Source organism: Aedes albopictus, chromosome 2 (genome assembly GCF_035046485.1).
Source record: "Aedes albopictus strain Foshan chromosome 2, AalbF5, whole genome shotgun sequence".
Taxonomy (NCBI): Eukaryota; Metazoa; Arthropoda; class Insecta; order Diptera; family Culicidae; genus Aedes; species Aedes albopictus.
In genome coordinates this window covers 55,343,093-55,919,808 of record NC_085137.1, presented here as the reverse complement: position 1 = coordinate 55,919,808, position 576,716 = coordinate 55,343,093, and the positions used below count along the sequence as shown (strand labels likewise).

General features: G+C 40.1%; 10 protein-coding genes and 1 long non-coding RNA gene across 13 annotated transcripts in view; 6 read left to right on the top strand and 5 right to left on the bottom strand.

Annotated features, from left to right (window-relative positions):
* The window catches only part of LOC115265573 (EGFR adapter protein), a 909,498-nt gene extending 895,962 nt beyond the window's left edge, over window positions 1-13,536 (bottom strand). Inside the window, exon 1 of the mRNA XM_029871207.2 lies at window positions 13,002-13,536. The gene's annotated coding sequence lies outside the window, so the exon portion shown is untranslated. The remainder of the gene's footprint in view (window positions 1-13,001) is intronic.
* Window positions 13,537-79,293: 65,757 nt separating this feature from the next.
* LOC115265574 (small ribosomal subunit protein mS39) lies at window positions 79,294-81,792 on the bottom strand. Its single transcript, XM_029871208.2, has 3 exons — window positions 81,329-81,792; window positions 80,867-81,262; window positions 79,294-80,617 (listed from the first exon to the last, which is right to left on the bottom strand). Exons 1-3 carry the CDS (start codon window positions 81,686-81,688, stop codon window positions 79,349-79,351), a joined length of 2,025 nt encoding a protein of 674 aa, XP_029727068.2. The 5' UTR covers window positions 81,689-81,792; the 3' UTR covers window positions 79,294-79,348.
* A 16,563-nt stretch (window positions 81,793-98,355) lies between these two features.
* On the top strand, window positions 98,356-99,428 carry LOC109421603 (uncharacterized). Its single transcript, XM_019696110.3, has 2 exons — window positions 98,356-98,486; window positions 98,558-99,428. The coding sequence occupies exons 1-2, from the start codon at window positions 98,472-98,474 to the stop codon at window positions 99,062-99,064; spliced, it is 522 nt and encodes a 173-aa protein (XP_019551655.1). The 5' UTR covers window positions 98,356-98,471; the 3' UTR covers window positions 99,065-99,428.
* A 35,567-nt stretch (window positions 99,429-134,995) lies between these two features.
* Window positions 134,996-487,473, top strand: LOC115265584 (calcitonin gene-related peptide type 1 receptor). The gene is given in 14 exon segments (XM_062849706.1): window positions 134,996-135,114; window positions 135,261-135,601; window positions 149,019-150,221; window positions 317,296-317,495; window positions 439,167-439,704; window positions 461,392-461,502; window positions 461,580-461,686; window positions 461,797-461,888; window positions 462,834-462,960; window positions 471,086-471,312; window positions 471,652-471,825; window positions 471,929-472,052; window positions 472,224-472,346; window positions 486,770-487,473. Coding segments are annotated over 10 exon segments (1,632 nt in total). The 5' UTR covers window positions 134,996-135,114; window positions 135,261-135,601; window positions 149,019-150,221; window positions 317,296-317,495; window positions 439,167-439,595; the 3' UTR covers window positions 487,208-487,473.
* On the bottom strand, window positions 172,491-174,600 carry LOC134288924 (uncharacterized). Its single transcript, XR_009998177.1, has 3 exons — window positions 173,820-174,600; window positions 173,478-173,592; window positions 172,491-173,440 (listed from the first exon to the last, which is right to left on the bottom strand). It is a non-coding gene; the product is annotated as an uncharacterized LOC134288924 (long non-coding RNA).
* LOC134286079 (basic proline-rich protein-like) lies at window positions 299,617-301,380 on the top strand (the record flags this gene model as incomplete). Its single annotated transcript, XM_062847647.1, has 1 exon — window positions 299,617-301,380. A coding segment is annotated over one exon (1,764 nt), but the record flags the coding sequence as incomplete, so codon positions are not given.
* Window positions 382,198-385,561, top strand: LOC115258970 (uncharacterized). Its single transcript, XM_062849705.1, has 3 exons — window positions 382,198-382,330; window positions 382,392-382,462; window positions 382,520-385,561. The coding sequence occupies exon 3, from the start codon at window positions 382,616-382,618 to the stop codon at window positions 385,550-385,552; it is 2,937 nt and encodes a 978-aa protein (XP_062705689.1). The 5' UTR covers window positions 382,198-382,330; window positions 382,392-382,462; window positions 382,520-382,615; the 3' UTR covers window positions 385,553-385,561.
* On the top strand, window positions 386,365-389,022 carry LOC115270415 (uncharacterized). Of its 3 annotated transcripts, XM_062849704.1 has the most exons (3): window positions 386,365-388,751; window positions 388,813-388,883; window positions 388,941-389,010. In XM_062849704.1, exon 1 carries the CDS (start codon window positions 386,766-386,768, stop codon window positions 388,647-388,649), a length of 1,884 nt encoding a protein of 627 aa, XP_062705688.1. In that variant the 5' UTR covers window positions 386,365-386,765; the 3' UTR covers window positions 388,650-388,751; window positions 388,813-388,883; window positions 388,941-389,010. The 3 variants fall into 3 exon arrangements, with proteins under 3 accessions (XP_062705688.1, XP_062705686.1, XP_062705687.1); XM_062849702.1 differs by having other exon boundaries at window positions 388,813-389,022; XM_062849703.1 differs by having other exon boundaries at window positions 386,365-388,883.
* A 27,801-nt stretch (window positions 487,474-515,274) lies between the features above and the next one.
* On the top strand, window positions 515,275-533,793 carry LOC109409219 (uncharacterized). Its single transcript, XM_019682643.3, has 5 exons — window positions 515,275-515,544; window positions 530,697-530,830; window positions 532,406-532,535; window positions 532,628-533,164; window positions 533,230-533,793. The coding sequence occupies exons 1-5, from the start codon at window positions 515,469-515,471 to the stop codon at window positions 533,331-533,333; spliced, it is 981 nt and encodes a 326-aa protein (XP_019538188.2). The 5' UTR covers window positions 515,275-515,468; the 3' UTR covers window positions 533,334-533,793.
* Window positions 533,794-568,350: 34,557 nt separating this feature from the next.
* Window positions 568,351-570,696, bottom strand: LOC134286041 (uncharacterized). Its single transcript, XM_062847605.1, has one exon. The coding sequence runs from the start codon at window positions 570,694-570,696 to the stop codon at window positions 568,351-568,353; it is 2,346 nt and encodes a 781-aa protein (XP_062703589.1).
* Window positions 570,697-570,876: 180 nt separating this feature from the next.
* LOC134286040 (uncharacterized) lies at window positions 570,877-573,696 on the bottom strand. Its single transcript, XM_062847604.1, has one exon. It carries the CDS (start codon window positions 573,694-573,696, stop codon window positions 570,877-570,879), a length of 2,820 nt encoding a protein of 939 aa, XP_062703588.1.
* Between the last annotated feature and the right edge of the window lie 3,020 nt (window positions 573,697-576,716).

Here is a 576,716-nt window from a genome sequence, read left to right as displayed (position 1 = left end):
AGATCAGGTGCACTGGTACGCTCGAAGTTTCGAGTTTTGGATCCTAACCAATCTGTCCTTAAAAGAAGGAAAAATATCCGATAAAAAAGTCTGCAGCTATAACATCCAAATATCAAACGGAAGAACAGCTTGTATTCAAAAGGAGAAATTGCTTCTGAAACATTCAGTAGTTGGTACAGGAAAACGCAATGAAATAAATAAACATGAAAGAATAGCCTATGTTTCAAAGAAGGAAAAATTCATGATAAAATGACAGCAGCCATAACATTCAAACATAGTACAAATACGAATTTTGAAAGAATAGCCTATGTTCAAAAGAAGGAAAAATCATAGATGAAAAAATCACAACCATAATGTCTTCACTCTCAGCACAAATAATACACTTGAAAGAACAGCGTATGTTGAAAAGAAGGAAAAATGTTTGATGGAAAAGCAAGTATGTTATATACAAAAACGCAATGAAATGGTGAAACTGGAAAGAAGAGCCGAAACCTACACTGCACTACAATGTTTGTTTTTTATGTTTGATATAATTAAACACGATCAAATTGCTATAAGACTTAGCGTCCATTCGACCAAACGTACTTTCAACCGAATAAGTTCAGTAACATATAAATTATTATACCGAAATCTATAAAATTATTTTCCATTCAAAACTCTTCACCAGTTAGTGCCTTTCGTCCAAATGTCCATTCGACGAATTGTCCATTCGACTAAATGTCATATGCTTCTTCTTCCAAAAAAATGGGTTTCGACCAAATGTCCATTCGACCAAATGTCCGCTCGACCAAATGTACTTTCGACCAAATGTCATTCGACCAAACGTCATTCGACCAAATGTCCTAAAGCCCTTCTGGAGGGCTTAAGGACATTTGGTCGAATGACGTTTGGTCGAATGACATTTGGTCGAAAGTACATTTAGTCGAACGGACATTTGGTCGAATGGACATTTGGTCGAAACCCATTTTTTGGAAGAAGAAGCATATGACATTTAGTCGAATGGACAATTCGTCGAATGAACATTTGGTCGAAAGGCGCTAACTGATGAAGAGCTTTGAATGGAATTTTTTTATAGATTTCGGTATAACAATTTATATGTTACTGAACTTATTCGGTTGAAAGTACGTTTGGTAGAATGGACGCTAAGTCGTATAGCAATTTGATCGTGTTTAATTATATCAAACATAAAAAAGCAAACATTGTAGTGCAGTGTAGGTTTCGGCTCTTCTTTCCAGTTTCACCATTTCATTGCGTTTTTGTGTATAATATACTGGCTTTTCCATCAAATATTTTTCCTTCTTTTCAACATACGCTGTTCTTTCAAGTGTATTATTTGTGCTGAGAGTGAAGAGTGGACATTATGGTTGAGATTTTTTCATCTATGATTTTTCCTTCTTTTGAACATAGGCTATTCTTTCAAAATTCGTATTTGTACTATGTTTGAATCTTATGGCTGCTGCCATTTTATCTTGAATTTTTCCTTCTTTGAAACATAGGCTATTCTTTCACGTTTATTTATTTCATTGCGTTTTCCTGCACCAACTACTGAATGTTTCAGAAGCAATTTCTCCTTTTGAATACAAGCTGTTCTTCCGTTTGATATTTGGATGTTATAGCTGCAGACTTTTTCATCGGATATTTTTCCTTCTTTTAAGGACAGATTGGTTAGGATCCAAAACTCGTGACTTCGAGCGTACACATCTCTTCGTAAACAAAACCAGTGCACCCGATCTTCTTGTTTCAAGCTTATTATAAGTGAGCGAAAACAGCATTATACAATGCACTGTTGTTTGAAGCTTGCTTCTTGAGAATTGTGCGTCTGAAGTTCTGATGTTGAAGTGGGATTTCAAGACGTTTGTCCTTAAACATAGGCTATTCTTTGACGCAGTGTTGCATATGAACTGAACGCGAGCCAAAATGGTTATTTATGCAACAAGTTGCAAAATGATGATTTTTTTTCAGCACGAGTCGTACATTTATTCAACGAGGCTTGCTTGTTCAATAACATATGAAAAAATATGATACCGAAATCCACATCTTTTTTCATCAGTTAGTGCCTTTCGACCAAATGTCCATTCGACTAAATGTCATATGCTTCTTTTTCCAAAAAAAATGGCTTTCGACCAAATGTCCATTCGACCAAATATCCGTTCGATCAAATGTACTTTCGACCAAATGTCATTCGACCAAACGTCATTCGACTAAATGTCTTTCGACCAAATGTCATAGATTCTTTTAGTAATCGCAAGAGGAGTTTTCGGAGGAAACCTAGCATAAATTTGAAACAAATCTGGTAGAATTCTTGGAAGAATCACTAAACTATTTTTCTAAAGAAATTGAAGTTTCGAAAGAATCTCCAAAGGACTGCCTGGATGTGTGGAGAATGTTCTGCAGTTATTCCATGAATAATTTCTTGAAATATTCCTGCAGAAACGACAGTGATTTCTGAACGAATCTCTAAAAGAATCTCTAGCCGGGGCCCGTGGCGTAGTGGCTACACGTTTGCTTCATAAGCAGATGGTCATGGGTTCGATCCCAGCCCTGAACAAAAATGTATGTACAGCTTCCAATTGGAATCGCTCACGCAGTGCCCTAGTGGACAATAGAGCTGTAAATTAGGTTAAGATTGAAGAACTAAAAAAAAAAAAGAATCTCTGAACTGATTCCTGAAGGGTCCCCGTAAAAAAAAAAATCAGAAAAAATCCTTTGGAAAGGTCTTAACGAATCATAGAGGAATTTTGGTGGTAATGTTTGAGAGAATTTCCGGAATAATTACAGAAAGGAACCTAATTTCAGAAAGCATTCCTGCAAAAGAAAATCTGGATTTCTTAAGGAATCGCTATTATTTTCTCACAAGCTGTCTCAGGTTCAATTTACATGCATAAAAAGCGGTCCCGCATATTATCACTCCTGACTCTGGAGTGAAAAGTGAGAAATCAGGAGTAAAGAGAGAGCAGCGCACAAAGTGGAGTGTGCAATGAAGCATAACAAAGTTGAAGTAATCTGCGAGGAGTGGGCTTCGTAGCCGAGCGATTAGCGGCGTCAGTCGTTCAGGTGTCTCGTAAGCCTCGGAGGGTGGGTTCGATTCCCGCTCCAATCGGGGAAAACTTTTCGTCAAACGGAAAGTTCTCCACTCGGCCTCTGGGTGTAGTAAGTGTTGTCCATTGTCGAATGTTTGTAATGTTCAGGGTATAGAGGCCGCAATGTCGAAGACGGTGTAATTGTCTTTTTTTTTAAATGTCGAATTCGTTTATTCCCGATGGTGCACTGCACCGGTGTAGTAATTGACACCAGAAAAACGAACGGTTTCGGTGCAATTTGTTGACAGCTTATGATGGTATTAGTAAGAGCGCGTGAGAGCGTCAATAAAAATAATGAAAAATATCGAAAATAATCATAATCATTGTTTGCATGATCCAGTTATGAACAAAATTATTTCAATTTATTTATATTTTTCACTTTCGATATCCAAATAAACAATTTTAAAAGTTTTCAGTAATCCACTTGTACATGATACACTTGTAGTGATCAATTGTCTGTAGTATCGAATGTTAACCAATGTTTTAATACTCTTTTGTAATAAAAAGCAACTTTACAAAATTTAAACATTTTCGTTGACCAATAAAAAATGCTAACAAACGGTTAGCTACAACGTAAAAAGAAAAAAATGAATGCTTTTTAAAACATAACGTTATTGAAACGCAACTCATTTTAAACACGCTTTAACCATCCTTTTGTGGCATTTGTTTGACTTTCAATGTATTGAATAAAATCAATATTTGCTGTAATTGGAAAAAAAATGAAATTTATGGTTTTCGAAATTTTATTTAGCTACAAAATGATACTTCAGTAATATTGTAGTCCAATTTGAATTAAAAGATTTTTATTCTTTTTTTTTGGGCTTATCATAATTTTATCACGTAAAAATTATCATAAATAATAGATCACCCTGGGACAGAAAATTCTAATGTTGAAAATATTTCAACTTTGGCATTAAAATGAAAATCCGCGTTTATCCGTTTCTAATCGTCGCTAACCGCTGCTAACTGAGCAGCAGTTAGACGCGGTTAACGACGGTTAGCAACGGATAAATACGGATTTTTCCGGTTAGCAAAGGAAGTGTCATTTTTCCCCTGATTAAAATACATCCTCATATTTACGATAATCAAAAAAAAATTGTGATGGGAAAAATATACGTTGTAGCAGCTCTTTGAAATTTCATTTCTCAGAAGTTTAAATATTTTTAAAATGCACAGATTTGCTGTTTGGAAACAAAACATTTCAAAATAAACAAATAATCCAAAAAAAATATATACCTAATGCCGAAAAGAAAACCAACATTCCTACCAGAACAAAGCCACGATACAAGTTCAGCGATATGCATGTATTGGTAAAACTTGCTTTGTACCTGCTACACCGAGCTCAATCTGGGTGTAGCATTTTATTGCACCGGTGCCAATCGAGTGTCAAAACAGAACAGTACCTGCGAATAAACGAACGGTTTCGGTGCAAGTTTGCTACACCCGGTGGCAAAGCGGTGCAGGCGGTGCAAATAAACGAATTCGACATAAGTGAAGAGTGTGAGGCAGTGAAGAGTGAGAAATTAGAAGTGTGAAGAACTAAAGAATGTGAAACAGTGAGAAGTTAAGAGTGAATAGTATGAATAAGCAGTAATTACTGAATATTCAGCAGTAAGGAGTGAGTATTGAGAAGTCAGTAGCGTGAAGTGAAGAATGAGTAGTGTGGAATGACGAGTGACGAGCAAGAAGTGAGTAGTGAGAATGAGAAGTTTGAAGTGAGGAGTTTAGCAGTCAGGAATGAGCTAAAAAGAGCGTGAAGAACTGAGAAGTGATTAGTGGAAGTTTGCAGCAAAGAGTAAGAAATGAGTAATCAGCGGTGAATTTTAAGGAATTTGCAATGACGTATAGCCCGGATTCGCGAGTTGAGTCACGAATCGTGTTCGTTCTTTAACAACTGATTAAAGTGCTCTAGACACACGCAAGTGACGAGAATCAGCTAAACACTTTAGAGCACAACAATTAAATAAAACTGTCCTTTGTTTAGCTTTTGTAGACGCCATGATTCTTCTGGCTTAGTGGGTAGTCTTTTATACACATGAGCAAAAATGGCATGATTCTGTGATATATAGAAGAGAAGACTTAACGATAACTGAACATTTGATGTGAACATTTGGTCAAAGACACTATTTTGAACTTGTTTATTTGTTTTCAACGAATAAGGCTGACACGAATTTCGATTTTCTCTAATGTCAATTCGGATTTGTATCCAGTTTGACTTCTCATGATCACATGATCAGAAGGTTCAGATCATTCAAGTCTCAAGTTTCAACCAACGATAGGACGGCTCGAAAATTACATTGGAACTCCGTGTCCGACTTTCGATCAGGGCCAGGGCTATATTTCAACAAATCTGTTGATAAATATTTCATGTAGTACTGTTGCCAGCTGAAAGCAAAATAAAATGACTAGCTGTCGCTATTGACCCCATAATGATTACAATGCTACAATAACAATCGCCCAGTGACGGACAAGTCCCATAGATGCATTCCAGCTTTGTCGGAGTTTATTCGTCTAAATTAAATTACCTGTAAATCAAACAAATGAACGACTCCGAATAAACAATGCCCTTGCTTCCCAGAGGTGTATCTGGATTTCTCTACAGGTTAACCGTTGTTGCGTTGGAATAGCATTGCGACTGCTAGTGATCGGTCAATACCGGGCAGGCACACGAACTGCATCGTAGGCAATCAGGTTGGTTGAGGGAAAACATTTTTTTTTTTCGCCCGCACATGTGCCCGAGCCTTCTTCTCTGGGAGCCAATCTGCGGTAGCGAATGGAACCGGACATGATTGATTCCCGGGCACATTCATTCACCAGTCAGTGGCTGGGTCGGTACGAGAGGCGGCGTGGAGCAAGGATCCAATTTTTCATGATAACCCAATCAATCGGTGACGGTGCGTCGGATTCGAGATTTTACAGGAATAAATTACTCGCGCTGCAGGGAAGATTTTCCTCGTTCGACCCATATGGCACTACCGACCCTGAGACAAAACAATACGGAATCCTCAATCTGCCTCCACGTTTGTACCGCCGCACCAGACCGAATGTCGTTCCGAGAGCGGGAAGCCAAGCCAATTTACGAGTGCAGTGGAAAAAGACTCCCGACAAACTTTTCCCAGATCGACGAACGATGGGAAACGCATGCAAACAACACACAGCAGCCAATATGGTTCGATTCGATTGCGCCTGGTGCCTTCCCGCTATCACAGTCTGGTTAGGTAGCAGGGTACGGAAGCCAGCAAACGCACCACCGCCACAGAAGCCGACCGAGGGCGAGATGGTACGGTACTTTAAAAAGTAATTTCCAGTATATCAGTTCCATTTCATTAGAGCAAGTAAATTTATTGTTGCCATATCGACCGGAACTCAGGCTCTGCTGACCTGGGCTGGGCCGGGTGGCGCAGTTATAGTTGGGTTGCCCTATGGTCCACCGGTCTACCAGCCTCACTCGGTGCATGTGGTGTGCATTCGCGGGATGTTGTCGAATCATTTGCATCCTGGTCGACAGTGAATCGGTAGTGTGTTTTGTTACTGCTAATTGAGCCGCTTGAACTATGTGTAATGGAAGTGAACGGTTGAGGGGATCTTGGTAACGAATTATTAAATGTTGGTGATTTGTTGGCTGTGCGGTGTCATGGGACAACGATTTGTTTGAGAGGAACAGTTTGTATCATAGGAAATATACCGGTATTTACTATCACCTGACAAAATAATTTATGCTATCTATATTGACTTGTTGTTAGTGAAAATTTCGTTGGCTTCAGGGATTTTTTGTTGTTTACATGATGTACATGACACGATAAATGCAGGGTATTTTGCTCAACTCAGATCACATTAAGAAGGAAGGGCATTTGCTTCTGAAAACCTGAGCTTCGGTTCTCCAAGAGGAGCGGCTCAGAATAGCGTCCGAGTGCCTGAGAAGGACTCTAAGCTCTACTGTGCAACATGATCATCAGGAGAGAAGAAGGTTGGTGTTCGGCTCTAGGGGCCGTTCATAAACCACGTAGACTAGGGGGGGGGGTGGTCTGGCGAAAGTCTACGCTCCATACAAGTGAGAGGGGGGTCTGAGAACACCAACTTTTAGTCTACGTTGTTCATGAACAGTCCCTTACGAACCAGAAGCCGTAAAAAACACCTGCAATTGGAAACTCGGTACGCGGAGCTGCCGGTATTGAGAGCATCCGCATACTCACCGATCTACAGAAAGACCGCAGGTTCGGCATCCTAACGCTGCAGGAGGTGTGTTGAACAGAATCCATGGTGCGAACGTTTAAAGGTAATCACACCATCTACCAGAGTTGCGGCAACACACGTGAGCTGGGAACACCTATTATAGTGATGAGCGACATGCAGAGGCTTCTAATCGGTAGATGTGCGATCGACGAAAGAATCTGCAGTTTGAGGATCAAGGGCCGATCTTCAACTTCAGCATAATAAACGTGCACATGCCACACTCCGGAAGCACTCATTATGTCAAAGACGCATTTTACGCGCAGCTCGAACGCTAATACGACCGCTGCCCAAACCACGACGTCAAGATCATCACAGGAGATCTAAACGCTCAGGTAGGCCAGGAGGAGGAATTCAAACCAACGATTCGAAAGTTCAGCGTCCACCAGCTGACGAACGAAAACAGCCTACGACTCATTGATTTCGCCGCCTCCAAAAATATGGCCATACTTAGCACCTTTTTCCAACACAGCCTCCTTTATCGTTGAACCTGCCCAAGCAACACACTTGTTATATAAGAGTTACGACAGCGCAAGTTTTGGTTGTATAGAAGTTAATTCGACGTTATTTCAACATTGTGTTAGAATTACGTCAAATAAACTTTTATACAACCAAAACTTGCGCTGCCGTAACTGTTATATAACATGCGTGTTGCTTGGGTGGAGATCACCACAGCAGACGGAATCTCAAATCGACCACGTTCTGATTGACGGACGGCACTTCTCCGACATTATCGACGTCAGAACCTATCGTTGCGCCAGCATCGACTCCGACCACTATCTTGGTGATGGTCAAACTGCGTCCAAAACTCTCCGTCATCAACAATGTACGGTACCGGCGACCGCCACGGTACAACCTAGAGAGACTGAAACAACCGGATGTCGCCTTCGCATACGTGCAGAATCTCGAAGCTGCGTTGCCAGACGAAGGCGAGCCGGATAAGGCCCCTCTCTCTGGAGTATAGTGAAAGCAGCCATCAACACGACGCAGCCGAGAGCACCATCGGGTACGTGGAACGGAATCGACGGAACGAGTAGTTCGACGAAGAGTGCAGAACGGTTTTGGAGGAGACTGAAGGACAGGACGTGGAACGTTACAAACAGACGCGGAAACAGCAGACCCGCCTCTTTCGGGAGAAAAAACGCCGCCTGGAAGAAGCGGAGTGTGAAGAAATGGAACTGCTGTGCCGTTCATAAGAAACACGGAAGTTCTATCAGAAGCTCAACGCATCCCGCAACGGCATCGTGCCACGAGTCAATATATGCAGGAATAAGGACGGAGGCTGTAGCGGTATTCGAAATAGTAAAAATGAATCAGCACGTCTGTGCAATTAAAAATCAATTTCAATAAAAGTTTAGCTGTTCAGAACGAACAGTAGGATAAATGAATCCTCTTGCATGCAAAATGAATCCAAAAAACTTGTAAATAAATCCTGCATGAAAGTTCACTCAATTTAATGCCGGTTCACTCACTTGGCGCGCAGATTAAAAGTCATCTCACTGAGCATGCGTTCGGGTCCGTTGGTTTGAGCCAAATCTCCCAACTGGATCCCTTGTCGTTATATAAGTTAAGAATAAGAAATTGAATAATGAGCTTAGGGACCAGAATGGGTTAGCTAGATATGAAAGGTTTAAGAGGGAAAGGAACAATATGACTGATCGGCTCGAAAGGTGATCGGGGCTCGTCTTTTGATAAGATCGGACTCCGATTTCCGGAACGAAGGCCAAAACTAGAATCGCGACCTATCTGAGGAATTTCAAGTTTAGACTCGGCCACTTTAATCTGACCCGTGGAAGAGGCAGGACTGGGAAGTTTTCTTTAAATAGTTTCGCGGTGTGATTTTTGAGGTTTGTTAAACGTGAAAGTGTCTTATATGTTCAGTGTGATTTAATGTTAGATTTCCCTCCCGTTTAGGTAGTGCTATTAAGTTAGAAAATAGCAAGTGCGGTACTGTGCGTGATTCTGTTAAGAAAGAAAAAGGTAAAAAGGTGAACGCTTTATATTATCCGACGATACGCTCACACTGTGGTGTAGCCGTCCAACGGCTTTTTTTGTTCCAGTTTTTTTCTTTGTGCACGCCGCCTCACCTCCTGCTCGGCACACCGCGCCCATCAAGCCAAGTACCTCTATCCTGACCCCACGCGCCAGCATTAAAGGTCCCCAACGTCCGGCCGGCGTTGGAAGGGAGTTGCAATCGCCAACACTGCACTCCGGAAGAGCCCGATTCCCGCCCACTGGGAATTATTCATTCGCCGCCCACCAAGTTGGCGAATTATTAGCAGCGCGAGTCATCCAAGCGATGCGCCATTGTTCACTGTGGTGAACCAGCACCGGCACTGCGACGCGACGCGAGAGGCAGAGAGAAGTAACAAACCGTGAGTAAGCTCCTGCGGGAGTGCTACAAATGTTTTTGTGAGCGTAAAGAAGGTGCGAAAGCTTTGAAGGTTTTATAGTAAGAAATCCGCACAGTTAGGTAGTTAGAAGGGAGAGGAAGGAAAGAAGGAAGAGAGTGAGAGAAGATGACTAGGGTACCCGAATAAAAATGAATGTTCTGAATGTAGTTAAATAAATGTTTTTTCGTTTGCGTTAATGTAGATGAGTATTTAGTGAGCTAGAACTTCCGTCAAATGATTGCACTGGTGTAAAAGGTATTTTCACGTTTCGTTCGTTCCGTTTTGTTGTAGTTTCGTTGATGTACTCCAAGTGTGGACTGCTTGGGAATCTCAGTCCCCCATTCTTGTTTTTTGAAGCGATCATTTAGAGGGTTTGAGGAAGAACTTGGCCTGTGATGAAAACTGGTCTACCACGTGCTTTCGTTCTGGTAGGAATTCGAGCTCTGTATTGCTTTTCGGGTTGGTTAGGAGTTGCGTTCCGAGTACTAATTGAATCAGAGTATCTGCTAACACGTTCGGTCTATTGACTATAAATGAACTCGCCCTGAGGCTTGAGTTTTGCCGGGCAACTAAAACGACAAGTGGTCCTCTTAGGAGGTGGCGCTTAAGCCATTTGTTTAAACAATTTTCGAACGCTTTAGTAGATCTGAGACTTAGCCACACGAGCCGGCTACAAGGCCTCTCCTCTTAACGGACGGACGTGAGGTGATCGAAAGGTTGAAGCAACACTTCGACGAGCACCTGAATGGCGTAGAGGAAGTAGACACGGGAGACCATGACAACGGAGGAAACGACGATGCCAATGCAGCAGAGCATGGAAATGAGCCGAATCCCACGCTGAGGGAAGTTAAGGGTGCCATTTAGAGGTGTGCGCCGATTTGAAATCTGTCGGCGGCGGCGTTTTGCACTTTTTTGGCCGGCGGCGGCGGCGTGATCGGCGTGACGCCGAATGAACTTTCGGCGGCGGCGGCGGCGGCGGTGTGAAACGCCGTGGCCATAATTTTAAATTTTTACTAATTCCGTTATTCAACATCCTGACCCAACGATACCTGCCCTACTAACAATCACTCCTTCCTGCAGCCTTTGGTGGAGACGTGCGGTAAACGCCAACTTTCACATAACAAAGGTTGCTATTAACATTCCTTCACTCTTCCAACCTGACTGCAAGGACGTGGCCGGCGCCGTTATTGTACTGTTAAAGAGAGCCTCTGAAGCGTGCACAGTGAGAATGTTGACCACTCCCAGTCAATTATTCAGTTGATTCATTGTGCAACTGCTATTGGTTCGGGTCAATCACGGAGTAGCAACCATAGATATGTGCAGTCAGTCTAAGCTAAGCTAATTCCGTTATTCAATATCGGTGTTTTATTTTTTAGTAACTCATCATGTTAAAGATGCAATGATATGTTTATAGTTACGGTTTAGTTATTTTTTTTTTCATATGTTTTTTTGAAAATGTATTGAAATAATTGTTTGCTATGGTGAATCATCAATCAGCTGCCCAAAAACTATCCAGAATGACCTTCTAAAGGAATTCCCGGAAGAAATTTTATATGAATTCCCGGTGGAATTTCTATAGGAATTTCGGAATAAACTCTTTAAGGAATTCCCGGAGAAACTCGTAGAGGCATTCCTCTAGATACACCTAGAGGGATTCCCGGATGAACTTCTAAACGAATTTCCAAAAAAAAACATCTAATAGAATGCCCTGATGAACTCTTAGAGGAACGTTTGGGGAAACTCCTGGAAGAATTCCGAAAATAAATCTTAGAAGAACTCTTAGAGAAAGTGCCGGAGGAACTCTTAGAGGAATTTTCTGAGGAATTCTTAGGGGAATTACCGGTGGAACTCATAGAAAAATTCTCGGAGGAAATTCCAGACATTCCTTGTGCAACTCCCAGAAATATTTTTAGAGCAACTAGTAAAGAAATTGCCGGAGGAATTTTCGGAGGAACTCCTAGAGAAATTGAACAAGAAATTCGAAAAGGAATTCAAGGAGGAACTCGTAGAGAAATTACCAGAGGTATTCAGGTATTCCTGGATGTATTCCCGGAACTTTAGAGGAATTTCCGGAAGAACTTCCAGAGGAACTTCCGGGGGAATACTTAAAGGAATTTCCGGAGGAAACTCTTGGCATACCCAGTGCAAGTTCTAGAAAAAACTTATAGAGCATCTTGTAGTGAAATTGCGTGGGGAGCTTCTTCTCGGTAAAACTCGTAAAGGTGTTTCCGAAGATATTCGAACTCCCGGAAGTACTCCTAGACGAATTTCCGGAAGAACTTCTAGAGGAATTCCCGGAAGAACTTTTAGAGAAAGTCACGGTGAAACTCTTAGTTTAATTCTCGAAAAAATCCGTAAGCAATCCCCGAAGGAACTCGTAGAGGAATTCCCGGAAGAATTCCTACAGAAATTCCCACAGGAACTTCTAGAGGAATGTTCCAAGAAACTTTTGGAAGAATTGCTGGAAGAATTTCTAAAAGAAATATTAAAGAAACTCCTGGAAGAATTCCAGGAGAAACTGCTACAGAACTTGCCGGAACATGTCCCAGAAGAATTCCCGGAAGAACTACTAGAACAATTACAAGAGAAATTTCTAGAAGAATTATTGGAGGTAACTTCTGGTCTTGCCAGTGCAATTTCTATGAACTCTTAAAGGAATTCCCGTAGAAATTCGGTGTTTTTAGAGGAATTTTCTGACGATCTCAGAAATTCTCAGGTAAAACTTCTAGACTTCTAGATGAATTCCTGGAGGATCGAGGATCTCCTAAAAGAATACCCAGAGTAACTTTAAGAGGAATTTCTAGAGGAAGTACTAAAAAAGTCCCAGTGAAACTTCCGTAGCAACGCCTGAAGAAACTCCTAGAGGATGTCACATAGGAAACGGATTTCCCGAAGAACCTTCTAGAGTTCCCGGAGGAACTCTTAGCGGAATTCTTGGCGAAACTGTTGGAAGAATCCTTAAAAAGAGTTGCTGGAGAAATGGCATCTCTTCTGAAGATGAACACGACTAAACATTTTGAAACAGATTGATCAGGCCTGATAACAGAACGGAGATATTTCGAATAAGGATTCTAAGCCGTTGTAATGTGTTAGTATCGACTCTACTTTAATTTCATTACCATTATGAAACGATGAAGTTTTAATTATACATACATAGTCTAGCATCACTATAACCGCCACATATTAAAGAAGAATAGATAAAAAACGTACGCATTATAACAAATCCTGCTTAACAGCACAAAATGTTTAAATTTCCGATTAATTATTCTATAAAAGATACACACGCTCACTAACTTACCTGAGCAAACACATCAGTCGACCAGAATAAACACTTTGTCAGGATCCATCAAACACAATTACGCTCACTTAGGAACATTTTCGTCCTCCCCACTGACTAATCCATCATCCATAGTAACCGTTTGGATCACACTGACTGGCCCACGCGTCAACCTCCCTTTTCGATGATAACAATTATCCCTTCTTTGCGTTTCTTCCCTGTTCGCTCGCACCTGTGCTATTCACTGAACAGATTTTTCACATTAAACACCACTAAAACCCCACCAGCGATAATACTGTTTCCCACGTTTTTCACCAGAGCTCCCGCAGTGTATTCACTGTTATCCAGTTGTCCTGAGGACGAGTGGAAAACCTCCCGATCCGTGCTGTGCCACGCTCGCCGACCAACTAACGAAACTAATTTCCCGCAGTTGAAATTTAATCTTTCACCAGGGAAAATCCTGGTCGCAGCAGTAGTCGCATTTTCCGACCCAACCAGTTCAGTTGAGGATTTACTGTGAGAGATACCTACTATAGTTACATGAGTGAAAATTTGAGCGCGAGGACGAAATGGAGCTCTCCGTAGCACGTGCGAATGCGACCAACCGCTCTCTGTTGATGTAATGTTGGCCAAACAGATGTTCAGCCGGCAACTGCGGTGCTGGTCTATCGGTATGAGGAAAAAGCAGTGTCGGAATGGGGTTTCCTGGTTTGTTTACGTTCTTACTGAGCGTGATTTTCCCAACTACCAGTTGATATGCGATTGAACCGCATTGCGCCTGCCTCGTGAGAGTGAGTTCCATTTCATTCATGGTTCCCATAATTTGGTTCTCACTTTTTTCTGAGCAGGAATGATACAGGGCACGTCTGATTTTACAAGTTTGCAAGATTGCGGACAGAAAAGTGGAATATTATAAGTAACCACACGCATTGTATTACTGAGTGAGCATAGAATTTGAATTGCCTTTTTCTTCTCACTGGAACAAACCCTGCTTCTAAGCTTTTTTTTTTTTTTTTCCTCCCCTGTTGGGGAATTTAAGCCACTGCGTCCAATAAGCTGAACTTTTGTGGCAACAACAACAACAGCAACAACAACACTTCTAAGCTTAGTGTTCTATGAGCACTTCCACAGTTATTCACTAAGAGCTAATGATCATTTTTCACAAAACGCCTTCCCTGATTTTTTCAGGTTCTACAAAATAGTTTCTGGTACCGTAAAAAAACCAAATATCGCCTAAATGTAAATAAAACTTCAAAGTTGACGTAAAGACATAATTTTTTTTTTTTTTTTGAGGTTTTAAATTTATTTATTTTAATTCATTCGCCTCCAAAGACATAATTTAAAATTACGTTTTGTCTGAATTTTGGTGAATATAGAACCATTTATGGTACTTAAAAGAACTCTTAAAAAATCGCCATCTTGGATTTGAAGCCGCTCTTTATGATTGAAATCCGCCTTTTTAGATATTCTGGTCGCTATTTTTGAACTCCAGACTTCTTCTTTGAAAAGAAGCGTGGTGTTAGCGCCAAAACCTCCATTAAACAACCGCCACTTTGAATTTGGAGCCGCCATTTTGGATTTTAGGCCACCATCTTGGATTTAAGGCCACCATCTTAGATATTCTGGTCGCCATTTTTTGGACTCCGGACATCTTCTCCATACAAAATGTACCCATATATCATGGTTTTTGGGTCTAAAACTCCATTGAAAAGCCGTCATCTTGAATTTTCAGCCGCCATCTCGGATTTTAGACCGCCATCTTGGATATGCTGGTCGCCATTTTTGGACTCCGGGCTCCTTTTGAAAAGTTTTCTTGAAACCTTTTTGGTGATTCCCATACATATTCTTGAGATTATTCGTAATTTATTTTGTGAAATCTGCTAAAATTCCTTAAAAAAGTTTACCCTTTTTTCATTTTTTATTTATTTAGTTAACATCAAATTCATGATAATACTGAATCAACAATTTGCCGCCATAATACTCGATTTGCAGCTGCAGCTCTCGAACGTCGGTCACGCCCAACACTCGCCAGATCACGGTCCACCTGGTCCGCCCATCGTGCTCTCTGCGCTCCACGCCTTCTTGTACCAACCGGATGGTTAGCAAACACCAACTTTGCAGGGTTGTTGTCCGGCATTCTTGCAACATGCCCTGCCCATCGTATCCTTCCGGATTTGGCCACTTTCTGGATGCTGGGTTCGCCGTAGAGTGCAGCGAGCTCGTGGTTCATCCTTCTCCGCCATACATCGTCCTTAGCACCCGTCGCTCGAAAACTCCGAGTGCTTGCAGGTCCTCCTCGAGCATGGTCCATGTCTCGTGTCCGTAGAGAACCACCGGTCTTATTAACGTCTTGTACATGGTACATTTGGTGCGGGGTGAATCTTTTTTGACCGCAGCTTCTTCTGGAGCCCATAGTAGGCTCGACTTCCACTGATGATGCGCCTTCGTATTTCACGGCTCACTTTATTATCAGCCGTTAGCAAGGAACCGAGGTAGACGAATTCTTCTACCACCTCGAAAGTATCCTCGTCTATCGTAACATTGCTGCCAAGGCTTGTCCTGTCTCGCTCAGTCCCACCTGCTGCTTCACGTTTCAGGCGGGTGTACTGTTCTGCCACCGTTCCAAATGTTCTAGCAATAATATCCATGTCATCCGCAAAACAGACAAATTGGCTGGATTTCGTGAAGATTGTACCCCGGCTGTTGAGCCCGGCTCGTCGCATAACACCTTCCAGGGCGATGTTGAATAGTAGGCAGGAAAGTCCATCACCTTGTCGTAGTCCCCGTCGAGATTCAAATGAACTGGATAGTAGTATGGGACAAACATCAAATTCTCGCTCCAGTCGACTTTTTCGATCCCATTTAGGTCCCAGATGAACTGTACAAAATTTCAGCGCAATCGGTGAAACTATAATTTAGCGCAAGCGGTTCAAAGTTTTCATAGGATTTACTATGGGAAAAGTTGCACTTTCAAACAAAAAATCCCAGAGGTCGCCCTTTGTCTCCATAATTCAAATCGATTACCGCTTCTTGTAGAAAAATCATTTGTGAAACTTTCTTTCGAACACCGCAAAACGATTGGATTCTTGTGGAAAAAGTTATTGATTTATTACCGATTAGTGATCCAACGAACGGCTTTTTGTTTTGTTTTATCAGCAGCACTGTAGCTGTTGCTTTGGCTGTTGCTGTTTCTGGGGGTGGTGATGCCTCCCGCCGCCCCATGCAACAACGGCAGCAGCAGTGCTGCTGATAAAACAAAACGCGGGCTGCAAAACGGTGAGTCGATAAGGAGAGCGTCCAATATAGCTCTGGTCCTCACAAGTTCCTACCTCATGCTTCCACGGGTCAAGCGATGACAAAGACCGCCAGCTAAGAGTTGTGTGCTTAGCTGGTAGCGCAGCCTGGGCACTGTTGTCCTTCTGACATCAGCTAGATTGAGGAGGTACGATCCGAGTGTCTGTTCACCAAGGAGGTGCGGCTCAAACAGCGTCTGTTCTGGCATCCAGCGGCTGAGTAAGAAACGCTGCACCACGCCCAGCTAGATCCAAGGTGGTAGCCCCATCAGCGTGGTCGTCCCAGTGTTGGTTGGGACGTTAAACAGAACTGGCACGATGGCCCTCCGGCGAGACAGGAGTGTTGGCGTAGGCCCAATAAGCCACCCGTAAAAATCCCCATTGCGAATAACATAGGAGAAAATACGACTCGATACAATCGGCAAAGACCCACGCGACGAAATAAGGACTACGATTGGAAACTTGGAACATGGAATTGCAAGTCACTAGGTTTCGCAGGATGTGACAGGATAATCTACGACGAACTAAATCCCCGCAACTTCGACATCGTGGCGTTGCAGGAACTTTGTTGGACTGGACAGAAAGTGTGGAAAAGCGGGCATCGAGCGGCTACTTTCTACCAAAGCTGTGGCACCACCAATGAACTGGGAACAGGATTTATAGTGTTGGGCAAGATGCGACAACGTGTGATCGGGTGGCAGCCGATCAACGCAAGGATGTGCATGTTGAGAGTTAAGGGCCGTTTCTTCAACTACAGCATCATCAACGTCCACTGCCCACACGAAGGGAGACCCGATGACGTGAAAGAAGCGTTCTACGCGCAGTTAGAGCAAACATACGATGGGTGCTCGCCGCGTGACGTGAAAATCGTTGTCGGCGACATGAACGCGCAGGTAGGAAGGGAGGAAATGTACAGACCGGTAATCGGGCGAAATAGCCTGCACGCCGTATCGAATGATAACGGCCAGCGATGCGTAAACTTTGCAGCCTCCCGTGGTATGGTAGTCCGAAGCACCTTCTTCCCCCGCAAAGATATCCACAAAGCCACCTGGAGATCACCCGACCAACAAACAGAAAATCAAATCGACCACGTTCTAATCGACGGTAAATTCTTCTCGGATATAACCAACGTCCGCACATACCGCAGTGCGAATATAGATTCGGATCACTACTTAGTCGCTGTATGCATGCGCTCAAAACTTTCGACAGTTATCACCACGCGTCGAAGTCGAACGCCGCGGCTCAACATCGAGCAACTTCGTAACGTAGAAGTGGCTCAAGACTACGCGCAGCAGTTAGCAGTGGCCCTACCAACGGAAGAGCAGCTTGGCGCAGCTACACTTGAAGATGGCTGGAGGGACATCCGATCCGCCATAGGTAGTACCTCGGCTACAGCACTAGGCTTCGCGACTCCGAATCACAGAAACGACTGGTACGACGGCGAATGTGAACAGTTGAAAAACGAGAAGAATGCAGCATGGGCGAGAATGCTGCAACACCGTACGAGAGCGAATGAGGCACGTTACAAACAGGCGCGGAACAGGCAGAACTCAGTCTTCCGGATGAAGAAGCGCCAGCAGGAAGAACGAGATCGCGAAGCGATGGAAGAGCTGTACCGCGCTAAGGACACACGAAAGTTCTACGAGAAGCTGAACCGCTCGCGCAGAGGCTTTGTGCCACAAGCCGACATGTGCCGAGATAATCACGGGAATATTCTCACGAGCGAGCGTGAGGTGGTCGAGAGGTGGCGGCAGCATTACGATGAGCACCTCAATGGCGACGTTGCAAGTACCGAAGGTGGCGTGGTAACAGATCTAGGAGTATGTGCACAGGACGAAAGACTTCCGGCCCCTGACCTTCAAGAGATTGAGGAGGAGGTTGGCCGGTTGAAAAACAACAAAGCCGCTGGAGCAGATCAACTACCAAGCGAGCTTCTAAAATACGGTGGAGAAGCACTGGTGAGAGCACTACACTGGGTCATTACCAAGATTTGGGAGGAGGAAGTATTACCGGAGGAATGGATGGAAGGTATCGTGTGTCCCATCTACAAAAAGGGCGATAAGTTGGATTGCGGGAATTACCGCGCGATCACACTACTGAGCGCTGCCTACAAGATACTCTCTCAAATCTTATGCCGCCGTCTATCACCGATTGCAAGAGAGTTCGTGGGGCAATATCAGGCTGGATTTATGGGTGAACGCGCTACAACGGACCAGATGTTCGCCATCCGCCAGGTGTTGCAGAAATGCCGCGAATACAACGTGCCCACACATCACTTGTTCATCGATTTCAAATCGGCGTATGATACAATCGATCGAGAACAGCTATGGCAGATTATGCACGAATACGGATTCCCGGATAAACTGATACGGTTGATCAAGGCGACGATGGATCGAGTGATGTGCGTAGTTCGAGTATCAGGGACACTCTCGAGTCCCTTCGAATCTCGCAGAGGGCTACGGCAAGGTGATGGTCTTTCGTGCTTGCTGTTCAACATTGCTTTGGAGGGTGTAATAAGAAGAGCGGGGATAAACACGAGTGGGACGATTTTCACGAAATCCGTTCAGCTGCTTGGTTTCGCCGATGATATTGATATTATTGCTCGTAAATTTGAGACGATGGCGGAAACGTACATCCGACTAAAGAGTGAAGCCAGGCGAATCGGACTAGTCATTAATGTGTCGAAGACAAAGTACATGCTGGCAAAGGGCTCCAGGGAGGAATCACCGCGCCCGCCACCCCGAATTCATATCGACGGTGATGAAATCGAGGCGGTTGAAGAATTCGTGTACTTGGGCTCACTGGTGACCGCCGACAACGACACCAGCAGAGAAATTCAGAGGCGCATTGTGGCAGGAAATCGTTCTTACTTTGGACTCCGCAGAACTCTACGATCGAATAAAGTTCGCCGTAACACGAAGTTAACCATCTACAAAACGCTGATTAGACCGGTCGTCCTCTATGGGCACGAAACATGGACCCTACGTGCAGAGGACCAACGCGCCCTTGGAGTTTTCGAACGGAAGGTGTTGCGTACCATCTACGGCGGAGTGCAGATGGAAGACGGGACTTGGAGAAGGCGAATGAACCACGAGCTGCATCAGCTGCTGAGAGAACCAACCATCGTCCATACCGCGAAAATCGGGAGGCTACGGTGGGCGGGTCACGTCATCAGGATGTCGGATAGCAACCCGACTAAAATGGTTCTCGAGAGTCATCCGACCGGTACAAGAAGACGTGGAGCGCAGCGAGCTAGGTGGATCAACCAAGTGGAGGACGATCTGCGGACCCTACGCAGAGTGCGGAACTGGAGACAAGCAACCATGGACCGAGTGGAATGGAGGCGGCTACTATGTACAGCAGAGGCCACCCCGGCCTTAGCCTGACCGGTAAGGTGAGTACTCCTCCGGTAACTGTTCGGTTTCGCAGATCTTGACTACTAACTGGTGCAGACAGGTGGCCAACTTTTCCGGGCCCATCTTAATGAGTTCTGCTGCGATACCGTCCTTACCAGCTCTTAGCATAAGAGTTGGTTCGTTCCCATCCTCTGCTGCACCAACATAGTCATTTCCTCTTCTGCCTTGGTCCTCCGTGCCTACATTCTCTTCGCCATTCAGGTGCTCGTCGAAGTGCTGCTTCCACCTTTCGATCACCTCACGTTTGTCTGTCAGGAGGCTCCCGTCCTTATCCCTGCAGATTTCGGCTTGCGGCACGTAGCCTTTGCGGGATGCGTGTTTCCTGTGAACGGCACAGCAGTTCCATTTCCTCGCACTCCGCTTCTTCCAGGCGGCGCTTTTTCTCCCGGAAGAGACGGGTCTGCTGCTTCCGCTTCTGTCTGTATCGCTCCACATTCTGTCGGGTTCCATGCTGCAGCATTACCGCCCGCGCTGCATCCTTCTCCTCCAGAACCGCTCTGCACTCCTCGTCGAACCAATCGTTTCGTCGACTCCGTTCTACGTACCCGATATTGCTCTCAGCTGCGTTGTTGATGGCTGCTTTCACTGTACTCCAGCAGTCCTCTAGAGGGGCTATATCGAGCACACCCTCGTCAGGCAACGCTGCCTCGAGATTCTGCGCGTATGCGGTGGCGACATCCGGTTGCTTCAGTCGCTCTAGATCGTACCGGGGCGGCCGCCGGTACTGTACATTGTTAATAACGGAGAGTTTTGGGCGCAGTTTAACCATCACAAGGTAGTGATCACAGTCGATATTAGCGCCACGATAGGTCCTGACGTCGATAATGTCGGAGAAGTGCCGTCCGTCAATCAGAACGTGGTCGATTTGCAATTCCGTTTGTTGTGGTGATCTCCAGGTGTAACGATACGGGAGGCTGTGCTGGAAAAAGGTGCTACGAATGGCCATGTTCTTGGAGGCGGCGAAATCGATGAGGCGTAGGCCATTTTCGTTCGTCAGCTGGTGGGCGCTGAACTTTCCAATCGTCGGTCTGAATTCCTCCTCCTGGCCTACCTGAGCGTTTAGATCCCCTATGATGATCTTGACGTCGTGGTTTGGGCAGCAGTCGTACTCGCGTTCGAGCTGCGCGTAAAATGCGTCTTTGTCATCATCAGTGCTTTCGGAGTGAGGGCTGTGCATTGGAATTCTCAGTATTACATGTCTTTATGCATTCCAGAGTATTCTTGAAGAGAATTGCGTGGGGCGACACAAGTCTTTCAAGGCCAAAAAATAGGCGAAATTCCTGGAAAAACCACAAGAGATTTGCCGTCTTATCACTAGATTTGCCGACTTTTTTTTGGATTGTGAAAACTTGTGTCGATCACCGCTGTTGCTCAAATGTTACTGTTTGTTATATCTATTCTTTTGACTTTAAAATCATGCGTCATGAAGGTGCTTAATAATTAATAATATTGGAAAACACTAGTGAAACTAGTATACAATAGTGACATCATGATGCCAAGCATATTTTTAATAACTTGTAACTAAAAAACTGTGATTGAAAAGCTTCCCTGAACGTCCATGAACTTGCTTGGTAAAGCCCTAAACGCCGTAATACTCCTGAAAGATGATTTAATCGCTCTAAAACGCCCCTCAACCCCAGGAAACCTCCTAAACATCCTTAAAAGTTCCCTTTAGACTACCTGAAACGCTTCTGAAACCCCCTAAAACTCTATGCAATCATATGAAACCTCCTGACCCTGACACACCTGAAAAGTTCCTTTGCAAGCACACTCTGAAGCCACTGAAGCATTTGAAGATACTTAAACGCTTAAGGACAAACGTCTTTAAATCCCGCTTCAACAGTGCATCAAAACTTCAGACGCACAAATCTCAAAAAGCAAGCTTCAAACAACAATGAATTTTATTATTCCGTTCTTGCTCACTTGTAATAAGCTTAAAATGAGAAGCTCAGGTGCGCTGGTTTTGTTTACGTTTTTTTGTTTTGTGCCCTCAAAATCGTGAGTAGGTGCCAAAATCGGCCATTGTGGTGGCCATTTTGGGATTCTAACAAGTATGTCCTTAAAACTTCCTGAGATTCCTAGCTACGCTCCTGGAAACCTCCTAAAACTCCCTGAAGCTCTGAAAGGCTCAAAAAACTTCCTAAAATACCCATAGCAACCTCTCGAAACCTCTAAAACGCTCTGGAACCCTCTAAGACTTTCCAAACACACCTGGAACGCCCCGGGAAACCCCCTAAACCTATGTGGGTCCCTGAACGTCACTGAGGCCCCTGAACCATTCCTGAAACGCCACTGAAAGACGCTGAACACTTCTAAAAGCACCCGAAACACCGCTCAAACTTCCCTTAAATCCCCTGGAACACCACAGAAACCCTCTGAAACCTCATGGAACACTCCTGCAACCAACTGACCCTTCTGAAAAGACCAAGAGCCCGCTGAGACACCTTCCGATATCTCCTGAACCGCCCCTGTAACACCCCAGAAACGTCCATGGAACCGCCATGAAACACTTCAGAAACTGGAGCGGACCTGGTGTGATAGTCAGAACACTTGACTATCACGTCGAGGACCTGGGATCGAATCCCACTCCCGACAAACACGCAAAATGTGGGCTCTTCCTTCGGAAGGGAAGTAAAGCGTGGGTCCCGAGATGAAATAGCTTAGGGCTAAAAATCTTGTTAATAAAAAAATCAGAAATTACCCAAGTAACCGAAAGTTCCGCTTCCCATGACAAAATGCCCTTTCAAGTTCCACAAAGTTCAGATAGAGTTCCAAACGGAACTTTCAAGCTGTTTAAGAGGCTAACAATAAGCCTTGTTGGAACTTCGCATATAAGTTCCAGCAAGGCTCATTGTCAGCCTCTTTAGCATCCAGAAAGTTCCATTCGGAACTTTATCTGAACTTCGTGGAACATGAAAGCTGCTTTAGATGCTACTCGGAACTTTGTTGGAACTTTCTAGTTCCTTGAAATTCGTTTCAGTAGCTTGATGGTCTAAGGATTCATTTTTGTCATTTTAGCAAAAACATCATTTAAGCAAATTTTCATAGACAACTAAAGTGAATTCACCAAATCAATGAATATGAAGTGCAAATGACAAAAAAAATATGACGCCCACCAGATTCGAACCGGTAGCCGCTGCGTTAGAACCCTACACTCCACCCCGACACCACAATTGCGATGAAGTGCAAAGCGGATGAAATTTGACTTGAATCAATCCTCTGTCGACATCTAGGTTTGCACACTTGTACCGTAGCGAAGTTAACTATTTTATGCATCTGTAGCAGAGCAGCGGTATAACGACAGCTTATCACGCAGGAGGTCCCGGTGCAAATCTACATAGGAGTTGCCATATACATAAGTAAATAAGGAATGTAAAGTAAGCTGGAGCATGTATTCCTCAATAACACAAGTTACAGTAAGTTGTTATGAATCTGAAAAGTACATTTATTTATGTTTTCATATATTCATTTTGAGGAAGTTCGGTCAGAAGCAGAATCAGGGCCAACTTCCTCATGTGAACTTTCAAGTTGCGAAATTATTTAAATATGAAGCTGTTTAGAAGACTGAAGAGCAATCTCCAACAAGCTGCTTAGCTTATAAAGTACCCTCTTATCTGAACTTTTTTTTACTTTGGTACCTTAAACCCTTAAAACGTCACTGGATACCCCTTGAAAATCATCAAGTACCTCTGTTACGCTCCTGAGACCCCTGACCCCTTGGGTCTCCAGTTAGCCTAGTGGTTAAGACTATGGATCGCCAATCCGGAGACGGCGGGTTCGATTCCCGTTCCGGTCGGGAAAATTTTCTCGACTCCCTGGGCATAGTGTATCATTGTGCTTGCCTCACAATATACGAATTCATGCAATGGCAGGCAAAGAAAGCCCTTCAATTAATAACTGTGGAAGTGCTCAAAGAACACTAAGTTGAAGCAAGGCAGGCAAAGCCCCAGTGGGGACGTAGAGCCATAAAGAAGAAGAAGAAGAAGAAGAAGAAGAACCCCTGAAATCTCCATGGAATCATCTAAAAGCTTCTTGAAAGCCCCTTAAACCCCTGAAACTTCTATTAAAAGACTTTCGGATCTATACTCGATATTGCGGCCGCTCACTTTTAAAGGCAATATATTACTGACTAAGGATATTGTTTTAAGTATAAAAGAGTAAGTTCAGAAAAGTTTAGGAAGTTTAGGGTGGTTCGTAAATACAAATTTCAACAATTCAAAGAATTTCAGTTATACATGGAACCCCCTCAACGCACTGGAAAAAACTCTTAAAACGTCCCTTTCAGTTCCATGGAATCCCCGAAATTTTTTGAAACCTCCTGAAATCCCGTAAAATGACCTTAAATATCCCTAAAACCCTCTGAGACCACCTGGAACGCCCCAGAAATCCCCTGAAACCTCATGGAAATCCCCTGAAACAACCTTGAAGCCCACTGTTGGATCATGCACCGAAAGCGTGGCTGTGGCGGGCTGTATGGATCGCACCGACCGGGTGCTATTCAATTCATCCCGTCTGCGCTGTGCGTTCAGCGCAGCCTAATTTAATTGTCGCTGCGAATTAGGCATCGTAGAGCCAGATGAGCAGCGCAGCGTTTGCATTATTTTATTTTGTATCCTATTATTCCGTGCACCTATAAAAGGCGCACTCGAATCGCACTGAAGTCAGTTGTATATAAATTTATTCCCGTGTATATTTAACTCGATCGCCACTGAGCGGGCATGCTGCCCCTCAGTGGTAAATAAATCATTACCGTGAAGATAAAAAAAAAACAAGTATCGGTCTTTTACTGGACCAGAATTACCTTCGATCGCTACCCCTACCTCCCAGCATCCGCAGGCCTGAGTGTGGTCAGGTCTATTCTTGGCGTCAACACCCACTGATATACAGAAACCTACATCCCAGTAACCGTATAATGAACCTGGAATTTACTGAGACCCCTGGAATCTTTCCGTTCCGAAAATTGTAGATATAGAATCGATGTAGGGGGCACTGAAAAGCTCTGCTTACTTCAAATCTCCAGGAGCAAATGGGGTTTTGTTATATTTTCTCCAGAGAGATCTCCAAGAGTATTTGAAGCTTGTTTTGAACTCTTGTAGCTTTCTATTGGGTATTTTCATGGCGTGAAATCACTCAATAGTTTTATGCCGAAAAGGTGCGTGCGTTATATAAAGAACGAATAAGTTCCTGATTTATCAGGTTACTTCGTTCGTTCTGAAATGCTTGAAAAGCATTGTCGATTATCACATCTGTGATGTTCATCTGGCTAACATGCCTATTCATGTGAACTCACATGCCTCCCTATTTGGGATGTCCACAGTGACTCGTTTACACAAAGTTGTATATGTTTTCAAGTAAGCACTCGTTCAAACGTAGTATTTGCACGGGTAATTTCTTGAATATTAAGAATGCTTTCGATGACGTGCCTTTCAATATCATATTGAAAGTCGCATGGTGTCCAGTGAGTCCTCCAGTGAGCTATAGGCTTTCTTTACGCTCAAGCGTTTTTCTGTGTCCTTTTCAGGGCACTTATTAAACCCGTTGTGGTATGGGCTATGCGTTTTCCTTGCGCTTATTCGTTCATTCCCTTTTCTAGGGCATCCCTTCTTAGTTCATCACCTTTCCCTTTTCCTAATTCCCTTGTCCCATTCTCTCTCAGATAGATGATGAAATAGGCTTAAATATGTTGCGATGGCACAAATGTCCCAAATGGAGGATAATGTGCCTCTGGAGCCGGCCATCTGATACCTGATTCCACCTTATTAGTGAAAATTGTGCAACAGGTAGATACATAGATGAAGAACACCTTGTAATAAAATTTTGACAGTATGTAAGAGAAACAAATGAATATCACAGTTGAACTCAGAGAATGACGAGTGACCTCTCGCTTTGCTACATATATGTAGATAAACAAGCAACATCCACATGGGAGAATAACGCGAAACTTTGATCAACTGAGGTTGTACCTAGTATGAAAAAAAAATGATTCTGCTGTAAGCATTCCTGCAGTGACAGCGGAAGGGATCGCTACAGCTGCCACGAGATGAAAATTTCCTCAATTCAATTTCCTGAAGCTGCTTGAAACACTCGCCGGGATAAGAAGAAGCACCCTGCTTGAATGCCGGAAAGCGTGTTGACGATAAGTGGGTGCTTCAGTTCTTTCCCGTTTTCGAGGAAAAACAAACCCGTAATAGCTATAGTTGACATCGTTTGGAGTTATTTTTTCATTGCATTTGGCAAAGGGACCGAGACGGGTTTAGTGTTGTCTTTGATGATTTTACTCTCTTGGATGTACCGTAGAAGTGGAACAGAAGTTTACAAATTGCTAGGCATGAAGCTAGTTAAGACGGCATAAAATTAAATGTTTGATTAGCTACTACTTCAATTTAAATTCGACTGTAGAAAACTGGCATTTTAAATTTCAATAACAGAATTATTTAATTGGATGCTTAAATTTGAATACATGTTTTTTTTTTCGCTAATTATTCTGGTTTAACATGATAATTGGATGAAATTCTTCACCAATCATTATATCATTTTCCATCCTTTTCAATTCATACCTTTGACCCATCTCGTATTCAATCAGCATACATTAAACAAACATGCTGCTCGTTCACATTACATGATATCCCCCACCATATGAGTAGGTACCCGATAATGCGATGTGGAAATTAAAATGTTCTGTGATTATTAATATTTCCACTTTCGATGTTTGCTCCGTTTTACGGCTCATTGTGCATAATTAAACTGCACACCACTTTTGCCGGGCAGTTTCATGCTCCATTTATAACTCGTTGGGAGAAAAATTCGCTGATGCTATACAAAATATGATAGGCTTGATTTTTCCATTGCTTGATGAAACATTGAAAAACAAATTCAATGTGAACTCTATCAATCACTTACAGTAAACAGTTTAATGATTATTTTGCCAACCTACAGATACAGTGCTTCAGCATAGGGTGGACCGTAAATTTGAAATTTTGTCAGATTTTTATAAGGAAACGAATCAAAAGTCAAAATCGACAATAGCAAAACTAACACCAAAAATTAAGATGGAGATTTACATGTACAACTAGTACGCTCTTGATAAAACCGAATTACAAATATTTGTGAACGAATCAATTGAAAGTCCTTCCTAAGCTTTACCCAATCACTTAATTTTGTCTGTGACTTAATGGTCATATCATGCATACAATCCAGCATACAATTCAATCACGCTACTTGTGACGCTACTTTTGCCATCGTTTCATTGTTTCAATCAATCCAATCGCGGATCAATCGATTCGCGAAAATCCCAACAAAGCGTGCCTAATAGACCGAAGTCCAATCTCTCCCAATCAGGAGGGCCCCATGTTTACACGAGTCATTAATTAAGCATCCCTCCCTCGACAGGCAGTAGCGAATTTAAATTGATTGTAATTAGTTGTCGTGTTCGATTTGCGTAAAAATGTGTTGGTATAAATGCAGAGAGAAAAGGGAGTCCCCATAGCCGAATCCCCATATGGAAAAGCGGGGTGGGGTGACGCACGATGTGATGGAATGAGACAATATTTGGCTTTCATTTGTGTGTACATATCACAAGCTAGTCATGCACTAGTAAATAAAACCTCTAGGGGTGCTACATATGTTTCTATTGTTTCTGAAACCGTCGATTCTTAGGAAACGTTGGCAGTGATGATAAGAACTCACTTTCTCAAGTCGAATCATTATCCTTCCGTCAGTCGCGCGGTTTTTGGCCACCACCACTAGCACCACACTAATGCAGAGAACAAAAAGCAAGATTTTTTAACGTGTTGTACAAAATACAACAGCGCGATCACTCGAGAGTTAATTAGATGACTCAGACAAGGCAAGACAAGTGCTGTCGAAAAATAAGCTTGTTAAATCTTCACGCCATCAAGAGTTAAATGGGCATTTCTTTTCAAACCTTTCATATCAGCTGTGATGAAATTTTCCCAGCGCTACTTGAACAAAGCAACGCGTTGTTCATAAACCACGTAGATCAAATTTTGGCCACCTCAGAAAACCGGAAAACTTTTCAAATTTATCTCAAATTCAGTGATTGCGTTTAGTGGTTTTCCAAGATAGGCTTTCAACAGTTTTACTTAGGGTTTTAGCGAGATTATTGCAAAAGTTCTTAAGTTTTTTAAAAATCCCACCCGGGTCTACTGTCAGAGCTTTTTTTTCTGAGATGTCCGTTTTCCTAAGACTCTTCCGAGATTCCTTCAATAGGTCTTGCGGAGTTTCTTGCAAGCTTTCACCTGTATTCCATCCGATATTTCTCCACGATTTTTTACCAGGAATTTCGTAAGTATTCCCAGGGGACATTTCGAAAAACTAAAACTTCTGAAAAAAATCCCGCATAAACTCCGGGACCATCAAAGAAATCCCAGAAGCAACACCCAGAATCTTGGGACAATTTCCGTTAAGGATTCCGGGAAGGATTCTGGGAATAATGTTGAGAAAACCCGAATAAAAAATTTCAGAAGGATACTGCAAGAAATCCTGGAAACAGCTACGAGTAAAATCCTAGAAAATGTTTTGAAAAAAAAAAACATGATACCTAAATGTCAGTTTCTAAAGAAATCTTAAAAGATATTCCGGAGAAAAACTTAAAATAAATTTCAGAAAAACTCTGAAAGACATCCCAGAATCAACACCGGAAGCAGTTTTCTGAGTGACCTGGAGAAACTCCAAGAGAAATTTCAAGTGAAACTTCGAAAGAAATCACACGAGAATTTTCAGGCAATATCCCGGGTGATGCTCCTATAGAAACCCCGGGAGAAAGCTCATGGATTTTTTTTTTGAAAAAAAAAAATACAGCACAAACTACGGACGAAATCCGTGCTCTAGTAGAAATTCCAAGAATGACTCCTTGAAAAACTCTGAGAAAAAAAAGCGGAATGATCTCCTGGGGAAGTCCCAAGCGGAACCTTGCCTTACCGGTCAGGCTAAGGCATGAATAGCCTCTGCTGTACATAGTAGCCGTCTCCATTCTACTCGGTCCATGGCTTTGTGTCTCCAGTTCCGCTGGAAGGTGATACCCCTATGAACTACCCGTCATAAGTACGGACTCACAAAAAGTATTGCAACAATATTACATCACCCTGACTCACCTCCATATCTCTAAAACCAGGACACCTACAAAAATGCCGCCTTCAGGAAAGTTGATGCTTTTGGTCTTCTGAATAACTTTCCTGAAGACAGCATCTTTGTAAGTCCTCAGGTTTTGGAGATATCGAGGTTAGTCAGGGTGATGCAATATTGTTGCAATACTTTTTGTGAGTCCGTACTCATGATGGGTAGTGTATGGCCTACTTCAGGGGTTCTCAAACCTTTTCAGCTTGCGACCCACTTTTTATTTTCAAAAAAATTGGCGACCCACCAGCACAAAAATTTATAAAATAAGTCATTTTCTTTTTGCAAATTTGGACTGCATTTTTAAATGAATACATTTTATCACTTTCATAGGTTGTGATAAACTTACGTAACGTAGCCCTCAAAAATAAAAAGATGCCTATGAAAGTTACATGATTTACAATATCATATCAACATTGTGCCTTAAGGTGATGACAGCATAATTAAACATTGGTTCTAATGAAATGGATGACCATTTACCAAGCTACTTTGATCTATCTAACAAAGACGAGTTGAATTTGTGTGAAGTGTATAGTTTTGCATATGAAAATCAGTTTTTATTCAATATAATTTAATGTGTTGATTTTTTCGCAATACTTTGTATTGAGCACTTTTAGAGCAGCCAAAAACTTACGATTTTGTCGAAGACGCCAAGTTTGTATCTCGTCGATTTTCAAAGTTACAACTGCTGTTTTATGAAAAAACCGCATTTTCAAAATTCAATGAAAAGCTCCAAACAAAAAAGGTACCTTCAGTTTTTTCACCATAAATAGAACGGAGTATGATCATTCCTATGCAACCGAGAGATTGAAAATCCATTTGCTCCTTTTTGAGATATAACTTTTTAAAAAAGTGCTTTTTAAAAGAAAAATACCAATATCTTTTTATCCTTGAGAGTTAGAACATTGAGCTCTTTGGAAAAAATATGCATCGTTGATAGTTCTAAAAGTGCTCGGAACTAAGTATTTACGAGAAACGAACGAATTAAAAGTTATTTCAAGAAAACTGAATTTCATGAATCACACAAACATATTTAAAAAAAAATATAAGTTAGGAACCAAAAAAGATAGAATAATGGTTTCTTTGGCAAACTTACTCAAAATAAGTTGTTTTACAATTTTGTAGAACATTTTGTAAACGTACATAAAACTATTAAAAAGCAGATGTTTGAATCAGCTAAACTAGAGGGACCACCCTAATATCACAATAATGTGAAAAAAAGATCGAAAAATAAGAAGAAACTTTCCCAAAAACATGTATCTAAAACTTATGGGTTAGGCACAAACATTTTTGACTTCGTAAATACGGCTCTGGACCCATTGTGCAGTGGTTTCAATATTCAATATACTCCAGCCAAGACTTATTGTAAGAAATGAATTTTACAGATTATATTTTTATATATAGATTCAACATATATAGATTCAACATAAGACCTCGCGACCCACCAAAAATCAGCCCGCGACCCACCAGTGGGTTGCGACCCATAGTTTGAAAAGCGCTGGCCTACTTGCCTAATTTCACCTTTTATAAATTTTCATACTTGTTCGCAACCTAGCGAATACTATCATATCTATCATTTCATTATCCACTTTGATCTCTACTCCCTTATACTCTGAGTAGAAAAAGACCGATATAGCCATAAAATGATTAAGTTAAATATAGAATACGGTCGATAAATGAGAATCTCATACCAAAGGCTTTTTTTCTGAAGTTCAATCAAAATATTTCTCAGAAGATCTGTAAGAAAATTTTCAATAATCATAAGATAAACCGTGGTCATGGAGGAATATCAGAAGGCATTCCTGAAAAAAAAATTTTTTTTTTCGTTTTTATTTTTGTGTATTTTAACTATTCTGAAAAAATTTCTATATGAGTTTTTGATGGAATCTTCGGGAGATTTTTTTGCTAGAATCTCTTGGGGAATTTTTGCAGGAATATCCGGAGAAATACCTGATGGAGTAATTCTTACAGGATTTTCTGCAGCAGTTCATGAAGAAATGCCTGAAGACTGGAAGAATTTCTGAAAAAGTACTTGGAAGAACTTTGAAGGAATCTCTGCAAAAAGTTTCTCCAGAAATGTCTGGAGGATTTTCTATAACGAACCTCAAGAAAGTTATATGGAAAAATCTCTGGAGGAATTTTGAAGACTTTCAAAAGAAACTTCTGAAGAAATTTGGGATGCAATTTCTGAGAAATTTCTGAAAAGCATTCCAAATTTATGATTTTTTGAAGAAATTTATTAGGCATGAAGGGTTTTCTATTGAAATTCTAGCAGAAATTTATGGAGCAATCTCTAGTAAACATGGAACGATTTCTGAAGGAATCAATGGGTGATTTGATGTGTAAAGTGAGCGATTTCTTCTTTCTAAAAGAATATATTGAAGATTTTCTTAAGAAAACTTCTAAAGAAATTTTTAGAAGGTCTTTCAAAAAAAAATCTGAAGTGATTTTTGGAGACAAAGGGAATACTACGGGAATACTTGCATGATTTTTTCTATGGGAATCTATGGAGAATTACTGAGGAAATCTATTGATGGGTTTCTGGGTAATCCCTAAAGATATTTTATAGGAATCTCTGAAGAAATCGCAGGAAAATTTGTAAAGAAAATCATTGATTATTTTTCTGGAGAAACGCAGAGAAAAACTTGTGAAAAAGAAGTATTAATCCCTAGAAGATTTTTTTTAAGGAATCGGTGGAGGACTTTCTTTGGAGAAACTTTTGATAATTCAACCCTGAAAGATTTTTTAAAAAGAATTTCTGCAGAAATTGGGAAACTGCGGAAGATTAAAAAAAAAATCCTTAGGAGGGATTCTTTGAAAAAAAAACAAATCTGAATAAATTTCTAGATAACTTCCTGGAAGCCTCCCTGGAGGAATTTCCTAACGAAACCTTCGAAATATTTCTAAATGAATCTCCAGAACATTTTTTGGTTTGATTCTTTTTTTTTATATAATCCATGAAATGATCCATAAAGTTTCTGTGAGAACTTCTGGAGGTATTCTTTGAAAATATTCCGAAGAAATCACTCGAGGAATTTCCGAAAGAACTTTTCGAAAGAGCTTTCGAAAGGAACCCAGCAGGAAATTCCGAAGAAATGCCTGGTGAAATTTATGAAGGAGCTCCTGGAATATTTTATTTGTTTTGAGGAAATTAAAAAAGAAATTGGTTACTTTTTGCGTAGAATACGACTAGACTGGTTTCTGCTAGATTTACAAGAGTACAGTACAAAATATTCAAAAGAAGCTATTTCAGCTAATACAATTGTTATCTCCAATAAATATTTATTTGGGCTTTTTACTGGAGATTACAATTGTATTAACTGAAAAAGCACCATCTGAATATTTTCCATTTAAAATACTTCTTGTTAACACTATATATTATTTCCATAAATGCCTTGAAATCCTCGCAAGTAGCCACAAGTATATAAAGTAAGTTGCCTCAAGACACCCAATGAGAATGTTAAGGAATTTTTAGAAAGAAATTTTCACTACAATTTCGAATGTATATCGAGTTTTCTTTTCCTAGAATCTAGGACTTAGATACTGTAAATAGTGAAATCTTAATGAAACATTCAAGAAAACAATAGCGTTATCCTGCTTCCTTCTAGCTTCAGGCCGTTCAGCACCCCTCTGAGGTTGGCGCCCTTGGCGGGGGCAACCTGGCCAGCCGCACGCTTCGGCTTTGAGAATAGGCCAGTGATTTTGAATCGATGGGGAATCCCACAATTGAAAAAAAAAATCCCGCCACTTGGGCGGTGGCTTATATATTCGTCTGTTTTCTACTATAACCAGAGCCGTAGCGTGCGGTTGGCCAGGTTGGCCCCCGCCAAGGGCACCAGCCTCAGAGGGGCGTCGAAAAGGGCTAAAGTTAAAGGGAAACAGGAAGATGCTATTGTTTTCTAGAATGTTATCAAGATTTCATTAATATCTAAGATTGATGTAATGTGTGTTTGTACCTTGGATTGTACGTTACTCTATATTCTCCAAAAAATCAGATTTCTCTACATTATTTTGAATATGTTTCACTATTTTTCCTGTGAAAAGTATCGAATTGTATTGATAAGCTATTTTAGTTTTTTATTAAGCAAAACAAAATCAATAAGCTATCGAAAGTCGAGTGAAAGTTTCTTTCTGTAAATTCCTAAACATTCGTACTGGGAAAGGTCTTCAGGTCACGTCCGAGGATTTTCTTCGCACTTAAAGAAATCTGTTACAGTGTTTACAAAAAGTATTTTAAATGAAAAAAATGATTTTTTGAAATTTCCCAAAGGAATTTGTAAATTTCTTGTGATATTCCTCCAGAGAGGCTTTCAGGCAGTTATCTAGGAGTTTATTGAGAAAATTGTCAAAGGATTCCTCCCGATATTTTTCCAAGAAGTTTATTGAATACTTTTCCACAATTTTCTCAGAATTCCAATGTTTTCTTTGGAATTCTTCTAGAGATTCCTGCAAAAATATTTTTATGTTTAGTTACCTAGATACTCTTCAATAAATTTTCTCAGTAATTCTTCCATCGATAACTATTGAAAATCCTGCAGATATTCCATTAGAACCCCAAGGAATTTCTTCAGAAATTCTTTTAGGGATTTTTTTAGAAAATCTTCTATGGATTACTTTAGAAATTCGACCAAAGTTTCCTTCAGAATATCATCTATAGATTCATTTAAAAAGTAGATATCTATTACATCGCTTGGAAACTCCTTCATCAATACCTTCCAAAACTGTTCCTAGGGATTGCTCCATTTATTTATACCAGAATTCCGCTAGGAAACCTTCCATAAATTTCCTCATAAACTTCTCCAGAAAATCATAAATTTGTCATTTATTCAGAAACTTCTCCGGGTATTCCGTTAGAAAATCTGCCATTAATTCCTCACAAAATTTCTGTAAAGGTTTCTTTTAAAAGCCTTCCATGAATTTCTTCAGAGCTTCCTCCAGGAATTTCTTCATAAAACCTTCAATGGATTTTTTTTATAAAACTCCAAAAGATTCCTTAAGAACTTTTTCGTGTATTCCTTTAAAAGTTATTCCTAGTATTCTTTCAGCAATTCTTCCAGTGCTTCTTTACAAATTCTTACAGGCATCGAATCAAACATTTCTTCACGAACTGCTTCAACAAGTCTAGGAGTTCCTGCAAGAGTTACTCAATGAATCCCATTGGAATATCTTGCTGATATTTCTCCAGGACTTTCATCAAGCTTTCCTCCGAATATTTCTGCTGAAACTCCTCGAGAGGTTCTTGCACAATTTAAGCCAGTGATTCAAGCAGGAATTCTTCCAGAGATTCCAAGAAAAATAATGTAGAGATTCCTCCAGGAATTCTTGCTGGTTTTCTCCATGTCCATGATTCGTATAATGATGAATGAAAAATTTCTTACAGATCTTTTAAGAAATTTTTTGATTAAACTACAGAAGAGACCTTTGGTAAAATTATAGGAGAATTATGGTAAAACCAATTAAGTTTATCGCCTAAAAATGGTAAAATAGTTCATTTAGGGGTTCCTGAAAACCCGTGAAATTCAATTTAGTACAAAACAAACAAACATTAAAAATTATGTATTATTTATGTTATGAATCTAAATGTTTTTCCTAACTATATTCTGCTGGTCATAGTGAGATTCTTGAAATGCAAAATGCGTTCGTACTTATACTTGTATACGAGAAATTCCTAAAGAAATACACGAATGAAAAATACTATAAGAAAATAACCACAAAATCGAAGGGAATTAATTTCTTCGAAACACCAAAATACAACTTTTAAAACAACTGTGAAAAAATGAATAACTACAACCTTAAGCAAATTAACAATGTCTAATTGTCGTGGGGCGTCAACTTGGGTGCTTGCCAAGGGCGCCATGGGACCACACTACGGCTCTGAATAACTCAGTCAATTTTGAACCAATTGACTTAACAAATTTTACACGGGTAGATACTATACCTATCTCACCACATTCCAAAAGTTGTGACAATTGGTTCAAATTTGACTGAGTTATAGTGGAAAACAAACGAATATAGAAGCCACCGCCCAAGTGGCGCGATTCCCTAAACCACGAGTACGCAACAAATTCAGCTTCTGTTTTGTCACGAACACAAATATTCGAGCTTATTTCATTTTGTTTACAAGTGAAGCGAAGGATAAATCCTGCGGCTTTTCAAATATTAGTACTACAGATAAAAAAAAGTTGTTAAATCACGTGCCCTGTAGATGACTGGTAAGGTCAGTCGTTCGTACGGTAGAATATCTAACAACTTGAAGTCTTCAAACAAGGAATGATGCTCATACCCATCCTTAGGTAGTTACCAACCAATAAGTACTAGCGTACCCGCAAACGTTAGGTTAGGCAGCAGCTCATGTGCTACCTATGTCCATGTGGCTGCTGCCAAGTAAAGTCTACCTACCATCTAAATGAAATTGTTAATAATGTGTTTGAGCAATTGAGACACATTATTGATGCAATGTTTGGCTGTGTGATCAAAAACTATGAACTGCTGATGGAAGCTGGGTATACAATATTCTCAAATACGTGTTTTTTTTTCACACTTTTAGTTGCCGGGGTCCAACCTGCGGGGTTGGACGGAGCGGACCTGGTGTGATGGTTAGAACACTTGACTATCACGCCGAGGACCTGGGATCGAAATCCCGACAAACTCGCAAAATGTGAGTTCTTCCTTCGGAAGGGAAGTAAAGTGTGGGTCCCGAGATGAACTAGCCTAGGTTAAAATCGTTAATACAGATAAAAAAAATGACCCAAACGACCCCATTACATCGAACTATCATTTATCTAACTTTTGAAAATGCCGTATGATCATACTCTCTGTGTATTTTTTTAATTAACGTTCTTTACAATTATATTTTTTGGAACAAAACTGTTTTTTTTAAAGTTAGGTGAACAATATTGCAAAATAAGTTACATGAAAAAAAAAAATCGGACAGTAGCTGACACAGAGTGTAGAATTAGCTTAAGGTAAAATACACATAAATAAAAACAAGTAGCTCACACATAAGCGAAATTTCATTTGAATTAAAAAGGATTACATCTACGTGATTCGTGCGTTGAAGCCCAGTATGCAAAAACTCAGTTGTGATTTGCAACATCTAATTGCCATCCAATAGGCAACATCTCTTATTCCATTAGCCAGTCAAAATTTCGTCCAAAGAACGAATCACGGTTACAGATCACAAAATTGATAAACCGTACCTAGTTTTAGCTCTTTGATGTAGTCAAACGCCCATTTGCGATGCTAAACAGCCTGGAATGATGATAAACATCTATACCAACAACACAGTCAGACGGCTTAGTTGGCTAGCAGGTGAACTTCTGTGGAGATGAATTTCGAATTACTGGAGATGCCCATCCTTCTATAAATGGACTACAGAGGCATCCGACCTTGTTTGTCTGATTTCAAGAGCCTACGAAGAAATACACTTTATGATTCCCGGAACCATTAGCATTAATTAGTTTTTTTTTTGTGTAATGAATCCTGTATAAATATGAAGTGCAAATTCTCGTCAGTCTTCCATAAGAGGTGAACGCAAATGAAAGGCTCCTACTAAGGCCTGAAGTACACAGGGTCAACTATTTAACAAGAAACGAACTCAAGAAACAACATCAGTTTGACACTAACGGGTGTCCACTAAATAACGAGAATGGTTTTAGCAACTGATTAAAAAATTACAAGCGCCCATAGAGAAAAGTTTTTTTATGCAAAACAATCATCTATCTATCCACAAAGTCAGCGTATTTTTTATTTTGTTTCAACTTATTCTGTTCTGTAGAAAACGACATTGAAACAGGAAGCACTAGTTAAGCGCCTTGGACGGCTCTACCAATTGCTAAAAAAAACCGTAAAAAAGTTAAAAGAAAACCTAAAATCTGTCCAGTTTTGAATGAACTCTACAACCTGGCATCCCTAGAAACAGATCCTGATGGAAATAGATGTAAACTAGCTAAATCAATAAGCATGAAATCATTTCACATCATTAAACGTACTTTTGCGTCATGGGCTGGATAAATCAATAGAATGCCGTGTAAAATATCAAATATTCACATCAAATCACATTTACACGTTGGACAACATGTAAATGGTTTGTTATAAAATAAAATAGCACACAAAAAGGTCAACAATGAACCGCAGTGCACAAATTACATTGACACGTTTTTATGATACAGAAAAATGGCATTTTTTGGAAATTTCAATAAACGTCATTTACGAGAAAAGGCTGCCATCAAAGCAATAAAACCAGTCAGTATCCCCAATTTTTTTTCCTATTGTTGTTTGAGTGTGTAGATGCTAAAGGTAGCTTGGAAGTCAATTATTTCAACTAACTATTTCACAGATGCAGAAAATGCGTGAAAGTTAAATTTTAAAAGTCGTACAAAGCAGTTGCTCCAACATCACTACACAAATATTCTGTACAAATTACTACGTTCAATTTTCTAAAAGTTTATATTTTTCCATGAAAGTACAGTGTTAAACCTTTATGATAGATAGATTCAGATTGCCGTTTTTGAAGATCACATATTTTTAAGAGCACTTTGGAAGCATTCTCGTTATTTAGTGGACACCCGTTAATAAACAGTCGATCGAATCAAACAAGATGTTCGAGCATTAGTTTCTTTTTAGACAAATGACCCTGTGTACTAACAGCTTAACTAAGATGTATAGTATGCATTGCATACGGATAAATTCAGAATAACAATCAAAACGATGAAAAAGTTAGCAGCCGATTCGCTCTTAACCTGAAAGCAGTCACGTCTTCGACCATCCCCAGCGACACATCTAATCGAACATTATCAGCTAATTTAAGCACGGTGTATCATTATGTGTGGCATCTTTACAAAGCAAAGAATCAAGTCCTTCCACCGAATATTCTTTTTTCCAACTGGATTATCTATCTCATGTTAACAGGAAAATCATCTGAGGGGTATATCAATCCTGTATGAATTGGCTGTTTCGATTCAAAAAACGATCAATAACGATTAACAATTCTTGCGATTAGTTTTAAAATGCCCACAATGCTCTTAAGCAAACACGTTTCTGTCGTTGTAGGCCCTATCTGTATCATGCAGCACATCAATACCAGAGCAAACTATCAGTTAACCGTGTTGAAATGCGTGAGTGGACCCAGATTAGCAAACAGTCACATAAACGGAAATATTACACATATCTACCTCAGAAAGTAGGAAATTCAACAGAAGAGCAATCCTATAGGAATGGGCTGTTTCGATTCAAAAGACGGTAAAGTATAATTTAACAATCATTCGTCATGCTTTATTTCGACAACTAAACAAACAAAAATTGATTCACTGGGTCACTAACATAATAACACCGATTATGCTATTCAGAAGAGCTCGTTTTGCAAAAAGTCTCGTAGTCAGTTTCCACGGCTTCGATCGCCTGTTCCGGTTTCGGATGCAACGATATCATCACAGGCTTGTACGCATCATCCATTCTCTTCCGTTTGGCAATCTCCCGTTGGTATTCCTCACGTGGTGTCATTTTGCGGACTCTCTTCTGCAGCATCTTGTAATCTTTGCTGTTCGACATCAGCGGAAAGGTGTACCTCCTGAAGTACACGGTTGGCAGCGGTGGGTTCAATTCACACATCCTACGTAAAATGTCTCGCCTGTTCCTGAAGGTTCCTTTGGGAAACCAGTTTGGAGTGCAACCTCCGGACACTGCTTCTGGTACTCTGGGAAAATGTCCCAGACGAACAACTCCGCAATCCAGATGTTTCTTCCATTTGGCGTATCTCGTAGCATCTCCTGGATCATCCCCCAAATACAAACAGCAACGTTTACCGTGTTCGTGGGCGCAGTGAAAGCACTTAATCCTTGTAGGGCTCGAACATCTTCCAATAGGCACATCGTTATGCAAACGAAGAAAACGGCGCTCCATTTCGAAATCACTTTGGGCTTGTTCCACTACATCACTATGCCCACGCTTCGGTGAGCCGTCCACTAGCGTATTGTTCAAGCGCTTTCCTACACGATGACGACTCCTCGATAGGTGTTGTTTCGGAAAGCTGGACGGTTGATCCCCTTCGGATGAGCAGCACGATACTTCTTCGGCAGGTTCTTCTTCAGGCTGAGTTGTGACGGGATCAACAAAACGACTGCCGGAGATTCCCATGTTGGGAGACGCACTTTGACTAGAGCACTGGAAAGTTACTAAACATCGACTGATAGCAACTATGTTGCGGGGGACAGATTTTATACACGGATAGCAGGTAGCAAGCTTGGCTGGGTAGCCATTTAAAATTACCATCGCATTGCTAGGTATGAGATATTTGCTCAGGTATGACGCAGTATGGAAGTACAGTTGAGTGACAGCATTTTGCAAATCTTATACGTATCCTCGTGGGTAAAGTAAATCAACATAAATTGCTTACCAAAGCAAAAATCATTTGCTTATATAGTATGCCAGTAAATATTTTGAATCGCACATGGTGATCATAAAACTCAAATTTATTGAAAAGGTCCTAATATTTGACATTTTATAGTCACGCAACAGTGTCGTGATTAGTAGGTACAAACGCTCACCGCGTTTTAGAAACAGATACCTGCTATGGTAGAGATCTAAGGACATTATTATGCATGATGCAATTATTGGACGATCCCTAGCCACAGTTGGAATGGAAATACATATTCTCATCATGAAAACGACCACATGGCTTACTCGTGGTTTCGAGAGTAGGCTATGTGTGATTACATTCAGGTGTATGATCAAGATTGTATTGGGGATGGTAGTTCTAATAGCAAATCAAATGACTATCCAACATAAACTAATGTTTTGTGCATCATGACCCCTGAGAAGCCGAACTGCCACTCAATTAACTGCGTTTTTTCACTAAACTTCGAAGAGCTCTGAGCTGCTTCGCGAACCACAGACGAGTGCGTTGCTGCTTCGCACGCTCGCCATTAAATAAATGCGAGTATTCTCGGGTCCCTGTCAGAGAAAAGAATCGTCGGACTAAAGAGACACAACACAAGCAACAAAGAAGGCGCGCCAATTACTCTGTATCCCAACTGATAACATATAATGACCATCTAGTTTGACGATTGCTCACTACCCCCAGCTGAAATTTCATGGTTTAAAAAACTCGGTCGCTTTTTAATTGCTCAAACATGTTTCCGTGGCTGTGATTTGAATCGCAAAATGTTCGGAAATTTAAGTACTGCTTTTATACAGTACCGGTCAATCGGTACATTACTTTTTCTTACACAACGATCATCTTTGTATACGACGACATCTCAGCCATCGATTGTCGTAAAATGCATTTGTTGCGATGATTCACCCAATGTGACGACATAGATTTGCAATGAATTTACTGTACTGGAATCACTGTACAATTAGTATTATTATTTAGTGTCATTATTTCACACTAGAGGGCTGCATTCGTGTCGACTGTACAAATACTCTTGATACAGTGATAGACCTTCGTTTAGCCGAGACCAAAAAAAAGTGTCAGGAAACTCATACAAAAGATTTTATTATAAAACTTTTTTATCGTAGTGATAGTTTATCTAGTACTGTTTTATAAAAATGTGGTACATTAAACTTACATATACACTGAAACAAAACCGAGGGTAAAAACCCTTCAAATGTCATTTTTTGCCTAGACATTCGTTTAGCCGAGGTAAATAAAAATAGGTTTCCAATAGATTTTTTGCAATTTCGTGAGTATATTTCGAGGATATACTCCAATTTATTTAGTTTATGAAGTGTTAGCTAGATAATTGACCTTAAAGGTTTATTTATTTTGTGAAATTCAGAGAAATATTATAAAAAAATGTCCCGATAAGGAGAAGCGACGATTAACAAATTTATATAAGAAAAATGATTTTTGTAAACACTCAAATGTAAGCTAGATTAGCAGTTTTGAAAATATGGCACAGAATTATTGTTAGAAATGTTCAAATTATTGCATAAAATGTCATGAAAAAATGAAATATATTGGTTTTTGGTTGGTTAAACTTTAAAATGGGATTGATAAAAGCTAAAATAAATAGTACTGCATTGAAATAAAGACGTGCCCTAATGCCTGTGGAGTATACCTGATTGATACTAGCATTAATACATGAATTAGAAAACTGCAAAGTGAAAGAACTGCAAGAAGTGTCAGTTTTTTTGTACCTTGTTTATTCAAAAGCAGATGCTCATACAAAATGCAAGATATGGTCAAACAATTGGCTTATTTCATTCAATCTGAAGAAATATATTATTAATGAGTCTCAGTTGTGGACCACATTCATTTTGAACATGATTTATTTGAAAAGAATTTGAAGAGTTATGAAACAAGTAGTTCATGCTAGAAATTTGAATATTTTCGGTGCCATTTCTCGAAATATGAGCCGTTCAATGTATGTTATATCAGGCAGACTACAGTCTAGAAGATATTGGGAGCTATTAGAAGACGTAATAGTAGTAAACGCTGTGATTTATGCAAGTGAAACCATCATGTTTCATCAAAACAATACTGAAATACGTGATTTTTTTATGGTGTTCACGCACATTCCAGCGTCTGTCTGGGGCCGGTGCTATGTTGGTCAGTTCCGGGGACTATCACTGATTAAACAATTTACAACAGTTCAACAGGTACAGTAACGAAGCACTTTATTCAGGTTGGTCGGTTTATTTATTACTATACAGGTAACACGGAACATTTATCTTCTGGTCAAATTTTGTATAAAGGACAATTTACTACAGTTTTTCTTATACTAATGTTGTGCTACTGGAGTATCTGATGGTCTTTTATAGTCATATAATTTGGCGGGAAACCCGAAATGTCTCCGAAGTTACATAAAATGGTCATGGGCTATTGCTTTTCTGTTTTGTGTATCTTATTAGAACGCTACACTAATAAAAAAATGGATACAACTGCTCGAACAAACTGTGAGCCTATTTTACAGTCAGAATTGGCTAAAAGTGGCGTTAACATATGGTTTGCGTTTTTTTTTCTGTTTAACTGTTTTCGAAATTTGATGGTTTTTTATTATGAAATTCTAAAAATTGTACAATTCGGCTAAACGAATGTCTAGGCAAAAAATGACATTTGAAGGGTTTTTACCCTCGTTTTTGTTTCAGTGTATATGTAAGTGTGATGTATCACATTTTTATAAAACAATACTAGATATACTATCACTACGATAAAAAAGTTTTATCATAAAATCTTTTGTATGAGTTTCCTGGCACTTTTTCGAAAATTTTTTAGCCTCGGCTAAACGAATGTCTATCACTGTATAAGTGCCACAATTCTCTCCGCTCAAGACAGTCTTGTTAGAACTTTCTAGACACTGCGTATCGTTGTATGAGAATCACATTCGTATCACTTGTCTGACCGGAGTATTAGCACAGATAACAGATGTTTATTTGTTCTAGGATCTATCTATCTATCTAAAAACTGTGTAAAAAACAAATACGTTGCCCACTTTTTCCATCTATACAACAAATTGCTGCAGTAATTGCTATCTAACAAGGATTATTTGCGTTTGGCTTTTGTACTCAAGCGTTGTGAATGCGATCGTTGTGCCATCTCTAATTGATTACTAGTTAGGTTTCCTTGAAATGACGGTTGAAAGGGTTTTTACACATTCCGCATGTTAACATGAACGTCTGTTATCTGTGGTATTAGGGTGTTCATATTGCGCGCAAACCCCAAAATTTAATTCCCACCTTTGGGTTTCCACGCCGAAGACCCAGCGCCAGATTCGGCGACAAAGAAAACTGACAGCAGTCGCCGGACAGTTGGCAATCCTGATATTTGACGGCAGCCGCCCGGTAGTCATGGGAGTGGATTGTTGTCACGCAAATAGATCTTTTCACTGAAAATGCATGTGTATTGAGTTATTGTTGACAGATTTTCGGCAGTGTTAGTGTGAAATTCAGCGATTTTCTGTATCGCGTAAGCCTTCGCTGGAAGAAAACGTCATGTTGTTCAGCGAAGCAAGGAAAATTTTCAGTGAAAAAAGCAATATTACCCTCAGTCCTCCTAGCAATCATCCGGTATAAGTAGCGAAATGTGTTTCTGTACCAAACTGTTATTATTACCTTAGGTTACACGGTAAAAATTCTGCACGCTCGAATCAAGGGAAAAATCTCTTAACTATTCAACATCACAAGCAACATAACACGAATGCTTTTTCCTTTAGATTCGCAATGCTGTCAGTGTTGACTTGAGAACCAAAACGAACACACCGGATAAAACAACTGAAAATCACTTTGATTTACACTACTGTACCAAGCTATAAAATCTGAAGTGAAAAGTTGTTGATTTGGGAATGACTGCTTTAGACATGAAAGTGAACATAGATGACAGATGGTAGAAAGTGTTTCGCTTCGATTAACTGCTTTCTAACAGTTGTGAATCAGAGTAGTGGCACAGACAAACAGACGTAACACCTTGAACGATTTTCATAGAAATCCATCGCCCAGTTCATACTAACATCACCTGGTGGAAAAGTTGCACGAATCACTGTGTTGTGCAATATCGTCAACAGAAGGCGCTAGTGTGAAACGCCAAACGCATAGAAAAACGATGCGCGCGCCTCTGGTTGTGAAAGCCACAACTATGAAAATTTAAAATGATCGTTAAAAGCGTGGTCGATGGCAATTTCGCAAGTGTTACGTCTGTTTGTCTGTGGTAGTGGTAAGACTGTAGATTGAAACGGTGAAGGTCCTGGTATCAAATCTGGGTGTGGCACAAACTATTTTTTGATTCTTGTTTTTAAATCAAAACATTGTCAACAGCAAATTGAAGGGATGTTCCATTAAAACTAAAGAGCAGTGATGGAAAATAGTGAGGAATGCAGCTGAGCAGACACAAACGCAAAGCTATCCTACTCGTGAACAACATAAGCCAGAATATATTCGCACTTCCTTCACTCGCGAGCCAACGAAGCTGGTCGCACTCGTGATTGATTCGCGAAGCAGCTCTGAACAGTTTTTAATTTGATGAAAAAACGAATTTACACGGCCGGCAGATTTACTTTTCAGGAACAATAAAGCACAAAACACTATTATCTGATGGATAATTACTTGTTTTGCTATTAAAATCGCACTAAAATGCAATTCCCGCATCTCCACTTGTTCTTCGCGAATAAAAATTCATGAGTGTTTTTGTTTTTGTTTTGCTTGATACTCGTGAAGCAAGCGGGTGCGAATAAACTCACACACGGCTTACTCTCGGCACCGTGAGTAAACCGTTTGTTGGTTTAACACTCGCGAGTTGATTCACGATGAGAGTGTTTCCATCTCTGCTAAAGAGGCATTGGATGTTCCTTTCCAAGTGATATTCAAATGATAACGAATTGATAGGCAAGTAGTGCGAATTCAAGTGCCAATCCCTTCGTATCAGCGTGCAGAATTTTTACCGTGTAGGGATGAATCTTGATGCGTGCGTGTCTTGTTCTACCGACCAAACATGGTTAGGTAGTAATGATGTTTATACAGGGTGTTAGGTTCATGAGTGCAAACTTTTTAAAGGGTGATAGAGGACCATAAATGGTGAAAAAAATTGTTCTACACATACGGTCAAAACTCAACCGTTACGTAGTTATTGAACTTCCCATGTTTTTGACTCTTAATGCCTTAACTGACTATAACTTGAAAATGGTCAAAATTATCGCAATTTTTTTAACCTTATTTGAAAGATTATTTAAATTTCTATCAAATGGCATATTTGAATTGATTGGTTTAGCTAAATAACTAAGTTTTCTAGAGCAAAATAGCTCAAAATGGCATGTTTTAATTTGTTTTTGTCAATTATCTTTGAAACATGCGTAATAAATTGAAATTCTTTCTTAGGCAAAGTTGTGGCCCCTGTTCTACTTTACAATTCGTTCTTTGACACCAAACTTCTAGCTCTTATCGTTTTTTTGCAATTCCGGTTTAAACCTGCGGCACAGTGCGCATAAACGTGCTATAACCATGGCAGTTGCAAATTTATGATCTGAAATGCGATGTTTCAAATCGAAATTACACGAAAACGATAAGAGATAGAAGTTTGTTGTAAAACAACGAATTGCAGAGTAGAGCAGGGGCCACAACTTTGCCTAAGAAAGAATATTAATTCATTACGCATTATCTTTGAAAACAAATTAAAATACACTACTTTTGAGCTATTTGCTTTAGAAAACTTAGTTATTTAACTAAACGAATCGATCCAAAGATGCCATTTGATAGAAAATTCAATAATCTCTCGAATAAGGGTCAAAAAACTGCGATAACTTTGACCATTTTCAAGTTATAGTCAGTTAAGGCATTAAGAGTCAAAAACATGGGAAGTTCAATAACTACGTAACGGATGAGATTTGACCATATGCGTAGAACAATTTTTTTCATCATTCATGGTCCTCTATCACCCTTTAAAAAGTTTGCACTCAGGAACCTAACACCCTGTATAAGTACTTAGGTACGACATCAGATTAGTTTATCCTATTATACCACGACTAGGTAGTATCTGCTTTTATGTATGTCGTTGGTAGGTAGGCTTTCCGTAAGCTACACATGTAGACTCATTTTTACCAGTTCAGACCACACTACTCGTTCAAAATGCGCTTCTAGACATTGTCCAAACCTCCTCCAAGTTCACGTTCTGGTTAGGGGGCATGGAGGGCTCTCAAATGTGTGACAAGTATTGTATTTAATACAGTCTGAATTCGTTATATACCCACGCCCATCGTAATTCCTCTGTTGTAATTTCTCTGTATAGCAAAACCCCGTACAAAGAAGAAAGGGGTTGAACATTCCCGTTTTTAAGCGTGACGTACTTAATGGATACTCCCTTACCACAAATTCATACCACACGCAGAAAAATGGCGCTTGAAACAATAAAACGCATGGTTGATTATCAAACAGAGAATTTATTTATTCCAAAGTTATATAAAAAAAAAAATGAAAATATTTGTATCAAACAATAGAACAGTTCAGTTTAAACTAGAAATCAGTTTGTCGCTATAGTAAACTGAAAAATCGGTTAATTTGAACAAGAATTTAATTGTGTTTACAAATTATTTTTCTGCGTGCATGTTATCCGATATGTTGAACGATAGCGCATGCCAACGGGATCCTTAATTATTTGAACTTCTAGTATTTCTTTCAGTGTGAAAGAGCGTTTTTTCTGAAAAAATACCGTATGCGTGATAATGTTTGCACCATCGTACAAATAAGGTACCCATATCACCTGTACACACAATGTCTTGGTTTTTATTGCATGCACGTAAGCTCTAACTCATATCACAGTAGGTTGGGGGTAAAAAAAATCCGATTTCTTAAGTTTAAAATTTGCACCATGAAGGGGTAGCAGCGGTATTCGGGACTTGTCCACGCGCAAATGTTAAAAAAGACATTTCAGGAGTGTTCAGGAGAACCGTAAAACAGTCTTAGCCCGAAAAAAAGCAAGGGTAACTATTCCCGAAGGTGTCCACTAGTCGTCCAAGGTTAACATGGATTAAGAAAGCTATCGCTGCCACCAAAAATAAGATTTGGGTGAATTATATGCGCTCAATGAGAAAAATGGCAAAGAAACGCGAAATCAGTGACTTAACGGCATGGGATATCGAAAAGGAAAATTACGGTGGCCTTTATGATCCTTTGACCGTAGAAAAAAAACTTGCATAATTACCAATGGCATCCAGGAGCTACGAGTAGCTAGTAGCTAGTAGATAGTCTTGAATTTGCCCGGACGCAACCTCCGTTTTTTTCGATTTCCAAAAAACTATCGATCCGTACCAAATTCCAGAATCAATAGATATTATAACTTTTGTTTGTGTGTCAATTTCTACACCATTAGGCAATGTCAAAATAAAAAAAAAATCATAAATTGTTAATCTTGACTTTGACACTACCACGGATACTTCGGATCGACATTTGCGCGTGGACAAATCACGAGCTAGGTTGCCAGTGTTAAACTAAGAAAATCAACACTTTTTATTCACAGCCTGCTATGATATGAGTTATAGCTTAAATGCCTGCAAATAAAACCGACACATTATCTTCACAAGTAAAACTGGAATTTTATTTAACGATGGTGCAAACATTATCACGCATACGGTATAGTAGGCTTTTTGTTTCGATTCTGCGTTACATTTCACTATAATTCAGTGATCTGAACAACGTTTGAACGATATTAAGCTCTCGCAGCGCGGGGTCACGAATACTAGTGCAAATCTACTGATTGGCATGGTTATGGCGGGTCTGTTTCGAATCAGAATCTAGGCTTTCTTATTGAAAACGGCCCTACTTTAACAGTGACTTACTAGCTACGCTACTGCTTCGCGTTTCTCCTCTCCTCTACTCTTCTTGGCGTAACGTCCTCACTGGGACAGAGCCTGCTTCTCAGCTTAGTGTTCAATGAGCACTTCCACAGTTATTAACTGAGAGCTTCCTCTGCCAATGACCATTTTGCATGTGTATATCGTGTGGCAGGCACGAAGATACTCTATGCCTAAGGAAGTCAAGGAAATTTCCTTTACGAAAAGATCCTGGACCGACCGGGAATCGAACCCGTCACCCTCAGCATGGTCATGCTGAATACCCGTGTGTTTACCGCCTCGGCTATATGGGCCCTTCGCGTTTCTATGGTATCTATAATGTCTCTTTGGTGAGGTGAACCAGGATTGGGTGAAATAGATCCATATAACCCAACTATGTAACAATGATAACTGAATAACAACGTATACAATCAGCAAAATTAACATAATCAAGCTTAAAAACTTCATTTGTTTCACGGCAATGTTTGTTGGGAACTTTCTAAACACATCTTGGCATCTTGTACCGACTTTTTGAACTCTTTAAGCAGAATACCCTTTTCGAATGAGTGTAATCAGTTTTGTACCTTTTAATTCCGACCCATGTTGTTTATCGTTTGACAGATACGCGTATTTCGACTACCACTTGTAATCTTTCTCAGTGTCAATTATCCACTCAAAAATCCGCAGTGGATAACTGACACTGAGGAAGATTACAAGTGGTAGTCGAAATACGCGTATCTGTCAAAGGATAAAGCAACATAGGGCAGAATTAAAAGGTACAAAACTGATTACACTCATTCGAACAAATTGGCAATTAAAATTAGAGGTTATGTCGTGAAATTTGGAAGTTTGAAAGGATCCCAATTAAGTTGTCCAAAAAAAGTCTCACGAAACCTACTGCAAGCCTATCCATATACGTGAGAACCAAAGATGTTTACAAAGTTCTTACATATAGATTAACACGGGAAATCTGAACACAAACCACTACCACACAGGATTCACTACACCGTCTTCAACCAGAGGTTGCACAGACTGAACAATCACTAACATTAGGCAACGGACAACACGGAACACCCAGTGGACCAATGAAGGATTTTTCGTTTGACGAAAAGTTTCCTCCGACTGGAGCGGGAATCGAACCCTCACTCCGTGGCACTCACAATACGCCTAAACGACTGACGCCGCTATCCGCACGGCCACGAAGCCCACAATTTGGATTGGTTAATGCTGTTATCAGTGGTGAATATACAACTTATCTAGATATGCCTATTCATCACTGACTGTATCAATATGCTGCTTAGGTGACGCTAGTGTTCTTAACGCTAAAATAGTGCAATTCCTTACACAGCTCTTGAGAGTATTTTCTTCTAGCTTGGATGTCTGTTCTCTGTGGATAGAGTGTCCACAGACGCACACCTAAAACACATGATGAAAATTCATCGCCCAGTTCACACTACCATTAATTGGGTTTTTAAATTTTGAAAAAAGTATTTAATTTTTGATTTTATACGAAAGAGCACCTTTTCTGAGCCACTATGATTTTTTCAGATTTTTAGAACTTTATTTTGATACCTAAAATCAATTTCAAAGAGATTTTTCGAAATAACCTTTTGACAGCTAGGCAACTGTTTGACAGCTCCGCCCAGTACAAAATGCAACGAGGTGTGATTCGACAAATCGCTCCCATACAAACTTCAAATTGATATTTAAATAGGTTCCCGGGCATCAAAATTGATGAAAATTTCGATTACTGCTCAGTTTGGCATGCAGATTCAGAATATGGAATTATCCCAACACCGCTAAAGAAGCCAATTGGTGGTAACGTTTCATGAAACACTTCGTTGTGCAATAACGTCAACAGAAGGCGCTAGTGTGCACGCTAAACTGAAACTACTTATTCGCCTGGGTCGATTCTACCCGGATTTCCATGTTGTTAGCAGTTGGGTAACTCACGCTGAGACCGTCCCACTATTTACACCATGCCTTTAAAAATGTTTAAGGTGGTGATTTTCTGAAAGTCCTCCTCAAAAAAGTAAGCAAATGCATTTTGTTAATCAATTTGATGGACCCCCCGTTAGTTAAAGCCACAACCATTTTTGCGGACCCCTCGATTTTGATCAATTGTTGGCTCATTTAAGCGGTTATAACTCAAAAGTTTTTCCGAAAACCACCTCATAACAAATTGTTGTTGAAAAGAGGAAAGATAGAGCTACTCTTTACAGTTATAAAAAAAACATGGGTTGACCATATTGATTTTGGCCGCCATCTTGGATTTTTAAACTAAAACTGTTTTTTCACCATGTTGGCAACCACCGATTTTCAAAATTTTTGCGTCAATCGAAAGCGGGGACATTTTTACACAACATATCAAAAATTTGGAGATGTATCTTTTTCCTATCAAAAGTTATCTGCACTTTTTTTTAATTGAAAATTGGCGGTTGCCAACATGGTGAAAAAATAGTTTTGGTATAAAAATCCAAGATGGCGGCCAAAATCGATATGGTCGACCCAACTTTTTATAACTGTAAATAGTAGCTCTATCTTTCCTCTTTTCAACAACATTTTGTTAAGAGGTGGTTTTCGGAAAAAAACTTTTGAGTTATAACGGTTTAAATGAGCCAACAATTGATCAAAATCGAGGGGTCCGCAAAAATGGTTGTGGCTTCAACTAACGGGGGGTCCATCAAATTGATTAACAAAATGCATTTTTCTTACTTTTTTGAGGAGGACTTTCAGAAAATCACCACCTTAAACATTTTTAAAGACATGGTGTAAATAGTGGGACGGTCTCAGCGAGAGTTACCCAGTTGTCAAAATTCGGGTAGCCCGAAAACACAGATTTCTTGAATCTGGGTAATCGGCACTTAGTCACTTTCCGACTTGAGAACATGGCAGCGGTCAGAAAAACGCTGGAAAAAATGGATGTTTCCATGAAAAATATTAGGATAAATTATGGGAAAACAGCGAAGTTTTCCTGCATCAGTGAACAGCACATAGGAATTGGGAGCTTTTTATAAAAAAAATCTAAATTGGAAATAAATTAACAAGATCTAGGCCCCGGAGAAGCTGGGTACCGGTTATCCAGACTTTACCGCCAACATCGGATTTGAGTACACGAAAAGAAAATTCCTTATCGAATAGGGGGATTAGGGGCATAATGGACACCCTAAGCAAATAAGTTCGTTAGGCCTGTATAACATAGAAAAACTTAACATATTATCAGTTGGCTTACAACTTTAACTTATTTCCTACGCATTTCAATCATTTACAGCTTGTAGAATGTCTGTATTGTGAAGAAATAATGAATTGCAAACCGCGTGTTCTTTAGGGCTGGCAGGGAAGGTACGGGGCGAAATGGACATCCATCGGGGCATAATAGACACCCCTGCACATTTTAAGCTATAACTTTGATTACATCGACCAGTTAAGTAATTTGCCTACGGAGATCAATACCACAGGTATAATTCTCCATCTTAGACGAGTTTACATGACATCAAAGTTAATTAAATAAACTTTAGGCTAAAATAATCGGATTGATTTTTTCCAAATTCTCTAAAACGCCTAACAGTATGCAATGCGCGTACATCCATTCGTAATTGCCAGTGTTCATTTCGCCCCGAATCGACTACAACATTGAAATTGCTATTTTGAGTAAATTCTGATCAAAAATAAAATACTTCATCCATTGCTAAATCTGCGTAATCATGTAGATACGGTAACAATTGACTTGTTTTCATGATGGACATACTCAAACACTTGTAATATCTTAATTGTTGCTGCTTCGAAATTGTAAGAATTTCTCCATATGAAAAACATATTTCAATTTCAATGATATTTTGGTTATTTTAGAGGAATATAAATGGTGCTTTTGAAAAATAGAACAATGTCTTGATCCTTGACACTTGTGCATTAAAAGTTTAACATAAAAGTCAACAGTTTCGGAAATAACAGGGGTGTCCATTTCGCCCCGGGTGCCCATTATGCCCCTAATCCCCCTATATAAGAAAATGTTATACTTTTTGCCATTTCGTTTTCCTCATAAATCTCATTTGGAAGTGTAATATTAAGCATAACACACAACTTATAAAATTTATAAGTTTAACATTTAAATGTCATTCAGTATTTTTAATAACATGTATTAGAAGAGCGGTTCCATATCATTTCAGCAACGAGTAATTTTCATATATGTTTATTTGGATGAAACCTTGCATACAAGTCTTTGGGGGAGAAAAACGCCGTTTTGCATACTTGGTTCGCCATTTTGAATCTAGCGTTACTTATGAGAAGGGCCTATGAAAAATGCACATGATATCTTCAAAAAATTGTATCTCGAAAACGGATTGTCCGATCGGTTTGGTGTCTTGGGCGAAGTTTTAGACAATTGTTGGTGCTATATGGAGAAAATATGCACGGTAAAAAAAAATGTTTGGTTTTTGTGATTTGAACTAAAATATAGATTTTCCCTCAAAAGTGACATGTCAATTTTTTTTTATTATCCTTATGTTATAGCTGACTAAAAATGCTATCTAGTGCACAGTGGGTTGTTCTGGAGAAAAATAGGTTACAATGAAAAAAAAAATGTTTTAAAAAATTACGATTTTCAAAAAATGCTATTAAGAAAAGTCAAAAAAGTTTGTCGCCCTAATTTTATGAAAGTACATCAAATTTGCAAGAAAAAAGTACTTCGGTAACATTTTTCTAAGATGCACCGTTTAGAAGATATTACTAATTTAATATTGATTTTTTTTGATAACTTAATAAATTTTAGCCCTTTTCGGATGTACTCCGTGTTTCTCCAGTTTCAAAAGTATTTTTTTCGGAAAGATTGGAAAATTTTGAGTTAAAATGACACTGAAAGCTTAAGGATTCGAGTAAAATTCTCTGCCTTAAAAGTATTTTGAAAAACAAGTTACAAAATCCCACTATCAGGAACAATGATTTCTTCCAGTGGTTTTGGTGCCTTCTGCTGAAAACGTGCTAATAAGTATTAGATACAGGTAATTAGATACCAGTTAGCTGTACTACGTACAGTTGGTGATTGTGAACATGGTCTTTGTTGGAACTAGTCCACCATGGCCACTAAGGTGGCCCACACTTATATGAAAGACAAAAATTTCGAAAAATGCCAAGTCTTACCTCCTCAATCAGTTGTTTTGGACTCCCAGAAGCTACGTTCAAAATTTGAGCAAAATCGGTTGAGCCTAAGGGGGCGCTCAAAACGCTTGAAGTTTGTATGGGAAAACTTGGCCAAATGTATGCAGAAATTTTAAGATTTCGAATTTTGTCGCTAGGTGGCGCTGTAAGCGTTCAATAATCAAACCCTTTGGTATTATTGTAGGCGACTATATGCCAAACAACTTTGTCGAAGACCGCAAAGTGATCCAACGTCTGTGAAAAAAGTTATACCCTAGGAAAAGTGAGGATAAACTTTATTGTTATTTTTCCAATACATGTAAAGGAATAATATCAATAATGAAATCTCAATACTTTGCCTCACTTTGCCTTGGCTATAACTTTTTCCACAGCCGTCGGATCACTTCGCGGTCTTCGACAAAGTTCTCTGGCATATAGTCACCTGCAATAATACCAAAGGGTTTGATTATTGAACGCTTACAGCGCCACCTAGCGGCAAAATTCGAAAACTTAAAATTTCTGCATACATTTGGCCAAGTTTTCCCATACAAGCTTCAAGCGTTTTGAGCGCTCCCTAAGGCTCAACCGATTTTGCTCAAATTTTGAACGTAGCTTCTGGGAGTCCAAAACAACTGATTTTGAAGGTAAGACTTTGTATTTTTCGAAATTTTTGTTTTTTATATAAGTGTAGGCCACCCTAATGGCCACGCTGGCCCAGGCTTGTAAACATTCGACACTTTTCCCTACCTTCGTTTCGTTGTCGCGGTCGGGTGTCAGCTGAAAATTAAATTTTTAAATTCAGCCACAAGGCAAGATAAACTATCAATTTTATACCAAAATCATGGTCAGTACAAAAAATTGTAGACGAATTTAAAACTAGTAAAAATATGGCATCAGATGCAAGAAAGGAAAGAGATAATGTATTAGATTCATCTCAAGGTTCAAGCTCTGGAAAAGCTTTGAGTAATGAAACAAAAGAACTGGTTTTGAAATTTTTTGAGGACGATGATATAAGCCGTGCAATGCCAGGCCAAAGAGATGTAGTTAGCGTAAAGACATGAAATAAGAGATAAAAATAGAAATAAGAATATAATGTTATTTTATATTGCGCACAAATACCACCCCTGAAAAATAAGCCTTATTCGCTCTTTTGAATTTTGCTAATTGAGGATCTTGCGATATGCAAGAGTTGAATGTACATTTTCAACACAATACACCAAAAACCACTGGAAGAAATCATTGTTCCTGGATAGTGGGATTTTGTAACTTGTTTTTCAAAATACTTTTAAGGCAGAGAATTTCACTCAAATCCTTAAGCTGTCAGTGTCATTTTAACTCAAAATTTTCCAATCTTTCCGAAAAAAATACTTTTGAAACTGGAGAAACACGGAGTACATCCGAAAAGGGCTAAAACTTATTAAGTTATCAAAAAAATCAATATTAAATTAGTAATATCTTCTAAACGGTGCATCTTAGAAAAATGTTACCGAAGTACTTTTTTCTTGCAAATTTGATGTACTTTCATAAAATTAGGGCGACAAACTTTTTTGACTTTTCTTAATAGCATTTTTTGAAAATCGTAATTTTTTAAAACATTTTTTTTTCATTGTAACCTATTTTTCTCCAGAACAACCCACTGTGCACTAGATAGCATTTTTAGTCAGCTATAACATAAGGATAATAAAAAAAATATTGACATGTCACTTTTGAGGGAAAATCTATATTTTAGTTCAAATCACAAAAACCAAACTTTTTTTTTACCGTGCATATTTTCTCCATATAGCACCAACAATTGTCTAAAACTTCGCCGAAGACACCAAACCGATCGGACAATCCGTTTTCGAGATACAATTTTTTGAAGATATCATGTGCATTTTTCATAGGCCCTTCTCATAAGTAAGGCTAGATTCAAAATGGCGAACCAAGTATGCAAAACGGCGTTTTTGTTCCCCAAAAACTTGTATGCAAGGTTTCATGCAAATCAAAAAATACAAAAAATAAAAACTGGAAAAAATTCCCACTTGTTCGTGGAATCGCTCAGAAGTGTTATGGTATGTATGCGTCAAACGTAATGAATTCTATTGCCGTATATTTTGATTGTTGGATATTTAATAATTTAGTTTCACGTTGAAAAAAATATAACAAAAATAAAGTTGCGATCAGTACAAAAAAAAAACGTTTTCAGTGTTTTCGTAGGTTGTCTATATTCACTTAAAATGTTTCGAAGAACCTCCTAGCCATACCAAGGTGGTAAAATTGATAACTTTATTGAATAAAACAAACCTATTTCAATACAATGAATTTAAGCTCGCATTGCGCAGAAAACATGGTTTATGTTCACCACTGTTCAAAACAATACAACGCTAAAAAAAATGCAAGCCACTAATGAGAACATTCTCCATTTACTATTAGTAATCATACAAGCACTGTTGTTTTCATCACATTTTAGTTAGTTTCAAAATACATAATGTGTAGGTTAGGGCATTACCATTGAAGACACTTTTATGAAATTAATTGAATTTGTCATGTAGTAAAATATTTCCAATTAATTTCTAGCTCAATAATGTCCTCCATGATTGTAAAATTGCTTTATAAGTTCCAGCGGCATAGCGTCTGGAACAGTGAATCAAAATTCAACCATCGCGCAACAATAATGACAATGTCGCAACCTGTATTTGTTGCGACAAACAAAGCCATGCGACATAAGTTTGTCCCAACTTGAAAATAATGGGATTAACATCGTACACCACGAGTTTAGAGATTTTTAAGCCTTGCATTGCGATTTTCGAACGGTAACTTCGAATCGGTAAACACTGCAACTCTGTTGAAGCTCTATCATCAAACAGTTTCGAATTTGGGTTAGCAAAAATTGATTATTCTCGAGTTAAAAAGTACGCAACAAATTCAGCTTCCGTTTTGTCTGCAACAAAAAATTTCGAGATCATGTCATTATCTGTCACCAGTAGGGATAAAGAGTAATCATCGCACCTTCTGTGTTGCTTGTTTTGTGCCTCTTTTGTCTGACAAAACGATTGACTTGATTTTTGAGACACTATCAGATACAGTGTTAAAAACTACATATCCAGAAGCACTAAGGCGAGTTAATAAAATTTATTTAGTCCAAATAGCCCAAATTTGTTTCAATGAAGAGGTCGTTGGAATTTGAATATATTTTCCGCATCGTATTTAAATTTTTAAAAACATGGAACTGCTTGATATCCACCAGGTCAAGCAATCTGGAACGATTACTTAGGTACACAACAAATCCTTAAAAAGCATTCTCATCCATATGCAATATATGCACGGAGAGACAAAACTACCCAAAAGTGAGTTCTTCCCACCCAACTTCGGGGTTGCGTGCGTCAAGCCAATTTTGAGTTGATGGAATCGATGTTTTTGTTGGGTTGTTCCCGCTTGCTTCCATGTGAAAAAAATACCTAATTTTAAGTTTTTTCCACCCAACCGAAATTTTGACTAGGTTGTATTCACTCAAATTTGAGTACTGTGCTAGAAACTCAGTTTTGGCTTGACGCACGGAACTGCAAAAGTTGGGGTGTTTCTCTCTTCACTCTCTGACAACAACAGAAAGAACGCATGAAAAGGGAGATGAAAAAGAACTCAAAACTGAGTTTAAAAGTACCTAATTTTGAGTTTTTCAGTTTCGGGGCTTTTCGGGCCCGTATGAAGTTGATCACCAATATTAACTTCTTTTCCCGATCAGCCTAGATAGCTGTGTAGTGTCGGTAGCGGTTAGTTCAACTGGCTGAGAATAGCACTACGGACCGCCTGTTCCAGTGGTAGGAATCCACTAATCAGGTGACCCCTAATTCATGGTGTTATGCGGCTTTACGCTTACCGTGCCTAGGAATGAATGGTTAGGGGGGTCTTATAAAAACCTAATCGCAAACGGAGCCTGTGGAGTACCAGGGCACCCTCCACAGTATTTGCCCTTACTGTGCTAACCGGAGCAATAGCGCGGTGGACCTTGTGTTTCTCCGAGACAATCAGCTGCCCTTCTTCAATCTCTTACTTGAGGCTGAATAAGGGCGGGATTATGAAGATGTTATTAATTAGTTTAGATTTTCACCTATATGGTTTCGCATTATGCGTTTTACACAGTGTATTCTGTGCAACCTCGCCTTTGGCGCACTCAAATCGATACCAATCTGGCTTTATTGTTGCTGCTCTTTTTTGTGCTGTGATTGTTAAGAGTTTAATCTTACCTAGTTTGGGTAGTGGCTACGGTTAGGATAGCTCAGATCAATCTTCAGCACAAAAGAACAGCAACGATCAATCTTTGTAGACTTATGCAAAATGGTACAGCCCAAGTGGCGTTAGTCCAAGAACCTTACTTTCGTAAGGGGAATTTCTATTTAGGAAACCTTGTGAATCCGGTATTTGCTACTTTCAGTGAAAATGAAATGGCAAACTCACGTGTCATGCCCCGAGCATGTGTGCTTGTCAACAACGCAATCGTTGCTACACTCATCTCTGAACTAACTACCAGAGATGTATGTGCTATCACAATAGATGTATCTGTTGGAAACCTCAACAGGAAATTCGTTTATTGTTCGGTTTATTTACCGCATGATGAACCATCCCCTACGGATGCTTTCAAGCAAGTCATTGCATACTGCACTTCAAAAGGCCTTCCGCTAATTGTTGGTAGTGATGCTAATGCTCACCATATAATCTGGGGCAGCTCAGACATCAATTTGAGAGGCTCCAGTTTGATGGAATACTTAAGTAGTACAGATCTTGGATTACTTAACATAGGCAACCGCCCAACCTTCATGGTATCTGGTAGAGAGGAAGTGTTAGACATAACGCTTTGCTCTAGCAGAATTAGTCATGAGCTGACTGTAGTGGGTATTGTAGTAGTTTGGATGTAAATAAAGAATCAAATTATTGAATATTATCTTGTGTGTATAAAATGGAAATTCATCGTGTTTGAGCACCCCTATATGCGAGACGGTCGAAAAACGAACGATAGCTTTGATCGACTGCATCGAAACGAGGACTCGGAGTTTCTCGGTCGGAGCACTCGGAGCCGACGGGCAGCATCGCGGCGGCGGAGGATGTGATGAAGGGAGGCAAACGAGTAGCTCGTGGATTGCGGTACGTGTTTCGTTTGTAGTAGTGCTTTTTCGGAAGGAAGCTGAAACGAGTTCAGCGGAAAGGAAAAAGCTTCGTGAACTCGAGTTGGGAGAGACGATTATTCTGGTAGCTAACGTTGTGGCGGATAGACGTGGATTTTGTAAAACCGTCTTTCGTTTACTACAATGGCTTAGCCGGTAGGAGTGATTATTTAAAATTGTTATCGCGTTTAAAATAGTAGTTTCTAGTCGGTGCAAAGAATTGTGAATTGTTGAGATGATTGAAGAGAAATTGTTTTTGGCTCAAAGATGGGCAAGTGATGGGGAAAACGAGGGAGTTGCGGATCAGTGATTACAAAGGAAAATGGTGTCGGGAAGGAGGGAAGCTTGAACGGAGGGCAAAAACGGAGCGGAAGAAAATGAGATGGCTTGAAATGGAATTGCAACACCGTGGTGGAAAAGGAGACAAATGAAAAAGTTATACCTAGATTGGCAAGTGGTTGAGTGAAATGGGAAAGGGGATAAAAGAGATGCAATGGCTTGGAAAAGGAAACAGCAAACGGGAGACATAATGGCTTAAGAAAAAAAAATGGAACGAAAGAGAGAAAAAAATAAGATGGCTTGGAGAAAAAAAAAAGACGTCAGGAAAAAAAGACAACTGTTGAGAAAAAAAATGAAGTTGGAGAAAAAGCGAAAAGAACTTATGAGAAAAAAAAAGAGAGTGGGCTTGGAAAAAATACGACGTAATACGAGAAAAAAATGAACAAGGAAAAGAGAGATTGACATGCTTGAAAAAAAAATTAAAAATATCGGAAAAAAAAACATGTAGCAAGAGAAAGAGCGAAAAAAAACCTATGAAAAAAAAACTTGGAAAAAAAAATTGGGACGTCATAAAGCGGAATGAAAAAAAAAAGATAAACAAGGAAGAGAGAGATTGGAAAAAAAATTAAAGTATCGAGAGCGTGTTAAAAAAAAGCCAAAGGAAAAAGAAGCATGTGTGTAGTTGTCCTAGAGAAAAATAAAGTCAATTAGAGAAAGAAAAACGATGAGAGATGCCAAAAATGTTGGATTTATATTAGAACTCATTCAGATATGAACATGGATTTGGATTGGACAAATATTGGGTTTGACTGAATTTGGAATTAAATTGGATTGGATTTTACTGGAATAAAATTTGTGTTGCATTGAATTTGGATTTGGACTGGATTGGATTTAGATTAGTATGGCATTTGAATTGGATTTGGATCCAATTTGTATTGAATTTTGATTGGAGTTGAATATGATATGGAATGAATTAGATTCGAACTGGCTGTTGATTGGATTTGGATTACAGTTGGATATGATTTGATTCTGGATTGTATATGGATTGGATTGGTTTAGATTTATTTTGGATTAGGATTGGATTCGGATGAGATTTTAATTGGATGTGATTAGAATTTAAGTTGGATTTTGATTGGACATGGATTGATTTTAGATTGGATTCAATTTGGATTGGTTTCGGATTGTATTTGAATTGAATTTGAATTGGATTAAAATTTAACTTGAATTGGATGAGATAGGAATTGAATTGGATTTGGATCGAATTTGTATTGAATTTTTATAGAGTTGGATATGATATGGAATGAATTAGATTTGAATTGACTGTTGATTAGATTTAGATTCAGTTGCATATGAAATGGATTTAGATTGTATATGGATTGGATCGGATTAGATTTATTTTGGATTTGGATTGGATTCGGATAAGATTTTGATTGGATTTGAATTTGGATTTTGTTTGGACATGGAATGAATTTGGATTTGTTTCGGATTAGATTTATTATTATTATCTTTATTAACGAGATTTTCAGCTCTGGGCTGGTTCATCTCGGTTTCGGATTAGATTTGAATTGAACTAGAATTGGATTAAAATTAAATTTGGGTTGAATTTGGATAGGATTTGAATCGAAATTGGATTGGGATTTGGTTGAATAGGGATTGGATCGAAATTAAGTTTAGTTTGTGTTGAATTTGGATTAGATTTGGATTGGTTTTGGATTAAATTGTGATTTGGATAGGATTTGGTTTGATATTGATTTTTACTTGATTTGGTTGGATTTGTATTTGATTTGGATTTGCGTTTGAGCTAGAATTGGGTTTTGATGAGATACGATTTGGGTCTGAATTCGATTTGATTAGTGATGGATTTGGTTTGGATTTGATTGGGATTGTACTGGGATTGGATTCGATTTTAACAAGGATGGAATTTTGATTGGATTTGAATTTGATTTGGGAATAGATTAGACATGGGTTTGATTGGGATTGAATTTGATTTTGGGTTTGGAATCGAACTTGAAAGGATTCGATTGGAATAGGATTTAGATTAGATTTTAATTCATTTTGGATTTCGATTGGTTCGATTTGAATTACATGAGGAAAAAAATTGTTAAGTTTTTAGATAGGACTGGTAGGATTGTTCTCGGATGCAATTTCAACTGTTACTTATTTTCTTATCACTGCGACTATTTTTTTCGATCTACTATGATTTTAATATGATTTTTATATATCTTGTAACATAGTCAAATGTCAAAATGTTTATTAAGTAATTTTTTATTTTGTAGAGTAGAGAAGAGGAATATTGTAGTGGGTATTGTAGTAGTTTGGATGTAAATAAAGAATCAAATTATTGAATATTATCTTGTGTGTATAAAATGGAAATTCATCGTGTTTGAGCACCCCTATATGCGAGACGGTCGAAAAACGAACGATAGCTTTGATCGACTGCATCGAAACGAGGACTCGGAGTTTCTCGGTCGGAGCACTCGGAGCCGTCGGGCAGCATCGCGGCGGCGGAGGATGTGATGAAGGGAGGCAAACGAGTACCTCGTGGATTGCGGTACGTGTTTCGTTTGTAGTAGTGCTTTTTCGGAAGGAAGCTGAAACGAGTTCAGCGGAAAGGAAAAAGCTTCGTGAACTCGAGTTGGGAGAGACGATTATTCTGGTAGCTAACGTTGTGGCGGATAGACGTGGATTTTGTAAAACCGTCTTTCGTTTACTACACTGACCAATTGGCATGTGTCAGATGAAGAATCTTTATCTGACCATCGTTACATCTTGTTTGAACATGTGAATGTTACTTCGCAAACTTTGCGTTTCAGGAATCCCCGGTCAACCAACTGGAATCTCTTTACCGATTTGGTTGCAGCCAAATTTCATGGATACTCACCATCTATTGACACTCCAAGTGATTTAGATGATGCCGTAGATACTACAACGGCCTTCATCATGGAAGCTTTTGAAGAAGCCTGCCCTCTGCGGTCTGTGAAGACCACAAGAGGAACCCCTTGGTGGAACTCCGATCTGGCGAAGCTCAGGAAACAATGTAGAAAGAGTTGGAACAGACGACGTTCGGCTGGATCGGAGGCTTTCAGGTCGGCTCGCAAGGCCAGAAAGCTCTTCGGTCTGCTGAACGATCCGGCTGGAAAAACCTTTGTACAAATGTTTCCAGTCTGAGTGAAGCCAGTCGATTGAACAAAATCCTTGCAAAATCGAAGGATTTTCAAGTGAACGAACTTCGTTTGCTAAATGGTGATTTCACTTCCTCTGATGAGGAAGTTTTAGAATGTTTATTCAGTACACACTTCCCCGGATGTGTGGATATTACATCTTCGGATGAACCTGATGTCTTTTCTTGTAGTTATGATTCTTTAGCTTCGGCTCGGAGTATCATAACTTTAGAATCGATTGAATGGGCACTCAATAGCTTTGCTCCTTTCAAATCTCCTGGGGCAGATGGGATTTATCCTATTTTGCTTCAGAAGGGATTTGATCATTTCAAACATGTTTTGAAACAACTACTTGTTTGCAGTTTTGCTACAGGGTATATTCCCAAATCCAGATGTTCGCCATCCGCCAGGTGTTGCAGAAATGCCGCGAATACAACGTGCCCACACATCACTTGTTCATCGATTTCAAATCGGCGTATGATACAATCGATCGAGAACAGCTATGGCAGATTATGCACGAATACGGATTCCCGGATAAACTGATACGATTGATCAAGGCGACGATGGATCGAGTGATGTGCGTAGTTCGAGTATCAGGGACACTCTCGAGTCCCTTCGAATCTCGCAGAGGGTTACGGCAAGGTGATGGTCTTTCGTGCTTGTTGTTCAACATTGCGTTAGAAGGTGTAATAAGGAGAGCGGGGATAAACACGAGTGGGACGATTTTCACGAAGTCCGTTCAGCTGCTTGGTTTCGCCGATGATATTGATATTATTGCTCGTAAATTTGAGACGATGGCGGAAACGTACATCCGACTAAAGAGTGAAGCCAGGCGAATCGGATTAGTCATTAATGTGTCGAAGACAAAGTACATGATGGCAAAGGGCTCCAGGGAGGAATCACCGCGCCCGCCACCCCGAATTCATATCGACGGTGATGAAATCGAGGCGGTTGAAGAATTCGTGTACTTGGGCTCACTGGTGACCGACGACAACGACACCAGCAGAGAAATTCAGAGGCGCATTGTGGCAGGAAATCGTGCCTACTTTGGACTCCGCAGAACTCTACGATCGAATAAGGTTCGCCGTAACACGAAGTTAACCATCTACAAAACGTTGATTAGACCGGTCGTCCTCTATGGGCACGAAACATGGACCCTACGTGCAGAGGACCAACGCGCCCTTGGAGTTTTCGAACGGAAGGTGTTGCGTACCATCTACGGCGGAGTGCAGATGGAAGACGGGACTTGGAGAAGGCGAATGAACCACGAGCTGCATCAGCTGCTGGGAGAACCAACCATCGTCCATACCGCGAAAATCGGGAGGCTACGGTGGGCGGGTCATGTCATCAGGATGTCGGATAGCAACCCGACTAAAATGGTTCTCGAGAGTCATCCGACCGGTACAAGAAGACGTGGAGCGCAGCGAGCTAGGTGGGTCGACCAAGTGGAGGACGATCTGCGGACACTACGCAGAGTGCGGAACTGGAGACAAACAGCCATGGACCGAGTGGATTGGAGGCGGCTACTATGTACAGCAGAGGCCACCCCGGCCTTAGCCTGACCGGTAAGTAAGTATATTCCCAAATCCTGGCGGGATATTACTGTGAAGTTTATTCCGAAAGTGGGTCGCGCGTCGTATGAAGAAGCAAAGAGCTTCAGACCTATCAGTTTGACCTCTTTTCTTCTGAAATGCTTAGAACGCATAGTCGATCATCACATCCGTGATGTTCATCTGGCCAATGTGCCTCTTCATGTGAACCAACATGCTTACCAATCTGGAAAGTCCACTGTGACTCTTTTACACAAAGTTGTTTACGATATCGAGAAGGCATTCGCTCAAAAGCAATCATGCTTGGGTGTTTTCTTAGATATCGAGGGTGCCTTTGACAACGTGCCTTTCGATGCCATATTGGAAGCCGCACGGGGTCATGGTATATCTCCAATGATTTCCAATTGGATTCACCAAATGCTCAAAAACCGACATCTCTTCTCGACATTGCGTCAAGCGGCGATAAGGAAATTGAGTGTTTGTGGATGCCCCCAAGGGGGAGTCTTATCACCACTTTTATGGAATCTCGTAGCAGATACGCTATTGAGGCAACTCAATAATAGCGGTTTTCCTACTTATGGTTTTGCCGACGACTACCTAACATTGTTAGTCGGTATGTGCATCAGCACCCTTTTCGACCTGATGCAAAACGCTCTTCAGGTAGTTGAGGGTTGGTGTCGCCAATATGGCCTTTCGGTAAATCCGAGTAAAACATCTATTGTTCTTTTCACGGAAAAGCGAAACCGTAATGGTGTTCGAACTTTACGTCTCTTTGATTCTGAAATCAATGTGACTGAACAGGTAAAGTACGTTGGAGTTATTCTTGATTCCAAGCTTTCCTGGACACCTCATGTTGAGTTCAGAATCAAGAAAGCTTGTATGGCCTTCGGGCAATGCCGGCGAACCTTTGGTACAACTTGGGGTCTAAACCCCAAGTATATCAAATGGATCTACACAACTGTTGTTCGGCCAATATTGGCCTATGGATGTCTTGTGTGGTGGCAAAAGGGCGAAGTGAGAACGGTCCAATCAAAGTTAGGCCATCTCCAAAGGATGTGCTTAATGGCGATGTCTGGAGCGTTCTCTTCAACTCCCACGGCAGCGCTCGAAGTTCTCTTTGACGTTGCCCCACTACACATTCATCTCAAACAAGAAGCACTTTCTTGCACTTACCGCCTATGGGTACTCGGTTTACTAGAGGAAACTCCTGGGAACCGCACATCAACACACACCTCGTTGTTTCCACTTTTGGTGAATTGGGACAAAGTTGTCCTTGCTCCAAGTGATCTTACAATTGCTTGTAATTTTCCATATAGGACATTTTCCACGAAATTCCCTTCCCGGGAAGAGTGGACATCTGGTTATCTGGAGAGAAGTATTTCAGACGGCATCGTATGTTACACTGATGGCTCCCTTCTCGAAGGTCGAGCAGGTGCTGGTGTTTATTCTCGTGAGCTAAGGCTGTATCAGTCTTATTCACTTGGCAGACATTGCACCGTTTTTCAGGCCGAAGTCTTTGCTCTTATGTGCGGAGTGCAATCAGCACTTCAGCAGCACGTAATGGGCAAAGTAATATACTTCTGTTCAGATAGCCAGGCTGCTATTAAAGCACTTGCTTCGGCCAACTCCAGGTCGAAGATAGTTATCGCTTGTCGAACTCAAATTGAGGAGCTGAATTCAGCAAACGCTGTTCACCTTGTATGGGTACCTGGTCATTCTTCCATCGCTGGAAATGAATTGGCTGATGAGTTAGCTCGCACTGGAGCATCACATGACTTCATTGGCCCTGAGCCAGCTATTCCGGTATCCAAGTGTTGGGTGAAGCTTCAGATTGACACCTGGGCTGCCACACAGCACAAACAATACTGAAATAGTTTGGAGTCATGTCGTCAAACAAAATTGTATTGTACTGAGCCATCTCTAGGGGTGGCAAAGTATCTAACAAATCTGTCAAAGCAGAATTGCAGCATGCTGGTCAAAGCATTGACTGGCCACTGCCGACTCAGTTATCACATGGCGAATATTCAGCAAGCTGATTCATTTGCATGTGATAGCTGTGAATCCGATTATGGAACTTCGTATCATTTAATATGTAACTGTCCAGTTTTTGCGCAATTGCGTTTCCGAGTACTCGGGAAACACTTATTAAGTGAAACTGACTTCAGAAACCTGAATCTTCAGGACGTTCTGTTGTTCTTGAACCGCTGTGGTAAAGAGCTATAGGCTCTCTTTACGCTTTATGCATTATCACAGTGCCCTTCTCAGGGCGCTGTTCGAACCCATTGTGGCACGCTTATGCGTTATTACAGTGTCCTTTTCAGGACGCTATGTGAACCCATTGTGGTACGCTTTTGCGAGTATGACGATCCTATTCCCTTACCTGTCCTTTCCCATGTCCTATCCTTTTTCCTTCCCTTCTCCGTCAGGTAAATGATGAATAGGCTCGTGTTCATGGCGATGGCACAAATTTCCCGAATGGAGGAGAACGTGCCTCTAGAGCCGACCTACTGATACCTGATACGCAACAAATTCAGCTTCCGTTTTGTCTGCAACAAAAAATTTCGAGATCATGTCATTATCTGTTACCAGTAGGGATAAAGAGTAATCATCGCACCTTCTGTGTTGCTTGTTTTGTGCCTCTTTTGTCTGACAATTCTCTTCACTGGTTTGGAACCATTTGGGCAGGATCACCTATTTTGACACGTGTCTATGACTCAGTCAATTTAAAAACGATTGACTTGATTTTTGAGACACTATCAGATACAGTGTTAAAAACTACATATCCAGAAGCACTAAGGCGAGTTAATAAAATTTATTTAGTCCAAATAGCCCAAATTTGTTTCAATGAAGAGGTCGTTGGAATTTGAATATATTTTCCGCATCGTATTCAAATTTTTAAAAACATGGAACTGCTTGATATCCACCAGGTCAAGCAATCTGGAACGATTACTTAGGTACACAACAAATCCTTAAAAAGCATTCTCATCCATATGCAATATATGGATATTTAAATTTGGGCACGACTCGAAATTCGATCAAAACAAAATACTTTCTTGAATTAAGTGGACGATGTGTATTTTGCCTGAATTGTGATCCTAATCCATAGCATTCAAAATCGCAATTTATTGGTATTTAAACATTGAAACAAACTTTGACCCCGGGAGTCAATCGCTCCGACCCAGAGGGAGACGGGCCTAAGCCCCAAGCAGCTGGTCTGAGCCTCGGCCGCTTCCGGGGTGGGCACACAAGGCCGTCTTTTAACTCCCGGGTCCCAGGGCGTTTAGCAAGGGGGAGTTTTCGGAAGGTGGAGATTCCTATACTAAATATTTACCTTTCAAGTGTATAATATAAACGAATCATAAGCAAACGGCACACGGTTAATCTAGTGGTGGGTGGCTCGGATGCCGCACGCTGAACGGGTTGATTGTTGGCCAGATGATCGCTGTTGCTGCTTGCGGCGTTCGGGGATCAATGGAAGTGTCACAGGTCCGGTGGCCGCCCGTGATCCCTGCCCCTTCTCTTGGCCATAAAAGGGGGGGGGGGGTGTTGAATGGTGATTATGGTGCGGTACGTTATGGCTATCCTTCACGATGAAGCGATGATCGGAGGTTGCCTCGATTTCATCGACATGGCGGGTCGACAGGATCGTGTCAAGCGATGACCAGTTGGAGAACGCCCTTCTTCCAGGGGGGGGGGGGGCGTTTGAATTCGGCCGACGGATTGGCGGTGCTCCAAGAATTTGTAGAGGCCTTACTGCCGAGGAGTTCGCTTGGCCGGTGGCACTCTAGGCATGCGATTAACTACGTATGAAACGTCGGCTTCTAACTCTCACGATGGGCAGTGCCCATGTACGGTGGCTGGAAACCCGTAATCCGAAACTGGGGGATCTTCACTTTGGGGTTCACAGGATCCGACACTTCTCGACACAAAATCAGGACATGCCCATCTGCCTTCTTCCACGAACCGCACACGACTCCCCGAATCACCTCTCCTTCTTCCCTTCCATTCCTTCTTTCACCTGCGATTTCTTTGCGATCCACATTTTCCGCCCATCTATAGCAGCCCACTTCATAGCAGTCACCGCTATCGCCACCCAAATTGATATGTGCGTTCGACGATTGGCTACCAAGAGTGTTCGCTTGATTCAAGTGAGACGTTATTCTAGCTTCACAATATGATGCCCTAATCTTCCACACCAATAATCAATTGCTATATTGTTACCGTTCGGTAACAACATGATTATGAAAGTAACATTTGATGTCTAATGTTACAATAAACTTTGTTCATTTTCATAAGCGACAAAAAAGTTTTTGAAAACTGCAATAAGAACATTAAATTTATTTGGAAAAGTTTTTCCGTAAAACACTCATGCTAACCTCAATGAATTAATCTAACTTTCTTCCTGTGGATCCTTTGTAAACATAAACCAGATGTTTGGAATACAATTTTCATCTTCTTCAGTCAGAGACTGAAAAATACATTAACACTAGAAAACGGACGTCACATCTAGTGACCTAGTGGAGAACTTGTAAAGAAACGTTTTCTCCGACTGGAGCGGAAATCCATCCAATATTCCGAAGCGTTCGAAGTATCCGAAAAACTGACGCTGCACGGCATTAACGCATAAAAGTTTTTTAAATGGATGTGAATATGGGCGTGCTTTATGGGATTAGATTAAAAAAAAAAACTAAAAAATTTTCACTATATAAGTCAGAGTTAAGCCTTCGCGGATTTGTATCAATGAAACGGAATATCGTAATAGGTAGAAATTTAGACTATTTATTTATCAAAGTTGCTTCTCAGATCTGTGAAAATTTCAGCAGTGCACAAAACTGCATTTCAAAGATATTGTAGGGGAAATTACCTATTCTCGGCCGTTTTGTTCTCTTCGTCTTAGGGGGTTTTTTGAAACCTATGGAACTCAGAGTTGGTCTCAAATCCTTCCTAACTAAGCTGAATTATATGGCAAAGTTTCAGGCAATTTAGCTAACAAAAACCCCCCATGACGAAGAGAACAAACCTGCCGATAATACCCATTGTCACCCTATTTCAAATGTGTTTATGATGATTTCTAAAGCTCTTGTCGAACCTTCAAAAATGAATAAAATTCAAACTCATCTCAAAAAGTTTCTAGGGGTGCTCTAACAGATTTGAAAATGGCATTTTTCTACATTTTCCATACGCTTTTATGCCCTACTAATGGGGTCTCTGATCACGGCAAGTTTTTTTTTTGTCGAACAGTGTTATGTTATATTAATAATTTATCCAGAAGACTGGCGTTTTCTAAATATTCGTTCAGTCAGAGTGCACCAAGTTCAACCAATTACTTTGCAATTGCTCAGTTTTAAGCTTTATTTTACTTTTTTTATAATTAATACAGAGCGATGCTTTGATGAATATCTATTAAAATTTATGGAAAAAAAATCAAGAAAATTTGTTGAAAAACTCAAACATTACAAAGTTGTGAACGTTAAAACAGTGTTTCTTGAAATTAGAAAAAAATATAACATGGTCATTGGTCCTCTCTGATTTATCGCCGACCGTATGATATGATTATAATTCGACAAAAATACTAGAAAATAGTCTATCTTTCAAAAGAAAAAAGTGACTTCATGAACATAGGGGCTTGACTGACCCGAAAATAGTGAGCAAGTCATCAAATAGTAGTATTGATGTGACAAGCTAGTAGTACGTTCACTTAAACGACAGGATTGGGTGCAAGATAGCGAAGGAATTGTAGTGAAGGCAAAATGGGAGATAGTGTCTTATAACATACCCAATAAATAATTGAGACAGATCAATTGTTCATGTACTAAACATTCAGAAATGGGAAACCCCATTGAAAGAGTTAAACCCAAAACCGGTTGGGCTCGAGTCGACAGGTGAGGTAAAATATCAAATTCATTAATTCAGTAAAAATGTAGGGTAAGGTTGAATAAGATGCCATTTTTAAACTGTCTTCATTTTCAAAGATAAACGGTTTTACTGGCAGAGAATCCAAAGAAAGAGTCAATTGAAGTTAAACAATAAAGATTAACCAGCGTGAACCGCTGCGTTAAAAATTTTCAAGATTAAATCAGGCCAAACATTTCAATAGGTCCTATCTGCATTTGAGAGGCTCTCTTTGTTCACTCTCTCTTTCAATTATTGTAATGTAATGGTACACTTTTCAACTACTTTTGCAGTACAAATCGAAAGACGATTGATTTGAGAGAGCCTCTCTTCTGCAGATTGGACCTTTAGACATGTTTGGCCTGAAATGTCGCGATCACCAAGTATTGTCGGGCCGCCACCAAACCGGACTTCGCACAATCAAGTCGCGACGCGACCCAACTCGCGACGTTTTTGAACCATGTTACTGTGTGTTTCGCCGTAAATCCACCCGCAAATTTGATCGCAATCGTTAATAGATGTACGCTTTGATGTTAAATCGATTTGGTGACTTCTACAATAAGTTCGCAAATTGCCCCAGGAATAACGCGCATATGACACTAAAACGGTTTCTTGCAGTCGCGCACGTCTATTTATCATTGCGATTGAATTTGCGGGCTAATTTTTCCCGCAACGCAGGATAAAAGTAGTGCGCATCCTTCCCGTTGTTGTCAGCAACACAGCGCACTAGATGCGAAACAGATGCGACACTTGTGGTCCAAGGAAATGGCAATTTTTTATTGAATGTCCGTCCTGATTCCAACCGGATAGAAAATATTTCAAAAAAGCAGAAAAACATGGCTTACGCAGTTGTTTAAACTGTTTAATGATTCCCCTAATATTCTTTGACACTACAGTGGAAACATTTACAAAACTAACATTTGACGATGCGCCTCCATGTATTTTTCGATCCCATTGAGCACACATGGTTGATAACATATGTAATCACCAAACTACATTAGGAAATTGATAGAATTACCGCGGTATTTCTTGCCAGTCCTCTAGAAGGATTCTTTTTGAACATATTATGGCACCATTAGCCATTCGGATCACTTTAAGGAATGATTATATGTGTTGTTAAGTGTGTGCCTATTATACCGCTCCAGTTCATTTTGAACCATGCTCTCCTAAACTATGCGCCAATCAGTCACAGGTACAGGTACCTAGCGTATCATCACTCGCATGCGTATCGACCACCATTCATATGTTTCCTTTGAACGACAACATTAAGGCGTCCTCTTGCCGAAGACAATAAAGACTGGGCGGGCAACCACTTCAGACGGGACAAAGCATTTTGGTTCAGCCATCAATGGAGGTATTTCCCAGAGAAAATTTCATTCATAAATATCGGAACGGCGTCGCCTGTGTCCGGGTTGCCGCATAATGGATTGTCTCAAAGACTGGCGTACTCTTGTTACCTATGAACCCATAATGGTTTTATTATTGTTTAGACTCATAAACGAACATGACCCGATGTTCCGTGCTGGTCGGTTTGTTTTCATATAGTTTGCTTCCAATAATATTTTGCGGGTTTGGAGAGTTTCCGGAAGTTGCTTCCGGCGCCACCAGGGGAAAAATCCCATGGTTGGGTTTTTCTCGTGACTGAAACAGATGCCATGGTACAGCTTAGTCATCGATAATCGTAAGGTTGTTTGACAAAATAATAATGACCCATCATTGCTTTCGACCCAGAATAGGACCCTAGCAATTTTTTTCGATTTTATGGCTCTCGGTCTGACGGATTAACAGCCACTCGAGAGCAAGCGCCAGGCTTTCAAGTAGGTATAATCGACCGTTGTTTGTTGAATGAAAATAATGATCATCAATGGATGTTCAAAAGGGAAGCCCCATTCAAAAAACGCTTGAATAAATTTGTACCTTGAAACTATGATCAGGCTATAGTGAATGAGATCAGCAGTTACCTGTATTCTTTTAGTTACAGGTAATTTTTCTCCACTCTAATAAAATGCTTAGCTGCCCATTGAAAGTGGTTCATTCATACTTTCTAAACCGAAGCGAGTAGTATTTTCAACAGCATAACCATGGGTGCGAATGCTAGTAGTGTCGAAGATAAAGAATCCGCGAAAAAGCTAGTGAAAGCCTGCATAGTTGGACATTCCGGTGAATACACAAGAATTGAGGAGTGTTGTTCCTCAAGTGATAATTCAACGAAAAGCCGCAAATTTCGCAACAGTTTTGAAGTGGAGAAGAAGATACTAGCAAGAATCAGGAAGTTCAAGCTTTCTGACGAAAGCTTTCGCATGGAACGAAAGATCCTGAAGCAGAACAACAACATACCAATAGGACGCAGCTCTAGTCCGACTAGGGAGACCTCGGAAAAGAATTGTGTCCATGATGAGGAGGATTTTTTCAACGAGGCGTTCGAAATCGACGAAGAGGACTATCCACGGTGGAAAAGTTATCTCGAACAAATGGAAGTGATGCCAGTGGATAGCCCAATTATACCCGAAGCCATCTCTGCTGGCAGTACTCCGAACTGGTTTCCTACAGTCACATCAACCGAAGTGCTATCGTCGCCACCCCAACATGTCAAGAAGAACGCCGACCCAAAACGGCCTGCGCCTTGTCCGGACAGACGACCAACGGAAGTATTCTACCACCTGACAATACTGAACGGGCTGGATAACGACTTGGAGGTGACTCCAGAACAAAGGCCAACGCCGTATCAGCTGTACATGCAACATCAGGTCGATGAGCAAAAGTCGCGCATAGTCGTTTGGATGCCAGCGAAATCAGGAAAACAGGAATCGACAACGGAACGAAACCGAGCAAGCCCTGCGACACAAACGCCACCTCCGGTGTTACGGCATTTGAAACCGAAAACGAATGGAAGTCCTGATGTGAAAAGTTATCGGAGATAACCTGTTAGTTATTAGAAATTTAAGATTTAACGTGCTGTGAACTTGTTTCAAATTGTAAATATTATAAGTATAGTCATGTTATAATTTATTAAAAACAAAAACCAACTCAATCGAAACCATTTTTTTCTGTTTTGATGACACAAGACTTTCAATTTTGAAATATTGGAATAGAAATATGAATTTTTACATGTGATTATGTGATGTAATGTTTACTAACCCTTACCCGAAGGCCATACAAGCTTTCTTGATTCTGAACTCAATGTGAGGTGTCCAGGAAAGCTTGGAATCAAGAATGACTCCAACGTACTTTACCTGTTCAGTCACATCGATTTCAGAATCAAAGAGACGCAAAGGTCGAACGCCATTACGGTTTCGCCTTTCCGTGAAAAGAACAATAGATGTTTTACTCGGATTAACCGAAAGGCCATATTGGCGACACCAACCCTCAACTAAACAAAAGCGCTTTGCATCAGGTCGAAAAGGGTGCTGATGCACATACCAACTAACAATGTTAGATAGTCGTCGGCAAAACCATAAGTAGGAAAACCGCTATTATTGAGTTGCCTCAATAGGGTATCTGCTACGAGATTCCACAAAAGCGGTGATAAGACTCCCCCTTGGGGGCATCCACAAAACTCAATTTCCTAATCCCTGCTAGACGCAATGTCGAGAAGAGATATCGGTTTTTGAGCATTTGGTGAATCCAATTGGAAATCATTGGAGATATACCATGACTCCGTGCGGCTTCCAATATGGCATCGAAGGGCACGTTGTCAAAGGCACCTTCGATATCTAAGAAAACACCCAGACAAGACTGCTTTTGAGCGAATGCTTTCTCGATATCGTAAACAACCTTGTGTAAAAGAGTCACAGTGGACTTACCAGATTGGTAGGCATGTTGGTTCACATGAAGAGGCACGTTGGCCAGATGAACATCACGGATGTGATGATCCACAATGCGTTCTAAGCATTTCAGAAGAAAAGAGGTCAAACTGATAGGTCTGAAACTCTTTGCTTCCTTATACGACGCACGACCCCCTTTTGGAATAAACTTTACAGTAATATCCCGCCAGGATTCCCAAGTAACCACGGTGCTGAAGCCTTATTGCATGCAGATATACGGTGTATTTAGTGCAATCATTACTTTACATGCAAATTTAAGGTTAATTTAAAGTGGAAGTGGGCAATTATAGAATCAAATTAAGATTATACTGGTATAATCTTGGAGCAGTCGCATAATTGCCCATTTCCACTTTAAATCAACCTCAAGTTTGCATGTAAAGTAATGATTGCACTAAATACATCGTTTATCTGCATGTAATAAGGCTTCAGCACCGTGGTTACTTGGGTTTGGAAATATACCCTGTAGCAAAACTGCAAAAAAGTAGTTTTATCAAAACATGTTTGAAATAATCAAATCCCTTCAGAAGCAAAATAGGATAAATCCCATCTGCTCCAGGAGATTTGAAAGGAGCAAAGCTATTAAGAGCCCACTCAATCGATTCTATAGTTACAATGCTCCGAGCCAAAGCTAAAGAATCATAACTACAAGAAAAGACATCAGGTTCATCCGAAGATGTAATATCCACACATCCAGGGAAGTGTGTGCTAAATAAGCATTCCAGAACTTCCTCATCAGAGGAAGCCAGATCGCCATTTGGCAAACGAAGTTCGTTCACCCGGAAATCCTTAGATTTCGCAAGGATTTTGTTTAACCGACTGACTTCACTCAAGCTGGAAACATTTGTACAAAGGTTTTTCCAGCCGGATCGTTCAGCAGACCGGAGAGCTTTGCTGTAGGCCTTGCGAGCCGACCTGAAAGCCTCCGAACCAGCCGAACGTCGTCTGTTCCAACTCTTTTTACATTGTTTCCTGAGTTTCGCCAGATCAGAGTTCCACCAAGGGGTTCCTCTTGTGATCTTCACAGACCGTAGAGGGCATGCTTCTTCAAAAGCTTCCATGATGAAGGTCGTTGTAGTATCAACGGCATCATCTAAATTACTTGGAGTGTGGATGGTGAGTATCCATGAAATTTGATCGCAACTAAATCAGTAAAAAGATCCCAGTTTGTTGACCGAGGATTCCTGAAACGCAATGTTTGCGAAGTAACATTTAAACGTTCAAAAAAGATATAGCGATGGTCAGATAAAGATTCTAATTCTGTCAGAGCAGAGCGTTATATCTAACACTTCCTCTCTAGCAGATACCATGAAGGTTGGGCGGTTGCCTATGTTAAGTAATGCAAGATCTGTACTACTTAAGTACTCCATCAAACTGGAGCCTCTCAAGTTAATGTCTGAGCTGCCCCAGATGATATGGTGAGCATTAGCACAGACAAACAGACGTAACACTCTGATGATTCCCATCGTGCATCAATTTAACGGTCTATTTAAAAAAATTATAGTTGGCTAACTGGCCATCCGTGGCGCTTGCATCGTTTTTGCTCGAGTTTGACGTTTGCCCACTACCGCCATCTAGATGATGGTCGGCCAAACTCAGTCCTTGTAGCATTGGGCGAACATATTGCCGTGACTATGATGTGAATCGAAAAATGTTCGAAGTGTTACGTCTGTTTGTCTGTGGCATTAGCATCACTGCCAACAATAAGCGGAAGGCTTTTTGAAGTACAGTATGCGATGACTTGTTTGAAAGCATCCGTAGGGGATGGTTCATCATGCGGTAAATAAACCGAACAATATACGTATTTCCTGTTGAGGTTTCCAACAGATACATCAATTGTGATAGCACATACATCTCTGGTGGTTAGTTCAGAGATGAGTGTAGCAACTATTGCGTTGTTGACAAGCACATAGGCTCGAGGCATGACACGCGAGTTTACCATTTCATGTTTATTGAAAGTAGCAAAACCCGGGTTCACAAGGTTTCCTAGATAGAAATTTCCCTTACGAAAGTAAGGTTCTTGTACCAAGGCCACTTGGGCTGTACCATTTTGCATAAGTCTGCAAAGATTGATCGTTGCTGTTCTTTTATGCTGAAGATTAATCTGAGCTATCCTAACCGTAGCCACTACCCAAACTAGGTAAGATTAAACTCTGCGCAACAACAGCACAACAAAGAACAGCAACAATAAAACCAAATCGGTATCGATTGGAAAACGCCAAAGGCGAGGACACACAGAATAGAGTAATGCGGGGCAAAAGTTCGCACGGGGCAAAAGTTCGCAGTGGGTCTTTTTCTGAGCACAAGTTAAGAACCCAAACAAATCTGTATGGGTTTGACACATAATCAGGTCAGTTACTCGTCAATAAAAATTGGATTGATTTCGTTATGGTTTGGCAGAATTATGCAAAAAAATGTGTTTCGAGGTGTTTTGATAGAATTTTTGGACCTTTTGGAATAAGAATTTGTAGTAACAAGAAGAAGAAAAATCTCATAACCTCTTGACGTCGGAGAATCGTTATTCTATAGTAGTTCGAGAGGTGCACTCGAATAAACAATAAACTACTAGTGCTTCTTACAGAAAGGGACATTGTTAAAACCTCTACAGTGGGGCAAAAGTTCGCAGTAGTTGTGGGGCAAAAGTTCGCACTAGATTTCTGAATCTAGTACATCAATATAATTACAGAATCTTTGAAGCAATGAAGATTTCGTATAGAAACTACTATATATGTATAATATGTGTAGTATGCATCCTGAAATCGTTCCGGCAGAGGGTTTGAACTTAGTTTTGTGAGAAGTTCCATTGTAAGACAAACATTAGGTTAACCCATTTCAAGAAATGAAAAATGGTCAAAAACATTTTTAAACATTTTCTTCGTCATCCTCGTTGTGTCTTTTCGTATGTTTCTGAAGTTCTTATGTTCATCGACTCTACCGGGGTCTTTCATAGCTTAGTCTGTAAATTGACAGCTATAACTCATCACCATACTGACGGGGATAAGATTCGATTACGGTCCTGTTCAACAGTTTTGCTGCATATTTGTTTTTTTTTTGTATTTTGTATTTTGTATTTTGTGCAACATGTATCTCTATGATTACCCCACAATCTATTTTGGCAACTTTCAGTAACGCTGGAAAGGACAGCTCTTAGTTAATAGTTGTGGAAGTCTTCATAAAACACATTGTATACAAAAGCTGAACACCTGGTCGTATTCCAGTTGGGCCGTAATGCTAAAAACAGAAGGAAACAGATTTCATGGCCAGATTGAAAAGACGAACATGAATTAACATGCAATAAAAGAACATCACACAAATAAACTACCCTGTACAAGGTGCGAACTTTTGCCCCGCATAATGCGAACTTTTGCCCCCACTATGGGGCAAAAGTTCGCATTGGAGTACTTGTATTAAAAATTGTATTACTAAAACTACAAAAGTAATGCCAAAAAATCTAGTACTACATTTTGAAGGCAACATGATAGGGACCCTTTTAACGAAGAAAAATGATATTGTTTTCTTTTCGTTTATTAGTTATTTTGTGAAGTCTGTTAGGTGCGAACTTTTGCCCCGCATTACTCTACACTGTGTGAATCGAATAATGCGAAACCATATAGGTGAAAATTTAAACTAATTAACAACATCTCCATAATCCCGCCCTTATTTAGCCTCAAGTGAGACTAAAGAAGGGCAGCTGATTGTCTCGGAGAAACACAAGGTCCACTGCACCATTGCTCCGGTTAGCGCAGTAAGGGCTACATACTGTGGAGGGCGCCCTGGTACTCCACAGGCTCCGTTAGCGGTTAGGTTTTTATTAGACCCCCCTAGCCATTCATTCCTAGGCACGGTAAGCATAAAGCCGCATCACACCATGAATTAGGGGTCACCTGTTGGTGGATTCTTACCACCGGAACAGGCAGTCCGTAGTGTTATTCTTAGCCAATTGAGACAATCGCTACCGACACTACACAGCTATCTAGGCTGATCGAGAAAAGAAGTTAATATTGATGATCAACTTCATACGGACTCGAACAGCCGCAAAAGTAAGAAGTTCCTTCGGGAGGTCTTCGATATTTTTTCCAGGAATTCCTTGGCATTTTTTTAGAAGTTCTTGAGAATTCCTCCAGGACTTCCCCGAAAATTTTTCCACGAGTTCCCAGGAAATTTCTCCAAGAGTTCCCCACGAAGTTCTACAAAAGAACCTTGGAAAGTTCTTCAGGAGTTCCTCAAGAATTCTCCCAGTAGTGCCTCGGAAATTCTTCCACAAAATAACTTCGCAAGTTCCTTCAGAAGTTGCTCGGCAATTTTCCCAGGAGATCCCGGTAGTTTTCCAGAACTTAACAGGAAATTCATTCAAGATTTCCTTGTGTGATTCCGCAGGATTTTTCCGGGAATTCATCAAAGAGTTTCTCAGGAGTTCCTCTAAAAGTTCCATATGAATTCTTCAAGGTGTTCCTCAGACTTTTATTCGGGAGTTCCTCGGGAATATCTCAGCAGGTCCACGAGAATTCCTCGGAAATTTACCCAAGAGCTCCTTGGGAAATTCTCCAGGAGTTTCACGGGAATTCCCAAGAAAGGTCTCTTGGACTTCTTTGGCAGTGTTCCCAGGAGATCCCTGGCAAATTTTTCAGAAGTTCTCAGGAAATTGTTTCATAATGAAGGATTTTTTTTCGTGAGAAGCTTGTGCAATTTTTTTGGGGAACTGCTGGATGTGTTTCTAGGCATTATTACTAGAGGACTTTTTGGGGAAACTTGAACTCCTAAAACAATTTTTGTAGAAATCCTAGAGAGAATTCTAGGATCATTTGGTCGGGGTTCTGCTAAACCGAACCAAAGACCATTTTTTGAAAAAATGAGTTTTCTTAACCATTGAATGAAGAATATGATGATCTACCATCAGTGTAAAAATCCAGTAATTCTTACAGCTCTTCGTGGAGTAAATTCACAATTTCTGTTTGGCAGAACATACAAAAAATGAAATTGCACCCAGCCAGAGTGAACTGTAAACCATTTCATAGAATCAGCGAAATATTTTAGTATTGATCTAGATGATGAACATTTCACGTTTTCCTCATTCCCGTCAGATTTCTAACTTCTAACCGACTCATAGTAACATTCTGTGAGAGAATTGAACACGTAATTAGAAATACGGGTGTTGGAGGATCTAATTATATGTCGATGAACCTGATCGCCGTTTTTCCAAATCACATTCAGCCAGAGTGAACCAAATCCACTGCATTTAAGAATCAATTTATTTTAAACAATTCAAAAATCAACTGGTTTTGAATACCCGCGTTATGTCGATACAGCTTATACTGATACTTTAACACAGGAGCCGTTATTGAACAACAAAGATAATAAGAATAATAAAGATTGAAAAAAAATCAAACACTTGGTTCGCTTTTACTGATCGAGAAATGGCGTTTTCACGAAAACCATCCTTTAGAAGAATGTTTAGAACTTGATTCTGACTTAACGACTGACCTTCAGCTAGGTAAAATGACCTAGAGGTAACGCGCTTGGTTATCACTCTAGTGATCCAAATTCGAATCTCTTTCGTATTTTTGAAATTTGTTTTGTCTTGGTTCACTATGGCAGAACATTTTCATGGTTTTCTTCGACCAGCATAACTTTGAAGTACACAAATTGCTCCACTTTCACATCTCAGGACGTCAGGGTCAGGACATGCAAGGACATCATTTGACATAATCACTCTTGCTCTGTGCCTGCACAATGCATGGCCTATGAAAAAAAACATGGGTGGCAATTGCTGAGCTGGGAGGGCTTCCGCCGTTCATATTTTAAACTATTTTGAGACCTCCGTGCTACTGTACTATACGCGTCCTCTCTGATTCATGTTAAGGATTGTGAGTGATATTTACTTCGACTTCAGACGATGAACAATCAAGATTTTTATCACAAGCCGACTGGTTTTCTCTGAAACAAAGAAACACAGTCAGCCACACTGAACTATAAACCATATTCCAATGTTTTTGATCAGCCAGAGTGAACTGAATGCAAATTACTGAGAAATCAAATGTAATTATATCAATGATTTCAAATATTTTACATGTATTCTTCATCTCTGATGGTTAATGAAGGCTTGTAAGTTACATGTGTGCGGAAAAGTTTCAAATTATCTTAGCTGTTGTTTATTTGTGAGTTTTTGAACTTTAAACTTAATTATCTCGGAATAAACTTTTTGGCGCTTAGTTCGGTTTAGCAGAACCCCGGCCATTTATGAACGAATTACCGTAAAGGCATTCTCTGGAAAAAATCCAGGAGGGGTTTGGCAAAAAATACTGGAGGAATTCTTGGGGAATTTTCCGAGAGATTCTGTAGGAATTTCCTAGAAACTCCTACAGGAATTCTTGTGGAACTCCTGAAGGACTACCCAGGGTATTTCTGCAAGAGGTTCTGTGTAGATTCTGGAGAAATTCTAAGAGTTATTATAGAGGAATTTACGGAAAACTCTTATGAATTCTTGGGGAACTGCTTGAAACATTTTTAAAATTAATTCTTAGAACTATCACAGAAGAAATTCTGATAGAAATCAAGGAGGAAACCCAAACTGTTTCTGGAAGAATCTCAAAAGCAACTGTTGTGGAAACCTTGAAAGAAACGATTTGAGGAGCTCCCGAAGAAACTACTGGAAGAATTGCAGAAGCATAACAAAAACAACACTGGGGCATTTTCAGAAGAAACTATTTAAGGAAGTTCACAAGGATGAATCCCACAAGGAACTCCTGTACCGGAGCCCGTGGCTACACGTTTGCTTCATAAGCAGATGGTCATGGGCTTGATCCCAGCCCCGACACTTTCATCAGTTGCTCTTTCCCCCTGAGAGCAGCTGACACTGACCCTCTTCTGAGCCCATGTTCACCAGAATTCTCAAACTTCTACCGAAGCCATTGTAGAGAACAACAGTCTTTTTTTTCAGATTTCCAATCACACTTACTCTCCTTTGGTAGCTTCAATATTTTTTGTACCTAAAATAAGTATAGTGCTCTTCCGCAGTCTAAAGTACTGGTAGTCTAGGTAGTCTAAAGTATTGGTTATCATTCCCGGTAATTTAATGCCAGCATTAGCAAAAAAATCCCACATATATGCAGTTATGAGCAATGCAACAACATTAAAGTACCTACTGAATTTTCAGTAAAGGATTCATTATCACACCGATATCCGTGCCATACTGTATCGCATTCAGAAGTTCTTTCCTCATCTACTAAATAACACATAATATGTAATCGACTCAAAGCATCATTCATCTATTCCCTAGTCTACCCAACTAACATACATTCACTTACCTTCCTCCACAGCACCCTTATTGACGGGCTTCAAGACATCTGCCCCAACGTACCGTCTGATCTTCTCCAAGTGCACCTCACTCAGCGTCATCGAACCGTGGATGAGTCGCCCCAGCTCGGCACTCTCTGAGAAACCATTTTCCGCACAGTACTGCAAGCAACTAACCGCCAGGGTGGGCTTCTTCTCCTCAATGCACAGTTCAATAAATGCCTTCATGGCCATCACTTTGGGATCTCCGACGATCGAATTCTGCTCGTTGTTTATTTTCTCGAACAGGGCTTGTGCCTTCTCAAAGTCCTTTCCGCGGCAGCAAATGGTGAGAATGTCCCCAAGAAGGGCACCGGATAGCCCACTGGTCCGCTGGTTGCGGCCACTTTCAGCTGCCAGCTGTTCCTCCAATCGAGTGTACATGTTCCAAGCAATGTTGGTGAATTTTTCTCCAAGCTCGGGATTTTCCGGCGGATTGGTGATCATGATCTGGAGAATCAGATTCAGCAGGTGCTCGCGACCGGTGTGATCGAACTGAATCATGTGCGACCAAATCTGCGGAAGGAGATCCGACGCACCGTTCACATCTATCGACTTAAGGATGTCCTCCATTACCGATGGTTCCGGAATGTAGACGTTAGGGACCAGCAAGTTGTAAGTCTCCATGAACGTTTCCAGCGGTTCGGTGTTGCAAAGAATGGCGAAGAAGTTCCTGTAGTAGATAGATTCTTTGTACGAATCACCGATCAAATTGTAATTATCCTTGAAATGAAGCAATTTGTTCACTCGTTTCGCCAGATCTTTATCGTGCAAATGGTGGCGGCAAACATCCATGGCTGTAACGAAGAAAAATGTATCCTTGGGATCCTGAATCGTGAATTCCTTATTCTCGATTTCGTTCATAATGTCGTGCAAAATGTGGCTCGTCGGACCACGTTCGCGGCAGAAGATTGCCAGCATGTAGTACCAGCTTGCCAAGGATGGTTCAATTCCTAGCTTCTTAAACTCCGACAGTGTCTTCAGAGCATAGTTTCTCGGATGGTTGTAACCCCCAATAGTAGTAATAGTCTGCAGAACAGCGTTCATCGTTCCAATGTTCGGCTTCAAGCCTTGATTTTTCATCATCGTTAAAACTTCACAAACCAAATCCCATCGCATTTCGTAACTTTCTTTCAGGAACGAGGCGATCTGAATCAAACTGTTGAAGGTGTTCGTGTCCAGCAGGATTCCTTTCTCAACGGTCTCCTGGTATAAGGCCCATGCTTTTTCAACCTTGAAAACAGATAAAAATAAAAATAATAACTAGTCTGTTTTATAAAGTTGTGAAATGATACATAGTAGATAATGATTGCTAGTTATTCAATTTTACTTAAAAAAACGCTGCACCAAGCCCAGTTGAGAATTACATGTGGACATGTGGTAAAGATTAATATTACAGATGCAGAACGTCTTTTTGCCAATAATACATCAAGGATCAGAACCACCTAGATTATAGAAGAGGGAACGTGGTATTCGACTCACCTGGAAGTATTTTGCCATTCCCCGAATCAGCGTACAGTAGTGCTCGGGCTTTTTGTCCTCAATTTCGTGGAAAATCGTTTCCGCCAGTTCAAAATCTTTCCAGGTTTTCCTCTGACGACCCTTCTCTGTTACTCCCTGTCGGAACCAGCGCTCTTCGATGAATTCCTCCGGCAGCGATTCCTCATGGTTGAAGAAACACAAAAGCTCCATTAACGATTGTTTCAGCTCCGGCCGGATTTCGATGTTGTTCTTCTTCAGCAGGTTGTAAACTAAAACGGCATCTTTTACGTCCACGTTTTCGATCAGTTTTTCGAGGTCGGTCACTTCCACCTGACTCTCCTCGGTGTAAACCATCGTGGGAATGAAGGCCGCCACCGGCGGGTCAGCTTCCTTGTGCTAAAATTTACCAATAACCATGTTTAATCCAGAACAACCAAATGCAATGAAATAATAACCACCCACCTGGAACAGCTTGGCGTTTTGCTGCCGGATCCAGAGTGCCGCCTTCCGACCGGATTCCTGAGCCATCGCGAACGTTTTCTTCCCGACATTGGACGTCGGTATCAGGTAGGGATCGTCGTGGTACTTGAAATGGGCAGCGGTTGGATCGAATCCAACCGTGCTCGACAGAGCATTCAGCACATCCGTGGGACCGCGCTCTATCCGCCGGGGCACGACGATTTTTTCGCTCGTCTCACTAGCCGCAGCCGAACTGCTTCCTTGCAGTAAGCACTGATTCGTTGAGAAAAGACGACTTACCGCGGCGATCCGGGAAGCTGGTGCCAGAGGAAACTTGGAGAATGATTTGCACAAGTGGTTCATTGTTGTTTTATAGATAAAAATAAGATTTTTAAGTGAAAAATACGTATTTTCTACAGGATTACAAAACCGTGCATGTTTTCTGCAGATGCGGTTATGTCACTCCCGTGAGCTGTCAACCACCAAAACAAACTGCGCAAGCACAGGGTGGTGCTGAACGACACAACAAAAAACATCAACAATAATAGGGTAACCAAATTTGCGGCCTTTCCAGAAATGAAACATAGATGGCGTGCTGTCTCGTTTACTTTTTGGACGAGATTGGGAAATATTAAATTTAAAATCGAATTTTAGCGACATTCTTTCTTTATATATCGCATTTAAATAGTTCACCACCAATTCACCACTGAACTGAGCACTCAGTCTTCATAAGTGCGAAAACGTAAATTAAAGTGCGCGATTAAATCAAATCATGTTGATGTCTTAGGCGCACTATTTCAGTAACAAATTTTGAGAACGACGTAAAATCACAGACGAATTTACGAATAAACGATTTTCTCCTCATCTCACCTAGCGCCTCTACAATGGATCACTAAAATAACTAAAACGGCCGCTATGAAATGAACAGATAGCGCCACCGTAGCCTTGTGTGTTTGACGTAACTCGACTGCTGTCACTGTGTTACCGTCCTTATACACTGAAATGAAAACTCCATTAGTTTTTATGTGCACAAAACAGATAAAAGCGAATCGGTGGTTCAAATCCTCATTTTATGTGCGGCATTTAGATTTTAAAGTGTTTACATTAAATATAATTGAGTTGCACATATTTTTCATATGCACTGCTATGAATTCTAAAAATGATGCATTAACAACCTATGTCAATTGAATATAAATTTTGAGTGCATCGATTGATATTTCGGAACATTCAAAACATTTCGTTAACGGAAAAATGGTGGAGCAAGAAAAAAAACTTTTATTGTTGGCCGAGTTTACGGTCGACATTTCCCGGTCCAATTTCTGCAGTTTTTTTAAGGTAACGTATTTTAATCATTTTCTTTTATGTAATAATAATCACATAATGCCAGATCGAGATCGAGGTTACGACGCTGCAAAGCACGGTGACCAAAGTTGAACTAACGAAGATTCGTTAGAATCGGTCATAAAGTAGGTGAAGTCTATCAGCAGATTTTCGCTTGGAGACAAGAGCCCATAAGTATTTATTTCTTTGTGATTGATAAAATAGCATTTGATTTAAATAAACGATTTCTTTCAGAGATTTGGTATTATCAGTTTTGATTAAGTGGAGGTGCTGGTCGTAAGCAAAAACGCGCCGCACCACCGAGGTCTACCGAAGAGAAGCTCCAGTCTGAAGAAACCCAAAGTATCAGCGAGTCTCCACCGTATCAGAGGGAATCTCCTTGTCCTTTCACCCACATCGCTTTTTCGTTTGGCCCGGACTATTGAAAAGCTCTGTCACCGAAAAATCACATTTGTAAATATTCAATTGATCACCAAAGTTACCTGTAGTGGTTAGGATTGGACTGATTAGATAAATGGTTATCATTCATCATGTGTGTAATGAAAAACAACCATTCTATTTTGAACACCCCTAAACGAACCAGCGTGCAAACCGGGATAAAGTACGAGAACTGAACGAAAGTTGAATTCGTTTGGAAGCGAGAGAGTGCACTCATTCGATGCCACCGCGGCGCGCGGAGAACCACATAGGAGTGAAAGAGAGAGGGAGAGAGATTCGGAACCGAGATGGTTTGTAGGTAGGGGCAAGGTTTTTATATATTGTAAGGTTGAGCATGACGTTTAGTTTGTGGAGAAAAGCAGAGGAAGCGAAATTTCAAAGGAATTTGAGCAGGCGGGGGATTTGTTTTCAGAATTTCTCACGGTGAAAAAATAATGGCTGCCCAGCCAGTTTTGACATCTAAGACTACCTTAGAATATGTAAATACCTTGGGTAGGGGTTCGTGGACTCGGGATTAGGTGTAGGAATTCAGTCTGGTTTCTATTGTAGTAACGATCAGATGTAGAATTTATGCTACCATCTTTCGTTACGACAATGGTACAGCCGGTAGGTGGTATTATACGTGAAAATCATTCGTGGGCAAAGTGGAAAAGTGTGATTCAGAGCTTTTGTCGGTGTTCGAAGTTTGAAATTTGTTTTATATGGAGTTGTGGTAGGTAAACGTATATAGCTGGATAGGTGCAGGAATTCCGACGGGAGGGAAAATAAATGAATATGTAAAGAATGATAAGTGGATGGAATTAACAGCGAAATATTACTGGGCGAAGAATGGCGGACACTGGATTTTGGGAAGCAGTTTTCTAAACAGATGCGAGTGTGCAGCATGCAGTTAATAAAGTAAATGGAACAAAGAGCGCGTGGATTTGTGTGAGAGCAAACAAATTGAGAGTATGGAGGGTGAAAGATAGTTTTGTGATGGAAAAGCGAAAAAATAGATGAAAGACGAAAGCAAGAGTAGAGTTTGAAAAAAAAAAAGACGAACAAAAGGCAAAAAAAGGAGAAAAAAAGGAAACGTACCGAAGTCTTGGAAAAAAAATGAGAACACAAGGTAAAAAAAATAGGAAATGCCTGAAAAAAAGCAAAAAAAAAAGGATTTGTGAAAAAAAAGAGAAAAAAAACAGTTGAAAGACTAAAGCGAGCTACGAGTTTGGAAAAAAAATTGATGAGCGAAAAAAAATTGATGAAAGAGAAAAAAAAATATCGAAAGGCGAAGGAAGAGTATTGAGATGCATTGGTAAAAAAAAGAGAATGAGAAAAAATACGGGAGCAAGACAGAGCCTTGAAAAAAAAAAGAAAAAAATGAGTGAATCCATAAAGAAATGAGAAAAAAGACGACGGAAGGATTTGTAAGACGACGGAACAGATTTGGATTGCAATTAAATTGGATTGGATTTAGAATGGGTTCGGATTAGATTGCATTTGATTGGATTTTGATTGGATTCGGATTGGATTGGGATTGCATTTGGATTTCCATTGATATGGATTAGATTTGGCTTTGGATTTTATTTGGATTGGAGTTGAAAAGGATTTATATTACATTTGCTGTGAATTTGGATTGGAATTGGATTACATTTGGATTGGAGTGGACAGGTTTGGATTTGGATAGCATTTGGATTAACATTGACTTGGATTAAATTTGGTTTTAGATTTGATTTGGATTGAAATTGAAATGGATTTGAATTGGATTTGGATTGGTTTTGGATTGGATTGGGTTTGGATTGGATTTGGATTGGGTTTTGATTGAATTTGGATTTAATATGGGTTGAATTTGGATTGGATTTGGATTAGGTATGGGTTGGATTTGGATTGGATTAGATTTTGATTAGATTTGGATTGGGATTCGGATTGGATTTGGATTGGATTAGATTTGCATTGGGTTTGGATTGGATTTGGGTTTAATTTTGAAGGGAATTATATTGGATTCGGATTTGATTTGGATTGGATTTGTATTGGAGTTGAAATGGATTGAGATTGGATTTGGATTGGATTTGGATTGGATTTGAATTGGATTTGTATTGGATTTGGATTGGATTTTGATTGGATTTGGATTGGGATTTGAAATGGATTTGGATTGGATTTGGATTAGATATGGGTTGAATTTGGATTGGATTATTTTTTTGGATTGGATTTGGATTGAATTTTTAAGGGATTTGGATTTGATTTGGATTGGATTTGGATTGGATCTGAAATAGATTTGGATTGTACTTGGATTGGATTTGAATTGGATTAGATTTTGATTGGATTTGGATTGGTTTGGGATGGGATTTGAATTGGATTTTGGATTGGATTTGGATTTGGATTCGGATTGGATTTGGGTTGCATTTGGATTGGATTTGGATTGGATTAGATTTGGATTGGATTTGGATTGGATTTGGATTTGGATTAGATATGGGTTGAATTTGGATTGGATTTGGTTTGGATTGAATTTGGATTGGACTTGGATTGAATTTTTAAGGGATTTGGATTGGATTCGGATTTGATTTGGATTGGAGTTGAAATGGATTTGAATTGGATTGGATTTGGATTGGATTTGAATTGGATTTGAATTGTTTTTGGATTCGATTTTGATTTAAATTGGATTTCAATTGGATTTCGATTAGACTTTGTTTGGATTTAGATTGGATTTGTATTGGATATGGATTGGATTTGAATTGGTTTTGGATTGGATTTGGATGGGATTTGGATTGTATTTGATTTGGGGTTGGCTTTGTATTGGATTTGGATTTGCATTTGATTTGAATAAATGGTAACGTTATTTATATTTCAATAGAGATTTTTAAAGAATATTCTTTCGAATTACATTAACACGTTTAACCTTCCTAAGATGTTAGAATTTTCACACCATGATGGTGTGGCGCACGTTCAGCGGGCCTGTCTGGGTCATAATGACCCCAAAATTCTACTACATGGTTAAAAAAAAAAATTAGAAGAGTAGAGAAGGGGGATAATGTAGTGGTTAGGATTGGACTGATTAGATAAATGGTTATCATTCATCATGTGTGTAATGAAAAACAACCATTCTATTTTGAACACCCCTAAACGAACCAGCGTGCAAACCGGGATAAAGTACGAGAACTGAACGAAAGTTGAATTCGTTTGGAAGCGAAAGAGTGCACTCATTCGATGCCACCGCGGCGCGCGGAGAACCACATAGGAGTGAAAGAGAGAGGGAGAGAGATTCGGAACCGAGATGGTTTGTAGGTAGGGGTTCGTGGACTCGGGATTAGGTGTAGGAATTCAGTCTGGTTTCTATTGTAGTAACGATCAGATGTAGAATTTATGCTACCATCTTTCGTTACGACATTACCAAATCTCCAAATACATTTTTTCATCATAAGATAATGATTTTATTTCTAAAAAAATACACCTAATATTTATTGGTGATGGCATATAAAATGCAATAGGTTGACTTTTAGAACGAAAAAGTACAGACCTTTACTTTTTATGTGCATTGCATATGCAAACTAAGATGGGCTAGAAATCTTGTTCTATGTGCAAGGCCAGTAAGATTTATGTGCAAAGCACAGACAAACAGACGTAACACCTTGGACGATTTTCATGGAAATCCATCGCCCAGTTCACACTACCATCACCTGGTGGAAAAGTTGCACGAATCACTGTGTTGTGCAATATCGTCAACAGAAGGCGCTAGTGTGAAACGTCAAGCGCATAGAAAAATGATGCGCGCGCCACTGGTTGTGAAAGCCACAACTATGAAAATTTAAAATGATCGTTAAAAGCGTGGTCGATGGAAATTTCACAAGTGTTACGTCTGTTTGTCTGTGTGCAAAGCTTGATTGCAAAAATCTATGTGCGCGGCATATACAAACTAGATGCGGATTATTTTTAGTGTACCACAGACAAACAGACGTAACACTTGAGAAATTTCCATCGACCACGCTTTTAACGATCATTTTAAATTGTTATAGTTGTGACTTTCACAACCAGAGGCGCGCGCATCGTTTTTCTATACGTTTGACGTTTCACACTAGCGCCTTCTGTTGGCGATATTGCACAACACAGTGATTCATGCAACTTTTCCACCAGGTGATGGTAGTGTGAAGTGGGCGATGGATTTCCATGAAAATCGTTCAAGGTGTTACGTCTGCTTGTCTGTGCTTATACGGTGGCTGGCGTTTTTGTTTTGCTGCGGTGAGTAGCGGAAAAGTCGGCTTCAATGATCCATTGGGGGCCATTCGAATTCTTCTACAGTGCCGATTCGTTCGTTGGCGGCTCGTTAGATGGGCTGTCTCGATGGTTGGATCGCAGACAGACGTTCAAGTTTGACTCAGCAGCTTGTGTAAAAAACATGGCCGCCACAAATAGGCTCCTAAAGGCCTATCTCAATTTCTGCATAATTCGATCAAGCATTGATTAAAACGACATGTTTACTCATATTTTAAGTATTCCTATTAGGTAAAGCCCATAAAATATATTTTCAAAAATTTTAATAATTTTTGCAACACTCCTTGTTTAGCACTCAATTTTGGGTAAATTTTGTTTACCGTGTATGTCAAACAGGAACATTTGTTGTCAAAAGTGGGCCAATGTGGTGTCTTTTGCAACCCGCCGTTTCACTTTCGTTACGTCAAGGTTGACCTCGAATGTCAAACAAGACCTGCTCAACATTATTTTATTTTTGAGTTTATTAACTATTCTGTTATTGTTTAAGTTCAAAAAAATTACCATTGAGATCAGAAAACCATGCTCTTTCGTGTTATGCACCAAAAGCGGGAAAATAGTTTTCATTTTAGGACCCTATTGCCAAGTGGCAATCAGCGAACAGATGGCGTTAGCGACGTTCATATTCAATCGCTGCCTCACATGTGCGTTGCGACCAACAACTGTCACCACGGTCGTCTTCCAGCCGGATGGCGGGAAGACCGCACGTGTTGCACGCTAATAATGTTTCCACATAATTTGTGCAGAGTAAATGACTTTTATTTAATGTCTAAAATGTTTTGCACAAATTAGCGCAGGACTCTTGTAAAATATTGTACACATTATTACTTTTGTTTTACATAGATTTGCTTGAATAAAACTGCATTTGGATGAACTTCACTCGCATTGGGAAATCTTTGTGAATGTGACGCAGATGTAGGAATGATTTTGACAGTGTTTGTTTTGATTTTATTTTTCGGTGGGTGGTGAATTGGGTGGTAAGTAAGCGGCTGGAAGCACGTGGTTTCTTAAACTGTCAACCGCACGCGACTGCACTGTGGCAATCGGTTGCCTAGGTGTCGCTAGTGAAAATTTACATAGAAAATTTGAATAAATTTGTTCGAGCTAGAACGTCTGTCTGCGGTTGGATGTTCACTGGTTGGGGCAAAACCCAACTAAAAAGCACTGTCAATGTCAAAATCAATGTCAAAACGAGTTTGACGTCTGTCCCCCTTCGCATCGCACCTTCTATATACACAACGTTTGTGCAAGTATGTGAGTGTTTTGTGACGTATTTCTCGTCACTTGCGTGAGTCTAGAGCATTTTGAGCAGTTGTCAGTTGGCCCAACGAACGAACACGATTCGCTAATCGGGGCGCAGTCGTGACCCAACCAGCGAATCCAGGCTGTATAAACTCGATTAAAAGCACACGAGCGCTCAATAAGCCATTTAACGAGGCGTTTCGGATCAGCTGATCGCTCATTTCATGAATGAAAATTTGACAGGAGGTAGCGCCCAAGCCCGTGAATGTTAATATCAATATCAACACCACAGACAAACAGACGTAACACTGATATTTTGCATCGTACACCAATCAAACGATCTATTTAAAAAAATCATACAGTGCCGATTCGTTCGTTGGCGGCTCGTTAGATGGGCTGTCTCGATGGTTGGATGTTCACTGGTTGGGGCAAAACCCAACTAAAAAGCACTGTCAATGTCAAAATCAATGTTAAAACGAGTTTGACGTCTGTCCCCCTTCGCATCGCACCTTCTATATACACAACGTTTGTGCAAGTATGTGAGTGTTTTGTGACGTATTTCTCGTCACTTGCGTGAGTCTAGAGCATTTTGAGCAGTTGTCAGTTGGCCCAACGAACGAACACGATTCGCTAATCGGGGCGCAGTCGTGACCCAACCAGCGATTCCAGGCTGTAGTTGGTCAGCTGACCGCCCTTGGCGCTAGGGGTGTACCGATATCGATAAATCCGATATTATCGATAATTATCGGGTCCAAATTATCGATACGATATCCGATCATTTAAAACCCGATATCGACGATATTCCTTGCACGATATCGAACAGTCCATCAGTGCTACGAAGCTTTGGAGTTATCACGAATGGATAGTTCAACACAAGGTTCAACCATGTTCAACGACATATTTAGGACTCATCCTTTATTCCTTTTATTTTTAAGGTCCATAAGGGCAGCCAAAGGGTGAATCTGTACAGCAGCATTTTTATATAGGGGGGTTAGGGGGGCATAATCACAGACAAACAGACGTAACACCTTGAACGATTTTCATGGAAATCCATCGCCCAGCTCACACTACCATCACCTGGTGGAAAAGTTGCACGAGTCACTGTGTTGTGCCATATCGTCAACAGAAGGCGCTAGTGTGAAACGTCAAACGCATAGAAAAACGATGCGCGCGCCTCTGGTTGTGAAAGCCACAACTATGAAAACTCTGGAATTTCCTACAGGAATTCCTCTGGAATTTCCTACAGGAATTCCTCTGGAATTTTCTACAGGAATTCCTCTGGAATTTCCTACAGGAATTCCTCTGGAATTTCCTACAGGTATTCCTCTGGAATTTCCTTCGGGAACTCCTATGGAATTTCCTACGAGAATTCCTCGTGACCTATCTTTGGGAATTTATCTGGATATTTCGTCGGGAATTCTTCTTGAATTTCCTTCGGGAATTCCTCTGGAGTTTTCTTTGGGATTTCCTCTGAGAATTCCTTCATAAACTCTTCAGGGAGTTTCTCAGGGAGTTCTCCTAGATTTTATATTCTCTTCTTTGAAAGTTTCTTCAGGAATTCTTCAGGAAGTTTCTACGGATGTTCCTTCTTGTATTTCACTGAAAACCCCTTCAGGAATTGATCATGAAATTTCTTAAGGAATTACTCAAGATTTTTCGGGAAGTTCCTTCAGAAATTTCACTGGCTGGAAGCCTCTTCCTGGCTGGAAGAACTCTCTTCCTGGCTGGAAGAACTTTCCTCTGGAAGTTCTTCAGTAATTCTTGAAGAAACTTCCAGAAGAATTACTAAAACAACTCCCAGAGAAATTCCAGGAGCAGCATCCAAAGGAATTACTAAAAAGGCCTCCAGTGAAATTTTTGAAAGAAATTTCAGAGGATTTCTTGAACGAACCCCAGTGGAATTTCTGAAGGAACATCCAAAAGCATTCCTAAAGGAACTTCAGGAACATGGCTAAGTGATTTCACATAGAAAAGTTGTACTTGTAATAGTCACCGACAAGCTGGCGCTGAAAATTCGTGAAGTTTGTTAGGTTGCATACTAGGGTTTGTTTCATGTAGGTGAGTGGCCACTTCCCTGAAGGAATGTCCCCTAGTCTGGAACATGGTCAAGTGGTTCCGAAAAGAAAAGTCATCCTTGTAACGATCACCAACGAGCTGGCACTGAAAATTCATGAAGTTTGGCTCAGGTCGGTTAGTAGCCACTTCCCTGGGGGCATGGCCTCTAGTCGGAAACATGGCCAAATGGTTCCACCAAAAAAGGTCAACTTTGTAATGGTCACCAAAGAGCTGGCACTGAAAATTCAAGAACTTTGATATGTCGCATGCAAGGGTTTGTTTCATGTCGGTAAGTGGCCACTCCCCCGGGGGCGTGGCCTCTAGTTCGGAACATGGCCAAATTGTTCCACAAAGAAAGGGACATCCTTGTAATGGTCACCAAAGAACTGGCACTGAAATTTCATGAAGTTTGATAGGTCGGACGTTAGGGTTTGGCTCAGGTCTGTAATTGGCCACTTCCCCGGGGGCATGGCCTTCAGTCCGGAACATGGCCAAGTGGTTCCACAAAGAAGGGTCATCCTTGTAATGATCACCAACGAGCTGGCACTGAAAATTCATAAAGTTTGATAGGTCGCACGTTAGGGTTTCGCTCCGGTCTGTAATTGGCCACTTCCCCGGGGGCGTGGCCTTCAGTCCGGAACATGGCCAAGTGGTTCCACAAAGAAGGGTCATCCTTGTAATGATCACCAACGAGTTGGCACTGAAAATTCATGAAGTTTGATAGGTCGCACGTTAGGGTTTGGCTCAGGTCGGTAATTGGCCACTTCCCTGGGGGCGTGGAATCTGTAACGTGGCCAGGTGGTTCCCAGAGAGTTCATGAATGCTTCCGGATATTGCAGAAACATTTTACCAAGTTTTTGTAAGATAAATAGCCTAGAAATAATGCGAAAACCATCAAGCTGATGACAAATTCTAGAGTTCTCTGGTCCAAGATAATCTATTACCCCAACGGTATCCGGAATATCTCCGGAACCACTTGGCCAATCCAATCCATCCTTGGACCGTCAAAACTAGGGAAAAATCCCGATCCAACCGAGCCAAGAGAATTAAAATCGGTTGAGATTTGAGTAAGTTAGAGCAAATTGAAGGTAAAAATGATGTGCCAAAAAGTATGTTAGTACAGCAAAGGTTAATTAACTTCGAAGTTATGTAAACTCGTCTAAGATGAAGTATTATATCTGTGGTATTGATGTCCATTGGCAAATTACTTAACTGGTCCGTATTCTCAAAGATACAGCATAAAATATGCAGGGGTGTCCATTATGCCCCGATGGGTGTCCATTTCGCCCCATACCAAGCCCCGTACCTTTCCGGCCAGCCCCAAAAAACACACGGTTTTTCATTCATTAGTTCTTCACAATAATGACATTCTACCAGCTGCAAATGATTGAAATACGTAGGAAACAAGTTAAAGTTGTAAGCCAACTGTTAATATGTTATGTTTGTGTCTGTTATACAAGTCTAACATGTGCCAGTGTTTTCTTATGGTGTCCATTATGCCCCTAATCCCCCTACTGGTAGAATTATAAGTGTGGGTACAATAGAGCTAATAAACTATAGAGGAAGAATGTCGCTGGCGTCGCCGCCGCAACATCTCTTGCTGGCGGAGATAGGCAGGGATATAAGTGTCAAAGCGAAAAAGTATGCAGTTTGACAGATAGATACCCGACATGTTCCCGAGCGAGAACAAAGGGAACACCAGCGACATTCGTCCTCTATAGTTTATTAACTCTATTGTGGGTACCCGCTGTTGTATCAAGCTCCAAGAAAATTAATAACTAAAATTGCAACGTCAGTTGCTTCTGAGCGTTTGTCTCCGGAAAGGCTTAATAAATGAACATGGTGTTAATTTTTCACTTTGAGGAAATTGACTGCCAACCCTGCTGCCAACTGAAACCGCCAAATATGAATAAAAAGTGAATTTAAAAATAAAATATCATATTTTATTCATTATCGGATATCGGATCCGATATTGATATTTGGAAACCGTCGAGTCAAGTACAAGACACTGAAGACGACCTTACAGTTGAGGTCGAAATACGTATCTGTCAAAGGATGCAAATTCTTAGTGGAATTCAAAGGAACCGTACTTAACCCGATTTTCTTTTTATTTACAGATATTCCCCTAACAAGCCCAGGTTAATCATCAACCGATATCGTTTCGTTATCGATAATTGGGTAAACGGATATCGATAATATCGATAAATAAGGTCCCGGCACACCACTACTTGGCGCTCACATCGTTTATGCTCGAGTTTGACGTTTGCCCACTACCGCCACCTAGTTGATGGCCGGCCAAACTCAGTCATTTTGACATTGCGCGAACATGTTTTCGTGACTATGATTTGATTCAAAAAATTTCCGAAGTGATACGTCTGTTTGTCTGTGTCAACACCGTTGTCGTTTCGTAAGATAGACCACAGACAAACAGACGTAACACCATAGACTAATTTCAAGACCTCGATGTACCAAAGAAAACCATTAAATTTTCTATGTCCAGTCCAGTACCCAATAAATATTCATTACCGTGTATTTTTTCCGTGTAAATTGCCATTTGTGTAAATTATATTTAGCGTGTTACACCGATCTGACCAAGGGGATGACAACCTATTTTTACACCATGGAGTTTGACAGGTTGAATTGTGCCTCCTTACGTGGAGCATAAATTTATGCTCCAGCCAAAATATTCACCAATACTGTTGTGAAATTTGAATGTTTACCTTTTTACGAGGGATATCGGTACAAAACGCTTAGATCACATTAGATCCCATAAAAGTGTTTATCATGAAAAAGTGGCATTAATTGATAATTTTCAATTTCAGAGTGTCGATGTTTAGGTAAAGTTCCTACAGAGAGTGGGAATTGCTTGTAAAAATACACACACCTCATTTCGCAAACGTTGTTCGCCAAAGTGCGTTTTCCTTATTTTCTCCCGCTGCTGTATTGAGTGAATGTTGGTATTAGTGAGCACTGGTAGCGGCAACAAAATCAGATCACCGTAGCCCTCCCGTGGATCTGACAGCTCTGACAGTAAGGGACTAAACATAAATTACGTAAAGTGGGTACCGAGGATTGTTCATGATCTGCGAACTTGACTGCGGAAAAAATCGTGACCATGACGCCGCTGGGTAACACCTTGAACGATTTTCATGGAAATTCATCGCCCACTTCACACTACCATCACCTGGTGGAAAAGTTGCACGAATCATTGTGTTGTGCAATATCGTCAACAGAAGGCGCTAGTGTGAAACGTCAAACGTATAGAAAAACGATGCGCGCGCCTCTGGTTGTGAAAGTCACAACTATAAAAATTTAAAATGATCATTAAAAGCGTGGGCGATGGAAATTTCTCAAGTGTTACGTCTGTTTGGCTGTGGTATAACATAGCAAGATTAAATCTCCGAATTCCTTCCTTTGCAAATTTAATTGTTGTTTAATCTGTTTAGTGGATCCCTTGGTTATTGAATTCATTAGTAATGATGAATCTAGGCGAGTTAGTGGACTCGACTCATGTGAAGTACAAGTCACTGAAGATGACCTTACAGTTGAGGTCAAAATACGTATCTGTCAAAGGATGCAAATTCTTAGTGGAATTAAAAGGAACAGTACTTAACCCGAATCCCCTTATTATTACCACAGACAAACAGACGTAACACTTGAGAAATTTCCATCGACCACGCTTTTAACGATAATTTTAAATTGTTATAGTTGTGACTTTCACAACCGCGCGCATCGTTTTTCTATACGTTTGACGTTTCACACTAGCGCCTTCTGTTGGCGATATTGCACAACACAGTGATTCGTGCAACTTTTCCACCAGGTGATGGTAGTGTGAAGTGGGCGATGGATTTCCATGAAAATCGTTCAAGGTGTTACGTCTGTTTGTCTGTGTTACTACTTTGTTATAGAGATTGTGTTCTATTCCTTCTAAAAAGCTACAAGTACTTCGGCTCCCTAAATTAAAAAAAACATTTAACATAGAATTAAGAAAGTTGTGGAAATGTAAAACCAATGCATAAGTGTATAAAATAAATGGTTTCGACTCCGTTATGTCCATTGCCCTTGTTATGACTTCTAAATAAATGGATAAGTAACACAAGGGGATATATTTTCAAACATTTCATTATCTTTAATATTGAGACTTTCAGCCTGGCGTCTCCAAAACGATATCTAGGGTGATTTAGGTAATTTGGACAAACCGTTAAGCGTATATATTTTTGACACTTCCATTTGATTTTACCGTAAATGTCAAGGGGCTGGTCACTCGGCACATTGTGCCCGGCATACATGCCGGCACATGTCGGCACACATGCCGGCACAATCCAGCACACATGGGCACAACATAGAAATCCAACTTTTCGGTATGCACTCAGCGAAAAAAACTAGCGAAGTTCATCAAAATACCTTATGAAAATTTGCTATAACTAATTCTTATGGATGACATAAGAATACCTTATGAAAATTGATCGTGCTTATTATGACAAATTTCATAAGATAGACTTATGAAAAGAACAAAAAAAAATATTAAAATGATGCAGACTGGATTCGATCCATGAACGTCGGAATCACCGATCCCATGTTTGATCCACACGGCTACCGACGCTTGAGAATACCATGTTGCTAAACATGAATAAAAGCCAAGCTGTGAGACGATTTTACGTCATAGAGTGACCTTATGATATTCATCCGAGCCATTATGAATTACTTAAAGGCCGTTTCATAAGTTGGGCCTTATGGAAATCTTAAGGTTATTTGGCTGAGTGTGGAATCAAACTGTCAACATACTTACGATTGCAAAAATCCCTTCATACAGATTCTAGACAAGTGTTTTGGGTAGAATTTTGTCGGTAAACACCGACTAGACTAATAGGTAAATCCAACGGAAGCTAACGATCCCTCCTCATCTGGTGGCAGGTATGAGAACCCTATGAAAAACGTGACTCCTCCAAATTTCACATGGCGCAGCATAGGCAAAGTGCACTTTTTTCACTTTTACATATCGAATTCCGCATCGTAGAGAAACAAACGAGCACTTTTTGGAAAGAAAATTTAATTCTCTTTCAGATGCGCTAAGATCCGGTAGGTACTTGCTATGCGGGCGATCTTCCGGATTTTTTGTTAGCTGGCCACCCGGATAAAAACTAACCATAGGGTATTTGGTGAAAACCATTCCTGTACCATACAGTGTACCAGCTACAATATAGTGTATTGTAATGGAATGGTTCGCTAAAAGCTTTGCACATTGGTAGCTATTATACATTTACATCCGATCTTTATGTAACAATATATTATACTGTTTTTCTTACGTTTGAACCATTCACTATTCCGAAACAATCTTTTTCCGTGCATTTTTAATTTTTTATTCAGTTTATGATTTTTTCCGTGCTTTGTTTTGTTGATGTCCGTGACATTTTTGTTGCAAAGGAAATGAAAGAGAAAAAAGTGAATAAGTTGAAACATCTATTTAAAGTCAATAAAATGTTTAAATAAAGTGGTAAACCAGGTGTCCTAAGGACTGCATATCCAAGAGATATGGTGGGCTAGGTATGTAGAGTGCGATGAGAGGAATACGAATGTAGGTCAACCCGGAAAGACGCAGGCCAGATTACCGTAAATCAGTGGATGAGTTCAACACTATTCTTTCTCTTCTTCTCTCATGTGAAATTGCCTTATACAACAACCGAATTAAATGCGATTTATCTTTGACATTTTTAACATAAGGACTGGACTGGACACTGAAACGACTTCTGAAATAAGTTCGTCTTCGCTTTTTAACCTAACTTATAGTTGAATCGAACTTGACAGTTTTCTCATGAGTTGTTATGTACACATTTCATAGTTCAGTCAAATTGGAGCCTCAATATAGCAATAATGGTTAAGCACGCTGTAATGATACTTATGTACCTCGTCACCCACTTCATGCAACTACATTAGTGGTCTAATAACACTTAGCGCGCTAGGCATAGTTCCATCATGCCGCTCAAAGTGTTGCCACAAATAATGCTTAGTTTGCAAAACCCGGTTATCTGGCTGGTGGGACATGGGAGCTTAAGCTTCAACTGTTAATGCAATCAGAGGCTACTCAGACTTAGACGAGTTTAGGTTAGTTTGGCTAGAACTGCCATTATCGAAGGAACATGACGAGATAATATAACATTATATGGTTTATTCTAATGTAAAACAATACAACATAACAAAAGAGAACCATTCCAAAACCATGATTAAATTTATAACCAATAGTGAAATTACAATTAAAAACAATATATTTACGGTACATTTTATTGTTTGAAACCATACGTGTACCATACAATGTACGGTATATTAAAGCCCACGTATCAGTATTTCGAACAATTCATTTACAATAAAATGTATGGTTTTGTAAAAAAATATATATGGAGAAAAATATTTTTTTATATTGTTACGATACTTAACAACCCGTATAGTATATTGTAACTATCTCATTTACAATTCACTGTATGGTGTCTAACATTACATCTTATTGTTTTTGTATTTTTTATTTTTACAGTGGTGTTTATTGTAACAATATGGTTTTAAATAGTACTGTTACAGTACAACATTCGGTTTTTCTACTGTATTTTTTATTCGGGCAATCCGGTATCTGTTGGCGTGGGCATCAAGAATGATGATAATGGAAGCCATTTCAAATGGAAAATAACAACTTCTAGAGCAAAAAATGAGTAAAATTTGACTACAAAAAAATTGACTTTTTTATGTAAACAAACGATTTTCTCCTTATCTCACCAAGCGCCTCTATAATTGGGGGTCATCTGGATTAGCCTATAACATTCGCCAAAAATAGACAGGATTATAATTAGCGCAAAAACATTTAAAGAAAATATTCCACTGGGCACATTCGGCACATCTCCGGCACACTTCGGCACACCTCCGGCACACACTGAAAAACAACCGGCACGGTATAAGCACATATTGGCACACGCTCAGAAATCACGGCACAAATGAAGTGTGCTGAATGACCAACCCCTTGGTAAATGTCCAAAATATATACGCGTAACGGTCTGTTTAAAATACCTGAATTCCCCTATTATTAATTTATATGGTAAATTTAGCATTAAGATTCTAAAAAAATGAGTCTACCTGAACAGCTGTCAGAATGTACTACGTAGTATTCGAGAGAAAATGACTAATTGTTGGAGTTTTGACCACAATTTAAAGGCAAAAATGTTATGTGAGCTAACGATTGCAACGCATAAAATCCCGTGCGTTAAATTTCCTACATTTGCAAATATTCACAGCTTACTCATCATCACCTGATATCTGTGTAGTATGAGTCTCCACTCTATTTAAAATGGATAAAAATTTAATTTGCACATTCTGGAACCCGTTTTTAGATACCATTCATGGCATACAAAAAGATTCCTAATCATGATTTGTTTGTCACTAAGCCTCAGGATCACCACAAAAACATTACCAACGTCACAGAAAACTGTTGACACACTGTATTATCAGTGCTCAATATACCCATATGCAAATATTATTGAAAGTTGCATTTAATGTTCCTAAGTTGAACCAAGCTTCGGTCATTCTGTCATCAATGGCGTCTCCATCTCTAAAAATAAGCTTCGAAGGTGCCCATGCACTCGACTTATGAGTTTTATTATCGCAAAACTTAACGGCTTACTGTTAATTGGCATATTTGATTTGAAATCGATCCGAAGGTTTCTTTTTAAAGCCAATCATCCAACACCGGCAGTTAATCTGCAGATCTAGAAGAAATAGGAGCTGAATAAGCCGGAGACTTGCTTGATATTTTAGGAGAAGATTTCACAATATACAGAACAATCACAAGATGTCTGAGATTGAGGTATGTAGATTTCGAAAATTTGTTATTTTTAGAAAATCAGATTATTAAAATAATGATTCACCATTCATCAGGTTTTTAACGATTCGATCCAGTTCGTGTGTGAGCTGTGTTCGCTCAGGTATTCCACGTTCGAGATCTTGATGACGCATAACCGGATCAAACACTACCACTCGATACGGTTTCGTTGTGGACTTTGCAACGAGGCTTTCATGAATGAGGACGACCTGCACTGCCATTTTATCCTGACTCATCGAATGGACCCGTACAACTTGGAGGGCAGTCAGATCATGCATTATAAAAAGTCTTTCAACGAAATGGTCCTTACGGATGACGAACGCAAACGGATCATGTCCCGGTGTGATAGCCAAGGGGATTACGATGACGAAGATCTGGACGAGGGTATGACGTTCCGGTGTGCCGACGATTCCGATTCAAACGATGATGAAATTGAGCTGAACTACAACGAACTGTTCAAAAAGCGAAAGCAAAGTGCAATGACGCAGGAAGAGATCATGGAACTGGCGGACGTGTTCAAAAAACCTGCCGAGGCCATGTGCATTTCAAAGCTACATTTCTGATGGCAAGTGCTGGCTGCCGTGTCGGAAGGAGACCCATCAAATGAAGCAGGTGCTAATCATCCCGAGCTAATTCGGTTTGCTGATTTTGAAACACGCGTGAAAGAGTGCTGCGCGCTCTATTTCTGTGTTTTGTTGTAGAATATCATATGATGCGTATTTTTTTAAGGCTGACGTCAATCCTCCGAGCTTAAGTGTTAATTTAATCAATAAACATGTTGAAATGGTTTTTCATATTGAAAAATGAAAAGAATCGAAAACGTAGGTGTTGTGTTACTTTCTGATCGAGAAAACATCATTACGTGCTATGAAGATGAACTTTTTTACCACTTTGTGCAAATACATGACCAAATATTTGATCACTAAGTGTTTGGATATTGCATGCGGTTTATAATAACTTAGATCATTTTTTAAATATTGGAATGAATTACCTAGCTATTACGTTTAACATTATCATGTGTTTTGTACCCATAATATACGATGTTAGATTCGAAGGATCAGAGTTGTTGCGTTTTCTATAAGCGCCAATGTGTACAACATCCAGAATAATCGTTTTCAGTTTGTGTTGCATTCCTACTGATTTATTTTTGAATCAAGATGATGTTGAAATTGTTTAATTGAATTATCAGTATTGTTTGCTTACACATTTCCTCAGAGATTAATAAGCCATATAATTTATGCTTCATACAAGCATGTAGGGTAGAAGTCTACTTCGTCATATGCGCTAACTACATTACAGACATTCCAACATATTTTTGCCAATGGCTCCTCAGATAGAAGCAAAACTATGTAGACGATCAATAACCGGCGAAATTTCACGATTCAATTTTAGTCCACTTATGAGTTGAACATTTTTCCCGTTTTGCGTACACGAAGGCAACCGCATCAAAGCAGCAGCTACCCTACTTTTCTTCATAACCTTCAATTTCTACTTCGCCTGATTCACTTGTTGAGCCAACCCTCAATTCACACTCCACAAAAGCACTGTGGCATTTCAAAGATGGGCTTCACTGCTGAAGAATGCAGCAGAAGTTGTTCAATTAATCAAATAAATTATCTTTTTTCCCGTCTGAAAAATGTAAACAACAAGTTGTTTTTGCCTAGCGAGAATGAAAGTAATTGCTTGCGTGGATTTTCTGCATACGAAACATCGTATTTCACAACCACAGAGAAAGATTTCTCCGTTACACTATGATAGCGTATTATCACAGACAAACAGACGTAACACCTTGAACGATTTTCATGGAAATCCGTCGCCCAGTTCACACTACCATCACCTGGTGGAAAAGTTGTACGAATCACTGTGTTGTGCAATATCGTCAACAGAAGGCGCTAGTGTGAAACGTCAAACGCATAGAAAAACGATGCGCGCGCCTCTGGTTGTGAAAGCCCCAACTATGAAAATTCAAAATAATCGTTAAAAGCGTGGTCGATGGAAATTTCGCAAGTGTTACGTCTGTTTGTCTGTGGTATTATGATATGGAGGAAAAATACATTGTAATATGTTGGTCTTTGTTGTAAAGCTATCCATCTCAATTAAAAAGCTTTCTGCTCATACGCTTAACACATGATTTAATTTGGACTGCGAAGAATATGGTCGACTTTTTGAATAAACACCTACGGTCAGATCAAAATGTTTGACCATCCTATGTGTACTATAGTGTCACGCAGAACATGTGACGGGAATTGAATTCATGTTGTGCCCGAAATAGACGTGGACTATACTGTATAACTGCTTCAGATTTCATCAAACATAGTATCTTTAAAGACCGTTTCTGAAGAAAAAAAATAGGATTTTTTATGCGCCCTTATCAAAAGTTAGAAGAAGAATATTAGAAAACAAATATTATGACAAACATTTTTAAACAGTAGCTCGTACTAGAGTGACTGGAAGGGAGAGTGGCGTTATATTCCAAATTCGACAGGTCTCCTGCTGGTTTTTAACGGGAATTTAAAGGAGTTGACAGATGTTTGCTGTTCCAAATTTGACATTGATGCCACTCTAAGTTAAAGGCACTCAGCTCGTACATGAGCAAAATTTCATTTGAATTGATAAAGTTTCCGTCTACGCGATTTTTTCGTTGAGTTGGAAATGCCCATGATTGTTTTCATCACTTGCATTACGCAATTGGTGAACATTGTCATTACAACTCTTAGCATGACTGCACTTTTTTTTTTCAATTTCAGGGGCACTTCAGTTCCAGGGGTATTCCAGATGAACTCAGGGGATTTCAAAGGGTTTCAGGAGCGTTCCAGATGTGCTCCAGGGGGTTTAAGGGGCGTTCCAGGGGGGTTTCAAAGGGTTTCCGGAACATACCAGGGGTTTTAAAGGGGTTTGAGGGGCATTCCATTGGTGCTCCAGGGGATTTTTTTTTATCTGTATTAACGAGATTTTTAGCCCTAGGCTAGTTCATCTCGGGACCCACGCTTTACTTCCTTTCCGAAGGAAGAACTCACATTTTGCGAGTTTGTCGGGAGTGGGATTCGATCCCAGGTCCTCGGCGTGATAGTCAAGTGTTCTAACCATCACACCAGGTCCGCTCCACACTCCAGGGGATTTCAAAGGTGCTATAGGGGGTTTCCAGAGGACTTCATGGATGTTCCAAAGATGTCAGAGGCATTCCAAGGGGTTCCAAGGGGCCTTTCAGGGATATTCAATGTTTCAATGAGTTTCAGGGGTGTTCCAGGAGTTTTGAAAAGGTTTCAGGGATGTTCCTGGGTATTTCATGGACGAAAAATGAGTGTCAGGAGGTTTAAGGGGCATTCCAGTGGGCGTTTAAGGGACATCAGGGGTAAGCCAGAGAATTTCAGGGGCATTACATGTGGTTTCAGTGGCGTTTTAGAAGTTTTCAAGAGATTTAAAGGATGTTCCAGAGCCATTCGGGGGCGTTTCAGTGGATATCAGAAGTGTTTCTGGGGTTTCAAGAGTGTTCTAGGGTGACTCAGGAGCGATCCAAGAGATTTAAGGAGTTTTCCAGGGGTTTCAGGAGCAATCCAAGCGATTTCAGGGATGTTCCAGGAGTTTACAAAGGGGTTGCAGGTGCGTTCCAGGTGATTTAAGTGGTGTTCTAGGAGTGTCAGGGATGTTCCAGGGAGCTTCGAAAGTGTTCCAGAGGACTTCAGTGGCGTTCCTATGTTTTTCAAGGGGTTTCAGAGGAGTTCCAAGGCATTTCAGGGGCATTATAGGGGCTTTCAAAGTATTCAAGGGGGTGTGAAGGGGTTGCAGGGGCGTTTTAGGCGAGCCCAGTACACAATGGGTCCAGAGCCATATTCACGAAGACAAAAATGTTTGTGCCAAAACCATAAGTTCTAGATACATGGTGTCTTTGGGAAACTTTCTTCTTATTTTTCGACCTTTTTTTCATTATTGTGAAATTAGGGTGGTCCCTCTTGTTTCGCTGATCCAAACATCTGCTTTTTAATAGTTTTATGTATGTTTACAAAATGTTCTACAAAATTGTATAAGAACTTATTTGGAGCAAGTTTGCCGAAGAAACCATTATTCTATCTCTTATGGTTCCTAACTTATAATTTTTTAAAAGATTCATGTTAGGGTGATCCATGAATTTCAGTTTTCTTGAAATAACTTTTAATTCGTTCGTTTCTCGTAAATACTTTGTTCCGAGCACTTTTAGAACTATTAACGACGCATGTTTTTTCCAAAGAGCTCAAAGTTCTAACTCTCATAGTTAAAAAGATATTGGCCTTTTTCTTCGAAAAATCACTTTTTTTTTAAAGTCATATCTCAAAAAGGAGCAAATGGATTTTCAATCTCTCGGTTGCATTGGAAAGATCGTACTCTGTTCTATTTATGGTGAAAAAAAAGGTAGGTACCTTTTTTGTTTAAAGCTTTTTATTGAATTTAGAAAATACGATTTTTTTCATGGAAAAGCAGTTGTAACTTTGAAAATCGATGAGATACAAACTTGGGGTCTTCGACAAAATTGTGAGTTTTTGGCTGCTCTAAAAGTGCCCAGAACAAAGTGTTGCGAAAAAATCAACACATAAAATTATATTGAGTAAAAACAGCACATTTTACCGCACCAAGAGCATAGCGTTGGCGCCTTACTCTCACTCTCTTTAATCTCTCATTATCTCTCTCTCTCTGGATTCCCTTATTGAACCGTAAATTGATCTTAGCGCAACTCCAAGCACCTCCCATTAGAATAACAATAATGAAAAGGGGCCGTTCATAAACCACGTAGACTTTTTGAGGGGAGGGGGGGTGTCTAGCCAAAGTCTACGCTCCATACAAATTTCAAATTTTTTGTATGGACAAAAGTCTACGAGGGGGGGGGGGTGGTCTGAGATGGCCAAATTTTGGTCTACGTGGTTTATGAACAGCCCCAAAGATCAAGAAATTTGCGTTAGACTTAAGTTAGCTTTACGTTTGAAAACCTTAATAAACGTAGTCTGTTGACAACCATCATCGGGATATCATGTAATATTATGTACCAGATATCACAAGCTCACTACTTTCAATCTACAGTAGACGTTCGATAACTGCAACATGTTTACGTTTCACTTAGCGAACAAAATTCGATAACTGCAACGTCAGACAGGCGTCAACAACCCATCAATTGACGTTCGATGATCGCAAAATTCATTCGACCGTTCATTTGAGCTAACTTGGCGCATCGTTTTAACAGATAGCGGTGCGATAACAGCAAATTTGTTGCACTTACCGGACTTGCAGTGAAAAAGCATTGCTGTTAAACCGTTTGCACAGACCGAACGTCTACTGTAGTACTTCACTCATTGCGTCCTATTGCACAAAGAACCAATAAAAAAACTAAACTAACTAGGGCTTGGGACAAGCTTAGTATTCTCAATGTACATAGATCGAGAGCTCTCAACATTAGTAAGGCCAATAACGGCACCGGCCACGTCCTTACGGTCATCGAGGATGGGAGGAAATGTTAGTAAGACAAACGTTGCTATAAAGACCGCGAATCGCTGCATCCCCACGTAAGGATGAGAACACTCACTTGGAAAGAGTTACACTCACTTACAGTTTTCTCAACTCAGAAGCGTGCAATCAAGAAACGTTGTATGGACGACTTTTACCTTGTGTTTTCGTCTAAAACTTTGCCGAACAGAGTAGGAGTCGCACACGCATACCGAAGTCATGAGGGAGCTGCAAAGGCAACTCTCCACGAGGTGAATGTAAATTACACTCACCTCGTGGAGAATCGCTTTCACAGCGCTGTCACGACCATGGGATTCGTGTGCGACTCCTACTCTATTCGGCAAAATTTTAGACGAAATCACAAGGTAAAAGTCGTCCATACTTCGTTTCTTGATTGCGTACTTACGAGCTGAGAAAATAGTAAGTGAATGTAACTCATTGCAAGTGAGTTTTCCCATCCCTGTCCCCACGTTTGTCTCAGGAAGGAATTTTCGTTAGTAGGGTAGGGTACATTGTCAGTCTGGGAGTCACCTATGGTTGGTGATATGATTTGACAATGGATCAATAAACACTAATTTTCGCGCACAGTCGACCACTTTCCTGTACGAAAACATATCTAATAAAATAAATCCTGTCGCGCGTCTCCACTTCATCAGGGAGCAGAAACTTTTAGCCCATTCCACGCAGGAATGAACTGAACGCAATAAAAGACATATTAATAAACCATACCATATGCATACAAAACATGGAACAACACAATACTAAACACTAAACACCCGCGCATCTATTGTTTTCGTTTCCGCGCGAGACAAGGGCGAACGCGATCGAAGATGCTGTGATACTCACTCCATATAGGAGCGATGCATGCACAGCAAGGAGTGACCTCCTGATTGAAATATTCAAATGTTCTATAAAGTTATTGCATATGATAATATACATTCAAAAACGACAAAATTGTATATTCAATACTCGTTGAGCTTATTGTAAATTTCAGTTACGTAATAACATGCTAACAAGCCCGTGACTGTCACGCCGAGGACCTGGGATCGAATTCCACTCCCGACATACTCACAAAATGTGAGTTCTTCCTTCGGAAGGGAAGTAAATTGTGGGTCCCGAGATGAACTAGCCTAAGGCTAAAAATCTCGTTAATACAAAAAAAAGAAGCAACAACGTTGCTATCTTCAGAGCAAACGTGCATTTTGTCATATTAAATAACTTTGGAAATTCTTAAAAATGCCCGAAAAATAATCAATGCGGCAAATAAACTGATTTTAAGGGATCGTTCACAACAAATAATGGCCTATATCTCTAGAAATTGAGAAAAAATTACAAAAATTTGTTCGGTAAGTTTTCTCATAATAAAATTTTGTAAAATTTTGATGAAGACATAAACACGCTATCTTTACTTATGAAAAATAAAATCAAATATCTATCTCACTTCTAGTTGGATTAATCACATTAGTGACACTTCCCAAAGAAGGGTTTTGATATACCAAACAACACTATCCCTGTAAAATAAATGTTCCATGCCCAAAATTTTGATCACGGAATTGGGCTTTGGAAACAGTAGTGTGCATAAAGTGTAAAATTACCTTATAAGTTAAAATACTCAACAATTTGCAAATGATTTTTGAAAAGCAGAATTTTAGTTACGGCTATTTTGTTTCGTCATATTCAAATTCTACATTATGATCACATATGCACAAGTTAATATTTTACGGAGCATCAAGGTACATGTCATCCACTGGAGAGGGGATCTACTTTCATATAAGGTACACCGGGGCAAGTTGAAACGGGTGGGGCAAGATGAAACACGAAGTTACGAAATAGATTTCAACACAATTTGGAAGTTTATCCTTCGCTAAAAGATTGTTTAAATAAAAAAACTATGTGTTATGGCAATCAAACTGTTTATCAGCAAAAGAAAACATCATGTTAACCCGCTGTTTCATCTTGCCCCACCCGTTTCAACTTGCCCCGGTGTACCTTATAGAGTAAAGTGGGGCAAAAGTTCGAGTGGGGCAAGAGTTTCTTTTGAAGTTTTTGAGCTCAATTCAAATTATTTTTTTCGGGTGTCAAGGTTGTTCGAAGCTTTTTAGAAAAAGAGTATTTCACTCCATAAATTATGGAAATTGATCATTATTTCGAAAAGTTATGATAAAATGTTGGTTTTTGATCAAAAAATTGCAACATGCCATGGTCCTTCCAACGCATGAAATGGAATTGTAATGAAATCGAATTCGGTATTTTATTTTGGGGCGTAACTAGGTATATTTTGAAGATGCTTTAGCATGTATAACTTTTTGCAAAAAAGATTTGGAAATCATATTTTACACATAGTGGGGCAAAAGTTCGAATTGTGGGGCAAAAGTTTGAGTCATGTGGCAACTTAGAGTAAAAACCTTAAATTGTGAAAAATGTACATATCAGGCCAAACATTTCAATAGGTCCTATCTGCATTTGAGAGGCTCTCTTTGTTCAGTTTCTCTTTAAATTATTGCAATGAAATGGTACACTTTTCAACTATTTTTGCAGTACAAATCAAAAGACGATTGTGTTTACCATCATTCAATGAAAGGAGACACTCATAATACAAATAAACAGCTGAAATATTAACGAAAGAGAGGGAAACCAAAGAGAGCCTCTCTTTTGCAGATTGGACCTTTAGACATGTTTGGCCTGATATTATCTCCAAGAGTGATGGAATTAGTGAGAAAATTCGATCAAAGTTGAAAAAAAAAAGTTGTTTTATCTCACAGTTTAAACATTCGTGTAAAATTGCATTGATTTCGATGCACATATTTGGAGCATCAAAATAAACGCAAAATTCCATCACATTTCAAATTTATACGATCAGGAATAGAGAGCCAGACGTGTAAATGTACACGTCGATGAATATTACACGCAGCATAGCTTGAGAGCTGTTTTGTTCCGTTTTTCGCTTGTTCCCACTGAATGAGGTTTTCTGCTTGCTGCTAGGCAAAAGAAAAATAAACACGAAACAGTTCATTGTTATGTATGTTAATTTTATTGATCATGCGCAGAATAACACACCTATGAATGCACTATACATAATTCACTTCAAATAGTTGTAGAAATTAGACGAAGTACACTTCCAAATTCAATCACCTTCGCCGTTGTGTGGGGAGATAGTCGCTTTTCTGCATCCACTGCTTCCGACGGGTGAAATGCGAGGTCTGGGAAGTATCATCAAGGTCACCAATTACAATTCCACAACATTCAAAGATAGCTCACCTGTTAGTATATCCAAATGAACTAAACTGGATTTCTGCACACTTTGCGTAGCTTTCATTCTGCGAAAACTGCGTTAAGATGGATATGTTGGAAGTTAGGTAGCGTTGAACGCTCGGGTAGCGTCGAACCTTCAGGTACGAGTTTGGAGTGTGGGAGCGAGGTAGATTTGTTGGCGTAGGTATGATGTTATTAAAGAAGATAGTCAAATTGTATTATACCTGGAATGAATAAAGAGTGCGACGGTTGCTGATTGAGGTATCAGTCGGCAGCCGTCTAGTTTGATGGAAGATGTCTAGCGTTCTATTTTCATTGTAATTTAGAAACAGGCATCGACGGAGCTAGCCTCGCTATGGCCTGCGTGGCCATGGTGGACTAGCCTCCAACAGGATACACAATAAATTTTGCTCAGAAGCTGCAAAGCAAACTGCACTGCGTCGGCCATGCTTGTTGTTTTGCCATTGTATTTTTACACGCTCGTGTAAATCTAGAGTTTTATTGATAGAAAATCGAATGCGTGTCGCTATAATATTCCAAAGACGCTGGAAAAATGCATCATGATGTAAAAATGTGCGAATTCAAGAATTCAAAATCACACATTTTTTCGTGTGCATTGAAATGAACTCAATTTTAAATCAAATTTTTGGTCAAACTCGTGTAAATTCACTACGTTTATAATTTACATATCGTTTAAAAATCAACATTTTTTTCTGTGCTGGATTTGGCGGAAAATTACTAATTTTTAGTGTATTAAACTTAACCCTGATTTGGGTAGAATCCCGATCGAACTTTAAAGTGTATTCCAGTTCCAAAATCAAATATTAAGTTGTTTCAGATATTCATATTACCAAAGTGTCAAAATAGTGTGCTACGGTTAGCGAAATTCCACAAACACTATATTCGAACTTTTGCCCCAGTGGTGGGGCAAAAGTTCGAATAAGACACACACATGCAAAAACTGTTGTAACTCAAAATTAATAAGACATTTGGCGTAACTTTGTTCATTTATTTTTATCTGCTTCGATTTTTTGAAAAAAGTTGAATTTACAACTAAGGTCGAACTTTTGCCCCACCTTTCTACTGAGATTGAATCATCAGGTGAGTAGGGTAGTGGAGGTATTTTGGACCGGGCAGGTATTTTGGCCCACCTAGAAAGTTTTATGATATTTATCACATAATCTCTACTAAATCTTGGTAAATTTTTATTGGAACACAAAAAGTATTCAACTATGTGATGACCTTTATTTTGGATGTCAATTAAATATGCTGTTCAGTATCAAAAATAGAGAAAATGTTTTCACTTCCAATGAAACGCACGGAAAAGCACCAAAAACAAAGAAGATGACAAATTTGTAGTCGGCTTCGAAGAGGTATTAAATTTTACAAATAAATATTTATTTCATGTAAATGTAGTTAGGGCCTTGTAAGAACTCAAAATAAACTGTTCTTAACCTCGGTGGAGCGATAATATTTACTAAAATGGTGATTTGAGGTATGGCCAAAATATGTTCAACATAATCAGATGTGGACATATTTTGGACCACCTGTCAGATCCATCTCTCCAGTTCCCTCTAAAGGGAGAAAATATTCATGCCAATGTAATGTACTCTAAAAACAGATAAATAGAATAAGTTGGGAGTCCCCAACTTGGGACCTCCCATGATCTGGGCTGTTATACGTTTATTTTACAATTAGATTGTTGTGGGTTCGATTTGTTCTAACAACTTTTCGCCAAGTTAAAAATTTCGATTCGATTTGTGTCCTGACAGCTTTTCGACAAGATGAAATTTTCAGGTGTTTAGTCATTCAGTTGTCCTTCTCGGCAATCAGTAGATGACTGAGACAATGTGTTATCTAATGTATGTTTGAAAATTTACGTATCATTCAAATTACTTTATTTTTGATGGCCTTTCCACTCATTACAATATGTGTAGAACGCCTTTATATTTAGCAAAATCACTAGACTTTCTCACTTCCATGAAGCGTTACGAAATTTATGCATGGTGACTGACGTCATGTAAAAAATACACGTTTTGCGTAACATTTTTTATGAAACATCATACAACAATGCGTAAAAACTGGCAATTGCAGCAAAATTTTATCTTTGTTTACCGTTACGTAATTTTTAAGCGTTCCCTGCCTCAAAAAATGAATAGAAAAGATGTAAACTTCACGTAGTTTTAACTATGTTGAAATTTTTGCTGAGGTAACTTTCATTTCATCAATCAATTGAAGTTTAATTTGGTGGGCCAAAATATGTGCACTTGGTGGTCCAAAATAAAATCAGGTGGTCCAAAATAGAAGCCCGCGATCCTTCAGGAGTTTTGATATTTCTTGTATTTACTACAACAATTTTGAGTTCTGTTTTGCCTTTTCCGACAGAAAACATGTTGATCTACGTAATGCCTACTAAAGTTATCCATATTTTGAAGTGAGAACTTTCTTTTTTCGCTGAATTGTTCATCCACTTCCTAAAGGGGTCCAAAATACCTCCCTTACCCTAGCTGTTGAATGTTGAATAATGAATGGCAAACACAGGGTTAGAGGCGTTGTAACAAAGTCTCTCCTTTAGTGAGCAACATTTTATTGTTAAGCTAATGTTTTTGTTGGACGATACCTAATTTATAGGGTTTCCTTCGTTCGTTTCCCTTTTTCAAAGTTTTAATTCTAGCGATACATGGATTTGGGCCGTGCGACAGAAATGCAGGATTACCAATCTATTGAACAACGTTGACCACTTTCCTTTTGCCTATCATGTTTATAAAAAAAAAGTAGCAGTTCTTAAAGATGCAATATTTTGCTTCATCATCCGTCGGAATGGCAAATGTGGACGTGTTGAATTTGATTGGCTATTAAGCTCGCAAGACCATCGCTCTTTTCCACCCGTCTTCGCTAAACTCTGTACATTGCATCGCAGTTGCTCTGATGTGGACCTGGTCCGTTCTCCGTTCCAATGGGCAACCAACTGGTGCATCCGTGTAAGCGATTAAATTTTACTACTTGTTGCCTTGTAGGTATTCAGTGGTGGCTGGCTGACAGCAGCAGCAGCAGCAGCCAGAGATGAAATAATCGATCGATGTGTTCGATCGGAAGCGCCACTGCTCGCCGCACCGATATGACGATGGACAACGTTCGCGACGGTGATTGCTCCTGGTTATGGTCGTTCGATAAACCATTCTTAACCCATAATTAGGTTTTATGGTTTGTTTGATTTGTCGGGTCGCCACTATCAAACGGCGGTGTCGGGTGGGGATGGAATGTTGGCTTGATTATTTTAGTTTGTATTTGTTTCAGCGAATTGCTTCTAGCTGGTTGATGTAATTCGTTTTACATCATTCGTTAAATGTGTTGCTTGAGAATTTGTACACTTTTTAATTATGTTCTTGTTTCTCACCTTTATCTATTTTCAATTCAAATTTATCCCTATCTAGTTTGTTTTCAATTTACTTTTTCGTGGGGTATTAATTTTTGGGTGTTTAATTTTTCAATATTTTTGTAGTTTATTTTATCGTTAAATATTGTTTCCATCGCAGTAGCATTGTCAGAATGTTTTACACACTGAATTATGCACTCACGGGAGCGACACCTCTTGCATATGAATAAATCTCACACATCGTAAAACTCTCGCTCCATTCTTGGAAATCACCTCCGGCGAGGCCGGGTTTCACTTTAAAAGCTTATTGTAATGAAGAAAAATTTTACCATATTTCCTATGAGGCCTCCGCGTTACTTTTTATTCGCATATTACAGGACCGATCGCCCGGCAACCGGGCCGATAATTTATCAACGTTTATTTTATGCCGTTCACACATAAATATCGTTATCACTCCTTTTTTATGTAGCCTTTAGTCTGTAGCTGCGGCGGCGGATCCGAACGTTCGGCAGTCAATCGCGCGTGGTGGGCACAAAAATATTACAGAAGCCAGCCACCGGGGGGAGTCAGAGGAAGGCCGCAGGATAATAAATAAAAGGCGTGATCATTATGTTATCATGGGGAAAAAAGAGATGAAGACGACTAACTCGTGTGGTCGAGCTTTTAGCCTCTCTAAGGAGCAGGTCGTCGATGTATCCACGATTGGTCTTTATCCTCGTGAATTGCTTTTTCTGTTCAACAAAAAAAAAGGCGTGAGATATTGCGTGCTCTCTGCACGACATATGTCAAAGTTGAATGCAGGGAAAGTAGCAGCAGTCGGCTTATGCCATTAATGAAGATATCTGATTATATGTATTTACTTTGTTTTTAACCTCGGATGTGTGCACGCTCAACTTATGACAGGGGCAGTAATTATACCTTAAACAGTGGCTGCCAAGGTTGGCCATCCAGGGCAAAAATATAAAGCAGTGGTCAGGTCAGGTGGACGGTACAATCCAAAGTAAGTCATAAATTGTCCGCACTTGACCACTGCCCTGTACTGGGAAGAGCCACCGAAGAAAAATGGAGTCACAGTAAAGTGTCTGTAACTGGCCATTATCGTAAATAAATTTTAAAAGGAGCCATAAATGAATATTAATCGGCGATTATTATCATGTTATATGGCGGTGGGAATAAATTTATTTTGACGGGCTCCGGATAGCTTCTGCACTTTTGGGTCACTTCATATATCATAAAATGTTTGGAAATCGATTCTGAGGATATGTTTTGTAAGAGATTACTAACTATAGTTTCATTAGCAAAAAACCGACAGCCGCCTATTCCCAGTTACAGTGTTCTTTGAAATTTACATCATGTGTCAATAATGCCATATATAAGCATTCAAAGTGCTTGTATACTACATAAAAATTTGACCTCAAAGTTCTTTATCGGACTAGTGCCATACCTAGCATTATGTATCATTTAGAACTGGGGTCTTTAGTTAGCCTAGTGGTTAAGGCTACGGATCGCCTCCCTGGGCATAGTGTATCATTGTATTTGCCTCACAATATACAAATTCATGCGATGACAGGCAAAGAATGCCCTCCAATTAATAACTGTGGAAGTGTTCAAGGAACACTAAGTTGAAGCGAGGCAGGCCAAGTTCCAGTAGCGACGTAGAGCCATAAAGAAGAAGCTGCAGATAATTTAGAACTGATAGACTCTAAATGTAAATATAAGCTGAATAAGTTACTTCGAGTATGGCATTTTCATAAACCAATACCCATTAGCGTGGGACACAAAAAGACATTTTAATCCTGTACACTTTCCCCATAGTTAATCGTATGAAAAACTAAGAATGGTGGGCGCTAAAACGTCGCGAGTTGGGTCGCGTCGCAACTTGATTGTGCGAAGTCCGGTTTGGTGGCGTCCCGACAATAATACCCATCCGTCAAATAACTTGAATTTACCTGATTTGGAACTCCAATAAAACCAGAAATGTTACTTGGGATACTCAAGATAACTTGCTGGAAGAATTTCAAAATCAAATTTTTGAAGAATCCTAGAATGAACTTCCTGAATCTCAAAAGGGGGGGTGGGGGTGATTTGGTTTCATTGACATAAGAAAAAATCGGAAATTTATGTCAGCCTAATTTCTGATAAAAAAAAAACTTGAAAGAATTCTCGTGAGAACATTTGAAGAAAACACCGGAGGAATTTCAGGAGCGGAAGCTCAGAAGAGGCAATCCGTTGCGCAGGCTGAAAAAGCACTAACATTAGAAAATGCGAGCATACACCATTTTAAAAATGGAAGGAATTTCAAAAGTGGACATCTGGGTTAATCCTAAAAGAAATTCCAGGAGAATTATAAGGGCTATGAAATCTTTTAGGTATGTATCCGAATAAAAACTTCTCATGAATAACTTAGAAGAGAAAAGTTAGGAGAATGGTTTGAGATAACCAAGAGCAATCCCAGAAACATACATGGGCTCTTAGGCTACAAAATAACTTTTGGATAGAGCATCACATTTAATAAGCCTTTTTAAAAGTATGACTAGAGCATTCTTCATGCTGAAAATAGCGTTTTAGTGCTTTTAGTACATTGAAACTGCAGTGTCGATTTTCCGGCCATTTCCCTCGTCCCGGGATTCGGGATAAAAACTGAAGCGTATCCCGGGAAATCCCGGGAATTATATTATTTTTTTTTATAAAATACAGATTTTGGTGAAAATTTAGAAAAAAATCTATTAAATCACCATTTGTCAGTTGCTGTCTATCCATTCAGATAAATATGGAAAGCACCCTACATACATTTTTGCTGTATAAGTGTGGAACAAACACCTCTTAAGCAAACATAAGATGTTAATGTGGAGGCGATATGCGTACATTTTACATGCGCCTAAATGGAGGCATGCACACATATGTTAACAAAAACTCAAACATCCTTTTGCAGATTCTAACAATCTTAAGGGAAAGTTTTCCACGTGAGTTTCAGGGGTATTTTGGTAGGTTCCTGGAGAATTTAACTCTTCAGGACGCTCGCCGTTCTAAAAAGTACAACACTACCAAAAAACCTCGCTCTTCGTACATAGCGCGAGCGCGGTGCAGTTTTAGGATCAAAAAGGCGTGCGTCCTGAAAGGTTAAAGGGTCTTAGCGAGTTTTTGCTCATTCCAGGGGGATTTCAGGGACTTTTAGGGAGGTTACAGCTCCGGGGCCTAACTAAAATCCTCCGAAACACCCCTGAAAATCGCAGAAAACCGTTTGAACCATTCTAAGTCACCCTGAAATATCCCTGTGATGGTACCCCTTCTGAAATGCCCTGAGACACCCAGAAGCAGATCTGCGACTCCCCTGAAACACCCCGAAAACCCTCACAATCGCCCCCAGAACCTTCTGAAATGCATCTGAATCAGTCTAGCGTTAGCGTAGTTACGGTATACTTCGTACATTGGATACTAACAACATTCATGTACCTTTTGCTAATCTCTGAAATGCATCTGAATCAGTCTTCCCACAAACTCAATACATGTTCAACTTCTGTACGTTTTCTCGCACTTGTGTTGAATATCAAACGCCAAACATCGGAGTACCCGTGTTTGCTAGCGTACTCCGTACCGAAGAGTACTCAAGTACGAAACTTGTGTACGTACAGAAGTACAAAACGAAAATCGAACCGAGCGCAAACCGAGAATGAAACCCGAAGCGGCTTTCGGACTGGTAAACGAATGGTGCCGAACTGTCAATCGTCGTTCGAGTAAGTTCTTTTTTGCGCGATTGCTTCCCACTTCGTTTCGCGCGGTACACGTGTACTGTACATATGTTCGTACTTTTGTTTAAAACGAACTTTGAACAGAAGTACACGTTTGTGTACCGATTTGTGTGTTGCGGTTTAAACACCAAGTCGTAGTACAGTCGGAGTTTAAATACAGCAGTACTTAGCGAGTTCGGTGTTTGTTTGGGAAGACTGATCTGTATCTTTCTGAGACCTTGTAGCCAGAGGTGTCAGCTTATGAATTGTGTATTTTGAGAGTTTGGACAATTTGAAAGACTTATCATACCGTGTGCGATTATCTTTATTTTAGCGTGCACGAATGAATGCTTGTGAACGTGCTCTCAAGACGCTAACGCTAACTTGACACCTTGCGTGCGAGATGTATCAGAAACGTCAATCATGCGTAAGCATGTGATGGACGGAAATTTAGATGGACTTCAGTTTAGTGAACAATTTTGTGGCAGATGGACGTATCGTCAGTTGAGTGCGGGAAAACAAATCGGCTGATGGCAGACCAGCCGAAAAGCTCGGCTACTACACTGAGATTCCATTTAAAATTCCTAAGACCTCCTTAAAATCCCTGAAGGTTTCTGAGATCCCTAGAAACCCCCTGGAATTAGCTCCCCTGAAATAGCCCTGGCATCACTTAATATCTCTTAGACTCCCCCTGATCCCCTGAAATGACTCTAAAACCCCCTCAAACCCCCTTGAAACGCCCTTTAGACCCCCTGAAACTCCTCGTTTTCTTTTTAAAACTACTCTAAGATGCTATGAAAGATCCATGAAACTATCTGGAACGCTCTAAATCCACTCATATATGGACATTAGGCAACGTTGTGACAATGTAGAGGAATTATGTCAACACACAAGGCAATGGTGGCGCTATCTGTTCATTTAATTAGCGGCCGTTTTAGTTGTTTTAGTGACCCATTGGTCATCATTTTTAGACCAGCAACTATGAAGTCCGTATTTTTAAGGTGTTTGGCTTATTTTTCTGATGCGAGGTTACTTACCAACAACTTTTTCTACTATTTTCTATAATAATCAAGTAGTTCACGCGTATAATACGAGTTAGTAGCTCTAACGGCCTGTTCCTTTTACTGCCTGAATGACTTCTTTGATTATTTTTAAAACTAATTCTAATGGAATTCCTACATAAAATGCTAATAATGTAGAGGCGATCCATTTAATGGAAAACTTTTTTTTTAAACATTCAGGTAGATTTTTTGGCGTTACAGATTCTCTATAGTTCCGAGATAATTGAATGCGAAATGCATTACCACACATACATATTTGAAAATCCTTCCAAAATCTTTTGCAAAATTTTAAAATGGTTTATCTCAAAATTCACGATAAAAAACAAAGTTTGTATGGAATGGTATGAGTCAGCAAAAATAATGGACAATATTTATTCATGAATACCTAATAAAAATATGGTAGGTATTTATTTCTTTTAAAAAGATCTGTGGTTTCTGTGGAAGCTTGTAAGGACTGTTTTATTCTGAAATAAACTTATTCACTTGCATTGCAATTTCAAATAGTATTCCAGACTCTGACAAAAGTTGTTGGGAATGCTTCCAAAGATATTATTGATGGAAATATAAACTGAGGGATTACGCGAGGAAAAAGGAAATAATTCGGCAAACATGGAATTGGAACATGGAATTGCAAGTCACTTGGTTTCGCAGAATGTGGCAGGATAATCTACGACGAACTACCCAAGTAACCACGGTGCTGAAGCCTTATTGCATGCAGATATAAGGTGTATTTAGAGCAATCATTACCTTACATTAACACTTAAGCTTGATTTAAAGTGGAAATGGCAATTATGCGACTGATTTAAGATTATACCAGTATAGTCGTTATTTGATTCTATAACTGCCCATTTCCACTTTAAATCAATCTTAAGTTTGCATGTAAAGTAATGTTTGCTCTAAATATACCATATATCAGCATGTAATAAAGCTTCAACACCGTGGTTACTTGGGTACATCCCCGCAACTTCGACATCGTGGCGTTGCAGGAACTTTGTTGGACTGGACGGAAAGTGTGGAAAATCGGGCATCGAGGATACCTTCTACCAAAGTTGTGGCACCACCAATGAACTGGGAACAGAATTTATAGTGTTGGGCAAGATGCGACAACGTGTAATCGGGTGGCAGCCGATCAACCGAAGGATGTGCATGTTGAGAGTTAAGGGCCGTTTCTTCAACTACAGCATCATCAACGTCCACTGCCCACACGAAGGGAGACCCGAGGACGAGAAAGAAGCGTTCTACGCGCAGTTAGAGCAAACATGCGATGGATGCTCGCCGCGTGACGCGAAAATCGTTGTCGGCGACATGAACGCGCAGGTAAAAAGGGAGGAAATGTACAGACCGATAATCGGGCGAAACAGCCTGCACGCTGTATATCGAATGATAACGGCCAGCGAAGCGTAAACTTTGGCAAGGCTTCCCAAAACCAATGAAATACTATCAAAATAATGCTGTTCATCCAAATTTGCCATATTCACGTGGAAACTAGTTCATTTAACCAAAAAAGTTGCATTTTGTTCAATATTGAAGAGCTTTCCCCCCACAACTAAGTCACAAGTTGGCGCCTATTGCTGTATGCATGCGCTCAAACCTTCCGACAGTTTTTACCACGCGTCGAAGCCGAACGACGCAGCTCAACATCCAGCAGCTGCGTAACGTAGAAGGGGCTCAAGACTACGCGCAGCAGTTAGCAGTGGCCCTACTAACGAAGGAGCAGCTTAGGGCAGTTACACTTGAAGCTGACTGGAGGGACATCCGATCCGCCATAGGTAGTACCTCGGCTACAGCACTAGGCTTCGCGACTCCGAATCACAGAAACGACTGGTACGACGGCGAATGTGAACAGTTGAAAAACGAGAAGAATGCAGCATGAGCGAGAATGTTGCAACACCATACGAGGGCTAATAAGGTACGTTATAGACAGGTGCGGAACAGGCAGAACTCAGTCTTCCGGAGGAACAAGCGCCAGCAGGAAGAACGAAATCGCGAAGCGATGGAATAGCTTTACCGTGCTATTTAACCCGTTAGTTCTACGAGAATCTTCTCACGAGCGAGCGTGGGGTGATGCAGAGGTTGCGGCCGCATTACGATGAGCACCTCAATGGCAACGTTGAAAGCACCGACGACGGTGGCGTGGTAACAGATCTAGGAATACGTGCGCAGGACGAAAGACTTCCGGCTTCTAACTTCCAAGAGATTGAGGAGGAAGTTGGCCGGTTGAAAACGACGAAGCCTCTGGAGCAGATCAACTACCAAGCCAGTTTCTAAAATACCGTGCAGAAGCACTGGTGAGAGCACTACGCTGGGTCATTACCAAGATTTGGGAGGAGGAAGTATTACCGGAGGAATGGATGGAAGGTATCGTGTGACCCATCTACAAAATGTTGACTTGCGGGAACTACCGCGCGATCACACTACTGAGCGCTGCCTACAAAATACTGTCTCAAATTTTATACCTCCGTCTATCACCGATTGCAAGAGAATTCTTCTTCTTCTTCTTCTTGGCGTAACGTCCTCACTGGAACAAAGCCTGCTTCTCAGCTTAGTGTTCTATGAGCACTTCCACAGTTATTAACTGAGAGCTTCCTCTGCCAATGACCATTTTGCATGTGTATATCGTGTGGCAGGCACGAAGATACTCTATGCCCAAGGAAGTCAAGGAAATTTCCTTTACGAAAAGATCCTGGACCGACCGGGAATCGAACCCGTCACCCTCAGCATGGTCATGCTGAATACCCGTGCGTTTTTAAGTCTAATATGTTTCGAAAATTCTTCATCAAAACGGTTTTCAGTTATGAAAACCCACCATCAAATGTATTATTTTCGAAGGGCACCTAAATTATACACAGTATCCGAACGGAGCCCCATTTAGCAGAACAAACTTCCTGAATGTGAGTGCCCTACCTTCCTATTTACCATCCGACAAATAGTGTCATATGACAACGCCAATAAACGCGGGCATCATCTCCGGTCGGTCAGTCACATTCCGCGCGCGTAGGAACCTAACTCTACTCAGACAGCACCCTTCCCGTGCGTCGCGTCGTCGTTTGCTATACAACATACGTTATTCCGTTATCAGTTCTACCATCATCGTCGTCTGAGGAGATAGAGTTAATTAGAAAATTTTCTCATTGTCGCCTTTTGTGACACCCACCCGCGCGCCGTTAGCCTCGTTCGATTTTAGTCTCGTGTGTGTTGCTTTTTTTGTTTGCTCTGATCACTACGTATCCCTACAAACAGGAGTAGAGCCAGAGGTTTCCGTCTGGGTCGGGTTTTATTTTCAATTGAATCAGTTTTACGGAGCCAGTTGTACGTACAATAAAATGACGTGACATGAAGTTGGTCGTCGGTGATTCCAGTAGCTGCAATACATACGTGTATCATAGTTGGAATGGGTTGCGATAAAATGCACATCACCATTGTGTTCGGACCGTAGCTATAGTAATGCTGATGGTGATGTTTTTTTTTTCAACTCGAACAGTCAGCTTCAGATGAATATCTGATTACTTTCTAGATCATTTGTGATTGACATTGCCTCGTTTGCACTCTTTTCGAGGCATATAATAACATGGATTCACCCGAACAAGGTTGTCTTTTCATCCTGTATTGGCAAAATGTTTTATTTATTGTTGAAAATATTTGCTTCCGGGTATAAGATAGTAAAGCATAAGAATGATGAGTTTTAAGAAACGTTATGTTATCTTAGGGTTACAATTGCGGTGGTCAGAGTCATAGTGTTGCCTTAGGAGACAGAGTACAATTGAAAAACTGTCAGGGTTTATAACAATTTATAGCTGTGCAGCTATATAACGAGATGAATATAGTGAAATGAATAAAACACGGCAGGCTGCGGTGGGCTGGGCACGTAGCTTGTATGCAGGAGGAACGACAAACTGAAACCATATTCACCAGAGAATTAGGTAGGGGCCGTCGACTTCGTTGTAAGCTGCATACACTTTGTTTTTTTTTTTGCAGTTGAACAGGACTAAAGGACCTTAAACCACAGAGAACAGACATCCAGGCTAGAACAAATTTCATTCGGAAAGTTGTGTAAGGATTTGAATCTTTACTTGAGTAAGGTTGCAAACCAATACACGATGACAACACTAACGCCACCAAACACCATATTGCCACAGTCAGTGGTGAATTGAAACATTTCAAGTGGTGAATTAAATTAGTATGGGAAATTAACCGATTGCAGCGCCACGCTATTGCCACTTGTGTTGCCGATTTCAAATGGCCGTTAAATTCCTTACACAGTTTTGGAACTGGACTTGGATGTCTGTTCTCTGTGCTTAAACGTTCAGGGTGACTGGAAGTGATTGATCCTGGACCGAGACCATTGGAGGCGAATGCTTTATTCAGCATAAACTCACCGCTACGATCTGTAGCCCATCAAACATCAAGTATAAGTTCTCTGCTAAGAAAACAAAAAAAAAAAAAAAAAACAAATGTATCTTAGTCTTGAGAAAATTTAAAACATTTCTAAAATTTCATAATGTTTAGCGTTTATGGTAACTTCGGAAACAAACCCCAGATATAATTACTAAGTTAAAACTAAATGACCCTGCAAAAAAAAAAAATGGAATTTTGTTGCGAAATCGCTAAAAAGTAAAGTGTGGGGTGCCAATAAAAGGCGCGTGAAACCACACTGCGACTCTGACAGTGTTGACCCGATTTTGGCAGCTCTTTATATGATGTTCACCAAATTATTCAGTTTTTTTCTATTCCATCTTATCAGCCTTTCTTGAACAAGACAAATATGTGTTTTCCATCCATAACTAACGTCGTTTCGATTACAAGCCTGACGTGGCATACGCCGTTTTCGCCTAAAAATAGTTATTCAGAACCAGTTTAATCGATGAAAATATTTTTTACGTCGGAGACCTCATATCGGGTGGTATTTACAAAGGAGAACAAAAACATAAAAAACGCACAAAAAAGTAAAAAAAAAAAATAAAAATAAAAACACTTGAAAAAATTGATTATTGAAAAAATAAATGTCAACCTTTGAGAACTGCTGTGCCTAGGGGCTCTTTTGGTTATTCTTCTGTGAGTTGCAATTCTTGGTTCCTTGTGGGAATGTAACTGATCTGAAGCTTCTGAAATAGCTTACAAAGGGCGTTACAATCAAGCATAAACGAAATATTACATTAAAATATTAGATCGATAATATTTAATTTGTGTAGAGCTAAATACCCATATATTCTGCCAAGATGATCGTTTCAGTTAAAAACACATTTTCCTCAGACTAGTATATACTTCAACATTCCAACTATTGAGAAGTCCGACCAGTAGCACAGAGTGTATGTGCTTCAATGTCTACACGTCTGTCTGGCACCAGTTGATTCAATTTGTACAGGTTACACGTTGCACATGATATCCCTTCATACTGTGTTAAGCCCTCCTAGCCAAACTATCTCTATACCGATGCATCATTCCAGATAGTACGTATAGTACGTACCTACTGCACTGCAAATACGCTCTCCTTGGTGTTGTAATATCGGCCGACCAACGACGGTCGTTCTCTTATCACACAAGCGATTAGTGTGCGATATAAACATTGAATCAAGTGACGATGCCAAAAGCAGAGCGACACCTCAGCAGCAGCAGCAGCAGCAGCAGCAGTAGAGGAGTGAAAGCCTTCCCAGCAAGTTTACGCGCCAAACGGTTGCTATCTTGCGGTCTTGTGTTGCAACATGCTACTGAAACGTGCAACACTATTTAAAAACGTGCAACATCACATACGGAGCTGGTTCGTTTCATTTGGACTGGTCTGGTAGTCCTTTACACGCATGCTTCGGATTCGGTTTTAATTTGGGAGAAGAAAAACAAAAGCAACACGTTGCTTTCCTGCGTATCTACCTATCAGCACATCCCAACGTTCATGTTCTTATTGCTCAGGATTGGATCAATCAGGATAAGGGTTACTGGCATCATAAAAACTAGTACCTATAAGACATGAACAACATAAATAAATAAATCAATAAATCCTCGCTTCAGTCTACTTTTTGGACTCTGTTTGGGCTCAGCTCAATAGATGAACTATATTTTAGCACAGAGAACAGACATCCTAGTCCGGTTCTGAAACTGTGTAAGGAATTTAACGGCCATTTGAAATCGGCAACACAAGTGGCAATAGCGTGGCGCTGCAATCGGTTAATTTTCCATACTAATTTGATTCACCACTTGAAATGTTTCAATTTACCACTGACTGTTGCAATATGGTGTTTGGCGGCGTTAGTGATGGCATCGTGTATTGGTTTGCAACCTTACTCAAGTGAAGATTCAAATCCTTACACAACTTTCCGAATGAAATTTGTTCTAGCCTGGATGTCTGTTCTCTGTGATTTTAGTGTACGTGGTTCAGATCAAGGTGTTTTTACCTTACCTTGGTTCAGATTGCATAGAATTGGTTCACTATGATAAATTGGTAAATGTTACTCTAACAAATAAAAAAAGTCCAGAAGGAAAACAGAGAAAAAAAAAACAAATGAGCGGCATTCTTATAATTTAATTTTATATATACATCAAATTATTTCTGATTAATTTACATTTTGTTTTATGTATCCGATTTCAACATCAAAATAGTGAAAACAAATTTGTGGAAACATTGCTGATATTCGCCCTAAAAATCGATAAGAACACATACAAATTGCAACTGCAATGAACCTTAGAGCCATAGTAAAAGGGAAGGAATGTTCGTCTGATGTGTCTCTCTACTTGATACTAGATCAATTCTGCATTTTCATGGTTATGGCAGGATGAAATTTTGTTAGTAGAGAGTGGAAAAGTCACATGTTTTAGATTAACCTTGCTAACTGAAGTAATTTGGTTTTTAAATTAAGAAAAAAAATCAACACCTTTTTCTAAGCCGCTATGATTTTTTCAGATTTTTAGAACTTTAATTTGGTACATAAAATCAATTTCAAACAGATTTTTTTAAATCACCTTTTAACAGCTGGGCAACTGCTTGACAGCTCCGCTCAGTAATCCGACGAGGGGTGATTCGACAAATCGCTCCCATACAAACTTCAAATTGATTTTTAAATTGGTTCCTGGGCACCAAAATTGATGAAAATTTCTGCTCAGTTTGGCATGCAGAATCAGAATATGGAATTATCTTAACACCACTAAAGAAGCCAATTCACGTGTTCTAATTTAGACTAGAACACTTATTTTCATTTTGCCAGCACCCAAGGTCAACACATTAATTTTAATATTCAAAAAATATGTACTACAAATTTACAAACGAAACATGTTGATACTTATGTTCCCAAATTAGCATAAACTCATATAAATCTGCAAAAAATGTAAAAAGGAGTGGATGTCGTCAAACTTTGCAGGGTTTGCTACTACTCGTACAAATTGGAATACATATCACCGACGAACCAACGTGACAGCTAGAATAAATAAATTCAAATTTGTTGTCTCCGACGCCATGATGAAAAATAGCTGAACACTACCGCCTCCTCTATAACGGTTCGTGTTGTTTTGATAGCTTGACTCTAAACCCCCGTGTATTCATATATGAGAAGGTTCGCGCCTGCGCTTATTTGACAGAAGCGTTCGCCCGCTTCGCTGGTCAACCGTTAAATTTGGGGGGACAGTTTTGAAACACCACTGTCACGTCGGTTCGCCGGTGTACATATTACAAAAACCTTAAACAAATAAGAAACAATTTGTAGAATACAAGTAGATTTTCCACCATGGTGCTGAAAGATTGGATATTTACTTGCGTCATTCTGAGTAATTGGGTGTCAAAAATAAAGTCGCCTTATAACAACTTAAATGCCGTGTAATTAATTCGCTCGGTAGCTTAGTTGTTAAAGCATTTATCTAGCGTATAGGGTAACGGTCGAATTTTGGACCCCTAGAGGACATTAGTTTGAATTTAAGTCAAAAACATACATATTCAGAGGGTGTTACACATTATGATGATGTTCGTTTGATCGTTAAAGCCTCCACTGTCCGTTAAAAATACCCACAAGGTCATTTCTGACTGAAAATTTGATGAAAATAACTTATTTTTGAAGCACCAGTTTACACTGTTTTGGACACCCCAATATATTTTGGACCCTCTGAAGTATGTATTTTGGACACCCGGTGTTTAAACCCGTTTGAAACTATTTTCTGCCAATCTGCCACTTGAATATGCTGGATCACATCCTAATTACTTGATTGACAAAGGCTGATTAGACGAACTTTGCGAATTTAATGCGTTAGAATGTTAAACGTTTTTGTTTACATCTGCAAGTTTCCTCAGCACCGCAATCTCTTTTTGTAAACATGGTACGACACTGACACGGATGACGAGATTGACAAAAATGAATTTCAAGGCAAATAATGCTATTTCCAGTGCGGAAATGATTGCTGCCCGTGCAGAGCAATCTAATTTAGCGAATGATTCTAAGATTTTTCGCAATCTCTTCAATAAATCTGAGAAATTTGTGATAAAACAACTCAGGGGGTCCAAAATATATGGGGGTCCAAATTACATTGGTTACCCTAAGGATTGTGAGTTTAAATTTCACCTGAGCTGTGGATTTTCCTAAGTGTTTGCACCAATAATTTTCTCATCTGTACATATCCCTAATAGAAAAATATGATACAACGTGCTTAACAACCCTTTCGGGCTATCATCTTGATGATACAGGGAATGCTTCAATCATTCACCCTATCAGTAGTGTATAATACATTTTTATTAGGGATGAACATTGAGTTAGGGGTGATACACAAATTATGTCACGCTAAAATCTACCTTTTTCAACCCCCCTCCCCCCTTTGTCACACTTTTTGTATGGGACCTCAATATTTTTTGTAAGGTTTGTCACGTTCTGCAAAACCTCCCCTCCCCCTAAGAGCGTGACGTAATTTGTGTACGACCCCTTATTTCTTCTTCTTCTTTTTGATTGAGCGGATGAGCTCTTAAGGGCCAGTATCAACGACTATATGCCCGACCCCTTATTTGAAAAACATAATTGACCATTGAAAGTTTGAAGTCAGTTAAGCTAAAGTTTGCTTAAGAGAGGTTTGTTTCACTCTTGTACAGCAAAAATGTTTGTTGGGTAGTGCTTCTGTTGATTGTTTTTAGCAAAGTGTTTGATACAATTTCACATCGTCGTCTTTAATACAAACTACACGTACACGTGTACACGTTTCTCGTTTGCACTTTCTGCTGTGGAATTGATTAGGCCGTATTACAATGGTAGAACACAGGTAGCGTATTGCGATGAGATGCCGTCATTTGCTGTTGCTGTAAACTCTGGAGTACCTCAAGGTTCGGTCCTGGGACTGTTGCTTCTTTTTCTTCTTCTTGGCGTCACGTCCGCACTGGGACAAAGCCTGCTTCTCAGCTTAGTGTTCAATGAGCACTTCCACAGTTTTTAACTGAGAGCTTCCTCTGCCAATGACCATTTTGCATGTGTATATCGTGTGGCAGGCACGAAGATACTCTATGCCCAAGGAAGTCAAGGAAATTTCGTTTACGAAAAGATCCTGGACCGACCGAGAATCGAACCCGTCACCCTCAGCATGGTCATGCTGAAAACCCGTGCGTTTACCGCCTCGGCTATATGGGACTGTTGCTATCATCAGTATACATCGACGACCTACCTGGCGTATTGCGATACTGTCGGATACAAATGTTAGCAGGTGATGTACAACTCTACTGTTCTCATCCGAATGCGTTAACTGCAGCGGTACGTCTTAACGAGGACCTTCAACGAGTTTTCAACTGGGCTGCCAAAAACTCATTTCACATTAACCATGAAAAAACCAAAGCGATTCTTGTTGGGCTCAACCAGCACATGGATCCAGCGTTCCCATCAATTACTATAGAAGGGAAGCAAATCTTATTCACCGATCATGCGAACAATCTGAGAATTGTTTTCCAAGCAAGCTTGTGCAGGAACAAAGCGGTATCCATCCAGTGCGGAAAGATGTACACTGATCCACGCACCTTACGCGCAACTACGTCGGAACTACCTCAGCACATCAAGCTCAAACTGTTTAAGTCCTTATTATTACCACACTTTATCTTCGGAGATGTCATACATCTTGGCATGAGCATGGCGGCGATGGTGTCAAAACTGGAAGTTGCACTGAATGATTGTTGCCGCTACGTATACAATTTAAATCGCTACATTTCTGTTCGGCATCTGCAAAGAAATCTTCTCGGATACCCCGTTTCTACGAAATGAGATCCTGTTTGCAGCTGTGGTGGATTTTCCATCGTAATGAGCCTTTGAACCTTGCTCGAAAACCGAGATTGCTTCAAGGATGTCGGTCACTCAATCTGATGATTTCATCCCATCTCACTGCATTGTACGGTGAATTGTTCTTTGTGTGTGGTTTATTGTAATGCGCAACCTATGGAGCTAAAACGCTTACGCACCGAAACAATGTACAAAAAGGCTGCACTGGAGTATTTGAATAGTGAATAGATAATTGATTTTAGAATGATTTAATAATGTGTATTGCTTGCTAGAACTTAAGTTACCGCCAGGCTTGTCCGCACTGAACGCATGAAAATTCTGCTCTTTTGATTTACACCACCAAAACCATCGTATTTTTGCAATCTTTCTATCTTAAGCGCAGTTTCGAGTTCAAAAGGAATCGCTCAAGAAACTTCTTGAGCGATTCCTGGCAGAAACTTTCTACGGTGACGGCCATTTGAATTGTCATTTCTTCGCAACTGCGTACTGCGATGGAAGAAAAACGGTTTCTTGGGCGATTCAGGCAAGGAATTTCCCATGCATCAAGATAGGCCGAGAAATTCCTTCTGAACTGCAAACAGCGCTTTACCCGATAAAAGGATGTTGGAATTACCTAAATGTCATTTAGAACTGTCAAAAAACCGCACCGCGGAGCCACACTGTGCGCGCAAAGAGAATTTCACCCGGGTGAATTCACCCCAGTGAATTTCTCTTTGCGCGCTCAGTGCGGCACTGCGGTGCGTTTTTTTTGACAGTTCGAAATGTCATTTAGGTTATTCAAACATCCTTCTATCAGGTTGGATAAGAAGATTACATATATATGATGGTTTTTGTGGTGTAAATCAAAAGAGCAGAATTTTCATGCGCTCAGTGCGGACAAGCCTGGTTACCGCTATGTAATAATCTTCAATGGCATAAAAAGACTTTGTCCTACATCATGTTTGAATAAATAATTTATATCAGGGGTTTTCAGACCTTTTGGCCTGCGGTGCACTTTTTGGGATAGAAATGTTTGGCGGTGCACCTGTTAATTGCCATAGAATGCAATTTGAAATTTGTGAAAAATGCGGTCGTATCCTTCATAGCCACTTCCCTGGTGCATATACTGGGGCTCGCTTTGTGCATTATGACAAGGGCTTGTATTTTTTTTTTGTTGGAGCTTACTACGCCTGAAACAGTCGTACGACCTGGATTTGTTTTGCTGGGGATGTTGTTGGAAATTTTCGGACAAAATCCTTTGGAATGCTGAGTGAGGTCCGGACAGTTAAGCTCCTGCTAAATTATTGGTGAAAGTTGAGTGAAGTCCTAACCTCTTGAAGTTCTGCGTTTACCCTTGAATGATTTTTAGTAAGTTTTTTTTTTTGTAGATGTTTTATCGAGGTTTCCTGGTCAACTTTTTAGAGATCTGAAGAAGATTGTTCTGGAAACCTTAAACCACCTTTCGGTAAGAATCTAGCGTAAACAGCTTGCGAAATTATTGCTAACTTCTTTCAAAGGTCATACTAATTGGATTACTTCTGATAAAGATTTCAAGATATTGTCGTTTTTTTCACCTCATCGAACGCGACGATATGAATTCATCGATGGGGAAACGCTGCGTATCGCGTCGTGGTGCACTTGTCAAGGCTTTGTGGTGCACTAAGTGCACCGCGGTGCACGATCTGAAAACCCCTGATCTATCTATCTATCTATCTATCTATCTATCTATATATATAAAAATGAATTTCCGTCTGTCTGTCTGTCTGTCTGTCTGTCTGTCTGTCTGTCTGTCTGACCGCTATGCATTCGAAAACTACTGAACCGATCGGTGTGAAATTTTGTATGTGGGTACTGTTGAGGCCGGGGAAGGTTCTTAGCATAGTGTGATAACCCTCCCCCTCTGGAAAGGGTGGCTCCCATACAAATGAAACAGAAATGAGCTGAGAGAAAAGCTCAACAGTCAAAAGCAACAAAACTAATCTAGAGTGCGGTGCTCAACAGTGACCGCAGTCCAGTGACAACTGACAAATTTGAATTTGTGTTGAGGCAAACACGGCGGTGGGCCCCGATAGCCACAGAAGAAAGGCCGGGGGTTTGATGGTTTTAATTGGTCGGCTTGGCAGAAACGGCACACAACGGGTCGACCTATCGGCGCGCCGGCAGAGGTAGGAGAGTGGCACAAGTGGCAGGCGGTGTTGGTACTCTGGACGGCGGTGCACGATGGACGTCGTAAGCGGAGGCACATGGCGAACACGGCGTTTGATTCCGGAATTACACGTGGACGGACAGCTGGGTCACCAGCGACGTAGTTGCTCGCCGTACCGTCAAGGGTGCGGTGGCGAGATGGGGCTTCCAGAGGCATTGGGCCTCATGGCGGAGAAACGGATCCAGTAGCAGTGCACCCCAAGCCTTGGGGCGGCGAAGCGAGATTTGTGGCGGCGCGGCGCTTCTAAGTCACGTAAAGAGCCAACAAGCGACGCAATGGGGTATTCGGAGAACCAACGGGTCTTAGGGTGACGGAGCGGGAACCCCTGCGGTGGAGTAGTTCTTCCGGCAAAAGATCGGGACTTCCGGCAATAATATAGGCATTCCGTGGACAACGTGGGCTTCGGAGTGCCGATACCACCTTTTCGGTAACAAAACAGGCTTCTGAATGGTGAAGTCGCCCCTCTGACGACGACGCGGGCCTTCTGGAGGTGGAGCAAGTATTCCGATGAGAACACGGCCTTCCGTCGACCCGTTTAGGGTCGCATGTGCCCTCCGGCGAGTAACCGGCCTTCTTGAAGTAATCGAGGCCGCTCAAAATATTCGGAAGCTAGCGGATTCGAACTGCACACGATCCCGCGGGGAAACTTCTCGCACACGTGAGTTTTACCTTTAACTTTTCGACGCAACTTCTGGCACAATAGTCGGAATCTAACTGATCCTGCTCCCTGCAGTGATATCGCTGAGGCCCCCTTTGGTCGCGATTCTTCCATCTTGAGAGTGGAAGCCTTTCACTGCGTCCGGTTCCCATCGATGCCACTTTCCCTCGATCGACAAATTTCGCCACCCATCGGTGGTTCGTGTACGTGCCCCATCGCCGCAGCAATCGACCGACTGATTTTAAATTCGTGTTGTTCTGGGTAATACAATTTATGTTAATTTGTTAATATGTGTCATTATTCTATCGTGGGTGGCTTTTTCAAGCCCCCTCCCCCTATGTCACACTTTTTGTATGGAACGTCTCCAATTTTTGTATGGGTCGTCACGTTATGCAAAACCCCTCCACCTTCCTATAAGCGTGACGTAATTTGTGCATGAATCCTTATGGAAATGATTATATGCATGATTGAATGTACAAAACCATTTTTTGTTTTTTAAAAGAAACACTCAAACATTTAGGTGGCAATATTCTTGCAAGTGCCCGTTTGGGGTACTTTTCTTTATAAGACTGCGACAAACAGCCTGAAAAATGATTTCGAAGTGGAAAAGGGCTAAACTCTTTGCTAAACTTATAATATGCACTGCGTAATTCAGCTCATGTAAACCTGTAATTTGATTATTTCTTAAGGTGAAGATACGACGAAGCCACAGCTCAAATTTTCAAAATCACAAATCTGAAGAACTGGATGTCAGCTTTCGCTGAAAGTTGATCGATTGGTTATCCGCTGGTGGTGACCAATCGAATAAGTTTTCAGCGCAAAACGACAATCAGGTTCTTCAGATTAAATCAGCGCTTTTAAAAATTTGAGCTGTGGCTTCGTCATATCTTCACCTTAAAATATTTACAAAATCATCGGTTTTACAGTTTTTGAGCTTATTTTTTTTTTCAAGCAGCCAAGTTTTACCGTTTTTCAGTCTACAAACAGCTCCCAAATTGTGATTAAAGCTCAGGACCAAAAACATACCCAGCGTTGTTAGTAATCCCACGTATGAATGAACCAAAAAGAATTACAATATAAGTTGTTATTGAGCAGAAAAATAAAATGTTTAGGTGGCAATATACCCAGGTAACCAATAAGCCCTGGGCTTGGATTATATCTTCCAGGAAGCTTTGATTTCAGGCATGTGGTCGATGGCCTTTGCAGTAATGATTGGAATAGCTGAATGTATAATCAATGGCAAACAATTCTGTAAGAATCAGATCTTCAAGTCATCTGATATAGTTATACTGATCATGACGCTGCATAGTATATCGAACATTTGTCGAAGTCATTTATGTGCCGGGAAAATATAATTCCAAGTTGGAGAGAATATTACAAACTGAGGGAGGGTAATAGGCCCAGTCAGACCCCTGAATGGGCAATGTGGGTTAGTTTATGGGAATGCCATTGAAGGTTTGTAATATTCTCCGAGGCTTTCGAAATCCAACAGGGCGCGTCCCCGGGTTGCGGATAGGGGGAAAAGGGAGATTTTTCACATTTGTACTGTAATCAGCAAATGTGGTATTATCTCCTATGGTTTTGTAGTGCGAATGAATGATCTCATTCTATGGGAATTCGAACCTTGTAATGTATTGTTTATCAACTTCAATTTTCTAAGCTTGTAAAGGTTTTGAAGACAAACATGAGATGAGAGAATTGCCTAATAGGAAAGTCACATCAGCAAAGCTTTTACATATGCAAATGCTATCCATGGGGTCATGTCTAGCATTTAATATGTATGGCAATGACTGATTCTTACCTAGTAGAGGTACTACAAGACCACGCGGACAATTCGATTAAAGGCTTAATTGGGAATAATATATTTTCCAGAACTGAAGGGACATTTTTTCCGGGGTGACTGGCGAGTCGGAGAGGGTAGAAGTTTCCGTTTGTTATAATTGACAAAATAAACAATCGGGCGCTTTTTCTTTCTATGACTTGGTATTTTGTGAATTATTGTTTTTGGTTTTGGAAGGTATGCGATTCACTATTGAGCCTTAAAATTATTTTGCATCTGAATAGCATTGATATTGTCAAGTCTGTACCAACACCCTTATCCCACACCAAAATACCCTTTTCCTATCCCATGGCGTTTATGTGGTCAGCAAAGACTATTCAGCCATTACCCTTCCTTATCATCGGCTTTGGACTGACTTGCGCTCTCATTGCCCCACCAAATGCTGCAAAATGAAAATGAAAAATATACCCAGGTAACCAATAAGCATTTGAATAAGCAGTACATTAATCTGCTTGCTGCCCTAGCATAGCAGTTTGACAGCTTAGATACACTTAATTAGCAGCATTCAAAAAACAGTACAAAAACCTTTGGCTGTTTTGTAGCATTTCAAATGTACATTTTGTTTTGGGTTTTAAGCATTCCAAATGCCATTTTAAAGCCACAAAACTGCTTAAAAATAATGTGCTGCTGCTATGTTTGAAGCACTCAATTAGTTTTTCATATTTTTGTCGCATCGTCGCGTCTATGCAAACTATTATCGACGTCTGATGAAGCTTCTCTATGTGATAAAAGCTTGAGTAAAAGGATTACTTATGTCAAAAAAAAACATAATGTAGTGAAAATTCCATCTTTCTCGCTCAACTTCGAACAAACAACTCCAAGCGAAATAATGCCACCTGAGCTGGAATGAAACCCAATCACTACAAAGTTAAAATAGAATAAAAAACAGCTTCATTTTCAGCCTATCCTATAGCGCGCAGCAGCTCCTTCCAACACTTTTTATCCCTGGGTCTTGAGATCGAGTCGCAGTAAGAGAAGTAATAAGGAAAAAAAGCATCTACCAGAAAATATGCCGTACTGAATGAAAAAGTATAAAAACAGACCAAATGGAGGCGCGGAGTGAGCGGGGCGATTTGTTCTATTTTGGTTTGTCTCATATTAGGCGTAAAAGTCAAGGTGTTACCATTTTGACAGTTGTTCAAGAAGTTCCTGAAGGTATAGCATTTAAGCAGCCGTATATTTGGCCAAAACCTGCATTGAAGTAACATTAAAGGCGCATATTCGGCTGAGTGGCATTAATTGACCAGCTGTAAAGGCGCATATAATGCTGAAATAATGCTACATAAAGTGAATATTAGTTACCTGGGTAGTTGCCACTACCTTATAAAGCGTTAAAACATCCATAGCACACGGACGTCGTTAGCAATAGCTGCTGATTTAAGGCGGTGGCTGCTAAAATTATAATTTTCTCCCTTTCCCGTCATTTGCTATTCCGTTGCCGCTTATTTCTACAGCCATGTTACATAATTGGTAGCAACAAAACAGTTACAGCGGTACTTTACCAGTTCACCTCTATATTTTCCTACTGTTTTTACACAAGAAACCTGAAAGATCCGATACATAACATTAAATACAAAACAAAAACCAACAATTTGTAACACAATGGTTACAAAGCAGTAAAAAAAGCAAAGGCAACTAAATTTGGTATTTGGAGATTTTTGAAGACTGGAAATGTCAATAATATTGTCAGTTCTCTTCCATCTATGAAAAGGGAAAAGACCGTTAGGCCGAACGTCATGCAGCCGAATGGACATTAGGCAGAATGGTCATTGAACCAAAATGCCACCAGGCAGAATGATCATCATTCCCGCATTGTCACACAGGTTGTACTACCTGCTGCTTATAATGCTCACTCCAACAGAGATGTTTCCTACTTTTAGTAATAGGCTGTTTTTTCAAGTCACACAGTTAAATTTTCTTTACGGATCAACTGCTAAAATTTACAACAAACCTAAATGTTTCCTTATTTTTATCGAAGGTTTTTCTTTTGAGTGGCACTGTTGTGTAGTTTATGGTGTTGAACTGCTAACTCTATGGTCGATTTGTCCCTTTAAGTTACATTGATAAAGAGTTGGTTTGCAACCGAACCACCGATCAGCATTATTTATCTGAGATTTTTCCTTCTTTTCAAATAGGCAGTTCTTTTGCAGTGTTATGAAAGAGTAGGCCTTCACATAAAAAATCAACTAAAGATAAAAAAAATATTGATAAAACACGAGCTATGTCTTTCTCAGGTAAGAAGCATTTTCAAATAGAAGTATGAACTTCTACATAGTCCAGAATATTTGATTATAAAATGAATGGGGACAAATGTACCAAATGGAAGATAACGTGCCTCTAGAGCCGGCCTTCCAATACAAATGAGTTTACATACCCTTTGGAGCCATACAACTAATTAATGAATGAAATTATCAGCAAGATTTTTGAACGGTTCAATTTTTCCTCATGGTGGCTAATGTTCCTGTTCATATATAGAACAAGTTAAAAAAAAATAACAAAAACAATAGAAAAACTGTGTCGTAGTGCAAAAGCCACAATTAAAATGAGCAATACAAAGTTTGCCGGGTCAGCTAGTCTATAATAAACTAAACTAAAAATGCCAATGAAAATCGCCGTAAACTTGCATTACACTCTTCTTAAGTCTGAAATCTACAGAAATTCCTGAAAATCTTCTTGAGCTCTCCTGAAAACCCCAGAAACCTATAAAACCCCCTAAAATGTCTCAAAACTCGGTCAGATTTCTGTAGAATTTTCTTAAATTCTTCGGAAATCTCTTAAAATTTTATTAAACCTCTTTGAAATCCCTCAGAAACCCCTCCGAAGCTTTCCTGAAAATCACTGAAATCTCCGACAACACACCCTGAATCCCTTGAAACCCTCAGAAATCCATTGAAACAATTTGAAACGCATTAAAAACAATCTGTAACCCCTTGAAGCTCATCTAAAACCTTCTGAAGCCATCTTAAGTCATGTGAAGGCCAATGAATTCTCATCAAAAGCGTTTGATTCTCAAATCTCCCTGACATCTTAATACGGGTTTTTAAAACCCGGTAACCCACTGAAGCCCCCCGAATCGCCCAGGAACGTCTGGAACTCGCCTTCGAAAGTCACACCTATCCTAGACTAGGATTCCTAGTACCCATCACTGCAGCTCTGTTGAAATCTCGTGAAGCTCTCTGAAGCTTCTAGAACCCCCTGAAATCCACCAAAACGCCTTATGGCTTCTTTGAAACTTCTCTGAAGCTCTAGTGAAAGCTCCCGAAGCTCCCTGAACGTTTCAGAAATATCTATGAAATTTCTATCTTGAGTCATCTTGAAACACCTTGAAATCCTTTTAAAATCTATCCAAGCAACCAAAAGTTGGGATAAAAAGGCATTTTTTGGCTTAAGGCTCAAGCATACGTCATCATTTTTCAGAAAATAAAAAGCAGTTTTCTCGCTGTGAATCAAAACATCGACCATGAAAATATATTCACTGCATTCTATTCCTCATGTGGAGTACAGTGAATATATTTTCATAGCAAAGATTTTTGTTTTGAGCGAAAAAACTGCTTTCAAATGTTTGATGATGACGATGATTTCAATGACGAATTGTTCAACGTTCATCAGATATTTGAATAGCGATCAGATACGAATAGCGTTCTATACAGCTTACATTTTAAGTAATTAACCGAACTTGAGTTCACAAAAAGTTAACGTAGGGTATGTGTTCCATCAGTAATCTCACGCTCCCATATTCATCCTATTCGAAAACAAGCGATTACGGCACTGATTGATTCCGTTCTTTCTGTTTTCATGCGTGCTCACTCGTAACAAAAAATACAAAAATAAAAAACAAAACAAACAACGCTTCAATCCTTTGTTTTTCATAGGATGAAAATGGGAGCCACATGCTTAATAAGGGAACCAGTACCCTATGCCGCTGTGAAGAATGTTAGTTCAGTTTGATTATTGCAAATTTGCACTTATGTATGTGTAGTGGATCGCCACAAACAAATTGGAGACCTCCATTCTCTAACTCACCCCCTAAACAATCGAACGACTCATGTGGTCGCATCTTTGATGCTGTTGTGTAGGGTGGTTCAACAATGTACCACTCAGTGTTGCCACATTTTTTTCGGATTTCATCTGTGATTTTGGCCAAAAAAATCTTTTTCATCTGTAGGAAATTTCAGAAAATCTTAGTAAAAATCTGTGATAGATTAATGTCTCCAAAATCGAATATTTTTGAACAATTTGTTTAAAAAAAACGGAAAAAAATGTTTTTAGAATAACGTTGACCAAAACACTCCCAGATTGCATCTGAAGATCATCAGAAACCACAAGAACGTCAAAAACAATGCCCCTGAGGCTTGGCCTAGGCCATCCAACTAGAAGATTTAATTTCTATTATTTAAATTTGAGTACATGAAAATTATAATAAAGCTTTATTTTACGAAAGTCATTGTCATTTTTTTAAATCTTAAAAATCTTTTTTTATTGTAAAAATCTTTGATCTGTGATCACAGATATCTGTAGGCGAAAATGGGAAAAAATCTGTGTAATTCTAGGTAAATCTGTGTATGTGGCATCACTGGTACCACTTGGTAGTTACACATCATTCAATCCGGGCGCGCAACAGTTTCCGACGTTACAACGCAACGTCGCGTCGTCGGTCGTGCTACAAAGCAGCCATACAGACACTGACTGACTGCTGTGCTACTACGCTACTACTGTCGTCGTCGGTCGGCGCGGTGGAAAGCACAGACGCGCGATTCCGTTCAGTTTTTCCTCGTCAGCCAATGGTTTCGCATCGCTTTTTGTTCTAAGCGGATGTCGGTCTATTAGGTGCCTACCACGACGGCGACGACGTCGACAACGGTTACCGTTGGGAAAAGTTTTTCCTTTTGTTTGCTTCCGAACGTGTCGGGATGCGCGCGCCCGGTGCCTTAGCAATTAGCTGATGATTTGTGTTCTTTTCTTTTGTGTTTCAGTATTCAACAGGAAGAACGGTCACATGTGTGAGAAATTGGTGGGTTAACAGGTGTTTCGACGGGATAGTCGCGACTGATCAAACGAAACGTGAGAGTGAAAGAGGCGTGAAGCAATCAGATGCATAAGGTGAAGTTCAAGTGCAAGTTCGACACGTGTGTTTGGGATTTCAAATGGATAAAACAGCTGAGAATCAACAAAAAGTTGTGTGAATGAAAATAACTGGCTGTTTATTGTGTTTTACTTGTATGCCATCAACGAAGGCTTGTGGGGCAGTTGGAAATGGATTTCTCATTTATTTGTTGATGTTCGGAGCGTGGAAAATTCTGTGATGGACTTGAAGGTAAATAAAGCCAGATATATGTGATACTTATTGTGATAAACATATGTGGGATAAAACGACGTATTTTTCATATACGATTATGCTTTATTTGCACAGTGGAAAAACAATTCTTGCAAAATTTGTACAAAACATTAAATATCTAGTTTATGATTTTATTATATATCTATAAAATGAGTAATTATACTCAATACATTGAATAGAACTCAATCCAAAAGATATAGAAAAATAATCTTCGGTTATATTTTCCTGCAAACACAATTTTTATAATGCAAAGACACAATATTCACACAATTTTCATAATTGTTTGGTAATTCAAAAATCAATCGTGATTCTTCGTTCGGTATCCATAGAATCTTTATGAGGTTTAGAAACACCCCTCGTCATTACAAATATACAAATAGGGTATGGGGCCTTTTTTTTGGACCAGTAATTTTTTCTACCAATACTGAGGTAAATACAGAATTTTTTGACCAAAACTTTTTAGATTCCTTTTAGCGTCCAAAAAATCGCAATGCGATTGAAATTTGCATGTAATTTAGTATGATTTTTTTTTTTTTTTTTTTTCCCTGGCCAAGTTCGCAGGGGTTGACGGTATTAAAGTGAAGGAGTTTCATTTTGATTATTGTAATGTAGTGTTCTTTAGTGAAACATATCACCTTTTTAACACTTTAATGCGCCTCCAACGGTCCATCACGAACCGGCTGCTGCAGATGGAGTATGGCTGATCATATGCATCAGACATGCTCGATAAACACGGAGGAACCGCCAGGGCTCAGTAGAGTCTATTCCCAAGCAATAGTTCCAAATCGGTTGGATTTGAGAAGGTTTTGATGACACAAGTTTACAAAATAAAACGAAAGTCGTGAACTTCTGTCAACGACCAAAATTTTTGAAGCACAATTTAGTGCTGATTTCGAAACCGACCTTCAAAAAATTTAAAGTAGAACAGTTTTTGAGTTTTAGCTCAAAATCGAGTTTTGTAACTTTTCAAAATATGTAATTTACTAAAATTCAAATATATTGAGTTTTGTTCAACCAATTTTAAATCTTTTTCCATAAATTAAAAGCTGAATACAATACCATTCGATCATCTGAATACAGGTTTTGCATCAGATTGATGAAATTCAAGATATTGGCGGGTTTTAGGGACGATCTTCTTAAATTTTAGCAAAATTCTTAAAATTTTTTGAAGAAATGTATTTTTTTTCAATAAGAAAAAAACAACTTAAAAATTCTTTCTCGACGTTTATTTGATATATCATATGTAGGCGAGTTACAGTAAAAATTTCAGCTCAATCGGAGCATTGATTACGGAGAATAAGATGTTTGAAGTGAGTGGCTTTGCTTAAAAATAGAACAAAAATCGATTTCAGATCATCAACCTTGTATGGAAAGTCGAAAAAATTTCCGCTCTACTGGAATTTTTTTCCTTCGCGTTTTCGAACTCAGGGCATGATTCTACACCAAAAATGATCATCAGCTTACCGAGTTCAAAAATGCTGTAAACTAGTGTGATCGTTACAAATCCTAATAAAAGTATTATAGGATTTGTGACTGGTTTTGGAACCTTTTACAGCCAGCTGACTTCAAAATGTTGTTTGGGCTCTATTTCCCACGTTTCTCGGTTGATTTTGATTAGTAATTTATTAATGTCATAGTCGCTTTTTCGAATTTCTACAATGTTATACTTTATTATATTTTATTTAAATAAAGCAATTAAAATCGACCGAAAAATTAATAGTGGGAAGGAGATTTGCAGCACTTAATTGTGCTGATAGATTCGAAGCTAACGTGCGAACACTTGACGTGACAGTTTGGACTGGACAAAAAACTGACTGCTTTTTATTAATTGAACAACGTTACTTTTGTATGACTAGGTTGACATTTCTAGGCCACGCATGAGAAAATGACATGGTTTATCTTGATAGGACCGATAGGACAGAACGAATTTGAATATTTTTCATAGTATTTGTAGGGGGATGAATACATAATAGTTGACAAGCAATTTTTGTTTATCTCTTAGATGATGTTATGACACCAACAGAAAAAATATCAGAAGTTTAGTTACATGTTTCTCTAGGTTTTGGACCGATGACATTTTAAGGACACAAGAGATGAACACAGAGAAGTAAAAATCAAGAAAACAATTTGACACAGAATCGACTATATTTTAACATACGGGTTCGACTGATTCGATGAATCTGTCTAGAAGTATCTAGAAGACAATTGACGCTAAGATTGGAAAAAAAGCTTGCAGTTGGGACTATACTACAATAATGGCCGATAGGAAACAACGCGCTCGACAGCATTATTATTCATTTTTTTTAATATTTACCCATAGGCTTTTCGCCGGTTGGCAGTATAGTATTTAGCTGTGTACGAAGATACGGATTAGTTGGTGTACAGATGACAGGGTTCTCACGGGAAGTGCTTCAAGCGAGGCTTACATAACAACTGACAATAAAGAAACCTATTTTCCTTGACTTTCTACGCAATGGACATCTGACCGAAAACACGTGTTTTCGTTAATCTCCTAGGCATTATTAGTGCACGACGGAACAACTAGCAGGACACAGTTCCAGACGTCTCTTTTTAATAACGATATTCAGCATATTTCCAATAAAACTACACTTCAATAAAGCAAAGACTAAAGCTGCTATGATAGAACAGATCAGAATGACTTAATTGACTTATTGACTACATATTGGAGATCTACTTCGAATAACTGACAAATTGACAAGAACCTAACTAAATGCATGGACCATACTACAAAAAAAAAATTGACAAAAAGAAAAAAGGGGAAACTTTTTTATTAAAACTATTTTTGTTCAACGCAGGCCAAAACAGTGTCGACTTGGGCCACGATATGCCTACGTACTTCTGTGTGTTGAAACAAAAATAGAGGCTCATAGAAGCAAACGTAGGGAAAGGGTGCGGTGTTAGAACATAAGCACAGTGTGCTACCGCCGTAATCACTATGAAAAAAAAAAAAAAAAAAAAATTTAGTATGATTTTTTTTTGTTTTTTAAAATAACATTACTTTACAAAATAAAACGAAACCCAGTCGTGAACTTCTGTCAACGACCAACATTTGTGAAGAACAATTTAGCGCTGATTTTGAAACCATGCTTCCAAAAAATTTTAGTAGAACAGTTTTTGAGTTTTAGCTCAATATTGAGTTTTACAACTTTTAAAAATATGGAATTAACTAAAATTCAAATATCTTGCGTTTTGTTCAATCAGTTTTAAATCTTTTTTCATAAATTAGGAACTGAACATAATACCATTCGATAATCTAAAAACCTACGCACCAGATGATGATGATGATGATGATGATCAGGTCCAAAAATCAGATTTGCACTTTGAGTGAGTCGTTTTCGAGCATCTACCTCTACGTAGTTATCCTTCGTATCAAACATAATGCGAACGACGCGTTTGATCGCCTTCCAGGTAGCAATTGTTCTTCCTCTACAAGTGGTTGGGGAAGCGGTGCCTGTACGATAGGCAAACAGTTTCAAACAATAAACAAATCGCTCTCGCTCTTCGTACATATGTACAACAGAGATGGTTATATTTGCGGTTTAGGGGAAGATGATATAGATCGATAAGATTAGAATTGAACCTTATGACAACTAAGTTGCCGGGTCATTAATTGGCTCGGTAGCTTAGTTGGTAAAGCACTTGTCTAGCGAATAAGGGTCGTGAGTTCAAATCTCACCTGAGCTGTGGATTTTTTCCCAATTTAACCAATAACACTGCTCGACAAAATTTTACAAAATTTGGTGTTATGGGATGAGAAAAAAAAATAACAGGAGTTTGGGACCCTAGAAGTACCATAGTGAAAGAATTTTTGAAAAATATTGGACCCTATGACACTTCTAGGGTCCCAAACCTCTGTTATTTTTTTTCTCATCCCATAACAAAATTTTGTGTTGAACGGTGTAATTTACCCATCTGTACATATGTACGTTGAGTTACACTGAAACCTCCATTTAAGTCGATGCATGGCTGATCGAAAATAATTTTTACCGTGCAAGCAATGACTAAACTATACAGTTTTATATTTTTTGACAAATCTCCTTTGTCATGCGAAGTGTTAAAAAATTTAAAAGTCTTAAGTTTTGTCATTGATTTTACGGTAAAAATTCTTTTCGATCAGCCATGCATCGACTTAAATGGAGGTTTCAGTGTATTTGAAATTCATAATTGATCACACGGATTGGTATTACCTAGGGCCTAGGGCCTAGGGCTTAAAATCTCGTTAGTATAAGGCTGATACAAATTTATTTTTGACTTTTTGTCTGACCCTGCAGGAGTTTCTTCTAAAATTCTTCCAGCAGTTCACTCTGGAATTCATCAAGGAGTTTATTTTGGGATTCCCATTTTTGAGAATTCTTCCCTTTTTAATTCCTCAAGTACTTCCTTCTGGGATTTCTCCAAGATTGTGATACCATTTGAGATTTCCTCCTTTTTGTATTCCTTCAGGAGTTCCTTCAGAGATCACTCCAAGAACTCCTTCCGGAGTTCCTTCTTAGATTCCATCAAAAGTTCCTTTTGAGATTTCCCCGGGAGTTTTTTTTTAAGATTTTTCTAAAAGTTTATCTATGGTTTCCTTCGGAAGTTCTTTCAAGGTTTTCTTCTCCTCTGTTCCACCAGCAGTTTCTTCGGATATCTCTTCGGGGTTTTCTACGGAATTTCTTTTGAGGTGCCATCAGAACTTCTTTCTGGGTTTCCTAAAAAGTCCCTTTCGGGGTTCCTCCAGGTGTTGCTTCTGGGATTCCTCCAGGAGTTCTTTTTAGGATTCCTCCAGGAATTCCTTCCTGGATTCTCCTGGGAGTTTCTTCTGGGATTACTCAAGGACTTCCTTCTAGGATTTAACCATCCGGCATCTCCCCATTCACTTCTTTTGGAATTCCTTCAGGATTTTCTTTCTAAGATTTCACCAGGAGATCTATCTAGATATCTTCCGGGATTCCCCAAGTTATTTTCGGGTTTTCTTCAGAAATTTTTATCCGGGATTCCTTTAACAATTTCTTCCGTGTTTTCTTTAGAAATTGAACTAGGAGTTCCTGCTGAGACTCTTCAAATAGCTTCTTCTGAGATTCTTTCAGGAATTTCTTCAAGATTGCTTTAAAAGTTCCATCTAGAATTGCTCCAGGAACTCCTCACGGGATTTCTTTTGGAATTTCTCCATGATTTATTTTCAAGATTCCTCCAGGAGTTTCTTCTGAAATTTTCCTGGAAGTTCCTTGAGGGATTCCTCCAAATCCTTTAGGGGGTTTTCAGAAGCTTTTTCTTTGATTCCCAGTAGGAATTCCTGTAAAAATTTTATTCTTCTCCTGTTGGGGAAACCTATGAAGTAATCCATGAGAAATTCCTTCCAAAGCTGGTAGAGGAGCTCCTTAAGAAATTGTTGGAGGAGTTCTTAAATGAAGTCTTGTAAAAACTATATGAGGAACTCCTGAAATAATGCCATAATGCCAAAAACTTTTTCCTTTGCAACCTTAGCGGCGTGCAGCAAGCAGCAAACTATTGGACGTGAGAAGCATTTGAGCGAAATTGATTTTCATTCAAATTATTCTTTCATTATTAATTATTCTTTACGCAGGATTTTAAAACCATTTTCTCAGATATATAGATCATGCAATATATATATTTTTTGTTTACTAGATAATGATATCTAAAGCAAGTAAACATTTTATTAAGCTTAATAGAAAGCTACGTAGCATACCATGAATCCCTACCCCCCTATTGTAGTAAAGTACATCTGGCTTGGTCACAAAATTACAAAAACTCCTTAACTAGATCACATTCACCATTTTAATTATAGTGAAAAAATCTTAAGTTTTCAGACAATGTTTTAATTGAATTTTGGTCTACGGTTGAGTAACTGCATAGTAGTGCTAAAGTAGTATAGGTTTAATTCAAGTAGCCTAAAAATAATTCGTTTCTCTAAACTTACATCAATTTGCATAACGGAGGTGTTCCACACGATCCGATCGACAGCGAAGAATTACGTGTTTTTCACGGTATGCACAATCTGATCGTTCCCTTTACTACCAGAACATCTGTTCAAACAAACTTCTGTCAACATTGTTGACAAACAGAAGATCATAATATATATACTATTTCACTGCCCCACTACTGCGGTGACTGGCTGGCTAACGCAGGCAACCCGCACACTCAGCGTGAATGGTCATTGTCCGTCCATCCAAAGGGACATGTGGTGTGTTTCAGTTTCAAATTCTGTCGGTCACATATGCTCTCACGTTTCGACGTTCGTATTTGCATCGCATATACTTAGCTACGTACATATATACAGAGAGAGAGAGACATAGAGTTCGGGAAGGGCTGCAGCAGAAGAGATTGGACGAAATCGTAAAGTGGCTTAAGGCGAAACTGGATCCATTTCCTCATTTTTTGGTTTTTGATTTTTTTTTAATAAAATAACGAAGCAATATTTTCAAAATCGGTTTTCGTGCACATATAGAGTATGGATCAGGGTATCTCCTGTTTTTTTTTTGTGGTGGAAAATATTTTTCGTTTTTGCAGAAACCGTTTTTGAACAAAATTTCACAAAAAAATGGTTTCTGCAAAAATGGAAAACATTTTCCACCTCAAAAAAAATCAGAAGATACCTTGATCCATACTGTATATGTGCAGGAAAACCGATTTTGAAAATATTGCTTCGTTATTAAATAAAAAATCAAAAACCAAAAAATGAGAAAATGCTTCCAGTTTCGCCTTAAGTTAGTTTTCTGAGAGATGTTTTTTTAGAATCTAGCTGTCCCGGCAAACGTCGTACTGCCTGCCTACTGTGTTTTTTGACATGCAGCTTCAAAGAGACGTCCCCCGCTAAGTCATCTGTATGGGAGCCCCCGTTCCCGAGACCGGAGAGGTCCCGCACCAAGCTAAGAACCTTCCCCGCCCCCAACATTACCCACATACAAAATTTCATACCGATCGGTTCAGTAGTTTCCGAATGCATAACGGTCAGACAGACAGACAGACAGACAGACAGACAGAAATTCATTTTTATATATATAGATAGATAGATAGACTGGAGGGTGGAGAGCAGCAACTGGGTTGTTTTTGGGAAGAGAGGTCTTCCAGGTGAATTTCACTAATGAGCACTTCCAAAACACAAAAAATTTGCTATTTTTGACTCGATATAACGGAGCTTACATATTCTCGGCAGTTTTGTTCTCTTCGTTTTGGTTTTTTTTTTTCAAACCTGTTGAACTCAGAGGTCGCTTCAAACCCTTTCCAACCAAGCTGAGTTATATGCCCAAAATTCAGACAATTTGCCCCCCAAAAAACGCCCCATGACGAAGAGAACAAATCTGTCGATACTACCCTTCGTCACCCTATCCCAATTTCAATGCAATATTGTTCATGCATTGGATTTTGTGAATCATTTACTATCAACACTTGATCACCTAACTTTTGAAAGAGGCACATGTAAAACCTCTCTTTTTCTTCTTCGAAAACTATAGCTCGAAAACGGTTTGTTGGATTGAAATGATGTATTCGAATATCATTAAAAATTTTCAAAAACCTCACCTTTTCTTTTTTTAATATTTTTTTTCTGTATAAAGTCGAATTCTAACCACAAAATTTGCCAACTAGCCCAGGATGGTCAAATGATTATAACTATATTTCTCGAATTTTTTTTTTGATTTTTAAAACAGGCAAAAGGAAACAATTTTTAATTTTTTTTACGCAAAAATGCGCATATTTCTTCCCTACATTCAGCCATGTTAAAATTACAAAAAATAAAATAAAATGTATGGGATCTGGTAAAATATTATTGGAGTTTTTTTTTTACTATTTTTATCCAAAAAGGATCAATTATTTCTCAGATATGAGGTTGAATTTCAATTTCAAAATAAATTTTCAAACCATCTCGAACAACATTTTATAAGGTCCAATTTTTTCTAATATTTTGATATTTTTGAATTTGCTGTAACTTAAGTCTTGCATAATACTGTTCGATTTGAAAGAACTGTCTGTCTTACGATTTGATTTGATTCAGAAAGTATAATCATGGAATAAAGTGGTTTGTTAAAGAAGTATAATGAGGAAGAACAACTGCCTAATTGTAATGCTAAATACACTACAGGTTGGACTCGATTATCTGGAGTCGGTTACTGAAGCTTCGCAAGCTTACATCTCGGGAACGGGATGCTGTATGAAGCTGAAATTTTGACATTTTCTTTTTGATTAGTAACCAGTAAAAGTTTCAGCTTTGTACATCATTCTGTTTGCCAGTTATATATTTAGAAGACTTCAGAACTTGACTCCGGATAATTGAGTCCGACCCGTAATTGGAAACATTTTTTTTCATAGCTTTTAACATAATCAGTTCTTATCTGAACGATCGGCATTTTTTAAGAATATTTTTACCATGTGGCCAGGCACAGCAATTCAGAGCATAGCTTAGGTTAGCTTAGCTTAGAATGACTTTACGTGTCAATAGATCCCGAGCAAAGTCCAACAACAACATCGAATCGAAAACATGATTTGTATTCAGAAACAAATGGATATCCCATTTTGATATCAGTTTATCTTTACTTAATTCGATTTCGAATTTTGTTTCCGGTTCGCTGCCATTTTCAATCAATGGAAATATTTAGTTTTCGAATAGTTTTAAATCATTTAGTAAACTATGTAAAGTAATTCTAGGGATATATCATTAGTGCAATTATATTATTGCATTTATTATTTGATATCAACCGAGAAACTATATTTATTGATTTTTCATATTTCTTGCGCTGATACCAAACAGTTTTAAATTTGCTATCATCGATAGCATGAATTGTTGTCAGTTTGCTGCCACAGGAACATTTTTCTGCTCTTATTTTTGATGTTTTAACCGTTGGCCGAGGACCTGGGATCGAATCCCACTCGCGACAAACTCGGAAAATGTGAGTTTTTTCTTCGGAAGAGAAGTAAAGCGTGGGTCCCGAGATGAACTAGCCTAGGGCCAAAAATCTCGTTAATACAGGCAAAAAAAAATGATCTAGAACGGTGCTGGCCAAGTCCTTACAGTCAGTTGGGAAAGCGAAAGGAATATTAGAATGTGATGGTTGTTGTCACTAGGCAGCATCTATCAATTACGTAACGCTAAAATCGCATTTTTTTAGAATGACTGTACACCAAACCCGTAATTTACGACAAAAGCATAGGAGAGTCCACAACATGTTTCAAATAGGGGCTGTCACATTGTTCTTCTTTCCGAGATGCGCTTTAGAGCCATGTGTTTGTATTCTATTTGCACGTAAAAAAAACGCTGTTCAAAAATGGCTAGCGATTGCATAATAGATATGCATATGAAAAATCGTGTAGTTTTTGTTCTAAATTTTTAAATTGTTTGATTCTTTGAATAGAGAAGAATTTGTTAAGCAATGTTACCCTATTCTTTAATTATATAGGACCTCTATACTGTATTTTTTATCCTTTCGACATTCTATCGACCATTTGTTCTTTTGACTTCCTGTGTATTCGACCTTTTGTCCTTTCGATTTTCCATTTTAGCTTTCAAAGCACCTTTTTCGCTTGACCTTCTGTTCTTAAAACCTTTTTCCGTTTACCCGTCAACCGCAAAATAACGAATCAAACACTACCTCGCTAGCTTGTTACGATTGAAATCTTTTGTCTTTTAAAATATGTATGATTGATTCAAAAGTCAATATTTTGAGCAATGGACATGACATACACAATAACGTTAGGGGCTGTCCATAAACCACGTGGTCATTTTTTGGAAGATTCCGAATATCCCCCCCCCCCCCCACTCCCCAGCTGGTTTTTTGTTCATACAAAAAAAAAAACCCAACCCCCTACTCTCAGTTCTAATTTATCACACATCATTTCAGAGTTTGTTTGAGAAATTCGCCCAGAGATTGCTTCAGAAATTCCTCTGGATATTTATTCAGAAATTTCTCCGAGCATTCGTTTGGAGAATCTATTGGAGATTTATTCAATCTATTGGAGATTTCTTGAGAAAATATACCAAAAATGTCTTCAGAAATTTTTATAAACAATCTTTCTAAAAATATGTTTTGGAAATTTGTTTGAGTATTCGATCCAAAATTCCATCACGGATTCTTTCAAAAAATCTTCCGTGCATTCATTCGGAAATTTACTTCTGGAATTTGTTAAGAAATTCCTTCTATTTAGAAATTCCTGAAAAAGTTATTTCAACGCATCTTGCGTGATTTACTTATGAAATTCCTTTTTTTTTTTAGAAAGATATCCATGAATTTCAACAGAGATTCCTTCAGCGATTCTTTCTAAAATTCGTTCAGAGGTTCTTTCCGAAATTTCTTTAAACCTTCATTCAGAAATTTCTCCACAGATTCCTTTAACCTTCACGTACCCGACCACTGACATCTCATTTTCAAAATGCTAAATCCCCATTTCGTCAATTTTCATCCGATTTTTTGAAGTCGCCCTCAATCGATCATAAATTGGTGCTAGTTTATTATACTCACGTGGCCATACAATATCCGGAACCATTCCGGCGACATTCCGGATTTTGCTGGGGTCGGGGGGTTGCCAAAATGGCTAAAAGTGATCATTTCGAATGTTATTGTGTTGAAACCATTGATTTCCGGCGATATTTTTTGTTGCGAACAGTGAAACACAATTGAGATAACCAGATTTGAATAAGTTGGATCCGGATCCCCGTGACAGGTTCCGATGGGCCTCATTGGGGACACTCCTGGTTTTCAACTTAAACATGCCGTGCGACATATCAATCTTCATGATTTGAAATGACTGAGTCAAAAACGATGGACTGAAGTATGTATCAACTAATACGGCCACCCCGGAACGGTTCCAAGGGGGTGTCATCGGGGACATTTCTGGTTTACAACCAGAACATGCCGAGCGACGTATCAATCTTCATGATATCGAAAGAATGGGACAGAATCAATTAACTTAAGTATACATCATCAGATATGGCTGCTCCGGAACACCTGAAACAGGTTCATTGTGAATTTCTCAAATACAATAACACACGAAATAATCACTTTTAGCCATTTGGCAAAACAAACCTCTCCCCCACCCCCTGACCACTGTATAATCCGGAATATCTCCGGAATGGTTCCGGATAGAGATGGAAAAACTGATTCAATTTTGAGAGTGAATCGCTATCGATTCACTCTCAAAAAAGAGTCGACTCTTTTGATCGATTCAGTAACTCATTTCCGGGATTTGAAGAAAATGTCAATTTTCGATGTGAGCCAACTTCTTTTCGTACAAAATTCACTTGCATGGCATGTATATTGGCGATTTGCACAAACGTCTGAGCATAACGTAGTGAAATACAGGATTCGCAGGTTTTCGTTAATTTCTCTTAAGAATCGAATCGCTGGTGCGAGTCGGCCATATAATATAAGTATGGAAACAAAATTAATTGTCAAAGATTGCAATGTTCTGCGTCCATCATCATGAAGTGCGTAGTCAAACTAACTCTTTTCGCAATCGTAATGAACATCAGCGAATCGTGACTCTTTTGAAAAGAGTCATGGTTCACTCACTCGATTTCGCGAATCGATTCTTTGAGTCGATTCGCGAGTGAGTTACCCATCTCTAGTTCCGGATACTAAATGGCCACTTGAGTGTAATAAACTAGCTCCACGTTATGATCGACTGAGGGCGACTTCAAAAAATCGGATAAAAATTGACGAAATGCCAACATTTTGAAAATGAGATGTCGGGGGTCGGGTACGTGAAGGTTAATAAAACTCTCAGAAACTATTCCACAGTTTTTCAGAAAATGTTTCAAAATTTCTTTGTAAAAATGTGCTGCCTATTTTACCAGAAATTTCCACAGCAACTTACATTTTCTCTAGAAATTCCACTAGGGATTCCTCCAGAAGTTTCACAAAGAGTTGTGTAAGGAAGTTGTGTATGAATTTCTGTAGGAATTCTTCTTTTCTGTATTCTTTTTTGCGAAAAATCTTTCAGAAACAGCTTTAAGCATTCTTAATCTGAATGAATGTCAGAAAATCTTCCTGGGATTTCTTCAGAAATATCTTCAGATATTCATCCAGAGATTTCTTTACTATTTTCTCCAAGGAAAACATTGCACAAAATTACAGGTTTTTTTGATATTTTTTCACGGACTCTTGCTGAAATCCATCCTAGGATTAATTTAAAAAATCTGGAAGACATTCTTGCAGAGATTCCTGCAGAAATTCATACAGAGATTTCACCAGAAATTCCGCCGGGTAATCCTCTATGTATTATCTCAGAAACTCCTCCAGGGTTTCCTCCAAGCGTACCTTCTAGAAATGTCTCTATGGATCCCTCCAAGAATTCATTAAAAAAATGCCAAGGATTTTTATTAGGAGATTTCTCCAGGATTTGTTTTCCAAAACTATCTCAAGAGGTTTTGCTAGGTATTCCAACAGGAATTTCCAGGTGTTTGTTCAGGTATTCCTCCTAAAATTTCTTTGATTCTTAAAATGTTCATGTTTTTTCAGAAATTCAGATTTGTTTATTTTCTTCTGAAATTTCTTCAGCGATACTTTCGAAAATATCTTTAGAAACTTCTTCAGTATTCCTAAAATTGCTGCATTAATTTCAGTAGGGGTTTATTCAAAAGTTGTGGATTCTTTCAGAAGTTGTTCCAGCAGTTCCTTCAGAGATTCCTCTAGAAATTCATCCATGGGAATTTATCAGTTAAGGGGCGCTGACATCGGGGAACCTTGACTCACTAGCCCTGATTTTATCTTGGCAGCACCGGAAATAATTTATCACACATCTTGTCAGTAATCTGCCGAAATATTACAATGATCTTTTTATGGATTGCTGCACATTTTGGAATTCAATCAGCTGAATACCAACAAAGATAGTATAAGGCATCCACCAAAAATATTATGAATATATTACAATTATGTATCGATGAGGAAGTCATAAAAAAATTAGCAAGAAGTTTGTTAGAAAGCGAATGGCGCATGCATGCCAAAAATGTTGTCAATTCTAATGGATCTGTAAAAATATCGCCATAGAATCACCCCGTATACATACTCTGCTTATCGTAATCATCGACAAAGTGAAAGATATTTATAAAAAAATGAAGTATGAAAGGGAGGTATGAGATTAAGGATAAACAATGCATATACGTACTTAACTAAGTAAATATGTCATTTGATATGTTTTGGCGCTATTATGGGTGCTCTACAAAACAAATTATTGATATGTATGACGTGCTCCACGTAAGTTAAAAACTGTCTATTTTAATCTAACTCTCGGTAATCGTTTGTATGAGTAAAATCCTGAATAACACGTTGACATATTTACGTTTCCACATTCAATAAATACGTGAACAAATCACATTTCCAAATGAATTGCCTACACTTTATCATGTTTATTGACCGTTCTCCGCCTTATCTTCTCCTCATTTCAGAACTACCTTCGTCGCTGATTGATGCAAATAATGAACCTGTCGTTGAACGCGTCACATCGGAAGAAAACGAAACTGTCATTTATTAGGTACTACTGCATAAGAAGGCAGATTCCGAGTAACAGAAACTTGATACTCAAACGGTAGTGCAACAACTTCACAACGACCCATTCAGCCATCCATCTCGAGGAGAAATCCGCGAATTATGATAATGAGACGCGTTTGAATGTCGCATGCCGGATTCGCAGAGAACCAAGTGCCAATGAATTGGCGGAATGGTTACAACAACGATTGTCACCCTTCTTGTTGAACGAGAGACAGAAGAAGATACACGCGTGCCGTGGCGGGTGTTGAATTTTAAATCCTCGCTCGTCGGTGTCCGTCCGCGGGGAGACCTCTAGAAGGCTTCTCGTTCTCATTATGTGCATGTGTCAATACAAACCGTGATCGACTCGAGTTCGATTACCCTCGGACTCCAGCAAGCCAGCCCACCAACGCCAGTGCAGTGTGCTGTATGCCAATGCGCGCCCTCTGCGACCTACGTGCAGTCGCTTCGATGCTGATATGCATCATTAGTTATGCAGAAAATTATGATTAGCACGACTCGATGAAAAAACACAAAGTTAGGCGCTCTCCAACTTCGTCGTCGTTGCGCTGCGCACCAAAGTGTCGTTGGTTGAATGAATAATTATTGTCTTATTAGACTGCATCGACCGTTTGATCGCGTTTGTGCATAGGCTTCGATTGAAAAAAAAAGTCGTGGTTTCAGCAACAGTGTCTTGTGCCTCGGAGAGGAAACCCGTAATTAAGACCCCGCCGCTTGTTTGTTGCCCTCAAAGCGAACCTCGAAGAGAAGTCGAATTACGTGATTGTAAGTTCCAAGCCCCCATGTCTTTGAGGGCATGTGCAGTGCATAGGGCTGCATGCTACTAGTCTGGTGGTCGGTAATCGTGATTCTATGCATACGGTGTGAGTGGATCACTGTGTTATGTTTGCTTGACGTTCCTATCTAGCAGGTAAAGTGCATTGGATGCTGCTGTTGCATTGTGCAGTTGAGATAAACGAACAGCAGCATCAAACCATTCGTCAGAAGAAAATCATCTGTTGTTCCGTTGATCGGCGTTTCTGAACTTGAAACTCAGTGCAGACGAGTACGAATGAATGAGTGGACGGTAGAATACGGCTTGTGATGTATGGCTTTACAAGGTAGGTGGAATTATACTTAATTTAATCATTTGTAACACAGAACAACATTCCAGATCTACTTCCCCGCATTTTTAACGAAAAGTACCAAAATGTCAAAGATTCTTCACTGATGATGGGTCTCGCATATATGTATGTGTCCACTGGCGTCTGTGTCTTCAGAGAAAATTTCACCGCCTTCCGTAAACTTCAGAAACCTTTTTCAGTAAACAGCTTATTTATTTACTTACACATAAAGTCAACAGATAAAATGTTTACCCCAATGACATAAAAAAACGAAAGATACATTATTACAACTAAATTTAACAGAAGATACGCTTAAAGCTACGCTTATTTACTAAACGTGACACATTAAAATCAAATACAAAATAACAAGTATTGAACAAACGGGACATATCACGAACCGGCTCATGTAGGCTGTAATTGGTGTTTGCAGGTGGAAGATTGAGAAACGGGTGAGATCTTAGACTACGGCGGCGTGTGTTTATATGCAGCATTCCTAGAAGATCAGGGCAGTCTATGTTGCCTTGCAGAAGATCTCCTACAAAGCAGACTTTGGCCACATTGCGTCTAGCACTGAGAGGTTCCAAGTTAATAAGTTGACAGCGGCTTTCATAGCTAGGCAAAGTTAGCGGATTCATCCACCTGAGATGGCGTAGCGCAAAACGAATGAATTTGCGCTGGACTCTTTCGACGCGGTTAATTTCATTGTTGTAGTAAGGAGCCCAGACTACAGCCGAGTAATAATATAATAATAATAATATTTAGTATGTCCTAATGCTTGTATTAAGTGGTAATAAATGTACGACGTGCACTGCCGCTCTACGCCCAATTGTCTCATGTTATATGGGAATCCCATACAACATGGGACAATTTATGCATAAAGCGGCAGTGCATGAGCCATTTATAATGACAACGTACAGGGAAGAAGTAAAAGTAATCGATTCATTTAATTTTTTTCCGAAACCCTTCATGTAATAAAGGCTTGAATTACAAAAATTACCTCTCATATTCTTATATAAAAAGTTAACCGGAGCACGTTGGTTTCTTTACGCAATTCAAATCACAGTATGTTTATCAAATATTTTTTTCTGTTAAGTACATGCAATTTTTTTAATCAACTTTTTCGCAGACGCAGAAAGTTCGTGAAAGTAAATAAAAAAAATAAATGCTTCAGCATTACAAAAAAAAAAAACACTGTACAAGTTACTGCGCCAGATTTCATGATGTGTGAAAAAGTCTACGAAAAGTTGTTTGAGCTTACAAAAATTGGTTTTGGGCAGGCGATCAAGAAGGTTTCATTTTATAAAAGTTCAATAAAATCTACGTATTCTTAAAGATTTTCACCAAAAAATCATTAAAATTCTACAATATCAACAGGAGCCTTATGAATACTTCGACTTACCAAAAATCTTCTACAATTATTCCCTTTAATTTTATAGAAGTTCAGCTATAAACTCGAAAACTTCACATAGATTCTAAACAATACTCGAACAACACAACATTGATTTAATGTTTCATTTGGCTGACATTTTGGCTATCAAAATATGGGGTGGTATATCAGGTATCAGTAGGTCGGCTCTAGAGGCACGTTCTCCTCCATTCGGGAAATTTGTGCCATCGCCATGAACACGAGCCTATTCATCATTTACCTGACGGAGAAGGGAAGGAAAAAGGATAGGACATGGGAAAGGACAGGTAAGGGAATAGGATCGTCATACTCGCAAAAGCGTACCACAATGGGTTCACATAGCGTCCTGAAAAGGACACTGTAATAACGCATAAGCGTGCCACAATGGGTTCGAACAGCGCCATGAAAAGGGCACTGTGATAATGCATAAAGCGTAAAGAGAGCCTATAGCTCTTTACCACAGCGGGTCAAGAACAACAGAACGTCCTGAAGATTCAGGTCTCTGAAGTCAGTTTCACTTAATAAGTGTTTACCGAGTACTCGGAAACGTAATTGCGCAAAAACTGGACAGTTACATATTAAATGATACGAAGTTCCATAATCGGATTCACAGCTATCACATGCAAATGAATCAGCTTGCTGAATATTCGCCATGTGATAACTGAGTCGGCAGTGGCCAGTCAATGCTTTGACCAGCATGCTGCAATTCTGCTTTGACAGATTTGTTAGATACTTTGCCACCCCTAGAGATGGCTCAGTACAATACAATTTTGTTTGACGACATGACTCCAAACTATTCCAGTATTGTTTGTGCTGAGTGGCAGCCCAGGTGTCAATCCGAAGCTTCACCCAACACTTGGATACCGGAATAGCTGGCTCAGGGCCAATGAAGTCATGTGATGCTCCAGTGCGAGCTAACTCATCAGCCAATTCATTTCCAGCGATGGAAGAATGGCCAGGTACCCATACAAGGTGAACAGCGTTTGCTGAATTCAGCTCCTCAATTTGAGTTCGACAAGCGATAACTATCTTCGCCCTGGAGTTGGCCGAAGCAAGTGCTTTAATAGCAGCCTGGCTATCTGAACAAAAGTATATTACTTTGCCCATTACGTGCTGCTGAAGTGCTGATTGCACTCCGCACATAAGAGCAAAGATTTCGGCCTGAAAAACGGTGCAGTGTCTGCCAAGTGAATAAGACTGATACAGCCTTAGCTCACGAGAATAAAGACCAGCACCTGCTCGACCTTTGAGAAGGGAGCCATCAGTGTAACATACGATGCCGTCTGAAATACTTCTCTCCAGATAACCAGATGTCCACTCTTCCCGGGAAGGGAATTTCGTGGAAAATGTTCTATATGGAAAATTACAAGCAATTGTAAGATCACTTGGAGCAAGGACAACTTTGTCCCAATTCACCAAAAGTGGAAACAACGAGGTGTGTGTTGAACTGCGGTTCACAGGAGTTTCCTCTAGTAAACCGAGTACCCATAGGCGGTAAGTGCAAGAAAGTTCTTCTTGTTTGAGATGAATGTGTAGTGGGGCAACGTCAAAGAGAACTTCGAGAGCTGCCGTGGGAGTTGAAGAGAACGCTCCAGACATCGCCATTAAGCACATCCTTTGGAGATGGCCTAACTTTGATTGAACCGTTCTCACTTCGCCCTTTTGCCACCACACAAGGCATCCATAGGCCAATATTGGCCGAACAACAGTTGTGTAGATCCATTTGATATACTTGGGTTTTAGACCCCAAGTTGTACCAAAGGTTCGCCGGCATTGCCCGAAGGCCATACAAGCTTTCTTGATTCTGAACTCAACATGAGGTTCCAGGAAAGTTTGGAATCAAGAATGACTCCAACGTACTTTACCTGTTCAGTCACATTGATTTCAGAATCAAAGAGACGTAAAGTTCGAACACCATTACGGTTTCGCTTTTCCGTGAAAAGAACAATAGATGTTTTACTCGGATTTACCGAAAGGCCATATTGGCGACACCAACCCTCAACTAGCTGAAGAGGCACATTGGCCAGATGAACATCACGGATGTGATGATCGACTATGCGTTCTAAGCATTTCAGAAGAAAAGAGGTCAAACTGATAGGTCTGAAGCTCTTTGCTTCTTCATACGACGCGCGACCCACTTTCGGAATAAACTTCACAGTAATATCCCGCCAGGATTTGGGAATATACCCTGTAGCAAAACTGTAAACAAGTAGTTGTTTCAAAACATGTTTGAAATGATCAAATCCCTTCTGAAGCAAAATAGGATAAATCCCATCTGCTCCAGGAGATTTGAAAGGAGCAAAGCTATTAAGTGCCCATTCAATCGATTCTAAAGTTATGATACTCCGAGCCGAAGCTAAAGAATCATAACTACAAGAAAAGACATCAGGTTCATCCGAAGATGTAATAACCACACATCCGGGGAAGTGTGTACTGAATAAACATTCCAAAACTTCCTCATCTGAGGAAGTGAAATCACCATTTGGCAAACGAAGTTCGTTCACTTGAAAATCCTTAGATTTTGCAAGGATTTTGTTCAATCGACTGGCTTCACTCAGACTGGAAACATTTGTACAAAGGTTTTTCCAGCCGGATCGTTCAGCAGACCGAAGAGCTTTCTGGTAGGCCTTGCGAGCCGACCTGAAAGCCTCCGATCCAGCCGAACGTCGTCTGTTCCAACTCTTTCTACATTGTTTCCTGAGCCTCGCCAGATCGGAGTTCCACCAAGGGGTTCCTCTCGTGGTCTTCACAGACCGCAGAGGGCAGGCTTCTTCAAAAGCTTCCATGATGAAGGCCGTTGTAGTATCAACGGCATCATCTAAATCACTTGGAGTGTCAATTGATGGTGAGTATCCATGAAATTTGGCTGCAACCAAATCGGTAAAGAGATCCCAGTTGGTTGACCGGGGATTCCTGAAACGCAAAGTTTGCGAAGTAACATTCACATGTTCAAACAAGATGTAACGATGGTCAGATAAAGATTCTTCATCTGACACATGCCAATTGGTCAGCTCATGACTAATTCTGCTAGAGCAAAGCGATATGTCTAACACTTCCTCTCTTCCAGATACCATGAAGGTTGGGCGGTTGCCTATGTTAAGTAATCCAAGATCTGTACTACTTAAGTATTCCATCAAACTGGAGCCTCTCAAATTGATGTCTGAGCTGCCCCAGATTATATGGTGAGCATTAGCATCACTACCAACAATTAGCGGAAGGCCTTTTGAAGTGCAGTATGCAATGACTTGCTTGAAAGCATCCGTAGGGGATGGTTCATCATGCGGTAAATAAACCGAACAATAAACGTATTTCCTGTTGAGGTTTCCAACAGATACATCTATTGTGATAGCACTTACATCTCTGGTAGTTAGTTCAGAGATGAGTGTAGCAACGATTGCGTTGTTGACAAGCACACACGCTCGAGGCATGACACGTGAGTTTGCCATTTCATTTTTACTAAAAGTAGCAAACACCGGATTCACAAGGTTTCCTAAATAGAAATTCCCCTTACGAAAGTAAGGTTCTTGGACTAACGCCACTTGGGCTGTACCATTTTGCATAAGTCTACAAAGATTGATCGTTGCTGTTCTTTTGTGCTGAAGATTGATCTGAGCTATCCTAACCGTAGCCACTACCCAAACTAGGCAAGATTAAACTCTTAACAATCACAGCACAAAAAAGAACAGCAACAATAAAGCCAGATCGGTATCGATTTGAGTGCGCCAAAGGCGAAGATTCACAGAATACACTGTGTAAAACGCATAATGCGAAACCATATAGGTGAAAATCTAAACTAATTAATAACATCTTCATAATCCCGCCCTTATTCAGCCTCAAGTATGAGATTGAAGAAGGGCAGCTGATTGTCTCGGAGAAACACAAGGTCCACCGCGCTATTGCTCCGGTTAGCACAGTAAGGGCAAATACTGTGGAGGGTGCCCTGGTACTCCACAGGCTCCGTTTGCGATTAGGTTTTTATAAGACCCCCCTAACCATTCATTCCTAGGCACGGTAAGCGTAAAGCCGCATAACACCATGAATTAGGGGTCACCTGATTAGTGGATTCCTACCACTGGAACAGGCGGTCCGTAGTGCTATTCTTAGCCAGTTGAACTAACCGCTACCGACACTACACAGCTATCTAGGCTGATCGGGAAAAGAAGTTAATATTGGTGATCAACTTCATACGGGCCCGAAAAGCCGTAATAAATGCTTCAGCATTACAAAAAAAAAAAAACACTGTACAAGTTACTGCGCCAGATTTCATGATGTGTGAAAAAGTCTACGAAAAGTTGTTTGAGCTTACAAAAATTGGTTTTGGGCAGGCTATCAAGAAGGTTTCATTTTATAAAAGTTCAATAAAATCTACGTATTCTTAAAGATTTTCACCAAAAAATCATTAAAATTCTACAATATCAACAGGAGCCTTATAAATACTTCGAGTTACCAAAAATCTTCTACAATTATTCCCTTTAATTTTATAGAAGTTCAGCTATAAACTCGAAAACTTCACACAGATTCTAAACAATACTCGAACAACAAAAAATGTATTTAATGTTTCATTTGGCTGACATTTTGGCCATCAATATATGGAAGTGGACTTGAGAAAGAACGTATTTGAAAATGCGAACAGGTCAATTGTCTTTGTGCATTGTCGATTTGTAGAAGAATTCTTCCAGGATTTCTGTCAGGAATTCCTTCAGGATTCCTTCAACAGTTTCTAAAGATTTTTTTTTTGAATTCCTTCATCAATTTCTGAAGAAATATCTCAAAAGCTTCTTTTTGAAACTAGTGGACGGGTTTCTTCAGGCATTTTCCCAGGTAATCCTCCAAAATGTTGTAGTAATTTTTACACAATTCCTTCAAAGATTGCTTCCGAATTTAGGGTATTTGTTCCTTCAGAAATTTCTAAAGGAATACTCTCAGGGATTCTGTTAAAATTTCCTTCAGCAATTTTGCTTAAGGATTCCTCCAGGAATTTTTCTTGAATTTTTTCATAAAATTCTTTTTGGAAAACCTCCACGGGTTTTCCATGAAATTGTTCCAGGCATTTCTTAAAATATTCCTTAAAAATGCTGTTCTGACAGATATTCCTCGACAGTTTCTTGTAGGATCATATCTAGAAATTCTAGCAGAAATTCCTCCAAAGATGCCTTAGCAGATCCTTTTAGAGATTCTTGCAAACATTTCTGGAAATTTCTCTATGGATGATTTTTTTTCTCAAGAAACCTGCAGAATGTTTTTTCAGTTCGGCCAAGTATTTATTTAGAAATCCATAAAAAAATATTTCTCTTGAGAAATTTACCCAGTGATTCTTTGAAGAATTTCTCCATGACTATGGTTTTCAAAAATTTCAGTTAACTTTTCACTCACATCTTGCATAAGAGACACTTCAGAGCTACAGGTTTTTTTCCCCTAGGAATCTTCACAGGTATCTTTTGGAGTTCAGTTATTTAGAAAATCCTTAAAAATTCCTCCACAAATATTTTATGCAATTTCAAGAAAAACCTTTGTTTCAAGAAAAACCTTTGAAGGAATTTCTACTGGAATTCCTGCAGGAATTAGTCAAGGAATTTATGAAGAAACTTTCGGAGGAATTGTGTGCAGTTTTTTTCGAAGGTAGCTGAATTTAACGAACAAAAAATCCATGAAACAACTGTCTAAGAAATTGCATGCTGAAATTTCTAAAGAAAACCTTTAAATAATGAAAGAGTCCCTTGAGATGTTTCTGAAGAAATTTCAGAAAGTATCCATGGAGGAATTACTATAAAAAATTATTAATGATTTTTTTGAAGAAATCTCCATCCAGTCTTATTCCTGTTAAAATCCCTGATGGTATTTTTGAAAGTCTCAGTGCATTTCTGAAAGAATCTCTGAACGAATATTTGCAAAAATTCTTGGAACAAATGGAAACTTTCTGGGAAACGCTTGGTGAAACTAAAAAAAGGAGTCTGTCTTGGTTCGTCGTTGCATCGCGTCGTCGTTCTGTGTGTGTGCTTTTAGAGGAAAAAAAAACTAGTTTTCGTGCGAGTCGGTCGTGTGATGCCAGCAGCGGATGACATTTCAGTCTGTCTTGGTTCGTCGTTGCATCGCGTCGTCGTCCTGTGTGTGTGCTTTTAGAGGAAAAAACTAGTTTTCGTGCGAGTCGGCCGTGTGATGCCAGCAGCGGATAACATTTCAGTCTGTCTTGGTTCGTCGTTGCATCGCGTCGTCGTCCTGCGTGCGTGCGTGCTCGTCTTCGTACGAGGCGGTTAAGTGTGTTTTTGGAGGCAAAGTGGAAGTGCCGCTTTTTTCATTCGGATTGGCCGCGTCGTCGTCGACAATTTGAATGTGCACATCGTCGTACCCGTGTGTTGTTGTAGCGGTTTAGTGTGATTTTGAGGCCAGTTTGTGGAAGATGCTGCAGCACATATGCACTGGACACTTCGAAGGATGTTTATTGGTGAGCTCGTTCCATTTTATCACAATAATTAATGCTATAGGATGTATAAAATTCTGCACTGGGTTTTGTGTATTTATCTAACAAATATTGAAAAGTTCGTCACGTCATGTGTCGGCGCTAGTTCCAAATGCACATTTAGTTGGTAATAAATATTTTTCTTTCATTTTTTGCATGTACACAAAAATTTGAATGGTTCGTCATCTTCGGTGTCGACATTTGTAATATTTTAGCCCAAATGAATAAATGTTTTGACTCAAATAAACGTTGCATGAATTTCTGGAAAAAAGAGTAGGTCGGTAAAAGATAGACGGCGAACCATGCGGTAAGATCTTTCTGATTTATTTATCCCGTGTTATTTTGTTAACACTTGTGAATCGATCGCGTTCAGCATTGTCTCGCGCGGAAACGCAAACTACAGATGCGTCGGTGTTTAGCATTGTGTTCTCCTTAGTTGCGAATGAATAACTTATGTAGGGTGAGTTTTGAGGCACAATAGATCGCGTTCGTCGTCCAAGGTTTAGAAGGGTATTTCTTCGCGAGCACATTATTAATCGCGAATCAAAACATTACATTCGTTTACCACGTCGAAATCCTCAACACATCTCCATTTCCCCTGTCCAAACTCCTAGTGATTTCTCGTAGTAACGCAGAGAATTCCTCGGTTATTGGCCTAAGCGAGAATCACGTCATCATTTCCTTCCCTATCCTCAATTGACCTGCATTCGGACGCGGCCGGCGCTGGTATTGCTTATTGAAAAGTATTGGGATTGCAGCATTTACACAATGAAGAGAAAGCTAATCCCAAGCATCATCTGTTGGTTCTTTGTGTAAATGCAGTTGTCCTTGCAATAACAGAGGAGCAACCGCGGGCGGTCAATCATGCTCATGCTCATGCTCATGCTCAACGCTTGGTGAAACTAAAAAAAGCTTAAGAAGCTTTAGACGAGCTTTAGAAGATCTCTTTCAATAGAGTACCTGGCGGATTTTCTAAAAAAAAAATAGATTGGAAACCCTCTCGAGAAATGCCCAATGGAACTGCTGTAGAAATTCCTATAAAATATTCCTTGGGAAATATTTAAATCCGTAGAAAAATCCTCGTATTCTTAGAGGAAATGCTGGAGGAGTTGATGGAGAAATATGCAAAAGAATACTTATGGAACTCCTGCATCTATTCGATTTTCCGCAGAAATCTGTGGAGAATCTCTGAAGGAGTTCTTGCTGGACTTTTAGGGTGAATATTTGAAGTTATCATAAAAATCCTGGAGACTTTTCTTCGAATATTTTCAATAAATAAATAGTGTACGAATTCCTGAAGGAATCACAGGAACATTTTCCGAAAAAAGCTCCTGAAAGAATTTCTGAAACGATCTTTGTAAGAATTTCGGAATGCAGAGATGAACCAACCTGGACTTGACAATCTCGATAATAAAGAAATATAAATTTTATAGAGAAAATAAAATATACTGATTCCTTCAAAAGGATTATCTAAAGAAAACCCTAGAAGAATTTCTGAAGTAATCCCAGGTGAAATTTCAGAAGATATACACGCAAAACTTCCTTAAAGAATTCTTGGGGAAATATTTGAAGAAATTTTAAAGGCATATCTAAAGAAAACCCTTAAGAAATGCGTTAACCTTCCTTTTGCATTATGCTGGCAGCAGCTCGCTGACGTAGTGTACGGTTTGGGTCAAAAATGACCCTAATGCCAAAGGAGGGTTAATGAATATTATTTTTTGATCTTTGGTAGATTTTTTAAATGAATTCTTGGAATAACTTCTGAAGAAATCCATAGGGTCATTTCAGAAGGAATCCATAGAAAAATTTCTGAAAGTGAAATTTCTGAATAAAATCGTAAAAGAAACTGTGGATTTTTTCATGAATTCCAGGAAGACGGATCTCATCCAGATGTTACGGAATCTCTTTAAAGATTATCTTTGATGATTTCTGAAAGAATTCTTGAAAAGTGTTCAGAAGAAATCTTTTGTGAAATTTTTGAAGTATTTTTAAACTTTTGATTTACTCAAAGAAATCGCCACAAGATTTTTTTAAGGAATCTGTGATTGAATTTTGAAAAAATCTCGCGATCTTCTTCTGAAAGAATCTGTGGATGATTTTGTATGAATTCTTAAAGCACTTGCTGAAGGAATCCGTGCAAGGTTTTATGAAGGAAACTTTCGGAGGGTTTCTTAAGGAATCCATGAGAGGATTTATTGCAGAGTTCTTTAGTTTCTGGGTGAATCTTAAAGGGTCTTCAGAAGATTGCATGAAAGATTCTAAATAAATCCCTGGAAGCATTCTCAAAATAATTCCCCCAGGTATCTCAAAAGGAACCCCTTGCAGAATAACTAAAGATTTCATGGAAGGCTTTCCAAAGAAATCATTGGAAGTTTTTTTGAAAAAACAAGTGGTGGTATTTTTGAAAGAAATGTTTTTTTTTCAATGAATCCTTCGTTAAGTCTCTGAAAGGATCTCCCGAAGAATTTCTTAAGGAATTCCAAAAGGATTTCTAATGAAATTCAAGGAGGAATTTCCATAGCAATTCTGCAGGGTTTTTTAATACAAACCATTGGGAAATTTATGCAAGAATATTTCATGGAATTTCCGAAGAAAATATCTAAATTTTTAAACATGTAATGGAATTCCTCGAGAAGTTTTCGAAGCAATCCCTGGAGGAATATTTAAAGAGATATTTAGAAGAATTACAGAAGACCTCACTAGACGAACTTCTGAAAGATCCCCTGGAAAAATTTAATTATTCGGTTGAATTTTTGTTGGACTTCCTGGGATATTTTTTAACATATAGAGTAAATTGTATTATTCACATGAATTATTACCTTATAGGTGCAGAATATCTTGAATATTGCTCGAAAAACCTGGAAAACCAGGAATCCTCAGTGAATTTTATCTAACAGGGGAAAACCTGGAATACTCAAGGAATATCTTGAGTACTCATGGAAATTTTACTCCAATAATAATAATAAAAAATTGGGTCGTATGAAAAAAAAAGTAGTGAACTTTACTACTTGTAAATGTGCTCAGAAGAGGAGTGATTAGACCTAGTCGCAGGGCCGGATTTAAGGGGGGGCCAGGGGGGCCATGGCCCCGGGCCCCCACATTTCAGGGGCCCCCATAAAATCCCACTTCACGAATAAAAATTTAAACCAAAATTAAATGACTGAGTACCAAAAAAAAAACAGAAGATAGAGGGATACAATGTTCAAAATATTTTTTTGTTTATAGTGAGAGAAAAAAAAAGGGGTTTTGCAAAGGGGCTGACAATATCGGGTCACTAATGTACTACTTACTGGTGGAATGTGATATATTATGGTTCTCATTTGAAGGTCTGCAGCTTTCGAAGCTCCTCCAAAACTTGTTAACATTTTTTATTTGAACTAGTCAATCTTGTGCAATTTATTTGAACTAGTCAATCTTGTGCAATTGACCAAAATATTTTATTGGAAATCCTGAAGAAAAACTTCCATTGAACTCTAGATTAACTCTTAAACTCTGTAGAATGTATACTTACAAAAGTTCATGCTGAATATTCGTGTTTATTTCTGTTGAAAATTTTGGACATATTTTGGAAGAATTTTCCAAGAATTCTTAATAGAATTGCAGGAATATTCTTTTTTTTTTTTTTTTTTGAAAACATTCGGAAAGTTGATTGGAATAATATGGTTGGGTTCTTGAAACATTTCTTCACTTAGGATGTAATTTATGGCGAACTCCTGACAAAATCCATAGATTTCTTGATGACATTGCAAAAGAAATTTGTAAAGAAATCCCAACAAAATCTTATAACACATGCTATAAGAAATGAAGTTAGGAATTACATAAGACACTTCGCCTGGATTTTCGCAAAAAAATAACAGTCTCTATTTGAATTCCCCCTTTTAAATGACAGAATTTCTATTATGAAGCTTCCCCAGAAGTTGATTTCAGAATTTTGTCGTTTTTTTTCGGGAAGTCGCCAGAGAACCCTCTGGCAGCCGAGTTAGAACTTTTTCTGCTTAAGCTCCACAAAAAAATCATGGTAGTCGACCAGCAAGCTCCAGGGATTCTGCTAGAAATTTTATTTGCCGTTCTCACAAAAACTACCCCAGCGGTCGGGTTACAAAATTTACTAGAAATTTTCTGCTATGAATTGCTCTACAGATTTATCTAAAGACTCTGATACGAATTACGACTAACTCTAACGCAACGATCAAAATCGCAAAAAAAAAAAATTTATATAATTTCTTCAAATTCTTCCACAACGACATTAGTTCTTATTTGTAAGATTTAATAATATTTTTACAATTTTTTATCCTATATAAGCAAAAATATACCCCTGGAAATGGGGCCCCCACAACACTGTGGCCCCGGGCCCCCACATTTGTAAATCCGGCCCTGCCTAGTCGATATTTATTGAAGTCGATATTTATTGAGTCGATATTTATTGAAGTTCCGCTACAAGGATTTTTCCAGAAATTTCATCATGGTTTCTTCCTGGAACTTCTTTGGAAATACTTCCTGGAATGTTTCTCAGAATTTCTCACAAAATTTCTTCCGCATTTTTCACACCATTTTACTTGGTATTCCTTTTTGATTTTTTCTCGGATAGGTATACTTCTGGATTTTTTCCAGCATTTTTGTTTTCAGGATTCCAGAATCCCGACCGATTTCTTCTGGAGTTTTTCACGGAAATGCTACAGAATTTCTCCCCGGTATTGCTCCCAAAGCCCTTCGTGAGGTTTATCCCGGAGTTTCTCCTGTGGTTCAATTTCGTAGAAGTTGTCGCAAAATTTATTCTTGAATTTCTCTCGGGATTTCTCTCGAAGATTATACGCGATTTCTTCTGAAGTTTTCCCCTTGCGACTCCCCCAGAGTTTCTCTCAGAGCTGCTACAGCAGTTATTCCTGGTATTTCTATTAGAGTTTCTCCAAGGATTCCTAAGAAGTTTCTCCTGAAATTTCTTCCTGTAATATCTTCAATAATTTTATGTGAGCTTTCTTCTAGACTCAAAGGTTCCTACTTGAAATCTTGTAATTAGAAGGCACGAAATGTTGCTAATTGACAAATTGAGAGATGAAATTTGTGAAAAAATCGCGTTCTGGTGCCTTCTAATTACAAGTTTCTCCAGTATGTTTCAGACATACCAGCAAATCTGGTAAAATGCCAGTAAAATATATTCTTCCAATGATTTTTTTCAGAGCCAGGCTGTTCCTCGTAGTTGTACCAGATTTCTTGCAATGGTGCACCGGCAATTATATTTCACAGATTTTCTGTGCATTGTTCCAGAACTCTTCCCAGAATCTTTACCTTTAATTCTTTCGGAATCTTTCTTTAATATCTACTCCCTGAGCTCTTGCAAAGAATTGTGCACGGGTTTTCCACAGAAATTCTCCTGGGATAACTTGAGAAATTCCCGGTTAAATATTCGAAGGAAAGGAAATGAAATCTTGCGAGAAATTCCGCAAAGTCTTGTTGACGAAATATCGACATGAGTTTCAGAACAGAGAAAAAATGAGTGATATCTGAAAAAAAATCTATCCCGGAAAACCACCAAGTGATGTTCGAGAAGGAACTTTGAATTATTTAGAATGGATCTTCAGGAGGAATCCAGCGAGAAACTCTGGAAACATATCGGAAAATCTCTCGCGGGTAAAAATCTGGAGCCCTAAACTGGAAAAATGCGTCATGATTGGGTGATAAATGTGTGTGTTTTATGGTATCGATATACACCATAAAAAATCGGCATTATATCATGACGAATTTTGTCGTAACATAGCTTCGACGTTACTTTTTCATGTTTAGTACACGCAGAAAAATGAATTGTAAACACAATTAAATTCTAGTTCAAATCAACCGATTTTTCAGATTACTATAGCGACAAACTGATTTCTATTTTAAACTGAACTGTTCTGTTGTTTGATAATACAAATATTTTCATTTGTAGAAATTTTTGACAGTTTGTTAAAACAAACAGAGATATGGTATTTTCAACATGAAATAATGGATTGATTCAAACGACTGCACTTTTGCCACTAACAAACCCGGAATGTGATTGTGTTGGTAACGGCAGCTCGGAAATCTATTTTTAGACCGTCGGTAAGCGGATGGGGAGGAGAGCGACTTAAAAAAGACAAAAAAGGCGAAACCGATCAACTTTTTGTGGATGCTGTCGTGAGTACCTGCGCGTTATCCATCACGGCCAAAGCTGCACTTGGAAGTTGGCGTGATGGATTTGCTGCACCTTCTTCATTGTGGCGATGTTGGGGTAAGCATTTTATAGATGTGTGAGTGCTTTCGGACCATGTTTATGGTTTTATTTTGTTGAAACAAATAAAATTTTTGACGTTATATCAAATTATGGTAATCGGTTGTTTTTATCGATAAACTCTAAATGAAAACAATTAAATATAACTTTGGAATAAGTAAATTCTCAGTTTGAAAATCAACCATGCGTTCTATTGTTTTAAACAAGTGCCATTTTTCTGCGTGTACTAATAATTATACATTTACGGCATGAAATCACACCGCATGCACACTGGACCATTACGAAAATTTATGAAATCACTAGCCTTATTCATGGAAATCGTACTTATCATTTTTGATTTCGGTTCCATCGGCAAACATATTGAAACCGCTTTCTATCAAAAGAAAACTAGCTACAAATGATAAACTAAATTAACTTTTAACCACTTCTAGGTCGAATTGCTTTTTGGTAGTTCTTAACTCAGGTAGCATAATTTATGCTGAATGATGCGAAAGGCATAATTCTATGACTCAGCGTCATGGTTCTATGACTCGGTATCTTAATGTTGCATAAAGAGTAACAAGAAAAGGTTTGTCGTAACGACTTTGGCAATCATGTCTTTTTTATGAAAATTGTAAAAAAATATTTATGATATTCGCCGTTTTCGTCATGATATTATGACTTATAGTCATGTTATCATGAAGCGACTTAATTTATGATTTTATTTACTTTTTCGTCATGTTTTGGGTTCCGGATTTTTACCTTTGCTGGAGGAACTATCGGGAGGTACTCCAACACATATATCGTGAAAAACTCCTGGAAATCCAGGAAAGAACGCTGGTCGATATCCCAGCAACAACTCTTAGAAATTTTGAAAAATGTTAATGTAAAGAGTACATAATTTAAAAACAAAATGGATTATTTTTTTGAATTATAATCTTTTAAAACTTCCCCTGGAAAGTACAGGGGATTTGATTTTGAGTTATGAGTAGACACCCTGATTCAGGAAGGACAATTTAAATTTTCTTCATAGTGGAAAAGCAAAAAAATTGGAAAAAAGGCACTGCCATTTTTTTTATTTATTTAAAAATTTCGAAAAAAATAATCATGAGCCAACTATAATGACCAACGTAGTGCCACCAAATTATGAACCGTGCTCCTTTAATATATCTCTTGTCTATGACTATGATACTGGATACGCAAAATTATCGCAGCCATCTACATTATCTGGTCATACAAAAGATAATAGATATAGATTTTTTTCCAAGATTTTATGTTATCTTTAAGTGATAATAAAAATTGTTATAAAAATTCTATTCTTGCATTGTGTTTCAATAATAATGTCTGTTTATGACAATGAACAAAAAATCACACATTTAATGCTCGCTTCTACTATACCTTTGTACAATCAGTCGTCAAACATATAAGACCGTGTATACCTAGGTGTACATACATTTGGTACTCCCCAGAAGAACCGCACGCTGTTAACTAAATGGTGGTCAACCGTATGGACAATGAAACTGTAAAAGTGGAAAATCTCATCGGAATGTATTGTTAACCTCATATGAGGGAACCCATCTTCTCAGAAGGCTTTTTCTATTTTTAGCCGAGAATCATAATCTTTTGTATCATTTTTTTCAGCTTACAACTGATTCAATATGAAACCAAGTTGGTGATTCGTATTGAAAGAAGCTTTCAACGAGATTGCAACGACATCCGAAAGCATTCGATTGCCTGGACGATTGCGTACACAGTTCCAAAAATAAAAACGAGTTGATGAAAACAAGCACTAAAGCCTATTTCAAGAAGCCCTTATCAGACAGCACTACTTTTATGCGTAGGAATTTGTTAATCACACAAAGCGATGGTATGGTCAGTATTAAGGCCGCACTTGTGATCACAACGATGATGAGAACCGTAATCAGTCATCATCGTCGCGTGAAAACATGCCATAACAATGACAGGCAACAATTTCGAACGACATACTTATCGTCGTCGTGCGGTGCGTTATGCTCCAGCTTGGGGAGCACCATCTCATGCTGGGTATTGCCTTCGGTCGGACGGTTAACATTCCTATGTCAATTTAATACGTACCAAAATTGCATCATTAATTAAAATCTCATTAATTAACGAAATGCCATCGGACGCATACCGGCCAGCTCAGTCCAGTAGCTGCAATGCCTTATGAGTAGAAGTACCTATAAGAATCGGAGGAAAGACTTGCACTTGCTGGCCTCTCAGTCACATTATCACATGCTTCTCTGACAATAATCATTTCGCGAAACGCCTCAAGCCAAATAAAGGGCTACGGTGTTGCGCACTGGGCACGTCAGTGTACATACATAGGGTAAAAGGGTATAATACGCCCCACCGGGGCAAAACGCCCCTCTTCATTTTCTAGCGATTCAAGCGGTTTTCGCATGCGTGATCGATAAGAAATCTCAAATATTGAAGAATTATTGCCATCAAGCTGGTCCGTTAGTGGATTGGTACAGAAAAGCAATAAAAATATCAAAAAGTCTGAAATCGAGGCTTTTGGCGAAATATTTTACCTCTTGTGAGCTGACTTCATTGTAAACGAAGCTAGTTCTATTCGCTTGTGTTACTTTGCAACTTTTATGCAGTTAAACACTTGTCGAAAGACCCTCCTAGGATAAGCATGTGGTGGAATTATCCCCTGGGACAGTTTTATCACGGGGCTGGACGTTTTTCTTTTGATGGGGCGTATTGCCCCGTTTGTTTTGAAAAGGCAAAATTTGGAACGTTTTCGAAAAACGTTTCAAAGCTTCCATAGCCACTTCTCCAAAGGCAAAGTTCGCATGCAACACTTCACTAACTTTAGTAACAACGATTTGCAGTGAACTATAGATGGAATAAGGCGCCAGTTTCAGATATATTGCCATTTCTGCTTAGGGGGGGCATATTATACCTGTTTACCCTACATGGGCTCCGGTACGCAGTTGGTAGATATACTCGACGCAGGGCATCGATGGGTAGTATCAACTTCATACAGAGGTATGCTGCAGATGACTTAGTGTTGGATTTTGAGGTGTTTGTATTTTGTTAGCTTTATGGAATCTGAAATGTTGCTATGTTTTTGAAAGAATTTTTGCGTATTCTTTTGCTCTAAGATGCAGCGAAATTTTGAGTTCAAGTCATTTTGAATCTAGTGCCATGTACCACAATGTCACTTGTAATGTATCGCAATCTCAGCGTCTTGCCGATTCGATTCTGAAATATTGTGTTCCAATAATAACGACGCAGCATTCCCGAACCATCTAACCATCAAATTACTATCCGGATAATAGGACCAATCAATTATTGAACATATTAATGTCTACACACATGCTGTGATTCGACAAGTAGTGCTGACATAAACCATACAGCACCATTCAATTATACATGGAATTTATCAAAGCGCTCGAATAGAATCATTAATTAGCGCATGTCCTCTTCGAATACCGTGGTCACTCAATGGTCAACAGTTTAATTGGGTCGACATTAGTTCCACATTAGCAAGTCGAACTCTTTACAACAGTTGTTCCCATCATCTGCGGGTGCTGGCGAAGCGAACAGTCAGTCTGCGTGAAATTTATGGCCGGCGTTTGGTGACTGAGCTTCAGATCAGCAGCGTTTTGTAATCGGAATGAAGATGTTTTCAAAAATAAAGGCATAATCGATGGAGATACACATGGATGGATCCGCGCGTCGTCGCACACGACCGACTATGACTATTTATGAGGTGGCGTAACCGCGAGACAGCCGAGAATGGGGAGCAATATTCGTCTAGTCTAGACTCTGGAGTTTGTGTCGTTGCTTAGCACTTACATACAAGCAGACAGTGTAGTGAAAAGTATATATTAAATGATATCAAGGTAATCCAATACATTCAAACGAAACGTTGTTAAGATTACGGGGATCGAGAACTTTTCGATGATTTGTTTACCACAGCTGAATGGCTCTGTGGACTTAATTGTTGAAAATTAGGAAACCAAAATAACACCGCGAAACCTATACTTTAACTATTCGTTATATTATCGAAGAAGGAAATCTTGCTTGGAAAATTCAAAATCAATTGCTTGGCGGGACCTGTGGCCTAGTTGGCAGAACGCTCGTTTCATGAGCCCACGGTCTTGGGTTTGATTCCCAGCCCCGGCAGATGTATTTTTCGTTAAGAGCAACTGACACTGACCTCTTTCTGCTCTTTTGAACCTGGATATCTTAATAATCACCTTAATCGGACTGGACAGGTATAATGATTAGCTATACATCAACATCCTCGTGCTCATATTGTAGTATACAGGTATTCTTCGATATAATATACCCTCGATATAGCGTACCCTCGATATAGCGAATTCGATATAACGTACATTTTGCTTCGATATAACGTACAACATTATTTTTTTAAATTTTTTCCCAGGAATAACCCTCAGACAAACTACGAAATCACTCAAATTAATGTTTTGTAGCAGCATTAGCCTTTCTACCCAAAATTAGCGCAATTTGGGGAAAAAATGGTGTACGTTATATCGAAGCAAAATGTACGTTATATCGAAGCACAAAAAACGAAATGAGTTTTTCATGAAAACTCATGTTTTTTATTATTGGTTTTATGCATTTCACCGAAAGCATTGATTGGGGATAATTTCACGTCGAATACATCAACACTAGCATAAAAAATATTAAATTTTTCTCTGCTTCGATATAACGTACACTTCGATATAACGAACAAAGAGAATTATTTTTTGTACGTTATACGAAGAGTACCTGTAATAACAATCAAATAATGATTGTAAAAATATAATACAAACCTTAAGGCAAAACTGGAAGCATTTCCTCACTTTTTGGTTTTTGATTTATTATTAAATAACGAAGCAATATTTTCAAAATCGGGTTTAGTGCATATGTAAAGTATGGGTCAAGGTATCTTTTGTTTTTTTTTCTTACATTTTACATTTGAAATACATCTTACATTTTGAAATGTACTGCAATCATCATCTCCAAAGAATCATTGTCACTTTTTGATTTGTCATTGATATTTAAATAATTCAATTTAACTTTGAAATTTTGAGTTTATCCTTGTATGCGCTACAACGTAGAGAACCTTTTTTGAAAATTCTCCATAGTAATATTATCTGTTACAAATTTATCACATTTTCGTGTTCAAGTTTAATGGGAATTTCATAAAATTTTCGGAGGGATTCTTCGAGGTTCTGAGGATTCGTTATGACTTCTAAGGGGTTTCACAGATGTTACGGAAGAGTTTCAAGAATTTTCAGGGATTTTAGGAAGGTTCCAAAAAGGTTTCGAGGCAGTGAATCTTTGATATCACCTGCAATCCTGAAACTTCCTTGAAAGACCTCTAAATTCCTCATGAATGCCCCGAAACCCTTCGGAACCCTCCTAAAACTCCTAAAATTCATGAAGCTCCTCTGGAAAATCCATGAAACCCCATTAGAAGGCCCTGACATTCCCTGGAACGCACTTGAAACTCCATGGAAACCCCTGGAACGTTTCTGATACCTCCTAAATCACACTGAAACCCCATAGAACACGCCTGGAACGCCCCTGGGAATTCTTAAAACCATCTGAAACAATCCCTTAAACTCCTGGAACGCACACATTGAACCTATCGAACCTCCTGAAATAGAACCTATAGAACCTACTGAAATTTCTTAGAACCCGCTTTAACACCATGGAAGTTCCCTTGAACCCAATAGAACAAACCTGAAATGCGCTTGAACACCCCTGAAACTTCGTGAAACGCACCTGAAACCCCTTTGAACCTGGAACGCTCCTGAAACCCCTAGGAACGCTATTTTTATCCCGTGAAATTCGCAGAAACGTCCCTAAAATTTCATAGAACGGCCCTGATACCCCCCTGAAACACACCTGGAACGCCCCTGAGACTTCCTGAAGCTGCGTCGAACACTCCTGAAGCCTATAGAAACCAGAGATGGGAACACTCACTTGCAAGGAGTTGCTTTCACTTGCTTTTTTCTCAGCTCAGAAGCGAGAAATACAAGAAACGATGTATGGACGACTTTTGCCTTGTGGTTTTGTCCTGAGAGTTTTGCCGAATAGAGTAAGGGTCGAACACGCATACCAAAGTCGTGTGAGAGCTGTGAATGTAACTCTCCACGAGGTAAGTGTAATTTACATTCACCTCGTGGAGAATTGCCTTCGCAGCTCCCTCACGATTTCGATATGCGTGTGCGACCCCTACTTTATTCGGCTAATTTTTAGACAAAACCACAAGGAAAAATTCGTTCATACATCGTTTCTTGATTGCACACTTTTGGCCTGGAAAAAAAGGACTAATTAGTGTTACTATTTGCAAGTGAGTGTTCCCATCTTTGCCTGAAATCCCTTGAAAAACTTCTGAAACCCGTTTGTACACCCCAAAACGTCGCTGAAACCGCCCGTGAAATCCCCTGGATCACCACTGAAACTTCATGGAATGCCTCTGAAACCCCATGCAACCCCCTGAAGCATCTTGGAACATCACTGAAACCCAATGGAACGCCTCTGGGACCCCGTCCCACTGGAACACTCCTAAAACTTCATACGCACATAAAAACCCTTCAAAACACTTGGAACGCTCATGAAACCCTTGAAATCTTGTAGAAAGCTATTGGATCCCCTGAAACTCGCTGGAGCACCCTGGAACATTCATGAAATCCCATGAAACGCCTCTAAGGCCCCCTTACGCCCCTGGAACGCCCCTAAAATCCCGTGAAATCTCATGAAACGCCCTTGTAACGCCCCTGAAACTCCTCTACCACTTCTGGAAAGCCCCTGGAACACCCCAAGGACGTCACCAAAAACCCTCGAAACCTAATGCCCATAAAATACTATGGAACGTCCATGAAACTCCCTGAACCGCTCCTGAAAACCCAGTTATACCTCTGAAACGCCCCTAGGACCCTTTGGAACCTCCTGAAACACCCCTTGAACTCCCATGAAACCGCGTTACCCTCTAAAACCCCCTTAAACTGGACGGAACACCCATTAAGCTTCCTAAAGCCCCGTGGGGCTCCCTCGAACGCCCCTGGAATGCTCGTAGGGCCCCTTGAAACTCTTGGAACGCCCCTGGTGCATCCTATGCATGACTGAAATTGAAAACCGAATCTGGCAGTCATGTTATGCCAGTGCACAGTGGTCCAGGATCGAGATTGATAAGGAAAGATGCATTCAGATTTTTTAGACAAAAAAGGTTTTCTACAATATAGTTCTTATTAATTCTTTATTACACCAACGAATCTAGCCTCAAAATGACTGACAACTGTATTTTTAAAATTGACCAATCTAGATATATTTTTCTGAATAAGGTTCGGTTGGTTCAACCGGTAAGCTAGGCCTACCCATATAGTTAAACCTGGTTTAACGCGTAAGCCGAAGTGAAGAAATCGACCCTAAGTGGTTCAAGAAATCCCGGATTTCTGGCTGTAACTTTTCCAGTATAAATTTCTCATAAAATTCGACCAAAAACACTTACAGAGCATTTGAAATCGCGTCGTTTCAAGCGTGGAGAAGGTCGGTATCTGTTTTGGTTCAATAGATTCTGGCGTTTTTCGTCAAAAATCATACTTTATTCAAAAGGCGATAAAACAATAAAAATAATAAAAAACATAAAAATATCTTTTACACTAAAACATCCATTTAGGTAACGAGTCGGGACTGCCTAAATAGAATTTTTACCTAAATGGATTCATTACCTAAATGGATTCAGTTATTACCTAAATGGATTTGTTGATTGCAAAGCAGTTTAAGAAGGACAAAGGGGGCCATGCGGGGTTTCAAAGGGATTTCATGGGTGTTTCAGGAGGGGGGGCAGAGGCGTTACACCGGGGAGGGGGGGGTCTCCAGCGGTATTTTCGAAGGGTCGCAGTTGCGTTACATGGGATCCGATGGGGTTTTCAGGGGATTTTGAGTGCATTTCTGAGAGCTTCAGAGGATTTTAGTGCGTTTCAGGGGATTTCAGAGGGTCTCAGGTGCGTTACATGGGGTCCAAGGCCGTTTTGGGGGGGGGTTTCAAAGGCATTTCATTAGGCTTCAGATAATTTCTGGCGAGTTCAGAGGCGTTACTCAGGCGTTACAAAGGTGTTACGAAGGCGTTTTCGGGGATTTCTGAGGGTCTCAGGTGCGTTACATGGGGTCCAAGGGCGTTTTAGGGGAATTTCGAAGGCATTTCAGAAAGCTTCAGATGAGTTTGGCGAGTTTCAGAAGCGTTACAAAGGTGTTTTCGGGAATATCTAAGGGTCTCAAGTGCGTTACAAGGGGTCCGAAAGGGTTTTAGGGGGATTCCGAAGGCATTTCAGACAGCTTCAGATGGTTTTTGACGAGTTTCAGAGGCGTTACTCAGGCGTTACGTAGTAGTTTAGAGTTTCAGAGGGTCTCAAGAAAGATCTTAGAAAACCGTATACAGTTCCAAACCAACCCCTTCCCCCTAGTTATGTCACCTTATTTAAAATAATACATCACGGTCCTCGTTACCTTGTTGATAAGCCTCAGCCTTTAAGAAGCACTAGAGTTCGACACTTTGTTCTCATGCAACATAATACCGCACATTACGGCAATACCTTCTTTGTCCGTGCAATTAACCTTTGGAATCTGCTCCCAACTAATATTAAATCTATTTCTTCAGTACGAAGATTCCGTACAGAGTGCATATGTTGGTTGAATGAAGGTGATAGCTTGAAGAGGATGGCGGTGAATCTTTGAACAGGGTAAATATACACTCCCGTTCAAAAGTTTGGGGTCACCCCCTCAAAAACATGTCATTTTTTTAGGCCCATATCTCCGCCAATTTGCGTCCAATTTCAAAACCCTAGGTCTCATTCAAAAGATAATAAATCAAAGAAACTTTGAACATGATTTAAAAGAAACTTTTTCAAAAAATTTTGTATGTAAACTTAACCCAAAGTTGCCAAATTTTCTAAAAAATGAATATAAACTTACGGCAGTGTCGCTGGAAGTTGGGTCGACCAAATTTTAAGATGAGAGCGGTAATATGACCCATTTTCTATTAGCTTTCAACTGCTTTTTACAGAACTTAGCTAAAAAATCTAGAAAAAAAAGTTATTAAGTAAATTATTCCTTGATGTCATCGGCCAAAAGTTTGGGGTCACCTTCAATATGATGTATCGGCCAAAAGTTTGGGGTCACTATCGTAAAACATGGAAAAGTGATTTGGTGATATCTTCGTCATCTATAGTTCAATTTTAATTATTTTTGGCTCATTTCAAAGATAATTAACTAAATTTACGTTTGATGTCTTCAACTTAAGGTTGAAGGATTCGTCATTGACATAATCATCATCATTGAAAATTCGAAAGCAGTTTTCTCGCTCAAAACTTGAATGTTTAATTTGAAAATATATTCACTGTACTCCATTCTGTGTCTGCAATACAGTGAATACATTTTCACAGCAGAATTTTCAGCATTGATCAAGAAAACTGCTTTTGAATTTTCAATGATGATGGTTATGCCAATGACGAATCCTTCAACCTTAACGTATTTAACGATTTTTGCATATAAAAATGTTATGTAAAGTTAGCACATTTTACCACGCTTCAAAAATTGAGGCAACTTTACGTTGAGTTTTAGTATGTAAATTTCAACAAATATGTGTGGTTCAATGTCTATGCAGTAAGTATCATTCATTTTGTTTCAAATAAGCCAAGAAGAATTAAAATTGAATGAAAGATGACAAAGATATCAACAAATCACTTTTCCATGTTTTACGATAGTGACCCCAAACTTTTGGTCGATGACATCAAGGATTAATTTACTTAATAACTTTTTTTTCTAGATTTTTTAGCTAAGTTCTGTAAAAAGCAGTTGAAAGCTAATAGAAAATGGGTCATATTACCGCTCTCATCTTAAAATTTGGTCGACCCAATTTCCAGCGAAACTGCCGTAAGTTTATATTCATTTTTTAGAAAATTTGGCAACTTTGGGTTAAGTTTACATACACAATTTTTTGAAAAAGTTTCTTTTAAATCATGTTCAAAGTTTCTTTGACTTATTATCTTTTGAATGAAACCTAGGGTTTTGAAATCGGACGCAAATTGGCGGATATATGGGCCTAAAAAAATGACATGTTTTTGAGGGGGTGACCCCAAACTTTTGAACGGGAGTGTATGTAATTGTTATGGATAGGATTTCCATCTTGAAATCATGAGTTATTGTTAGAATGTGGTGTGAACAACAAAATTTCCGATTGTAGAATATTTATAAGGGTTAACCCTTACTCTGCAAGTATTATTGAATAAATAAATAAATAAATAAATAAATAAATAAATAAATAAATAAATAAATAAATAAATAAATAAATAAATAAATAAATAAATAAATAAATAAATAAATAAATAAATAAATACTCCCCCTTGAGCACGCCCTGAACTCAACTTGCAACTGAATTCCCTTACGGTGAATATATAACGAAGCCACCCCTCGAATTTTTAAGAGTACAAATCTGAAGAACCGAATGTCTCACCACACTGAAAAGTTAATCGATTGGTCATCCGCTGGTGGTGACCAATCGATCAACTTTTCAGCACAATCTATCAATTGGTACATCAGATTTGTGCTCTTGAAAATTCAAGGGGTGGCTTCGTTATGTATTCACTTTAAACCAACCTTATCTCTAATCTAAAACACTCCAACTGCTCTGAACACAATCAGATCCCATTTAGGTAACGTTACCTAAATGGAGGGACCTAAATAGTTTTACCTAAATGGAGGTTTGAGTGTACTAGCATTCAAAAGAAGAAATGTTGTTATAAAACATATCAATAAATTAGATAGGTGTTATTTCTATTACCCAAGAAAAAAAAGTAGAAAAATGCCGATTTTCTCTAGAAAATCATCAATATCTTTTGAACGAAATGACGTTTTTGAAAGCTCTCTTGGACAACGTTAATGAGAAATGTGATATTAAAAAGATATAGCAAATAGTAACCGTTTGTCCAAATTTTGAGCATTTTCCCATAGTTTTCGTTGTACCGCTCTATCATTTTTGTTTCAAATTCTTCTATGTAAAATTGAGCGAAATTAAATGGAAATTTAAACGTTTAAATCATTACGTCAAGCGTAGTTTTCAGAATTTCTTTCTGTGTAGAAACTCATAAATCTGAAGTTTTGATCTTCCCCATTCTGTAAAAATCAAACAATTTTTACATTTTTTGATCATAATTTTGGCTATATAAAAACAACATGCTGCATGGTTCTGAGCCTAAAAAGCCATAATTTTGATTGACCATCTTAGTTTTTTTCTGGTAATTATTATCAAAGTCTCCTGAAGCTGAAAGTTTGACAACCATCCAAGAACACCAACATTTACGCGATTTGGTGTGTTGCCTTAAGTATTATAGGTAGTTTGTTCAGTTTCATGTTTGCATATTTCTGCTGGTGCTGGTCCGAATCATGATTCCTGGACTTATCCGAATAATTTTCAATATTCAAAGAACCAACAAAACTAATTCATCGGAATTAAAATCAGTGTTGTTTGAACGTGTTGTGACGTATTGATTCAGCATGACCACGCGTAGTTCTGCTCCAATGCGTTCGAAGATTCTAGACGGTGTCACATCGAATTGTAGTGGTAATCGATATCGGCGTCAACATTGAAAATGGAAAAAAATAGATAAATGCAGGCCAAACCATATAGTTCAGCCCAGTCTCATCCCACTACTAAACACAGTTTTTATTCAACTGAAGCTTTCTGCTAAAGTATACGCGATTACCTCCCCTATCTGCCGTGGCCGTCAGATTCTATTCCCTAAATGACAATTGTGCTATCTTGATCCTCGTCTATGTATGTATACCTGTTGTGCGGTCTACACTTTCTGTTTTGTTCTGTATTGACCGTGCTTGCTAGCTGGCTGGCACGTACGTACACAAACCATTTATTTCTAACAAACATACATATTTGTTAGTGAGAAAGGTGCAATTGAACACATTGGGGAAAGTGGTTCAAAAAACTGCTCAGAATATATTTTTTGGATCTTTCATTTTCTGAAATAATACCATGAAAACATCTTGTAGTGAAACAACTTGTACTGAGCATCTCTAGCATCTCTAGAATCCTCTAGCAGAACACCATGTTTAGTTGAGTTTAATCAGTTATGTACACACATAACTGGTTAAACTCAAGAAAGAGGGTGTTCTTCTAGAGGGTTCAAAAAGATGCCTTTGTCCATCTCCTGTTACTTTAAATTCTGCCATCTAATGATTATTCTTTGACAGATACGCGTATTTCAACTACCTCTTGCTGTCTTCCTGAGTATTAGTTTTTCACATATTCGAAGCATTATATATCAGCCTTGCGTCTCCATTAATTTGTTTTATAATAATAAGGAAACGCATGGTTGATTGTAATAGATAAAAAAATCAATAATTCATCAGTAATTTTGGGAAATGCTTTGTTATTGTATTATACTATTGTGTTTCTTCTTTTTCTCCTTCTCTTTTTTCTTGGTATAATGTCCCCATTGGAACAGAGCCTGCTTCTCAGCTTCAGAACTTTTTGAGTTATGGTCTGCTATGGTATGGCTTTCGTGTGACAGGCGGGCGACTTGCTATGTCCAAGAAAGTTAAGTATATTTCTATTATGGAAAGGTCCTGTAAGGATCGGGAATGGAATCCATCACCCTCAGCATGGTCTTGCTGATCTGCGTGATATTCGCTTGACCACTTTTTTTTTTACACATGTATGTACTTAAAATTTCATTTTACTGTTATCTGCATTTTAGCTAATGTTCTCCTATCCCCCCAATACGGTACGTGGCACGGGGTAGCACGAGACAACCAAACAGCTAAAAAAGAAAGATCAACCGTAAGTGATTTGTTGTTTGGCAAGTAAACATTTAGGTGAGCACTTAAAATCCACTGAACCGTGTTCGAGCTCGAGCCAGTTTCGGTCGTGTCCAAGACGGGAGAGAGATGATTCCACGCGCAGCGGAGGACGGATTGCCGTTGTCGTTCGTTGTCGTCGTTGTCGTTTTCATCGTTTGTTTTGTAGGTGGCAAAAGGGTACGTTGAGGGTGTGTTGTTATCGACTCAAACCAAAACACCGCCCGGAGAGTACCGTCAGGCAGGGATTAGAAGTTATCTGGGGTGTGTTCTTTGGGGTTGGGGTGGGGTCCAGCTTTGATTTGTTTTTCGGCTTTTGCTTCTGTTCAGTTGTGAAATGTTCAACGAGCGGATTATGGGTGGCTGAGCTTTGAAGTTTCACAATACTTAGTACGTTGTTGGTTGGAAAAGTTTGCGTTTTTATCTGGAACTGAGCGATGAAGTTTGAGGCGAGCAACCGTGGCCAAGATTGATTCAATTTTGACAATTTGTTTGATAGCATGGTCGATGAAACGAGATTACGTCTGGGAGCATTGTTTGCTTTTATTAGTTATTATTTGAGTTTTTTTTTTGTGCTCACAAAGAGTTGTGGTTTTCATATTGAAGATAACGAAGAGCAATATTCAACGATAATTTGGAACCATTTTCCTTTGTCTTCTTTACACATACAGTATCGTGTTACCTGGCACATGATATACAAATGAAAAATGGTCATAGACAGAGAACTGTAGAAATACTCATAGAACCTTAGTTCTAAGCACCTTGTCCTCAATACCACAAAGCATAAAAAGAAGAAGAACCTTCAATCTGCTACAATTAATCTTGGCTTAGCTTGCCAAAGTAATCGATTTTCAGTTTTATTTTCAAACAATTGCGAACATAGCTAACATACACAAAAACGAAAATTGATGCAACATGAGAAGATTTAATATGAAACGAGCTCACCAACTTCTATGAAAACGACTTTTCATGACCATTGAGATGCTTATTATGCAATAGAAATCGCTCTTCGGCTTCAACATTCCTTTTTATGTTTTTTGCCTTTCTCGTACACTAAGTGTACTGGAAAGGCTATATGTTCACTCCAAAAATGACTTTTTGATAGAAGGCCCGGAGGGTCGAGTCACATATACCAATCAACTCAGCTCGACGAATTGAGGTGATGTCTGTGTGTGTGTATGTGTGTGTGTATGTATGTGTGTATGTGTGTATGTGTACAAAAAAACTCACATCACTTTTTCTCAGTAAACCTCAACCGATTTTAATGACCGACGGTTCATTCGACGCGGAATCTGGTCCCATTGTTTCCTATTGAAAATGTTTCGGATCGGTCCAGCCGTTCCGGAGTTATGACCATTTAGGTGTTCCGGACCAGTGCCCTTGGAAGGGGCAATACATAAAAATGTAACAAACATATACATGCGACACATCAAACTGCGGCATTTTCGATTATCTGATAAACAGTTAGCAAGAAAACAGTCTCAGACCATATCTGAACCGGTAGTGTTCCGGAGCCGGTTCCGGATGTCCCGCTGGAAGTGGCCAAATATAAAAGTGATCGAAAACTATGCATGCGACACATCAAATCGCGGCTTTTTCGATAACCTGATGAACAGTTAGCAAGAAAATAGTCTGAGACCATATCTGAACCGGTAGTGTTCCGGAACCGTTTCCGGATGTTTCGCTGGTAGTGGTAAAATATAAAAGTGATTTAAACCCATGCGTGCGACACATCAAACAACGGCATTTTCTATAACTTGATGAACAGTTAGCAAGGAAACAGTCTCAGACCATACCTAAACCGGTAGTGTACCGGAACCGGTTCCTGGTGTCCCTCCGGAAGTGGCCAAATATAAAATTGAACCAAATCTATGCATGCGACACATCGAAGCGTAACTTTTTTTTTTTGATAATGAAAGGTTGGCATAATAAAAGACTCAGATCATATCTGAACCAGTAGTGTTTCGGAACTGGTTCCAGGTTTCCTGCCGGAAATGGCCGTATTTAAAAGTGAACAAAACTTATGCATGCGACACATCAAATCAAGTCTTTTCCGACAACTTGATGATCGTTTATCAAGGAAGTAGGCTAAGACCACATTAGGGACTGCCAGTATGTAGTGCCGAAACTAGTTCCGGGTTTCACTCCAAAAGCGGTCAAATATAAAATTGATCCAAACCCATGCATGCAACACAGCAAAGCGCGGCTATTTTGATAACCTAATAAACGTTAGCAAGCCAATAGGCTCCGACTATTTAAGAGACTACCGGTAGTGTTCCGCAACCAATTCCGGGCCGGAAGTGAAACCAAACTCATGCATTGAGATATCGTGGCTTTTTAGGTAACATGATGAACAGTTGCAAGAAAATAGACGCAAGCCATATCAGTGTGTTACGGAACCGATTCCGGGTGTCCCGCCAGAAATGGTCAAATGTAAAAAAGAACCAATACATGCGACATATCAATGACTTATTCAGTAACATGATAAACGGTTAACCAGTACATAATCTCAGATCATATTTGAGAGAACCGGTAGTGTTCCAGAACTGGTGATGAGACGAGTAACCCGCCGGAAGTGGTAAAATATAGAGGGGAACCAAACCATAGCGGCGTTTTTGATTTTTTGATGAACGGTCAACAAGAAAATAGTCTCAGGCCACATCTAGAACTAGTAATAGTATTTCGGAATCGGTTGCGGGTGTTCCATCGGAAGTGATTAAATAGAAGTGAACCAAATTCGTGCATGCGACACATAAAATCGCAGCTTTTTCTTAAATTTACCGAACGGTTAGCAAGAAAATAGCCTTAGATCAGCTTTTTAGGTAACCCGATGAACAGTTGACAAGAACATAGTCTCAGTCCATATGTGAGACAACCGGAATCGGTTCCTGGTGTCCCGCCGTAAGTGGTCAAACGTAAAATTGAACAAAACCCATGTAAGCTGCACATCAAATAGCGGAATTATAAAAGTGAACAAAATAAATGTCAAAGCGATAAATCAAATCGTGGCTTTTTTGATAGCATGTAAACGTTGGGTAAGATTATAAGTGAAGAAATGTTCAAAATCTTCATATATGCAAGAGAACAAAATTGTGACCAAAGCGATCTCATCAAATCACACCATTTCAGATTCCTGCGGTGTAAATATATAGTAGGATGGAACAACGTGGAAAAAATATAAATTTGATCGCATCAACACCGAATAAAGTTTTTTTGTAATTGCGTTGCATATTCCCCTACTTTTCACTCGCGGCAAGGGCAATATAACGGCCTAATTTTCTTCACTAAAACAAAAGTGCCGAAAAGTACTACTTTTCGGCACTCTTTAGAGTGCTGAAAAGTAATACTTTTCGGCACTTTTGCCAGCGCACACTTTTTCCCAACTACCACCACTTCCGTTGATACAGCTGCTGCTTCTATATTCATTGAGCAGCTCGAGTCCGAATCAGGTTGATTTAGATTCTGATTCGGACTGCAGATCAGGTGTAGATGCTGTAGCTGGAACTGCTTTCGCTCTTGCCTATGCTGCTGCATGACGACGACGGGAGCTTGAAAATTCGTGACACCCAACCTACCATAGCCTACCTGATCGAACAAAAATACAACGCAAGCGTGCTTGGAGGCGTGCACGTGGTTTCTCTTGTTACATGTTTGTGTTACAAGAAGAGATTAAACTTAACGATTTTTTTTTTGCAATTACAAAAAACTGTGTATGCAACTCGTTGCAAAACTCGATTTTTTCAGCACTCGTCGTATTTATCCAACTCGGCAAGCCTCGTTGGATAAATGTACGACTTGTGCTGAAAAAATCATCATTTTGCAACTTGTTGCATAAATAACTATTTCAATCTTCAATCTCATTTTGCCTCTAAAATTACTGCTCACAATTTGGGTGCGGCTGGTTGAGCCCTCACTCTTCTCATTGCGATTAAAATTTGAATGGAAAATTTCCATTTTCTGCTTTTTTCCCGTAAGGAGGTCAAATTTCACATGAATCGTGTTACCAATTATACAGTGATAGACATTCGTTTAGCCGAGACCAAAAAAAGTGTCAGGAAACTCATACAAAAGATTTTATGATAAAACTTTTTTATCGTAGTGATAGTATATCTAGTACTGTTTTATAAAATTGTGATACATTAAACTTACATATACACTGAAACAAAACCGAGGGTAAAAACCCTTCAAATGTCATTTTTTGCCTAGACATTCGTTTAGCCGAGGTAAATGAAAAATTGGTTTTCAATAGATTTTTTGCAATTTCTTGAGTATATTTCGAGGATATACTCCAAGGCATTTAGTTTATGACGTGTTAGCAAGATAATTGACCTTAAAAGTTTATTTATTTATGAAATTCAGAGAAATATTGTAAAAGAATGTCCCGATAAGGAGAAGCGACGATAAACAAATTTATTTAAGAAAAATGATTTCTGTAAACACCCAAACGTAAGCTAGATTAGCAGTTTCGAAAATATGGCACAGGATTATTGTTAGAAATGTTCAAATTATTGCATAAAATGTCATGAAAAAATAGAGTATATTGGTTTTTGGTTGGTTAAACTTTAAAATGAGGTTGATAAAAGCTAAAATAAATAGTTCTGCATTGAAATAAAGACGTGCCCTATTGCCTGTGCAGTATACTTGTTTGATACTAGCATTACTAAATGAGTTAAAAGACTGAAATGTGAAAGAACTTCAAGAAGTGTCAGATTTTTTGTACCCTGTTTATTCAAAAGCAGATGCTCATACAAAAATGCAAGATATGGTCAAACAATTGGCTTATTTCATTAAATGTGAAGAAATATATTATAAATGAGTCTTAGTTGTGAACCACATTCATTTTTAACATAACTTATTTGAAAAGAATGTCTAAATTATGAAACAAGTAGTTCATGCTAGAAATTTGAATACTTTCGGTGCCATTTCTCGAAATATGAGCCGTCCAATGTATGTTATTTCAGCTAGAATACAGTCTAGAAGATATTGGGAGCTATTAGAAGACGTAATAGTAGTAAACGCTGTAATTTATGCAAGTGAAACCATCATATTTCATCAAAACAATACTTAAATACGTGATTTTTTGATGGTTTGCGTTATTTTTTTCTGTTAAAAACATTGTTTTTCGTAAATTTTCAACCTGTTTTGGTCATGAAACATTCATTAGATTCTTTTGAAACACTTCCGATAAAAATAACTACATCAAATCTCAATTTGGAAACATTTACAATATTATGACATATTTATATGAGATGAATGCCAAATTAATATGGCAACACTTCCAAAAACGATCTAATTCATGATTTACAAGTCGATCTATAATGCAGATCACCATACAAAATGACTTTGTTGGATATTTTGCGAAATTTGATAGTTTTTTATTATAGAATTCCAAAAATTGTACAATTCGGCTAAACGAATGTCTAGGCAAAAAATGACATTTGAAGGGTTTTTTACCCTCGTTTTTACTTCAGTGTATATGTAAGTGTAATGTATCACATTTTTCTAAAACAGTACTAGATATACTATCACTACGATAAAAAAATTTTATCATAAAATCTTTTGTATGAGTTTCCTGACACTTTTTTGAAATTTTTTTAGCCTCGGCTAAACGAATGTCTATCACTGTACTAAAATATAGCCTAAAGTGTGCTGAAAAACTTTGTCGAGGATCACAAAGTGATCTGTGATTGTGAATAAAGTCAACCTTCTTCATGCATTTGCTGACGCTCACCCCGCTGCCGTAGTGAATAGAATTGTTGCTTTTTGAAAGTTAAAATTGTGCTTTTCTATATAAAATGATGCAGGAACATTTCGGCTAACGTCGATGGAAAGATCATGAGTACAGTTTCGACGAGAAAGGCACTAGCACCACTAGGTGGATTAATCTGGGTTTTTTTTTATTTTTATTAATGTGTATTTTAAGTTATGCTTCTCCACATTCCATTATGACTACACATATCAACGCTTAACGATGAATAGAGGAATAACGAATTGAATTTAGCCTATTTCCCTTAGCCCACAATGTCAGTCTGTTTCTCCATATTTTCCTGAAATTCTTCAAAAATACCAACTGAAAGCGCTTAGGAAGACTGTTCTATTAACACCAAGCTTCCATTCAAGTGTTTCCACGTTAAACTGTTTAGCACTAGCAATCATAGACTTTACTCCCCCCATATGTGTAAACGCTAAACACAACCTGTTGCATGTACTCAATCATGCGATAAATCATTTTTCATGATATGACGATGATAGCATATTTCCAAGAAACAAGTACACTTATTAGCATTCTGCTGCTTTGTATCCTTTCTTTCAACAAGTCAACCCAACAGCAACCTATGCAGTTGCCTCAGTCTTCAGTGCAAGTCAGTAGTGCAAGTCTCAAGACATGAGAGCACGTATGCAGATGGCGCCGTATCCTGCTCATTTCCTATGCATAATATAACGTCTCCTATGCTGCAGTGCTTTCTTTTCACGTATGAGTGTATATGGTTCACAGGCTGCACTTGCCGACCGGCGCCTTCGATGACGACGACGACGGTGAGGGTCGGTGGCCACTTTGAAGATCCTGATCGTGAACCGATAGGAAAGAGCAGGACTAGGGTATAGGATTGTTTTCAATCTGCATATGTAAGCCAGAGGAAATTAGTTTCGCGGTATGTGGCTATGGCAGAGGCCGATGGCGAGGACGACGATGGTTGGTTTTCTGCTTTCTTCCGCTTCATCCGGTATTAGATTCGGGAAGGATACAGTAGTAGGGTGGTATAATATTCTTGGAATGGGTTTATTATTGAAATGTTGCTTCAAAGATTTCATAAATGTACTCTTCTAAGAACATATCTTTGATTTTCCCAAGAATTCCAAAAACTTTCCAATGCATCGATTTGAGATTTTCGATTACTTTCACTTGATATGTTTATATATTATTTCAATAAATATAAATTTTGGACAAACCACTATTTTTGCTAAAAATCGTTCTTGGAATGTTGCATAGGTAAAGCCTTCATGATTTTCCTTCGAAGGTGTGACGAAGCTCCAAAAGATGATGTTGAAGTGACAACAGATACTGGGTCATTCTGTCGGGTCCCATCCTGCAGCGTTACCGAATAAAGTTGATACATTCTACCTTGACGTTACAACGTTTTGGCGCCTTTTTGGTCAGATTTTTCACTATAACTCGTAAATTTGACCGTAAACCCTTAAATATTATTGCATATTCGGGTTCCTTGTAAAATTTCCAAAAAGTATATTCTGTTGAACAGTTAGTTTTCATCGAAAAAAATGTTAAAAATAAGAATGAGTAGCGTTACGTTACAACGTTGTTACGTCACGCTACTAATTCCCATTTTCAACATACTTTTCCGATGAAAACTAACTGTTCAACAGATTAAACTTATTGAAATTTTACAAGGTATCCGAATATGCCAAAATATGTGAGGGTTAACGGTAAAATTTAAGAGTTTAGTGAAAAATCTGACCAAAAAGGCGTCAAAACATTGTAACGTCACGGTAGAATGTGTCAATTACTTTTAATTTAAGAATTCTCTGCAACACTCGTCAACTTCGTTGCAAGTACCCGAAGGAGCTATGTATCGTTTACGGTTGATACCACATTTTCTATGGCTTTATACAAAGAAATTGCTACCATCTTGAAGCATCATTTTTAAATTTGAAGTACCTGTGGATCAATATGCACAGTAAAAAGAATTCTTTGATACTCATTTGTTGTGTTTTCTATATTAATGTTTTTTTTTCTCTTTTAAATTATTTTAAATTATATTTATGAGATTTTTGGAATTTGGAGTTCTTTCAAAATTAATAAATAAAAAATAAATCTTGTTCAAATAAAAAAAAAATCTCAGATATTTCGAAAAGCGTTTTCAGTTGATTACGACAACAATTCTGGCAAACTTTGTTTAGTTCTTTGAATAAGCAATGACATAACTGATTCCGTAAAAAATATTTTGGGATTTCTGTAAGAATTACTTTGAAAATCTCTCTAACCATAATGCTTCACTAATTCATAATGAACTTGGCTTCCATATGGACAGGGGTTTGACAGGTTTTAGGTATGGGCACTAATATTATGAACAGAGCAAATGTACACAGTTAAAAATTGTTACATCGAGTTCGCTGTAACAAAATGACCTCCATCGCTTTCAACACAATTCTCCATCGGATTGTAAAATTACTGGTTGTCTGCAGTATGGGGCTTGCTTACAACTTTGCGTGCAAGGAATTATTTTATGTAAAATCGAATGAAATCAAATGGGAATTTAAGCGTTCTAATATTTACGTCACGTGTACTTTTCAGAATTTCTTTCTGTGTAGGATGTAGGTGTGTTTCAGGGGCTAACAGGAGTTCTCAGGGGCGTTTCATGCAGATCTCAGGGAAGTTTCAGAGGATTCCAAGGAGGTCCTGGGGGTCACAGGGGCGTTTCAGAGGGGGGTTCCCAGAGGGCCTTAGGGAGGTTTTAGGGGGTCTCAGTGACTATCCAAGAGGTTCCAGTATCAATTCCATTGCCGATTGGTTTTGTTTGATTTTTATTGCGGTTTTATTTCAGAAATATTTAAAACTCACAGTTTTATGACTGCTTTTATGAAAACCATTGATGAAATGTTTTATAGAATACTTGAAGATATCCATAAAGCCACCCAGGTAACCAATAAGCATTTGAATAAGCAGTACATCAGTTTTATATTTGCATTTATTATGCTTGCTGCCCTAGCATAGCAGTTCGACAGCTAAGACGCCTTTAATTAGCATACAAAATACTATCCAACAATCATTAGCTGTTATGTAGCATTTCAAATGCACGATATTTCTTGGGTTTTAAGTATCCCGAATGCTATTTTATTGCCACAAAACTGCTAGAAAACTGCCGTGTTGCTTCTGATGTTGCTGAAAAACTCAATTCGTTTTTCATATTTCTGTCTAATTGTCACGTTTATGTAGACTATAATGAACGTCTGATGTTGTATGATGTATGATAAGTTGCTTCAGCATAATTATACTCATGCCAAATTAAACAAGACATCGAGAAGAATACGATTTTATATGTTTCCTCTATCTGTCGTCGTCGTCCTAGTTCAACTTCGCCCAAAGCGAAATTATTTAATCTGGGAGGAAATGTAACTCAATCACAACAAACCTTAAAATAGAACAAAAAATCAGCGCACTTCACAGTTTCATGTTTAGCTTATCCTGTTACGCGCAACAGCTCCTTCGCAATCGACGGGTCTTAAGATCAAATCGTAGTCAGAAAAAGAAATCAGAAAAAAGGTTAGATAGACACAGCAACCAAAAAATATGCAGCAAAGAACAAGATGACAAATAAACAGAGTGAGTGGTGGAGGGAAGTGAGAGGGGTGAAATTTCTATTTTGGTTTGTTCTGTATGATGCGTTACATTCAAGGCGTTACTATTTTGACAGTAGTTTATGAAGTTCCTGAAGGTCTAGCATTTAAGCAGCCGTATATTGGGCCAAAACCTGCATTTAAGTAGCATTTAAGTCGCATATGCGGCTGAGTAGCATTAAATGCCCAGCTGTAAAGGTGCATATAGTGCAGAAATAATGCTGAATAAAGTGCTTATTGGTTACCTGGGCATATTTTAAGAGTAAACAAAACTCTCCGATATGTAATCCTTCTGGCATTCATTATTACCACAAAAAAAACTGTTAAAATTCTCCACAGATGGCGATCCGGTCGATTAGTAACGACATCTATTGGTGGAGTAGCTAGGTTTATTGTGGTCATCATAAAAGTAAACTTGTTTTTTTCGCTAATTATGGTCGTCGCCATATTGAAGAATTTGATAACGTGAATGGAAAATAGTTAATTTTGTGAGGAGTGGACCTGGTGTGATGGTTAGAACACATGACTATCACGCCGAAGACCTGGGATCGAATCCCACAACTCCCGACAAACTCACAAAATGTAGGTTCTTCCTTCGGAAGCGAAGTTAAGCGTGGGTCCCGAGATGAACTAGCCTAGGGCTAAAAATCTCGTTAATACAGATGAAAAAGTTAATTTTGCTCAAATTAGTAATGAATTGATAGCTTGTCGCTATTTACATATCTCAGCAGAGTTTTCTTGTAATACGAGGTAGTTTTACTAAATTAATAAATTGATTTATTTCATTCCAAGATGATAATATTCGTCATTTTCGAAACGCACTAATTTTATGTTTCTACAACACCAATATTCACAGTAAAATTGAATACGCATAAGCCTAGCAACACAATAACTACTAAAATATTACTTCAGAATTATCACTTTCTACTTGTGAATGATGTCTCCTGCTGAACTTTACGTGCCACTGAAGAAGCATCTCTGCATCTTGAGCTGTCATAGTTTCAATCATTTTTAGCAATCATCATAACCTCTTTTCGAGTATGGAAATTTTTTCAACTAGGTTTTAAAACAGTTTTATTGCTACTCTAGATTTGTGTGGGCTTCGTGGCCGAGCGATTAGCGGCGTCAATCGTTCAGGTGTCTCGTAAGCCTCGGAGTGTGGGTTCGATTCCCACTCCAGTCGGGGAAAACTTTTCGTCAAATGGAAAATTCTCCACTGGGCCACTGGGTGTTATATGTGTCGGTTGCCTAATGTTAGTAATGTTCAGTTTGTGCGGCCTCTGGCCGAAGACGGTGCAATTGTTTTTTTTTTAAATACGGTTTAAAAAACCTCTCCCAGAGTGGTCCACTTAGCCGGAAGATGCTCTTGAAGAGATTATCAAGAGCTTTGGATATATGAATCAGTATTATTGCAAGTTTTATAAAATTAGTGATGAAAATCTCTTATAGAGCCGAACAAAACTTACTTGGGATAACATTGGATTGGAGATAGGAAAGGATAGGAGATTGCATTGAGAATAGGATCGGATTGGATTGGATTATTTGGATTGAAGATTTGATTGGATTGGAGATTGGATTAGAGATTGGACAGAAGATTGAACTGGAGATTGGATTGGCGTTTTGATTGGAGATTGGATTGGATTGGATTGAGATTGGATTGAAGATAAGATTAGAGATTGGATTGAAGATTGGACGGGATTGGATTGGATTGTATATATATATATATATATATATATATATATATATATATATATATATATATATATATATATATATATATATATATATATATATTGGATAGAAGATTGGATTAAATATTGGATTGGAGATTGGATTGGATTGCAGATTTGATCGGATTGGTTTAGAGATTGGATTGGTGTGGACATTGGATTGGATATTGGATTTGAGATTGGATCGGAAGCTGGATTGAAGATTAGTTTGGAGATTTAAATGAAGATTAGATTGGGTGACTGGATTGAATTGGAGATGGGAGATTGCATTGGATTGCAGATTGGGCTGGAGATTTGAAGATTGGATTCGAGATTGGATTGGATTAGAGATTGGATTGGAGGTTGGATTGGAGATTTGATTGGAGCTTGGATAGGAGATTGGATTTGAGATTGGATTAGATTAGAGATTGTATTGGATTGGAGATTGGACTGGATTGAAGATTGCATTGGATTAGAGATTGGAAATTGGAGATTGAGTTGGAGTTTGATTGGAGATTGGATTTCAGATTGGATAAGATTGAAGATCGGAGTGGAGATTGGATTGGAGATTGGATTGTCGATGTAATTGGAGATTGGATTGTATAAGATTTGGTTTAAACTCGATGATGAATTTGGATTCGGTGTTGATTTGAATTCGTTAGAATTTTGATTGGAAAGAAAATACATAAATGAATAATTTGACTTATTTAAGTTTCAAGTGATGATGATGAATAAGCTTCAACTATTATTATTATTGGAATCTTAATTATATTTTATAGTGAGGCTTTTATCCAATTCCCGTCTATCTAAATACCGACCAAAAATGATCGAATTTATTCTGGCACCAAGCCCAACGCCTCATTGCCAACATTGTATCAAATACTAATTTATAAATTAGCTTTCATATCATGTAAAAATAGGGGGATTCACTTAACAGCGTAAACTGATTAAACTGATTAATCGTCGTGATCACCAAGGCAATCTTTGATTATTTCATTAGCAAAATCATGAAACATTTCAAATAAGCAGAAAATCATGGCTTACGCAGCAATTTAATCTGTTTAGTGAGTACCCCTAATATTTTAAAGAAGTACAGTTTCGTTAAAATGATAAGATTGGACAACTGTCCCTTGAATTTTGTTTCCGTCTAGGCCATGACTATTTCTGGCACAACCTGAATTCAATTCCCAGCACACCTTCTACATGTTACACAGGATGGCCGAAAATTATGATTTGACCGTAGTTGTTAATTCAAAAAGTTGGTCAAATTCTTCTCAATCCAAATCAAATCATTTTCAACGCTTACGATTGAGCAGGATGCTTTAATTCAGGGCTGCCCAACCTTTTTCGCTTGTTTCATACATTTTTGGTCCGTAGGATCGTAAAAATGGTCAGATATTAGATCTTTTAGTATCAAATGGAAGCCTGGTGTGAGGGCTAAGGGATGCATGTGTTGAAATTAAAATTTAACTTATTCACTTAGCTACCGTGGCAGTTCAGTCAAAAAATCCATCCGGCCCGCGGGACTGTTTTTTGGGTTCAACTGCACCGGAAGCTAAACATTGTCAACGAATTCTAACTTTTTCACTTGAATGACTTAGATGTAACACTAAGCTTTCATTTGATGCTAAAATACGCCATGTTTGACTTATTTTGCAAACGTACCGATTGAAAATGTCTGAAACATGCGAAAAAGGTTGGGCAGCCCTGCTTTAATTTATGGATGTATAGTTAGAATAACGACAAAATATTTCGATTCATATTTTTGCCCACAAGATTTTTTTTGTGGCTGTGAAATACGATATTTTGTATGCAGAAAATCCACTCACACATTTTCTTGCATTCTCCCTAGACGTAGACAACTTACATTTTGCCGACGGAAAAAATGATTGATTCAGTTTATTGAGCAGCATACTCCAGCAGAAAAATAAACTTTGAAGTGCCACAGAGCTTTTGTGGGGTACGGATTGAAGGTTGAGTCAACAAGTGAATCTGACGAAGAGAAAATTGAACGGTGATGAAGAACAATTCGGCAAGCTGCTGCTTTGGTGAGGTTGCCTTCGTCGTACGCAAACCGAGAAAAATGTTCAAATCGCAAGTGGAGTGAAAATGAAACGTGAAATTTCGCGTAATTATTCGATTTGCAGTGCTGTAGGGGCTATTTATTGATAGTCTACATTTTTGTATTTATTGGCTATTTTTCGACTGATATGACGGGAATTAGCGCATATGTCGCATTGGGACTCTTTCAGAAATTACGTCAGATTTTTCGAATTCTTGTATTTATTCCAGGAGTGATCTCCAGAAAAAAAAATCCTGAAAAATTGAAGAAATCTAAGAGGAATCCCAAAAAAAAATCTGGTCAGAAGACTTGGAAGAACGCGGGAATTATTCACTGGAAGAATTTTCGGAAGAGTTCCTTGTAAGTTCTTATAATAATTATAAAGTTATCCCCCCTACAGGAACTCCAAGAGAAATGGCATTCTAGATGCTCATAAGCCCCGGCGGAAGTGGCCAAATATAAATTTGAACAGAACTCCATATTGCGACACATTAAATGGATTACTGCACGAATTTATACTGGCCTGCTTACTCTCACACGAAATTTGACGTTTGAGAGGTGTCGGCACCGCCCAAATGTCAATTTTTTTTAGAGTAAGCAGGCCAGCAAAACTTAATGCAAAAATTCATTGCGCCGACGCGCAAAATATTTTTTTTTTATGTGTGACGAATGATGATAAAAATCCAATGTAGCGAATGTTTTATGGAAGTTTAAGGCTTAAAACTCTATAATATGGATACATACACTGTGTTGCATAATAGATCGGACAAATGCCTATTGTCATACAAAATGGCCAAGTTTGAGATGATGTAACTATGGTTTGTGTTGATGGATTGAGCTCAATTTTTGACACTAAACTGCAAATATGCTGAATTTTACGTGTACGAAGTACAAAATGTTTTCGTTCACAGGTTTGGGCGTGGCAAGGCGTTCAAAATGTGCAAAAGGAATCGGACAGCGGTACCCCTTTGATTTACACGCGTGCCACTGTCCGATCACTTTTGCACATTTTCAAATTCAGCATACTAGTAGTTCCATGTCAAAAATTGAGCTCAATCCATCAACGCAAACCAAAATTACAGCATCCCAAACTTAGCTAATTTGTACGAAAATCGGCGTTCGACCGATCAATTATGCACCAAAGTGTATATTTTATTTGAGGAAGATATCCAAAACCCAAAAATATTGAACAGAATATTCAAGATGGCGAAAAATTCCAAAACGACGAATTCAAATTCAATATGGAAACTATTATTGGGAAAATTTTGCTGCAATATTAGTGTTTGGATAGTAGCAATCACAACAACCAATGTCTAAAACAAATAAACAAAGTCCAAATCAAAGTACAAAAATGGCTAAACATCCAAAAAAAATAATCGAAAAATTCACAAAATGATACTTTTGTAAGAAATATGCATATGAAAGTGAACCACCCTCTCTAGAACACATCCACTCTAATGCCAGAATTACTTTACGGGGTTGTGTCTTACTATTTCCCACCCATCAAGCTGTTGGTGGTGGGTGGCCTACCGCCCGCTGCTGCTAGTGTGAGTTAAAAATAGAACTTGAGAGTGGAGCACCCCACCGAGGATACTACGTATCAAAAGAAAGGCCGGCTTATCAGCCTTTTGAGTGTCACCCTTTCTAAATAGAGTCTCGAGGATTGTCCCTCACAACAGCAGCGTGTCGGCGAGAGTTGTGTGACCGTATGAATGGCGCGGCATACAGTAGATTAAATATATTTGCTGAAAGGATTTCCTCACCTTGGCCGAGAAAGCGGAAATGGATTGCATTGACATCCCATCAATGGAATTTTGACGTGACCAGGTTGTATGAAGATTTAATCTTGAAGCATTGGCAATACATTCGATGTTCGTGGAGAAAAGTTTGTAGCAACTACCACTTCGTTATATTATATTCGTTTTCATAATAAGTGCTCGAATGGAATTCCGACTTGAAAGGGCACAAAATGAACATCGTTGGAATTCTTTCGAGCAAAATGGATTTCGCTTTTTCTCATCTGAATTCTATCATCTCTCTCCATCTCTTCAGTTGGAAATTTTGCTTACACGCCTTGCAGAAGGGCTCTTGTGCTTACGATAGATTTATTATCGAGATTTCGGTTGGGTTGGGATCCTCCTGCTTTTGTGAGTTTCTAGTGCGACATGCTCCGCAAAAAGAGGATGCCGGTTTTACTTTCTCATTTGATAGCGCATCAGGAAAAACTCGGCATGGGTATGAAAGGGCACTCACCGGGGCGACTGGAACTGACTGTAAAAGTAGGTTGTCCCACACATACGCTCGGCGGTGCGATGAAAAACATTTTCAAAGAAAAGTTTTCCTTTTAGGAGCAGCCCATTCCTGTGTCACGTCATGACAGGGATTTTGGTATGGTTGATCCTGCGTCGTACGCGTATCTTTCGGTTGTTTTTGGCAACGGAACAGGCTGCAAATGAAATTGCAGTGCCTCGGAAGGTATGCCTAGGTAATTTTTTGTTGATACCATGGTCGAAATAATTACAATGCCTATGGCATTAGCGTGGTTCAAAAAATCGTTTTTGCTCCACACCGCTTATTCGATTCATAACCAGATTCTATGTCTTCTCCCAAAAAATGAGCTGATTTGGATGAAAATTGAGAGTGCACAAGCCCTTCAAAGTTTGTATGGGAATGACTAAAGCGTGTCCGGAAATATTTTTTGTAACTTTGTCGTGTTATTGGTCTGAGTCAACGTATCAATTTCTTCCAGTATTTGGTTTATCTGTCAGTTGATCCTTTCACTTTCACGTCAACATGCTCATTGTTTACTTTTTATTAAAAGTTTTGAATGTGGCGTCTTGAAAACAGGAGGTACGATATCTTATTTTGGACAAGTGTTTGGAAAATCATAATCATTCACGAAAACAATCGCGAATTCGGCCGGAGTGACGCAACAAACGGTGTCAAATGTCATCAGCAAATTTCTCCAAACCAAGACGGTTCAAAGGAAACCAACTGAGCAGTTGAAAAGAGGAACATACAACAGACAAGATAAGGAACAAGTGGTGAACGCATTCGAGAGGAACCTCAACATGTCTGCCAGAGATGTACCCAAAAAAGTGAATGTAGCTAAGTCAACGGTGCAGTATATTGAAGTGAGATATGGAATGAGGTCATTCAAAGCCCAGAACAAACCTCACCGAAATGATAAAGGACTTGAAAATGCGAAAAGTCGAGCTCGAAAGCTATATGATTCGTTCTTAGCCAAACATACAGGTTGTATCGTACAGGACGATGAAACATATGTGAAGTCTGACTTTTCATAAATCCGTGGCAATAAATTCTACAGTATGAAGGATAGAGGAAGCCAAGAGTCTAAGTTCAAAGAAAAGAAGATAGAAAAAATGCGGTAAAATATCTTGTTTGGCAAGCCATCTGCATGTGAGGTAAAATCAGCCAACTATTCATCACTACTGGGATTTTGAACAGGGAAATCTATATCAAAGAGAGCCTTCATTAACGTCTCTTGCCTCTTCTAAAACAGTATTCTCAAAATACCCTATTTTGGCCCGATTTGGCGTCTCGTCTCTACTCCACAGCGACGAAGAAATGGTACGCAGAAAATGATGTCATTGTGGCATCTCATGACATTGATCCTCTAAGCTGCCCAGAGCTTCGACCAATCGAGAAGTTTTGGGCAATAATGAAGGCCGATTATCGTAAAATGGGAGGAAAGTCAGTATCGGTTCAATACTTCAAGCAGCAGTGATCAAAAGCGTACAAAACCAAAGGAGAGAAGCTTGTCCAAACCATGACGGCAGGTGTCAAGTCAAAAGTCCTGAAGCTTGGGCGTTAGGGCGAAATTTAAATCTATTATTGCAAAAGTGTAAAGGAGCTTACTTGAGGTAAACAAATATTGAGAAAAAAGATTTGTTTGTATTTCTGTTATACCAATAATTTTCGTAGAATGGTACAAAATTTATTTCCGGACACGCTTTATGGGAAAAGAACGTTTTTCATTCATTTTACCGCAGCATTTCCCCAAGTGCCCTAGAGTGTTAGTTGACCCTTGGTACTCCTATGCTACTCTATCAGCTACAACTTTGCCGAAGACCACATTCAAATCGGACGCCTCATTAATTAGTTATCGATTTTAATCCAACTGCAGAAACTTTAACAGTGATCGTTCAGTTTCTCAGCAGGCAACATTGCTGCACATGGCGCCAAAGATAGCACACATAAATCATGGCTACTATGTTTCAAGGCAAATTGCAGTGATGCCCATCGAATAGTGCAATCATCATGATCAAAGATTTTCGTTCTGGATAAAAACCGATAACTAAATAATGAGGCGTCCGATTTGAATGTGGTCTTCGGCAAAGTTGTAGCTGATAGAGTAGCCTAGGAGTACCAAGGGTCAACTAACGCTCTAGGACACTTGGGGAAATGCTATGGTCAATTGAATGAAAAACATTCTTTTGCCATAGTAATTCCCATACAAATTTTGAAGGGCTTGTGCACTCTCAATTTTCAACCAAATCAGCTCATTTTTTGGGAGAAGACATAGAATCTGGTTACGAATCGAATAAGCGGTGTGGAGCAAAAAACATTTTTTGAACCACGCTACTATGGCATACACAAAATCGACCTGGTCGTTGCTCGCTCACGTTACATGGTTTTGTCCGGCACTGCGTAGTTTGGGAACATGTACCATGATGCATTGGTATGCCCTGGCCATCGGAGATGACAATGAACAATTGTGGGACCCATTTAGACGAGGCGGTAAACGAAGGTTGCCGGGTTCGAAACCATGTCCGCTCAAGAAATTTCTTGGATTTCTGGACTTCACATGACGCAGAACATTTTCGTGCTTGCTACACGAAATACGAATACTGAACTGTGAAAGTGCGAAGAGTAACCTCTGTCCCAGTTGAAATGTAACGCCAAATAGAAGAAAAACAGGATGACAATTCAAAGTTACGTATTTCAGGATACACGAGGTGAACCTCGATGCATGCACTGCGATTGCTAAAACTTTGTTACCAACTAAATTAGAAAGCTTTCCACGATGTGGTGGGAATGTATTGCTACGGAGTGTTGTAACTTGAAGCATAAATCATCAATGGGATTACAGTTCGTGTTGTAGGTAGAGTCGGCAAAAACCGACTGTGTGGATGCTGGAAGTATGTACCAAATTCATCTAAATTGCGTTGTAACGGGACTCATTGTTGGCGTTGAAATATGAACAATGATTCATGAATAGTGCACCCCCTGCCCAGACAACCAGAACTCGCATAAAAATGCATGGATTTCATCATATTACATATCACCAATATACCTCACAATCACGTAAATGTAAACCATCAGTACAACCAAAGTGCGAAATTCATCGCAATTAACGACGTTTTAATGTTGATTTTGCGACGAACAAAACTGAATCGCATAATCATACAAGCAGACTCACAAAACAATATTCGTATTCGCACAAAACGGTGTACTGTGATTATATAGGGTGTCCCAGAAAGTATGGGCACAACTTTGTATAGCGAAAATACAATCATTTTCTTAACAAACAACAATTATTATATTTTTGTATTTTTATTCAAGGTATTTTAATCAGTGCTGAAAAATTCATTTCTCTCTCTCTCTCTCTTCTTGGCGTAACGTCCTCATTGGGACAAAGCCTGCTTCTCAGCTTAGTGTTCTATGAGCACTTCCACAGTTATTAACTGAGAGCTTCCTCTGCCAATGACCATTTTGCATGCGTATATCGTGTGGCAGGCACGAAGATACTCTATGCCCAAGGAAGTCAAGGAAATTTCCTTTACGAAAAGATCCTGGACCGACCGGGAATCGAACCCGTCACCCTCAGCATGGTCATGCTGAATACCCGTGCGTTTACCGTCTCGGCTATATGGGCCCTACATGCAACCACCTACAGCTCATTTCAGAAGCTGAACCTGAGAATATGATATATGAAAAACTTGTGCGGCTCGACCAGTTCTGCAAGAAAGTCACGGAAAAACCGCTATTTTTCGAATATTTAAAGTAAATGTCACGCACTACCTTTGAAAAATGCCAAATGATATTCACCGTGAATATCATTGGCATTTTCCGAAAGTTTTTCATATACCATATTCTCAAGTTCAGCTTCTAAAATGAGCTGTAGGTGATTGAATTTAGATATGACGAAATGAATTTTTCAGCACTGATTTGAATTGATACCTGTAAAGAGTTTATACATAAAAAGGGTTTTCGTATGCAGAATGTTTAAAATGAAAAAATATCTTTCAAAACTTCTGCACAAACTACTTTTTTATGGTTTTGCCAAATGTTCAAATTCGAAAAAAAAATTTCGAATTTTTTCACGTGATATATTCGAAAACATGTTTCCTCAGATGGTTGATTGAAATTTTTTAAACAAATATGTTTTGCTTGTGCGTACGGGTATTTCAGATTTTTTGGAAAACTGGAAAATTCACCTTTTCTATTTCTGGATAAGACAATCTACACTTTTTAAAGCTGGAGCCTTTATTTTACTTATAGTGAAATTAAAATGTCATTTTCTGCATGTTGTGATATATATTTAGAAGCTTGTTTTCATGTATTAGAAAAACGGGTTTTCAAAAATATCGATTTTAGCGTTTAAATTTATTTTTCAGGTTCAAAAGTATATGTTTTCAATTCAAACTAAGGGTTGCATAATAGATACGCATATGGAATTACACAGAAATATTTTTTGAAATTTTTATAGAGCTTAATTTCATGCGTAGGAAACAATTTGTCAAGCGATGTTAGGGGGCGTCCATAAATGACGTAGCTTTTTTTGAGCGATTTTTAATACCCCCCTCCCCCCTCGTAGCATTTCGTCACAAATTCAAACACCCCCCTCTATAAATGACGTAGCTTGTCAAACAACCCCCCCCCCCTAACAAAATTTTCATGTAAAAAAAAATCGAACTTAGCTCTAATTTCAATTTTAACTTGTTTGCTAATAGAATATTATGAAAAAAAAACCCTAATTAATCCACCAAGCGGTGATGGTGCCTTTCTCGTGCTTTAAAATATCCTTTCAACAAAACTCGAGCGACATGTTGATGACATTGACATAAATACAAAATGAAAACTGCTTGCTAAATCTACTCAATATGGATACATTTTATATTAGCATAACATCCAATATTCAGAAAATATAAGACAACGATCCAAAACTCAAACCAAACAAGTGTCATGAAGCCGCAAAATTTTGAAACGTCATTTTAGATTTTCCGGTCATCATTTTATGACTCCGGATATCTACCCCAACTAAACTAACCGCCATCTTGAACATTGAGACACCATCTTGGATGTTCTGGTATTCATTTTCGGACTCTGCACCTAAAATTACATAAAATAGTCGCCGTATTGAATTTTGGCATGTCGTTTATGATTTTCTGGTTACCAGTTTTGGATGAAGACCGGCATTCTTCCCCATTCAAACTATAGTCATATTGCAGACCTTGTGAAACAGCGCACAGCTTGGGTTTTCTGATTACAAATTTTGAATTCTGGACATATTTTCATACAAAATATGCCCATAATGCAAGAATTAAAAATCCTATCAAATAGGCACTAACTTGAATACTGGGCCATTATCTTGGACTTTGGACCGCTATCTTGGATACTCTGGTAGACTCCGAACATATTTCCCATACCAAATACACTTATTTTACATAGTTTTAGAGCTCAAAATTCCTTAAAACAGCCACCATCTTCTGTTTACGCGATCAAATTCTTATTTTTCCATTGACCCATCCTGCTATAAATTTACACCTTAGGAATCTGAAATGGTACGATTTGATGAGATCGCTTTAGTTTTGTCTATATTTTGTTCTCATATATGAGAACTTAGACCTATTCGTCACTGTTGTTCATACCCAATGAGAGTATATTACAGGTGGGGAAGACGATACTTCGTGTGCGTGAGATCCGTGTCTGGTGCAAAACATGTCACTACTACAAGCAAAGCGAGCTCCCATAAGAACGCGTGTTAAATAGTGACGTCACTATTTGTGTTTACATTTTTCTTTGCTTACTAATACATAGCCATCTCTTCTTCTTCCCCACCTGTAATATACTCTCATTGGTTCATACCTAATGTTTATCAGGTCATTAAACAAAGCCACGATTTAATTTTTCATATGAACGTTGGTTCTGCTACACAACAGCTAGTCTCTAGTGATCTAAGGCTATTTTCATAATCAGAATTGGCTGAAAACTATGCGTAAAGCTAGAATTAGACACATGTCATCGTGTCAGATGACATTGATTTGACCCTTTCTTATGTTTATTGATCTTCGTTCTACTGCTCGTGTTGTGTGTAGGTAAAAGGTAACGATAGCGCACGAAAGTATCAAAGCCGACTGACACCCGACTGCGGCAACGAAATGAAGGTAGTAAAAAGTGTCGAAGCCGGGGCCCGTGGCGTAGTTGGTCACACGTTCGCTTCATATGCGGATGGTCATGGGTTTGATTCCCAGCCCCGGCACATGTAATTTTTCGTCAGTCGCTCTTCCCCCGAGAGCGTCTGGCACTGACCCTCTTCTGAGCCCCGTGGCTCAAAACGGACCCGGATACCTGGACATAGGCGAACTGCTACTCATAACGGACCCCCAATCGGACTGGAAAGGAACAACGGCCATCCATCATCCTTGTGCTCATCCTTCTACCATGTATAGAGTAGAAAAGTGAAAGCAGCAGAAAAAGGCAACCAGTTCGATAAAGTAGAATAGAATATACATCTAGGCGCTGCACAAAATGTAAGTGCAGCTGTCAATTGAAATCGCTCACGTAGTGCCCTAGTGGACAATAGAGCTGTAAATAGGTTAAGTGATTAAAGAATAAAAAAAAAAAAAGTGTCGAATGTTTACAAGACTGGTCGTGATTTGATGTACCGCATCCATGGGTTTGGTTAAATTTTACATTTTACTACCCGGATCTGATTCCGGGTAACTACCGGTTGAACCAAATATGGTCTAACATTATTGTCTTGTTAACTGCTCATCGGTTAACCAAAAACGCTGCAAATTGAAGGTGTCACATGTAGGGTTTGACTATTTCGACGGGACTCTCGGAACCAATTCCGGAACACTACCAGTTGTCTTTAGTGTGACGAAAGGCTATTTTCTAGCTAACTGTTCATCAGGTTATCGCAAAAGCCACGATTTGATGTGTCACATGCCTGGATTTGGTTTACTTTTACATTTGGCCTCTTCCGGCCACTCAAAACCGATTCCGAAACACTTGCTGGCCGTTCATTAGGTAATCTAAAAAGCCGCTATTTGATGTGAAGCATGTACGGGTTTGTTTCTCTTTCAGATTTAACCACTTCGGTGGGAACCCCGGAACGGGTTCCGGAATACTACTGCTTCAGATATGGTCTGAGATAGTTTTCCTGCTCATTGTCCATCAGGTCATCGAAAATGCCGTGGTTTGATGTGTCGCATGCATGGGTTTGGTTCAATTGTATATTTGACCACTTCCAGCGGGACGCCTAGAACCGGTTCCGGAACAATACCGGTTCAGATACGGTCTGAGATGATTTTCCTGCTCATTATCCATCAGGTCATCGAAAATGCCGTGGTTTGATGTGCCGCATGCATGGGTTTGGTTCAATTGTATATTTGGCCACTTCCAACGGGACACCCGGAACCGGTTCCGGAACACTACCGGTTTAGATATGGTCTGAGACTATTTTTCTGCTTACCGCTCATCAGGTTATCGAAAATGCCGTGGTTTGATGTGTCGCATGCATAGGTTTGATGCATTTTCATATCTGGTTCCTTCCTGGGGTACCGTTCCGGAACACCTAAATGGCCATATCTCCGGAACGGCTGAACCGATCCGAACCATTTTCAATAGGAAACAATGGGACCAGATTCTGCGTCGAATGAACCGTCGGTCATTGAAATCGGATGAGGTTTACTGCCAAAAAGTGATGTGAGTTTTTTTGTACACACACATACAGACACACACACACATGCACACACATACACACACACATACACACACACAGACATCACCTCAATTCGTCGAGCTGAGTCGATTGGTATATGTGATTTGACTCTCCGGGCCTTCTATCAAAAAGTCATTTTTGGAGTGAACATATAGCCTTTCCAGTACACTTAGTGTACGAGAAAGGCAAAAACAACAATAGCAAGAAACATTGCCGACTTCCAGGTTCAGACCGCCGACATCAAGACCATAGGTGCAACCAGTGGAGATTATCACCAAAGCTAATGACTCAATAAACCACCCATCGTTCTGCTACCATATGAGCCCTAGACGCTCTTCCGAAGATATTAGTTTGTTCACTAATAAATCTATTAAGAATATCAAATTGATTTCATTTGAATAAAATTCACCACGACATTCGAAGGACCCTGCAGGAGTTTCTTCTAAAATTCTTACAGCAGTTTTGGAAATCCTAGAGAAGTTTATTTTGGGATTCCCATTTTGGAGAATGTCTCCCTTTTTAGTTCCTCCAGCACTTCCTTCTGGGATTTCTCCAAGGATTTTTTTTTGTATTCCATTAGAAAATTCCTCCTTATTGTATTCTTTCAGGGGTTCCTTCAGAGATGCCTCCAATAATGCATTCCAGAGTTCCTTCTTAGATTCCTCCAAAAGCTCCTTCTGAGATATCTCCAGGAGTTTTTTTTTTCTAAGGTTTTTCTAAAAGTTTATCCATGGTTTCCTTCAGGAGTTCTTTCAAGGTTTTATCTCCTCTCTTCGATCAACAGTTTCCTTAGACATCACTGCAGGGATTTTAATCGGAATTTCTTTTGAGATTCCATCAGAACTTCTTTCTGTGTTTCCTAAAAAAAGTTCCTTTCGGGATTCCTCCAGGAGTTCCTTCTTGGCTTCCTTCAGGAATTCACTCAGATATACATTCCAAGATCTCGGTAGGTAACCCCTCCGGTATTCTTTCAAAACCCTCCCAGGAGTTACTTCTGTGATCCTTTTTGGATTCCAGGAGTTATATCCTGATAATCTTTTGTGATTCCCCAAAAGTTATTTTCGGGATTGCTTCAGAAATTCCTTACGGGATTCTTTCAATTATTTATTCCGCGCTTTCTTCAGAAATTAAACCAGGAGTTCCTTCTGACAATCTACAAATATCTCCATCTAAGATTCTTCCAGAAGTTTATTCAAGGTTTCTCCGAAAGCTTCATTTAAATTGCTCCAGGTACTCCTCACGGAATTTCTTTTGAAATTTCTCTTTTTCCTTTCATGATTGTTCCAGGAGTTTCTTCTGAAATTCTTCTGGAAGTTCCTTCAAGGATTTCTTCTGAGATTCCTCCAGATTCTTTTGAAATGTTTTCAGAAGTTTTTTTTTTCTGGGATTCCCAGTAGGAATTTCTGTGGAAATGTTATCCTTCTCCTGTTTGGGAAACCTGTGAAGAACACAATGAGAAATTCCTTACAAAGTTGCTAGAGGAGTTCCTTAAGAAATTTTTGGATGAATTATTCGAGGAAGTCCTGTAGAAACTATATAATGAACTCTTGGAATCTTGCCGTAATGCCAAAAGCTTAGAAAAATTTTCCTTTGTAACCTTAGCGGCGTGCAGTGCCCTCTATATCAAGCAGCAAACTTCTTGAGAAGCATTTCAGCGAAATTGATTTTTGTCTGCAAACACAATATATTATTATTTACGCACTGGATAATAATACTTAATGCAAGTAAAAAGTTTATTAATTATGATTTTTTTTTTCTATAGGCCTAGTAGAAAGCTACGTAGCATATCACAAACCCCTACCCCCCTATCGTCACACTTCGTCACAAAATCACAAACACCCCCCTCCCCCCAAAAAGCTACGTCATTTATGGACGACCCCTTATTGAAAAATATAGCAATTTGTGCAGAAGCTTTTAAAGGTCTTTTAGGGAATGTTCTACCGCTTTCAAACGAAGTGTTAAATGCAAATTTTAATGATTGGCATTTGATGTTAATATATTAAGGCAGGATATGTGTGAAAATAAAGTTTGTTTATGCATCCATTCCCAAATGGCAGAGCTGCAAAGTTGTGCCCATACTTTCTGGGACACCCTATAATGCGTATTTCACCTTGTTATGACAGCTCCTCTCGCATTGGTAAGTTAATTAACTCGTACAAGCGCATAAGTAAATTTGTTTATACATACAAACTCACATTATCGAGAATCTATTATGCACACATAATGTGATTTGAATTGTGATAACAAGAGAAAAGTTGCTGTCTGACTGTGGTTTCGGTGTGGATCCGCTGCGAAAATGGAAAAGCTTCAAGTAGTACACGATTTTTGATTATGAAATGGTCATTGATGTTTTGTGATTCAATTCAGAAGGGTTTTCACCTCGTCCTGCAGGGTTCTGGTAGGCAAAAAATGCAGAACTTCACGTTAAAGTTGTTTTTTTTTTTTGGCAAAAAATCCCCGTACTTGGACATCACAGATAAGTCGGTTTTATGTAGGAAAACCCTGAGATAAGTTAGAATGTCATCACGAATTATTAGCTTGTTCCGCAAGAATTTGTGTGGCGTATAAATTACCGGTTGTTAGTCCAAACGTCATAAGTTCGACACTGGGGGCGCCGTGAGTTGTATCTTTTTGTTCTAATAAAAACAAGTCGCACAATATGATAGATGATATCGTTTTAACTCATATAGCGTTATCTTTGTTCCGTGCATGCACGCATATCGCCTCCACTTTTGCACGCATAAGGCATATTTGCAGCATTTTATGCGATGAAACTTTTATGGATAGTTGCGCGTATAACACGGTTTTATACTTCGTGATCGGAAATTCAGCAAAAAAAACGTAATTTTCGTAGCAGCTCGGGATGTACAGCTCAAACTGAAAAATATCGTATATTTTAATCTGTTATTTATATAGTTATGTTAGTGATTGTCATACAATTTTAGTTTTTTAGCCCGCTTCTGAAACGTGCAAATCATCGACCCGTATATACTGCCTCTGGTTCTATGCTACATAATAAATTCAATATTATTTCAACTCGTTTACACACTTTTATGCAAATATCCTTCTTCTTACCGATTCTCCTTTTAATTTTAATCAGAAAAAATTTAGCAAATATAACAAAACTTTAATTTTTAGTTCAGCAAATGAGTAAACTTCTAGCATTAGCACAATTCGGTGTAGCTCGTTTTTTGTTTTCGTCTTCTTATTCCTCCTTCGTTGACTTGGCAGATGTCATCTCTTTGCGAACGTCATTCGCAGGGGTGTAGATTTGTCTGCCCAGTGGTAATAACAATTCCCCGACCCGTAAACCTTGTCCTGGACCTGTTTCTTGGCAAGATTTACCAGATGCTCTCACCTCGATTAATGCCAGCTTGCTCACTGGTCTCAGGAATACTCCATTTGAGGTACGCACCTTCGCCCGCCTTACGCGGCCATCTCTTCCGTGGATAACTTCTTCAACCTGCGCGCGAATCCATCCGTTGCGTCCGTGGTCGTCCACCACAAAGACTAGATCTCCAGGAACTAATGATTTTGATTCCTCTAACCATTAGGATCGAGCATTTATAGATGGTAAATACTCCGTTAACCAACACTTCCATAGTTCATCGCTTATGATCTGCGATCGGTGGTACGCATTACGCAAAGCTTCCGCTGCGTTAGCTGGTGCAATTGATGAATCCTTTAAGGACAAACGTCTTGAAGTCCCGCTCCAACAGTGCATCAAAACTTCAGACGCACAAATCTCAAGAAGCAAGCTTCAAACAATATTGCATTTCATTATTCTGTTCTTGCTCACTTGTAATAAGCTGAAAATAAGAAGCTCAGGTGTGCTGGTTTTGTTTACGAAGAGATTTGTGCGCTCGAAATCGTGAGTAGGTGCCAAAGTCGGCCATTATGGCGGCCATTTTGGGATTCTAACAAGTCTGTCCTTAAACCAGATGAGGAGCCACGAACGAAATGGTTTGGTGTTATTGCTTCACCTGCTTCTTCTTCTTGGGACTGGTAGACCAAGGGCCTTGAATTAACTATCTCCTCTGCTTCAGCGATCACCGTCAAAAGAATTTCATCGGTCAATCGCTGATCTTCGTTGAGCGCTGACATCATTTCTTTGACCGAGCGCACCATACGCTCCCATATACCCCCCCATGTGCGGTTCTAATGGGGGGTTGAAGCTCCAACGCGTTCTTGCATTAGTGATGATATTAGCACACTCCGAGTCGATGCACTGTATCTGTTTTTGGAACTCTTTATTGGCGGCTTTGAAATTGGTACCATTATCGGAAAATATCGCAATTGGTGGCCCTCTCCGAACTACAAATCGACGTATAGTCATAATGCAGGATTCAGTGTTCAAACGATATGCGACCTCCAGATGTATAGCCCGAATATTCAGGCAGGTAAATAGGACTACCCACCTTTTTTTCCGTTCGTCGACCAATGGTGACATCTATTGGGCCGAAATAATCAATTCCCACATAGCTAAACGGCTTGGTAAAGGGAGTAAGACGCTCAACGGGTAAAGGAGCCATGCGGGGAGTTTGCGGCTGAGTCTTGCGCACCTTGCACCACTGACAATTCTTCATTACGAATGCCACACCAGCCCTTAGGTTTGGAATGGAGAACCGCTGACGGAGCTCATTGTACACCGTGTCCTTGTTGGCGTGCCCGTAACGCTGATGGTAGAATTCGATGAGGCGGTAACTGATAATATGTTCCCTCGGTAGAAGGATGGGGAACTTGGTATCGAAAGGAACGAATTCGGCTACTCCAATTCGACCTTCCATGCGGAGCACACCGAACTCGTCCAAAAACGGACTCTTCTTATACAGCTTACTGGACTTCGGAATTTGCAGCCAATCTTCGCGTAGTAGTTTTTGATTCCTCAGCAACGTAGCAACTTCATTCTTATAGCACTCCCATTGTGCCTGCTTCCACAGAACATGCTCGGCCGTTTCATATTCCTCTTGTTTCAGTGGCGTGTCAATAGAACAAATCGATCGTCATACAATCGGTGCGAGCTTCGGAATCACTAACGTTTCTATCGGCATCCGCTGCATCCTTTTTCGGCAATTGGAGATGAAACGTAATACACAACACATTGTGCGTAGCAGGATATTCCACTTGGACATTCGAGTAGCATCGATTAGTGGAACCATTTCCGGTGTGCTGTGGAACATATGACTAGCTCGCAGCTCCTGGATACGATTCACCGGTGGACGATTGTGTTTAGGCCAATTTTCTTCCGATTGTTCTAGAAATTCCGGTCCACAAAACCACGTACTGTTACACTTGAAGAAAGCTTCATTTTTCCATTTGGTCAGAATGTCCGCGATATTCAACTTGCTGCGTACGTAATGCCACTCATCTAATCTGGAACTTTGCAAAATTTCAGTGACCCGATAAGCCACGAACGGTTTATATTTCCTGGGATCTGCTGCTATCCAGTGAAGAACTGTTGACGAGTCCGTCCATAAGAAACGCCTTGACACCTTCACATCGTGATTCGCCAGCACTGTGTCCAACAAACGTACACCAAGCGTGTAACGATGTCATTATTTGTATGTTGTTTATTAAATATTTTTGTTCAGATTATTATTATATTTAAATAGCAAATTATTTTCGAAGATTAGAAAGCCTAAAAACTTTGAACCACTTTTCGTTTGCGCTAAAATTAAATGAGTCCCCACTGTGAAATGCGCGCAATTTTAAAACACAGCGTGATCAGAAATGCTGGGTTTCTCGCTTTACTACAGCGTACATCGACCCGTCGAGAATCCTTTGAGAAGATATTGACCTTTCCCCGATTCTTTTCCTCCCATGATTTGAGCAGTCGGTAAGGTGGTTGACTGTTCGTAGAATGAGATGCGAAAATGCGCGAATATGACTGTTGGGAGCGGGAGAGCAACCTTCGGGATCGCGAATATCACTTCGTGATTTCCGGTGACGAAACCAATTATATGACGGTTGATCTGAGGATCCTCAAGTTCTACAAGATCACTTCGAACTGATCTGTGGAAGAGGCAGGAGTGGCCCAAATTTGCTCTCGCGCCGTGGTGTTGTACCATAAATAGAAGTGACTTGAGAAGTAATCGACCAGTTGATCTGTATTTAATAGTTATTTATGTAACGAGTTGCAAAAAGTTGATTTTTTCAGCACGAGTCGTACATTTATCCAACGAGGCTTGCCGAGTTGGATAAATACGAAGAGTGCTGAAAAAATCGAGTTTTGCAACGAGTTCCATACAAAATTTTATGCAATGATTTTTTTTCATAATGCAACCCATTTGAGTTGCATAATGTTCATAATGCAACTCAAATGAGTTGCATTATGAACATTATACAACTATTTTTCATTATGCAACTCATTTCAGTTGCATAATGAGCCAGTTCGAAAAAATTGGCCATTATGATACCAAAATGAGTAATATAAAATGTAAATTATGATACTGAATTGCATAAAAACCCTTTCCGTTAGTTTTTTCCCAGCTAGTAGTGTGTGCAATTAGTCGGTGTGTTATCGTGTGTTGCTTGTGTCGGTATATCAGGTAAATTGTGCATCCTGTTTCATGTGGTATTCTGGTGCTTACATGTGCTATGTGCAATTTTGTAGATTTTGATTCGTGGCAAAGCCGTTCGACGCCCGACACACCACCATCGAACCGTCAGTGGCCATTTCTGACCCCACGATCAGGCTCCGAAGTTTCCCCGGAGCACGCCGGAAGAGGGCCGCGTCCGTCACCAAACGCGCCCTAGGCAGGGCATATCGACAACCAATCAGCAAGTGATCACGTTTTTCGTTCCGTTGGTGACGACCAACGGAAACACCGACGCACGTGCAGCGTCTTTCGCTACCAAGCAGCCATGAATCGGTAGATGATCATCGGTTCACCCCCATGACGAGCAGCAGCGGTTAGAGCGAGCAACCACCCTCCCGCCAGCGAACCGCAGCAGAGTTCACCGCCACCCCTTCCCGTTCATCCATCAAGCGGGCGCCGTCATCGATGGTCATCTAGAGAAAAGGTCGTGAGTACTCACTAAATGAATGTTTGTTCTGTCCATGCGCATGTGACTTTTCGCGCCGCAACATAGGTTATGAGTTGCAAGGCGTAGACACGGCATTTTCTATGCTCGCCGTGAAGTGAATTTCGTAGCACAAAACTCCATTGCGTTTGCGGAGCAAACGAGGATTTGCACGTTGAAAACCACACCACAGCCAAACACACACGATAGGTAGATAGGGACCAGATAGACGGGAAAGGTAGAGAGAGCATAGCGAAAGAGAAGAGCGAAGAAGAATGAACTAGATTGTGTAGAAAGTTGAATGCAATGTTGGGTGGAATAAATAAGCTTATTGGAATTTCTGTTTTATGGTAGTATGGTTGGGAACATTTCAATAAACCCTCTAGGAAATAAGAATTGATACCTGTGCTTTATTTGAGGTCCCGATGTAGTGAAATTGGTCGAAGGTTTTTCATGTCACACGTGTTTCGTTTGTAGGTTTTCACTGTTCTTTGTTTTACTGGGGAGATTGGCCCCGAAACCAACCGGGCAACTTTTTATTCGGACACATTTTGGTCCGAAGGGAGATTGTAGACTTGGCCAGTGATGAGAAACCCCGTCATTCCTTTTTCGTCATCGACCGGGGTTGCAATCACGTTTCTGGCAGTCTTATTAGTAAGTCGTTATTAGTAGCGGAATTTTTGCGTTCCGTTTTAGTCAGCCACCTTACTTCCCGTCCAAATTTGGAATATGTACTGAGCCTTAATCCCCTGAAGGTCTCAACGGTCGGGCAACCCTACACTTGGTGGATGGTCTCCCTCGGGAGTGGCGCTTAAGCCATCCTACTTTATAAAAGGGAAGTTAGCGAGGCTGACGGTTACAAGCGTCGCAGCTAGTAGTTCCATGCGCGGAATAGACAGCGGTCTTAACGGACCAACTTTTGTTTTGGCCGACACAAGCGCACACTTGCACAGCTGTAGTATTCTTGACTGGCATCCATGAAAACGTGAGCCTCTAGTGTGGCGTACGCCGACGGAGGTGCGCCGCGGAGATAACATCTAGGAATTTCGATTTGGTTGATCATAGGAAACATAGCGCGCAATCGAGTCCACTTCGTGTAGCAGTCGTCGTTCACTAACTCGTCCCAGTCGCAACCGGAGCGCCATGTATCTTGAAGAAGGCCCTTCCCATGGACCGTGAAGGGAGCCAAAAGCCCTAGCTGGTCGAACAAGCTCATAATACAGCTAAGAATTATTCGCTTGGTGGGTCGGATGTCGGAGGTCATGTACACCATTAGGTCATCGCGCATTTGTGTAGAAAATGTGATGACGTCATCAGAAGGGCGCCAAATTATTCCTAGTACGCGTTCGCACGCTCCTTCCTTGCCGACAGCAAGCGAAACTTCGTCATTTTTAACCCGTTCGCCCATAGCTTCGAGGAATTCCGGTGAGTTTGAAACCCAGTTGCGGATTTCTAAGCCAGTATGACTGTGGATGTATCGGACCTGTTGAGCACGCCCGATCGCTTCATCGTTAGTATCAGCGCAATCTATATAGTCGTCAACATAATGTTTGTGAACGATAGCATTTGAAGCCTCTGGAAATCGGTCAGCATAATGAGAGGCATTAAGGTTTTTAATGTATTGCACTGAAGCTGGCGAGCACGCAGAACCGAAAATGGCCACATCCATCATAAAGATGTCTGGCTCGTTTGAAGGGCACGTCCGAAAGAGGAATCGTAGCACATGCTTGTCTTCCGGCTTCATCAGGAATTGGTGATACATTTCCCTTATATCAGCCCCAAAGGCAATCGGTCTCTCACGGAATCAAGGGGTGCCAGAAGAGCGGGACCGACGAGCAACATTGAATTTAAAGAAACACCGTTCACCTGGGCCGCTGCATTGAAAACCAATCGTATTTTGCCCGGCTTCTTGGGATTTATTACAACATTAAGTGGCAAATACCACACTTTTCCAGGCGTTGCCGTTGACAATTCCCCTGGAGTTGCCTTGTGTGCGTAACATTTTGATTGATATTCTTCTATTTTCTGCACCACTTGTTCGCCGAGCTCCGGATTCTTCAGGAGTCGTCGCTCTAGTCCCTGAAGACGCCGGAATGCCATACCATAACTGTCCGGCAAGTTCACTTCATCCGCTTTTCACAGTAGACCAGTTTGATACCGACCCCCGACCTTCGTTGTAGTCGATTCCAACAGCTCACGAGCCCTACGATCTTCGGCGGTCTCTGGAAACGATGCTACTGTTGATCTCGGTTCTTCGTCCAGAAAATATCCTCGTATCATCTCGTGCAACTGTTGATTTGTATACCCTTTGTGCGTTCCGAGGAAGCCCGTAGCTATCGTTGCTTCTCTCGGACCGTATATTGACCAGCCCAAGTGTGAACGAACGGCGATTGGTTCGTTGGCATTTCCAACCCTGGATTCCAACGGGGCTAGCAAGTAGGCGTTATTGAGTCCGATCAAAATTTTTGGTTCTTCTCCCGTGTGATTCGAAACATTCAATCCTCGAAGGTGCGGGTATTGGCTCGAGATTTGTTGAAAATCAACCCGCTGCCTTGGTAAGTACAGCCTTTTAACTGTATGAGCCTCCTTTAGTTTCAAACGATTTCCGTTGTCAGGTAGCCAGTCAAGCGCTACGCGTTCCGAAGCTGATTCCCGACGTTTTACATTACCTGTCCATTGCAACGTCAAGGGCTGAAGAATTCCACGGATTCCTAAATCACGAACTAAACTTTCTTCAACGAGGGTCATGTCGGAGCCTTCGTCAAGGTAGGCGAACGTAGAATACGACTTCTGTCCACCGTAAAGCGTGATTGGGACGATCCTGAAGATCACTGGTAATTTTCCGTCGAGATGCGTATGCAATTGTCCTTGGCAAGCCTGGGAGGTTGTAGCAGCAACGCGATGTACCAGAGGATGATGGGGTTGTCTGCAACTTCCGACATTGCAAGTGATTTTAAAACGACACCATCCTGTGTGCTCGTTCAAACACCTTTCGCACAATTTCCAGCGTTCCATCAACTTCACCCTTTCGCTAATATTCAATCGACGAAATTCATCGCAGTTCCTTATGCGATGACCTGCGGTTTTGCATATACGACATGGACTTATCGGCGGAGAAGCAGTGTTCGATTCTTCAGTATGCGCCTGAATGAACCCTTTGTCTTTCATTCTTAGTTTCTTCGGTTTATTCGTTGATCGAAGATCTACCGTAAGCGTCACCTCGCCTGCTTCCGACACAATCGAGGATGCGAACTCAGCAAAGGTGCGCAACGTGACATTTAAGGCTGTGCGCTTATAATGTACCCATTCTCGCTTCGTTGCAGCTGGCAACTTATCGACCAGTTCTTGTATTAATACAGGATTTACCAGGTGATCAAGTAATTCCGCCGCTTCCAAGTGATCACATAGCTCTTGTACAGCCATCCCAAACGGAATAAACGACTCCAGACGATCTGCCCTAGGCGCAGGCGGGTCTGTTTTTCTTACCTTGCCAAGCAAGGTATGAATGAGCTGTTCTGAACGCCCATAGAGCATGCGCAACGTAGCGATCACCTGCGGGACGGCTTTCGGCAGCAAGAGTCGGCTTCGCACCGACTCCAACGCAGGGCCTTTTAGGCATTCTTGGAGCCTAACGAGATTTTCCACTTCTGTGAAACCGCATGCTTCCGTGGAATTTACGTAGCTGCTATAAAATAGCGGCCATTCTTCGACTTTGCCACTGAAAGTCGGGAGTTTTTTTTTTTGATAATACTTGGCAAGCAGCCATCTGGGATTTTGACGGCCCCGCCCTACGAGACACTATAGATTCCAGGTTCTCATCAGTCCCATCATCGCCATCGGACTCGAAATCGGGCTCCTCGTAACCTTCCTGGGTTGAGCAATGCTGTTGGTGGGTTTCATTTCGATTCTTAACCACGGGCATCATCGATTTGGTGACACGTTTCGGTGTATCTGGCAGCTCAGGAACAGGTTGTCGTACCTGGCTACAAGCTTCACGGTTCATGTGGCCAGTCGGTCTAGCAGTTTTCTCCACATTTTCACCGGACTGCATCGCGTCCTTCTGCACTCGAAAATCTTCGAATAATTGTTCTTCCTGGCGTCGAAATTCTGCTTCTTCCTGCAACTGAATGCGATATATTTCGCGCTGTTGATCCAACTTCTTCCGCCGCAAAGCTCTATCCTGTTCCAGCTGCTTCCGCTGCAGCTTCGCTTCCCATTCCAGTTGCTTCTCTCTGATAATCCTTTCTTCTTCCATCTGCCTCTCTTACTGCTGCATTTTCTCTTCCAAACGGCGGAGTTCCCTCTGCATTGAAGATTCCGTTGGCTTCAGGTTTGCTCCGCGCGGTGCTAGACTTTCGCCGATGTTTACAGACGTCGTTTCGATAGCGCAGCGGTTTTCAAATCGTGCACCGCGGTGCACTTGGTGCACCGCGAAGCGTTGATTAGTGCACCGCAGCAGTTTCAAAATTCTGCTTTCAATGCTATGAATGTCCACAGCATCAAACATCGTACAAGGTATGTATCTTAAAGAATTTCGCTTAAAGTCTTGGAATTAATCCATTTATAGTGGTACTGTCTACCCCCGTTGGTTTGAACGACACCTTATGCAAACCAACTGGGATCGTTTTTTATTTGAACTTCTGGTAGCCCTGTGAGCATTGAAAAACACTTTGCTGGTAACCTTTTTTGCTGCAAATCAAAACGATTCGGCGTCCAGTTTCACCCCGTTTTATGAGCAGAATGGCATTTGAACCACTTTTAGTTTGAACGATGTGCAGATTAGCGGTTGTCAAATTAAAAAGTGTTTAGATTACAAGCGGGATTACATGGTATTGCATAGGACTTGAGGAGGAATCTATCAATGATTTCAATCAGTTATCCAGGAATTCCATTAAAAATGATGCTTTCAAATGAATCTTCTTCGAATCTCGTGATTTTGCCAGAAAACATTAAAGAAATTTACTAAATACTTTGCCAGAAATATGCAAAAGTTCTGAAGGTTAAGCTTCCAAGGGTCTTGTTGGGGCTTTGGCATAGATATATTCTGAAATCTGGTAATATTATTGGAAAAACGAAAGTAATCATACAGAGTCCAAGCAGGAATTCGCCAAGGTTTTAAAACCAGCCAAAAACTTTTTAATGGGGTAAGAATTTCAAAATGAGCCTGTTCAGTAGGCCATTGCTTGTTTTGCAGAAACTGGATAATTTAAGAGTCGTTATTGGAAAATGATCGTGTCAAAATTTGAAATCCGTACCTCAAGGCTATGTGGTCCCTCAAGGGGCCTAAAGTTCTGAAAAATTATATGGGACAAAAACAAACATGAAACCGATTATTTCAGGACCCCTACGAGCCAAAAATGTTCTTAGAATTTCGGTATCTCTACTCGTTTCTGAGTTATTGTCAAAAAACAATCGAAAAATCAGCATTATTGATATTTTGTAAGATCCCGATAGAAACTTTCCCTATTTTGTTCAACATCTTAAAAACGAGTGGAGATATCGCAATTCTTAACACATTTTTGGCCTCTTAGGGTCCTAAAATTTTTGACAACTTTAGGCCCCATGAGGGACCACTTGAGGGACCTTGAGATACGGACTTCAAATTTTGCTAAAACAATCATTTTCCAACAACAAAATTTTAACATTTTCATTTTTTTGCAAAATCAGGGACGGCCTACTGTTAAGGATCTCACACGAAAATCAAAAAAAAATATCCCCAGTAAGAAAACAGTCTATGTCGAACAACTGTGTCATTCAAACGAAATTCCGGCTTGTAATATAAATAAAATTCAAGGTAATGTCATAATCACATATGTGTGTGAAAAACTCTTTCAAAAATGACTGCATGCACATGAGAATCGCTTTGAAAAATACGACATGTTTTTAACAAATTCGATATTGCACTTTAGACAAAAATGACCAGATGCACCGCGTAGAGATTTACTTCCAAAAAGTGCACCGTTAACCAAAAGGTCTGAAAACCCCTGATAGCGTTTCCTACCTGACTCTCAATTTCGCTCGTCTCGCTAGTCCCCGACACTAGCACTGGATTGGCTGGCACCTGATCAGCATTGCCACCGGACTCGGTTGACGTCGGACGTTTTGGCAGTAGAGATTTATCGGACTTGGGCGCGTTGGCTTCAGCCTTTCCCTTCTTGCCTTTCTTCTCCTTCTTGCCTATGCACTTGGGGCACACAAACTGCCGATCCGCCACTCCCGGTGTTTCTCCAACGCACTCCAGGTGAAACCATACCTCACAGGAATCGCAGGCAACCATCTCATCGGTGTCGGGATTATTGCACTTTCCGCAGGTATTCTCCATCTCAAAAGTGAGGTTAATTTAAAATTTTTGAGAAATTGTTCGGAAATTCAGCAAAAAAACGTAATTTTCGTAGCAGCTCGGGATGTACAGCTCAAACTGAAAAATATCGTATATTTTAATCTGTTATTTATATAGTGATTGTCATACAATTTTAGTTTTTTTAGCCCGCTTCTGAAACGTGCAAATCATCGACCCGTATATACTGCCTCTGGTTCTATGCTACATAATAAATTCAATATTATTTCAACTCGTTTACACACTTTTATGCAAATATCACTCTTCTTACCGATTCTCCTTTTAATTTTAATCAGAACAAATTTAGCAATTATAACAAAACTTTAATTTTTAGTTCAGCAAATAAACTTCTAGCATTAGCACAATTCGTTGACTTGGCAGATGTCATCTCTTTGCGAACGTCATTCGCAGGGGTGTAGATTTGTCTGCCCAGTGGTAATAACACTTCGTTTTTTTTTTTTTTTTTTTTTTTTTTTTTTCCTCATCTGTAGAGCCTTTTAACCACTGCGTCCATTATTTAGGAATATTGTGGTATGACCCATATTTAATTTGGTGCTAGTCAAATATCCTGTCACAATTGAGCTGTGATGGACAATGGTTGATGTAACACCTGATCCCAACTAGGCACAACTCGTTTTATGAAGTTTATTACCCTGTTGGGATTACTTCGCCAAATTACCAAGGGCTCTAAAAACCCTTTACCAAAAACCGCCAATCTCTGATTGGATAGTACTCCACAGTTGCAGAGTAAATGTTCAGCAGTTTCGTTTTCCGTTTGACAGAAACGACACTCGGAGGATTGGATTTTTCCAATCTTACTTAGATGATATTTACTCGGGCAGTGACCAGTCATCAGACCAGTAATTACCCTGAGATCTTTTTTGTTTAGGTTTAATAAGGACCTGGCTTTTTCTGCACTGGGTTTTATAAACCTTTTCGCTTGCTTGGATGTATCCGTGGCATTCCAATTAGATTCTACCGTGGACATTTCCCAAGTTTTTAGTTTCATCCGAAGAGCACACTCAGGAACTCCACAGAAAGGTTCAGGGCCTACAAAGCTTGATGCTGCACCCTGTCTGGCTAAATTGTCGGCGTTTTCATTTCCCAGAATTCCACAATGACCGGGCACCCAGTATAAAGTTACCTCGTTCCTACTGGCCAATTGCTTCAGAGAAATAATGCATTCCCACACTAGCTTTGATTGACAAGTAAAAGCCTTTAGCGCATTTAGAGCCGCCTGACTGTCCGAAAATATACAGATCTTAGCAAACCTATAATTTCTTTTCAGACAAATGTTGGCACACTCTAGAATGGCTTGAACTTCTGCTTGAAATACAGTGGGACTGCATCCCATTGGTATAGCCTTACTGATACCAGGGCCGAAAACACCGGCTCCTGTATTTTCACCCATCTTGGACCCATCAGTATAAAATACAATAGAACCTGGACGTAAACTTGGCCCACCAGCATCCCAAACATAGCGACATGGTTTCACCACTTTGAAGGGAACATCATAGTTGGTCTTTGTTATCATCCAATCTTCTACTGTTTTTATGTCCATGTTTAATTTGAAGTCTTTGATGATCCTCAAATGTCCCACAAGATCCCCATCTAGTACATTATTGTAACGGATAAACTGCAGGGCACTTTTTGCCGCTTGTAGTTTAACAAATTGATGCAAAGGCAGTATATTGAGAAGGGCATCCAAAGCAACTGATGGAGTGCTTTTCATTGCTCCTGTAATCGATATACAAGCAAGTCTTTGTAGCTTACCTAGCTTCCCTTGAGAGGTTACCTCGTTTGTTTTGGGCCACCAAACAAGTGAAGCATAAGTAATCTTAGGCCGGACTATCGCAACATAAATCCAGTGAATGATGTTTGGTCTAAGACCCCAGGTTTTTCCTAGGGCTTTGCTGCAGACCCAAAGGGCATTCGTACCCTTAGTTAAAACATTGTTTAAATGTGAATTCCAATTCAGTCTTTTGTCCAAAGTTACCCCAAGATGTTTAACTTCATCCGAGAACTGAATTTGAACTCCATTTAAAGAAGGCTCAACACTTCGTTTTACGTATGAATTGGTTGTCTGGGTGCACACATATAACTTACAAAAACCGAATATATATTTGTGTTTTGGTTCGCAGCTTGTTGTACCTCTCATTTCTGCAAGCATATAGAACAAGATAACGAGTTTGAAAAACTCGCAACAAAATATGTAGAAATGACACAGTTTCAGTTTTCTGTCACTAGGTGGCGATGGAAGCGTTTAATATCACTCCTATTTTTAGTTTATTTTTTGTTCAATTTGGGACCGCATCATCTGATAATTTCGTTAAGCTCTATTTTAGCACATTTTTTACTCTCTTTTTATTCTGATCAGTATAGATATAGAGCATCGATAATGAGTCAAAGGGTGCTATTACACTCTTTGCCAAGACGCCAAATATTTGACCACTTTTGACAGATAAATTTTGGCAGGTTGTTTGGCTCCGTTTGTCCCTATTCGTTTTTCGAGAGTGACAAATATTTTTTTTTTCGAATTCGAATGAGTGTAATCAGTTTCGTACCTTTTAATTCCGCCCTATGTTGCTTATCCTTTGACAGATACGCGTATTTCGACTACCACTTGTAATCTTCCTCAGTCTCAGTTATCCACTGGAGAAGTCATCGCATTCACCCCGCTTATATACCAAAATCCTACCGCTACTATTGTTACCTAAAAACCTACCTATACCTATAAATCTACCTAAACATATTTTTTTCCTGCCTCTATAAAAGTACCTAGTATTAGCTTATTAGGTACCTACGTATTCCTATCACGTGTATTCCCATCATCCTGACTAGGGGTCGCAGTACCGACCACTTTTGGCGAGTACCGGTATTTCGGTACTATAGCATCCAGTACCGGTAGTACCGGTAAAATACCGGTACTGGTAGATATTCCTTAAACCCCCTAAAGCAATGATAACGGTATGGTAACGGGAGCGGAATCGGTTCTGGCTGAACATGCCAACCTTCTACATAGGCATTCGGCCTTCTGTACTACTACGTACGCACAGAACCGAAAGATAAGGGCTCAACGTTCACAAGCCACAAATTAATAAGAACCATCATCGAGCCAAGAAGCATGCTAGTGTTCAAACTGTCAGTACTGAATTTGTTTCCGCTTGCCAATATGGCATTTCAACAGTATAATGAGAAAAAAAAAAATTTTTGTAATATGAAATTTAGTTCACATTATCCCAATAGAACCATATGATGTCCTCTCAGCCTAAAAAGAAGGTAACTGATGATCTATTTTGCTTCAAAACCTTAAACTTGAGATTTCCCATGTTTACCACGAGTCACGACAGTAGTTATATGTGTAATACCCATTTACTTTAGTTATATAGAGAATATTGTTCAAGATTACCATATGACCGCATATGACCGAGATAACTTGTTTACTTCACAGCAAAATGGATCAGTTCTCCAGTACCGAAAGTACCGGTACTGGAGGTGGCCCAGTACCGGTATTTTCGGTACCCAAAATTGGCCGGTAGTACCGGTATTTCGGTACCGGTATTACCGGTACTACATCCCTAATCCTGACCGTTTCCCTGATCCTTGTTTAGAAGTAATGCCGCCCTTTCTTTGTGAATTTCTAAACTTTCCGCTACGTCAAGCTTCCAAGATGAAGATACATTTCGCAGGATACTAATGTTATCCTTTGTCAACAGGTGTTCATCTTGGAAAACATGTTCTGCCACTTTCGATTTAAATTCCTACGCTAAACCCTTTTCTAACTCTTTACCCGCTTTTTAAACCTCTGCAATATGTTCTTTGGATCGAATTTCAAGCGTTCTTTTTGTTTGTCCTATGTAGATTTTGCAATGTGGACATGTTATCTTATAAACTCCCGCTTTGTTTAAATCACTTATTTTATCTTTTGTAGATCCTAATAATGACTTAAGTTGACAGTTCCTGCTACTGAAAACTAAATCTATACCCAAGTTTCTGAATTTTGATTTTAATGGTTTCGTAATCTTATCATCAAAATTCACCGCAACCCTTTTTAACTCATCTTGTTCAGTAGCAAGAGTTGTCATGCTTTTCCTAAATAAATCCCTCTTTTTCTTATCGATAATAGCCTTAACTGTACTATCGTTATAACCATTGAGCCTAGCCGTTTCAAAAATATAGTCCATTTCCTTTTGTTTGCCTATATCACTTAAAGGAAGAGTATGCATCCTGTGAATCATATGATGGAAAGCTGCCATTTTGTGTTGATAAGAATGATTAGAAGTTCTGGGAATAATCCTCATAGTATTCGTTGGTTTCCTATAAATTTCGAATACAAAGTTAGACGATTCCCTGACAATTAGTAGATCCAAGAACGACAATTTACTATCCCTCTCTTCTTCATGGGTAAATATTTTTGTTTGCCAGGTACACAATGGTCAAAATTTAACTGTCAAAAGTGGCATTGGTCAAAGAGTGTCATACTAGCTAAAGAGATTATAACTATTCAAGAAGAAAAAAAAAATGACTGTCAGATGACATCATGGTTTAGTTGTGCTATCTATGTAGTGTAAGTGTATCAAAAAGCCTATCTCTCTATATTTCTCTCTATATTTCTCTCACTCTCCCACTCTCCTTAGCTCTGAGACACGCTCTGTTTCAATACTTTTCCTTCCTCTGTCGATAATATTCAGAGAAACTTCATAAACTATGTAAACACTATTGAGAGAATAAGGTCTAAAAAAATTCTGGGAGAAATATCTGGAAATATCCAGAGAGAAATCTCAGCTGGAAGCTTCGCAGGAATCCCTGAAAGATTCACAGAAGAAATCTTGGGAGGAATTAATGGAAAAATCCCGGAAGAAATCCCCTTAAAAAAAGGGAAGAACCTTTCAAGGAAACAGGAATCTTTCCCGACTCTTATACCTAAAAGAATTCCGATTGAATTCTATGAATGTATTTTAGCAGAAATCTTTGTATATAAGAATACCAGGAAGAATCCGTGAAGTAATCCCAGCAGGATTCCCTGAAGTTTTTTTTTCTGAAACAATCTCGTAGATAAAACCTTATGGAATCTTTAGAAAAATCTTGGCAGGAATTCCGACTAGACCAGATAGCAGGAATCCCGACTAGAATTATTGAAGAATTCTCTGAAAAAAAAACTTCGAAGGAATCCCATCATAAATTGCGGTACGAATATCTAAAAAATCCAGGATTGCCTAAGGAAATCTCGGCAGACATTTATATTTTTCCTTGTTCCTTTTCGGAAGAAATCCCTTAAGGAATCACAGGAAGAATGCCGAATAGAATACCTAAAAGAACCCTTTCAGGATTTTCTAAACGATTCCCTGCAGAAATCTCTGAAGAGATCTCAAGAGTATTCTCTACAGGAATTTTGAAAGGAACATCTGAAGGAATCCTAGAAAGACTCTCGAGAGGAATGCTTGAAAAAACCGCATCTCATTTCTTCACACTATTCTAAAACCTAACCCTTTACCTTCTACCTTACCGTCTTCCCTGCCCTCTACTCTTAATTCTACCCTACCTTCTACCGTACTCCTACCCTCTAAACCATCCTTCATCTTACAGTCTACCCTAACCCTCTACCCTACCATCTAACCAACCTCTAAAGTAACCCGCTACCCTACCCTCTAACCCAGAGAAGAGAAGGTCCTCTCCCGAGTCAGAAATTGATTAAAATTTCATGCTGCTGGTCGCGACACCTAGCGGTTGAAACCACACTTTTTACCACATTTCAACCGTGTTGACACGATAGAATCAAGTATTTTGGAGGCAGGTATACCATCTCAAAAATTGATTCGCAAATAGATTGTGTTCAACTAGAATGTATTTCGGGGACAGAGTCAACGTTGCTTATTCATTAAAATCGTAAAAAGAGTACGCGATACAAAAATGCGGGGAATATGCGTATGGTAATTAAGAAAAATGGTTAAACACCATTATTATGCTTTATAACAGCTTGCAATTGCAAAAACATCGTTAGTACGTCTACCATATTATTGCCATAGTGGTCGAAACAACAATAGATATGCTCTCAATGAAACAAATTATCAAAAAATAAAAGAATCAATCATCGATATGACGTCATTTATTCATTAATTCTGGTTATCAACATACTTTGAGCCATGCAATTGTTTTGACGTTTAGACACGATGGAAACGAAATGAGCAGAAACAAAATATATCGGGTCGATATAATTCGACGTCAAAAATTTATCACTTTTCGTGTGGTCGATTTGTTCTAAGATGCCCTTCTCTTCTCTGCTCTAACCTCAACCTTCATCCTACCCTCTACCCTAACCCTCCAGGATACCCTTCACCGTAACCCTCTACCCTAACATCTATCCTCCAACCTGTCGTCTACCGTTCATTCTATAGAGTACATAGTGTACCCTACGCTTTACCTTTCCCTTTACCCTGACTGGCACCATCCTACCCTGTTCCCCACCTCTACCCTAACCCTCTACAGGGTGCGGCAGGAAAAAATGCGAAAAGTTCATGGCACTATTACACGCTAAATATGAGATATATATGACTATTTTTTCATGACAGTGTATCAGTCAATGTCTATATTCTTGCACTGAAAAATAAAAATGAACATATTTGATTTTTAACATGTGATAATGTAAGCCTATTAAGCGGGTATCAATAAACTGCGCGCCCAATGGTCATTAAACAAAATGACTACAACAGTATTAAAATTAGCTTAAATTCGATGAACAACCAGACCACACTGATCCAGAGCCATGTAGTTTCACATACTATTTGATGATATTGTAGAGAAAATTAAAAAAAATGTTTTATCAGATACGAAATTTAGCGACCTGTGTACTTTTCTGCGATTTGAAAATTCTGATTGTCTTCAGCTTCAGGCGCCGCCCTGTAAAGGTTAGTGACCAAGATGGGAAAATTTTTAATTAACTTTTCAGAAAACTAGCCTATTAGAGATCATGGAACGTTCAAACATAGATTGGTTAACGTCAAATGGATGAAAACGAGGTTTGAAGTTGAAAAATACTTTCGCATTTTTTCCTGCCGCATACTGTACCTTAACTAGCTACCGAATCTTCTACCTTACTCTCAACCCTACTCTCTATCCTACCTTCAATTCTGTCCCGAACGCAAACCCTACTAATCAACCACCAAGCAGCACACAAGTCACAAAGGAGTGTCGACAGCGCAGGTTTTTGGTTGTACAGGAGTAACATTCATGTTATTCTAACTCAAAGGCAGAATAACTTGAAAATGACTCATGTCCAACCAAAAACCTGCGCTGTCGACACTCCTTTGTGACTTGTGCGATGCTTGGGCCGTCTTCCTTACTGTCTACCAAACCATCTACCCTGCTAGTGGCATCCTTCTATGACCTAATTTTGGGATTTCACAGGAACTATAAATGGGATTCCTTAGTGGTTTCTGTACACATTTCTTCCTGGGCTCCTCCAGGAGCTTCTTCTGAGATTTTCAGGATGTTCTTTATGACATTCTTCTGGGGAGGATTTCTTCGGAAAGTCCCTCTGAAATTCTTTCAGAAACTTCCCTTGTCACTCTGAAATTCTTATCAGAAACCTATTCTTAGGGTCTGTGTCAATTGGCGAATTAAAATTAATTTTCACTTAAACTTGACAGTTCGATAATTATTTCCTTAGGAAAACTGTCATGTTTAAGTGTTGAACTGTCAAATTTAAGTAAAAATTAATTTTAATTCGCCAATTGACACAGACCCTTAAAGAAACATGTTACATTTGGGATTCCTCAAGCAAGACCTCCCGAGATACGGAGTTGTTCCTTCTGGAGAGTTCTTCTGGGTTTCTTTCAGCAATTTCATCCGGGATTTTTCCGGCATTCCTCTAGAAGTTCTTTTTAGGATTGTTTCAGGAATTCTTCCAAGGATTCTTAACGGCAGCCTATTTATTGCACCCATAAACAAATAGAAACGCACCATAGAAAATCAAAAAGCGCTCCATAAAGAAAGAACACATGTTCCGTGAAAATGTGCAATGTTACCCATAAATAACTGTAAACTTTCCATACTTAATAAAAAATGTACCAGTAAAACATAAAATTTTCTCAATAAAAATAAAATTTTACACCAATAAATAATACTGAAATGCTCCATAATAAAATACAAATGCTCCATAGAAAAATGCAAATGCTCCATAAAAAATAAAATTGTACCTATACAAAATTGAATATTGCTCCATAAAAAAAATAAATTGCACCATAAATAATTGAAATTGCACCATAAAAAATAGATGAATTCTCCATAAATATTATCAAACTGCACCATAGAAAATATGAATTGCTCCATGAAAAATTTAAAATCATCCATAGATAGCATATTCTCATAATTTAATTTGACAGGGCTGAATTGTTTTACATTGCGCTGCTTTATTGGTGCAAATGTTTAAAGTTATGGAGAATTTTCAATTTTTTATGGAGCAAATTGTATTTTATTTGGTGCAGTTTGATAATACTTATGGAGCATTTGTCTATTTTCTTTGGTGCAATTTCAATTTTTGTATGGTGCAATTTAATTTTTCTATGGAGCAACATTCAATTTTCTATGGGTACAATTTTAATTTTTTATGGAGCATTTGCATTTTTCTATGGAGCATTTGTATTTTATTATAGAACATTTCAGTACTATTTATTGGTGCAAAATTTCACTTTTAATGAGAAAATTTTATGTTTTACCGGTGCATTTTTTATAAATTATGGAACGTTTTGAATTATTTATGGGTAACATTGCACATATTCATGGAACATATTTTCTTTCTTTATGGAGCGCTATTTGTTTTTCTATGGAGCATTTGCAATTTGTTATGGTTGTATTAACCTTTTGCCATTCTTAACGGGATCCCTGAAGGCTACTGCAGGAATTGTTCCTGAGATTCATCTATGAAATGCTGTTAGTAATCCTCCAAGAATTTCTTTGGGTATTCTTCCAAGACCTTCTTCTGGTATTACTCCAGGACCACCTTCCGGTATTCTTTGGGGAATAATTGTGGGCTTCGTGGCCGTGCGGTTAGCGGCGTCAGTCGTTTAGGCGTATTGTGAGTGCCACGGAGTGAGGGTTCGATTCCCGCTCCAGCCGGAGGAAACTTTTCGTCAAAACGAAAAATCTTCCACTGGTCCTCTGGGTGTTCCGTGTTGTCCGTTGCCTAATTTTAGTGAATGTGTGCAGTCTGTGCAACCTCTGGTTGAAGACGGTGTAGTGTTTTTTTTTTTAAGAACACCTTTTATGATTCCTTAGGCAATTCCTCAGCAAACTCCTTCCAGGGTTGCTTCATGAACCTCTTCCGGGATTCCTTCTGGAACTCCTTCGGGTATCTTTTTTCGGGATTCTACCAGAAACTGCTTCCAGGATTTATTTTGGAACCATTTTTCTGGATTTCTCTAGGAATTTCTTGTGAAATTACATTGGAAACAACTCCGGGATTGCTCTGAGAACTGCTTACGAGATACCTTCAGAAGTTCTTTTCGGGATTGCTTTAGAGATCCTACCGGGATATCTCCGGGAACTACTGTCCCGCAGATCCCTTAGGAATTCCACCGGATATTTATTCTCCAAGATATTTCTAATGATGTTCCTAATGGGAAATAATGAAGATTTTCCTAATGATGTTCCTGTAAGGGAATTTCTTTAGTAGTGCCTTATGAAGTTCCTACAGGAGTTCCTTGAGGAATACCCCGACACTCTTCTGATTTTTCTCGTACAGTTCCTTCTGGGATTCCTTTACTCAGGAATTCCTTCTGGAAATCCCAGAAAAAAAAAATGCTGAAGACAATCCAAATACAACTGTTATGAGAATCTCGAAAGCAATTCCTAAGGGATTCCCTGAACTTCTGTAGAAAACCCGGAAAGAATCTTAGAAGAAATGATGGAAGGAGTTCCTTCTCCAAAACTCCAGATTGAACCTTTCCAAGATTCTCAGAAGAAACTCATGGAAGATACCCAGATGGAAATTTTGCAGCAATACCAAAAAGAATTTCTGATGTAGTACTCAGGGAGCTTCAAGGAGAACTTCTTAAAGAGTCCTGGAATAAATTTCTGGAGAAACCACAGAAGGAGTTCCTGGAAAAATTGATGGGATAATCCAAAAAGGAAATCCTTGAGAACACTCAGAATGAATTCCTAGCGATATTTCCGAAGGAAGTTCTATAGTAATCCAGAGTTACTGGAGAAATCTCCATATTGATTGATTGATTGATTTGTCTTTATTATAGAGACTTTCAGCCCTTGGCTGATCTCCATATATGTCTTAAGATATCCGGAAAGAATCTGTGGAGCAACTCCAGAAAAATCTTGGCAGAGCTCCTGGAGGAATTGCAGCCGGATCCGCTTTAGGTATATCAGATGAGCTCCTAGAAGAATCCCGGATGGAGCTTCTGAAATATCCTTAATAAGCTACCGGAAGAATCTTATGAAGGACGCTCTGGTAATCCCAGAAGAAACTCCTGGAGGAGTCCTGGAAGTGCTTTGTAGTGAAATCGTGAAGAAATTTTAGATGGAATTCCTGTGGAACTCCAGAAGGGGCTCCCCTATCCAGCAGCAAGCAATCAGCACACTTTCCCACGTATACGATCCGCACATCTTGAATTCAATCAAACCTCTCATGCAAGGCTGATGCATTTTTTTTTCAAGCCCGAATCCTGAACAACAAGGCCACGAAACCTCGCATTTAAACAAACCAACCGAAAAACCTCGCATTTAAACAATCGTATCTACAAGGTGTTGGATTTCTCGGCTATGCAGTCACCAAACTTCTTGGAACGACAACGGTTTTAGTTCGTCCCTACGTTTCGGCAATGTTTATTGCCATCTTCAGGGGAAACTGGGAGATTTTATTATAAAATGTTAGCTCTTCATTTTTGTTTTTCGTCATTGTGTAAACTTACAATCATTTGGTTCGTTCTGTGTCTGTAGGCTTCGCTAAGCGGAATGTCTGTTTAGGATTTTTTGGTAGTCTGTACATGTGCTAAAGTTAAATTAGTTCGTGTGGTATAATAATTATACTACAAACTTACGTTGGGTTTTTTGAGAAAATTATTTTCACTTATTTTGTTGGCATTCTACTGGAGTTTTCAATTGGGCTGTTTTTTTTTTAGTTTGATTGTTGGTGTGATTTGTGTCTTGGCTATTTTGTATCGTTCTATTGGGCGTAAATGGCAATTGGGGATTGTTTGTACGGGATTTGATTGTATGGAGTATGGCGGCATATGTTGTGTTTTGTTCACTTTCATCTTCTCTTCTGTTGACAGTGTTATCTGTATTGTATATGTGGCACATTTATAGGAATGCTAAGGTGTGAATGTGGGCTTTCATCGACTATTCCTGTGTTTTCAAAATTGAACCTGTGTTCGTGTTCTATGCAATGTTCTAATAACCTGTTTTGTTTTTGAGCTCTTCTAATTGCATTGTGTTGTCCACGTATTGGAGATACTGTTCCAATTTGTTTGAGTGTGTTTTGTGGCCTGTTAGTCTAGTACATAGCTTATTCTGTGTAATACCTATATAACATTTTTGACAGACACAAACCACATCAAATCTAAAAAAATAGCCTTATTGAATACTCTAGTACAGTGCCAACAAAATAAGTGAAAATAATTTTCACTAAAAAAAACCCAACGTAAGTTTGTAAAACAATTACACGAACTAATTTAAATGTAACTTTAGCACTTATACAGACTACCAAAACATCCCAAACAGACAGACTACAGACACAGAACGAACCAAATGATTGTATGTTTATACAATGACGAAAAACAAAAATAAAGAGCTACCATTTTATAATAAATTCTCCAAGTTTCACCTGAAGATGGCAACAAACATTGCCGAAACGTAGGGACGAATTAAAACCGTTGTCGTTCCAAGGAGTTTGGTGACTGCATAGTAGAGTGGGTCATCGTTTATATGGAAAAGCTAGCTGTACCCGGCAAACTTTGTCTTGCCTACTGCGTTTTTTGACGTTTCAAGTTTCTAGCCAAGACCAAGTCCCCGGTCAAAATGTATGGAAGATCAATTTTCAAAAACTCTAAATTTTTCCTTGATTTTTGCCTCATAAAACTAACAGAATAAAACTAAGACGACCAAAATCGGACCATCCGTTCGCAAGTTATGCGCGGTCCCACGTATGCCACTGCATTTTTATATATATGGAAAAATGAAAAATTCAATGGTATCCCATCGGATCGAAGCTTTTTTGATCCCATTTCAAGACCCAAATAAGTGTGCGTAATTTGGGCACGATCGGTTATGTCTACGTTTTGCGCATCGCGTTTGAAGTTTGTATGGGGATTTACATGAAAAAACACACTTTTTTGCATTTCTCTCATAACAAGCTCGAATTTTTCTAAAACCATGTAACCGATTAAGTGAAAACATAGCCTAGGGTATCCTGAAAAACTTTGTCGAAGACCGCGAAGTGATCTGATGGTTATGAAAAAAGTTATAGCGTTGGCATTGCTTGACGAAACAGCATGATTTTGTTGCTATTGGTATTTCTTTACATGTTAAAACATAAACACATGCATGCGGTTCGTTGGTTATAACTATTTTCACAAGCATCGGATCGCTTTGCGGTCTTCGACAAAGTTTTTCAGACCATCCTAGGCAATCATTTTATGGTATCGGTTAAAAAGATTCAGGCAAACTTTTTCAACTTATGACAAAAATGCAAAAAAGTATGTTTTTCCATACAAAATCCCATACAAATTTCAATTGCAATGCGCAAAGTGTAGGCACAACCGATCGTGCGCAAATTTTGCACAGATACTCAGGACCCGAAACGGAACCGAAATAGCTTTGATCTGACAAGGGAAGGTTACGATGGTGTCCCCCGGGGATTTCAACGGGACTATTTTTGTTGCATTCTACATGTGGAAATATGAATAACTCCAAAGTCTTTCGGGTGATGGGCCAGTGGTGTAGTCAGGAGGGGCCCTCAAAGGGGCAAATTAGGCAAAATATAACATTATTTAAAATGCTCAAACGTCATCATAATGCAAATTTTAAAATGTATTGTAGTAGAAACAGGCAGAATATGTATGAATACATGATTTCGTAATAAATTTAATTTACCATAGGCGTTGCTATTGTGAGATGGGTGATAAACAATGGTAATGCATTTTTATTGAAATAACTTCAACTGGTTCTTACCCTGGAAACGCCTATGGTAAATTAAATTTATTACGAAATCATGTATTTATACATATTCTGCCTGTTTCTACTACAATACATTTTAAAATTTGCATTTTGATGACGTTTGAGCATTTTAAATAATGTTATATTTTGCCTAATTTGCCCCTTTGAGGGCCCCTCCCGACTACACCACTGGCCCATCACCCGAAAGACTTTGGATTTATTCATATTTCCACATGTAGAATGCAACAAAAATAGTCCGGTTGAAATCCCCGGGGGACACCATCGTAACCTTCCCTTGTGAGAAAACGGTTCCGATGACCCACACTACTGCATACCCGATAAATCCAACCAGTCTTGTTAGCGATCACAGTCTTTGACACCTTTTTGCCGATATTCGGCTGCCTTTGTCTCCAACATTCGCAACACAAGCGATCAAACTACTGTCCGGAACAAAAATGTCGAACGACTGCGCTTCCCGAATAAAAAATACAGTAGAAAAACCGAATGTTGTATTGTAACAGTACTATTTAAAACCATATTGTTACAATAAACACCACTGTAAAAATAAAAAATACAAAAACAATAAGATGTAATGTTAGACACCATACAGTGAATTGTAAATGAGATTTTTACAATATACTATACGGGTTGTTAAGTATCGTAACAATATAAAAAAATATTTTTCTCCATATATATTTTTTTACAAAACCATACATTTTATTGTAAATGAATTGTTCGAAATACTGATACGTGGGCTTTAATATACCGTACATTGTATGGTACACGTATGGTTTCAAACAATAAAATGTACCGTAAATATATTGTTTTTAATTGTAATTTCACTACTGGTTATAAATTTAATCATGGTTTTGGAATGGTTCTCTTTTGTTATGTTGTATTGTTTTATATTAGATAAACCATATAATGTTATATTATCTCGTCATGTTCCTTCGATAATGGCAGTTCTAGCCAAACTAACCTAAACTCGTCTAAGTCTGAGTAGCCTCTCATTGCATTAACAGTTGAAGCTTAAGCTCCCATGTCCCACCAGCCAGATAACCGGGTTTTGCAAACTAAGCATTATTTGTGGCAACACTTTGAGCGGCATGATGGAACTGTGCCTAGCGCGCTAAGTGTTATTAGACCACTAATGTAGTTGCATGAAGTGGGTGACGAGGTACATAAGTATCATTACAGCGTGCTTAACCATTATTGCAATATTGAGGCTCCAATTTGACTGAACTATGAAATGTGTACATAACAACTCATGAGAAAACTGTCAAGTTCGATTCAACTATAAGTTAGGTTAAAAAGCGAAGACGACCTTATTTCAGAAGTCGTTTCAGTGTCCAGTCCAGTCCTTATGTTAAAAATGTCAAAGATAAATCGCATTTAATTCGGTTGTTGTACAAGGCAATTTCACATGAGAGAAGAAGAGAAAGAATAGTGTTGAACTCATCCACTGATTTACGGTAATCTGGCCTGCGTCTTTCCGGGTTGACCCACATTCGTATTCCTCTCATCGCACTCTACATACCTAGCCCACCATATCTCTTGGATATGCAGTCCTTAGGACACCTGGTTTACCACTTTATTTAAACATTTTATTGACTTTAAATAGATGTTTCAACTTATTCACTTTTTTCTCTTTCATTTCCTTTGCAACAAAAATGTCACGGACATCAACAAAACAAAGCACGGAAAAAATCATAAACTGAATAAAAAATTAAAAATGCACGGAAAAAGATTATTTCGGAATAGTGAATGGTTCAAACGTAAGAAAAACAGTATAATATATTGTTACATAAAGATCGGATGTAAATGTATAATAGCTACCAATGTGCAAAGCTTTTAGCGAACCATTCCATTACAATACACTATATTGTAGCTGGTACACTGTATGGTACAGGAATGGTTTTCACCAAATACCCTATGGTTAGTTTTTATCCGGGTTGACCACGATTGCGTCTTCGGGAGATGGTTCGGTTTTTGTTATTCCTGTCTTTCCCATAAAGAGAGCTGTTTTGTATAAATGTATGTGTCGTAATCGATTTATCACACACGAATAAACTAATATTATACCAATCTTAATCAAAATTGGCTGAAATCTTGCGAAAAGCTGGAATTAGACAAATGTCACCGTGTCAGACGACGATGATTTGATCCACTTTTTTGTTTATTGATCTTCGTTCTGCCGCTCGTGTTGTGTGTAAGAGGTAGCGGTCGCGCTCGAATGAAACAAAGCAAGCTGACACCCGACCGCGGCAACGAAATGAAGGTAGTGAAAAGTGTCGAATGTTTACAAGCCTGAATCCAACATCTAGTGCCTAAAAACAGTCGAACACTCAAATCTCCACGTATCTACAAGTAGGGGAGACTGAGGAGACTTGATCCCTGAGGAGACTTGTTCACCCCATATTTTCTCGGAATCAAAAACAATTTTCTTCTAGCATATATTTTCCAAAACTACTTCTGAACAAACGACTATGTTTTGGCTACAAGTGATTTCTATTGTACACTTTATTATTTTTTAACGGCTGATGGTTTGTTTTCAGTCCTTCAGAAATCTTTCAGACGATTCCGAAAAATCTCAAAAACTTTGTGAAAATTAAATCAAATCGTGTCAAACTTCTCAGCACATAGTAATAAATAAAATACTATCAAACGTATTTATCCAAATAAGGCTGTTATAAACAAATTTTAATTAATGCAGATTCGTATGCACAACAGTGACATGGGGAGACTTGATCCCTTGAGGATTACACACACATTATGTATGTGAAAAATTAAATGCTATACGGAAGCCTCTATTTACTTGGAATTATAGAATATCCAACGATAAAATGTGTTGAATATAATTATTATTTTAGTACAAACCATGAAAAGGAGGATCAACTCTCCTCATTTTGAAAATACGGCACATCCTTAAGGACATATATGAGCGAATCCAAAGATGGCCGTCACAATGGCTGCCTTGCAAATACCGAAAGCACGGATCTCGTCATCTAAACAACAAACAGAGCTGAAAAAGCAATGAGTAGCCTTGCTCACTCGTGGTAAACATTGAGTAGCATTTTAGGTTCCGGGTATTTTGGGGATGACGAGAACGGTGCTCTCGAAAATGCGAGTCAAAAATGCACCTGGACGCGCTCCCATTTCACCTTAAAAATTTAAGGGAATCTTACAATTTCAAATACATCATATTCATTGAAAATACAAGAATACTTGAAAAGAAAACGAGTAGAAAGCCTCTGGAGTTATTTTCCTTTTAAATGAACCATGTGTTCAAAGGGGGATCAAGTGTCACCCATTTTTGAAAAATACATCATAAGACATGCCTCCATAAAAACACAGTTTTGAAAATTTTAACAATAATTTAAAGGCCTTCTGTTGTGTATAAACTTCCAAAAGATGTTTACCTGCCATTCTGTACTGAAAACGGATCTTGTTGTGTGTTTTCCTTAAAGTTACAGTTAAATTAAGATAAAAGGGATCAAGTCTACCTAGTCTCCCCTATTGTTTAAATTTTGTTACCAGATTTGCCGGTTTTTCTAGGTCACCAAACTTTTTGGAAAGGAAATTTTATTATTATTTAACAAATAAATAAATATTTTTGTTTTGCTAGCTTCCGAATCGTTTTGCACTCAGAGCACTTAATCTTCTCCAACATTGCCCAATACAAACATCTATCCACTTGAGCAGAGGGAAGTAAAGGGAAGAGATACACCTGTTTCCGGCTGGTAGCACATGAAAGCCACAAGGATACGGATAACTTATCGGCTTTGAAAATTAATTCCAAACGTAGGACGCACTTCTCTCCTGTGTTGTTGCCACGCGACAGGGTCGATTGCAACTTGTGCAGAAGAACTGCCAACGCATAAATAGACTCCTACTCCATCCCAAACGAATGTAAAAAATGGCAAGATATTGGATGGAAAAAGTTTCACTCCCTTCCGATTACCTACAGGAAAAAGCTATTCCCCAGAAACGAGGGCAGAAAAAAAAGAAACATGCATGACCGACCGACCGACCGACACTCGACACAGGGATGATGCGATGGTTTCGTTTTAAAGAAACTTTTATCCCGGGCTGATACGGTGATATGGTTTCTTGGGAAACATTTCTCCCCTGACTGCTGGCGACTGGCTGGTGAGATGCGTATCATCCTCCATGTCTGAGGGGGCTAGCATAAACAAATGGGTGCCATATCTTCGGGGGATGACCTTCAGGGCAAACAATTTACGAAAAGTGTCGTGGCTGAATGGAATTATGGGATATAGCAGTTTTTTTTAGGGGGATGTGAAGGTATATTTATTATCCACGAGAGAGTTCGGTACATTCGATCTGGGATAAGGACAAGAGACTGTTATGATAATGCAACTCTTTTTCTTCCGTTGATAAATGAAAAGAATTTTTCATGTATGAATTCCATGGAACCACTATTTCATACTCTCATACGTCTAATAATAATGGAACCAATAAACTAAGCTTGATAGTAGTTTTTTGTCCTTATTGTGCACCTTGGAATGTCAAAATACTTATGCAAAAAATAATCCCTTCGCAATTATTTGAAAAAAAAAAATATGCCCGGAATTTCTAGAAACCTCCATAGTAACCCTGAAGAAAGTCTCTAAAAGAATAGCTGGAGCTATCCCAAATGTAATCGCTGAGGTAACCCGCGTGATGCTGTCGTAGGAGCGTTCCCTGGAGAAATCTCGAGAGGAGTTCAGAGTGTAATCTCTGTACATATCTCAAGAGGAACTGACTTACTTTCTTACAGCCCTGAGCACCCATGGTGCAGAAGGTCGAATGGAAAGATCTCCATCCTGGGCGATTGTCCGCCATCGCTTTGACCTGTGGCCAGGTCAAAACTCTAGCGACTTTCCTTGAGCCGCCATGAGCCTCTGGGTCTGTCTCTGCTGCGATGTCCTGCTGGGTTCCAATTTATTGCTTGTTTGCAGATTTCGTTCCCGTTCCTGCGTAGAGTGTGGCCGACCCACCTCCACTCTCGCTCCCGTATTGCTGTCGTTATCGAATTTTGATGACAGACGATGGAGCATCACGTTGGAGATCGCCACCTTGCATCAATTATGTACTGCAGGCATCTTTTGATGAAGATCTGCAGCCGTTGAGTGTTCTCCGCTGATACACATCAAGTTTTATTGACGTACAGCAGCACAGATTCCACGTTTGAGTTGAAAATTCGGATTTCGGTGCGTCGACTTATCTGATTGTTTTTCCATACATTTCTTAAACTCGCAAGGCAGCCTTTGCCTTCTTAATCCGTGCACCAATGTCGACCTTGGTGCCACCATCGGCCGCCATTTGGCTACCAACATATTGGAAGCTTTTAACATTCTCCACTGCTTGCCCAGCTACCGTCAAGCTGGAAGGGTTAACCGTGTTTACATCCAACGGTCTTGCTGACGTTGATGGTGAGACCTGCCAGGAGCGATCGGCAAGATCATCGAGCTTATTCTGCATATCAGCTGAGAGCACCGTTGAGCTAGGAGAGCAACGTCATCAGCCAGTTCGAAGTCTTTCAGGTGCTCCATGGAAATGGGCTGCCACAGCAATTCACGATTTGGTCAATCGGTCACGATTCGCTCAAAGGTACCTACCAGGATCTCTTCGATTACGATGAGGAACAGTAGCGGTGATAGTATACATCCTTGTCTTACTCTAACAACGACCCGGATGGGATCGGACAAAAGACACCGTTGTGCAGTACTCTGCACGAAAATGCCCTGTATTGTGCTTCAATGAGGCCCATGATTTTTTTTCAGGGACACCCTTGCGTCTGAGAAGGCTCCTCACATTCAAAATTCACAATATTTTACAACATGATTTCAACAAAAAAAAAACTCCCAAAAAATCTGCCTAAATGTTCAGCAAATGCTAAGAGGCATTTTTTCATGGAGAGTTTTTCTCTGCCATATTGCTATACTTAACGAGCAAGCAAAGTTATGAGCTCATTTTTCCACATCTCATGTCATAAAACTTCGAGATTGAATATGTGGTATCGAACACTGTGCGTCGCATCGCGACCCACACATGGGCCGAAACAAAATAGCCCGTTGAGTGGAACAGAGGGGATGTTCTCGTGGGTTGATGAATTTTCGTCCGCCAAGCGTTCTAGCCGCTTTTTTGTGAATGTTGCTAGTCGGATGTTCATTCCATGCCACTATAATGCTAGCATCTATTGGCAACGATGAAAGGCCAAACATGTTTGTCACAAAGCCAAGTCCTGTTGCCCTTCTGGCAAATACCTATCTACTTAACTTTTCCCATCATAAAAAAAAATCGAAACTAAAAAGGGGTTTCCTCAAAAGTTTGCATTTCAGCGATATTTCTCGGGAATGCTTACGCCCAATAACGGTTGTTCGACGGCCGCCGTGCGATATAAACTTCCCTTTTGATGTCTTTCAGCCACGTGAATTCCGCCGCAGCACAGAGCACAGCTCCTTATCTTGATAATGCTTCTGAATGGAATGAAATGGAGCCCATGGGAACTTCGGCCGAGCACGTTACTTGGAAAGTGTATTGAATGGTAATTTCCATAGGTACTGCTCCTTTGCGGATTGTTGCTTGGTTGCACACCACACAATGCCGTTGTTGATGTTCGTGATGAAAGAAATATTTTTCCTTGCGTTGGAGGTTTCCTTCCTTGGCAGCAGGGAAACAGATAAGTGATAAGCACACGGGGATTTGAAAATAAGGCTTGTGTTTATTGAATCACTGTCAACAGAAGAAGGGAAATTCCCAGCAATTTGGATTTGATTTGTCTCATTGCAGTGATTTTCAAATTATGTCACGCTTGGATTCCTCTTTTGATTATTTCTTTTTTTTTCTGTTTTAAAAATTCCCTTCGAATAACTCCTAACGAGACCTTGATTATCGCATCCTTGTATACATGTCAATTTTCTTTCTGTGAAGCACATTTACACAAACAAGTTTGAAAAGTATAATACCAATTCAGATATTTTATTGTCTGACAAATATAAAGCATGCCAGCTTTTATTTATCGAAGAAGTATAATATTAAATATAATAATAAAATACTTATAATATCATTTTTGTTTTACTAAGACCGTTCGCAATGCTGTTTTATTTTGTATGGCGAGTTTTAAAATTTTTAAAACTCGCCATACAAAATAAAACAGCATTGCGAACGGCCTAAGTTGTTAGAAAAACATGTGAAAACAGCATGGAACGAATTCACCTGAATATCACTACACAGGTATAAGTGAATGATTGACGATCAGTACATTGGTTTGATTCTAGTAAGAGATCTTACCATAATATAAAAATTCTAATAATTTAGCCGAGTGATAATAATGAACTTTTTTTTCTACTCTCGGGTACTAGCCAGTTGACAAATTACCGAAGCACTAATGCAAATCAAGAAAGCACTAGGTTGCTCAAATAAATACAAAGCAGTTACTTATAAGATCTCATCAGTTCAATGCATAGTTAACCCTAAAAGGGATACCTTCATGGCCTCAGTTTCGTCACCTCGCTGAGTGTGTTCCATCGAAGACGAGCTCTGAAACGCGCCTGGGGTCCAATGGACCCCAGGTATCCCTTTTAGGGTTAATTGCGAATGAACCTGAAAGTAATGCATCAATAATTAAATTAATTTAGAGTAAGCGTATCGATTATAACTATACTAGTATCATATTCCACCAACAGTTTCCCAAATTAAATCCGTCATTAGGCTATGCAATCCTCCACCAAAACTATGCAATTCTCCACCCCGCCCTTCAAGCACCAATATAATGTTGTTTACGTTAGTATTTTCCTGCCTCTTATGGCTATTAACTACTCCAGTGACCTTCCGGTAAACACAACCATCGTCTCCTATGGGAAACCAGGTTCCCAATGAGCTACCGTCGTCGTCGTTTCCATCGTCTCCGTCTCCGTCGTATTACTTTTCACGCTTGCAAGACGCCCGTCCGTAACATACTGCTGCCCACGCTTGGTGGTGATAATTGGATTTTCCTTCACTCTTCCGCTAGATAGAGGAAAGCAAAAACAATCGTATAGAGGATGATGGGGTGAGACCACCCAGTTATTTGGATACATCCATACATGTTAGTTTCATCAGTCAAAATTTGACGAGCTTACCTCTGTTTCATGCCAACCAATTGTCATTAGCGGCTTTGGGACAAAAGGTCGAAAGGACAAAAGGTCGAATGGACAAAAGGTCGAAGGGACAAAAGGTCGAATGGACAAAACGTCGAATGGGACAAAAGGCCGAATGGACAAAAGGTCGAATAGGACAAAAGGTCGAATCGACAAAAAATTTAGTAGATCGAATTGCCAGCTGGTATGTTTCGCTTATAAGTACATTGTAGTGCTGTTATACAAATCATATGCATTTCAGTCACTAATATTTCTATAAGAAATTTTTCCTTCTTTTGTTTATAGGCTGTTCTTTCACGTTGTGTTAATGTTGTATTTATTGGCAATTAGGCTGGATTTTTTGTTCAGGAATTTTTCCTTCTTAAAATTATGGGCTGTTCTTTTGGCTTTTGCTTCTGAAATAATTATTGACTCTTGAGGTACTTATATTTTAATCAGAAATTTTGCCTTCTTTTATTCAATAGCTGTTCTTCCAAATTATACTGCAGAAATGTTCATCGACCACTTGCACCAAGTGGTCATCTCTTCTTGGATTGATAGATAGTTCCTACGACTTATACTGTATAAGTCAATAATTTCGTTTTGTTTGCTTATACAATACCCAGAGAATTGTGTGTTCAACCATTCAACCCATTCGACCTTTTGTCCTATTCGACCTTTTGTCTAATTCGACCTTTCGTCCATTCGACCTGTTGTCCCATTCGACCTTTTGTCCATTCGACCTTTTATCTATTCGACCTTTTGTCCATTCGACCTTTTGTCCATTCGACCTTTTGTCTATTCGACATTTTGTCCATTCCACATTTTGTCCATTCGACCTTTTGTCCTTCGAGCTTTTGCCCTTCGACCTTATGTCTTTCGACCTTTTGTCATAGATTCGTCATTAGCACCCTTGGCTTCGGGAAAAGATGTGCTGCGAAAAAAAAAAACTATGACCTATCCCGATATTATTGCTTTTTTATGTGTTATAGGTTTAAAATCCATTTTTTAAAGGTTATTGTTTGTGCGAAATTTAATAAAATACAATTTTAATACATAATACTTTTGTTCAACACGATTCTTTGTTTATAATAATTTCATATTTATTTTGTTTCAGGTATGTTGAGTACTACATGGATAACTTTTGTATTCATTATGGGTATTCCTCAGGTAAGATGAACTGATTGTTCGCACTATTAAGAGAAGTACCTACCGATCAAAAATACGCCTTTATTTATCTTCATTCATTTCTACTTATAATCAATTCTGCCGTTAGGTGTCGGTAGTGAAGATACAAGTCTGATTCACTTCATATTCAAGTGATTCAGGTTTGATGCACCTCACATTCAAGTTTTTCAGGTCTGATCACCTCCATGTTCATTTAAGTCTGATCTGCCGTAATTCTGCAAAGTGACGTAAGCGCCATTAAAAATTTCGATATTTGTTGGTATATCATATATAATATCTGGAGTAAAAATAACACTGTGCTATATCTGCTGTATTAGAATGCAAGATCTAGTCGTAATCTATCATCTATGAAAAGAAACTTAGAGGATGACCAAGAGTTTTATGTATAATAACCAAAGAATGGGCCAAAACTATCAATATCGCTTACGTCCCTTTGCAGAATTACGGCAGTGATCAAGTGTCATCATTTTCATGTGATTCAGGTTCGATTCACATCCTATTTGAGTGATTCATATCTAATTCACTTCATATTCAAGTGGCTATGATCTGATTCACTTAATATTCAAGAGATCCAGGTATGGTTCACATCATATTCAAGTGATTCAGGTCTGATGCACATCATATTCAAGTGATTTAGGTCCGATTCATTTTATAATCAAGTGATTCATGTCAGATTCACATCATATTCAAGTCAGGCCTGGTTCACTGCATATTCAAGTGATTCAGGGTTGATTAACTTCATATTCAAGTTATTCCGGTGTTTTTTACTGCATATACAAGTGATTCAGATCTGATTCACTTCATATTCAATACGGCGATGTGAATATTCAAGTGATTCAGGTCCAATTCACATCATAACCAAATGGTACAGGTTCGATTCACATAAAACACATAGAACAGACGTCCAAGCTTATCGAGTGCAGTTGTGCAGTGGCAATGTGGCCATTACGTGGCGCTGTCACATTTTGAACCACGGTGCAAATTCACCGATGTTTTATCTTCTGACGCCAAATGTGCACCCCAATATAATTCCACCGAGAGAATGTGTTGTATTTGCTAGGAAAACAATAATTATATTCACATTATTATATTATATTCTTGTGATATCACATCATTTTCGCTGCACATCAGTCGTGTCGTAAAAATGATGTACAGATTACATTCTTTCTTCGCAGCAAATTAGCCGCCGCAGCTTGAAAGTGGGTCTAGCAATCGCTATAGAGCCGAATCGATAGATGAATTATTTATAGGTAAAATATTGGCATGGATTCGTACATTGATCCGTTGATTGTGAAGCATATCCTTTACCTCTCGGCCATTTCACCGAGATGGAATGAGCATGATAAATATGATACTGCTTCTAGGTATCTGCTGAAACGGGTTTATCGACGCTTTCCGTTGCCAACCAGGGTGTACGTGGTAAGTGTGATAATTGTTGGAAAACAATGTAATCGGCAAAAATTACATCCAAAAATGGATACATCGCCAGAAGTTACGTGCCTGGATATTACAAAATTATTTGCTGTGTTGTTGTTCAACTTAATTCTAACTGAAAGTTTTAAAATTAATCATCAATGGGTTGCTCAAATTTTGTTGTTTAATTAGTGAAATAATCATACACACACATAAATTTAAAGGTGTGCTAATGAAATATTTCTCTAGCTAGCGCCATCATGGTGTCGGAATTCAGGTGGGAAAGTCACCGTCGATGTCGCTAGTGAGCTTGTTTTTTCTTTACACAAGATGTTCAAGCAATTTTGTTCGAACATGTTCGTCTGTTCTCTGTGCATAATATTCGAGTTGTTTACTTCAGATTCAAGTGAGTCTGGGTTTATTCACTTCATATTCAAGTGATATATTTTTATTTCAGTTCATATTCAAGTGATTCTGGTCTGATTCACTTTATATTCATGTGATTCAGATCTGATTCACATTTTAATACAAGTGATTCAGATCTGATTCACATCATATCCTAGTGATTCAGATCTGGGTCACTTGATATTAAGTCATTATGGTCTGATTCATTTCATATTCAAGTGATTGAGGTTCGATTATTATTTTTAACCTTATCAGGATCGCGAAGTAAAATTTGTTAAATATACTCAAATTTACATACTCACTAGCTCTACCTAGCGGCAGAACTTTGAACTAAACTGTTTGCCTTCCGAATGCAAATGGCCTTCTGAACAATTTGTGTGTAACTAGTCCCAAGCATCATTCATTGGTTCTCTGTGCAATTTCGATTGTTCTTGTCAATCACGAAGTAGTAACTAGAATGTGTACGGTTTTCTTTGCTTTTGCTATCTGGATCGCGAGATATAGCTGCATAAATTAAACCGTTTTCAAGTGAAGCTAAACTTTTCATGGTGATTCAATATTCAACAAAGTCAAGTGAGTCCGTAATTATGACGGGTAGTGTTTTTTATGGCATTGCTCTGGAAACATATTTCGTTATACAAACATCATAACAACGTCAGTTAAAAAAAATCAAATGCAAGCTGATTAGCTTTATATAAACATTAAAAAAAAAAGTTCCAGATTTGAAAATGCAATGTGACAATATTTTATAGGTAGTATTTGGTGTAATATTTTACTGCTGCATTTTGCTAATGTGTTTGGAAAATACACATTTTTTGACGTATTTTGAATTATAATCCAATCCAGTTCGTGTCTACAGCAAATTTGTACGGAAATCTAATGTCCCTCAAGCTGCGGAAAGTTGTGTATGTAGTTAGTCCGTATTACTCTTGAAGTGCTTCTACGGACCTTTCCAAGAGATTTTTTTTTACAATTCTCAGTTGAATCCTCACTTATGATACTCTAGGGAAATATTCAGATATTTCTCTAAAATTGCTAAAAGAAATTCCCCCTGAAGAGCCTTCACGAACTACACTTGAAGTTCCTCCAGAGACTTCTTAAGCGATTCATCCAGAACTGGATCGACAGATGAATCATATATAAGAAAAATATTGGCAGGGATACGTACACTAATCTATTGATTGTGAGGCATATCTCTTACCTCTCGGCTATTTCACCGAGCTAGAAGATAGGTGATACAGTGGGGACCCGATTTTGTCAGCCCCCGATTTTGTCAGCTTTTTGACCCGATTTTGTGAGCCTTTTTTGAAGTGAAATAATAAATTTGTATTTCATTCAGAATTTCAATTTTATAATCATTATTAATGCAGTTGATGCCTTTAGGTGTCATAGAAAAAATACGTAATGAACAAAACTCGTGTAACTTTTTAAAACGGCCAAACTTGTTTTGCAAACTTACACATTGGGGCAATTTTAGCACCCAACCCTCGCCAAAGTTTTAAACCAATATAGTTTTAAATTGCTAAAAGATTCTAGCTCTCTCTCTTCTTGGCGTAACGTTCCAACTGGGACACAGCCTGCTCCTCAGCTTAGTATTTTATGAGAATTTTTACCATTTTTAACTGAGATCCCCAGCAGCCAATGTTTATTTTGCATTTGTACATATATCGTGTGGTAGTCATGAAGATATTTTATACACAAGGTAGTTAAGGAAATGTCGATTATGAAATGAATTCTGAGCTAACCGGGAATCAAACTCCTCACCCTCAGCATGGTTTTGCTGATTGCACGTGCGCTTACCACATCGGATATATGGGCTTAAAGACTATTCTTCTGAATTTCCCCAGGAACAGAACAAACAATAAACGCTGCCTATTGTTGTGATTACAAGTCAATCTAGTCAATATCTAGGTTTACTTGTTTGGATTGATCCAGATAGACTAACATTTGAAAAGGGCGCAACAACCATTTCGAATTTTTGCTTCTCCCTTCCTTCTGAACACATGGCCCATTTTTCATGTAATCTCTGACCAGTAACAGATAGAGCAGACTGCCCTCTATCTGATAAAGTTTGCATAAATACCTAAAGTGAAATACGCCTAGCGGGGTGGAGAATTTGAGACATGCATTGGTTGTTCCGCCCTTTTTTACATGTTGGTGTAGATTAATTATGAGGTTTGTATTGTAGATTTTCTGCTTGGATTGCTTCAAACATTGCTGTCAGAATTGTATTCTAGAAACCCTTAAGAAATTCGAGATGGGATTCCCCAATAAAATTTTGCTGCGATTCCTTCAAGAACTTTGGCGTGGTAAGAATTTTTGCTGCTATTTCTCCAAGAATTTTGCCGGAAGTTTTTGAAGGAATTCTTACGGGAATTTTTTAACGATTCATTAAGGTGTGTCTCTTTTTTTAATTTTTCCAGGCATTCCTCCAAAAGTTTTACTGATATTCTTACAGCATTTTTTCAAAAAATTTCTACATGAATAGCTATGCATATAGGGGTTTCTCCAAGGATTTCTGCAAAAATCCCTCCTACATTTACTACGTGGATTTATCCCGGGATTTTCCTAGCGATTCTTTCAAGACATCCTGCTGGCATTTCTCCATACATATCTGTTTGGATAGTCCAGGAACTTCTGCTGGAGTTCCTCCAAAAAATTTTCTGGAAATTTCTTTAAGAACCTTTTCAGATATTTCCCTAAGAATTGTTCATCCATTCATCCTATGACAACCCCAGGTTGACGATTCCTTCACAAATTTTCCTCTAGTGATGTATCCAGAGTATTCTGTAGATACTTCTGAATTATTTCCTATATGGAATACTGCATGCATTAGTCCATGAATAAATTTACGGAAGGCGCAAATTTCCCAAATGGAAAAGAACGTGCCCCTGGAGCCAACATACTGATGAATAAATCTAGCGTATTTCTTAAGGATTTTTTCAAGAATTCCTCTTAGGGTTACTTCAGGGATCCTTTTAGGAATTTCGTGAAAAGTTCCTCTTTTATTGCCTTCAGTTATTATTCATACAAGAATTCCTCTAGAGATTTCACTATGATTCCTCTGTTAGATTTCCCAATTAGGCATCCTCTATGGATTTCCCGGAGGTCCCGCTTGAGATTTTTCCAGGGTTACCTCTTGGTATTTCTTTACGAAAATCCCTTGGTATTGCTTCTGAAATTCCTTTAGAACATTTTGTTGGAAATTCTTCTGGAATTCATGCTAGACTTTAACAATTCATTTCTGCTATGGTTTCTCCTTAAACTGCTCCTGATATTTCCCCAGCACTTTTTTTCAAGAATTCCTCCATGGATTTCTCAAGGAGATTTATTCAAAGATTGCAATAGGGATTCTTTCAATGATTTTTCAGAAAATGGTAAAGAAATGCCTCTAGAGATTTCTACGGAGATTGCAGTAAGGATTCTTTCAGAAATTACTTAAGGGATTTATCCGGAGCTCCTGTAAAGGTTTTTGCAAAAACTACTTACGGGATTCCTTCGGGAATGTCTTGAGGATTACGTTCCGTATATCCTCGGGTAGTTTCTCCAAAAAATTCCCCAAACATTTCTTCAAAGATTTCTCCAGAGATTCTTTAGAGATTAGGCTCTGGAAATTCAAGTGGAAAGGCAGTGGAAACGTAGCCGATTCGGACAGTTTTAGTGTCTTTACTTGTCAATCAGATGTTGGTTCATTTTCATTCGTTGACAGCTAAAGTTAGATGTTATGATTTAAACTGCGCTAACCAGTGCCAACTGTCTCCTGTAGACCACAATTGCTATAAGCTAGTCGAAGTCTGTGTTCCAGTAGGGATGTTATGACAAGAATAAAATGAAATAAAAGATTCAATAGTTCTGCTGTAAAAAAAGCACTGAATGTTAACTTTGCCAAATACCATTTTTCTGTGCTCTTAACACCCTTTCGATTTTTTTTTACCACAAAAGGTTCGTTCAAATATTACGTAACGCAAAATTTTGGCAATTTAAGACCCTATCCGCTATCCCTCCACCGCATAACTATTTATGAAAGAGAAATTTCAAAATTTTGTGTGAAGCATATCACAGAGCTGGACTCCCCCCCCCCTTATTGGCGTTACGTCATATTTGAACGAACCCAAAGCAGACCCTCCAATCCTATCTCCGTCTCTGACGAGCTCAGAACAATTTTTCATGAATAAAAAAATATTTTAAAAAATGTCCCGATTTTGTCAGGTACCCGATTTTATAAGCCCAAAATGCTACCAGGGGCTGACAAAATCGGGTCTTTCAGGTATCAGTATGTCGGCTCCAGAGGCACGTTCTCCTCCGATATCCGAATCGGGTCCTTACTGTAAATATGAAATTGCTTCTAAATATCCGCTGGAACGGGTTTGTTGACGCTTTCCGGTGCCAATGGTGAATGTGAAAATTGGTGGAATAAAATATTAAAAAAAAAAAATAAAATTTTAAGTAGCCAAGATTTTTTTTAACAAATCCGATGAGTTTAACGATTTTGCCTATTTGTTTGATATTTTCCCATGAAATACATTTATTATTTATCGCCCCCCCCCCCCCCTTGACGATTCACCGAGCACTGTAACAAAAGAGGGAAATGAATTTTTTTCCGGTCTAATTCATCCAAGGATTTTTTTCAAAATCTTCTACAAGAACTTATTTAAGGGCTCCTCCAAAGGTTTCTTCGGAAGTTCTTTGAAGGGTTCCTTCCTTCGAGAATTCCATCAATGACTTATTCCGGAAGACTGACAATGATTCGTTCAGATATTTCTCCAAAGAATACTTGAGAAATTTCTTCAGAAATTGGTCTTGTACCGACTTTTCGAACCCTCTAAGCAGAATACCCTCTTCGAATAAGTGTAATAAGTTCAGTGTCAGTTATCCACTGTGGATAACTGACTGAAACAACTGACACTGAGGAAGATTCCAAGTGGTAGTCGAAATACGTGTATCTGTCAAAGGATAAGCAAAATAGGGCGGTATTAAAAGGTACAAAACTGATTACACTTATTCAGAAATTGCTTCAACAATTTACTCAGAATTTTTTCAAGGATTCTTTAGAAAATCCTCCAATTTTTCGTTCAGATTTTTTTAGGATTTTTCGAGAATTTCTTCAGGAATTCTATAAAAAAAAAATGTTACGGTGATTTCTTCAAATTCTTGATTTAGGAATTTCTTCAAGAATTTTTGTACTAATTTTCGAAGGGTGCCTTCAGAAATTCCGTCGAATATTTTTTTAAAACTGCCACAAATTTTTATTCCGGGCTTCCAGGAAATGTTCCAATTTCTAAGGAGTTCCTTCAAATATTTTTCAAGATTTCCTACAGGAATTGTTTTAGTTAATCCTTCAAATATTTCGTTAGGAACGCCTCCAAGGATTCCCCCATAGGTTTTCATCAGAAATTCATCCAAGGATTCATTCAAACATTTTCTGTATATTCCTCGTGTGGTTGCCCCATATTTTTTTATGAACACAAAGGAAAAACAAAAATTTACTAACGACATAGTAATATTGATCGCATTTTTTAAGCAACTCGTTAAAAGTGTCCTCAACACCAACAATCCAACAAAGAATAGACAATGTATCTGTAAGAAATTCACTGAAAATTGGAATTCATTTGTTTGCATTTAAACTATTCAGTAAGGATAAATCCTGAAAGAATTCACCATGGATTCCAAAATTCTTCAGAATGAAAATTTCAAACGTTCCATTTATTTTTTTCTCAGAAATTCTTGGAGTTGAAGCGTTTTTTTTTCGGAGTTACTGGATGAATTGGAGCAATTCCTACCAAAATTTGTTTTGACTTTACCTTCGAACCCCTGAATAGTTTAAGCATTTTCTGGAGAAACTGTTGCAAGAATTTTTGTCTGAATTTGTTTCATGAATTGTAGTTGAGTAAATGAGTATTTCTGAACTATGCATTTAATTTGTGGTAGAAATCTTGGAAATATTTCTTGAGGAACAGGGCAGAGAAAATTTATAAAGCATTTCTTAGACCGTTCGCAATGCTGTTTTATTTTGTATGGCGAGTTTTAAAATTTTTAAAACTCGCCATACAAAATAAAACAGCATTGCGAACGGCCTAGGTGTTGAGGGAATTTGAACAGTTTTGCTGAGAAGACATTTTTGTAAAATCGCGTATAAATTAGTTTTGAATTTGCATCAACAATTTAATAGAAAACACACAAGCAATTCAGTCAGAAATTATGTTAGGCTTCCGCTACAATTTCATTAATAATTCACTTTTTAATTTCCGCTAGCAGTGAAGAGAATTGTCAGACAAAAGAGGCACAAAACAAGCAACAAAGAAGGTGCAACGATTAGTCTTTATCCCTACTGGTGACAGATAATGACATGATCTCGAATTTTTTTGTTGCAGACAAAACGGAAGCTGAATTTCTGCGTACTTTTCAACTTGTGAATAATCAATTATTACTAACCCAAAGTCGAAACTGTTTGATGATAGAGCTTCACCAGAGTTGCAGTGTTTACCGACTCGAAGTTATCGTTCGAAAATCGCAATGCAATGCTTAAAAATCTCTAAACTCGTGGTGTACGATGTTAATCTCATTATTTTCAAGTTGGGACAAACTTATGTCGCATGGGTTGTTTTGTCGCAACAAATACAGGTTGCGACATTGTCATTATTGTTGCGCGATGGTTGAATTTTGATTCACTGGTTCTATGATATTCCTAGCGGAATTATCAAACAACAAGAAATATTCATTTAAAAAGGAACTACCATGGAACCATTCGTTGATGATAATGCTTCATGAACCTCCAATACCCGTTATAAAGCGTTAGAGTTTGGTTTCACCCCACCTTCCCCTACCAATCAAGGGCTCCTTGCTCCAAGAGTTCGTGCCAGTCGCTTGTCTAGGATCAGTCCGGTCCGGTCTGTCTGCTAGTCTGCCATGTTCTGGCCTGGCAGCAGATCCGGTCAGCGGCTAGCCTCGGCAAAAATAAACACCAAACATTTAATGAGCGTAATGTTTTGCCTAGGAAATGCTGGCAATAGGACTTGTTGGTAGGTGGCGAGAAAGTCGTTCGTGATTCTGTTGTGTTCTGTAGTGTAGTCTTCGCGCCCAGCAACAGTAGGGAAAGATGAGTTGGCCAATCTTCCAATCTTCCGAGGGCAACGACGACGACAACGACAGCGGCTTCGGCCCATTAGGCAAAACCCAGGGAAAAGAAGCACATTTTGGTCCATTAACCCTAGGGAAAAGTGTGCTCCCCCATCGCATCGGCACAGTAACTGCCAGCTACGATGTTGATGGGACCGGAAGGGGGACGAGCGTGCATAAATGATTATTCAACCCAACCGCAGCCTTAATGCACGGGCACGGGTGTTCGGGTTCGAAAGGGTATAGTGCAGCAGCAGTGCGGCGCTTCCGGAATGTGGCCAAGCCAACTGGAATGCCTTGTTGGTTGGGCACAGATTATTTTCTGGTGGGTCGGTTCGGTCATAAAAGCTGGACCTGGGGGGTAGCGGTTCGAACCCCGGTATGTGGCTAGACCTGCATTTAAATGACTGAAAATGAAGCAAACTGTAGTACACACGTTTACGTTCTGATTTAACCTGATGATGGCGTGCTGGCTACGGGAGTACTTTTTTGTCCCGGTTATGGAATTGTATGGCGAGACAATAATTGCTAGTGGAGGGAAACTTTTCCAGTGTGTGGCTATTCGCAAATACCGTAAATTAAGTGGTGAAAGGATTTCCGCGTGCCAACGGGTACGAACGTGATGAGAAGTTAATTAATTAGAGGGCTAAGCTTGGTGTGATGCCAGGAATTATGGTGATTTATAGTTGACAGTTACTAGTCCGTTAGTGATGTATATCATTATTATGAAATGAATTGGTTCAAATTCCATTTTGTGCTCATTACTACTAATACAGTTAATCATATTGAAACGCACTTATTATTTTATAGCACGAATTACTGTTTCAATTTTTTACATCTACATATTTAAAACGTATGGCATTTCCAAGGATGTCTTACTCTGCTGCTGTGGATCACGCTTACTAATTGGGAAACCAAATTTGCAAAAGTGTATTCATTTTCTTTTTAGTGTTATAACTATATAGTGCATTAGTTTTTTCAGACCCATGAATGTAAAACAAATCGCAAGATTTTTATTTATGGTTTCCTCTTTTTTTGTGACATGTTTCCATCATTGCGGTTTTCCTCTGGGGATGTATTTGTCACACCCAGGAAATTGCTTCCTGACATTGAAACATTTAAATTGGGAAAATCTTTTTTGTTCCTGCGTTATCCCATCGCCATTCAGCTACACACAAAATGATGTAAGAAACTGCGAAGCAATGATGGCTGCCGTGTTGAACTAGAACCTGCATTTGGTTAGATAAAATCCAGGTAAAATTAGTATCAGTGCAGTTACGGAACTTAGGGTAAGATTAATGGAGGATTTGAGAGAAAGCTGAGGAGGGGCAGTGAAAGTGTGCATTAGGTGAGGTTGAAGCAAGATGATTGAACTGTCTAAGGGTATCCAAAAACGCCCTTGAGTAATGCTTTGGATCTACAAACAAGAGTAGTAAACATTTGAAGCACCATGAATAAAGTCCTTGCTCACCCAACCTCATACAACTAGGTTCGGTCAAGTAGAATGCTCTACGACTGTATTGGGTGTCCAAGAATTTCCAAGAAAATACAAGTTTAACTAGTGATCTCTCACTGCATTATGTATAATATTAACATTTATGTACATAGGCTTATACATACATATGCTTTATTAATTTCTCCGGAAATCCCCATGAAACCCCCATTAAACGTCCTGAAACCTATTGAACGTCCTTGAAACCCCTTGAGATCGTCATGGAAAATTAGAAGACACAGAATGTTGATTAATTGACAAATTTAGAGATGAAATTTTGAAAAAATAAATCGTGTTCTTATAGGAGTCGAACCCACGACTCCTTATTCGATAGACCGGCGCTTTAACCAACTAAGCCACTGAACAAGTTTCTCTCAGTACGTTAAGTCGTACCAGCAAATCGGTACAAACCTGTAAAGGGCAATACATACATGTGTCCTCTGAGATCCTTGGAAACTTTTCTTAAACTTCCCTGCTGCACCGTGTAATTTTGAACCTCTTGAAACGTTTTCAAACCCCTCTGAAACCCTCCTTCAAGACCCCCCACCCCCCTCCGACGTTTTGAAATGGTTTGAAACCTTTCTACTCTCCAGTATAGAAACAGAGTTATAAATTTGTTTCTTAATCAAGTTTCCGAAGGAAACGTGACAAGAAAGGGCAAAATGGTTTGAATTAGGATTCTATTCCCTTGTCCTTCCTTTCAAATTTCATAGTACAGTGTCAATCTATCATATAACGCCTACAAGTTATTATCAACACAAAATTTCCCACCTTACGACTGGCATCCAAGGTCCAATACGTGAACTCTTTACCAAAAAAATTTTCTATCCATAGAACTCCCTCCATGGATCCATCAACGCCCATAGGTGACTTCCAGATGCCTCATCCTTTCTCTCTAACAAACTTCCTATCCGTGCTAGTCTGTAGCAGCAATAACCATCACATTCGAACATTTCTTTCCCTTTTCAATTTACTGTAAGGACATGGCCGGTGCCATTATTGAACAAAAATGTATGAGCTGCCTGAAAATTGCACTTTGAGAATACACTGGAACCTCTATTAGTATCCATTTGGGTAAAATCTATTTATGTACTTTCATTAGGACAACGACAACGTTACCTAAATGTTATTTGATTGGGGAAAAGGTTTGTTTACGAAAAAGAGACAGCGAGTTTTGGAGTTTAAGGTGTATTCAGTGGTGAGAGATGAAAGGAGAGAACTCCCTTTAAAAAAGGTCATCGAATCTACAAGAGTAATCAGTCTGCAATATCTTGAAACCCTTCTGAAACGCCATGTAACGCCTTGAAACACTTTTTAACGCCTCTGAACCCTCTCTCTCCGCTATGCAGTCCCCTAAAACTATCCCGGAACCTTCCGAAGCGCCATGAAACTCCTTGAAATGCTTTGAGGCGGCTTGAAATGCCTTAAATCTTGAAAAGCATTGAAACGCCTTAAAATCCCTTGAAACGCTTATGTTACAGACCTGAGAACCCCTCTGAAACCTCTGGAAGTCCCAGAAAACAATTTAAAGCGCATCTGAAACTCCTGCAACTTTTTCGAAGCCCGCTGAAACTCCATAAATCTTCCTGAAACGCCTTGAAGTCTCTGGAAAACCCTTGAGAATTTATCTTTAACCCCCGGGAGTTCCCTGAAGTCCCCAAGATCGATCATGAAGCCCTATAAAACGGGTTGGTACCTCTCTGAAACGACTTAGGGACAAACCGTGGAATGCTGTAACGTGAGATGCCAAAACTTCGAATGACGAAATTTCGAAAGGCAAAAATCTCGATAACAAGTAATCTTAGCAAATATTGAGACGTTTTGCCCTTTCGACGTTTTGGCATTCGACATTTAGTCACCCATCCCTATGGAACTTCTCCCTTTTGAACTCCTGATGGCCTTCTAAAACCCACTGATATGCATTGAAGCCCGTTAGGCAACCTGCCCCCTGAAACCACGTGAAACCCTTTGAAGCTTCAAAGCCTTGAAACGCATTTAAACCCTTCTAAGCCCCTTCTGAGATTCTCAGGAACTTCTCACAAACAACCGGTAGCCCCCATGAAATCCCTGGAAACGCCTCAAAAATCCCTCAAAAATCTCCGGAAACGTCTTGAAATGCCCTAAAACCCATTTAGGCACATTTCTTAAACCTCAGAGAATTTCTTGAAAACGCCCTAAGGTCCCCTGAAACCTATTCAAAGGTCATCGAATCTACAAGCGTAATCAGTCTGAAACGTTTTGAAACGGTTCTGAAACCCCCTGAAAGCCCCATGAAAATCATGTGGAGCCTATGTAGCTCTTTAAAACTCCTCCGAAACCTTCTGAAACGCCCTGAAACTCCTTGAAATACTTTGAAGCGGTTTGAAACGCCTTATTGGTTTGAAAAATTATTAGAATCGAGCTTAAAACCGGTATTCCATTCTAATTTTACGACAATAAGTATTACTGACTCAATATTCCATTGATCATGCTTATGTGAGAATGATTCAATAAGCACTAACTATTCAAAGAACCATCATCGTCGTAACGGCGTGGCGCACTCTAAGCAAACAACCATTTGTCCCGGTACATCAGAACGTGTGTAATCCTCTTGAGAACGCATTCCACGTACATACTCCATTGAGTTCCTGACTTGTCATTCACTGCCTCCTCGGTAGAACTATTAATGACACAGCATCTGCACACTACCGTGCAGTAGTTTCGTATCACTGAGAATACTTAGAATATTGCATTTCCATACACAAACTTCACAACTTTTATCTTCTAATATTGATTGAATAATAAATAGTAATATGTATTGATTGAATGATTGAAGATAGGTTCACTAGTCCAGTAACACCAGAACAACAGTATTTGTACAACGAACAATGATCATCTGCTTGGCGTTAATGTTCCCCTTCAGCGCAGCGATAATGATCACGTCAGAATTAGAAAGAAGAAAGGGGGAAAATGATGATACATTCGCTCGCCCATTGCAGGTGGTAACACATAACTGCATCTGCAAGTAGGGGAACCATAGCGCTATTTGTTTTTTTTTTCTTTGTTTTGTTTTCATTAATGATCTACAAATAAGACTTCTTCAGCATTACAATGTGCATAATTCAATGTAGCACTTCTGTATCTTTGCTGATTAACTTTTCATTGAAGCATTGGTACCGAACTGAAATTTTTATACATTTGCTCAAGAGTGTATGCACTTCTCTTACTGTCACATTACCTGGGCCATATATTGAAGTATGGGGCGGCGGCGTCTCAAAGTATAGTAACGGTGGCGACGACGAGTGAGCGATCGGTGGTAAAGACGACTACAGGAAGACTAATGCTTTCTGTACAGCCAGTCAGTGTACACTAATGGCTTGGCAAATAGAATTGATAAGACCTTGGGCGAGAAAGTAATCATTTTTACGATCTTACACGCACACGTGCGGCGTGGTGCGGCACCTTGCGGATTGTGCATGGTTCGTTCTGACCGTTCATACAAGGGACGCCATTGGCAGTAATCTCGTTACGGTAACGCTTCCTTGGAGTTGAAACGTTTTTTTTCTATTTTTTCGCGAGTGGCGTAGAACGTATTGAAACTGTTCACTTTTGGTATGTGCTGTGCTGTGTCGATGACCCCCCTAGGTGATCATCTTGCGGGGATTGTGGATTATGAGATGGGGAAAAAGATTTAATTATTTTGGTGGGCAAATATTTACTTCACAGGTGAGTTAATTGATTCGATGCGTGTTTCCGAGTATTTATTTGTGTAGAGATGGATAATTTGCATTGCTTATGCGTCATTAGCCTAATCGTAGTAAATCGTTGATTTGGAAGCAGAATTGCCAGAGAGATTTTGAAAAAGATGAGCATGAGTGTAGATGAACGTACCATTCGTAGTTGCTACTTCGTGACTAATCCGAAAAATAAAAGTTGGACAAGGAATAAAAAGAAAACCACGAGAATTCCCAACATTATTAAGTCAAAACGACGCCAGCCACGTCCGTAAGGACGGAATGTTAGTATGGAAGGAGTTTTTATTAGTGGGAAAGTCACATGATCTGAATTCACTTTGGTAAGTGATGTGATTTATTTTTATTAAATCAAAACACTAATTTCAGTTTTGACTGAAAAATTACACTTGTGGACTAGAAATTCTTTAGGGAATTCTTCCAAAAATTCGCCCGGAAATTCTTTAAGAAATTCTCCAAGAAATTTCTCTGGGAATACATCCAGAAATTCCTTCGGTATTACCTCCAGAAAGTTTTCTGAGAATTCCTTATTCTCCGAGGTATCACAAAATTTGCCGTAAATTATTCTTGTGAAATTCTTACAGAAGTGCGTCCTGGAATTGTTCCAGGTGTTCCTTGGTAAGTAGCATTAAGCGTTCTTCCAGGATTACTTTCTTAGATTAGTTCAGAGATTAGTTCAAATCGAAATTTCTATACGGTTTGTTTAGCAGACACTTCTTCTAAGGGGTCGAAATTCCGTACAAATTCCTCCAGAAAGTCCTCAGGGAATCACTAACTGCATTCCTGCGGTAACTCCTCCGGAAATTGATCCACAAATTCGTCATGGAATTTATGAAGTAATTCCTCAACAAATTCCTTCAATAACCCTTCCGGGAATAAATCCAAAGATGCTTTCCGGAATTCCTTCAGAAATTTCTCGGATATTCCCCAGAAATTCTTCCGGAAATTATTCCAGAAACTCTTTGGGAATTCCTACAAAAATTCGACCGGTACTATCTCCAGAAACTCCACTGGGATTTTTTCCTAAAATTCTTACTGGAAATTATCCAGAAATTCCTCCAGAAATTCCTCTGCAAATGAATTCAGAAATTACGCAGTCTCAGGCAATACTTCCAATAATTCCTTCGGAAATTCTTTCAGATTTTTTTTTTCGGTAATTCCTTCAGTAATTTCTCCTGCATGTTCTCCACACATTCAACCGGCAATCCTTTCAGAAATTTCTACAGAAACTTTTCCAGAAATTATTCTGGGGATTCCTCGAGATATTCCACTGTAAACTGTATTCCAGAAATTGATTGGCGATTTGCTCAATAAATTCCTTTGGAAATTACTCCAGAGAAATCTTCAAGATTTTTTTAAGAATTTTGCCAAAACTTCCCCTGGAAATACCTAAAGAAAAACATCAAGAAACTCCTCCGCGAGGTCCCCCAGAACTTCCTCCGGGCATTCCTCTAAATTTTCCTGCAGGAAATCCTCCCGAAATTCCTCCGGGAACTCTTTTAGAAATTCCCCCGGGAGATCATCCAGAAATTACTCCAGAAGTTCTTCTCGCAATTCCTCCAGAATTTCCTCTGGGAATTCCTCCAAAGATTCTTCCACAAATTCCTCAGTGAATTCTTCCAGAAAATAATCCCGAAATTTCTCTGGAAATTCATCCAGAAACTCCTTCAGGAATGCATCCAGAAATTCCTCTGGGAATTACTCCAAAAACTCCTCTGGGAATTCCTGAAGAAATATCTTAGTGAATTCCTCCAGAAGTTTCTCAGGATATTCCTCCAGGAATTCCATCGTGAATTCCTCCACAGATTTCTTCGGAAATTTTTCCAGGAATTCTTTAAGAAATTCCTCTAAAATTCCTCATAGAGTTCCTCCAAAAACTCCCCCAGGATGACAATGATTTTATTGCCCTTTTCCGGCTATACCAGTCGGCTAGTATGTCTGAAATAGACGTAAAAACTTGAAGTATTTTTAGGCAAAGTACGTTTAATTGGCAAATTGAGAGATAAATTTGTAAAAAAATTACCACTTGTTTTGGTGGGATTCGAACCCACGACTCCGTTATCGCTAGTCCGGCGCAAAGGAAAAGGGCAATAAAATCATTGTCATACATGAGTTGCGTTCTCTCTAGCGCAGTTGGACGGCCGTGCGTCCGTCCGCGTTGAGCGCTCAACGCATACTGAGTTTGCACCGATCATATGGTTGGTGACGAAGTAGGGTCTTGTACCATTTGGGCAGGTGTACCTATTTTGGGCACTTGCCGCTATAACTAAGTAAACTTTAAACCGATTGACTTCAATTTTTGTATAGACTTAGGCACATACAGTATCAAATCAATTGGTTTGAAATTGACTTAGTTATAGCGGCAAGTGCCCAAAATAGGTACACCTGCCCAAATGGTACAAGACCCTATGTGTCAGTCGAGCTTCAATATCAACATTCTAAAAACAATACGCGCACACTTGTTGTTCGTAGGCCGCGAGAGTGCGGGAGATTGGCATCTAAGAGCCGAAAGAGAGATAAAGTTGTGAAAGACGGACCCGGTTTAGGGTGGTGCTTCGAATCCAGTTTGACTTTCTATTCTGCAGAGTTGTAACTTGTTCTGTAGCTTAGTTGGTTAAAGCGCCGGACTAGCGATAACGGAGTCGTGGGTTCGAATTCCACCAAAACAAGTGGTAATTTTTTCACAAATTTATTTCTCAATTTGCCAATTAAACGTACTTTGCCTAAAAATACTTCAAGTTTTTACGTCTCCCCCAGGATCTCCACTCGAAATTTCTCTGGTTATTCCGCCAGGTATTTATTCAGTAACCACTCCAGAAATTTTACCGGAAATTCTTCCAGAAATTTCTCCAGGAATTCTTACAGAATACTCTCTGGAAATTCCTCGAACAATTCGACTGGAAATTTATCCAGAAATTGATTGGAGAATTCCTTAACAAATTTCTCTGGAAATTATTCCACAAATTACTCCGAGAAATCTTCAAGTAGAATTTTCGGGAATTTCTCCAGTAATTCCGCTGGGAAAACCTACAGTTAAACATAAGTAAATTCCTCCAGAAATTACTCCGGGACATCGACTAGAAATTCCATCGTGAATTCCTCCAGATATTTTACGGGAATTCCTCCAGAAATTTCTTTAGAAATTCCTCAAAGAATTCTTCCAGAAATATGTACCTCTGGAAAATCTTCAAGAAATCCCAAAAAATTCCTTCGTAAATTCATCAATAATGTACTCCGGAAATTTCATCGGGAAAGTTTTCAGAATTTCATCAGGGAAATTTTTGGAAATTCCTCCTGAAATCCCCTCGAGAACTCCTTTAGAAACTCCTCCGAGAATATTTCCAAAAATTCCTCCGGAAAATCCTCCATAATTTGTTCCAAAACTTCTCTGGGAATTCCTCCAGAAATTGCTCTAGGATTTTGCAGAAATTCTTCCGGGAATTTTTACAGATATTTATTCGGGACTTCCTCCAGAAATTTCTTCTTGCATTTTTCTAAAAATTTCTCAGGAAATTTGCCCGGAAATTTATCGAGAAATTTTTCAAGAAATTTCGCTGGGAATACATCCAGAAATTCCTCCGGTAAAACCTCCAGAAAGTTCTCAGTAATTTCCTCTAGAAATTACTTTTGGAACTCACTTTAAAATTTCTCCAGGAATTTCCCCACATTTTTTTCAGCGAATTCCTCAAGAAATTCCTTCAAGAATTCATCTAAAAATTCCTCTGGAAATTCTTCAAGAAATGTTTCCGGAAATTCATCTAGAAATTCCTCCAGAATGGGTGGTTTGGGTGTTAAACCCCCCGATTACCGACGCTTCATACACTAGGCGCCTCTTCACCTTTTGCCGAAATTGAAAAAAACCCTCCCTTGGTGCCGCTTCTGTGCACGGCCCTGCCTTCTACTACTACTTCCACTACTTGAAGTATTCTTAAAGCTATCCCAAAAGAATTAATAGAGGAAAGCTTCAAGCGAGTCCTAGATAAATTCTTAGAAAAATGTTGCTAGTTAAACTCGAATTTCTAAGTCTGTACCCAATTAACAAGCACGAGTTAATTCAGCATGATTGTTCCTTTTTGGACCACCCTAATAAAAACCGAATTCTCAAAGCGGCAATATAAATTTTGCAACAGCTTGAAACTATTTTTATTTTTCAATTAAGCAAGCAGAGTAAACAAATTCAAACATTATTAATTTTCTTTTCAGCTATAACTACTATCTACTTACATTTAATAGTTTTCTTCTAATGCCCTGCTTTTTCCTAACAGGTATGGCGGCTCACGGTCGGGTGCCTTCTCGAATCCCAATCAACACAAATTCCCGTGATTTAATAACAACCACACTTCGACTCCTATTTAGCAGCGGTGAATTAGCACATTATGGTCAGCAACACATTGATTCAACTGCTGTTCCAAATAAAACACGTGTTTTTCATCCTGTATTCTGAGTCGAATTATGATGAAACGCATAGGCGCCAACTTCAACAAATTATTGGGCGGGCAAAAATTCCCACAAAACACAAATTATAGTAGTCAGAGATTTGGAAGGGTGGGACAGGAGTTTGTTGTTGATGTGAGTGACGTTAGGGTGGTCGATTTATAGGGTATTTATGTTTCTTAAGATAAACGGATCGATGTCAATGTCACATAAGAGTAGAATAAATATTTTAATTTAAACACTTTTTTTCAGTTTTAAACATGTTTATTTAACACTTTTATATGTTTTGTTTCTCTTATTTTCATTCAAATTCAAGTTCAACCATAACTCTTACATGTAAAATGTGCTCCTTCTCTGATCGTTTCGGGAAATAAAATCGTTCACGACTTCATCAATGTTTAACTCCTGTGCCTTATCTTTGTGGAAATGTAGAACGGATACGGAATTCAGACGGTGTTGCCCCATTGTAGAACGCAAGTATGTTTTTAGTCTCCGCAGTCCAGAAAATGATCGCTCTGCAGTGCATGATGTGATTGGTAGTGTGATGAACAAGTTCAGAAACTTAACGAATTCTGGAAGAAGGTCTTTCAAATGCGGCTGTCCCTTCAAGTAATCAACGACGTCCGTGATACTCTCCACGGGTTTGTTCGCCTCTTTCATAATTTGCAGAAACATTTCTTGTTGCAACAAAACCCGTTCTGGTTCGATGTCACTTTCGTAGAAACTTGTGATTTCCTCTTTGTGGGTATCATCTCCTAGCAGAAACTGCTCAATTTTCGTTGCTAAATTGAATGACTCAGTTTCGAAGCGTGTGTTAAGCGTTTCAAGGATCCTATCGATGATTTCCACGTATTGCGATTCGTAAATCTCCTCAATTGAACGTGAAATTTCCGGTTGGTCAACAGACTGAAAACGTTTTGGAACCTTCCTCTTTCTGGCGAGCTTTGGTTCACCAACCTCGGCAGGTTTATCCGATGCTGCCTTCTCCCATAACTTAGAAAAATCATTTTTGCTAAAGTTAAGGCTTGCTTTCAGAGTTTGAATCATTCTTTGTCCCTCTTCCAATCTCAGAGATTTCTTCTGCAATGCCGTGTTCACCGTATCCACGTAGCTAAAAAGCTTCACCAGTACATACCACGAGTGTGAAATAAAAATCAAACTTCTGCATCATTTTCGCAAACCCAGAGGCCTTCGCACCAGCATCGGAAGAATCATTCTCAGCCAAATCCGTAAAGAAATCAACCAATGTAGAGTAGTTTGACAATAACGACGACATCGACACATACTTTACAGTCCATCTAATTGGGCATAGAGGACGCAGATTAGTGGAATCATCTGATTTCATGGTTTGGAAAATGGCCAGTCGTTTCGGAGAGTCCCTGACAAAATTAATCATGTCCTTAACCATATTTAAAGCATCTCTGCAAACCGGATTTAATTTTATCGCGTCTTGTGCAACCAAGTTCAACGAATGTGCCCAACAGTGAACAAATAAAGCCCGTTTCTCTTCACCAAGAATTTTTGCCTGAACACCTTGCTTGCCTCCAGCCATGTTTCTAGCACCATCATAGCATTGCCCTCTGCAGTTCGACAAGGACAAATTAAACCGAGTGAGCGCATCCTTAATCACAGTAAACAGCGTTGCGGATGTTGTTGATTCCACCTGGTAGAAGCCGAGGAAAAATTCTTCAGCCTCCAACGAGCTCCGAATGAATCTAATGCAAAACGCAAACTGCTCCTTTCTAGATATGTCTGCCGTCTCATCACAAACTATAGCAAAAAAAAACTAGCCTTCCGGATCATGTCGAGCAGTTTTCGAAGCACGGTGTGGCTAAGAAGATCTAGAATTTCGTTCTGAATTCCATGGCTGCAGTAGGTGTATGATTCACGTTTTAACCAAGATTTAAGCTCCTCTGCATCCTCACTACGCAATTGCAACAAATTTGTAAAATTACTTGCGTCATCGTTGTGACCCCGAATCGCTAGACCTTGACACGCCAAATACAGAACCGACGAAAAAATCTTTTTCAAGCATGTTCGGTTTAGTATCATTTCCTTCTTTCGCTGGTCAGAGAGCTGTGCACTAACGTCAAAAGATGACTTCAATGCGTGCATCTTCACCACTGCCTCCCGGTGGCACATTGTCTTCTCATGCAGTTTAAACTTTTCAATCGCCTTTTTCCAATTTTTGAAACCAGTTTCAATAAAAATGGTTTCCTTTTTGGTGGAAAACGGTAGGGCCATCGTATGAAAGATTTCCCGGCATGTCGAACATAGCACTGCGTCATTTGTTTTGTCATACGAAATCCACGGGAAGCTGGTCGTCCAACCTTGTAGAAACCGGCGCTTTGTACTTACAGTTTGACTTTCAGTAGCGATCGATGATCCTTCCACAGGGTCCGCAACAGATAAGGAATCCTTGTCGAAACTCGGATCACCAGGGATTTGTCCCACAGACGATTTTTGTGCAGGATTCACAAGGCAGGAAGAGTCTGAGCGGCAGTCGGCGGCAGAGGCGATGCTGAATTTTTTCGCTGGTAATTTGACTACGAACTTGTCCATTCCGTCAAACTGTCTAAGCCGCTCCTGGCTGATAAATGCATTGAAACATAATTTTATCTCTTCCTGACGCATTTTTGAACAAACTATACTTACGCTAATTGTTTTTATTTTCAAATAATTCTTCCGGAACTACCAAAACCTCAACAGTCAACTGCATACAATTTTGCGTTCACGTTCAATGATAAAGCGAGCGAAAAAAATAAAGGCAGCAACAGTCATCGAAAAAAAGCTTTCAACTACGCCTAAAAACTATCACACGCCTGGAGCGGACCTGGTTGGATGGTTAGAACACAAGACTATCACGCCGAGGACCTGGGATCGAATTTCACTCCCGACAAACTCATAAAAAATGTGAGTTCTTCCTTCGGAAGGGAAGTAAAGCGTGGGTCCCGAGATGAACTAGCCTAGGGCTAAAAATCTCGTTAATACAGAAAAAAAAATAAATAAATAAAAAAAAACTAGGAGTGTGTAATGTCTGAGACATAACCGCAATGTTGACGTAGGACTAATTTTTAACGCATAATAAAGAATTTGGGGCTCACAGATGAAGTAAACGTGTATCTATTCAGCAAAAATAACGGCCAGAGTAAAATCACTATATGCTAAAGACTCGAAATCTGGCGATTGTTGCTGGTAATGATGATTCCCGTATCATGACGATGATGCTGCCGAGCAATGCCTTTAAAGTTGAAGGATTCGTCATTGAAATAATCGTCATCATTGAAAATTCGAAAGCAGTTTTCTCGTACAAAGTTGAAATTTCCGCAGTGAAAATGTATTCACTGTATTGCGGCTGAAGATTGGAGTAAAGTGAACTTATTTTCACTGCAGAAATTTCAGTTTAGAATGAGAAAACTGCTTTCGAACTTTCAATGATGACGATTATGTCAATGACGAATCCTTCAACCTTAAAGCGCATTTGACAGGTATCCTACTCGATTGGAATGACATTGACAGTAAATTTGGAATTTCAAATACCAAATATACAGCGGTGTATATTTAGTATAAAAATTAAACTTTATCGATAAACTAAACTATAAAAAATTAGAATTAGTTGAATTTTTAGAAATAATTGAATAATGCTCCAAATAACTCTTTCGGAAGCTTTGGGGCCCTTAAAAGAACCATTTTGGTATAATTCATTGCCACCCATGCCGCCACCACCGATTGATCCGAAAAGAATCGAGGCTTCATTGGACAGAGGGCGGTGCCACCCGCTTGCTCATCCGTTGAAGCGGATCTTTTTTGGGATCTCGCTGCTGCTGCCGCCAACAATCCATGAAAGAATCGGGGCCCCGGCAAACGAAAAGTGACGCCAATCGAATTTTCGTTTGCCGAGGCGGATTTTTCTTTGGATGTTGCTTCCGCTGTTGCTTCCACCGCCGATGGATCCGAAAAGAATCGAGGCTTCATTGGACAGAGGGCGGTGCCACCCGCTTGCTCATCCGTTGAAGCGGATCTTTTTTGGGATCTCGCTGCTGCTGCCGCCGACAATCCATGAAAGAATCGGGGCCCCGGCAAACGAAAAGTGACGCCAATCGAATTTTCGTTTGCCGAGGCGGATTTTTCTTTGGATGTTGCTTCCGCTGTTGCTTCCACCGCCGATGGATCCGAAAAGAATCGAGACTTCATTGGACAGAGGGCGGTGCCACCCGCTTGCTCATTCGTTGAAGCGGATCTTTTGACGTTGAATAACGTCCTTCGGCAACATATAGGGGTGTAACTTCAGAAAAACCAAAAATCGGCCGCGTCACGAAAAGTGGTCAGCTTTTGAACGCTAATAACTCATTCATTTATGAACGGATTTTAAAAATTTTAGCACCGATCAGACGCAAATATTTCCAGCAATTATGTCAATTAATAACAACTATTGATTTTCAACAGCGAACTATTGAAAATTTAGGAAAAGTGAACCCATGTTTTATCCAGCCAATCACGTTCGAGCGCAGCTTTGGGCTTTTCCGTCGTGCGCCTGGCAGTATAAAAGCTATTTCTTCTTCCCCTCTTCCTTCATTCTTCATCAACACCTCGAGGGGAACGCATCGGCAGAGAGCTGTTCAGTTTGCTCCGTTTTCATTTTCATTTAGTGTTCTTTGGCAAGCCGAGCGCGGTGGTCGGTGCGTCTTCGCGCGCGGCAGCTCGAGCGAAGTCGTTCACCGGATCAGAACGGAGGAGCACAGCTCGGTTCGCATTTTCGCTCAGCATTCTCACAGCACATTTTCACGCTGTCGACCGCGGTAGACGGACGGACGCAGCAGCAGCGGCGGTGGTGGAATAATTTATCATTTCCCCAGTTCGGAAACGGATGGGCGCCGACGACACGGCAGCAACGCGGTTTGGTTTTGTGAAATGAAAATTAAACAGCCCTTATTAGGGCTACAATTTTAAATTCCACGAAAGAGTTGATTCGAATTCCACTAGAAATTGAAGAAACGCAAGTGAAAACATCTTGAAACCTACTTCGAGAGCACCGCCGAGCGCGGTACAAGCACCGCCAGCAACCTAGCAGCAGCGGCGGTGGCTTATTAGCATTTCCCCCGTGCGGTAGCGAATGGGGCATGGCAACAACTGGGAATATTTTAACCGCTTGATGTCGAATCTATTCTAAATTCAAGATACGGTGACAAAAGCCTAAACTTATGCGCGCATAATAAATCTGCTTAAAATTTCTTCAACTTTGAAGAATGGCAGATTTGCTGGAAAATGAAAATGTTAACCAGCGTTGCTAAATTTCAATAACAATTTTAGAATTTCAAATATCTGTAATCTTAAGAAAGTTTTGGTCGAAAATACATGACTTTTGTACTATATACTGTCATTCCTTACTAAACATTATAATATTGGTTAATCCTAAGCCTACATACTGATTTGGAAATGGCTAATAATAATCATTTTAGTATATTTTAATACTCCGCTATAATGAATTATTGCAGATAAATTTGTATGGCATCGTTGAATTTTACTCCCCTCACATTTAACCAATCACGTTCGAGAGGGGAAGCCCGGTCATTGTGCCGTATAAAAGCAAACTGCTTCTTCTCATCTTCCATCATTCTTTCTTGACCCGTCGAGGGGATCACATAGAAGGAGAGCTAGCCAGTTTCTCCGTTTGCATTTTCCATCAGTATGCTTTGCAAGCCGAGCGCGGTCGGTGGTTGTCGGCTGTTACGCTCTCCTTCGTATCGTTGTACGCGGCGCCAGTGGAGCAATCAGCCAGTTCAAACTGGTGCGCGGCAACAACGAGGGCTTTCTTTTGCCCCGAGTTTGCGCAGCATCGCCATCGCAAAACCCCCATCGGAATCAACGCCACCGATGGCGTTCTGGATTTGGTTGGCATAGCTACCGATTTTCACCTCATGCAACAATTGAACGATTATTGTACAACAAATGAAATTAAACAGCCTTTCTAAGGGCTTCAAAAATGTTCCTCCCAAGAGTGAATCGAATAATTTTCTTAGACGACGCGTTGGGTCACAAATATAAAATATGTCAAAACCGACTAAGTGTTAAAACCGTAGCATAAACTTTGCAAGCGGAATAGTGGAAATATATTAGATTGTTGTAGCATCCTTTATATTTCCCAGACATTTTTGCCACACAATATAGAAGAAAACTGTATGATATCTAGAAATTCTTAGTTATATAATTACATATTGGTAATTCCAGTCCACCAATTAGCATAAGCTAAATGATTTGCATTTTTGATTGATCTGTTAGATTGCATCTGTTTAAATTCTTATAAAATGAATGGTTAAATGGTTTTGACAAATTCGTTTATGGAAACATTTTAAAACCAACTACTACGCGGAACAAGTCTTGTCGCGTCCATTCTAAATTTCTATATATAAACCAGCAAAAGCAGAGAAATGGTGCGAGAGGATTTGAAATCTGCATCAATTTTCTTCGCAAAATAATTACCTGTTAGCATCCAAAGAAATTCAAAGGTCTAGCAAACTACAGTTGGCCCACTGAAATTATTCTGCAAATTGACTCACTGTATTTCGAGAGCAACAACATAGTTTAATGAAAGAGAAACTAGTTACAACTACCAGTACCTGGACTGCCCATAAATGGTGAACCAAGAAATCCTAGTGCTGGGCTAGTACACAGGTTTAAATAGTTCTGACGTTCGATTTGAATAGGTCTTATCTGTATAGGAATCCCAGCAAACTTACGACCTATTCAAATTGAACGGCAAAGTTTATAAGGAATTAATCGGATCGAAAATAATGATAAATAATAAACTCCACTATCAATTGCCGTCTACAATCAAACTAAACTAAACCAAAATTTCACATCACAGTCTTTATCAATGTTAATACAGCATTCAATAACCGAAACTAATGATTGATTAATTGATTGATTTGTCTTTATTAAAGAGACTTTCCGAAACTAATGCATAAACGGACGTTATTCAACGTCAGACATGCGGTCGTGTCTAGTATACAACTCCTCCAACTTTTTTGGGATCTCGCTGCTGCTGCCGCCGACAATCCATGAAAGAATCGGGGCCCCGGCAAACGAAAAGTGACGCCAATCGAATTTTCGTTTGCCGAGGCGGATTTTTCTTTGGATGTTGCTTCCGCTGCTGCCTCCACTGCCGATGGATCCGAAAAGAATCGAGGCTTCATTGGACAGAGGGCGGTGCCACCCGCTTGCTCATCCGTTGAAGCGGATCTTTTTTGGGATCTCGCTGCTGCTGCCGCCGACAATCCATGAAAGAATCGGGGCCCCGGCAAACGAAAAGTGACGCCAATCGAATTTTCGTTTGCCGAGGCGGATTTTTCTTTGGATGTTGCTTCCGCTGCTGCCTCCACTGCCGATGGATCCGAAAAGAATCGAGGCTTCATTGGACAGAGGGCGGTGCCACCCGCTTGCTCATCCGTTGAAGCGGATCTTTTTTGGGATCTCGCTGCTGCTGCCGCCGACAATCCATGAAAGAATCGGGGCCCCGGCAAACGAAAAGTGACGCCAATCGAATTTTCGTTTGCCGAGGCGGATTTTTCTTTGGATGTTGCTTCCGCTGTTGCTTCCACCGCCGATGGATCCGAAAAGAATCGAGGCTTCATTGGACAGAGGGCGGTGCCACCCGCTTGCTCATCCGTTGAAGCGGATCTTTTTTGGGATCTTGCTGCCGCTCGGTGCTGTCCGTCCGCTGCTGTGTGTGCCGATGAAATGATCGAAATGAGTGTGTGCACCACTTATATAAGTTTCGTCGTGTCGCCTCACAGAACTATGCTTGATTGTGATTGGTTGGGTAAGACTGATCTCGAGCTTTTACTAATTTTCAGCTCCAGCCTCAGTCAAGGCACATCATTCAATTGAGCCCCAGCTAGGAAGCATAAATTTGTGGTGTTGTAGGTTTAAAGCTTTTACCATAGTTGATGACGTCAAACCCGACATCAACCTATCATTCACCTATTTTGATTTTAGCCACCAAACCTAACATAGACCCAATAGTTGATCGATGTTGGTCCAACAGTGGCCCAACATTCGATAAAAATTGACCCGACTTTAACCCGACATTCGACATTTTTTCAGTCTGGCGGAATCCAGAAAGAAATCAGAGGGAACAGCTTTTATACCCCTAGATTAGCAGATGCAGCTCCTCCCATTCGGCTGGCTTTCCAGAATATTTCATTTGCATGGCCCGCCCCGCCTGCTTCAGACGCTTCAAACGATTAATCAACCCAGAAATGGAAAAATTTTTCATTAAGCGTTAAAGTAAACAAAATATTGGATGATTTAGATCATTTTAATTCGAAAATTGTTAGAGTTAAACAATGTTTTACGGAAAATAGTTCTGATAGGGTAATGCGTTGCTGAATTCTGGGTGGAACCATTAGTGGCCGGAATTCAATCATTCATGTTTCGGGTGAACCACACTTTTCTCGATTGATGGAGTAAAATTATCTGATTTACAACTCTTGAAGAATCATTTTTTGGTGATCCTGATAAGGACCGTTTGATAAAGTAACGATTTCAGGAAGAAAATGGCATGAAACCGCCTTGCCACGCAATGCGTGTTGGTTTTCTCCGTGCTAATCCTGCAGGATGCCACCGGAATTTGGTAGGCCGCTTTCTGCCGTGGATAAGATTCATGACGCTATCAGCACGATAGCCGAGAGTCGCCGATGGGTAGTGCTCAGGTGTGGAGGTGACATCCACCCTGCTTGACTGATCCAACGAAAATGACGAAAGAAATCAGAGGGAGCAGCTTTTATGCCCTAGATTAGCAGATGAAGCTCCTCCCATTCGGCTGGCTTTTCAGTATATTTTATTTGCATGACCCGCCCCGCATGCACCAGACGCTTGAAACGGTTAATCAACCGAGAAATGAGAAAATTTCCATTTAACGAATAAAGTAATCAAAATATTGGAAGGTTAAGATCAGTTTAACTCGAACAACGTTATAATTTATCGATGTTTCACGAAAAATGGTTCGGATAGGGTTGATAAATTCCGGATGGAACCATTAGTGGCCGGCATCATCATTCTTGCGGGGCTACCAAGCATTCAATCTTTCACTTTTCGGTTGCACCACACTTTTACCGATCCATGATGGAATGAAATAATTATCTGATTCACAACTCTTGATGAATAATTTTCTATGGTCCTGAAAAGAACCGATTGAATATTGGACGATTTTAGACAAAAATGACATGAATTTATCATGCCACGCAATGCGTGTTGGATTCCTCCGTGCTGAATGCTGAACGCCGTCGAAAATTGGCCCGCCGCTTGTTGCCCTGGATGTTCCTGATGCTATCATCAATGCGCCACCGCCAATCAATCGGCGAAAGGATCGAGCCCCGAGGACAGCGACGCAACTCGCAAATTCGTATGTCGCTGATCTTTCTGTGGATTTTGCTGCCTCTGCCACCACCGCCGAGCAATCGATGAAACGTATTCTTTCCTTCGTCTGCCGCGTTAGACGGTTAGAAGGCGAATGTGCAACAGCACCCTTGCCGACAACCACCGACGCCGAGCCAACACGGCCGTCAAAGAATAATGAGCGAAAACGCAAACGAAGAAAGTGGGCAGCTCTCGTTCGATGCGTTCACCTCGAGACGACAAAGGCAAATGAGGGAAGATGCGAAGAAGCAGTAGCTTTTATATTCGACGGGAGCATCCAAAATGTGCTCCAAAATGTGCTCGATCGTGATTGGCTGGAATAAACACGGGTTCACTTTTCCCAATTTTTCAATAGTTTGTTATTGAAAAACAGCAAATATTATTATTGGACATAATTGGTGTAAAGATTTGCAATCGATTGGTGCCAAAATTTTGAAAATTCAACAAGAAATGGCTGAGCTATTAACGCTCAAAATCTCCACTTTAAACGTAACGCGGCTGATTTCTGAAAATTTAGAATGACACCCGGTATAGAAAAGAGAGACGTAGTCCTACGTCAAAAAAAAAAATCACACGCCTGCACAGTGCACATCTTGTTTGTCTTTTCTCAATATTCCTTAGCACGCTGTAAAATATTTTTTATCGTGCATAAGCTTTCATTGAACAGCGCATAAAATAAAAGCACAAAGGAAAGCACTTTCAAAGCACGCTTAAAAACTATCACTCCTTACTACGAGAGAACACTGCGCGCTGTTGGGGTTTCTTCAAGTAGTATTTTATTAAAACACTTAGGTTTGAGGTAGATAAAATACAAGCAGGTGAAATTTAGTTTTTGACGTGTTCCTTAGAAAATAATGGTATCGCGTATCGGTGAAAATTAAGCTAAATTATTTGGGGGGGGGGGGGGGTGGGGGGCGAAACGATACTTTGCTCCTCTCGCAAAATATTGGGGGGGGGGGGGGGGGGGGCAAAAAGTGCTTTGCCCCCCCCCCCCCTAAGTTGGCGCCTATGATGAAACGAAAGCGCTTCTATGACTTGTGAAAACACATTATACAGATACATGTGCTAATTTGTACATAAACTGAACAAGAAGCAGAAAAAGATTTTTAAACTACTTTGTAATTGAATTACTGCAAGTCGAAAAGAAAACATTTTGAAAAGTGTTTTGAATTATTATTGTTAATACCGATCCGAAACGCTACTTTTTCAATTGTACAGCATAATTTTAGTTCAGCTATTATTACTATTATAAAGCAACAATTCAGTATGCATGCTTGTTTGTGGATTACGATTGTTTGTTTGGTAGCCCATGCTCTGTTAGAATGTCCATGAAAAACATCTGGATAATATTGATAGCAAAAGAGTAACCTTTCGATTCCCTCCGAGAGAACACTTGATTATGTTTGTTTTCCAGAGGAAAATTAATTGAGCGGTGGTGGCTGCAACCCTCGTCCGGGGGATTTATGCTACGTGACCCTCATTTGCAGAGAATACCAACAGTTTATTTTTCTCTCTCTCTCTGGGTTGGAATTGAAGTCGCATAGATCTTACCGGTGCTTCATCACCAGAGAACCGGAATGGATTGCAGTGATTTGCATTGTAAATTTTATGCCTGACACGTGTTAGAAGACAAACTCTGCGGAGCCGTCTTCAAATTCCTTGGCAAGAAAAGTTCTTCTTTGTTTTACCAGTCGCTCACATCATCTACTTACTTGAAAATGATTTAAAGTTTTCGCATTTGGATCTCATTTACCTTCATGGTGGTAGCTTTTTCGCTAAAGAGCTCCACCAACAAAACTTGAAGGGAATATCTTTTCATCGACATTCTGTGTCGTTGTTTTGCATGTTGGAGGATCAACCCTAAATTCTTTTGAATAACTTTGAATCCTTTGAAAACCCCTACCTGCCTTTTATCAAAATTGTCTGTCTGGCTCAACCGAAAGTCAATTTAACATTTGATACTTTGGTAAAGCTTGTTGTCACTCTTGTCTCTGACTGTGTGGAGTTCAAGACAATAAACTAAAGCCTATATAATCTTATTAATTATTCCTTCCCTTTGATGATTTCACATTCTCTTCATTTTCATTCCCACTGCTGGGCGTCTCCGGGCTTATGATAAAGATTATATCTGTTCTTGTGCTTTTATGTGTCACTTCCATACCACTGGTGTCTAGAACGAGTCGTAAAAGAGGATTACCTGACTGAGTGCTTCGAATCAGTGAATTATGCCTGTTCTGTGTAAAGAGCTATAACTAATACTAGGATCAAACGTGAGATTGAGCTGTCAACATAGGTTGAACGTTGCGACAAATGATATTACTAGAGCTTTCATCAAAATGCTTGACTTGTCCTCAGATTGATATTCCTTCAGATTAATCCCTATACTTTGCATATGTTGATTAATTGATCCCACCAATCCACGTTACTGGCATTTCCCAGTGAAGCTCCTCCGACGCCAGCACCGCAAATAGCGTTATCTGTCCAACGATCCGAACCTTTTTTCACCCGAAAGATTTGCTCATCGAGAGTAAATTAAGCGAGCAGGAATTTATTCCCCAACGTCTAATGATTTTGGTCCAAATTCCTAACGTATTCCTCCCGTACCTACCGTTGCTACTGCTGCTGCGTTCGGTAGTTTATTTCGGGACGGGTCAATTCCACCTTTTTGTTATTGCAATTTTCCTTTTCCTCCCTTTGACTGCCGGGATTTATAGGTTTATCGATCGGTCCCGATACGAACGGCGGCAGGCGGCACAGAAGTCTGTTTTACTTCGTGCATGTTCTTCGGAATGAACTTACTTTCTGTTCTTCGGCCGCGTACGGTATCATTCGGAGCACTTTCTACTGTGATTCGCCTGTTGTTGGTGGACTGAATTTGAATAATTTATAGGAAATGGCAATAGGGAACTTTTTTTGCTGATAAGGTCGGTGGCATCTTCTTGAAATATTCACATCTTTTCTAACAACCGAGGTGTCAATCGAAACTTGTTTGCGAGGTGTTATTGATAAGGGATCGCAAAAAAGGGAATCTATATTGGGCATTACAATATCATTATCTTTTCAGAAATGCTGGTTTTTGTTTTCCCTGCTTTGAATTGTCACTTTGAGTGTTGGTGCGTCCGAATCATCCTTTTTGGAACAACACGTCAACAGAAAGAATATACGCAGCGCTTCAAACTTTTGGCTTGAGAAAAATTGAAATGGATCGAAAACTGAAACAACCATCTACCAGATCAGTTGAGAATTTCAAATCCACTCTAAACGTTCGCAGCAAAAACCTGAAATGAAGCTGAAAACTGAATGAAGCTGAAAAGCAATTGAATTCCATTGAAATTATAATTCCTTCAATACATATTCTATCCAGCAGAAGTGGATGTTATTTTTGCACAATCGCATTATTAGCATATGGTTACCGAGAAGAATTGAGTACCGCGGTGGAACAGTGACTGGGATGATATGATGTCCAGTGTTAGTTAAAAAAATGAGTTTATTTTACGATTTATTCCAATTACTATTTCAGTATTTCTATCCCAATTGAGATTGCCAAATGGTTGATCACTTCGAACACTTCATGAATCTAGATAAACTTGGTTGATTATTCTTTCTCTTAGAAACGGCTACGCAGTCTGTTAGTAATAAAGCAATAAAGTTTTTAACTACCCAACATTTCGACACGAGGTTCATGTCTTCTTCAGGGGGAAATTAACTTGGTCTTTCTAGTCATATATTTAGTGAAATTGTAACAGTCTTGTTGATTGAGTCAGTGAATTGTTGTAAATTTCAACGGACAATTGACAACATTCATCACCTAAATAATAAAAAGGGCGAATAGAAAACCTTATCATTCAATTTTAGAAATTGTCTTTGTCAAAAACTTGTTACTCGAAAATGGAATGTTGTATTGAAGTGATGTCTTCAAAGCTGTTCCAGAACATTTGAAGCATATTGAGAAAAAAAACACTGAGAGTAATATGCATCGACAATCTATTGTAGATGTCATATGATGCCTTTCAATCGATTTTTAAAATTATTTTTCTGTAGAAAAAAGACTTCCAGGCACAAAATTTACAAAAGTAAACTAGGATGGTCAAATGCATCTAACTATTTTCTTTTTAAATATTTATATTTCATCAACTTTGAAAACAAGTAAGAGATTTTTCATATTTTTCTATTTTTCCTTCTATAAAATCAAAATTTTTGAAGTAGCCTAGTTTGGTCAAATCCTAATGTACATGCTATTTGGTAAATATGTATGTGGCTGGAAGTCGACTTTCTACAGAAAAATAATACAAACATATATAAATCTAACATTGATCCGCAATGAATATTACTCCGAGTGTGTTTTTTATTCTTAAAATATCCTGAAACATATTTATATATATCAATTCAATCCAATGAACCGTTTTCGAGTGACATATAATGTTTTGATGAATAAAGGTTTTTCATACGCCCTTTTCAAAAGTTAGGTGAGAAAAAATGGTATTGATGCAAATGTAAATGATTTACAACTTTCTGCGCATCAACATCAACAAAACGTCATTTAAGTTGAAAAATATCGATTAAAACATGGGATTTTTTTTTATTACCGTACGGGTTTGGGCCGAAGGGTCTCAGATTTTCATGAAACTTTTTGCACATGCAGGGCTCATGGATACGCAGTGCGAGAAACAAGTATAATGACAGAGCCGATTTCCATACAAAATAAACATGCTTGATGAACAAAATCTCTTTTTCTAGCGATTCGATTGTAATTGGATGCTGGCTGCCACCTTAAAATAGCAAGAATTTCAGCTATTATCATAAATCATCATCCATGCAAATGTTTACATTTACTTTTCAGAATTAAATTTCCATACAACAAGTGTCTTTATATTTATTTGAATCTGAAAAGTAAAATACTAGCTAAAATCTAGTTATTTTAAGGTTGCTGCCCATATTCCATCACAATCGAATCCCTAGAAAAAGATCAGATCGCTTATTAAAAAATCAGAACGCTTATGAAAGCTTCGATCACTGAAATTTATGGAATGCCCTTTTTTGTTCCTGAGTTATGGCCAATTTTGTGATAAATGACCAAATAATAAAGGCTTACATGATCATTTTTCACAAAATTTGTCATAACTCAGGAAAGAAAAAAAAGTGCATTCCAAAAATTTCAGCAATCTCAACTGATTTCAGCTGATTTTAGCTTCTCAAAACTATTTTTAAACAATTTTTACACGAGTTCGGCCATAGTTTTTACGGTTTTTGTTTATATATTTTCTCAAAGGTGAAAAATTTTGTGGAAAACTTTTTCCACTTCACATTTTTTTTGGATTTCTGAGAAAGTTTGCTTTCATTTTCATTAAAAAAAACTTTGTTCTACGATGCTTCGTTCTTGAGTTATGATTTTCCAAAGAAAAGGCGTATATGGTACATTTGGACACTTTTCAACAAAATTGGTCATAACTCAGGAAAGAAAAAAGTGCATTCTTAAAATTTCAGTGACTCAGATTCTAAAATAACTTTCTCAAATATATATTTTTTTTTAAATTTTCCAGGAGTTCGGGCATAGTTTTTTCGGCTTTTTCTTTACGAATTTTCTTAACTGTGGAAAATTTTGTGGAAAACTTTTTCCAATTCATATATTTTTTTTAGATTTCTGAGGTATTGCTTTCATTTTCTAAAAAAAACTTTGTGTCAACGATGCTTCGTTCTTGAGTTATGATTTTTTCAAGTAAGTAGTGTCTGGGAAAAACAAAAAAAATCACCTGAGTTTTCCGGGAAAATAGGCTACCCTGAATTTTCTTTCTTCTGTTCATATATCCATGAGCTCTGCCTGTGGAAAAAGTTTCAGAAAATCTGAGACCCTTTGGCCCAATTTGTACGATAATAAAAAGAATCCTCACATGTCAGACGCCAAATATGCCGTGATACCAAATGATTAAGTTAGAAATCGGGCGTATAAAATGTTCATTGTTTCGAATTTTGAAATACAGGCATTACAAAGTGTTTACTGATTTATGCCCTTGATCGTCAGGAGGAGTTAAAAATACCTTTTCTTCAAGAAATCGAAAAGTTTGGTTTTAATTCTTATAGGTATAAAGATACAAATCCAGTAGTTTTTTTTGTTTTTTTTTGCAGGGTATGATTTGAGATTATTTGCTACTAGGTTTGCTTTTATATGTATTTGTGTATTCGATATTTTGCCAAAACGTGCGAAAATTGTTACACTTTTTTAGTTGTTACTTTGTGATTGTTCCAAAGTTGCACAACGAATAAACTGACCGATCGACTGGGAGTGTCCATTATTACGGAAGAAATTATGCTGCGATGTTGTTTTCCAGCCATCATTCTAAAAGTTATTTCGAAACATATGTGGTCGAGCTCCACGGTGTGCGTTATATTACGAAAAATTAGATAAAATACTCCAAAAGAACGCTAAAATAAAACATCACAAATTAGCAACATATGATTCAAAATCCTACCCTCACATGGATGATAAAGAATATTCCTTTGGCAGTTACTAATTTGTGCTAAATTTGTTCGGCTGTTTCTTCAGCTATTTCTCTGTGATTTTCTTCGGCAACTCAAGTGAAAAATTGTTCTGTAATTTTGAGTTTTTTTCAATAGCTTCATAGGAGGATTTTCCTGTAAGGCCGGAGAAAATTTCATTTTCTTCTTTTGTCACAGTGCTCGGGGGTTGGTTTGGATGAAAAATAATAAATGTTTTAATGAAAAAAAAATACCCAAATAATAATTAGGGAAAATAGGTAAACTCATCGGATTTGTTAAGATATTTTCTGGGCGACTAGTAGGAAATCAATAAAGAATGGCAGAGGAAGTTTGAACAAATCCTTAAGCAGTTTCTGAAACAAAACCTTGAGTATTTTCAAAACAAAAAAAATCGAAAGACTTGTCAAAGAACTTTCCAAAAACCGAAATCTTCAAATTATCGAGAACATTTCCATAGACATTGCTAGAAACACCGAAGAAATGTGGAAATGTGGAAAAAAAATCACAAATATATTGCTGAAAGTACCCTCGAAATAATTTCCGAATGTTTAGCATGGATTAAAATAACAGAAAATCCCAAACAATTTCCAAGAAATTTATAAAACAGCCAAATCCATTCCTAGAAGAATTGCCCAAGCAATTTCAGAAGAAATTATCAAAAACTTTGCTAAATAAATTGCTAAAAGAATTCACATTTTCATGATTTGGTTCTGCTATGGACGAATGCCTTTATTATATTACCTTTGTAAATGTTTTTCGAAAAGATGAAGTGGTTTTGTACCTTTTTGAGAACGATTTCATAAAGTGAAAAAGGAAATCACTCAAAGCAATTTTTGTTGAAAATATAAACTAGCTAACTAACAAAGTGTGTAGGAATTACAAAAAGAATTCACAAAACGTTAGCCAAATAAATTTCCAAAGGAAATGCTGAAAGGTTTCTTGCCAATCCCTAATGAAATCGACAACTTAATTTCCAAAGGAATCTTCGAAGATAACCCCACAGAGTTTTTAAACTTAACTGATTATCCTAGCTAATTCTAGCGATCTTGTGACCATTACGCCACGGACCCTGGCTGAACCCCCACTGAAATTTCCGGTAAAGTTCTAAAGCTCTCTCTCTCTTTCTTCTTGGCATAACGTCCTCATTGGGACAAAGCCTGCTTCTCAGCTTAGTGTTCTATGAGCACTTCCACAGTTATTAACTGAGAGCTTCCTCTGCCAATGACCATTTTGCATGCGTATATCGTGTGGCAGGCACGAAGATACTCTATGCCCAAGGAAGTCAAGGAAATTTCCTTTACGAAAAGATCCTGGACCGACCGGGAATCGAACCCGTCACCCTCAGCATGGTCATGCTGAATACCCGTGCGTTTACCGCCTCGGCTATATGGGCCCTTACATGACCGTAAAAAAATCTCGAAGAAATTTCGATAGTCATTGCCAAATGAATATCCGAATGCATTACCGAAGGGATTGCAACCCAAAGGCATTGCCGAAGGCTTTTCCAAAAGAATCGCCGAAAGATTTGCTAAACGAATTGCTGAAGGTGTTTCCAAGTTTCAAAGAAAATACCGAAAGGATCTTCAAAAAAGTTTCCGAAAAAGTTCCTGAAACAATTCCTAACCAAAAGAAGTTTCCAGTGTGATTGCCGATTAATTAAATTTCATTCGTTATTACCAAATATTTTTTTCTAATTGAAATGGAATTCCCAGAAAAAAATGCTGACAAAAATCTCAAAAGCATTACCGAAGAATTCAAAAAAAAAGCTGTAAAGGGTACTCCGTTTGTAATATAGTTTTCAAAGTTTCCCAAGAATCGTGTTCTCAGATTCATAGACAATTCTTCGATTGTTGCATGGATTGTGTTTCGCTTGTAATTTGCAGTGAACATATCGTTATTTTGCAGTTTTACTTTAATTTGTAAAAATGTTCCTGATCTTCAATCTCATATCCCCTATATGTTTCTATTTCCTTTCAGATGTAATTGTTTCTTTTGCATTAAACTGTAACAGTTTACATATTCAAACGTTTTCCCCTATCATTCTCATCTAGTGAATGAATTAACTGGAGTTTAATGCACTTTAATGCACAATTGTTTTCCTAAAATTTACGCGGAAAATGAAATGTTCCAGGAATACATTAAAAAGTCATAATCTTTTATAGACTTCAGGGAAAAATATAAAAGTTAAGGATAGTTCAAAATTAAAAATTAGCCAATATTCATAAAATCGCGAATTGAGATCAATCACCATAAATAGCTTTGTTGTTAGCTCATCAAAACAATTAAATTTGACTGTAAATTCTCTAAGTAAGGCATAATAAGCTGTGAAAATTTCATCATAACCGATTCAGTACTTTTTTAACAATCCAAATAAAAATAGTATTTTTTAAATTTTTGACACTTTTTATCCTTTTAAAATCATTTGATTGAAAGTGGTTTCCATATTTTTTTTACCGATATTTTTTTTCAAAACTGTATGTTTTTAGAGAAAGGCAAGTTTCGTCCGAAATTGAAGTAAACATTGGAACAGAAAGTCGACTATAGGTTTCTTCAACATACCAGTACCTGTAAATCACATTTCCATCAAGATTGAAAACAGCGGATCCGATTTAATTCTTCGAGCCTCCCTCCCACATCCGTATTCACAGAGATTATTTCAACTAAGGTACATACCAAAACGGACTCAAAATGGCAAAACCATGTTTCGTTCGGTCTTTGCTTTTCAATATTTTTCTATTTTTGCTCGATCCATTCACAAACATACATTTATTTGCATTGCGGGCGGAACGCCGCCATCGGCACTCAGCATCCATTTTCATATAGTACAGATAACGATGATTGTTCGGTGTGTGTATACCTTTCTTCCTACACGCCTTCCTGCGGTACGGATACCTGACTTGGATCCACATTTGCTGCCGGGAGCTTTGGAAAAGCCTCAGCTGATGCCGCTTCACCTTGATAATATTGTATCAAATTGATAATATTGTATCAAACTTCTCCGGTATTACCGCAACCCGACAGGAGCTAATGGTATTTCCGTTTTTTTCTCTACTGCCACCGCTACAAACGGGAGGATCACAGCTCTAAGCTCCGAAGATGAGGCAGCTTTCCGGCTTTGGGAACCCGACCGTAGGTAGCCCCCGCAACAATGAAATATTGATGCGGTGCTGTTGCTATAAAGAGCTGAAACCTTTCCGGTCGCTTCCGGAAATCGCTCGAGTGGGGTGGCCTGGCATGGAAGTGGAGCGGGATAAATCTTTTCCTAATTGACGAGACTCATCGATAAAGTAATATTGGCTTAATTGATGCTGTATCAGCTATAACGGCAGGGAAGCGAGAATGAGGCTTCTCCATCCTTGCACTACAATAGGAAATCAATCCGGCTGGAAAAGGAAGCTTCCGAGGGGTGATGATGAGTTTGAAAAGTCACTTACTTTCAGTAGGGAATGTTTCTCGCATAACATTTAAGAATGGCTGATTTCTTCTTGTAAATAAAACTTTGAATGTTTACAAATATTTTTCCATAAAAATAGGATCGTTTTCAGATTAATGGGAAAAAGTTTTCTAATTAGTACTGAACTACTGTCTTCTGTAGTTTTGCTAGCAAACTGATAAAGTTAAACCATTCCGGCTTACTATTATTTCACTGGGATCTCTTTGTAAATATCACGCGAGAAGTTTTATCCTTGATAAAGAGAAAACGAACAAAGGAAGATACGACCCGGTAGCACCGTTAATTTGCCATTAAAGTTTGTCCTCTTGAAAGAGTTTGCTGGGAGCAGAACCTATCGGAACGGGTAATTGGCTGTAAGATATACTAGTCATTGGGATCATTGAAAGAGACTTATAGTTTCGAAGTGCCAGAGAAGTTGATTCCTGACTCGAGAAAGGCATTGCTTTACGACAGGGCTTTCAGTGATTTTTTTTAGTTCTTTATGTGACTTACAAGCAGAATTTGTATGTTTTATTTCCACAATTAGTAATGGATGAATTCCACAAGGAGGGCTGCAAAGCGGTGAGTCGATAAGGAGAGCGTCCAACATAGCTTTGGTCCTCACAAGTTCCTACCTCATGCTTAAGCGATGACAATGACCGCCAGCTAAGAGTTGTGTGCTTAGCTGGTAGTGCAGCCTGAGCACTGTTGTCCTTCTGACTTCAGCTAGATTGAGGAGGTACGACCCGAGCGTCTGTTCACCAAGGAGGTGCGGCTCAAATAGCGTCTGTTCTGGCATCCAGTGGCTGAGTAAGCAATGCTGCATCACGCCCAGCTAGATCCAAGGTGGTAGCCCCACCAGGCTGGGCCCCCATGTTGGTTGGGACGTTAAACAGAACTGGCACGATGGCCCTCCGGCGAGACAGGAGTGTTGGCGTAGGTCCAATAAGTCACCCGTAAGAATCCCCATTGCGAATAGCATAGGAGAAAATACGACTCGATACAATCGGCAAAGACCCACGCGACGAAATAAGGACTACGATTGGAAACTTGGAACATGGAATTGCAAGTCACTTCGTTTCGCGGGATGTGACAGGATAATTTACGAAGAATTACATCCCCGAAACTTCGACATCGTGGCGTTGCAGTAACTTTGTTGGACTGGACAGAAAGTGTGGAAAAGCGGGCATCGAGCGGCTACCTTCTACCAAAGCTGTGGCACCACCAATCAACTGGGAACAGGATTTATAGTGTTGGGCGAGATGCGATAACATGTGATCGGGTGGTTGCCGATCAACACAAGGATGGCATGTTGAGAGTTAAGGGTCGTTTCTTCAACTACAGCATCATCAACGTCCACTGCCCACATGAAAGGAGACCCAATGGCGAGAAAGAAGCGATGGTTGCTCGTCGCGTGACGTGAAAATCGTTGTCGGCGACATGAACGCGGTAGGAAGGGAGGAAATGTACAGACCGGTAATCGGGCGAAACAGCCTGCACGCTGTATAGAATGATAACGGCCAGCGATGCATAAACTTGTCAGCCTCCCGTGGTATGGTAGTCCGAAGCACCTTCTTCCCCGCAAAGATATCCACAAAAAAAGCGGACTCTCTGGCTAAGGTGGGCGCTAGCGAAGGCGATATTTACGAGCGTCAAATCGCCTTCGACGATTTTTTTGCATTGGCCCGTCAGGAGACCTTGATCAGCTGGCAACACAAATGGAGAGATGGAGAGATGGGTAGATGGTTGCACTCCATCATTCCACAGGTGTCGAAGAAGCCATGGTTCAAAGGGTTGGATTTAGGCCGCGATTTCATTCGTGTGATGTGTCGGCTGATGTCCAACCACTATTTGTTGAATGCACATACCTTCCGTATTGGGCTCTCAGAAAGCAATCTCTGTGTCTGTGGCGAGGCTTACCAGGATATCGAACATGTCGTGTGGGGATGCAATGAGTATCGTGAGGTCAGATCTGAGCTGCATGAAATTCTCCGGGTCCGAGGAAAACAACAGAAACCCGTTAGAGAAGTGTTGGCAGGACTTGATTTGGAATACATGAACCTGATTTACCAGTTTTTAAAACGTGTTGATGTCAGAGTTTGATGTAGTACGGTCCTTGTTTTCGTTGTCCGCCCTTTGGTTTTATTATTCGCCCCTGTCTGTCGTCACCCCCCTTCCGTTTGTCCTCTTCTTGTCGTTGACTACCGATAAAGTCCTTTCTTTTTTGTTCCATTTCAGATAAGGACATTTTGCCCCATCAATGTTTTTAGTATAAGTTAGCAAATTATTTAGTTTAAGACCCCTAAATCCCTCCTTCCCAATTTTATTTTATTTTTTTTTATCCCTAACCTCGAAACAGCCGCGAGTACTTCGACTCCCCAAACTAACATAGTTTTAAGGCAGTAAATATTGTAAAATTTAAAATATATTGTAAAAAAACAACAAATAATTTCGGCCCAGTTATGCTCATGAGGCGCCCGAGCCTTCCAAATAAACGAATAAGTAAAAAAAAAAAAAAAAAGATATCCACAATGTGCGAATACCGCAGTACGCCGAATACCGCAGTGCGAATATAGATTCGGATCACTACTTAGTCGCTGTATGCATGCGCTCAAAACTTTCGACAGTTATCACCACGCGTCGAAATCGAACGCCGCGGCTCAACATCGAGCAGCTGCGTAACGTAGAAGTGGCTCAAGACTACGCGCAGCAGTTAGCAGTGGCCCTACCAACGGAAGAGCAGCTTGGCGCAGCTACACTTGAAGATGGCTGGAGGGACATCCGATCCGCCATAGGTAGTGCCTCGGCTACAGCACTAGGCTTCGCGACTCCGAATTACAGAACGACTGGTACGACGGCGAATGTGAACAGTTGAAACGAGAAGAATGCAGCATGGGCGAGAATGCTGCAACACCGTACTAGGGCGAATAAGGCACGTTACAGACAGGCGCGGAACAGGCAGAACTCAGTCTTCCGGAAGAAGAAGCGCCAGCAGGAAGAACGAGATCGCGAAGCGATGGAAGAGCTGTACCGCGCTAGGGACACACGAAAGTTTTACGAGTAGCTGAACCGCTCGAGCAGAGGCTTTGTGCCGCATACTGACATGTGCCGAGATAATCACGGGAATATTCTCACGAGCGAGCGTGAGGTGGTCGAGAGCTGGCGGCAGCATTACAATGAGCACCTCAATGGCGACGTTGCAAGTACCGAAGGTAGCGCGGCTCCTGACTTCCAAGAGATTGAGGAGGAGGTTGGCCGGTAGAAAAAATAACAAAGCCGCTGGAGCAGATCAACTACCAAGCGAGCTTCTAAAATACTTTGAAGAAGCACTGGTGAAAGCACTACACTGGGTCATTACCAAGATTTTGGAGGAGGAAGTATTACCGGAGGAATGGATGGAAGGTATCGTGTGTCCCATCTACAAAAAGGGCGACAAGTTGGATTGCGGGAACTACAGCGCGATCACACTACTGAGCGCTGCTTACAAGATACTCTCTCAAATTTTATACCGCCGTCTATCATCGATTGCAAGAGAGTTCGTGGGACAATATCAGGCTGGATTCATGGGTGAACGCGCTACAACGGACCAGATGTTCGCCATCCGCCAGATGTTGCAGAAATGTCGCGAATACAACGTGCCCACACATCACTTGTTCATCGATTCCAAATCGGCGTATGATACAATCGATCGAGAACAGCTATGGCAGATTATGCACGAATACGGATTCCCGGATAAACTGATACGATTGATCAAGGCGACGATGGATCGAGTGATGGGCGTAGTTCGAGTATCAGGGACACTCTCGAGTCCCTTCGAATCTCGCAGAGGGTTACGGCAAGGTGATGGTCTTTCGTGCTTGCTGTTCAACATTGCTTTAGAAGGTGTAATTAGGAGAGCGGGGATAAACACGAGTGGTACGATCTTCACGAAGTCCGTTCAGCTGCTTGGTTTCGATGATGATATTGATATTATTGCTCGTAAATTTGAGACGATGGCGGAAACGTACATTCGACTAAAGAGTGAAGCCAGGCGAATCGCCACTCCGCCACTCCGAATTTATATAGACGGTGATGAAATCGAGGCGGTTGAAGAATTCGTGTACTTGGGCTCACTGGTGATCGCCGACAACGACACCAGCAGAGAAATTCAGAGGCGCATTGTGGCAGGAAATCGTGCTTACTTTGGACTCCGCAGAACTCTACGATCGAATAAAGTTCGCCGTCACACGAAGTTATCTATCTACAAAACGCTGATTGGACCGGTCGTCCTCTATGGGCACGAAGAATGGACCCTACGTGTAGAGGACCAACGCGCCCTTGGAGTTTTCTAACGGAAGGTGCTGCGTACCATCTACGGCGGAGTGCAGATGGAAGACGGGACTTGGAGAATGCAAATGAACCACGAGCTGCATCAGCTGCTGAGAGAATCAACCATCGTCCATACCGCAAAAATCGGGAGGCTACGGTGGGCGGGTCACGTCATCAGGATGTCGGATAGCAACTACGACTAAAATGGTTCTCGAGAGTCATCCGACCGGTACAAGAAGACGTGGTGCGCAGCGAGCTAGGTGGGTCGATCAGGTGGAGGACGATCTGCGGACCCTACGCAGAGTGCGGAACTGGAGACGAACAGCCATGGACCGAGTTGAATGGAGACGGCTACTATGTACAGCAGAGGCCACCCCGGCCTTAGCCTGATCGGTAAGGTAAGGTTATACCGCGCACAGATTTTTGGGTAGAAGGAGTGCTTTGTAATGCAAGAGAAGAATTTAAACTCTGTGTTACGGGTTGGGCGAGGTCATGCAGATTGAGGCAACCCATGCGACCGTGCGGCACGGGCCGTGATGCATGAGTGCGGTGTGTGTGTGTGTGGTGCATTGTTCTGTGGATGCAGTTGAGGCCGGGTTGGAGTAGAGAGAGACCCTTCTCTACCCTAGGTCGGTTTCGGTTGTACATGCGGCGTAGTGTTTGCCTTATTTGTGCCGTGTTGTGTGTGGTTTGCGGCCTTGGTTAGTTGACAAGATGCGTGATTACTTGGGAGTATTGTGGTTTGTTATCATGATTTTGGTTTAATGGTGAAGCAATGGCTGGGTTGTGCCTCGAATTTGTTTAGCGTAGGTCGGGAGAGCCGATGGCGGTTTGCGCTGGGGGTTTGCTCGATTGGTTATCTGCTGGTGGTGGCCAGTCGATCGGCTTGTCGGCGCTGCATGTTTGGGACCTTTTTCAAGGGTTTAATCTTTAAGGCTTTCTGGTCGAGTATGGACCATCGTGATGCGGACAAACCGTTTCTTCTCCAGCGCTCTGGTTCTACTTTACGAGCTTCCACCATTACTCTTACTTAATGGTGGAAGATCATAAAGATGGAACCAGAATTCCAGACCGCTGGAAAAGAAACAGTTTGTCCGCTTCATGATACCCCATACTCGACCAGACTAAAACTAAACCAAGACGAACGTATGACTTTTTAAGTTTAACAAAACTGTTTTTGACCAGAAAACCTTAAAGTTTGAATCCTTGAAAAAGGTCCCAAACAAACCGAAACTTCGGGAATAATCAAAAACTAGTTCTTTCCATTCCCCTTAAGGCGAAACTGGAAGCATTTTCTCATTTTTTCGGTTTTTGATTTTTTATTAAATAAAAATTTCTATTTTTGCAGAAACCATTTTTTTGTGGAATTTTGTTCAAAAATGGTTTCTGCAAAAACGAAAAACATTTTCCACTACAAAAAAAAATCAGGAGATACCTTGATCCATACTCTACATGTGCACAAAAACCGATTTTGAAAATATTGCTTCGTTATTTAATAAAAAATCAAAAACCAAAAAGTGAGGAAATGCTTCCAGTTTTGCCTTAATACTGCGAAGAAAACCGTAGCAACAGATATTAACAGCTTTTTGAACCTAAACCTACATAAATGATCTTGAATTGTAGGTCGCCATATTGAATCTTCTAGCCAACACTTTTGCACTAAAGACAGCTGCGTCATTCATAATACCTATACCAATTTTGGTGAGTTTTGGGTCCTTAACACCATAAAACAGCCACCATCTAGATCTGTGGGCCGCTACCTGGAATTTTCGGCCGTCATCTCGGATTTTCAGGTCACTATTTTGAGACACCGGACATTAATCTATAAACAAGTTTTGTTTTGCAAGGGTCGTTTTTTTACTACAACTCAGTTAATTTTGATCTAATTGATATGATATATAAGTAATAGTCGCCATTTTGAATTTTGAGCCACCATCTTGGACTTCAGGACGCCAGTTCGAAGGGTCACATCTTTGACCCAATATAAACCAATGCTCAAACATCCAGTTAATCCAGATTGAATTTTCTTTAGTAATAAACAGATGTTTGCTCTTTACACTAAGGTCTTTTTTTTACACAGGGGATACGTCCCGTGTAAAAAAACCGTGTAAAAAAACGTGTTAATTCGCAAAACCGTGTAAAAAAATATCGAGCTAATTTGGGAACACGCGTAAAAAACTGAGGGACCTTCAGATATCCGAGGGTTTGTTTCAGAGAGCTCAAGCATAAATGAAGGGGAAGTGTAGCAAGGGTGGGTTCTAGGGGTTAGTGGGGAAGGAGGCAAGGGGTGGTTGAAGGGTTTGGAGGAGGGGAATGCATACTGGTTTCAGTGAGGATTTCAGAATATTTTTGGGGTGTCAAGGGCGGTTTAGACGGACAAAGCGAATAATCAAGGATACTGTCACGAAGTGTTCAAGAGGATACACGGCTTTTTCTGGAAGGGGCATAAGTCTCAGGGGTGTTCCAGGACACTTTCAGCAGATCTACATACGTTATCAATGAGTATGTGTTATCAGCAGAAGGTATAGGCCTATAAAACATGGTTCAGTAAAGTAGTTATGTCCACAGATGTTGAAGGTCCTCCATAAACCTTTGCGAATATAGGCCTCAAGATCTACAAGCGTAATCAACAGCTTGTTGTTACATAAATGATATGGAGCAACATCTTACAGATCCAAAGGCATAGATCTGTAGAGATGTAATTCTCAAAGATGTTCTAAGTCATCCAAGAACTTCCGTGAGTAAAGGCCTTAAGATCTACGAGCATGATCTATGGGTTGTTGTTACATAAATGATACGTTGCAACATCCTACAGGTCCATGGAGCATTGTTCTGCAAAGAACAAAATTCCAAAGATATTCTAGGTCCTCCAAGAACTTCCGCGAGTGAATACCTTAAGATCTACAAGCGTAATCGATGGATTGTTGAAACATCACTGATATGGTGTAACTTACTACAGGTCTGGAACAGTTGGAACAGTTTGGAAAATTGTTCTCTACAGAACTATTCTCCATGGAACTGTAGGATGTTACAGCGCATCTGTAATATATCAATAACCCATTGATTACGCTTGTAGATCTTCTGGCCTTTGCTCTTGGAAGTCCTAGAACATCATTGAAAACTACTCCTCTACAGAACTATTATCCGTGGACCTGTAGGATGTTACACCGCATCAGTAATGCAATAACTATTAATTCATTTCGCTTGTAGAGCTTCAGTCCCATGGACCTGTAGGATGTTACACCGCATCAGTAATGTAGCAACAGTTCATTGATTTCGCTTGCAGATCTTCAGGCCTTTACTCACGGAAGTTCTTGGAAGTCATAGAATATCATTGAAAACTACTATTCTACAGAACTATGTTTCTAGGACCTGTAGGATGTTACACCGCATCAGTTATTGCATCAATCATTCATTGATTTCGCTTGTAGAACTTCAGGCCTTTACTCGCGGAAGTTCTTGGAGGACCTACAACACCTTTTAAAACTACTCCTCTAGAGAATTAGGCTTCATGGACCTGTAGGATGTTACCCGCATCAGTGAAGTACCCACAGTTCATTGATTACGCTTGTATATCTAAGGCACTTACTCGCAAAAGTTCTTGGATAACCTAAAAGAACATCTTTGGAAATTAGTTCTGTACAGAACCATGCATGTAGATCTTCAAGCCTTTACTCACGGAAGTTTTTGGTTACCCTAATTAGCTTTGGAAATTAGTTCTCCAAAGATCCATGCTCCAAAAACCATCGGAGCCCCATTTAACCTCTGCTATCCCCCCATGTATTACCACGAGTACCGACACCCCCGGCACCCACTCACTTTACTCGCCCCACCAACATCCGCCCTTCAGCCACCTTGAACCATTTATGACCCCCTTGTTATGTTCGACCTAATGTCAGAATCCTCACATTCCATAAATGAAGTTTATAGCTCGATGTTCACTAGAGTGAATTCAGAATTATAGCAGCTAGGTATGAAGGAAGAATAAATATACGACGGTGGTCTTTTGTATCTTGGGAGTTTTTCGATTTACGATTATTTGAGCTAATATGGGAATGTGAAAATTCGGCCGATGATATGTCCGCGGATACGTTTCTACAAAGTGGAAACCAGGGTGGCAATGTTATCTTGGTAACGAAATCCGCTGAAAGTGCTGAAAGTATCGTACCAACGTGTGTCCGGTAGTCATAAAAGGTGCCTTGTAGTGATTCAATGGTCCAAACGTGAAAACATCCGCGACAAAGAAGTGCGAAAAGTGCGTTTACTGCACTTAGTTTACAGCCGCGGCTTGTTTGCCAGTGGAATTGAAGGAAAAACTCCTGCTGTTTCCCGCATCATTCCGATATCTGTGCGAGTTACATACGAAGAGTGTGCAAGTTTCGGTCGTTTCACCATGGTTCGAATCTAGATCATTTGGAAGACTCTTGGAGTTTTTATCTCGCGGTTCCGCTCTGTGTAAGATCAAGCATCGAAAGCAGGGAGAATTTTGATCAAATAATGCGTATTTGTTATTCGATATCGTGATGTGACTGAGGGACGTGAAGGTTTCAAGCTAATGGATCCAGTTAACAACATTAGGCCCTTGGACGTCCGAAAAACTCAATTCTTAAGCAGATCTACGTGATGGATTATTCAAATTCGGTGAGAATGTTACATGCTTCTTTTTTTCATTTATAATATGTATTTTCACAACAATATCATATCTTACACCATGGAGCGTTTGGTACGGTATGTCCACGCATCCTTCCTCCCCTGTAGATTCGAGAAGTGATTCGATTCTAAGCTGAAACAAATTGAAATCGAATCATTTCAAAGAATCATCTTTGCGGTAAACGCTACGCAGTAGGCCTGGCCGCTTTGACGCTTGTGACATATCTTCGATATGCTGCAAGCATCAATATTGACAAGAAAAATAATCGGGCGTAATCTAACCCGATTATTTTCCAGGATGCTTTCTTGTACTGGCTGCGTATGTGTTAGATTAGATTAGATTAGATTAGACGGTGGTCTTTTGTATCTTGACTGTTAACAGAGTTGGACGCATTTCATTTTACCTCCGAAGCTAAAGTTTAGAACATAAAACCCCTCTTCTCCAACTCTTCGAAAACTTCGAAAGTCCCCTTTTATGCTTTTAGGAAGAGTTCCCTTCTGGACATTTAGTGCGCGAGAAAGTTGAAATACCGTGTTAATTCGCGAATCCGTGGAAAAAACCGTGTAAAAAAAAACGTGTAAAAAACCGGGTAAAAAAGACCGTAGCTCATTCCTTGTCAAATATTTTACCCTGTGTCATCATGAATATCAATTAGAATTTTTCGAAGATTCTCGATGACATTGGCCTTAAATATTAAAGTGAAAGCTGTTTTTCGTTTTTTTTTTTGTAAAACTGGTCATACCGCACAAGTTTTTTATATACCATATTTTCAGGTTCAGCTTCTAAAATAAGCTGTTGTGACATTTACAGCACCTTGTATGATGTCGTGTAATAAATAATTAACCAATTTATGTAAAATCTTCAACCCATATCTTGAAATGAAAAATAAAAGAATAATGATTTATGGTGCGAGTCTTTCTCTGTTTTCGCGGAAAGTAAGCAAAACAGATGAGGCAAGAAGGATTGCCGTTGGTACGTAACCTGCTGTACACCGAGTGATGCATTGGGTATTGCTATGTATTTTCTGTTGGCTCCTTTAGTGTGCTTAAGATGGATGTGACAAGGTGGAAGTGCCATGGCGTTGGACGATTAATTTTTGTCAACTTGCGTACAATATGCTTTAGCATTCTGAAATTTACACTTTTATGAAATGGATGTCTCAGGGAAAAGATTTGGTGAATTTACTAATGGAATTTGAAAATTTCAAGTATCCTTCCAATGAATTCCAAGAATTCCTTCGTACCAGTTTTAAAAACATTCCTATCTTGACATTATGTCTGCATGCAACATTCTTTCACCCTGATTATAACTTCAAGTGGTCCAGAAGCGATGACCTTCGTTTGACATTGACAAATAATTGCCTAACGTCGACAATCAATCATTTCAGACTACTCCCTGCTCCCATTTCTTAAAAAGGCTTCCCTCTGCCATCCCCATGATGGTCGACCAGTATCGAGGATGAGTGGATCCCATTTAAACAAACAACTATGGCTGAACGTGAGGAGAAAGTGATATTGGATCCACCATGCTCGAGCAAAAGCGCACTCATCCCAGACCATCTGGGGCTGATAAACCACATTCGAACGAACACGCTTTCCACATATCGAAAGTGTCCAATTGGGGGTCACATCTTGGGGATATCCTTCGCCACTAACTGATTTGCGGTAAGAGATGGAAGACATTTTTCACGACCTCGCGCTCACACACTTAGATGAACGAGCGTGTTCGAGAGCGTTTCAATTAAACTTTATTTGATTTAGTATCAAATGTGACGAGTCATCGGAGATTCCGGAGTAGGGTGTCCTGAAATGGAGTATTTGAGGACGGTGGGTATTGAACATTTTATTCCACCAGTAAGTTGAGTGCCATCGGATTCTGAGCTTCAGTTTCTTCGGTTTTGATGCATCATACCCAGTAAACCAGTGATCGTATAACATGTTGTATAAGATGTTAAAGTGGAGGCGATATGCGTACATTTTACATGCGTCTAAATATGGCGCATATGGCCTCCACTTTATCATCTTATGCAACATTTTATACGATTTGTGGTGACTGGGTATGTCATGGCCAATGTTTGCTGAATAGAGTGAACTAGTCTAGGGTTTGGAACACCCTATTTCAAAACCTTCCAATTCGAAATCGGCGAATTCATGACCCAGTAATGTTGTCTCCATTTCGAGCAACGGTTATAAATTTTCCCCGATTGTTGACATATCTTCTTCATCCGTCGACCTCCGTTGTCTTCTGCACTTGAACCTGCGGCACGAACTAAATTGAAAATTGAATGCGAAAATATGGAGGAAAAAATATCATACTGAAATGCGATTACACTGGATGATGAATGTGATCTTTGCCATTCGAAACCGGTACGTAATGTTTGTCTTCTTGAAAGTTGTTCCTACCTCTACTGCTGGACGACGCCGTCGCTGCATCGTCGAGCATCATTTCTTGCTCCGCGTGCGCGTGTGGGAAACAGGCCGAAAGGGGTTGGATGTAAGACAGCTTATATTTTCAGTTTTGCTTCGTTTATTTATCGATTGTTTTTTATGATGTGCACTGCTATGCTCTAGCGCAGTAGCAGTGGAAATGGAACCGGGTTTTCCTGTCGCAAGTGGAGAAATATATTGGTTCGCATTTTTCATCGTCTCTAATGGGTTCCTCGCGGCAACCAGTTCTGATCCCGGTGCTGTTGTTTCACGGTCTGTAGAATAATCGCTCGGAGTTTTCCTGAACGGGTATTGAGTTGTTCTGTTGATTCACGGCCGTCCTCCTTCGCTCGATCTCCAGGAAGTGGTTCTTGCTCAATGCAGCGCCACGCAGTAAAGCTGTCATAATGGGTGTTTAGTGCTGCCTGGGGATACTGAGTGTATAAATCATCATTGTGACACGATGTGATGGGAGGAAACTATCCGTCGATTGCTTCTTTTCCGACCCGATGGAAAAAGAACAACTCAATTCTAGACACAATAAACGTAATCTATAGCCATAACAGGGTGGAGGAGATCGAAACTTATCAACAACTAGCAATGTTGCTGTTGAGAGTAACTTGTTCAGGTTTTATTCAGGCGTGGCGGGCAGCGGGAAAATTGTCTCTTTTGCCATAGCTATGGTACTGTTTTCGGGCTGCATGGCCGGTGGTGTTGTTGACGGGCCCGAATGATTAATTACAAAGTTTCAACGAAGTGACAACACTTTGTCCGCGGAGGAGGAAAATAAATGAGAGTCAATTTTCCACTGTTAAAGTTATTATTGTTTATCAAATTAAATTTACGCTGAACATAAAGGGGTGCTATAGGAGTATTATAATTATAAATGACACGAATCATATTTACATAAATTAAACTTACAATTTTGACAAATCTATTCAAATTCTTCTTTTAATTTTTGATCTAATGTTGCAGATGAGGCAAGTGTTGCTTTTTCAACTCATAACCCTGTGAAGACTTCTTCAGCTGATAGCTAGAAACCGATATTAAAATATACATACAAAAAATACGCAAGATAGTCAAAGGATATACCGTAAGAACCCGATTGTGTCAGCCCCTGGTTGTATTTTGGGAGAAATTACTCGAGGAATTACAGAACGTCTCAGCTAACACAAAGTCTTATATGATGTTGAATAGGATGCTAAAGTGGAGGCCATATGCGTACCTGCTCTCATTTAACCGCGTGTAAAGTGTGCGTATATCGCCTCCAATTTTACATCCTATTCAACATCATATACGATCATGTGTTGACTGGGGTAACCCTCAAGGCATTCCTTAAGGAATCCCGTAAGTAGTTTCTGCAAAAACCTTTACAGGAGGTCCGGATAAATCCTTTAAGTAATTTCTGAAAGAATCCTTATTGCAATCTCCGTAGAAATCCCTAGAGGCATCTCTGGAGGAGTTCCTGGAGCATTTCCTGAAAAATCATTGAAGGAATGCCTATTGCAATCTTTGAAGAAATTTCCTTGGGAAATCCAAGGAGTAATTCCTGAAAAAAGTACTGGTGAAATATCTGGAGCAGTTTAAGGAGGAATCACAGCAGAAATGGGTTGATAAATTCTAGCATGGATTCCAGGAAAATTTCCAACAAGATTTTCTAAAGAAATTCAGGAAGCAACACCAAGAGATTTTCGTATAGGAATACCAAGAGACCCCCGAGTAATCCATAGAAGATGCCAAATTGGGAAATCTAATAGAGGAATAGTGGTGAAATTTCCAAGAATTCTTATATGAGTAAAATCTGAAGGCATTAATAGAGGAACATTAAAAAAAAAACATTTTAAGAATTTCCTAGAAGGAACACTACGAAAAACCCTCGCTCATCGTATACAGCGCGAGCGCGGTGCACTTTTTAGATCAAATAGTCCTGCTTCCTGAAAGGTTAAGAGGAATTCATGAAAAAAATCCCTAGGAAAATCGCTTGATTTTTTATCAATAGGTTGGCTCCAGGGCACGTTCTCCTCCATGTGGGAAATGTGTGCCATCCGTAGATTTATTTATTAACTAATGCACGGATTTATTCATATAGGAATTATTGCAGAAATATCTACAGAATTCTCAGAATACTTCACTGGAGGAGTTCCTGTAGAAATTACTGGATAAAGTCCTATAGGTTTACCTGCAAGAATTCCTGGAGGAATCCCAGCAAGAGTTCCCGAAGGAATCCCTGAGGAAATCATAGGAAGAATGTATGAAAATTAATTAGGGAGATAACTGAAAGGGTTCTTATAGAGATTTCCAGAAAAATTCTTGGAGGAACTTCAGCAGAAGTTCCTGGATTATCAAAGCAGATATGTATGGAGAAATCCTAGCAGAATTTCTTGAAAGAATCGCTAGGAAAATCGCTGGATAAATCCACGTAGCAATTGTAGGAGGAATTATTGAAGAAATCTCTGGAGAAACCCCTAGAAACATCGCTGTAGGGAAAATTTTGCAAAAAGTCATGCAGGAATACCAGCAAGAATGTTAAGAGGTATCCTAGCAGGAGTTCCTGAACGAATCTGAAGAAAAACTCCTGGAGGAACCACTGGAGAAATGCCTGGAAAAATCTTAAAGAGAAATATGTAAATGTATGGTTATACAATCCCCGAAAGAATTTCTTCAGAAACTTCCGAAGGAAATCTTGGAGAAATACCAGCAAAAATACTTACAAGAAACGAAGCAAAAATTCCTGAAGGAATCACAGCAAGAATTTCCACCTCGTATTCCTTAAGGGTTTTGTAAAGGATAAATCCTTGGAAGAATTCCGACCGCAATATTTGAAGTAATCCAAACAAGAAATCTACAACATAAATCTCATAATAAATTTCTGGGAGCATTCCTAACAAGTAAACCTGGAGGAATCCCAGAGTTGCCGGAAAGGAGAAGTATATTGATAGACTTGTAACCCGAGCAGAAAATAATAACAACTGTTCCGGTGGTAAGAATCCACCAACAGGTGACCCCTAATTCATGGTGTGATGCGGTTAATTAGTTTAAATTTTCACCTATATGGTTTCGCATTATGCGATTTACACAGTGTATTCTGTGTATCCTCACCTTTGGCGTTTTCCAATCGATACCGATCTGGTTTTGTTGCTGCTGTTCTTTGTTGTGCTGTTGTTGCGAAGAGTTTATCTTGCCTAGTTTCGGTAGTGGCTACGGTTAGGATAGCTCAGATCAATCTTCAGCATAAAAGAACAGCCACACTCAATCTTTGCAGGCTTATGCAAAATGGTTCAGCCCAAGTAGCCTTGGTCCAAGAACCTTACTTCCGTAAGGGGAATTTATATCTTGGAAACCTTGTGAATCCGATGTTTGCCACTTTCAGTAAACATGAAATTGCAAACTCGCGCGTCATGCCTCGAGCCTGTGTGCTTGTCAACAACGTAATAGTTGCTACACTCATCTCCAAACTAACCACCAGAGATGTATGTGCTATCAAAATTGATGTATCTGTTGGAAACCTCAACAGGAAATACGTCTATTGTTCAGTTTATTTACCGCATGATAAACCATCCCCTACGGATGCTTTCAAACACGTCATCGCATACTGTACTTCAAAAAGCCTTCCGCTAATTGTTGGCAGTGATGCTAATGCTCACCATATCATCTGAGATTTCAGAAGGGATTCCTCCAGTGATTCCAGCAAAAACTCGTATTGAGATCAAATATTTAAAGAGTTCTTCTAGGTATTCCTCTATGTAGTTTCTTAGAAATTTCTCCAGTATTTTCTGAATGGATTCCAATAAATTTCTGTAGATCTTCTAAAAACAGCTCAAGAGATTATTCTAGAAATTTCATCATGAGAATGCTGTAGGAATTAGTTCCACGATTTCTCCTGGAATTTCTCGTGGTATTCCTCTCAGGATTTTTCTTGGGATCCCTTCAAGTATTCTTCTTTGGATTCCTTTCTCGCTGAATTTTGTCGGAGGTTGCTCAAAACATTCTCAAAAAGATTCCTCCCGAGATTTTGGGAAGGATTTCTCCAGTAATATTTTAGGAATTTCTTCCAAAATCTCCACCGAGCTTTATCCACGGACACCAAATAGGTTTCTTCATTGATTTCTCCTGAGATTAAAAAAATATCCCGTGGGATTCCATCAGAGATTCTTTCCGAGACTTCTTCCATTGTTTTCCGGGGATTTTTTTTTCAGATTTTTACAGTGGTTTTCGACTGGTAGATTCTGATATAGTCTTAAGATTTCAAACGGTAGTTTGTTAACTGCCCGACGTTTCGGCTGTTTTTGGCAGCCTTCTTCTAGGGCAAACTGAAAAAGGGGTTTTTTTTATTAAATTTTTTGCTCGACATCTGATCAAAATTGTTCATACTTAGATCTATCGTTTACGTTTCGTTTACGTTACGGTTTCGAGTAACGATCATATCCATGAATGGGAGCTTGCCATCAATTTCTTCCTCTTTAGTAAACTGGATATGCGGGTTGTAGGCGTTAAACATGTCTAGAACCATGTCGATCTGGTCTGCAGGAAGCGAATATCAACAAATATAAAACCATGATAGCCAACGGTATCAATGATACACGACAGCAGATGGATACAGTAGGAGGACACACAGCTCTAATAGAACATAATCAAACACAAACACATGTTTGACACAAATAGGGTTGGAATCATAGACAAAACACACAAAACTAGCAATCTCCCCATACTATGGTAATGTGCCATATAAGCAATACAGTAATAACAATATAGGGAACCGGAGAATCGATGTAGAAGGTCTTAGTATCAGCTATGCAGGGATACTTCACACGTCCTTAAAAACAACTCGACTAGAAATGATAGCACAAACACTAATGTATCACAACAAGTTGACCTGCAATGGTCTAAAAAAGCGCCATAGCCAAAGCTCACCATTTTGAACGGGCAGTTAAACAGTGTCCATGATCAGTAGTGAAAACATAGAAATTTAGTAGCAAACTAAAACCACCCACAACTGTAAGCCAACATAATTCTTCACCCAACAGACGTTCCCAACACACCACTCTATCTCCCACAGATTCACGCTAAAAATGTACGACACGATATATGTTCACAAACATAAACGATAGATCTAAGTATGAACAACTTTGATCAGATGTCGAGCAAAAAATTGAATAAAAACCTCCTTTTTCAGTTTCCCCTAGAAGAAGACTGCCAAAATCAGCCGAAACGTCGGGCAGTTAACAAACTACCGTTTGAAATAATTTTCCAGATTTTTTCCCGAAATTCCGTCATCAATTTTCTCCTCGATTCCTTTAGGTTCTTTCCGAGATTATCTCAGCGATTATTCCTGGATTCTATCAAGGATTATTCCAAGATCTATTAAGAAATTCCTCACGGGTTTTTTTCCATTGATTCCTCTTGGAATTTCTTCTGAGATTTCTTCTGGGCGTTTTCACGGATTATTCTTCAGATTCCATCAGATATTCCTCCTAGGAATATTTAATTATTTCTTCCCGGGATACCTTTTGAAATTCTTTCAGGGATATTTTCACACATTCTTTTGAAAAGTTCTTCCAGGTTTTCTACATTGATATCTTCTGGAATTTCTTCAGGAAATCTTTCAAAGATTCTTTCTAGGATTTCTTTAGGGATTTCTTGCGAGGTCTTTCCGATATTCCTTTTTTAATTTATCCCAGGATTTCTTTTGGGATCTCTCTCGGGAAACCATCCGACATTCTTTCAGGAATTCCTCCCGGGATTGATTAGGAAATTTATTTGGGAATTCCTCGTGGAATTCCTTCACAGATTCTTTTCGGGATTTCTTCAATTGTTTCCTCCAGTGAGAGAGTTTTTCTGCATTTTTCCGGAATATCGTCAACGATTTCCCTTTGAATTCCTTGAGGGAATATTTCCGGGATTATCTCGGATATTCTTCCAGGATTCAGCCAATTATTCATCTATGTTTTTTTTTCTCCTGGTATTTTATTAGAAAGTCCTTCGTCGATTGTTTTTATTGATTTTTTTTTTCTGAGATTCCTATAGGGATTTCTCCCAAGATTCTCTCAGGGATATATTCAGGCAATCATTGAAAACTTCTAACAAGGATTCCTACATTGATATCTTTCAGGATTTCTCAGTTGATTTTCGCGGGCTTAGTTTAGAAATTCTTCTCAAGATTCATTCAGGGAATCTTTCAAGGATCATTTCTACATTTTCTTTAGAGATTTCTCTCGACATTCCTACATCAATTTCTCCCGGAATACCTTTTGAATGTTCTCCCGGGATTCCGTCCATCATCATTGCAAGAATTCTTTCCGGAATTCGAAAAGAAATTCCTTAGGGGATTCCTCCAGGATTACTCGTGGAATTCCGCCATAGATTTCTTTCGAAATTGTTGTAATTGTTTCCCTCGGGAATTTTTTTATGAATTTGCTCTGCCTTTTTCCCGGGATATTGTCATCAATTTCCCCTTGGATTCCAAGAGAGATTCTTTCCGGGATTCTCTCGACTATTCTTCTAGGATTCTGGAATTCCATTAGAAAGGTTTGCCAGGATTCTTTCATTGATTCCTTCTGGGATTCCTATAGCGCAGCGTTTATCAAACAATGGGTCGCGACCCACTGGTGGGTCGCAAGTATTCATTAACTTATGTCGAATGTTATTGCTAGTCATTTTCAAAATCCATTTCTAGAAGAGTTTTTTTCAGTTTCTCCTTAATACTATTCAAAATTTTGTATATTAAATCTTGTTTGGAGTATATTGAATATTGAAACTACTGTCTGCGTTCTAAAATCGATTCTAAATTTATGAACTTTCAATCAGAAGTTTTAAGATTAAGGTAAAATTGCAGATTTTACTTGTGTTCTGAATAAAAATGAGTTCAAGTTGTTGTTTTCAGTTAGCATTTTCTTACACACCAGGTTCAGTAGTCAAAATATCAAAAAAATTGGAAATACCAAAAATCAGCAAAAAAAAAATACCAAACATCGACAAGAAACCTTACCTTTGCGCAACTTTAGTAAAGCTAAACTTCTGTGAAATTTAGATAAATGTCGATAATGTGAGCTTAACCGGCACTACTGAAAAGTGATTTCAATAAACATGAAAATAAATAAAAGTGTGTATGAAGGAAACAATTTCAAGACGACTGATCTGACCATCCAGCAGTACCATAATTCTAAAAACTACTTAATGTTCATCCACTCGCTGTGAATATATCTTAATATTTTCAACCGATTTTTAATTTTAAAGTAGATTTTAAAGTTCTGCAGATGTATAAAAGCCAAACTGGTTAAGTATATTAAAAACTTGGAATCTTATCTCAACTTTTTCAGACTAAGGGTCGATTTCTTTATCCTAGCTTAAGCGTTAAACCAGGTTTAACTAAATGGGTAAGCCTGGCTTACCGGTAAAGCCAAGCTGAAGGAATCGGGCCTAAGAGTTAACTGAAGCTGCCAACTTGGGCACCTTTACCTTTCTTAGACATTTCCAAAAAACCAAACACTATAAATAAACAGAAAAAAAAAACATTTTTTTCAAGTTTGAAGGATACGTAACGTAAGTTTAAAACCTATGAAAATGATAAAAACCAAATTTGCAAAATAAATTACTTATTTTATGAATTTTCGTGCTAGTAAGTCGCCAAATTATTTGAAAATCAATAGTGGGTCGCAAGCTGAAAAAGTTTGTGAACCCCTACTATAGGGATTTCTACCGGGAATTCCTTCAGTGATATTTTCAGGTATTCTTTCAATAATTGTTTCCATGTTTCCTACATTGATATCTCCCGGGATTTATTAGATGATTTTCTCGTGTTTCATTTAAGAATTTCTCCCAAGATTTATTCAGGAAATCTTTCAGGCTCTGTACAAATTTCGAAAACTTTATATGGACAAAAGGCTTGCTGGGGCAAAAAGTATCGGAGATGGATGCCAAAAGTGAGTTTATGGACAGCGCCTTATAGGGTTTTTAGCATTTTTCCTGGGACTTCGTCAGCGATGCTTCCATAGGTTTCTTTAGATCTTTCTCCTACGATTCCTTCAGGGATTTCTCCAGGATCTCTGCAGAAAATCTCTCTGAAATTCCGTTAGGAATTATAATACTCTCGGGGTTCCTTCATTGATTCCTCCCGGAATATCTTCATGGATAGTTTCCGGCTTTCCATCAGTAATTCCAACTGGGATTGCCTTATTAATTTCTCCCGGAATTCTCTCACGAATTATTCTCAAGAGTGCATCAGGGGTTCCTCAAGGAATATTCCTTGCATTTTCCCGGGATTACTACAATAGTTCTTCCTTCTTGGTATTCCCTCGAGGATTCCCTCAATGATTTTTTCAGGGATTTCTCTTGGAATCCCTTCAGGAAATCCTCCATAATTATTTCAGAGATCTTTTCCGGAATTCTGTCTGGACTTTTTCGAGGATTTTCATTGGGACTCTTGAATTTTTTCTGGGATTGTTCAAAGATTTCATCCAGAGTCCCTTCGGGGATTTCACCCGTTTTTCCTTCAGAAATTCCTTCCAGGATTATTTTATTTATTCTTCCCGAATTCTTTTAGGGATTCTTTCCAAGTTTCTTTTAGTTATTCTTTTAAAGGTTCACGCGGGAAGCTTTTTAAGATTTCTCGCGAAATTCTTTTATTGATTGTTTTTTTTGATCCCGTGTTTTCTTTACCGTACTTTTTCGGGTATTCCCAAAGGTATTCCTCTCGAGAGTCATTTGTAGATTACCTCGAAGATTTCTCCTGGATTCTTTAAGAGATTCTTTCAGATTCTTCTCCCGGCCTTTTTAATTGATTCTTCCCGTCTTCCATTTAGGGATTTCTCCCGATATTTTTTTCAGAAATTCTTTTCAATTTCTTCAGGGATTTCCCTCTGGATTTCTTGAATCTCTTTCAGGGATTACTTCTGGGATTTTTCCATGGATTTGAACCGGCATTTTTCTAGGATTTCCTATGATTCCTACAAAAAAAAAAATCCGAAATACCTTCAGTGATTTCTCCTAAATTTGTCAAGAGATTTTTCCCGTTTTTTCCTCCATTTATTCTATTTGGATTTCGCTCGAAATTTTTCTGAGACCAAATTCCTCCAAATAATTTTCCTGGGATTCTACAACTAAAATACCGTGTCATTAATTGGCTTGGTAGCTTAGTTGGAAAAGCACTTGTCTAGCGAATAAGGGTCGTGAGTTCAAATCTCACCTGAGGATTTTTTCGGAATTTCACTAATAATATATCCATCTTTACATATGTATGTTGAGTTGATCAAAAAATCAATAAAAGTTGTGCTGAAATATAATTTGGGACAATTATTGTTTGTTGAGGACCTACATTGAAGATTTGTTGACATGTATTTGCTGAGTATCCTTGCGTGTACCGCCTCGGATCAGGCCGTTATTAGAAATAGTTTCTGATTTAAGCACTAAATCCAAAGCCCGAGAAATTCCGAAGCTAATAAAACTCTATCAACCATAGACGCAAGTTTGTCTTCGGTTACAAGCGTCCACAGTGCTTGAAATGTCATTTACATTCCATTCAATGTAATATTCTCGGCCAAACTATCCTTTCCCTATAATCACATTCCCATAAGTTCTGATTCGAACACAATTAAGACCACATCAATATGGCACATCTATGCGTTCAGTCGAACTTCCACTTCGTTCCGATTCGATTACGAACTATGTTTTTATTGGAAAACTTTTCCAACGTATTCTCAGCTCTCACATCCCGCATCCGTCGACAGTCAGTGTTTGTGCAACCGACAACCGTCGAACCCTGTCAAATGAATTAGATAGCCAGCTATAAGAGGTATAAAATTTCCCTGCTTCGCTCGAGAATGGAAGACTCATTTAGAGCAAGTTATACTTTGGATGCTATTTGTTGGCTGATCTTATTTATGGTCTTTTGTTCACCAAAGTAAGACTGATTACGCTCCTTTTCGTTTTGGAGGTCGGTGAGCTTTTGCTTGGTAATTGCAGAGAACCCCGCTTGCCATAAGCGCTTGCAGTTTCGTAAGATGAAAAACAAGTAATGAATTAAGACCTCTTAAAACCAGTTCTATTGTGGGAGGGTTCGGGAGTTTTCCTTCTTTGGAGCGCTATGGAAGGCAAGTCATACTGTTTCTTATGCTGCTGAATTTGGAAGACGATACTTTCGAGCGGGTAAACCAGTTTTGGTAGGGCAGTCAACCGGAAGTTACTGCGCACTAATTGCGACCCAATAAATCCCGATAAGTGGCGTCGAGCAATTTGAACTTCGACAAAGAAAATAAAATGAGATGGATTTGAAATTGGATGGCCGGAGCAAATAAACATTGTTGAAGCGTAGTTGATTTCCAGTATTTGATAAGGGTGGTGGTTCTTTGACACATATAGCCGATGCGGTAAACGTTTAGAAGCAGGCTGAGAAGCAGTTCCCAGTTGGTACGGTACGCCAAGAAGAAGAAGAAGGTCCGGTGTGCAGGATGAAGTGTAGCTATTTTCTTAGAACACTTCCAAAACTCAATCAAATCATCCTTTATGTAATTACCAATGCTGAAAACAACACGTCTGCTCCCTCATCAGCACATATTCTGCGTAATAAACACAATAAGCAGAAATATCCATTTGATCCAAGACATCAACATTGATTGTATAGTCTAGTCAGGATATCATCTTTTCTGACTTCAAGTGCAGCTACAGCACATATTCGATTCCAGACAATAACAAGGAAACAATCACGCTATAGCACAAGGACTCGATGATTTCTTTCTCATCAAAGCTCCTCACAGCCCTCGAACCCCCTACAATTTCAATCACAACTGCCCCGAGGAAAAAAAAACACTCATAAAATGGCACAACACCCCAGAACATATAAACATTAGGTTCAAGCAAATAATTCGAATCTCGTCCAACTCCATAGTGCTTCCTTGCCTTCGTCTCCATGAATTCGATCAGCACCACCGACGACGGACGACCGAATGGATCAGTCAGCTCACAGGAGGACGACTCTGGGTGGGAAAATCCTGCTGCGACATCCCACTGTTAGCCTCGGTTGATCCTTTCCGTAAATCATCATTAACATCAATTTCCATTGCATCTTTCATCACTCTGTGAAGCTGTGTGCCACGCCAGTCAGTAGTGGCATGGCGCCCTGGTTTATTGGTTCGCTCCAGTACACCGCACCGAAAGACGAGCGATGACGACGACGACGGTAAGGTAGCGATGCGATGGTAGAAACACTTTGACTGACTGACGACGACGACAATGCAATGGTAGCAGCTTCTTCCATTCGGTGGTATGGTTGATGTACGGATTCTAACGTACAGCAAATATTTATTCCACTGCTTCCCCTGGGTCATTCTCATCGGAGATGTTGCATCGTTTATAACAGTGCTGCTCAAAATTTAATGTTCAGAACATTTTCACAGCAATTTCACCAGAGATTTCTGTTTTGGCTCCTAATGAAATTAATCCAGGAATTCCTTTTGGAATGCCTCCTGAAACACCTTCGGGAATTTCTCCTGGGCTTCCTCTAGAAATTTCTCATTGGAAAGTTCTTGTTGAAAATCCTCCTGGAATTCCTTTTAGAATTTCCTCTGAAATTCCCTCTTAAATTCCTCCCGAAAATCCCTTTGGAATTCCCTCAGCAATTCCTCCTGGAATTTCACCGGGAATTTCTCAGGGAATTTCTTCTGTAATTCCTTCTTGAATTCCACCTGGAATTCCTTCTTGAATTCCTCCTGGAATTCCTTCTTGAATTCCTCCTGGAATTCCTTCTGGAATTACTCCTAAATCTTCTTCTGGAATTTCTCCCTGACACCCCTTTGTAATTCGTTTTAAAGTTCCTTTTTTAATTCCTTCTGGAATTTTTCCTGGCATTTCGTCGACGTTCCTCCTGAAATTCCCTCTGGAATTCTTCATGGAACTCCCTCTGGAATTCCGCTTGGAATTTTCTCTGTATTTCCTCCTTGAAACCCCTTTGCAATACCCCCTGCAATTCTCACAGGAATTTCTTCGGGGATTCCTCCTGGAATTCCTCCGGGAATTTCTCCGGGAGTTCCTCCGGGAATGCCTTCTGGAATTTCTTCTGGAAGTCTTTTTGCAATTCCTCGCGGAATTTCTCTGAAATTCCTCCTAAAAATCCTCCTGGAACTCCTCCAAGAATTCATCCTGGAATTCCTCCCTGAAGTTTCTCCTAGAATTTCTCATGGGATTCCTCCTGGAATTCCTCAATGGAATTCCTCCTGGAATTCCTCATGGAATTCCTCCTGGAATTCCTCATGGAATTCCTCCTGAAATTCCTCATGGAATTTCTCATGGAATTCCTCATGGAATTCCTCCTGGAATTCCTTCAGGAATTCCTCCTGGAATTCCTCCAGGAATTCCTTCAGGAATTCCCCCTGGAATTCCTCCAGGAATTCCCCCTGGAATTCCTCCAAGAATTCCCCCTGGAATTACTCCAGGAATACCCCCTGGAATTCCTTCAGGAATTTCCCCTGGAATTCCTCCAGGAATTTTACACGGACACGTTTAGTACTTCCAGTGAGCTATTCGCTCTTTGAAGGAAGCACGACACTAGACAACGTACTAGCATGCAACGCCCAGTGGCACAGCCGAAAACTTTTCCTGACAGCTGCGGCGGGAATCGAACCCGCGATATGTTCACGCGATATCCAACGGAGGGGAAAGAATAAAAGGCCGGTGAGTACGATCTACACCCTTTCACGGTATGTTTACAACTGATTCGCTACATTACATGGTGTCTTATATATAATCGACTCTACTCTATTGTAACAGTATATAATGCTCTGGTACTGTATTGTTGTTTTTATTTATATTCGGCTCTACCCTATTGATACTGTGTAAAGAGCCTTATAATCGTATTGTTGTATACAATGTTGTATAGAAACTGTGTTACAATAGTTCAATATGGAACAAAGGAATCAATACGAAGTAATAGAACAATAACAATATTGTCAACATTATTGGATTTATAATGATCATAAAGACAAGTAACGTTAAACGTGAGTTGTGAGACGAAGCTGTAGTCTAAGCTGGCAGCATAAGGCATACTAGTACGGTGCGTTTCACCCCGGTGTCTTACTGCTGGCCTCGACATTCCGCCCACCAAGTTGGTCACAATTTGTCCTTGGTCATAGTGACGATGAGAAGAAACTCTGGTGCAGTGCCGCCCACCCTGACTGGTTGATAGGGAAGATGTTGACTTTAGCGATGATGAGGTAGCAGTTGATCTGATGATGAATCCGTTGATGACTAGTATTAGAGATGGATAGATATGCAGCCCACCACGAGGCGATCAGTAATGATCGTAATGCGTTGCAACGATTCCCCCTGGAATTCCTCCAGGAATTCCCCCTGGAATTCCTCCAGGAATTCCCCCTGGAATTCCTCCAGGAATTCCCCCTGGAATTCCTCCAGGAATTCCCCCTGGAATTCCTCCAGGAATTCCCCCTGGAATTCCTCCAGGAATTCCCCCTGGAATTCCTCCAGGAATTCCCCCTGGAATTCCTCCAGAAATTTCCCCTGGAATTCCACCAGGAATTCCCCCTGGAATTCCTCCAGAAATTCCCCCTGGAAATCCTCCAGAAATTCCCCCTGGAAATCCTCCAGGAATTCCCCCTGGAATTCCTCCAGGAATTCCCCCTGGAATTCCTCCTGGAATTCCCCCTGGAATTCCTCCTGCAATTCCCCCTGGAATTACTCCAGGAATACCCCCTGGAATTCCTCCAGGAATACCCCCTGGAATTCCTCCAGGAATACCCCCTGGAATTCCTCCAGGAATACCCCCTGGAATTCCTCCAGGAATACCCCCTGGAATTCCTCCAGGAATACCCCCTGGAATTCCGCCAGGAATTCCCCCTGGAATTCCTGTAGGAATTCCCCCTGGAATTCCGCCAGGAATTCCCCCTGGAATTCCTGCAGGAATTTCCCCTGGAATTCCTCCAGGAATTCCCCCTGGAATTCCTCCAGGAATTCCCCCTGGAATTCCTCCAGGAATTCCCCCTGGAATTCCTCCAGGAATTCCCCCTGGAATTCCTCCAGGAATTCCCCCTGGAATTCCTCCAGGAATTCCCCCTGGAATTCCTCCAGGAATTCCCCCTGGAATTCCTCCAGGAATTCCCCCTGGAATTCCTCCAGGAATTCCCCCTGGAATTCCTCCAGGAATTCCCCCTGGAATTCCTCCAGGAATTCCCCCTGGAATTCCTCCAGGAATTCCTCCTGGAATTCCTCCAGGAATTCCCCCTGGAATTCCTCCAGGAATTCCTCCTGGAATTCCTCCAGGAATTCCCCCTGGAATTCCTCCAGGAATTCCTCCAGGAATTCCTCCTGGAATTCCTCCAGGAATTCCTCCTGGAATTCCTCCAGGAATTCCTCCTGGAATTCCTCCAGGAATTCCTCCTGGAATTCCTCCAGGAATTCCTCCTGGAATTCCTCCAGGAATTCCTCCTGGAATTCCTCCAGGAATTCCTCCTGGAATTCCTCCAGGAATTCCTCCTGGAATTCCTCCAGGAATTCCTCCTGGAATTCCTCCAGGAATTCCTCCTGGAATTCCTCCAGGAATTCCTCCTGGAATTCCTCCAGGAATTCCTCCTGGAATTCCTCCAGGAATTCCTCCTGGAATTCCTCCAGGAATTCCTCCTGGAATTCCTCCAGGAATTCCTCCTGGAATTCCTCTAGGAATTCCTCCTGGAATTCCTCCAGGAATTCCTCCTGGAATTCCTCCAGGAATTCCTCCTGGAATTCCTCCAGGAATTCCTCCTGGAATTCCTCCAGGAATTCCTCCTGGAATTCCTCCAGGAATTCCTCCTGGAATTCCTCCAGGAATTCCTCCTGGAATTCCTCCAGGAATTCCTCCTGGAATTCCTCCAGGAATTCCTCCTGGAATTCCTCCAGGAATTCCTCCTGGAATTCCTCCAGGAATTCCTCCAGGAATTCCTCCAGGAATTCCTCCAGGAATTTCTCCTGGAATTCCTCCAGGAATTCCTCCTGGAATTCCTCCAGGAATTCCTCCTGGAATTCCTCCAGGAATTCCTCCTGGAATTCCTCCAGGAATTCCTCCTGGAATTCCTCCAGGAATTCCTCCTGGAATTCCTCCAGGAATTCCTCCTGGAATTCCTCCAGGAATTCCTCCTGGAATTCCTCCAGGAATTCCTCCTGGAATTCCTCCAGGAATTCCTCCTGGAATTCCTCCAGGAATTCCTCCTGGAATTCCTCCAGGAATTCCTCCTGGAATTCCTCCAGGAATTCCTCCTGGAATTCCTCCAGGAATTCCTCCTGGAATTCCTCCAGGAATTCCTCCTGGAATTCCTCCAGGAATTCCTCCTGGAATTCCTCCAGGAATTCCTCCTGGAATTCCTCCAGGAATTCCTCCTGGAATTCCTCCAGGAATTCCTCCTGGAATTCCTCCAGGAATTCCTCCTGGAATTCCTCCAGGAATTCCTCCTGGAATTCCTCCAGGAATTCCTCCTGGAATTCCTCCAGGAATTCCTCCTGGAATTCCTCCAGGAATTCCTCCTGGAATTCCTCCAGGAATTCCTCCTGGAATTCCTCCAGGAATTCCTCCTGGAATTCCTCCAGGAATTCCTCCTGGAATTCCTCCAGGAATTCCTCCTGGAATTCCTCCAGGAATTCCTCCTGGAATTCCTCCAGGAATTCCTCCTGGAATTCCTCCTGGAATTCCTCCAGGAATTCCTCCTGGAATTCCTCCAGGAATTCCTCCTGGAATTCCTCCAGGAATTCCTCCTGGAATTCCTCCAGGAATTCCTCCTGGAATTCCTCCAGGAATTCCTCCTGGAATTCCTCCAGGAATTCCTCCTGGAATTCCTCCAGGAATTCCTCCTGGAATTCCTCCAGGAATTCCTCCTGGAATTCCTCCAGGAATTCCTCCTGGAATTCCTCCAGGAATTCCTCCTGGAATTCCTCCAGGAATTCCTCCTGGAATTCCTCCAGGAATTCCTCCAGGAATTCTTCCAGGAATTCCTCCAGGAATTTCTCCTGGAATTCCTCCAGGAATTCCTCCTGGAATTCCTCCAGGAATTCCTCCTGGAATTCCTCCAGGAATTCCTCCTGGAATTCCTCCAGGAATTCCTCCTGGAATTCCTCCAGGAATTCCTCCTGGAATTCCTCCAGGAATTCCTCCTGGAATTCCTCCAGGAATTCCTCCTGGAATTCCTCCAGGAATTCCTCCTGGAATTCCTCCAGGAATTCCTCCTGGAATTCCTCCAGGAATTCCTCCTGGAATTCCTCCAGGAATTCCTCCTGGAATTCCTCCAGGAATTCCTCCTGGAATTCCTCCAGGAATTCCTCCTGGAATTCCTCCAGGAATTCCTCCTGGAATTCCTCCAGGAATTCCTCCTGGAATTCCTCCAGGAATTCCTCCTGGAATTCCTCCAGGAATTCCTCCTGGAATTCCTCCAGGAATTCCTCCTGGAATTCCTCCAGGAATTCCTCCTGGAATTCCTCCAGGAATTCCTCCTGGAATTCCTCCAGGAATTCCTCCTGGAATTCCTCCTGGAATTCCTCCAGGAATTCCTCCTGGAATTCCTCCAGGAATTCCTCCTGGAATTCCTCCAGGAATTCCTCCTGGAATTCCTCCAGGAATTCCTCCTGGAATTCCTCCAGGAATTCCTCCTGGAATTCCTCCAGGAATTCCTCCTGGAATTCCTCCAGGAATTCCTCCTGGAATTCCTCCAGGAATTCCTCCTGGAATTCCTCCAGGAATTCCTCCTGGAATTCCTCCAGGAATTCCTCCTGGAATTCCTCCAGGAATTCCTCCTGGAATTCCTCCAGGAATTCCTCCTGGAATTTCTCCAGGAATTCCTCCTGGAATTCCTCCAGGAATTCCTCCTGGAATTCCTCCAGGAATTCCTCCTGGAATTCCTCCAGGAATTCCTCCTGGAATTCCTCCAGGAATTCCTCCTGGAATTCCTCCAGGAATTCCTCCTGGAATTCCTCCAGGAATTCCTCCTGGAATTCCTCCAGGAATTCCTCCTGGAATTCCTCCAGGAATTCCTCCTGGAATTCCTCCAGGAATTCCTCCTGGAATTCCTCCAGGAATTCCTCCTGGAATTCCTCCAGGAATTCCTCCTGGAATTCCTCCAGGAATTCCTCCTGGAATTCCTCCAGGAATTCCTCCTGGAATTCCTCCAGGAATTCCTCCTGGAATTCCTCCAGGAATTCCTCCTGGAATTCCTCCAGGAATTCCTCCTGGAATTCCTCCAGGAATTCCTCCTGGAATTCCTCCAGGAATTCCTCCTGGAATTCCTCCAGGAATTCCTCCTGGAATTCCTCCAGGAATTCCTCCTGGAATTCCTCCAGGAATTCCTCCTGGAATTCCTCCAGGAATTCCTCCTGGAATTCCTCCAGGAATTCCTCCTGGAATTCCTCCAGGAATTCCTCCTGGAATTCCTCCAGGAATTCCTCCTGGAATTCCTCCAGGAATTCCTCCTGGAATTCCTCCAGGAATTCCTCCTGGAATTCCTCCAGGAATTCCTCCTGGAATTCCTCCAGGAATTCCTCCTGGAATTCCTCCAGGAATTCCTCCTGGAATTCCTCCAGGAATTCCTCCTGGAATTCCTCCAGGAATTCCTCCTGGAATTCCTCCAGGAATTCCTCCTGGAATTCCTCCAGGAATTCCTCCTGGAATTCCTCCAGGAATTCCTCCTGGAATTCCTCCAGGAATTCCTCCTGGAATTCCTCCAGGAATTCCTCCTGGAATTCCTCCAGGAATTCCTCCTGGAATTCCTCCAGGAATTCCTCCTGGAATTCCTCCAGGAATTCCTCCTGGAATTCCTCCAGGAATTCCTCCTGGAATTCCTCCAGGAATTCCTCCTGGAATTCCTCCAGGAATTCCTCCTGGAATTCCTCCAGGAATTCCTCCTGGAATTCCTCCAGGAATTCCTCCTGGAATTCCTCCAGGAATTCCTCCTGGAATTCCTCCAGGAATTCCTCCTGGAATTCCTCCAGGAATTCCTCCTGGAATTCCTCCAGGAATTCCTCCTGGAATTCCTCCAGGAATTCCTCCTGGAATTCCTCCAGGAATTCCTCCTGGAATTCCTCCAGGAATTCCTCCTGGAATTCCTCCAGGAATTCCTCCTGGAATTCCTCCAGGAATTCCTCCAGGAATTCCTCCTGGAATTCCTCCAGGAATTCCTCCTGGAATTCCTCCAGGAATTCCTCCTGGAATTCCTCCAGGAATTCCTCCTGGAATTCCTCCAGGAATTCCTCCTGGAATTCCTCCAGGAATTCCTCCTGGAATTCCTCCAGGAATTCCTCCTGGAATTCCTCCAGGAATTCCTCCTGGAATTCCTCCAGGAATTCCTCCTGGAATTCCTCCAGGAATTCCTCCTGGAATTCCTCCAGGAATTCCTCCTGGAATTCCTCCAGGAATTCCTCCTGGAATTCCTCCAGGAATTCCTCCTGGAATTCCTCCAGGAATTCCTCCTGGAATTCCTCCAGGAATTCCTCCTGGAATTCCTCCAGGAATTCCTCCTGGAATTCCTCCAGGAATTCCTCCTGGAATTCCTCCAGGAATTCCTCCTGGAATTCCTCCAGGAATTCCTCCTGGAATTCCTCCAGGAATTCCTCCTGGAATTCCTCCAGGAATTCTTCCTGGAATTCCTCCAGGAATTCCTCCTGGAATTCCTCCAGGAATTCCTCCTGGAATTCCTCCAGGAATTCCTCCTGGAATTCCTCCAGGAATTCCTCCTGGAATTCCTCCAGGAATTCCTCCTGGAATTCCTCCAGGAATTCCTCCTGGAATTCCTCCAGGAATTCCTCCTGGAATTCCTCCAGGAATTCCTCCTGGAATTCCTCCAGGAATTCCTCCTGGAATTCCTCCAGGAATTCCTCCTGGAATTCCTCCAGGAATTCCTCCTGGAATTCCTCCAGGAATTCCTCCAGGAATTCCTCCTGGAATTCCTCCAGGAATTCCTCCTGCAATTCCTCCAGGAATTCCTCCTGCAATTCCTCCAGGAATTCCTCCTGCAATTCCTCCAGGAATTCCTCCTGGAATCCCTCCAGGAATTCCTCCTGGAATCCCTCCAGGAATTCCTCCTGGAATCCCTCCAGGATTTCCTCCTGGAATTCCTGGAAGAATTCCTCCTGGAATTCCTCCAGGCATTCCTCCTGGAATTCCTCCAGGAATTCCTCCTGGAATTCCTCTAGGAATTCCTCCGTAATTCCTCCTGGAAAACCTCCTGGGATTCCTCCTGGAATTCCTCGCGGGATTCCTCCTGGAATTCCTCCTGGAATTACTCCTGGAATTCCTCCCGGAATTCTTCCTGGAATTCCTCCTGAAATTCATCCAGGAATTCCTTCTGTAATTCATCCAGGAATTCCTCCTGGAATTCATCCAGAAATTCCTCCTGGAATTCATCCAGGAATTCTTCCTGGAATTAATCCAGGAATTCCTCCTGGAATTCCTCTTGAAATTTCTACTCCACTTCCTCCAGGAATTCCCCCTGGAATTCTTCCAGGAATTCCCCCTGAAATTCCCCCAGGAATTTCTCCTGGAATTCCTCCTGGAATTTCTCTTAGAATTCCTCCTGGAATTCCTCCTAGGATTTCTCCTGGAATTCCCTTCGGAATTCCTCCAAGAATTCCTGGTGGAAATCCTCCTGGAATTCCTCTTGGAATTCATCCTAGAATTGCTCCTGGAATACCTCCTGGAATTTCTCCTAGAATTCCTCCTGGAATTCCTCCTGGAATTCTTTTTGAAATTTTTACTCGAATTCCTCCTCGAATTCCAGAAGAAGTTCATGGACGAATTCTAGGTAGAATTTCAGGAAAGTAACAAGAGGAATTCCAGGACGAATTCCAAGAGGAATTTTGGGAGAAATTTCTGTAGAAATTTCAGGAGGAATTCCAGGAGGAATTTCAGGAGGAATTTTAGGAGGAATTCTAGGAGGAATTCTAGAAGGATAAGAATCCAGGAGGAATTCCATAATGAATGCCAGGAGGATGGACGAATTCCAGGGGCAATGCCAGGGGGAATTCCAGGAGGAATTCTAGGAGGAATTACAGAAGAATTTTTTGATGAACATAATACTGTAGCCTTCCTAGGAGGAATTCCAGGATGAATTGTAGGAGAAATTTCAGGAGGAATTCCAGGAGAAACTCCAGGAGGAATTTCAGGAGAAAATCTAAGAGAAACTTCAGGAGAATTTCCAGGAGGAATTTCAGATGTTATTCCAGGAGCAATTCCAGGAGGAATTCCAGGAGAAACTCCAGCGGGAATTTCAGGAGAAACTACAATAGAAACTTAAGGAGAAACTCCGGGAGAATCTCCAGGAGAATCTTAAGTAGAATCTCCAGGAGAAGCTCCAGGAGAAACTCCAGAAGAAATTTCAGGAGGAATTCCAGGAGTTACTCCAGGAGGAATTCTATAGAAATTGCAGGATGAATTCCAAGAGAAAGTCCAGGAGGAATTCCAGGAGAAACTCCTGGAGAAACTTCAGGAGAAATTCCAGGAGGAATTTCAGGAGAAACTCCTGGAGAAATCCCAGGATGAATTCTGGGAGAAAGCCCAGGAGGAATTCCAGGAGAAATTCTAGGAAGAATTCCAGGAGGAATTCCTGGAGGAATTCCAGGAGGAATTCCTGGAGGAATTCCAGGAGGAGTTTTAGGAGGAATTCCAGCAGGGATTCTAGGAGGAATTCCAGGAGAAACTCCAAGAGGAATTCAAGAGAAACTCCAGGATATGCTCCAGGAGAATTTTCAGGAGAAATTCCAGGAGAAATTCTAGGAGGAATTCCAGGAGAAATTCTAGGAGGAATTCCAGGGGAAATTCTAGGAGGAATTCCAGGAAAAAAACCAGGACGAAGTCCTCTTGGAATTCCTCCTGAAATTTCTCCTAGAAAGGCTCCTGGAATACTCTTGGGATTTTTTCTTGAAATCCTGCTGAAATTCCTTATGAAATTTCTTCTGGAATTTCTCCTGCATCTTTCAAAGGTATTCTCTAACGGTTCTTCAAAGAATAACACCAGAACTTCCTTTCGGAATTGCTTGAGTATGTGTACACTTTATTTCTGCCTGCTCTGTAGAAAGAAGAAACGAAGAAAGGTAGCAGCTGAATAGAGCTCGTTTTTCCACAATTCAAGAACACCGAAAAGGTGGTTTTTGGCGGAGGCAGTGGTGTTGGTGGTAGCACTTGTCGGAGCAGTTAGTGAGGGGTTGTTCTTGTACGCGCTGGAATGAATCACGAACCAAAGTTGCACACCATGTATTTGCACACTATGCTGACGAACGGACGAAAGATGCGAACTTTGGCCACCAGCGCCAGCGTTTGCACTTTTCATGATTGAGAGTTATTTGGAGAAAGTGGGGCACACATTTCCATTCACGTGGAACGCAATCCGTCTTCTTCCGGAATGGTTTGATTTTGCGTTCGAGGTTGGCGTAAATACTTCTGCATGAATGGGTTGTCCTCAATTCTTTTGCATCTCTTTTGAATAATGTACAGAAGGGTAATTTAGCATAATAGTGTAAAGGTTTTTCTTCCATTTTTGCCGGTGTTGTTACTGTGTTGAATTGGCTACTTCTCTATTGATGTCTTCAGAACGTCGGCTTAAGTGGCGCGTTTTTCTTCAAGGAAAATTTGTTCCGACAATCTCTAGAAATTTGAAAATTAAGGTTATTAAAACAAAGTCGTCTTAAATATTTCAATATGTTACGCTGTCAAATACTACTGTATGCATCAATTAAATATTCACATGTTAGACATTCAATGTAATGCAATTTGCTCTTTTGAAAGCAGCATTTACACCAGCAAAATTCAATCACCCAATCATAGATTCAAAACGTGATTGAAACACACACTTCATCCACTTTATTCCTTTATCTCATCAAGCCACCGAAACCAATTCCCAGCTTTTGATGATGGCCCTAATTGAGTTGAACGCAATCAATCGCGGATCCAAATTGCAAAAAGCGAGCTTTGAAACGCAGGAGAAAAAAATAAGCCACTTAAGCCCGATTTCCATCATTTTGAAGAACAGACAGCAAAACCAACGGCGCGCCGAGGCGTCGACCCAGCTGATTTTCACGTTTTCCCTAAATCGAGAAAATTGGAATCCACTTCACGGAGCCATTGTCTACGCGGAATAGCCATCTCCGTCTGGAACTTTTTTAGGGATCAGTCAGGTCCCGCACAACTGGTGGTGGTGGTGGTTGTAAATAATTGAGTTACAGAAAGAGCTTAAGCTCTACTTTCGATGCCAGTTGGTGAACGGGTAAGGCCACCACCGGTAATATTATGGAAAGTTAAGTGTATGATCGAAAGCCCCACTCAATAGGGAAGTAAACTGTCTGCGAAGAAAGAAGGTTTCTGTTTAGGGCGGTCAAAGTTAAGCTTGACATAATAACAGTTTGAGTATTATTAGCGGTTCTAGTTCATTCATGGTGGATTTTTTTCCTGTATTAGTTCTATTTAAACCCAAAAACATTTTTTGGCTTAGTTTTTTCAGGTATCGCTTCTGAAATTCCTTCTGGAATTCCTCTGGAATTCTTCTTCGAATTTCTTCTAAAATTCATCCTTGAATTCTTTCTGGAATTTTTTTTGGAATTCATCCTGGAATTCCTTCCGGAATTGCCCCTGGAATTCTTTCGAATTATTAATTAATAAGAAGAAATGAAATAAGGATTATACGCAACTAAATATGTAATAGTTTTCATAGGTAAATTGCTCAACACGGTTAAACATATCTAAACATATGTGAACAAATTTGTTTATGACTACTGTAATCAACATCCTTACTAACTTTCATTAAACTGTCTTTAAAGACGTGCTAGAATTTTTGAAGCATAATTAATAAATGTTCTTTATGAACTTAAACAGTATTTTTTTTTTTTTGATGGTAGTTTTCTGCAGCAGTCAGTTCAAAGCAGCGCACAGTGGCTGATTTCGCCATTTTAGCGGGCTTAATTAATAACTTTTCAACTATGACGTTTAGCGTCATGGTGTCTTCGAAAAAGTTTTTCACTATCACATGGAGCTTCTTTTGAACTATTGTGGAAATTGATCAATCCCCCTAAAAGTTAGATAGAGAATTTATTTTATGAAATTTTCAAGATACAAGGTTGCCGACTTCACAAAAGTTGTAGAAAATGTTGTTTGGAGCAACTTAGTCGAAGACGCTAAGTTTGTAACTCCGTTACTTTTCAAGATACGTTACGTTTTCTATCGTCAGACCCTTGAAAAGGGTTTTTTCGCAATAACTTTCTAATAACTGATTCTACATTTTTCTCATGTTCTACAAAGTTGTAGATAATGGTAAAATACATAATTTTGCCGAACATGACATCCCACTAATTTTAAAAATAAGATAGTTATAATGGTTTTTATAGTTTTTTGGGCCATATTTCAAGCATATGTAACTTAGCTATAGGCAATTATATGCAAATTTCCTTTTACGCATGTGAAAGTACAAGTAATTGTCTCTCTTAGAAAACCAAAATCATCGAACTGTAAGAGACTGTAAGATGGTTTTTGTATGTAAACTTACAACCATTTATGGAACTTTTATATGGGATTTATTTATATCTTCAACATATTTATTTGACAGAGTGTCAGCCTGCATTTTTGTAGAACATGAGAAAAATGTAGAATCAGTTATTAGAAAGTTATTGCGAAAAAAAAACCTTTTCAAGGGTCTGACGATAGAAAACGTAACGTACCTTGAAAAGTAACGGAGTTACATACTTTGTGTCTTCGACAAAGTTGCTCCAAACAACATTTTCTACAACTTTTGTGAAGACGCCAACCTTGTTTCTTGAAAATTTCAAAAAATAAATTTTCTATCTCACTTTTAGAGGGATTGATCAATTTCCACAATAGTTCAAAAGAAGCTCCTTGTGATAGTGAAAAACTTTTTCGAAGACACCATGATGCTAAACGTTATAGTTAAAAAGTTAATAATTAAGCGCGCTAAAACGACGAAATCAGCCACAGTGCAGCGTCGACATGCCCTGGTTCGTCGTTTTTCGTTAATTTGCTTCGGAATTCAGTTTCGTTGGCGAGGTTTGACCATTTGAGAGCCGGAGGCCAGTGCAGCTGAATTCGATTCGGAGAGGTCATTTGCGTGTGCCGAAGGCAGGGAGAGATGAATTCAGTGTGCGATAGTTATGCATCAGAAGAGCCACGTTGGCGCGCTTGGTTTTGTTTTTATCAGTTTGTGTTTCGTTCGAAGGGAGTCCAAGATAGCTAGCGTTGGAGAGTTGGATGGAAGCACATAAATCGGTGAGCTCGTTTCGTGCTATAGTTTTAATGCGATTCAAATAATGTTCAATGTAGAATAACATGAAATAGTAAGATAATATTACTGTGATAGTTGTAGATGATGTTTTTGTATTATTTGAATTATACTTTGTGTAGTCCGTTACTTCAGGTAATTGCATTAACTCCTAATTTGTTTTGAGAATAAAGACTGAGCGACCATCTGACGTGGATGATCGATTGTTTGTTTCACGCATGAAGCGAATAATAGCGCGGCAGTCTGCATGGAATAATTCAAAATCGAAAGGTTATAAAGGAAATTTGATCTAACGATACCTTCCCAAGTACGTCCATGTTAAGCTAAGCGTTGCTGTGCAGAATGGACTTAAGGTTTCTGCTTCCTGGTAACGTGAGGATGCGCGATGGGATTTTTGGTTTTGCTTGTTTTCACGTGGAGAAGTAGTCGATTGTGCGCGGCGGTTTGTGTACATTGACCCATTTACAGGTCACTTCACCAACCATAGGTGACTCCTAGACCTGACAATATACCCTACCCTACTAACGAAAACTTCTTCCTGAGATAAACGTGGGGATGCAGCATTTCTCGGTCTCTATAACAACGTTTGGCTTACTAACAGTCCTTCCAATCCTCGATGACCGTAAGGATGTGGCCGGTGCCGTTTTTGACCTTGCTATAGTTGAGAGTTCTCCAACCATGTACATTGAGAATTGCAAGCTTATCCCAAGCCCTATTTATTGGTTCTTTGTGCAATTTCGATTACTCTGGTCAAACACGGAGTAGCAACTACAAATTGTGTGGCTATCTATGCTCATGCATTTTTTCAATATATATGTTATTTTTGTAGGGACTGCTGCTATAACTCAGTCAATTTCAAACCGATTGACTTGAATTTTTGAACATGACTAATACTGTAGGTATTTAATCAGGTCTAAAAAATTAAGTCAATCTGTTCAAAATCGCAGTAAGTGCAGTAAGCAGTAAGTGCCCAAAATAGGTCCCCCTGCCTAAATGGTCCCAGACCCTACTTAACCTTTCAAGACGCGCGCCATCAAGCAACCAAAACTGCACCGCGCTCGCGCTGTATATGACGAGCGAGGTTTTTTGGCAGTGTTGTACTTTTTACAACAGCGCGCGTCCTGGAGGGTTAAAACAGCTCCTGAAATGAACTACACTAAATCCTTTTTTTACGCGATAGATGCGTCCGCGCAAAAAAAGATCGCGTAAAAAAAGTTCGCGTAACTTCGTGAAATCGCGTAAAAAAATCAAAGGAAAATCTTTTTTTACGCGATTTGCCCTCCGCAAATAACCAAAATCGCGTAAAAAAAGTCGCGTAACTTCGAGAAAATCGCGTAAAAAAAATCGTGCAAAATAAAATTGCGTAAAAAAAGTCGTGTAAAAAAGGATTTAGTGTACTGGGCTCTTATTCGAATAAGTGTAATCAGTTTCGTACCTTTTAAGAGTGGATAACTGACACGAAATACGCGATGGTGAACTAGTTAGTTCTAGGCTTATCGACTAGGTGGTGCTAGTGAATCCCAAAAATACTAGCTGCTGTATCTCAAAAATCAGACCACATAGCAGAATATCGTCTTCGACAAAGTTGATCAGGACATCAGAAGCTATCCGATAGAGATCCGCTTGGTGGCGCTAGTGAGACCTTATATCCTAATATCCTAAAATCTTGAGAAACAGACTACATAGAATAATTTCGTCGTCGGCATAGTTGATGGACATAACAAGCTATCCGATAGTGAGCTAGTTGGTTCTAGGTTTATCCGCTTGGTGGCGCAACATATATAAATAAAATAATAAATACAGTAGAAAAACCGAACGTTGTATTGTAACAGTACTCTTTAGAACCATATTGTCACAATAGACACCACTGTAAAAATAAAAAATACAAAAACAATAGGATGTAATGTAGGCACCATACAGTGAATTGTAAATAAGGTTTATACAATATATTATACAGGTTGTTAAGTATCGTAACAATACAAAAAAATATTTTTCTCCAGATATATAATTTTGCAAAACCATACATTTTATTGTAAATGTATTGTTCGAAATACTGATACGTGGGCTTTAATATACCGTACATTGTATGGTACATGTATAGTTTCAAACAATAAAATGTACCGTAAATATATTGTTTTTAATTGTTATTTTCACTACTTTCTATACATTTGATCAAATGGTTTAGGAATCGTTCTCTTTTTCTATGTTGTATTATTTTACATTACATAAACCATATAATGTTATATTATCTCGTCATGTTCCTTCTGTTAATGGCATTTCTAGCCAAACTAATCTAAACTCGTCTTAGTCTGAGTAGTCTCTGATTGCATTAACAGTTGAAGCTTAGGCTCCCATGTCCCACCAGCCAGATAACTGGGTTTTGCAAACTAAGCATTATTTGTGGCAACACTTTGAGCGGCATGATGGAACTATGCCGAGCGCACTAAATGTTATCAGACCACTAATGTAGTTGCATGAAGTGGGTGACGAGATACATAAGTATCATTACAGCGTGCTTAACCGTTATTGCAATATTGAGGCTCCAGTTTGACTGAACTCTGAAATACATACATAACAACTCATAAGAAAACTGACAAGTTCGATTCAACTATAAGTAAGGTTAAAAAGCGAACCCGCAGACGAACTTATATCAGAAGTCGTTTCAGTGTCCAGTCCAGTCCATATGTTGAAAATGGCTCTACGTCAAAGATAAATCGGATTTAATTCGGTTGTGGTACAAGGCAAGTTCACATGAGAGAAGGGGAGAAAACTCCCCTAAATGCAAATACAGAAATAATAGTGTTGAACTCATCTACTGATTTACGGTAACCTGACCTGTTTACCCCTTTTTTAAACATTTTATTGACTTTAAATAGATGTTTCAGCTTATTCACTTTTTTCTCTTTCCTTTCCTTTGCAACAAAAAAGTCACGAACATCAACAAAACAAAGCACGGAAAATCTAAAACTGAATAAATAATTAAAAATGCAAGGAAAAAGATTGCTTCGGAATAGTGAATGGTTCAAACGTAAGAAAAACAGTATAATATATTGTTACATAAATATCGGATGTAAATGTATAGTAGCTACAATGTGCACAGCTTTTAGCGAACCATTTCATTTCAATACACTTTATTGTAGCTGGTACACTGTATTGTACAGGAATGGTTTTCACCAAATACCCTATGGTTAGTTTTTATCCGGGTAGTGAGTTCTAAAAATTCTTCCTTGTCAACCAGTGATCGTAGAGAATGTTGAATAAGATGTTATAGTGGAGGCGATATGCGTACAGTTTGCATGCGCCTAAATGGAGTCATGCACGCATATGGCCTCCACTTTATCATCTTTGTTTTATTCTTCAATCACTTAACCTAATTTACAGCTCTACTGTCCACTAGGGCACTGCGTAAGCAATTCCAATTGGAAGCTGTACATACACTTTGTCCTGCAACTAAATGTATTCTATTCTAATTGTACTACATCGAACTGGTTGCTACTTTCACTTTCTACCCTATCATGGTAGAATGATGAGCACGAGGATTTTGATGTGTGGCTGTTGGTTGTTCCTGTTTCCAGTCCGATTGGGGGCAGGGCTGAAAAATTCATTTCGTCCTATCTAAATTCAATCACTTACAGCTCATTTTAGAAGCTGAACCTGATAATATGGTATATAAAAAACTTGTGCGGCTAGACCAGTTCTGCAAGAAAGTCACGGAAAAACCGCTATTTTTCGAATATTTAAGGTAAATGTCACGGACTACCTTCGAAAAATGCAAATGATATTCACCGTGAATATCATTTGGCATTTTTTTAAAGTAGTCCGTGACATTTACCTTAAATATTCGAAAAATAGTGGTTTTTCCGTGACTTTCTTGCAGAACTGGTCTAGCCGCACAAGTTTTTCATATACCACAATCTCAGGTTCAGCTTCTAAAATGAGCTGTAGGTGATTGAATTTAGATATGACAAAATGAAATTTTCAGCACTGATTGGGGGTCCATTACGGGTTGCTGTTCGCCGATGTCCAAGTATCCGGGTTCATTTGAGCCATGGGCTCAGAAGAGGGTCAGTGTCAGCTGCTCTCCGGGGGAATGAGCAACTGACGAAAGGGCCGGGGCTGGGATCGAACCCATGACCATCTGCTTATGAAGCAAACGTGTAGCCACTACGCGACGGGCCCGGGTTATATATTATTGGTTGTCTGGGATAGCTGAGATATATCTCAAGAATCAGACTACATAGAACGGAGGCGAATGACTTTTTGTTAAAACCTCTTTAATAAATAAATAATAATAATAAGACTACATAGAAGAAAAGTTGATCAGGACATCAACAATTATCCGATAGTGAACTAGTTAGTTCTAGGTTTATCGACTATTTGGCGCTAGTGAATCCCAATACTTCTTCCTAGTCCATGCTGTATCTCGAGAATCAGTATACATATATGAATTTCGTCTTCGGTAAAGTTGATCAGGACATCAAGAGCTAGCCGTTAGTGAACTAGTTGATTCTAGATTTATCCGCTTGGTGGTAGTAAGGACTGTATCGGAAATTAACTATAAACGTTCACAATTGCCTAAAAAATAAACTGCTCGAAATAGACATAACTTCAAAAAATAATCATTTTACTTGGACTTTTATCTCAAAGAATGCACATATGTTTTTAAAATTTTGGACACCTAAAAATTTGAAATTGCGAAAACTGTGAGAAAATATTCTATTTTTTCTCTGATTTTTACGCAAATATATTCTTTTCCAGAATGCTCATGATATAGGAAAATTATTTTTAACAAGAAAAATTCCCTCCGCAGTTTAGGGCAATTCTTAAGATTGAAAATTTCGAGGAACTCTTTTTTGTGCGTCTTCAAAGAACGATTACGCAAATAAAAAATACATGAAGTAGAAAATTTGCAATTTTTTTAATTGGGTATGTATTTCAATCTATTGAAGAGGTAGTTTAACCAAAGAACGGATTTTTATAACCTCTGAGGAATTTTATAACCTCTGAAGATATTTAAAACAGAGCGTCAAAGTTCGATCAAAAAGTAGGTATTTTTAGGGATAGACCATATTCTAAATGTTGGAGGTTTTTCTATCCAAAATAAGAATTTTTAAAATCGGTATTGAGTGATATGTTATGTGTACATACCTGCTAGTAATAATCATTATTTTCCAGATTTTTCCCCGTACAAACTTTTTTCGCCACAAATTATTGAAACGTTAAAAAAGATAAAAAATGCAGTTTAAACAGATTGTTATTTTGTGTGGTATACTCATTGAACCATATTTTCAGTAATACTAAACATTTTCTAAATTTCTTGATGCTGTTCTATATTTAACTATATAGTGAAGATTTCACAGAAGAACCGGAATTAAAAGATCAACCATGCTTCGAAATAGAGCATTTTGAACGTTTATAGTTAATTTCCGATACAGTCCTTAGTGAGTCTTAAAAATTCATAGCTGCTTTATCTCGAGAACCAGACTACATAGACTAATTTCTTCTTCGGCAAAGTTGATCAGGACATCAACAGCTATCCGATATGGAACTAGTTGATTCTAGATAATTTAAAGAATATCGCACCAATAACACAAAGTGACATGATGTCAGTTTTTGTTCTTGTCGAAATAGGGTATCGCGCTACTTGGGCGGTGACTTCTATATTCGTCTGTTTGCCATTATAACTCAGTCAATTTTGAACCAATTGACTTGGAATGTTGTTCACGGGTAGATACTATACCTATCTCACTGCATTCCAAAAATTGTGTCAATTGGTTCAAATTTGACTGAGTTATAGTGGCAAACAGACGAATATAGAAGCCACCGCCCAAGTGGCGCGATTCCCTATTTGAAAATTTCTAAATAAGAACAAATTCAGCTGTTCTGCACATACGCCCATAGTTAGTGAAATGCCATGTGCCCCTTTCTGAGCTGGGGAAACGAAGAACCTCACGCTCTTGTTGCCATCATACTCACAACAGTGAACCGCAGATGAGTGGTAAACATCGCCTCCTGTGCATTCTAAGGTAATAGGTTCGATGCTGGATGTTGGCATTTTTATTTTCCAAGAAAAAGGTCGACAAATCTTGTCTACTATTGTTTTGGTCTTGTAATATCTTAACGAGCTATTATCGAGTACTTATCCATACTAGAGTTTGATAATATTTCTGATGTTTACCTTATCTCAATCAAACCAATATCAGTTTTTGCTCTTCAGTAATTCAATTATTAATAACTGAATGTGTTATTCGTTAGATTTTCTCACCTACTCGAGGAATCATATTTAAGTAATACATATATTGGCATGGATCCGTATACTGATCCGTTGATAGTGCTTCTAGGTATCTGCTGGAATTATTTAACACTTTCCGGTGTCTACCAGGGTGTACTGTACATGATGGGTGTGATAATTGTTGGTGAACAATGTAACCGAGTGAAATTACGTTCGAAAATGGAAACCTCGCTAGAAATTACGCGCCTGGATATTACTAAATTACACTAGTTTACAAAATAAAACGAAAGTCGTGAACTTCTGTCAACGACCAAAATTTATGAAGTCACAATTGATTTCGAAACCGTGCTTCAAAAAATTTTAAGTAGAGCAGTTTTTGAGTTCTAGCTCAATATCGAGGTTCACAACTTTTAAAAATATGGAATTTACTAAAATTCAAATATCTTGCGTTTTGTTCGACCAAATCTTTTTCCATAAATTAAAAGCTGAATACAATACCATTCGATCATCTGAATGCTGGTTTTGCGTCAGATTGATGAAATTCAAGATATTGACGAGTTTAAGGGACGATCTCCTTAAATTTTAGCCAAATTTCCGAAAATATATGAAGAAATGTATTTTGTTCAATAAGAAAAAAAAACTAAAAATTCTTTCTTAACGTTTACTTGACATATCATATGTAGGCGAGTTACAGTACAAAAAATTCAGCTCAATCAGAGCATTGATTACAGAGAATGAGATGTGTGAAGTGAGCGACGTTGCTTAAAAGTAGAACAAAAATGAATTTCGATTCATCAACCTTGTATGGAAAGTCGAAAAAAATTCCGCTCTACTGTATTTTTTTCCTCCGCGTTTTCGAACTCAGGGCATGATTCTACACCAAAAATGATCATCAGCTTACCGAGTTCAAAAATGCTGTAAACTAGTGTTGTGTGCTGTGTTAGAATACTTCAAGTGTAGCACCCTACACATCTCTTATTTGTTGATTTTTTGGCTGCATTCGGGCTTTTATAAATGTTCACATCGATTGCTCTCTGCGAATCAACTTTTTAATAGAGTAGTCGAGACATTAACCATAATCGTGCATTAGTGTCGTTATTATCCAGACATGCATGATGAGCGTACACTATGACAGCGTGGTGAGCGTCAGCTAATGCACGAAGAAAGTTAACTTGACTTTACTTTGAAGTCTGAACTAACACAACAACAGAAGAGCTCTATGCTCCCTCTAGACATGACACCCATCACCTCCCACGGGTTACCGGTTTTCACCTAAGCAAAATCAATGACTTATTTTTACATTTGACATGCATCGTTCGTCAGTGACCGTTATTCAACACCCCTTTTTTGCGCCACTTCTCCATCTGCATCGTGTATTGATTTGATCTCTTTTCGCTCTTTTTTACTTTCAGATGTGACAGCTCGTGATTGAATCAATTTGGTGTTTTTGTACAGTTCATTGCCAAACTACACACCCCCTCTGGAAGCCATACAGTCAGCCTAAATACCCATACGGCTAGTGAATTCAGATGGATTTTGTCACATAGGAGCAGATAGCATCAGCTTCATGCTGCCTATCATCCGCATGAGAGAAGCTGCTGCGTCAACTCTGGTAGGTGTGTAAACGGAATAATACGTCAATTATAAATATACCTTTCGTTGGGTCGGCAAATCGGCCACACGATCGTTAATGTATGTATGTATGTTTGTTTATTCGTAACGGTAACCTATTAGTACAATACTTTATCTTAGGTCAAGGAATCTGATTTAAGGAAAATTACATGTAGGAAAGAATAAAGCCACTACGTACAAAACAAAAAAAAAACAACTAAACAAATGAAGTAATGGAATTTTAAGCAGGACTATACTGAACAAAATACTAAACAAGATTTCTAACTAATGCTTTAAAAGTGGCTAATGTTGGTTTCAGCTTGGCATCATTAGGTAAGCCGTTCCAGCAGGTGAGTCCGTAAACCAGTATACTCTTCCCGCTCGAGGTTGTATGCCTTGGGATGATGAAACCGCGAGCTCTCTGCATCTGTCCTCGCTGTAGATGATGTTGGATATAGCTAGGTAGTTCTCCATAGTATGCTTGCCTCATGAAGCAGCAAATTCTCAGTCGATAGTTTGATGGCAGGTCGACACCAAGAATGGAGCTTCGCAAAGTTTCAGTTGATTCACGCCGCCGGAGACCATATACAAAACGTACGGCAGATTTGAAGCAGCGATGCAGTCGTTCCTTGAGTGCCGCTGAGAGTCCCGGATAGTACACGACATCCGCGTATGTGAAGATAGGCATTACAACTGCCTGAACCAATTTACGTCGTGTCTGCATGGAGAGCACAGAGGCAAACCTACGAAAAGTGCGAAGGACATTGAACACTTTAAGAATAACATCATTCACTTGTTGCGACCACGAGAGGTTATGGTCAAGTTTGAGGCCTAGATTCGTGACTTCGTTGGACAACGGTACAATTTGCCCACCGAATGTTATGTCGATTTGCGGTACAACAACACCCGCCTTGCTAAAGACGATTGCCTGCGTCTTCTTCGGGTTAGGCGCCAGGCAGTTGGCATCTGCCCATGTGACTATAGCCTCAAGGTCCGTATTGATGGCTCGTACCAGTCTGTCGATTTCAGATACAGGGCCTGATATGTAGACTTGGAGGTCATCCGCGTAAAGATGATAGTGGCATTTTAGTGACGAGGGCAAGCTATTGATATATAGGCTGAAAAGCAGCGCACTGAGGCATGATCCCTGGGGAGTACCGTCGAGGACGTCCAGCTCATCAGACACAACATTTCCCAGGCGAACAGACTGCTTCCTATGTTCAAGAAACGATGCCACCAGGTCGCACGCTGTTTGGGAGAAGAAGAATTCGTTCTGCAGCTTGGTTCGAAGAAGTCGGTGGTTCACGCAGTTGAAGGCTAGAGAAAAATCTACAAGGACCATAACGGTGCAGTTATCATCATCCATATTTGAGTAGACGTCATGCACAATCTTAGCAAGTGCGGTGGTTGTACTATGTCCTTTCCGATATCCAGATTGGAGAGATGCTAGCAGAGGTACGTGAGTGCTGTCGAGGAAATCGGTGACTTGACATAGCAATACCTTTTCAAACACCTTCGATATCGCTGGCAAAACACTGATTGGTCGGTTGGATTGGACTGCTTGGGGATGGGGGTGATAATCGCCTTTTTCCAGTTTAATGGGAAGGATTTCGTATCAATTATCGAGTTGAACAAATGCGACAAATGTGGGAGGATAAATGGAGAGAGTAATTTGATAAAGGAAATCGGAATCTGATCTGGGCCAGTTGCGTTTGTTTGGATCTCGTGCATCTTCCTGCAAATTTCGTCGCTGTTTGTATGACGGAAGTTGAACTCAGCTATGTCGGGGCCATCCGTCGTACGAATACGAGTTGTTGTAGGTGTTGTGGTTGGAGTAGGACGTTGAAGTTGTCGATGACCGTTGCAAAAGAAGTGGTTCAAATCGCCAGCATCGGTTCCCTCGGTAGGTGGACTCTTTTTTGCATTATTGTGTATTCCCTCTCTCTGAAGGTTACACCATAGTTTCTTCGCTGGCAGATTGTGATCAAAATGTTGTTCGGCATAACGCTTCTTTGCAGCGAATATGAGGGAGCTGGCCCTGTCCCGCTTTTGGATGTAATCTTGCCATTGATTGTTCCCTCTGACTCTGTTAGGATTACGTGCGTACAATGTGTAGGCCATATTTCTAAGTGCAACAGCCTGTTTGATATTTTCAGAGAGCCAGGGTGTACGTCTGTCACGGATAGTGATGGTGCGTTCGGGAGCATGGTTATCGAGTAGGTCTTTCAGTTCAGCAGTAAGCAAGTCTGCTTTGGTTGTTGTATCCGTCGCGTTGTAGAAGAGTTGAAGATCCCTGACTTGAAAATCGGCCTGCAGTTGTACCGGATCGATGGAACGAAAGTTACGGACTTGCATTGTCTGTGGAGTGGGTTTGCGAACCTTGATGTCTGCCAACAGGTACACCACCTCGTGGTCGGAGATCGAGTTACCACAGCAAGCTTTCGATTTGATAACAATATCCGCAGAATCCGTAATCATCAGATCGATAGTGGTTGTCGTGTTCTCGGTGATACGTGTGGGGCCTGTTTGAAGAACGGTCAGATTGAAGGTAGCATTGATCCTATTCAACGCCAAAAGGTTTGCTGTTGGTTGATTGGGTGTAGCAACATTGATGTTAAAATCCCCAACAATGAACATTCTGTCAAACCCAATATCGAGAAGATCAAGAAGTAATTTCTCGTAGCAACGAGAGAAATGTGGGTTCAAGCACACAGGGTTGTAGAGAACAATCACACAAATGTTTTGTTCGTTGATATTTAATCGCTTGAACAGCAAGGTATTCAAACCTGAATCCAATAGGTACCTCCGGATCGAACGGTGATTTCAGTATCGGTTTCGCTTTGATGCCTTTTTGTACGTACAAACCGATCCCCCCACATGTTTTTGAGCCCCGCCCTCTGTTTGATGGCAGTGTATGCTTGATGAAGTTATACGCGGGTATACGGATGGGACCGACTGGTGAAGATGCTTTAACTTTCGTTTCGGTCACTGCGAAGAAATGGTACTGGCTTTTATCCAGAAGAATTTTAACACCGTCAATATGATGTTCAAGTCCACGGACATTGAGGTGTCCAATACGTAGGTTGGAGAGGTTATTTGGCATCGTTGGTATAGTGTTGTGTTCGGAAATCGTCAGCATTGTAGTTTGGAGAATAATCAACATCGGGAAGAAGACATATCAGACGAGAGAGCGTCGAAGAAAACAGATGACTCATCAGCACTATCTCATTTAGTCAGCTCGAGGAGATGGTTGACACTGGCAACCGCCGTGTATCTTGTCTGTCCAGGAATTAGCACAGATACGTGGTCGTTGCGAACAAAAACTGACTGAACGAGCTTCTTCTGCTTGAGCCGAAGAGCAAGATTGCGGATCCGAAAAGCAGGTACTGATAGCATTTCGTTTATAGTGAAACGGTATTCGAGGGCAGGAACATTTCTAAGACGGCACAGTTTGGCATCCTTGTGACGTTCGAAATATCGCCTGAGAACTCTATCGCGTGCATCCCTGTTGTTGAAGACAGCTACGATTGTCGGCGTAATACTCCTGTCAGACCATTTTGATGGTTTCACTTCGATTCGGAAGCACTGTGTTACGTGTGACATCTCTTCACGGATATCAAGGAAATTGAGTACACTTTCGACAATGCCGCGGACATTTTCTCCTTCTCGAAGCAGAATCTTATTAATGGCAAGACGGCAGCAATTTACCGACTGTGAGCAGGTGTTGGCTAGTTTTGCACCGGCTTCGATAACGTCCAGCTTTTCCCCTAGTTTGTTGATTATAGCTGTTTGAGTAGCGCACTGGGCCTCTCGTTGGTCAGCATTGTTTACTTTGCTCTGAATACGGTCGAATTGTTTTTTATGTGTTGCTCGCGCACCTTCAAGCTCGGCTTGGAGTTTTGCAATCTGCACTGACAGCTCTTGCACGGTAAGCTTAAGCTGTTGAATTTCGTCACTTGCCTGATCGGAACATCCCTTGATTGCAACAAGATTCCCCCGGATGGAGCAATTTTCACAGAAGTACTGGTAGTTTTGCACATCTTTCATTTGTGCGTCGGTGATTCGGATACAGGTGGAGTGGTACCAGAGTGAACAGCTGTCACAACAAATCCAGCTGATATTACCAGATTGCTTTGTTTTCTTCGATTTCCTTTTTGCGGGTGGGTTGTGGGATCCACACAGGCCACATTTTTCTTCTGTCATGATGATACTAACACAACGCTGACGATTATCGTAAACACGAAATTTATGCAAACATGAGGACAACACAAACGATAAAAACGATCAGTCACTTCGTCGATTTTTTCCGTCGCGAAGGAGATTAATACTAAAAAGTTCGGATCGGCAATTTCACTTGGAGACTGGATAAAACCACTGGCAAACACGTAGGGAGTTGTTCCCAGACCGCTAATCAGTCACTCGTTAATAAAAAACTGACCTGTTACATGGAAAAAGTAGAGCAACGAACAGTTTTATTTTTTTTTCTTCCTCTTGAAATAACGTCCCAACTAGGATAAAGTCTGGTTTCAAGCTTAGTTGTTAGCACTTCCATAGTTATTATCCGCGAGTTTTATCTGCAAACTTTGGAATTTTTGGCTCTCAGTCTAATGAATCGCGTTGATTAATCTTCTATTATCGCCGACGTTTCGGTCCGGCTATTGGACCATCTTCAGGGCTCGATAGCCGGACCGAAACGTCGGCGATGATAGAAGATTAATCAACGCGATTCATTAGACTGAGAGCCGAAAATTCCAAAGTCAACCATCATCCAGTCGAAACTTGTAATCCAACAACATTCATCTGCAAATATTTGTAGGGTAAACCGGTATAATGCGCCCCCACGGGGCAAAACGCCCCCCTTCAATTTCCAGGGAATTTCAAATAGTGAATGGATAAAATCATTGTATAAGGCTTCATATTCATGAGGCTAGTCTACTATGTCAATTTTGTGGTTGTTGTACCCTTTAAAACAAATATACAACAAAAAATTGAAAACGCTCACATTTGTTGTAATTATCGATAAGTTTGAATTAAGCGCTAGCACGCGCCAATGAAGCAAAACCAATGAAATTAGCTGTTGTCTACTAAGTTATGAAGTAAAATAACTTGCCTCTGCAATTAAAATAAGAAAATTGTAATTAAATTTTGTAATTAAAAAGTTTTTTTCATAGTCACACTCAAACGGGTAATATGCCCCACCGTCAGCTGGATAATATGGCTCACAGCCAATGCGCTGCAACAGCTGATCTCAGTTTCGATATTTGACGTTTGTCCGGCTCGGATTCACTCGGTAGGGGCATATAACCCCGTTGTTATGGAGCGTAATGCCCCGCTACAGAGGGGCATACTAACCCGTTGTTGCGGATCATATTATACCGTAGCTGGGGCGTTTAGCCCCGACGCTTTTGTGAGTTTTTGATTTTGTTGATTTTAGAAAACACGTTATTACGGAATAAATGCTGTTATTTCGTGCAAAAGGTTGTTATCGGATAAAAGCTAACACTTCGCTCAATCAATAAATGCATTGATTGAGTAAAATACGGGGACGAGTGCAGAGATATTTCCATTTTTCCTTAGGGGGGGCATATTATACCTGTTTACCCTATATCGTGTGGCAGGCATGAAGATACTTCCAAAAAGTACCTGGGCCGACCAATAATCGAACCTGTCATTCTCAACATGGCCAAGATGAATTAGTGTGGGTCATCGGAACCGTTTTCTCAGATCAAAGCTTTTTTGGTTCCGTTTCGGGTCTTGAGTATCTGTGCAAAATTTGAGCACGATCGGTTGCGTCTACACTTTGCGCATTGCAATTGAAATTTTTATGGAATTTTGTATGGGAAAACATACTTTTTTTGCATTTTTTCTCATAAGTTGAAAAAGTTTGTCTGAAACTTTTTAACCGATACTGTAAAATGATAGCCTAGGATGTTCTGAAAAACTTTGTTATATATATCGCAAAGCGATCCGATGCTTGTGAAAATAGTTATAACCAACGAACCGCATGCATGTGTTTATATCTTAACATGTAAAGGAATAACAATAGCAACAAAATCGTGCTCTTTCGCCTAGCAATGCCAACGCTATAACGTTGTTCATAAGCATCAGATCACTTCGCGGTCTTCGACAAAGTTTTTCAGGACACCCAAGGCTATGTTTTCACTTTATTGGTTACATGATTTTAGAAAAATCGCGCTTGTTATGAGAGAAATGCAAAAAAGTGTGTTTTCCCATGTAAAACCCCATACAAACTTCAAACGCGATGCGCAAAACGTAGACATAACCGATCTTGCCCAAATTTTGCGCACTTATTTGGGTCCTGAAATAAGATCAATAAATGAATAATAGTATGTAACGAGTTGCAAAAAGTTGATTTTACGATTTTTTGATAATACGATGAGTGCTGAAAAAACAAAATCGAGTTTTGCAATGAGTTCCATACAAAATTTTATGCAATGACTTTTTTCATAATGCAAGTCATTTGAGTTGCATAATGTTCATAATGCAACTCAAATGAGTTGCATTATGAAAATTATACAACTATTTTTCATTATGCCACTCATTTCAGTTGCATAATAAACCAGTTCGGAAAAATTGGCCATTATGATATCAAAATGAATTAGATAAAATATAAATTATGATACTGAATTATAAATGAATTATTCATTTTTCCATATAAACGATGACCCACTCTTACGTAGACCCACGGTTACCGCATCGACTATAAGGATCCTTAAAATTTACATGTTAACCTATCCCAAATTGTAGATTGAATCCGATCCGTATTTATCTTTAAGTAAAACATTTTTTTTTGAATTTAACAAACCACAAAAAAAACTGTTTCACTTAAAGCGAACAACAAACCACCCTAGTGATCATCGATGGAACATAACATTCAAAAGACACGGCTGTAACGTGACGGGCCGTGAAAATAAATAAAAATAATTGAATTGTGGAACAATCCTCAATATGCTCGTGAAAGTAGTCGCGAAGTGTGTATGCATTCACTAATGGAAAAATGACCGGTGTAAATCCAATTTAAATTCCCACGGATATCGATGGGAGCGATAACAAGCCGGGCCGAGATTATCATAATGGAATCCATCAAATTGCAACATTCGATTCAGGTGTCGAAGTGACGAGCTTTTGCTTTCACGTTACAATATTCTGTTCGATTTAAATGTAACTGGGTGAATACCGTAAATTGTATGCAGCATCACAAAGAGAGATGTTCTTTTTTATGATTTCTCGGGAATTGTTTGGTTCTGTTTTGTTTTGTTTACATATAATCTGAACAAAATGCAGAAACATGTTTTTGCATTCAACTACTTTGTTGACCATTCTGATTTAAGTGTGCCTTAGTGTTTTAATCGACATAGGCTGTAGAACGTTTTGTTCCAACTACTCGAAAATGCAGTTCATGCTCCAATTGGGACACTACGCCAAGAACTAGGAGAAGAAGAACTAATTACAGTATGCGGCAGGAAAAAATGCAAAAGTGTTTTTCAACTTCAAACCTCATTTTCGTCCATTTGACATTAACCAATCTATGTTTCAACGTTCCATGATCTATAATAGGCTAGTTTTCTGAAAAGTTAATTAAAAAATTTCCCATTTTGGTCACTAACCTTTACGGGGTGGCGCCTGAAGATGAAGACAACCAGAATTTTCAAACCGCAAAAAATCGCACAGGTTGCTAAATTTCGCATCTGATAAAACAAAATTTTTGATTTTCTCTACAATATCATCAAATATATGTACTTATTTCATCTGGTATGTGAAACTACATGACTCTGGACCAGTGTGGTCTGGTTGTTCATCGAATTTGAGCTAATTTTGTTACTGTTGTAGTCATTTTGTTTAATGACCATTGGGCGCGCAGTTTATTGATATCCGCTTATTAGACCAACATTATCACATGTTAAACATCAAATATGTTCATTTTTATTTTTCAGTGCTAGAATATAGACATTGACTGATACACTGTCATGAAAAAATACACATATATTTCCTATATTTAGCGTGTAATAGTGCCTTGAACTTTTCGCATTTTTTCCTGCCGCACCCTGTACAAAGTAGCACACTAACGAATGACTACAGTAAAGAATTTGTAGCAAAGTTTTGAGATACCTATAAGGTTAAAAATGCATTGGTAATCAAGTGTGTAGTTTGCAATTTCAGAGTGAATGGACATGTTAACATGAATTCTTACCCGTCTGGTAGGTTTTGGCTTGGTATAGTCGTTTGAGTGTTTTGTTCATCTGCCCAAAAAAAATTGATCACTGATGGCTTTCACAAGTTCATTACGAATCATGCGAGCCTATGTTCGAGTCTTAAGACATGCAATTTCGAAAATCAAGGGTGGTTTCATTATATTCTAACCTTAAACGAATCACCTGAATCAAGACGTTCAAATCTATAAATAAACTAAAAGCTGAACTCGCTGCTTACTAGGAAAAGAAAAAAGCGAAGAGAATTTTTCTTTCATACCATTCCATGATTCCTCGTGATGAATGAAATATGTTCATAATAAAGTCGTAAATATTAATGTCACCATGTCATAAATTTCTTCTTAATCGTAATCGCATTTGTCTTCAGCTGTACGCTCATAAATATATGACCCCGCCATTCACATTGTGGAATCATGGACTGCGCCTCCACAATGCTAGATCATATCTGGCACAGCTGAACACAAACAGATAAATTTCGCTCGAAATGTAACAAAACAAATCTGCGTCAATTACACAGTTACCTACAAGCTATTTATATTACCAACGAGAGTTGGAAAGCCAGCCAAATGCAATCACTGCACTGACGTTGAGCACATAGTGGGTAAGGTGCGATGCAAAGAGATAAGAGATCGGATAAGCGTCGAAGCACACTCTGTGGAAACTATATGCAGAACGCATGAACCGTACATATTGTCGGGCCGCCACCAAACCGGACTTCGCACAATCAAGTCGCGACGCGACCCAACTCGCGACGTTTTTTAATCATGTCAAAAATAGGGCGCATCCTTCCCGTTGTTGTCAGCAACACAGCGCACTAGATGCGAAACAGTTGCGACACTTGTAGACTAAGAAAATGGCAATTTTTGATTAAATGTCGGTCTTGATTCCAACCGGATAGACAATAGTAGATGAGTTGCGATGAGTGCGGAGATGCGATGGAGCTGCTTCGACGCATGTGATCGCAAGAGAACGCAAGAGAATGCTTGTCGGGTATGGATTTTATGATTGCGCTCGTTGTGTATGTAAAGCAATGCGGATTTAATGTGTTGGGAATGCTAGTAGGTAATATAAAATGTGTTAATATGTTGTTGTTTTTAAATATAACTCAATGCTTTTCACATGACTTGCACATTCTGATGAACCAACGTAATAAAAATTTATCATACTGTCTATCGATCGCCATGTAAAATAACATATTTCATTGCATATAAAATAGTATTCCATCAAATCGTTTAAGTTTTTTTCAGCATATTTTTGTTATTATATGTATATAAAAAAACATTTTATTTTCTATGTTCGGCATTTAAATGAAGTGATCAATGTTTGATATGGTCGTTTGTTCAGTGCATGCTATTCATGTGCAAGTTAGACAGTTTAAGGGTTTTATGGTATTCAACTCAATTGCTAAAAAGGATTCTGATTGAAAGGTTCTGCTTTTTTTTTGTCAGGCAAAAACTAGAAAAGAGTGTGACATCGATTTCGATTGATACTCTTTTACCTAATATATGATGAATATTGTGTACTTGGGTGTCTACTCATAACTCAAAATAAAATTCCCTGAGTTTTCCAGGTTTTTCCAGATGAAATTTTGAATGTTTATAATTAAAAAAATAACCCAAATTTTCTAAAAATTATAAAGGGTGACTTAGGGTATCATCACCAGGTTTGTTCTCTTCGTCATGAAGGATTTATGCCGGTCAAATTGCCTGAAACTTGATCATATTCAATTTGGTTGGGAAGGATTTGATTTTTTTTTTAAGAAAGTTCGTACATACATCAAATTAACCAAACTTTGTATGGAAGAAAATTATTTTTCGTTCAGAAATGAAACCTACAAACAACTTAATGGTGCCCCCATGGGCAATCCACTTTCTCCATTTTTAAGTGAAATTTTTATGGCAAATTTGGAAAAACGCTTAGAAAACAACAAACAGCTTCCTGAAGTCTGGTGGAGATACGTTGACGACGTGTTTAGCATTGTTAAGAAACATCTTTTACCTGAAATCTTGAACAATATCAATAATGCACACAAAAACATCGAATTCACTTGTGAAATTGAACAGAACAACCAACTACCATTTTTGGACATACTCATCGTAAAACAAGAATCAACACTTTCCTTCGAAATTTACAGAAAACCGACACACACTCAACGCACTATTCCAAATTCATCAAATCACTCACATCAACACAAAATTGCATCCTTCAATCACATGATACACCGAATGCAGACACTTCCACTTAGTGAAACAGGAAAAACGAAAGAACTTAATTACATTTTCGAAACAGCACAGTTGAACGGTTACACAAAACAAACAATACAACAGATCATCAACAAAAAGACACAACAACAATACAGACGTTCTTTGACTACACTGACACGGACAGAACCTACACTTAAACGGATAACTGTGAACTACAACAATGACACCAAAAAACTCCGACCAATTCTCAGAAAGTTTGGTTTTGAATTAGTTTTCACAAGCAAAGCTAACCAACTTCAAACTCTCTTAGGATCTACGAAAGACCCGTTGGACAACTTAACAAAATCTGGTGTTTACAAAGTAACATGTAATCACTGTGACAAAATATACATAGGACAAACAAAACGCACACTCAACACACGATTCAAAGAACACATAACGGAAGTATCAAAAGCACACAAAGACACAGACAAGGGACTCATTCATCATTTTAAATCTAAAGTTGCTGAACATATTTTCAATGAAGGACATTTTATGAATACTTCAAATATTAAACTCTTACGACACATTACAAACCCATGGAAACTTGATGTTGCAGAAAGTTTAGAAATTTACAAACAAAACAATAAAAAACTACTTAACAAGGATCAGGGCAATGGGTACACGTGGCTGTTTAAATTTTTACCTAACACACACAAAACATTACACAATACACAAAACACAAATTGACTGCCTACCAAATCGGCAGGAAAAAAATAACACAACAAACACCAATTGACTACCTACCAAATCGGTAGGAATTTTCCTAGCTTTAGGTATCTTATTGACACCCTGTTTTCTAACAGGCAGATACACCCCCTTTTTTACAAATATGTACCTACAATTTTGTACCTACATTTTTATACCTACACTTTTACCCACACACGTACCTACACATACACTCCTAGTATAAATACCACAACGAATGCGAGGTTTTCTTCAGTCGAGCACTTGACACTGAAGAAGTCTGTAAGTCACAGACGAAATAGGCCTATCTGTCCGAAGATAAGCACAGTAGTAGAATTAAAAGGAATTTGCTCGTCCTTTCTAGTTTTTCTTTAAAAGAGTTATTCATTTTTTATTTTCTTTTGCAAAAGTAAAGTATTAGTGAAGTGTTTTTAAATTAAACTAGAGTCTGAAGTAACAAGTTCTACTAAAAGCTCTAAAGTAATAGTAAAGTGAAGATGGCAACCAAGCCAAAGTCAGAGCCGAATAAGTTCATCGAGTTGAAGAAGACCATCGCAGGATTACACAAGGATATCGCGTTTCTCAAGAAGTGTATAGAGTACAGGCTTACTCCCGTAAGTCACAAGGTAAAAGTTAAAACAGCCACAAACCCCAACATAGTAAAGACACTTGAACAAACACTCATCAAAGAAAGCATCAAAAAACTACACAGCAAGATCAACATGAAAACTTTGGAATGTTATTCTCTCCATTTAAAGTTAGCGAAAGATTATCCTGAATCTTTCCCTAATTTTCTAACAAAAGTAAAAGTTGCAGAATTTTGTGAATCAGAAAGAAAAAGGAAATTACTAGATAAAAAACTTAAAGCATTAAAGATGCAAAATCCAAAGTTTACATGTTCTTCTACACAACCACAAAACACAACACAAGAACTAACTGGGTTAGTGGTCAATCGCTCTTCCGAACAGTTTACGGAAGAACAGTTGACCCTTCTCAACAAAGGTCTTAACTACGCAGTACACTCTAAACCAGATTCAACACAAACCATAATCGACATTGAAACAGCTATCAACACGAACAATTTACAGACACCACAGATTCAAGAAATCAGAACACAAACAGCTAACACTATTCAAAACACACAACAAAACAAATTGAACAAAGAACACCTGAAAGAACAACGAATAATCAAAGAACTTAACCAGAAACCAGTTTTCTATCTGAAAGCTGACAAAGGAAACAAAACAGTAATCATGAACAAAGAGGACTATGATGAAATAATGAATAACAAGATTCAAAATGGACCTTACCGAAAACAACGTACTGATCCTCTTCCAGGATTAGTAAGACGTGTTGACAAAACTCTCAAAGAGTCTACACCAGTTTTAGGAAGCGTCATTAAAAGCCTGAAAGAATCTAACCCTTCATTGCCAAGAATAAAAGGACTTCCCAAAGTTCATAAACCTGGAAATGAAATGCGTGAGATTGTTTCAGCCATTGGTTCACCTACACACAAAATTGCCAAATATTTAGTACAAGAATTCCAAAACATGCCTAAAAAATTTCACAGTAGATCTGTCAAGAATTCCGAACAATTCACAGAACTAGTACAGAATTTATCCGTTAACGACGATGAAATTTTAGTTTCATTCGACGTTAAATCACTATTTCCAAGCATTCCAGTTAAAGAGGCCATTAACCTACTAGAAGATTGGCTTCTGAACCAATATGAAGATTCAAATTCAGATTGGATTAAGAAAGTTCGTACATACATCAAATTAACCAAACTTTGTATGGAAGAAAATTATTTTTCGTTCAGAAATGAAACCTACAAACAACTTAATGGTGCCCCCATGGGCAATCCACTTTCTCCATTTTTAAGTGAAATTTTTATGGCAAATTTGGAAAAACGCTTAGAAAACAACAAACAGCTTCCTGAAGTCTGGTGGAGATACGTTGACGACGTGTTTAGCATTGTTAAGAAACATCTTTTACCTGAAATCTTGAACAATATCAATAATGCACACAAAAACATCGAATTCACTTGTGAAATTGAACAGAACAACCAACTACCATTTTTGGACATACTCATCGTAAAACAAGAATCAACACTTTCCTTCGAAATTTACAGAAAACCGACACACACTCAACGCACTATTCCAAATTCATCAAATCACTCACATCAACACAAAATTGCATCCTTCAATCACATGATACACCGAATGCAGACACTTCCACTTAGTGAAACAGGAAAAACGAAAGAACTTAATTACATTTTCGAAACAGCACAGTTGAACGGTTACACAAAACAAACAATACAACAGATCATCAACAAAAAGACACAACAACAATACAGACGTTCTTTGACTACACTGACACGGACAGAACCTACACTTAAACGGATAACTGTGAACTACAACAATGACACCAAAAAACTCCGACCAATTCTCAGAAAGTTTGGTTTTGAATTAGTTTTCACAAGCAAAGCTAACCAACTTCAAACTCTCTTAGGATCTACGAAAGACCCGTTGGACAACTTAACAAAATCTGGTGTTTACAAAGTAACATGTAATCACTGTGACAAAATATACATAGGACAAACAAAACGCACACTCAACACACGATTCAAAGAACACATAACGGAAGTATCAAAAGCACACAAAGACACAGACAAGGGACTCATTCATCATTTTAAATCTAAAGTTGCTGAACATATTTTCAATGAAGGACATTTTATGAATACTTCAAATATTAAACTCTTACGACACATTACAAACCCATGGAAACTTGATGTTGCAGAAAGTTTAGAAATTTACAAACAAAACAATAAAAAACTACTTAACAAGGATCAGGGCAATGGGTACACGTGGCTGTTTAAATTTTTACCTAACACACACAAAACATTACACAATACACAAAACACAAATTGACTGCCTACCAAATCGGCAGGAAAAAAATAACACAACAAACACCAATTGACTACCTACCAAATCGGTAGGAATTTTCCTAGCTTTAGGTATCTTATTGACACCCTGTTTTCTAACAGGCAGATACACCCCCTTTTTTACAAATATGTACCTACAATTTTGTACCTACATTTTTATACCTACACTTTTACCCACACACGTACCTACACATACACTCCTAGTATAAATACCACAACGAATGCGAGGTTTTCTTCAGTCGAGCACTTGACACTGAAGAAGTCTGTAAGTCACAGACGAAATAGGCCTATCTGTCCGAAGATAAGCACAGTAGTAGAATTAAAAGGAATTTGCTCGTCCTTTCTAGTTTTTCTTTAAAAGAGTTATTCATTTTTTATTTTCTTTTGCAAAAGTAAAGTATTAGTGAAGTGTTTTTAAATTAAACTAGAGTCTGAAGTAACAAGTTCTACTAAAAGCTCTAAAGTAATAGTAAAGGATTTGATGCCAACTCTGAGTTCAACAGGTTTCAAAAAACCCCCCATGACGAAGAGAACAAAACTGCCGAAAATACGTAAGTTCCCCTACTCTTCAAAAATTCTTTTAATATTTCTGAGCATTATTCCTGGAATTTCTTCCAAAATATCTTCCTGGCTTTCCGCAAGATTCTTTCACACGAGATATCTGTTTGAGTACGTTTCGATATTTCTTGCAAAGTTTTTCCGATATACTAGAGATTCTCGCTGGATTCTTCCTGAAGATCCATCCAAAACTATTCAAAGTTTCTTCAAGAATGTCGTAGCCATGCGGTTAGAGTCCGGGTGGATGAGGGTTCGATTCCCGCTCCGACCGATGAAAATTTTCCCGAGAATAGCTTCTTATCCGTAGCCAATCCGTGTTAAGTTTCGTTCAATCGGTACAGCCGCCGGCTGAAGCCAGTGTCCATGCCTTTTTTTAACGGTTTTCCGGGACAGCTATCCATAAACTATTGGATTTTTACCGATAGTTTTCCGATATTCCTTTTGTTTTCCTCGCGGAACTTCGTCCGCAGCTGCTTTCAAGATTCCATATGGTTTTCAGAATTCCTCCTTGGATGTCCTTAATATTTTTTCTCGGGATTACTATTATCTCGAACTTTTTTCGAGATCTCTCATTTTTTCTCAGGTTTTTTCTGAAGTTCCTGTCGAGATTTCTACAATAACACTTTGCGGAGTTTCTCGCAAGAATTTATTTGAATTCCCTCGAATATTTCTCCATGAATTTCCTATAAGGTATTTCGTAAGTTATCTCAGCAGACATTCTGAGGAAAACCCGTAGAAGAATCCCTGCAATTACTTTGGGAGAAATTCCTGAAGGAATATCCAGAATTTTAGGACAATTGCTGGTAAAGATTCCGGGAAGAATTTTGGGAATAATGCACAGAATATCTGTAAAAACTCTCAGGTGGATCACTATAAGAAATCCGGTACAACTACAAGAAACAGCCTGGCTCTGAAAATATGCAAGAGAAGAATTCAATGAGAAATATCAGCAATAACTCCTGTAGAAATCCCAGAAGGCACTCTGGAAAAAAAAATCTTAGGGGAAAATCCAGGATATTTTAATTAAGAAAAGCTCTGAGAGACATCTCATGACCAACATCGGAAGGAATCTTCTGAGAGAAGTTCCAGGAGATACTCCGAGAAAAATCTCAGGTAAAACTTCAAAATAAACATCGCAAAAACTTTTAACAAATTCCTGTAGGAGACCAGGAAGAACATCTCGAAGAAAGCCCAAAGCAATGGTTTGAAGATATCACAGGAAAAAATAAAGGAAATCTCTTGAGGAACTCTTGCAGTAAATTCGTGAAAACTCCTTCAGAAATCCTTGGAGAAACTTTAGTAGGAACCCCAGGAATAACTTCTTTAGCAACTCTGAAAAACGTTCTGTGAAGATCTTTTGGGGAAGTCCCAAGAGGAACACCGGAAGGAATCGGGTAAAATTTTCGTGAGGAGTGCCGAAAGAAATTCCACGATTTATCCCGACAGACATTCTTATAGAGTATTCGGAATAAATTCTGGTAGAAATCCTACGAAGATTTCTTTGAGCAAAACACTGGAGGAACTCTGAGAAGTAATAGCATCCCCGTTAAAAACTCCAGGAGAAATCGGTTGGAATTCAGGAATCCTGGAAGGAATCCGGAAGTATACCTTTCCGGAAAAAAATCAAAAAGGAATACCAAGAAAAATAGCGTCAAAAATGAGGAATGGAATTTTATAAGAAAACCTGGGAGACATTCCAGGAGATATTGTTAAAGAAGTTCCAGAAAGAAATTCTGACGGAATTTCTGGAAAAAAACCCATGTAGCGAAATTTCTATATGGATTTTTACTACCAGGTTCATACGACCCAATGATTTTTTTTTTCGGAGTAAAATTTCCCTAAGTACTCAAGAAATTCCCTGAGTATTCCAGGTTTTCCCTGTTAAATAAAATTCCCTGAGGATTCCCGGTTTTCCAGGTAGTAGACACCCTGAATTAGAGACATCTTTTCTCGTAGATGTCGCCGAAAATGTTGTAATAAAAAAAAATCTATTGTCAAATTTCTTGAAAAGTAAACATCGCGTACAAAGGGGCTTTGTACAAAAGTTCACGCGGTCTATCGTTTTCGAAAGGAACAGCCGCACCGTAGGAAACGCCGCAATGTTCTTTCTCATAAGGATGAAGTAAACAGGGAGTGAAAACCGCGGCTGTACCTTTCGGAAAGCGATAGGCCGCGTGCACTTTTGTGCAAATCCCTCAATATACCCTTAAATAATACATACTTGCCGAATTTTTGTTTCTTTTTGCCGAGATCAGCACGATAAAGTAATGTTTTAATGCCGAAAATCAGTATAACAGTCTCATATTGATTTAAATTCAAATCAACACTCAGATAGCTCAGTCCGGAAAGTAAAAATATGTGTATACAAAAAGACATCCCTCACGCTGATATAATTACATTTTATACATTCTTTTATCAAATAATTAATTCAATAATCTCAATCTTGTACAGTTACACCAGATTTGTTTTTTGAACTGGTCGGTTTTTGCTATTGCAACAGGATCAAAACTGACTAAGTTATAGCAAAAAAAAAGCCCGCGCAAAACAAAAAGCAGGTGCATTTTATCTTTCCGCTCTTACAGATGAAACGATCATTTCACTACCCACATCCAAAGAAGCGCTTCAACATACAAGCGACTTCATCGATCAAATCACGCGAGTCGTTGATGCGCACGAAATAGGCGAAAAAGGATGTAAAAACAACATGCGCACCCTCATTGAAAAACTCATGCACTATGGCCTATCAAACTTCCCTCTTCTCAACTCATAACTTATCGCATCCGATCGCATCTCACCTTACCCACTATGGTCACAGCCTGACTGCGCACATGAGAAGAGGATAAATTCAATTGAAGAGAATCCCACAACCGCGTGGACGGCGCGCGGTGGTAATGAAATTTGCTACAGCTTTAAGCATCGGTCAGCAATAAATGTGCACTCGCATCGCATACAAACGGAAACCTGAACCAGGAGGTCCCGTGTGCCGCAGCCGGATGCACCGTCGTCGTCGTTACTATCATGTACCACCGCAAACCCAGAGCGCGAGCGACAGTGCAGTGTGGTAAAGCCCCAGCCGGCCCTATAATGTGTGGTTTTGCTGCTACTTTCGATGCCCACAATATTGGGCGGGTACGGTTGTTGCCTTGATTTTGGGCAGAATCATGATTTCGATCTTGGTTATTTGACGTTGGAATTCAAATTGCGAGGCCACCATGCGTATGATACAATCGATCGAGAACAGCTATGGCAGATTACACTAGTTTACAGCATTTTTGAACTCGGTAAGCTGATGATCATTTTTGGTGTAGAATCGTGCCCTGAATTCGAAAACGCGAAGGAAAAAAATTACAGTAGAGCGGAAAATTTTTCGACTTCCCATACAACGTTGATGATTTGAAATCAATTTTTGTTCTATTTTTAAGCAAAGTCGCTCACTTCAAACATCTCATTCCTCGTAATCAATGCTCCGATTGAGCTGAAATTTTTACTGTAACTCGCCTACATATGATATGTCAAATAAACGTCGAGAAAGAATTTTTAAGTTGGTTTTTTCTTATTGAAAAAAATACATTTCTTCAAAAAAATTTGGGAATTTTGCTAAAATTTAAGAAGATCGTCCCCAAAACTCGCCAATATCTTGAATTTCATCAATCTGACGCAAAACCTGTATTCAGATGATCGAATGGTATTGTATTCAGCTTTTAATTTATGGAAAAAGATTTAAAATTGGTTGAACAAAACGCAATATATTTGAATTTTAGTAAATTACATATTTTGAAAAGTTACAAAACTCGATATTGAGGTAAAACTCAAAAACTGTTCTACTTTAATTTTTTTGAAGGTCGGTTTCGAAATCAGCACTAAATTGTGCTTCAAAAATTTTGATCGTTGACAGAAGTTCACGACTTTCGTTTTATTTTGTAAACTTGTGTTATGCACGAATACGGATTCCCGGATAAACTGATACGATTGATCAAGGCGACGATGGATCGAGTGATGTGCGTAGTTCGAGTATCACGGACACTCTCGAGTCCCTTCGAATCTCGCAGAGGGTTACGGCACGGCAATGGTCTTTCGTGCTTGCTGTTCAACATTGCTTTAGAGGGTGTAATAAGGAGAGCGGAGATAAACACGATTGGTACGATTTTCACGAAGTCCGTTCAGCTGCTTGGTTTCGCTGATGATATTGATATTATTGTTCGTAAATTTGCGATGGCGGAAACGTACATCTGACTAAAGAGTGAAACCAGGCGAATCGGATTAGTCATTAGGGTCAAGTGGGGTAAAATGCCATTTTTCAAACTTTCATCGTTTTCAATGATAATTAGCCTCATTTGTTAGGCTTCCAAAGTGGTAACAGCAACTAGACAATATTTCCTCAATACCTCAGCAAAAATATTCACAAAACTATTGCATTTCCATCGATTTTCAGCGATTTTAAAAACTGATTCGTAAAACGGAAGTGGTGCAAAACGACCATCTGCCATGGGGTAAGATGCCACTTCATGAAAACATTCAAAAATTACGTCCATCAGTTTTAGGGCATTTCCGACTCCTTTTCCGCCCTCTGTCCCGCTTTTTTCGTATACTCAATAAATGGAGTGTTACCCCCCTCCCCGCAAAACGATGATCGTAATATTTGAATGACCCTTAACATGGAAAGCGCAGACATAAACAACCATGCGTCTCCATGCGTGCCTTAATCTCGTTGGAAACACTTGGCTGGTAATAAAATCACCAGAAAACCTTAATTGCAAGCACGAAAAACCGGAAGTTGCCAATTTTCATTGGGAAATTAAAGGATTTTTCGTGGGTTTGGTGGCCTAGCTTCTAGAAGAATGTTTGATGCAAACATAACTTGACACCATTTACCTATAGCAATGATCAAGTCCCATTCAGGAATGATTTTATGAGTTGGGCCATTTTACCCCATCTTGGCATTTTGGGCTTTGTTCCCCTAATGTGTCGAAGACAAATTACATGATGGCAAAGGGCTCCAGGGAGGGATCACCGCGCCCGCCACCCCGAATTCATATCGACGTTGATGAAATCGAGGCGGTTGAAGAATTCGTGCACTTGGGTGCACTGCTGACCGCCGACAACGACACCAGCAGAGAAATTCATAGGCGCATTGTGGCAGGAAATCGTTCTTACTTTGGACTCCGCAGAACTCTACGATCGAATAAAGTTCGCCGTAACACGAAGTTAACCATCTACAAAACGCTGATTAGGCCGGTTGTCCTCTATGGGCACGAAACATGGACCCTACGTGCAGAGGACCAACGCGCCCTTGGAGTTTTCGAACGGAAGGTGTTGCGTACCATCTACGGCGGAGTGCAGATGGAAGACGGGACGTGGAGAAGGCGAATGAACCACGAGCTTCATCAGCTGCTGAGAGAATCAACCATCGTCCATACCGCGAAAATCGGGAGGCTACGGTGGGCGGGTCACGTCATCAGGATGTCGGATAGCAACCCGACTAAAATGGTTCTCGAGAGTCATCCGACCGGAACAAGAAGACGTGGAGCGCAGCGAGCTAGGTGGGTCCACCAAGTGGAGGACAATCTGCGGACCCTACGCAGAGTGCGGAACTGGAGACAAACAGCCATGGACCGAGTGGAATGGAGGCGGCTACTATGTACAGCAGAGGCCACTCCGGCCTTAGCCTGATCGACGGACGGAACGGCCACCATGCACGAATTATATACCGCACGCACCTATTGATGAAGTCCTTCTACCGTTGAGCGTTCTCCACTGATACACACCAGGTTTTTCTGGCGTACACCAACGCAAGTTTCATGTGTCGATCTTGCTGCCACTATCAGACACCATTTGGATACCAAGATATCGGAAATTAGGTGCTCCATGGTAATGGGCTGCCAAAGCAATCCACGATTTGGTTCTCGATCAATCGCACCTACCAGGATCTCGTCGATTACGATGAGGAACAGTAGCGGTGATAGTATTCATCCTTGTCTCACTCCAGTAACGACCCGGATGGAATCGGACAAGACAGCGTTGTGCAGTACTCTGCACGAAAATGCCCTGTACTGTGCTTCAATGAGGCCGATGATTTTCTCTGGAACACCCTTGGCCCTGAGGGCTTCCTACATGTTTTCGTGATTGAGACGGTCGAAAGCTTTTTTCGTAATCAACGAACACCAGGAAGAGGGATACTTGGTATTCATTGATTTGCTCCAAGATGCTGCCTGCTGCTGCCAGAGAGTTGCGTCAATCTTCACCTGTATCCGGTTAAGGATCACTTTGCGGAGGACTTTGAGAACGATGTACAGCACCATGATACCCCTCCAATTATCGCATACAGTCAGGTCACCTTTTATGGGCAATGGGCACCTTTACTTAGTTGATGTTGCTGTAGTAAATTGATTTGACTTAGGCTGATACAAATTTAATTTTGACTTTTTGTCCCCCCCCCCCTTCAAAAATTGTTGGCCGGATTTTGCATTTTGAGGGGGCAGATAAAAAAATATTTACCAAAATATCGGATCTTGCCAAAAATTCTTTAACAAATCCGATGAGTTTTAAATATTTTTCTGTTTAAATGCTTTATTATTTTTATCCCCCCCCTCGACCGGCCAAAGAGTGGTGGGACAAAAAGTGAAATAAATATTTGTAACGGCCTCACTAGAGGTTATACATATCACGGATATTGTTCAGTGCGGTGTAACAGTCAGGAAATCGAGCGTTTACTTAATCAGGGCAGCGTAACCCTAAAATTTGCATTTTTCGAAACCACAACCCCTCCCCAGAGATGGCATACACCTCAGAGCGCTAAGTGAGAAGATAAAAAAATACACATTACACACAGCCTGCATGATGAGAAAGAGTGCGTGTAAAGAATTATCTTCTGCGTGGTCCGACTGCACGCGCTCGGCATCGTTGCCGCATCGCGCACGACGGTGAGCGCAGCAAAGCAAGAGAAAGTACAGTTCAACACACAGCTCACATCAAAGCGCTGCGCTACTCTGTACTGCCGAGAGCCTACAACTTGCAGCTCAGTCAGCGCAGATGTGTAGCACACTCCTAGAAATGAGCAAAGCTCACGCAGAAGAAGTTTGAGCTCAGCGACGTCTCGCGCAGCTGGTGTGGCAACTTACACATTCGCACTCTCACGCAAAGTTTTGCGGCTGAGCGATGTGTGTTTGTTGCCGGTCCACATTCGTAGCAAAAGAGAGCGGCGCTCATTTTATTGAGGATGTGTACGCAGAGCTGTTTATCAGTGTATCTATGCCATCTCTGCCCCTCCCCCCTCCGTAACGCATTATTGTATGAAAATCCTTAGTTTTTTGTATGAGTCGTAACGCTTGGACGTACTCACCCCTCCCCATATAGCGTTACGTAATTTGTGGACGGCGCCTTACCTCATGCCATCGTCTAAATTAAATTGTTAAATTCATTTTTAGTACAAAAGCTCGTAATTGCTTGGAAAGTCGAGTGAACGAGCAAAATCTTGCAATATTTGCAAAGGAGTTTGTAGGCATGAAGACTCCACCAGAAACAACTACCTGCAATAGCGTTACTTGAGTTGGCGCCGGTGTATCCTAAAGTTCGCTTTGAAACCCAGACATAGTCTACCGGGAATTTTGGAGTAGTGAAGGCTAAGAAAAGGTATGTTTTAACGTGACAGGCTTCGAGCAGTGCCTAAACTGACAAAGTAGAGATGTGAAGTTGTACAAGGCTATCTTATAAAAATGTAACAATGTGTGGATTCTGAGGTGTTCAGAACGCCATACACATAAGTAAAATTATCCTTCTGAAAAGCAAAGAAGATTTTCAAGTTCAGGAGATCATCTCAAAGAAAAAAGAACGATCTGTTAGATGAGTAGGAATAGTTATGTTTCAAAATGGTATGTATGTGTGAGAGAGACCCTGGTTTCCTAACTAAGGACTATGCTTGAAAGGGGTGCAATATCCCTGCTCCCACCAGCTCCATTCTCGTGGGAACGTGTGCCTTCCTGCGATTAGTATTCTTCGAACAGCCCACTCCATACCCAACAGATATCTTGGCCTTACGCAGGGATTTATCTAGATAAATATACAGCTATATCTCCAGATGATTTTCCTTGAATTTTCCTTAGGATTCCTACCAGGTTTCACCTTCCAATTCCTCCCGAATATTCAGTATGGATTCATCACAGGACTTCCCCTGGAATTCCTCCTGGTGTTCTACTTGGAATCCCTCCTGGCATCTCTTCAAGTATTGTATTAAAAATTATTCCAGGGATTCTTACCGGAAATCTTTCAAGAGTTCCTTCCAAAGAGATTTCACCCGAGATACTTTCAGGAATTTCTCGAAAATCCTTTCAGGGATTCCTTAAAATAATTCTCCCGGCACTCTTCCTGGAAGTCTCCGAGGGATTCAACCTGGGATTCTTTCATTTATTTCTTATGTGGTTTCCTTATAAATGGCGGGCTTGGCTCCTAGGATTCCATCAAGGATTTCTCCAGGGATTCCAGGTATTGTTTGAAGGATTTCCCTCGGGATTCCATCCGGGATTCCCCCATCGGTCCTTCCTAGGTTTTTTTTTCCTAGGATTTCTATCGAGGTTGCTTTGGAGTTCTATCGAGGATTTCTCTAAGATTTTATTTCTCGAGTTCCATAAGGAATACTTTATATGATTCCTTCCGGGACTTCATTAGAGTTTTAAGTGGGTCCCAGGGATATTTTACAGCGTTTCATCAGGGATTCCCTAAATAATTCCTCCTGGCATTCCTTTCGTTGATTATCCCCGAGATTCCATCGGAAATTCCTCTAGGATTCTTCCTGGGTTTTCACACGGAATTCTCTGGATTCTTCCAGGCTTCCTTGCGGGATTCCGTAAGGAATTCTTTCTTGACATCTTTCACTGATTCCGAGATTTCTTTCTCAATTTTTCCTTTAAAAATTTCTCTCCAGATTCCTTCAGATTTTGAAAGTTCTTCCCGGGATTCCTTAAGAGCTTTCTTCCTAAATCTCTTTCGACATTCCTTCATTAGCCTCTCCCAAAATGCCAGAGCTAATGCCAGCATTTTTTCGGGTATTCATCCCGTGAATAATTTGGGATTTTTTCCTGAATTTTCAAAATATCCCCAAGATTCTTTCTATCATTTCTCCCGAGATTCTTTTCTGGCTTTCTTTCGGATTTTTTTTGGATTCTTTTAGTAATTTTCCCCGGGATTCCTTGAGTGATTGTGTCCGGGATGGAGCATTCCCGGTTTTCATTCAGGGACTGCTCCTGGGATTTCTTTAGAGATTCGCCAAGGATTACTTTAGAAATTCTCTCTAAAACTCTTTCAAGAATTTCTTCCAGGATTCCTTTGAGAATTCCTTCAGGAATATTTCTCTGCATTCCATCAGATAATTCTTCCAAGGTCTCTTAATTGCTTCCTCTCGGGAATCCTTTAAGAATTCTTTCAAGAATTATTCCAGATATTGCGTTAGAAGATTCCTCATATTATTTTTTCGGGATACCATTAGGAATTTTTCTCGGGATTCTTTCTTGGATCTCTTCCCGGTTTCATTTAGAGATTCCTTCTCAGATTTATTCAGGAATTCGTTTAATGATTCTTCCTGGGATTTCTTTACGATGTTCTTCCGACAACTTTTATGAGATTCCCAGACTTTTATGATATTTTTCCCAGGATTCTTTCTGGCAATCTTCCCTTAATTTGCTTAGGGATTCCTGTGTGGATTCTTCCTAGATTCTTTCAGGAATTCCCTCGTATAATTCTCCCGGGATTCTTTTATTAACTCATCCCGGTATTCCGCCGGGATTCCTCCCGAGACTTCTTCGGGGATTCCTCCTGAGATTTCTTCTGGATTTTCGCCAAGGATTCCACCAGAGATTTCTTCCTGTCACTATTCCTTTCGGGATTCCTACAGAGGTGTCTCCTGGGGTTCCCCCGGGATTCTCTCAGAGATCTATCTCTGCTTTCTGTCAGGAATCTATCATTTGTATAGCGATGTCCTTAGGGGTTTTTGCCAGGTTCCTTCAAAGAATGCAGTACTTTCTATCGTAATTTCTTCAGGTACTTCTCAAGGTCGATACCCTGCAGAATTTCTCCAGAAATTACTTTCACAGCTCCATCCTTGAGTCCTCCCGGGATTATTTCATTCATGTCTCCCGGGACTACTTATAACATTTCCTCATCCGGGTTCCATCCGGCCTTCGTTGAGGTATTCCTCTCGAGATTCATTAAGAAATTCCTCACGAAATTCCTCCTAAAATTCCTCCTAAATTCCTTCTGGAATTCCACCTAAAATTCCTCCTGGAATTCCTTCTGGAATTCCTCCTGAAATTTCTCCTGGAATTTCTCCTGGAATTCCTCCTGGAATTCCTCCTGGAATTCCTTCTAGAATTCCTCCTGGAATTCCTTCTGGAATTCCTCCTGGAACTCCTCCTGGAATTCTTCCTGGAATTCCTCCTGGAATTCCTCCTGGAATTCCTCCTGGAATTCCTCCTGGAATTCCTCCTGGAATTCCTTTTGGAATTCTTTCTGGAATTCCTCATGGAATTCCTTCTGGAACTCCACCTGGAATTCCTTCTGGAACTCCACCTTGAATTCCTTCTGGAATTCCATCTGGAATTCCATCTGGAGTTCCTTCTGGAATTCCACCTTCTGGAATTTCTGCCGGAATTCATCCTGGATTTTCTCCTGGAATTCCTCCTGGAATTTCTTCTGGAATTCCTTCTGGAATTCCCTTTGGAATTCCTTCTTCTGGAATCGAAAAAAAAAATAAATACAGATGAGAACTTCACGATCAGTGCTAAGACATTTCTATCATTTGAGTGTCATAACAACAGCTATGCTTAGTATTTTTACCCAAGCAACACGACTTGTTTCTAAGCCATTAACAGCAACCTTAGTACAATTTATTCACTGTCCGTATCACGGACAACAGAACACAATTGCTTCTTATCTGGAACCCAAAAAAGCGCAGATTCTGAATTCTTATGCAACATAAACGAGGGGGAATGATAAAAAAAAATGGAAAAAATCGTCCTGATTCGAATCATGGACACCAGGAGTATTATCTACTCACCCTGCATACTACACCAAGCTACTGAAGTTGCTTGTTACTTTATTGCACCTTCTTTAGTTGTAACTAGTTAGACACTGCTTCAATGCAAAACCAACTTAAATTGATGCTGATTTCATTCCGGTTTAAGGACATATATGAGCGAATCCAAAGATGGCCGTCACAATGGCTGCCTCGAAAATACCGAAAGCACGCATCTCGTCATCCAAGTAACAAACAGAGGTGAAAAAGCAATGAGTACTCTTGCTCACTCGTGATAAAAATTGAGTAGAGCACCTGGACGCGCTCCCATTTCACCTTAAATATTTGTTTTGATTGATGAATGCCGGTGCCGTTACCGTATGACAACAAATGACGCAACAACCATCTGGGCAAGTGATTGCAGCAGCTAGGATGCGGTGCGGATACAAACATAAATATTTATGAAAATTATGGCCACACACACAAGGTCTAAACCGAATATGCTTGATGTGCTTTGTTTGTGAAGTTTCCAGAATGCATTAAATAATTAAAATGTGCAGAGGAGATATGGCTCTCCTGATGCTAATCGGATGTTCGGACTCTTGGATAATAATGTGTAATATACGTTTTAGCAAGTGCAGTTTACAGTCGCCTCATTTGACTGTGTATACGGTTATATCGTTAAACAATGAATGATTATATCGAGTGTTCATTAATTCACACGTGTGTGCATTGAAAAGAGTAATTAACTGCCAACAAACAAGCACTACAGTTGTCTAAGTGAAATAAATGATACGAATGAAACGAAATGGATGAAAACAAGCAATCATTTAAAAATGTAGAACGAACAAAATACATAAATGAATAATAAAACGAATGAAACAATTGAAACGAACAAAAAGAATGATACAAAGAGTATAATGCAATCAAATAATACCAAAGAATCAAATAGAACAAATGAAAAATATGAAGCAAGCTAAATGTTTAGAGTGAATGATATAAATGGAACAAAATGAACCAAATTAAAAACAGCTTCTCTGTGCGAATGATAAATTGAAGTTGATAGCTTCAAACTTGTAGAAAATGAGCCTCCTTTGAACAAATCAACTGGAATTTTCTCCAGAAAGCGCTGTAGGTAATCAAAAAGTAATCCATTGTTAGGACCAACGTAAGTAAAATGCCACAAAATCCAAATGAACGGCAATGAATGCTAAATTCCTGCCCTGCAGCCATACCGGACTCGAGTCGCAAAAATGTCAACAAACTGTCTCATTCATAACCTGGCGTATGCCAGAAGGATAAATTCCGTTGTCTTGTTACCTTTGAATATTCCCTGAACCTTCCGAATAAACCTGACCGTGAGTCATGTCGCTGTGTAATGGCATCTCATCAGGTTCAGTTTTTTTGTCCTGTGCTCCTGACTAGTAATGGCTTTGTTGGTTTTTAGGGATACCGTTTGGGATCGAGTTGGGCCATCCACAAAATCTGTCATATTTTTTATGAACTTAGCTGTTTACGTATGGAAAGGGCTACGAAAATGGAATTACAAATTTAGGATTTCGGGGTGACGTAATTTAGATATGCCCCGCTCCGGTTCAGGTTGGCAGCAAGCAGACAGAAAGTCGGGACTTGTGGGCTCTTAATTAGAAAAGTTTCGCCCATAATTGCTTTAATAAATTAGTCGCTCTCGAAAGTCACCTTTTTCGGGTGACATTTTTCCGTTACCCGTTTCAACGCGCTGCATATAAATATTGTCAAACGAATTGACGACGTGACGCTGACGGCAGCCAGCAGCGTCAGTTCATACACAAGTGACTGCTTTCTCAAGAACTCCTCAAGGTAATGAATCAGAAGAGTACTTCAGCAATGATTTGCTCGAATTACGCCAACTGAACCGCGCCACAGTCGCGCCTTGATTTATGATAAACCTCTACAAGCGCTTTGCTCAATCTCACTCGCTACTGGTTTGTAGCAGATGCAAAGGAAAACATATACACGAGGTATATGTGCTGCTTCTAATGGGATAAGTAGCTTCTAGTTAAATTAGTGCTAAATTGAGTTGTGGAACGGGTTGTATCGTTTGCACAGTGGATTGCAGTCACCTTCTGGATTATGTTTGTTAGAAGAAGCACAGGAAACAGACATTCTAGTTAGAATTTTATTCTTTCGTTATTCACACATATTTCAAAATATAACTGAATTCCTCACTTACTTTTTAAACTAAACTCATGTGTCTGTTCTCTGTGAGATACTGAACGTACTTTTACTAAGACTGCCTACAATTTTCTTCCAATGCTGTGTCATGCAACATCATTGCCTCATTGGTATTTATCAAATCTACTGATATATGCACATTTTTATTTGGCACAATTTTCCCAATCCACACCAAACGGTTCAAATCAATCAATAGCATTCCATCAAGGGAAATCAAACTTCAGAGCTTATTTATTTCTAATGAAAACAAGCGTCGAACCGTAAATAAACTGAAAGACGCCTTTTGCACGTTTCCGTGTTAGTCCTCCCCGCACGCCGCCGCCATGGTTGTCAATCAAAAATTGAAGCTATGTGAGGGCTTGCGTACGTCATGTGAGCTTCCACACTCTCAAGAGTAGACGACTCTTGCAGTGACAGCGGAAGGACGACAAAGTTTTCACATGTGTATTTCCGGAGGACAACTTTTTGTATCACTTCAGCGCGCAACGTTTGGTACAGCGACATCCACCGTTCGCCGTTGAGGGCTCCAGTACCTAGTCTGGTAGGACGCAGTTCCGCTGTTAGTTATGTGACTCTGCCACCTCTGACAGGTGTTGCCAAATAGGGTAAGAATCGCACTCTACATTTTCTGTTTGATGTCATATTTGACAACTGTCAATGGAGTTAGAAAGCACGGCAAAACATTTTTGGTGGAATTTTGACACCCCCTTCCACATCGTTGCCTATTTTCCCATCTAATACATGGCTTGTAGCAAAATCAGAGCCTCTCACTCCCCCCCTTAGATGTTGCGTCATTAATGGATGACCACTAGCCGCCTCAAAAACGTGACATTTTCAAGCACAAACAAATTGTCCCTTCAGGTATCAAATATGAATTATCTTGAGAGATTTCTTCAGAATATCTATCAAAGATTTAGAGTAAATTGATTTGAAAATTCCTCAAGTGATTCTTCTGAAATTACACTAGGGATTCTCCGGAAATATCTCTAAGAATTATTTCTTCAGGAATACTTTCAGAAATTCCTCCTATGAATATTAATGCTGTGGTTCTATTAACGATTTTAAGCGCATAAATCTCAAAATAAACAAAACGATGGATCTTCTTATTTTAAACTTATTGCAAGTGAGCTAGAACAAACGTTTTCAATAGCGTTTACTACTTTAGATTTGTGCTTCTGAGGTTCTGACGCAGTGTTGAACTGCGATTCTAAGGAGTATGTTCTTAAACATCTGTCAGTGATTCCTTCAAATAATCTTCAATTTTTTTTAAGGAAAATCTTCAATAATTTGTTCAGAAATTTCTCCAGGGCGTTTTTAAATTATTTTTCAAAAAATTCTTACAGGAATTCTTTTACAGTTGTTAAAACAATGCGTTTCCATATATTCATTTGGAAATTTGTTTCAGTGAACCTTTAGAAATTCTTTCAGAGTTTATTTTTTTCTACGGATTCCTGCATAAATCTCAAGAATAATTCCTTCATAAATTTCCGTAGAAATTTCTCCAGAATTTCCCAGGGATTCCTTTAAAACATACTTCGGAGAATTATCACGAGGTTTTTTTTTATATCATCTCCCAGATTCTCCTTCTAAAATACTACCAGTGATTCCTCTGAAAATTCCACTCGGAAGGAAAATGTTATGAGGATTGCTTCAGAAATATCTCCGGAGATTCTTCTAGAAACTTTTCTAAAATTTTTATCAGAAATTTTTTTAAAAAGTCTATAAGAGACTCATTCAGATTTTTTTTTTTCGATTGTATATATGAAAATCTCCCAAAAATTCCTTTGGAAATTATTGCAGGCAATCTTCCAAGGATTCTTTCGAAAATTCCTCCTGAAATTCCTCAAAAAAAAAGTCTCCCAATAATGTATTTTGCTTTAGAATTTCATCCAGGGATTCATAATAACACTAACGATTTATCCATAAATTCCTCAAAGAATTCGTTTGGCATGGATAACGTCAGTCATTCCTCCATGAATTTCAGTAGAGATTCCTCTAGTTATTCCATCGGAAATTGTTTTTCAAAGGATTCCTTCAGTAAACCGTATAGGTATGGATTTCTTCAGTAATTTCTCCTAGGATTCCTTAGCAAATATCATAGGTATTTCTTCGGAAGTTCCTTCAAACAAGATTATGGGAAGCTTACCAGGAATTTCTTTAAAAAAGTGTATCGATTTTCAAGATTCCTCTTTAATTCCTAGAGATAGTCTAATTATTTCATTATACAAGAATTCCCTATGGATTTCTTTAGAAAACCTTCCAGAAGTTGCTTTACAGATTATTTTAGAAAGCCTTCCAGATTATTCTCTAAGAATTCCTTTTGAAATCCTTCCACAGTTTTTTTCAGTCATTCCTCCATGAGTTTCTTGAGAAAATTCTACGGGAATTCTTTTGATCAATCCTCAAAGGATTTTTTCTTAAGAAATTCCTCCGGTTATTCAAAAAAATCTTCAATTCAGGCAAATTCTTCCATAGACAAATGTATTGGCTAAGTTAAAAATCGCTGATGGAATTGAAATTTATTCTGAAATTCCAAAAGGGGTTAATTTATTTAGGAATTATTCTGGAAATTGCTTGTTTTTTTTTTGAAATTTTTTCCAAGTATTTCTCCAGATATTTCATCAGGAATACATTTCCGGATTATTAAGAGAAATCTCCCGAGGATGCATTTGGTCATTTTCTTTAGGGATTGCTTTCAAAATTACCTTAGCCATTCTTTGAAAATTCCACTGAAGATTTTTCCATAAATTTATCAAATTCTTTTACAAATTCTGGCAAAAATTGTTTCTGTTATTATTCCATGACTTTTTTTCAGAAATTTCTTTATTCAAAAATTGTTACAGTAAATGCTTCATAAATTTTTCGAAGGACTACTTCAGAAAATCTGTCATGGATTTTTCAATAATTTCTGGCATTTATTTAGAAATTCCTCCTGAGAGGCATACAGGAAGTTTTCCAGGAATTTCTTTAAAGATAGTCCTAATTCCTTATAATAGTCTTTAAGACTTAATGAATCCATGCAAAAATTGTGTTGTCGAATACTAATAGTATTCCACAACACAATTTTCCACGAATTCCTAAAGAATTTTTTCCAAAAATTCTGCAACCCGGGAGTTATTCCATCATGTACTGAGTATAATGGCTATGAAAAAATCACGCTTGTAGTTCACGCCGTGAACGTGGTGTCGCTGAGGGTCACAGAAGACGCGACTGCTCGATGGTTCAGAAAATCTTACAGGAATTCCCTCAGGATTATCGCAAAAATATTTCGAGCACTCTTTCAGAAATTCGTCAAAAATTTTCTTCAGAAATTGTGCGTGGAACTCCGTCAAAAGTTTCCGCTGGTCTTTCTGTAGAAATTTCTCGAGGAATTACTTTGGAAAATCTTTCATGGGGGTTGGGTTTAGAAATTCTTCCAAGATTTGTTTCAAAAATTCCTCCAAGAATTTCTTCTGAAATTTTTCTAAGGTTTCGTTTGAAAAAAAAAAAAAATCCCCATTTCCTCAATAATTCCTTAATGGATTTCGTGGAAAAATCCTTCAGAGAAATATTGTAGACATTCCTCCAATCATTAAAAAAATGGTACAGATTATTTTTCTATACGGCCTTGTTTATATATTTATTTTGCAATTTCTTCAGGAATTGCTCTAGAGATTCCCATTAAAAAAATCTCTACGTTTTCCTTAATAAATACTACAAGGGAGTTTGTTTTACAAGATTTCCAGGGTTTCTTTCAGAAATTCCTCTACAGATTTCCCTAGATTTTTTTTTCAGATAAAACTCCATCAGAAAATTTTCCATGAAATGCTTCCGAAATTGCTGCAAGAATGAGCTTAGAAAAACCTTTCTTCCTCAGATTCCTGAAAAAATGTCCAGCGCTCATTAAAAAAAATTTGAAATGTGCCCACAGTTTACACTAGAAATTTCTCTACAAATTTCTTCAGAAATTGCTCGATGGATTCCTTAAAAAAAATATCCATGGATTTCTTCAGTATCTAGTATCGAGTAATCTTACAAGGATCTTCAAGAAACTCATTCAGATTTTACTTTAGGATTTTTTTTTGAAAATTTCTCCAAGAAATAATTCTAAAATTTTTAAGGGTCTCTAGAAGAATCTTTAGGATTTTTTTTCAGAATCTTTTTCAGCGATTCTTTCTTGTAAATTTCCATTTTTAGAAAATTCCTCCAGCGGTTTCTTCTAAAATTCTTTCATCCATCAATCTCCAGAAATTTGTTTGAAGATAACCGTAAGAAAATCTTTATGAACTGCCTCATGAATTGCTCCAGGGATTCTAGTATGACATCTTTCAGTGGTTCCATCAGGAATTTCTTTAAGGGTTGTAGGAAGATTGATTCTTGCAAGATTTTTTTAAATACACCTCGAAAAATCTCTCCATGGACCCATTTGGAAAACCATTTAGAAATTCCTCTATTAGTGTTTTATAGGATTTTTACGTGGTTTACTTTAGGAATTTGTTGAGAGATTTACATTTACATTCATACGTTTCTTTTGATATACCTTCCACCAAAAGGGTTTCCTAACCAGATTTTTATGTATTCTTCTTAGAATTTCTTCAGAATATTAGCTCTTGATGCGTAATTTTCCTTCAACTACTGAATGCATCTGAAGATATTCTCATAGATAAACAGACATATTACATGAAACAAACTGTGATAAAAATCGTCGTTACGAAAGTATAATCGCCCAGTGCTTATTACGCTGTGTTGCGCAAACATCAAACAGGTGCGAAAACGATGCAAGTGCGGTGAGCGAGTGATTTGCGAACTACATAGTATTTGAATTATCCGTTAAAAAGGAGATACGTTAAAACTATGGGAAGTGAGTAGAGTGAGACGTCTGTTTGTCTGTGATATTCCTATAGCGATTTTTTTTGCATTGATTTCTTCAATGGTTCTGAGGAAATCAACTAGGTTTTTTTAAGGAATTGCTTTTCCTTAATTATTCTAGAAAATCTTTCAAGAGTCCCTTTAGAAAGTTCTCTAAGGATTCTTTCAGAAACTTGTCCTGATAGAAATTGGAATGATAAGAAATTATTCATGGAATTCCATTAGAAATCTCCGTAAATGTTTCTGCAAAAAAATCTCAAGGGATGATTTTGATAAAACGCCAAGTTATTTTTTTTGAAAATTTCTCCAAGATTTCTTCAGAAATTCCACCTGAAATTCCTCCATGAATTTATTTAGAAAGCCCTTCACATATTTCCTTAGCAATTCCTCCATAGGTTGCTCAAAAAAATCATCCTAGGATTCGTCAATGATTCTGCAAGAAATTCCTCCAGCAGTTCCCTAAAAATTTTCATTGTCTCAGGTAAATTCTTCTATGAACTTGCTTTTTAAATTCCGTAAGCAATTGTCCCAGAGATTGTTTAGGAAAATTCTCCACTTTTTCTTTGATAAATTCCTCAAGAGAATATTGACCAAAATCTTCTAGGGAATTCTTTTGAAATTCCTCTAGAGATTTCACCAGTTTTTTTTTTTCAGAAGGACCATGGTTGGAAAAACTACCAAGATTTGCTTCTGAAATAGCTGCAAGAATTACTTTAAAGAAAGCTCCAGGGTATCTAATTATCCAGTGACCCTATAGTAGCCTAGTAAAATGTTGGGGAAATATGACCCAGACAGGCTCGTTGAACGTGCACTTCGCCATCGTCTTCTTCTTATTTTTATTTATGACTCTACGTTCTCACTAGGATTTGACCTGCCTCGCGTCATTTTAGTGTTCTATGAGCACTTCCACAGTTTTTGATTGAAGGGCTTTCTTTGCCTACCATTGCATGAATTTGTGTATTGTGAGGCAAGTACAATGATACACTATGACCAGGGAGTTGAGATTTTTGTTCTGACTGGAACGGGAATCAAATCCGCCGTCTCCGGATTGGTGATCCATAGCCTTAACCACTAGGCTATCTGGAGACCCGCCATCGTAGTGCTTTCAAAATTTCTTCTTGAAATTCTTTGGGATTCTTTGGATTCCCGAAGGAATGTCTTCAAGATATCCTCTATGGACCCTTCAGGAAATCTGTTTAGAAATATCTAGGATTTTTACGTGATAAGCTTTAGGAAATTTTCAGGAGATTTTACTAGAAACGTTATGTTTCTTTGGTAAATCCTTCAATAAATCATCTATGAATATCCGGCTGGGATTTCTACAAGAATTAGTCTAAACTATTTCAAGAGATTTTTTTTAGGAATTTCATCACAAGGGATTCCCCAGTTAATTTTAGATATTCCTCTCAGATCATTTCTTCAGATTGTCTCTTGATTTTTTTTTTTTTGAGAATTTATATTCCTTCAGGGACTTTTGAAGAATTCTTCCAATGATTTATTCAATAAGCCAACCTTTAGGAATAAGGATCCATAATTGCTCACAGACTTTTTTCAGGAATTGCTTCAATAGCTCTTTTAAAAAATTCTCCAGAGACTCCTTCGGCATTCCAAGAGTTTTTCGTGAATTTAAGTAGGGATTTCTTCTGATGAATAGAAATTAAGACTAATTGCATGCCATTTAAACAATGCAGTCTCACGTTATATTTTTTAGAAAATGTTGCAATATTTGGTAAAGTTTTCACAAAAAATCTAAATTTTGTCTGAAGGTTTTTGTTTGAACTTATTATCTCTTAAATTACACCTAGATTTTAAAAACAAACGAAAACTGGTGGAGATACACAAGCTTAGAAATACCAAGGTTTTGAAGGGGAAGTGTAGATATTCAGTGAGAACCACTGTTCTTGGTTCATTCCCGCATAGCTTTGTCAATACTATGTGTTTCAAATCGTAGTACTGCTATGCAGGTAAGAGCACCGAAGCACTGCCAATGCACGGGGGATGGAATTGGATCTTTTTTGTAGTAGAAGTTTATCACGTATACGTGTAAGCGCTGACAATCGAATAAGTTGGTTTGTTTGGTACCCTCTCTTAGTCTCTTATTTAGTTAGTTTGGTGTTGACGTGTATGGTTTAGTGAACTTGTTTTTCCATTTGAACCTTTTTCGTTAAATACAATTTGAAACTGTAAATTCATCACGATTCACTATAGTAAGTAAGGAAAAGTTTAGATTTATTTTGGAATCTTGTCGAATTTTAAATAAAATATCATCAGCACTTTCACACTGAAGATGCATGTTGATCCAAAGCAGCTACCGCATTGTTTTTTTTTGTGTAAATGTAGCTGAATCGCCACTAGAATATCATTTGAAGGCGGTCCTTTGGGGCGGTCCATCAAGTTTGAGCTCGAGCTAATGACAACGCTTAGGGAAAATTCTTTTGCTTTGATTTGCTTACGTTTCAAACCAAACCCAGTTCAAAAAAAAATCAACCTTTTTTTAGGTTCGCAATGGAACAAGGGTACTGAATTGCTGATATTGAAAGAATTTTTATCCTTAAATTCCATTGTTGGACTTCAATCAATTAATTTCCTATGCCCCTTTCACATAAATTTTATCCTCAATAAAAATAAAACAATCTAAATCTTTTTCCCTAAATCTGCACCCACCCACAGTTTATTCCTCCGATCTTAAATACCAGACAAGAAAAGTTTGTAATTGCTTTAACTCACCGACCACCGCCGCCCGGAGGAAAATCGACTGGTGTGAAAATCGACATTACCGGAGGGTTTATCTTCCTGTTTCCCGTTGTCGCATTTCCTTCCACCCGTCACCCATTGCAGTGCTCCTCTATAGAGCAGGGGTAGCAAAAAGTGATTATTCCAAAAGAGAACAAGTTTTACTGCCTTTGGGGTTTCCTATCGCCGTCGTCGTTGCCGCCGGCATAGACTGAGTCTCATAAGAAGTAATTTAAAGTGTTATCGACACAGAAAAAAGATACGCTGTCAATTGGATGATATCATCATGCGGTGCATTACAACTTTGTTTTCTGTGCATATTCAAAGTAGTAATTATGTTGAGAACACCCGTACTCAACTTTCAATTTCAATTCAGATACCAGTGATATGAGATGAAAGAACAAGCGATCACTAGTTTAGCCTGAACAGTGCTCAACATCTTTTTACAGTGGATTAAACAGGGGGTGGGGGTGTCTGATCAAGTAAAAGTAAATTTAAGTGCCAATTGGGAGCGTTACTGCCTCTTAAATTATGCTCGCTCCGATCCGATTAAGTGTTATTAAGTTGTCTGGAAAAGATTCGGCGCGGAGAAAATCGAAGTTTATCCAGCTCTCGAACATAGTTAAGCAGGAGGGATTCAGGTACTACTGTATAGCTGAGGGTGAAACGTGATGTAATGAGTCTCATCCGTGACGGGAATTGAAATGGTTCTACTTGGTGGGCAGACGATGCTGCTATATTTCAGATAGCTGTCTGGGTTTGTGCTCATGCGGAATCGATCTCAATCGGATTAGGTAGGTACATTCTTTTGTTTTTGGTTGTGGAAACTTATCTATTGACGTAGGAATTTCGATGAATTCAGGCAGAGTAGTTTGTTAGCAGTAACGATAACTTCTCTTAATCAATTAATTGAGGGAATATACCTTATCTATAATCACCATCTTGAATTTTGAAGCGATGTTTTGGTTATATTCATATTTCATTAGAAAAATATTCTTATCGCTATATTTTTTTTTACGTGTCAACAATTTTATGTCAAGTCAAAAGTTTTTTTAAACTCGGTTCATTGAATCCAGAGATAATCAATTCAAAGTTGGCTATCGGATAATAACGCCTTTTATTTTCTTATTTCATGTAGATTAGCCCGATCTATCCCATATTTGGATTGATAGATGGCCAGTTGACTTACAGTTAAAATTTGAGATTTTTTGATACACTTCTCTATAAGTTAGTTTTTTTGAAAGTGAAAATTTTGCCTGTCCCGATAATTTTGTCTATCCTCTGTATTATGGTTTATTTTCAAGCAAGTAAACACAGGGTTTGCCGCAATGAACGCGAACTATAAACCGAAAATACAAACTTTCTGTATTACTCGTCATTTTGTGAAGATTTTGTAGGTTTTTGGAATCAAAGTACTCTTAGTTGTTTTAAGAAATTGTTCTCATGTGCATGAGATTGTTTTTAAAAAAATAAAACACAGGGGTTTTCACGGTGAATGCCGAGCTCGAAACGAAAAAAAAACAACTTCCTGTATTATTCGTAATTTTGTGAAGCTTTTATAGCCTTAAACTCTAGATATTTCTATGCAATATTTTTGCTTTGTCAATACGAGTAGTTCTACATCAAAATATTATTATTTTAAAGTTGTTTTTGTACCGCGGTGCACGATCCGAAAACCTCTGAGTCTATGCACAAGAAAGTCAAGGATATTCTCTTTACGAAAAGCTTCTGGACCAACCGGGAATCGAACCCGTAACCCCCAGCATGGTAATGCTAGATACTCACGTCTACATATATGTACATCTGTAGCTATATGGGCCATCATATACCATGTATTCCGTGCTTAATGCCGGTAATCCTTTATGGGCTCGAAGCATGCACTTATAGTTTTCAAAGCGAGGAGTTTCCGATGAAACGTGAAGGAGGTGAATGAACCACCCGATACATCAGCTGCTGGGAGAACCAAGCATCGTCACACCGTGAAAATCGGGAGGCTACGGTGGGCGGGTCACGTCATTACTTACCGATCAGGCTAAGGCCGGGGTGGCCTCTGCTGTAAATAGTAGCCGCCTCCATTCCACTCGGTCCATGGCTGTTGGCCTCCAGTTCCGCACTCTGCGTAGGGTCCGCAGATCGTCCTCCACTTGGTCGACCCACCTAGCTCGCTGCGCTCCACGTCTTCTTGTACCGGTCGGATGACTCTCGAGAACCATTTTAGTCGTGTTGCTATCCGACATCCTGATGACGTGACCCGCACATTTTCGCGGTATGGACGATGGTTGGTTCTCTCAGCAGCTGATGCAGCTCGTGGTTCATTCGCCTTCTCCAAGTCCCGTCTTCCATCTGCACTTCGCCGTAGATGGTACGTAACACCTTCCGTTCGAAAACTTCAAGGGCGCGTTGGTCCTCTGCACGTAGGGTCCATGTTTCGTGCCCATAGAGGACGACCGGTCTAATCAGCGTTTTGTAGATGGTTAACTTCGTGTTACAGCGAACTTTATTCGATCGTAGAGTTCTGTGGAGTCCAAAGTAAGAACGATTTCCTGCCACAATGCGCCTCTGAATTTCTCTGCTGGTGTCGTTGTCGGCGGTCACCAGTGAGCAGGGCGCAAAATTTTCGAGTAGACGAATTGAAGTTCACCGTGCGGCAATTTTCATTCACTTGCCTGCATATTCATATTCAGCTGCTCGATACTCGTTTGTCAACTGAATGAAAATCAATGAATATTTGTAAACATCTTACAAAATGTTAAATTGCTGATAAAATATTAACGTTACGATTATATTTTACGGTGCTTTACACAGATCTTTTCCCATTTGATTGTTGTGGAGTGTTTTTGGAAGAAATCGTAGCCATAAACGTAGGTAATTATGAAGATGTTTCTCGATCGGCTTCATATTCAATGACTACGAATTGACTGACTGTGTGAAGAGGGAGAGCGAAAATGAATTTGTTTGCTTTGAAGATTCAGTGCAGAATCATTCAAATTCGTGCTGTTTTCAGTCAATGACTATGAACATTTTGCACCCTGCCAGTGAGCCCAAGTACACGAATTCTTCAACCGCCTCGATTTCATCCGGGGGATATGAATTCGGGGTGGCGGGCGCGGTGATTCCTCCCTGTAGCCCTTTGCCATCATGTACTTTATCTTCGCCACATTAAGGACAAGGTATTTGGAGTACATTGCTTAAAATTTCTAAAGCACCGTTTTTTTAGAATTGTTGAATGGATTTGGATTAAAATGCATCACGCTGTTGACAACCACTGAACAATTAGCGTGATGCATTTTCATCCAAATCTGTTCAACGATTCTAAAAAACGGTGCTCTAGAAATTATGAGCTTTGTACTCCAAATATCTTGTCCTTAATGACTAATCCGATTCGCCTGGCTTCACTCTTTAGTCGGATGTACGTTTCCGCCATCGCAAATTTACGAACAATAATATCAATATCATCAGCGAAACCAAGCAGCTGAACGGACTTCGTGAAAATCGTACCAATCGTGTTTATCTCCGCTCTCCTTATTACACCCTCTAAAGCAATGTTGAACAGCAAGCACGAAAGACCATTGCCGTGCCGTAACCCTCTGCGAGATTCGAAGGGACTCGAGAGTGTCCGTGATACTCGAACTACGCACATCACTCGATCCATCGTCGCCTTGATCAATCGTATCAGTTTATCCGGGAATCCGTATTCGTGCATAATCTGCCATAGGTGTTCCGATCGATTGTGTCATACGCCGATTTGAAATCGATGAACAAGTGATGTGTGGGCACGTTGTATTCGCGGCATTTTTGCAACACCTGGCGGATGGCGAACATCTGGTCCGTTGTAGCACGTTCACCCATAAATCCAGCCTGATATTGCCGCACGAACTCTCTTGCAATCGGTGATAGACGGCGGCATAAAATTTGAGAGAATATCTTGTAGGCAGCGCTCAGTAGTGTGATCGCGCGGTAGCTCCCGCAATCCAACTTGTCGCCCTTTTTGTAGATGGGACACACGATACCGTCCATCCATTCCTCCGGTAATACTTCCTCCTCCCAAATCTTGGTAATGACCCAGTGTAGTGCTCTCACCAGTGCTTCTCCACCGTATTTTAGAAGCTCGCTTGGTAGTTGATCTGCTCCAGCGGCTTTGTTGTTTTTCAACCGGCCAACCTCCTCCTCAATCTCTTGGAGGTCAGGGGCCGGCAGTCTTTCGTCCTGTGCACATACTCCAAGATCTGTTACCACGCCACCTTCGGTACTTGCAACGTCGCCATTGAGGTGCTCATCGTAATGCTGCCGCCACCTCTCGACCACCTCACGCTCGCTCGTGAGAATATTCCCGTGATTATCTCGGCACATGTGGGCTTGTGGCACAAAGCCTCTGCGCGAGCGGTTCAGCTTCTCGTAGAACTTTCGTGTGTCCTTAGCGCGGTACAGCTCTTCCATCGCTTCGCGATCTCGTTCTTCCTGCAGGTGCTTCTTAAACCGGAAGACTGAGTTCTGCCTGTTCCGCGCCTGTTTGTAACGTGCCTCGATTTGGTTTTCTGTTTGATGGTCGGGTGATCTCCAGGTGGCTTTGTGGATATCTTTGCGGGGGAAGAAGGTGCTTCGGGCTACCATACCACGGGAGGCTGCAAAGTTTACGCATCGCTGGCCGTAATCATTCGATACGGCGTGCAGGCAGTTTCGCCCGTCTACCGGTCTGTACATTTCCTCCCTTCCTACCTGCGCGTTCATGTCGCCGACAACGATTTTCACGTCACGCGGCGAGCAACCATCCTATGTTTGCTCGAACTGCGCGTAGAACGCTTCTTTCTCGTCATCACGTCTCCCTTCGTGTGGGCAGTGGACGTTGATGATGCTGTAGTTGAAGAAACGGCCCTTAACTCTTAACATGCACATCCTTGCGTTGATCGGCTGCTACCCGATCACACGTTGTCGCATCTTGCCCAACACTATAAATCCTGTTCCCAGTTCATTGGTGGTGCCACAGCTTTGGTAGAAGGTAGCCGCTCGATGCCCGCTTTTTCACACTTTCTGTCCAGTCCAACAAAACTCCTGCAACGCCACGATGTCGAAGTTGTGGGGATGTCGTAGATTATCCTGTCACATCCTGCGAAACCTAGTGACTTTCAATTCCATGTTCCAAGTTTCCAATCGTAGTCCTTATTTCGTCGCGTGGGTCTTTGCCGATTGTATCGAGTCGTATTTTCTCCTATGTTATTCGCAATGGGGATTATTACGGGTGGCTTATTGGGCCTACACCAACACTCCTGTCTCGCCGAAAGGGGCATCGTGCCAGTTCTGTTTAACGTCCTAACCAACACTGGGACGACCACGCTGATGGGTCTACCACCTTGCATCTAGCTGGGCGTGGTGCAGCGTTTCTTACTCAGCCGCTGGATGCCAGAACAGACGCTTTTTGAGCCGCACCTCCTTGGTGAACAGACGCTCGGATCGTACCTCCTCAATCTAGTTGAAGTCAGAAGGACAACAGTGCCCCGGCTGCACTACCAGCTAAGCACACAACTCTTAGCTGGCGGTCTTTGTCATCGCTTGACCCGTGGAAGCATGAGGTAGGAACTTGTGAGGACCAGAGCTATATTGGACGCTCGCCTTATCGACTCACCGTTTTGCAGCCTGGCTTACGTCATTTGGATTCCAACAAATCGATGAAATTGTTCTTGAGAGCAACCCAACCGGTACAAAAAGAGTATGCAGCGGCTAAAATGAGTCGATCTTCGGACCCTTCGCTAAGTGCGACGACTGAAGATGCACCGTCATGGACCGTATCGAATGGAGGCAACTCCTATGTACATTGTACATACAGCAGATGGCATTCAGGCCTGAGTCAGACCGGTAAAGTAAGGCAACGATGTTATATAACAACTATGGTCACAGAGCCATAAGTAATTCTACGCAAAGTATCGAACCCTGAAGATGATTCATTCCGAGGTACGAAACGTCGGTGAATATAACTAAGTATCCAACGAACTCCAATATTTCAAATACATCGGTATCTCTATAGTTACTAACATTCCCCAGATCGAAATTATGTTTCATGTTTTCGTCAGTTTAGAAGTTCTTCGAATCACTCCAAACATCAAACACTGACAACATTCGGTCTCAGTTCAAAAGATGATGGAGAATCTTTGTTTGCATATTAAATATTGATGATTGCAAACACCCACCGACACTAACCTGCCTATGCTACTGCCGCTGCTTTTGCTCAATCGTTACTTTTTACGCAACGTTTGCCAAACAAACAAAGCTAAATCATCACATCTGAATAGATCCTAAGCGTCCCACCCGCGATGCGCTTTCATCTCTCCCGCAAGCGAATATTCTATTTCGGGAGTTTTACGATTTGACAAGTCCCTGCCTCCCCGCTGGCTGGCTGGCTTGCTGGCTGATGGTTCGTGATCTAAAACTGATGAATGGCTGACAGCGTATTCGGAACTACACGTGGTGCTCGGAGATTGGCGTTCGTTTCGTACCTACAAAGTAAAAACCGATACAACACACAGTTATCGAACGGGCCAACAAGTGCACTTCATAGGTGCCGCTGCCAATTTCATTAGTGCATGTTGACATTTGATACTGCTCCCAATGCAATGGCGGCGAGTGCAACATGCAAGGAAATAACATTTTCCCTCTTTCGACGGCGACGACGACGTGACAAACATCCAATCGAGGAGCTTTTGCGACATTAGCAATTCAATTTGATTTCCCATTTTCCTCTCTCGAATGTGTGAATGTGTGTCGTCATCGTATGAATGAATGTGATTGCTATTGGGTGAGTTCAAAAAAGTGTACGATTGACGTCGTCGGACGTCAATCGATTGCCGGATTCGATTTCCCTTTTCGTCATTCCTGGTCTCTGGTCCTGTAGCAGCAGTGTATCGATACTCTTTCGGAAATTAATGCGAACAAGTCGGATCCTTTCGGCAAACATTATTGTTGTATAGACAACAGTTTGGGATCCGAATTGACAATGTGTGACATTTCGTTTCCGGCTGGTGCACACTTTTAACGAATGCTTGATTCGTTACAATAATGTTGTAAGTGGGTGCTGGGAAATTACGGACGGTTGACTTTCTTCAAACCGGCTTCATCAGCAATTCCCACAGAAGGAAGGTGTTGAACCGGCATAACGAGCTTGCATCCACCCATCCGGTGTTAACGACAGGGTCAGAAAAAAGTGCAGTACCTAGCGTTCGTTCTCTAAGTTCCGGTGCTGGTAGTATGTCTGAGAGAAACGTTTTTGTAGATCGGCGTGTATCTGTAGATATGATACGAATTTGGTCTTACAAAACTGAAAACCGACCGGCATTAGTTGAGCTTTGATGTGGGTAAAGGGTATGGTCGATCCAGCGTCACCGCTCTTGATCATGTGGGAACGCTGACACAGCTTCTTTTTACTTATCTGTGACGGTATGTACCATATTAATCTGAAAGGATATAAACTTGACAAAAATATGTAGTGCTAATGGTGGCTAATGGCTCTTGAAATGAAAGGCAGTAAATTAATGTGTTGTTCATTTAGCATCTATTCACAAGTAGTTTGCATGTAATAAAATTATATTTCAAGATGTGTCGCCAATGCGATGCAGTTTAGTCATGTATGAATATTAGCGTGGGACACAAAAAGACATTTTACTCCTGTACACTTTTTGAGTTCCATTTTGGTCCCATATCAACTGTGCAAAATTTCAGCTCGATCAGAGAAACTATATTTAAGCGCCAGCCGTTTTAAGTTTTCATACGATTAACTATGGGGAAAATTGCTTTTTCAAAGAAAAATCGACATAGGTTGCCCCTTAATCCCTAAAAATACATCGATGAATGATTTCTGTTGGAAATTTTACGAGGAACAACCCCTCTGAAGACCGCAAAGCGATCTAAGGCATGTGGAAAAAGTTATTGACTGAAAACCGAATGGCATGTCAAAGCTGTTTAGCATGTAAGGAATAACAATAAATAATAAAATCTCGTCATTTTATCGATCGGGAAAGGCTTAATAACTTTTTCCACGAATGCCGCATCGCTTTGCGGTCTTTGGAGGTCTGATTCCTCGTGAAGTTATCTACAGTAATCATTCAACGACTTATTTTTAGGGATCAATGGATGACCTCAAGCGATTTTTCTTTGAAGAAGTAAATATTCCCCATAGTAAATCGTATGAAAAACTAAGAATGGCGGGCGCCAAAACATAGTTTCTTCGATCGATCTGAAATTTTGCACAGTTGATATGGGACCAAAATGGAACTCAAAAAGTATACAGGAGTTGGAGTTTTTCCATTTTTAATATTTTCCCATATAAACCGTGTACCAGGCTAATGAATATTCAATCGAAAACATTCCGATCTCAAAGCAGCTTGGATCCATTTTCTATGACAATTTCTGTACGAATTTAAGAAGTTAAGTCAACAACTAACGATAACTCTCTTTGATATATTTAGTCTTATACAGTACAATCCTCAATGATTGTAAGGACGTGGTAAGCACCGTTAATTACTTTATAAAGCTTGAGGTTCTCAACGATACACGTTGAAGATGGTAAGCTAACTCCAGTTGGTTCAATGAGCAATTTTGACCCCAAACTTTTGACCGATGATATGAAGAGTTAATTTACTATATAACTTTTTTTCTAGATTTTTTAGCTAAGTTTTGTAAAAAGCAGTTGAAAGCTAATAGAAAATGGGTTATATTACCGCTCTCATCTGTAAATTTGGTCGACCCAATTTCCAGCGACACTGCCGTAAGATTTTATTCATTTTTTAGAAAATGTGGCAACTTTGGGTTAAGTTTACATACACATTTTTTGAAAAAGTTTCTTTTAAATCATGTTCAAAGTTTCTTTGACTTATTATCTTTTGTATGAGACCTAGGGTTTTGAAATCGGACGCAAATTGGCGAAGATATGGGCCTTAAAAAATGACATATTTTTGAGGAGGTGACCCCAAACTTTTGATTGGGAGTGTATGTGTTAGAGAACGAAATCTTGACTAAATTAAAAGTACATACAAACAGACGTCTCACTCTACCTATTACCAATTGTTTATGTTTTCAACGATTGATTCAAATATGCATGAGTTTGCGTATTGGATACTTACGGCGCTCGCACCGTTTTTGCTCCTGTTTGACGTTTACCTACTAACTAACTCCAACCAGCCAGTGCAGCAGTTTGCGGAACGCAGCCTGATTAGCATTGGGCGATTATGTTTCGTGACGATGAATTGCTTTTCTAAATAAGGTATTCTTATAATTCAGGAACACTTCGGCTTACGTCGACGGAAAGATCATGAGAACATATTTCCCGAAAAAGGCACTATTACCAATAGGTGGATTAGGGTTTTTTTTAACTACAGCATACCCAACATGCACAACATGCACTGGCACGCGCCATAATCCATAAATCAACGGGAAATTCTTCTCAGAATTAAACAATGTCCGCACATACCACAGTGCGAACACAGACACTTACATGTACATAGTCGCAATATGCATGCGCTCAAAGTATTCGGCGGTTATTACTACACGTTGAAGTCATACCCCAAGTAATGTTTTTTAGTCAAACAGACTAGAAGAGGTTCTTGAAACCACCATAAAACCTAAATAAAAAGTATAAGGTTTTATGGCGGTTATCAAAACCTCTACAAGACCAATTGGTTATCGAAATGTTTCTTGAGACACCACGGTTGGTAACGGCAAAAGGTTATTGCAACCATAACAAATTGCAAATGTTCCATAGAAAATCAAAAAGCGTTTCATAAAGAATGAACATATGTTCCATGAAAATGTGCAATGTCACCCATAAATAATTGAAAACGTTCCATACGTTATAAAAAATGTACCGGTAAAACATAAAATTTTCTCATTAAAAGTGAAATTTTGCACCAATAAATAATACTGAAGTAGGGTATCGCGCCACTTGGGCGGTGGCTTCTATATTCGTCTGTTTTCCACTATAACTCAGTCAAATTTGAACCAATTGACTTGAAATGTTGTACACGGGTAGATACTATACCTATCTCACCACATTCCAAAAGTTGTATCAATTGGTTCAAATTTGACTGAGTTATAGTGGAAAACAGACGAATATAGAAGCCACCGCCCAAGTGGCGTGATTCCCTACTCCATAATAAAAAAACAAATGCTCCATAGAAAAATGCAAATGATCCATAAAAAAAATGAAATTGTACCCATAGAAAATTGAATTTTGCTCCATAGAAAAATCAAATTGCACCATAAAAAATTGAAATTGCACCATAGAAAATAGACAAATGCTCCATAAGTATTATCAAACTGCACCACATAAAATACAATTAGCTCCATAAAAACATGAAAATTCTCAATAACTTCAAACATTTGCACCACTAAAGCAGTGCAATGTGAAGCAATTCAGTCCTGTCGAATTAAATTATGAGAATATGCTATCTATGGAAGATTTTCATTTTTTCATGGAGCAATTCATGTTTTCTATGGTGCAGTTTGATAATACTTATGGAGCATTTGTCCATTTTCTATGGAGCAATATTCAATTTTCTATGGGTACAATTTTAATTATTCATGGAGCATTTGCATTTTTCTATGGAGCATTTGTATTTTATTATGGAGCATTTCAGTATAATTTATTGGTGCAAAATTTCACTTTTAATGAGAAAATTTGGAAAGTATGGAACGTTTTCAATTATTTATGGGTAACATTACACATTTTCATGGAACATTTCAGGCCAAACATGTCAAACGGTCCTATCTGCAGAAGAGAGGCTCTCTTTGGTTTCCCTCTCTTTCGTTGATATCTCAGCTGTTTATTTGTATTATGATTGTTTCCTTGCATTGAACGATGGTCAAAACAATCGTCTTTAGATTTGTACTGCAAAAATAGTTGAAAAGTGTACCATTACATTGCAATAATTGAAAGAGAAAGTGAACAAAGAGAGCCTCTCAAATGCAGATAGGTTCTATTGAAATGTTTGGCCTGATTTGTTCATTCTTTATGGAGTGCTTTTTGATTTTCTATGGAGCATTTCTCTTTATTTATGGGTGCAATAAATAGGCTGCCGTTGGTAATGCTTAGTAGAATTTAGATGTAGGTTCCCAAGCTTTTCGGGTGGCGACCCCCTAGGCAATTTTGGGGGTCGCGAGCGACCCACATTTAGGGCATCTATGCTCTACTCATCCCACAGTAAAACATATAATTTCGTATATGTTACTGAGACATAACAATTGAATAGTGGGTAATATAAAAAATGTCATACTTTTCTTTCACCACGACTCGTTGTCGGCAACTTTGCGACATGGATGTCATATACGTGGACATGGAATCTACACTGAACGAAAACCCCCGCCATGTGGAGAATGATTCTTCATTCAACACGACACAAATCCTAAGAATCCTAATTATGAATGATTACGCAGCAGAATGATTTTACTGTGTTCAACTGAACGGAAACCATCCAGTTATAAAATTAGAACTGACACAATTAGTAAATGATTTCTCGCTTAGGATTTGTTGTGATTGACAATCATCTCAAAAACATCTGAAAGCATTTCCCTCTGTTCCCCATATCGAAAATCATCCAATTTCTGTTTAACTCCGTCATTCGTTGAAAAAAGTATGGCGGAGTTGTAGTTTGTTTGGATTGCGGTGCCTGCATCCTTAGACATTTCTAGCAAAATATTGAATTTATTACTGCTGTACATCATGGGAGGTAAGAATAAAATTTTCCAGATTTCTGGCGTTCGATTTGAATAGATCGAATATACATAGGAATCACCGCAAACCTACGATCAAGTCAAATCAAACGCCCGTTTTCTTTGCTTATTATGTATACGATTTTTTGAACATGATTGATGAGTGATTAATATTCGGTAATATATTGCTTCCAGGATCCAGTTATCCCAAGAATTATCCCAATTCGGATCCACGCACCAAGCCAAGCACCTATGTTGTAAAGCCTGGAATATTATTATAAAAATTATTCAAATAGAATGTGCATATATGGCATCAATACATGTGTAAAATCCCATTAAAGTTCGTGTGTTTCTTTTTTATTTTCATTTGAGTCAAATTCGAGATAGAAACAAATCCCATGTAAAATTAAATTAGCAAAGAAATGAACATCATTCAATTATTGGTTTCCTAAAGAGTGATGAAAAACATACTTTTTCGGAATTGTGATCATCCAAATTGTTTTGATTTTGAAGGAGGCTGCGTCGAACGAAAATCATCCGATCTCTGACTGAAAATAGGCATGGGGCTCGAATGAGGCAAAAATCATTCGATTCATGGCGGGGCTTTTCGTTCAGTGTATAACTTGGCTCCCACAGACTTTCATTACACCCCTCGCACATACAAGCAACACCGTTCACAATGACACGGATTGACGCGATATCAGATATACAATTTTCCCCGTTGAGGGCAATCGATTGTCGTATGTCGCTTCCGGCGGTGGTGGTACCAATACAGGTAACCTGGCGATGCCATGCGACAGGGTGCTTTCCATCGATTTCCTCCTTTGGAGTCCTCGTAAGGCCGGAGCTCAACGATACCAATCGGTGCATTCGATGGTTAAACAAGAGCTTCGTTGCCCTTCGTTCGGTGGAAAGAGAGGGAACAAATCGTGGAAAAATGGAAATTTATTCAAGCAGTTTTCCCGCTTTCGGGAGAACATCGGTCGTTGAAAGCTGGTGCTTCCGCCTGAGGCACGGTGTCGTACGATATGGGAGTTATGCTCCGGAAACAAGTCAAGGTGGAGAACTTGTAACCACGAAATAAGAATAAATTCAAAATATGACCATAAGATATGTCAAGCAGCAGGTCGCGGTGATACCAGAGTTGGAGCTTATCTTGCAAGCATATTACCCCGCGGGAACAATACAGCAGTGCAGTGGAAGGAATGGGAACAATGTTAGATTTAAATTTATTGCTTATGCAATGAATAACTACATTTTCATAAATGGGAGAGAAGTTTGAATTTTTACATTGGTGTGGAACTTAAAAACTTGCATCCATCCGAAATCTACGTCATCAAGGTGCACCACAAATCACATCACTGTTCCAACAGTAGTTGCAAAGGAAACCAGCTTCCGCCAAGCGGGAATCTGCGCAACTTTGAGACACGAAATGCCGGCACATGCATTCGCTAGATCTGTAGCAAAACTGTAACTGTTGACATTTTCAAGTTTTCCACTATAAACGATGCTGGGATGATTGAGTTGAGGAAGCTAGTGTTAAATGTACCCTTTTGAAATAACGTAATAAATTGTTCATCACCGTAAAGATTAGGAGTTGCAAGGGATGTATTTTTCATTCCAAGAGTTGAAAAATGCAATCAAATCTATCGTTATATGTATTTCTTGTCTGTAACAGAAAAGTATTAAGCCCTTTAACCTCAACAGCCCACCCGACACCAAGTTCCTCCACTCAAACTCGACGAAACATCCAACAGTCAGTCATGCAATTGCACCCCGTTCCAGAAGCACTCAGCAGCACCCAAAAGCTAACTTCCTTTGTCAGAGAGTAAAGATGCATTTGTATGCCGCGCTACTACCGCCGCCGCCGCCACAACCCATCAACCACTTCTTCACATACATAAGTTGACTCAAGTAGTCACGCTTTCGAGCAAACTAAATTGAATCAAAAGTGATATAAACAAGCTTGTTAGAAGTGTGACATCGTGCATTATTTATTGTTGGTCCCTCCTGCCTGGCGAGAGTTTACCGGAATAAGTGGATGACTGATTCAACTGGCATCAAGTTAGGAGGTAGGGGAAGACGGGGTAAGACGGCCACCCTAAGCCATAAAAATCATAACCTAACACTGACAATGAATTACACTAGTTTCAACACAGCATATCATTTTTCGAAGTGTTGGGCATGCAAGAAAATTATTTTTCGATTTGTTCTGTTGAAACTTTTATAATTTTGAGCTATTTGAAAATTTGATTAAAAAGCACTTTATTTTTTGACGACGGGGTAAGACGGCCCACCAGCGGGGTAAGAAGGACCATCACTATTTTTTAAAATAATAGTGATTAGAAATGTTTGAATTCCATACGTTGAAATAAGATATGACTCTTTCAAGTCCCTCACATGGAAAATTGGTTAACATAATTGCCCGGGGGTTACCATTTATTATTTTTATTGGGGTATCGTAAATATGGATACTCAAACACCTATTTACATCACAAAAATGATGTTTCTGGTTACGTCCAGCGCAAACAACGCAAATATGAGTTTATTTATGTGAAATGGAATATTTTCAACAAACAATTTTCGATAAATTGGGTGCAGCCATATTATTCTATGATCTGGGGGGTGGCCGTCTTACCCCGTTCGAGGTGGTCGCTTTTACCCCGCTTGGGCAGATTTTACTCATGAGGCTAGTTTATAAGGATTTTTGTTTTCAATCTCAATCCCGTTCCTCTTATGTTTTGTTAACATTCCTGGTAAGTTATGAACGGGTTACTTTTTTGGTTTGAAAACGTTATTCCGAATCAAAATCCTTAAGGTTATATGCGACAAAATTAGATCAAATACATCATCATGGAGCAAAATCTTTGTTTTGTTTATTTGTTTTGAAAATCTCAATATAAACATTGCGCAAAATGGCTCAAAGTGACAAATATTTCTTACTTGAACAGAGTACTAAGTGAAAGTTTACAGAAAACGGCATTTTCGTGGTGAACTGGAGGTGGTCCGTCTTACCCCGGCGGGCCTTCTTACCCCGTCTTCCCCTAAAAGATTCCTAACGGTAGGCACCTTACAGGGACTGTTTCGTAAAATTTGTCCGCAAATGTTGGATGAAGAGCATTTTTGGAACGCAAGAGATAGTCGGTGAAGATTTGGCGAAAGTCTTTCCCTCCGTCCGACAGCAAATGAAATCGCTTATGCCATTTTCTTCTTTCCCAGCGGGCTGTGGTTTGTAGTATGATAAATGGAGTTAATTTAAATTTATGACGGCACCACCGCAGCGGTTGACAACGACCAATTTTATTATCACTCACGGTGGTCGTCGTGGGTGCTTGTTGCGGAAGTGGTAAATGCACTGGAATTCAACATGGCCATGCTGAAGGAGTCTGGGTTCGATTCCCATTGATTCTGAAACGTTTGGTGATGTTAAGGGCGAAAATAATCAATTGGCATAGAAAAATCTACAGTTTAAAACTACATATGTAAGTTCTCATAGAACACAAAAGTGGGCAGTATGCTCCGCACAAGTTGAGAAGTTGTTTGAAGATGAAAAAGTAGAAATAGGTGGCCGTTGTCAACGCAAACTCTGGTTGATGAGTGGGTCCGACTTGGGTATCAGAAGCAATGGGGCGAAAAGCCGCATGGGATGTTGATGTCGGCGAATAGAAGTGACGGTTGGACATGTTGTGGGTGAAAAAGCGTTCTGAGCTTTCGAGAATAAATTTATGAGGAATAACTCTTCATTTGCGGGTTAGTAGAAGTTAAGGCAGAAGCAGATGAAATTCTTTGGCTAATGTTATTTGTGATAATCGTATTCTATGAAATTTATAACCATTTCAATTATTTAGTTTAACGTCTACACAGATACCAATCCTGTAACCAAACCGTATTTCTGGCCCGATTAAACACAAACATCCAACACCACTTTTTTCCCCTACCCCGCTGTTGGGGCAATTAAGCCACTGCGTCCAATTACTGAATTTTTGTGGCAAGTCCCTTTTTGTTATTCGCATCCTGCAAGCTAATCACCATTTATGAAGTGATCAGCTACTGCCATGACGCGTCTTTCCCCAGTCAGGTGCAATGGAATTGATAAACCCCAAAACCTTTCCAGGGTCTGCAGACCAGATTTCACTGGGTTGCAAGCAACCACTTTTTAGAAATCTTTGCCTGTGCGTGTATAAAGCACCACAACTGCAAAGCAGATGTTCCGTTCCATGTTACAGAAACGACAGGTATCACTCTGAATCTGACCAATATTTTTCAAATGATACCGACTCGGGCAGTGTCCAGTTACTAGGCCAGTGTATGTACAAAGGGCTCTCTTATTGAGCCCTAAAAGCTTTTTGGTTTTGAAGGCATTTGGTTTAATAAATCGCTTTGACTGCTTACTGTTTTTGACGTCCATCCAATTGGACATCACCCTTTGTTCAGCCCAGCATTTCAGTTCCATTTTGATTGTACAGTTAGATATACCACAGAAAGGTTCTGGGCCTATAATCTGCGATCCAGAACCCTGTTTAGCTAGTTCATCTGCCATTTAATTCTTTTCAATGCCACAGTGACCTGGAACACAGTATAAGTTCACTGAGTTCCCTTGGCACAACATTCGCAATGAAAGAATGCATTCCCAGACAAGCTTTGAAGTACATTTGCAATGCTTTGAGTGCCGCTTGACTGTCTGAGAAAATACAGATATTGGCATACCTGTATTTTCTCGCAACGCAAATATTTACGCATTTTAAAATAGCAAGAATCTCCGCTTGAAACACCGTAGGATAGTGTCTCATCGCCACTGACGTTTTAATTCCAGGGCCGTAGATTCCCGCTCCCGTTTGAATTCCAATTTTTGAGCCATCTCATTTCATTTATTTAGTTAACATCAAATTCATGATAATACTGAATCAACAATTTGCCGCCATAATACTCGATTTGCAGCTGCAGCTCTCCAACGTCGGTCACGCCCAACACTCGCCAGATCACGCTCCACCTGGTCCGCCCATCGTGCTGTCTGCGCTCCACGCCTTCTTGTACCAACCGGATGGTTAGCAAACACCAACTTTGCAGGGTTGTTGTCCGGCATTCTTGCAACATGCCCTGCCCACCGTATCCTTCCGGCTTTGGCTACCTTCTGGATGCTGGGTTCGCCATAAAGTGCAGCGAGCTCGTGGTTCATCCTTCTCCGCCACACACCGTTCTCCTGCACGCCGCCGAAGATCGTCCTTAGCACCCGTCGCTCGAAAACTCCGAGTGCTTGCATGTCCTCCTCGAGCATCGTCCACGTCTCGTGCCCGTAGAGAACCACCGGTCTTATTAACGTCTTGTACATGGTACATTTGGTGCGGGGATGAATCTTTTTTGACCGCAGTTTCTTCTGGAGCCCATAATAGGCACGACTTCCACTGATGATGCGCCTTCGTATTTCACGGCTCACGTTATTGTCAGCCGTTAGCAAGGAACCGAGGTAGACGAATTCTTCTACCACCTCGAAAGTATCCCCGTCTATCGTAACATTGCTGCCAAGGCTTGTCCTGTCTCGCTCAGTCCCACCTACCAGCATGTACTTTGTCTTAGCCGCATTCACCACCAGTCCGATCTTTGCTGCTTCACGTTTCAGGCGGGTGTACTGTTCTGCCACCGTTCCAAATGTCCTAGCAATAATATCCATGTCATCCGCAAAACATACAAATTGGCTGGATTTCGTGAAGATCGTACCCCGGCTGTTGAGCCCGGCTCGTCGCATAACACCTTCCAGGGCGATGTTGAATAGTAGGCAGGAAAGTCCATCACCTTGTCGTAGTCCCCGTCGAGATTCAAATGAACTGGATAGTTCACCCGAAATCCTTACGCTGTTCTGCACACCGTCCATCGTTGCTCTTATCAGTCTAGTCAGCTTGACGGGAAAGCTGTTCTCGTCCATAATTTTCCATAGCTCTGTGCGGTCGATACTGTCGTATGCCGCTTTGAAGTCGATGAACAGGTGATGCGTTGGGACCTGGTATTCACGGCATTTCTGGAGGATTTGCCGTACGGTGAAGATCTGGTCCGTTGTCGACCGGCCGTCGATGAAACCGGCTTGGTAACTTCCCACGAACTCATTTACTTTAGGTGAAAGACGACGGAAGATGATCTGGGATAGCACTTTGTAGGCGGCATTCAAAATGGTGATCGCTCGAAAGTTCTCACACATTAACTTGTCGCCTTTCTTGTGGATGGGACAGATTATCCCTTCCTTCCACTCCTCCGGTAGCTGTTCGGTTTCCCAGATCTTGACAACTAACTGGTGCAGACAGGTGGCCAACTTTTCCGGGCCCATCTTGATGAGTTCCGCTGCGATACCGTCCTTACCAGCCGCTTTGTTGGTTTTGAGCTGGTGGATGGCATCCTTAACTTCCCTCAGCGTGGGAGTTGGTTCGTTCCCGTCCTCTGCTGCTCCAACATAGTCATTTCCTCCGCTGCCTTGGTCCTCCGTGCCTACATTCTCTTCGCCATTCAGGTGCTCGTCGAAGTGCTGCTTCCACCTTTCGATCACCTCACGTTTGTCCGTCAGGAGGCTCCCGTCCTTATCCCTGCAGATTTCGGCTTGCGGCACGTAGCCTTTGCGGGATGCGTTGAGCTTCTGGTAGAACTTGCGTGTTTCCTGTGAACGGCACAGCAGTTCCATTTCCTCGCACTGCGCTTCTTCCAGGCGGCGCTTTTTCTCCCGGAAGAGACGGGTCTGCTGCTTCCGCTTCTGTCTGTATCGCTCCACATTCTGTCGGGTTCCATGCTGCAGCATTACCGCCCGCGCTGCATCCTTCTCCTCCAGAACCGTTCTGCACTCCTCGTCGAACCAATCGTTTCGTCGACTCCGTTCTACGTACCCGATAGTGCTCTCAGCTGCGTTGTTGATGGCTGCTTTGATTGTACTCCAGCAGTCCTCTAGAGGGGCCACATCGAGCACACCCTCGTCCGGCAACGCTGCCTCGAGATTCTGCGCGTATGCGGTGGTGACATTCGGTTGCTTCAGTCGCTCTAGATCGTACCGGGGCGGCCGCCGGTAATGTACGTTGTTAATAACGGAGAGTTTTGGGCGCAGTTTAACCATCACCAGGTAGTGATCGGAGTCGATATTAGCGCCACGATAGGTCCTGACGTCGATAATGTCGGAGAAGTGCCGTCCATCAATCAGAACGTGGTCGATTTGCGATTCCGTTTGTTGTGGTGATCTCCAGGTGTAACGATAAGGGAGGCTGTGCTGGAAGAAGGTGCTACGAATGGTAATGTTCTTGGAGGCGGCGAAATCGATGAGGCGTAGGCCATTTTCGTTCGTCAGCTGGTGGGCGCTGAACTTTCCAATTGTCGGTCTGAATTCCTCCTCCTGGCCTACCTGAGCGTTTAGATCCCCTATGATGATCTTGACGTCGTGGTTTGGGCAGCGGTCGTACTCGCGTTCGAGCTGCGCGTAAAATGCGTCTTTGTCATCATCAGTGCTTCCGGAGTGAGGGCTGTGCACGTTTATTATGCTAATGTTGAAGAATCGGCCCTTGATCCTCAACCTGCACATTCTTTCGTCAATCGGCCACCAACCGATCACGCGCCTCTGCATGTCGCCCATCACTATAAAAGCTGTTCCCAGCTCACGTGTGTTGCCGCAACTCTGGTAGATGGTATGATTACCTCTAAACGTTCGCACCATAGATCCTGTCCAACACACCTCCTGCAGCGCTACGATTCCGAACCCGCGGTCCTTCAGTATATCGGCGAGTATGCGGGTGCTCCCGATGAAGTTGAGAGATCTGCAGTTCCACGTACCGAGCTTCCAATCGCAAGTCCCTTTTCGTCGCTGTGGTCGTCGCCATTGGTATCGGTTCGCATTCTTCTCTTGTTGATTTTCCGGTGCTAGTCTTTTTTACGGCTGGCTCGCAGGGCCTGACACCAACCCACTAACCCAGGGAGCTGGGCTTACCTTCCCGGAAGCTACGGGTTCTGCATTGGCATTTCCTCCAACTACAGTGCTAAATAGCTAGGCTCGAGCGCCAGTCTTCGCCGGGGGTGGTGTTTTTAATGGGCGCCCAGGAGATAATATTTTACCTGAGCTTCCACCCCCATCTGTAAAGAATATAATGGACCCTGGACGAACAGTGGGACCTCCGATTTCCCAATCCGTGCGAGTAGTTTCACAAAATTTGAAGGGAATTTCATAGTTCTCCACAGGTTTCATCCAGTCCTGAATCATATTCATAACTGGCCGATTTTCAAAGTACTGAGAAATGCTCAAGTGTCCAACAAGGTCACCTGGCATAAACTTCCCAACTCGTTTGAGTCTTAACAACTCCTGTTCTGCTTCTAATTGTACGAATTCATGCAATGTCAGCAAATCAAGAATTGACATTTCTCCTCCTAGTGAAAGGAACAATTACGACTTTTGATGGATTAATGCTTAGACTCTCCTTCATACACCAAGAATGTGTAAACTTTGGAGCCAACTGCAATCTCTCCGATACGATAGCGTCAAACTTACCTCTCACTACGATTACTATATCATCAGCAAAACCCACAACTTCGAAACCTTTTGCCTCCAAGCTTCTAAGAAGACCATCTACAACTAAGGACCACATGAGTGGTGAGAAGACTCCTCCTTGAGGGCAACCTTTAGTTGCTCTCACCGTTACAGCCTGGCCTAGTTCAGAAGTGATTTCTCTTTTTGCAAGCACGGTAGAAATCCAGTTTATGATACATTGATCAAAACGCTTATTCTTCATGGCCCGCTTCATAGAAGAATAGGAAGCATTATCAAATGCACCTTCAATGTCTAAGAACGCACATAGTGCTATTCCTTTCGCTGAAAACGTTTTCTCCACTTTTGTTATCAGCGTGTGAAGTGCTGAAAGTTTTGATCTACCAGATTGATAAGCAAACTGAAAATCAGATAGTGGACTATTGGTCATGTAAGAAAAATTAATAAAATCCTTCAAAACCTTTTCCATAGTCTTTTCAACAGAACTGAAGAAAGACTTATAGGTCTATACACTTTTGGGCGCGTCTTATCCCGCTTCCCCTTTTTGGAATAAAAATAACTTTTACTTGCCATTTTGATGGAACGTAATTTAACCTTAAACTTGCCTTAAACATTTCAATTAGCTGCGGAATCAACACTGTCTCTCCGTTTTGAAGCAGTGCTGGAAATATTCCGTCCATTCCTGCAGATTTAAAAGGCTGGAAAGATCTCACCGCATTTTCCACCCTAGCCCTCGTGAAGATTTCATCAGCTAATTCTGAATCCTATTAAACTCAAAAGAGTTTGCCGTAGAACATCCTGCACCTTCAAGAGATTCGTTATTGAAATCCGCACTTGGAATCGAACCTGGAAAATGAGTTTCCATCATTAGATCTAAAGTTTCACGAGGAGTTCTAGTGAAAACTCCATCGTCACGTTTCAGATACCCCAATTTATTCATATGATCATTTGCAAGAGTTTTCTGTAACCTTGCAACCTTTGAAATATGATTTATGTTTTCACATGTTAAAACCCAAAATCTTCTCTTGGATTTTCGCAACTCTTTGTTGTATTCAGTGAGAGCTCTCCTGTATTGAGCCCAATCTGAACTTCGTTTCGCTTTATTGAACTCCTTTCGAGAAACTTTTCGAAGGCGTTCCAGTTTGGAGTTCGACCAAGGCACATCCCTATTAGAGGAAGAATGAATAGTAGGACAACTACGATTGAAAGAATCAATGATATCTTCATTTACCTTTGGGAAACAGATTCTAATTGATCAATTGAATCAATGTTTCCTTCCATTGTAAATGATTTTGGTATCAATAATTCCGCATATTGATCCCAAATTGTCTTTCTGGGATTTCTGAAAGGTATGCCAGAGTGATCATGCACGCCCCATTCAAACGTTATGTGCTTATGATCAGACAAAGAAGGCTCGCTCGACACGTTCCAGTTTGTAATCTTATCAAAGATTACACCATTGCACAGAGTAAGATCCAAAACTTCTTGTCGAATGGACTTTGAAAAAGTGGGTTCGTTGCCATTTTTGCAAATATCTATGTTATTTGAAGACAAATATTCCAATAACGATTCCCCACGACTGCTTATATCAGTGCTTCCCCACACTGTATGGTGGGCATCTGCATCACATTCATGATGTACGATTTGCTATTATCTTTGCAATATTGAACAAATGAAACAATCTCAGGAGGAGGTACATCAGCAGCATCTCCCGGAGAATAGCCTGAAGCTATAGCAATTTCAGTCTTCCCCCTAGTTGTTGGTACCTCCACCATGACCGCAACAATGTCACGTTGTATGAATTCTGTTATTGGGTAGCATTTCAATGTTTTACTCACTAAAACAGCAGTTCTGGGAGAACTTTGTTGCTCATCGTAAAACAAATTGGCATTTTGAGTTAAGATTCCAAGAATTTTTCCTTTGCAGGACCATGGCTCTTGAAGAAGCGCCATACTTAATCCCTCTTTTTTGAATCTGCGGCTCAACACAGCAGAAGTACCTTTTGCGTGATGGTGATTGGCCTGTAGGAATTTAATTGTTGTCATGTTTAGAAAAAAAAAACAATAAAAATATATACAAAAAAAGCTACAAATTAAAATTCTATTAAAAAATAAAATAACATTAGTTAACATGACAAGTAAAATGGCTTCAAAAATGGAGGAGAACGTGCCTCTGGAGCCGACCTACTGATACCTGATGTTCCAAAGGTTCATAATAACATCAAGTAGACTTTAGGTTGGTCCGATTCCCATGACTAAATATGCAAAGCTACTCTGTTTAGCTGATATGGCTGCTGTTACGAATGTAGACCTGAAGTTTTTAACTCAAAGGCAGTTTAGCTGACCTGCAATATCCCTATAATGTTTCTAAATGACATTTGAGATTTCAAGAGCTTCTCGGACCCCAGTAGATTATGCAATGTTGTTTTGTATGGCAAAAACACATAAATCTATTCTAGTAAATTTGAAGGACTTTATTATAGAGCAGTTTAGACGGCCCTGAATGTCCCACAGTTTAATAATAATATATAGTAGACTTCAGGTTGGTCTAGTAGTCGCAGTTGATTATGCCATGATACTCGGTTTAGCAGATATACCTGCTGTTACAAATGTAGACCTGAAGTTCTGAGCTCTAAGATAGTTTGGCTGATGTGGCATATCCCTATAATGTCTCTAAATGATATTTGAGATTTGAAGAGCTTCACGGATCCTAGCAGATTATGCAATGTTATTAAACACATAAAATTATTCTTGTAGATTTGAAGAACTTCAATATAGGACAGTTTGGACAACCCTGAATGTATACCAAGTGTACTTGAGGTTTTATCGAGTCGTCTATGTTATGCGCAATGGGGATTTCTACGGGTGGCTTTTAACGCCAACACTCCTGTTTCGCCGGAGGGCCATCGAACCAGTTCTGATTAACGTCCCAACCAACACTGGGACGACCATGCTGATGGGGCTACCACCTTGGATCTGACTGGGCGTGGTGCAGCGTTCCGCTGGATGCCAGAACAGACGCTGTTTGAGCCGCACCTCCTTGGTGAACAGACGCTCGGGTCGGTCGTACCTCCTCAATCTAGCTGAAGTCAGAAGGACAACAGTGCCCGGACTGCACTACCAGCTAAGCACATATCTCTTAGCTGGCGGTCTTTGTCACCGCTTGACCCGTGGAAGCATGAGGTAGGAACTTGTGAGGACCAGAGCTATGTTGGACGCTCTCCTTGTCGACTCACATCACTTGTTCATCGATTTCAAATCGGCGTATGATACAATCGATCGAGAACAGCTATGGCAGACTATGCACGAATACGAATTCCCGGATAAACTGATACGATTGATCAAGGCGACGATGGATCGAGTGATGTGCGTAGTTCGAGTATCAGGGACACTCTCGAGTCCCTTCGAATCTCGCAGAGGGTTACGGCAAGGTGATGGTCTTTCGTGCTTGCTGTTCAACATTGCTTTAGAGGGTGTAATTAGGAGAGCGGAGATAAACACGAGTGGGACGATTTTCACGAAGTCCGTTCAGCCGCTTGGTTTCGCTGATGATATTGATATTATTGCTCGTAAATTTGAGACGATGGCGAAAACGTACATCTGACTAAAGAGTGAAGAGTGAAGGCGAATCGGATTAGTCATTAATGTGTCGAAGACAAAGTACATGATGGCAAAGGGCTCCAGGGAGGAATCAGCGCGCCCGCCACCTCGAATTTATATCGATGGTGATGAAATCGAGGCGGTTGAAGAATTCATGTACATGGGCTCACTGGGGACCGCCGACAACGAAACCAGCAGAGAAATTCAGAGGCGCATTGTGGCAGGAAATCGTGCTTTCTTTGGACTCCACAGAACTCTATGATCGAATAAAGTTCGCCGTAACACGAAGTTAACTAATCTACAAAACGCTGATTAGACCGGTCGTCCTCTATGGGCACGAAACATGAACCCTACGTTCAGAGGACCAACTTGCCTTGGAGTTTTCGAACGGAAAGTGTTGCGTACCATCTACGGCGGAGTGCAGATGGAAGACGGCACTTGGAGAAGGCGAATGAACCACGAGCTGCATCAGCTGCTGAGAGAACCAGCTATCGTCCATATCGCGAAAATCGGAAGGCTAGGATGTCACGCGGAGCGCAGCGAGCTAGGTTGGTCGATCAAATGGAGGACGATTTGCGGACCCTACTTAGAGAGCAGAACTGAAAACAAACAGCCATGAACCGAAGTGTAGAATTAGCATTTAAGTTAAAATACACGTTAATAAAAAAAAAATAAAAATAAGCCATGAACCGAGTGGAATAAAGACGGCTACTATGTACAGCAGAGGCCATCCCGGCCTTAGCCTGATCGGTGAGGTAATAATACTTCAGGTTGGTCCAGTAACCGCGATTGATTATGCAACGTTACTCAGAATAACGGATATGCTACTATTACGAGTGTAGACCTGAAGTTCTGAACTCTAAGTTAGTTTGGCTGACGTAGAACATCCCTATAACGTCTATAAATTGTAGATTTCAAGAGCTTCACGGACCCCAGAAGATAATGAAATGCTACTATTTATGGCGAAAACGCATAAAGCTATTCTTTTAGATTTAAAGGACTTTACTACGGGATAGTTTGGAAAATCTAGGACATCCCAGAACATAAAACACATTCTGATATTCTGATACCTATGCCCGTAACCCATATCAAAATCAAGCCTTTTAAACAACTGGTGTGTCAATTAGTTCATTTCTCCAAACTTTATGGTGTTCTAGGTTGTCAGTGAAGTCTCAAATACAAATATTCTCATTTTTTCTTAACAGGGAACTCAATTTGCAAAAACTTTGTCGAAGACAATATTCTGTTTTATCGAATTGTGAGTTTATACATCCTATGCATACATCATATATGACTATACTTATACATCATATATGACCCCTTCGACTCCAAAGGATTAAGCTAGAAGAAAAGTATAAGGCGAGATAATGTAAAATGCATGTGGGAAATTTTGCACGGAGCGTAAAAATATGCTATAAAAAGATTGTCGAGATTTAAGTCATACTACAGGCTGCAAGATCGTTATTGAAAGCAACTAAACTTCCTTACCTTGCACCAAATGACTTCATGACATAATTTGGCATTTAATGTTCTGCTTCCCCCTTGTATCATCAGTTGCATATAAATAGATGCAACTACATTCAACAAATTGTTGTTGTCATTCTTTCCACTCTATACATAAACCACAGTGTCTTAATGACTTGATGAAAGAGATACAAAGATACCATGCAGAACCCAACACAAGATAGGGTTAGAACCTCGCCGCACAGAAGCTCTTTAGAGTGCTGCAAGTCCCACAGCTACCGCAATGTTGCGTCGGTTGTAATGTCAGTCTGCAACAACGATGCAGATTTATGCTAAGCTCTCGTCCGTTGTTGCCGCCACACATTCTCTCGTTCTTTGCCCTGTGTCCACTTCACACCGTAATCAAATCATATGGCAATTATCTGCTACATGAGCTTTACAAGTTACAACTAACCACCACACTCTCTAAGGGAACCACTCGGTTGCCCCAGTGACCCTCGTCGACGTCGTGCATCGTCGGTCCAGCCAGCTGGTCCGGTCCTTCGAGACAACACGTCATCGCTTTGGTGGTCTTCAATGGTGCCTGGACGCCCTTTGGCCATTCTGCCCAAGCAGATAACCTCCCTAACCGTATGTGTGTTGTTGCATTGATTGGAGTTACCACTGTACCAAAACCGACACCACACCACACCGCACGCACCGACCGACCGGATGGAAAGGAGTTTCGATTAAAGCGTCGTATCAACCCGTAAATGGTGATTCGCGAGTGCTACCTATCGTCGTCGTCGTTTTGCAGGTTAATTAAAGCTTGTTAAGCCATTCATTCCGGTCGGTGGTGCCTGTGAACCGTGAACAAGTTTATGCTGCACGGCTGATATAGATAGGAAGGCGGCTGCTGTGTGTGGGGTGTTCGATTTCGCTGACAAATTGATCTGCCGCGCTATGTTTTGTGTCTAACGGTGTGCGACATGTAGCGTAGTAGCTCCAAATGGACTTGCAAGTCGATGAATTATTGCGAATTGAAATCGATTGCTTTTGTGCCGCGAATGCTGCGGTAAGATCTAATGGGACCAATTGAGATGCCATTGGAAATATGTGTATCGTATCGCAGAACCGAACGGCAGCAATTAATAACTTATAAGGCATGTATCAGCATTCATTGACGGGTGGCTTAGGACAAGCTGAATATCTTGAGCTTTTAAGGTGGTGGCATCTGTAGATGACAAGTGGTTTAATTTTTAGCGGCCCACACACGACGCCTTGGGCATCGAAAAACGTGGTGGTTAAGGCAACAATGCAGGTGGAAAAGGCGAAAATTGTTCCCACATCCTTGGAGCTAAGTATGTTTATTAGGCAAAGCTAATAAAAACAAGCTAATAGGTCTTTTGAGACGAAGCAGCAAAATTGTGCAATTACAGTTTTTAAGATTGTTTTCATCTGTTTAGTCTGCAAAATATTCTTAAAATGAAGTCATTTATACTTAACCACTTAACCTAATGTCCGCGAGCGATTACAACTGACAGCTGCACATACAGTTTGCACAGTGCTTAAATTTATTCTATTATACTATATCGAACTGATCTTTGTGCTGCTTCCACTTTTTTACTCTGTCCACGATGTGCGGCTGCTATTACTTTTCCAATCCGATTTCCATTTTGCCTATATCTAATTGGCTTCTTTAGCGGTGTTGAAATAATTCCATATTCTGAATCTGTTTGCCAAACTGAGCCAAAATCCAAATTTTCATGAATTTTGGTGCCCGGGAGCCTATTTAATAACCAATTTGAAGTTTGTATGGGAGCAATTTGTCGAATCACTCCTAACTTTCAATGTTAAGTGGAACTGCATGCAGAGCAAGAATCGACCTATGATAATGGCTACCTACATAGTTTATTATAATACATTTCTACTTTTCCAACTCGATATAGGTACCCGTTAGCGAATAACGTTTTTTTTTTCTTTATTATCATTTATCTTATTTATTTTTGCTATATTATATTTCATTTCGGTATATACATTTACATTTATATTTCACTTCGTTATATACATTTCATTGCATTATAATGTAAACATTTCATTATTGTTTATGTCAGTTTTATGGGTTAGGGAGGGTGCATCAGGGATTTTGAAATTATTTAATTAATATTCATTATTTAATGTATTGTTGCATATTTCCCTAATTGTATTTTTTTAAACATCCAGATTATCTACGAATTGATACCTTATTTTATTTCACTACAGTATATGTACAGTATATTTTATTTTAGCACACTGACCACGGAGGAATTAGGTTAAGCGATTAAGAATTAAAAAAATCCCAAGACATATTAAAAAAAAATACTGCAAAATCCCTGCAAGAACTTCTGGAACAACTTTGAATAACTCCCTGAAGGAGCACCATGATACTTTGAACAATTTTCGTAAGGGTTTCCACGAAGAGTACTGGGAATAATCCAGATAAAATCCGTAAAAAAAATATCTGAGGTCAAACACAGCAGAAACTCCTGTGACCAACTGCAAGTAAAAACTCTGAGAGTCTTCCTTGGAACAACAATAGAAGCAATTTTCTGAGAAAATCTAAGAGAAATCTTAAGTTAAACTTCAAAAGCATATTCCGACTGAAATTTCTGCAGGAATCCCGGGAGAAACTCCCGAAGAAAGATCAAGAAAATTGTGGACAGTTCTTAAAGAAATTACAGGAGAATCTTCGGAAGAAAACCCGGGTGAAATTCTTGTAGGAGTTCTAGTGGAACTCCCAGGAAAGGATTCTGAAGATACTCTAGGAAGATCTCCTGGGACAGATCGAAGCAAAGCATCAGAAAGAATCGCGGAATGTTTTCAAGAGGAATCCGAGATAAACCTAGGAGAAATTCCGCGTCGAAATTTGAGAGATATCTTAGGAGAAATTCTTGTAGAGTACCCGGTATAAATCCTGGAAGAAATTTCACGAAAATGTCTTTGGAGAAAACGCAGGAAGAACTCCGAAAGAAAAATATCAGTAGTTACTCTGAGAGTAATGCCCGATATGTTTATGTCAGTTTGATGGGGTAGGGAGGGTGCATCAGGGATTTTGAAATTATTTAATTAATATTCATTATTTAATGTATTGTTGCATATTTCCCTAATTGTATATTATTTAAACATCCAGATTATCTACGAATTGATACCTTATTTTATTTCACTACAGTATATGTACAGTATATTTGATTTTAGCACACTGACCACGGACGCTTAAATGTCGAATGTTTCAATAGAAAAACACGTTAAAACGCAATTGGAGTTTCAAAATAAACTTTGGCTTTTATCGCATTTGTTTGACGTCAAATATATATAAATTCAGATCTTGGCAAAATATTTCAAAAATTCATATCTTAATAGGATGTTTGACATAAAAAACTTAAAAATGTCGGAATGTAACATGAAACATTTATGCGTCCGACCGATTATTGAATATACCATATTTTATTGATAATTGATTTGCCATATTTATTTATACTATATTGTACACATCGCTATATGGGGTGGAAAGCGTGCATCAGGGCATCATTGGACTTACATCCAGACGATGGAGTGGATTTCCTGACAGAGTAAAGTGAGAGAAGACAGTATTACATCCTTGTAGATGGATTCTTCAACTTTAATTCCTTCAATTCGTTGTACTGTATTCTTTTACTAATATATTATTACTAGAACAATTGTCTATCCTATCAGCCAGGTTGTGAAAGGACATGCCAGCGAATAATATTAATTTAAATAATCTACAATTGATACTTTATTTCCGTTCCGTTAAATTTCGTTACAAAATATTTTATTATTTCATTATATTATGTATACTGTGCCGACACGACCCCTGGCTCTGGCAACACTAACCGGCACAGCACTACGACGATCAATGACAGCGTGAACCAACATGACATGAGTCTCACACGTCATGTTGCGACCCTCGATGATAATCTGAAAGTGCGTTGTCATCATAGCAATCAGAAAGTTTTAGCTAATAAGCGAAATTTGTTAATCTAGTTCGAAATCTATTTGCCGTTTATATTTTCCATATAATTTGATATCCTAGTGCTAAACCGATCCGCAGATCCATAGTTCCTGAATTTGTAAACCAAATAGACTGTAAGTTAAAATAACTATTTTGCTAAATGATATGAAATCCATAACGCCCACACTTTCATAGGCGATCGATTAGTCACTCGTGCGAGGATAGACGACCCAGACCTGCTATCAAACGAAAAGGTCACCAAATTTGTAAGAATTCTACTTCAATATGCCAATCAGATTACGCTAATAAATCTACTCTTTTAGCTTGAAGCTAACCTTCCGTGAGAAACCGAGTTTGCTTTCTTGAGTTGGTATCGCCTAACCCCCCATTCTTCAAGAAATTTGTGGTAGATAGCAAGGATGGATGATCGGGTATCCCAGCCCCACACGACCCCTCGGAACTGCCAGTCCTGCGACCGGCCCGATTCAGCAGAGAGCGAAATGGTCCAGTGCAGTGTCTGCCGACGGTGGGAGCATTTCGGATGCGCTGGAGTTGGCGGTGAGGTGAAGCAACCGAACGTCAGGTATGTCTGTAAACAGTGTTCGGCCAAGCAGGGAACGTCCGGCGGAGGTGCCCTTCTCGCTCCGGGCGAGGAAAAGCGTAAATCGAAAGGTTCGAAGGCGAGTTCTAAAGCGCATTCGAAAAAGGGTAAAGTGGTTCCTGACCCGCCGAAAACTGTGAGCTCCAGCGTTCGGGCAAAGCTACTGGAGGAAGAACTGAAGTTGGTCGAGGAAGAACAGCGCTTGATGGAAATGGAGCTTCAAGAGCAGGAGGAGATCAAGAAACGACAGTTACTTGAAGAAGAGCGTAAGTTGGCAGAAAGACGTCGTCTCGTCGAAGAGGAAAGTGTCATCCGGGACCGAAAGCTGCAGGAGGAGCTGGAACTGAAGCGGAAGCAGATGCAGATCCGCAAAGAGTCCCTGGAGAAACGCCAAGCCATTATCCGGCAGTCAGCGTCGATGAGTAGCAGAAGCGGTTCGATTCCGGATTCGAATGAAAAGGTGGATAAGTGGCTGAGTTCGCAGAAGAATGTTGGAGGATTGAAAGGACCCCCGGAGGGCGACGACAACGATGATACGCAGTCTGTCGATCAGGACCCACTGGACGCACCCGTCAACCCAACACTTCTATTCCCCGATCTCGGTGCGCTATCAATCCAGCCGAATCCCTCGCGATACCGAAATCCACCAGCCCCAGGGATACGGAGCGGTCACGATCCGGCGACTACACGTACTCCACACACACTTACGCAAGTTCAAATTGCCGCGCGGCAAGTTCTCGGAAAGGATCTCCCTACCTTCGGAGGAAGTCCTGAGGATTGGCCGATTTTTATCACCAATTTCGAACAGTCCACTGCCACCTGCGGTTATTCGGACGCGGAGAACCTGGTCCGCCTCCAGCGGTGTTTGAAGGGTAACGCCTTGGAGTCCGTACGCAGCCGGCTGCTGCTACCAGCAAGTGTGCCGCACGTCATCAAGACCCTGCGCACACTTTATGGAAGACCAGAGCTCTTGATTAGGTCACTATTGAACAAGATTCAGCTGGTTCCCGCGCCCAGACATGATCGACTGGAAACGCTGATCCAGTTTGGGCTCTCGGTGCAGAATCTGGTGGACCACTTGAAAGCCGCCGAGCAGTTGAACCATCTATCAAACCCGGCATTGATGCAAGAGCTCGTGGAAAAGCTGCCTGGATCCCTGCGATTGGATTGGGCCATCTACAAGAACAAGAACCAACTAGCAACGTTAGAAACTTTTGCAGATTTCATGTCGGGATTAGTGACTGCAGCGAGCGAAGTGTCATTCGAGCTTCCGACACTGGGAGCTACATCGAGAGGCGATAAGCGTAAATCCAGAGACATCGGGATCGTTCATACCCATGCTACCGAACGAAACCCTGCTTCATCTGGCGGGCCATCCGTCGGCACCAGCGCTAAGAATAGCAAGCCCTGCGTAGCGTGCGGCCGGACTGGGCATCGAGTTGCAGAATGTCTCCAGTTCAAGAGTGTGACAGTGGACGAACGCTGGAAACTCGTTCAGCAGAAGGGGCTGTGTCGCACATGCCTGAACAGCCACGGCAAGTGGCCGTGCCGCTCTTGGAATGGGTGTGGCATTGAAGGGTGTCGCCAAAAGCACAATACTCTTCTCCACACCTCCTCCTCGTTGCCCGAAAATGTAGGAATGTCTGCGAGCCACGTGTCGTCAGAGGATTGCAAGTGGCCGCTCTTCCGCATCGTTCCAGTCGTTCTCTTCAGCGACGGTTTCTCTAAAACAATTTTCGCCTTCATCGATGAGGGTTCTTCCTACACTCTACTGGAGGAGTCCGTTGCGAAGCAGCTTGGGGCCAATGGTCAGCTAGAACCACTAACCCTTCAGTGGACCGGGAACGTGAAGCGAAAAGAACCCACATCACAGCGCGTACAGCTTGAGATCTGCGGCAAAGGTAGTACCGCCCGGCATAAGTTGGTTGATGCTCGCACGGTCAGTCAGCTTGTCCTACCCTCACAATCGCTCAAATATGGAGATTTGGCGAAACGATTTCCTCACCTGCGTGGTCTTCCGCTAGAAGACTACGAGCTCGTCCAACCCAAGTTGTTGATAGGGCTGGACAATCTACGGTTGTGTGTTCCGTTGAAGCTGCGTGAAGGGGGACCAAGAGATCCAATCGGTGCAAAGTGTAGGCTGGGTTGGAGCATCTATGGCTGCATTCCTGGTCAACCATTTCGTACGGCCATCGTTAGCTTCCACGTCGGTGCAGTTTCGGACGCTGATCGCGAGCTAAACGAGCAGCTTCGTGATTATTTCACCTTGGAGAATGTGGGCGTATCGGGGTCACGTAGTATTCCGGAATCCGAGGAAGAGAAGCGAGCCCAAAAGCTTCTAGTGGATACGACGCGACGGGTGCCGGTCGGATCCGGCTATGAAACCGGACTGTTGTGGAGAACCGACAACCCCAGTTTTCCTGATAGCTACCCCATGGCCGTACGTCGTTTGGAAGCGCTGGAGCGGAAACTTGTCAGCAAACCGGAGTTAGAGCGTCGTGTGCGAGAACAAATCGTGGAATATGTGCATAAGGGGTACGCGCACAAAGCAAGTCTATCCGAATTGACTTCAGTCGATGCCGAACGGGTATGGTACCTACCCCTAGGAGCTGTTACGAATCCGAGAAAGCCTGGAAAGGTACGCCTTATCTGGGATGCTGCGGCGAAAGTGGGCAACGTTTCCTTCAACTCCAAGCTGCTCAAAGGGCCTGATTTGTTATCACCTCTTCCAAAGGTTCTAAGCCAGTTTCGCTAATTTCCCATTGCCGTTTGTGGAGACATCATGGAAATGTTCCATCAAATAAGGATACGCGCTCCCGACAACCAGTCCCAACGATTCCTGTTCCGCGACAGCCCAGCGGATCATCCTGTTGTGTACGTGATGGACGTCGCCACATTTGGCTCAACGTGCTCTCCGGCCTCTGCACAGTTCATAAAGAACCTTAACGCCGAGGAACATTCTGGGGAGTATCCACGAGCAGCAGCTGCAATCATAAACAAACACTACGTGGACGATTACTTGGACAGCTTCAAGACCGTCCAAGAAGCGATCTCGGTCGTCAACGAAGTGAAGCTCGTGCATTCCAAGGGTGGATTTACATTGCGGCACTTCTCATCCAACGAAGCGGAAGTTCTGGAGGGAATCGGAGCAAATTCGGAATGCGAACCAAAAAGCCTGGACCTGGAGCGAGGAGAGAAGTTAGAATCAGTGCTCGGCATGAAGTGGATTCCTCACGAAGATGTGTTTGTGTACGCTTTAGGCCTGAGACATGCAGTACATACTCGACGAAAACCACATTCCTACCAAACGAGAAATCGCAAGAGTGGTGATGAGCTTGTTCGACCCCCTCGGGTTCATCTCCTTTTTCCTCGTGCACGGTAAAATCTTGCTGCAAGACGTGTGGGCGAAAGGTACGGAGTGGGATCAACAAATACCGGACGACATCAAAGGCCGGTGGCAGCAATGGTCGGGTCACTTCAACCAACTGGCCCACATTCGCATTCCCCGGTGCTATTTTCCCACGCCTTTTCCTCCAATTCTTGACAGTCTTCAACTTCACCTGTTCGTCGACGCTAGCGAGTCGGCATACGCTTCCGTTGCGTATTTCCGGTTGGAGACAAAAAGAGGCGTACAAGTGGCACTCGTCGGCGCAAAAACCAAAGTAGCTCCCTTGAAAACAATCTCGATCCCTAGACTGGAACTGAAAGCGGCCGTCCTAGGGACACGCATGCTGGAGATCATCCAGAACCAGCACGAGTTCTCGATTCGTCGTCGGTATTGCTGGAGCGATTCTGGAACAGTACTTGCGTGGATTCGCTCCAAGGATCACAGGCGTTTCCACAAATTTGTCGCCGTCCGTGTCGGCGAAATCCTAAGTTAAACGGAGCAAACCGAATGGAAATGGGTGCCGACGAAGCTCAACGTAGCCGACCTAGCAACCAAGTGGGGTGCCGGACCGCATTTGGCAATGGATAGTCCTTGGTTCCAGGGGCCAAACTTTCTTCGCGATACCGAGGCTAGCTGGCCGCAACAGCGGCAGATAACGCCAACGACTGAAGAACTGCGGACTGTCCATTCCAACTTCGCACATTTCGATCCAATCTTTGACTTTGCTCGCTTCAATTCATGGGCAAAACTGCATCGCTCAGTGGCGTACATACTACGGTTCCCTGACAACCTCAGGCGGAAGAAGAGTGGTCGTACTCTAGAGCTCGGCGTACTTACTAGTGCCGAACTGCGGCGCGCCGAAGAACTCCTCTGGAAAACCGCTCAAACCGAAGTGTACCCTAATGAAGTTGCGATTCTTATGAAATCTCAAGGTCCTCCCGAACTCCGTCACAACGTAGTAGAGAAATCCAGCAGAATCTACACCAAGTGGCCATATCTTGATGAGAGAGGAATCTTGCGCAGTCGTGGCCGAATCGGAGCCGCACCGTACGTACCGTTAGAAGCAAAATATCCAGCAATTCTCCCAAAAGAGCATGTTGTCACCTTTCTGGTTGTCGACTGGTACCATCGTCGGTTTCGTCACGCCAATCGAGAGACGATTGTGAACGAGATTCGCCAGCGCTTTGACATCCCGACATTGAGACGACTGGTCGACCAAGTTGCCAAGAACTGCGCATGGTGTCGAATTGCAAAGGCGGCTCCAAAACCACCAGCGATGGCGCCGCTCCCAGAAATGCGGCTGACTGCCTTTGTGCAACCGTTCGTGTTCACCGGGCTGGATTACTTCGGTCCAGTTCTCGTCAAGTTAGGCCGAAGCAATGTGAAACGGTGGGTGGCACTCTTTACCTGCTTGACCACCAGAGCTATCCACTTGGAGGTAGTGCACTCCTTGAGCACGGAGTCGTGCATAATGGCGGTACAACGTTTCGTCTCTCGTCGTGGTCTTCCAAGAGAATTTTGGTCCGACAACGCCACATGCTTTCAAGGAACGAGCAACGAACTACAGACGATTTCCGAAGCTACGAAGCAGGCCATGGCCGAGAAGTTTACCACACCGCAGACAACATGGAAATTCATCCCTCCTGCAACACCCCATATGGGCGGTTTATGGGAGAGACTCGTGCGCTCTGTCAAGGTAGCCATCGGAGCGATAATTGATGGACCGCGTAGACCGGATGACGAAACACTTGAGACGATTCTGCTTGAGGCTGAATCAATGATCAACGCCAGACCGCTCACCTACGTTCCACTAGAATCCGCAGATGAGGAGGCGCTGACGCCCAACCATTTTCTATTGGGCAACTCGTCTGGTTCCAAGTTTCTCCCTGCAGAACAAATGGACATCCGTTCAACACTCCGAAGCAGCTGGAAACTGGCCAGATTCATTACCCATGAATTCTGGAATCGGTGGCTAAAGGAATACCTTCCTGTTATTACGCGGAGATGCAAGTGGTTTCAGGAAGTAAAGGACCTGGAAGTAGGAGATCTTGTTCTAGTCGTCGACGGGAAGATAAGGAACCAGTGGATTCGAGGACGGATCGAAGATATCTACCCTGGCCGGGATGGTAGAGTGCGGCAGGCGATGGTGCGAACGTCGACAGGGGTCATCCGAAGAGCAGCCACGAAGTTAGCTGTTCTGGACGTCTTGGAGAAGCGTAAACCTACCCCCGGTGTTCCAGAAATCCCAGAGCCTCAGCAAGGTTTACGGGCGGGGGTATGTGCCGACACGACCCCTGGCTCTGGCAACACTAACCGGCACAGCACTACGACGATCAATGACAGCGTGAACCAACATGACATGAGTCTCACACGTCATGTTGCGACCCTCGATGATAATCTGAAAGTGCGTTGTCATCATAGCAATCAGAAAGTTTTAGCTAATAAGCGAAATTTGTTAATCTAGTTCGAAATCTATTTGCCGTTTATATTTTCCATATAATTTGATATCCTAGTGCTAAACCGATCCGCAGATCCATAGTTCCTGAATTTGTAAACCAAATAGACTGTAAGTTAAAATAACTATTTTGCTAAATGATATGAAATCCATAACGCCCACACTTTCATAGGCGATCGATTAGTCACTCGTGCGAGGATAGACGACCCAGACCTGCTATCAAACGAAAAGGTCACCAAATTTGTAAGAATTCTACTTCAATATGCCAATCAGATTACGCTAATAAATCTACTCTTTTAGCTTGAAGCTAACCTTCCGTGAGAAACCGAGTTTGCTTTCTTGAGTTGGTATCGCCTAACCCCACATATACCATATTTCAATATTATATATCATGATAATAAATCAGATTATTGACTATATAACCATATGGAGTTGGGAGGGTGCATCAGGGCATCATTGAAGTTGTAACTGTACGACGGAGTGGAGTGCCAGCCGGAGTGAGGTGAGAAGTAACTATAACATCCTTGTAGATGGGTTCTTCTATCCCAACAGTTGCAATGGATTTGACGCGCCCTTCTTGAAACAAACCATCCCGTAGAAAGCTTGACAAGTAATGGGAATTTCATTATTCACCTTGTTGGATCATACTGTTGGAAGGAGATTCTCTTTATCCCGCGGATTTCGCGTAAGTGACTCTACTTACGGGTCCGCCACACCCCCTTTTGGCCCTTCATACAGCGGTATGTTGAATTCAGAGTGGTAATGCAATTCAATTTTTACTGTTAAGTGGAACTGCATGCAGAGCAAGACTCAAGCTAGGATGGTGGCTACCTACATACATACATACATACAATTTGTCGAATCACTCCTCGTAGCATTTTGTGCTGGGCGGAGCTGTCAAAAAGTTTTTCAGTCCCAGCTGTCAAAAAGTGATTTCGAAAAATCTCTTGAAAATTTATTTTAGATACCAAAATAAAGCTCTAAAAATCTTAAAAAAATAATCAGTGGCTCAAAAAAAGATGCGCTTTCGTATAACATCAAATAATCAGTACATTTTTGTAAATTAAAAAACCCAATTATCCGGGTCCGAGTAAGAGCTCAGGAGAGGGTCAAGTGCCAGCCACTCTTGGGGGGGAGAACAACTGTCGAAATTCTGGGGCTGGGATAGAACCCATGACCATCCGCTTATGATGCGAACGTGTGACCGCTGCGCCACAAGTCCCGGCAATTTCGTCATCAATATAGGTACACTAAAACTCCAATTTACGCTCACTTTATTTTCGCCAAACTCTATTTCACCCCCTCCCATTTACGCATTAATGCCAAAAAATCGCACACCCCATTTGCGCAGTAATTCCCAAATAGAGCTTCTTGGGCGTAATTTGGGGTTGTAGGTATTCGGGAACAACTAACATGTGATACATATGTATACTCAAAGTTTGAAGTTATTTCTCATATTGTCCGTCTCAAGGAGTCCTACCACCATCACTGTTGCAAAATTTAGTGGTTCCCAATGACAGGTCACGCAAACTTATCAAGATCCGAAAGTTTTAGAAGAGGGTGAGATGTTTTTCGGATTCTGCATCTCAAGGAGCATGTGCATTACATGTGTTACAATAGTGTGGTATTGAACAGATCAGTGGTTCGCAAGCAGAGGCCACGGGCCATGCTGATTGCTCAAGTGCCGAAAGTGCGATTAAAAAGTGATATAGGTTTTCGGATTCTGCGTCTCAAGAAGTTTATCACAGTTTAGTGGCGTTGCAAAGTTCAGTGGTTCCCAATCTGAGTTCACGGGACATGCTGATTTCACAAGAACCGAAAGTTCGAGAAGAAGGTATGAATGCTTTTTGGATTTATATCTCAAGGAGCACTAATGAGCATGAGCATTGGTGACCGTACACTTCGTAGTTGCTGCTCCGTGATTGACCTGAGCTAGCGAAATTGCACAGAGAACCAATTGGTTGGGGCTTGAGATTTGCCACCATCTTCAATGTACACGTTTCGAGAGCTCAAACTTTATTGGGTCAATAACGGCGCTGGCCACGTCCTTACGGTCTACCGAGGAAAGGAAAGGAATGTTAGTTCGACAACCGTTGCTACTAGAGGTTGTATGTACTACTGGACCCTCCACAGTTGTCACGGGAAGGAGTTTTGTTAGTAGGGAGGGATTGATAGTTACATAGATCAGTGATACACTTTGGTAAGCGATGCGATCCATACAACCGTACAGTGTACACACAAATGTGTTACCTCACAATTTGGAATAATGGTGAGACCATGAACATTTTAAATTAAAGTTTATGGAATGAATATGATTTTGCGTCACCTCGCAATTGAGAGGACTGGTGAACCAATATGCTACTTGCCATGAAATCGATATATTGAAACAAAATATTGTGCCGACACTAACAGTGACGGACCGCACAAACTTAGGCAAAATACTGACACATAATTACGGATCAAATCAGTGTGGCCAGCACCGTAAGGTGCTGAACTGCACAAAAATACAGGAGAATTTTTTGAACACAAATTTAATTGAAAAATTTGGCCGACACTTGAAGTGACGAACTTTGCAGTTTTGTTGAGTAAATATATGAAGGATGATTTTAAACTATCAGATAAATGTACTGCATCTTTCAAAGAAAAACAAAAGCTTGGTCACCGATCATCAATCATTCATTCGAGCACCCGTCGACCTATCGCTAAAAAGATACAATCGTGCGACACTATTTTTCGACACTCGCATGTACAACAAAAAACAACACAATGCTGAACACTAACCACCCGCGCATCTATTATTTTGATTTTCATGCGAGACAAAAGCCAACGCGATCGATTATGCTGAGATACTCACCCCTTACAGGAGCGATGGATGCACATGCACAGGAAAGAACAACACAATACTCTTATATCTCAAGGAGCACTAATTGTAATAAAGTGGTGTAGTGAAGCTCAGAGGCTTCCAATCTGGGGTCACGGGCCATGCTAATTCCTCAAGAATCTAAAGTGCGATGAGAAAGTGAGAATGGTATTTAGATTACACAGATTGTACAGCTTACTTACCTTACCGGTCAGGCTAAGGCCGGGGTGGCCTCTGCTGTACATAGTAGCCGCCTCCATTCCACTCGGTCCATGGCTGTTTGTCTCCAGTTCCGCACTCTGCGTAGGGTCCGCAGATCGTCCTCCACTTGGTCGACCCACCTAGCTCGCTGCGCTCCACGTCTTCTTGTACCGGTCGGATGACTCTCGAGAACCATTTTAGTCGGGTTGCTATCCGACATCCTGATGACGTGACCCGCCCACCGTAGCCTCCCGATTTTCGCGGTATGGACGATGGTTGGTTCTCTTAGCAGCTGATGCAGCTCGTGGTTCATTCGCCTTCTCCAAGTCCCGTCTTCCATCTGCACTCCGCCGTAGATGGTACGCAACACCTTCCGTTCGAAAACTCCAAGGGCGCGTTGGTCCTCTGCACGTAGGGTCCATGTTTCGTGCCCATAGAGGACGACCGGTCTAATCAGCGTTTTGTAGATGGTTAACTTCGTGTTACGGCGAACTTTGTTCGATCGTAGAGTTCTGCGGAGTCCAAAGTAAGCACGATTTCCTGCCACAATGCGCCTCTGAATTTCTCTGCTGGTGTCGTTGTCGGCGGTCACCAGTGAGCCCAAGTACACGAATTCTTCAACCGCCTCGATTTCATCACCGTCGATATGAATTCGGGGTGGCGGGCGCGGTGATTCCTCCCTGGAGCCCTTTGCCATCATGTACTTTGTCTTCGACACATTAATGACTAATCCGATTCGCCTGGCTTCACTCTTTAGTCGGATGTACGTTTCCGCCATCGTCTCAAATTTACGAGCAATAATATCAATATCATCGGCGAAACCAAGCAGCTGAACGGACTTCGTGAAAATCGTTCCACTCGTGTTTATCCCCGCTCTTCTTATTACACCCTCCAAAGCATGTTCAACATTGCAAGCACAAAAGACCATCACCTTGCCGTAACCCTCTGCGAGATTCGAAGGGACTCGAGAGTGTCCCTGATACTCGAACTACGCACATCACTCGATCCATCGTCGCCTTGATCAACCGTATCAGTTTATCCGGGAATCCGTATTCGTGCATAATCTGCCATAGCTGTTCTGTTGGGCTGCAAAACGGTGAGTCGATAAGGAGAGCGTCCAATATAGCTCTGGTCCTCACAAGTTCCTACCTCATGCTTCCACGGGTCAAGCGATGACAAAGACCGCCAGCTAAGAGTTGTGTGCTTAGCTGGTAGTGCAGCCTGGGCACTGTTGTCCTTCTAACTTCAGCTAGATTGAGGAGGTACGATCCGAGTGTCTGTTCACCAAGGAGGTGCGGCTCAAACAGCGTCTGTTCTGGCATCCAGCGGCTGAGTAAGAAACGCTGCACCACGCCCAGCTAGATCCAAGGTGGTAGCCCCAACAGCGTGGTCGTCCCAGTGTTGGTTGGGACGTTAAACAGAACTGGCACGATGGCCCTCCGGCGAGACAGGAGTGTTGGCGTAGGCCCAATAAGCCACCCGTAAAAATCCCCATTGCGAATAACATAGATTGTACAGCACTTACTACAATAAAGTGCAAAACTCTGTGGTTCTCAAGCTGTGGCCATGGACAATGCTGATTTCGCAAGAAACGAAAGTCCGAGGAGAAGGTGTGAATGTTTTTGAGATTTTGCGTTTCAAGTTTCAAGGAGCACTTCATACAATAAATTGGTGCTGCAAAGCTCAGAAGTTTCCAAACTGGGGTCACGGGTCATGCCAATTTCACAAGACTCTAGAGTGCACCGAGATAGTGAAAATGGTTTTCAGATTCTTCGTCTCAAGAATCAATTATTATATGTAATGAAGAGGAATTATTAAACTCAGTGGTTCTCAAGCTGGGGTCACGGGCCGTGCCTTTTTTCGCAAGAACCGAAAGTCCGAGAAGAAGGTGTGAATGCTTTTTAAAGACTGCGTCTCAAACCCCTGAAACGCCTCCGATACTCCTGAAATCCCTGTTGAACCCCTTTGAGAACCCCTTAGACCGCCTGACGCGCCTCTGCTCTCCGAAATTGCTTAAGAGCCCCTGAAACAACACTGAGACCCCCTGAAACACTCCTGAGACCTGAGACCCCCTGGAACTTCTCTTGGAATCCCCTGAGAAATCCTAAAATGCCACTGTGGCCCCTGGGACGCCCTGAGAACCCCTGCATCCATGTTGAAGATACTCCTTCTTGAGATGACTGATCTGAAAAACATATTCACTTAGCCCTTTCGGTTCGTGCGAAATTCTTGTGGCCCGTTATCCCAAATTGGTAACTACTGAGTTTTGCAATACAACCAAATTGTAATCAGTGCTACGTGAGGCGTGAAATGAGAAAGAAACATTTTCATTTCATGCTCAAATCGAAAAGTCTTCCATGAGATCATCCAGAAGTTACACAAAGAATTCTTTTATGAAATCTGATATGAATAGCTTCACCAATTCCTCCATGATTTTGCATAAATAATTTCAGAGAAATTCGCCAAATTATTGTTTAAAATATTCGCCCAGGAATTACTTCAGAAATTCCTTTGAATATTTATTCAGAAATTTCTCTAGGCTTTTGTTTGAAGAATGTATAGGAGATTCCATTAAAAAATCTACCAAAAATTTCTTCAGAAATACTTTTTTTTTCTGACCAAAAATTCTTCACGGATTCTTAAAAAAAAATTCCAAGGGTTTATTCGGAAATTTTCCGAGATTCCTTTAAAAAATCTACCAAAAATTTCTTCAGAAATACTTTTTATTTTTTTTTTTTGACCAAAAAATTCTTCACGGATTCTTGAAAAAAATTCCAAGGGTTTATTCGGAAATTTTCTTCAGGGATTTGCTTAGAAATTCCTCCAGGGATTCTTAAAAAAAATCGTTCAGAGATTCCTTTTTTTAGACATTTATTCAGAAATTTCTACAGAGATTTTTCAATAAAACTTTCAGCGATGCCTTCAGAATCTATTCCAAAGTTTTTCAGAAAATGTTACAGAAGTTCTTTTCAAAAATTTGTACTGGGGTTACTTTGGAAATGATTTCACTAGAAATCCCTTACACTAGAATTATTTGTCAGAAAATCTTCCTGGGATTTTTTTGTCATTCTTGCAGGGACTCTTCTTTAAAGAATATGTGAGAGCCATTCGGGATTTTTTTAGTGATTCCTTTACTGCCCTAGGGGTACACACTTAATTTGGAATACCGTGTTCAGTAAATTTTTGACGAAAAAAGAACAACTGTATACAGCTATACTACATTGTTTGCCTTTTGCACCATGTTTTGACAGTTGGTGTACTGAGCCTCAGTAAAATCGATTACCGAAGCTACCGAAATAGTTCTGCTGTTATATATTCATCAAAAAAGTGCTGAACAACCAATTCAGGATTGAGCGTGTATCCTAACAATTTTTTTGAGAGATTTTTTTCAGTAAAACTCCCATGGCTTTTATTATAAATTCGACTAAAAATTTCTTCAGAAATATCTCCAGTTTTTCCCCCAGAGCTTTCTTTACAAATTCCAAGGAATACTTTGAAAATACTTCCTCAAATTTGTCGATAATTCTTTCATGGACCCTTGCTGAAATCCATTTTATGATTCAATTAAGAAATCTTCCACAAGTTCCTGAAAAATTCTCCAAGTGATTCTCAAAGAAATTCTTTCAGGGACTCCAGAAACTCCACGTACATTTACTTTAAAAAATCATCCAGGAAATCCTAAAAAAAATCATTTAGAAATTGATTCACACAATCTTCCCGAGATTCTTTTACACTTTATGCCCTCCAGAAATTACTCCAAGAACTCCTTAAGAAAGTCTTGCAGGGATAGCATTCCAAAAATGCTGTATGGATTTCTTTAAAAAAAAGCATAGATTGCTGAGATTCCTCTTGAATTTATCAACGACATTCTCCTATTTTTTTCATGGAGGAATCAGAAATTTTCCATAGCATTCATCTAGAAAACCTTCAATGAACTTTTTCAAAAATACTTTTTGGATTTTTTTTAGAAAATGATTCACAGAAACATTAGGAATCTGGAATTCTGAACATCTACAGGAGATTGTTAAGAAAATTCTCAAGATTTCTTCGCATTCCTTTAGATATTCCTTTATGACATTTCTCTTCCAGGTATTGTTTTAAAGCTTTCTAAAGAAAGATTTAGAAAATCCTCCATGGATTCCTTCTGATGGATTCTTACGGAAAAGCTGGAATACAGTTTTGCAGAGATTCCTGCAGAAATTCACACCAGAAATTCCTCCAGGATTTCCTCCAAGCGTATCTCTAGGAGTTTCTCTATAGATTCCTTCAGACGTTCATAAAAAAATGTTTGGGACTTTTGTTTAGAATTTCTCCAGGATTTTTTTTTTCTTAAAATGTCTCAAGAGGTTTTGTAAGGTATTTCACCGGGAGTTCTTTTCAGGTGAGGAATACCTCAGAATTTCTTCAGAAAATTCATATATGGATTGTTAAAATATTCCTGTTTATTTTTCAGAAATTCTTTCAGACATCCATTTTGAATTTTCTTCATGCTTTTTTTTAATTACTTCTGTAATTTCAACATGGATTTCTTCAAATGTTGTTCCATGCATTTTTTTCAAAAGTTGTTTCAGTAATTTCTTCAGGAATCGATCAACCATTCTTAATATCTTAAGAATTTTTTTCAGAAATTAAAAAAGGGGTTTCTCCAAAAGATTTTCCAAAAATTGAACAAAACATTACTGATCAGAGCTGCAATTTTTCGACACGGGAGCGAAATGAAATACCTACTTACACTTGCACGCAGCGTGCTGAAAGCGAGAGCTGACAGGGCTAAATTTCCATTCAATTTTCTGTAGTTGAGTGTTTTCACCCGCACCCGTGGTAGCGTATAGGGCACTAACTCTCACAAGCCACCGCTTGAAACGAATGGCCTGTCAGCATGAGTAGTGTGCGGGTGATTGGGATTTGACATTGTTGGGTCGCTCACGAATGGAGCTTTCGGACTCTGTCAGTTCTCACATCGAGGAACTGAAACCGACCACCGCAGTCATTCATTTTTGGCTGAAAAACAGGCACTGAGTCTGATATTTTGCAGGCCTGTTACTGATATAATTTTTAAAGAATGCCTGAAAGAATTACTTAAGAAATCTCTGCCGGGTTATCTGATGGGATCCCTTAAAAATACCGGTGATACATTTGGAAATTACTAGAATTATTGCTTGAAAATTTTGAGGAGCTATTACTTAACTTTTGTTTCTGAAGTAATTTTGTGAATTTATCTCAGGAGAAATTCCGGGATTAATATGTACCTGAAAAAAAAAACTTTTTCAAAATCCTCCTTGACTCCTAGAGAAAAAAAAAATAAAGAAGAACTCTGTATGTTCTTCAAGGAAAAATATTTAAGAATTTCTTGAAGGAGAAATCCGTTGAGGAATTTCTTAACGAATATCTTACACAGCGCAACATTTTTTTTTGTCCCAAGAGCAAACTTATGCGTCTCTGACAGATTTTGGGCCGCTGAATGCGAACCCGGGCTCAGATTTGCTCCAGCACGTCACAATTTTGCGCTATACCTTAATTTATAGGGCAAAATATGCGATTTTGGGCTTTTTTGACTGCAAGCCAATAAGCGTGGAAATATTTGTGTCAACCAATCAAAGGAGCTCTTGAGACAGACCAAAAGTTAATTTTTGTTACGCTGTGTTATCAATTATTGCAAAAAATTTCGCATAATTTTCAGATAAAGGTACTAGTAGAATCTTTTAAGAAAACCTTCAATAAGTTTTGCAATGATTTTTTTTTTATCTAGTTCATTTAATTGGGGCTCAATCGCGTATAACGCTTTACGGAGCCGAGGATCTTTCTTTGTACTTAATAGTATACATTATACAGAGTAATAACTTTTTAATGATATCTGTTAGTAATGGGTGGAAGCCAGGGTACTCGTGGCAGCTCGAGGTTAGAAGGTCACATTTTGAGGGATGGACAGGGTAAGGATTGGGCCAAAGGTTTCACTGCTGCTCATCCGGGGGTAAATCGCATCTTGCTAGCGTATTCGGTTCCTTGTGGTGTTGGTACCAACTTGTTGTGGGACTTGGTTTTCCGGATGGCCAGGAGCAGCTTGGTAACACAAAGAGGACAAAACAGAGAAAAAAAAAACTGGAGAAGAAAACACAAGCAAATTAAACTTTTATACCAGCAGAGCGAAGAAAGTCGAAAATACATCCCATGTATGTGACATCGCGGGTCCCCAACACATCTCTCACAAGAACAAAGGGTTGTCTACCTCGGGCTTCAAGGGTATCCAAAAGTAGCGCTCTGGAGGCGTCATTATCCGGGCATTGCCAAACTACGTGGTCGATGTCATCATAACCGGAACCGCACTTAGTACAAACATTGCTCAACGCGAGGTTAATCCTGTGTAAATGCGCGTCTAGCGAGTAATGGTTGGACATAAGTCTTGACATCACGCGAATGAAATTGCGACTTACATCCAGACCATACCACCACACTCGCAAAGAAACATTAGGAATAATGGAATGTAACCACCGTCCCAGCTGGCCATCTCGCCAATCATTTTGCCAACTTTGAAGAGAACTCTGGCGAACAAAATGGAAAAATTCATCATGTGAAATTCTTCTATCATAGATCTCACCTTCCTGTGCGCCCACCTTTGCGAGAGAGTCCGCCTTCTCATTGCCATAAATTGAGCAATGTGAGGGGACCCATACAAAGGTAATCTTGTATGATCTTTCGACCAGTGCACCCATCTGCTCCCTTATTTTTGTAAGAAAGTAAGATGAATGTTTTACAGGTTTCATCGACCGGAGTGCCTCAATCGAACTAAGGCTATCCGAGAAGATGAAGAAATGGTCTACGGGCATGTTGGAAATCATCCCCAAAGCGAAGTTGATTGCTGCCAGCTCAGCAACATAAACCGAACAAGGTTCCTGAAGTTTGCGGAAGGCGGTAAAATTTTCATTGAAGACACCGAAACCAGTGGATCCATTTATGCGAGACCCATCAGTGAAGAATCTCTTACAGGAATTGACATGTTGGTACTTTTCGTTAAAAATGCGAGGAATAGATATACATCGAAGTTGATCTGGTATTCCATGAACAGCTTGTTTCATGGACAGATCGTATTTAACAGAGGAACTGTCATTAGTGAAGTGTACACGGGGAGGATTATAACTTGGTAGGCTTATGTCAGATGACATGTAGAACAGATAGATTCTCATGAATTTTGATTGAGTCTTCAGACTGAGCATTTCTTCGAAGTTTTCAATGACAAGTGTGTTGCTCACTCCACACTTGATAAGTAACCTTAGCGAGAGCTCCCAGAATCGGTTCTGGAGAGGTTTCACCCCTGCCAGGACCTCTAGGCTCGCGTTATGCGTTGAGTGCATACAGCCGAGAGCAATACGCAAACAACGGTATTGAATTCGTTCCAACTTTATTAGGTGGCAGTTTGCTGCTGAGTGGAAGCAGAAAGAGCCATACTCAATAACAGAGAGAATAATCGTTTTGTAAAGTTTTATGAGGTCTTCCGGGTGAGCACCCCACCATGTTCCGGTAATTGTGCGTAGAAAATTGATCCTTTGTTGACATTTTTGCACCAAATACTTGATTTGGGTACCCCAAGTGCCTTTTGAATCAAACCAGACCCCAAGGTATTTCGAAGTCAAAGACTGGTCGATTTCTATTCCCAAAAGATTGAGTTTCAGTTGGGCTGGGTTCCGCTTTCTAGAAAACACAACCAATTGAGTTTTTTGCGGAGCAAACTCGATCCCTAAATCTCTTGCCCAGATTGACAGATTATTTAGAGAATTTTGCAATGGTCTTTGCAGCATTTCTGCATGTGGGCCTTTTAGAGAAACCACATCATCATCTGCAAGTTGTCTTAGCGTGCATTGTCCTTCCAAGCAACTATCAATGTCTTTCACGTAAAAATTATAAAGCAAGGGACTTAAACATGAGCCTTGGGGTAGGCCCATGTAACTAATTCTGGAAGTTGTCAGTTGTCCGAGATTGAAACTCATATGTTTTTCTGACAACAAATTATACAAGAAATTATTTAAAATTCCTGGAAGTCCACTATTGTGCAGTTTTTCTGACAATATTCCTATGGAAACTGAATCAAAGGCGCCCTTAATATCCAAGAAAACTGAAGCCAGTTGCTCCTTTTCCGCAAAGGCCAGTTGAATATCTGTTGAAAGCAACGCTAGACAATCGTTTGTTCCTTTGCCCTTGCGAAACCCGAACTGTGTATTTGAAAGCAAGTTATTCGATTCGACCCAATGATCGAGTCGTGATAGGATCATTTTTTCTAACAATTTCCTTAAACATGATAACATAGCAATTGGGCGGTATGAATTATGATCAGACGCTGGTTTACCAGGCTTTTGAATAGCTATTACTTTGACCTGTCTCCATTCATGCGGAACGATGTTGTTCTCCATGAATGAGTTGAACAGGTCCAGTAATCGTCTTTTCGCGATATCTGGGAGATTCTTTAGAAGATTGAACTTGATTATATCGCGTCCCGGAGCGGAATTGTTTGATGAAAGAAGAGCCATAGAAAGTTCCAGCATAGTGAAGGGTCTGTCCAGAGAACCGTCTCTTGGGGATGTTTCCCAAGAAATCGGTTGTGCTGGGACTGAGTCTGGGCAGACCTTTTTCGCGAAGCTGAATATCCAACGGTTGGAGTATTCGTCACTCTCATTAGAAGAAGAGCGGTTTCGCATGTTGCGAGCCACTCTCCAAAGCGTTGTCATTGAAGTTTCTCTTGAGAGACCCTCAATGAAGTGTCGCCAATAACTACGCTTCTTCGCTTTCAGCAGGTTTCTCAGCTGTCTTTCGAGCTTTGCGTACTCTTGATAAAGATCTGAGGTACCGTGCCTACGAAAAGTTTTGAAAGCATCAGATTTTTTAAGATACAACTGAATGCAATCATCATCCCAGCCTAGTGTGGCTGGTCTTCTTTTGAAGGTTGCACTTGGAACACGTCGTTTTTGTGATTCTAATGCACTCTTATATATCAGTTCAGACAGGAATCGATACTCATCCAAAGGTGGGAGGGGATTGAATGATTCGATGCCAAAAGATACCGCTTCTGCATACTTTTGCCAATCGATATTCCTTGTGAGGTCAAAAGGAACCTGAATTGGATGGTCTGACCTTTCACTATTATGCTTTATGGTGGTTATAATGGGTAAGTGATCACTACCATGAGGATCCTCGATTACCTTCCACAAGCAATCGAATGATAGTGAACTTGACCCCAGTGATAGGTCGAGACGACTTTCTTTGCCGTCAGATGCAATACGTGTCACTTCACCTGTATTTAAAATGTTCAAATTGAAATCGTCGCACAAATCACAGAAAACGGCCGCTCTATTATCGTCATATGGTTCGCCCCACCCTGTACCATGCGCGTTCATATCACCCAGAATTAAAACTGGATGTGATAGTGCAGAAACCGCATTCCAAAGATGACGGCGGTTAATTGAAATTCTTGGAGGAATGTAAACGGAAGCTACGCAAAGTTCTTTACCCTTTACGTTTATTTGGCAAGCGACGATTTCTACGCCAGGATGAGTCGCGATTGGAATTCTATAAAATGAGTAAGTCTTCTTGATCCCCAAAAGAACTCCCCCATAATGGTCATCTCTATCCTGGCGTATAATGTTAAAATCGTGGAAGTTGAGTTCATCTTCAGAAGAAAGCCATGTTTCACAAAGGGCAAATATATCACAATCAGAGTTGTGAATCAAAAACTTAAACAGGTCTCATTTAGGTTTTAGACTATGACAGTTCCACTGTAGCACAGTGATCATATCTTGTACCTCACTTGATGAATTATCCATCGAAAGATATGATCGCAGCAAGGAGGGGCCATGATTGTGTCAGATTCCGAAGATATTCTTCTACTGTAGGTATAAACATATCAATAATGCCTCTAAATGTTTCTGGAAGGCTGAGGGCATCATATAAGCGATCCACGAGAACCCTAAAAGTAAACAGTCCTCGCTTGGGTCTAGGAGGCTTGTTTGAACTGCGAGGAACTTTGGTAGCTTTTTTCTTGCTACCTTGTCGATTATTTCTCTTTGAAGTGTATTTAACAGGCGGAGATGGGGGTGACAGGTTCTTGCTACAACATGGATCTGAAGCTGAAGGAACCTGATTCTTCGGAGTTTTTAAGTTTACCCCGTCTCCTTTAACATTAGGCAAACTTTTGAGGGAAGACTTTAAAAAGACCTTTCGGCGCAATCCCGGGGAAGATGATGACTTCCTTTTTCCAGGTGCGTGTACCTCCGAAAGAGATCTACCCTCATCAGTTTCGCCATCGTCCTGATCATCGGAAGACAACTCCTGATAGGGATTTTCAACTGGGACAGCTGATTCAGACACGGAATCTGGTGTTTTAAAAGATTTCACCATCTCCGCATATGTCTGTTTGGAGCGCCTTATGATAGAGCGACTCTCATTTCGAATGCGTCTTTTGTAAGCCGGGCAAACTTGCAAGTCATGTGGATCTCCACCACAGTAGCTACATTTTTCCGCTTCCTGTGTGCAAGAGTCCTCCAAATGAGCTTGGTTGCATTTGCCACAACGGGGCTTGTTGTCGCAAAAGCTATCACTGTGACCAAACTGCTTGCATTTGGTACAATTAAAAACCTTCGGCCTAAAAAGATGCACTGGGTAAAAACCACCATCAATTACAACAAATTCCGGGAGGACGGAACCTGGAAAAGTCACTCGAAAAAACGCTGAAGGCGAGTACACCTTTTTATTTCCTGCCATGGAAACCTTAGATAAGCGTTTACAGTCTAGGATAGCCACATCAGGAATTGACCTATTTTTGAATCGACCAAAGCCGGTCTTGATGTCCTCACATGTCAGCATTTCGTCGAGGATCTTCCCCTCCACCTCCACTTCTCGTGCTGGCACATAGACGGCGTATTCAACAGTAAACGCTTCGTGTTGAGCAATTTCATTTGCTGCTTTGTAGCTAGGTGCGGTAACACGCAGCTTGGATGCTTTCACTTGGTGAATAACGGTCCCAGGATACTTACGCGTCAGCTCTCGAGAAATCGAAAGCATATTCAATGGTTTGCATTTGCGCCGGAAATAGACAACCCAAGGTCCAGGCGAAGATGGCTGATAAAACCGCGTACGAGCAATGATATCATTGGGAGGCGTTTCGCCTCCAATCGAATCGTCCATGTGGAAACAAATTTATGGAAAATAACTCAAAAGTGCAAAAGAGGAAGAGAAAAACCTTAAAGTATTTACAGTGCACTTTCTTCCTTAGGACGACAACTGTTTGGTTTGTAAACCAAACAAAGTTAATAATATATAGAAAAAAAAATAAAGCAAAAAAAAAAAAAACTTGTACTAATAATATACGAATTCAATTCTTATGTTTATTTTAGCGCACCCTGTAGGATGCAAAAAAAAAACGGTATTGAAAAAAAAAGAAAAAATAGCTAATAAAAAAAAAACAAAAAAAAAATTGTTCTGTTATTTACAGTTTGTACACCCTTACCCGTATACAGTAGTTTGGGAACCACTGTTATGGATGTCAAAAAAAAACACGTGGTCGAATGTGGACTGGGGATACAATAGACAAAAGCGATCAAAACAAATTGGGCGGACAAAAGAGTGTATCGAAAGAGTGATACTTATCTGACCGAAGCAGGTAGATATTTATCACAGGCAGGTCGATGGTAAAGCTGTCCGTCGCGTCTGCCTTCGCACCCGTCGCCGCCGTCCTCTTCGATGACGGAGGGGCTGATGATGGCGATAAAGATGACTTTCTTGGATGCGATGCTTCTTCTTTGATGTACGATGATGCAAGCACCTCGCTTCCCGGGTTGCGCTGGATACCACCTTGCGACACTACACTTCGCACAAGCAGGAAAACGTACGATATAAAAAACCTTCCGCACTTGCGGGGGAAAAAACTCCACTTATACGAGGTCTATCGCGTGGTGAGATACGGAGCACACGTCCGACTCGTCCAAATGCACAACTGGGAATGGTTTTGCAATGACACATGAAGGATGTTTTGAAGATACTCTTGGAAGAACTACTACACGTTTAAATTTTTATTTATTTCGTCAATCATTGTAGACTACAAGCTTAATGTATAAATTTACAGATATTGATACTTATATAACATTTTATGTGTCATTAGATCTACCATTTAGGACTTTCCTTAGCAGTGGTCTTGACATAGTTAAATCGATTATTTCGCAGTATTTATTATATATATTCATTAATGAGTTCATTGGTCCGTTTATTGCATATGAAGTTCGTAGCGATTTGAGCTGAAATATGTTACGTGATCTTAAAGAGCGAAATGGAGCATACAAATTTAGGCTCGCTAATAAATCTTCCGATTGAGTGCGTTGTGAGATAAGATCGTTTATAAAAGCTATACATGCAATTTCCCTTCTTTTCTTAAGAGTTTCTAAATTGATAAGCAAGCACCGGGACTCATACGACGGAAGAGGATAGGATGCCCATCCTAGTTTTCTTAGAGCAAAGAGTAAAAATTGTTTTTGTACAGATTCAATACGATTTGAATGAACATCTTGATATGGAGACCAAACAACGCTACAATATTCTAGTATTGATCTCACATATGACACATATAGAGTCTTTATTGTGTAAGGATCTTTGAAATGATAGCTGAATCTTTTAATAAAGCCAAGCATACTTTGAGATTTATGAATAACTGAATTGTAATGATCAACAAAGGAAAGCTTAGAGTCTAGTAATACACCTAAATCTCTTACTTTGGTTTGTCTTACCCAGTGAATCAAAATTCAACCATCGCGCAACAACAACGACAATGTCGCAAACTGAATTTGTTGCGACATTCTACCCAATGCGACATACAGGGTGCGGCAGGAAAAAATGCGAAAAGTTCAAGGCACTATTACACGCTAAATATGGGATATATATGACTATTTTTTCATGACAGTGTATCAGTCAATGTCTTTATTCTAGCACTGAAAAATAAAAATGAACATATTTGATGTTTAACATGTGATAATGTAGGCCTAATAAGCGGATAATAATAAACTGCGCGCCCAATGGTCATTAAACAAAATGACTATAACAGTAACAAAATTAGCTCAAATTCGATGAACAACCAGACCACACTGATCCAGAGCCATGTAGTTTCACATACCAGATGAAATAAGTACATATATTTGATGATATTGTAGAGAAAATTAAAAATTTTGTTTTATCAGATGCGAAATTTAGCGACCTGTGTGATTTTCTGCGGTTTGAAAATTCTGGTTGTCTTCATCTTCAGGCGCCGCCCTGTAAAGGTTAGTGACCAAAATGGGAAAATTTTTAATTAACTTTTCAGAAAACTAGCCTATTATAGATCATGGAACGTTGAAACATAGATTGGTTAATGTCAAATGGACGAAAATGAGGTTTGAAGTTGAAAAACACTTTCGCATTTTTTCCTGCCGCATACTGTAGGTTTGTCCCAACTTGAACATAATAAGACAAAGATCGTTCACCACGAGTTTAGCGATTTTCTAGGCTTGCATTATGATTTTCGAGCGGTAATTTGGAGTCGGTAAACACTGCAACGCTGCTGAAGATCAATCGCCAAAATGGTTCGATTTTGGGTTGGTAAATATTGATTATTCACGAGTTGAAAAGTACGCAACAAATTCAGCTTCCGTTTTGTCTGCAACAAAAATTTTCGAGATCATGTCTTTATCTGTTACCAGTTGGGATAAAGAGTAATCGCCGCGTCTTTTTGTTGCTTGTTTTGGGCCTCTTTTGTCTGACAATTCTCTTCACTGGTCTTACCACTTGTTCATTGCCCAGCAAGCAGTTGAAATTTGATGGCTCGCGCTTCCTTGTAAAGGATATTATGTAACACTTTTTGACATTTATATCAAGTAGACTTTTTAGACACCAATTATGAAAAACATCAACCTCGCGTTGAAATTCTACTAAATCTGCCTTGTTCAATATTTCCATATATAACTTCATATCGTCAGCATAAATCAGAACTCTTAGTCGTTTTAAAATGAGAGTTACATCATTAACAAATAAAATGAAAAGTAAGGGCCCTAAATGTGAGCCTTGTGGAACACCAGATGTAGCATTGACGTGATTAGATATCTTTCCTTTAAACTGAACTGACTGTATTCTGTTTGATAACTATGATTCAATCCATGTCAGAAGTTCACTTGAAAATCCCGTGCGTTGTAGTTTGAAAAGCAATAGTTTGATGTCAACCCTATCGAATGCTTTGGTAAAATCAGTGTATAACGCCTCGACATAGTTTCCACGGTCCATAGCAGCAAAAGTGAAATTCACGAACTCAAGCAAATTAGTAGTTGTGGATCTAGATTTAAAGAAGCCATGCTGACTATTTGTAATACCATTTTTGACCTGATTAAATATTTTTTTATTTACAATGGATTCGAATAACTTTGGAATGCATGAGATAATTGCAATTCCACGATAATTTTTATTTCGGAACGCTTTCCAGATTTAAAGATTGGTATTAGAAACGATTGCTTCCATTGCGATGGAAATACACCACTAGCAAGGGAGTTATTGAAAAGCCAAAACAAGGGCTTAACGAAAGAGGTAGCGAGCTTCTTCAAAAGAAAGGAGGTATTCCATCCGGCCCTGGTCCTTTTGAAGAATCCAACCCTTCTAATGCAGTTAAGATCTCTTGCACTGTGATAGAGCTGACTGAAATATTACTTGTATGTTCTGGCAAATAGTCGAAGTATTCACGATCGAAAGAATCATTAAATGCGATATAGTTACCTTGAAAAAACTTGGCAAAATTATTGCAGATGTCTTGACTATCACTACTAACAACCTCTTCAAACACCATGCACGACGGAAAGTTATTAGTTTTCATTTTGCTATTGGCAAAACTGAAGAAAGCTTTTGGGTCATTCTTCACGTCATTTTCGATTTTCGTATTGTAACTCTCGTATGCGTTTTTAATTTCAGTATCAAGCAACTCACAAATGTTTATATATTTCTCTAGATTCTCCGTGGAACGATTTCTTTTATAAGCTTTGTGCATTTTTTGCTTTCGGTTTCTTAACTTTTTTATGTCTCTCGTGAACCAAACGGGGTTTTTAGAGTTGTTCGTCATCTTTTTACGTTTCTTCGGTACTATTTCATCCAATATGGCGAATAACTTTTCGTTAAATATGTTCACACTACAACTCATATTCATATTGTTTTTAAATAAAGTTTGCCAATCCGTTTCATTGAGTTTGTTTTGAATGCTATTGAAGTCACAATTTTTAAAATCGAAAGCTAATTCAAATCCGCAGTCAATTGGTCGTGTGGAGACAGGATGATTCAACAATGAATATTCTATAGCGATATGGTGTTTCTCATTTTTCCATAAGGGATAAAGAGCTTTGTCTACATGAAAGTTCTCTGTGCAGCTGGTGAATAATAGATCTAAGTAAACATTAAGTTCATTACACACGTGATTAACTTGATTTAATCCAAGTAGACTGGTTTTGTCAAAAATGAGCTGCAATGTTTCGTTATCACCGATGATAGGAAGCAACAATGATTCATTATCTACATCGACCATGAAATCAACTGAATTTTGATTGAAATCTCCATATATATGAATATGATTTTCAGGATTCATGTCATTTGCAACTACGTCTAAAGTATTGAAAAACTTCTCATATGAAGGCTTTTTTGCATGTTGTGGTGGGAAATACACTGATACAAATATATGAGTCTCGTTACCAAGGCGAACCTTAACCCAAACGTAATCAAATTCCTTATATTTGTTTGTTTCGATTAAATCAGCATCCAACTTAGTATTGACAGCAACGACTACACCGCCACCAGATTTTTTATCACACCAAGCCAAGTTGCGATCACTTCTGAACACATTATATAAATTTCCAAACACTTCCTCACTTTTTATACTATCTGTCCAGCTTGTTTCGGTGCCTAATATTACATTGTACATGCAAGAATTAACTTTCTTATGTATTTCATTTATTTTATTGGCACCATGCATCCGGTTAAAATTTTGACAGTAAATTAATGTTTCGCTTAAAGTATTTTGATTTACCGGAACATCACGAATGACACTATCATTAAATACCTCTTCACACTCACGTTGTGAAGTCGTCAAGTCCTGTACAGCATCGGGAACCAGAGAAATGTTGTCATGTTTTTCCTCCAAAGGGTACGTCAATTCCGATGAAAACGCCGTTAACGCCACTCAGCACTAAAATGCATAATTTCCAGACTACACCAAAAATGTGTTACCCTTGCACATTCACAAAATCAGCTCCTGTGTCCGCAAAATCGTTAAATTCGCGAAAAAAATTGTGCGGCAGTCTACCTAGGTTCACTAGTGACCTTGGAAAACAAAAAAAACTACTTTTTGCATCTAGACGAGTGTACGAGCTGTTTTTTTTTGTGAATGTGTAACTGATACACATTTTTGTGTGGTCTGGAAATCATGCACTTATGAGTAGGGCTTACACATTCTAGCTGCTGAATGGTTTTAGCGTGTAAGATGCATTCGACGAAACTCCTAGAGATACATCTGAAAAAATCTTAGAAGGATTTGTTATATAATTACAATTATTTAGAGAACCTTTCATAGAAAATAGCATTTTTTATGGAATCTTTGAAAGAATACCTTAAGGAACTGAAGAACCTACTACAGGAATTCATAGAAGAGTTTCTTGAAAAATGCCAAGGAATAGGTTCTGAAGTAAATCTCCAGGAATTGCTAAGAGAATATTCATGGATGTTTCTGAACCACCACCGGAAACATTTCTGAAAGAATTCCCGAATAAAGATCTGAATAAATAAAAAGAAAATCGCGTTAAGTACTGTTCCTTTGAATTCCACTAAGAATTTGCATCCTTTGACAGATACGTATTTCGACCTCAACTGTAAGGTCGTCTTCAGTGTCTTGTACTTGACTCGAATCGAAAGCTCCAAAGGAATACTTGAAAGAACTCCTGTAGGTACCCCTGGAAAATTTTCAGACGAGTTCTTCTAAATAATAAATATGATTGACAACAAATATAAAAATCTTAAAAAATACCTGAGAGTACGACACAAGAAAGTTGGAATTTCTGAATGAAATACCTGGAGACATTTCTGTCAGAATATCTGAATCTCAAATTCACAAATAAAAAGAAATTGAAAAAATCCTAAAGAAAAATTATTGCAGGTATTCCATTGCAAAGGTTTGAAGAAATACTTGGAAGATCTACATGTACGATTTTCTTCAGCAATCCTTGACGTAACTTTCCGAAGAATCCCTGATTTAATCCCAGGAAGAATCTGTGCAGTACTTAACCCTTCTAAGTAACTTCTGTTACTTATGTTTAGTGTAGTTTTTTTTTTCAGTTTTTAAATGAATTTCTTGTACAAAAAATACACACTTAAAATATTACGATGGAATTTATTTTGTTTTAACATATTGGTTATTTATTTTATAAAAATATAAGCATGCACTTACGAATGTTAATTACTGTTTATGTTTCGTTAATATTTCTCACAAACCAGCCTTACGTAACAAAATTAAGTTATAACTGGGGTTTGCCGTTCCTGAGGCAGATGTAAGGGTTGAATGGCTTCAAAGGAAATAAATTCTGCATCATTTCTATGGGCCAACGCGCGATTTCTGCGGAAAATATTTGCCTGACAGGATAAATTTGTCGGTACAGCGAAGAAGGGATGGCGTTTCCCAGAATGCCATTCTCTGAAGTGATACAATTTCTCGGGGAATATTAATGTTTACACAGTTGCTCCAGCATGGCTGCGGTGCGCTCGAAATGGGGGTGTTTTCCTGTAGCTTCGAATGAATGAATTTATGTTTTCTATTTTAGTACTTCAGAAGAATAACGTTTACGTTCCTGGAATAGAATTCTTGAGAAGAAATCATCAAAAGTGCTTATTTTATGGGACAACGGTGTTCCAACAACTATACTTTTGAAAGAAACGTTTTCACAGTTTGTAGAATAAAAACAAGTTTTACTAAAGCTCTGGCATTTTTTTTTTACTGTACGCAACAAATTTCGGTTTCAGCACAGGTTCAAGTGATAAACAAAGAAAAAACATGGTTATCAGACAATCTGCAAGTAAGCCGTTTATTAAAACAGCTTCAATGTAGCAAACAAACCTCAAACCAAACATTTGTTGCTTTGAATGCGAAAACCATGAAACAATGTCTTGCTGTTTCAGTTAGCTACATTGTTTCACGTACCCAAACAGTAATTGGTTCGGTTTATCCAAGGAAATTACAAACACAAACACCACTCGATATCAGACCCCGTGAATACAGTTTATCAATTATGTGGCATAGTTTTAATTAGATTACTGAGGCACACATAATTGTATTGTTCGCAACATCCACAACAGCGCTGTGTTTCCTTTCATCAATCAACCAACATACAACGGTTCGCCTGCAAATGACTGAAAATATCCGGTTCGGTCTACGATTTTATCATTGCCAAAATGTTTTGTCAGCTGGCACCCAACCACGCTGCGTGGTTGCTCCAGTTTTCCCACACCCAACGATGATGGTTGGAGCACTAATGACTTCCCTCCCGATGCCAACTGGCTCGATTTCGTGCGGAGTTATTTTCGTCGCGGCGATGATAATTACCTACTTGAACGCGAAGCAAACAATACACATCAGTGCCAGGGCTGTTCTTGTACGGGGGCGGCTCAGCAAAGCAAGAGATCCTTTTTCCGGTTTTCAGAGTGAGAGCCTCTGACAAGGACCGCGGCTGAAGTCAGAACGAAACATTTTCGCGTGATGATTGTTTGAGGATGCCGGCCAAACGGATAGGGCTTCTTTGTAATGCGACTTTCACTGTGAGTCAGCACAATCCTCATATTTTCATTGCCTAATTAACGGCATCGCACCGTAAATTAGCATACTTAACAAGCTTCCCGTGGCTAATTGGATGGGCAATGGGCGCTGAGTGGAGATGCTGATAACATTTTTCCAAACAACGGGCAAATTATGGCTGAAGCTTTAAGATTTCTGAAATCTCTAATCAGCAACTTGAAAGTATTGTAGAATTTAGGTAAATATTCTGAAACTTTTATATATAACCACAAGACACCTCTGTAAGGGTGCATCCTAATAGAAAAGATCCATAAGCACTAACTAATGTCTCATCAGGAAAAATGTTGGAGTCACGTACCGACACGACAAACTGCGTGCAATTTGAACTTGACCTTCTTAAGTGCTAACACCCAACCTAGTTTCTCGCTTGAACATCGTTATAGCATCCACCTCCTTGGAAAAAGTCCAGCAAATTGCAACCATTTTGTGTGCCATTTGATCGCCAAAGTAAGTAGACGTCAGTGTAAGACTCCAACAACGTACAACAAGATTCCAATCTAGTAAGTCCGGCTTCGATGCGGTAGCACGGAAGTCTCGTGGGAAGATATTTACACGAACCTCCTCCTGACGACCCGTATTCGTTTCGTGCCATCATCGCCGTCATCAACAGTGGTTGGTTCCTTTGCCAGTAGTGTGTAAACATGTTGCTTGCATACCAACAGACGTCCTTTCTTCAGTAGGTTGGAAGGAGATGGCAGGAGGTTAATCCTTTTGGAACGATAAGTGAACTGCAACTTGTTGATACTTTCCTAAGTACGGTGGACTTTATTGGTGAACATTCCGCACTAGGTTGGTAGATGGTGGTGTAAACATTAAAAGCTATAAAAATAATTAATTAAAAAGTAAAACTGAAAGCTATTCAGGTAAAATGATCCCCCAGCTGCCTAGCCAAGTTTGTGGGAGGTTATAAGACTTCATTGGAGCTCAACGATATGATATGGTTTGGTGTCCAAGATTTCCGGTTGACGCTCTCTCTGAATGGAGATTGAAGTTAATCCGAAACACACGGGATGATCTTCTTTTGGTTGAAATGCAACATCTTCTTTGTTTTACACCATATTTCCCTGATCAAATTCCATCGTTTTGCTAATCATCATTAGTTTTGACTGAACCTTAACATGCAATGTATCACTACCCATCATAGTCTGCTGAAGTTTTCTTCCCAGAGCTATTCTGAGGCCTCTAAAGTACTCCGAAGTTTGTGTCACAAATCCAACATTCTAAACCAAATTTTATACACGATAAATGATCACAGAACATAGTCTACGGTACTCAAAAAGCCTCGAAGCACCCCTAGAAGATTCATGGAATATGAATTGGGTTATCTAGGGCATTCAAACTACTCTGGAGTTCATTTACTTAAGATCTACTGGATCTACCATTATTTGTGTTCACTCAGTCCAAGAAATTTAGTCACGTTGATGCCCATTATACCTCGCGATGCTACGAGGAACTCGTTATTGTGGTAGTTAGATATTCCGTGAAATACAAATGACCTCCAATACACCTTGAAGTTTGGGTTACGATATCTACATACTGTATCATACTTAAATTGTAAAAAATGTTCGTGGAATGTAGTCTATACTTAACTTGATGATTTTGTGGCTATATCGGTCTCTTTCTACTCATAGTATAAGGGACAGGACAATACATAGGCAGTCGGGTGCCTGAAACTTTTGCCAGTCTTGGTAAGGTGGTATGAACTACCAACCAAGCCGATCTGTTTAAAAGCACAGGTCGCACGGCAGAAGTTTCACGCATTCGATGTATTCGTTCAATACATGGCCTTCTTGCCTAATTTCACCTTCTATAAATTTTCACACTTGTTCGCTACCTAGCGAATTCTATCATATCTATCATTTCATTATCCACTTTGATCTCTACTCCCTTATACTATGAGTAGAAAGAGACCGATATAGCCACAAAATCATCAAGTTAATAATAGAATACGGTCGATAAACAAGAATATGTAGTCTATACTGCTGGTGGAGCCTCAGTGCACAACTATAATGCTTTTGGTGCATTCATGAGTTCTCCCAGGCTTTCCAAACTATTCTGGAAATAGGAACTTCAAGGTGTACAGGCTCTACTATTGTTTATCTTCACTCTATCGACATAAGTCACGATGGTGTCTGATGTACCTCATAATAACACAAATATCTCTTTCTGTTGCTATTTGGGTGTCCGTCCACTGGTATACAAACGGACCCCAATGTTTTTAAATGATGGTTCGCAATATCCGTAAATCTACAATACAATCATTGTAGCAAATGCTCACGGAATTTAATCCACGCTATTCTTAGAGCCTCAGACAGCAACTCTGATAACTTAGCAACATTCACTTGGTGATCTAGGTCATCCAAACTATTCTGGAATTAAGAACTTCAAGGTGTACAAGCTCTACTCTTATTTCTCTTCACACTTTAGGTATAATTTTTTCACGATTTTGTCTGTTGTACCTCATAATAATACAAGTAGGGTAAAAGCCCCCTTCTTCGGCCTAGTACCTATATTCATCTCATTTTGTCTCAAGGACTAGAGATGTGCGCCGTTGAGATTTATTACTTCACGCCGCCGGATGTTTTGATTTTCTAGCACGCCGCCAGCTTAAAACTCATCACGCCGCCGAACTTAGAATTTCCCCAATAATCTTCAGAAAATAACACAAGTTTACAAAATAAAACGAAAGTCGTGAACTTCTGTCAACGACCAAAATTTTTGAAGCACAATTTAGTGCTGATTTCGAAACCGACCTTCAAAAAATTTAAAGTAGAACAGTTTTTGAGATTTAGCTCAATATCGAGTTTTGCAACTTTTCAAAATATGTAATTTACTAAAATTCAAATACATTGCGTTTTGTTCAACCAATTTTAAATCTTTTTCCATAAATTAAAAGCTGAATACAATACCATTCGGTCATCTGAATACAGGTTTTGCGTCAGATTGATGAAATTCAAGATATTGGCGAGTTTTAGGGACGATCTTCTTAAATTTTCGCAAAATTCCCTAATTTTTTTGAAGAAATGTATTTTTTTCAATAAGAAAAAAACAACTTAAAAATTCTTTCTCGTCGTTTATTTGACATATCATATGTAGGCGATTTACAGTAAAAAATTCAGCTCAATCGGAGCATTGATTACGGAGAATGGGGTGTGTGAAGTGAGCGACGTTGCTTAAAAATAGAACAAAAATCGATTTCAAATCATCAACCTTGTATGGCAAGTCGAAAAATTTTCCGCTCTACTGTAATTTTTTTCCTTCGCGTTTTCGAACTCAGGGCATGATTCTACACCAAAAATGATCATCAGCTTACCGAGTTCAAAAATGCTGTAAACTAGTGTAATCGATTTAAGCTTAAACGCTCCCAAAATGAATGCATGTCATTCATTGCCGAATAAACAAAATATTTCGTTCAATGATCCTGTTGAGATTTTAGTTACTTTTTAGTCACTTATATATCATCATATAAAAATCCTAGCAAATATCATATTCTTCACACAAGGTGTATAAAGCATGCAATGACAGCATGCATGCTTTTCCCCGCGTGACGTCATAACGACGTTCGTTTATAATTGAGGGGGTTAGAAGCAAAGAGGTGTAAGTGACAAAAACCCACTTTCGAGTAAATGAGGTTTAAAATTTTTCGTCAATTTTTCATTACATACATACAAAATGTGAGGAATTTCAAAATCAACCCAATTTTCTCCGATGTAATGAAATCTGAAGCATTCAGGTTCTAATAATTCAATTCATGCCATAACTTAAGAATTATTTAGGCAGCATCCATTTATTACGTAACGCTAAAATCTATATTTTTGCGACCCCCCCTCCCCCTCCGTAACGCTTTTTTGTATGGAAATCCAAAATTTTTTGTATGGGCCGTAACGCTTGGCCATACTACCCCCCTCCCCCAAGAGCGTTACGTAATTTGTGGACTGCGCCTTATGGATTTTTTTATTTATTATGGAACGTTTAATTGTCTGCCGCACTATATACGAGTGCGCAATTACAAGTTACTACACTAAAACCTCAATTTATGCACATGGCTGGGGGTGCATAAATTAAAAAAGGCATAAAATGAGGGAAATATGTGCATAAAAAAAACGCTTCCGTAACGCCTCTGAATCCCGCCGAAAATGCTCTGAAACTTCCTGAAATGGCTCCAAAATTCCCCTTAAACCGCCTCGTACCCCATGTAACGCACCTGCGACGCTCCGAAACCCCCGAAAACGCCTCCATAAGGCCTCTGAATCCCGCCAAAAATGCTCTGAAACTTCCTGAAATGCCTCCAAAATCCCTCTAAAATCCCCTCGGACCCAATGTAACGCATCTGAATCCCCACTTGCACCCGTTTAACGCACGTGAGATCCTCGGAAACCCCCGAAAACGTACCAGTAACGCTTCCAAACCCCGTCGAAAATCCTCTGAAACTCACTGCAATGCTTTCGAAAACCCCCTCAGACCCCCGAAAACCCCCCGGAGATCTCCTGGTACCTCGCGGAAACCCCTGGGAACCCCCTGAAACTCCCCTGTGACTTCCATTTGCTCACCCTTATAAACACCCTTTAGCCGCCGTTGCAATAGTTACCGTCATTATTAAATATTCTTATGCACAATATTGGTTCTGAGTAGCTTTCCCTTAATTTATGCAGGTCATAAAAAAGGTGCATAAATTAAAAAGTGCATTAAAATAACATGCATAAATTGAGGTTTTAGTGTATTTACATTCTCATATGCAAAGTATAGTTTGTTAAAATGTTTCGCTATATGAGATGTAAAAGAGCGAAATATTGAATTCTCATTTTTAACGCCGCCGCCGCCGACGACCAAAAATGATGTTTTAACCGCGGCGCACATCTCTGCCGAAGCACCAAAGCAAGCATCACAGCGGTGCCAGACATCAAGAAACAAGTAGTTAATTGAATGAGATTTGGTCACTACAAATACGATGTTTTTTCAATCAGAATATGGTCGTTTCTTGGTTTAACATCTTGGTAATCGAACTTCTACGCAAATCGATCAATAATTTCATTTTCCAACGCCATTTCTTTCAAAATATTTGGTTTGGTTTTCATCTAAATATGCTGCTACCGCTCAAGCTTTACGAACTATCATCCAGTTCGGCAGCACTGATTTGCCAATCAGCTGTGAATGTATGCGAGTGCAAAACGTGGGGAGCGAGCATAGACGATTCGTCGCGCCGCACATTGTTGTGACTTCTCCTTTGCGAGAGAGGAAAACAATCACAATGAAACTGTCACCTGCTAGGGAAAGGGAGTGCGTTAGTGGGTGAGTGCAGAATGCTCTACGATGAGAAAATGTGAGAGTGGTTGTGGATTTGCTGTAAATACTGTTGAGATGAATAAGGGGCCACCCGGTGGACCGCGATGAGATGAAAATTTTACGGTGTGCTGAAGATAGGTGCGAGTGGCTCGCGATTTGTGATCGCAATTAAATCAAATATTGAAGGTAAATCCCACTCTAGTGCATCGTAAGATCAACAGTGGAAGTGAGCACGCGTGTTAAAGGTTTGTATCATTAAGTTTGAAGCGTATACATTGCGCTGTGAGTGATTTTTCATGTTGCACATCCTTAATGAGACTAAGATAGGCACAAATACCCTATTTATTTGTGTTACTAGTTGGGTGCCCAGGTCCACAGGCATACAAATGGTCTTCATAGTATTTTGAAGCTTGGATAGGAAAATCTGTATATTTTTTGAGGAATTACGCCAGAATTTCTTCTCGATATTACTCCAGGAGCTCCTGCAAGAATTACTCCAGGAATTCTTTAATAAATTCTTCTTAGAATTCTACCAGCAAATTCCTCCAGAAATTCCTCCAGAAGTTTTTCCGGAAATTTCTTCAGGAAGTCCTCCAGAATTTTTTTCAAGAAACTCCTTCATAAATTCATTTAAGAATGCTCCAGAAATTTCTTCATGAATATCTTCACACAACGTTCAACTCCAGGGACTCCTCCGCGAATTCCTACAGGGTTTTCTGCAGGAACTGCACATCTTTCAGATTCTTCTGAGAATACCTCCAGGGATTTTTCAATAAACATCTTCAGAAATCCTTCCAGGACATTCTTAATTCCTCTAGAAATGCCTATAGGAATCCCTCTAGGGATTTCTCCAAGAATTCCTCCAGGAATTCCATCAAGACATCCGCTGAAAACTCCTTCAACAATCCCTTCCAGAAGTTCCTTCCAAGAATATCTTCAGCAATACCTCCCAGAATTCTTTCAAGAATTCCACCAAGAATCTCTCTAGGAATTTCTCCAGGAATTCCTTGGAAAATTCTTTCTGGAATTTCTCCATGAATTCCTACAAGAATACTTTTCAGGAATTTCTTCAAGAATTTCTTGAAGAAATTTCTGGACGACATCCTGGCAGAATTCCTGAAATACTTTCAGGAATAATTTATGTAGTAATTTATGAAGGAATTTATAATGAATTTCCTGGGGGAATTCTTAGAGGAACTCCTGGAGAAATTCTTGAAGTTACTTTTTCAATGTTCTTTCTGGAGGAATTTCCGGGAACATTTTTGGAGGATTTACTGGAATATTTTCTAAAAGAATTCATAGTATAATTTCTGAAGAATTCCTAAAATAATTACAAGAGGAGTTCCTGGAATATTTCCGGAAAGAATTTCTAGTGTTTCCCGGAACAATTCCTGGAGTAATTCCTGGAAGAATTCCTGTAAAGAATACCTGTAATAGTAATAATTTCTGGAGAAAATCGTGGAAGAATTTCTTAGGGAATCTTTGGAGTAATTCCTGGAGGAATTCCTAGAGTAGTTCCAGAAGGAATCCCTGGAGTATTTGCTAGAAAAAAAATTCTGGAATATATTTACATTTATATCCTGGAAGAACTCCTTCAGAAAAGACTGATGGAATTCTTGGAAAAATGTCTGGAGGATTTCGTGGGGGAAATCATTAAGGAGTTCTGGAGGGATCATTGATGAAATCTCGCGTGTATTTCTTGGAGCCGTTACGGGAAGAATTTAAAGAGGAATCTTTGGAGGAATTAATTATTTTATGAATTTCTTGAGAAGCCCCTGAAGGAATATCTGAATGAAGTTTTGATGAAACTCCTAAAAGAATTTCTGGTTGTATCCGTTGCGGAATTTCTGTAGAAATCCCTATAGGAAAACAGTAAAAAATGTCAGATCACTACAATATGCAGATTTTGCCATCCACACTTTAAAATACTAAAAAGATCATTTGTAGGTTAGTTTACGCCAGATATTCCAGATATACAGATTTTTCTGTATTATACAGATTTTTGACCATCTGTATAGACAGGGTACAGAATACAGAAAAATACAGATTTTTGAAATGTGCTACAGATTTTTCCAGAAAACATATAATGTGAAGTAATTATCAATAAAGTAAATGAAAACTTTATAAATTGCTGCCTAAACTTTAAATAATTTATGAATATTTGTACATTTTCACAGAAAAATAAATACCAGTAAAAATTAAAACCGTCTAAAAGTAGATTTTTTTAAGATTTATTTTGAAATCTGGGACTCTCGGTGTCTGCTTTTGAGGGTACAGATATGACGATACAGAAAAATCTAAATTGATACAGATTTTTGATAAAATAAACTGGCTTCTCTGGTGGACATCAAAATATTATGACATAAAACAGAAATAATCGTGGAAGAATTACATCGATAAAGGAAAGAGATACACGAGTAGAGCTTGATGAGCTTGAAAGTCTTTATTCCAGAATAGTTTGGATGACCTAGATCACCAAGTGAATGTTGCTAAGTTATCACTTATCAGAATTGTACTCTGAGGCTCTAAGAGTAGCGCCGTGCGGGGTGTCATTGGAACAAAGCGGGGTCACATTGGGCCGCCATTCGTTTAGAATACGACGGGAATGCACATTATGTTCTAGACTACTATAATACGTAATTCTAAGATACACTAAACCTCCATTTAGGTAACGAGTCGGGACTGCCTAAATAGAGTTTTTATCTAAATGGATGAATTACCTAAACGGATTTGAAGAGTGCAAAGAAATTTAAGAAGGACGAGTGGCCTGGAGATTTAGGGGGGGTCATGCGGGGTTTCAGAGGGATTTCATGGAAGTTCCAGGAGTGGGGGAGGGGGGTTGTCAGAGGCGTTGCACCGAGGGGCTTGCGTGGTATTTACGGGGACTTTGAAGGATCTCAGTTGCGTTATATGGGATCCGATGGGGTTTTAGGGGGATTTCGAAGGCATTTCAGACAGCTTCAGATGATTTTTAGGGAGTTTCAGAGACGTTACTCAGGCGTTACGAAGGCATTTTTGGTTATTTCTGAGGGTCTCTGGTGTGTTACATGGGGTGGAGAGGGGTTTTAGGCAAATATCGACGACATTTCAGAAACCTTCAGATGATTTGTGGCGAGTTTTAGAGCGTTTCAGGCGTAACGTAGGCGTTTTCGGTGGTTTCTGAGGGTCTCAGGTGCGTTACATGGGGTCGGAGGGAGTTTAGGGGGATTTCAAAGGCATTTCAGACAGCTTCAGATGATTTTTGGAGAATTTCAGAGGCATTACGTAGGTGTTTTGTAGGTTTCAGAGGGCTACCCCGGTGCGTTACATGGTGTCCGAGGAGGTTTTAGGGTGATTTCGAGGGCGTTTTCGGAAGCTTCAGAGGATTTTTACCGGGTTTCAGAGGCGTTATGTAGGTGTTTTCGGGGGTTTTGGTGGATCTCAGGGGCGTTACAGGGGGTTTTGAGGGGGTGAAGGGGGCTACAGTTTGTGAAAATACATTATGGATCACAGCACTTAAGTAAGCTTCAGGGAGATTTCAGTAGCGCTTTAAAGTCTTTAAAGTTTCAGGTGGTGTCAGAAGAGATTCAAGACGTTCCAGACCTCCAGATCCAATGACCTATTTTCAAGGGTAAGATTTTTAAAATAGAACTTACCACTTGTCAGCACAAGTTGCATGAGGCTGTGTAAGCATGACTATTATTCAATCATTTAAGCACACAAGTTATGCATGTAGATTCGATGACTTATGCTCAATAAAGTTCTTAGGAAACCTTAAACAGTCCCAAGCCAACCCCACAGCTCAGAAAGGGGCACATGGCATGGGTCATCTCTATGGGTGAATGTGTTCCATTTCGTGTAGAAGAGCTAAACTTGTTGTTATGTAGAAATTTTCAGCTATTACAACAAGAACAAAAACTGCTATCATATCGCTTTGAGCTATTCTTGCGATATTCATTAGATTTCTGAATAACACATCAAAATAACATCGAGCTATGACAGCAAAAAATGATCGATTTGAGATATGATTTAGGTATTCTCGTCTACCCGGGTAAAAACCTAGCATTGGCCTGTTTTTATTTTGACCACTAAACCCAACATAGACCCAGCAGTTATCCGATGTGGGTCCAACAGTTGTCCAACATTCGATAAAATTTTACCCAACTTTTACCCGACACTCGATCATTCTTCAGTCTGGTATATTTTTTCGGGAATTTTAGTGTTTTGTGCCCACTGCCCAGCTAGTCATTTGGGTGACAAACCATTCAAAAGACAAGGAATCGCTTGACTGAAAAGATTCGTTGGATAATGTTCACATGAATGAGATGATTTTTAGCAACATTTTTAGAAGAGATTCAGGGGATTTCAAGGAAGTTTCAGTGAATATCCCCTGAAACCACCTAGAGCTCTCGAGTACTCTCTAGGAACACCCCTGATACTCCTTGGGATCTCCTTGGAACGCCTCTGAAAGATCCTAAAACGCACCGGAATCTCTTCTGGGACTCCCTGAAAGCCCTGAGGCTCCTTGAAAACTCCTGAAACACTATGGAATGCTTTTGAAAACCCCTGGAACACTCCTGGAAACCCTTGAAACATCTTTTGGACCCCCTTAACCCTCTGGAACATCACTGAAACGCCTCTGAAACCCCCTGGATCTCCCCTGAAACCCCCTGTAATGCCTCTGGAACGCCCTGAAATACCTCTGACACCCATCTAACCCTTTGAATCCCTTTGGAAAACCTCTGAAACGCCTTTTGAAATCTCTTGAAATCCCCTGGAATGTTTTTGATGCTCTCTGCAACACCCTTGGAACATCTCTGGAATGCCCCTGAAACCCTCTGAAATGCACTATTGGGTAAAGTGAAAAAAAAAACCTGGCAGTCATGCGAACAGTTTAGGTTATGCTAATGTTCAGCTTTTGGATTATAGATGCATAATGAAAGTATGATAAAAACTTATTTCTTTTAATGAAATTTCAATAAAAATGTTATTTTTAACAATGTTTAAGCGTAAAGAACATCCTTCCAGCTCTTGCAACTATGGTATGCCTTCAATATTTGTGGTTGGTTTGCCTGTAATGCTTAATTTGTAACAGCAATTTCTTTAAATAATTCTTACGAATTGTGCAGCTTCTGTGTTATCAGCGGTATAAAATTTTCAATCAAGTTTTCAATGTTAAATGTTTATAACTTTGTTACTAAATTGATGCATTATCGTGGGACACATGTGTATACGTATCTACTTCCTTTGTTTGCATAAAGCGAGAATTAATTAGGTTCGATTAATAAAAAAAAAATCAGAAACTGTTCAACAATTGGCGAATAACCCTAGTACTTGAAACTTGGAAAACTGGTTCGAGATAGTAGCAAATTTCGTGGCGTTAAGTCAACATTTGTTATTTCTTGCGATGGTGTCTTGTTACGCTCTACTTCTTGATTTTTCTTAAAGTTCCAATTTTCATTGATAAAGCATGAATTCAATCTTCTAATCAAATCTGATCGTTTGATCTATTGGTTGTCATGTACTTAACAACATATCCATTTTTGGAAGCAAAAGTTTGATTCTCACGGCAAAAATTTGATGGACCTCGGTTCCATCTCAAAATTTGACTGCTGTTCTGGTTAATTGAAGATTTTACGAGCTTCCCTTTTTTCCAAGGGTTTTCCATACTACATTATGTGAAGGATTGTGCATTGCATAGTTTGCACACCTTGCGCAAACAGTAAAGATGGAAACACTTTTGAGCTAAAGCAGTAAAACAACCCAAATGAAGCCGTTAAGCCAAACGACCGGCACTCCGCAAACAAGAATATTTGGAAGAAACAAGAAAAGGTTCCCAGAAAAAGTTCATTGTTCCACCATCCTCTACCAGGCTCAGTCCCAGTGTTATTGTATCACTTTCTGGAAAATGATGGACCGGTGCGAGAAAAAAATGAGCTTTTCGACGCGTGGTGAACTTATCATTGACGCGGATGGCTGGCTGGGTGGGTGGGGTAGTGGCACGAAGAGTATTGGACGAATGGACGAGGAAAGCTGTTGACAGTAAGTAGGTGGGTACGTTCCGTTCGCTTTGTTAGCTTTCCCTCAGTTTGACAGGGAGCTGTTGCTATACCATCATCATCGCACCGTCGTTGGTCGCGTCGCGTCGTCGGGTCCGTGTGACTCATGATAAATGATGGCTCAGTGTGAAGGCAGGTGTCTTTCTTCCGGTCAATATAGTGACAGCGCCGTCGTGGTTAATAAAGTGCCACTCTGTCTCGAGAGCCGTCCAATTATGCCTTGATGGGCTTAAGCTGCCTTCAAACACTTGGCAACAATGAAAATTCCGGAAATATTTCGGTGGAGTGATAGGTAGATTCAAATTTACAGCAAACGTTCTTTGAACATAATACATTATTGAGTACCTAATTAAATAATTCTAAACGTATTGCAAATTAAACTTTTTTTAAATCGTAACACTATTTGCTGTCAAATATCAATGGTGGTCATTAGTGAGCTCGTTCCATGTTATAAGTCGATATTACATTGATCGTTCCCTTGTGGAAAGTGCGGTGTGTGGATATACTCACGAACGGAAATATAAACTAGAAATGGTGAAACCGCAAATATGTCATGAAATTTATTCCATGACCGTTCTCATCCCTGCTTGAAAATGTAATTGGGGGCTCAAGTCGGCTATTGTGGCGGCTATGTTCCGATTAACTAATATTTCTCCTTAAAGTTCCGGAACGTACGGATTCTGATTCAAGTGACACCCCAGGCATCAAATTCTATCCGGTTGCCCCGCTATCACGGCTCCGTACATTCACTGACAACATAATCATAACGAATCTACTGATTGGATTTCCGTTGTTGCCGTCGACGCGTTCCGAAAGCCGGATCGCCCGGACCCATTCGAGAACGATCAACCACCATGTAATCATCATCCCACAGAACGGAAAAACCGTTCAATAGCAATCCCAGTTTGAGTGAGTATCAGCAAAAGGCGTAAACTGGCGCTAACGGAAACGGATGGATTGTCATGTGATGTACTTGGTCGGTCACATGTGTCGGAGAATGGTATGTGGCTGCACAATTATGCCGTCGCCAGCCGCGCCGACGACACGGGTGACGATGTGTATTCTCTACCGCACGCATTCCGGCACGTGAGCAGGGTGAGAAATTTCGCTCCTGCGGGTAATGTGGTATGTTCGCGATGGTGCTTGCGAAATGTGGCCTGGGACTTTTGGAGGGTCTGTCGTGAATTGAAACATAAGTTCCATAAGCGATTTATGTGACATGAATATTCGGAGGAAAAGTAAAATTTGTATGATTAAGTTCACTGATTGTCATTGTGATTGAATACGCCATTTTTAGATTTGACAGTTTAAGCATAAAATTAGCAAGAAGAATTCCAAAAATAACACACAGAGTATCATCTGAGACTTCTTTCTCATCGAAGCCGACATTGTAAGGAAACAGCTGATCCTATCGGGAACGTTTACCCGACCCGAAATATCGGAGACAACTTTTTCCATCAAGAGAAACAAGCCCAAGACTAATTAGCCTTGTAGCAAACAAGAAAAACACAACGTTTACAGGAAACCCCCCTTCAAGTTAGTATGCTACGTGAGAACCACAGTCAGTCCAAAGGAAAAGTAATCGAAGGTCGTCGTGGAAAAGACAGCTGTTCTATGTGTTCGAAGACGGCGGTTGAGTGGTTGTAAGGTTTCCAGGGCTTCAGCGTGTAAGAAAGCAAGGTGGGAAATGCAATCACCCACTTCAAGTGGGCGAAGTGGATCGATTTGAGTGGTGGAAAGAGTATAGAAACACGTGCAGTTTTGCTGTCTCGTTTCCGTTTCTTTCTTGTTTCTTGAACTTTAAATTGATTGACCGAACATGTTGTGATAGAAGGGAACTGAAGCATATGGTTTACTGAATTGTCCGCGGTGTGCTGGGCGTATTGATATGGTTTAGTAGTGTCAGATCTAATTATTTGGAAATGTTTTGAAGTCGTAATTATTTCAATATGTTACATTATTATATCTTTAACTTTACTGCTTGTAGTATTAAAGAGAATAAAACCCATGCTTCAATAATATCTAAATTTTCAGCTCACATCTGTTGCTAGAATGATCGTTAAAGTAACACTGAGAGACAGTTACTCATGTTCCTAGACGGTATTTTTTTTCTATTTTTTTCCTCTGAATGATTGTTCTGAGAAGTCATAATAACTATGTGCTCTAGTGATAGAAGAAGATTCTGTGAAAGTGGAAGAAAAAATGACAAATGCGCAACAAATACCAGATGAAAGCTGGTAAATTTCAAAATTCTATCAAATAGTCCTTCCCAAGCAACTCCTCAAGGATGGATTGTTGCTGGAAATCATTCAGAGATACCACTTTGGAATTCTATCCAGGATTTCTTACAAGCTTATCTCGTATTTCCGCCACAGTTTTTATAATGTTCCTCTTTACATTCCTACCGAGTTTCTTCCAGATTCTTACCTGGGGTTTTGCAGAAATTGATTCGGATATTTTTCTTACAATTATTTTTCTCGAATTGGCAAATCGATGTTTTCTTCATGCAAAGAAAAATGAATAAGGGGCTTGAATGTAAGAATATGTAGGTATATTTTATTTATGAAAATCAATGGATTTAACTACCCAAGTAACACACTTGTCACAGAAGAGTCACGGTGGCGCAGGGTTTTGTTGCACAGAAGTCATTGTGACTTACTTCTAGCAAGTAAGTATTTATATGTTAGAAGTAAGTCACAATGACTTCTGCGCAACAAAACCCTGCGCTGCCGTGACTCTTCTGTGACAAGTGTGTTACTTGGGTAAATCTACATTTTCTGCAATACTGTAAATTAAAAAAAAAAAACTTATATTTTGCACGTGGCATTAATTGAAAGCAGCGGTTGTAGAATGTGAAATATCAAATGAAAAAACAATGATACAAAAATTTACTTTTCGATTTTCAAAATTGTGTTTCAAGAAGTTCTCTCGATCACAATGGAAATAGGGACTATCTTGAGAAAGGCTTATGCGAAGAAGTTATTCGTGCAACTTCAACAACTTATGCAAGTTATTTATTTCTTGAAACTTCAGCAACACATTTACTCAAACTTTTGCTCAAACAGTATCAAATTAGTCAAGAGATCGTATAACCTACGCTGTTTTCAGAGAATTGATCATCTCATTATACAAAAATCCAGCTCACTACTTTCAATCTAGTACTTCACTGATTGCGTCCTATTACTTCCATCTTGACCGCAACAAACCACACGACTAAGGCCTGAAGTACACAGGGTCAAATATTTGACAAGAAAAGAACTCAAGAAACAACTTCTGTTTGACACAAATGAAAATTCGATCGAGTCAAACGAGATGTTTGAGCATAAGCTTCTTTTTGTACAAATAGTTGACCCTGTGTACCTACTAACAACTTAAGTAATCTACGGGATACAAAAAATAAACTTCAAAAGTAATTGTTCATTTTCCTAGTATTTTCAAGATAAAACACAATCAACAATATTTCTCCATAATACAGTAAGGACCCAATTTTGTCAGCCCCACTTTGCGACAAACTTGTTGCTCTCGTTATCTTACGGTCAAACTTTAATCAATTCATCCATTATGATCTTGTACCGACTTTTCGAACCATCTAAGCAGAATACCCTCTTCGAATGAGTGTAATCAGTTTCGTACCTTTTAATTCCGCCCTAATTGCTTATCCTTTGACAGATAAGCGTTTTTCGACTACCACTTGTAATCTTCCTCAGTGTCAGTTATCCACTGTCGCATAACACCAGTGGATAACTGACACTGAGGAAGATTACAAGTGGTAGTCGAAAAACGCGTATCTGTCAAAGGATAAGCAATTAGGGAGGAATTATCCATGTCTCGTGCCCGTAGAGGACCACCGGTCTTATTAGCGTTTTGTACATGGTGCATTTGGTGCGTGGAAGAATATTTTTCGACCGCAGTTTCTTCTGAAGTCCGTAGTAGGTCCGACTTCCGCTGATGATGCGCCTTCGAATTTCACGACTCACGTTGTTGTCAGCCGTCAGTAAGGATCCGGGGTAGACGAATTCCTCCACCACCTCGAAGGTATCCCCGTCTATCGTAACATTACTATCCAGACGGATCCGGTCGTGTTCGGTTCCGCCTACCAGCATGTACTTTGTTTTTGAGGCATTCACCACCAGTCCGACCTTTGCTGCTTCGCGTTTCAGGCGGGTGTACAGCTCTGCCACTGTTCCAAATGTTCTGGCGATAATGTCCATGTCGTCCGCAAAGCACACAAATTGACCGGATTTTGTGAAAATCGTTCCCCGGCTGTTGAGCCCGGCTCGTCGCATCACACCTTCCAGAGCGATGTTGTAAAGTAGGCATGAGAGTCCATAGGCATGAGAGCCCATTGTCCATTGTCCACCTTGTCTCAGTCCCCGGCGAGATTCGAAAGAACTGGATAGTTCACCCGAAACCCCTACGCAATTTCGCACACCGTCCATCGTCTAGTAAGCTTCCCAGGAAAGCCGTTTTCGTCCATGATTTTCCATAGCTCTGCGCGTTCGATACTGTCGTATGCAGCCTTGAAGTCGGTGAACAAGTGATGCGTTGGGACCTGATATTCACATTTCTGGAGGATTTGCCCTACGGTGAAGACCTGGTCTGTTGTTAAAGGCCGTCGATGAAGCCAGCTTGATAACTTCCCACGAACTAATTCGTTTTAGGTGACAGACAACGGAAGATGATTTGAGCACTTTGTAGGCTGCATTCAAAATAGTGATCGCTCTGAAGTTCTCACATTCCAAATGGTCGCCTTTCTTGTGAATGGAGCTGATTACCCCTTCTTTCCACTCCTCCGGTAGCTGTTCGGTTTCCCAAATCCTGACTATCAGCCGGTGCAGACAGGTGGCCAACTTTTCTGGGTCCATCTTGATGAGTTCAGCTGCTATACCATCCTTACCAGTTGCTTTGCTGGTTTTGAGCTGGTGAATGGCATCCTTAACTTCCCTCAGCGTGAGAATTGGTTTATTTCCGTCCTCCACTGCAGTAATGTCGCGTTTCCTCCGTTGCCGTGGTCTACCGTGCCTACGTTTTCCATGCCATTCAGGTGTTGATCGAAGTGCTGTTTTCATCTTTAATTGTAATTGTAATTGTAATTTTATTAGTTACGACACCCTGTTGGATACATTTGTATACCTATTATCAGGTCAATCGATCACCTCACGTCCGTCCGTCAAAAGCCATCCGTCCTTATCCCCGCACATTTTGGAAAAAAGTAGTTGTACAAAATTTGATTATCCACTGGGAAAAAAGTTACAGCCAATTTTAAGAGTTGCAATACTTTCGTGTTCGCCCCAAGGTTGCAATGGACGAGTTAAATTTGGAGCTCGGCAAATCGAGTTTCCTAGTCGAAGAAAGGAAGCGTTTCAAACGAGAGGAAAATTCCATAAAAGAGCATTTTCTAGTGATTCTGAAATATTCTACAAGCTCGGAAGCAAGTGTGGACTGTGGACTCATGTAGTGAGAATTCGGTTTTGCACGGAACTTTCTTCCATTGTTTTCTGCCGGAACTTTCTCTTGACGGCTTTGGGACAAAAGGTCGAAGGGACAAAGGTCGAATGGGACAAAAGGTCGAATGAACAAAAATTTGAGTAGACCAATTTTCCAGCTGGTATGTCTCGCTTATAAGACAAACATTTTTGAGAATTCTTTGTTGCCGCTCATTGAGTGAAACATTGTAGTGCTGTTAAAGAAATCATATGCATTTCAGTTACTAACATTTCTGTAGGAAACTTTCCTTCTTTTGTTTATAGACTGTACTTTCAAGTTGTGTTAATGTAGTATTTATTTAATGGCGATTTCGTTTGATTTTTTGTTCAGAAATTTTTCTTTCTTAATTTATAATGTTCCAATGATGACTGACTGCCTGCGTGACGGAGATATGATGAGGAGCAAGCAGGACGGCGCTGTAATGACGTTCCTGTTAACACTGAAGAACGTCAGTTTCCAGATAAATTGGTGAGACCGTTTTAAACTACGTTTTCCTTGAGGGAGCATTTATAAACTTCGAAAACTAATTTTTGGTTTCGCAATGTTTTCCTGCACCCAGTTTGTTTCATTTCAGAGAGCGAGTAAAGGCGCTTAAACCTAGGCATAAGGGCCAGGACACGGACCAAATACCTGTGTTCCATCCCAGGAAGCGAAGGACCAAGGGGTAGCATTAACCTTCTTAGCATCGTCACCCCCATCGATTTTCACGTATTTTGCTTTTTGACGAGCTGGGCGGTTGGTACGACATGTCCCCACTCAATGGATTTATTGTAAAACCAATAACGCTGCACAGTAGGCCTGGCCACTTTAATGCTTGTAATGCATTTCCGATGTACTGCAAACATTAATAATGACAAGAAAAATGGTAGAATTAGTCGATTCTATCATTTTCCAGGATTCTTTCAATGAATGGCTGTGTATGTGTAGACTAGACTAGACTAGACTAGAAATTTTTCTTTCTTAATTTATAGGATGTTGTTTTAACTTTTGTTAATGAAATATTTATTTGGTCAGATCTAGTAAAGGCACGGAACTGAGGTTTGAGAGATGTATTTCGTGGTGATGCTTCAAAGCTATAAAGTAATCCATAATTAGGTTAAGGAGAATTTCACTAAACTTACAAATCAGTCTGCCTATCGGTTTTCTAACTGCGATCACGACAATCTTACGTGATCTTACTGTGGTGCCGGACAAAGTGTGCTCTTTCCTGTGGTGCAAATCCTGCTGTTAAATAACACAAACTTATATTATAGAAATATTATAGAAATGTGAGCTTATTACCACCACTCTGACTAAGCACAAATTCAATGTTAAAGCTACTACTCATAACACAATCCACTTTGGGGAGCAACTTTCTGATGCTTCCTCTTTGCAACTGAACTATCGAATGAAGGAACAAACTGTGATCGCGTCGATTCTACTTCTATAGAAATACCGAATTCAATACAATGGTTCAAAGAAAGGGAAAGAAAACCCAAGCGCCTTTTGGCGTGCTTTATCTACATTTCGGAAGGTACTCCTTGCATTTCGGTGCGCATGTAGTGGCTACAGTGGAAGGCAGTGCGGCCAGTTCTGCGGTAATCGCGATGACATATTGACTCCTTAGGGACCTATTTTTCAATCAGAAATTTTGCCTTCTTCTTTTCAATAGCTGTTCTTTCTAACTGTACTGCAGAAATATTCATTAACTACTTGTGCTTAGTTATCATACCCTCTTCGATTGATAGGTAGATCCTAATAATTATACTGTATAAGTCAACCATTTCATTTTGTTTGCTCATACAGGAGTTACCCCAAGAATTAAGAATTTTCTATCCCGCTCCCCGTGCCCTATACTAAATATATTGCTTGTTACACTTTTGCAAACCCCCCTCCCCCCTATAATCGTGACGTACTTCATGAATCACCCCTATAAAAGACACAGATTTGTCCTTTTCCAATTTATAGACTACTTGGCTTTATTTAATCGCTGTAATAATTGGAGTTTCAAATGACAATATGCCGATCTGTGCTTCAACCCATAAGTTGTTCTTTCAAGGAATATTGTTTTCCATATTTAATCTTAATGAATAACATTACTTTCCATCATTTATGGGCATCTATTTAGAATTGCAATGCGGCAATTAATTGCTGCATATAAGCTATTGCAAGTTAAGGTAGACACATTCCTATCTTCCAATAATGATTGTTTCTGAATTCTGATCTTTTTCATGTCTTCCAATTTGTCTTTAATCTATTTAACCTTTTTGCCCTTTTCGACCTTTTATCCATTCGACCTTTTGTCCCATTCGACCTTTTGTCCCATTCGACCTTTTGTCCCATTCGATTTTTTGTCCCATTCGACATTTTGTTCCATTCGTGTCCCACGTGTTGTACCAAATGCATATACTAAGGTTAAAAATAATACAATATTAGTGATGATATGGTAAGAAATGTGCAAATGAGTTCAACTTGGGCTGATTTCCTTGAAAATGACCGTTATATGTATTAACGATAAACACCATAAAACGTAAATTTTGGACATTTTTACCAGAATAGGGATTCCAGCATGTTTTAGAAGTGAGAATGGTGTGAATCAACAAGATAAGATGCAGCTTGCTTCTTTGACACAACAAATCCCATTGGTACAGGAAAAAAGGACCTGACTGTTTAATTTACGTTTTAATTTATACAAAATAAAATGGCTTCGTACTTCACTAAAACATTATTTAATATTTTTTCTCTTCTGGTCATAGTTGCTGGTGAGGACAGGAAACTAATTTATTTCAACTTAAAACCATTACTCGTTAAAATCAAACGAAATACCTATGAAAAATACGTCACATAAGCGATCAGCAAAGAAGGTTGATTGATTGATTTGTCTTTATTAGAGAGACTTTCAGCCCTAGGCTGGTTCGTCTCTCGAGCAAAGAAGGATAAAGGACAGTTAACTCCAAAACATATGCTGTATTTGATCAGTGTTAGATAGAATTTCAATAAATAAATTAGCTTTGAAAATCCTAATTACGGATGTTAAATGAATTCAATTTGATTTTGTATGAGAACTTATTGGACACGGTATATGTAGGCTTCACCCCTTTGTTTATGAACAGCGCCTTATTTTTCCTAAAATCTTTGACCCATCGGTAATCGAATCCTCTTTTCTGTCATTCTCAAATTACAAAAAATTGGAATGATTGTCAATGAAACGCAACGAGGAACAATGTACAAAAAATCACATGTGCAAGTAAATACAAAAATGACATCGAATAACCAAGAACCTACAGTTTTTACCAAACCTCAAAGTTGCAGTTTTTTTTTCAGTTTCATTGAACATTGTGTTGAATCCAATTTGTTCTCCTGCCGTATGCCAACCTGTGGCACAGAAGCAAAAGTCGCCATTGCCGAACAAGAGAAATCCGTTGCTGTAGGAACTGGGCAGCGCGACTTCCTAGTTTTTTTTTTAATGGATGAAATGGAATATTCATAACGAAACGAGTGATGAACTCCCGTGGAGTGCTGGCAGTTAGTGGTAACTGCCGTGCTTCAACACGGCACGGTGGTGTTGAGAATGGAAGGAAACATTCTGATGGATCCATATAGTAGTGTGGCTTTTTCAATTGGTCAGTATTAGATTGATTTAAGGTTTGGTCTAATTGAACAAAACCCTAAATTAGAGACTGATTAGTTCACTTTACCAAACTAAAAATTATTATTGAAATTAATATTTTTTTTTTCAAGCTAAGAAATTCGACAATGATACATATTGCCCATTTACTGGCATATTACCAGGTTTGCTGGTATGTCTGAAACATACTGCAAAAACTTGTAATTAGAAGGCACGAAATGTTGCTAATTGACAAATTGAGAGATGAAATTTGTGAAAAAAATCGCGTTCTGGTGTGATTCGAACCCACGACTCCGTATTCGCTAGACCGGCGCTTTAACCAACTAAGCCACAGAACAGGTAATGGTTCTGCGGAATAGAAAGCCAAACTGACTCCGAAGCCGCACCGTGAAAACTCCTATTTCTCTTTTCGGCTGCCTGGTGGCTAGGTATGCGGAGTGCGAGAGTAAGTCTCGGCTTCATATAAATAACTCGCTCGCACTTGTCGTTAGTGGGCACAAACAGGAGTGTGTTGTGGATTGGCATCTAAGCCGAAAAGAGAGATGAGTTTGTGAAATAGGAGTGTTCACGGTGCGGCTTCGGAGTCAGTTTGGCTTTCTATTCCGCAGAACCATTACCTGTTCTGTGGCTTTAGTTGGTTAAAGCGCCGGTCTAGCGAATACGGAGTCGTGGGTTCGAATCCCACCAGAACGCGATTTTTTTCACAAATTTCATCTCTCAATTTGTCAATTAGCAACATTTCGTGCCTTCTAATTACAAGTTTTTCCACTAAGAAATTCGAATTTAAAATTTTAATTAATTATGAAAGGCTTAGATGGGTATTGGAATTTCTTCCACTTCATCCCGCACTTCTAGATTGAAGATTTTTTTTTTATTTGACTGAATAACTGCTCTTTCAATTTACTAAAGGTAAACACACAGGTAGGTGAAAAACTCGAAGAAGCATGGCTCTGGTGAAACAAGGTCAATCAATTTTAATTAAATTCCGGCGCTCGCTGAATAGGAAACATTCTTGGGGAGTTTTCCAACTAGTTACCGCCGTCAATATTCCATAGAAACCAGTTTCAAAATTGAATTTGACCGTTTTTTTTTTTTGGCGGTGTTTGTCGCAAACATTGTTGAGTTCAATCAAATTTGTTTTGTTTCCTGGAAAGGCTTTGCTTTAGATTAAAAAATTCCAACTTGACTGCAAGCATTCATGCATTATTGTTAGCCAGCGAGTGCAAATAGCTCTCACAGTGACAATAATGACCTGCTATTTGCCATTACTCTGCTTGTTTCTCGCAAAACAAACTGCATTAATCGCAACCTTTCGGTGAACTATCACTAAGTAAACTAGCTATCCTCCTTCCATGTTCTATAATTAACTTTCTTAGAGAGCTATCTTGTTGCATCGTCGCCGTCGTCTTTTCAGACGTTGCTCTCGACTGTTTGCCATTGTCGGTGGCGCCTAATTAAATTCCTTTATCGTAACGGCTTTCCAAACGACCTCGTTTGGTTACGGCGCGATCTACCGACTGCATCTGCAACGCGCTCTAATGCATCCACATTTGCTGTAGCTACGCTGGAATTAGCTTCTTGTAGCATGATAATCACCCTCGGAGGTGCACAGTTCACCACAGCAGACAAACCGCACTTCCATCAATTTTGCACCACAGTTTGACGTGTATCCAGCAGCCTCCGCGCCGCACTCACGTCATCCGCAGTTGATCTTTGGCTCTCCGCCGGTGTATGTTCTATTCACGTTGATAGCGTCACTAACCTCATATGTAAGCAATACCCTTTGGTCGGTCGTAAATTTCCACCGATTATAAACCACGCAATTGGCCATTACGATGCAACGAGGCATGTCATCGTTGTTGATCCGTTACAAGACTTTCATTTCCGAGCGGAGGTGGATGAGTTGATCGGGAAATTTTGATGAGGCTTCATTGTTGCACCCATCATGTGGACGAACTCTCTACTATTGATGGTGAGATTGGCTTGCCGTTAGAATTACTCATATCTGCGTGAATCTGTTACTATTGGTTCATCGTCGCCTATCTATTGATACATCACCATATGCATATGGCGTTGGTTAGTACCAAAGATTGAGGAAAAGTCATAAAACATAATTTACAGATGTAGATTTGTCTATTGAGGAAACGAATTAATCATATTGTGACCCAGTCATAAAGTGTCATAATCTGTCTTCTCCTCACCAAAGAAAGTCGCAAGGAGCTCGGAAAAATATCCCGGACCGAATATGGATGGGTGGTAATTAGTATAGCGATTAGTCTTTCCCAGCGAGCGTTTTCACGGTTGAGGATTTCAATTTCGCTGAAGAAGAGTAATTTGTTACTGGAAAGCAGTATTGTCACGAATATTGTAGATGTAGACGAAATCTGAGATGGGTAAGTTTATGGAAAATATGACATAGACAATCATAGACGAGATACTGACCAAACTGATCAACATAACGATAGAAGATGTGCAAAACCGTCTAATCGTGGATTTTAATCCGTTGAGGCTCTTTCGATGTTTGCTAAACTCATTGATACATATTAAAAAATGATTTTGGGATATTCTAGAAGATCACCCAAACTGTCCTATATTGCCAAACACGAAATCTAGAGACGAAACATTTAACTCTATTTTCTATGTAGGATTATGCATCATGTTCACCTGTTGAATATAGTGGAATTCGGAAATCCATCCAAATGTATTGCTGATCCAGGATCCTCTACTATTATGCTACATATGATCGTAAAACTGTCCCATATGAATAGGAAACCCAGCAAATATGGGACTGATATGCGATCATGGGCAGTATGCTTTTTTTACAGCGGAAAAATTTCTTGTGTGTGTTCTACCATGCTCACAACTTTTTTTGGAACACACACAATATGGAAGCATTTGAGCTGATTTCATCCGGGCAATATGAATTAATAAATTCTAATGATTATGCTATTAAATTTTATTGAAACATTGAAATGATAGTATTAATACCTGAATTGATTGAAATCTTTTTAACACGACGAATAAATTTGCAGTTTTGAAACTGTCATCATTATAATAATCAAAATTTGGTGTGGTTATGTACATAGTCGTAACAGTTATAGTTACAGTTGTTGGCTACAGTTCATAGCAAACACAAGGGCTGTTCATTTCCAAATTGAAACTCCAGGACATTTTGCACACCTAAAATGTCCCAAAATAGTATAACATTGTCTATTGATCTTTAGAGGCTCAGCGAACAGGGAACCTTCATAAATTACATTCAACAATTGCACGAGGAGAGATTTCTCCTCCAGGAATTCCTGAATGATTTCTTCAGAAATTTCCCAGTGTGAGTTGAGGATCTGATGAGATTTTTTTCTGCAGGAATTCCTCTAGAAATTCGTCCAGGGATTCCTCCAGGGTTTTTTTTTCAGTAATTCGTCAAGGGATTCTTCTACGAAATAATCCGGTGGTTTCTCCAGGGATTACTCCAGGAAATTCTCCAGAAATTCCTCCTGAGATTTTTTCAAGGAGCTCCACTAGGCATTCCTGCATGAGTTCCTCCAGTGGTTAATCTTGGAATTCCTTCAGGAAACCCTTCCGAGATTCATTCATGAATTCCTCCTAGGATTCCTCCAGGGATCCCTCCAGAGTGCTTCCAGGCGTATCTAGGAAGTCCTTCAGGGCAGGGCCATGCACAGAAATGGCGACAAGGGAGGGGTTTTTCCTTATTTTGGCAACGGGTGGAGGGGCGCCTGGTGTATGAAACATCGTCAATGGAAGGGGTTTAACCCCAAAAGCCCTTCCATGTGCACGGGCTTGCTTCAGGGAATGTTCAAAAGAATCCTGCAGAAAAAAACTCTCCAGGGATTCATCCAAATATATCTCGAGAGATTTATCAAGGAGCTCTTCTATGGCTTTCTCTAGGGATTCCTCCAAAAAATCCTCTTGTGATTTATTCAGGGATTTGGTGTTTCTAAGAAATCCCCTAGGAATTTTTCAAGAAATCCCTCCTGGAATTCTTTCAGTTATTGATCCAAGTGTTCCTCCAGGGATTCCTCCAGGATTTCCTCCGATGAAATCTTCCAGGGATTCATCCAGAAATTATCCAAAGGATTTCTCATAGGGCACTTCTAGGGATTCCTCAAAGAATTCCTTCAGTTGTTCTTCCAGAAATTTCTCCTGAGATTTTTCAAGGAACTCCTCCATAAATTCATCAAGGTTTCATCCAGGGGTTCCTTCAGTCTGATGATTCCTCTAACGATTTTATTTGAAATTTCTGCAGAGATTCCTATATGCAGAGATTGCTTCATGGGTTCTTATAAGAACTGCTACAAGGATTACTTTGGGAAATGCTCCACGGATTTCCCCAGGAAATCCTCCAGCGAATCTTTCAAAGAATACTCTAGAAATTCTTCCAATGATTCCTCCAGGGAATCTTTGCAATAGTTTTCCAGAAATTCCTCAAAAAACTCCTACAGGGATTACTTCAGGAGAATTAAAAACGTAAATCCGGTTGATACTTGGGATGAAAAAAAAAACTATCGCTTAATATTAATTACCATATTACCAAGAAGTTAATGTTCATAAACATAATGAATAGTATGAAATTACCAGGAGGCAATCTTAACAGACCTCAGCTATCACTCATTGCAGCTACAACGTAGAAAGAGCATACATTTCGATCATTAATATCGTCCAGCCATGTTCCATAATAAGGTCCAGACTGAGTAGACGTTCCTGGAACGTGGACCACCGCACGTGCACTAGCCGAGCGACCGGATGATCAGTAAGCAGGAAAATCCTGCCAGCCAGCAGCCGTAGCTCCACAGTCCACAGTGCATCGCGGTTATGTGCAGTTGGCTCGTTTGCGTTTCTGTATCACCCAAGACTGCATACTGTTACCTTCCACGGAGCCTTGGTGGCAATGAAAAAAAAAATGCTAATCACTCTGATGATGAAATGTTTCCTTTTTGCTTGGTGGTGGTATAACGGGATGTGCAAGATTATGCAGCTTAGCTGTTGAGGATTGATGTACAGCATGAAAAGGATGACAGTTTTATTTCTCAGAACTGTTGCATACTTTGAAACTCTGTAATAGGTGTTTTTATCATTACAAGATAAAAAAAATGGAAACGCATGGTGATTCGTATCTATACGTCCAAGATTAACCGGCATTCTTGGAATGTGAAATTCTCAAATTTGGACCAAACACTTTTATGGAGGACTTTCCGTAATAACCTGGAATGCATTTTTTTATAATTCAATTGATGAACACCAAATCTAAAAGCATTTGATAGGCAAGCGCAACGCAAACGCATTGCGTAACAAATGCTCAACAGTTACTGTTCCCAACCATTTTTTTCAAATGTGTATCACTTATGAAACAAGTTCATCAAACTTTTAGGCAACCCACATTCATTTGCCTGCGTCCATACCTTTCAAACTCAAATAAATATAAACAACTCTCATTCCTGCCCCAACAGCTCTCGAGCAAACCCTTTACGGCGATATGCTAGTTCTTCGCTAGCTGAAACATTCATTGTTGTATAGTCAAGTACACACTAGTTAGTAGGTATCGTGCCAGAAGCATCCATTTCCCCCGGTGTGCCATTCCGCCAAGATGTTCAGAGTTTCCGGGACGGACCAGAACGTTGTCGATGTCGTTGTCGTTGTCGTTTTTCGCATTCGTCGCCGTGTAACCGGTAGGAACATGAATGTTCCTACAATTCTCCCACTGGTACACACACATGACTTTCATGTATAAATATGCCGAGTCGTCGTTAGTTCTGTCGCTTCATGCTTTACATAACCTAGTTAATGGTGTGTTTCGTGCATCCCGTTTCTTCTTCTCCATTGCTATCAAGTCCACGATCTGGGAAGCTGGTGTGAATCTTCCTTTACAAAAAGTGATAACAAATTGTTATATAAAAAATACCGATTACAATCATTCATTTATTTCGCGTTGAACTTATTCAAGATAATACGAAATCTATAATATGAATAATGTGTTGTGCGATAGTTGGCGCTCGCAACTCTAAAATATGAGTGCATCCAACGATGACCAGATGATGCTTCATCTGCTCCGGGCACCGGCATTCTCGTAATATGACCTGCCCATCGTATCCTTTCAGCTTTTGCCATCTTCCGGATGCTAGGTTCACAGTATACTGCAGCAAGCCCGTGGTTCATTCTTCGCCGCCATACACCGTTCTCCTGCAAACATGTAAAGATGATCCTAAATACCCGTCGCACACATGGCTATAAATCTGTCACGGTACTCACCTGCGCGAGGGTTGAGCAGTAAGTCACAGTGGCTTCTAACCATGTGTGATGCTTGGGTTGGTGCGGGGGTGAATCTTTGTCGAGCGGCCGTCAATGAAGTCGGCTTGGTAACTTCCCAAAAACTCATTTACTGTGGATGAAAGACAACAGAAGATGCTCTGGTATATTCTCGTAGATGGGGCAGAGTACCCCTTTCTTCGACTAGTTAGGTCTGTCAGATCCGGACTATCAGGAAGGCAGGTGGCTAACTTTTCCAGGCCCATCTTGATGAGTTCAGCTCCGATGCCATCCTTACCAGCTGACTTATTGTTCCTGAGCTGCTAGATAGCATCATTAATTTCCCTTAACGTGAGAGTTGGCTGGTTGTTTCCTCCGGATGTACTGACGTAGTCATTTCTTCCGATACCGTGGTCCTCCATTCTTGCGCTCTCTGCACTATTCAGGTGCGGGCCGAAGTACTACTTCCACCTTTCGATCACCTCACATCCGTCCGTCAAGATGCTCACGTCCTTATAAATGCACATGTCGGCTCGCACCAAGAAGCCTTTGTGGAATATGATGAACTTCTGGTAAAACTTCCGTGTTTCTTTTCGACGGCACAGTAGTTCTTTTTGTTCGTATTCTGCCTCTTTCAAGCGGCGCTTTGCTTTCAAGCGGCGGATCTGCTGTTTAACACGTTATTTTATTTTATTCCACGTTCCGCCAAGTCCGGTGCTGCAGCATGACTTCCCTAGCTGCGTTCTTCTCTTCCAAAATATCTCTACACTCATCGTTGAAACAATCGTTTCTACGGCTTCGTTCCACATATCCTTCGTTGTTCTCAGCTGCGCTGTTGATGGCTGCTTTAGCAGTCCTCGAGAAAGGCTTCATTGAACTCACCCGCGTTGAACAACGTTACCTCGAGATTACACGCGTATGTGGTGACGACCTCCGGTTGCTTCAGTAGTGCCAGATTATACAGAGGCGGCCGTCGGTACCGTACGTTGTTAATCATGGAGACGCATTTTTATCATTATCAGATAGTGGTCAGAGTCGATGTTAGCTCCATGAAAGGCCTTGAAGTAGGTGTTGTGTATGGTCATGATCATGATCTTAATAGAGGCCCCGAGATCGTTCAGTCATAGGTCGTTCGAGTTCCATCATTTATCTCCTATAATGATCTTGACGTTGTGTTTTGGGCAGCTTTCGTAGTTGTGTTCGAGCTGCGCGTAGAATCCCTCCTTGTCATCATCAGTTCAGTGCTTCCGGAGTGTGGGCTGGGCAGTGCACATTTATAACGTTAAAGATAAAGAACTGACCGTTGGCCTTCAACTGGCACATTTTTTTGTGGATCGGGTACCTGTATATTGCCCATCACTACTTAAAAGCTGTTCTCAGCTCACGTGTATTGCCACAGCTCTGATAGATGGTATAATTACCTCTAAACGTTCTCATCGTTGATCCTGTCCAACGCACCTCCTGCAGTGCTACAATGTCGGACCCGCGGTCCTTCAGTAGATCGGCAAATATGTGGGTGTTCCCAATGAAATTGAGAGATCTGCAGATGTACCGAGCGTTCAATCGCAAGTCTTTTTTGTTCGTTATTGCCGTTGGTCTCGGTTCGTATTTTCTGGTTTATTTACAAAGTTTTTGTTGGTAATCGAAACCGTGCTCGAATAATTTCCAAATAAATTTTAAGATTATAGTCTCTAGTGCTCAGTAAAATAAAACTTATATTTTAATTCCAGAAATTATTGTTCTGGCATCAAGGACAGTTTCTTCGCTGTCAAAACATACCTACTTGTTATCTCCATTATTAAATTAGCAATACTGAGACAAGATCTGAGAACTTGTCCGCGCAATTGTTCACAACAACTAAACATTCAGCCGGCAGCCTTCACTTTATTCATTCACCTCATTATCCCTTCTTTTGCAGATCCTCGTCGGGACAATTTCCGAGTCGCCACCGGCAGCAGAGTAAAACAACGTGAAACAGTACAACAACAGTCATTACAGCAACGCAGCGTCGACTCAATTAGGCGCTCGTTGTACCATAGCTAGAGACACACCAAATAGATTGCCGGAGAACCAGCACGTACACACAGACACAACACCCGTGAACAACACGACCTTGACGGAACGAAACAGGGAACGCGACCGGATAGAACCCATCACAACCAAACGCTCCAAAGAGAAACATCTTCGTACAAAACCAACGCAAGAATATTAAAAAGTTAAAAGCCAAAAAGCATCATTCTTTGGCAGATATCAAACAACACAAGCAAACGTACCGTTTAGCCCAGCAGGACGGACGGACGGCACGTCCCAAACCCATCTCCAATCCAGTGAAAACAAAAAAAAAATAATGACATCCTCAACAACGACGGACGCAACCGCGGCGGAAATCGACCGGAGAGAGTTCCAATGCCTGGAAATGCTGAACGCAACCACCGAATCCACCACAACCCGGTCCGGTGAGTCTGAGAATCTTGTATGTATGTATGTAGTTGTTTTTGTGGGTGGGCGGGTTGGTGGGCCATGACGACCATCGCGCATCGGTTCAACTCTTATGAATGGGTGGGTAAAAACTGCTAGCCGTGTCACAACTTTCTCCTTCGGGGGTCAGTCCACCATCATCAGTCCGGATGAAAGTGGCAGGCAGCTGGTTGGTCGGTCGGTCGGAACTCGGAAGGCGAAAGACAAATAAGAACCAGCACAGCAGCATACGAAATACGGCGGCAAGTAATGTGCATGAAAACTCAATTAAAAATTCATCAGTAACTTGGCTCGTAGTTTTGTGACTGTCGTTGTCAGTGGACGGGAAAAACTGGGGGTTTAAGGACTTGCCCAAATAGATGTTTGAGAAAAGGCTGGTATGTTGGGGTAGTACCTACATTGAAAGAATTTCGGAATTCTGCTATTAGAGAAAGATGGCCGCTTGCATCAGAATGAAAGTGAGAACAAAGTGTATATAGTTTGAAGTTTTAAATTGAGTTTTGAACAAATTTAAGCTTGGCGCATTGCCTCTTAATGGGCAGTTTTGAATTGAAGCAAATTATATTTTTGAGACATGCGGCATGATTAATCAGCCATTAACAACAATCAATTTGAAGCACATGTCCTGCAATTATACATTACTGGTTAAAATTATAGGCAATGCTCATGATACGATGTTCAGGTTGATAAATCTTCCTTTTAGATAGCTCTATTCAAATGCAATAATTTTAGTATTATTGTCTATTGACAACATATTAACAAAACAACGTATCTTACTCCAAACGATTATCAACATAGAAAAACTAATTAAAATCTTGAAATTGGTGAAAAATTGTCAGGCCAAAATTATAGGTAGTACACAGCAAAAAAAATTCTTGAGATATCACATCATTTTCGCTGCACATCACTCGCGTCGTAAAAGTGATGTACAAATTACATTCCTTCCACGCAACAGTTTAGCCGCCGCAGCTAGACAGAGGGTCTAGCAATCGCTAGAACCGGAACGATAGATGATTCATATATAAGTAAAATATTGGCATGGATTCGTACACTGATCCGCTGATTGTGAGGCATATCCCTCGCCTCTCGGATATTCCACCGAGTTAGAGGATAGATGATAAATACAACCCCATGAAACGGCTGTCATCCACATACAACTGGATTGAAGCCAAAAATATGGTGCTGGACGTGGTGCTGATTTGAATCGGCGGTTGCATAAGGCTGAAAACACAGTGATTTTTTCTGTTGGAGCAGGTGCGACATTCAAATTTAATTGACTTTAGTGTTGTTTTAAATGGGTTAAATGTATTTTCATACTTGTGCGTCTTGTAAAGGAGACTGGGCGAATCTGGGCCCGGAATGTACACCAATGACCCATAGCTCTTTCGAAAGGTCTAGTTGAGACAAGAAAAAGTTGCTATGGGGCCAAAAATATTCATCATGGGAGAAAAAAGTTATTTGACATTGTATGGGACGGATTTTAGTTGTTTTTGTAGTAATTATTTGCATCATTTTTTACAAGCAACCAATCTCAAGTAAACCAAATGTCTCATCTGTCAGTGTTATACACAATAATAAGTCATTAAAAGACACAGACACGTTTAATGCTTCCAGTGAGCTATTTGCTCTTTGAAGGACGCACGACACTAGACAACGGACTAGCATGCAACGCCCAGTGGCACAGCCGAAAACTTTTTCTGACAGCTGCGGCGGGAATCGAACCCGCGCTCCTTAGCACGATGCGACTAAAGGCTTGGTGACCTTAGCCGCACGACCACGATTTCAGGAACAGGCCAGTGCACAAAAAAGGTTGGGATTTCTGCAAGTTTTTTTTTGGGAAAAAGAGGAGGGGCACGTGTGTATTAATCTATGTATTAATATTACTATAGTGGAATGAGTATAACCAAAGGTACTATACCTAAAAACCCATCCCTTGAGCAAGTGCTTGTGTAATGTACAGATTCTTATGTTGAAACACAGTGAAACATATCAAAATATAAGGGGAGTATAAAAAAAAACTTTTTGAGTCAAGTGAAACTTGGCATTTAATTAAGGTGTTTTTATTATGTGATAGTGATGCATAAGGTTCTATGGATAATATTCATTGCTGTACCGTGAGGATACCAGAAAAAATGTGACTTTAGGTAGACGACAATGCTTTCAATAAGAAGCTCGGTTACTTAGGATGTTTGATCTCAGCAAAAACATTGTTACCTTGGGAATAGTAAGTGAATTCAATATACATATAATGGATCTAAGAAGATTCGGATACCGAGAGAAATACCTAGGGCTATTCCAAAAATGAAACGAGATGCAAAAAAAAGCTGGCGATTTATGGAGCTAGATGCTAGTAAAAAGCAAAGAGTTACTGGAAAAAGCTGACGATTTGAACAAAAAGCTCATATTAGAGCAGGAAGTGGAAGATTCTGAGAAGAAGCAGATGAATCCCAGAGAAGTCAAGAAAAACCTCAAGAAACTTAAAAAAACTGGGTATTCTGGAAAGCAACCGAGGGCTCTAGAAACATGCTGGTGGTTCTGAGGAGGAAGTGGTGATTTCAAAGGAACTAGAAAAAATAATGGAATTTAAAGATAGAAGCTTTGGATTCTAGCTAGGATTGGATAAGACTGACAGAAATAAGGGTTTCTGAGGGACAGCTGTTTGTGTTTGAATAAACGGGCGATTAATTGTGATATGATATCACTGATATCGAGAGGCACAATAGAAAGCTTTGTAGGCGATGTGGGGACGAATGTCATAAGGCGCAAGGCAGGTCAAACCATCCCAAGTGCTTGATTTTTTGCGGGAAATATGCGAACAACATGTATAGCGGTCCTAGTCTTCAAAAGAACTTTGTTGATAAGTCACAGTACAAACCTGAACTACTGTGACGCAAACCTGCAACTGCTGATTCGGACAGTCGCTGAGTGGGAGATGGATATCGCCGTCATAACAGACCACCCATACCAAATACCCACCGATAATGGCAACTGGATCGGCGATATGAACAACTGGTGAATACCCCGTCTAGGAGTACGTGTTGGATCAGTTCACTCAGATACTGGACTGTATGACCGCTGAGCTGATAGGGCAAAGACCGCGTGACAGGTGATTCTAATGCCTGGATTGTGTAAAGGGGATGCCGTTTCACGAACCAGCTTGGTCAGACTCTGCTATAGGCTCTGACCATGCTAGGTTTCGCACTGGCTAATGTCGGTACTTAAATGCCTTTAGCCGGAAAGGAGTCGATTATTGACTATAAAGATTCATCCATGTCAATGAGTACCTACTTGTAGGCCGCGCCTTTGCATATTTTGTCGTGCTTTAGCACGAGGATATTTTTTTTCGAGTGCGGCGGCTTCAGAGTTTCTGAACTTGACATTGCTCATCATCGTCTTCAAAATCTCTTAGTGCTTAGACTCGTTTGTCTGGATGACGAGGGTGCCTTCCTTCTTGCCCTTGGCATTTTCCCTTATACTTCTTCTTGCCTTAGCGTCCCTAAGCTCATGTTCCTCATTCTTCTTTCTTTTCTTCTTCTGGCTGTCCACAAGGTCCTGAAAGCGTTCTCCCCCTTACCCGCCCTAATCTGTGATCGCTGAGGACCTACACATAGTCGTAAGCCCCTGCTTCCTTCGATCTGGGACGAGCCGGCCGATTAAGGCCCACTCTTCCAAGCTTGCAAGTATTGCTGCTCTTCACTCTCCAGGTTAAAAACCGGCCTTACGAACGCCGCCTGGTAGCACCTCTCCTGTCGGCTGCTCAGCCACCTCCATTTTTCTGCACTCTACTCATCCCTATGTTTTATGGCCTTCATCAACCATGATTCATCCATGACCTCTCCCGCCATGCGGGTCAGGAAGAAAATGGGGTTCCCTATACTGGCAATTCGCGCACAGCTACCTCATACTGCCCCTACACTGCTCAAGGCGAAACTGGAAGCATTTTCTCAGTTTTTTGGTTTTTGATTTTTAATAAAATAACGAAGCAATATTTTCAAAATCGGTTTTCGTGCACATGTAGAGTATGGATCAAGGTATCTCCTGAATTTTTCCTTGGTGGAAAAAGTTTTTCGTTTTTGCAGAAACCATTTTTTTGTGCAATTTTGTTTAAAAATGGTTTCTGCAAAAACGAAAAACTTTTTCCACCAGGGAAAAATTCAGGAGATACCTTGATCTATACTCTACATGTGCACGAAAACCTATTTTGAAAGTATTGCTTCGTTATTTTATTAAAAATCAAAAACCAAAAAGTGAGGAAATGGATCCAGTTTCGCCTTAAAGAGTTACCTTGCTTACCCGCTTCGTGCGAAGAGGTTAAACCCCAGAGAACCAGGAGTCGCATAAGAATGCATGTAGTACACCGTAAAAAGTACCATTTTAAGCTTCTATCGCATATATGTATGGCGGAGGAATAATTTTCATCGCATATGATGTTATTTTTGTACTTATTGCGATGTATCTGGAAAAGTCGCATAAGAATACAAATCAACTTTTATATTTCTCAAAAGTGTGCGAACGTATCAAATAAATTCGCTCAATAGCACACTGCGATGATTACATATACGACTTCTCTTGGTACTTGTCATATTATGCCAGTTTAACTTGCATTAGTGTACGAATGAAATCGCATGAATGAAAAAATAAACTCGTTAAAGAGTTCATAACAACTCGCATAAGCTCGAAACGTTTACGTTGACATAAATCGCATTATATGTGAAAACATTGAAATATTGAAAGAGGTGCTATTGGACTTTCCACGCAGTGCCAAATAACTACAAAACAGTGAATAGTCATCGTTATGGTTATAAACTCATTAGTTTTGTTTTGTGGCTCTGATAATCAATAATAGATGACGCTAGCCAGAGAGGAGAAGTGGAAACAATGCGGGAAATACCGCTTAGTCGGTTTTATCTCCAGATAGTCTGGCGAACACGCACGAAAAGTTTGGCTCGATACTTCAAAGGTCATTAGTTTGACACTGAGATGACAATAATTGTTTTTTTTTTCGAATGTTATAAGGTCGCATAAGGTGTTATGTTACGTCGCAATAAGGCACACCGTACTTCACGTAAGATGTAGCTTCAAGTCTTTTGGCGTTATGGTTTTCCCGCCAATGCACGTATATTGGCTCCACTTTTGCACGCATAAGACACTTTTGCTGCATCGTATGCGATGTAACTTAACTGCATAAAAGTGCGTATAACACGGTCATAAACTTCATTATACGTGCTAACTCGTTGTCTGGGGCTCGCCACAATCGCTACTAACTGATTTTTGATTATTTATTTATTTATTTATTTATTTACTTCTTACAACTTATAACAGCACAAATAATCTTCTAATGATTTTCAAAGTATGTGTGTTACAACTAATACCAATGAGCAACTACATATTAGATTTAAAGAAAATGCTGGTTCTTTGCCTAAAAGAAAAGTAACTATTTGTAGATCTGCAGTTTCTGGCCCAGATTCATTCAGATGGGCAGATCATTCCAATTATTGTTGTTCTCAGTTTGCAATTCCACGAGTGGCAGTGGAAAAACGTCCACCACGACATGCATTGACGCGTGAGGGACAAGCCACTGTGACGGATGCATTGGATAGATACCCCACAGGCTTCGTTAACGATGGAGCACCTTCTTCACCACTTCGATCATTTATTCCTTAATTCCAAGATATCCGAGATATTGAAAGTTTTTGACCTTCTCTTCTACTCTTCCAGCTACTATTATGTTGGAGGGGTAGTCCGTGTTGACATCTAATGATTTGGTCTTGCTGACATTGAAAGTTAGACCTGTCTCAAAGAAACGTTCGGCTAGGTCATTAAGCTTACTCTGCTTGACAAAGCACTATTGGTATAGTAGGGCTACATCATTAGCCAAATGGAAGTCGTTCAGATGCTTCATAGTGATGGGCTGCTAATGTAGCCAACAATTCGATGCACGGTCAAATGCCCCCATAAATATCTCGTTGATTACGATAAGGAATAGTAGCGGTGATAGTACATCCTTGTCTCCCTTGCGACAACCCGGTTGGTCGAATAAAGCTTGACTCTGATGAAAGCGATTTTTTTTTCATACTCTCTTTATATTTTGATGTGTTTCACTGTGTTTCAACATAAGAATCTGTACATTGCACAAGCACTTGCTCAAGGGATGGGTTTTTAGGTATAGTACCTTTGGTTATACTCATTCCACTATAGTAATATTAATACATAGATTAATACACACGTGCCCCTCCACTTTTTCCCAAAAAAAAAAACTTGCAGAAATCCCAACCTTTTCTGTGCACTGGCCTGTTCCAGAAATCATTATTATCTACTTTTTGTAATAGAATGACTTATTATTGTGTATAACACTGACAGATGAGACATTTGGTTTATTTGAGATTGGTTGCTTGTAAAAAATGATGCAAATAATTACTACAAAAACAACTAAAATCCGTCCCATACAATGTCAAATAACTTTTTTCTCCCATGATGAATATTTTTGGTCCCATAGCAACTTTTTCTTGGCTCAATTAGACCTTTCGAAAGAGCTATGGGTCATTGGTGTACATTCCGGGCCCAGACTCCATACATTTTTGCCCAGTCTCCTTTAACAAAGAACACTAAACCCATTGAACAATATGTGGAAATGATCATTTTTCGCTAACGAATTTATCTTCGCACGACAAAGTTCGCTTCCGCACGTAGCAGATTGGCCAGCAGACTGAAATTTCGCAAACAAACCTGTGGCGCCCCACCAATGGCGGCGGCTTCAAGAACTAACGCTTTCTTCAGGGGGTTGGATAAATTTGACACTGCTTCTAGGTATCTGCTGGAATGGGTTTGTTCACATTTTCCGGTGCCAACTAGGGTGTACATTCTGGGTGTAATAATTGTTGAAAAACGATGCAACAGAGTGAAATTACGTTCGAAAATGGATACGTCGCCAGAAATTACGCGCCTGGATATTACAAAATTATTTGCTGTGTAGGCACAATGTTGACCTACTAAAGAAAGTATGATGTCCTATTTAGATTCTTAGGAAACTCCTTATCAACGAAGTTATAATACTACTACGAGCCTTTAATATACTTTTAGTACGGTTTGGAATCGGTATCATATGGCATAAACTCATTGGCGTTTGGTGTTTGGTATTTGGTGTATCCACGAAAGCTGCAACGAATACCTTGCGATTTTTAGTATGATAATATTACAACTGATGATCATGAACGGGCTTGGTGGTCTAGTGGCTACCGCTTCTGATTCGTATGCAGAAGGTCATGGGTTCAATCCCTGGCCCGTCCTTTTCATCCTACTTTGTATCTTTCTATCTACTTTCTCTCGCTCTCTCTTCTCTACATATATGTACAACTCATGTATATTCATATGTTCATAGCCATCGCTAGAACCAGAAACGAATTGAAAAAAAAAATCGTTTCCCTCCCTTCCAACTTCCACTCACAGCACAGTGTATATATAACGCCTATAAGTTATGCAACCAAAGCGTGCTGTGCCGCTTGACCTTATTCACCTTATTCACCACACAATCTATCACGAACACTATAAATAACCCCTATCCATGTATCGTATCCCCGACCCAACGGTGACTCCCAGATCTCCCATCCTTTCCGTCTAACAAATACCCCAGTCCGTGCGGGTTGTGGGGACGCAGAGTGCTCTCGGTCTCTAGTAGCAACAACCAGTAGGGGAACTGCGGCCATAACGCCCATATGGGGCAAATTGCGCCACCCTTGTTTAAGGCAAACCACGTTATTTTCAGTACTTTTTTCAATTGCAATCGCTAAAATAAGAGTAAAAATGCTTCTTTACATTTGAGTTAACATATTTTTACTAAAAAAATGTACAAAAACTTCGCAAAAAGTTTTTGGTTACTTTTGATGTAATTTTAGCCTGTCAAATGTTTGCACTTTTTTGCATCATTTAAAAGATTTTTTTTCTCGCTATCCCTACAAATTGTTTTGCACACTTCCATTATTTGTGTACCAAGCGGAAAAAGTATCGAATTTGACTCTTACAACTTTTTTACAAGGGTCCAAACTTCTGAGGCATGTGTGGGGTAAAATGCCCACCCCTAGTAATTTACATTAAAATAGCCATTTAGATCCAAATTCTGTCACAAATTGTGTAGAATACAAATTGGAACTAAGCAACAGCACATTTTTACTACAAATAAGTTCACTAATCACACAGCCATGCGTCATTTTGTAGTAATTATTGATAAAACAGCTCACTATGACGTTTACATGGAATTGACCCATAATTACAAGTGATCCATAATTATGTAATGACTGTATACCTTTCACGAACAATAACAGTTGACAATAAACCAGGCGCGCAAGTATATGTACACAATTTAGCATCCTGGCGTTAGCTGTGGCTAGTGGCGCGTTTTACCCCACATTAAAACTAAAATTCTGAAAATCAAACTTTTTTTCAAATTTGATTTTTTCAGTAGTAAAACATAAAACTGGTTTATGGTTTCTTCCATTTGGAAGGAAACATGTTGGTGCTTCATGTTAGTGCAAAAAAAATGTGTATTATAAAGTGTTTCATGGTTAAAATTGGACTCTTCCTTAACGTGGGCGTCTTACCCCAGTTCCCCTACACTCTAACATTCCTTTCCCTTCCCAGCTGACTATAAGGACTTGGCCGGCGCCGTTATTGATCAAATATGCATGAGCTGCTAAAATTGCACTTTGAGAATAAGTGGAATGTCCCAGCCCCTTATTCAGTTGGATCTCAGTGCAATTGGTACCAGTTCAGATCAATCACGGAGGAGCAACCATTGACATGTATAGTCAGAATTGATCGTGATCGTTGATCGATAATATTACAACTGATGATCAATATTCTTCAAATGTTCTAAATACAATTGTTGTCTATGCTAGTTAGCGATCAAGCTAGGACAGGAATTTCATGGCATTGAAACCAATGAATTGATATTTCACCTTGTGATATGAAGCATTATCTTGCTGGAAATACCATTTATCACCATTATAACCAAAGTTCTCATCAAAGTTTTTATCCTAGACAATAGATATAGTTTTGAAGTAATTCTCGCTGAGACCGGCCCACTATTTACACCTTGTCTTCAAAAATGTTCAAGGTGCCGATTTTCTGAAAGTCCTCGCTAAAAAAAGTAAGGAAAATGCATTTGGTTTTTCCACCCGGTCACCGATCTGTATGTACCGTTGCTGTCGGTCGAATAAAGTTACCGATTTTTTTTTTGTAGTGTACCGTCAAGGCGCCATTTACCGTGGGGACTCCATTCACCGTGTGCCTTCGAATATTTTTTCATTATTTCCATATTACGACTGAATGATATGACAATTTCCCTTCAATTTCACCAATACAACACTAATGTATTGTTACCATGTCAAAACGCTCATTAGAAACATTTAAAAGTATCATTTTGGCACTAAAGTGTGTTTACATGAAGCGGGTTTCCGCTCGTTCACTGCATTCATAGTGAAAAAACGAAAACTGCGCTAAGGTGATTTAAGCGATAAACTAAATGTAATAACGTTTATATTCCACCAAGAAGCAATAAAATTCACATATCATGTATGTATTTTGCATTACCGAAGAAATTTTAACAAGAAAGTACGATCACTCGTACTTTTTAATTGAAACAAAAAGGCACGGTAAATGGGTACCCCAAAAATTAATGGTCTCCATTCACCGTGCCCCATATTGTCCCATATATCTAGAAAAAAAAAATGAAAATTTAAACATTCGTTTTACTCATAAAATGTTGCAAGTTATTACTTGAAATAAATTTAAACGAGGAAAATTCCCTTGGCTGGGTTGTTTTGATCATTTTTAAACAAAATAGAATAGAATTTCTAATACACGGTGAATGGGTCCCTACTACCACGGTGAATGGTGACCTACCACGGAATCAGGCGACCTTACTACCCTCTACTAATTGTACTATATCACCAAATTTTGTGAAAAATTTTCTACTTCTGTAGATATTGCTTTAATTTTAACCTATAATGAAGGCAATTAAAAGCGGCACCAACAATGTTTATAAGACTGGTGTCGAATGACAGCCCTTATTTGCCCCGAATCCTCTTAGATCCACGGTGAATGGTACCTTGACGGTAACTTATGCCCTTTTTGTTCGGTGGAAGAATTTCGGTCGCTCTCGACTTCTCTGGTGCCCGCGATATTGTCGTGTCGGCGGAGTCGCGAGTTTTCCCGCGAGTGTCCACATTGGATTTAAGTGTCATCTCGAACATGGAGCAACGGTACAAATGGTCGTCGATTACCCGCAACTTGATCGTCGGGTCGATGGTTTTGATACAGGAAGAGTCCCTCCCATTTCAGAATGTTTCCTGGGGCGAGTGGTAGACATCCATCCAGGCGCAGATGGAATGGTGCGCGTAGCCACGGTGAAGTTGCCATCCGGAACTGTCACGAAGCGCTCCATTTCCAGGCTATGTATCCTTCCAATCGAAGTAGATCCAGCGAACCTCTCGGGAGCTAGTACTGGTTCCTTGTCAGCACCGGTAAACTCCACAGGGTCAACTGGCGATTCTGGTCACCTCAGTGCCGCTGCAGGAGCAGCTGGCCCAACCCATGACGTAGTAGTAGATGAAGATTAATGTTGAAATGTAATTCAATGGCCGGTGTGTTAAGTACATAGTAGAATATCCACTTCAAAGCATTTTATTAGTTTTCTGTACCAGCCTATTCCCAATAGTTTGAGGCAGGTCAGTTTTGTTTTGTATGCTTGGGCTGAACCTGACCTCAAACAATACTATATTGTTGCCTACTCAACAGCACTGGCTTCCTAGCTGCTGCTGAGATCGTGTAGTTTCAGTTTCTCTCCACCCGGTCACCGATCTGGACGTACCGCTGTTAGAGCCACAATAATTTTTGCAGACCCCTCGATTTTGGTAAATGGTGGCTCATTGAAACCGTTATAAATCGAAAGTTTCTCCAAAAACCACTGTTGAAAAGAGAAAAGATAGAGCTACAATTTACAATAATAAAAAGTTGGGTCGTCCATATTTATTTTGACCCATCTTGGATTTTTATATCAAAACATTTTTTTCACCATGATGGCAACAACCGATTTTCAAAATTTTTGCATCAATTGAAAGCTGAGATATTCATACATAACATTTAAAAAAATAATAGATGTTTTTTCCTATTGAAAGTTATCTGCAGTTTGTGTTTGGATGCTGAATGGCATATTGTTACTCTCCACCTAACAGACACAGTAAATTTTCTTTAAAAGGATAAAATCACTAAATGCAAAGTGGTACTATTGTATTTGGATCCAATAGGTATGTTTTTGGCACCATTCGAGGCGACTTTTATTTGTTTGTTGTCTCAGACTGGAGACCGCATTTTTTGAGTAGCTGACTGGGACTGGGTACTAACAGTGTGTGGAACTGCATTTCTTCAATAGAAGCTGGACTGCGGGCAGTGCCGGATTTAGGCTTCGGGGGGCCCGGGGCAAACCCTATAATATGGGCCCCCAAAACAAGATTTTGAATATATAAACCATAGATTACCGTTATCTTTTCAATGTTGTGTATTATTCGTTTTTTGTTTGATATTTTTGCGGTTTAGGAAGAAACTGTCACAACTGTTTTAATCATTTAATTTTTTTTCATGATAAAGTATTAACCCCAGTAGGATGTTGAGCTCAATATGACCCAGAGTAGCACGCTGAACGTGGACTACGCCATCGTGATGCATACATCCTAACATCTTAGGAAGGTTAAAAACCTTCAGGCCGAATATTGTCTGAACACAGCCACCATGAATACGAATCTGTTACATCCTGGAGTTCTGGGTGGCCGAAACACATGGTAGTGTAGTGGAACTCGGGGTTTTAAAGTAAAACATATTAAAACGTAACTTTATTGACATAAAAGATTACATTACATTGACGCGACACGTTAACACAATGACGGTTACAAAACTTCTAAAACTAATGTCTACTTTTGTGCATCAACCGATCGCATATTGAAAATGCTATGCGAGCAAGCAGAGCGGCGAGAGTTGAGAGATTGTTTAGTGGTTCTCAACAGAATTGAACCATGCAAGAGTTATCCTGATCGGTTCACCCGTTCGTGAGTTTTGTTGCCTCAATAGTAACTTTGAACTCATTTTCATATATATAGATAGATAGATAACTTTTCTCATGCAATTTTCCAAAATTTCAACAGATTATTTAAAAAAATGAAAAAATGTTACGAACATTTCTTTAAATATATTTGTTTAAATGTCAAGATGCCGCATTTCGGTTCACAGCATAAATGTTATCTTATTCAGACAGTACATTTATTTTTAACTTTCATCCAAATGTATATGGTTTACGAAAATTTTACATTGCAAAATTTTGGATTGCAATATTACCGTATGCGTGATAATGTTTGCACCATCGTTAAATAAAATTCCTGTTTTACTTGTGAAGACAATGTACATATTGGTTTTTTTTGCAGGTATGTAAGCTAAAACTCATATCATAGTAGGCTGTGAATAAAAAGTGTTGATTTTCTTAGTTTTACACTTGCATAATGACTAATGTCAAATTCGTTTTTGAACCTGGGTTGGAACTGGATTGGCGGAAAATATGTAAACAAACAAACGTCAAACAAACTCAAACAAACTTTAATACAAGCGAAACCGAAGTCGGGTTGGGGTTGAAACTGTGATCTCATCCAGTTAAATAAGTAAAGGAAGTACAATAAAAAAAATAAAACTAATATAAATTATAACAAAAAACTGAAAAATAAAAGTATACTTCACCAAACAACTTCGATAAAAGCTTGAAGGTTCAGCTGCTTCACACTCCGAACCCAGGTCAACGCATACAAACCACCATCGAACAATAATCGATAAGAAGCTTGAAATTTCCTTCTTGATAATTTCTCCAATGAATTGGAAAACAAACAAAACAAACTCTCCAAGACCGCAAATCCTTAATCCACCACCTTCGGAAACACCAAAACTAACCGCATACAATCCGATGCCACCAGAAATCCGCCGAATTCAACCGTCATAGTCTTGAAAATTTTCACTCCAGAAACGAGAAAAAACTGTCAGACGCAGGAAAAACCCAACCGGCCAAGTCAAGGCCTACTGCTGCAATGCCTAATGGTGTAGACATTAGTCCTGTTCAACGACGTAGGTTGAACTTGCTCGAACTTGGTCCATCCCGCTCTCTCCCGTTTGTTGACAAATGGGTAAGAGATGGATGCAGCAACTTCGAGCAAGTTCAACCTACGTCGTTGAACAGGACTATTGACACACAAACAAAAGTTATAATAACTATTGATTCTGGAATTTGGTACGGATCGATAGTTTTTCGGAAATCGAAAAAAAACGGAGGTTGCGTTCGGGCAAATTCAAGACTTTCTTATATGGCGCTACTCGTAGCTCCTGGATGCCATTGGTAATAATGTAAGTTTTTTTTTCTATGGTCGAAGGATCATAAAGGCCACCGTAATTTTCCTTTTCGATCTCGTGAGGTCGCTGATTTCGCGTTTCTTTGCCATTTTTCTCATAGAGCGCATATAATTCACCCAAATCTTATTTTTGGTGGCAGCGATAGCTTTTTTAATCCATGTTAACCTTGGACGACCAGTGGACACCTTCGGGAATAGTTGCCCTTGCTTTTTGCGGTCTAAGACTGTTTTACGGTTCTCCTGAACACTCCTGAAATGTATTTTTTAACATTTGCGCGTGGACAAGTCCCGACTACCGCTGCTACCCCTTCATGGTGCAAATTTTAAACTTAAGAAATCGGATTTTTTTACCCGAAACCTACTGTGAAATGAGTTAGAGCTTACGTACATGCAAAAAAAACCAAGACATTGTGTGTACAGGTGATATAGGTACCTTATTTGTACGATGGTGCAAACATTATCACGCATACGGTAGAACTACTTTTATTAACCCTTTGAATCGGAGGGGTCAATTTGAACATTTGGATTCACTAGACTGAGAAAGCCAAATCCTCCAAAACATATAATTTTCAGTCAAAAATCTTCAGCAAAAAAAATTGCTTTACCTAAATTGTCTAAATATGAAATTGTTGCAACCAAGCATTAAAACCGAACGATTTCCTAAATAAGTAATTTTGGAAAACTCATTTCAATTCTACGGTTGGATTGTTTAGCAATTAAAATATAGTTTTTTGAACTCGAAAGAACAAAATATTTTTGCTCTGAAAATCATGAAACTTAGAATTTCGAAGTGTAATTATCAAAAAATATGAAATTTTGTATTTTCAATTAAGGGTCTTGAGATTCCAATTTTAACTACTCTGGATATGTATAAAATACAATCGTTTTTTGAAGTGCATTTTACATGGTTTTGTTGAAAAAAATATACAGTGCTTCAGGATTCTTGGGAGGCCCTCCTAATGGGGGGGGAGGGGTCACTTGCCCCCTTTGCCCCCCCTCCCCTTAAATCCGGGGTTTCGTAGAAAGGTAGACTGAATGCCGTTTGGTATATCAGAATGATTTCCATCGCCCATGACAAATAACTCAATAAGAACTTTAGTCGTAATGATGGTTACAGGTATTTTGAACAAGTCAGCGCTTCATCTTACAATTCAAAATTAATCATTATCAATACCATCCAATCAAAACTTATCTGTTACAATGTCTGGAAGTAGCCTGGGCCCGTAGCAATTTTTCGTCAGTTGCTCTTACCCCCGAGAGCGGCTGACACCTGACCCTCTTCTGAGCATATATGCTCTAACGGACCCGGAAATTTGGATATCGGCTAACGGCAACTCATAATGGACCCCCAATCGGACTGGAGAAGGAATAAGAGCCAACCATCATCATCCTTGCGCACATCATTCTACCCACGGATACGGTAAAAAAGTGACAGCGCCAACAAAAGAGCTGTAAATTAGGTTAAATGGTTGAAGAATAAAAAAAATGTCTGGAAGTTCATATTCTGGGTGGGGTTCACACTAACCTAGACTTTACCATTTGGGATCGTTTGGAGGGCATTTATTATAAACGGAAATTTCATAAGCTAGAAATCACAAGAATCTCGAGATAGCTGAAAATATACACCCAAAATCAAACTCACAAAGTAGTGATCTCGATTCTAAATCATATTAACACCTCTGCTAAACAGAATAATGAAGGATCCTGGTATTTAATGTTATTACTCACGTCTGAGATAGAACATAAATCTTTCTTAGGAAGGTCGACAAAGTGCCTATAATTCTGGCCAGATAATGTTCGACCAAATTCAAGATTTGAATTCGTTCTCTTTCGTTAAGTTTTGCTGGACGTTTGAAACAATGCAATTTTATTTCGTGATCAATAAACACTTATATTCGAATTATAGCATTTGAGTTAAGCTAACCCGAAGAAAGCTCCCGATCTATGCATCGTATCATCATCACTGCCTATAATTTTGGCCAGTACTGTATGTTGAATGAGTGTAATAGGGAGACACAAATGATTTATAGACTGTTTCAGAAATTATAAATACATCAACGATAACCTGCCATTTCAATTTGAGCACATTATCCAAAAAAGTTTCTTCTAGCTTCAATAGTAAACATGCTAACGAAGCAAATAATACCAATTTTGTTGATGTTTCTGGTAAAAGTTGAAAAATAGGGCTCTGTAAACAAGATGATCAAAATTTGAAGTTGCACAAAGTGGTCAAAAAATGAAGCATAGTAGAAAAGAAAAAAATCTCACAGATAAAATATTTTATTTCTAAACACAATAGAAATTGCTGTATCGATAATAAAAGATATTTCTCGATTGGTAAAAGTAATTTTTACTGGAATATTTGATCAAGAACCACCATTACGGGCCTTCTCAAAACAAAAGTTTATGTTTCAAATTTCTCAACAACACCAGTAGCAACAAACGTTAAGCAAACGAATGTCATAATTACTGCTTACTGCATTCGTTTTTATGGTATGACAAGCTTTGCCTTCTGAAGGATCGAATGAGCTGAAAAAATAAGTTTGTTTAAATTAAATGCGTTCAGGAAAGCTAAGAAACTGTGTGGTAGTTCTTATGTTCCGTAGAAAACCTTAAAAAATGAGAAACTTGATCTCCGAAAAAATGTTGTGGAAATGTCTTTATCGATTTTTCCCAAATTTTGATCAAGGCATTCCTTAGACAACTTGTTGAGAAAGCGAATGTGATAAAAATTTAGATAATTTTTGGTATTTAGTGATAAAAAATGTTGAAATCATTAAAAAATACCTTTGTGCAAATGCAAATTTGAAAAATTTAGTTATTTGTGAGAGAACTCGACTGTTCTTTAAAATATCAAAACAATTGAAAGGAAATATAAAAATATGGAGTACAATATGCTATACTCTGAAAGAAGTAGGTAAAAATCATTATAACAGTTCATTTAATTTATTAAACAAAGTGTATTTATAATTTCTGAAACAGTCTATAAACCAAAACTCTTTTTTTTATTCTTAACCACATCTCTTAATTTACAGCTCTTTTTGTTTACTGGGGCACTACGTGATTGATTCCAACTGGCAGCTGCACTTACACTCAGCGAAGTAAACTACTGTAATTCATCGAAATAACTACTTAATGAAATTTAGCCATAACTCTAATATTCTATTTCTAGGTCCGATATTTTATTTATTTTTCAACCACTTAGCCTAATTTATTTACAGCTCATTTTGTCCACTAGGGCATTGCGTGAGCAATTCCAATTGGAAGCTGCACTTACACTTTATACAGCACCTAAATGTTTTCTATTTTAACTCTACTATATCGAACTGATTGCCTTTGCGCTGCTGTTACTTTTCTATCCTGTTCATGGTAGAATGATGAGCACGATATTGCTGTGCATTTCCAGTCGGATTGGGGGTCCATTATGAGTTGCCGTTAGCCGTTATATAACGGGTCCGTTAGAGCATATGCTCAGAAGAGGGTGTCATCCACTCTCGGGTGGAAGAGCAACTGACGAAAAATTGCAAGTGCCGGGGCTGGGATTGAACCCATGACCATCCACTTATGAAGTGAACGTGTAGCCACTACGCTATGGGTCCCAGCATTTCATTGTGAGATCAAAAACATGTTTATGTTTTTTAATGAACATGTGATGTTCTCTTACTCCGACGTTTCGATCCGATCCGATTTTGATCTCACAATCGGACTGAAAAGCCAAGGAATACTCCTAAGAATACACCAAGAACAGTTGTAAACAATTAGCAAACATAACTGTACAGTATGACCCATAAAAATGCGACAGTTTTCAAAGTCATCGTTCCCCTACTTCGAACTGATTAACCTTGCATGTATCTTTGGAAATATAACGTTGAACATATCAGGCCAAACATATATAAAGGTCCTATCTGCAGAAGAGAGGCTCTCTTTGGTTCGTTAATATCTCAGCTGTTTATTTGAATTATGATTGTCTCCTTGCATAGAACGATGGTCAAAACAATCGTCTTTTGATTTGTACTGCAAAAGTAGTTGAAAACTGAACCATTAAATTGCAATAATTGAAAGAGAAAGTTAATACAGAGACCCTCTCAAATGCAGATAGGCCCTATTGAAATGTTTGGCCTGATATGGATGTCGAAATCGTCCACGCGCCAGAGGCCGTTTTTCAAAGATATAATTTTCTTTCAATTGTTTTCAATCACATTCAATCAAATTTTATTTTCAAAATAGTACTTTTATGGCTGGATAAGGTCTTCAGCAGTTCGTTGGTTTGTCGGAAAAGAACGTAAATAATATTATCTTATAAATTAAGAGACATTTTCTGAAAATTGAATTATTTGACGAATGATAATTTTTAGAAAATATTATGTTTCAAGCAGGAAATAGTTTTTAACTACTTAGTATTTGTACCTATCATAAAGGTAGGTTTATATGCCTTGATCAACAAAAAATTGCTTTGAAAAATGTGCAAACAGTGTTAGGTTTTTTATTAATTTATCATAAACACGTATTTAATATGTAGCACCTTTTTTAGTTTTTATGTTTTAAACATTTAAATTATTTTTAAAATATTTTTCAAACACGGGCGTATTAAAGAATACATATTTCTTCATGGTTTCCATGTGTTTGAATGTTTTCATCTTAGTTCATTTTGCTCTGAAAATTAGAGAAAAACTTGATTTTATTTAGAAATTGTTAACAATTATAATGTATACCATATACGATACGTAACCAATGAATATTTTGACAAACATTTTTGAGATCCTGTATGACAATGACCTCCTTATTGTATCCTAATCCAAAAAAGTTTAATTCATTAGGATTCTTTCATTAAAAATCATCAAATACTGCAAAAATGGAATGTCGCATTTTTTTCATGGGTCATACTGTTAAGTGTGGATGCCATAAGAAAACCTTATGAAAATTGATGATGCTTGTTATGACCTGATAACATTAGAAAAACTTATGAAAAAATAAAAACAAAAAAATCGTAAAATGATGCAAGCTGGAATCCATCCATGAACGTCGAGATCACTGAGCTCGTGTCCAACCTACACGGCTATCTACGCTTGAGAATATCGTGTTGCTGAATGTGTATAAATACCTAGCTGTGAGTCGATTCTGCGTCATAAAGCGAATTTATGAAATTCATCCTAATCGTTTTGAATTGTTTGAAGGCCATTTCATAGATTACACCTTATGATAATCTTAGGTTTATTTGGCTGAGTGTACACTTTGTACAGCGCCTAAATGTATTCTATTCTAGTCTACTATATCGAACGGGTTTTGCCTTTGTGCTGCTTCACTTTTCTACCCTGTCCTTGGTAGAATGATGATCACGATTTTATTGATGTGTGGCTGTTCACAGCAAATAATTTTGTAATATCCAGGCGCGTAATTTCTGGTGATGTATTCATTTTCGAACGTAATTTCACTCGGTTACATCGTTTTCCAATAATTATCACACTCACCATGCACACCCTGGTTGGCACCGAAAAGTATCAACAATTCCATTCCAGCAGAATCCTAGAAGCAGTATCATATTTATCACCTACCTTCTAACTCGGTGAAATAGCCGAGAGGTAAGGGATATGCCTCACAATCTACGGATCAGTGTACGAATCCATGCCAATATTTTACTTATATATGATTCATCTATAGATCCGGTTCTAGCGATTGCTAGCCCCACTCTCAAGCTGCGGCGGCTAATTTGTTGCATGAAAATGATGTAATTGTTTACATCACTTCTACGACGCGACTGATGTGCAGCGGAAATGATGTGATATCACAAGATTTTTTTTGCTGTGTTGTTACTTTTCTAGTCCGATTGGAGGTCCTCCATTATGAGTTGCCGTTTGCCGATATCCAAGTTTCCGAGTCCATTAGAGCTATGCTCAGAAGATGGTCAGTGCCAGCTACTCTCGGGGGGACGAGCAGCTGACGAAAAATTGCTCTCACTTGTAGTTAGTGCCCACAAACGCGAGTGTGTTGCGGGTTGGCCGAAAGAGAGATGGATTTGTGAAAAAAGGAGTGTTCATGGTGTGGCTTCGGAGTCAATTTGGCTTTCTATTCCGTAGAATCTTGAAATGATCTGTGGTTTAGTTGGTTAAAGTGCCGGTCTAGCGAATACTAAGTCGTGAGTTCGAATTCCACCAGAAAGCGATTTTTTTTTTCGCAAATTTCTTCTCTCAATTTGTCAATTAGCAACATTCTGAGCCTTCTAATTGCAAGTTTTTCTAGTGTGTTTCAAGCATATTAGCAAACCGGGGTGAATGACAATATATCATTGTAGATAAAGTAGCCGAAGCAAAGAAAGATGAAGCCCCGACTATCGATTCCTATCCAAAGAAATTGAAACTCTGACACTTTTTGTATTTTATGTATGCTTCTGGAGCAAATGAAATTCTCGTTCGTCCTAGCATCTTAATTCTAAAGGTTAAATGTTTGGAGACTTGATGAACGTTTGCTTTCATTTGCTCTTTGGGTGTCTCGGCCCCCATCATGATGATCATTTGCATCAATGAAAATAAAATAAAAATAGAGTTGAACCATTTAAATTCTCAACAGACACTTTGCTTACTAATTTTCGTAATTTCGTAATTTCTCTTTAACTTTTTACACAATGTGGTCACACAGCAAACGGAGCCATGTAAGCGTTGAGTAAGACCAAATGATACCTGAAGACCAATGGATCCTTTATAGCCGAAGTGGTAATCGCGCGAGTATTTATCTTGGCAATGCTGAGGGTGACGGGCTCGATTTGAATTCGGTACCGGAACATTTTTTAAAACGCATTCTCTTGACTTGGGTATAGATTATCTTCGTGCTTGTCATACGTTACATAAATGGTCATTGAGAGCTCTCAGTTATTGACTGTGGAAGTACTCATAAAACATCAAGCTGAGTAGCATGCTTTGTTCCAGTTGGGATGCTAGTTCAAGAAGAAGAAGGCAATTGAAACAGTATCAGAAATCATTTTATACTTCGTATTACACATGCAATCTCCAAGAACCATTGCTTGCGAAGAACAAGTTAAATTGCAACGAAGAAACGTGAGTGGCATTTCGAAAGCCCGTTAACTAAATTATTACGTTTGCCATTTCGAGAGCGCTTGGTCTTGCTTGCTGCACCACATGAAGGTACAATACGCGGTGCTCTAAACTTGTCCAACAATGTTCACTAATTGCATATTAAGGCATTGTGCACTTAGAATCCGGACGGTCAAAATCACGTATATCTCAGGGAAAGAATAACAAACATAAAAGGTGAAGCCCTCAAAACAAAGATTATTTATTTTAGTTTCATGGAAAAATTACATTGAAATTATTTATTTTTATTTCAAATACATTTTGTCACCTTTTCCGTGTTAACTTCCTTCAAAATCTGCACAACGGTGGTAAATTTTAGAATGCACCCCTTCGGCATGTTAGTCAAACAATCAGGTCATCTATGCAATTTCCTGAATGCCTTGATTAGTCTGATTAGGATTCCGAAGAAAAAAATCAAATTTTTTTCTTATTGTGGAATGAGAGGCAATTTGATGAATAGAGTGAACGCGAAATTTGAGTGTTTTTTCGTTGATAAATACTACCCGTCCATGACTAAATCACTGAACGGCTCCGGCTGCCGTGACAGATCATCGAAATAGGTAAAACCTCTATAGATCCCTTGTGCGCGTTTTTGAAAAGCAGCACGCGGTTATTGAGGCTGTCATCCTTGTATAAATTAGTTCTCATCATCTTGTTTTTAAACAACGATGCCCAGAGTTTGTACTTCTTGTCAAATCTTCGAATTCCAAGCAGATTAATCAATGAACCCAAGCTTTAATCTTCAGGGGACACTTCTTTATGCCATGATTACCAACATCTGTGCACAAAACACATAATGGTTTTGGAGATATTAGCATTTTTTTGCGACTGCCGTACCTGACCATGCTAAATTTACAACGTGTTTGTTCAAGATTTTTTTCCTTCTCTTGTCTTCAATCTAAAATAACTTTTCACTCGTTGCAAGAAAATCGATGAAATATTCACCGTTAAAAGAGGACTAGTGTAGGATAAGACTGCTGTAAAAGAATGAAAATTGTGATCATTGAGAGCGTCCCTAGAAAATTTGCCATGCGTCCGGATTCTTAGTGGACAATGCTTTATACCCCCTGTCGAACTCGGAGAGAAAGCTTGTTCATGACTCTAATTGCATCATTTCGAATTTTCCGTTTCCTCACCTCTATTCTAGGGCTCTACTGCCGGGGAACCTGGGATGGATGGCTCTGCTGGCCGGATACGGAGGCGGGAAAATCTGCCCTTCAACCCTGCCCAGCGTTCATGGACGCGTTCGACCCCACCAGTAAGAAAAGTTTCCTAATGTTTTGCGGTTGAGGCGGTGGTAATCCTTATGAGTTTGTGTTTTCTATCGTTCAACAGGATTTGCACACAAAGATTGCGATGCACACGGGGAGTGGTTCCGACATCCGCTGACCAACAAAACCTGGTCCAACTACACAACCTGCGTCAATTTGGATAATCTCGAGGTGAGTTATGCGTTGCAGTTTTCCCCGTTACTAATTGGATTTGTCCTTATGCGTACAACTTTGGTTTATTTCCAATTGAAAATTTCCCTACATGTCTGTGCCGGTGCCAGTGGATGGAACAAGTGAGAACCATATACGAAACGGGATACTCGATTTCGCTGATAGCCCTCATCTTATCGCTTGGTATTTTAAGTTACTTTAGGTAAGCTAAACATTCCTACCGCCGTCGGTTAGCAGGTATTTTGCGTTATATTCTATTTACGAAAACCAATTTCGATCCTTCCATCTCATTAAACGGAGCATCGTTCCCATGCAACCCTTTTTCCACCGAATGCCACCGAAATTGCCTTTCTCGTAGACCCGTGGAATGACACCGACCTCTTAGCCAACCGAAAGTTAACCGAACAACTTGAATTAACCTGAGTGGAAGTGGATGACACAAGAAGATAACATTTTTTTGTTCAAAGGAAAAAATGAGAAATTGTTGTAGGCTTAGTTCTAATTGTTTATAAAGTTGGTGAAAAACTGAACATTCCACAATGGATCTAGAAACGAACAAAGACAAAAATAGGTGTGGTTTTACCATTGGGTTCCCTTTAATTTATCTATTTAGCCCTAGTTCGATGTTGGGGTTAATATGACCCAGACAGGCACGCTAAACGTACACTACGCCATCGTGGTGCGCCTAGCCCAACATCTTAGGAGGATTAATGGATTCTTCAAGGTTTTTTATTCACTTTTTTATCAAAGACGTTTGGTCTTCGGAAAAGGGCGCGTCGTCGTAGACATTTTCGTGTAGTTACCCCTCTATGCACCTTGCCAAATCGATAAAGGTTCAGTATTCCCTTAAAAAGTGGCTTCTTTTCATCCTTGTGCAAATCAAGTCAAATACATTCATCATGACAATTATAGAAACTTCCTTTTTTGCTCGTTTTACAAAACGGGATACGCATCTCCATTGCGTCACCTTACTTTGCCTTTCCTGAATCACTCTAAATCATTCCTTCATTGCTTGTCGGGCTGTGCTCGGTCATAAATTTTCACCTAACCACCATAAACCAATCTCCAAGATTATCCACCCTCCTCAGTTCGATTGCACTTATTTTTCACCTTCTTTCCGTTCATTTTTTTTTTTTTTTAATTAAAGGTCACTGAAATGCGCTCGCATTACGCTACATATGAACCTGTTTGCGTCGTTCGCCTCAAACAACACGCTCTGGCTGCTGTGGTACCGGATGGTGCTGGCAGATCCGGAAGTACTAAAGCACAATGGGGTAAGTGACGCGAGAATGGGAAGAAGAAGATAAATGCTGCCAGTAGCAGGCAGCGAAGAGGTTTAATGGGAAAACCCCGAGTGGGAAGCCGGATTGGTTTTGGGCTGGTGGGGTTGTTCAGGCTCGGATTTTATTTGAGCTTCGATGATTATAGAAGACAAAAAAACTTATAAGGTCGAGTAGAAGTGTATTCATTGAAGACAGGATTACTCTCGTTTATTATATCATCATTATTTAATATAACATAATATTTGCAATTGTTTTTTTAAGGTGAACATCGCGCTTTATACACAATACTCACACTATTCAAAATATTCAATTTTCAAAGGACGTGACATTGAACAGTGCTGCGAAAAAGGTTTATCGCAGACAAAGATATATTCAGACATGTTGCTAGTAACATTTTCAGGAATTTTACTTATGTAGAACTTTCACAAAAGACGCACGATTACCGGCGTTTACCTTTAAAGGTAGTTTCGGATGCAAAGTTTTTACTCCGGGGGCTTGATGGTATATTATACAAAGAATCAGGTATCACATGGCCGGCTCCAGAGGCACGTTATCCTCCATTTTGGTCATTTGTGCCATCGCCAAAATAATAGCCTATTCCATCATCTACCTGAGGGAAAAGGAAGGAAATAAGGATAAGGATTGTGTGGCATCGTGGTCGTGCGGCTAAGGTCTTTAGTCGCGTCGTGCTAAGGAGCGCGGGTTCGATTCCCGCCGCAGCTGTCAGGAAAAGTTTTCGGCTGTGCCACTGGGCGTTGCATGCTAGTCCGTTGTCTAGTGTCGTGCTTTCTTCAAAGAGCAAACAGCTCACTGGAAGCATTTAACGTGTCCTTGTCTTTAAGGATGGGGATAAATACAGGTAGGGAAATAGGAAAAAAAATACCGCATATGCGTACCACAAAGGGTTCAAACAATGCCCTGAAAAGGGCACTGTTATAACGCAAAAAGCAAAAAAGAGCCTATAGCTCTTTACCACAGCGGGTCAAGAACAATAGAACGTCCTGAAGATTCAGGTTTCTGAAGTCAGTTTCACTTAACAAGTGTTTACCGAGTACTCGGAAACGCAGTTGCGCAAAAACTGGACAGTTACATATTAAATGATACGAAGTTCCATAATAGGATTCACAGCTATCACATACAAATGAATCAGCTTGCTGAATATTCGCCATGTGATAGTTGAGTCGGCAGTGGCCAGTCAATGCTTTGACCAGAATGCTGCAATTCTGCTTTGACAGGTTTGTAAGATACTTCGCCACCCTTGGAGATGGCTCAGTACAATACAATTTGATTTGACGACATGTCTCCAAACTATTCCAGTATTGTCTGTGTTGAATGACAGCCCAGGTGTGAATCTGAAGCATTACCCAACACTTCGATATCGGAATATCTGGATCAGGGCCAATGAAGTCATGTGATGCTCCGGTGCGAGCTAACTCATCAGCCAATTCATTTCCAGCGATGGAAGAATGGCCAGGTACCCATACAAAGTTCGCCAAGCAATAATCACCTTCGACCTAAAGTTGGCCGAAGCAAGTGCTTTAATAGCAGCCTGGCTATCTAAACAGAAGTATATTATTTTGCCTATTACGTGCTGCTGAAGTGCTGATTGCACTCCGTACATAAGAGCAAAGATTTCGGCTTGGAAAACGGTGCAGTGTCCACCAAGTGAGTAAGACTGATACAGCCTTAGCTCACGATAATATACACCAGCACCGCTCGACCTTCGAGAAAGGAGCCATCAGTGTAACATATGATGCCGTCTGAAATACTTCTCTCCAGATAACCAGATGTCCACTCTTCCCGGAAAGGAAATCTCGTGGAAAATGTCCTATATGGAAAATTAGAAGTAATTGTAAGATCATTTGGAGCAAGGTCAATTTTGTCCCAATTCACCAAAAACGGAAACAACGAGGTATGTGTTGATGTGCGGTTCACAGAAGTTCCTCTAGTAGACCGATTACCCGTAGACGATAAATGCAAGAAAGTGCTTCTTGTTTGAGATGAATGTGTAGTGGAGCAACGTCAAAGAGAGCTTCGAGCGCTGCCGTAGGAGTTGAAGAGAACGCTCCAGACATTGCCATTAGGCACATCCTTTGGGGATGGCCTTTTGTCACCACACTAGACATTCATAGGCCAATATTGGTCGAACCACAGTTGTGTAAATCCATTTGATTACTTGGAATTTAGACCCCAAGTTGTACCAAAGGTTCGCCGGCATTGCCCAAAGGCCATACAGTGTTTAGTCACATCGATTTCAGAATCTAAGAGACGCAAAGGTCGAACGCCATCACGGTTTCGCCTTTCCGTAAAAAGAACAATAGATGTTTTAATCGGATTAACTGGAAGATCATTTTGGCGACACCAACCCTCAACTACCTGAAAGGCATTTTGCATTAGGTCAAAAAGGGTGCTGAATCAGCACTGCTGATGCACATACCGACTAACAATGTTAGGTAGTCGTCGGCAAAACCATAAGTAGGAAAACCGCTATTATTGAGTTGCCTCAATAGCTATCTGCTACGAGATTCCACAAAAGTGGTGATAAGACTCCCCCTTGGGGGCATCCACAAACACTCAATTTCCTAATCGCCGCTTGACGCAATGTCTAGAAGAGATGTCGGTTTTTGAGCATTTGGTGAATCCAATTGGAAATCATTGGAGATATACCATGACCCCGTGCGGCTTCCAATATGGCATTGAAAGGCACGTTGTCAAAGGCACCCTCGATATCTAAGAAAACACCCAAGCAGGATTGCTTTTGAGCGAATGCGTTCTCGATATCGTAAACAACCTTGTGTAAAAGAGTCACAGTGGACTTTCCAGATTGGTAGGCAGATTGGTTCACTTGAAGAGGCGCGTTGGCCAGATGAACATCACGGATGTGATGATCCACAATGCGTTCTAAGCATTTCAGAAGAAAAGAGGTCATTCTGATAGGTCTGAAACACTTTGCTTCTTCATACGACGCACGACCCTTTTTCGGAATACACTTTACAGTACCTAGACAACCAATTTACACGTATAACGAAGTTTATGTTTATGTTATACGTACATTTATGTGATAAAGTTACATCGTATAAGATGCAGTAAAAGTGCCTTATGTGTACAAAAGTGGAGGCGCTATACGTACATTGACAGAACAAAAAAAAACGCTATATGACTTGAAGCGATATCTTATGCGATGCACAGTGAGCACTTTTGCGACGTAATTCAGCAACTTATGCGACTTAATAATAATAAAAAAAACAATTCTTGTCAGCTTGATATTGAACTAATGATCTTTGGATTGTTGAGCCACACTTCACACTTAACACCAAACGCTACTTATAAAACAAGCTGATTAATTATCCTGATATTCTAACCCACCTCAGTGTTTGGAATGCACTAGGTTCACCTGCGCTGTGCGTGTTTGGCAGACTATCTGGAGTTAAAAACGACAAGACACAATTTCACGAACAGTTTTCACTACACCTCTCTGGCAGGCACCCCCCATTGTTGATTAGCCAACACAAAACAAACAATGATGACTTTGTAACCATAATTACGGCTGTTCATTTTCTTTTAGCATTTTAGCACTGCACCCGCAATTCTACAGCAACTCTTCATTGTTATCACATATAAAATCGCATTTTGTATCAACATAAACACTTCTAGCTTATGCGAGTTTGTATGCACACTTTAACGAGTTTATTTGAACTGTTATGCGATTTCATCCGTACATCAATGCGATTTAAACAGGCACAATAAGATAAGTACCAAGCGAAGTGGTATAATCATCGCAGTAAGCAATTACATATTTGCGATAGTGACTTAAAATAGTACTTTATACAATCTACAGCGTGCATTCTTATGCGATTCCTGGTTATCTGGGCTGACATACTCTATGTTGTCCGCCTAATATCTCTGTGAGCCGAAAAAGGCGAAACATAGTGTTTCTTTCTACTTGCGTTGTCATATGGTAGGACTAATACTATTGTTTTAAATGAGGGGGTCAGAAGCAAAGGGGTGTAAGTGACCAAAACCTGATTTTGAGATAATGGACGTAAACTTTGACATCTTATAAAAAAATCAACGACAATCGAAAAAGTTCGGAATCGCCTCGAATATGCTACTATCAAGTATTTCCATCACTGGAGATGAACACAGACGTTATATACGTTGTTTGCTTCGAATATGAAAATTGATTTTTTTTTGGTCAATGGCACTTACACCCCTTTACCACTAAACTTCTGACTTACACCCCTTTGCCTCCAAACAAGTCCTCCATAGGGTTGAAACTTTAAGATTATGTAAAAAGTGTAGGGTGGGGCGGAGCAAGGATGGGTCGCCTAAGGATGGATCACCATAACTTTGTAAATACAAATCGTATTGGTTTGTATTCGTCCGCTACTCTTTAATACACTAGTTAGCTATGCTAAAAGTCCATAAAAAGTTCATTAAATACAAAATATGATGTTGAACAAGCAGTTTTAAAATATGATCGATTTTGCGCCGTGAAAAAAGTGCGGGGCAAGATGGGTCATCTTTTAAGTAATTCACATTTTCTCAACGAAAAACGTCAAAATATAAGATTTGTTCCGCATTCATATATGCTCCATATCTATGCTGAGTAAACAAGACCTACTAGCAAACATTTTATAAATTTATTTGGAATATAAAAAACTTAACGATTTGAGTGGTCCTAAGCCGACTTGAAAATCGATGTTTTCACTAAAAAGTATCATAATTTTAGGTTATAATTTTGAGCGTTCATGCCGCTTGATTGAAGTTATTTATGAGATAGTCTTGTAATAAAAAAATAAATAACTTTTGAATGCTCCAAAAATACGTTCAAAATTGAAGATGACCCATCTTGCTTCGCGGCCGTTTATATGGAGATTATATGGATATACCGCATAACAAAAATGGCTAAAAACCATTTTAATTTTTATTTCCAATGAGAGTGAATAATTTTTCAATCAATGCCCCAAACTTTTGTATATTCATGCTGGTCATCTAGCAAAATTATTAACATAATCAAAACATGTGCAATGCGCCCGAAAATGGCACTGACCCATCTTGCCCCGCCCCACCCTACTAAAATTGAAAATAAAATCTCGTTTTAAGTGAACATCTTGCTTGTAAGATGACTTAGTATTGTGACGAAAAGGTCACAGAGTTTATTTTCTGTTTGTTAGTAATTTAAATTGAAAATACATTTTATTAAATAAACATGTAAAATTAAAGAAAATGTGCGCTACTGTCACATGTTTTAAAATTTCACATGTTGGAGTATCAAAATGGCCGCCACACTGGCCACCTTTCATTCTACTCGAATTTCTTGACCTCAAATCTGGGATTGATAGCTTCAAGTGGATTTGAAACTGTTTCTTGCTGCTTGTTTACTTATAGTAAACACCGAGTAGCGTTTGCAGGCTAATGCTATTGACTAGTCACCAGAATTCCACTCGAGAAAATGTGAGGCGTAATGCGTTGTTCGGAAAGATATCCCTGGTGATCTTCATTCCCAAAATTCATTCAAGACTTTTTTTTTGTTTATTAGTTCTGAGGGTTCGTTATTTCAAGACTTGAACGAATTTGGCAATTTTTAGCCCACTTATTCATCATACTAAAATATTACAGAACGTTAAAGACATTAACCCGGTCTGACGTAATCACGCACTTTTTCTTATTTCTGCATGGTCCAGTGCACGAATTTATACTGGCCTGCTTACTCTCACACGAAATTTGACGTTTGAGAGGTGTCGGCACCGCTCAAACGTCAAATTTCATGTGAGAATAAGCATGCTAGCATAAATTCGTGCAGTGGACCATTAACGAGATTTTAAAGCCCTAGGCTAGTTCACCTAGCGACCCATGCTTTACTCACCTTCTAAAGGAAGAACTCAAATTATGCGTGTTTTTTGAGAGTCGTGTTTTTTGAGAGTGTGATTCCATCCCCGGTCGACGTGCTAGTCATGTGCTTTAACCATCACATCACATCCGCTCCACTCACACTTATTCTTTTTAAGATATGCTGTGTACATGCAATGTACATTAATATTTTTTATATTGATTATTTGGACAATTTGCATAAAGGGCGAACACGATGAAATTGCCACACAGAAAATATTGTATAACTTTTGATTGCGTTCGCCAAAATAGCTAATTTTTTTTACCATGAATAGTATATTATGTGTAGCTAATACCATAAAATTTTCATTAAAATCGGTTGAGTAATGGCGGAGATATCGTTGAAACAAGGAAATTGCCACTTGAGAATCATGTACAAACAAACATTTTTGAAAGTATCACTTTTTTGCCGTTTCAACGCTTGCGCCAAAAATACTGAACCGAATTCAATGAAAATTTTTTTGTACGTAAAGTATGTATGTAGAAGTAGTTTGTCAAAATTTCATTCAATTTGATCATACCGTTAAAAAGTTATAGCCATATATGTCGCACTATGTCACAATAAGCAGATGTGGTTTTTGGTGTAGTGAAATTCAAACTGCTCTTACATTGAAAGTACTCAACAAAAATGGCTGAAATTTTCACTGTTAACAGTTTAACACAACAATTTTACACTGTCAAAGCTTTATAAAAATCGGGACAGTGTTACCAGTTCTACAGTCAAAATAGTGCACGCGGAACTAAAAATGGTCAAAAAGTACCTAAAATTTACCTTGAAGCGATTTGAGTTTTGGATATTTACTAGAAAAAGTACTGAACCGATTTTGATCAAATTTTTACCACTTAATTGATACTATGTTAAGAATATCGAGTGAAATTTTCAAACGTTTTGATGAGGTAACAAAAAAGTTATAGCCTAAGTAATTTTTTGAAATGGGTGTACAAGTTTCCTAAAATCTCATTTTATGATATCGACAATATATGCGCCAATACTCAACCGATTTTAATGAAAATTTTATGGTATTACCTACACATAATATACTATTAATGGTCAAAAAATTAGCTATTTTGACGAACGCAATCAAAAGTTATACAATATTTTCTGTGTGGCAATTTCATCGTCTTCGCCCTTTATCTGTAGTTGAACAGGAGCCATTTCTTCTGTTTCTATCACTTTGATATTTACTGTTAGTAAAACATATAAGGAAAAACTAAATAATATGATACTTATGCGAAACATATCAATCTATGTTGTATTGCTTATTTTCAACGGAAAATATGTAATTCATATTGTCATTTTTGTGTATGAACGTCTAAAAAAGTTTGAGGCATCAGTTGGCAAATTCCGATGCTCAATTTCTTCTAGGAAAAGAAAACTTCTTCCATTGTTAACCAGTGATAAAATGTTCTTTCATCAAAGAAAATTGTGCGCCAGAATTCGACTACATTAAAAAATATATAAACCATAACTACCAACAATAACTTGGATGATTAAATAATTAGAAGAAACTAAATTGAAAGGTTACTTCAAAAACTATCTACAGATAATTGCAAATTTTACATTTCCAAGAACATTCGGCACGTGCGTCGTGGGCCCATACCATAAGACATGATTCAAAACATATATAAATGAATCATAGATGCACATTGCACATTGACTCACAATAAAGCTTGATATGTTGATTTTTGAGTATTTTTATAAATATAATACTGCACCCTTTTGCCTCCAAACAAATCTTCTCCATGGCTGAGCGTCATTTTTTCGTTCAGTGTGAAAACATGTTGAAACATTTTTAAAAATTACGGGTCTTTGGCAATAAACAAAGTCGATCTCGTAGAGTCACGTAGGATATGTATCTCAATTTTGAATTTTTGGTCACTTACACCCCTCTGCCTCTAACCCCCTCAAATGTTTTTATCTAATTCTTCCTTTTAACTAGAATTTCCTGTATTTCTTAGAAAATCAACAGTACCATAAGTTTACATCTCCAATGAACAACAAAAAAACTGAACAACCCCACTGAAATTCTAAGTAACGGCCCAAATGGCACCTGCACTAATCGAGTATGCAGTTCACCATACGCTGCCGCTTGGCTTTTCATTAACCTTCTTTTCTCCAGTCTGGTAACGTTTCATTAAACCTCGCACACCCGTCGGATATAATTCCAACCTGCTCAGTGACTTACCTTTTCCCCACCGATTCTCTTCCGCTTCCCTCCAACAGGCACCCTGCATCGCGCTGCATCTGGTGCTGCACTACTTTCTCATCACCAACTACGCGTGGATGCTGTGCGAAGGATTCTATCTGCACACGGTGCTGGTGTCGGCGTTCGTGTCGGAGAAAAAACTCGTCAACTGGCTGGTGGTGCTCGGCTGGACCACACCGGGCATCGTGATCATGGCGTATGGCTTTCTGCGAGGGTACGCTGGTTCCCAGGACGACACGATAGAGTACGTATGGTGTTGTGGGGTGGGTGGTTATGGGAGTTTAAGAGTCGGTGTGCGATTAGAGATTTGTTTTTATTTGCTTCATGCTAGTCCGATGCTCCAGTGTGATGCATTGCATGTAGCGTGGAGACTGTATTTTTAAACTTTTATGTCCCGGCCATCGATTGATGGTGTTTGGTGCTGCCCCTCAACAAGATAGATGGTAGTCAATTAGAAAACTTTTCCTATCAAATGCATTGAGAGGTTTTGTGTATAGCTATGTTTTCGATGCATGTCATGCCATGGGTTGGGCAAACTGAACAGCTTTTGAAAGCCAACTAACAACCATATCATCAATTTCAGGTGCTGGATGAACGAAACCGTGTACGATAACGTTTTCAAGGCTCCGGTATGCATCTCGATGCTGCTCAATTTGCTGTTCCTGTGCAATATCATACGAGTGGTTCTGCTGAAGTTGAAAGCTCCGGCGGGACCGCAAGGTACCGGTCCATCGAGAACGATACTGCAAGCGTTCAGGTATGTATGGGTGAAATTTCCAATCCAATTTTAGCCCTCGCTTAAGTGAAACGCATTAAAACCGATTACCTCTTTGATTTCTGTTTTCTCCGGACCATTATAGAGCCACCCTGTTGCTCGTTCCTCTTCTTGGCCTACAGTACATACTGACTCCGTTTCGACCCGATCCTGGACATCCTTATGAGCGAACGTACGAGATTCTATCGGCGTTTACAGCATCATTCCAAGTAAGTTAATAGATGTGTATGTAGAATTGAATTCTTTAGTTTTTGTTTTGTTTTATTTTAACTTGACCTGATGTTGCAATTGATTCAAAACAGAAATGACATTCTACTATCGAGAGAGTCATTTAGTTGATTTCTATTATACTGTAATTTTCACTTTTATTCCCACCGCAGGGTCTCTTCGTAGCTGTCCTATTCTGTTTCTTCAACGGAGAGGTTATCGCACAAGTGAAACGAAAATGGCGCACCGTATTCCTGCGGACCCGAACCAATTCCTACACCGCAACGCAAGTGTCCGTAAGTAAATCCCTTCTCAAAGACGCCCGACGGCAGTGAGTTGCAGTCCTCTGTCAACCCCAACTAAACCTGTTTTGTTCCTTTGCTCAAGCAATGTGTGACAATCTCCGATCACTACAAAATTAACTGCAATCATTGAATAAACTCAAACGAACAGTATTGTATCCCACATAGTGATAAAAGGCAATAATGAGGCTAACTCGCCGTCTTCAGGCGTTCTTTGTCCTTCGCGACAAGTCCACACTAATCGTACCTCGCTTAAGACTCCAACACACCTCTCTAACAAACGACACCATACGATCCCCAAAGCCAAACTCATCTGGTTGATCCTTGTTTGACCTACTGTTGTCTGTATGTTTTTGTTTATCGCTGTTTGATTGCACAACCCCCCTCAACTGATCCGTCACCACACAAAAAAAAAACTCCCTCCATTGTATTGTACGACTGTACCGACACCGCGTGGTGCTCCCTGAACACCTGAAGCGAAAGGCTAGGCATTCCTCTGTAATGACTGTTACTAGTACCTACTGCTAGATCCTTTTACACTCCAGCAAGTGAAATGTGAATGTGAATAAATTAATTGTAAAAATGTTATAGGAAAGCTCTAGAATTGGCTCTAACTCTGTTATGATATGTGATGTGAGTTTATTTATGAAGAATGTTCATAGTGAGAAAATAAATCGAATCTTTTTGAAAGCAAGACGGAATGGACTGTTGTTTTACCTTGAATGAAAGTCATTGATCGTAGATATATAGTTTGTAGATTTGTGTGTTGTTATCGACTCTAGGAATTAGCAATATGCCCCCATCTTAGAATAGTTATTGTGGTGTCCTCTCTTTCCAATATAGATCCCAAAAAAAACAATCGATGTCTGCCTCTCGGCGTCATGTCAAATTTATTCCAAAAAAAATATATAACATAAAAATCAATTATTGCAAAAAAGGTATTTTTGTTCTTTGCCTTTCTCGTACACTAAGGCCGGAACAAATCTCATTTTCTTCTTTTGTCACTTTGCTCGTTGACTCATCAAGGGGGCGGATAATAAATAATAATATATTTGTTGAACAAATACCCAAACAATTAGGTAAAATTGTAAAACTCATCGGATTTGTTAAGAAATTTTCTCCACAACTCTAATTTCAGTTCAAAATTTTTAAAGTATTGTATAATTTATTTATGTCCCCCCTCAAAATGTTGAATTCCGGCCAAAATTTTCCGAGGGGGGGTGACATTAGAGAAAATCGAAATTTGTGTCAGCCTAGTGTACTGGAAAGGCTATATGTTCACTCCAAAAATGACTTTTCGATAGAAGGCCCGGAGGGTCGAGTTACATATACCAATCAACTCAGCTCGACGAATTGGGGTGATGTCTTTTTTTTTTCGTCTAAACCATAGGGGGATAATCTGCACAACAGACACCCTAACAGAAGGTTAGGGTAGTGTAGGTCTGACAGGCCGTCTTCTACAACAAAAGTAAAATCCAGGACTACTCTCTCCTCGTACCCACTAAACCATTCCTATGGTCGCCAAACCCTACGTCTCTCCGGAACCACCAAGAAGGTATTGCTTCAGAGAGGGGCTAGTGCACATCGCACCCACAAGGTTAGCTGCGTAGCCTGCAGCAACGAACATCGATGACTCGCTTTGGAGAGTCCATCACGGTAGCATACTGACGCTTAGCCAGTTTCCCGAGTGGTCCTCGCCACTCCCTTTGTCCTCGGAAGGCGAGCAGGGTCAACCCCGCCCGCGCCCTACTGCTGAGCGGACATCAAGAACTGATGCCCACGTGCAACCCGATCTGACCTGCCCGTAAGGAAAAAGTCCTCCAATGATCCCCTACAATATCTCTGGAGATTGCTCTGTAGGAGCCATCACACCTCTCGTCTTGGCCATAACGATCCTGTAGGCGTCACCCCACGGGTTCGTATTGGCACTCTGACAGAGACCCTCAAAGCAGGCCTTTTTGCTTGCTCTTATCTCGGTCTTAAGCGCGGCTTTTGCAGCGGCGAACACCACCCACCGTTCGTTTCGCTCTTCCTCTGATCGTGCTCGCTGCATCCGCCGCCTAGCCCGTAGGCAGGCGCGGCGCAGGTCCGCAATCGCGTCGGTCCACCAGTAAGCCGGTGGCCTCCCATTTCTAGGGTGGACTCGCCTAGGCATGGTCGCATCACACGCACGTGAGAGCACCGCTACCAGCTCGTCGCCGTCTAAACCGATTAAGTTTCGCTCACGGCGGAGCGCCTCCCTAAATTTGTATTTGTATTTGTATTTATTAGATTTGACGTAAGCCTGGCAGTTATAAACTATTTTTCAGGTCAAGGAAATACCCCTTCGTCGAAGTATGATGTCTTCCATCTGCGAGGGCTTGGCCTTGGCCTAGCCGCCTCTTCTTCTATCCGCTGTCTGCTGTTATTGTAGTCGATACTGTAGCGAACCGCCAGGTGGTCGCTGTGAGTGTAGCCATCATCTACTCTCCAGTTCGAACTACTTGTTAGGCCAGGACTACAAAAGGTCACGTCAATAATTGACTCCGCTCCGTTTCGACTAAAGGTACTCTTGGTACCGACATTAGCCAAGTCGACATCTAAGATGGTCAGTGTTTCTAGCAGGATCTGACCCCGCTGGTTCGTGAAACGGCTTCCCCATTCCACGGCCCAGGCATTAAAGTCGCCCGCTATTACCACCGGCCTTCGCCCTGTTAGCACGGTCGTTAAGCGGTCCAGCATTTGCGTGAACTGCTCGATCGGCCACCGCTGAGGCGCATAACAGCTACAGAAGAAGACCCCGTTTACTTTGGCGACCACGAAGCCCTCATAGGTAGTAGACACCAACTCCTGAACGGGGTATTTACCCGTCGTCCATATCGCCGCCATTTTTCTGGTCCCATCCGCGACCCAGTTGCCGTTGCCGGTGGGTACTCGGTATGGGTCCGATATGATGGCGATATCCGTCTCCCACTCAGAAACTGCCTGACAAAGCAGTTGCTGAGCCGCATCACAGTGGTTCAGGTTCAGCTGCGTTACCTGCACTGTGATTTGTTGTTCACTGCGGCTTTCTTGAAGGCCGGGCACCTTGGACCACCCATCGGATGTCTGTTGTTCGAGGATTTCCCGGTACAGATCATGCAGATGGGCGGACTCGTGCAGCTTTGGGCCTTATGACCTTCAGCGCCGCATCGCCTGCACAGTTTGCGCCTGTCGGGGCCTTTGCAGTCCCACGACTTATGTCCTGGTTCCAGACACCTGAAGCAAACCTTTGGTGGCTCGTGGAATGTCAGGTGACATACACACCAACCCACCTTTATGCTCCCTACTTTAACGGACTTTTTGACGTCCGCCACAGGTAGCTGAACCAAAGCTATCTGTGTCCCTGCTGGCCCTTTCCGTAGCTTAACGGCTGCGGCGGCCACCTGCACATCGCACTGTTGCCGCAGTGCCGTGACGAGCTCTTCCACTTCGGTGATCTCATCGATGTCCTTGACCTTCAGAGTCGCCTCATGTGTCAGAGCCCTCACCTGCACACCCTCACCAAGGACCTCTTCTGCCAGCCTCTTATAGGCGGCGCCCTTGTGCTCCTTCTGGCGCTTCAGCTCCAGGATCATCTCGCCCGTACGAGTACGTCTAATACTGCGTACGTCGGCTCCAAGACCCTCAAGCTTGGCGTCGCTTCGCATCATCTTCAAGACGTCCGAGTACTTGGACTGTTCCGTCTTGATGACGATAGCGTCGCCTTTCTCGCGCTTGGCACCTGCCCTCCTACGCCTTGGCTTGGCGTCCTGCGCTACTACCTGCGGATTCGCCTTCTTCTTCCTCTTCCGCTCTACCTTCGTCCAAGGGGGGTCCTCCCCTTGGATCGCCCTACTCTGTGGCTGTTGAGGGCCCACTAGCGGTCGCAACCCCTTGTTCCCATCGTTCCGGGACGGGCCAGCCTTTTCAGGCCCACCCTTCCCAGCTTTCCGGGAACCCTGGCTGGGGTCCGACCTTCCGACATTATTACCCAAGTAGCAATTTTAATTTTATCAAAGTTTTTTAGCGATTCAAAAGTCCTAAACATAAAACCATTGATGCCGACTTGAAAATGCTCTCGAGTTCTTGTATGCCTCAATAAGCCCACGTTCTGGCTAGTTGGCCCAGTCTTATTAGGGTCCACAGGACTTCGTATGCAAACCGGCTTAGGATTTCGGGTTGTATCATAGTTTTATCAATCTTCTAAATAAAACCATCTTCTGACTTGTCAAATATTTGTTTTGATTATTTTTCACTCTTCAATGTTCGATCGTCAGAATAAATTATTATGTTTGATTGTTTATTCAGCCATCAATTGGAAAGACGCAGATATGGAATTCAGATTTGTTTTCCTATTTAATACGTGTCAGGAGACATGCCACGGAAAATTTGTGGTGAATGTGACTGTGATAATGACAAAAACTAAGTGCGCCACACAAACTATGCAAAATTTGGAAGTTAAATGCATTTAATTTACTCGGTGGAATTGGGTGCAAAAAAGGTTTTTTCAACACAGCGGAGTTTAAAAGACATTATGTAATTTTTCTGACAAAATAAAATTACGGAAACGTGTTGTATGGTTTAATTTGATCTTAAACGGTACGTGAAATCATAAAATTGAGTAATAATTTTTCTGTATTTACATGAATTATCCCGGCTAGGCGACATATTTTTCTGATAAAACTCTGTGTTGCCGGGGCCCATAGCGTAGTGGCTACACGTTCACTTCATAAGTGGATGGTCATGGGTTCGATCCCAGCCCCGGCACTTGCAATTTTTCGTCAGTTGCTCTTCCCCCCGAGAGCGGCTGACACCTGACCCTCTTCTGAGCATATGCTCTAACGGACCCGGAAACTTGGATATCGGCTAACGGCATCTCATAATGGACCCCCCAATCGGACTGGAAATGGAACTGGAACAAGAGCCACACAGCAACATCGTGCTCATCATTCTACCATGGACAGAGTAGATAAAGTGATAGCAGCGCAAAGGCTACCAGTTCGAATTAGAATTAGAATAGAATACATTTAGGCGCTGTACAAAGTGTTTAGTGCAGCCGCCAATTGGAATCGCTCACGCAGTGCCCTAGTGGACAAAAGAGCTGTAAATTAGGTTAAGTGGTTGAAGAATAAAAAAAAAAAAAAAAAAAAAAAAAAAACTCTGTGTTCCTAATGATTCCTCCAATAGGGCTAACCCTCCTGAGGTAGTCATAACTGAGCTCATTATAGAACTAGCGGTTTTATCACAGCATTTTTTTGGTTTATGTTACGGCCACGAAATCTTTTGTTGGTTTTATGTATTGCCTCACAGTTTTGTGTATTTGTTTACAAAAAAAAAATCTCTTCGACAACAACAGCAAATGCAAGTTTTATTGAAATGGTATATAATAAGTGATAAAACCAATTCATGTCTACTTGCAAGTCTTTAATTGAAGATGTTTATAGCAGAAGTTATATGATAGTTTTATGGAACGCCAAAGGTTCAAAGTAAAAAACTACCACATAAAACTAATTTAGAACAACTAGCTTTTTGACATGCTCGTACAAAACCAGGATAAAACACGAATAAACCTTCAAGGCATGCTGATTGTTACTTGGGTACCGACTTTCGGGGTAATGATTCGCCTGGCCTTGCGGGCACCGCCAGACAGCTCCTCGCCTGACAGTTGCCTCGCCCGCTTCTGCGATTGCTTGCCCCGTTTGTCGCGAGCAGTCGCTTCCGCCTTATTCGGACTTCCTGCGAAAAAGAAGGCCTCCGTTTGGGTAAACTTCGGCACTTTCTCATTTGCAGGCTCCGCTGCTGCAGCAGTCAGCAACGCGAGTGCCGCGTGCTCCTGCTTGGCATCGTCGATCGACGCCCTAAGTCGAAGCAAGGCCGTTTTCAGGTCCTTGCTTATGTTCGACTTAGTGGACGCAAAGTCGATGATTTTGCCAAGCTGCTGCTCAGCCACCTCTATTGCGGACCGTCCTTTGGATCCTCGGTTGACGGCCCTCAACAACCACGCTCCGTCCATAACCTCCACCGGCTGGCTTGCCGGGAAGTGGACTGGAGCACCCATGCTTGAGCTGCGTACGCAACTCCCAGCGCCTATCTCCTCACTTCTCCTTGTCGGAGATCTCATCAACCCGCTTCTTGCGAAGGGGTTGATCCCACCACTATTTCCACCTAGATTCTGATTTTTATTTGACTTCATGATTAAATCCCACGAGTAGCACGGGAAAGAATGTCCACCACGCCAGAGCCCTGCATTAACGCGGTAAGGGACAGCTTACTGTGGGGGGTGACCAGGTACCCCACAGGCTCCGTTAAAGATCGAGCATCTTTTTCACCCCCTCGATCACTCATTCCTCAGCACGGGTCGCTTGACACCTTGAATTGGGGTTAGTAGTCCTATTCTTAGCCGGCGACTACGCGGCTGACTCGCAAGCGGGGGGGTGCGTCAGGCCCCAGGACTTTCGTCCCTGCTGCCCCAGTTGGGGGGGGGGGTCTGTGTGTATGGATGTGTGTATGTGTGTGTACAAAAAAAAAAACTCACCTCACTTTTTGGCAGTAATGTCCGATGGTTCATTCGACGGGGAATCTGGTCCCATTGTTTCCTATTGAAAATGGTTCGGATCGGTCCAGCCGTTCCGGAGTTATGGCCATTTAGGTGTTCCGGACCGATACCCCAGGAAGGGGCCAGATATGAAAACGCTCCAAACCCATGCATGCGACACATCAAACTACGGCATTTTCGATAACTTGATGAATGGTTAGCAGGAAAATGGTCACAGACCATATCTGAACCGGTAATGTCCCGTAACCGGTTCCGGGTGTCCCGCTGGAAGTGGCCAAACATAAAAGCGGACTAAACCCATGCATGCGACATATTGAACCGCGGCTTTTTTGAAAACCAGACGAACGGTAAGCAAGACAACAGTCTCAGACCATATCTGAACCGGTTGTGTTTCGGAACCGGTTCCAGTGTCCCGTCGGATGTGGCCAAGTATAAAAGTGAACCAAAGCTATGCATGCGACATATCAAATAGTGGCTTTTTTGATATCCTGATGAACAGTAAGCAGGAAAATATTCTCAAAACATATCGGAACCAGTGGTGATCCGGAACCGGTTTCAGGTGTTCCGCCGAAAGTGGCCAAATATAAAAATGAACTAAATCCATGCATGCGACATATCAAACCGCGTATTTTTCGATATCCTTGTGAACAGTAAGCAGGAAAATATTCTCAGAACATATCTGAACCAGTCGTAGTCCAGAACCAGTTCCGGGTGTCCCGCCAGAAATGGCCAAATAGGAAACTGATCCAAACCCGTGCATGGAATACATCAAATCGCGGCTTTTTGGATAACCCGATGAACGGTTAGCAAGTAAATTGGCTCAGACAACATCAGAAACTACTGGTACTGTTCCAGAATCGATTCCGGGTGTCCCGCTGAAAGTAACCACATATTAAAGGGAACCAAACCCATGCATGCGACACATCAAATCCTGGCTTTTTTGGTTTCTTGATTTATTAAAAAAAAGTTTCCGACAATATTTGGGACAACCGATACTGTTCCGCAACCGATTACGGGTGTTCCGCCGGAAGTGGTCAAATGTAAAGGAGAACCAAACCCATAAATTCGACACAAAAAATTACTTTTAATACCATTAGTGTGCCGAAACCGGTTCCAGGTGGCCCGCCGGAAGTGGTCAAATGTAGAATGAAACCAAACGCATGCACGCATCACATCAAATAACGGCTTCTTCGATACAACGAAGAACGGTCAGCAAGAAAATAGGTCACATTCAAGACTACCAGAAGTGTTCCGGAATGTGTTTTGAGTGTCTCGCCGGAATTGACGAAATGCAAAAAGAACCGCACTCATGCATACGGTTCAACAATTCGCGACTTTTAGGAAAACTGATTCACAATTGGAGTCTCCGGTTAGCCTAGTGGTTAAGGTTATGGATCGCCAATCCGGAGACAGCGGGTTCGATTACTGTTCCGGTCTGGAAAATTTTCTCGACTCCATGGGCATAGTGTATCATTGAACTTGCCTAACAATATACAAATTCATGCAATGGCAGGCAAATAAAGCCCTTCAATCAATAACTAAAGAGGCAGGCCAAGTCCCAGTGGGGTCGTCGAGCCATAAAGAAGAAGAAGAAGATTAATAAATGGCATGGAACTAGTCTGAGACCACATCAGGGCCAATCGGTACAATCCTGGAACTGGTTATGGGTGTCCTGCCGGAAGTGGTATAATGAGAAATTGAACCAAACCCATACGTGTGGTATCATAAAACTACGCTAATTCGACAATGATTGCTGTCAAATTACCGGGGTAAACTTTTAATTCGACAAACTAACTCTATTTTAGTTTTTGTTTAGATTTTCGGATTCGTTTTTGAACACAAATCCTACAGATGTTGTAGTAGTATGAATTGAAAGCTTGTTTATTTTATGATTGTTGGCTTCCGAAGTTCACTGTGGTTGATCACCAAATGGATCAGGTGTCGGATAGCACAACATTTGAACTTCCGGAAGTAGCAGCTGCACGAGGAGCCGCTCCGGGTGTGAATAACAGTACAATATCGGATCATTCGTGCATGGGACAGTGGGACACGCTTGTATGGAAAAAATAAATCCTCGCTCCAGTCGACTTTTTGGATTCCATTTTAATCCCATATGAGCTGTACAAAATTTCAGAGCAGGTGAAACTATAATTTAGCGCAAGCGATTCAAAGTTTGAATAGGATTTTCTATAGGAAAAGTTACACTTCCGGACAAAAAAATCCCAGAGCTCTTAATTCAAATCGAACAACGCATCTTGTATAAACATAATTTGTGAACTATTCCTTCGAAGACCGCTGTATATCACTGTGACATTTCATCTTTTTTTACGAATTAAAAAGAGTCTTATTAAAAAGTGTTTAATACGGGGTGTTTGACAGTACATCAAATAGCAGCTTTTTCGATAATACGATGATCGATTCGTAAAACCATATTTTAGACAACCGGTAGTGTCCCGAAACTGGTTCTGGGTGTCCCACTGGAAGTGGTTAAACGTAAAAGTGATCCATAACCATGCACGCGATACATGAAATCGTGATTTTCTAAGGAACCTAATGAACATTAGCAATTGAATGGTCTCTATGCTTGGGAGACTCGGTAGTGCCCCGGAACCAGTTCCGGGTGTTCCACCGAAATTGACCAAATGTACCATGCGAGACATCAATCCACGGCTTTTTTAATAACCTGAGGAACGGTTAGCTATAAAAAAAGGCTCACACCACATTAGAGACTACCGGTGAACAAAATCAATACAAACGATAAATATGTGTAAGAGAAACGAAATTTGACAAATTAAACCCACATACAAACAGGCTGACTATACTCACTACATATCGTTGTTGTTTTCAACGGTTGATTCAAATATTTATCAGTTCGCCAATTGAACGCTTACAGCGCACGCATCGTTTGTGCTATTTTTTGACGTTTATTCACTATTGCCGTCTAGCTAGCGTATCACAATCTGTTGCAAGTGATATGTCTGTTTATCTGTGCTGTGCTCATCAAGTCACACAATTTCAGATTCCTGAGGTGTAAATATTATGCTTTTTGTTGAAATTCGAAGTGACCTGGGACGCGGAAATTTAGGTTTTACTTACATTCAAGTGTCGCAACTCGATTCGGATGAGTGCATATTGTAGCTCTTAATTAGCTCAATGATGTGCAATGCCAATAATCGGTTCAAATTAATTTCGCATCTGCAACTTCGCATGTCACGCGAGTCGCGACTTCGATTTGGTGATGCGACGATAATATACAGTAGGATGAGTCAACGTTGTATGGGAAAATTTGAATTTAACCGCGTCAACCCCGAACAAAGGTTTTTAAATCCCTTTTTGCGTATAAAATTACTGGGTCAAATTTTAATTAATTGATTGCGCTGTGTAAGTGGTTGAAGTTTACATGGAAAATTTCACATGCTTGCATTTTTTGTCAAATTTTATATGAATTTTGTAACCTATGATATGATAATAAAATATAGCCTGAAATGTGCAGAAAAAACATTGGTGAAGATCGCAAAGTGATCTGTGATTGTGTAAAAAGTTATATCTTGGCTTGTAAGAATCGTCTTGATTTTGATCGGCCTCCAGTGTTAGTGAAGATGCTTAAGCAATCATCTGAGAAGTCTGATATTTTTCAGCTCTGCTTATACATTGAATATAACGTCGGACTGTCGGGGCCCGTGGCGTGGTTGGTCACACGTTCGCTTCATATGCGGATGGTCATGGGTTTGATTCCCAGCCCCGGCACTTGCAATTTTTCGTCAGTTGCTCTTCACCGAGAGCGGCTGACACTGACCCTCTTCTGAGTCCCATGGCTCAAACGGATACCTGGAAATCGGCGAAATGCTACTCATAACGGACCCCCAATCGGACTGGAAAGGAACAAGAGCCATCCATCATCCTTGTGCTCATCATTCTGCCATGTAGTAAAAAAGTGAAAGCAGCAGAAAGGCAGCCAGTTCAATAAAGTAAAATAGAATATATCTAGGCGCTGTACAATACTGTAGGTGCAGCTGTCAATTGAAGTCGCTCACGTAGTGCCCTAGTGGACAATAAAGCTGTAAATTAGGTTAAGTGATTAAGAATAAAAAAAAAACGTCGGACTATGTGCCATCAATAAGTTTTAAGTTAATTCAATGATGGCTTTGATAAAATGCTTGCTTTTCTTATAAAGTATTTATCAGGATTCAGAACACTTTGGCTTACATCGACGGAAAGATCGTGAGAGCATATTCGACGAGAAAGACACTATCACCGCTAGGTGGATTAATTTAGGTTTTTTTTTATTATAGCTTACATCTTTTGCAGTTTCTTGCACTGTGTGTCAAGATGGACATAAAAGTTGGTATTTTGAAAATAGTTTGATTTTTGAAAATTCTTGAAGTGCGCTTTTTTAAATTTCAAATCTATTTTTTAAAAGTAAGCATAGTTTGCAATGAAAAAGATAAACGATAAAATTTTGCTTTATGCGTTTCCGAGATATAAAGGCTGTACTATAAAAATTACCAAAAAATATCCAACTTGTGAACGCTTCAAATGTTTTTCAGGAAGGTTTTTTTGCGGGGGAAAATACTTAAAAATTTGGGTAATGAATGAAGGTGTTCCCTAATTAAGCATATGGCTCCCATTTTCATCCTACGATCCAAAGGATTGAAGCGTTGTTTGTTTTGTTCCTTATTTTTGTATTTTTGTTAGATGTGAGCACCCATGAAAACAAAAAAAAAAGAATCAATCGGTGCCGCAATCGTTTGTTTTCGAATAGGAAGAATATGGGAGCGTGAGATTACTGATGGCACAAATACCCTATTTTAAATTTACAAAATAAGAGACACATTTTTTATTCATTTTTTTTTTATCATCGAATGGTACTTTTTGGTCATGAATAATGCTTATGCAGAATTTTGGATTATTTATTATTATTTATTTATCTTTATTAAACAGATTTTCAGCCGGCGGCTGGTTCTTCTTTGTAACCAGAATTTTAGATAAATAAAAACACAAATATAAAATTAAATGAAAAATTGTCATATTCGGTGAAACTGCTAGGGAGTTAAACCAAAATTAGGAGGTTTCAATAGGTTTCATGAAACATAAAGTGGTCTTAAGGGGTCTCAGGGCGACGGAATGGGGGTTCAAAGGTTTCAATAGCAAAATATGTGTAAGTCTTATGGAGGGTTGGAAGTAGAGAGGATTTGTGTGTGTTAAGCTGAGGTCCAAAGGGAACCATGAAGGGGTTCAAAAGAGGATGATAAATGGGTTTCTCAGAGCGGTGTAAGGGGGCAAACTTTCAAAGAGTTGGATGGGTTTTCAAGAAGAATGACCAGAATAGATAGGCAAATATCTCAGAGAATTTGAATGGTAATGAATGTGAGTTTTACAAACGAATCGAACGTTTTTATTGCATATCATCTTGCTAGACAATACACATTCCAAATATTATGAAAAATAGAGCACTACACGCTAAAAAATCCGTTCTGATAAACGTGAACAAACAAACGCAAATATCCCTTTCGGGACGAAGCGCAAAAAAGTGAAATTTCTATAGAAAAAGGTTCAACTATAGCCCTCTAGAACTTTTAAATTTCCCAACAAAACAACGAATCATGTTCCACATTTGAAGAACTACTCTTTAACTTTCGAAACGGGCTCAAAACACTGATTTCCAGCATCGTGCGGCGCACGCTGTGTCCAAAGGGAAGTATTATGAAAAGTGAATGTACCTCAAATTTTTTTCGCTTGGACCGCATTTTTGGACCTCAAGATTCAGAATATGTGCGATTTAAAATCATCCATCTTGGGGTTTTTTCCCATACATTTTTATATGGGATGAAATTGACCTAAAAATGACTTTTTTCGACATTTGTATGGGAAAATAGGAAAAAAATAAAAAATATCAAAAAACCCAAGATGAAATATTTTAAGCCGCACAGATTCTGAAACAAGAGGTCCAAACCTATGATTCTAGGGAATAACATTTGAGGTACATTCGATTTTCATAATACTTCCCTTTGGACATAGCGTGCGGCGATTGACACGCTCCTTATCTGAAACTATGAAGATTTTTGCAGTATGTGTCAAAAATTCATTGAAATCCATCCACTCCGAACAAAGATATTGAATTTATTCGCGTTTTATACCTATTTTTTTTCCCACTGTGCGTTGCCAGAGAGTTCTTAGCCTGCTGAATAAATTTGCTGGAGAAACTATTCTTCTAATTCATCGGGATCTTGAGGCATACTTTGTGCAAAGTATGTGTTCAGTTTTAAAAGCCCAAGACAATCCGGAATCCGAAACCATGTGAACCAGGAATGTGCCCGGAATTCTTAACAGTACTTGGGTCGCCAAATTTTAATACAATCAAAAGTGGGTCCCAAGGGTGAAAAGTTTGGCATACACGCATCAATGTGTGAATCCTCTGCTAAACTTATCCCACCAACACTCCGACATCCGCATGAGTTTGTGCAGGCGCAGAGGTATATTCGGTCTGTATTTGTAACCATACAAACGATTACAATCATCACTTCCCAGGTAACCAAGAGGCAGTCAAAATGGCATTAACTCGGCACTATATGCGCCTTTACAGCAGGTCATTAAATGCCAATCCGCCGTATATGCACCATAAGTGCTAATTAAATGCAAGCTTTGGCCCAATATACGGCTGATTTAATGCTTATCTCTCCTATCCCTTAGATTGTCAAAGTTTAAAACAAAAATGTTTTCCCCTGCTCATTTTACGGCTTCCCATATTTTGCCTCACTCTGCTGTGCAATTTTGAGGCTTGGGGTCGCACTTCCTGAAATGCCGTTTTTTTTGCTGATTAAGATTCGATGCCTTGATCATCGGGTTGACGATGGTGGTAATTAAATCGAGCATAGGTAACCCGCCATGGAATTATTTTGCCAAAGCATGTTTTTTCTCATTGATTTTCTTCTTTGCTATCTATAAATGATAGGACGTGCAAATTATAATGGCTTCTACAGCCATAGCACGTAAACTAGAAAGTAGAAATGTGCTATGGTTTTAGCATCACTCATCTCACTTAGCAGTGTTGTGGCAATTAAGTAGCAGTTATGATGTTTGGTCACCAAAACATACTGTGTATTTGAAAGATCAATATAGGGCAGTAGAGCAGTCGAACTGTTATGATACGGCAATAAGCAGGTCGAATACGGATATCAAACAGAAATACGGCTTATTCAAATGCTTATTGGTTACCTGGGTTCCTTGCACTTCCGCCCATTGAACAGACACCTGACATGGCAGGCACCATTGTCGCAAAAAAAAAATAGACGATCACCAACGCGCACACACTGAAGATACATGCTTAGCCCCCGGCAGATATCTAATTGGTTCCTTGTGTGAGTGTAGCTGATCTGGCGATACTGGAGTCAATCAAGCTCAAGCTCTGGTGTCATTGCTACAGTGAATGTTATGGCATTTTTTATGTACAAAAATAAGGCTAATGATTGTATCTTTTATTATGCGGTCCATAAACATAAGTTGCATAAACTAAATCTGCATAAAAATCATTTCCGTTACGAAATTTGATTAAACGAAATTTCCATCTATCCCATATGTGTGTTTGTATCGATCTCTTTCCTATAACTCTCTGTAAAAGCACTCTCATTACCCCACTCTGCTGTATTCCGTTTGTATACCGATAATGTAGCGTTATGTGAAAGCGTCCCGTATTAATCTAGCCTCATTCCCTTCCTGTGTGCAACTTCAAACCAACTACTGAACTCGCTTCTTGTGGCTTTCGGGACATCCTCGTCTAAAACAAACTTAACTTGAATTCTGCCTCCAAAAACCAACCTTCAAACCAATTCCAACTTCCTAATACAAGCCGGTCCGCTTGCAGTTCATTCGTAGCGGTCCGCCTATGCCCGGCGAAGAGAAGGTCTGACTAAAAGAGTACGCCAGCGGCAATAGATCTCCACAGCCAACGAGCTTGAACCCCGCAAACGAGCGCAGTTTTTCGGGAAATGCAACGACATCGACGGGTTTGGAAGGCAGTAGCTACGGCAATGGGCCGGATTTATCGGTCGACTCGTCGAAAGATAGAGAATTCTGTGAAGCGTCCATGGGATTCGGTGCAGTTAAGGTAAAGATCAATGGAACTTCCGGCCAAATCGAAGAACGGCACGGCACATGGCGCAGGGGTTCAATTGAGTGTAGACACGTGAAGCTACCCCTCCTGGATGCGCAACACAGGGATAACGGCGGGGAACACGAGGGAGAGGCTGAACAAACTACGCAATTATTCGTCGAGCCGGCTCCGGCAGATGAAGTGCTGTGAACTCATTAAAACACAAATGTATCGAATTAATGATAGGCGAATTTATTAGCACTGGTAAGGTGAAACTGAAATCCGAATATGTACAATGATGTAGTCGTTCTAGGCGTATTATTATTAATGTCAACGGTGGAAACCACTTATCTAGGCTTAGATATAATTTCAATGTTCGCAAACGCTTCAATTTTTCGTAGAAAGAACACAAACACACTCCACCTCTTGAAGGATGCATGTGTTGATGGTGCAAAATAAAACAAACTTAATTCGTGGGTGCTCTTTTTCTTATATAATAGAATTGGAAGAAATTTGTGCTTAAAGAAAGTTATGTGTTTATACAATCGTGTTATATTTTAATGTACATATATCACAAATCCCTTAGCTAAGCCTATATTTAATTGTTCCAAAATGTGCGTTTCAACTCCTACCTATTTACCTATTTAATTTAAATCTTTTGTTATACTTTTTTTTTTTTTAATTCAAGCTTAAAAATAAGACAACGAAAGCTATGAAAATTGTTTTTTGAAACATCGTTTGAAAGTGAAAAACAATTCAGCCAGCGCACATTATTGCGTGTAACCATCTCAGCACTGGTGGTGTTTGTATAACTTTTCACGAAGTAATGTTTAACCTAGGCAATCATCATACATTTCAAACAAACTGTGCCCTCACAATCTACTTCCAATGGTGTTGATCCAGTAATAACTGGTCCCATTCGCTACTTTTCCGGGGCCTACATCCCATGACCAATATTTTGCCAACTGAGTGATGTCTATTTATTTACTGTGGCAAAAATCAACTTTACCATCTGCAGAAGCACATTACTGCGCAGATTTCCGTTTCGCCTACCACGACGGCACGCGCGCAGTGGCATTTATTGTGGATATTTTCCGTTCCGTGTGATTGATCGTTGTGTAAGCACGGGCTAGACCAGCTCTCTCGATCAATTGGATTATTATGGGAAATAGACTGTAGGGTAGGAGTAGGTTACATTTGCGTTTACTTTCACAACATTGCTCGTACGGTGGATTGTGGGAGGCGTTATTTCGCCAAGCCAAACATGTTTATATTATGTTTGTCCTCCTTACACTTTTCCGGCCTCCTAAAAGCAATCTCTACTCAGTTTTAGTATGACAAGAACAGCGTCTTTTAGTAAGCTAGGGTCCTGTGGCAAAGCATTGATTACATTGCAATTAAACTGCTTACATGTTCATTTTTGTCTATCTTGCATCCATAAGAAGGCTAGCACAGATGATTGAAGTAATTCCACCCCAGAAATGCACCTGACATCAAAATTCAGAACATCAGCGAGAACCTTAAAGGTTTTAACAAGATCAACTTTATCAACAAAAACAAAAAAAAACTTTTTCCATGAGCAGTAAATGTGCCTCATAAACGACACCCTGATCAATATGAATCGATACATAATTGTAAGCCATGGGCACAATTCCCGCCTACAACAAGAAGAAGCAGAGAAAACATGTGGGCATTCGAAGTTAGCGAAATTATGTATACAAAATCGAATACTACTTTATCAAGAACTGGGAACTCTGTTATTTTCCCATACTAACGGCAAGCGTCACTGACGGCACCGCCACCTGCTGAGTTAAGGTGGTACCTTAGTAAAAAAGTTTAAGAGTGTATTGGTGCAAGTATGAAGACTTACACGAACTATCGGAAATTCTTCCACCTTCATCCGTGGTGGCGCTGCTAACAGTGACTCCCGGTTTACAGCAGTGCTGCAAGCCTTCTTGATAAAGTGGTCTTCGACAAAATACTATCCATCGAGAAGACAAAACCTGGAGCAGATGTGGTGCACCCGGCATCAGCAATGCAACAAAGACTCTCTCGAAGTGGTGCGTCCGGCACCAGCGAAGCAATCAAAACAGTGTATTTAATCTTTGTTAGAATCAAATTATAACACTGCTCGACAAAATTTTACATAATGTTGTGTTATGGGATGAGAAAAAACAGGGGTTTGGGACCCTAGAAGTGTCATAGTGAAAAAAAAAATTGGAAAATATTAAACCGGACCTTCACAGTTTAAAACCGAAGTTTGTATGGAGAACTTGGGTTGTTCAATTGATATGCGCATTGTAACGTGCCGTGCATATTTTTAGGCGTTTTCGGTATTTGGGTTAGATTCGTTATTGTCTAACGCCTAAATATATGCACAGCGCGTTCTAATGCACATATCAATTGAACACCCCAAGTTCTCCATACAAACTTCGGTTTTGAACTGTGAAGGCCCGGTCCAATATTTTTCAAAAATTCTCTCACTATGACACTTCTGAGGTCCCAAACCCCTGTTATTTTTTTTCTCATTCCATAACAAAATTTAGTGTTGAACGGTGTAATAGTTCAGTAAAACAGAACAGTAACAGTGTGTGAACGAGTTGAGTATCTTTTTTGATGACCACTCCCTTCAACTCCTGTCAGCGAAAAGCCCTTTGGCTCCTACACCTTTCGCCATTCAGTGACACATTTGCGCAAATTTGGGCCCTTCGGTTTCAGTTGGTACACTATGTTAAATTAATCAGTTAGGAGTTAGGACACAGTTAACGCCCGAGACAACCGGTGCGCAATCCCGACCAGCGTTGGACATATTTTTCTCGCATGACGGGGCTACCGGTAGGGTGCCGAAGTCACCCCAGCAATTCCGGTGAACCCTGGCGTCCCGTTCACTGTCGTTTCGACGACCCAGCCCGGTGTGTACGGGGACGGACAAGGGGCTGTCCATAAACCACGTGGTCATTTTTTTGGGACTTTTCAGCCCCCCCCCCCCGCGTGATCATTAGTCCATACAAAATTTTTTATTTGTCCATACAAAATGGTCATTGGCCGAAACCCCCCCCCCCCCCCCCATGACCACGTGGTTTATGGACAGCCCCCAAGTGGGATTCCGTTACTTTCGTCTCCCGAATCGTACTTGAACTACAGAGAATATGGCGGCCTGATCAAAAGCAAGTTGAGTTGGCACCCCTCCCCATCCGGGAGCTTGAGTCCCACGGGTAGTCTGTAGTACTAGCAACGACGAAGTACTAGCCAGGACCCAAACTTTCAGGGGAGAGGCCAACTTAAGGCGATAGCTGGTGAAACGCAAATTAATAGAGAGTACTCATGTACGGCCCTCCCCTTCTCGAAGTCATCCCTAATGGGCATACCGCGAAGGTAAGGAATGAGTTTTTAAAGACAAACGTCTTGAAATCCCGCTTCAACAGTGCTTCTGAAATTCAGACGCACAAATCTCGAGAAGCAAGCCTCAAACAACAGTGCATTTTATTATTCTATTCTTGCTCACTTGTAAAAAGCTTAAAATGAGAAGATCAGATGCGCTGATGTTGTTTACGAAGAGATTTGTGCGCTCGAAATCGTGAGTAGGTGCCAAAGTCGGACATTTTGGGATTCTAACAAGGCTGTCCTTAATGGGTCGATCGTCTACACCCTAAAACGAAACCAAAACAGGCTTGTGTACAATCTACACAGACTTGTGTACTACTAGATCAGCCTCCACCCCTTTGTCAAATGTACACAGTTACTTTTCTGGCTCTAGCGCTGGTATGGGAGTAAAGTTCATAATTATTTTTCTCTGAACGATGACATGCATTATCAGGAATCGATCAGTGCAAAAATAATTGTTAATTTTGTTCTCATGCCAGCGCTAGAGCCGCAAAAGTAACTGTGTACATTTGACACAGCCAGCGGTGACAGCCTTAGGCTGACGACATGACTGTTTGCAGGATATTCATGGATTGTCCATTCATCGCTCCGAAGTGCTTTGAGTCAATAATGCACTCGCCGATCATGTATGCCGCACTATCTTTCGGCTGCCGATAATTACCGGTTGCAGTGAAGAGAATTTTCAGGCAAAAGAGGCACAAAACAAGCAACAAAGAAGACGTGGCGATTACTCTTTATCCCAACTGGTAACAGATAATGACATGATCTCGAAATTTTTTGTTGCAGACAAAACGGAAGCTGAATTTGTTGCGTACACTGAATGGCGGCTTGCTGTGAAAATTTCTATTCTGAGGGTCAATTTAAATACACAACGCCACTAAATTTGTACAGACCGAGTTCCGTTTCAATTCAACAGAATTATGTTTTCAATTTTACCATGAACTCAATTTTCAATTAAAAACAGTTTCTGTTGGCAACCGGATTCGAACCAAGAACCTTGACATCACCAGGCTCGCACGCTACCACTCGGCTATCGAACCGGTTGATGTGGGAAGAAACAAAACGCACACAAGAAGCGTTGGTGGGTCGATGATCATGTTTTGCCATGGTAAATTTAAAAACATTTTTATGCTTGTCATTACTGCAAGCCGCCTTTCAGTGTACTTTTCAACTCGTAAATAATCAGTTATTACTAACCCAAAATCAAATATTTTTGATGATACATGTTCAGCAGCGTTGCAGTATTTACCAACTCGAAGCTACCGCTCGAAAATCACAATGGAAGGTTTAAAAATCTTCAAACTCGTGGTGCACGATCTTTGTCCTATTCTGTTCAAGTTGGGATAAACCTATGTCGCATTGGGTAGAATGTCGCAACAAATTCAGGTTGCGACATTGTCGTTATTGTTGTGCGATGGTTGAATTCTGATTCACTGGTTTTGAGTAAGCGATAGCTTATTTTCATGCATCCAGTATTTTACAGCGTCTACTGCCTCCGTAGCAGTGATCCGTGAGGTTCATTTTGTACACAATCGTTGCTTTACCATCACTGTTGATTTGCATACTACCATCACACACTACATTCATGCTGCACTGCGATGATATGAGTACGAAAAGATAATTTTGCAATGTAGACCTGAAGTTCCAGTGTTTCCGAAAAGGGGTTCCGAGACATGCGGATAACTCGAGCTAGAAGTAGAATTCGAGGACCACAGGTGTGAGAAAGTGGGGGGGATTTCGAAACAGCTTTCAGGAGGTATCTCAGGGTTTCAGAGGCATTAGGCATCCATACGTCATGTCTGAGGGGTTTTCGGAGACAGGGTTCGGCTTCAGGGTCGCTACAGGTGCGTTTTCGGGTGTTCCGGAGGGTCTCATGACATTCGAGAGGGTTTAAGAGGCATTTTGGGAGTATTACAAGATGCTCCAGAGTACTTTCGGCGGGTTTCAGAGACGTTATAGAGGCTTTATATAGGAGTTTTTTTGGGTTTTCGGAGGGCCTCATGTACGTTACATGAGTTTGAAGGGGTCAGAGAGAGTTTGAATGGATTTTCGAAGGCATTTCGAGTGTTTCGAGTGTTTCAGAAACGTTACAGAAGCGTTTTCAAAGGTCTTCAGAGGTGCGTTACAGGGAATCCGACGGGATTCCAGGGAGTTTTGGAGTTTTAGATTTTCCGCGGGTTTCAGATATATTACAGGGAACTTTCAGGTACGTACACTCAGTAGCGCCCCTATAACGCCCTCGTAAACCCCAAGCGCTATCTTGGAATCCAAAATTACGTAGAATATCGTATTCTAACATCAATTCACTGAGCCTGCTCCGAAAATATCTACATGGCATGAGTATTGTTGATTTATTAGACGTGGGCCATAACTGTTCTGTTGGGAGTCACTGAATTCTGTCCCACTCTGTTCCACATTGATGGTTAAGATCCTTGGAACGTACAATCCGAAAATCAAATATCTCTCTTTGTTCACACTACCGGTTCCAAAGTTATCCGTCCCGTTCGCAGATAACGGAATCACTGGAGTTTCATTAGTTCACTAAATCTGTCAATTCGCTATTTTTTTTGCCGTGATTGAAAAAATGTCCCAGTTACCTATGAATGTTTCACTTGATCCATGAATATCATGCAAACTAGTTTTTGACAGTAAATTTTGGATCAGAGCTCCGTATCCGTAAAACTTCCACTTCCTCTCGTGACTCACCACTAGAAATACGGTAAGGACTGGGTAATGCGTGATTCAGATCATATTGAGTTCACTATATGGTTTTCCTAGCCTCAGCGATCCAGAAGTCGTATAAAGATGTTAGTCAAAAGTTATGTTATTGAACAAATTTATCTTGTACCGACTTTCCAAACCCTCTCTAAGCAGAATTTCCTCTTCGAATGAGTGTCATCAGTTTTATACCCTTTAACTCCGCCCTATTATGCTAATCTTTTGAAAGATACGCATTTTTCGGCTACCACTTGTAATCTTCGTCAGTGTGGATGGTAATCGAAATACGCGTATCTGTTGGATGTTACAAACCTGAATGCCCTACTGGCAGCTCCAAGGACAGCTCGGTGCAAGTACCAGTCCAGCCGTATCGAGGATCGACAACTGCGCTGTTTTTAATGAACGCAGGATTGAAATCAATCTCATTTCGGTGTAGTACCGCCGGAGAAATGAGAGAACAACTATATCTCGCCAGACTGTGAAGAACTTGGTGAGATCTTTTTATTAAATATATGTCATTTTATTCATACATAACATATTTACCATGTCAAATACGCGCCAGAAACAAAAATGCAAATCATTGATTCAGGAAGTGTTAATGCGGACTTACTGTCATTGCAATTGAAATTGCTGATAGAATTTTTGAACAAATTTGTTTTAGAAGGAATTGCGATTTCCAAAAAAAAAAACCGAAGGTATTTGAAAATAAAATTGAATCTGAAAATGTAATGGCAATGGAATTCTTATACGAACCGTCACAGAAAAAAAATTCGAATAGAATTCAGAAAAATTGCGTGAGAAATTTCTATTGGAATAGCCGAGAGAGCTTCCATAGAAGTTAACAAAGAGAAAATTTGAAAGATATTGATGAATAAATACCTAAAGAAAAATAGGAAAAAGATTTCAATGGGTTAATCGAAGTAGTTTCTCTATAAATGTCAACAATCATTCACAAAGCAATTTGTGAAGGACCTCCAAAGGATTCCCAAAAGAATTTCTCGAGGATTTTTAGAGTAATTCCCTAACAACAATGCCGGAAAAGTTCTTAAAAAAATGCTGAAACACTCCGCGAAGGAATAACTGAAGAGATTTCCGGAATACTTTCCCAAGGAGTTTCCAAAGCTATTTCCAAAGGAACTTCCAATGGAATCTGGAGAAAATTTATCGAATAGTTTTAAAAGAAATTCCCAAAAAAAAAACTATGTTTTTACAGGTATTGTCAATGAAATTCCTAAAAAAATGTTTCGAAGCAAGTTTAAAAGGAAAAAAAACCCTAATTAATCCACCTAGCGGTGATAGTGCCTTTCTCGTGCTTCGAAATATCCTTTCAACTCGAGCGACGCAACATGTTGGTGACATTGACATAAATACAAAATGAAAACTGCTTGCTAAATCTACTCAATATGGATACATTTTATATTAGCATAACATCCAATATTCAGAAAATATAAGACAACGATCCAAAACTCAAACCAAACAAGTGTCATGAAGCCGCAAAATTTTGAAACGTCATTTTAGATTTTCCGGTCATCATTTTATGGCTCCGGATATCTACCCCAACTAAACTAACCGCCATCTTGAACATTGAGACACCATCTTGGATGTTCTGGTATTCATTTTTCAATTACATAAAATAGTCGCCGTATTGAATTTTGGCATGTCGTTTATGATTTTCTGGTTACCAGTTTTGGACAAAGACCGGCATTCTTCCCCAATCAAACTATAGTCATATTGCAGACCTTGTGAAACAGCGCACAGCTTGGGTTTTCTGATTACAAATTTTGAATTCTGGACATATTTTCATACAAAATATGCCCATAATGCAAGAATTAAAAATCCTATAAAATAGGCACTAACTTGAATACTGGGCCATTATCTTGGACTTTGGACCGCTATCTTGGATACTGTGGTGGACTCCAAACATATTTCCCATACCAAATACACTTATTTTACATAGTTTTAGAGCTCAAAATTCCTTAAAACAGCCACCATCTTCTGTTGACGCGATCAAATTCTTATTTTTCCATTCAACGTTGACCCATCCTGCTATAAATTTACACCTTAGGAATCTGAAATGGTACGATTTGATGAGATCGCTTTAGTTTTGTCTATATTTTATTCTCATATATGAGAACTTAGACCTATTCGTCACTATATGAACAACCTAATGTTTATCAGGCCATTAAACAAAGCCACGATTTAATTTTTCACATGAACGTTGGTTCTGCTACACAACAGCTAGTCTCTAATGTGATCTAAGGCTATTTTCTTGCTAATCATTCATTAGATTATCACAAAATCTGCGATCTGATGTGTCGTATGTATGGGTTTGGTTCATTTTTATATTTGGTAATTTCCGGTGGGATAGCCGGATCTGACTCCATGAGTCATGGACCATGACACTACCGGTTGTCCCAATTATGGTCTGAGAATATTTTATTGTTTTTTTTTCACCTTTACCTAATCACCGCGATTTGATATATCGCATGAATGGGTTTGCTTCACTTTTACTTCTAACCACTTTCGAAGCCACAGCTGAATCCGCAACACTACCGGGAATCTATTGTGGTCTGACCCTATTTTTCCATCAGGTTGTCGATAAGTCGTGATCAGTCTCGTTAGAGATCACAGTCATTTGAACCTTTTCGTCGATATTCGGCCTCCTTTGACTCCGACATTCGCAACACAAGCAATCAAACTACTGTTCGAAACAAAAATGTCAAACGAATGCACTTCACCACGATAGCGGCTTCGGGAGACGGTTCGGCTTTTGTTATTCCTGTCTTCATCCATTAAGAGCTATGTTGCCCATCTGAGTGTCGTATTCAATGCAACATGCAATATTAAACTAATATTAACATTCATAATCGGATTTGGCTGAAAATCTATGCGTTAAGCTAGAATTAGACACATGTCATCGTGTCAGATGACATTGATTTGACCCTTTATTATGTTTATTGATCTTCGTTCTACTGCTCGTGTTGTGTGTAGGTAAGAGGTAACGATAGCGCACGAATGTAACAAAGCCGACTGACACCGACTGCGGCAACGAAATGAAGGTAGTAAAAAGTGTCGAATGTTTACAAGACTGGTCGCGATTTGATGTACCGCATCCATGGGTTTGGTTAAATTTTACATTTTATTACCCGGATCTGATTCCGGGTAACTACCGGCTGAACCAAATATGGTCTAACATTATTGTCTTGTTAACTGCTCATCGGTTAACCAAAAACACTGCAAATTGAAGGTGTCACATGCAGGGTTTGACAATTTCGACGGGACTCTCGGAACCAATTCCGGAACACTACCAGTTGTCTTTAGTGTGACGTAAGGCTATTTTCTAGCTAACTGTTCATCAGATTATCGCAAAAGCCACGATTTGATGTGTCACATGTCTGGATCTGGTTTACTTTTACATTTGGCCTCTTCCGGCCACTCAAAACCGATTCCGAAACACTTGCTGACCGTTCATTAGGTAATCTAAAAAGCCGCTATTTGATGTGACGCATGTACGGGTTTGTTTCTCTTTCAGATTTAACCACTTCGGCGGGAACCCCGGAACGGGTTCCGGAACACTACTGGTTCCTGGACTGGTTCAGATATGGTCTGAGATGGTTTTCCTGCTCATTGTCCATCAGGTCATCTAAAATGCCGTGGTTTGATGTGCCGCATGCATGGGTTTGGTTCAATTGTATATTTGGCCACCTCCAGCGGGAGGACTAGAACCGGTTCCGGAACACTACCGGTTCAGATATGGTCTGAGATGATTTTCCTGCTCATTATCCATCAGGTCATCGAAAATGCCGTGGTTTGATGTGCCGCATGCATGGGGTTGGTTCACTTGTATATTTGGCCACTTCCAGCGGGACGCCTAGAACCGGTTTCGGAACACTACCGGTTCAGATATGGTCTGAGACTATTTTCCTGCTTACCGCTCATCAGGTTATCGAAAATGCCGTGGTTTGATGTGCCGCATGCATGGGTTTGGTTCAATTGTATATTTGGCCACTTCCAGCGGGACGACTAGAACCGGTTCCGGAACACTACCGGTTCAGATATGGTCTGAGATGATTTTCCTGCTCATTATCCATCAGGTCATCGAAAATGCCGTGGTTTGATGTGCCGCACGCATGGGTTTGGTTGAATTGTATATTTGGCCACTTCCAGCGGGACGCCTAGAACCGGTTTCGGAACACTACCGGTTCAGATATGGTCTGAGATGATTTTCCTGCTCATTGTCCATCATCAGGTCATCTAAAATGCCGTGGTTTGATGTGTCGCTTGCATGGGTTTGGTACAATTGTATATTTGGCCACTTCCAGCGGGACGCCCAGAACCGGTTCGGGAACACTACCGGTTCAAATATGGTCTGAGACTATTTCCCTGCTTACCGCTCATCAAGTTATCGAAAATGCCGTGGTTTGATGTGTCTCATGCATGGGTTTGGTTCACTTTGATATTTGCCACTTCCGGCGGGACACCCGGAACCGGTTCCGGAACACTACCGGTTCAGGTATGGTCTTAGACTATTTTTCTGCTTACCGCTCATCAGGTTATCGAAAATGCCGTGGTTTGATGTGTCGCATGCATAGGTTTGATGCATTTTCATATCTGGTCCCTTCTTGGGGTACCGTTCCGGAACACCTAAATGGCCATAACTCCGGAACGGCTGGACCGATCCGAACCATTTTCAATAGGAAACAATGGGACCAGATTCCGCGTCGAATGAACCGTCGGTCATTAAAATCGGTTGAGGTTTACTGCCAAAAAGTGATGTGAGTTTTTTTGTACACACACATACACACACACACACACACACATACACACACACAGACATCACCTCAATTCTTCGAGCTGAGTTGATTGGTATATGTGACTTGACCCTCCGGGCCTTCTATCAAAAAGTCGTTTTTGGAGTGAACATATAGCCTTTCCAGTACACGGTAAAAAATCTGCACTGTGATATAAACTGATTGGCACTTTAATTCGCACTACTGTTCAATCAGTTTGTTATCAATTACATATCATTTGACAAAGAACATCCAATGCCTCTTCAATTTTAATGTAACTTCACATCAATTCGTTGTTGACAATGTTTTGATTTCAAAACTAAAATTAAAAAAAAAATGTGTGCAGCCGCACCCAGATTCGACACCAGGACCTTTAGAGTCACGATCAACTATTTTACCACTACACTGCTTCACATCTGTTAGAGAGATGCGAATCGAAGCGAAGCACTTTCTACCGCCTGTCATCTATATTTACTTTCATGCCCAAAACAGTCATTACCAAATCAACAACTTTTCACTTTGGATCGTATTGCTTTTTACAGTAGTGCAAATCGAAGGGATTTTCTGTTGATTTCTCTGGTGGGTTTGTTTTGGTCCTCAAATCAACACTGACAGCATTGCGATCTCAAATGAAAAGCACTTCTGATCATGTTGATTACGACATTGAATAGTTAAGGGATTTTTCCCTTACATCTAGCGTGCAGAATTTTTACCGTGTACACTTAGTGTACGAGAAAGGCAAAAAATGTCCGAAAGCATCACTGGAGAAATCACTTGGAAATTGTCTGAAGTTTTATAGGAAAATCATAATAAATTAACAAGCGAATTTTGTGATATTTTGAAGGTGTTACTGGAAAAATCCTCAATGAAATTGCCGAAGGAATTCCAAATGGCAGTGGTGCAGAAATTTCCTAGACATTTTTTGAAAATGGCCGGGGTTCTGCTTAACCGAACTAAGCGCCAAAAAGATAATTCCGAGATAATTAAGCTTAAAGTTCAACCACTCACAAATAAACAACAGCGGAGATTATTTGAAACTTTTCCGCACACATGTAACTTACAAGCCTTCATTAACCATCAGAAATTAAGAATACATGTAAACTATTTGGAATCATTGATATAATTACATTTTATTTCTTGAAACTTTGCACTCAGTTCACTCTGGCTGATCAAAAACATTAGAAAATGGTTTATAGTTCAGTTTGGCTGAATGTGATTTTTTGTTTCAGGTAAAACCAGTTGGACAGAGAAAAAAATCTCGATTTTTCATCGTCTATCAAGTTGAAATCGATATCACTCACAATCATTTACATGAATCAAAAAGGACGCGTATAGTATGGTAGCACGAAGGTCTCAAAATAGTTTGAAATATGAACGGCGGAAGCCCTCCCAGCTCAGCTTTTCCCACCCAAGCTTTTTCTTCATAAGCGGTGCATGTGGAGGCACAGAGCAAGAGTGATTATGTCAAACGATGGCCTTGCATACCCTGAGGTCTTGAGATGTGAATGTGGAGCAATTTGTGTACTTCAAATTTATGCTGGTCGTAGAAAACCATGAAAATGTTCTGCCAAAGTGCACTAAGCACAAAAAAGTTTTCAAAAATATGAAAGAGATTCGAACTTGGATCATCTGAGTGATAACCAAGCGCGATACCTCTAGGTCATATTACCTTGCTGAAGGTCAGTCGTTAAGTCTGAATCAAGTTCTAAACATTCTTCTCAAGGATGGTTTTCGTTAAAAAGTCATTTTTCGATCAGCCAAAGCGAACCAAGTGTTTGATTTTTTTCAAGCTTTAAAAATCTAATTAGGCATGTTGTTCAATAACGGCTCCTGTGTTAAATTACCAGTATGAGGTGTATCGACATAACGCTGGTATTAAAAACCAGTTGGTTTTTGTATTGTTGAGAATAAATTGATTCTAAAATGCTGTGGACTTGGTTCGGTCTGGCTGAATGTGATTTGGAAAAATGGCAATCAGCGCCATCGAAACATAATTGGTTCCTCCCACACCCATATTTCTAATAACGTGTTCATTTCTCTCACAGATTGTTTCTATGAGTCGGTTAGAAGTTAGAAATCTGACGGCGATGAGGAGAACTTGAAATGTTCATCACCTGGATCAAAACTAAAATATTTCGCTGATTCTATCGAATGGTTTACAGTTCACTCTGGTTGGATGCAAAATGATGTTTTGTATGTTCCGCCAAACAGAAATTTTGAATTTACTCCACGAAGAGCTGTCAGAATTACTGGATTTTTACATGGAAGGAAGATCATCATTTTCTTCACTTAATGGTTAAGAAAACTCAATTTTTTAAAAAATGGTCTTTGGTTCGGCTTAGCAGAACCCCGACCAAATATGCACAAACAAATTGCTTACTAAGGAGTTTCAGAAAAAAAAAATGTTCAAATATATGTGCTGGAATTGATGGAATCAATAGAGATTTCCGAAGGGATCACTGGGTAATTTTTACAAATAAAATGTCCAAAATAAGTGCTGAAGCAATTTATAAAAAATGCTATAGAAATTCCCAAAAGGATTGGCAAAAAATACTCTCATAATAAGTCCAGCCAAGGGCTGATAGTGTCTATAATAAAAATAAATCAATCAATCAATCTCGTGACATCTGCCGAAGGGTTTGCTGCTGAAATTGCTACAAATGTTGCCAAGCTTGGACCTAAAGGTATTAAACGAGTAGTTTCCAAATGAATAACAGAAGAATTTCTTAAAGAACGGGCAAAAAGATTCTTCAAAGAACTTACCAAAGAAAATTCCGATGGGGGTTTATTTCTAAAGAATCCAATGAAATTCCAAAAGTCATTGCCACTTAAATTTACAAATCAGATGAATAACGGCTGAGATATTGAAATTGAAAAACTCCCTTCCAACTGTTTTGAAGCATGATAGTTGGTGTAAGTGATTTATAGCATGGCAGTGGGAGTGATAATGAATGACAAATGTAAAATTAATATATGGGGAATATGAATCGTCTGTTTACTCTTAACTAAGATAGAAGCTTAACATTGAGTTGAGAAACCGAATACATTCCTAATGAAAAATTGGAGGGAATATTTAAATTTGAACAAATATTTGATAATTATGTGTTTGTATGCTTTAAATGAGGGGGTTAGGAGCAAAGGGGTGTAAGTGACAAAAACCCACTTTCGAGTAAATGAGGTTTAAAGTTTTTGACCAATTTTTCATCCCATACAAAATGTATGGGGCTTCAAAATTAACCCAATTTTCTCTGATTTATTGTAATTTTTCCTAGAATTTTTCCAATCATCGTAGAAACAATCTTAAAAAAGTTTCCGAGAGCTTGAAATCTGATAGATTTTATGATATGCTCAGCTCAAAATCGACAAAATGGTCACTTACACCCCTTTGATTCTGGGCCCTTCAATTTGAGTTTTGTTTTTTACACACTGGGTCATTATGCACCTCAAATGAGTTACGTAATGAAAAATAGTTGCATAATATTCATAATGCAACACATTTTTTAAATTTATTATTGAAGTTTTATTTTTTGTTGTTTTTAAGGAATATGGATTGGAGCAAATATTAGCAATATGATTTGTGTTTAGTAATCATTTTGAATGCATTTTGATACGAGTCAACTATCCTATTGAACTGACGTGTGTTCCCTTCATAATTTCCAGTACCGGTAATAAATCGTACGAAAAAAAAGGAATAAGCAAACAATGAGTGGACCTCATGATTCCACGTATGGCTGAGTGAACACGTGCAGAAACTAATTCCCAAGAGTCATCCAAGCTCTCACGGTACTGCACTTACATGTGCATGGATGAGGGTGTTCTTCGACCATTACACGTCGTTCGGATATCATCGTTGCATGAAATGTGTACCCACTCACCTCAACTGGATGATATATGCAAAACCAAACCTTGCCAGGAACGAAACACAGGGCAAGAAGCTTTCTCTATGATGCTCCAAAAGCTCCTTACGTGCGATTTAGATACGTTGCTATACTTCTAGTCAGTTGGTTTTCAACAGTAATTCCGATCCCTGTTGCTCATGGGGACACTGGTGCATTGAATTATGATGCACTCATGCAGTTCATTTTGTACGTGCATGACATTGATGACGGATAGGAATTTGCAGACATCCTGGTACGTGTAATGAAAGGCCATGATGCTATGTAATATTTCCAGTGATGTTGAGAGCATGCACTAAAGAGAATTATTATTATCAGGTAAACCTACGCTGTAATGATGTTGTTGTTGAAGTCAATGTATAACTTCAAAGTGATTGTCCCCTCTGATGCGGACTGATTCATCGGAGAGATTGTTTCTACTGAATTCGCGAGTTTTGAAATAGTAAAACCGATTACTCTACCTCTATCAATGGAAAACATTAATCGATAAAGGACATAATATCGCCAGCTCATTTGAAACTAATGACATTCGCATTTGAATCATCGTGGGAAAATGAGCAGTTCTCGAAAACGTTGCTTTTGTGCGTTTTTGTGGGCTTATTTGCCTTCTCCAATGGGTCACAATTTTGCGGCGGCTGTCTATCGACACATAGTCCGTGTCAGCCTCTGCCGCCCGGGAAAGGTCCAAATGCGTTCAGTCACGGTGAGTTTGATATGCGATGTCCTGGAAATTCGCACCGAGCTTGTACTTTAGAGGAATTTGTCTCGAGAGCATGTCTGGCGACTGTTAACTATGTACAGACAAGCAGATTGAAATAAAATCATTTTTTATTGAAGACTGTCCATCAACTCGATTTGGACCGTGGATTGTTCATAGCAAGCAAGTCAAAAAAAAATTACTATGCTAAACCTCTCCCCCTTTAAATTTAGCAAGATGTTCTTTCTCAAAGAAAGATTCTTTTTAAAGTTGTACGTCAGCTTGTCTGTGCTGAAAGTTGCAGCTAGAGATACAACATTCTATGAGGAACAAGCAAGCATTGCCGTAGCTAGAAGAAATACCAGGGGTGCTTTCTTTAATCATGGTGGTGATCCACAAGAGTTAGCCATCTCAACCGCGTCCAATCCGAAATTCTATGATCGAAACAGTCATCAGTACCATAAACCCAGGTTTTCGCAAGTGAAAATCCTAACAACACCACTGCTGACAAGTTGCCATTCTACGCATACCTTTGGTAGCTTAGAGTCTTTAATGTTCAACGATCCAACGAATGCCCAATCGGTTGAGGTGCCAACATTTCGCTACCTTTTCCGTTTCACTTCTAGCCACCCGAAGCAGGAAAGTTCTGTCTGATCTCAACTCTGGCATAACGAAAGTACCCATGATGGCAGAACGTTCCTATTCTAATGAGAGTTGTAGGCACATAGTCGAAACGTGAGGCAGGAAGATGTGATGCCGGAAACCGCAAGCGGATTTGTGTACAAATTTCACGTGCGGTTACGAGCGTGAGAAATCAATTAGGTGTTTCCATAAATTACTGCAAATGATATGTAGCTCTCTTGACGTGTGTTCCAGACGGTGGTGATAACTGGCAGTTTGTGATTTGTGGTTACAATGTCAATAGTTAGTTAGCAGCGTAGCTAGTTTTATACAGGTGTATGAATTACATGTCATGAATGTAAATTAAAGCAATTGTTACTTTTGGATACTCAATGTGTCACAGATCTCAAAAGAGTAAAAGACACTTCAATTAAAGACAATTTCAGAAACAGCATACCAAATTTTGACAAAAACTTACTATTGCTTGAACGACAAAATTACTAACAATCAACGTTTATTTTATGTCTAGCTAGATTGTGTGAACAATTAAGGTCTTTATTAAGGAATTCATGAAAGTAATTATGCATGCTAATAAACAGGTAATAAGTGTGAAAGAACTTTTTAGTACGATTGAACAAAGAACCTTTATTTTTGAAGATTACAAGTATAATTTAAAATTAGGGCTTTTTTATCTTTTCCATTTTGCTCTTTTGATAATAATTGTTCGACAAAAAATCAAAACGGTTCGTTTCATTAAGCGAATGGGGAGAACTTTTTTTCAATGGTGAACTTTCGTATGCTTTAAGACTTTATTCAATTTATCTCAATCCTATAAATTTAACGAAGTAGTAGAATGCACGAAAGTTTATCCAACAAAAACTTGCATTTCTCATGCAACCATATGAGCTTTTACGCGAAAAGCTTTCTCCCCTTATGGTACATGTTACCGCAGTTGAAAAAAAGATAACGCCACGATGTTGTCAAAGCAAATGGTGCGCATGCGTCCACTTTTCATATCTCGTTGTAGTTTGGCGCTCTTTCCGATAACGGCAGGTGGCCGATAGCGTGCGGGCAATTGGGAATATGAGACAACGATCCAAAATATCATTCGTAGCGAGATAATTTACTTAACTTTAAATGACTTTATTCTTCTGCTATGTAGAAATCAAATTTTTAAGATGTTTTGAAACCTGTTTGGGCATGCCGTATGGTAGAAGTTTCACGCATATCTATTAAGTCAACCATACATGGTCTTCAGACTTCCTTCACACATAAATTTTCCTTTTATTATCTTCAGGCTAGATCGCAACATATCATAAACTATCAAATTTAGGATTTCATTTGCCAGGAATATCACTTGACACACTGTGTAAAAAAATACAAATATATGTAGCAATAAAAATGTTTGAATTGCAAAGAGAATCTGTATTTGGTCTAATACAGCACATAGTGTATATTGAAAAGATACACATGAAAACTATGAAATATTTAAGCTTTGGGTCGCCCATGAATGACGTAGCATTTTAGTTGGGAGGGGGAGTATGCGAAAGTGTGACGAGCCATTAATAACATAAGTTCACAAAATAAAACGAAAGTCGTGAACTTCTGTCAACGACCAAAATTTTTGAAGCACAATTTAGTGCTGATTTCGAAACTGACCTTCAAAAAATTTTAAGTAGAACAGTTTTTGAGTTTTAGCTCAATATCGAGTTTTACAACTTTTCAAAATATATAATTTACTAACATTCAAATATATTGCGTTTTGTTCAACTAATTTTAAATCTTTTTTCATCAATTGAAAGCTGCATACAATACATTTCGATCATCTGAATACTGTTTTTGCGTCAGATCGATGAAATTCAAGATATAAGGACTGTATCGAAAATTAAATATAAACGTTCACAATAGCCTGAAAAATAATCTGTTCGAAATAAACATATCTTTATTTTTGGAGATACTATATAAATCTCTTAAATAAAGAATGGCAGTTTTGATTTTCAAAAAATAATCATTTAGGTTGGACTTTTATCTCAAAGATTGCACATATGTTTCTAAAATTTTGGACACCTCCTCAAATTTTAAAATTGCGAAAATTGTGAGAAAATATTCAATTTTTTCTCTTATTTTTGCGCAAATATATTCTTTTCCAGAATGCTCATGATATAGGAAAATTATTTTTATCAGGAAAAATTCCCTCCGAAGTTTAGGACAATTCTTAAAAATGAAAAAAGGCTATTTTTCGAGGAACTCTTTTTTTATGCGTCTTCAAAGAACGATTACGCAAATAAAAAATACATAAAGTTGAAAATTTGCATTTTTTTTTCGATTGGGTATGTATTTAAATCTATTGAAGAGGTAGTTTTACCAGAGAACTGAATTTTATAACATCTGAAGATATTTAAAACAGACCGTCAAAGTTCGACCAAAAAGTAGGTGTTTTTTGAGATAGACCATATTCTTAATGTTGGAGGTTTTTCTATCCAAAATAAGAATTTTAAAGTCAGTTTTGAGTGATATGTTATGTGTACATAACTGCTAGTAATAATCATTATTTTCCAGATTTTTCCCCGTACAAATTTTTTTCGCTACAAATGCTTGAAACGTGAAATTTTTTTTTTTAAATGCATTTTGTACAGATTGTTATTTTGTGTAGTATACTCATAGAACCATATTTTCAATAATACTAAACATTTTCCAAATTTCTTCAAGCTGTTCTAAACTTTACTGTATTGTGAAGATTTGATTGATTGATTGATTTGTCTTTATTAGAGAGACTTTCAGCCCTTGGCTGGTTCGTCTCTTATTGTGAAGATTTCATAGAAGAACCGGAATGAAAAGACCAACCGTGCGTCGAGATAGAGCATTTTGAATGTTTATAGTTAATTTCCGATATAGTCCTTAGGCGAGCTTTAGAGACGATCTTCAGCCAAGATAGCCAAATTCCCAATTTTTTTTGAAGAAATGTATTTTTTTCGATAAGAAAAAACCCACTTTAAATTTTTTTTCTCGACGTTTGGTTGACATATCATATGTAGGCGAGTTACAGTAAAAATTTCAGCTCAATCGAAGCATTGATTACGGAGAATGAGATGTTTGAAGTGAGCGACTTTGCTTAAAAATAGAACAAAAATCGATTTCAAATCATCAACCTTGTATGGAAAGTCGAAAAAAATTCCGCTCTACTGTATGTTTTTTCTTTCGCGTTTTCGAACTAAGGGCATGATTCTACACCAAAAACGATCATCAGCTTACCGAGTTCAAAAATGCTGTAAACTAGTGTAATGGGTAAATATGCTCCGAAAGGAAGCAATTGGCCAAAAAATGCTACGTCATTTATGGACGCTCCCTAACATCAACGTGGGAAACAGAGAAGTATAAAGGGTGTACGGAATCAAATTGCGCCGCAGAAAATATTGTTTAATTTTTGATTGCATGCATCAAACAGGCTGATTTTTTCACCAATAATAGCTAATAGTGCGCAGAAGATACTGTAAAATCGGTAAATTATTGGCGGAGATATCTTCTACACGAGAGAGCGAGGTTTTGGAATTCTTGTACACTCATTGTGAAAATGGTTTTAGGCTATAACTTTATTGTTACTTTTTCAAAACAGTTGAAAATTTGACTATAAATTAACAACATAATAAAAATAAAGTGGTGAAAATTTCATCAAGATTGGTTTAGTACTGAATTTTCTAGAATTCAAAACACAAACCGCTTCAGAGTGAATTTTAGGTCCTTCATAAACATTTTAAGGTCCGTGTGCACTATTTTGACTGTAGAACAGTCAATATTGCTTCGATTCCAAATAAAATTTGACAATCCTAAACTATCATAACAACGTTTTGAGCCAAAATGGCTCTAAACTTTACTGTAAACATAGTAAAATTTAGAGAAATTTTGGCTAAAAACTTAAGAAGTTAGACAACTTTGAATGTCTCAATACAGTTGACTCGGTTTGCGTATTGTGATTTATGGACACATATACGACCACAACTTTTTAATGGCTAGACCAAATCAAGTGAAATTTTCAAACAATATTCCTACATACATAATCCACTTACAGAAAAAAAATCATTTCAATCGGTTTAGTGTTTCTGTTGCTAGGAATAGATCTACACTGGAACCTCTTTTTATGCACATGGCTGGGACTGCATAAATTAAAAATGTGCATAAATTAAAAAAGGCATAAAAAGAGGGAAATTTCTGCATAAATTAAGTTTGGGCTTTAATTAGAAAATCTAGTTTGCGAGAACAGATCTTGCTCCTGCGCAGATGTGGTGGGGCTAAGGGGGTTTCCAGAATGTTCCCAGAGAGCCCAAGAAGGGGGTTCCAAGGGGCTTCAGGGGCGTTTTAAGGGGTTGTTTCGGGGGGTTTGAGGAGCCTTACAAGGGTGTTTTGTCAAGATTTTTTGGTGTTTTCATGCGATTACGGAGAGTTCTGGGGTATTTCAATAGTATTAAGTGGGTTTCAGGGGCGTTTCAAGGGGCTTTAGGGGCAATTCAAGGGATCTCAGCAGACTTCAAAGGGTGCATGAGGTTTGAGGGGCGATTTAAGGTATTTCAGAGTCTGCTCTGAAACTTCCTGAAATGCCTCAAAAATCCCCCTTGAACCCCCGGCGACCCCATGTAACGCACCTGAGAGGCTTAGAAACCCCAGAGAACTTCTCCGTAACGCTACCGTAACGCCTCTGAATCCCCCGAAAATGCTCTGAAACGTCTTGAAATGCCTCCAAAATCCCTTTTAAATCCCCTCGGACCCCATGTAACGCACCTGAGAGGCTCCGAACCCCACGAAAACTCCTCGTAACGCTTAAGTAACGCCTCTGCACCCCGCCGAAAATGCTCTGAAACGCCTTGAAATGCCTCCAAAATCCCCCTTAAACCCCCTCGGACCCCATGTAACGCACCTGAGAGGCTCCGAACACCCTGAAAACTCCTCCGTAACGCTTCCGTTTCGCCTCCTAATCACGCCGAAAATGGTCTGAAACATTTTGAAATGCCTCCAAAATCCCCCTTAAACCCCCTCGGACCCCATGTAACGCACCTGAGAGGCTCCGAACACCCTGAAAACTCCTCCGTAACGCTTCCGTAACGCCTCCAAATCACGCCGAAAATGGTCTGAAACATTTTGAAATGCCTCCAAAATCCCCCTTAAACCCCCTCGGACCCCATGTAACGCACCTGAGAGGCTCCGAACACCCTGAAAACTCCTCCGTAACGCTTCCGTAACGCCTCCAAATCACGCCGAAAATGGTCTGAAACATTTTGAAATGCCTCCAAAATCCCCCTTAAACCCCCTCGGACCCCATGTAACGCACCTGAGAGGCTCCGAACACCCTGAAAACTCCTCCGTAACGCTTCCGTAACGCCTCTAAATCACGCCGAAATGCTCTGAAACGTCTTGAAATGCCTCCAAAATCCCCCTTAAACCCCCTCCGACCCCATGTAACGCACCTGAGAGGCTCCGAACCCCACGAAAACTCCTCGTAACGCTTAAGTAACGCCTCTGCATCCCGCCGAAAATGCTCTGAAACGTCTTGAAATGCCTCCAAAATCCCTCTTAAACCCCCTCGGACCCCATGTAACGCACCTGAGAAGCTCCGAACACCCCGAAAACTCCTCCGTAACGCATAAGTAACGCCTCTGCATCCCACCGAAAATGCTCTGAAACGTCTTAAAATGCCTCCAAAATCCCTCTTAAACCCCGTCGGACCCCATGTAACGCACCTGAGAGGCTCCGAACACACCGAAAACTCCTCCGTAACGCTTCCGTAACGCCTCTGAATCACGCCAAAAATGATCTGGAACATCTTGAAATGTCTAAAAAAATCCTCCTAAACCGAAACCCCTAAAAACACCTCCATAACGGCTTTGAAACCAGCCTAAAATGCTCTGAGACTCCCGAAATGACTCCAAAATCCCCTTAAGATCCACTCGGAGCCCATGTAACGCACATGAGACCTTCGGACACACCCAAAAACGAACCTGTAACCTTCCTTTGCTCTCATCTGTAAACACCCCCCGGTCGCCGTTGCAATAGTTCCTGGCATTATTAAATATTCTTATGCACAATATTGGTTCTGAGTAGCTCTCCCTCTTTTTATGCAGGGCATAAAAAAAGGTGCATAAATTAAAAGTGCATAAAAAAAACATGCATAAAAAGAGGTTTTAGTGTATAAAATATAAATTTTATTTTAATTCTTTGTTTGCGCAAGAATTCCAAAGTCTAATTTTCCAACGTCGGAGATATCTCCGCCAATACTTCACCGATTCCTCTGAAAATTTTATGGTATCATCTGCACATAATATACTGTTAGTGGTTAAAAAATCAGCCATTTTGATGCATGCAATCAAAAGTTACACACTATTTTCCGTAGCGCAGTTTGATTCGGTACACCCTTTAAGCAATCCGATGACACATGGGATGCTGTCATGATGAAATCAGTACTGGTTTCAAAGTTCAAGCGCTCTTTATAAAGGTACGCCCCCAATGAAATGACTTTTCTATTGCGCCTAACTAGGACTCATTCCGGGAAAACCCTTCCATGCATTATTATTTCACGTTTTTTTTTCTTTTTGTAATTATCGCGGAAGGGACATTCTTGCTGGAATTTATTTTAATAGTTTTGCAAGGAAACACGATTTTCGTAGAATTTTTTTTAGAAAGGTTAAGAAAGAATTCCTCAAAAGATTCCTTTTAGTATGGCTTCAAAATGCATCGCTGTCCATGGATTTCTTTGAAAATTTATCCAGGAATTTTCCATGGAACTTCTTCAGCAGTGACAAAATTTCTTATATGAATAATCTTGAAACTGGTCCACGAGTTTCCTCCGAAATGTTGTCCAAAATTACTTATGTGATTCCTGAAAGGATTCTTTAGCAAATTGCTTCAAGGATTGCTACATAAGTTCATGCTTGTATTCCTTCATGTATTTCATTAAATATTTATAACAGAATTCATCCAGAAATATTGTAACATTTTTCCAGCAGTTTTTCTTTGGGTTTTCTCCGAAAAATCTTCAAGAAATTTCTTAAGAAGATCTCCTAGGATTTTCTCCAAATGTTTCTAGAAAAGATATAATTCCAGGATTTTTTTTTAACATTCTGCAACATTCTGTGCTTTTTAACTACAGGTTTTCTGTATGTTTAAGACATACAGGGGATGGCCAAAATGTTTGGGATAGGCAAGTTTTTTTTTTGTCTCACAAAAAGTTCAACATGCTGTAACTTTTCATAGAGTGCATCAAAAATTCTCAAATTTTGACTGTTTGTCAACCTATTACACAGCGTTACAAAAATTAACATTTGGTCTGTCTCAAGAGCAAACTTATGTATCTCTGACAGATTTTGGGCCGAATCCGAATCCGGACTCAGATTTGCTCCAGCAAATCATAATTTTGATCTATACCTCAATTTATAGGGCAAAATATGCGACTTTGGCCTTTTTTGAATGGAAGCCAAGAAGCATGGAAACATTTTTTTAAGCAATCAAAAGGTAAATTGGTCAATTAACATCTTAATTAACGACTCATGCATAACATTTCGTTTACCAAATAAAATTTGATAGATTTTAGCATTTTATGTTAGTATGTAAACTTGTATGCAACTTTTGGAGGGTGACTTGTATGGGAAATATCGTACCTAACATAAATCGCTTAAAATTATCAAATTCGATTTGGTTAATCGAAATATTTTACATAAGTCGTTAATTTAGATGTTTATTGATCAATTAACCTTTTGATTGCTTAAAAAATATGTCCATGCTTATTGGTTTGCAGTCAAAAAAGACCAAAATCGCATGTTTTGCCCTATACATTGAGGTATACCTCAAAATTGTGACGTGCTGGAGCAAATCTAAGCCCTAATTTGGATTCAGCGATCCAAAATCTGCCAGAGACACATTAGTTTGCTTTTGAGACAAAAAAAAATGTTGCGCTGTGTTATATGTGCATCATTGGTACAAATTTGGTGGCTATTATAAAATACTCAATATTGTTTTTGTAGGATTTCCTTCAGAAATTGCTCTTGATGGTAAGCTAAGGATTTTTGTGTGCAAATCCCTTCGGAGGTCTGCAGGTATTATTCAATGGATTCCTCGAGAAAGTCCTTCAGGGATCCTTTAAATATATATTCAGGCATTTCTTATCGAATTTAATCAGTTTTTTTTTATTCCTGTTCGGGTTTGTCACTGCGACCAGTTTTTAGATCTATTGTGACATTACCCGTATCCTTAGTGTAGTGCATGTCGCATTACTCAATTGCCATTGAGGGGCAATAAAGTATCGATTTTGATACAGTTTTTGTTTTGTTTTCTTAGAAAACAAAACAAGAGTACTGATATTGGCCATGCATCGGAAACCTAGCATCACCCTTGTTTTACTGCTAAATTCTCCCCAGTAGGAAGTTTAGGACCCGGGTTTTAACATTAGCAGCAATATCATTCCAACAATGGAACAGATGTTTAGTAATAAGGATTCTAGTATGTTCCTTGCGTACTAGCACTTTCCAGTCTTCGAAGAGTTAGTACATACATGGATCCCTAACCCAATTTGATTTCCTTTGCATTGAGTTTAGCCTCAGATGGTGAGGTTTTTAACTATATGCAAAGTAAAGTTGGTAAACTTAGTTTTATTCAAAGACTGGAAGTCATCACAACACCAGTAGCAAGGACTAAATACTAAAATGCCTATAATTATCAGAACACATATTCCAAAATTGAAAAATAGGACGACACTAGATTTCGGTTTGGTAGATCTAACACCGCAACGCAACCCAAAAAGGCGATCTACCCACGCTACGGGCTCCGTTAAAGATCGAGCATCTTTTAAACCCCCTCAACCATTCATCCCTCAGCACGGGTCGCCTGACACCTTGGATTGGGGTTACCTGTTTGGTGGACTTTTACCCCCGGAACAGGTGGTCCGTAGTGCTATTCTAAGCCGGCAGCTACACGGGCAGTTCCTTTGTCTGCAATTTCTGCTGAAATTTTTGAAAAGATTCCTTCAAAATTCCTCTCCGGTTTTTTTTAGGAATCCCTCTAAAACTTTTCCATAGAAAAGTTCTAGATTTCCTCCAGACAACGAGGGACAACGAGAAGAAACAGTCGTAGCAGTCGGGAACCATGGAGGAAGAGAGAATTTGCTGACACGTGGTGACATAAAGACGCTGTTTCAGAGCGCAAGTAATTGAAGAATCAAGTATTTTCTATAAATAATTTGATCGTGGTTTATTGAATTTTACTATGGATTCGAGCTAGACCATACAACCTGGTGACGAGGATAAACTTAGGTAACTTTAAAAAAAAAGTTGGTGCTGGTTGTAAATTCCGGACCGGGAGGGTCCACTATGAGAAGTTGCTTAAATGCGGTGTAAAAGTCCCGGGCTGGGAGAGTCCACTGTGGTTTCGCTTAAATGCGGTTTAATTACTGTAGGAATTCAGTGAATCCCGGATCGGGAGGGTACACTATGTGAGAGAATGCTTAAATGCGATGTCATAACTAAAAGAGGCAGTACAACCCGGACCGGGAGGGTCCACTAAAGTTAAAAAAAAAATGCATGTTAGTAGCACCTGGGCTGGGAGAGTCCACTTACCTGAAGGCTAAAAGAAAACGGACCGGTAGGATCCACTGATTTACTGCATGTTGACAGAGTCTAAACTTGGAGAGTTCACTTAAAATAGTTGTCGTATTGAATTATGTTGAATTTGAAACAATATTGTCCAGAACTGGGAGAGTTCAAAAGAAAAAAAAAATATGGAAATGGAAGAAAACGTTTGTTCACGAAAGCGTCTTGTTTTGCATATTGAAGTGGTAAAGTAGCCTAGGATTTCATTGTACTACGTGCCTACTATGATGGGATTTAAAGCTGAAATTCAAATGTGATCTAATGCGCTGTAGCTATCTATGAGTGATCTGGAATATGCAGACTGTTATTGGTTGGTAGTGTTTAGTCTGTCGTGGGTTGTCGCTCGCGATTCGCGCAAATTAGAGACATGAATTTCTATTTTATTTATTATAGCATTCAAAGACTGTATGCTATCTTCACAATATGTGGATTCCAGAATATTCTAAGAGCTAAAACAATTATCTATATCAGCCAGCTTACAGCTTACAGCTATCAGCCAGGTAGACAGAGGCTGGACTGAAGTATAACAATTTCATTCGAAAAAAAAAGGAATAAACAGTTGATATTGGAGTTCGGAAAAATATAGTTATACAAATTTTCCGGGAGATGTCATAGAATCGTTGAGAGCTGAGAAAATGGTGATTTCATATGGTAAGCATCCCAATATTGCACGCGCCAAATGTTTCAGAAAAAAATATTCTCATCCATCATGCACATTTGCAATCAATCAATCAACTGTCATCCATACAATCTTAACATAAAGCAATAGATTAATCCACATATGGCGTGATAATATGGCATTCTCACACTAAGTATGAGTCTTTCCGTGTTCAAGTGGTATCGTTTGTTCCATTTTTTTTATTCTTAAGATGTCCAGTTTGAACCAGCTGTTTTCAGTAACAGTTTATCATATTATCTCTATCGCCTAGTCCTATGGGCCTTAAGGAAGACCAAATGTTTATGTTAATTCCAATTTATTGTGCCTGGTACCAGGCACAACTTAAGGAAAACTTTTTTCTATAAAAATAACCATAAGCCGTTGCATGCCGTCAAAATGTCAAATGATAACTTAGCAAAACCAAAACCATTTTTGTGTTTATTACGGCGTGTGAAAATGATAGGTACCATCGACCAATTACGAACACAATTTTTAAAAATTTCGGTTCCACTTCGCACTACTTTTAATATTAACCACAATACTATGGCGCAATAGGGTGCAAGAAAACCTATTCTTCTTCTCCTTCTTTTTGGCTCTACGTTTGCATAGGAACTTTTCCTGTCTCTTATTTGTAGGGCTTTCTTTACCTGCCATTGCATGAATTTGTATGCTGTGAGGTAAGCTTAATTTTCCCGACCGGAACGGGAATTGAACCCACCGTTTTCGAATTGGTAATCCATAGTCTTAACCACTGGGCTAACTGGATACCCCAAAGAAAGCCGATATTTCAAGAAAAGTGTTTTACTTTTTTATAAGTAGATGTTCAGGAGTTTTTTAGAACATGACAAAAGTAACAGACAATTTCAGTGAAGTGAAGTGACCGTGCATCCTAGACCATGAATGAAATTATTTATTTTTATAATCTTTTCCCTATTCAATGAACAAAATAAAATTGTTATCATTTAGAATTTCTCGTTTTTAAAACAGACACCACACACGCGACAATATCAGCAGCTCCAAAACAAATTGAACAAGACAAACGTGCACATCAAATTGATTGTGATTTACAGTGGCATCACGTCATTATCTTTCTAAATGACATCACGATTAAAATGCGATTTGTACAAAAGTTCTTTTTTTCTTCTTCACAATGTCTGGAACAACAGCTGATGAGGTAGACCACATCCGGTTATCTCACAACAAACAACGAAGCGGTCTTCTACTGACCAAGTGGTAAGATATGCTTGCAATGTACGTCATCATTGCAGACATGTCATGTATGGCAAATATTATTGCACACACCTATCAGAATGGCGGAAGATGGAAATTTATCTAAAAATCAGTGAATGCTACATCGTGTACCCACGCACTGATTCAAATGATGTCATCTACAGTTTCATTCCTGCGTGAATTGTGGCAGGTCGTCAATATGTATTTGCGATAAAAATGAAGCTAGAAGAACTACTTAGCAATATTGTTTGTTTTGCAATTACCATAAACCAACAGGCTAAACTAGCTTCAAGTATTGGGAAAGCTACCAAACTATGCCACGGTCAGACCGAAAACTTTCAAATTTCTCTATCGAACGGTTTCCGATTCGTGTTCAAAATATATGGAGAAACCATGTTCGTTCTCTCACCGGTGTCTAGGGGACCACCTGGGCTGATAAGTCCATTTCCAAACAAAGTAGAAGAACCCAAATGCACATAGCGTTCAAACCCCCCTGAAGAGAAGTTCTCCTCGGTTGGGAAAGTCCTCGTGGCTACGTTTCAAAATCATTTCGCCCCCATTCATGATATGATCTTTGGTCTTCATAGCGAACCAAGATAACGAAGACGCCGTTCGTTTTACCGATGGTGTTCAATATATAAGAACCCCAGAATGCCATCGCAGAGGTTCAGTATTCTTTCGGTCGGCGGCGGAAGAATCTTTCGGGCATTCAAATCCACTTCTCAAAAAAAAAAATCTTACAGACAGGCAAATAGAGCAAAAGCAAAAACTTTGAACCGTCGCGAGGAGTAGCGTCTCGGAGTTAAGTTGTCGATAAGCGCACGTGTGGTCATTGATCGGGAAAGAGCAAAATGTCGATCTTCAAATCGGTCGTAACCTTGGCGGTGTGTGTTCAACTGTGCAATCAGGTTGTCGGCCAGTTTACAGGTACATAACGGTGTCTGATCCAGAGTCAGGTCGAAAGCGGTGGATGTATTGCTGTGCAACGGAAAGAAGAACTTGTGTCTCGTGATGCTAGAACTGTGATGAGCGATTATCAGCAATAGATAAAAAGACTGTTGATGGGACATGTACCTAAAGCGTCGTAAGGATGGGTGTGTCTGATGGCGGGAAGCTGGCAGGTGCAAGAAGAGCAGCTGATGGCGACACGAAATTGATATTTTGGCGCTTCAGAACATGCCAATACCAGTGTATCTGTGATCGGTAATTTGAAGTCGGAGATGACCATTGTTTCTAATCATAATGTTGTGTCATACAACAATCACATGAGGGTATATAGATCTGTAAACTATAGAATTGAAAACAAGGGAACAATTCAAATGGCCATTATTGCAATGGACATAAATTATCCTTTCAGTTTTGAAAATTAACATTTTCCACAGTAGAAAAATAACTTTAATTAATTTAAAAGAGACATGGACACACGTTTGATGCATTCCAGTGGGCTATTTGCTCTTTGAAGGAAGCACGACACTAGACAACGGACTAGCATGCAACGCCCAGTGGCACAGCCGAAAACTTTTCCTGACAGCTGCGGCGGGAATCGAACCCGCGCTCCTCAGCTTGATGCGACTAAAGGCTTGGTGACCTTAGCCGCACGACCATGAAGCCACACAAATTTGATAAGATTGTAAAGAGTCCTTACAAACCAATCGGTGAAAATGAGTAGGTAATTAGAAATGCCATACTGAAGATTTCTGAGTTCGAATCCCGGCCAGTCATTGAAATTGCATGTTTGTACATGTAAGAAAAATCTTCTCCAGGACATTGGAAACTTTTCCTCTTGAACATGCCTAAAATCTTCATATGGATTTAATAATGTTTGGGACTCCTTCAAAAATTAGTCCACAGAAAAGAAACATTCCAGACATACCTTCAATGTCAGAGCTTTCAAGAAAAGGCTCCAGGGAATTATTTAGCAATGCTTTCAGAAATTCGTCCACGAATTCCTGCAAAAATGCCACCAAGGATTCCACCAGCACTATCCAGATAATTTTTTGTAGAAGGATTCCTTTCGAAATTTACGCTGAAATTCCTCCAGAAACTTCTCCGGGGTTCTTTCCAATTTTTCTCAAGGGGTTCTATTAGAAAACAATGGTTTCGAATTTTCAGAAATTCCTTCTTCGGAAATTCCTGCAGGCCTTCTTCACAAACTCCTCCCGGGATTCCTTCAGGAATTTATTCAGAGATGCCGTTGGAAATCCTCGAGATTTTCTCCAGATTTTCTTGCACAATTAATTTTAGTCTCCCAGCACAAATTCCTTCATTTTTTTCTACTGGTATTTATCTACGAAATTCCTTCTTAATTTTTTCCACAGACGCCTTTATCAGAAATTTTCCTAGGAGTTTTAAGCGGAATTTCAATAGATTTTTTTTCGGAAATGTTAACAATGTTTTATCTATTAACATTATCAGATATACCTCCAGGAATCGGTTCAGTGTACTTCTACGGATTCCTCTATGAACTTTATTTTAGGAATTTCACCGGAGATTTCCGATTTTTGTCCAAGATTTTTCTCCGTCATTTTCATTAGCTGTTTTCCTTGGATTACTTCAGATATTCTTCCAAGGATTCTTTCAAGAGTTTCTCCAGAGATTTCTAAGGCATGTTGACTAGAAATTTCTCCTGAAATTTTTATTGAAATTTCTTCGGAAATAATTTGAAATTCCCCCAGAAGCTTCTTCGAGAATAACCCCAGAAGTCAGATATTTTCAGTAAGATTTCTTTGGAATTTGTTTCCTGATTTGCATAGAATAATTCCCTGCAGGAATTCTTATAAAAATGCTCCAGGAATTTCTTCTAAAAATAATACAATGATTCTTTCAATACATATACGGGGATTGCTGCAAGGTGTTTTAATATATTATTTCAAAAATATTGTTAGTAGTTCTAAAAGTGCAATTTGTTTGCATAAGTTTGAACAATGATAAGCGCCAAATTTTACAAGTCACTACTACAGGGGGTGGCCAAAATGTTTGGGATAGGCAACGTTTTTTCTCTCACAAAAATTTCAACATGCTGAAACTTTTAGATTGCATCAAAAATTCTCAAATTTTGACTGTTTGTCAACCTATCATATGTGCATCATTGGTACAAATTTGGGCTCGATTGGTTAATCTTTCGCGACGCTAGAACTGTTATCGTAAAACATTATTTTTTAGACTACCAATTTTTTAACTGTCATATCTCCGAAACCAGTAAACCGAGTTAAATCAAATTTTGAACGTACATGAACAATATATTGATACTTGGGCGATATTATAGAGGGAGTTCCAGAGAGGTTTCAAAGCCCTTGAAACCTCATGAAATCACCTTAATACCATGAAATACCCTTGAAACCCATTGGTACCCCTCTAATTAAACACCCCACCCCCTAAAACGTCCTTGGCATTCCCTGAAACCACCTGGACCCCACAGAACTCATTAACCGTTATGTGTCCGACAAATTTTTTGCTTTTTTCTACACCGTGCATTTTATATGGGCGCTGGGTACCCGGCAACATAAGGGTTAAGGCGAAACTGGATCCATTTCCTCACTTTTTGGTTTTTGATTTTTTTTATAAAATAACGAAGCAATATTTTCAAAATCTGTTTTCGTGTACATGTAGAGTATGGATCAAGGTATCTTCTGATTTTTTTGAGGAGGAAAATCTTTTCCATTTTTGCAGAAACCATTTTTTAGTGAAATTTCTCTCAAAAATGATTTCTGCAAAAACGAAAAACATTTTCCACATTACAAAAAAAAAATCAGAAGATACCTTGATCCATACTCTACATGTGCACGAAAATCGATTCTGAAAATAAAAAATCAAAAAGTGAGGAAATGCTTCCAGTTTCCTCTTAAACGCCTCTGCAACCTTCTTGAAAGCCCCGTGACAACCTGGGACCCGCTGAAACCCATGACATCAGTTGAAACTCCCTGGAACGCCGTTAAAATCCCTGAAACCGCCAGAAACGTCTCTTAAAACCCCTCAAATGCCCTGAAAGGAGAATCAGTGAGAAGAAATAAATAGTTGGCTACGCCAATGTCTGCTAAAAGTTTAGGCCGGAACAAATCTCATTTTCTTTTTTTGTTACATTGCTCTTTGACTCGTCAATAAATAAACAACTTATTTGATGGAAGAATACCCAAACAATTTGGCCAAATCATTAAACTCATCGGATTTGTATAAAGAAATTTTCAGGACGATTCTAATTTCACCTTTCAATTTCAAATTTCTTGAATAATTTCTTTGTGCCCCCCCCTTAAAATGTTGAATTTCGACCAAAATTTTCCGAGAGGGGAGGAGAGTGACACAAGACTTTTATGATAAGAGTAAATCAAACTTTGTGTCAGCCTAAAAAAGATGAGATAATAGTTATTTATGTAACGAGTTGCAAAAAGTTGATTTTTTCTCTTCGTATTTATCCAACTCGGCAAGCCTCGTTGGATAAATGTACGACTCGTGCTGAAAAAATCGAGTTTTGCAACGAGTTCCATACAAAATTTTATGCAATGATTTTTTCATTATACAACTCATTTGAGTTGCATAATGTTGATAATGCAACTCAAAAGAGTTGCATAATGAACATTATGCAACTATTTTTCATTATGCAACTCATTTCAGTTGCATAATGAACCGGTACGGAAAAGTAGGCCATTACGATACTGAAATAAGTAGTATAAAATAGAAGTTATGATATTGAATTGCATAAAATAAGATTTAGAGGATTTACTAAACAAACAAACAAACAACTGCGTAGGCCATGACATGAACTTGTGAATGAAGAAATCCATAATTGCCTTGGTGATCGTGATCTTTAAGCAGAATATTATTAAATCAGCGGTTTAACAGGGATGAGATAGTAATTTTAAACAATGAAAAATTGAAAAGAATATACAGGGGATGGCCAAAATGTTTGGGATAGGCAACTTTTTTTCTCCCACAAAAAATCAACATGGTGTAACTTTTCACAGAGTGCATCAAAAAATCTCAAATTTTGACTGTTTGTCAACCTATTTTATTTGCATCATTGGTAAAAATTTGGGCTTGATTGATTAATTTTTCGCGAAGTTAGAACCGTTTGGGTAAAACACTATTATTTAGAGAACTAATTTTTGAACTGTCATATCTAGGAAACCAGTGAACCGAATTGAATGAATTTTCTAACGTTTATCAACAATATATTGATACCTAATACGACGTTATAAAATGTAATATTTTCTCACGGCGAATTAAGTTATATCGGGTTGAAATTTTACCCATCTAGAGGAAAATAAGCCAAATTTACAATACAACACAAAAATTACTAAATGTTTTCTTCCTTCAATCTGAATAGGCTCTAATATATCTGATTAGAGACAACTTGAGAACCAAAGTGAAAAATCTTTGGATATCAACACAAAAATTTATTGACATTGACGTAAAAAAATTACATTTTTTTCGAGAAAAATCCAAAAAGTATCAATCTATGATAACTTTTTTCAACGTTTAAAAAGTACCTATGTTTTAATAGTTTGTGAAGCATTTACGTTCAAAATTTCATTCAATTCGGTTCACTGGTTTCCGAGATATGACACCTTCAAAATGAGTTGTCTGAAAAATAGTGTTTTACCCGAACGGTTCTAACTTTGCGAAATATCAATCAATCGAGACCAAATTTGTACCAATGATGCACACATAAGTTGACAAACAGTCAAAATTTGAGATTTTTTGATGCGCTCTTTGAAAAGTTATAGCTTGTTGAACTTTTTTGTGAGAGAAAAAAAAGTTGCCTATCCCAAACATGTTGGCCACCCCCTGTATTTCCAGTGCCTGTAACTATCGTGTGACTTTGATATTTGTTATTGGTTTTCCATTTCTTATAGTATAATATAATTTCTAGAATTGTACAGATTTCGTGTCATCAGCGGTTAAAGTTCAATAAATGTTTTGATCTTGTGGATCATCGACTGGTAATTTTGTACTTGGGGGTTTTCGGCCTTGCAGAACGAATATTTTTTTTAATCAAAATTTGTATACCTTTGTAACAAAATCGGCAGTTTGGATTTGGCGGGGGTTACTTAGGATACTTAAGTTTATTAATATGTTCATAAACTGTTCGACATTTTGGGCAGTGTTCGCAATTGGCGAATCACTCAAATTCAAAAACTTGTTTGGGGTGATATACACATTATGTCACGCATAGATCGATCTTTTTTAACCCCGCCCCTACCCCCTATGTCAAACTTTTTGTATTGGTCGTACCGTTCTGAAGAAAACTCCACCCTCCCCCTATAAGTGTGACGTTATTTATGTACAGTCCTTTTACAGGCATGGAAATACCAAAAGTTTGCCTTATGGTTGTCTTGGGTAGGGGTGGATAGTTGCACTGAGTAGGGTTCTGGAAATTCCGAGAGCGAAACTTGTTATGATATCAAACGTATAACAAAGTTATAACTTCCCAGCCAACAAATTGATTCATATAACTCTGCTAGAACTGTGCTAAGTGAACTCTTATCCATCCAAAACACATTGTATAAGATGTACCAAATATGCTCTATTCGCACAAATTTGGAGGCCATATACGTACATTTTGAGAAAACCACTTTGAGTTATACAATTTCAGGCGAATTCATTTGGCATGTAATATAACTTCGTTATATAACTTTGCTTGGCAATATATACGATTTCATTTTCACATGTTCAAAAATATAAAAAAAAAAATTTTAAGGCTCGATTTTCCTACCTGCAGCTCATTAATCATATACCCTACCACTGTGCCAATCACTGACTGTTGTTGGACATGAAATTTAAGCTAATATTAATAATTAGAAGGCTGGTCTGAATGGATACAAGTACCAGTATTGGGTGATAAAATTGTGCACTCAAACCCAGCCAACAAATTGGTTGACGTTACTTTGTCGCAGCTCAGTAATGTAAATATTTATTAGTTCAAAAAAGATTGCATTAAATGCGCTGATTTGCTCTATCCGTAGAAATTTTGGAGGCCATACGTACATATTTACAACATCATTTTGATATATATAATTCTAGGCGAATCCATTCGACGTATTATACAGGGGATAGACAAAATGATCGGGACAGGCAAAAATTTCCCTTCTCAAAAAATATTCAAATAGCTGTAACTTTTCGAAAAGTGCATCAAATATTCTCAAATTTTTACTGAAAGTGGATCAACTAGTTGTGTATCAGTGGACAAAATTTGGAAAAGATCGGGCTATTCTGCACGAAGTTATAAAGATTCTAGAAAAAGGTATTTTTATCCGATAGCCAACTTTGAGCTGTTATATCTCCGGATTCAATTAACTGAATGCAATGAAATTTTGAGTATATACGACTTATATAATGAGCTTTGAAAAACTTTTGACTTAACTTAAAATTCTTAACACGGAAGAAAATTATAACGATTAGATTATTTTTCTAATAAATCACCAAATTTTCTTAAATTTCAACATCGTTTCAAAATTTAAGATGCTAATTATAGTTCATATATATTCCCTCTAATTGTCTTGAACATAATTATGTTTTGAAAGAAGGTAACAACATAGCCGGCAATTCATTGTAAAAGTAATGGGATGCATATTAAAAATGGACCAATTTACTAAAACATCATAAAATAAATGAAATCGCAGTAACTTTTTCTCTTGTGAATAATTTCAAGTTGAGTCAAACGTTTTTCAGAGCTCATTATATAAGTCGTAAATGGTCAAAATTTCATTGCATTCGGTTCATTGAATCCGGAGATATAACAGCTCAAAGTTGGCTATCGGATAAATATACCTTTTTTTAGAATCTTTATAACTTCGTGCAGAATAGCCCTATCTTATTCAAATTTTGTTCACTGATACACAATTAGTTGATCCACTTCCAGTAAAAATTTGAGAATATTTGATGCACTTTTCGAAAAGTTACAGCTATTTGAATATTTTTTGAGAAGGCAACATTTTGCCTGTCCCGATCATTTTGTCTATCCCCTGTATAATTTCAAATATAACTTGGTTTGAGCTTTTATATGATTTCGTTTTTACAAACAATAAAATATCAACAAGTCGTGGCTGACTCTTGGTTAAAAGTGTGAATGTTGATAAATAGTGATAAAAATGTTAGAAAAGTGTGAAATATCTTTTGATGTTTTCGTGAATTTTCTTAATTATGCTCATCTCAATCTGTGCAGCAGAAGCTGATGGCAAAATTCATTTGGGGAACGAGAGAATCATCCCTAGAACAGCACAGCTGCTGATCCGCAATACGGCTGGGCTGGTATTTGCACAGAGCTGCCCTTGGAGCTGCCAGTGGGACATTCAGGTAGGTGAATGTAATGAACTCGCCTGCATCTGTACTGATTTGATTTAAACGATTCACCTAGCGAGATAGTTCCAAAAAAACACATAATTTTCATCATCCACTGGCTCTTCAATAAGATCCCCTCACCTTATAATTTCATTTTAACAAATATGACCCCATGTATAATCTCTCATTTAGGATTACAATTGAGTCGCAACAAGTGCATTTGAAGTTGTAAAAGAATGTCAACTTGAAGTTGTATAAATGTTTACACAAAGTTGAAGTTACTCATGTTGCCAAATGAAATCGGATAAAATTGTGAGATACGTATACGATTTCACCTAATCTGGTATTGCACTTTATATAATTCTAACTAAATTTGTTCATTAATATAACTTTAGACTAACATCCTTATATGACTTCTGGTTTGCTGGGTTACTTTGTTGCTGTTTTATATTTTAGTTCAGTTTCCTCCAGAAATACCTTCGACGATTCCTTCATAAATTCTTTCAAGGATTCTTCCTGAACTTCCTTTGCTGTGTTTCTAGAAATTTCTTTTAAGAATCATCCACGAACTTCTCCAAACATTCCTTCTGTTTTTCTTTTTATTTTTTGAGAATTTGTCCATTCATTCTGAATTTTCCACACTTTCTACAGCAATTCCAGCAATTTCTTAAAGAATTTATACCAGGATTCCTAAGTTTATTTATGCAAAGATCTTCCAAAAATTTCCCCACATCTTCCATAGATGCCTGCAGAAATTGCCCAGAGGATTTCTTCAAAACTTTCACCGGAGAATCTTCTCCTTACTTTTAAAGAAACAACTACGACAAGAACCCCCTAAGTGACGAGGAAAACCAAACCAAAGAGTACGTATTGTGTTTGAAGAAGTTTGTTTCCGCCACAATTATCATCTAAAGCAGTTAATATTCACAGTTTTAGATTTGTTTAGTAAAATTATCTAATATCGGGTGATGAGACATAAAAATTGTTAGTAACCGTATATCTTTGTAAACAGGTAGCCTTACTCAACTGACAAAAATAGAATAATTAATGCTACATATCTAACGGTTGCACAATATATATGTACTAAGAACAATGTGCTAATCTGTCGGTTATCAACAGTTTGATCTTCTGCTAGTATCATGGCGTTGTAGACGAGTTAGCAACTTTCCATTCAATTCTACAGCTTTATTGACACATACACATGTTTTACATTAAAGTACATATGTCTGAGCACATACATAATAATCAGAACGGATTGAAAATGTCTTAACTTGTTCTTGTGATATTATAACAACTTTTTCTAAAAGATATCAGAGATAGCTGTTAGTACTACCCCACAAAAAAAGTTCGGACTTGCTCATTCAAATTTATCTCATTCAATGGTGAGAATATACCCATTAGATTTACTCTCTATGAGTTTAAAACCTTTGAAACCTTCGAAACCTTCTACAAGGAGTTGCGGCCCTTCTTGTTTGTGAAATATGTAGTGCTGCAAAAACTACAACTTCTCATAAAGGGCAAACGTGGCAGATCTAGTGCTACTACCGATGACACAAAAAGAAATTGCTCGTTGTAGTTGTGTTCTAGATGCTACAGGGAGATGATCAAAGGCAAACAGCTTGTTTGCAATAAAGCTGGAGTACATTGAAACTTGTTAAACATCATTCAGACTTCTCATAAAGTTGCTGCGGTTGCTGAATATTTACGGGCAAATCCCAGAGATCAAGCTGATCAGATGAAGCTCTCAAATATTCATGAACTGCCATCCAGATGGAAACCGGCGTCAACGAGTGACCAGAACAGTAAACCGATTTTGTTCACCGATGATTTGTTTTTGATAACGAAAAGGGCCCATAAAGCCACAGCTGCAAAGGCGTGGGTATCCAGCATAACCATGCTGAGGACGACGGGTTCGATTCCTGGTCAGTCCAGGACCTTTTCGTGAAGGAAATTTCCTCGACTTGAATGAGCATGCAGTATTTTCGTGCAAGTCTCACGCTATACACAAGCAAAATAGTAATTGGCAGGAGAAGATAAAAGCTGTTAAAGTGCTTGTAAGAGATAAAATAAGAAAATTTCAAACAAATCGAACAATTTCATTTATCTTATTATATCTCCTACAGTGCTCATAGATTAAGCTAAGAAGCAGGCTTTGTCCCTGTAGGGGCGTAACGTCAAGAAGAAGAATAAGAAGAAGACAAAAGAAAACATGTGTCTTGAGTACCAGACGCGCATTGAAGTTGAGAACCTGTTTGAGGAGAATATATGACGAAATCACACCCCGAAATTTCAAGAGCACAAATCTGAAGAACCAAATGACGGTATGTGCTGTAAAGTTGGTCGATTCCCAAGTAACACCGAAAACATAATCAGAAGTCTTAAACTAATAATTTTGTCCTATAACAGTTGTTTCAAAGTTTTTCAAAACAAATGTTGTCATGTATAAGTCATATTCATGATTCCAAAAACTAGTCTTCAATGATCTCTTATTAAAAAGTCGTATTTGAGTAAATATTTTGTCTTTTCAAACAAATCTGACATGTTGATATCAATTTTGTTGGATATGTTCTAATAACGTTTATTTTGCCGCAATATGACAAGTCTGATTAAGTTTTATATTTGTCTTAATATGTTCATCAAACACATTCTCGGTAGGGACTTTCGGTTCTTCAGATTTGTGCTCATGAAAATTAGAGCTGTGGCTTCGTCATATCTTAACGTTTCGCCAATAAATGCAAATACATTACAACACTCCAATTTATTGGGTTTTACATTACAACATATTTCCTGAATTGCACGCGAACTTTCAATAGATTCTTCTCTACACTACTGCCGTCCAACTTACCCGATTATTGTAATAAATACATGAACTATCACGATATTTTGCAGCTCGCATTTATATTTTACGACATAAAATGGCTGGAGTCTTCCTAAAATAGTTTCTTTAAAGACCACTTCAGACCACTTACGTCAACTCGTAGCACTATCAGGAGGATTTGTTTTGCTATTTATAGTAATGACCAGTACAGTGACCCCACACCGATGAATCACCTTAATTTTTGTACACTATTTATGAATCACCATGTTGATCAAATGGAGTGATCCATAAACTGTGGTCATTTTTTCCGATTCATAAATTGTGGGGTCACTGTATAAGTTTGCTACAATTTAATGGAATCAATAGTGACGTAGATCGCAAAGGAAACTTCCTTGAATTTCTTCATGCCTACCACACGATAAACAAATGAAAGCCTCTCTACAGCTCAACAGACTCAATATGTTTGATAAGTCGTATTAGAGTAATATTTTCAGTCTTACTTCCAATACTTGTTTTGGTTAAGTTCTGTCGAAACATAATATGTTTCATTTGTTCTTATGAAGTCATATTCAGGGTTTCTGCAGTATGTATGCAAACATGTGTAACATGATGACATGTTCAGTATGTTTCATTAGTCATATATAAGTAACATTTTCAGTCTGTCTTTCTATACTTGTTTTCGATGAAGTTTTTGTTAAACATAATATGTTTTGTTTGCGAAAACTTGCGAAACCCGAACTGTGTATTTGAAAGCAATTTATTCGATTCAACCCAATGGTCGAGTTGCGATAGCATCATTTTTTCTAACAATTTCTTTAAACATGATAACATAGCAATTGGGCGGTATGAATTATGATCAGGCGCTGGTTTACCAGGCTTTCATTCATTTATTTAGTTCACATCAAATTCATGATAATACTGAATCAACAATTTGCCGCCATAATACTCGATTTGCAGCTGCAGCTTTCCATCCTCGGTCACGCCCAACACTCGCCAGATCACGCTCCACCTGGTCCGCCCATCGTGCTCTCTGCGCTCCACGCCTTCTTGTACCAACCGGATGGTTAGCAAACACCAACTTTGCAGGGTTGTTGTCCGGCATTCTTGCAACATGCCCTGCCCACCGTATCCTTCCGGCTTTGGCCACCTTCTGGATGCTGGGTTCGCCGTAAAGTGCAGCGAGCTCGTGGTTCATCCTTCTCCGCCACACACCGTTCTCCTGCACACCGCCGAAGATCGTCCTTAGCACCCGTCGCTCGAAAACTCCGAGTGCTTGCAGGTCCTCCTCGAGCATCGTCCATGTCTCGTGTCCGTAAAGAACCACCGGTCTTATTAACGTCTTGTACAAGGTACACTTGGTGCGGGGGTGAATCTTTTTTGACCGCAGTTTCTTCTGGAGCCCATAGTAGGCACGACTTCCACTGATGATGCGCCTTCGTATTTCACGGCTCACGTTATTGTCAGCCGTTAGCAAGGAACCGAGGTAGACGAATTCTTCTACCACCTCGAAAGTATCCCCGTCTATCGTAACATTGCTGCCAAGGCTTGTCCTGTCTCGCTCAGTCCCACCTACCAGCATGTACTTTGTCTTAGCCGCATTCACCGCCAGTCCGACCTTTGCTGCTTCACGTTTCAGGCGGGTGTACTGTTCTGTCACCGTTCCAAATGTTCTAGCATTAATATCCATGTCATCCGCAAAACAGACAAATTGGCTGGATTTCGTGAAGATCGTACCCCGGCTGTTGAGCCCGGCTCGTCGCATAACACCTTCCAGGGCGATGTTGAATAGTAGGCAGGAAAGTCCATCACCTTGTCGTAGTCCCCGTCGAGATTCAAATGAACTGGATAGCTCACCCGAAATCCTTACGCTGTTCTGCACACCGTCCATCGTTGCTCCTATCAGTCTAGTCAGCTTCCCGGGAAAGCTGTTCTCGTCCATAATTTTCCATAGCTCTGTGCGGTCGATACTGCCGTATGCCGCTTTGAAGTCGATGAACAGGTGATGCGTTGGGACCTGGTATTCACGGCATTTCTGGAGGATTTGCCGTACGGTGAAGATCTGGTCCGTTGTCGACCGGCCGTCGATGAAACCGGCTTGGTAACTTCCCACGAACTCATTTACTTTAGGTGAAAGACGACGGAAGATGATCTGGGATAGCACTTTGTAGGCGGCATTCAAAACGGTGATCGCTCGAAAGTTCTCACACATTAACTTGTCGCCATTCTTATGGATGGGACAGATTATCCCTTCCTTCCACTCCTCCGGTAGCTGTTCGGTTTCCCAGATCTTGACTACTAACTGGTGCAGACAGGTGGCCAACTTTTCCGGGCCCATCTTGATGAGTTCTGCTGCGATACCGTCCTTACCAGCCGCTTTGTTGTTTTTGAGCTGGTGGATGGCATCCTTAACTTCCCTCAGCGTGGGAGTTGGTTCGTTCCCGTCCTCTGCTGCACCAACATTTCCTCCGCTGCCTTGGTCCTCCGTGCCTACATTCTCTTCGCCATTCAGGTGCTCGTCGAAGTGCTGCTTCCACCTTTCGATCACCTCACGTTTGTCCGTCAGGAGGCTCCCTTCCTTATCCCTGCATATTTCGGCTTGCGGCACGTAGCCTTTGCGGGATGCGTTGAGCTTCTGGTAGAACTTGCGTGTTTCCTGTGAACGGCACAGCAGTTCCATTTCCTCGCACTCCGCTTCTTCCAGGCGGCGCTTTTTCTCCCGGAAGAGACGGGTCTGCTGCTTCCGCTTCTGTCTGTATCGCTCCACATTCTGTCGGGTTCCATGCTGCAGCATTACCGCCCGCGCTGCATCCTTCTCCTCCAGAACCGCTCGAAACCTCCTCGTCGAACCAATCGTTTCGTCGACTCCGTTCTACGTACCCGATAGTGCTCTCGGCTGCGTTGTTGATGGCTGCTTTCACTGTACTCCAGCAGTCCTCTAGAGGGGCCACATCGAGCACACCCTCGTCCGGCAACGCTGCCTCGAGATTCTGCGCGTATGCGGTGGCGACATCCGGTTGCTTCAGTCGCTCTAGATCGTACCGGGGCGGCCGCCGGTAATGTACATTGTTAATAACGGAGAATTTTGGGCGCAGTTTAACCATCACCAGGTAGTGATCGGAGTCGATATTAGCGCCACGATAGGTCCTGACGTCGATAATGTCGGAGAAGTGCCGTCCATCAATCAGAACGTGGTCGATTTGCGATTCCGTTCGTTGTGGTGATCTCCAGGTGTAACGATACGGGAGGCTGTGCTGGAAGAAGGTGCTACGAATGGCCATGTTCTTGGAGGCGGCGAAATCGATGAGGCGTAGGCCTCCTCCTCCTGGCCTACCTGAGCGTTTAGATCCCCTATGATGATCTTGACGTCGTGGTTTGGGCAGCGGTCGTACTCGCGTTCGAGCTGCGCGTAAAATGCGTCTTTGTCATCATCAGTGCTTCCGGAGTGAGGGCTGTGCACGTTTATTATACTAATGTTGAAGAATCGGCCCTTGATCCTCAACCTGCACATTCTTTCGTCGATCGGCCACCAACCGATCACGCGCCTCTGCATGTCGCCCATCACTATAAAAGCTGTTCCCAGCTCACGTGTGTTGCCGCAACTCTGGTAGATGGTATGATTACCTCTAAACGTTCGCACCATAGATCCTGTCCAACACACCTCCTGCAGCGCTACGATTCCGAACCCGCGGTCCTTCAGTATATCGGCGAGTATGCGGGTGCTCCCGATGAAGTTGAGAGATCTGCAGTTCCACGTACCGAGCTTCCAATCGCAAGTTCCTTTTCGTCGCTGTGGTCGTCGCCATTGGTATCGGTTGGCATTCTTCTCTTGTTGATTTTCTGGTGCTAGTCTTTTTTACGGCTGGCTCGCAGGGCCTGACACCAACCCACTAACCCAGGGAGCTGGGCTTACCTTCCCGGAAGCTACGGGTTCTGCCAGGCTTTTGAATAGCTATTACTTTGACCTGTCTCCATTCATGCGGAACGATGTTGTTCTCCATTAATGAGTTGAACAGGTCCAGTAATCGTCTTTTTGCGATATCTGGGAGATTCTTAAGAAGATTGAACTTGATCATATCGCGTCCCGGAGCAGAATTATTTGATGAAAGAAGAGCCATAGAAAATTCCAGCAAAGTGAAGGGTCTGTCCAGAGAGCCGTCTTCTGAAGAAATTTTCCAAGAGAGCGGTTCAGCTACCAGCTGGGACCGAGTCTGGGCAGACCTTTTTTGCGAAGTTGAATATCCAGCGATTGGAGTATTCGTCACTCTCATTAGAGAATGAGAAGTTTCGCATGTTGCGAGCCACTCTCCAAAGCATTGTCATCGAAGTTTCTATTGAGAGACCTTCAATATGAAATGTCGCCAATAACTACGCTTTTTTGCTTTCAGTAGGTTTTTCAGCTGTCTTTCAAGCTTAGCGTACTCTTGATAAGGTACCATGCCTACCTTTGAAAGCATCAGATTTTTTAAGTTGTGTTATTTTGTTAAAAGTTATGGCCATTTATCTAAATAATAATTACTTCTTGCGTACATTTTAATTATGAAAACATGTATGTAAGTGGTTTGCAAACATTCAGATTATAAATGTCACGTAAACAGATTGTCACTTTACAAATCCATAAACCACAAATGTTACAATAGTGCTTCATTGAACGTAAACCACAACTTGAGCCAAATCATTCCATCTGAAACGATGTGACGATATATCTTGCCCCAGAGGAAATTTCTTCGTACGTCAATCTGCAGCCGTTTGCTACGCATAGCCGACGCACTCATCCTGACCACACTCCTAGGTTAACCTACTCTCAACAAGGTAATCGCCGTTGTAGAACCAGATGATGTTCATCTAGCCTTCGCTCAGCAGCTCAATGCACACAATTCCACTCGCTAAGACCAGCGTCCAGCACCACCGTCGTCGTCTACATACCTACCATCTAGCTTCCACATAGATTCGAATTTCTCATTTTCTCCATTCTCGGGCCAACCAACAGGACCTACACTAGCCTGCGGTGGAACATCGCTGCTGAAAACGACCACATTGATCTCGCCGGCCCAGATTGGCACTAATGGCGCGGCCACGAGCTGCAGCTACAACATTCGCGCCATTAATTTACGCGTCTGTCAGGTAGGTGTTGGGTGGGGAGGAAACATGGAGCCGGGGTGGCACGGTGGTCCTTAAATGGCCTGCAAATCGGTCGTTGCTCGGAGTTTTCTAGGATGTGCGCACATAGGGAAGATGGGGGGAAAAGTGCTGTGTGAGAGAAAGCTACACATTTGAATGCAGATACAGGTGGTACTAAAGACTGCCCCAGAAAGTATGGACGCACCTAGTCTTCAGTTGACTGGGCCTGATCGATGGTTCTTGTTTCGGATTTCTTTTTGGCTGTTTCTGCTTACTATAGGATCGAAAATTCAAACGTTCTTTGCCACGATGTACATCGGAATTCGAAATGGCAACTTTTTTGGTCATGTTCTGCTCTGTGTAACTTAGAAGGTTTTTTCTTGTGCTCAAATATCTTCATCATTTGTTTTTCCAAACGGTGGTTAGCAGGACCTTTATTTTTTACCTAATTTTTGCCTATGCTTAAACGTGTTATCCCCACCGTGTTTTCTGATTGCTACTTGCACGGTTTTCTCACTTACTCCCACCATATTTTGCTCATTTCCTTAGTGATCTTTCAAGCCCTGTTCATCGTTTGTGCACATTTTTTCGATGATGTTGCGCTGAAAGCTCATGTATTTTGAAACAAACTGTTGGAATAGCAAAAACTGCTTTACAAATGCTGAGAAAATAGGTTGACCAACAGGATGTAGCTTTTAAAAAGAACTTGTCATCAATAGTTTTGAAATGCAAGTATTTTCTTTATGCGTCCATACTTTCTGGACCGGTCTTTATCTGTCTTTATGAAAAATACGGGCGTATCTACAATGATCGATTTCTCTTCATCGATTTTCTCTTTGGTTAATAACTTGGCCGGCAAATCATTTTCGGTTATTTTTGTTGTTTTAGAAGCTAGTCCTAGTCGTCATTTACCGAAACACATCGAGAGATCATCCGAATATTGGTCGTATTTCCCAGAATAATCCGAAGAGATAATCGATGAAGAGAAATCGATCACGCGAGATATGATCTTTTAGAATTCGAGGCCTCCCACAAACTATGTAGTCCAAATTTTGGTTATTTCAGGCCTATTTCTTGGTCTATTTGATATAAATTTCACTAATACACATAGTTACCAACTTCCATGAAAATAAAAATGTTTGGTGTAATGTGTATAACTGGCAACCCTGTTCAAGTCGAGCCGAACTCAGCTCAAAATGTTGGATACAATATAAGATAAACAGAGATAAACTAATTCTTATTGATTCGCGGAACTTCACAAGTATTTGTTAGCTGCTGGCAACACTTCATATATGGAAAAAGAATATAATAAAATATTTAGGAACCATCACAAGGTAGCAAACACGAATTATTAGCAAAATTGGAGTGTATGGCATGTTTACCCTGCATTCCCATATGCCATGCCAACCCAATGACAAACTTCGGCACGGGACGACATGATATTTCAAATTTAAATTCAACACCACCTACACCTCCCCGGGGCCACTACTGGCTCGCTCTGAACAGCATCGTTGCCCTAGTCGTCCTGGTTTTTGAATCTCCGGTTGATTGACCTTTCTCTCGTATTCACACCCACAGCTTCGTTTGGACTTCAACTCGTTCAATCTGGCACCGCCGACGGTCAACCCGTACCCGGCCTGTCACATCGACACACTTTCGATTGCGAATTTAGATTTCAATTTGTGCGGTGAAAACAGTGGACAACACAGTAAGTTATTAGATCCGCCGAGGGCCCGGGGGACTAAATTGGATTTGCGGCTAAACGAATCTCACCCACCTCATGTTTGCTCTTTTTTGCAGTTTATGTGCCATTTTCTCCTACGCTGGCGAACATGACATTGGCCATTAACTTCAATCTGGGATCGAGGATTCCGGGACAGGTCGGACCCTACTGGAACGTGCGAGTGCAGCAACTGGAGTGTCCGGTGGGTGCAGCGTTCGCATCAAAAGCCGCCGTCCGAGCGGAATCGTTGGTCAAGACCTTCCACAACGATCTGGGAGAGCTGGCTCCGACGGGCTGTCTTCAGTATCACACCACTCCGACCGGTATCATTAAATCCTTCAACTTCAACAACGGTGGACCGTACATCGGTAACATGAACTATGCCATCTGCTTCCGACGGACCCGTGCCAATTCGTCACTGAAGCTGTTCGCCGATGTGTTTGACCTCGCTGCCGGAGACGCCACTGGATATGATAGCTCGTGTTACTCGAACATCGAAACTCCCGGACGGTCGGAAGACTACCTACTTGTACCGGAAGGTGTTGCTCAGATGGAACAGAACGTACGGGCGAATCGATTCTGCGGTCAGAGCCTTCACCAGAGATCAGTGGAAAGTAAGTAACGATGCGGGTTTGTACCAATGTATAGTAAAACTAAACGATGTGTTCTTCGCTTGCAGGTTCTTTACCAGGACCCTTTGCTCTGTACTTCAACAGCGATTCCACCTACGGCGCCAATGGAGCAACCGAAACCGGATTTCAAATGTCCTACCAAATAGTCTGATGGTCAGGTTAAGAGAGCAACCAACTTTAGGAAAAGGATCAAAATTTCAAATCTTTGTTTTACTCTTTCTATGGAATCACTTAAAATCAAAGAGAAGAATTTATTGAATAATAACACATTTCTTGCAAGCTGAAAGTGACATGAATTAAAACTCTTACTTTATACGTTACATTCTATTCATGTGTACCTGTGTCAAACGAGGATGTCATTAAATCAAGCAGCACTGGTGCTAAGCCTTCGAATAAACTTAAATATAGTGTGTTATGTTTTTGAATAGTAATAATGCTAGTTTACTTATTTTTATGTCAAGTTGAAATAATTATATAGATAATGCTGTAAATCTTCAGAAGTGTTCATTCAAAGCCAATACATTGAAGTGTAAGTGAGGATTTGCATACCATTCAATACATATATCAACAAGCAGTAACCTTATGTTAACAGTCTTCGTTTTAAACAGGCAGTATGAAGATTTGTAGTTTATCCTGAATTTGCTTCGAAAAAGTGTTCAACAATGATTAATTTATTCTAAATGCATATTTTTCCTACTAATTTTCACAGATGCATCAAAACGTACGTTGTCAACACAACTCAGCATAGCTGCTGAAGTTTACTCTGAATTGGTCGTTATTTTTGTTGGGATCCTATGGCATTCTGAATTTTTGGTAGGAAACTCGGAGATCAAGTCGTATATACAAATCAACTAAGTTTGACGAATTGTAATGATGTGTATTTCTGTGTGTATGTATGTATGTCTGTGCGCATAAAAAAGTTCACGCGTTTTTTAGAAATTTCCCATTGATCTAGCACTATAGCTATACAATGTTGTATTGGTGAAATTGAAGGGAAATTGTCATATAATTCAATCATAATATGGAAATAATGAAAAAATATTCGAAGGCACACGGTGAATGGAGTCCCCACGGTGAATGGCGCCTTGACGGTACATATTTTCATACAATTCTGATTCAATATATAAAAAAATACGATTTTTCCCACACAATGAATTACGATATGTGGTTGACTGGGTATATAAAACTGAGCCAAGCCCCATCATGCGACACATCAAATTACGCTGATTTTCATAACTTTTAGCATGGTTGAAAAATTCTGTTCGGAGTTCGTCAATGGAGACAGTAACATTCACGATGTGTGCCCAAATTTCAAGATGGAGGCCTAAAATCCAGGGTTGGTGGACCAATACTTAACATGTGAAATGGATATATGTATTTGGTATGAAGAAGATAAACGGAGTCTAAAATGGTGCCCATAAAATCTGAAATAGTAACCTTGGATTCAAGATGGCGGCTGTTTTAAGGAGTTTTAGGCTCTAAAACCATGAAATATGTGAGAATTTTGTATGGTGAAGATGTTCGGATTCCACAAAGTTGCTACCAGGATATCCAAGATGGCGGCTCTCAATTTCTTACTTACCTGACTTACAGGTCAGGCTAAGGCCGGGGTGGCCTCTGCTGTACATAGAAGCCGTTCTCATTCCACTCGGTGCATGGCTGTATGTCTACAGTTCCGCACTCTGCGTAGGGTCCGCAGATCATCCTCCACTTGGTCGACCCACCTAGCTCGCTGCGCTCCACGTCTTCTTGTACCGGTCGGATGACTCTCGAGAACCATTTTAGTCGGGTTGCTTTCCGACATCCTGATGACATGACCCGCCCACCGTAGCCTCCCGATTTTCGCGGTATGGACGATGGTTGGTTCTCTCAGCAGCTGATGCAGCTCGAAGTTCATTCGCTTTCTCCAAGTCCCGTCTTCCATCAGCACTCCACCGCCCTTTGCCATCATGTACATACTTTGTCTTCGACACATTAACGACTAATCCGATTCACCTGGCTTCACTCTTTAGTCGGATGTACGTTTCCGCCATCGTCTCAAATTTATGGGCAATAATATCAATATCATCAACGAAACCAAGCAGCTGAACGGACTTCGTGAAAATCGTTCCACTCGTGTTTATCCCCGGTCTCCTTATTACACCCTCTAACGCAATGTTGAACAACAAGCACGAAAGACCATCATCTTACCGTACCCCTCTACGAGATTCAAAGGGACTCAAGAGTGTCCCTGATACTCGAACTACGCACATCACTCGATCCATCGTCGCCTTGATTAATCGTATCATTTTATCCGGGAATCCGTATTCGTGCATAATCTGCCATAGCTGTTCTCGATCGATTGTATCATACGCCGATTTGAAATCGATGAACAAGTGATGTGTGGGCACGTTGTATTCGCGGCATTTCTGCAACACCTGGCGGATGGCGAACATCTGGTCCGTTGTAGCGCGTTCACCCATAAATCCAGCCTGATATTGCCCCACGAACTCTCTTGCAATCGGTGATAGACGGCGGCATAAAATTTGAGAGAGTATCTTGTAGGCAGCGCTCAGTAGTGTGATCGCGCGATAGTTCCCGCATTCCAACTTGTCGCCCTTTTTGTAGATGGGACAAACGATACCTTCCATCCATTCCTCCGGTAATACTTCCTCCTCCCAAATCTTGGTAATGACCCAGTGTAGTTCTCTCACCAGTGCTTCACCACCGTATTTTAGAAGCTCGCTTGGTAGTTGATCTACTCCAGCGGCTTTGTTGTTTTTCAACCGGATAACCTCCTCCTCAATCTCTTGGAGGTCAGGGGCCGGAAGTCTTTCGTCCTGTGCACATACTCCTAGATCTGTTACCACACCACCTTCGGTGCTTGCAACGTCGCCATTGAGGTGCTCATCGTAATGCCATCTCTCGACCACCTCACACTCGCTCGTGAGAATATTCCCGTAATTATCTCGGCACATGTCGGCTTGTGGCACGAAGCCTCTGCGCGGGCGGTTCAGCGCGGTACAGAACTTCCATCGCCTCGCGATCTCATTCTTCCTGCTGGCGCTTCTTCATCCAGAGGACTGAGTTCTGCCTGTTCCGCGCCTGTTTGTAACGTGCCTCATTCGCTCTCGTGCGGTGTTGCAGCATTCTCGCCCATGCTGCATTCTTCTCGTTTTCAACTGTTCACATTCGCCGTCGTACCAGTCGTTTCTGTGATTCGGAGTCGTGAAACCTAGTGCTGTAGCCGAGGTACTACCTATGGCGGATCGGATGTCCCTCCAGCCATCTTCAAGTGTAGCTGCGCCAAGTTGCTGTTCCGTTGGTAGGGCCACTGCTAGCTGTTGCGTGTAGTCTTGAGCCACTTCTACGTTACGGAGTTGCTCGATATTGAGCCGCGGCATCCGACTTCGACGCGTGATGATAACTGTCGAATGTTTTGAGCGCATGCATACAGCGACTAAGTAGTGATCCGAATTTATATTCACACTGCGGTATGTGCGGACATTGGTTATATCCGAGAAGAATTTACTGTCGATTAGAACGTGGTCGATTTGATTTTCTGTTTGTTGGTCGGGTGATCTCCAGGTGGCTTTGTGGATATCTTTGCGGGGAAAGAAGGTGCTTCGGACTACCATACTACGGGAGGCTGCAAAGTTTACGCATCGCTGGCCGTTAACATTCGATACGGCGTGCAGGCTGTTTCGCCCGATTACCGGTCTGTACATGTCCTCCCTTCCTACCTGCGCGTTCAAGTCGCCGACAACGATTTTCACGTCACGCGGCGAGCAACCATCATATGTTTGCTCTAACTGCGCGTAGAACGCTTCTTTCTCGTCATCGGGTCTCCCTTCGTGTGGGCAGTGGACGTTAATGATGCTGTAGTTGAAGAAACGGCCCTTAACACCTATGTGCCTGTGCCTCATTTTGCACCCTATTTCAAAACTTTAAAAATCTGATTCTCAGGCGTTTCTCAACGAAAATTTGTGAAATTTTGACAGTTGATCACAAAATCCTTCTAGTTTATGGAACCGGTATCATGGTTTCGATTTTTTCCGTTGTTCCGGATTTATGGCCGTGGGTACTGGGGTAACCTCCTTATCAGATAGAAGTGCAACCTATAATTCGCCTTCGAAAACTAGCTTGCGGCATTCCAAACTTCATGATTTTGCAAAACAAGAGTATTGGAGCATATTTTCAGAGATGCTGAATACATTGGCCATTTTTCCGGATGATCCGGAAACCTGGTGCCCTCAGGGAAGTGGCCACTTTCTGACCAGTTCTGAAACCTAGCTTGCGACATATCAAACTTCATGATTTTTCAAAACAAGACTATTGGTACATGTTTTGAGAGATTTCGGATACACTGGCCACGTCTCCGGATGTTCCGGAAACCTGGTGCCCTCAGGGAAGTGGCCACTTTCGAACCAGTTCTGAACCTTAGCTTGCGACATATCAAACTTCATGATTTTTCAAAACAAGACTATTGGTATATGTTTTGAGAGATTTCGGATAAACTGGTCACATCTCCGGATGTTCCGGAAAGCTGGTGCCCCCAGGGAAGTGACCACTTTCTGACCAGTTCTGAACCTTAGCTTGCGACATATCAAACTTCATGATTTTGCAAAACAAGACTATTGGTACATGTTTTGAGAGGTTTTGGATACACTGGTCACATCTCCGGATGTTCCGGAAACCTGGTGCCCCCAGGGAAGTGGCCACTTTCTGACCAGTTCTGAACCCTAGCTTGCGACATATCAAACTTCATGATTTTGCAAAACTAGACTATTGGTACATGTTTTGAGAGATTTCGGATACACTGGTCACTTCTCCGGATGTTCCGGAAACCTGGTGCCCCCAGGGAAGTGGCCACTTTCGAACCAGTTCTGAACCTTAGCTTGCGACATATCAAACTTCATGATTTTTCAAAACAAGACTATTGGTACATGTTTTGAGAGATTTCGGATACACTGGCCACATCTTCGGATGTTCCGGAAACCTGGTGTCCCCAGGCAAGTGGCCACTTTCTAACCAGTTCTGAACCTTAGCTTGCGACATATCAAACTTCATGATTTTGCGAAACAAGACAATAAGTATATGTTTTGAGAGATTTCGGATACACTGGCCACATCTCCGGATGTTCCGGAACCCTGGTGCCCCCAGGGAAGTGGCCACTTTCTGACCGGTTCTGAAACCTAGCTTGCGACATATCAAACTTCATGATTTTGCAAAACAAGACAATTGGTACATGTTTTGAGAGATTTCGGATACACTGGCCACATCTTCGGATGTTCCGGAAACCTGATGTCCCCAGGCAAGTGGCCACTTTCTAACCAGTTCTGAACCTTAGCTTGCGACATATCAAACTTCATGATTTTGCAAAACAAGACAATTGGTATATGTTTTGAGAGATTTCGGATACACTGGCCACATCTCCGGATGTTCCGGAAACCTGGTGCCCCCAGGGAAGTGGCCACTTTCTGACCGGTTCTGAAACCTAGCTTGCGACATATCAAACTTCATGATTTTGCGAAACAAGGGAGACCATGTTTCTAGAAATTTCTGATGCACCGGCCACTTCTCCGTTTGTTCCGGAAAGCTGGTGCCCAGGGAGTTTTTAGACCCAAGTAACACACTTGTCACCGAAGAGTCACGGCGGCACAGGTTTTTGTTGCGCAAGTCACTGTGACTTACTTCTAACAAATAAACACTTACTTGCTAGAAGTAAGTCACAGTGACTTTTGCGCAACATAAACCTGCGCCGCCGTGACTCTTCGGGGACAAGTGTGTTACTTGGGGATAGTTTTCTCTTTTATTAGAATGCCTTTCGCATACTGGACGATTACAATAGAGGCAACTGATCATTGTTTTCACGTCACGGTGGTGTGAACAGTACCAACATCTTCTGATATTTTTCGGTATGTATTTCAGCTCCCGAATATCTGGCTGTTCGTTCATACAATCCGGACATGCGTACAATTTAACATTTCGATAATATGATGAACAAACAGCCGACTTACATAATCTACACTCCTTTGGATTGATATTATAATCACACCTTTTGTTTTTTTACATCATTATATAGGATGCAGTCCTGTTGTCTCGTCCTAACGTGATTTACGGCAAACTCCTTCGAAAGCCCAGCTTAAAAGCGCTAAAAGGAATGTGATGTAGGAATTGTGAGCGCAGATATCAAGAATGTTGAAAAATATTGCCAGGGAATATCTGTCTGTCCGCCGTTTACATGTATAGATTCCAGGAATAAGATCTAATGAATCTCCACCATCCTTACCAATTTTGGGTTTTCCTGCAAATAATTTATAATTTATTGCTGTTAAAGGCTGTTGCGAAAGACATTCTAATAGAAGAGAAAACTGTTTCGATGTATGCCACACGCTATGTCTGAACCAGCAGATTAAAAAAATTGAATGTACATCGGGTTTCTTTCCATAAAACATCAGTATTCAAGCTATATTTTCATTTGCAGGAGGTTTCAAAATATTCTATCGGTGAAAATTTTTCCATACATTTTGTATGGGAGAGAAATTGACCGAAAATGAGGATTTCAAACAAATTTATATGAAAAAAGGTCAAAAAGATGGAAAAATCAAAATTTCACCGACAGAATATTTTGAAACCTTTTGCAAATGAAAATATAGCTTGAATACTGATGTTTTATGGAAAGAAACCCGATGTACATTCAATTTTTATAATCTACTGGTTCAGACATAGCGTGTGCCACAGATGCTTGCAATAAACTATTTTCAGGTAAGTGAACAATTCATCTAGTGTATCTAAAATTTATACAAACGGCGAATGGATCCCTTGTTTTACAAAATCATGAAGTTTGATATGTCGCAAGCTAGGTTTCAGAACAGATCAGAAAGTGGCCATTTATTTGGGGACTCCAGCTTTCCGGAACATCCGGAGACGTGGCCAGTGTATCCGAAATCCTTTAAAAACATGTACCAATTGTCTTGTTTTGCAAAATCATGAATATGTCGCAAGCTAGGTTTCAGAACCGGTCAGAAAGTGGCCACTTCCCTGGGGGCACCAGAATTCCGGAACATCCGGAGACGTGGCCAGTGTATGTGAAATCTCTAGAAACATGGTCCAATACTCTTGTTTCGCAAAACCATGAAGTTTGATATGTTGCATGTTTGGTTTCAGAACCGGTCAGAAAGTGGCCACTTCCCTGTGGACACCAGGTTTCCGGAACATCCGGAGATGTGACCACTGTATCCGAAATATCTCAAAACATGTACCAATAGTCTTGTTTTGCAAAATCATGAAGTTTGATATGTCGCAAGCTAAGGTTCAGAACTGGTCAGAAAGTGCCCACTTCCCTGGGGGCACCAGGTTTCCGGAACATCAGGAGATGTGACCAGTTTATCCGAAATCTCTCAAAACATGTACCAATAGTCTGGTTTTGCAAAATCATGAAGTTTGATATGTCGCAAGCTAGGGTTCAGAACTGGTTCGAAAGTGGCCACTTCCCTGGGGGCACCAGGTTTCCGGAACATCCGGATTCGTGGCCAGTGTATCCGAAATCTCTAAAAAGATGTACCAATAGTCTTGTTTTGCAAAATCATGAAGTTTAAAACGTCGCAAGCTAGGTTTCAGAACCGGTCAGAAAGTGGCCACTTCCCTGGGGGCACCAGGTTTCCGGAACATCCGGAGATGTGACCAGTGTATCCGAAATCTCTCAAAAGATGTACCAATAGTCTTGTTTTGCAAAATCATGAAGTTTGATATGTCGCAAGCTAAGGTTCAGAACTGGTCAGAAAGTGGCCATTTCCCTGGGGGCACCAGGTTTCTGGAACATCCGGAGACGTGGCCAGTTTATCCGAAATCTCTCAAAACATATACCAATAGTCTTGTTTTGAAAAATCATGAAGTTTGATATGTCGCAAGCTAAGGTTCAGAACTGGATCATAAGTGGCCACTTCCCTGGGGGCACCAGGTTTCCGGAACATCCGGAGACGTGGCCAGTGTACCCGAAATCTCTCAAAACATGTACCAATAGTCTAGTTTTTCAAAATCATGAAGTTTGATATGTCGCAAGCTAGGGTTCAGAACTGGTCAGAAAGTGGCCACTTCCCTGAGGGCACCAGGTTTCCGGAACATCCGGAGACGTGGCCAGTGTATCCGAAATCTCTAAAAAGATGTACCAATAGTCTTGTTTTGCAAAATCATGAAGTTTAAAACGTCGCAAGCTAGGTTTCAGAACCGGTCAGAAAGTGGCCACTTCCCTGGGGGCACCAGGTTTCCGGAACATCCGGAGACGTGGCCAGTGTATCCGAAATCTCTCAAAACATGTACCAATAGTCTTGTTTTGCAAAATCATGAAGTTTGATATGTCGCAAGCTAAGGTTCAGAACTGGTCAGAAAGTGCCCACTTCCCTGGGGACACCAGGTTTCCGGAACATCCGGAGATGTGACCAGTTTATCCGAAATCTCTCAAAACATATACCAATAGTCTTGTTTTGAAAAATCATGAAGTTTGATATGTCGCAAGCTAAGGTTCAGAACTGGATCGAAAGTGGCCACTTCCCTGGGAGCACCAGGTTTCCGGAACATCCGGAGACGTGGCCAGTGTATCCGAAATCTCTAAAAAGATGTACCAATAGTCTGGTTTTGCAAAATCATGAAGTTTGATATGTCGCAAGCTAGGGTTCAGAACTGGTTCGAAAGTGGCCACTTCCCTGGGGGCACCAGGTTTCCGGAACATCCGGATTCGTGGCCAGTGTATCCGAAATCTCTAAAAAGATGTACCAATAGTCTTGTTTTGCAAAATCATGAAGTTTAAAACGTCGCAAGCTAGGTTTCAGAACCGGTCAGAAAGTGGCCACTTCCCTGGGGGCACCAGGTTTCCGGAACATCCGGAGATGTGACCAGTGTATCCGAAATCTCTCAAAAGATGTACCAATAGTCTTGTTTTGCAAAATCATGAAGTTTGATATGTCGCAAGCTAAGGTTCAGAACTGGTCAGAAAGTGGCCATTTCCCGGGGGGCACCAGGTTTCTGGAACATCCGGAGACGTGGCCAGTTTATCCGAAATCTCTCAAAACATATACCAATAGTCTTGTTTTGAAAAATCATGAAGTTTGATATGTCGCAAGCTAAGGTTCAGAACTGGATCATAAGTGGCCACTTCCCTGGGGGCACCAGGTTTCCGGAACATCCGGAGACGTGGCCAGTGTACCCGAAATCTCTCAAAACATGTACCAATAGTCTAGTTTTTCAAAATCATGAAGTTTGATATGTCGCAAGCTAGGGTTCAGAACTGGTCAGAAAGTGGCCACTTCCCTGAGGGCACCAGGTTTCCGGAACATCCGGAGACGTGGCCAGTGTATCCGAAATCTCTAAAAAGATGTACCAATAGTCTTGTTTTGCAAAATCATGAAGTTTAAAACGTCGCAAGCTAGGTTTCAGAACCGGTCAGAAAGTGGCCACTTCCCTGGGGGCACCAGGTTTCCGGAACATCCGGAGACGTGGCCAGTGTATCCGAAATCTCTCAAAACATGTACCAATAGTCTTGTTTTGCAAAATCATGAAGTTTGATATGTCGCAAGCTAAGGTTCAGAACTGGTCAGAAAGTGCCCACTTCCCTGGGGACACCAGGTTTCCGGAACATCCGGAGATGTGACCAGTTTATCCGAAATCTCTCAAAACATATACCAATAGTCTTGTTTTGAAAAATCATGAAGTTTGATATGTCGCAAGCTAAGGTTCAGAACTGGATCGAAAGTGGCCACTTCCCTGGGAGCACCAGGTTTCCGGAACATCCGGAGACGTGGCCAGTGTATCCGAAATCTCTCAAAACATGTACCAATAGTCTTGTTTTGAAAAATCATGAAGTTTGATATGTCGCAAGCTAGGTTTCAGAACTGGTCAGAAAGTGGCCACTTCCCTGAGGGCACCAGGTTTCCGGAACATCCGGAGAAGTGGCCAATGTATTCAGCATCTCTAAAAATATGCTCCAATACTCTTGTTTTGCAAAATCATGAAGTTTGGAATGCCGCAAGCTAGTTTTCGAAGGCGAATTATAGGTTGCACCTCTATCTGATAAGGAGGTTACTCCAGTACCCACGGCCATAAATCCGGAACAACGGAAAAAATCGGAACCATGATACCGGTTCCATAAACTAGAAGGATTTTGTGATCAACTGTCAAAATTTCACAAATTTTCGTTGAGAAACGCCTGAGAATCAGATTTTTAAAGTTTTGAAATAGGGTGCAAAATGAGGCACAGGCACATAGGTGTTAACTCTCAACAGGCACATCCTTGCGTTGATCGGCTGCCACCCGATCACACGTTGTCGCATCTTTCCCAACACTATAAATCCTGTTCCCAGTTCATTGGTGGTGCCTTTGGTAGAAGGTAGCCGCTCGATGCCCGCTTTTCCACACTTTCTGTCCAGTCCAACAAAGCTCCTGCAACGCCACGTTGTCGAAGTTGTGGGGATGTAGTTCGTCGTAAATTATCCTGTCACATCCTGCGAAACCTTGTGACTTGCAATTCCATGTCCCAAGTTTCCAATCGTAGTCCTTATTTCGTCGCGTGGGTCTTTGCCGATTGTATCGAGTCGTATTTTCTCCTATGTTTTTCGCAATGGGGATTTTTACGGGTGGCTTATTGGGCCTACACCAACACTCCTGTCTCGCCGGAGGGCCATCGTGCCAACTCTGTTTAACGTCCCAACCAACACTGGCACGACCACGCTGATGGGGCTACCACATTGGATCTAGCTGGGCGTCTTACTCAGCCACTGGATGTCAGAACAGACGCTGTTTGAGCCGCACCTCCTTGGTGAACAGACGCTCGAATCGTACCTCCTCAATCTAGCTGAAGTCAGAAGGACAACAGTGCCCAGGCTGCACTACCAGCTAAGCACACAACTCTTAGCTGGCGGTCTTTGTCATCGCTTGACCCGTGGAAGCATGAGGTAGGAACTTGTGAGGACCAGAGCTATGTTGAACGCTCTCCAACTTTAGTGCCAGGCTACACCAATCGGCCAGTTTGACTGAAACAAATGAAAAAAAATGAAACATTTGAAGGTAAACTACGATTATGGTGGGATGCCCAAAACAAGTAGTATTTTTTCCACATTCAGTACTCTCAATGTGTCTACTTTGTATTCCAAAGCTTCAAGCTTTCAATGTTTTGAAAGGCTCTTTTTGGGATTTCTGCTGGGAATACTTGCGGGATGTCTTCATTGATTCCTCCTGGTATTCCTTCAGGGACTTCTCTCGGGATTCCTCGAGAAAATGTTTCAGGATTTTTGTCTCAAGATTGTTTGAGTGATTCCTTCACGGATTCTTACAGAAATCTTCCTTCTAAGATTCTTAAAGGGATTCTTCGGGGATCCATTGAAGAATTCCGCCTGGTAATCATGATCGGAAATCCTGGAATTCCAACAAGTATTTCTTCTAAATCGTTTAATATAGTTCAGCTCGTGATATTTATCTCACGTGTTTTTTTCTATAGATCGATGCTTAAAACAACTGAATTGTGTTTCATGCATTTATATTGCCACTGGTTCATCGCTCGAATTCCCCATTTTTAATCTCCCGCCAATTTAATTACATTGCGTTTAATTTTTCCCAACCCATTCATATCATACTCTCAATTGTGCCAAAGTGTGCAAAGGCCCCTTTTATCGTAAATAAGGCAGCGATTGTTGGCAGATAAGCTCTCAAAATGTGCGGGCTCCTGCTTCCAGCTTTACGCCGTGGCAAGATAAAGCTGTTTCGAACGGTCTGGGATGAATTTACTGGTAATCTTGCAGCGTCAAAAGAAACATGCCCCACAAAAGCCAGTGCCAAATTTAAAGAAAAATTCAGCCCTGTTTGTGGCTCATCACGGATCTGCTTCCCGGAAATGAATGGCACATGACGGAAGAGATTTTACCTGCGACGCGCCACATTACATTAAGTAAAAGGATAAAATTCCAACCGTAACTTGCCTGAGCCCGTGCACCTGCAGGATGCGAAAGATGATGATGGTGTTCTCACCTTTTTACTCAGAGCAGTAGTGCTTTGCTGGCTTTCGCCGACTCGGTAAACACATCTCTAGGGCAGGGGTTCACTAGCAAAGATTTGGATGGGAAATTCTTATATTATCATTAGTAGGGGATACTGAAATTAAATTACTATCAAATTCGAGTACAAAAAGTTATAATAGTATTAAACGAGCTCACCAATATTTCATGATGCCTCGTTTGAATATTTTAAATTTAATGAATACACTATAATAATTATTATTATTCTTTATTATCGAGATTTTCAGCCCTCGGCTGGTACATCTCGAATGAATATACTATTATTTGTACATCAGCACAACATGTTTGTTCTATGAGATTGAATTCTCAAATTTAAAGTTGCAAAAAGAAAATGTATTGTTACAACACGATCAGTATGAACAATTGGTGAATTCTAGCCCAATAATCGAGACCCACTGCCACTAGCCGAAGATGAAAGGCGAGGGCAAATTCTTCCCGGTAGTCTTAAGGCGTACGTTTACCCACACATAATGAACGCTTTTCTCCAGCAGCAACCTGTTTAAGTGCAAGCGGCATCATTCAATGCAATTTGCTCCCGGTTACGTTTTCACCCGTTGGGGAAGGCATCCGGGCGCCCGAGTTGGGGGAAAGGTGTAAAAACGTATCTACTTGTTAACGGAGGTAAGGAATGAAAAATTTAATTAGAGAAGGCACATATCTTTTCCCACTTTTCAAGTTTTTCCGCTGTCACCGGAGTAATGCTTTTAAGCGAAGGCGCGCATTCTATATCGTCGTCATTCAATGGGGGAGGATTGTCTGCAATAATATGATATCTTAACGGAGTGAAGTGTCTGCGCTGATGTGGTGCCAGGTAAGGTGGGGATTGAATCGCTGCTGCAATTTCACCGACCCACCAGACGACATTCCAGGCCAAGAATGGTTACTTTTTCTCCCGATGCAGCTAAGGCGGGCTAGGGCTCGTAACTTACTTTCTTTACGATGACAAGCTTAAGAATGTGTCAGGTCGGAATGATGTGATTGAAGCTGATTGCTGAATGACTGGGTGGAAAGGATGCGACAAATGAGTTGGTTTTTCATGGGAACTGGGATAGGTTGGTGTCAGCTGAATGGTTCCGGTGAAAGGAAGCTTTTAAGATCGTTGATAGCTGGATTAAGGCTGGTCTTGTGTTTAAATTAAATGATGATTATTACAGTGATGTCAATTTAAGGCGAGTCATGCTTTGAACTGCAACAAGTGGAAATGTACACTCCGGAAAATTCAAGAACAGCAAACTTCCGACAGAAAGCTCAAATTGCCCTTAGCTGGTACAGCACAGCCCAGTAACTGCTGTATCAGGAAGTTACTTAGTGAGGGACGCATATTACCATTACAGCAGATCCATACCGCGTATCCATAGGAATCGGTTATTGGGTTGCGGATGGGTCCAAAAGCATTACAATACAGATGACGGGTGAATAGAAATCGCCCAGTCCAGGAGTTGACGTTGACATTTAACGAGAGCTTGTGGTCGCCAACGTCAACGGCGCCTTCTTCTGTAGTTGTTATGCTACCTCCTCGGTGGTCGATTGAGTAGCTCACGCAGGTGCTAGACTATTTGTAGGCTTGGTAAAATTTACAGGCCGCCGCAGCACTCGGTCTAAGTAGTGACCACTTGTTCTTGTGCAGTGTTCTTGTGTGCATGCAATACCACCATGCCTAGACAAGTCCAGGTCCACCCTAGGAATGAGAAAACTGGCGTACTGGAGGTGCGAACCTGCTCTGCGTCTGTCCACGGGTATGATGATGGATGCAGAGAGCACGTATTGATAAGGAGCGGGATCTCCTACCGATGGTGCTTGTGGTTCAGGAATGGGTGACAAAACGCCGAAAGACAAAACGTCCAATGCCAAAACGTCGAAAAAACAAAACGTCGAAAAGTGTGTAAGTGTTCACAGATCAGCGTGGTTTTTTTTAGATTTTGTGGAAACTCAAATGGATCATGTTGGTAGCCTGAGAGGGGTGGCCATACGGCAGATCCACCAAAATGGCAGGATGACGATCTAATTGTCTGGTCCACATTGTCTGGTTATCTGGGGTCATTGCCCAAGCGCTGAAGGTCACTGACTTATTTTGCACTCTCTAATGTTTAGACCTGAGTTGAAACCACCAGCTGAATAAAGATCATTGCGTGGATACTTAGCATTATTGTACGCGTGGATACTTAGCATTCTGTGAATACCGGATAAATTGTGGAGAAGGACAGCTATTTTAGTCAAAACCTCGCTATTTTAGACAAAACTTCGGTTCTGAATGAGGAAAGCATGCCCTCCAACCCTTCACGTTGGAATGGAAAGCACCGGCAACTCGTGCCGTAAACCAAACCGGACGCCCTTGAAGGAACAATGCGCCCGATGATCGCCGACATTTAGGTGTTGTTTCAGGGAGTCTCAGGAAGGCTCACCTCTGAACTAAGTAGTTGGCAGGTACAAGCAGGGTTGAAAAAATCAAATTCAATTGAATGACATTTTGCTGAACTGAATGCTTTGGGCATTCATTTTCAGCTCCACTGTGAGATACTTGAAAGTGAACACAGAAAAACTCAACTACTTTGTGGACGTAATGACTCCACCATCATCAACACACGCTCTGCGCTGATGGATGCTTCATGTCAACAACGGCCGCATGAATGCGACTGGCCCATAAGCAAGCGTGGTGAATTTTCTCTTTTGAGTGCCAATGACTGGGAAAATGTTGTTATTGAATCTCGCCGTCGCCACGATGTGAGTGACGAGAGAATTTTTATTCTCTTCTCACCCGTCTCCGTGAAGGAAAGAGACTTTTACGTCAGAAGCGGTGTGGTGAAAAGACAAAAACAAAAACTCACATTCGTTGCATGCTTTCATTTTTTTTGCAACCCTGGGTACAAGTGAAAGAATGAGTTTCCTTTAAAATAATGAAGAGCTCACTATTTGCTTTCAGGCATGGAAATAATCGTTCACAATTCATTCATTTCGAGCTCTCTCGCAAACATTCTCGCGGAACGAAACACAATCCCAGTAAGCCTGTACATAGTGTGTTACGCACTCAGGCGAATGAAGGGGATAAAGCAAAAACACGAAAATTATGGCAGCGTTCATCGTTGTTCACGTACACCCGTTGAATCATTCGGTACGGGACTGCAATCGCAAGGCGAATGTCTCGAAAGGATCACACGTGAATGCATTTCTTCAATCGCGGCGATTCTTTCGTTTCGTTCGTCGTACTTCTGCGTTGGGGGTATTGATCAATTGCGTGTTTTAACTTCAGTTTCGAGGATAATTTGGAAATCATCTAGTATCGATGGTAAATATGAAAGGATCTATAGTTTTCCATGTAATTTGAAATTAGGCAATTTTACTAGTGCATGGGGACAACATCGCCAAACGTACATTAATATTTATTTGGGCTTGTAGGAAAGATGGGCTAATTATCTGATTCATTTACATTACGTTCGCCTGTTTTATTACAGTTAAATTGTCATTTGGAACAAGTGTAAAATTTGGAGTCTGATTTAGGCAACCAATATTATAATATAATCGGAAAATAAATTATGAAGCTTACATACTTTACAAAGGAAAGGAAAAACAACCGCTATGGTACCGTGTTAGATCAGGAGAATTATTATTCTGGTTTATTTATGTTTTTAATGTTAATCAAGGATTTCACTGTTCATAACTGCATAATTGTAACATTTGCATTTTTTGCCATTATTGAGTTAATACCGGGGATCATCTCCCAATCATCAGTACTATGTGATACAATGTGACTGTTATGCAGTTATAGGCAGTTCACTAATTGACCAATTTTGACAGTTAAATTTTGGCCTAGGTGTACAGGGCAAACAAACATATTTGTCACTCTCAAAAAACAAATAGGGACAGATTGAATCAAACAACAAGCCGAAATATATTTATCAAAAGTGGTCAAATATTTGTCGTTCAGGCAAATCAGGCACAAATCTGTGAGTTTGATCCTCATCAAGGGCCCGGCGGCGCGATAGACATGCAAGCATTCAAGTACGGTAGAAATATTTCCTGATAGAAAGCTATCATCATGATACATGGTACAATAGTAGGTATATTAACCGAATCAACCGTTTTCGCACCGCACCATCTGCCAATGTCACTGCCAAGGTCAATGCATTTTCCCCCTTTGCCCTCACATGACCAAGGAAATATAACACGAATAGACATGCTTTACCTCCCCATCTAGCAATAAATTGAGAAAACGCACCAAACCCGCAAAATAATACTGTCATAACAATCACGCGAATGCAATCTTTCATTCGCACTGAATCTAAAATTTGATTCGTGTGTGAACGTTCGCGTAAAGATTCATTGAATCACGGCCCACCCGAAGAACCACGATCGGCATGATTGAATTTCGTTGGTGTCATTCTCTTTATGCAATCTTTCTTTCTGCAGTTCATTTGTATTGAGACTCGGTGGAGTTCATTGGAACGGTTTGATCCAACCGTGAGCGAACGATACAAAGCAATCAAAATAAAGAACGCAATTGGCAAGATGAATCTGAGTGAATGAATTTTCCCGTGCCTGGCTTAGATTACTCGTTTTCGACCTTTTGGCGCTCGAAGGTTTGGCATTCGACCTTTGGCACCCGACGTTTTGGCATTCGACGTTTTGTCCCTAAACCGTGGTTCAGGTATCAATAAGCTGGCTCTAGAGGTACATTCTCCTCCATTTGACGCTTTCGGTTGCTAGAGCCTGTGGTTGTGACGGATTGCCAATACGAATACGAATCCGCCGGATGATGCTTGCAGGGTCGTGATGACTAACACACAAGTCGTAGTAGCTCCTCACCCAGCAGTCTCCAAAGTTGCTAGAGAAGATTTTCGAGGGGTTTTTCCAGACCCAAAGTCATGACTCGGATACTTGAACCCCTTTTCGTAAGTCTGCTGAGGACTGAGACGGGCGATGCAAAATCCAAGGTCCGTATGGAACTCCAAATCGCGCCTTCAGTTCACTTTCAACGACCGTGCGAATCGGACGCTTTATTGGTTTCTCCTCGTTTCGAGTACAGTGAGTGTAGCTATTGTGTCATTCCAGCTACCTATTCAAAGAGTGGACCGTATCAAGTGCATTGTCGAGGAACAAAGATCGGATACTCGTTAATTGTTTAGTGGTTGGCTTTGATTTCGTTTTTTGTGAGCTTCAGCTGTAGAACCTTAAGCCTTTGCAGCTAAGTAAATCCAGGTAAAAGGTTAGTGAGGGATACCTAGGTATCCTCCACGTCCGGCGGGATGGCAGGATCATCTCCTGGGACGGGGAATGAATACGTTTCGACTGAATCAAACACGTGCACAAACTGGGCAAGCTCGTCCGGCGCAATATCCCAGACGGTTGATGGAAGTTTTGCAGGAAGACGTGTTCCAGAATGGATGGATCCGCTTAACGGAGAGCTGTCCATCTTGGTTATGATGCCAGCTCAAGAAAAGGGTACATTGCCAGACAATCCGTGGTTGATACGAAAATCCATTGAATGCGCAGTCGGTTGCATCGAGGACGCCCGCCCTGAGTCAAATGGATCAAGGTACATCTTGAAGGTAAGACAAGCCAAACAAGTCCACAAAGCTTCTTAACCTCCGTGAGCTCTCTGATGGAACAACAGTAAAGATTGATTACCACCAAACCCTGAACATCCGGAATTGTACAGTAACAACTAAACATGGTTTAAAGATGTCTGACCAAGAATTGCTAGATGAACTTCGGCCACAACGTGTGGTGGAAGTAAAACGTTTCCTTCGACGGGACCCGGAAAACAAAGACAAATTACTCCCAACGACAACCTGTCTTATTTCGGTTCAAGGAACAACATTACCCGAGTGCTTCTATTTTGCTTATGCCAAAGTTTCACCGAAACCGTATTATCCAAGCCCTCTTCAATGTGGAAACTGTCACCGATTCAGTCACACAAAGCGTAACTGCCAAGAGAAACCCAGCTGCCCGGAATGCTCACTCGAGCATGAAAATAAGCCTCCTTGTCTTGCTGACCCCCATTGCGTTAATTGCAAAGGGCCGCATAGCGCTCGAGCAAGGGTATGCCCGGTAAAAATGGCGGAAACCAAGATTGTTCGCATAAAGGTGGATGAAGACGTATCAAACCTAGAAGCCTGTAAACGGTATGAAATGCGACAGTGAGAGTCGTCTGTCCAGGACAGACTCGAAACACCAAAAATATCTGAGTTGATGAAGATGTTAGAATTGAAGGACCAAGAAATTTCTAACCTCCGGCGATTACTCGAGAAACTGATCAACGAAGTAGCAGAACTGAAAAAAGAAAAATCTACGCAGTCAACACCGTACCCCCGAATGAGCAACTCCCAGGAACCACCATCCGACATCGAGGAAGCAACCACGCTGAGTGGATCACATCACACGGAATACGAAGGAAAGCAGGATCAAAAAACAACGAAACGGCGTCAATCAAACTCAAACCCTACATCTCCAAATGGTAATCGAACGGCCCCTAAAACAAATAAATTACTGGAAACTGGAAAGGATCCGACTAACACTGAATCACTAACACTATCTAAAGGTAAAACACTGGAATTCTCTCGGACGGACATATCACCATCTCGTGATATGGATCTTGATCAAGTTTGAACTAACTCCGCCTTAAGTCTATCTGCTCGTACATTCTTTAAACCAATATCTTCAACGCATTAACTAACACTTCGGTCAACAGCTCTTCGAATCAAACAACTAGTCATAACAACTTAACAGATAGACTAACTCCACCACCACAATCCTCGAGACTAACATCTAAAGCTCTGGCGCTTCAGTGGAACGTCAGAGGTTACCGTGCAAGAAAGGCTGAGCTTTCTTACGTAGTTAGCAAACACCAACCTTATGTTGTGTGTTTACAGGAGACAATATGCACCGCCAACTGTCCAAGTTTCTCATCAGACTACACTTTTTTGTGCCTACCACCCACTCAGCTTACTGGGTGGGGTGGCGTGGCTATAGCTGTGCTAAAAGATCTACCCTTCGTCAAAATTCCGTCACAAACATCCTTGCAAGCTATCGCTGTAACCCTTGAAGTCCCGACAAAAAGAACTTTTGATTCGTTGTATATTCCTCCTTCATACCAAAACGATGGATTGAAGGAAGAAATGTTCAAATTAGTACGTCAGCTTCCAAAGCCGTTCATGATCTTGGGAGACTTTAATGCTCATTCTGAGATTTGGGGTTGCCCTAATACTGATTTAAGAGGACGTTTAATCGTGTCAATGATGGGCGAGTTTGATCTTGATGTTTTGAACGATGGATCTCAAACCTTTCTTAGTTTGGCAAATGCGGTACAATCTGCAGTAGATTTGACTATATCCTCTGAACGATGTTCCAACGTTTTATGGTATACTTTAGATGATCAACACGGAAGTGATCACTACCCGATTATCATAAAGACTTGCAACATGATAACGGATCAATATACATCTGCAAGATGGAAATACGAAAATGCAGATTGGAGGGAATATCAATGTAGAATAGCATCAGTTCTGGATCCTGATATCATTTACTCGGCGGAAAAAAATTACTGAAATATTTTTTAACGTTGCCCTGACATGTAGGGGAAATTACCTATTCTCGGCCGTTTTGTCCTCTTCGTCTTTGGTTTTTTTTGAAACCTTTTGAACTCAGAATAGGTCTCAAATCCTTCCCAACTAAGTTGAATTATATGGCCAAGTTTCAGGCAATTTGGCTGACAAAAACCCCCCATGACGAAGAGAACAAATCTGCCGATAATACCCATTGTCACCCTATTCCACGAACATCTGGTAAAGTTGGAGGGAAAAGGGTGCCTTGGTGGAACAAGGATGTTGCCGTTGCAATTAGAAAAAGAAGAAAAGCTTTGCGCCGTTTACGAAAGATGGAAAAGGATGACCCTCGTCTCCCTTCCGCTTTGCAAGAATTCAGAATTGAACGAAATAACACGCGTATCGTTATTCAGAAGGCAAAAGATGGCAGTTGGAAAATTTTTGTAGAAGGACTTAAATCGGATTCGTCAGCATCTGATATCTGGCGCAAGGTTGGTGCCTTGCAAGGACGGTATAAGATTCCTAAGTTCCACATTAAATCGAATGGCATAGTTACTGATAATCCTAGCAAAATAGCTGAGATTTTGGATGAACATTACTCAGTAGTTTCGAACGCCACTGCATCCCAATCGAGTCCCCCAATATCCGAACCTGCGTCAAGTGGCTCAGATGATGAAGAATCCTTAGGTGATGAAGCTAGTGTAGATACTGATGACGATGTTGACTTTACGCATAACGAACTTAATTGGGATTTGGCCAGATGCGTGAGTAAGGGAACTGGATCTGATGGAATAGGATATCCCCTTCTAAAAAACTTACCGCTTGAAGGAAAATGCTCCCTGTTATCAACCTTCAACTCTGTGTGGAAGTCAGGTAAAATTCCTGAGATTTGGAAGGAGGCAATAGTTGTGCCTATACTTAAAGCAAATCGTAAGGAAGGAAACCCAGAAGAATATCGGCCAATTTCTTTGATAAGCTGCATGGCAAAAGTTCTTGAGAGGCTTGTAAATAGAAGATTAATGTATTGTTTGGAAGAAAGACGTTGTTTACACCCTAAGCAATTTGCCTTCCGTGGAGGTTTAGGGACTGATGTATAATTTGCAGAATTGGAAGGATTAATTGATGAGCCACTAAAAGAAGGGAAACATTGTGAGTTTCTGTCAATCGATATCTCTAAAGCATATGACACGGTAGATAGAAAAGCGGTCATCGATAGATTAAAAAAGTTAAAGCTGGGAGGACGAATGTTAAGATATTTGGTTGATTTTTTGAATGGTAGAACATTCAAAGTTAAAATTGGTTCCGCAGAATCAAACACTCGCAGCACGTCGCGGGGAATTCCTCAAGGCTCTGTTATCTCCGTTTCGTTATTCCTGATTAGCATGAACCCTATTTTCAAGGCTGTACCAAAAAATGTTTGGATATATGTATATGCAGACGATATCCTGTTGATTTCTTACGGAACATACAGAAAATGCTTGCGAGCTAGGATGCAAAAGGCGGCGGATTGTGTCTTGCACTGGCTGTCGTCGGTCGGATTTCAAATATCTGTGCCTAAATGCCAACTTTTACACGCGTGTTATTGTCGCCGCCACCGTGGATCTGTTCAAAATATAAAACTCCAAAATACTGTTGTTCCAGTGGTAAAACACATGAAAGTCCTTGGACTTATCATAGATAGTAAACTGAACTTTCAAAATCATGCAAAATCTAGAAGAGAATCGACCATAGGAATCATCAATCTTCTTAAAATAATATCTGGAAGGAAACGTGAGACTCCCCAGCCAACCACATATCGTAAATCATTGTGTGGAAAAAATCGTATATTTTCATATATTGAATCAGAATTGTATAATAATATGTATATTTGTTGATAATGGTTGCGCAAAATCGCATTTCATGCCAAATTAAATTTCAATTGCGATTTTGTTTCATATAGTCGTCTCCGATCATAAAAGGTGCGAGATACTATCGGTAGGATCGCACAGAATCGGATAGAATCGTGAAAAAAAAATACATTCTTAGTGTCAAGCTGCAAGTTCGCTAGCATCGTATATATGATTTCTTTGAATCGTGGAAATCGTCGCTTCACATCGTATATGAATCTGCTAAATCGAGCTTGCTGCCTAAAGGTATGATGAAAATCGGTGAAATCGTATACAACTATAACAATGTTGTATATTGATCGTTTGCGTCACACTTGCGTCGTATACGAAGTGAATGAAATCGTAGAAATCGTATATTCATTTTTACAGTCGCATATGATTGTTACTGCACTTGTAATAGTCGAATCTTAATCTCGAAAATCGTAAATGGTTTTGTTTACATATTTGTAAGATGGGGAAAAAGAAAAAAAGGCATTCATCACAAATTTGTATTTTTGTTGTTGTTGACACATTCCAACCATGGTAGCAATAATTTCATACTAGCAGATGACTTACAATAAGTGATGTATAGATTCGAACAACAATGTGAATTCCGGGCCTCTTGTACGGCACCACTTTTGGTGCCACACAATGCACAACAACAACGCTCCCGCCACAAGTCTCGCACCGTGTCATGCTAATTTTTATTCGTTTCATGCCATTCACTTTGAACTCTCTATTTTCAACTTGGCAATATAGCCAATAGAGATGACGCACAGTTCTCAATCAAAGGACCGAGGTTCAGTTCCCACTGAACACCAATTGGTTTTTTTTTATTTGAAAATCTTGAGTCGTATATTGGTACCCACAATCGTAATAAGATCGTGCATAATCGTATATTTAGATGGATGAAATCGGCGAAATCGTACAATTTTTTCGAGAAATCGTAAATTATGTTGGATGGAATCGCAGTAATCGTATATATGTTTCGATATGGCCTCCACTTTAGTATGTATATGCCTGTTTCGTGCATTGAATACGATTTCTTTGGTGCTATATATGTGTGACTATTTCAGTTGCAATTTTGATATAACAACCAAATTGCTGGCTGGGTCGAGAAATACTAGTCAAACTAGTGCAAGGTTTAGTGGTACCACGTCTACTATACGGGTATTCTATAGCTGGGAGGAGCAAAGAAAAGGTTCTACCAATTATTAGTCCCATTTATAACAAAGCAATAAGAATAGCATCTGGCGCTTTTCCAACAAGCCCAATCAAAGCAATAATGTGCGAATCAGGTCAACTGCCATTTGATTCACTTGCTAATTTGAGGGAAGCTAAAACTGCTATACGTTTGTTAGAAATGGAAAGAACTTCTTCCGATTTGCCCATCATATGCCGAACAAAACATTGGTTTTCGTTGATTGCAGACATAGATTTTCCGAAGATTACTCGTATTTGGAGGATGGGACCACCACATTGGAATCGTAAAACTTTGAATATAGATTGGTCTCTTCAACGCAATGTTAGAGCTGGCGACAATCCAAGAAAAGTAATGATGTTTTATAGAAAATTAATCAGTGAAAAATATACTTATTATTCTAAGATTTTTACTGATGGATCAAAGGGCACAGGACGTACGGGGTATGGTGTATTTTCCAGAAATATGGAACTCTGTGGTAGAATAAATGATGAATGTTCAGTTTATTCTGCTGAAATAATGGCCGTTTGCACAGCCATTCGAAACATTAAAAGTAAGGAAAAGACAGTAATATTTTCAGATAGTGCTAGCACCCTTAGAGCTCTTGAGACAGGATCATCAAGAAATTCATGGATCCAAGCCTGCGAATATGCTTGTCAAGGGAAAAATATTAGTTTTGTCTGGGTTCCAGGCCATGCTGGAATCTCTGGAAACGAGGTGGCAGATTCATTGGCAAACAAGGGTAGATCATGATGATTAACCTGGGCTTGTTAGGGGAATATCTGTAAATAAAAAGAAAATCGGGTTAAGTCCGGTTCCTTTGAATTCCACTAAGAATTTGCATCCTTTGACAAGGATGCAAATTCTTAGTGGAATTCAAAGGAACCGTACTTAACCCGATTTTCTTTTTATTTAAGGGTAGATCGTCTGATTTAGTATACGAAAAATTAACGAGACATGATGCAAATAAATTTCTTGAAAAGAAAACATGGGAAGCTTGGCAGGATGAGTGGTCTTCGTCGAATCCTGGCACGCAATTGAATAAGATCAAAAATAATGTGAAAAAATGGACGGATAGGGCAAATCAATATAAACAGAGGATTATGACGAGAATTAGGATAGGACATACTAAACTAACGCATAGTTATTTGTTATCACCATATCAGGACGCTCCTCGATGTACAAAATGTTTTAATATACTAACGATAGATCATATATTATTAAAATGTCATACTCTGAAAAATTTCCGTAAAAAATATCAAATATCAGGTAATTTGAAAAATATCCTGAAAAATAATTCAATACAAGAAGAAAAAATTATAAATTTTGTTAAAACCTTAGATGTAGCGAAACTTTTGTAAAGATTATTTAATAAAGTCAGACGCGAATGACCAAACTGGTTTAAGCGTCTATAAACAAAAAAAAAAATAAAAAATCGCGCCTTAGAAGTAGCTTCTGTAAAGGCTCTAGGGATGATTAAATCTGCTATACAGGGATGTCTGAATGAGGAAGGCTTCCTTGAAATTCGAATGCTCAAGTCTAGTCATATCGCCCAAGGAGAGTAAACCACTCGGTTATCCGCCATAGACGACTATCCCCATAGGTTTGCTCGACACGGTGGATAATGTATTCAAGAAGATGATCGCCAACAGAGCTGAAGTAAACAGGTGGAGATGGTCTCTTGAGTTACCAGTTCGTCTTCCAGCAGGGAAGGTCGACCGTAGATGCCGTAGATGTTTTGTTGGTTGTTTAAACTGCTGAGATAGCTATGGTGGTTCAAGGGGGACATCAAGAGCATTCCCGGGGGTTGTTTGAGGGGATTTCAGGGCCCTCTCAAAGACGTTCCGACAGGTTTCGTTGGAGTTTCAATGGGATTATGGGGCTTTCAGGAGCGTTTCAGAGTCGTTTCAAGGAGCTTTAAGGGTAATTTAGAAAAAAAAAGTCTTAGGAGCCTTTGAACAGCGTTACAAGGGGTTCCAAGGGCGTTTCAAGGCATTTCAAAGAGTTTGAGAGAGTTCCAGGAACGTTATAGGGACATTCCCAGAGAATTTGGGGACATTTGATAGCATTTCAGGGGCACTTCAAAGGGTTTTCAGATGAGCTTTAGAGGGTTTCAGGAGCCTTCAATGTCATTTACGTCACTTTGCAGAATTACGGCAGACCTGGAGTCCAATGAAACGCCCCTGAGACCCTCTGAGAGCCTCTAAAACTCTTCAGAGACCTTCAGGTACCTTCTGTAAATATCCTGGGATCCACATGAAACGCCTACTTCCGGGTGACACTCCTTGAGCTGCCCCTGAGCAGTGCTGAAAATTTCATTTCGTCATATCTAAATTCAATCACCTACAGCTCATTTTAGAAGCTGAATCTGAGAATATGGTATATGAAAAAATTGTTTGGCTAGACCAGTTCTGCAAGAAAGTCACGAAAAAATCGCTATTTTTTGAATATTTAAGGTAAATGTCACGGACTACCTTTGATATGCCGTGAATATCATTGGCATTTTTCGAAGGTAGTCCGTGACATTTACCATACATATTCAAAAAATATCGTTTTTCCGTGACTTGCTTGTAGAACTGGTCTAGCCGCACAAGTTTTTCATGCGCCATATTCTCAGGTGCAGCTTCTAAAATGAGCTGTAGGTGATTGAATTTATAAATGAATTTTTCAGCACTGCCCCTGAGACGCCTTTTGACCCCTTGGGATCCCCTGTAACCTCCTTCCCTAAACGCCCCTAAAATCGCCGGAATGCTCTTGAAACTCTCCAAGACTCCTTCAAGTGCCCTCGAGGTTCCCTGGAACTCCCTTAGACACCCTGAAATGCCTCTGGTGTGCCCTTGCAGTACCGCTGAGCCCCGTAAATTGTTCTGAGACCCCTTGAAGCACCCCTGAAGCGCCCAGGGACTCCCTGATACCCCATGAAACGCTCTTCAAACCTTTTGAAAGCACCTGGGACCCCTGAAATGCTCTTGAACTGTATTGAAGCATCCCTGAGGACCCCTGGAGCCTACCGGACCCTTTGACCCTCTTAAGCGCCTCTGAGACCCTATGGATCCCCTTAAACGACCCTGAGATGACTCTAAACTCCACTGGATCCCTTCACACTAAGATGAGCTCGGAAAACGCCGGCACCGCCGCAGCTCAGCAAATTTTTATACTGAATCTCGGTAAAAAATGACGTTTGTTAGCTGAATTTCGGCAAAACATTTCCTAAACCTCAGCAAACAAACAACACGATTGCTGAGATTTCGTTTGCTGAGCGCTCGACGGTGCCAATCTCGGTAAAAAGCATGAAAAATTGCCGAAATTCAGCGATAAAAAATAAGTGTGTTGGAATCCACTGGAACTCCCTTAAACGATTCTTCGACCTTCATAAACACACCAGTGGCCTTCTGGTAGCCCATAAAACCCCCTTGAAACGCGCCCCTGAGATCTCATGGAACTCCCCAGAAAACCATTGGGGTCCCTGAAACGCCTTTGCAACCTCCCTTTGATTTTTCCATTAGACGGCATCTGGCCACCGTTGTCATAGTTACTGTCATATAAGCTTGAAAAGGAGCTTTTCCTCGGTTAGGGCTACACCGAAACCGTTGCAGGGAAAAACTTTATGCTGAACTTCTACACTCCTCTATGCCGAACTTCTTAACTCCTCTATGCCGAACTTCTTAAGCACGAAGCGAGCAGCTACATTAATCAATCCACCAGATAATTGTAAAGATTTTGGGGACGAAGAATTGCCTATCAAATGGTTGGATGGCCTCATATGCCTAATCTACAAGAAAGGGCACAGACTAGGGTTACAGAGGGATTACCTCATTTAATAATAAGATACTGTCGCGTGTCCTGTTCAACAGACTGTGACCTGTCGAGGAGTCCTTTGTCGGCGAATACCAGGCTGGTTCTCGTGAGGGCCAATCAATGATGGAAATGCTCAACCTGCGGATGGTCCTAGATATAGTTTGGGAATATTATTTGCAGACTCACCATCTGTTCATTGGTTTTGAAGCAGCGTACGATTCAGTGAAAAGAAACGAGCTTTGCTCATATACGTAGAGTTTATGCCTTAAATATATAAAAAAAACCCAAACTAATCCACCTAGTGGTGATAGTGCCTTTCTCGTCGTATATGTTCTCACGATCTTTCCGTCGACGTTACTCAAAATGTTCCTGAATCCTGATATTTTTTTTCAGGAAAAGCAAGCATTTAATCAAAGCCATCATTGAATTGACATAAAACTTATTGATGGCACATAGTCCGACGTATAAGCAGAGCTGAATAATATCAGATTTCTCAGTTGACTGCTTGAGCTAAACACTGGAGGCTGATCAATATCAAGACGATACTATCAAGCTAAGATATCACTTTTTACACAATCACAGATCACTTTGCGGTCTTCAACAAAGTTTTTTTCTGCACATTTTAGGTTGTATTTTATTGACCGTTGAAAACAAGAACGAAGTGAAGAAGTAGTTATCAAAAAAGCTGCTATTTGACGTATTCATCACTCTTTAATACGACACTGTTTAATTCGTACCCCGCTCATTCGACATTTGTCGAATTGAAAAAAATATCAAATGTCACAGTGCAATACACTGTAAATACGAATGATCCGATATAGTGATGTTACTCACACCTGCAGCGGCTCCTCGTGCACCTGCTACTTCCGGAAGTTCAAATTTGGTGCTTTCCGACACCTGATCCGTTTGGTGATCAACCGCATTGAACTTCGGAAGCCAACAATCGTAAAAGGAACAAGCTATCAATTCGTACCATCACAATATCTGTAGGATTTGTGTTCAAAAACAAATCCCACAAACTAAATAAAAACTAAAATATAGTTAGTTTATCGAATTAAAAGTTTACCCAGGTAATTTGGCATCAATTATTGGCGTGGTTTTATGGTACCACACGCATGGGTTTGGTTCAATTTCACATTTTATCACTTTCGGTTCTCATTTTACCACTTACCGATTGTCCCTGATGTTGCCTTAGACTAGTTTCATGCAAATTGTTAATCAGTTGTCCTGAAAAGTCGCAAACTGATGTAATGCATGCATGGGTTTGGTTCATTTGTGCATTTCGCCAGTTCCGGCGAGGCACTCGAAACTGGTTCCGGAACGCTACCGGTAAATGTGGCCTGAGACTATTTTCTTGCTGACCGTTCTCTGCGTTATCGAAGATGCCGTTATTTAATGTGCTGCGTGTATGCGTTTGGTTCCGTTCTACATTTGACCACTTCCGTCGGGGCACCTCGAACCGGTTTCGGCAGACTATTGGTTTTCCAAAGTATGGTCTATGATTTTTTTGATTGTTAACCGTTAATCAGATTACCTAAAAAGACATTAAATGTGTCGAATTTATGGGTTTGGTTCTCCTTCCGATGGGGCAACCGTAATCGGTTATGGAACACTACCGGTAGTCCCCAATATGGCCGGAAACTTTTTTTCCCAAATCAATATACCTAAAAATCCGCGATTTGATGTGTCGCATGCATGGATTTGGTTCACTTTTATATTTGGCTGTTTCCGGCGGGACACCCGGAACCGGTTCCGGATCACTACCGATTCAAATATGTTCTGAGAATATTTTCCTGCTTACTGTTCATCAAGACATCAAAAAAGCCACTATTTGATATGTCGCATGCACGGGTTTGGTTAACTTTTATACTTGGCCACCTCCGGCGGAACATCTAGAACCGGTTCCGGAACACTACTGGTTCCGATATGGTCTGAGAATGCTTTCCTGCTTACTGTTCATCAGGTTATCAAAAAAGCCGCGGTTTGATATGTCGCATATATGGTTTTAGATCAAATTTATATATAGCCACTTCCGACGAGACACCCGGAACCGGTTCCGGAACACAACCGGTTCCGATATGGTCTGAGAATATTTTCCTGCTAACTGTTCATCAGGATATACAAAAGCCACTATTTGATATGTCGCATGCATGGGTTTGGTTAACTTTTATACATGGCTACCTCCGGCGGGACATTTGGTACCGGTTCCGGAACACTACCGGTTCCGATATGGTCTGAGAATGTTTTCCTGCTTACTGTTCATCACGTTATCAAAAAAGCCGCGGTTTGATACGTCGCATGCATGGGTTTAGTTCACTTTTATGTTTGGCCACTTCCGTCGGGACACCCGGAACCGGTTCCGGGACTACCGGTTCAGATATGGTCTTTTTTTGCTTACCATTCATCAAGTTATCGAAAATGCCGTAGTTTGATGTGCCGCATGGATGGATTTGTCGCGTTTTCATATTTGGCCCCTTCCTGGGGTACCGGTCCGGAACACCTAAATGGCCATAACTCCGGAACGGCTGGACCGATCCGATCCGGGTCTCTTATGAAAAAGTCATTTTTGGAGTGAACATATCGTCCCCTTAATGCTAAAACTAGGTAACTGGTTTTGCGAAATCGCGAGAAATTAGTATTAATCTGAACGTACACCACAATAAACAAAAGTTTGTCAATTGAAACTACAAAAACTCATATTGATTTACCTTTTAAGACCAACACAAAGTTTGTTTTATAGCAGGATAAGTTGAACCAGCAGTTTTCATCCGCGCTTTCCAAAACGAGTTACCTAGTTCTAGCATAGTGGAGTCTCAATCTGATCTTGGATCTCTTAGCAAAGCGTGTTTTTACGAACTGGAATCCATTTTGTAAGTAGGAACTAAAATCCTTATATCCAGATGAACGCCTATAAGTATGCAATACCCTTGCATTTTCATGTTGTTTGAAACTGTCGTGTTGAAACAACCTGTTCAACACGATTTTGCCTTTCTCGTACACTAAGTGTACTGGAAAGGTTATATCGCCCCCTTAGTGTACGAGAAAGGCAAAATCGTGTTGAACAGGTTGTTTCAACACGACAGTTTCAAACAACATGAAAATGCAAGGGTATTGCATACTTATAGGCGTTCATCTGGATATAAGGATTTTAGTTCCTACTTACAAAATGGATTCCAGTTCGTAAAAACACGCTTCGCTAAGAGATCCAAGATCAGATTGAGACTCCACTATGATTGATCTACCGAGAAAAGCGGCCAAGACGACGAAATGTTTCCTCAGAGGTATTTAATAACCAATGGGGTGATTTTAAATTGCATTATCTCAATCATCACCGATAACTTCTTTGGAATTGCAGAATAACAGCTAGTAGCAGCTCAACTTGATTCCAATGTCTCCCATGGATCCTAAACAAAGGCATAAAAGTAGTCCCGAAGCTAAACTTTGCCAAACTTCTTTTGCATGGAACGGTTTGTATGGGGAAAATTTGATTTTTTTTTTAGTTTGGCATCATTTAATATAACAGTTTTACAATCAACGTTTCTACGTCTAATACATCAGTCGAAAAGGTCATAAGCAAGCTTGCAGAAACTACTTTAAAAGTTTAACATTTTTCATTTAAGCCAAAGATTTGCGAAGTTAAACATTTCAATCATTTTACCGAAAATTGGCAATCGTCTCATTCTGCTGACAACATCTCGATAAGTTTAGGGATTAGCAAACTAATATTCTAAGGTTTACTGGTCCAAGTGGTCTACTTTCAACTACCTCCATCTCGAATTAAATACAGTCAAGTTTTGATTTTTGGCCACCTGAATCCCCTTAGTGCGCTGGATGGATCAAGCAATTGGAACGCAGATAAAGTATCTACCTCGTTTGTGACGTTGGATGGATTTAAGCAGAGTAACGCTCTTTCAAATTTGCTGTTCAGCATAGCACTCGAAGGAGCGATTACGAGGTCAGGCGTGTAGAGGAATGGCACTATCATTACACGGTCACACATGCTCCTCGGGTTTGCGGACGGTATTGATCTCATCGGCATCGATCGAAGGGCAGTGGATGAAGCTTATGCTCCTCTGAAGAGAGATACACTGCTATTTCAATTTGCAAACAACATCCAAAAAAGTTTCTTCTAGCTCTTGTAATACACGTTTCAATGAGGCAAATAATACCAATTTTGTTGATGTTTATTTCGAAATAAAAACAAAAAATGGGGCTCTGTATAAACTAGATGATTAAAATATGATGTTGCACAAAGCGGCCAGAAAATGTAACAAAGTGGAAAAGAACAAATCTCACAAATAAAATATTTAATTTTCAAACATAATGAAAGTTACTGTATCGATAGAAAAAGATATTTCTGGATTGATACAAGTAATTTTCACTGGAAAATTTGATGAAGAACCATCATTGCGGGTCTTCTCAAAGCAAACATTTTTGTTTCAAATTTCTCATCAACATCAGTAGCAACTAACGTTGAGTGAACAAGTGTCTTAATTTCTGTTTACTGCATTCGTTTTTATGGTATGACAAGCTCTGCCATCTGGAGGATCAAATGAACTGAAAAAAGAAATAAATTATTCCCAATTGAATGCCAAGAAACTGTGTGGTAGTTCTTATGTTCCGTAGAAACCTTAAAAAAATAAGAATCTTGATGTCAGAAAAAATGTTGTGGAAATGCCTTTATCGATTTTTCCCTGGTTTTGATGAATGCATTTCTTAGACAAGTTATTCAGAAAGCGAATGTGATAAAAAGTAAGATAATTTTTGGTATTCAGTGATCAAGGATGTTTTCGATCACTTGCCAATGCTTTAACTCATTTGTTCATAACTCAGTTCAGAAGCCCTATATTGGAATGTTGTATTCGGCAAAGTTGTAGATTAGTGTTTTTCCAACAATTATCACCAAGGACGCCATATTCTGATTGTGCGATATTTGCCAGAAAACCGTTCGCCAGAAAACCATTCGCCAGAATGACAAACGCCAGAAAACCATTTTCCAGAATGTACCATTTGCCAGAATACTATTTGCCCGAAAGTACCATTTGCCAGAATGTACCAATCCCCAGAATGTAATATTAAATATTAAATTCTGGGGATTGGTACATTCTGGCAAATGGTACTTTCGGGCAAACAGAAATTTTCTTCATTTCCTAAGAATTAATTTCAGTCCATTAACATAAAAAATGTCAGTTTCAATCTTTTAATTTGATATGTTCACTGCTAGGAAGATTTCTTGGTTTGTTTCGACAAAGAACGACTAGGGCTTTAACAACAAAAACAACTGAAAATGATTCACCAGTAGTTATTAAGCAAAGAGAAAATCGATGAAGAGAAATCGATCATTACAGATACCCCTGTATGATACTAAGCTCGAGACTACGATGTAACTAGGCTATAAGTGCATAGGTCTACAAACATCTGGTATGGTGTAAAATACTGCTGACCGAAATACATTAGGCCGACTGGTCAATGGATAGAATGGTGATCACGAATCGCTATTCAGTGATTATGGAGCAGGAATCGGAACGGTTTCTTAAATTTGTTCGGTTTTCCAATAATTAGCTGATACTTCTACAATATTAATATTTCCGTATTGTTTTACCACAATCAACAATTAATGTCAAAATCTAGTCTTAATAACTGAGAAGAACAGCCTATGTTTAAAAGAAGGCAAAATTCACTAGTTGAACATCAACGGTTTCGATGCAAAAAAATTTTTATACAACTTAACTAATCTCTCCCCAAGTAACCATGGTGCTGAAGCCTTTTGGCGTGCAGATATACATACGATGTATTTAGAGCAATCATTACTTTACATGCAACTTTAAGGTTGATTTAAAGTGGAAATGGTCAATTATAAAATCAAATTAAGATTATACTGGTATAATCTTAGTTCAGTCGCATAATTGCCATTTCCACTTTAAATCAACTTTAAATGTTCATGTAAAGTAATAACTGTTCTAAATACACCCTATATCTGCATGCAATAAGGCTTCAGCACTGTGAATTTTTCCTTCTTCTAAACACAGGCTGTTCTTTCTAGTTTCATTGTAAGACTAGTTTTTGGCATAAATTGTTGATTATGTTAGAACCATAAAGCAATACTGGTATTGCGGAACTAATAGTTTAATATATTGAAAAAAAAAATAACAGATCTTAGACCCGTTTATCGTTCCTATATTTAAAAGATGGAAAAATTCATGGTTAAAATACAGTAGCTCCAACTTCAACAATTATTTTAACAGCATAAAAGGAGAAAACGAAAAAAATATGGCCATTCGGCAAAATAACTTTTTGACCAAATGACATTCGACCCAACGGCCTTCAGTCGAATGCCCTAACACCATTGATATTAAGATTTTACAACAGTAGCCGGAGCGCCATTAGCCATAATACTAAAGCCCAAATATGTTAAGCTCACATATTACAATTACCGTGATAAGGGAATATATTGGTTAGAAATGGCGCAAATAAACTAAGAAGTTCATCCAGAAAGAACAGCAGATGATTAAAAGAAGGAAAAAACTCTGCTGGAATTATTAGAATTAATTTCCTCAAGAACAAGCTTTTTATAGCATTTGATCAAGTGATATTCGGCCTAATGGTAATGGCTTTCAGGCAGTGACAGTCAGGCTAATGGTATAGGTGACACCGTCACTTGAGTTATTATTTCTGTGTATTTTACTCGTTGCTTCCAAAAGATTTTTGTTTATGATATTCGATTGACTTAAGTGTGTGATCAACAATTCCGGGTAATTTTTCTGTTTGGCACAAAAATTATTATTTAAGGCGATTATGTTATGATTATTGTCAAAAATAAGCTTAAAAATTACTTTCAATTGAAAGCAAGGAATCTTTGAAAAATATAAGTAAAGCCAAAAGTTCCATATCAGTAAAAGCTGGGAATAGGGGTGTAGTACCGGTAGTACCGGTACCGAAAATACCGGTATTACCGACCAATTTTTGGTACCGAAATACCGGTACTGACTGAACTCTGGTACCGGTACTTTCGATACCGCAAAATCTCTCCCGAAGTGCTAAAACCCTGTCATTAGTATGGCCAATATGCAATGGAAATAAAGGAAAACATTAAAAACCAAGTACTTTGTGAAACAAACATTTCATATATGCAACTTTTCTGCAAATCCAGGATATCGTAGCAATTATTGGTTTAATTCAACGTTCATTAAACCAATCATTGCTATGATATTTGGTTTTGATTTTTGATTTTGGAAATAGATTTACCAGCTTAGAAGAAAACTTGTTAGATTACGGTTTCTTATTATTTCTTAAGTTTTTAGAATTCGTTGATAGCATCATCAAGGAAAAATCAATTATTTTTTTTCTGTCTTCACCTTGCAGCTATTAATCTATCTGGTTTTGGTGCATGTAAGGATGTTACTGTTTAATTTTAGACTAACCAAGATACTGCCTGTGAAACTGCGCAGAAGCTAAACAATAGCTCCAAAAACAATTTCATACTACATACTTCATTATTATTCTTCATTTTAGTGAAAAATTTTCCAGTACCGGTATTTTACCGGTACTACCGGTACTGTAATCCCCAGTACCGAAATACCGGTACTCACCAAAAGTGGTCGGTACTGCGACCCCTAGCTGGGAAGAACATCCTATGTGTTGAAGAAAGGAAAATCTTTGATGAGTATTGACCAAATTCCGTCAAAATAATGTTTGATCAATTGGATCCACATCATGATCAACTTGTCCACAAGACAAATTTGTGGAAATGTTCTAAATAAGCTGTTGGGCGCAATAAAATATTTGAATAACATAACAGTAACATAAAAGATTTAATGTATTGTGAAGTTTGAAAGGTTTGATTTCACATCATTTTTTTGTTTCAGAGTCATTTGCCCTTCTTCAAACTATAGGCTTTTCTTTAAAAGTTACTCTAAAATCATTTCTTGTTTGCTCTTACATCAGTTCCGATAATTTATTTAACTTTGGCATATGTCTCAAGCTCAGCTCGTTGGGACGGTAGAATCCACAACCTCCAGCATGCACTTCGATTAACGTTTCGGATGACGAATTCGCTCCAGAATAAACTCACTACACTTTACTGTTAAATTCAACCACTGTATTGAAATTCAACTTCTGTGCAATTCACTTATTTATTCTATGCAACTAATTCAAGACTACACTACTAAAACTAACTACTACTTTGCTAATTTGACGTTCGCACTATTCGTTACTGATGACAGCTGGAGAGAAAGAGGCCATGATGACGTCTGTCCATCCTTTTATATCGTCGAGGGATCGGAAGTCAATTTTCCTCCATGATGCCATTCCTGAAGGTCCGTTAATGTCATCGCTAAACGGTGTCGGAGTCAGTCGTCATCTTGTTGATTGGCGATGGTTGCATGCTTCTCACGTCGAGATGGCGTCTCGCTACCTATTTCGGGCTGCGCGGCTGCGGGTGACACAAGTGCAGTATCGAACATCCTGGCCCCTTCGGGAATAACATTGCCGACACAGATGCAGATTCACTTTACATCACCAGTGGCTGATGGGTTGTCCCTCGCTCGTCTCGTGGTTTGTTTTGATGGAGCATAAACGTCAGTTGGCTGATTGGAGATCGGTTGATGATTTTGTTGCTGCATGAAGAAAAGGAAAACAGAAGACCCGGTAGCGGGCTTCACAAATTGATAAATATTTGGACTGGTGCTCACCTAGTCCCTTTGAAAAAAGGGCCTTGTATGGATTATTGCAGCTGCTCATCGATGGACTTTCTGCTAGCGTGTGTTGTTCCTTGGATGGTGCCTTTCGATCGGAGAATTCTGGCTGTTGGTGGATCGGACGACGATGACGGCGATTCATCCTTTGATGAAGGGGCAATTGGCAGCAGACATATTTTGGAGACAGGCCGAGTATACTTTCCATGAGGTGTCTGGAGTGTGACTACACGTACGATTCCGTCGGCTCCTGGGTGCAAGTCCGTAATCCGAGCCATTTCCCAGCGCATTGGTGGAATCCTTTCGTCCTTCAAGATGACCAGCCGACCGACTTCGATAGGTTTGGATGGGCTCAACCATTTGGTCCGTGGCTGCAGCGTCGACAGATATTCGGTGTGCCACCTACGCCAGATGTCCTGGAAAATTTTCTGTGTTTGTTGCCAGTGGTAGAGCCGGTTGTATGGGATCGCTGAATAGTCCACATCTGGCAAAGCTTTCAACGATGAGCCGATCAGGAAATGTCCAGGAGTGAGTGGCTCGAAGTCACTGGGATCATCACTGATGGGAACAAGTGGCCTGGAGTTGAGGCAGCATTCAATTTGGGCAAGTAGGGTCTCGGTATCGTCGAATGCTAAAATACGAGGTCCCAGTACACGAGTGAAGTGTTTTTGTGCAGATGCGATTGCTGCTTCCCACAATCCACCAAAATGGGAGGCCGTTGGTGGGTTGAAGCGCCACTTGATCCCATTCTTGGTGCATTCTTGGATGACTGCAGCCCTGTGCTCCTGGCTGCGAAGTAGGTGACGTAGTTCCTTGGCGGCACCAACGAAATTTCGCCCATTGTCGCTATATATTTCGGAACAGAGGCCTCTCCTCGAGACGAATCTCCGAAGTGCTTGGATGAACTTTTGCGTGCTCAAGTCAGCCACTAGTTCTAGATGCACTGCTTTGGAGCAGAAGCATACAAAAACCGCCACGTATGCTTTCCTTGGGGCCGCTCGCCGATGTTGTGGTTGTATTTGGATGGGTCCCCAGTAGTCGATTCCGGTTACTGCAAACGGTTGAGTGGCTGTTACCCGAGCAGCTGGCAGCTCCGCCATGAACTGCTCGATCATTTTCGGTCGATTGCGGAAGCAAGTCACGCAACTGTGGACAGTCCTTCTAGCAAGATTCCTGGCCCCTATGACCCAATACCGGAGTCGAAGAAGGGTGAGCAATAGTTGTGGGGCTGCATGAAGGTGTCGTAGGTGGAAGGATCTGACCAGCAGAGCGGAAAAGGCGTGCGATGAAGGAAGAATGACTGGGTGTTTGCTGGTGAACGACAACCGTGAATTGCCTAGGCGACCTCCAATTCGAAGAATCTGGTCATCGTCGAGAAAGGGATGGAACCAGCGTAGTCGAGATTTCGCCGATAAGTGTTGTTGTCGTTGTAGTTGCTCGATATCGCTGCTAAAGCATTGGAGTTGTACCAATCGGACTAATGCTGCTTCCGCTCGGTCGATTTCTTCCGTGGTGAGAAATGTGCAGGATGAACGTTGATTAGAGTTGAGTCGACAGTTTCTCAAGAATCGAAGACAGTATGCCGTGATGCGTAACATGGTAGCATAGTTCGAGAATTTCTGCACATGCTGGTCGATGAACGAGGGTTCTTCAGATGCTGGACAAGCCGTGAGGTGTGACTTCTTCACTTCCCGTAAGACTTCTTCTGATGGTGGGTGTGGTGGTTGCGCTGTTGGCCATTCGATAGGATCCCGATGAAGCCACTCCGGACCATACCACCAAAGCCGGTTATCGATTAGCGCCTCTGCTGTTGTTCCTCTGGAGATAACATCGGCAGGATTCTGTACACCAGCTACGTGATTCCAAGTACAGTTCTTCGTCGCAAGTTGGATTTTTGAAACACGGTTTGCCACGAAAGTAGCCCATGTCGATGGAGAGGATTTCAGCCAAGATAGGACTACGGTGGAATCGACCCAGAAGAAGGTGTCAGCTTTTAAGCGGAGAGAAGCCACCACCTTTTCGTAGAGTTGAGCGCCCATTAGAGCACCGCACAGCTCCAATCGCGGAATACTTTGCCTTTTTAGTGGACTAACTTTGGACTTGGACGAAAGCAGGGCAACCTTGATGGAACCGTTGGAGTCCGTGGATCGTAGGTATACGCACGCGCCGTATGCGTTCTCGGAGGCGTCAGTGAAGATATGGATTTGTATTGAAGTTGGAGCTGGAAGTAGAACGCATCGTTGCACGCGAAGTTCGTTTAGGGAAGGAAGCTGCGATTGGTACGTTGTCCAACGGTCCTTGAATGCAGTGGGGAGTTCCTTGTCCCAGCTCCATGGCCTTCCGTCGTCGTCGGTTAGGGTCCAAATCGCTTGCATGAAGATCTTAGCGCTCGTTACGACGGGTCCTACGAGTCCCAGTGGGTCGAATAGGCGAGCTATATGGGACAAAACGGTCCGCTTCGTTGAAGGTTCGTTGGTCGTGGTAGCCGGTAGTTGTGTCTTGTAACGTAGAGTATCGCTGGATGGTTCCCAATGTAATCCTAATGTCTTGATACATTAATCTCTGTCGAGGTCCACCGATGATTTCAGCGCCAGCTTGTCCGTTGGAACGTCCTCTAGAACAGCAGGTTCACTCGATGCCCATTTCCGCAATTCGAAACCTCCTCTGCCGAGAAGTAATTCCAGTTGCTTCCTCAACGTGATGGCTTCTTCTATCGTATGTGCTCCCGAAAATAAGTCGTCTACGTAGAAATCTTGTCGAAGAACGTCAGCTGCCTCAGGAAACTCCTCCTGCTCGTCATCTGCTAGCTGTTGGAGCACCCGTGTGGCCAGGAAGGGGGCGCAAGCGGTACCGTAAGTTACCGTTTTCAGCTCGTAGGTTTGCAAAGGGGTATCGGGCGATGGGCTCCATACGATGTGCTGCAGTCGATTGCTTGGTTCATCGGTGAGGATCTGTCGATACATCTGCTTGATATCTGCGTTGAGTAAGATTGGACGAATTCTTGATCGCATAGTGATTGATCGAAGATCTTCTTGCACAGTGGGTCCAACCATAAGTGCGTCGTTTAAGGATGGGCCATTCGAAGATCGACAAGACGCGTCGAAGACCACGCGTACCCTTGTGGTGGTGCTGTCCTCGCGTATGACAGCATGGTGTGGAAGATGATAGCACAGTTGCGGCGTTTGTTGGTAGTCCTTCACAAGTGACATATGTTCTAATTGCAGGTACTCGTCCATAAAACTTCGGTACTGTTGGCAAAGCTCATCGTTGCGTGCGAGTTGGTTCTGCAGGAGATGCAAACGGCGAATAGCTGTACGACGATTGTCCTTAAGGTTGTCGAGGACGTCTTGCTTGACTGGAAGCGACACTACGTAGCGACCTTCGGGTGTCCTAGAGACTGTTTGACGAAAGTGCTCTTCGCAGGCTGCCTCCTCTACAGAATGACATGAACGAGCACTATCCTCTTCAATGGACCAGAATTTTTCCATAAGTTGATTCAGGTCAGCGACAGTAGCGATGTTCGCGACGATTGGAGTGGCAGCAGCACTTCGGTTGTTCTTCCCGGACACGACCCAGCCGAAGACAGAGTTAACGAGCGTTGGCAGATCTGGTCCGAGGTTGATTCTGCCAGAGACTTTGAAGAATTCAAAAAAGACTTCTGCGCCCAGAATTAGATCGATGGGACCGGTTTGGTGGAAAGCAGGATCTGCAAGCTCAATTCCTGGGGGAATCTCCCAGGACGACGTATTGACAGCGACAGAGGGCAAATCGATTGCGACCTTGGGCAGAACGAGGATTTCAACATTAGCGGAATAATTGCTGAGGCGGGAGCGAATCTTCGAGTGGAATTTAAACCGTGATTCCGTGGCGGACTGCCCAATTCCGGAGATGGGCAAGTGGATGCGTTTCCGTTGAACCTTGATGCGCTGTGAAAACGATTCGGTAGCAAAGCAGCACTCACTACCAGAGTCCAGCAAAGCTCTCGCAGCGTGTTCCAATCCATGATCATCTACAACAATTACTACAGCGGTGGCTAGGAGTACATTTTTGCGTTCATGTCCGGCGGAGGCGAGGCTGACTTGTTCGTCCACGGTTGCCGAAACTGATGCGGATGGTTGCTCGCTAGCTGGTTGACTCGAATTTTCCTTGGATTGACTTTCGATGGCCTTTGCGCTTGCTGACGATGGACCTTGACAAAGCTGGGTGTGATGGTGACCTCTGCACTTTCGACACGACGTTGATGACGGGCATTCTTTGGCCATGTGACCCTTTCGCAGACAGTTCCTACACAGTTGATGACGGCGAACTTCCTTTTCCTTATCTTCAATGCTTAATTTGGAAAAGACCCCGCATTGGTATAGGGGATGGTGGTCTGAGCAAGCAACACATTTTCGTTGATTTGTTGGACTTGCTCCGTGGCTCGCGACTAGTCGTGGGGTCGGCTTCTTGGTGTTGAAGATCGTCGATGGATTCTCGTTGGTCTTCCCGATCGTTTGCAGCACGGTGACTCTTCGCTGAATGAAGGTAGTAAGGCTTTTGAAGGACACGGCGTTCTGCGTCGACGAATATTCCTCCCAATCCCTTCTGGTGGTGGGATCTAATCGGCTACTCAGCATACGGATCAACAGAATATCCCAGTACTCCGTCCGTTCACCAAGCTGGCGAAGAACTTTGACGTTAGCATCGAACTTTTCGACCAGAGAATTCAGCTCGTAGGCGGACTCCTTCTTGATGGGCGAGAATTCGAAAAGAGTGTCGACGTAGGAGTTTTTTAAGCGAGCTGGGTTCTGGTAATGGTCCAAGAGAAGGTTCCACGCAACCTGGTAGTTCGTGGCACTAATAGCGATGGTTTGGATAAGCTTTAGAGCGTCCCCAGAGAGCGAAGAACGAAGATAGTAGAATTTTTGAATATTCGTCAGTTCGTGCGATGAATGAACTAACGAAACGAATAAGTCGTGGAAGTTTAACCATTGGTCGAAATGTCCAGCGAAGTTCGGTATCTTGATGTCGGGCAACCTGATGTGGGACGACGTAGGGCTTGGTACGGCCGATGAAGAAGACGAAGGAGCTCGAGGGGACATAGGTTCGGTTTTATTCACGGAAAGCAAGAACCCTTTGGCCTGAAAGTACGCCTCTTCGAACTCGACACGTTCCTTGAGATGGGCGTCGATCGCTGTGTCATCTAGGGTCTCAAGTTCAGCTTGGGTGGCGTTGAAGTCATTCCAGATGTTAATGAGATGCTCGAGTCGTACACTGACTTCACGGGCACTGGTTTCTTCCACGTAATCGTCGACGAACCGCTTGATGAGTCCAAAGGAGGTCAGGAGGCTCTTCTGCCTCATTTTGAGGGATTTAATCCGCCGTTCATTGGACATTGTTGGACGAGAGGGATGTTGAGGTGGTGAGCGGGATCTGAAAACCACAGACCGCGTAGCTCAAAAGGATCACGTGTAGGGATGTTGGACAGTCAATTACCTGATTTCAGGCAAGAATTGCCTTGAACAATTTAAGATGCTCGTAGATCTCTCCAGAAGTTTCGATGATGCACGTGGTGGGTAGATCCTGGGGACGGTTGGATATTCGGAGTTCGACGAAGATCCGGTTCGAAGGACCACTTTGTCTCAAGCTCAGCTCGTTGGGACGGTAGAATCCACAACCTCCAGCATGCACTTCGATTAACGTTTCGGATGACGAATTCGCTCCAGAATAAACTCACTACACTTTACTGTTAAATTCAACCACTGTATTGAAATTCAACTTCTGTGCAATTCACTTATTTATTCTATGCAACTAATTCAAGACTACACTACTAAAACTAACTACTACTTTGCTAATTTGACGTTCGCACTATTCGTTACTGATGACAGCTGGAGAGAAAGAGGCCATGATGACGTCTGTCCATCCTTTTATATCGTCGAGGGATCGGAAGTCAATTTTCCTCCATGATGCCATTCCTGAAGGTCCGTTAATGTCATCGCTAAACGGTGTCGGAGTCAGTCGTCATCTTGTTGATTGGCGATGGTTGCATGCTTCTCACGTCGAGATGGCGTCTCGCTACCTATTTCGGGCTGCGCGGCTGCGGGTGACACAAGTGCAGTATCGAACAGCATATAAATCTGAACAAAAATTAAATTTTACATTTTTACAATCGTTATTGTGGGCTAATCGATCCCAAACAAATAAAAAACACGATTTAATTTTCAATAAGATTTTTTTTATATTATCATTAAATTGGGAACACTTCTGGATTGAGAACTATGGAAAATTTCTGGGAAATGGTACTTTTTGGGGAATGGTACATTCTGGCAAATGGTTTTCTGGGAAATGGTTCTTTCTGGCAAACGGTTTTCTGGGAAATGGTATTTTCTGGCAAATGTCTTTCTGGCCAATGGCATTCTGGCGAATGGTTTTCTGGAAAATATCGCACAATCCATATTCTAACTCTAATATTTACGTCGTAAAAGTGTTAGTACCAGCTACTCATCGGATTTTTCGATATTTTACTATGAGTAGGTGATACTAGCGTTCTAGCTTCGTATATATGAAAGTTAGAATATGGTGTCCTTGGTGATAATTGTAGAAAAAACACTATTCTACAACTTTGCCGAACACCACAATTCAATATTATGTTTCTGAATTGAGTTATGGACAAATGAGTCAAACGATTTCCACGTATAACGTTGAAATCATTAACCCTAAAAGGGATACCTTCATGGCCTCAGTTTCGTCACCTCGCTGAGTGTGTTCCATCAAAGACGAGCTCTGAAAGGTGCCTGGGGTCCAATGGACCCCAGGTATCCCTTTTAGGGTTAAGGGGTTATCGCAGGCGAATGACTTTTTGTTAAAACCTCTTTAATATATAAATAATAATAATAATAATTAAGGGATTAGATATGTTGAGGTAGAGCAGAAAATCGTTATTTTTATTCTTGTATCTTAAAGTATGGGTTCTTAAGTATGCTGTGTCAAATTTTCAAAGAGATCCTAACAGTAAAAGCAAAGATATAGCGTTTTGCGCCTCACTCCCATATGGGCGCGTAGTGAAAACTTTAAATTTTTAAACGCGATTATCTCGGAATTATGTTTTCCAAAAACGTCGATGCGGTGACTACGATTGCGAAAACAGTTCTCAACCGATTTCAACATTTTTTTTTAGTGTTCGCTATTTATGTGTCGTGTCCTTGAACGATCAACATTTTCCAAAAAAAAAATCATATCAGTGTTATGATTTTTTTTCATACATTTTTGCATGAAATGAAGTTTTTTTTTTTGGAAAAAATCGTCCCCGTTTGAATATTAAAAACATTCTTTAATATTCTGATCGTTTGCGAAGCAATAACTTCTGGTGGTCCCGAAGCTTTGGCTCTCGGATTTTTGGACCACCTTTCCCATACTATCAGATCTACAAGTGTAAGTACTTGCAAACTTACGTTAAATTTCAAAGTGATGTTTGATTATTTATTTTGTGAAATGAATAATTCAAAGACCTTTGGTCTATTTTCAGCCTGTCTACAAATTACTATTTAACCACTTCTTCCAAGCTACCTGTACAGTACAACATCCAAACCATCCGTGACAAAAAAGTCACGTCACTATCGAAAAAAACATGCAAAACTCCACAAACAAGCACCCAAATTTTCACCTTTGGAAACGTTCCAGCCATTAAGCCGGACAGGTTTTTGTCGTTCGGTTAACATTTTTTTTTTCGTTGAAGCCGCCGACAATCGCAAAGCCTTCAATCTCAATCTTTTTCCGATCAGGTCCAGCCAGCATCAGCCAACAGTAGCCAGCAGGCCAAACCGATATCGAATCAAATGGGGCGACGTCGTTGTCGTCGTCGACGACGTTGTCATGGGGAAAATGTTCCTGCGCCATTTACAAAATATGGTGCAATATGGCAAGTTTGAGAGAATTTAGTTTCATAAATAAAAAGTACAATACTTCGATAACATGGAAAACATATCCCATTTGAAGTCTCATTTGTACTCTGTTATGGTTCTAAGAAATTCTTCATTTTCTAAATTAAGGTTAGCAAAATGTAAAGACTAGTACTTTTCAACTTATAAAATGCATTCCTTGTACTCTATGGTTCCATTCGACCGCTTCCCATTGTCACACATCGCACTGACCGTTGGTTTTTGTATCCACCTTCGTTTTGCCTCGCGCCGATTTCCATACCGACCAACATGCCAAGTGGATATCAATTTTCATCGATCGACTTGCACTTGGAGGAAAGCGTTGGGCCCTGTGCACTAGTGCGCGCCCAGCCAGAAATGACTTGTGGGTGGTGGTAGTGATGGTGAATTTCTGCGAGTTTGCAGAAGGATTATCTTTTTTTTGTGGATGAAATGCCCGGTGCTCGAGCAATGCACTTTCAGTTTGAAAAAGCTGCCAG

Excerpts from the sequence above, each read along its gene's own strand:
- LOC134286040 (XM_062847604.1), bottom strand. The coding sequence starts at position 573,696 with ATGTCCAATGAACGGCGGATTAAATCCCTCAAAATGAGGCAGAAGAGC.
- LOC115270415 (XM_062849702.1), top strand. The coding sequence starts at position 386,766 with ATGGATAGTCCTTGGTTCCAGGGGCCAAACTTTCTTCGCGATACCGAG.
- LOC115265574 (XM_029871208.2), bottom strand. The coding sequence starts at position 81,688 with ATGAACCACTTGTGCAAATCATTCTCCAAGTTTCCTCTGGCACCAGCT. Across the intron at positions 81,263-81,328 it reads AAAACGCCAAGCTGTTCCAG|CACAAGGAAGCTGACCCGCC; the intron begins GTGGGTGGTTAT and ends GGTAAATTTTAG. Across the intron at positions 80,618-80,866 it reads GAATGGCAAAATACTTCCAG|GTTGAAAAAGCATGGGCCTT; the intron begins GTGAGTCGAATA and ends TCTGTTTTCAAG.
- LOC109409219 (XM_019682643.3), top strand. The coding sequence starts at position 515,469 with ATGTCGATCTTCAAATCGGTCGTAACCTTGGCGGTGTGTGTTCAACTG. Across the intron at positions 515,545-530,696 it reads GGTTGTCGGCCAGTTTACAG|GACCTACACTAGCCTGCGGT; the intron begins GTACATAACGGT and ends GCCAACCAACAG. Across the intron at positions 530,831-532,405 it reads TTAATTTACGCGTCTGTCAG|CTTCGTTTGGACTTCAACTC; the intron begins GTAGGTGTTGGG and ends TCACACCCACAG.
- LOC115258970 (XM_062849705.1), top strand. The coding sequence starts at position 382,616 with ATGGATGATCGGGTATCCCAGCCCCACACGACCCCTCGGAACTGCCAG.
- LOC134286041 (XM_062847605.1), bottom strand. The coding sequence starts at position 570,696 with ATGCAAGCGATTTGGACCCTAACCGACGACGACGGAAGGCCATGGAGC.